The sequence below is a fragment of the Diabrotica virgifera genome, chromosome 2, assembly GCF_917563875.1.
Source record: "Diabrotica virgifera virgifera chromosome 2, PGI_DIABVI_V3a".
NCBI classification, from domain to species: domain Eukaryota; kingdom Metazoa; phylum Arthropoda; class Insecta; order Coleoptera; family Chrysomelidae; genus Diabrotica; species Diabrotica virgifera.
Genome location: NC_065444.1, coordinates 13,912,988 through 14,369,829, shown reverse-complemented (window position 1 = coordinate 14,369,829; position 456,842 = coordinate 13,912,988). Strand labels below are relative to the sequence as shown.

General features: G+C 33.0%; 2 protein-coding genes across 9 annotated transcripts; one reads left to right on the top strand and one right to left on the bottom strand.

The window, feature by feature from the left end:
• The first annotated feature begins 35,752 nt into the window (after positions 1–35,752).
• Positions 35,753–447,319, top strand: LOC114345421 (probable nuclear hormone receptor HR3). 8 transcript variants are annotated; one of them, XM_028296283.2, is made up of 11 exons: positions 35,753–36,097; positions 67,483–67,771; positions 406,941–407,168; positions 411,530–411,692; positions 415,841–416,031; positions 420,916–421,245; positions 423,191–423,463; positions 427,629–427,853; positions 430,696–430,849; positions 431,269–431,423; positions 434,839–447,319. In XM_028296283.2, exons 2-10 carry the CDS (start codon positions 67,753–67,755, stop codon positions 431,372–431,374), a joined length of 1,689 nt encoding a protein of 562 aa, XP_028152084.1. In that variant the 5' UTR covers positions 35,753–36,097; positions 67,483–67,752; the 3' UTR covers positions 431,375–431,423; positions 434,839–447,319. The 8 variants fall into 8 exon arrangements, with proteins under 8 accessions (XP_028152084.1, XP_028152088.1, XP_028152080.1 ...); XM_028296287.2 differs by lacking the exons at positions 35,753–36,097; positions 67,483–67,771 and adding exons at positions 105,004–105,628; positions 117,495–117,823; XM_028296279.2 differs by lacking the exons at positions 35,753–36,097; positions 67,483–67,771 and adding exons at positions 233,428–233,668; positions 277,299–277,740.
• Positions 265,022–267,563, bottom strand: LOC126879978 (uncharacterized). Its single transcript, XM_050643412.1, has 5 exons — positions 267,218–267,563; positions 266,991–267,159; positions 266,872–266,934; positions 266,311–266,449; positions 265,022–265,434 (listed from the first exon to the last, which is right to left on the bottom strand). Exons 2-5 carry the CDS (start codon positions 267,120–267,122, stop codon positions 265,382–265,384), a joined length of 387 nt encoding a protein of 128 aa, XP_050499369.1. The 5' UTR covers positions 267,123–267,159; positions 267,218–267,563; the 3' UTR covers positions 265,022–265,381.
• Positions 447,320–456,842: the final 9,523 nt, after the last annotated feature.

Sequence of the window (456,842 nt, the reverse complement as noted above, 5' to 3'; positions counted from 1 at the left end):
TCATTCTGAGAACCTTCCTTTCAAATACCAACAGCTTATTTATTTCCCCCTGATGTAGAATCCATGTTTCACTTCCATATGTAACAACTGGGTAAATAATTGGCATGTACAGTCTTAATTTAAATTGTCTTTTTAGCAGCTTAGAATTTAATAATTATGATAGGGAGTATAATACTCTATGCCACGCAGCTATCCCTGCTCAGACCTCCTTTTCTATGTGGTTGTCATCTGTGATTACAGCCCCCAGATATTTAAGCTCTTTTACTACTTCGAAGTTGTGGTCATTAATAGTTATGTTCTGCCTAACTCTTGATCTTAGATTTTTGGTTGCTAGCATGTATTTCGTGTTATCTTCATTTATTCGAAGACCCAGACTACTTGTTTCCTTTTGTAGTTGTGAAGACACCCCTCTCACGTCTCTTGTAGAACGAGCAGCTGCGTCTAAATCATCAGTAAAGGCCAACAACAGTTTTGATCCTCAATCCTTGATTGTCGATTCGGTATCTATAGGCTTCAAGGTACTGGCGGCTTGTTTCTGTACAACATGATGATCAAAATTCATCATTTATGATGTTACTATATCCTGATTGAACCATTGTATTTCTCAAGTTCCCTCGCATTATATAGTGTCCCATTTTCGTCTCTCCCATTATAACCAAGTGCAGAAGGTTGAGATTTAAGTGGGGCTCTTTAGCTGCTATTAGTTGGCGTACATGGTGGAATCGAGGCGGACATTAAACATCGACTTAGAAAAGCACAACAAGCATTTGGAACACTCTCAAACATATGGAGGTCAACACAATTAGTCAAAACACCAAAATAAGACTATTTAATAGTAATGTTAAAACATTATTACTATATGGATACGAGACCTGGGCAATAACAGACGGAACTGTCAAAAACTCCAACTATTTGTAAACAGGTGCCTCCGAAAAATTTTGAAAGTATATTGGCCCAACATCATAACAAATCAAGAACTCTGGAAGAAAACCAAACAAGAGCCAATTGAAATTGCAATTAAAAGAAAAAGATGGAATTGGATGGGACACACCCTGAGGAAGGACAACGCAGATATAACAAAGCCCTAAAATGGACAGTAGCAGGAAGAAGAAAGCAAGGACGACCCGCAACGACCTGGAGAAAAACAATTGAAGCTGCCTACAAAGGTATGAGAAAGAGCTGGGGAGAGGTAGCAGCTATGGTCAAAGACAGAGTCCAATGGAGAAGCTTGGTGGATGCCCCATGCTCCTTTACGGAGTAACAGAAAATAATACATTTAGCTGCTATTGGTGTGCCCTTCTGACCTCCTTTAATTTTAAGGCAATATTTTGCTGCACATTTGGTCCCTATGCATTGATGTTGATTATTAGATAATATTAAGTTCATTATTGATGATTGGTTGGTATATTGATTTAATCAGCATAGATATTATAAATCCAATATAACACGTCTGGTTTTAGGCGTCACATTTTTCCATGAATATGTGGCTACCATAAAATAGTCATCAATCTTGGTTATTCATTATATCTACTGATTCCAAGTAAGCCTGCCTTTCTCATTAGATTTAGATTAATTATACTATTCAGGTTTAAAGAACTTAATCCTTTTAAGTGCGACTCTTATCTGTTTTGACTTGAGTTAATTCTACTTGGATTGCTTATTGGACAATGTATTCATTTTTTATACTGCTGCAACTGTTATTACTTTATCTACTTTTGTAAGTCAGTGGCAATGAAAATATATTTTTTTAGGCAGTGTATATAACTGGAGGTCGATTCCTTATAAGAAAAACAATGAGCACATTCTTGTTTTCTCGCACAGTTAGTCATCGGATAAGGTATAAACATTGAATTAATTGAATTATATTAAAGATGTGTTATTGTTTTTAATTAATTAGCGTCCGTTAACGTAGGTCACGAAAATTTCAAGATGAACTTCCGTTTTCTTTATTTCTTCTCAATCTGTCTTAGCGCTGGTTGAAAATCGCTTTAGGAAGATACAAATATTTGTAGGAACGTAAAAAATTATTTTAAAAACAAAAAACTGATAGAACTCGTCTAGCAAAGATATATTTTTCTAAACGTCTATTGTAAATTAATAATTCTGGGAATAATAATTACTAATAAACGTACCATAAACATAGATATTTAATAGTTATTTATGATATAAGTGAAAGTTTGCAGAATGAGCGATAGCGAGTTCTGCAATTCACATGAGTGCCTTAAAAATGTACTTTTTAACACGCATATCATACAATATTTTTTTTACAAACATAACAAGTAATTGGACTTCGTAAGTCCTAGGTTTTCACCCAAAGTAATCGAAAGTAGAACTGGAAGACGATATTTGAATTTTACTTGTAACTTTGCGTGGATTGATATACGAATTTACTAATTTTGAGTCATTCTTACTAAACTTTGACATTTGTCACCTCATTTGTGATTCTACCCGGTATAATGGCGGAGGAGTTATATTGGCGGTCGTACGGACCGACAGAAAGATTGCCCAGGTCAAATATCTCACCTTTAGTACCATCCTTGGATTATAAGCTTTCATTTGACACCTCATTTATCATTCTAGCTGGTATAATGATGGAGGAGTTATATTCGCGGTCGGACGGACCGACGGACAAACCGCCTAGGTAAAATATCTCACCTTTAGTACCATCCTTGGATTATCAGCTTTCATTTGACACCTCATTTGTCATTCTACCTGGTATAATGATGGAGGAGTTATATTCGCGGTCGGACAGACCGACGGACAAACCACCAAGGTCAAATATCTCACCTTTAGTACCATCCTTGGATTATCAGCTTTCATTTGACACCTCATTTGTCATTCTACCTGGTATAATGACGGAGGAGTTATATTCCCGGTCGTACGGACCGACGGAAAGACAGCCTGGGTCAAATATCTCACCTTAAGTACCATCCTTGGATTATCAGCTTTCATTTGACATCTCATTTGTCATTCTACCTGGTATAATGACGGAGAAGTTATATTCGCGGTCATACGGACCGACGGAAAGACAGCCTATGTCAAATATCTCACCTTTAGTACCATCCTTGGATTATAAGCTTTTATTTGACACCTCATTTATCATTCAAGCTGGTATAATGATGGAGGAGTTATATTCGCGGTCGGAGGGACCGACGCACAGACCTAAGTCAAATATCTCACCTTTAGTACCATCCTTGGATTATAAGCTTTCGTTTGACACCTCATTTGTCATTCTACCTGGTATAATGATGGAGGAGTTATATTCGCGGTCGGACAGACCGACGGACAGACCGCCAAGGTCAAATATCTCACCTTTAGTACCATCCTTGGATTATCAGCTTTCATTTGACACCTCATTTGTCATTCTAGCTGGTATATTGACGGAGGAGTTGTGATTACAGAAGACGGACGGACAGACGGACGTGGATAATACAAAGATTTCACATTTTTTCAAAATGGGTGAAAACAATTACAGGACAATATCTACAAAAACTTTTACTTGAGCTTGACTGACATTCCATTTTTATATTTTTTTGACATTACATCAAAATTACCTATACGGTCAATACGAATTGCAGTGCCATAAAAATTTTAAAGCACTAGTGCCTTAAAGTAGCATTTTTAACGCTCGTATGGAGTGCTAAAATTGCATTTTTAACACGGTTGTAGAAAAAAAATAATAAAATATACATTTAAAAAATACACATTAAAATAATTTTTGAAACCAAAAAATTGTTAAGAGGAAACAGTAGCGATCAACAGGTGGCGAAAACGCGTTCCAAGATTGCGGCTGTAATTTTGAATATTTTTTCGAGATATTTGGCACACGTATTCGTAATATAATAAAGAATGGCGGTACAGAGCCCAATTTGAAAAATATATTAATATGTGGAAATTACTCTGTAATTAAATACAATATTAAAAAACGAGCCTGTACTTCCATTAAGAAGAACAAAAAAATACACTTTCTTCAAATGAACTTTTTTATCCGATGCCTAGATTTTGTGTCATTTTGGAACTACTAATGAAATAAAAAATTTTAGTAGTTCCAAATTGACACAAAATCTAGGCATCGGATAAAAAGCGTTATTTGAAGAAAGTGTATTTTTTTGTTCTTCTTAATGGCGGTACAGGCTCGTTTTTTTAATATTGTTTTTAATTACAGAGTAATTTCCACATATTAATATATTTTTCAAATTGGGCTCTGTACCTCCATTCTTTATTATATTACGAATAAGTGTGCCAAATATCTCGAAAAAATATTCAAAATTACAGCCGAAATCTTGGAACGCGTTTTTGCTACCTGTTGATCGCTACTGTTTCCTCTTAACAGGATGGCACCCATTGAAAAGAAAGAAAATATAACAAAAATAAAATAAAAATATTTCCGGTAAAACTATTTTCTATGAAAAAAAAAACAGCAAAACTGTTGCTAATCAAAAGAATTTTTTGTGTTTACACTTTTTTCACATAAGCTCAAAATTTATGCGAAAAAATTCAAGTAATAGAGTTTTTAGGTGTTTATTTTTATATTCCACAAAAAAATTTAACGAAATTTGATGTGAGCTTACCATTTTATATGCCACATAAACTGTAATTTCTCTTATTTAAAAATATTTATTCTTCCCTTATTTTGATTTACCTAATATCGAAGGAGCAGTCTAATTTTAAATCGAAATTTCTTACCTCAAATATCTGCTTTTTGAGATTTTTCTAGGGCTTCCTTATTATATGAAGAGTTAAATTTAGTGCTAGCATTATAATAATAATTGTGAGCTGAAGCTATTAGTCCAGTCGGGTTAGACGAATAACAGGCCTAACCTTGCATTAGGAGCTGCCCCATATTTTTTTATTTTAATCTTTAGGGGGTCAATAGTAGTGTAAATTTAAAATCTCGACTGAATTCCGCCATTGCGATAGCCCCCATCTTGATTTTAAACGAGAACCGTTTTTGCTCAATATCTCCGCCATTTTCAACTTTTCGACAAAAAGTATAACAACCAAAATTGTTGAAAATGTAATTTTCTATCATTTCTATTTTTACAATTTTTTCGTGCCATCAATATTTTCCGAGTTATAGCGGAAAATAGTGACAGTTATACATATACAGGGTGAGGTTTTAGTGCGGGATCGGTCGATAATTCCATTACGGTATAGAATATCCAAAAAAGTTATTTAGAAAAAATGTAGGCAATGATATTCTCCACGCTTGGAAAATATGTTCATTTCTACAGGGTGATCAATAACAGCGTGGTATATCAAACATATAATTTTTTAAATGGGACACCCTATATATTTTTTCATATTTATATTCTACTCATAATTCTTGTTCATATAATATGGGTTTTGCATTACTATACAGAGTATTTAACAAGTTATGACAATTTTTATTTCGAAATCCCTATGAGATTAACACCCTGTATATAAAGAAGTAATTTATAGACAATAATTTGTTTTATGTAGTAAGATAAACAATATACTGTAGTTTTTAAATTAAGTCCAATTGAAATCATTGACGAATGTTTGTATACAGGGTGAACTACAAAACCAAATTACGATTTTTTCTATTTTTTTTAATGGATCACCCTATATTTTATTTTTCAAAAATATTTTATTTATTATACTCTTTCATTTTTATATAGCATTCCCTATATCTAAACTTATTACTTTCGGAGATATTTTTAGTTTTCTTCAACTTTCGGGAATACATTCAATTTTTCTATTAGAAATAAGTTAGTATTGAATGATAATTAAACAAAATTATTTTTATTCAATAAATAACTAACACAAAATATAAACCATAGCAATATGCAATGAATGTATCAATAAATGTGATATTAAGGAATTATCATATTTCCCTAATATACAAGAATCATACAATTCCTACAAAAAAAATATAGGTATCTTGTGTATAATAAAATTACAAGATTATTTTTATTTAATGAACAACTCACACAAAACATAAATTAAAACAATATACAACTAACTTAATAGTTTTTAGATTAATAAATCAACAGCATTCTAAGCCAAGAAGTTTTTAGTAACACATTCCTAATTGCAGATTGTGACCCGCAGTAATTAATAATATAATTTTCATATTAAATTTCATTAATATGCATCAAGAAATCCCTACTTTGTTAACACTCAAACTAGGTGATCTATAAATGTTTAAGGTGATATTGTTAGAGATTATGTGATTGGTCCACATTTTTGACGGTTGAGGTTTTTATAAGACGGTGCTCCAGTTCTTCCAAAATTGATTTTTTTCAAGTGGGGCTATATAAAAAACCTTGTATACCAGAAGCATCCAACAACGCTTGATGATATGAAAAATAGAATAAAAGAAGCTTTTAATAATATTGACTTACAAAAATGTTAGAAATGTGGCTCGGTCATTTGAATATCGGTTACAAAATTGCATAGACGTTGAAAGTGGTCATTTTCAACATTTACTTTAGACTTATATCACATTAACTGGTACATTCATTAAATTTTGTTATGGTTTATTATTTTTTTGTTAGTTATTTATTGAATGAAAATATTTGTTAATATTATTACATAATACTTATTTGTTAAGTTATTTATATTTTTAAGAATTCAATGTATTCCCGGCAAATGAAGAAAATTAAAAATATCTCAGAAACTAATAAGTTTAGGTATAGGAGATGCTATATAAAAATGAAAGAGTATTATATATAAAATATTTAAAAAAAAATATAGGGTGATCTATTAAAAAAAAATTGAGAAAATCGTAATTTTGTTTTGTAGTTTAAAAGTGCTTATAAAAATGAATGTTCTACTAAAAAATTATTGGCTTAGAATGCTGTTGATATACCAATCTAAAAACTGTTACATCAGTTGTATATTGTTTTGATTTATGTTTAATTAAGTTATTTATTGAATAAAAATAATCTTGTTATATTATTATATACAATACAAAGATTTTTTTGTAGGAATTTTACGATTCTTGTATATTAGGGAAATATGATAATTTCTTAATATCACATTTATTGGTATATTCACTGCATATTGCTATGGTTTATATTTTGTGTTAGTTATTTACCTAATAAAAATCATTTTGTTTAATTATCACTCAATACTAACTTATTTCTACTAGAAAAATTGAATGTATTCCCGAAATTTGAAGAAAACTAAAAATATCTCGGAAAGTAATCAGTTTAGATATAGGGAATGCTATATAAAAATAAGAGAGTATATTAAATACAATAATGTTAAAAAATAAAATATAGGGTGATCCATTTAAAAAAATAGAGAAAATCGTAATTTGGTTTTGTAGTTCACCCTGTATACAAATATTCGTCAATGATGTGAATTTGACTTAATTTAAAAACTACAGTATATTGTTTATCTTATTACATAAAACAAATTATTGTCTACGAATTACTTCTTTATATACAGGGTGTTAATCTCATAGTGATTTCGAAATAAAAATGGTCATAACTTGTTAAATGCTCTGTATAGTAATGCAAAACCATATATTATATGAACAAGAATTATGAGGGGAATATAAATATGAAAAAATATATAGGGTGTCCCATTTAAAAAATTATATGTTTGATATACCACGCAGTTACTGATCACCCTGTAGAAATGGACATATTTTCTAAGCGTGGAAAATACCATTGCCTACATTTTTTTTAATAACTTTTTTCGATATTTTATACCATAATGGAGTTATCGACCCATCCCGCACTAAAAACTGTATAAATAGAGCATAATTATTGAATTATCTCGTTTATTGTTAGTTTTACGACAAAAATGTCCCTATACAAAAATAGAGAGAATTGAATTCTACACAATTTTAGTTTCTTTCATTTTTTTGGTAAAGTTAATATTTAAGGTAGTATGTATGCGATAATGGCGCCAGCGTAAGACCTGATTGATTTTGTAGCAATTGTTTTTGTTCAATATCTACGCCATTTTCAACTTAAATTGTTCCAAATATGATTTCCTACAATTTCTTTGTAACAATTTTTTTCATGCGGTTGATATTTTCCAAGTGGGAAAATAGTAAAAAGTGGTGGGGGGAGCATAATTACTGAATTGAATCTTTTTTCCGAGCTGCCCCAAATTTTATAATTCTATCCTTTATGGGAGATCAATAGTAGTGTAAATTTAAAATCTCGACTGAATTCCGCGGTTGCATTAGCCGCCATATTGATTTTAAAGGAGAACCGTTGTTGCTTAATATCTCCGCCATTTTCAACTTTTCGGCAAAAATGGTAGGAACTAAAATTGTTGGAAACGCAATTTCCTACAATTTCTTTTCCACAATTTTTTTATGCGATCAATATTCTCCGAGTTAAGGAGGAAAATATTGGAATTGGAAGCGGAGAGGAAGCATATTTATTGAATTGTCTCATTTATTATTAACTTTACGACATAATTGTACATAAACAAAAATAAAGAGAATTATATTTTATACACTTTTTGAAACTTCCAATGAAACACCAACCAAACTAATTACATAAAAGACATAAATAATAACTTATATGCATTAAGTTCACTTAATTTTATTAACTAGCGAGTTTTACTGGTTGAATTTGTCTGTCGATAATTAAGTTTCATGTCAGCTAACATATTTTAATATTTCAACAATTTTTTTTTAATTTTGGACCCCGTTGAGGGGAATTTTCCCATTCCCCCCTCTTAGACCCGCCACTGGTTCTCTCGAAAAATTGTAGTAAATCGTAATTGCAACAATTTCAGTCCTTACACTTTTTGTCGAAAAGTTGAAAATGGGGAAGATGTTGAACAAAAACAATTGCTTTAAAATCAATCGGGTCTTACGCTCGCGCTTTTATCGCATACGTACTACCTTAAATATTGATTTTATCAAAAAAATTAAAGAGATCAAAATTGTACAAAATTTAATTCTCTTCATTTCTATGTGGGTTAAGATTTGTTGTAAAAGTAATAATAAACGAGATATGTAATTCAATAAATCAATAATTATGCTTTAACTGTCACTGTTTTTCCCCATAACTCGGAAAATATGGACCGCACGAAAAAACTTATAATAAACGAAATTATAGAAAATTGCATTTTCAACAATTTCAGTTTGTATATTTTTTGTCGAAAAGTTGAAATGGCGGAGATATTGAGCAAAAACGGTTCTCGTTTAAAATCAAGATGGCGGCTAACGCAACGGTCAAATTCAGTCGAGATTTTAAATTTATACTACTACTGACCCTCCTAAAGATTAGAAAAATAAAATTTGGGGCAGCTCCTAATGCAAGGTCAAATGGTATCCCGACTGGGCTATATGCCCATTTCTAGATACGTATTTCTCCATGTATATTATATTCAACCTTCTTCTGTTTTCATATACCAACCACATTACTTATTCAAATTTCGATTTTTGTACATAAAATATTTTATTTCTTTGTTTTCGATATTTATTTACATCTCAATGATAAATTTATTCTACAAGTCACGCGTTAAGAATAAATCTATTGCCGAAATCCATACAAAGAAGCAGTAGTTCAAGGCTACTCATTGCGCAATAGATTTTAAAAAGGTTTATTAAAAGGTGTCCAAAAATTTAGAAAAGTTTTGAATTTGCCGCCATTTGTACAGTAAAGTGTTAACAACAAGAAAGTAAATAATTACACTTTTATAAAAAAAAGCACTTTTTTATAATAAAACGTTTTTATTATTTATAGGAGAGAATATAAAATAATTTGACGATATAAAATGCTTAAAATTCCAAAAATTACACTGTAATAAAAAAGTACTTTTTACAATAACACGGTTTTGTTATTAATAGAACTCAACATGTTTCGAAAGAATAAAATATGAATTTTGAGTAGGTGTATTAACTTTTAAAATTCCAAAAATTACACTAGTATAAAAAAAGTACTTTTTATAATACCACGGTTGTTTAAAATGGTATATATAATAATTATATATAATAATTAACTTATAAAATACGAATTTTAAGTAAGTATATCAACTTTTAATTATTTATTTAAAAAATTAAAGAAAGACACGCAACAGCCGTGTTCGAACTAGGGAACTCTCGGTCTGCAGTCTAATGCCACTGAACCACCATCAATTTGTAGATATCGTTTTATTAACGTACTTTAAAATATCATTGCATTAGCCACATTTTTAAAATAGTTTGAAATAAAAAAATCAATTTATCCATTCAGGGTGATTGATTAGTGGGGAAAAGCTCCGTAGATCCGTTATAGTAATAGATAGAAATAAAAGTTAATAATAAAAATTGTAGCAAACTTTGATTACATATTGATAATCAGTAATCGTAAATTGTCAGTTTTAGACAATTCAGTCATGGCTTACCTAAAATTTGGAAAGATTTAGACCCGTAATTAATAATTTGCTCTGAAAAATGAAAATATCTCAAAAACTAATAAATTTAGACATAGGGAATGTTATATATAAATTAAAGTACGGTAATAGTACTTTTCGATAGTGATATAAAATACAGGGTGTTTCATTTAAAATTACTGAGAAAATAATGCACTTGCGTTTTGACTCACCATGTATTCAATATAAAGAAAATCAGGAATATCAATCATTTATGAAAATTTTGACAATAAGTAAAAAAATATGGCATCATATGGCATCATATGGCAACCATTGCCGTTGTGCTTATTTTTATTTATACAGGGAGTTGAACTTTTTACGATTTTCATATAAAATTTGTTATAACTTTGTAAATACCCTGTATAACATACCAAACTTTTATATTTTTGTAATGGAAAAGTTAAGAAAATTTCGAATATAAAATAAAATATAGGGTGTTCCATTTAAAAAAAAATATGTTTGATCTGCCACTATGTTATCGAACACCCTGTATTAACTAATTTTGTAATATGAAGCTCAAAGTTGGCTACAATTTTTGTTATTAACTTTTATCGCTATCCATTACTATAACGGATCTACGGAGCTTCACCCCACTAATAATTAATCGCCCTGTATAATAGCAGTTAAATATTGCATTGTTAGCTAGTTCAAAGCTATTCTGAAAATTTCAGGTACCTACGTAGCCTAGAAGTATTTTTAAAATGGATTACAAAATTTGCGGAGTCCGTGACAACAACCAAGCCAAGTATATAAAAACGTTTTAAAATAGAGCGATACACGAGAGAACAACGAGTTTTCATTATTGAACAATATTTTTAAAAAAATCAAACTTTTGCGGTGACAGTTCGAAAATATCTTACAAAATATGGTCGTCCGGAATATTGGTTTAATCTCGAAAATTATGAAGAGAATAACTAAAAAACTCAGAGAGACTGGATAAATTGGTAACTCCAAGCCAAACCTGTGATGTGGAAGAGATCACCAAACCAGTGATCTCTTTTCCATATCATTGCGCTAAGCACAGTGGTCGTCCAAAAACGAGCCGCACAAATGATAATATCGATGCAGTATGCAGTGCGAAAGTGTTGGTGAAAGTTCAGGAATCAGGAACATCACATCAACGCCGACGTCATGTGCAATAGTAACAAATTTCAAGAATCTCTACATAGCGTATATTCACTAAAGATCTACATCTCCATGTTTACAATGTTCATTTGAAACAAGAACTGACGCCTAATCTGCCGTCCTCAATTAAAACGCGGTATCTGCAAAAAAATTGAAAATCGAGTTTTTGCTATATGTGGTTTCCTTGTGACCTTATTTATGCTTCTACAATGTCTGAAAGCCGTATCATTTTATTTACTACCAAAATAAACAAATTGGAATATGCCGTATGTGCTAAATTTCAACAGTTGCTTAATAAAAATGCGGTATCTACAGAGTACTCAACTAAAAAGCGGTATGTGCTAGCGAGTATCATGTACTTGCCTCGTTTTAATTGAGCACAGCACATTTACCGCGTTTTTATCGAGACTCGTGTTGCGACCTCGTATTTTGAACATTTATGACATGTAGGTATTTTGCGTATATAATGAACAATTATAAGCTATTTATTTTTCTTTTTTGGTAACTATTCTGGCTTGTAAAAAATCCTATTTTTAAATAAAATGCAGATACGGTACTGTTTCTGATCCAGTAATATGTCCGCTCGTCCGCTGCTCAATTCAAACGCGGTATATGACTTTTTATTTACAGCTTTGACAAAAACATGATTTTTTTTAAGAATGTATTTTTAAACAATGTTCAACTATCATTAGAACATGTTTTACGTTAAAAAGTTGTCAAAACATATAGTCGTGAGAAGAAACTTTGAGAGCCGATTTCTCGGTTTTAAGTTGGCTGTACATACCGCGTTTTATTTGAGCACGGCAGTAATGACCATGCACAGCGAAGAGAGTTCGTTGAATGGATTATTCCAGATCAACAATGATGTGGGAGAATGATTTTTCTAGCAAAATGCGATGAAACACATTTTCATCTTGATGGTTTTGTTAATCGTCAAAATTGCCTCTTTTGGGGTTTTGAGAACTCACCTGTGAGAAAAAATTCATCCCACTGTCTGATGCAGATTTTGGGCTGAGGGTATCATTAGACCATATTTTTGTGAAAATGAGGCTGGTCAAATAGCGACTATTACTGGTGATCGATATCACAACATGATTTATTGCTTCCTAAAATAGACGATATTTATGTGGTCGACATATGGTTTCAACAAGACGATGCCACATGTCATACAACCAGTGGCGGTTTATCCATAAGTGCACATGTGCACGTGAACCCCCTAAATTATTTTCAAACAAACATTAATTTGTAAAATTTATCATTCTATAAATAACATTTTAATCTAACTAGATATACAGTAAATTAAATCACAAACCACAAATCTAAGGAGTTTATAAGTAATAGGTAATATTTAATTATTTTTATTCTATTTCGACCAGGAAACTTCACGGATGCGAGGCCTTAGGTAGAACCTTTCGTTCACCGCTCTCACAGTGGCTCCAATGACTTGTCATCGGGCAAAATACAACTCACCACACACCCCGCTTCCCGCTATAGCCCACAAGTTTAGATGTCCACAAGAGCACAAATTGACTGTGATCTTACAGTGATCTTATGGTATTTTTAACGTGCACGGCGGATATGTACATTTAAATTTTGCTTTTGTGAAGTTCGAATTTCGGAACAATATTAAGAATGGAGGGACTTATGGATGTGAATGTTAACGTGGAATATTTAACATCATATAAATTTTTGTTCTTTATATTTAGAAGAAAAATTAAAAATATCTAAACCAAATTTCTTAAGTAGGAATGTACCAAAGTGCAAAGGTCGGGATTATAAATGATCATTTGACATGGAGATTTGTGAAAAAACTTACTGATTGTGTAGGTGCTACTATCAATACTTTTTACCGCTTTCCGTGTTTCCTACATATTTGGAGAAGAAGAATCATAAAGAACAAAATAGAAGATCCGATTTTAACTATCCGGGGCAGTCCACTTAAGTAAATTTTTGATTGAAAATAATTTAAAAGATGATTTTTCTAAAATAATTGGAATTCTTTACTTGTTACGAGGCCAGTGACAACTGCAGAAACAGACTGTTTCTCTGCATTGAAACGTATCAAAACCAAAACTTTCCTTAAAATGGCTATGGGCTAGAATTGACTAACAGCAGTCGCAATGTTTTCAATAAAAAAAATGATTCAAGACATTTCAAATTTTACTGAATTGGTTATTGAAGAATTTATCTAAAAAAAATAACAGGCGACTTGACTTTCGTTACAAAACTTCCTTGTCACATTTAAACATTAAATTATAATTTTAAGTCAATACAATACATTATTTATCATAATTATTAAAAAGGTCCTTTGATTTTTACAATTTGACGACACTCAAAAAATTTTATCTAGGGAAATAGGGCCTCAAGGGTTTTTTATATCTTAATATTATGTGTGCACCCCCAATACTTTACACCAGGCGCCGCCACTGCATACAACCCGTGAAACAATTCAATTATTGCTTGAGATACCTATTTCCTGGACGTGTAATCTCTCATTTCGGTGATCAGAATTGCCCCCTAGATCGAGTGATTTAACACCATTAGATTTCTGCAACTAGCCGTGCATTGGAGGAGGAAATTCAACGCTGCATCAATTAAGTTCACCCACATTTATGCAAAATAATCATGGAAAATTGCACCAAAATATTGCGTTATGTGCCAGCAAAGCAGTGGAGGCCATTTTCCTGATGTGCTATTCCATACATAACTCTATCCTAAGTTCGTTATGATTCAATAAAAAATTACAATCTAAAAAACAGTACTTTCTATTATGTACATATTCAAATATTTCTTAACTTTTTTGACACCCTATATTTTATCGTGGCCATTGGGTTTTATGATATGTAGTGACATCTACCGTGTAACGGATGTTCATAAACTATAAATATTATAGAAAATATTGGAAGTAAAAAGTATGTGCTATCACTCAACAGATGGCGCTAAGTTGTCTGATGAAATTTTAAAACAGATTTTAAAAAAAAATGTAAATATGTATTACAGTTAGGTCCCCAGATTAATTTTATATTATTATCTCTATGCACATCTTAAAGAATTTTGACTAAATTATTTGAATACCATTCCTTCAACGGATATGTACAATTAAAAATTATATAACATTCCTCTAAATTTGAAGTATTTGAAATGTAGATATTTTAATGTGACGAATTTGTTAACAAATATTCTCACGCTATTTTTTGATAACTGTTTTCTGGATATCTCTTAGCCTACTGCCAGATGAGCGACAATAACAGCGCTGTAAGAGCAGTAAAATAAAGCTCGAAAAATGAAAAATGGGTCCTACAGTGAGTATAGTATAGTTGTGGTATACTTAGTGCAAGGGTCACCAATAATTGGCGGACCGCGATCCGCATCCGGACCGTGGGCTAGTTTTGTGCGGACCGCGATTGAATTCAGAATATAGTGTTTGGTAATTTTGAAAATGTTTGGCCATGAAATCGTGTACTACGTTTGGCTCAAACTTATGTGTGTGAAGTCGCTTTATCAAGAATGAACTTTATTAAAAATCGGTACAGATCTCAGCTATATAACAGATATCTTACTTAACAGATATCTTAACTCCCTAATAAGAATCAGTTGCACCAAACTCACTCAAAACTTCAGACAGGTTGTACATAATAAAAAATTTCATTTTTCTCACTGATAATTTAATTTTGTAAAGAGTTTTCCCCTTATTGTTATACATACTTATTATAATCAATAATTTTGAATTTAAGTAAATTTTTTATATTCATTTCCTTTCTGCTATAAGTCGATTTAACTGGGAGTACTTTTCAGCTGTGCATTTAATTGAAATAGTTTTCAGATTTAATAAGTTTGCAACAAATAGCTTGCATTGAAACTAATGTAGAAAAGAGTAAAAAACTAATGTAATTATTTATCTTAAATTTCTCAGTTTCAATAACTGAATTAAAAAAAAGGGTCATTAACATTCACAATATAAATTCTGAACTGTGTCCAAAATAAAATTTTTCTGATTCGTTTTTTTTTGCGAATTACTGTTCAAATATGTCCCTTTTAAACAAATCAGAAGGGTGCCGGGCGAAACAATTTTTTTAAACAAATTCAAAATTACCTTTCTGTCTTTATTTGGGCAATTTTAAACAAAAAATGTCTCTTGCCATATTTCTGAAAAGTTGATAGTTTTCGAGTTATCAGCGACTAAAATCTGAAAAATGCGAAAATAAGCATTTTCGATACTTGAAAACTCATATGTAAATTATTAGTTTTCAGGTGGCTAAGTACCTAAATTAAAGTTTATTTATTCAATTTCAAGATTCTAATGAGTAATCCGGGCTTATTTCGCGCGAATTATCGCGCATAATTAACAATTAAAAACAACGGTCTAAATAATTGAAATAAGCCCCGATTACTCATCAGAATTTTGAAATTGAATGTTTAAACTTCAATTTAGGCACTTGACAACCGCAAAAATAATAGTTTAAACATGAGTTTTCAAGCTTCAAAAATGCTTATTTTCGCATTATTTGTCAAATTTTAAATCGCTTAAAACCCGAAATCTATCAAGTTTTGGAAAAATGACAGATCTTTTTTGTTTAAGATGGCCCAAAAATGTTAAAAACATATTTTCGGGGGCAAAAAAGACGATGATTTGAATTTGTTAAAAAATTGTTAAACATTTTCTGCCCAAAAATTTCGCCCAGCACCCTTTTGATTTGTTTATAAGGGATATTTTTTAACAACAATCTGCAAAGAAACCGAATCAGAACATCCAGACACAGGTAGCATTAAATCCGGACCCCGGAAGTGTCATAAATTTTCGAAACGGACCCTCAGGGAAACTAATTGGTGACCCCTGGATAGTGGATGGCCAGAGAGCGCTGTCTGGCGATATCCCAATATCCCTGCTGTCTGGCAATATCCCTGCAGCGATTCACTATACTCACTATGTAGGACCCATTTTTCAACTTCATTTTACTGCTCTTACAGTGCTGTAATTGTCGCTCATCTGACCGTAACCTTATAGCTCGTAATAACGCGCTGTAAAATAATAGCTAATAAAAAAGTGAAAAAAATTGGTAAGTGTATGTGTGAGGTCTGGAGACCTATAAAAGCAGAATTGTAGCTAATGAAAAATAGGCTCTTATTTGTCAAATTACAATTCGAATATTTCAACGTGAAATAACCAAAAAATGAAGTAATTTTTGAGGAAAGCTCATCACAACTTTTTTTAAATTGTTTTAAAAAAGCTTTATTTCTGTTTCTTAAAAAAGTTTCTAGCATCGAAAGTAAGTAAGTAACAAGTAATAAGTAATATAAACAATACATAAGTAAAGTAAATTGTAAAGCGCTGATGATTAATTTCATTTGGGATGCTAATTAGGTGGTGATTTTTACGCTTTTTTACAAAATAAAGGGACCAACTTTATTTTGAGTGTAATTTGCTTACTTTTGATGCTAGAAACTTTTTAAACAAACAGAAATAAAGCATTTTTTAAACACTTTAAAACAGTTATGAGTTTTTTCACGTTGAAATATTCGATTTGGAATTTGACGAATAAGAACTTACTTTTCATGACCTAAAACTCTGCTGTTACTGGGTCTACAGAGTTCATACATACACCATTTTTTTAATTTTTTTATAAGCTTTATTTTTGCTCAGATTTTTTTGAGATAAAATACTTACTCTGTGAGTTATTTGCGAAAAACCGTCTATAACGTATTTTTTTGTTGTTGAAAAATGAACATATTCATTCGCCAAATACTTAACCCACAAAAGTATTGACTTAGTGAAAAAACTCTATAGAATAAAAGTGGCTTAGAATTAGTCAGTTTATCTAAGGGGCCGTTCAAGTATTACGTAACGCAGGTTGGGGGGAGGGGGAGGGGAGTCAAAAATCTTCAAAAATTGTGTTACGTAATACTTAACGCCCCATTACGGTGCTTTACATAGGGGGGAGGGGGGTCAAAAATCTTCAAAAATCGCGTTACGTAATACCTTAACGCCCCCTAATCCCAGACTTATTTTGGACGTATATTTTTTTACCCCGGAGAAGGAGTGATATGGTGATACCCACCCCCAGGGCGAAAGCACACATCGGCACAATATCACTTTTTTATCTATATGCAGTTATGTGTATGCCTAATTTCATGTCAATTCATGCGGTTCTTTAAAATTCAGAGCAAAAACTGTAAGTTGATTATATTGACCTTCTCAAAAATGACGGTACTGTCATCAGTTAATTATCGCAAGAAGATCTGGAAATTCGAGATCTGGATATTTTGGTGACGAAGGAGGAAATCCTTTTTGTGTTCCTGAGGAACACAATCATAATGGGTGCGTTCGGACGACCACAGCGGCTGGACAGCTGAGCCAGCAGTAGCTGTCAGACGTCACCGCTGGAAGCCAGCCGCTGAGAGATTTACTAAGCTTTCCCTATCACGGCTGGATACAACCACTCAGCCGATTTCTGCTGACCGCCAGCCGCTATGGTCGTCCGAACGCACCCATTATTTCAAAAAGCCTATAGAGGCACTCATAATATTGGCAGTGGGAATGTCGGATTTTATGGTTTAGTTCGTAGATTGACATCACCAACTGAGTGAGTCAGGTTCTAGAAAATTTTGTAAGACCAATAGAGCAATAGTATTGTGACAGCCCAATGCCCCCTACTGTGTTGCTAATTTTTACTTTATATATTCGTGTTTTATCCAGAACAAAGCTATTATAAGAATATTTGTTAAAGTGAATTAAATGTTTATCTACTTATTCTATTTATTTTCAATTTTAGGATGGAGATTACAAGAAGAAAGAGAAAACCAAAAAGGAAAAAACTCAAGAATGTTTCTTGATTGATCTGAAAAAAATAGTGGGATAAGCAGTATAGTAAGTATACCCTATTCCACGAACATACGCCTGTTTTGGATTACTTCGACAACGAATACTTTACTGTGCAAAATAAGAAGAACGAAAGTAAATTGTAAATTACATTGTTGTTTATTGGAATAATTATTAGCGCCATTCACTTTCCTACTTCTTATGTTGCACAGTAAAATATTCGTTGTCGAAGTAATCCAAAACAGGCGTATGTTCGTGGAATGGCCCATACTAGATTATTATTTTGCTTTTTTGTTTAATCGTTTCTTTTCTTGTTATTATTCTAAGATGGCTCAAGTAGGTACTCTCGGTGTAGGGTGTAGAGTCTGATTTTTTATAAAAACATTAGGTTTGTTCTAGCATCAGTTTCAAACGGTTTGAAACCATCAGCGAATAGTGGACCAGCGCGAGTAGAGGGGATAGCACTGGTGACTGTATTATGTTCTCTCACTGACCAACTATTTGCTGACGGTTTCTAACTAGTTTGACTGTTTGCTAGAACAAACCTATTAGTCCTGTCGCCAGTGGGGGTACAACGGCCTCCTTAATTCAGATGGACTTAATCAAGTTTTTTTTATCTATTTTGACCCGTAAAACACGAACTTTTTGGGTAAGAGTCGATCCGGATGTCGATAAGATTGTTATAAACAAATAACTTGAGAGGAATCACATAACAGCGATTTTTCGCAAAACAATACATTTTTTTGCATTTTTTGGGTCATTCTAAGCAAAAAATGGTTTTACAAGTTTTTTCGTAGGATGCATAGTTTTCAACATAAACGCGGTTGAACTTTTAAAAAATCAAAAAATTGCAATTTTTGAACCCGAATAACTTTTGATTGAAAAATAAAATAGCAATTCTGCTTACCGCATTTGAAAGTTCAAGTCAAATTCTATCGGTTTTGATTACTTTCATTGCTAAAAGTTAGTTTTTTATTGTTAAACAAAGCTATAAACACATAGAGATTGAATGATGTTTTCAATGCATTTCTCATTTGAAATCGAACGAGTAGGCGCGCATACAGACAATTTCTACGTAGATTACGTACATTAAAACGCATGCATTGGGTACGGGAAACACTATCTGTTTATGGCTTTGTTTAACAAATAAAAACTTAATGTTTAGCAATGCAAATAATCAAAACGATAGAATTTTACTTGAACTTTCAAATGCAGTAAGCAGAATTGCTATTTTATTTTTTAATCAAAAGTTATTCGGGTTCAAAAATTGCACTTTTTCGACTTTTTTTAAGTTTAACCGCGTTCATCTCGAAAACTATGCATCCTACGAAAAAACTTGTAAGACCATTTTTTGCTGAAAAGCACCCAAAAAATACAAAAAATGTTTTGTTTTGCGAAAAATCGCTGTTATGTAATTCCTCAAGTTCTTTGTGTATAACAATCTTATCGACATCCGGATCAACTGTTACCCAAAAAATTCGTATTCTACGGGTCAAAATACATAAAAAAACTTGGGTAAGTCCATCTGAATTAAGGAGGCCGTTGTAGCCCCCTCTCGACAGGACTATATTATAAATTATAATAAGTTTTATGTGTTTTATGGTGTTTAGGTAAGTATAATATATTTTATATAGTGTTAAATATAAGTTTTTATGTTTTCAAAATATTAGACCTACCCGGTAAAATGAACTTTTTGATTAAAAAGGGTTTTTATTGATCTACAAAATTTATTTACATATTTATTTCTCTTTTATTGGGTTACGACATTTTATGAATAGCAATAAATAGATCGGTCATAAGTTTGACGCGTCAATATGTAATTCGTTCCCCATTTTGTGGTAGCTCTGTTTTTCTCAATTCATCGTTGTAATAACATTTTTTACTTCTCTAGTAGATTATGTAGTAAGTAGTACTTAGATGAATTTTATTAAATTACAAAAACACTTAGGTTCTACTCTACAATATAATTGCGTTTTTTTCTGCCCTCTTAAATATGTCAACTTTGTTTATTCTACAGCAATATTGGATATTGCACAATTCAATTAAGAATGTCTGTTTCTTCTACATAGATTAGCTCTTGTATTCCGTTTTATTTTGGTATGGAATATCGTTAACATCACAACAACAACTGTCCCCAATATCGTTACTTCTTTTATTTGTTTTACAATATTTAAGTCTGCTCTTCTCAATATTTTTCGTAGATAATGTGCTCTGTCCATTAAATGTTTAGTAAACTTCAGAGTACTTTCTCTCGAATGCTTTAATGCTGTTTCACGTTCTTATCTTTAGTGATCAGGTTGCTACGCGATGTGATAAAATGGGCAGATCTAGCATTTAATACCTTCGATTTAAGTCCCGTGGAAAACAACGAATAGATACAAAAATCAACCACCGGAAATTAATGGCATACCTAAGGGAGGCTTACATCCGACGATGAATGATGAATGGAAGAGCTTAGGGAGGCCTCTGTCCAGCAGACGACGCGATTGGCTGATTGATGATGACTTATTTTATACTTAAACATCCTACATGCTATTAACATGAGAACTGACAAGATAACTGACTGATTAGTAACGAGTCAAATGTAATAGGTAATAGGTACTCCTTAATTTTACATAATTGAAGTGAACTTTTTATTCAGCTTACAGATTGCATATCTTTTGCTTTTATAGACCAGGGCGCATCTGTAAAAATATTAGTACATTTGGACGTTGAGAGGTGACTCAAATTTTTTTGCAGAAATTGCTTTAAAATAATTCAAATAATAATATTTGAGTTATCTTTCCTCTCAAAAAGGTCCGGAACATTGTTTAAATAATCCAAATGTCAAAAAATTAAGGAAAAATTCGATTTTTTTCTTCGTGTTTTGATTATAACTTTATAAGTATTCATTTCCGAGGAAAGTTGTACTAATATAAAAGTTGCGAAATTAAATTTTCTACAATATAGAATTGGTTAAAAATTTTAAAAATAGTCACCCTTGTTGCAAAATAGCAATAATTGCGAAAAAATTATACAAAAACAAGTATTCGCATTTTACGTTTTTCAACCATTTATGCTACACTTAGGACCTTCATGTTTCACTCAGAAAAACTTTATGATACAGTAAAACAATACTGTAAATTTCATTAAGATCAGTTCAATAGATTTTGCAAAATAAGTTTTGCAATCCAGCTTTCGCAAAAAAAATTAATTTTTTCAAAATGTCACAGGACTGAAAATAAAGCAGATAGCAAGTTGAAATTTTTTTTGCATATAGAAGTGTACTGTACCTTTCATTTGCAATTTGCAAAGTTAAAATCTATTAACGACCACGGCGTCAGGAATTTTGTTAAATAAACATTAATTATTGGTGTTACGCGCAGGACAGCGGATAGTTTGCTCTGATTGGGCATTCCAATGACCTTTGATAATGATTGATACATTTTAATTTTTATTACATTTTGATATAAATAAATAAATTTGTTTATTGCAAAATAAAAACATATACTCTATCCTTTGAAATAACACTTTTTTTAGCAAAAACTTTCTTTGTTCATATATTTCACTTAGAAAATAAAAGTTTATTATTTTTAAATATATGCAAATGTTTAAACAATATTTCACAATTAAAAATAAAATTAGTTTGATTTTTGTGGAATTAAAATATTAAAATACAACAAAATATAGAGTAAGAAAATAATAAATTAGATAAAGATTGGAAGAAATTTTGGTGGAAATCAACTTGTGTGAATCTAACACCGCTGTCCTGCGCGTAGCACCAAAAATTAATGTTAATTTAAAAAATTTCCTGACGCCCTGGCAATTAATCGATTTTAATTTTGCAAATTGCATATGAAAGGTACAGCACACTTCTATAAGCAAAAGAGAATTCAACTTGCTATCTGCTTTATTTTCAGTCCTGCAACATTTTAAAAAAAATATTTTTTTTTGCGAAAGCTGGATTGCAAAATTTATTTTGCAAAATCTATTAAACCGATCTTAATGAAGTTTACAGTGTTGTTTTACTATATCATAAAGTTTTTCTGCGTAAAATATGAAGGTCCTAAGTCTAGCATAAATGGTTGAAAAACGTAATTATTGCTATTTTGCAACAAGGGTGACTATTTTTTAAATTTTTAACCAATTTTTGTTATAGGAAATTTAATTACGCAACTTTTATGTCAGTACAACTTTTCTCAGAAGTGAATAGTTTTAAAGGTATAATCAAAAAACCAATAAAAAAATCGAACTGTTCCTTCATATTTTGACATGTTGATTATTTAAACAATGTTCCGAACCATTTTGACTGGGAGGATAACTTAAATATTATTATTTGAGTTATTTTCAAGCAATTTCTGCAAAAAAATTTGAGTCACCTCTCAACGTCCATCTCAAAACAGATGCGCCCTGGACTATTTAATAATTTTGAATATATATTATACTTTATTTTATGAAATACATACAGTTAGAAGAACCCTTAATTCTTATGGGTGACTTTAATGCACGAATCGGAAATGAAATAGTTCCAGGAGTAAAACAAAGATTCAATGAAAACCATGTCAACGCAAATGGAGAACTCATGGCTAATCTCTGCGCTTTTAACGAACTGAGAATCAATAATACATTTTTCGACCATAAGCTTCAGTATAAATATACGTTTGAAACCTGCAGGGGGCACAAATATATGATTGATTTTATAGTCACTAATAGAAAAATCCACCCAAAGCAGATTCTAGATATTCGAACTTTATAAACTCAGCAGACGCAGGGAGTGAACACAAACTAGTCCTAGCAAAAATAAGAATGAAAATAACAACAAAATATTTTCTACAGGAAATCACCGAGGAAAAATTCAATTTAGAATCACTGTGGAACGACTCTACAAGAGAAATGTTCCAAAGGAGGCTAGCACAGAAGATAAAGCTGAAACGAATAGACGACATCGAAGATATAAACGCGAGCTGGGAGAAAATTAAAAACAACATTGAAGAGGCAGCAACAGGAGCTTTAGGAAAATGCAAAGTCATACTGAACAAAAGAAACAACAACAATACACCATGGTTCAGAAAAGAAATAAAACAGAAATGTAAAGTGAAACGAGAGGCCTACAGCCCTACATGAAGTATAAAATATCAAATACTCCAGAATACAGAGACACCTATAGAAGAATGCGAAATGAAACAAAGTAGTTGGTAAGAAGAACAAAAAATAAACACTGGGAACGGTTTACAAAAAGGATGGAAAGCGACTTCTATGGTACACAAAAACAAATATGGAGATTCATAAGAACCAACGGAAAGAAATGGCAGAATTGAAGGAATACAATAACATACCAGCAAACGTATGGGAAAGATACTTGACGGAACTGTTTAAGGGAAGGAAAATAATAATCAACACAATAACGTACCTGAATTAAGACACAAAATAGAAATCAGTTTTCAGGAAGTAGAGATAGCCATAAACTCACTCAAAAATAGAAAGTCACCAGGACCAGAGGGAATAACCAACGAGCTTCTAAAATACGGAGGAGAAAGTATAACCCTGGAGATAACAAAACTTATAGAAAAATTAATATTGCACTGTAAGATACCAGACGCATGGAGAAACAGCATAATGATACCAATGTTCAAGAAAGGAGACAAAGAAGACCCCAACAATTATAGAGGTATAAATCTACTGAACACCGCACTTAAGTTAACCACAAAAGTCCTAACCAACAAAATCAATAAACTAACAACTTTATCAGATGAACAACAAGGATTCAGATCTGGAAGATCCTGCGTAGATTCCGTATTTGTACTGAGACAAATCAAAGAAAATGCCATCGAGTACAATAAACCAGCATATCTATGTTTTATAGACCTAACAAAGGCTTTCGATCGCATCCAAGTCGAAGACGTCTTATGCTTACTTTATAGAAGAAACATACCAATCAATATTATACAAACCATCGAAAACATCTACTTGCATAATCGAATACAGGCAAAGATAAATGGAAAACTAACACAGTTTATACCAGTACAAAGCGGAGTCAGACAAGGTGACTCGTTAAGCCCACTTCTCTTTAATATAATAATGGACGAAATAATAGAAGCAGTACGTAAAGGTCATGGTTACAGAATGGGGAAATGGGTAAAGAAATCCAAATATTATGTTATGCAGACGACGCCGCATTAATCGCCGAGACAGAAGACGATCTCCAAAGATTAACACACATATTCAATACAACAGCTAAGAAATACAATATGGTAATATCAGCAGAAAAAAACAAATGTATGACAACATCTAAATACCCACTACGTTGTAAAATCAAAATTTATGGGAAAATAATAAAGCAGGAAGTAAGGTTTAGATATCTGGGAATAGATATAACCAGTTACGGATATGTTGAAGAGGAAGTACGACAACAAAGCTTAAAAGAAAGTAAAGAGCCGGGATGTCTTAATGACACAATCTGGAAGAACAAACGCCTAAGACAAGACACAAAAGCAAGAATCTATAAAGCAGCAATTAGAACTATAATTGATGGATTCGACCGTTACTTGATGGAAGTTCATTTTATCTAATAATAAAACACTGAAAACGTTTGTTTTCTATACTTCCACAAAATTTATTACAACTAAGTGACTACAACTGTTTCGGCAGAGTGCCGAATCACTTGAGAAAGGCACTCTGCCGAAACAGTTGTAGTCACTTAGTTGTAATAAATTTTGTGGAAGTATAGAAAACAAACGTTTTCAGTGTTTTATTATTAAATTAGAACTATATTGACATACACGGCGAAGACAAGACCTGACACATCTAAAACGAGACGACTACTAGAAACAACAGAGATGAAAATACTTCGACGAGTATCAGGGAAAAGTCTGTTGGATAGGGAGAGAAGCGAAAACATAAGAATATCATGCAATGTAGAAGACATAAATGGATGGGTGACAAAACGGAGACAGGAGTGGAACGAACACATTAGTAGAATGGCAGAGGATAGGATAGTACGAATAGCACGAGATAAGACAGCAAATGGACGAAGAAGTATTGGCAGACCAAGACAAAGATGGTGCGATAACTTAAACAATTTAGGAGGCTAATATTGAAGAAGAAACAGGCTTTAAAGCCTACATATACGAAGGAAGAAGAAGAAGAAGAAGAAAACATACAGTTATCCTTCAGTTTATTTGACATAAGAAAATCTTCTACAAAGCTTGCAATACTTAATGACCATATCCGCAATACGAAACTTATTAATAAATTTACCGTTGAGTTTAACACCTTTGCTTTTTTTTCTAGCGATGTTCGAAAGATTTTTCACAACACATGGTGAATAGTGTCAGTAACAAACTCGTTTTAGAACAGACATAAGATTCTCTCGACAAATGGTTATTAATTTACGCTTCTGCCATTTTGATTACATCGTATATTAGAAATAATTTATATGTCTTTTCCATTTATAAGAATTTGTCGTTGATGTCTTTGTATCGGCAAGTCGTGCTAACCATTACCGAAATCACGCCAAGGTATTACCTCGTAAATTACCACCAGTTTTAACGAGAAGAGAGCTTCTCTGGTGGTCACTAAACCTTGAGTAAAGCGAATATTGTGTCATCACTCTTGTACTTACATAGATCTTCTTGCTCTATTATCGTGATTTATGCGAAAAAATATCTTTAAAAAAAGTCTGAAATCTTCGCAGTGCTTATGACTTAAAACCAAATTAAAAATCGCAATATTTGGGGGGGGGTATGGTTTGAAATTAACATATCAAGCACATTTTTGTGAATTTTTTTCGAAGCTATGGTACAACTATTTTATTTTTAAATTAAATAAACATATTAAGTACAATTCAAAGAATATTTAGAGAAAATTCAATCCAAAATATTGAAAAGTAAGCCATTGGTGACAAATTTTGACAGGCAGCTCACAAAAAATGGATTTTGCGCTGGACATCAGAACTCGTCCCTAGATCATACGAAACAATAAATTCAAAAATATTTAGTTAGCTTATGAGTTTCACGAGGTCCAAAAACGTCGAGATTTTTATTTTTAATGAATTTTGAATTTTTGGTATCACTCAGAAATCAAAAAAATGTGAAAATCAACTGATTTATTATCGTTGAACAAAAAATAAGCAAAAAAAGAAAAATATCTCGACGTTTTTACCTCATGAAATGTCTCAATAAAATATGTGCAAAATATCAGGTAGATCGGCCGAGTAGTTTTTCAGTTACAATGTCCACCGCATTTGAAAAAGCAGTTTTGAGAAAAATGCGTCTAAAGTTTTGACAACTGCATCTTCATCTTCTTATTTGTCTGCCAAATCGTAAAGTGATGCACATTGGAATATGTTTTTTGAATCGAGGGGTAATCTACAAAAGAGAAGGCGAACAGTTGTTTAACGTTTCTCACTAAGCTTAAGCGTGCTGGCGCGAAGTCGCGGCAAAACGAGTCGAAGGTAGAGATATTCAACACGCCGTATCTCTGGTAATTTTACTCCGATTATTTTGAAATTTTCAGAGAGTATTCTTGAAAGTATGCACTTTTATTTGAAATAATAAAAAAATTAAATATTTCAAACCATACCCCCTCCCCTTAACAAATCTAAGGGTTTTCAAAGTGTCGTCCTCCAAGAATTATGGACCCTAATAAAAAGATCCCTAAACAACCCTAAAGAAAATATACAATTGTGTATGGTGTATAGGCTCAGCTGTGTGTAAATTATGTTAAAGTATATCCTATAGACAGTGTTCAAAAGTGTTATCCTTCTGTGATATGCCACATTCAAGCTGCTGTATCACTTGTTTAATTATATTTCCTGCAATTACAATTTTAGATCGCAAAGGATCTTTAACAAACTACATACGTTTTTGAAACCTTAGACAGCTTTGAAAGTACTCCAAACAAAAGTTTCCCCAAATCAGGATTTACTGTCGAAAAAGAAAAATTGTGTATTCATGTATGAGTTTATGCCTAATCAAATAGTACGTTCTTTAACGGTAAAATATTGCAAAACCTCTAAATTTTAAAGAACCAATTGGGTTGACATGAAATTTGGCATACACATAGCTAACAAGTCAAAGAAAAAAGTGATATCGTGCCGATATGTGCTTTTACCCCGGGGGTGGTTTTCACCCCCTGTTGGGGGTGAAAAAATATTCGTCCAAAGTAAGTCCGGAAATGGGTAAACTGACTAATTTTAAGTAACTTTTGTTCTATAGAGTTTTTTCACTAAGTCAATACTTTTCGAGTTATTTGCCAGTGATTATGTTCATTTTTTCAACAAAATAACCACGCTTTTTGACGGTTTTTCGCAAATAACTCAAATAGTAAGTATTTTGTCGAAAAAACATTCTTAGCAAAAATATAGCCTGTAAAAAATTTTAAAAAAATGGTGTATATATCACGTCTCTATACCTAGTAAAAGCAGAGTTATAGCTAATGAAAAATAGGTTCATATTCGTCAAATTCCAAATGGAATACTTTAACGTGAAATAACCAAAAATGAAGCACGTTTCGGGGAAAACTCATTACAACTTATTTTAAGTGTTTAAAAAAAGCTTCATTTTTGTTTTATAAAAAATTTCTAGCACCAAAAGTAATCAAGTTACGCTTAAAATAAAGTTAGTCCCTTTTTTTTTGGTAAAAAAAATCGGGAAAATCACCCCCTAATTAGTATCTCAAATGAACTTAATCGTTACGACTTCACAAGTTTCTTGACTCGTGTATGTATTGTTCATATGATCTGTAAGTTTCATCGGTTCAAAGTCCTTATTTTTGAAAGGGCTGTAGTTAAAAGGGGTTGAACGAGTCACTGATCACGAATGTATGCAAATTTAGAAACACCAAATCTTAATCAATGTTTGTCTAACAGAAAAACAAGAAAAATACATGATATTCCGAAAAGCAATGCTGACCTTTTTTGTTTTTTTTTGAGATTTTTGATATCTCATAACATTTTTTAAGTTATTTTGAAAAAAGGCTTATTTTTCAAAATTAAAATTTTTAAAAATTTTAATTTAAAACCAAATTTTTTCAAAAATAAGCACTTTGAATCGATGTAACTTACAGATCATATAAACACAACATAAGTAAAATAATTTGGGTGCTAATTAGGGGGTGGTCTTCCCGATTTTTTTTGCCAAAACAGAAGGGACCAACTTTATTTTGAGCATAACTTGCTTAAATTTAATGCTGAAACTTTTTATAAAAACAGAAATAAAGCTTTTTTTAAACACTTTAAAAAAGTTATAATGGGTTTTCCCCAAAAAGTGCTTAATCGTTTGGATATTTCACGTCGAAATATTCTATTTGAAATTTGATGATTATGAATCTATTTTTCATTGGCTATAATTCTGGTTCTACGAGGTCGAGAGACCTAACGCGTACACCATTTTTTTTTACTTTTTTACAGGCTATTTTTTTGCTAAGAACATTTTTTTCGACAAAATACTTACTTTTTGAGTAATTTGCGAAAAACCGTCTAAAAATGTGGTTATTTTGTTGAAAAATGAAAATATTCACTCGCAAATAACTCGAAAAGTGTTGACTTGGCTAAAAAGCTCTATGGAACAAAAGTTACTTAAAATTAGTCAGTTTGCCCATTTCCGGACTTATTTTGGACATATCTTTTTTCACCCACAAGAGGGGGTGAAAGTCACCCCCAGGGCAAACGCACACATCGGCACAATATCACTTTTTTTCTTTGACATGTAAGATATGCGTGTGCCAAATTTCATGTCAATTCAAGCGGTTCTTTAAATTTTAGAGCAAAAACCGTGAAAGAATGTACTAAAAAGGTAAAGATAATTACAAAATTGGTAGCAACGACAACAAAAATGTGTTTGACTATAACGAAATGTTTGAAAATTGAAGGAGGAAAGATTTGTTGAGAACATAGTAAAATACAAGGTGAATTATTAGGAACTGTACATACTCCTACACTCCTACCTTTTATATAGTACGTTTGGAGAATAACAAAATGACTATTAAAAAGTGTTAAAAAGATGTAAAAAAGTACCTCCATACGAGGTAAAAATATGTACAGTTCCTCATGGTTCACCCTGTATAATAAACCGATATATGTACACATTTTCTGTATCTCGATTATAATTCCTTAAAATCAGGTTCACTTTATTTTGTACATATTTATAATCTCTATAATAGTATTAATTCTACAGGAATCTCTTTATTGCGATTTTCAATTTAAAGCTATAATTGAATATGCTTAATTACGATATTTGAAAAATAATTAAAATTTAATCATTTTCACATGTTTCGAATGTAATATTACATACTAAATTGTTGGTGTGGTAGAGATTAAAATTTATTATTTAGCCATTTTTTCTAACACTGAGTTAATGGGTGAAGTTTCTCGGTTTTCCGTATACTACCTATAAAATATTTTGCAGCGACCTACAAAAAAATTAGAAATGAATTTCTACTGGAGTCAGATGAAAAATACACCTGCAGATAAGTTGCCAACGCCCAAGAATGTGGGTATGGTACTTCAAAGAAGAATATTTATAATTTACTGTTCTGTCTTTTCAGTTTCTTCGTAGAGTAAATAATGGACTTAAAGCTAGTTACAGTGTGGCATTATTGTTTTCGGTTCTTTCAAGTTAATTTAAATATTAAATCAATATAGTATCATTATGCATGATACCCACCCACATTTAGTAATACTCTTATTAGATATTTGATTAAATCTATACTATTATTATCCAAAGAAAAAGTAAAAGAAAATACAGGATGATACGATCTGGGAAACAGATATGAGTGATAGATCAAAAGATGCATGGATGTGGATGTGCATAAATGTTATGTTGATTTTGAAAAAGCATTTGACAAAGTGGGACAGGAAAAATTAATCCAGATTATAAAGACAAAAACATAAACAAAAGGGACTTAAGAATATTAACAAAACTTTATTGAATCACTGAGCACAAATTGAAATAGATAACGAACCTACATAGTTCAGAAACTGAAATCAGGAGAGGAGTTAGGCAGGGATGTATTATGTCTCCATTACTCTTTAATGTATATAGTGAAGCCATTTTTGAGGAAGCATTACTATCTCAAAGTGAAGGAATAATAATTAACGGAAGAACTATTAACAACGTAATATACACAGATGACACCGTGATTATGGCAAGCTCTGCTGAAAAACTCCAACTACTACTAAACGAGACAAGCAGTTTCTGTGAAAAATATGGACTAAAAATGGATATCTTCTTGTTGATGTGCCTATCCGTGACGAATGTTGGCGATCATCATGGCAATCTTCATCTTATTTGCAGCAGTGTGGAAGAGCTGCACAGATGTTCTTCTTCTTCCTGGACTCCGCTTTCCAAATATTTTTCATTGCAGGATGGCTTGTAGGAGGCTATATATGGATTCATTTCGTATAATGTGTCCAAAGTATTGTAATTTTCGAGATTTGATGGTGGTCAGTACTTTTCGTATATTCGTATTTCGTATTTCGTATTTTCTAAAATTCATATATGGGAAAACTATATCCAGGAGCTCTTTAATGACGAAAGACCCATGAGTGTAGTTTATACAGACGACCAGCTGACTGGCCCTTCAATCACTAAAGAGGAGATAGAAAAGGCAATATTATATTCAAAAAATAATAAGGCACCTGGACCAGATGAAATCCCTTCAGAAATACTCAAACTACTGGATGAAAGGGGAATTTCAGCACTACATAAAATATTTAATTTTAGTTATGAAACTGGTTGCTATCCTGAACAGTGGTTGCTCTCTACATTTATTCCCCTACCCAAAAAAGGCAATGAAAAAAATTGTGAGGATCACAGACTCAATAGCCTGATGAGTCACACTTTAAAAATATTCTTAAAAATACTACATCAAAGATTATACAAAAACTGTGGGACATCAGTGATTCTCAGTTTGGGTTTAGGCAAGGTTTAGGAACAAGAGAAGCAATAGTAGCAACACAGGTGTTGGTCCAAAATTGTTACGATCAGAGGAAGGAAGTGTTCCTGTACTTTTTAGATTACGAGAAAGCGTTTGATCGTGTCCAGCATCACAAGTTAATGCAGATCCTCAGGAAGCTTGATATAGACCAAAAAGACATAAGATGCATTGAAAACTTGTACTGGTATCAGACAGCACAATTAAAAATAGACAATTCTATATCCAAACCCATACATATAAGAAGGGGTGTTCGGAAGGGATATGTGCTTTCCCCTCTTTTATTTAACATTTATTCGGAAGCCATATTTCAAGAGGCTTTGGAAGATGCAGAGATGGGAATCAAAGTGAATGGGGTATTGATCAACAACATACGATATGCTGCTGATGCTGTCTTAATTTGTGACAACATAGCAGATCTTCAACAACTTGTCACTATAATCGGAGAATAAGTAAGCGAATGGGATTAGAGATTATTACCAAAAAGACCAAATTCATGATCATCTCCAGAAACTTGGATGCATTTGAAAACTCCACCATAACATTGAATACTAAGTCCATTGAAAGAGTGAGCAAATTTAAATACTAGGGAACGTGGCTTTTTGAAGACTGGATACCGGGTAAAATGTCGCATTGAGCAAGCTCGACAAGCTTTCGTAAAATTCAGGAAGGTACTTACCTCTTCAGAGTTCGATCTTACACTGAGACTAAGGTTTACTAAATACTACGTGTGGTCGGTGCTGCTATGGCATAGAGGGCTGGACACTCAAAACGAGGGATATAAACAGATTAGAATCCTTCGAAATGTGGCTTTATCGCCGTATCCTAAAGATACCATGGACAGCGAAAGTCACAAATGTAGATGTCTTTAAAAAAATCAACCAAGAGCACCAACTTTTCGAAAACATCAAGAAAAGGAAAACGGCGTATTTGGGTCACATCATGCGAAACGAAAAATACCAGTTCCTTCAACTTATAATCCAGGGTAAAATTGAAGTTAAGAGAGGAACAGGACGCAAGCAAATGTCCTGGCTTCGAAACATAAGGCAATGGACAGGGATTAACGATATAAAATCTCTGATACACATTGCAAGAAACAGAGAGTTAATGAAAAATGTGATCGCTAATATCCATTAGTGGATTTGCATCTGAAGAAGAAGAAGTACTTTTCGGTTCCGCTTCATTCTTCTGAGGACTTCCTCATCTCAAATGCTTCCAATTTTCTGCACGTATCTTCTTTCAAGGTCCTCGATTGAATACCATAAAAAAGAACAGAGAAGACGTAGCATCGGAGCATTCTTACTTTATACCAAGAGAGAGGTTGGGGCTCTTGAAGAAAGCCCTCATCCGGTTGAAGGTAAATCTGGCTTTTCCGATGCGCGCTCTTATCTCTTAGTTGCTGGTCCATTCTTTATTTATTATGGTTCCGAAATAGTTGTAGTGCTGCACTCTTTCTACTAGGGTTTTGTTGTCGTAGAGTTGACCTGTTATTTTGTCTTGTTAATGATCATAAGCTTTGTCTTCTTTACGCATATAAGGACTTTTAGGTCTTATAGGTATCTGAATTTTGTTTAGCCGGTACTCATTTAGTAGAATAACTTTTTCAGTTTCGTGCAAAGCTTCGATAAATATTCTTTCAGAGTAGAGATTAAAGGTTAGAAGAGATAAAATACAGCTTTGCCTCATTCATACATGGTCTTCACATATTCAATTCTGATATTTGAGGTCTGATTCCAGTAAAGGTTTCTAACCTTTACTGCATTTTCGGGATTTTCAGATCTTGGTTATTAATTCCTGATTTTTTTTTAGTATTTGAATCATCTTGTCATGCTATACTCGATCAAACGCTTTCTCGTAATCAACCAGACATACGTATATGTTGCACTTGACGTCTCCTCATCTCACTTTGGAATAAGACTTGTACTGAGAAGAAAGTCTTTCTCGTACCAACAGAATTTATGGACCCAAACTGGTTGGGAGAAATTTGACTTTGAATTTGACAGAGCTTGTAAATTCTCTTATGGATTATCTTTAGGAACAATTTTAGGAGATGACTCATGAGGCTTATCGTACGGTATTATTTACATTTTTTTGGCCCCTGGTTTGTAATAAACTCAGCCTTCAGCCATTCTGTTGGTATTTCTCCAGAGTTGTATATGGTGTTGAGTATACAGGGTGTCCCGAAAAGAATGGTCATAAATTATACCACACATTCTGGGGTCAAAAATAGTTCGGTTGAACTTAACTTACCTTAGTACAAATGTGCTCATAAAAAAAGTTACAGCCCTTTGAAGTTACAAAATGAAAATCGATTTTTTTCAATATGTCGAAAACTCTCAAAGATTTTTATTGAAAACGGGCATGTATCATTCTTATGACAGGCCCACCTTAAAACCAAATTATAGTGAAATTTTTCCACCCCATAAAAAATTTATGGGGATTTTGTTCCCTTGAACCCCCCCAAACTTTTGTGTACGTTCCAATTAATTCATTATTGTGGTACAATTAGTTGAACACAACGTTTTTAAAACTTTTTTGCCTCTTAGTATTTTTTCGATAAGCCAGTTTTTATCGAGATGCGGCTACTTTTTTACTATATTTACATAAAAAATTTATGGGGGTTTTGTTCCTTTAAACCCCCCAAATGTTTGTGTACGTTCCAATTAAACTATTATTGTGGTACCATTAGTTAAACACAGTGTTTTTAAAACTTTTTTGTCTCTTAGTCCTTTTTTGATAAGTCAACTTTTATCCAGATGTGGCTTCTTTTCAAAATACCAAAAAATTTAAGTTATAAATAAATTTTCAGATTATTAACAAGTGTCTATAATCATACTTAACCATATACAAATAGGTGGTGGATTCGACAAATATTCAAAATATCTCGATAAACACTGCCTTATGAAAAAAGTACTAAGAGGCAAAAAAGTTTTAAAAATATTGTGTTTAACTAATGGTGCCACAATAATAATTTAAATGGAACGTACATAAAAGTTTGGGGGGGTTTAAGGGAACAAAACCCCCATAAAATTTTTATGGGGTACACAAATTTCACTATAATTTTTTTTTAAGATGCTGCTACCATAAAGATTCCTCATGTCCATTTTCAATAAAAAAACCTCTAGAAGTTTTCGATATATTAAAAAAAATCGATTTTCATTTTGTAACTTTAAAGGGCTGTAACTTTTTTTATGTGCACTATTGTATATAGGTAAGTGAGGTTTAATCAACCTATTTTTGACCCCAGAATCTGTGGTATAATTTATGACCAATCTTTTCGGGACACCCTGTATATCTTTGTGATTATGGCTGTTGATTCGTTGTCCCTTAGGTTGAGTAGTTCTGCTTGTATATTATCGTTGCTTTGTCATCCTTCGTAATATTCTTGGTCGATCATATAATTCTCCTTCTAGCTCAAAGGTATTATCTCTTCGGTCTTAAAATGGTTTTTCTATGTATTCTTTCCACGTTCTTAATTTACTCTGTTTGTCCAAGATGATGTTTCCATCAGAATCAGTTAGATTTCCTTTCTATCTCCGTCTTGGGCATTGACCCACCTTAGTTAGTTGTTTAACGTTCCTATGCACATTGTAAATATCGTACTTTGACTGAAGAGTCTCAATTTCTTCGCATCTTTCCATTGTTTCATTTTCTTTCTCTTATCTGATTTTCCTTCTTATTGATATATTTATCGTTTTATATGTGTCTGGGTCATGGACATAAAAAAGACTAAATATATGATAATAACAGAGAAAATAAATATAAAAAACATACATTTAGGAGATATATCGATAGAAAGGGTTCATAAATACAAATACCTCGGAACTTTTATTTCCGAAGTTAATGACAAAAATAATGAATAAATTTTTATTTGTCAAAAACATTTTGTGTTTTCAGTAACAGTGACATGTATTTTGTGTTCAATAAATTACATACGTACTTCTGGTCATGTAAATTAATTTATTTAAAAAAATTACATACTTTTGGCCACCTTGTATAAATAAGTATATTAATGTTTATATCACTGAATAGAGAATCGAATATCGCTTAAAATGAGCTGCCGCACTACCCCTATACTCATTAAAAAAAATCATCGATTACGTCATCACACCCAGATGAATAACGTCACTAGTATGATATATTCTAAAAACAAATAAAAATCGACCTGTGATATGTCTCTAAAGTAGCCTATTCTGGCAAAAAGCAATTGATTCCCAGATTCCATAATTTTGGCCCTCACTGTATATTGTCCAGTCTTCATTTGACCTACGAAAATAGGATGTGTTATTGAGTACACCTCGTATAGACCTCGGTAAAGATTTTCTTCTCGTGAAGAATTCAAGTAACCCTCTTCTTCCTCTGATTCTTCTTCTCTTGAGTGTCGGATGGTCGTGTACCGTTGCCGCAGTGACGTCGCTCGACCTATCATACACACAGTCCTGTAATCTAACTGGTCTCCAGGTGTACCGCTAACCCGCCGGAATCCGTTAAGTCTAGAGTGTCAGTGACCTTTGGTGGCTCCTCACCTGGCCGAGCTCTGTAGCCACAGTCAGTGGTACACCGTGCGACAACAGGTGCCTTCCGAACTCATAAACTCTTTTACCGAAGGACACCTCTACTACCCTCTCGACAACCCGCCAGTGCGCAACCCTTTCTGCACGAGACTAGCTTGTTGTCCTTCGCCCTTGAGCGGACACGGAATCTTTGCCGGTTGACTTGACGGACGATCCGGGACTTTACACGGAACAACAGATTTTCGAACGAAGTGACATTTCGAAAAAAGGGGATTGTTGGTGGTTTTCTGAATTGTTGTGTTAGTGACTTGTGTGCTACTTTTTTTTAATTCACTTGTCTATTTTGGAATATTTATACACTGAAATAAATTGCTGGGTAAGATTTTTTTATTTATATTTATTTATAGTTTTAAAATTGTATGATTAGTTTCAATTTTTCTACATTTAACTGAATTTGGTTCTCGGGATCCGATTATTATAAAAAATGTATTATTGTTTTTGTAGTACAATTTGCAATCAATCCTAAAATAATTTTTGCACACTACATTATATTTTTATAATGTAGGGTGTAGTACAAAATAAACAGTAAAAATAAAAAACTATAAAGGTTTTATTTTTATAATAATTCTTCATACAAATTTTTAATTTTTTATAATTCTTTTTTATTATTTATTTATTCCTCCATATTCCTTATTCTAAAATAAAACATTAAGGGGGTATGCACAAAATCTTGGTCCAACGCTATTATGCATTCATTTTTTTTTTCGAATCCTGAGAAAACTAATAAGTATTTTTGAAAAATTTAAACACACAATAAAAGATTACATTACCCAGGGTCGAAAGTTCCTGAAACTTCTATATTGTTAATTTTAATGAGTTACAGGGGTTCAAAAAAAGAGAAAATTTAGTGTGGTTTTTAATTTCAAATATTTCATTCAAGAGAAACTTTTTGTTTATTCTAAGGGACTTTCGGCCCTCGGTAATAATAGTAGGGGAGCGAAGTATGCTAAATTTGCAGTCACTCGAGCGCTTTGGTGACCTATTGGCTTGTGAAGAGTAGGTGATAAAACCAAAAAAAATTAAGTAAAATCTTACATTTTAGTAGGGATTTTCCATTTTTAATTTAATTTTTCATTTCCAACAATCGTTTTTTCCGATTATAGCGCCATCTATCCATAATTTGAAAAAATGTTTCGAATAAAAGTTGCTTATTTTTACGTAAAGAATCTAAATCTGGAATAAAAATTGGGGGCTCCTATTTAAAATTTTAAAGTAACCCCCCACCCCACCTCCGTGGGGGTCGCGTTTGGTACCATTTGATAGATTTTTCAAAAATATGGATTAGCCATATTTTGCAGTTTTTCGATCTACTGTTTATTTTTGCGAAATAATACGGGATTTATATTTAAAATTTTAAATTTACCCCCACCCCTCTTCGTGGGGGGTCATGTTTGGTATCATGCGGATAGATTTTTGAAAAATATTGAACACATATATTTTAGTTTTTCGATCTAACGTTCATTTCGCGAATTATTCGCCTTTTTTTGTGAAACTTTTTAACTCGCCCATTTCCTTACTCAAATGCTCAAATTGTGAGCTCAAAATCGTCAGATCTTTGAAATATACACTGTTTTGCATGGCCTTAACTTACCTTATTTTAATCTGACAATCTCCACTATTTTTAAGGTTAATTTTTTTCGGGCCCCCCTTAACGAACTTCCCTGTGTTAAGAGCCAATATATGATAGAGGTACATCTGCATCTACATCTGCAGGGCACCAGGTTTCTCCCTTGGGCTCCCCTACCATAATGTAATCATTCATTCTGCGTTTAAATTTTTCAAAAATATTTATTAGTTTTCGCAAGATTCGAAAAAAATGAATGCAACAACCGTTTAATATTTTTCGACTAAATATATAATCATAAATATTATATAGTTATACTTTTATCTTCTATTCTTTTTTGGCATTTCATTTTTACCTTAATGTAACGTAAAACTTAGATATGCAAACTATCATGCCTGACTCATATTTTTCATGGTCATGCTTTTGCAAAACCTTCTGATTTGATCTGTCAGTTTGAACCAAAGTGGCCTTCTCATATACATATTTAATTCTTCTTTATCGCATTCGGTCTTAAATTCCTTTTTGTAATAACAATATTATTATGGTGATTATCCCGTCTCATGCTAATTTCAGGTCCATAGATTTTGGTATCTTCTTCTTCTTGTTGTAGTGCCCCTCCGTTTTGGATGTTAGCGACTATCATGACAATCTCTACTTTACCCACTGCTACTTTAAAAAGATTTGTGGTTATTGTGTTGAACCACGTACGTCGATTTTTCAGTCAGGAAATTCTTCGCGTTCCTGATCCTTGTTTTTCTTCTACTTATTCCTGTAAAATTGGTTACAGCAGTCCATATCTCTCGCTGGTCCTCAGGATGTCACCGAGGTATTCCATTTTGGTAGTTTTATTGTCACACTGATACTTACTTATCTGTGACTTGTGGCTATAACTAGACAGCCTGCTTAACAAAGTGTAGAAAATATGTAGACCAGGGCGGATATGTGAAAAACCACTATGGAGTGACTCTCCATTTCTTTTGACGATGCCTTATCAGCTACTTCTGTACCTCGTTTAGTGATGCCACAGAATGGTTCATACAACCCCCTAACTACCTTCCCAATTCAAAATTGGGCTTCACCTTTCTGTAGTTACTTTTATATCTATATTATCAATACACTCAAGGAGTTTGACCTATTTAAAATGCCTGCTTTTGGAATAATATTATATCTCACTGTGTACTGATTTTCAGCCTTAGTAAATGGATTTAATTACCTTCGTAGGAAAGCAACTTTGATATCCTTTCAGTAATGAGACCCCTCAAAAATGATTTTGTAGGATTTTCAAAGAGCTATAAGACGGTGCAAATTAAATACCGTAAGATGCCTTAGTTTTTAATTGGGGCGGGTTTAAAGGGCTCGAATAAGTGGGTGTTTGCTGGTAAATAGACGTTTTAAACAGCTATATCTGGCTAAAAACTCACTGTAATGAAAATCTATGCACAGGGTAATTTTAGTCATTAAAAAAGCTACAATTTAGTAGTTTATAATTTTTTTTATATCTTTAGTATTTTCGGAGATATTTTGAAGTAAAAGGTGAAAAATACCAAATTGCAAAAAATCAATTTTTCTTTAAACTTCAATTTTTCCAAAATTAGGCATTTTAAATAGGTCAAACTCCTTGAGTGTATTAATAATATAAATATAAAAGGAACTACAGAAAGGTGAAGACCAATTTTGAATTAGGAAGGTAGTTAGGGGGTTGTTTTCACTGATTTTTTCGTAGAGAAAAGCAGGTACCGACATTTTTTTGTAGGTCGCTTAATTTTCATGCTAAAAACATTTTATTATTTTATTGAAAGGTCTAATTGTATACTTTAAAAAAGATTATTTAAGTTTTTCTCGAAAAATGCAAATTTTTCCCATTATTTGGCTTTGAATATTTTAAATTGTGCATTTGACAAAAAAAGCTAACCTTTAACATGCCGTATCTTGGTTTGTACTGGTCTTAAAGATATTATAGGAAAAGAATTTGGTTTGTGTTACTAAAAGATACAATTTCGATATCTACCGTTTTTTTGATTAAATGCATATTTTTCGAGGTATTCTCAAAAACCCTCTAAAAAATCGATTTTTTCGTCGAAAAACTGTTATTTTCAAGCGCGAATAACTCGAAAAATATTAGTTTTACAAAGAAAATGTAAAAACATTTTTTTCTTAGAATCACATTTAACTTCGAATTACAAGGTTAAAATTTAATAAAAAATTTCCACCCCCAAGATGGGGTGGCAACCACCCCCAAGGTTTTAGCGTATGATAGCAGCATGATATAGAAAATGATCCTTGGACTATTCCCTAGCTTGTGAAAATTTCAAGTAAATACATGCTGGACGAAAAATGGCGAGCCAAAATGCTTCATTTCCTCAATCGACTATTGGGGCCGACCGACCGGCTCTGTCCCGTCATACAGCTGACCGACTATAATAACTTTTATTTATATTTAATTTAGAATGTGTGTACTGATTTTCAGCCTTAGTAAATGGAAATAATTACCTTCGTAGGAAAGCAACTTTGATACCCTCCCAGTAACCCCTGTTCTACGTTTCGCTTGACCGACCGCAGTATGTTTCTCTGCACTCTCACAGTAATCAACTGTGAAAAATCTAGCTTTAGTAAATTCAAATAGATTTTTCAGCGCTGCCTCTTATTCTAAATCTTTTTGTCCTCTCTGTGTCGGGTGGTGTTTCGACAAGATTAGTTCTAGTGTCATCATATCTGAATTCAAAATAGAGACATGTTCCTCAAGTTCCAGTGGTATTTTTGTGGCTATTCAATACATAATTCAGCCTCCAAGGATTGTTTGCTATAAATTTCAAGATGGTCATAAAGGCTACCGCCGATATATATAATTCCAGCAGAGGGATACCTGTGATATCCTCTAAAGATGCCGTTTTTGTACTATTCAAGGCTCCTGTTGTATATTCGGAGGCTCTTGTCTTTCTAGGGTGATGAGAGAGATCGCACAATATTGCAAAGCCGTCTTTTTCTACCAAAGTACGGAACTTTCGGTAGTATCACTGATTTGTATAACTAACAGATTACCTTTGGTTTTAATTCCCAGGTTTTTATGGATAGCAAATTATGGATTATTTATACATTTATGTTGATATTACAAACCAATTAGCAAAATTATTCCCCGCAGATACAATAATAGCAGAAATGTAGGATAGACGAAAAGAAAATTAGCGTATTCATAAGATATACTAAGATTATAGATTTTATACCATAAACAGGTAATGCGATGAGTAATACATTCATCGTTATTGCTATTCTTATAGTTGAAATGCTCTTTGACAAGGTTAACGAGGTCATGAACTCGAAGATTTCTTTAAGATAAAGCATATACGTAAATTTATTGATTACTTTTCAAATAAAATTACCGTACGATATCTGTAGTTTCATGAGTCTATAAAATTAATTTAAATTCCTAATAATACTGAACGGAAAATTGAATAGATCAGAAAATAACAAGTTCAACAAAAGTAAATATGAATGAAAAAAAAAATAACTGAAATTGAAACAAAGAGGTCATCTATTGGCTCTGGGTATAAAGAAAAAGAGATGAGTGTAGTGAGACTGGACTGCATGTGGAGGGGGATTGTTTTTGGTATGGGTATGACCCAAAAAATGTAATTAGGAAAGTCGACCCCGCGTGAAGATTAAGGCAAAGAGAATGATGATGTTGAATAAAATTTAACAAAACAACAAATCTTAAAAATTGAAATATACCCTATTCCACGAACAAACGCCTGTTTTGGATTACTTCGACAACGAATATTTTGCTGTGCAAAATAAGAAGAACGAAAATAAATTGCAAATTACATTGGTGTTTATTGGAATAATTATTAGCGCCATTTACTTTCGTACTACTTATGTTGCACAGTAAAATATTCGTTGTCGAAGTAATCCAAAACAGGCGTATGTTTGTGGAATGGCCCATATCTACAAAGAGAACCAGAAAATGATATTTTAAGTGAAAATTTCATCTTCAAAAGGTTTAAAAAGAGCACCAGAAAAGCATATTGAACCAAAGCTAACCTATCAAAATAGTTATTGGAAGAAATACTTTCATAGTTTATCTTCTTCTTCAAGTGCTATTTCCGCGACAAATGGCAGCAATCGTCATAGCTATTCGGACTTTACAGACGGCTGTTCTGAAAAGTTCGTATGATGTAAGTACATCCGTACCATTCTCTCAAGTTGCGCAGCCAGATATTCTACGGTTCCATGACTTCTCGTAACGCGGACAAATGTAACAGTTCGTAACCGGACAAATGGTAACGGACAATTCGTAACAGCGACAGTTCGTAACTATACAAATTCGTAACGGACAATTCGTAACGTTCAAATTGAATTATTCTGTTTATTTTTGTTGACGTGGAAACTAACTGTTATTATAGTTATAAATGAAATTATGTTTATCAATTTAACGAATCAGTATCATCAAATCAGTATCAGTATCACAATATTTATTATAATAATAGGTAATTATAACCTTTTCTTTACAAAATGTTTACTTAGAAAATTGGGAATGTCTAAAGACGGTTGTCGGCTTAAGATTTCACGAATTACTTCATTATTTTTTGTCTAGATATATGCAAATTTAAGGAACAATAAGAGGAATACACTTTTAAAAATATTGTTAAAAGTTTGTATGTATTTAAATATTTGTTTGTGTTTAAAGACTTTTAATATATTCTGAAACACGAAATATAAAATGTGTTAAACATGTTTACACCGGTACTGATTCGTTAAATTGGTAAACATAATTTCAATTATAACTGTAATAACAGTTAGTTTCCACGTTAATAAAAATTAACAGAATAATTCAATTTTGATGTTACGAATTGTCCGTTACGAATTTGTATAGTTACGAATTGTCGCCGTTACGAGTTGTCCGTTACCACTTGTCCGGTTACGAATTGTCGCGTTATGAGATGTCTGGTCACGAATTCTACGTTTGCACGCTTCTCTGTCCTTGGATCTTTCCCTGCATAATTAGTTTGAGCAAGCTGTATTTCTACACGTCTAATATGTCCGAGATATTCCAATTTTTTTGTGTTGATTGTATTGAAGATTTCCATTTCTTTATTTTTATCGATATTCGATAAAAATCCCTCGGACAATTTGATAAACCTCAATCAACGAGAGATTAAAACGGTCACCGATATCATGACTGGACATTGATGTTTTAAAACCGCTATTCAAACCGTACTTGCACTTGCATAGCCTCTACACCCATTTATTGTTTAACTCCAATACAATCTAGGTAAAGCGAATGAACTATAGTGCAGAAAATGGGAAATGGAAGAAAAGACTGCCGTAGACTTTCGTGTTGCAACGAAATTGAAAATGGTTATTCATTTTTGATGAAAATTTAATGTTTATTGTATAAAAGGTACCAATAATTGGGGAAAAATCGAATTGTTGTGATTTAGAACTCGCCTATTCACTTTTTGCTCGACGCGCTGAGGGGCATAATTAGAAAACAAAATTTTAGTAATGCCTCTGGGACTGTGGTTCCTAACCTTTTATGTCTGGCGACCCACCTTCTGATGTTTTTTCATATTCGCGATCCATCCCTCTGCTACTGTATTACACTACTGCTGCTGCTATTACAGCTACTGTAAGCTCCACGCAGCGACCCACCTGAAATTCGCTCGCGACCCACTAGTGGGTCGCGACCCACCGATTGGGAAACGCTGCTGGGATAATATGAGAGGACTATGAAACAAAATCAGCTCTTCCACTTTTCCACAGAATTTTTTAAAGTTAGGAGAAAATACAACGCTTCCATTCACCCCTGTATAATGCCATGCAAGCAAAATTTTTGCGTTACCGTGATAATACCAAACGATACCAATACATGTGCCTACAAACTGGTGCAACAATCATGAAAATCGGAGCAAAAAATAATAAAGTTATAAATTGTCAAACTTAATCAAAAATTTTGGGTGGCGGAATTTTGTGCCAGTGAGTGTATTAATAAAAGGATACGTCCTGAAGTGATCCCAGCAAAAAATAGACTCGTATGGAATATGTTTAAATTCAAAACAAATCCCGTCTGGACTAAAGCGATATTTTTTCATTTACTGGATATTTCCACCAAAATACAAATTTCAATCAGCACAGTAGGTTTTTAAGACTTTAATTCCAAAAAATTAAACATATTTTACAGAGAAACTCATATTTATATAATTTTAATAACAGCTCTTGGCTTCATAAGCGAATCTCCAAGAATTTACATAAAAAATTGTGGAGTGTGCGTATAATCTCTTCTTAGATCTTTCGCTTATTCGTTTCCTTAAGACTACGAACGGGTCGTGACCTCTATGGAATATTTTAATTGCGTAATCGATTTTTTTCGGTACAAGCTCTTACGCCGCGTATGAAAACTGACATGTTCGTGTAATTAATTCCTTTTTAGGAATTGGCGAAAAAATTTCTGTTTGTAGGTACAGTCCGTACAATATATATACCGTTGCACGTCAATATCTACGTCAGAGATTAAGTCGACATTGTTGCCCAACTACAAAAAATTCTTTAATTCATTTTATATCAAATATATCACATAATTATTGCGGAAGTGGATAATACTTATACAACAAAACAAATTAATATTCAATGTAAATAAATAAAAACATTCGAAATAGAAAACATATAATCTTACGTTAAAGTAAATAATAAAAACAATAAATATAATAAAACAAATACTTATAGTAAAGAATTAAAACAAATCTGAAGTGTCAAAATAGGGCTTTTGATTCACAGTCATTTGATTCGAGCTTCTGTCATGTGTCACATAATATTAATATATCTCCGTCATACGTCCTTGGTACATACCAATGATACAAACCAAAGACGTATGATGTAGATATATTAATATTATGTGACATATGACAAAAGCTCGAAACAAATGATTGTGAATGAAAAGCCCTATTGCAACTGTCAAATAAATGTTACCAATTTATGCTAAAATGTCACCTTTGTTCGATCGCAGTTAGGGTGTAATCCGAACAAGTGTGCTTTATAAAAACGCTTTATATTCCACTTATAGAAATTAAATGAAACAAGTTAGAATATGTTTCTTTAAATTTATATTAATAGAAATCTTCAAATATTCTTTCTACGCGTATATAATAAAATATGTCTAGTGGCTATAATTCCGCTGTACTCAGCTAAACGATTTTTAAAAGAAACACACCTACGACTTAAATATTTCGTGTTGGTATCATGTGACGTCAGGTGCTATGACGCCGATGACGTGCAACGGTATCTATATTGTACGGACTGTATCTAATAATTAAAAGTACGAATATGAGTTGTATTCAATAACGCGGATTCTGAACTAAAACTGATTATTATGTACTTACGTAACACTAAAATTTTTTATAGTCTTTTTAAATTTTCAACAAAAATGGTAGAAAATTGGTTCACCATCCGCTCTAATCACCAACAAAAATGGTAAAGATAAATATGGAAGATTTGTTCAACAAAAAATTAAGAAGATAAACAGTAAATTAGGATGGCGATCTCAGTACTAGTAGTAGTCTAGTCGCAATATAGGGGGTCCCGTGGGAAATTCTAGCTTGCCGTGATTTGATGGTGGTATTATATGTTTTTTGGGTCGTTGAATCCAATGGAAGTGGTCTGTAAGCATAAACATGGTGCGTTTAATTGTTATTAACAAATTATGGTAAACTTAGGTATTTTTCAGGAACTATTAGAAGCCCTGTAAATAAATTAATAGTGTTACAGTCTCCTCTGGTGTATTTTTGGTTGCTGAATCGAATGCGACTAGTCACGATTACTCAAAATATGTTCTTATTTTGTTAATAACAAAATAATTGTTTATTAATTGTTTATTAAACGATCTTCGTAAAAAAAACCCACGCAGCTCAAACATTTGCCCTTCCAAACCCTGAAAATCTAAACGAATACTTCATTAACGTGAGTAAAAATATAACATCCACTATTCAGTCTCAACAAGATCCCATTTCCTATCTCCCTAATTCAGAAATTGTCTCGAATTCATTCTTTATAAGACCAATCTATAAATCTGAATTGATCCAAACGATCAATAGTATCAAAAGCAAATCATCTTGTAGTACTGATGGACTATCTATAAAAATCTTCTCAAATCTCACAGATAATGTGTTAGAACTCCTCGTGTCACTAATTAATGATTCCTTTGAAAACGGTAAATTTCCAGAGTGCCTAAAGACAGCCATTATTATTCCTCTTCATAAAGGTGGCGAAAAATCTAATGCCTGCAACTATAGACCTATTGCCCTACTACCGGTACTCTCCAAAATTATTGAGAGGCTCATAAAAACCCGACTTATGTCCTTTCTCTTTGATAACAATATTTTATCACAAAATCAGTTCGGCTTCTTAACTAATAAATGTACAACTGATGCCATGTTTTCTGTACTTCACGAGGTTTACCAAGCACTAAACAATAATCTTTATACTGCCACTGTTTTCTGTGACTATTCCAAAGCTTTTGATTGTGTAAATCATAACATTTTGATTAAAAAACTTAATTACTATGGAATTCGAGGTATTTCTTTGAATTGGTTTAAATCTTACTTAGATAATAGGAAACAATTGGTTAGAGCAAATGATACTGACTCTAGTCTCAAAAACATTATATGTGGAGTACCACAAGGTTCAGTATTGGGTCCTCTACTTTTCCTGATCTTTATAAATGACATCACTAACTTAAAAATCGATGGAAAAATTTTTCTTTTTGCTGATGATACCAGTATCACTTGGAGCAACTCAACTATTGCAACTCTTCATGCAACTATAGCTTCTGATCTTCTTACGATAAAAACCTGGTCTGACTCTAATTTACTCTCCTTTAACGTGGATAAAACGGTAGCATTATCATATAAAGGTGCTCTTCAACCCCTGCTTGTGAATAGCAGCCAGATCTCTACCGTTGATTCTGTAAAATTTCTTGGTATTCTTTTAGACAGCAACCTCAAATGGTCCCTTCATATCGATTTGTTAAGTAAGAAACTCGCCTCGGCCTGCTATGCCATAAGATCTGTTTCGAAGGAACTCAATTTAGCATCTTCTAAAATAACATATTTTTCTTTATTCGAGTCTCATCTTCGATATGGTCTTCCTTTTTGGGGGTCTAGTACAGCTGCCCAATTTGATGTTATTTTCAAATTACAAAAAAGAGCAATAAGATATCTGTTTGGCCTCAGAAGAACAACCCATTGCAGAAGTTACTTTAAAGATCACGAAATTTTAACCCTTCCATCTTTGTATATTTTAGAAACTGTTTGCTTAATTCGTAAACACATGCATGTCTTTCCAGCAAGGCCTCATCATGACTACTCCACCAGAAATTCAACTTTTGATGTCTATTTACCGATCCCGTCTTCTGAGTTAGTAAAGAAATCTATACTATATTCCGCAAAAAAACTATACAACCATCTCCCTTTACAACTTAAATCTGCAACATCCTTTCTCAAGTTCCGTAAAATGACAAAAGCTCATTTATCTAAAAGACCATATTATTCAGTAGAAGAGTTTCTTAATGACTAACTAAGAAATCACAGTAATGTACAAGTAACTAAAGTGTATTTATCTATATTTGGGTGTCACATACAGCAGCTTAAACTTATTAGTTCCTTTGTTTGTGTTTTATTATATTATGTTGTAGGTTCAATTTTGCAATTTATAGTAATTTTGCAATATATTGGTTTTTGTTTTTTTACTTCACTTTTTTTTAACTTGTTTATATATTTTTTTTATTGACGATTTATCTAATTTTATAAAATTGTATTTGTTATTGTTATTGTTATGTATATCTTTTTCGTGAATCTATGTTAAGCTTTGTCCATAAAATTGTATAATTTTCAGTGACAATAAAGCATATTTCTATTCTATTCGCCGAAAAGCTCGAAATAATGCGCTATCTACAGCAAGTTTGTATCTTTATCGTAGTATTTTTATACGCTAAATCGATTGCCACTAGGCATGTTAAACCATGCCCCGACTTTGTTATTAACAAATTATTACAAAAATAACGGTTTATAGTACGTTTATTTACGGTTTTTGCTCTAGATTTTAAAAACTACTTGGATTGACATGAAATTTGGTATACACGTAACATGTCAAACAAAATAAGTGATATTGTGCCGATGTCCGCTTTTACTCTGGGGGTGAGTTTCATTACTTTTCGGGGATAAAAAAAAACCTTTAAAATAAGTCGAGAAGTAGAAAAATTGATTAATTCTAAGCAACTTTTGTTATATAGAGTTTTTTCACTAAGTCGACACTTTTCGAGTTATTTGCGAATGAATATGTTAATTTTTCAACAAAAAACCACGTTTTTAGACCGTTTTTCGCAAATAACTCAAAAAGTAAGTATTTTTTCAAAAAAAATTTTCCTAGCAAAAATATAGACTATAAAAAAGTGAAAAAAATGGTGTATGTGTGAGGTCCGTAGACCCAGTAGAAGCGGTGTTGTAGCTAATTAATAACAGGTCCATATTCGTCAAATTCCAAATCGAATATTTCAACATAAAATATCCAAAAAATGAAGCACTTTTGAGGAAAACTCATTACAACTTTTTTAAAGCTTTTAAAAAAAGCTTTTTAAAAAAAAATAAGCAAGTTACGATCAAAATAAAGTTGGTCGCCTTTTTTGATAAAAAAAAAACGGGAAAATCACCCCTTAATTAGCATCTCAAACGAAATTATTCGATACTGCTTCACAAGTTGCTTTACTTATGTTGTATTTATATGATCTACAAGTTTGATCAGTTCGAAAGTGCTTATAAAAGCATCAAGAACGTGTTTTTTTTTTGTTGAAAAATGAATATATTCACTCGCAGATAATTCGAAAAGTATTGACTTAGTGAAATAACTGTATAGAACAAAAATTGCTTAGAATTAATCACAGTTTCTCCACTTCCGGACTTACTTTAAAGGTTTCTTTTTTCACTCCCGGAAAGGGGTTAGGGGGAAAGGGGGCTATCACCCTGCATTAAATCTAAAGTTTTATTGTAATTCATAAAAGGTTATGGTCTATATAGTCTATAAGTCTATATCATCTATTCGGATGCAATTTTTTTACTCGTCTGATTATCAAAATACAAAATATTACTAAATTAAACAAAAATGTTGTTGCTTAGTGTTACAAAACGGTTATTAAAATATTATATTACAAAAAGTTTCGCAATTTATTTACTTTGGCATGATTCAGCCATTGTACATTATACAAAACTCCTGTTAGCTTCCAAACATGTAAAATCAAAAAATCAGTAGATATTTATTAATCCTGACAATCTCAAACGGATGAATGGATTTGCGCAACCGACCAATTATGTATTCTATTAAACTATCAATATTAAAAAGATTCGACAATCGGTCATGAGAAGAACCGCTATTTAAATCTTGAAAAGAAGAAACATTCCTCTGAAAAAGTTCAAAGACCTCTTCGTCTTCGGCAGGAGCAGCAGGCCAGCTTTTGGTGTTCGTTAACAAAGATACTGACTAAGCCGGAGGAAGAATTTTCAAGGAAGTTGTGAAATATTACGAATGATTTTTACAATTTAAAAATAATCTAAGAATTTTATATTTTAGCCCTAGCAGTTATGCCATATAATCACATTTATTTGTTTCACCGTGAGTTGATTTAATAGTTATTGTACAACAAGTGAGAAAAAAGATATATTTCTCACGAGCGCAGAAGCTTGTTGGCACGAGGCGAGTGCCGCAAATCAAGCGAGGGAGAAATATGTCATTTTCTCATGTGTTGTACACTGTACTTTTTCTATGGATGCGGTTTTGTCAAGAGTTCAAACTTCAAAATTAAATAATTTAGTATTTTTTATGGGAAATAAGCCACAATTTTACTAAAAAATGAATTTATTAACGTTTCGAAGCCCAAATCGGGTTTCGTTGTCAAAATACAAAATACTATTAAAATAAAACAAACATGTTGTTGCTAAGTAAAAAAATTCTTCTAATAATTTATTTAATCTGACTCATTTATATTGGCAATTCAGACGTATATTATACATTTTAAAGTAGAAGACTTTAAAATGATATCGCCAATATTTATGAGTTGCGTTCCTGGGACGACTTTACTAAAAGATAGTTCATTCGATTACATGAAATCAATCCCAACTCAAGAATATCCGTCGCAAAAAATCATAGCATGTGATCTGTCTTTAAAAAGACAACTAAATGCAACGATGACAGTACAAAATTCAAAATTTCAACAACATTCAAAACAACAAACACATTGAGATCTATTCTATCTAAAACTAAACCTAACAATGAACAAGAAAGAACAAAGAATTGCATTTATAGAATACCTTGTGAATGCGAACAATTTTATTTAGGTGAAACATCAAGACCATTACACGTTAGAATAAGTGAACATCAGTCTTATATTAAAAACAGAGAATTTGATAGATCTCAGATATGTCAACACGCATGGGATAATGAACATAGAGTTCAGTGGAGAGATTCAAGTATAGTCCTGAAAGAATCAGATAGTAAAAAGAGAAAAATCAAAGAAGCGGCTCTAATTATGCTAAATGAAACCAATTGTGTCGCAAATTCCTCGGTAGAATGCAGTAGGATGTGGTTACCCATACTGAAAGAGGAAGTCAATAGAAAGAAAATACCACGATTAGTAAGTCAATAACATATCGAGTTAGTACAAATTTTATATTTTAGTATTACTTATTGTATATCTATGTAATATTAATATTATTTATAATTTAAACATATTAAAGTCAGAATTTGGTATTAGTTTTTTGAAGGTAGATTAAATGTAAGACCAAATACTTACGATGTCGGGATAGTATCACGAGGTTTTTTCCTGGTTTTCCCTCGTGATTTACTATGGAATCTCTAACGCGAGAATTTTACTGTCATCGTTGCATTTAGTTGTCTTTTTAAAGACAGATCACATGCTATGATTTTTTGCGACGGATATTCTTGAGTTGGGATTGATTTCATGTAATCGAATGAACTATCTTTTAGTAAAGTCGTCCCAGGAACGCAACTCATAAATATTGGCGATATCATTTTAAAGTCTTCTACTTTAAAATGTATAATATACGTCTGAATTGCCAATATAAATGAGTCAGATTAAATAAATTATTAGAAGAATTTTTTTACTTAGCAACAACATGTTTGTTTTATTTTAATAGTATTTTGTATTTTGACAACGAAACCCGATTTGGGCTTCGAAACGTTAATAAATTCATTTTTTAGTAAAATTGTGGCTTATTTCCCATAAAAAATACGTAATTATAAAAATGCCACAAGGAAATAGCTTCAGAACAACATTAAATAATTTAGGTGCTTTTAGGTATATTAATTATATGCATAAATTGAAATAAAATACTTATACAGGTAGGTATTTAATATGTACCTATTCTTAAATTTTATATAGGTACGTTATTTATTTAAAATTCTGATTAACAGTTATTTTTGAACATTTTTGAAATTCCTGGTAAGTTTTGCTTTAACATGTTTTGTTTGACAAGATTAATTTTTTGTATTGTACATGTTACCATGGAAACGGCAATCATATATGGAAAACCGTAGGAGAACCCGTGAGAAAAAATATTTCTCACTGCAATGGCCGACTTTTCTCACTGCGTGAGAAATTGTTCGTTTTGAATCTATGTCAGTAGTGAGAGAAGTTGCACATTGTATAGCATCCATAGAAAAAACTGTTATAACCGTAAATATTAAAAAAAAAATAAAATTATTTCACCCTTTCAAATATTGACAGTATACCTGGGGATCTGATAAGTAGCTTCCTTCACTGATTAGGGCGTTGCGGTCTCAAAAAAAACATTACGATCTCGTAGTTCTAGAATGTCTACTCTTCTTTAGGCACACATGTCAAAATTTAGCGCGATGCAGTCATTAGTATATTTTTGAAGTTGACGTGTTTGGAAAAATGATGCATATGGAGAAAATAGTTACTTATAAGACCGGAAAGTGGTTTCTTTTTCAGGTCGGGCCAAGCAGATTCTAGGGCGAGCCGCAGGGAGCCGCAAGCGAGCCCTGGAAGCTTGGGAGATCTATGAGAGATAATATCTGATAATAGATTTTACCCCATGGGATAAAATGTAACGTTTCAGAAAATTATGACATTTCATGCCAGTTGTAAAAAAAACTTTTATTTGAGAAATAAGGAAACAAAATAAAAAAAACTTGCAAGAAAAAAAATTGTTTTCTGCGAATAGTCCAAGTAATGAAGTTTAAAATAGGACAAAACCTTGCAATTTTTACAGAATGGATCGATTTGCTTGAAAATTTGAGAATAAATTGTGGATAGTCTAAGGATCAAAATCTATATCATGCCGAAAGACGCTCTTACCATGGGGGTGGTTGCCACCCCATCTCGTGGGTAGAAATTTTTCATTATATTTTGGTCGCAAAAGTTGGTAAAAATGTTCATTCTAAGCAAAAAACGTTCTATACATTTTTTTGATAAAATTGATAGTTTTCGATTTATTTGCTATCGAAAGTGTTAGTTTTATATAGAAAAAAATCAATGTTTTTAATAAGTTTTCTGCTAATAACTCCAAAAGTTTTCGTTTTATCAAAACAATTTTACTTAACAAAAATGTACCTTTTGAAAAAATAAACAAAACCTTTTTTTTAATTTTCTTTAAGACCAATATTAATCGAGCTATACTTTATTATATGTTGGGTCTCTTCTTCGTCAAATGCTAAATATTGTAGTTTCAAAGTCAAAATACGGGAAAATTATGCATTTTTCGAAGACAAGTTGTTCAAACTAATTTAAAGTAAATAAAAATATCTATCTTCAGAATTAAAAAAAGCCTCTAGCTCAAAAATTAAGTGACTTGCAATGAAAAAATGTCAGTCCCTATTTTTTTCAGCGAAAAGTGATCGCAAGCAACCCCCTAATCACCACTCTAATTAAAATTAGTCATTGACCTTATTTGATCTTTTTTATTTATGTATTACTAATAGATTCTAGAACTTTGACGGGCTTAGATTGATTAGTTTTTAAAAAAGGGAGTTAAAAGCGAATAACAAATTTTTGTAGTTTGGAAAAAATGGACTTTTCTTCAGAATAGCAAGATTAGCATCAAAGATGCAAAAAAATGTTTAAATATGAAATTTTAGCTTATTTAATTCTCAAGAACCTAATTTGCAAAAAATTTTTCTACGGCAGAAATTGAGTGAGCTATTAACAATTAAATATTGTAATAACATGTTAAGACCACCTTTACCAACCCTTTCAAAATCACCTCGTTTTGCGACTGAGGATTTTAAGAATATTTAATATTAATAGGCTTATAGATCTTGTAAAATACTACAAAATTATTTTTTAACAAACCTTCTAAGATAAAAATAAAAAAGTTAAGGTTAAAAAATCAATATATTTTTTTGAAAAAAAAAAGGATAAATCCAATTGGAAGCATAATAATGTAAGTTAACGGTGTTTTTAGTCATTGAACTTATTTATTCTTATTTATTTGTGTATTATTAATAGATTGTAGAAGTTTGACTGGCATACAATGATTAGTTTTTAAAAAACTGGAGTTAAAAGCGAATAACGAATTTTTATAGTTTGGTAAAAAATGCAATTTTCTTCAGAATAGAAAGATTAGCATCAGAGATACGAAAAAATGTTTTAATATAAAATTGTAGGTTATCTAATTTCCAAGAACTTGGTTTGAAAAAAATTTTTTACGGCAAAAATTGAGTGAATCGTAAATGAGTATATCGAAAAACATTGATTTTTTCTATACAAAACTAACACTTTCGATAGCGAATAAATCAAAAACTATTAATTTTATCAAAAAAATTTATAGAACATTTTTTACTTGGAATGAACGTTTTTATCAACTTTTGCAGTCAAAAAAGCAATTTCGTTAACGTAACCGAATTCAAAATTATTCTGCACATCATTTTTGAAACACTATTTGTTTAAAATATCTCATTTTTGTTGCCAAAAAATCAATTAATTCGTCTGGACTAAATTACGGTTCTATTGAACTTGGTACAGTGTTGCCAAACTGAATTTTGTTATATTAGATTTAAATTTTCCAACCGATTTCCGATGCGACTATACCCGTGTTGGCACCCAGAGCACCCATAACATAATAATTAAATAAGCTTTTTTGAAAACGACTTCTGAAGTGGAAATCGAAACGTGAAATTTTTAGTAAATTGTAATTTTCATTACAATCAGTTGTGCCTTAATCTCATATAAACACAATATTTTTAATATTTTTTTTATTTCCATTTATTTACTACCTTATAGAGATATATTATAATAATTTTTTAATAGTACCTAAGAACTAAATATTAGGATTACTTATATAGTTTTATGCATATAATATTCGGTGTCTATCCTATCTTGTCTTTCAATGTTTTTCAATATCATGGTGGAGAATGTCAATGACACTGAAATAACTTACCAGCAAATTACTATCGATTGCTTAAATTATACTTTACTCTTGTGTAACGTACTCGGACTTTGTGCGGTGTTTGCAGAATATCCATTTTAATTTGCCATACAAATTTACAAATTAATAATCCCGAAAAAAGACATTGTAAATATAAATATATTGATATTCATTATGTATTTGTATGATACATTTTTTGTTTATCCTAGAGGTCATATTATATAAAGGAAACAGTTCAATAACATTTATAGAAGGCAAATTATAGAGAATCAATGTCCAATGTATGAACGAAAGGTTATGGACCGGTGAATTTTTCTTTTGCACTTCCCTGGCAAGTAGGTCCGCTTTTTGTTCCCTTCGTTACCAGTATGTTGAGGCACCCACCCAGACTAAACATACTTCATCACTTTTTCCGAGCCAAATTTAATTTAAAAGACAGTTCCAAACTATGTAACTTGGAGTCAATTCGATTCGAATCACCTTTAATGCTGCATGGCTCTCCCATATAATTTTTATAGATCTGTTCCTGCTGTTCCTCTTTATTAGTTCCTGCAGGCATCTGTATAGCGCATAAATTTCCTCTTGCAATATAGTATCTAGAGTGATTACCTAGGCTTTCATTGGCTTAGCCTTAATTTACCGCCATATCCTCCAGAGCCAATTCCATCATCAGGTTTAGAGCGTATCAGCATGGATCTGTCAAGTATCTACCATAAGAAAGAGTTATATGTGAAAAGAGTGATTATACAGAGTGGGCCAAAGAAAACAGTCCACCTCGATATTTGGCAGTATTTATTAGATTTTAAGGAAATGAAGAAACAGGTCGATTTTTGATCTAAGGGGACACATTTTTACGGTACATACATCTGTCATTTGTGAACCCCCTCCGTTCCATTTCCCCCACCCCTTATTTTTAAATAGGGAATAGGGGCCGTGTGCTACCTCATTTGAAAGGTTATTCAATTCTCGATTCAGTAATATTACCACACAGGGTGTCTAAGGAAAATTATTTTGAAATAAATTAATTGACGCAAAAAGAAGAATGTATGCAATTTATTTAACTTAAAATACATTCTAATACTGACAGAAAACAGACAAAAATTTTTATTTGACAAATAAATATTGTTTTTTGCTTAAATTCAATTTTCAACCTACCAAGAGGCAGATGGGCAGCAGCTTTAACATTGAAATTAAGCGAAAAGCAATGTTTATTTATCAAAAAACATTTTTTTCTGTTTTGTGACAGCAGTAGAATGTATTTTGAATTAAATAAATTACGTACATTCTTCTTTTTGTGTTAATTAATTTAACTAAAATATTTTTTTCTTGGGCACGCTGTATAAATAATTATGTTAATGTTTATATTACTGAATATAGAATTGAATAACCTTTAAAATAAGCTAGCACACGACCCCTGTTCCCTATTTAAAAATAAGGGGTGGAGGAAGTGGAAGGGAGGGGTTGACAAATGACAAATGTGTGTACCATCGAGCATTTTGTGTAAATCGACCTTTTACGTCATTTCCTTAAAATCTAATAAATACTGCCAAATATCGAGCTGGACGGTTTTCTTTGGCCCACTCTGTATAAGTAATATTATCAATGTTCCGGGGGGTCTGGGGAGGGTTCATAAAGGGGGTCTGCCCCCGGGAAAACTTTTTAAATTTAGCCTCAATAAGGGCGTTTTAAAGCTATTTGGGAGCAAGGAAAAAATTCAGGAATTTGTTTATAATTTGGTTGTTTGGCGCCGTACCGGCGCGTACCGTCACAAAAACAGTACTGTTTCTAATTGTTTCAATTATTCACTCCTCAAACCTCATCAAGTCTGTGTATAATATCTTTCTCTTGATTGCGTTTTTCCCTTTTTCCGATCTGCTACCTACCACAGACAGTTTGCATGCATTTAAACTACAAGATCCATGCCAGTCTGAGACTTTGAGTCTGAGCTCTGTAGTACTCCGCACAATAGAGACTAGGTGGGGAATTCCTCAACTTGAGAGATTTATAGAGAACGTCCTATTGATGTATGGGACAATAGGATAGATATGAATAAGGTATAAGATTTAACATGACAGGGTACTGCAACTATGTCATTACCTGCAGATTTGTTGAATATGACACATACAATCAATCACACATGCACCTAAGTACAAACTTAAAATATTCATACACTAGGTCTGGATCCTGCGTATGAAAAAAAAGTTGATTAATAGCAAGCTGAAAATTTGTTAATAGCTTAAGGATGTCTAGTCTAACAAACTTTGATATATGGGAACACTGAAACAGGGGAGGTTTTAATTGTGGAACAGGTTAAAAATTTGGAACGGTCAGACCACGAAAATGTCACATGTATTTTTAGGCTATTGATTATGTACTATAGAAAGGAACTACAACGTTAACGGGGTTTTATTATTTCATATGGTCAATGAATCTCTATATATGAAAAAACAGCGAAGTGCTACCATTTAAAGGGGTGCGTTTTTGAGAAATGGGTGAATTAGTCCCTTGGCACAGGTTACATTAGGGTGAGTTCTATGCATTTTTGGTACAAACACGTCTACATAAAAATTGTTCCTGGTTAAATTTTCTATCTAAATATAACTTTTTCAAGTCAAAGATACTTTTTTTTTACAAAAATTCGAGTATATTCAAAAGAAAAAGCACAAAGAAACCCAAAAGAAAGAAATTTTGTTTTTTGTCCCATATCTTTTGTCCACGGGGATATAGGTATAGACATTTCTTCACACAAAAAGAACTTACATATTTTCTCTTTAAAATGATGTTTGGCAGAGGTCATTAGGATTTACAGTTTTCGAAATATGATTTTTCAAAGTTCGCAACTCACAGCAAATTTTGGGCAATTTTACTTGTTATTTCGCAAATATTGTTCTGTAACTTTTTTCTACGTAACTTTAGGCATATGCAATGGTACATGTAAGAGGAATAGAAATCAATTACCTTTAAAATGTTTTACTGTATAATGTTGTACGACTTCTTTTAAAGAGTTTATCTTTTTCAAGATTTTATACTTTTATCGAGTTTTTATATTTTTTACGATTATTTTTTAAATTTCCCATTATAACTTTTTTTTCTACATTTAGGTATATATTATATAATAAAATAGAAAGCTTATTCTGTTTACTTTAAAATGGTGTATTATAAAAAATTCTAGGATTATTTTTGAATAAGATATGCTTTTTCAAAATGTAATAAGTACTTGCAACGATTTTTGATTTTAGGATTATTTTTTAAATTTCTCATTATATTGTGGGAACTCTAAGATAACTGAGAAATGTCAGATATATTTGAAAATTTTTGATTTTGAAAATTTTTTAAATGTCAACGTTTAAATAATTTTAACTAAAGTGATGTTTTCTAAGACTAATGTTTATGTAATTTTTGTAAAAGAAGTAATTTTAAATAATACAGGTAAAAAAATATCAAAGAATCACTCGGTTTCCTTTATCTAAATATAGATGATACAACATTTTAAAGAACAGAAAGTAAGCCCTCTTTATTGAGCAATATATAGTATATTCATGTACAAGAAAAAAAGTTATAATGATAAATTTAAAAAATAATCCTAAAATCAAAAATCGTTGCAAGTACTTATTACATTTTGAAAAATAATATCTTATTCATAAATAATCCTAGAATTTTTTTATAATACACCATTTTAAAGTAAACAAAATAAGCTTTTTTTATTATATAATATAATATATACCTAAATGTAGAAGAAAAAAAAATATAATGGGAAATTTCAAAAATAATCGTAAAAAATGTAAAAAATAATATTTTTTTATATTAGGTATTATATAATATATAATATAATCTTTAAAAGTATAAAATCTTGAAAAACCATAATCTCTCTAAAAAAACTCGTACAACGTTATACAGTAGACCACTTTAAAGGTAATTGATTTCTATTCCTATTGCGTGTACCATTGCACATACCTAAAGTTGCGTAGAAAAAAGTTACAGAACAATATTTGCGAAATAGCAAGGAAAATTGCCCAAAATTGCTGTGAGTAGAGAAATTTGAAAAATCATATTTCGAAAACTATAAATCCTAATTACCTCTACTAAACCATATTTTAAAGAAGAAATATGTAGGTTTTTTTTTCTGTAAAGCAGTATCTATACCTATATCCTAGTGGACAAAAGTTATGGGACCATAAACAAAATTTCTTTCTTTTGGGTTTCTTTGTGCTTTTTCTTTTAAATATATTTTTGTAAAAAAAAGTATCATTGACTTTAAAAAGTAATATTTAGATAGGAAATTTAACAAGGAACAATTTTTATGTAGACGTGTTTGTGCCAGAAGTGCATAGAACTCACCCTAATGTAACATGTGCCCAGGGACTAATTCACCCATTTCTCAAAAACGCACCCCTTTAAATAGTAGAACTCCGCGGTTTTTTTATATACAGATGTCCATTGACCATATGAAATAATAAAACCCCGTTAACGTTGTAGTTCCTTTTAGCTATCTTATTTTGAATATAATAGGTCTGGATCCCTCGTATGAAAAAACAGTTGATTAATAGCAAGCTGAAAATTTGTTAATAGCTTAAGGGTGTCTAGTCGGATAAACTTTGATATATGGGAACACTGGAACAGGGGTAGTTTTAATTATGGAACAGGTTAAAAATTTGGAACGGTCACACCACGAAAACGGCACATTTATTTTGTCCGACAGAACAGACTTAAACTCTTCGAAATCAGACTGCTATTTATCACCAAATGGGCGTTTTAATGAGTGGAACATGTAGAATATGTCAAATGACACGAATTATGACAGATGATAAATAGCAGTCTGATTTTTGCATGAGTGTTAAATCTCTGTTCGGAGAGTTTAAGTCTGTTCTGTCGGACAAAATAAATGTGCCGTTTTTGTGGTGTGACCGTTCCAAATTTTTAACCTGTTCCACAATTAAAACTACCCCTGTTCCAGTGTTCCCATATATCAAAGTTTATCCGACTAGGCACCCTTAAGCTATTAACAAATTTTCAGCTTGCTATTAATCAACTCTTTTTTCCTACGCGGGATCCAGACCTATAATCAATAGCCTATTTGTTCGACGGAACTTCCAATTGATTTGTTACCCTTTCATTAAACTCTCATGCAAAAATCAGACTGCTATTTATCACCTGTCATAATTCCTGTCATATGACATGTTCTACGTGTTCCACTCATTAAAATGCCCATTTGGTGATATTATAGCAGTCTGATTTTTGCATTAGAGTTTAATGAAAGGGTAACAAATCAATTGGAAGTTCTGTCGGACAAAATACATGTGACGTTTTCGTGGTATGACCGTTCCAAATTTTTAATCTGTTCCACAATTAAAACTTCCCCTGTTCCAGTGTTCCCATATATCAAAGTTTGTCCGACTAGATACCCTTAAGCTATTAACAAATTTTCAGCTTGCTATTAATCAACTTTTTTTTTATACGCGAGATCCAAACCTAATATGCACAGCTACACTGTGCCTACTCAGCAAATAATTCAATCACAACTGACTTATCATATGGTGAGATTTGTGCTGCGACTAATGTACTTCCCAATCCCTAAATCTAACACAATGGTGACCAGCAGATGCATGTTATAGATGGAAAAGGGTTGCTTGCCTAAATTAAGGCTGCGTAAAAAATAAAATAGACACGAGATAAAGAGAAGGGGACTCAGAGTACTGTACGAGTACACAAAAATTATAAAGAGAACAAGCAAAAAGACGACTCTGGTTGCGGACTCTGTCTTTACTCCAAATAAATCAAGTGAGTCCATTAAAGTCCTACAGGGTACAGTAAGGTAGCTTCTGTAGAACACAGATATAACAGCCTTGCGTATATCAAGTTTTCGGGTGGTTTTGACTTTCTGTATTATTAGAACTAATTACATAAATACATGAACTCAAACAGGCCCTAGAAGCCCAAGGCTTTAATGGTTTTCTTCCATTTCTTACTATCTTGTGCAGGGCCGCGCCGTCCACGTGTGTAATGTGTGCGGCGCACACAGGCGCCAGCAATTAAGGGGCGCCACTAGAGTTGTTAAAAAAATTTTACGCCGGTAAAAACAGCACTTACTCATTTACCGACCTTGCCACCCTGTAAAACTCAACTTCAAAGGTAAGCAAATTACGTATTGATTTATACAGTCTGCATAAACAAAAAAAATCCTGTACAGGTTTCCTCGGATTTCGGACAGATAACAAATTTAATTTTGTTATTACCACAGCAAATGAAACTGCAAAGAAACTGGATGTGGAGCTCAGTTTTCAACCAGCCACAGCTACGGCGTCGGAATAAAAGCAGACAGTTCGATTACGAACATAAAGCCGAACTGCTTTTGGATCCTAAAATGTCATACACAGTTCATTTCTTTAATTGTGTTCTCGACCAAGCATTGATTTCAGTCAATGAAAGATTTTCCACATTGGAAAATCATGTTGATTGTTTCAAATTTTTATATAATTTGAACAACATTACAGAAAACTCACATTTAAAACTTTTTGAAGTTATACTTCTTTACCGGCGATAGAGGGTGAATTTTTATATGTTAAAACCTATCAGCCCGGCACATGCGCATTATAACTTTGTTCTGATTGGATGTTCAAATGACATGTCAAAAATTATCCGATATGGCAGCTGTAGGACAGCTGTGGTTTGGAGGTAAAGGTAAAGGTAAACAAATGTATAATATATTAGTTTTATTGTTATGAGGACAGAAACAAAAAAGTTTATAATATTGTAGTGACTTTTAAATAGTTTTTAAAAGCAACAGGTACGTAATAATTGTTAATGTATCATGAGTATAAACCTACCTATTTGATCTGCCAAAATACATAGTATGTAATACTTTTATTTATATAATTTGATTACCATCAAAATTTCTATCAATATTCACCTAATATATTGTTTTCTTACTCTATGTTTTGTTGTATTTTTTCAATTATAAATCATTTCAATTCAAAATTAAAATAATTTGATCAATTTTCAAAATATCAAAATATCACAAGTTTAATCCGTTTAGTTAGTCGATCTTCGTAAATAATGACACATAGTGTCCGTGGCTAAGCGTTGAAGGCGAATGAATTCCAATACCAACCGCGCTTATCAGCGCTGGTTCGAGTCCCAATAGAAACTTTCTTTTTTGTTTTTTTTAATACATTTTATGATTGTAAGTATATTTATTATATAATTGTATTTTCAGAAAATACGTATTTAGTTAAAAAAAATTTCGACAATTAATGTTCAGACATCATTTGTGGCTTGTTTAATGTGTTTGTGTGTGTTTTATTCTTTTATTATTTTAATTTTTGGCATTGTTCTAATAAAAATGTTTGAGAAGTAGTAAGTATAAATTAGTTTAATATTTAAACAAAATATAAATAAAAAGTATATTAATTTCGTTTAAATCATATAATAAAAGTATAACTTCTTACGTGCGTACAAAGTACACACATTCTTTTTTTGTTTGTAAAATTTCAAAATTAATATTTTTAAACGAATTTACTGCAGTTTATCCAAATTTAACAATAGCTCTTCACATTCTGCTCACTGCCCATATCTAATACCACTGCTGAACGATCTTTTTCTAAATTGAAACTTATAAAAAAAGATTATAAGTTATTATAAAATTTTTTATATTTTTATGTTTATTAAATTTTTATAAAAATTTATAAAATTCATCTCAGTATTAAATGAAAATTGATATTCACCATATTATAAAAAGATTTTCCGAACTGAAGGCGCGAAAAGTTAATTTTTTATACAATAGCCATTTCATGTTTACCTATATCTTTAGTTTTTTATGTGGTTACGCCAAAGATTTATTTTTATTTAATTATTTTAACTTACTTTATTTTCCTGTTGAATGTGTGAGAATTTTTAGATATTTTTGTTTGGTTACAATCCGTAACACACCTAGTATTTTCTTCTGGGGGGTGTTGGTTTCGGCACCGAATTTTTTTTGTATTGCTTATGAAAGACAAGTTACATTTTCCTACTATTCTTTATATATTTTTCATATGCCCTGGAGGGGATTTTAACCCTGAAACCCTCCGGCGTGCGCCACTGGTTACAATAAATAATTGTTAATTTTGAGCACCATTAAGTGTTTTGGACACAGGCGCTATCACGTGCTAGCGCGGCACTGATCTTGTGCTTGAGATTTCCAGTTTTGTACTCCTAACAATCCCAAGTCTTCTTTTACCGATTCCATCCATTTTCTTCATGCTCGTCCTCTTCTCATTTTTGTACCAACTTCAATATTTATTATTTCTTTGGGGACTCTTCTTTCCTGCATTCTATTTACGTTTCCGAGCCATCTTAGTCTTTGAACTTTCGCAAAAACTGATTGCACTCTCAACATATTTACAAATTAAGACGAACATGAATCTAATCTGATAGATTAAATAGATTAAATTAAGCTGAGATTGTTAAGTACCAATAAGGACACTATTTTTGTTAAATAAATCTTAATCGGTGTAGACTGTATAACAAAGTATTAGCTGACATAATTGCGGTTTCACCAACAAATTTCTAACGGTAAATCAAAATAGTAGTATCTATGGGCCACGATTTAATGTGATTGGAATAATTTAAAGAATGGCAATAAAAATAGTTCTGCAATAAAACGTTTGTTACAGCGTGTGTTTCTAATTTTTAATTATTTTATTTCATTTCCTAATTTGGATGTAGGAACCTACATATGCGAATAGTTTTTGCATAATAATTTTGCAATCCAGGGTCCGAAAAAAATTACAAACTTGTAAAAATATGCTGGGCCTAAAATAATCACTTCAAATAGTATTTTTTTTACTTATAAATCAAGGCTCAAACTTTCAAACGCCCTTTGAAAATTTGAAATCGGTCAACTAAGAGAGTCCAGGGAATTTTTTTTAAGTTATGGTAGTGAGGGTACCCTCCGCGCGCCGGGAAAAAGTAAATCGGCGAGTTCAAAATCACAACTCGCTTCAAAATTGCATTTTCTCGGCTACCTGTCACCCGATTTTGATGTTTTTATTTTTTTAAATCGATGTCTAGGGCGATAAGTATTTCAAATATGATATTTTCAAACACCTATTTTAATTGTAAAACGGAAAAGGGCCTAGCCGGGTAAGATGATGAAAAGTGCCTCCAAGTCGATTCGAATTCCATATACGTCAACGTTTAGATATATAGTGAAACTTACTTTCTGAAATTTTTAGCCCCCTAGGTGATCAGGTGACCCACCTAGAGCCTAATTAGGGTTTTTATGTTTTTATTTTTTATCTCAGCTGCATCGAGAACTAGCGAAAAACTTTAAATAAAAAGTTGTAAGCTTTAAAAAGTACTGTCCGGTTTTTTTTTAATTTTGGCGGGAAATTTAAATTTTAGAACGATTTTAAAATTTTAAATGAGTATAAAAAAATAACTAAGACATTCGTTTTCACGAAAAAAATATATAACGTGTATTTTGGCATAATATTTCACCCTGAATTTTTTCAAATTTTTAAAATTGGTGAAACGCACCTTTAAAATAAAAAATCGCATTTTTTCGGTTTTTTTTTTCGTTTTTTGATATAATTTTATACATATTTTTCAAAAAAGGTAACACCGTCACTAGAATAGGTAAAAAACTGAAAAATAATTGGGGTTTGCTTAATAAAAATATTTTGTAATGCCATCCATTTTCAAGATACAGGGCGTTGAAGAAAACAAAATTTTAAACATTTTTTACGATTTTGCCGAAACTACTGGCAACATTGTAATAACATTTAGCGAGTTTTAAGAAGTAGTTGTTGTGCATTTTTTGACATACAATTAAGAATTTTATATTTATCATTGGCGCGCATAGGGGCAATGGTCTGAACTTTTTAAAGAAAAAAGATAGTACGGCACTGACATATTTTAAATTAACAATCGTTTTTTAATTCCTCGTTCAATTTGTTACAAAAAATCTATCTTCCTATTTTTTCATAAGACGCGCCATTTTTATTCAAAAAATAAAACATCTTAACCCTTACAAAGTATTCGAACTTCTATGAAATAAAATATGTACTACTAATAATAATTAGTAGTTTCTACATCTTACCGTACATCCAATATAAAAACTAATTCGAATACTTTGGAAGCGTTAAGATATTTTATTTTTTGCAGCAAAACGGCGCCTCGTATGAAAAAATGAGAAGATAGTTTTTTTTATCGCAAACTGAACGAGGAATTCAAAAATGATTGTTAATTTGAAATATGTCAGTGGCGTACTATCTTATTTCTTTGAAAAGTTCAGACCATTACCCCTAAGCGCGCCAATGATGAATATCAAATCCTTAATTGTATGTTAAAACTTGCACAATAACTACCTCTTAAAACCCGCCAAGTTGTATTACAATGTTGCCAGTAGTTTCGGCAAAATCGTAAAAAATGTGTAAAATTTTGTTTTCTTCAACGCCCTGTATCTTGAAAATGGATGGCGTTACAAGACATTTTTATTAAGCAAACCCCAATTATTTTTCAGTTTTTTACCTACTACAGTAACGGTGTTACCTTTTTAAAAAAATATGAATAAAATTGTATCAAAAAACGAAAAAAAAAAACCGAAAAAATGCGGTTTTTTATTTTTAAAGGTGCGTTTCACCAATTTTAAAAATTTGAAAAAATTTAGAGTGAAATATTATGCAAAAATACACGTTATATATTTTTTTCGTGAAAACGAATGTCTTAGTTATTTTTTTATACTCATTTAAAATTTTAAAATCGTTCTAAAGATTTAAATTTCCCGCCAAAAATAAAAAAAAAAATTTCGGACAGAACTTTTTAGAGTCTACAACTTTTTTATTTAAAGTTTTTGCTAGTTCTCGATGCGGCTGAGATAAAAAATAAAAACATAAAAACCCTAATTAGGCTCTAGGTGGGTCACATGACCACGTAGGGGGCTAAAAATTTCAGAAAGTTAGTTTCACTAATATATGCTAAACGGTGACCTATATGGAATTCGAATCGAGTTGGGGGCACTTTTCATCATCTTACCCGGCTTGGCCCTTTTCAATAAACATTTTGCTTGGCGCGCCGAGTGGCTACCCCCATTCCCACAACTTTAAAAAATTCTCTAGGCCCTTCCAGTTGCCGATTTTAATTTTTCAAAATACGTTTCTTTATACGAAAAATAAATGTTAGACTATTTAAAGTGCTTATTTTTGACCCAGCATAATTTTGCAAATTTGCAGTTTGCAAATTTTTTTCAGATCTTTCCGTTTTACCTCCGCTCAATTCCTCAAGGCCGTTATCTTTTGTGTATCGCTGTATATTATATTATTATTTATCCGTTTTTTCTGGTTACTCGGTAATAGCTATTTGTATAACAAGGGAGGAAAGTGCTACTTTTCCTCCCGAGAATGAAGTTTACTGCCCGACGCGTAACGGAGGGCAGTAATCATTCAAGGGAGGAAAAGGCACTTTACTCCCATGTTGTACATATGGTTTGTCCACCTTCCTCAAATAACAAGTCATTTTTTCATTTTTTCTTAATTTATTTATGTAACTAACCAACAAAATTTATTAGAACTAAAACTAACAAGTAGGTACAATATAACCGTCAACTGTCAAACATAAGTCAAATTATTAATGTAAACAATGTTAAATCAGAATAACAATTTACTGTTTTTTACCATTCTGCAAAATACAGAGTGTTTTAAATAAACGTTAAAATATATAGATACTTACGTAATATAAAATAGATATTGTACAGGGCGTCAATAAGTTATATTTCATGAATGAAATACCATGACGTCACTTTTACTTTTCCTCCCTAGGGAATTTCATTCATGAAATATAACTTATTGACGCCCTGTACAATATCTATTTTATATTACGTAAGTATCTATACATTTTAACGTTTATTTATAAAACACCCTGTATTTTGCAGAATCGTAAAAAACAGTAAATTGTTATTTTGATTTAACAATGTTTACATTAATAATTTGACTTATGTTTGACAGTTGACAGTTATATTGTACCTACTTGTTAGTTTTAGTTTTAATAAATTTTGTTGGTTAGTTACTTAAGTAAAAATGAAAAAATGACTTGTTATTTGAGGAAGGTGGAAAAACCATTTGTATAACATGGGAGTAAAGTGCCTTTTCTTCCCTTGAACTTTCCTCCCTTGTTATATAAATAGCTATTTCAGATAGTTTCTTGGTTTTGGGTTTCAGTTGCTTTTTTCTATTTCATTTTCCCACTTTACCAACTATTATCAATTTATTAAATTCTTAATTTCCGTTTTTGCTTTTCTTATGTTTTCATTCAATATTTGTCTTATTTTTCCCAGTATATGTAATTTCTATTTTGTTACATCATTGTTTATGAATGTTTTATGTTCTTTAGTATGTTTCAGTTTATTTTTAATCGGCGTAATTATTTCTTTATTGCTGCTTTTCTATAGTTTAACTTTTTGAAGTTATACTTCTTTAGGAGCTATTGAGATTGAGGGTGAATTTATATTGATCCGCGCGCATGCGCACACCGACAGTATGGTATTAGTCATTATACGGGCTCTGATTGGGTGTTGAAATGATCTGTCAATAATTGTTCAATATGGAGGTTATCGGTAAACAAAAATATTGTATATATTAGTTTTTATTGTTGTGAGGATAGAAATAAAATCAAATTTATAATTATAGTGACTTTTTAAATAGTTTTGAAAAGCCGCAGGTACGTAATTCTAAATGTTTCAGTTGTATTCCAATAAAAAATTATCTTCATACCTATCTATTTGAAAAATGTAAAAAAAATAATGTAGTTAGTAGTTACCTATTCGTAGGCAATGCTTTAATTTACATAATCTTATTACGAACAAACTTTCTACAAATCTTCATCTAATATATCGTTTTCTTACTCAATATTTTATTGTATTTTAATTCGACAAAAATCAAACTAATAATTTGATTATAAACAAAATGTCAAAAAGTTTATGGTGTAAACGTTTAGTTTGTGTATATTCCCGCATGACGTATACGCTTAGGTGGTCTAGTGGGAAATCGATCGACTCTCGTACGGCGCGATAGACGTGAACTGGGTTCAAGTCCCAAGCAAGTTGTTATTTTTTTATTTTTTTTTATAGATTTTATGATTGTAGTATATTATTATATAATTTTTTCAGAAAATACGTATTTAATTAAAATTTTTGGCAACAATTATTGTTCAGAAATCATTTGTGGCATTTTTCAATGTGTTTGTGTGTGTTTTATTCTTTTATTTTTTTAATTTTTGGTATTGTTTTAATAAAAATTTTTGGAAAGTAGTAGAGAAACTGTTTAAAGTATATTGATTTCGTTGAAATCATATAATAGAAGTATAACTTCTTACAAAAGTACACACATTCTTTTTTTTTCTCCTTATCCTTAAAGACGTTTGCCATTACATTTGCCCATTTAGTCTTATTTGCAGCCGCCCTGAATAGTTCTATGGAGTCCATTGCCGTAGGTTTTTAAGCTAAGAGTTGCGTCTTCTTCCTGGTCCCCTTTTGCTATTGATTGTGCCTTCGGTTATAAGTTGGAGCAGTTTATACTTTTGATTTCTTACGATGTGACCAAACTATTGTGTTCTCCGTTCTTTTATTATAAGCATTTTTTGCATAAACCAAAATATAGGTTAGATAATCTATAAAAAGAAATTTAAGAACATCAATTTTAATAATATTTTTTTTTGTTTCAGATTCAGGACGTCAGGATGGAGCCCTTTATGAAACTATAAAGTTTTCGCCGACAAACATGTTTCGTGTAATATTCGGTACTTGCAAGAAAAAAAAGTTTTTGCAATTCTGATAAATACTAGTTCGTTGTATTAAAATCGATCTTGGCGTCGTATCCATATATCTTCGATAAGTATCTATGGATTTTGGAACGTAAGTCGGGCTTTATTTTAACGGTTTTAATACACGGTGATCGACACTTTATTTGTATGCTGCTCTAAGGAAATGATACGATGCCCAGCACTATTAGAGGTAAGTCAAGTTATGGTTAGTTTTTTTGATTGGCAGAGTAATTGAGATCATCTTAATTAAAATATTTAAATATTTAATCGGTTCATAACGTTCTACGACGTCTTCCGATTCCCAATCGCCACTACTCTATCGTACCACACGTCTTCGTTTAAGCCTCTTTCTCTAATTTACCTATGAATTCCCTCTATCCAGCTTTTCTTAGGTCTTCCTCTTTTCCGCCATCCTTTTGGTGCCCACCGTAGTACTTGCTTGGATAATCTTTCTTCTTCCATACGTTGTACGTGACCAAACCATCTTAGTTGCCTTATATGCTTTACATCCATTATCTCCAATATTGTAATTTCTGATTTTATCTCTTCTTGATATACCAGCGGCTCTTCTCCAGAAGTCCATTTCAGTTGTTCTGAGCATATTTTCGGATTTGAGTTGCCAAACGTCGCTACTTTTATAGATGTTATGCTTATTTTCTTTGGAAATACTTTGGTCCCATAGGATTCTGTTCAATAATGCGATAGCTCTCCTTCCTTGTGTGAACCTTTCTTGGATATTCTTGCCCAATGTTCCATCTTGTGTAATTTTAAGCCCCAAGTTTTTATACTCCCGACAGTTATTAATAGTTATTTCATTTTCCAACGCTAGATCCTGCTGTAAACCTCCGAGGCACATATATTCCGTTTTTTTTTGGTATTCACTTCTAAACCCCAGTTACGGTACTCTTTTATGATTTTGCGGGACCATGAGAATCTGATTAGCAAAACATAGAGTGTATAGCATGTTATCATTTATCGGTATACCCATATTTCCTCTTCCAGGATTTCAAAACTTGCTCCAAATATATTTTAAATCGCGTGGGTGATAGGCAGCAGCCAATTTAGTGTTTAAGTATTTAGTATTTAAGGTACCCATTTAAGCAAACAGTAGGAAAGAAAGATAATTAAAATTTAATTTCGATAGAGAGTACCACCATTCTCTTATGCTCATTTTATCTTTTTGGAATCCTCAGATTGTGCTCTCTCACACACCACACAGATAGCACACCACAGCTCTCACTGAGGATTCCAAAAGAATGAAATGCGCATAAACGAATGGTGGTGGTGGTACTCTGTACCGAAATTAAATTTAACTGTTTTTATTAATTTTCGTTTACTCACACAATGGAGTACTTGAAATCAAATTCGCTGGAGTTTTTGCCTAGATAGTATGGAATCAGTTCATTTAGGTATCATCTGTTTGCTTTGAAAATTATAGAGAAAGCACCGATTTAGGCTGTTAGAGGTGAACATACGCCATCGGCTCGGATATTTTTAAGATAATATAATCAGTTGATTATCCTTAAATTATAATGAAACTTAAACTATTGCTTTTTTGATATGATGTGGGTTGGTAGTTATCATGTCCTTTATGTATAAAGTTTGTGAAAGAATCAAATTTGTAAAATCTCTTCCAGATATGACACGCAACATGCACACTTCAATTAATTACATGGTTCAACGCTTGCCGTAAAATTGAGGAAGGGCATTTTAAACACATTATAAAGTTTTTGTAAATAAATACACATAAATAAATAGAAGAGTTCAATTATGTTGGATAGTACCCCCGTTAAGATAGGCAAATTGCCTTGACTCTCAGAATTCAATTTTTTCTTTTCAATTTTAGGGGATTTTAGGGATTCTCTCCCTCTTATAGACTTCAAAATAGATCAAATGAAGGTTTTGTTTTTTAGGTTATATATAATTTGAGATAACTGAGTCCTTTTTTAGGATATTCAAAATTGGGAGAAACTCCGTCAAACCCCCAAAAACTGGGGGTTTGGGATTCTTTTTGGATGTTTAAACGCGTTTCTCCCATTTTTGAATGCCCTAAAGGACTCATCAACTTAATAACCTAACCTAGCGTAACAATAACAAAATCTTCATTTGATATATTTTGTCTATAAAATGGGGAAAATCGCCAAAACCCCCTAAAAAGCCTGTTTTTCGGATTATTGAAGATGGCGCACCTTACTGAAAAATCTGAAAGAAATTATAAATATACATAGTTTTTTATCAAATATACAAAATAAAAAAAATAGACTTGCAGCCCTCTAAAAAAAGTTATAGGTTCTTCTTTTTATGAGATTATGTACACTCAACCTACAGGTCTATAAATAATAGACGTGTTTTGTAAAAGCCTCAACTATATGTGTGACCTGTTTTTGAAATATTTATTGAATCCCACCTAAAAAAAATAAGAAGGAAAATATGACGTTTTGGTGGGGTGGGGAAGTGGAGAAGTATTTCAATGAGTGAATTCAATTGAAAGAATTCAATGAGTGAGGGTATTTTGCCTATCCTAACAGGGGTACCCTTTTCTTAAAATTTTCGTGACATACGGAGCATCTTTTTATCTTGATTTCGTTTATCTTTTACAGTCTTAATTATTGCTTCCTTTTTCATCTCACTGAAAGGTTTATTTCAATTATTTTACTAATAAACTAGCTATTCTCCATTAAAATACCGCTTTGACGGGTTTCCCACCGCCTACCTTTTTGTAAATCGCCAAATTTATAATTAAAATATAACGCTACAAGGAAACATGATTTTTATAATCCATGTTGTTAGACCGCACCGGTATGAAAAATATTTCTGATCCGGTTTCTTTGCGAAATCCTGTAGAAAAATGTTCCGAGCAAAATTTTTGGGCAGAAATTGTTCAAACAAATTCAAAAGATCACTTTTTTGCCCCAAAAAATATTTTTGTAGGTTTTTTTTGCAGAAAAAAGGTCTCTTCTCATTTTCTCAAAAGATGATAGTTTTCGAGTTATAAGAGATTTATCATCTGAAAAATGCAAAAATAAGCATTTTCGAGGTTTGAAAACTCTTAAGTAGATTATTACTTTTGACTTTACCAAGTTCCTAAATTATTGAAGTTTTTAAACATTCAGTTTCAAGATTCCGAAAAGTAATGAGGGTTTATTTTAATTTAGACCTCTATTTTTTAATTATTAATTATACGCGTCCACTCGACTTTTAAGTAGCAATTAGGCACTATATGATTGGCGTATTTAATTAGCACATTGGCAATAATTACTTGAATAAACAAATAAATTATTAAAAGTAAACTATATTAATAATAAAATTTTAATAAATGTAAAGTATTTATTGGGAATTTTTCGCATAAGTAGGCACGTATAATATGTACAAGTGTGCCAGAGACGTACCATATAGAGCAACGTGCGGCGGCATGCCTTCAGAATCTTGAAACTAAATGTTTAAACTTCAATAGTTAGGCACTTGGATACCTCAAAAATCATAATTTACATATGAGTTTTCAAGCCTCGCAGATGCGTATTTTCGCATTTTTCAGATTTTAATTTGCTTAGAAAACTTCATAAACTTTGAATGACTCAAACAACTTTTAATATTCTCCGTTGCGAAAAAGGTGATCTTTTAAATTTTGCCCGGCACGCTGCTGATTTGTTTAAAGGGGACATTTTTGAAAAGGAATACACAAAGAAAGCGAATCTGAAAATTTTCCATACGGGAGTTGCCTCACAACATTGACTATTAGACATATGTACCGGGTGTCCCAATAAGAATGGCTCTCGGCCATATCTCAGGAACCGTTTATAGTAGAGCTTTGAAATAAAAAATTTTATAACAAAATTTGCCTCAGGAAAAGCCTGGAAATTATTTTAATAATTGTGGGACCACCGCTAGAGGGCGTAATTGAATATCAAAAATTAAAAAATCTAAATTTTACAAAAATTTCCTAATGAAGGGGCACTGGAAATCCGATCGTCGTATTCTTCATAAAATTCTACGCATATTTGATTTGACAAGTTTAGGTCTACCTTTGGAAATAAGAGGTGGGGGTGAGTGGGAACCTTGTTATGAAAAACTGGCTGTGAGTCCGGTTCTGCTTAATCAAATTTTGCAAACTTGGTCTTGCTGAAGACAGATCTTTTTCGTCAATGTAAAAGTTATGATTTCGAACCAACTTACTGAGTAATATGCCAGCTAGAAGGCGTTATTTAATTTTTTTCAGAAATCTAGTGTTCCTTGGAAAATATTAAATACAAACATGCATTTTTAATACCATATTACAAAATTAGATAAAATTAGCAACAGAATAGCGAAAACCGCATGTTAATACCTTTTTTCTATCTCGAGATATCTTACAAAACGTGTAAATTTAAAAACATAACTGTTACTGTCACCGGTAAACGAAATTCATTAAAAGTAGTGTGCTATGGAAACAACAAAGAAACATTTTCCAGCTGTCAACGTATATTAGGTCTTTTCAACGCTTCTCATTTGTTTCGAGCCTCGTTCATATCTCGTATATTAATATTATACACGGATTATACGGCATATGACAGAGGCTCGAAACAAATGAGAAGCGTTGAAAAGCCCTATTACAAAGAAATAAAAACAACTATTTAGTGATGACATAAACGTCTAAATTTTTGCCCATCATTTTCGTTGCAAACATTTACTCTTTCAAGAGTAGATTGAACAGCAGTCTCAATTTCTGCTCTCGATATGCTTTGAATGGCGTTTAGTATTCTCTGGATAATGTATTCTAGAGTAGTGTATGATGGGCAACAATTTGAATATTTAGGTCGTCACTAAGTAGTTCTTTTTGTTCTGTGTTATATTTAATTTGGATAGTATTGTTTCTCTTTATATTGTTGTTTTAATTAATTATATTTTTATACGTTGACATCTGGAAAATGTTATTTTGTTTTTTTCCACAGCACAGTACTTTTAATTAACTTAGTTTACCGGTGATAGTAACAGTTATGTATAAAATTTACACGTTTCTCGAGATATCTTGAGATAGAAAAAAGATATCGACATGCGGTTTTCGCTATTCTATTGCTAATTTAATCTAATTTTATAAAGTATGATTAAAAATGCATACTTGTATTTAATATTTTCCAAAGAAAACTAGATTTCTGAAAAAAATTAAATAACGCCTCCCAGCTGGCTTATTACTTATTAGGATGGTTCAAAATTATCACGCTTACATTGAAGAAAAAGATCTGTCTTCAAAAAGACCCAGTTTTCAAAATTTGATTTAGCAGAACCGGACTTACAGCCATTTTTTCATAACAAGGTTCCCACTCACCCCCACCTCTTATTTGCAAAGGTAGAGTTAAACTTGTTAAATCAAATATGCGCAGAATTTGATTAAGAATACAATAATCGGATTTCCAGTGCCTCTTCATTAGGAAAATTTTGTAAAATTTAGATTTTTTAATTTTTGATATTCAATTACGCCCTCTAGCGGTGGACCCACAATTATGAAAATAATTTCCAGGCTTTTCCTGGGGCAACTTTTGTTATAAAATTTTTTATTTCAAAGCTCTACTATAAACGGTTCCTGAGATATGGCCGAGAGCCATTCTTATTGGGACACCCGGTACAATAGCTACAGGAAACTTTTTGTTACCTTGCGCGAACGTTACTATGCCAGAATATATATTCTCTTTCTCGGAGGTTCTTCAACTTCAACTTGGGTCACCAAATCATTGACATGATGCCGCCGTCCAAAAAACAATTAATTTTTAAAGGAAAATCGAAGGAAGGTGTCTACCTTAAAGGGGGTTGGGGTTGGGATGAAAAAATAGCGGAAGTGCGTGGAGGGTAGTCCGTCGAACTCCTGAACTACTAGAAGATTTCTTGTAGAGATGGGCGGAGGACTATGGTATTTTTTAACTGGTTTTGTAGTAATAATATTATGTAGATTCGATGGTAAATTAATATTAAACCCGCTTAACTCTTTATCATCCTCACCACTATTATTACTTCCTAAGTTTATCTGTGAAAAAATCATCGATTTCATGTAAAAATCTTATACCGGGTTTTTGAAGGTTCTAAAAGGTATGTTAGGGATAGCTGATCAAAAATTCGTAAAACGTACATATAAATTTCCTTTGTTTTTCTAAACAATAAAAAAAGTGAAAAAACCATTTTTTTTCCTCTAAAAGTTTCTTATACATTTTATACCATCATCAAAAATGATAAAGCAGCGGATTTTGATGAAATTTTAAGTGAAATATATAGGCTTAAAAATGATAGCAATATTTTAGAGGTCTTAACTTCGTTTTTTAATACCATTTACACCAGCAGACACCTACTTAATGGTTGGTCCAATTCATTGTTCATAGCTCTACCTAGATTCTCTACATAGAAGAAGATAACAGCAAAAACCTGTACTGATTATATCAGTTCGTTAAGCCATTTATTGAAAACTTTTTTAAACATCTTTTCTTTTAAACATCCTAGTTTGATGTAACATTTTAATCTAATGTTTCCTTGACGGACAACCTTTACTGGGCTTTGACCCACATATTTTTGTCAAACAATATCTTGGTGGTTAGCATGTACATTGCACGCGAGTATAACCTATAATTTTCTTAACCGTAGTCAAAATTTCAATATCTTTGCATTATTTTATCAGGTTATATTCATTTTAGGTAAACATTGATGATGACTGGTAAACCAGTCGAAAACTAGTTATGTTGTGATTTTGATGTGGCCCTTTTGAGGGATTTTAAATATACCTTTTATACAGGATTTTACTGTTTTTTGTACTATATGGTATACAGCCAACTACAGAAAACTTTTTCCTTGTGGATTTTTTCTAAAAGTCTTATTATGGCCGTGTCTATAACAAATGAGAGGAATGAGGAATGAAGAATACCTAAATGACACACAGGTTGGCTTCCCTAACGGGTTTGGAACTGGAGAGACATTATTTGGGATGAACGTACCTGCTCAAAGATGTCGTGATATATCTGTAGAGATGTACTGTTGTTTTATTGACTTCCAAAAGGCATTTGATCGTATTACTATTAAGCACACTAAATTGATCAAAGTTCTAAGAGGCTTTGGCTTGGATGGCAGAGACATTCGCATAATTGCAAATTTGTATTGTAATTAAACAACATCAGTTTTAGTAGACGGTTTTGATCATCTTCTTTACGTGCCATCTCCGGGACGGAGGTTGGCAATCATCACGGCTATTTTGATCTTAGATGCTCCTGCTCTAAATAGTTTGGTTGATGTGTATCCGTACCATTCCCTCAAGTTACGCAACCATGAGATTCTTCTTCTTCCTACACTTGTCTTGCCCTGGATTTTCCCTTGTATAATTAATTGAAGTATGTTGTATCTCTCATTACGCATAACATGCCCCAGTTATTGCAGCTTTCGTGTCTTGATGCAGTGGCGGCTCGTATAACTTTAGGAAGGTAGTGCCAGAATCCGGGCAGCTGCCTAAATTTTTAGTGACGGTTTTACGATATTGTCAAAAAGGATATAAAATAGAAATTAAAAAAAAATAGGCGCAGATATTTTTATCTTATCTATATATTTACTATTTTTGGGATGCCAAAAAATTGACCAAACTTTATCAAAACAGTTCCGTAAATTAAGTAATTAACAATAAAAAAAATTCAACTTACCACCAGTATTTACTGCTGATGTACTTTTTTTTCATCACTAGGTGGGGAATCTGCAAACAGACATCGGAGGTAAACATTTCCAACAGTGCTGGGTTCCTGAGCTGAAACCTCATCAGTGTCACGTCGACCAGTTTGGCCCTAAATCGGACCTCCCTGCCCTCCGTAACTCCGATGTGGCCGGGACCAGCTAAACCCCACCCCTCTCATACTAGGGCATCAGGGTGGAATCGCCCGTTAGGGCATGACTTCTCCCCGATGTCCTTCTTTTGCCCGATTCTCAGTCGCTCGTCATCACGCATCAGCTTCCGTCTCTCGCACTCATCCGACCACCACGTCCTTTAATCCTATGCTGTCAACCTTTCATTCTTCCTACCACTGCTGATGTACGATATAGTTTGTTGTTACGATATGGTCTCTAGAGCCTATTTAGAAAATTATAAAAATAACACTATTCTATTATTTACACACACGCACAAAGTTATTTAATATCACTTTTAAAGTTTACGATATGTGAAGTCCATCCTTCTTTCTTTTTTGGAGGCAAAATTTTCAATGACTTTATTATTAAAATTGTCAATGCCATTTACAAAATGTCTTTCTGTAGACAGCATACCTAAAGCACTTAGTCGTTCTTCCTTCATGGTATTTCTGAGGAATGTCTTGATTCGTTTTAGCATTGAAAAACAACGTTCTGCTTCAGATGTTGACATGGGAATGGTTATTAATATACTTAAAAGTTTAACAGTTTCTTCAAATGTACATTTTAAACCTTCATCATTTAATAAAACAGATAACGGAACAGCCCCAGAAGTAGTACTTAATTCGTCTCGCTGATACAATACTTGTAATTCAGTTATAAGCCGAGTTTTGTTTAAAAATAAAAATTGTGTGCATGTTTCATTAAGAAATGATTCGGGGAACTTATCCTTATAAGCAGAAAACTTCTCTGACATAAATAAATGCGAAACAACTAAATGTCCGGAGAAGGTAAACCTTGTTTTTATTTGCAACAAAACTGCATCGCATATCTCTAAGGCTTCCCGTTTTCTGCTGGGCCTGTCCTCTTCAATTCGCGCCTTTTTTTATTGGTTCATCATTATCGGTTTGTCTCTGTGACGTGTTTATTTCTTCTTGAATATTATCAATAATGACGTCCATTTGCTCCCTTATACCTTGAATTGCTGCTTCAAAATTCTCCAAATCTTTTTTGTTATTATAAATTGTCCTGTCGTCTGGTCTGTGAGTTCTTTGCCAAATTGATCTAGCTTTTTGTTTTACTTTGACAGAATCAGTGCATACTTTTTGCAATTGATGAAAAATAATTTCTACGTGAGGCATAATTTTATTAAAAATAAATAACCAAAATACAAAATCTTTATCCTGGAGCTTTAATTTGTAACCATTTGCTTGATTAATGGAAGACAAATCACGTGAAGTACTTTGTATAATGTCCATAACTGCAATGAGGTCTTTTCTATTTTCATGACCAGTATGAACACTTCGTGATTGAAAATTCCAACGTGTTTGGGAAGATTTTGGCAACCTGCGATTAATCACCTCATCCAAAATTTTTGTTCTTTGAGGAGACGTTGAAAAGAATGAGCACAAACCAGATAAATTAGAAAAAAATATCCTAGCCTGTTTATTGATGGAACATGCACTTGTCATAATTAAATTCATTTGGTGTGCATAGCAATGAACGTAATTTGCAAGAGGATATGTCTCCTTAATAATTTTTTGCACACCATTTAAGCCACCACTCATAACAGATGCGCCATCATAACTTTGAGCAATTAATTTGTTTGGAGTATGTTTTAACAAGGGATTTAAAACATTTAAAATACATTCAGCGATTGACTTAGCATCATGTCCACCCGGCACGTAAAATCTCCAAAATCTCTCAACTGGTCGTCCTTTACACAAATATCGGAAGACTATAACTAATTGAAATTCACCAGCAACGTCTGTGGTTTCATCGGCAATCACTGCAACATAAGGAGAATTTTCAATTTCTTTCTTAATTTCCTCATGGTAAACATCTAACATGCACTCCAGTAGTTCATTTTGTGTTGTTTTTAAGGTACCTTTAAAAGATTTGGAACTTTGAATGTGAATCTTTAAGTCGTTGTCTAATTCAGCGCTAAAATTGACCAGCTCCTTAAATATGCCTCTGTTGTCTGAATTTTTCGTTTCGTCGTGACCTCTTAGAGCTAACTCAAAAGCTCCACAAAACCTTATACAATTTATGATTTGATTCAAGACATATCGATTCTTATCTACCTGTTCATTATGTTTAATTAGAGTATGACGATAAGCTGAATTTAATTGGGTTTTTATATTTAACTTACCAAGCATTGAAAAGCTATAAACGTTATTCTTGTGCACTTTAGATTTTTCATGAGATTTCAATTTCTCCCATACATGTGCAAGATCATCGGTGCCTTTGTTTGACCAAGTCTCGTCACCTCCAAACAAAACGCATACAAAACAGAACAGTTTATTAGTTTGTTCGCAACCACATAACCAGCTATTTTTATCATAAATAGTTTTATTAAACTTACGACAGCGAAGTTTTTGTCCATTTCCACTTTGTTTTTCAATTTTTAAATCGGGTAAAGGCCGACCGAGTTCTTTAATTTGTAGTTTTTTTCTAACGAAAAACCACCAAAAGAGTTTTTTAATATACTAATTTGATTCATTGTCAAAAAATAAATTAAACGTAGAAAATAATCAATATATTATTTTTATACCTACGACACCCACGACCACAACGCACTAATAATTACAAATTAAAAAATATAGTAGAGTATAAACACAAATATACAATACAGTAGTAGATAATAAACACAATAGCGTCAAGCGAACGCGTAAAGAGGCTAGAAATAGATCTAAAACATTGTATCTTAAGATCCACTAACTTCCTTTTCGAGATTTCGAGCCAGGCACGGAGAGTCCAATTTAAACGTATATTAAAAGTGCAATACCGCTCTATCTCTGTCACTTACACATGATGCTCATACAATCTTTCTCTTTTCTGCCGAGCCACTATGCCGTTCGGCACTGGGATTTTTGTGATCTTCATCCCTTATCCGATCAGCTGTGGGTGGCCAGAGTCGGTAGATTTGCATTGCGCTACACAGTTGCCAGATTTGATATAATTTATGAAAATAAAGAGAAATAATTACAAAAAAAATTAACAGGCATTAAGATGTTTTTAAGATAAAAAATATGTTTCTGCATAGTTAGCAAGGTAGTGCCATGGCTCTATGGCACTACCTCACGGGCCGCCACTGTCTTGATGGTTTCCAATATTCTTGTTTATCATAGGCTCTTAATATTAAAAGAGGAGCACGGTAGAGATACCTCTTGTCACCCTTGTTTTTCAACGTTTACTCCGAAAGAATTTTTAGAAATTCACTTTCTAAAAAACAACAAGGACTAATTATTGTGAACGGTAAAGTTATTAATAATTTGCGACATGCAGACGGCACAGTACTCCTAGCTTCTACTTAAGAAGATCTGCAAACATTACTTGACAGTGTCGTTGAGAGTTGTATGGTAGTAGGTCTGGATCTGAACTTAACAAAAACCAAAATACTCGTAATAAGTAAACAATAGAATATAAAACCGTTGTTTGCCTAGGATATCAGTTAAATTGTAGAGGGTCACGGTGAAATTATATCCAGAATTGAGCAGGCCAGAACCGGTTTTAGAAGGATGTGCAAGGTATTATGTAACAGAAACCTAAAATTGTCATTGTAGATCCGCTTACTTCGCTGCTACGTGTTCTCGGTCTTGATTTATGGTATCGAGTCTTGAATTGTGAATAAAAGTGATCTAAAGATTTTAAAAGTTTCCTGAGTGGAAAATATTCGAAACCCCACAATAATAGAACGTCTCAACAATACTACCGAGATTATAAAAAGCACGAAGAAGATAAAGCTAGAGTACTTGACATGTAATGAGGGGTCCCAAGTATAGGTTGCTATAAAATATTATACAAGGAAAAATAGCAGGCAAACGCAGTCCAGGACGAAGAAGAACCTCATGGTTGAAGAACTTGCGAGATTGGTATGGTATTGATACAAGCATGCTATTTAGGGTTGCAGTGACTAAAATTAAGATAATGATGGTAAACGTTTCTGAACAGACATGGTACATGAAGAAGAAGTAGTATTCGAGATACCATTTTCTAATTAATAGTGGGCATTGTACCTACATTGTAGCCACCCAATAACCTTAACATGAATCTGAGATGTCAAATTTTCTGAAAAAGCCCTACGACAGCTGATCTATAATTTGTGTATTTACTTGGCTTTTTAGCAAGATTCTTACTGTATGCTAAACACTGTACCTATTTGCGGAATGTTTAAGGTTATTTAGCATTCTTTGCAAGTTTGTTTGTGCACTCGGAGCTTTAGTGGTAAAATTTAAATATCTTTCAGGCCATACTTGATCCACCTGTAACCACTTACTTATTCCATATACAGGGTGAGTCATGAGGAACTGTACATACTCCTACCTCGTATAGAGGCCCCTATGGGGAATAACAAATGGTCATTAAAAAATGTCTGCTCCTATTGTTTAATAATATACAGGGCGAGTTTCGCATTTTGACAGAAATTTGTATTCGTCATAATTTTTGAACGGTCAGATCGATGTGTCTCTTATTTTGGTCAATCGTTACACTATTACCACCTAATCAACTGATTTATTCAAACTAGAAAAAATCAGGTCCGGCTTTAAAAAATTAGTTCGTTGGGGTCTTAGAAAAAATTTCACCCTGTATATGCTTTTTGAAAACTCTAATATGAATTTTACAAATTAGACAAATAGGCCATTAAAATGACATATTTATTTTTTTCCCCACACGATTACTTAATTTTTTATTAAAAAATCAAATTTGTCAAAATCGCAATTTTACCATAAAAATAAAAAAAAAACTTTTTTCTTAAAAATAAAAGTTTTACCATTTTTTTTTCTATAACACGACTAGATCTATAACTCCCCATAACACTTCTCTTTGGACTCTATAGTTTAACATAGACGTGATCAAATAGATAAATTTTAAATTTTTTCACTTAATTTTTGCGATTTAACTTTGCAATTTACGAATCTGCATCTTTTATTTGTAAAAATTCATAACTTTTACGAGAAGAAGACTGAAAGTCTACAACAATTTTCATAGTCTTCACAATGGTAAGAGATATGTGCTGTAAAATTTTAGAAAAAAAAATATTAAAATGGAACATAGTTGTAGCGAGTTAAACCGTGATTTCATTTTTTTCATTTTTAGGCTAAAATTCCGATTTTGACAAATTTGATTTTTTAATAAAAAATTAAGTAATCTTGTGGGAAAAAAAATAAGCCATTTTAATTGCTTATTTGTCTAATTTGTAAAATTCATATTAGAGTTTTCAAAAAGCGTAAACAGGGTGAAATTTTTTCTAAGACCAAAACGAACAATTTTTTTAAATCCGGGCCTGATTTTTTTCTAGTTGGATAAATCAGTTAATTGGGTGGTAACATAAATTAAATATTCAAAAAAAATTAATTTTTGCAATAAAAGTTAATTTTTTTAAATCTATGGTTCACTTTACCAAACTTTTAATTATTATTCATAGTCAAATTTGATTTTTTTATAAAAAATTAAGTAATCATGTGGGGAAAAAATAAATATGCCATTTTAATTGCCTATTTGTCTAATTTGTAAAATTCATATTAGAGTTTTCAAAAAGCGTATACAGGGTGAAATTTTTTCTATGACCCAAACGAACTAATTTTTTAAAGCCGGACCTGATTTTTTTCTAGTTTGAATAAATCAGTTGATTGGGTGGTAACACAAATTAAATATTTGTTAAAAAAATTAATTTTTGTAATAAAAGTTAATTTTTTTAAATCTGTGGTTGACTTTACCAAACTTTTAATTTATAGTCAAATTTAATTTTTTTATTAAAAATTAAGTAATCGTGTGGGGAAAAAAATAAATATGCCATTTTAATTGCCTATTTGTCTAATTTGTAAAATTCATATTAGAGTTTTTAAAAAGCTTATACAGTTTGAAATTTTTTCTAAGACCGAAACGAACTAATTTTTTAAAGCCGGACCTGATTTTTTCTAGTTTGAATAAATCAGTTGATTAGGTGGTAATAGTGTAACGATTGACCAAAATAAGAGACACATCGATCTGACCGTTCAAAAATTATGACGAATACAAATATCTGTCAAAATGTGAAACTCATTCTGTATATTATTAAACAATGGGAGCAGACACTTTTTAATGGTCATTTGTTATTCCCCATAGGAGCCTCTATACGAGGTAGAAGTATGTACAGTTCCTCATGACTCACCCTGTATATGACTCCATTATTCGATTTTCGTGATAACCTGCAATCAAAACCATGAATATATCTCGTTAATGATCAGATCGGTTGTCGGTTTCCTTAATAAGGTAATTTTTTAGTCAGCGTTGTCGGAGCGTTTTTAAGCAGGAACCGTTATTCAGTGTCCCAACTCGAGCTGCGAGTGCCTATGCCAGTGTAAGCTCCAAAGGTCACCGACCGGCCAGTCAACTGCCGAAATTATAGTGCCGAGTTTTTGGTTATGGCTTAGCCGCAGATCCTCTTGGATTCCTACGTATATGTATGTACAAGACATTTTGAGTTAAAGGAGTGGCGTAACACATTTTTATTTACCTACGTAGACGCCAGAAATACGCGAAATATAGCGCCATCCATCTACCGTTAGTAACTATCAGTGACAGGCATAATGGTAGTTGGATGTGTATTGTGTATGGGGTGTGAAAACTGTAAAGAAAACTTGCGTAACAAATTCTAAACTAGGCAAAATTCACTAGGCATCACCCCTATAAAGTGACAATAGGCATCACCTCTATAAAGTGACAAAATTGACCAAATATTATTTATTAGTACAATACATTACAATCCATAATAAGGCAAGGCAATGAATAATAAAGCAGCAAAAAGCTCAAAACCTACCAAATTTTTACAAATGGATGAATCTCAATGAAACTTTTTGCATTCGATTCGTAAGGACCTTAGGAAACTTTGTGAACAAAAATGAGGATGATGAAATGAAATTGCTTTATTGAACAAGGAAAATACATCTTTCCAAAATAAATTTCGAAGTGCTGAAACATTATAAATTTTTAATTGTTGACGGAAATCAATTCAATATTACTTCAGGAAGATTTTGGTGCCCAGGATAAGGCTCGTCTGTGAATTTTTTGGATCATATGATACACGAATATCATATCATATCGGATTTTTTTTTGGATCATAATATGATATACGAATATAATATCATGTAGGTTCGAAATACCGGACAAACAATCACAGACGTTTGAAACGCATGTTGGGCTGCGACAGGTAGATGTGCTGGCGTATCTGCTTTTCAACATAGCTCTGGAAAAGACGGTCAGATATGCCCGAATAGACAACAGAGGAAATATTTTTAATAAATCATCCCAAATTTTGGCATATACAGATGATGCGGACCTAGTTGCCGCACCACAACACGCAAGATAGAAGAAATGTATACCACCTTCTCAAATGCCTCAAGAAATATGGGCCTGCGAATACATGAGGAGAAAACTAAGATGATAGCATCAACACTCAACAATAGAGCCAGAAACATCGTTCACCAATTCACGGTTGATAACTCTACCTTTGAAGTGGTGGGCAAATTCACATACTTAGGCTCCCTTATCACCTAGGAGAACGTCATGACGGAAGAAATCAAGCGAAGGATAATTCTAGCAGACAAATGCTATTTTGAACTGAGTAGACATATAAGAAGCAGAAACTTAAGCCAAAAAAACAAAAATAACCATATACAAAACCCTTATGCAACCAGTGTTGACATATGGATAGGAGACATGGACCATCTCCATGGCGGATGAAAACCTTCTGCTTATATATTTGAACCAAGGATCCTGAGAGGAATATTAGGTGGCATCTGTGAAAATGGTGTTTGCAGGAGGAGATACAACTACGATAAACTACAGATATAAACATATTATTAAATTTGGTGGTAAAGACGTAGTATCTCCTTTAAATATAGGAAGACTAATATGAGCAGGAGCAGGACATCTAACAAGATCACGGTAGAAGAATCCTTATATCACAATCTGTGGGAAGTAGAAATAGGGGTACAAAAAAAACTCAGATAAAAGGATGGTGTAGACGAGGATGGTAGAAAAATAGGCGCAGCAAACTGGCAACAGTTGGCAATGGATAGAACTGACTGGCGTAATAGACTTGGGAAGGTCGAGGCTCTTTTATTAGGCTGTAGCACCATTGATGATGATGATATCATGTCGGTAATGGTTTCTTTGGACCTGGTGTCAAAAAACCTTCCTGACTTGTAATATAACATTAAATTATTATAAATAACAGACTATGAATTTATGAAAAAAAGTTTCTACCACCAAAAGAAATACAGTAGAACCCCGCAAATCCGAACCCCGCTAATCCGAACGTTCGGTAAATCCGAACCAATGGAAAGTGAACAAAATTAAAAAATTCAAGAAAAAAACTTAAAAACATGTTTATTATAGAGAGTAAAACCAGAAAATTTAACAATGTAGGATTAATAGGACTTTGACATTTTATAAAATTTCTTGAAAATGAATACGTACTTTATACGTAGTGCTTATAATAATATAGTATATAGGTTAAACAAAACTTCGATTCTATTGTAGTCAACTTGAGTCCAAAAATATTGTCCACACTCTTGTGAGAACGTTTTGTGACTCAAAATCAACGACAATGAAAGTATTGAATTATTAGTTAAGCTAATTTTCGGATAATCCGAACTTTTCGGAATCCGAACAGGCTGTCCCCCCAATTAGTTCAGATTTGCGGGGTTCTACTGTATTTTAAATTGGCTAAAAACGAATACGTATGTATTTTGAAACCCTCGAATAAAACTATTGAAAGAATGTCACTGGAAAATGACATAAACGTGTTGCAATATCACGAAATTCATTCCGGTAAGTTTTTTTTGACAGTCAAGTCACAGATATACTACTTATATTAGCAATTATAAAGTTGGCGCTTTTTAACTGATAAAACGGTAAAAGCTTATAAAGACCTGCTGCTTCTAATATCCATACAGTACTTACTGAAAACGTTATTCTTTATTGGGCCTAAATATCCGTTAACCATTAATTAACACTGCAATTATGAAACATGTATGCAAAAAGCGTGTATTAAAAATTAAGTAAATGTATATAGTAAGTCAATATATGTGTCAACATATACAGGGTGTGTGAAAAGAAGGAACGGTCAAATATTGCTCGAAATGAACACCGGATCGAAAATCTGAATAATGTGCGTTCAATATTTTTCAAAAATCTATCGAGTGGGACCAAACCTGACTCCCCACTCCACCCCCTGAAGGTTGAGTAGGAGCAACTTTTAAATCTTGAATGGGAACCCTCATTTTTTTAAACGCTTTTATTTAGTTCGATGTTTGCGTCAAATCTTTAGACGTTAATTTGACTGCCTTTTCTTCAATGCCAATGAATGAAAATTTGCAAACATTTGCGTTCGTGGGAACAATACACGAATAGTCAATAATTTTTTTTATGTTTATTAATTGTTTAAATAAATAAAAACGATTTTAATGGAAAATGCTTAAATTCTCTTGCTTTTTACAATGGAGAAACTTGAGACTTTTAAGGATTGTAGTTAATGATATGAACTATACATAATTTCACTTTTTACGTTAATTGTTTACGTTATGCTTCATAAATAAACAATAAGGTTTCAAATTTTGAACGCTCATATATTTGTTTATATAAAAATCGGCGCCTATTCGTGTCAAATTTCAATACGATACGAAACAAAACTTCAACCAAAACTCGAATTAAAAAAATTCGGGTTTTTATCGTAGTCTTATAAAAACCACCGGTAGAGACGTTTTGTGCTACAATTAACATTAGAATTCGTTTTGGCGTATTAATTAATTAAACGCTTTTCTTTAGTTCAATCGTTTGGGTCAAATCTTTGGACGGTAATTTAACTGCCTTTTCTTCAATGTAAATGACTAAACATTTGCAGACATATGCATTCGCGGGAACAATACAAGAATAATTAATAAAAAAAATTTTTATGTTTATTAATTATTTAAATAAAAAACGATTTTAACGGAAAATGCTTAAATTCTTTTGTTTTTTACAATGAAGAAACTTGAAACTTTTAAAGATTGTAGCTAAATATATGAACTATACATAATTTGACTTTTTACGTTAATTGTTTACGTTATGCTTCATTAATAAACAATAAAGTTTCAAATTTTTGCCGATTCCGACTACTTTCATGTTTGTACATCATATGTTTTATGCATATTTTAATAATCATGACGATATATTTTAATGTTTAAAAAGTGTAAGACTAAAAAGTAAAAAAAAATATATGAAAAAAAAATTTTTAAGAAACGCTTTTCTTTAGTTACGAGTGACTAACATTAAAAATATTATAAAAAAAAAGAATGTGTGTGTACTTTGTACGCACGTAAGAAGTTATACTTCTATTATATGATTTCTTAAAAATAAATATACTTTAAACAGTTTGTTTTAATTTTTTTTAAACATCAAACTAATTTTGTGCTTACCGCTTTCAAAACAATAAAAAAAAGTATAGGATTGCTCCGGATTCGAACTCAAGACCTCTCGATCTCTGGCCGAATGCTATACCAAATACGCTACGAGGACTGTGTCTGTATTCGGACGTACCTAATGACAATTCACGGTAACAAACAGACAAGGTGAAGTATAATAAATATACAATAAAATGTTTTAATATTACTCATCTTACTCCTAAGGAAGACAAATCCAAAGACACAAAAATTATAATAAATATATTTACTAAAAACACTAATATATTCTTTTCACGCCTTTTCTTGCACTGATATATTTATATACTTCGTCTAATTTACTAACCGTTGCACGTCATCCGCGTCATCCGCGTCATAGCCTGTGACGTCGCATGATACCAACACGAAATATTTGGCGGTAGGTGTGTTCTTTTTTAGAATCATTTTGCCGAGTACACTGGAATTACAGCCACTAGACATATTTTATTATATACGCGTAGAAATAATATTTGAAGATTTCTATTAATGTTAACCTAAAGAAATACACAATGATATGTTTCATTTAATTTGTATAAATGGATTATAAAGCGTTTTTATGAAGCACATTTGTTCGGAACACACTGTAACTGTAATCGAATGAAGGTGACATTTTAGAATAAATTGGTAACATTTATTTGACAGTTGCGGTGATGGCACTTCATATTTGTTTATATTCTTTACTAGTTATAAGTATCTGTTCTATTATATTTACTGTTTTTATTATTTACTTTACTATAAAAAGATCCTCTACTATAAAAATATAAATTTCACCTAATTTTATCACGACTTGGAATAATCGAGGTATCTGACAACTTTTTAGTTGTTATTGTAGATATATACAAAGAAACCTATCGGCTTCTCCCAAGAGTTCGGAGCCGTTTTTTAATAATAATTAAACAATGCAGTGCAAAAACGCTTGCACTGCAAATCTTAAATGATTATAACTTAATTCTTGTTCTCTATTTCTTAAGTTTTTATTTATTTACATTGAATATTAATTTGTTTTGTCGTTTAATCCACGTTTACAATAATTATGTGATCTATTTGATTTAAAATGGATTCAGGATTTTTTTATACTTTGGCAACTATGTCAACTTAGATCTCTGGCGTAGATAATGACGTGCATCGGTAAGTAAATTAGACGGACTGTACATAACTTGAAAGATTTAGCAACTAAACGCCATACTGTCTGTGTGCGCATGCGCATGCGCGCAGTATTATGAAATTTTACTCTCAATCGCGCCTAATATAACTTCAAAAATCAAACTAAAAAGCAAAAAATAAAAAAAATGAAAAAATCCAACACATTCGTCAAAGAAAAGCGTGGGGCGAAAACCGTTTATTCGATGAAGACGCGCCACGCTTTTCTTTGACGAATGTGTTAGATTTTTTCAATTTTTTTTATTTTTTGCTTTTTAGTTGATTTTTTTATAATATTTTTAATATTATAATATTTTTAATGTTAGTCACTCGAAAAACTAAAACGAGTAACTAAAGAAAAGCGTTTCTTAAAAATTTTTTTCATATTTTTTTATTTATTGCAGATTTGGATTCCTTATGCAAAAATAAGTAATTTTTATTCGAGACATTTTTTAGAATTATTGATACATGGCGCTATAATCGAAAAAAAAACAATTTATATATGATCTATAAACGATCTATATACAGTGCGGTGGAATAAGTGTTGCCCCCCCCCCCTGTTAACTTGCTTATTTTAGGAATATAAGCAAAACTCTCGGACAGGTCGATTTTTAAACTAACCATAGTATATTACAGCATCAACGTTTCGAACTTTACGCGATCCCTCTTCAGGTGACAGCCATAACTTTGATTTTTTTAAATGGTGAAGTAAATCATGTGACACCTCATTTAACAGCTTTTGAAATACTTATTTCAAAAATGTATAATACTTTAATCCTTTTTGAGATCGTAGGCGCAAAATTTCGGTCGAACACTTTTTAAACGCATTTATTTTTTTCGAATTCTGAGAAAACTAATAAGTATTTTTGAAAAGTTTAAACGCAGAATGAAATATTAGATTATTACCGAGGGCCGACAGTCCCTTAGAATAAATAAAAAGTTTATTTTGAATGATATATTTGAAATTAAACATCACACTAAATTTTCTCTTTTTTTCTCCACTGTGACTTATTAAAATAAACATTATAGGAGTTCTCAGGGACTTTAGACCATCGAGAATACTGTAATATTTCATTCTGCGTTTAAATTTTTCAAAAATACTTATTAGTTTTTTCAGGATTCGAAAAAAATGATTGCATTTAGAAAGAAGTCGACCAAAATTTTGCACCTACGCTCTCAAACAGGATTAAAGTATTATACATTTTTGAAATCAGTATTTTAAGAGCTTTTAAATGAGGTGTCACATGACGTACTTTCCCATTTAAAAAAATCAAAGTTATGGCTGTCACCTGAAGAGGGATCGCGTAAAGTTCGAAACGTTGATGCTATAATATACTATGGTTAGTTTAAAAATCGACCTCTCCGAGCGTTTTGCTTATATTCTTAAAATAAGCAAGTTAACAGGGGGGGGGCAACACTTATTCCACCGCACTGTATAAAACTATATACGATCGGAAAATTATGGAAATGGTCTATCTCGAGAAATACACTTGAAACTATACATGAAAAACCCATGTTCAATATTTTTCAAAAATCTGTCGAATAACACCAAACATGACCCCGCCAAACCTCCTGGGGTGGGATGGGGACAACTTTGAAATCCTTAATAAAAACCCCCATTTTTCATTACACATTAATGATTCTTCAAAACATTCTTAACAAACTGTATTCAGTACCATAAAAATTAATTTGCAGACTTCGGATCTGTAAAACTGTATCTATAGGGTTTTCTGTGATTACAGCGGCATCTATCACGATTCGAAAAAATGTTCACATAAAACTTGTTTACTTTTTCACGTAGAATGCCTATTTGCAATGAAATGTGTGGTTTTTTATTTAATATTTTAAATTTGTCCCTCGTCCCATCCAACCGGGGGTGGGAGGCCGGGGGCGTTTTTAGTGCCATTCGATATATTAAAAAAAATAATAAACACTTGTTTTTTTGGCTTTTCATTTGGAAGTGTATTTCTAGAGATAGTAGACCGTTTCAATAATTTACATATAGAGTACCACGATTAATGGAATACACTACTGCTACCCATCTGCCAGTTTGAACATTTAATTTAAGTGAAAATCATTGTTTATTTTTTAAACATTATTTTCTTTTTTCTGAGCTGAGAGCAGTAAAATATATTTTGAATTAAATAAATTACAAACATTCTTCTTTTTGTGTCAATTAATTTAATTTAAAAAAAATTCTTTGGCCACCTTGTACAAATAATTATGTTAATGTTTATATTACTATGTAGAGAATAGTATAAGCTTTCAAATGAGCCAGAGCACGTCCCCTATTCTCATTTAAAAAATCATCGATTACATCATCACTCCCAGATGGATAACGTCACTAGTATGGTATATATACCAAAAATAATTTAAAAATAAAATTCGACCTGTTTCGGGATTTATTTTCAAAGTCGTCCATTCACGAAAAAATGAACTTATTCCATACATTTGCACCATACTGTATATCCTTCGAAATCAAATTACAATTTTTGAAACCTATATATTTTATGGTGTATCTATTTTCTTTTATTAAAGTTTTAGGAAATCTAAACTGTACATATTTCGTGAAAATCATTTTTGTATCTATATTTTTCTCAGACCGTTTTGTCTTTTTCGCATCTCATTACAATTTCTTCTTATCTGCCCACTGGTTCCCAAAATAACAGTTTTTTTTTTCAAAACCATTTAGCAATCTGAAAAAGGATAAAATAAAATACAAGAGTAATTCTTATCACTGCTATTTGCATATTTATGCAAATGTACCGTTTCTGCAATTTAATTTATGTGGACTTCATTATCAGCAAAATCATCAACTCGCACGAGAGAAAAAAAAAAAGGAAAATTCATTGACCCCGTCTGGTCAGCTTATAAAATACTTTTACAGACTTTTGTTTTTAATGAATGTTTCTCTTGATGATATAATATCAAAACGTTATCAAGTATGGCTTAATTGTGTACTTTCATTAGATTCTATGTACATAGATATGACATAAAATGCCTGCTTGTATGGCTTAACGCATTCGTAAGTTCAATTAAGCGTTCAATTTAATTAAAAATATTATAGAATTTTATTAATAAAAAAATAACGTATTTAATTATACAGGGTGTCCCGGAAATATTGGTCATAAATTATATCCCAGATTGTGGGGTCAAAACTAGGTTGATTGAACCTCACTTACCTATATACAATAGTGCACACAAAAAAAGTTACAGCCGTTTGAAGTTACAAAATGAAAATCAATTTTTTTTCATATATCGAAAATTCTTAGAGATTTTTTATTGAAAATGGACATGTGGAATTTTTATACACTTTGTGCACCCCATAAAAATTTTATGGGGCTTTTGTTCCCTTAGACGCCCCCAAACTTTTGTGTACGTTCCAATTAAATTATTATTGTGGCACCATTAGTTAAACACAATGTTTTTAAAACTTTTTTGCCTCTTAGTACTTTTTTGATAAGCCAGTGTTTATCGAGATATTTTGAATATTTGTCGAATCCACCACATATTTGTATATGGTTAAGTATGATTATAGACACCTGTTAATAATCTGAAAATTTATTTATAACTTACATTTTTAGGTATATTTTGAAAAAGAAGGCACATCTCGATAAAAGGTGATTTATCAAAAAAAGACTAAGAGGCAAAAAAGTTTTAAAAACACTGTGTTTAACTAATGGTACCATAATAATAGTTTAATTGGAACGTACACAAACATTTGGGGGGTTTAAAGGAACAAAACCTCCAAACAATTTTTTATGTAAATATATTAAAAAAGAAGCCGCATCTCGATAAAAACTGGCTTATCGAAAAAATTCTATAAGAGGCAAAAAAGTTTTAAAAACGTTGTGTTTAACTAATTGTACCACAACAATGAATTAATTGGAAGGTACACAAAAGTTTGGGGGGTTTAAGGGAACAAAACCCCCATAAAATTTAATTTTTTTTTTAAGATGTTCCTGCCATAAGAATGATACATGTCAATTTTCAATAAACAATCTCTAATAGTTTTTGATATATTGAAAAAAATCGATTTTTATTTTGTAACTTCAAAGGGCTATAACTTTTTTTATGAGCTCATTTTTTGTACTAAGGTAAGTTAGGTTCAACCAAACTATTTTTGACCCCAGAATGTGTGGTATAATTTATGACCAATCTTTTCGGGGCACGCTGTATATTCTGTATTACGGATTTCCACAGTTTTCACTGTATTCCTTCACTCAACCGTTCTTTTTCTTTCTGTTTTCACAGTCCCCTTCCTGCAGGAAAGATCTTCGGGGTCTGCCTCTCTTCCTTTTTCCTATCGGGCTCTACTCTGTTATTCGGTTTATCCACCGATTTTGGTCTGCTCTTCTGACGTCCGTACCTGGTTAATCTCTTCTGTTCGATATAGTCTATTATGTCTGAGTTCACTCCCATTCTTCTCTTAATCTTTATGTTATTTATTCTATCTCTTCTTGTTACTCTGCAGCTTCTCATTAGAAATTCTAGCTCTGTTGCTTTTATTTTGTTTTTGGTTTTCTTATTTATTGTCCAATTTTCACACCCATAAGTGAGGATACTTCTTGTCGTGGTATTAATTATTCTTCTTTTTGTTGTTATGCTGATGTTCTTATCCCACAGTACCGGGTTCAATTTTCGTATGCAGCCTTTTGTTTGTCCTAGTCTATTTTTTATATCTTCTTCCGTTGTTCCTTTGATTGATATTATGAAACCTGAATACTTGTACTTGTCTGTTCCTTTGATTTGTTTACCTTCGTCTATTTCCAGCTGTTTTATTTCTGTATTCTCCGTTGTTAGGTATTAAGTTTTTTTTAGGTTTATTTCCATCGCATTCTTTCTATATTCCTGTTTCAGTGTTCTCCTTTGTACATTCGTTTCTTACTTGGATACTCATTCCTTCGCACTTTCTTTTCGATGGTTTCAGAGTTTCTTCCAGGAATATTTTGAACAGGGTAGGCGATGTGAAGCAGCTCTGTAACAGTCTTTTTGTCGTCTTAAATGGATCCTCTTGCCTGGTTTGATAGCTGCTTTGTTATTCTTGCAGATTGCTTTTGCTGCTTTTATTAGTATTCATGGAACTTCGGTGTCTTCCATTGCTTCCTATAGCTTGGTTCTAGGTATCGAATCATAAGCCTTCTTAAGTTCTACAAAAGCCGGATGGACGGATCTATTTTTGGATATTCTTTTTTCTATTAGTTGTTCGACCGTCGTAAATATGATGTAAGCATGCTTTTCCCTTTGTGAACCCTACCTTGTCTTCTCCGATTTCCTCCTATTTATGCATGAGTTCATTCTGAATAAATATAATAATTAATAAATAAATAATAATAAATAATAAAATAAATTATTTAATCCAAACTAAAAGAGAAGATAAAATGAGAAACAAGTAATAACTCCTGGGACCGGTCGAATAAATGCAAAATTTATATAAAAAATAGGTTATTACTAGGAATTTTATAACTTAACAGTCCAAACAGTCCTTATAGTCCATGTGGTGAGACCGCTCCCGTCTGAAAAACATGTCTAATTCGGTTTCTCTGCGGATTCATGTTCACTAATGTCCCCTTTAAACAAATCTGAAGGGTGTCGGACGGAATTTTTAGGCAGAAATTGTTTAAAAACATTTTTAAACAAATCCATAAAATCACCTTTTATTGCTCCAAAAAATATATTTTTAGGTTTTTTGGGTCATTCTGAACAAGAAAGGTATCTTGTGATTTTTCTCAAAAATTGACAGTTTTCGAGTACTAGGCGATTTAAAACCTAAAAAATGCGAAAATACGCATTTTCGAGGCTTAAAAACTCATATTTAAATTAGTATTTTTAAGAGTGCCAATAACCTTGATTAAAGTTTAAACATTTCTTTTCAAGATTCCGAAGGGTGATTGGGTGTAACTTCAATTTAGACCGTAGTTTTTTAATTGTTAATTATGCAAATGTGTTTTTTTTTTCTGTCATTTTTTTGATTTTATATCGCTTATAACTTTAAAACTATTAACTTTTGAGAAAAATGTCTAGAAACTTATTTTATTTAGAATGTCCCAACGAATCTAGAAAAAATATTTTTCGGAGGAAAATAGGAGATTTTTGAAAATAGTGCGCGCCGTACCGGCAAAAAAACCGGATGGACACGCATAATTAACAATTAAAAAACTACGGTCTAAATTGAAGTTAGACCCGATCACTCTTTGGAATCTTGAAAAGGACTGTTTAAACTTTAATCCAAGTTATTGGCACCCTTAAAAATACTAATACTACCTTAAGCCTTGAATATGCGTATTTTCGCATTTTTTAGATTTTAAATCGCCTATAACTCGAAAACTGTCAATTTTTCAGAAAAATCACAAGATACCTTTCTTGTTTAGAATAACCCAAAAAAACCTAAAAATATATTTTTTGGAGCAATAAAAGGTAATCTTATGTGTTTCTTTAAAAAAATTGTTTAAACAATTTCTGCCCAAAAATTTATAATGAAATGTTAATTAATTTAAGTAATAATTAAATTGTTTAAACAATTTATAATTAAATGTTTAATTATTTTATATTTATTTATTCACCTAATGATTACTGAGTCTATGCAGTTGAGACGTGGACCCTTAAGGGCACATAAAGTCCCATTTAACGACAATGTTAACATTATGTCACATAGCTCTGTAACCAAAGCACTTATGTAGAGACCTATTTTTATTTTATTTTGAAACTACATGCATTATTTAGTCCCGCGTAGATTTTTGTAAAGTTAGAGTGAAAGAAACATTTATTTTAAATTTTTTTAAAATAGTCTTACAAAAAAAACCCAAAAAAGTTTAGATTTTATTTTTTATTGTACTTGTTTTTGTACATTTTTCAATAAAACTTTAGGCGTGACTAGATATTATCTACCTACAACTACTGTAAAAATTTGGACCTTATATCATCTAAGAATCCAGAGATATCTGACATCAAAAGTTAAAAACGTAGTATTCGGGAAATCGCAAAAACATAAAACACTCTAATAGGCTATCTACCATACCGGTATATTTTTAATACACGGTAAGTTGAGTGCTAGTCTAAGAGCTAGTGAACCCTTCGACTAACGGTCGTCCTGTAAGGCTAGAAATTTTTCTAGTGATAATTCATAGCACACCAAGGCTAAAAACCATGACCTGGCAGGCCTCAGTGGTGCACGTGTATCTACCAGGTGAATCGAAAAGTGCAAATTTAGGGGGTAAAATAAACTTTCTCCTGTAAGGTTTAAATTTAAGTATGTCTTTGAGTAAGTCATTTAGAAGAAATGTGTACAATGACAGGCGATTCTGAAGAGCATAAGACCTTGCCAGGCGAGGGGAAAGATTAGGGGTTTTTCCTAAATTTATTTTTTTTGCATCGAACAAATTTTTTTTAAGTTTTTTGAATCATTCCAAACAGAAAAGGTCTTTAGTGATTTTTCTCTTAAGTTAATAGTTTTTGTTATATAAGCGATTGAAAATTATGAAAATTGCGAAATCGACCATTTTTAACCCTAAATCGGATATTTATCTAAAAATTTCAAAGTTGCCAAGGTAGGTAGATATTCTTTAAACATTGATTGATGAAATCCCAAAGAGTTTTTTGCAATACAATATCGGAAACCCCTTTGTTTTTTAATTGCTAATCAAGCGGACGCGACACTGTAGTATAAGTGAGGACGTTTGAGTTGGCATAAATTCATTATCTCGAGAATAGGCAAATTTCAAGAGCAATCCTCAGACAGGTAGATTTTTATTTTTAAATTAGGACTTTTTGGCATATATATAATACTAGTGACGTCATCCATCTGAGCGTGATGACGTAATCGATGATTTTTTTAAATGAGAGTAGGGGTTGTGTGATAGCTTATTTGAAAGGTTATTTAATTCTCTATTCACTAATATAAACATTAGCATAACTATTTATACAGGGTGTACAAAAAAAATTTTTTTATTAAATTAACTTTGACTAAATTTGACAAATAGAAAAAAAAATTTTTTTTGTACACCCTGTATAAATAATTATGTTAATGTTTATATTACTGAATAGAGAATTAAATAACCTTTCAAATGAGCTGTCACACAACCCCTACTCTTATTTAAAAAAAGCATCAATTACGTCATCACGCCCAGATGGATGACGTCACTAGTATTATATATATACCAAAAAGTCCTAATTCAAAAATAAAAGTCGACCTGTCTGAGGATTTCTCTTGAAATTTGTCCATTCTCGAGATAATGAATTTATGCAAGCTCAAATGTCCTCACTTATACTACAGTGTAGCGCCCGCTTGATTAGCAATTAAAAAAACAAAGAGGTTTTCGATATTTTATTGCAAAAAACTCTTCGGAATTTTATCAATCAATGTTTAAAGAATATCTACGTACTTTGGCAACATTGAAATTTTTAGATAAAAGTCCGATTTAGGGTTAAAAATGGCCGATTTCGCAATTTTCAAAATTTTCAATCGCTTATATAACAAAAACTATTAACTTAAGAGAAAAATCACTAAAGACCTTTTCTGTTTGGAATGATTGAAAAAACCTAAAAAAAATTTGTTCGATGCAAAAAGAATAATTTTAGGAAAAACCCCTAATCTTTCCCCTCGCCTGGCAAGGTCTTATGCTCTTCAGAATCGTCTGTCATTGTACACATTTCTTCTAAATGACTTACTCAAACACATACTTAAATTTAAACCTTACAGGAGAAAGTTTATTTTACCCCCTAAATTTGCACTTTTCGATTCACCTGGTAGATACACGTGCACCGCTGAGGCCTGCCAGGTCATGGTTTTTAGCCTTGGTGTGCTATGAATTATCACTAGACAAATTTCTAGCCTTACAGGACGACCGTTAGTCGGAGGGTTCACTAGCTCTTAGACTATGCAGACGTTCAGAAAACAAATAGTTTTGTAACCATGGATATTTTCTACTATAATGTGTTATATATCGTTGGAAAGAGAAGATTTCAAAAAACTTAAAATATTCAATTTTCGGACTTTGGTTGCTCTTAAAATAGCAACCGTAAATAAATTAGAGGCTTTTGAAATGTGGATCTACTGGAGAATACTCAAAATTTCATGGGTATCGCATATCTCAAACGAAGTGCTGCAAGTAACGAGAACTTTCCAATACAGTGAAAGTTCGAAAAGCATATAGACCTGGATCCCGCATACCTAAAAAAAGTTGATTAATAGCAAGCTGAAAATTTGTTAATAGCTTAACGGTGTCTAGTCGGACAACAGAGGAAGTTTTCATTGTGGAACAGATTAAAAATTTTGGAACGTCAGACTAAGAAAACGTTCCATGTATTTTGTCGGACAGAACTCTTCCAATTGATTTGTTACCATTTCATTAAACTCTCATGCAAAAATCAGACTGGTGTTTATCACCAATTGAACATTTTAATCAGTGGAACACGAAGAACATGTTAAATGACAGGAATCATGTTGGTTAGTAATAGCAGTCTGATTTTTTCATGAGAGTTTAATGAAAGGGTAACAAATCAATTGGATGTTCTGTCGGACAAGGTACGTTTTCGTAATCTGACGTTCCAAATTTTTAAACTGTTCCACAATTAAAATTTCCCCTGTTTCAGTGTTCCCGTACATCAAAGTTTGTCCGACTAGACACCCTTAAGCTATTAACAAGTTTTCAGCTTGCTATTAATCCATTTTTTTTGGTACGCGGGATCCAAGATTAATATACCTAGGCCACATACTGAGAGATAATAAGTACCAATATGCTCAACTTATAGAGAAAGGAAAGATCGAGGGAAAGAGAGGACTAGAAAGAAAAATACTGTCGTTGCTCAGAAACATCCGACAATGGACAGGGCACAATTTTGAACAGCTAATAAGAACAGCTGAAAACAGAGAAGAGTTTGCAACTGTAGTAGCCAACCTCCACTGAGGAGAGGGCACTTTAAGAAGAAGACTGAATGAATCCCTTTGAATAAATAAAAAAATTAAGCTTCCGTTTGAGCATTTACTCTAAACATTAAAGAAAAATATAGGACATTTTTTAAACAGCATTAATTAAATAATTTAATTGCGACAATTGAAAAATAAATACAAGACATTCAACTCCCAATTATCTACACCATCTTTAAAAATTCAAACAAATACTTAGTTATAGGCATTTTTTGTTCCTTAGTTTTTAGAGTTATCTACGCACGAAGACACAAAATCAATATAAATAGTTTAAGAGAAAAAAAAACCAATATATTTGAAAGGGCAATTTCTCTAAAAGTTAGTTGAACGGTGCGGCGCGGCATTGATAGCAGGAATAAACAGCAGGAACAGCAGCATTCTCTCGACACGCGATCGAAATAAGGATTCACATCCTTCTGACGCAAGCGTGCCTCTAAAGCCTCGTTTAAACTATACAAGAATGCCAGGATATTAGTCGTCATTCTTGTTTATAATAAATAAAAACTGTAAGGAAAAAATAAAGCAATTGTCGTTTTCCCATTGAGCGTCTTCTTATTGGGGAACCGTCCCTCGACAAAAATAAGAAAGTTACAATATTTAGCACACTGATAATAAAGGGAAAGATAAGAGGAAGAAGGAGTATAGGAAGAAGGAGAGTGTCATGGTTGAAGAATTTAAGGGACTGGTTTAAATGCAGTTCTATAGAACTCTTCAGAGCAGCAGTCAATAGAGTAACGATAGTGATGATTATATCCAATCTCTGATTGGGAGACGGCACTTAAAGAAGAAGAAGTCCCTCGCCGTCTTTACTACTCTATTTGGTTTATTCTGCTTATATGATTGTTTCATTCCACTCTTCTCTATCTAACCAAGTCCTTGATGTTTTCCACTTTGCAGCTCCGTCTTCTATCTGTACTTTTAGCTCTGTTCGATAGTGCCTTACCATAAATTTTCCTAAGGGTTCTAATTTTTGCTGTTTCTAGCATTATTTTTGTTCTTTGTCTGTCGATTATTGGTCTGATGACTGTTTTGTTAATTCTGGCTTCCATTTCTTTCCCGATATTTTTATTTTTTAATATCGTTTCATTCTGGCATCCTGCTGCTCTGCTTGCTCTATTGACTTGATCTTATACTTCTGTTTCGAGGTTTTATATTATTATTTTTCTGATATGTTTTAGTATAGTCTAAAGGATTTGTCAATTTTTAAAATAACACGTGTTTGTAGTATTTGAGTAAAAAATTTACTTCTTTCTAAAATTGTTTGCATGATAAGATCTTAAACCTGCATAATTAGTCCAGGAACCGAAGCTTTTCACCTCGCAATTTTTGCAGAATGGGTCGATTTGCTTGAAAATTCGAGAATAAGTAGTGGATAGTCCAAGGATCAAAATCTATATGATGCCGAAAGGCGCTTATGGGGGTGGTTGCCACCCCATCTCGAGGGTGGAAATTTTTTATTATATTTTGACCACAAAAGTTGATAAAAATGTTCATTCTAAGCAAAAAATGTTCTATACATTTTTTTGAGAAAATTAATAGTTAAAAGTGTTAGTTTTATATCGATCAATGTTTGTCGATAATACTCATTTACAATTCACTCAATTTTTGCCGTAGAAAAAAGTTTTTTAAAACAAGTTCTTGAGAATTAAATAACCTACAATTTCATATTTAAACATTTTTTCCTGTCTTTGATGCTAATCTTTGTATTCTGAAGAAAATAGCATTTTTACCCAACTACAAAAATTCGTTATTCGCTTATAACTTCAGTTTTTTAAAAACTAATCATTCTAAGCCAGTCAAACTTCTATCATCTATTAATAATACATAAATAAATAAGTATGAATAAGGCCAATGACTAAAAATATCGCTAACTAACATTATTATGCATCTAATTGGATTTCTCCTTCTTTTTTCAAAATAATATATTGATTTTTTAACCGTAACTTTTTTATTTTTTATTTTGTAGGTTTTTACAAGCTCCATAAGATTATTGATATTAAATCTTTTTAGTATCATCAGTCGCAAAAAGAGGTAACTTTGAAAAGGTTGGTAAAGGTGGTTTCTGCGTGTTATTACAAGTTTTAATTGTAAATAGCTCACCCAATTTTTGCCGTAGAAACAATTTTTGCAAACCTCGTTCTTGGGAATTAAATAGGCTACAATTTCATATTTAAACATTTTTCGTATCTCTGATGCTAATCTTTCTGTTCTGAAGAAAAGTCATTTTTTTCCAAACTACAAAAATTCGTTATTCGCATTTAACTCCGTTTTTTTTACTCTACCCCGTTGGGGATGACAACCACCCCATGCTAAAGTAAAAGCGCGTTTCGGCATCATATAGATTTTGAGCCTTGGACTATCCACTACTTATTCTTAAATTTTCAAGCAAATCGATCCATTCTGTAAAAATTACGAGGTTTTGTCCTATTTTCAGCTTCATTACTTGGACTAAATATCTTTCTCAATAATAAATAGATACCTATTGCGTTTTTTTCATCAATAATTTTTGATATGAAAAACTTGTATAACTTTTGTGATAAATTTTTTAAATTTGTATGCTTCTTGTTACTATTGCTATATCATCAGCGAACGCTAGGTATTGAGTTATATTGGCTTACCGCAGCACGTTTTCCAGGAGGAGACTAAAGGCTAACAGGACTTGTGCGTAGTCGGTTCAGTTCGGCTATTTCTATTCCGTTCCGCGGAACCTTAAATTCGTTATACGGCTACTGCTAGCGTAAATTTGTCGCCCGTGGAGCCTTAGCGTACGGCTCCACGGGCGAGAAATTGACGCTAGCAGTAGCCGTAAAGCGAACTTAAGGTTCCGCGCAACGGAAGAGGAATAGCCGAACTGAACCGACTACAGGATTTGTGCGTAGTCGGTTCAGTTCGGCTATTCCTTATCCGTTTCGCGGAACCTTAAGTTCGTTTTACGGCTACTGCTAGCGTCAATTTCCCGCCCGTGGAGCCGTAGCCTTATAGGAGAATAGATACAAGTGGACCACCTTGCTTTATTCCTTCATTTATTAGGAACTGATATTTCATTTTTACTTATCATTTATTTGATAATCAAGTATATTGAAATGGGAAATAAGCCACAATTTTACCTAAAAATGATTTTATTAACGTTTCGACGCCCAAGTCGGGTGTCGTTGTCAAAATACAAAATAATACTAAATAAACAAAAATGTTGTTGCTTAGTAAAAAATTCTTCTAATAATTTATTTAATCTGACTCATTTATATCGGCAATTCAGACACGTATTATACATTTTAAAGTAGACGACTTTAAAATGATATTGCCAATATTGATGAGTTGCGTTCCTGGGACGACTTTACTAAAAGATAGTTCATTCGATTACATGAAATCAATCCCAACTCAAGAATATCAGCCACAAAAAATCATAGCATGTGATCTGTCTTTAAAAAGACAACCAAATGCAACGGTGGCACTGAAATTCTCGCGTTAGAGATTCCATAGTAAGTCACGAGGGAAAACCAGGAAAAACCTCGTGATACTATCCCGACATCGTAAGTATTTGGGTTTACATTTAGTTTACTCTCAAAACTAATACCAAATTCTGACTTGATATTTTAAATTTTAAATAATACTAAAATACTAAATATGTACTAACTCGATATGTTACTGATTTACTAATTGTGGTATTTTCTTTCTATTGACTTCCTCCTTTAACCCTTAAACGCCCAACCTTTTTTAGGTTCCATGTACGCCCAAGGGTGGGTAAAAAATGTCCACCTCGAAAATAGCTAATATATTTATTGAGAGTTGTTGGAAATGGATTAAACTTAAGGATCTTATGCTTAATAAACACAGCATCTTGTAAAATATTAATATAAACAATTTACAAACCTTACAACAAAATTACAGTGTACATCAAAATTAACATACCAGTAAAAGCCAGTAATTCAAATTTGTCGATTTTCTTCACATTCTTCCTTTCAGCCTCCTGATTGGCGGATAATTATGTCTTCTTCTTCTTGTAGTGCCTATCCGTTTCGGATGTTGGCGACCATCATGGCAATCTGCACTTTGCACACTGCTGCTCTGAAAAGATTTGTAGTGGTTGTGTTGAACCACGTTCGTAGATTTTTCAGCCAGGAAATCCTTCGCCTTCCTGGTCCTCGCTTTCCCTCTACTTTTCCCTGCAAGACCAGTTGCAGCAGTCCATATCTCTCACTGTTCCTCATGATGTGACCGTGGTATTCGATTTTGGCTGTTTTTATTTTGATTAACAGCTCTTTTTCTTTTTTCATTCTCAGCAAAACACCCTCATTAGTAATGTGGTCGGTATAAGATATCTTCAGGATTCGACGATAAAGCCACATCTCAAAAGCCTCAATTTCCTTGCAGGTGGCGTCTGTGAGAGTCCACGACTCAACTCCGTACAACAGTATAGGAAATATATAACATCGTAGTAATCTGACTTTTATGGGTATCGACAAATCATGACATTTGAACAACTTTGCCATTTTTTGAAATGCAGATCTTGCTTTCTCTATCCTACATTTGATTTACATACATTATGTCGATTATGTATAATTATATGGATTATGTTCCTACCAACGAGAAATTATATAGAAACCTTTAGTAACAAGCCTTACCAAGGGTGTACTTTTTATGCCCACCCATAATTAACTCAAGCTATTACTTTCACTTTCAAAAATATCGGTAGAAACAATTTAACATTCGATAAAAGGCTGTCTTTTTAACAATAAATAATTTTTGGAAAATTTTTAAACACATAATAAATATGTTACAAGGGAATACGCATTAGGTGGACATTTTTTACCCACCCTTGGGCGTTTAAGGGTTAATATGGGTAACCACATCCTACTGCATTCTACCGAGGAATTTGCGACACAATTGGTTTCATTTAGCATAATTAGAGCCGCTTCTTTGATTTTTCTCTTTTTACTATCTGCTTCTTTTAGGACTATACTTGAATTTCTCCACTGAACTCTATGTTCATTATCCCATGCGTGTTGACATATTTGAGATCTATCAAATTCTCTATTTTTTATATAAGACTGATGTTCATTTACTCTAACGTCTAATGGTCTTGACGTTTCACCTATATAAAATTGTTCGCATTCACAAGGTATTTTATAAATACAAGTCTTTGTTCTTTCTTGTTCACTGTTAGGTTTAGTTTTAGATAGAATAGATCTCAATGTGTTTGTTGTTTTGAATGTTGTTGATATGTTGAATTTATTTCCTATTGTTTTAAGTTTCTCGGATAGTCCTTTTACACATGGTATTGATATTTTCCTCGTATTATTTCTTGTGAATGTTGTAGGATCCCGTTCTAAGTTGTTCTGTTCCATTCGATCCAATCTTGACAATGCCTTATTTATAATCTTATTTTAGTAAAGTCGTCCCAGGAACGCAACTCATCAATATTGGCAATATCATTTTAAAGTCGTCTACTTTAAAATGTATAATACGTGTCTGAATTGCCGATATAAATGAGTCAGATTAAATAAATTATTAGAAGAATTTTTTACTAAGCAACAACATTTTTGTTTATTTAGTATTATTTTGTATTTTGACAACGACACCCGACTTGGGCGTCGAAACGTTAATAAAATCATTTTTAGGTAAAATTGTGGCTTATTTCCCATTTCAATATACTTGATTATAAAAATGCCACAAGAAAATAGCTTCAGAACAACATTTATTTGATATTTCATTGGGAACTTTTACTTGGTTTTCAATTCTTATTAGTATTAGCTGTATCATTCTAATAACTTTTATGCTTATCTCTAGTTCTTCAAATGATTTATACAGTTGCTTCCATTTTACTTTATCAAATGCTTGTTTAAAATCAGCTTTTGGTATTGAAAGCTTTCCTCTAGTATTTCTTTCAGCAATAAAATCTGTTTTATTTTGCTTCTTTCTTCTTGTCTAAGGCTCGCCTGGTATTCACCAATTATATCTTTCATTCTTTTATATATAACCTCTAGATGTATTTTAGAGTATAATATCATCTATATGCATTGTGAATATTTTGTATGCGCCTTTTAGCAATGCTATGCCTCTAATTTTTGCATTCGCTCTTCTCCTTTTTTGTAAATGGGTCCAATTAACTATTTTTAATGGGAAATAAGCCACAATTTTACTAAACAAATGATTTTATTAACGTTTCGACCTCCAAATCGGATGCCGTTGTCAAAACACAAAAAATATTAATGAATTAAATAAAAATGTTGTTGCTTAGTAAAAATTCTTCTAATAATGTATTTAATCTTAGTTATTTATCTCGGCAATTCAAACATATATTATACATTTTAAAGTAGAAGACTTCAAAATGATATTGCCAATATTTATGAGTTGCGTTCCTGGGACGACTTTACTGGTTCATTCGATTACATGAAATCAACCCCAATTCAAGAATATCCGTCACAAAAAAAATCATAGCATGTGATCTGTCTTTAAAAAGACAACCAAATGCAACGGTGACAGTAAAATTCTCGCGTTAGAGATTCCTTAGTAAATCACAAGTGAAAACTGAAAAAAACCTCGTGATATTATCCCGACATCGTGTATTAGGTCTTACTTTAGTTTACTCTCAAAACTAATACCAAATTCTGACCTTAATATGTACAATATGTTATTTAAAATTATAAATAATATTAATAATACATAGATATATAAATAATACTAAAATATAAAATATGTACTAACTCTATATGTTATTGATTTACTAATCATGGTATTTTCTTTCTATTGACTTCCTCTTTTAGTATGGGTAACCACATCCTACTGCATTCTACCGAGGAATTAGAGCCGCTTCTTTGATTTTTCTCTTTTTACTATCTGTTTCTTTTAGGACTCTACTTAAATCTCTCCATTGAACTCTATGTTCATTATCCCATGCGTATTGACGTATTTGAGATCTATCAAATTCTCTATTTTTAATATAAGACTGATTAGATGTTCACTTATTTTAACGTTTAATGGTCTTGATGTTTCACCTAAATAAAATTGTTCGCATTCACAAGGTATTTTATAAATACAATTCTTTGTGCTTTCTTGTTCACTGTTAGGTTTAGTTTTAGATATAATAGATCTCAATGTGTTTGTTGTTTTGAATGTTGTTGAAATGTTGAAGTTATTTCCTGTTGTTTTAAGTTTCTCGGATAGTCCTTTTATAATATGGTATTGATATTTTCCTCGTATTATTTCTTGTGAATGATATTTTTTTATTTTGACAACGACATTCGATTTGGACGTCGAAACGTTAATAAAATAATTTTTTTAGTAAAATTTTGGCTTATTTCCCATTAAAAATAGTTAATTGCAAAAATGCCACAAGAACATAGCTTCAGAACAACATTAAATGGGACCAATATTATTGCCAACCAACCATCCTTTTGGTAATTTTTCGTCATTCCATATTTTTTTTATTAATATCTTCATTTCTTCATACATGCAATTTCCTCTATATTTGAACATCTCAGATGTTATTTGGTCGTTTCCTGTACTTTTTTTTTATTTTTTAGGCTCTCTATAATATTTTTATTTTCTTCTCTATTCGGAGGCATCTCGTGGGTATGATTTGTATTTTGTGAACTTGGATAGTCTTCCTTTTTATCTAAGTTTACTTCCAGATTTTCTTATCCATTCAGTAAATATTCGAAATATTCCTTCTATCTGTTTAACATGTCTTTTTCATTCTTTTTAGTTTTTTTGGGTCTTAGAGAAAAACTATAATAAACTGATATATTTATTCTAACATCAAACTACGCAATTCGTATTCACTATTAGGTAAACGTAATTAAGTGATTGATTTTATACCCCGTATAGTATTGATCCTAGTTACCCGACGATTTCGGTTCTTATAAATATTTTATACCAAAATGATTCGTCAGATATCTGTCACATACTTCTGAAATTAAATTTTAAAGTGTCAGCTGCCGTACATATTTTCATCCCTCGTCCTGTTTCGGGCCCGCTGAAATCCTGAAATTTGTCCGCTGTGAACCTACCTTCAATCGCCATCCATCCCCTAGCGGCACATTCCGAAACTAAACTGCATCGTATCCACAAGAGAAACTGAAAGAAAAATCGCCTAGGCCTCGAAAATATCGCGGAAATGGCCATTTATTTACTAAAACCCAAGTGCAAATGATCGTTTTTACAACTAGTGCGGATAATTATCGAGGAAACTTGCCGACAAACAAAGACCTAGTTTCTTGTTCTTCTAACCTGCATTTGAATCGATTGAAAAAATATTGATCTTCGCCGTAGTGTTTACCTAAACCTAAACCTTAAAGAAAACCCGTAAAACCCCATGTGTTCTTATAGTGTTTTTGATGTGTTTCTTAACTTACATTAGTCGTGATTTTGATCTTTTTTGATACATTTTTCTTACGCTAGAGGCCTTTATTGTAAACTCATTTTATTTCCGGGAAATAATAGCAATACTTTAACAAACAAATATTAATAAATTCTCAAAAGACTGCTCTTTTAAATACGACTGAACTCGACTGAAAGAAAAAATCGGTTTGACTGAAATATACACCAGGTTTACAACAACTCGTTTTTGGTGTTCATGGAGTCTCGAAATTTTTTTTCGTGTTTGGTGTTTTATACAGCGGATTTTTTCTAAAATTTGTACTCGACGTATTTTAGTAAACGGCTCCTTTCTATGCTAGAGGTACAGTATGACGTATGACACAAAAATCATTCTCCGCAACACACAAACATATTGACGGCAATGTATTTTATTCAAAATAAAATAATATCAAGTTAAACAAACGCAATACTAGTATGTATCAATTTCAAAATAACCTACGATAGTTGAATGGTCAAAGTCTTAGATACTACTTTATTGAAAATATGGGACAGATATTTCAGCTGTCAGCTGTTTTGGCAGCCCTATTTTAACAGCTGACGCTTAAAATGTGTTAATTGGACTTAAAATGGTTTCTAATGAATGGATATATTAATTATTTTGTAAAGATTATGATACTAGGATTGCCTACTTTAAATTGGCTTAGATAAAATGTGTAAAATATTCACTTACCCTTTATATTATAATCAGGATGAATTTATTAAACGACTAGGCGCATTGGCTCGTCCTGAAACAATAAAGAAAAAACTGTGAATCTAGAATGTAATTATACTCTTTAAAAAACATCTGGTAATGATTTAGTTCTTGAAAAAATTTTCATTTTTGACTTAAAAATATTAATTTTTACATCAAAATTAGGTGATTAAATTATGCGGTATAAAGAGAGATAATACCCAATCTGCAATAGTACTTCCCCAAGTAAAAGAGAACATGGACATTTCATTCTGTTTTGTTCAATATATTTTTAGTTATACAAAAAATTAAATCAAAACTGTTCTTTGGCGTACTTTTTTTGCATTTTTTAGGGATATTGTCAATTATTCATAATCTTGTCCATTTTTCCATTGGTTCTTTCTTTTCCATGCTAACGTGATAATCACACAATATTCTTAAACATGTCCTTGGACATTCCCATAATACTGTAAAAATTAGCACAGTATTCGTTTATTTCTTTCATTAATATTGTTATATTGTTTACTACTTAGTTTATGTTTCTTCTACCTTAAATTTTAAGTTTTCTTAAAACTATATCTCATTTTGCCCTTGTGTTTTCTTCTAAAGGTAATTATTTTGTAGAATAGATTATTTATTGAAAGGTAAAGTTTTGAATCTTAATAGCAACATTAATAATATTGAAAAATATTACTAAAAGATTTTTAAATTGAAAACTTATTGGTCCACTTCCCTGGTGACACCTCCAAGGCTTCTAAAATTTGCAAGCCAGATGGATGCTGCAGTGAAGACAAAGGGAGGGAATTCTAAAAAGTTGCAATTCACAGTCCCCGTCTGCAGCTTGGTAAAGTTCCAACGGAAAATGGACCTAGTTAACTTTTCATAAACTTTCACGGTTTGGTCACTTCGAGCAGAGAGCAACAGGCCTACGCCTCTCCGATGATGACTCCAATAAGAGTCGAAAATCGTCGATTCATAGTGCTGGACTGCGCTCCCTGTTCTAAGTGAAAAATAAGATTGTTTTGCCTTCGCATTGCAACTGAATAAAAGTAATTAGGTCATTAATTGACCCACTTACCAACTGTGGGAGTCATATGTTGCCCTAAAGCCGCATCTATAGGAATTTTATCCATCCTTTGGATTTCAGGATGTTTATATTTATATAAGACTTTTAGTCTATTTGTAAAAGGTTTCTACCTTTGTATTTTTGGGTGGCTCACCATGTGCTTGTAACACTGATGATGCTCTTGTTACAGAGCGAAAACGTCTTTTTTATATGTTTGTAGCCCTATAGGGGCTTTTTAAACTAATATACCTTTTACCAGGACAAAAATTTTTTGTTAAATTTTACTTGTAATTTAATGGTATACAGCCAGTTACAGGAATTTCTTCCTTGGGGATTTTTGAATAAAAATGGTATACATTTTTATTTTATATTAGTATTACTCCTATAGAGTAACTATAGGCTATTGACTATATTCAAAATAAGATAGCTAAAAGGAACTACAACGTTAACGGCGTTTTATTATTTCATATGGTCAATGGACATCTATATATGAAAAAACCGCTGAGTGCTACCATTTAAAGGGGTGCGTTTTTGAGAAATAAGTGATTTAGTCCCTGGGCACAGGTTCCATTAGGGTGAGTTCTATGCACTTTTGGTACAAACATATCTATATAAAAATTGTTCCTGGTTTAATTTCCTATCTAAAGATCACTTTTTAAAGTCAATGATAATTTTTTTTACAAAAATATATTCAAAAGAAAAAGAACAAAGAAACCCAAAAGAAAGAAATTTTGTTTTTTGTCCCATAACTTTTTTCCACGAGAATATAGGTATAGACATTGCTTTACAGAAAAAAAACCTACATATTTCTTCTTTAAAATGTTGTTTAGTAGAGGTAATTAGGATTTATATTTTTCGAAATATAACTTTTCTAATTTCGCCATTCACAGCAATTTTGGGCAATTTTCCTTGTTATTTTGCAAATATTGTTTTGTAACTTTTTTCTACGTAACTTAAGGTATATGCAATGGTACACGTAATAGGAATAGAAATCAATTACCTTTAAAATGGTCTATTGTATAACGTTGCACGACTTTTTTTAAGAGATTATGGTTTTTCAAAATTTTATACTTTTAACGGTTTTTTATAATATAATATAAAAATAAAATAATAATATTATATAATATATTATAATATATTATATAATACCTAATATAAAAAAAATATTTTTTACATTTTTTACGATTATTTTTGAAATTTCTGATTATAACTGTTTTTTCTTGTACAATTCATATTTGTTTCATATTCTGTTGAATATACTATATATTTAAAATAGTGTATCATCTATATTTAAATACATAATGGAAATCGAGTGATTCTTTGATATTTTTTACCTGTATTATTTAAAATTATTTCTTTTACAAAAATTACATAAACATTAGTCTTAGAAAACATCACTTTAGTTAAAATTATTTAAACGTTGACATTTAAAAAATTTTCAAAATCAAAGTCCATCTCTTCGTTAGCATTAGCTTCAATATCTTCCTCTGACACTTCAGTTATCTTAGAGTTCCCACAATTAGTACCCATGCAGATGCACCCTTTGCAGAATATTAAACAACTAATTCCTATCTTCCTACAACCGCAGTTTTGTATACATCCTTTGGTACATTTACATGCTATTTTTTCAAGCAAAGCTTGTGGTGCAGGATCTTTGACAGTAAATATTGGAATTAATCCATATTTTGAAGTATGTATTACCTATAAAAAATAAGATTTAATCCTAACACACAAACACATAAAAAGGTTATAATGAGGAATTTAAAAAATAATCCTAAAATCAAAGCAAGTTGCAAGTACTTATTACATTTTGAAAAACATATCTTACCTATTCAAAAACAATCCTAGAATTTTTTATAATACACCATTTTAAAGTAAACAGAATAAGCTTTCTTTTTTATATAATATATACCTACATGTAGAAAAAAAAGTTATAATGGGTAATTTAAAAAATAATCGTAAAAAATATAAAAACTCGTTAAAAGTATAAAGTTTTGAAAAAGATAACTTCTTTAAAAAAGACGTCGTACAACATTATACAGTAAAACATTTTAAAGGTAATTGATTTCTATTCCTCTTACATGTACCTTTGCATATGCCTAAAGTTACGTAGAAAAAAGTTACAGAACAATATTTGCGAAATAACAAGGAAAATTGCCCAAAATTGCTGTGTGTGGAGAACTTTGAAAAATCATATTTCGAAAACTGTAAATCCTAATGACCTCTACCAAACATCGTTTTAACGAGAAAATATGTTAGTTTTTTTTCTGTGAAGCAATGTCTATACCTATATCCCCGTGGACAAAAGTTATGGGACAAAAAACAAAATTTCTTTCTTTTGGGTTTCTTTGTGCTTTTTCTTTTAAATATATTTTTGTAAAAAAAAGTATCTTTGACTTTAAAAAGTTATATTTAGATAGGAAATTTAACCAGAAACAATTTTTATGTAGACGTGTTTGTACCAAAAGTGCATAGAACTCACCCTAATGTAACCTGTGCCCAGGGACTAATTCACACATTTCTCAAAAACGCACCCCTTTAAATGGTAGCACTCCGCGGTTTTTTCATATATAGAGATTCATTGACCATATGAAATAATAAAACCCCGTTAACGTTGTAGTTCCTTTCTATAGTACATAATCAATAGCCTACTAGGTCCATTTTCCGTTTGAACTTTACCAAGCTGCAGACGGGGGTTGTGAATTGCAACTTTTTAGAATTCTCTCTTGTCTTCTTTGCAGCATCCATCTGGCTTGCAAATTTTAGAAACCATGGAGGTGTTACCAGGGAGATGGACCAATAAGTTTTCAATTTAAAAATGTTTTAGTAATATTTTTAATATTTTTCAATATTATTAATGTTGCTATTAGGATTGAAATCTTTATCTTTCAGTTGCCAGATGACGCTAGTCACCTACTCCATACACATCAGTTGCAATGCGGGTATAAACTTTCATGGTTTGGTCACTTCGAGCAGAGAGCAGCAGGCCTACGCCTCTCCGATGATGACTTCAATAAGAGTCGAAAATCGTCGATTTAGAGTGCTGGACTGCGCTCCCTGTTCTAAGTGAAAAATAAGATTGTTTTGCCTTCGCATTGCCACCGGATGATTAAAAGTGGTATACATTTTTATTTAGATTATTTATTGTTTTCTCTTATTTTTCTTTTAGGTCATGTTCAATTTGGTTCTCTTCCTCCTTACAGCTAATACAGCTCGTCCATATGAGGGTGGTTTGCCAACGTCGACGTCGCGGTTTACCTGTTTTTCTTGGTAACTTCAAAGGCGGCATTAGGGTGTTATCAGGTAAAACAAGTAAAATGCGACGTAATCGCTGGAAAACCGCCCTCATATATACAAAGCGTTAATTTCAAATTAGATTCCAGCGTGTTGGTGTCAGATTTCATTCCGTTATTTTCCCAATGTTACAGAAAAACCAAATCTATTCATTCTCGATGTTGTTATCTTGGGAAAAATTCATTCTATTAGCTTCATCATCCAGCCTTTTGTGTCCAAAATTGAACATAGGCCTGCTCTAATTTCTTCCAGTTCTGTCGGTATGAAGGTTCTTGCGGCCAGTTTCCAGTGGTTATTTTCACGGTCGTCTCTCCATCGTGTACGTGGTCTACCTCTGTTTCTCCTATCTGCTCGTGGTCTTCACAATGTGACTTTTTCTGTTCTCCAGAACCCGTTATTTTTTCATCTGCCATTGACTTTCTACGTATCTCCTCGTTTTCTACTCTGTCTTTTAGTATTAGGTCATGCATTCTTGACCATTTTTCTTTGAGCGATTTCTAACAATTTGACTGTTTTTTGGTAAGGGTGTTTCGGGTCTTTGTGTTAGGACAGACTAGATAGGCCTGGATCCCGCGTACCAAAAGAAAGTTTATTAATAGCAAGCTGAAAATTTGTTAATAGTTTAACGGTGTCTAGTCGGACAAACTTTGATGTACGGAACACTGGAACAGGGAAAGTTTTAATTGTGGAACAGGTTACAGGTTTCGAACGTCAGACTACGAACACTTTCCATATATTTTGTCGGACAGAACTTCCAATTGATTTGTTACCCTTTTATTAAACTCTCATGCAAAAATCAGACCGCTATTTGCCAGCAACGTAATTCATGTCATTTGACATGTTCTACCTGTCTAACTTATTAAAATGCCCAACATGTTTGTTGGAAAACATTTTTCATGTTTACTATTGAATAAACTTGAAAATTTTTTGCTCAATTAGAAATCCAATGGAATCAATTAATTTGTGGTCATCTGATTGAATACAACCAATAAAACCAACATTATACTGAAAACAGATCCCATGGGCTGTTTTCACTCAATCATGTAGCTATGGATACCTACATTTCGTTTAATTTCGATTTTGACATTTCAAATATTCAATATTTCAAAATGTCACGATTTGGTTGTAATACTGATGAGAATATTAATGAAATTATCGAATCAAATATTATAACTGTTCATCAGTTATAGAAACTAACATGTCTGGATCTTCATTAAATTTTTCTAATTGTTCCTTTGTTAATTGCACATTTAAATAAATTGTTTCTGCTCTGTATTTTTTTTTTCATAACCAGCAAAAAATTTTCTATCCGAATAACCCTCGAACATTGATAAATGCTCAAAAAATTTTTAACAACTTTCTCAAGCTTGTTGCTTACAGGCAACAGACCTCCGCCTACGGCGTCGGTCTGTTTCCAAGCAACAAGCTTTCGAAATCTGTTATAAAATTTTTTCGAACAATTATCAATGTCCTTGGGTTATTACTACTGAAAATTTTTTGCTCAATTAGAAATCCAATGAAATCAATTAATTTGTGGTCATCTGATTGAATACAACCAATAAAACCAACATTATACTGAAAACAGATCCCATGGGCTGTTTTCACTCAATCATGTAGCTATGGATACCTACATTTCGTTTCATTTCGATTTTGACATTTCAAATATTCAATATTTCAAAATGTCACGATTTGGTTGTAATACTGATGAGAATATTAATGAAATTATCGAATCAAATATACCAAAGAATACTGTTTACAGTAAAAAATTTGTATGGAAAGCGTTTATGGACTTTTGCAATGATAGAAAATATGAATTAAATGGAAATAGGACGGTGGAAGAATTGTTAATTGCACATTTAAATAAATTGTTTCTGCTCTGTATTTTTTTTTTTTTTCATAACCAGCAAAAAATTTTCTATCCGAATAACCCTCGAACATTGATAAATGCTCAAAAATTTTTTAACAACTTTCTCAAGCTTGTTGCTTACAGGCAACGGACCTCCGCCAACGGCGTCGGTCTGTTTCCAAGCAACAAGCTTTCGAAATCTGTTATAAAATTTTTTCGAGCAATTATCAATGTTCTTGGGTTATTACTACTGAAAACAACCTGATAGTTTTCACAATCATAAACTTGTCGGGATGACACGTTCCACAATTAAAACTTCCCCTGTTCCAGTGTTCCCACACATCAAAGTTTGCCCGACTAGACACCGTTAAGCTATTAACAAATTTTCGGCTTGCTATTAATAAATTTTTTTTTGGTATGCGGGATTCAGGCCTAAAGCCTAAGATACACTGGTTAAACGACCTTTATACTAAAATTATAAACGAGACGGTTATACTTACTTCCTATTTATGTATTTTATTTTCTGGTTTCGTAAGTCTTAGCTTTATTAAATTATTTTTGGCAAAACTTTTAGAGCCTTTACTGCTTTATATATTTCTCTTCTTTTTAATCTATCAAAAGCGTGCTTAAAATGTATGAAGAGTGCAATTGTCGGTTTATTATAATATTTGAATCTCAGCTTTTTATTTTTTTAAGAATTTCTTTTTTTTTGGTAAAATTAATAATAAAAGAGTTATCAGAATTGAAATAACTGAAAATACTGTTAGTTACCCATAATTTTTCAAAAATTTTTTTTTCAATTAGAAGGATGTAATTTCATATTAGAATATAGTATTTAATTCCAAACAACTTTTCATAGTAGCAATTTTCAATATTGTGAAAAATAAAGCTACTTTACTCTTGAGTGAAATTCAAACTTTTTGACATACCTCCTATAATATTCAAAAAATTTTATATTTGATGATTAAATCTTAGGTTTTGGACTATGCAGAGCTTTTTGTGAATAATAACTTTTTTTCGTAAAATTAATAATAAAAATTTTTCCATATGGATACAACTTACAGGGACATACTGTATATACAACATTTAATACTGCCAAGCTCCTCTAATTCTGGCATTCCGCTTTATCTCCTTTTTTATAAAGAGGACATAGCCTGCTTGCTTCCATTCCATTGGTAGTTCTTCCTTGTTCCATATGTTCCTTAGCATTTGAGTATTTAGTCTGTCAGCTACGGCTTCTTTGTATTGTAATATTTACTGTGTTATAGAATCAGTTCCAAGATATTTTGTTGTTTTTTAGATTCTTAATAGTGATTTCAACTTAATTTAAGGATGGAGCTAGATAGTCCGTACGGTAGTATTGCATATTCACAAGTCTGCATCTTCTTTACTATCGTGGCACTTCTTGTCTTCTTCGTTACCGTTATATATGCTTTCTTCATTGTCATTATTTGTATACTCCCCGTTTAACAATTCATCAAAATGTTGTTTCCATCGTCTTCATATTTCATGGTCATCAAATATCATTTTCCTTCTTTATCTTTGTTATAAGTAGGCTGCGGTTTATATTCTCTTTAAACTATGCTCTACAGATTTAACTTCCTTCTTCGTCTTCTTCTTCAGCCTATTTCTATCCTTTCCTGGACAAAGGCTTCCCAATGAGTTCTCCACCCTTCTCTGTTTTTGTGCGATTTGGTGCCACTTTCTACCCATTTTTGTTTTGATGTCGTCTAGCCATCGTTTTTGTGGTCTTCCTCTACTACGACTATGCTCGCGTGGTCTCCAATGTACAATGCTTCTCGTCCACCTGTCGTTGTTTCGCCGTGCCACATGCCCTACTCAGTTCCATGTGATTTGCGCAATTCTTCCAATTACATCTTCCACCTTCGTCCTTCTTCGTATATGTTCCCTCAGAGATACTCATAGCTCGTTCGATCGACCTCTGTCGTTCTCAATCTATTGGCTGATACCTCTGTAAGTGTCATGGACTCCATTCCATAAAAATTGTCATTTTAATAAATAACTATTTAGCTTTATGATATGCTTTATTTGTATCCGAGTTTTTTGCAGAATGTACGAAAAAATTTTTTAATAATAACACAGTCGTCATTAAAACTAAATAAAAACTATTACAAACTTAGTACAAGAAGTAATTTCATTATTTTAGAACTAAATGAATATGAAGACATTTTCTTGACTTCTTTGAACTCAGTTCATTAAAAACAAATTACATAATTAGTAAAGGTAGATTATATGTGTAAGTATATGTATATACATAATTAAAAAAACATAAAACAAAGGATGTATAGACATATACAATAATTTATCAAATATTTTTGAAATCCTAAGATTTGCATCATTGACCTCGAAAATTTATAATTATTACTGCCATATCTTTTAACGATTTATACCGTTATACCGTTTTGTTTGATATTCAAATTCAGGAATTTCAAGTTTTTAACTATCCTCTATCTACATGTACGTACATTTTTGTGTATGATCATAACACTTGTTTGGTCTGCATTTTTAAATAGTTGATACCTGATATTTCCTAATGCCTGAATCTTTATTTATAATAAAAAAATAGTATCATTATTGTTTATAAAAAATTTTACCAAAACTTGGCTAAAGCAGTCAATAAGAAAAAACATACACTTTTTGAACTTGGCAACAAGAAGTGATAGCAATACTTTTTATTAATAAGTTTCCTAATGTTCATCATCTAGCCTCAAAAGTCCACTACTGAGCAGAGGCCCCTTCATTGTGTTTCTAGTCCCGTCTATCTTGTGCCGCTCTCATCCAATTTTTATGTAGCCCTCTTAACCTTTTCGTTCACCGTGTCCTCAATTGAGGACAACCTATTCTATAATTTTTTGTATGTAGCTCCATGTGTTTTTACCCTTGTTACAGATTGTTCTCGATTATGGACATCCTATTCCGGCCAATGAGTACTTGTGCTGCCATCTAACAGCTTTTGAACAAAATATTTAATTTGTTGAAATTGAAATATAAGTTTCTATACTTACTTATAACTGGTGCATGCAGCGGGAATTCATTTGAGTTTCTTTCGTTATAAATATGAACAATTGGTATTAAATATGTCTTATAATATTGATAAATAGTAGAATTTGTTAAAAAAACTATTGATAATAGCGGTTTTGCTTAGAATTAGCTACCGAGGATTTTCTGAAAAGCGTGTACTAGTTTGTGGACATTGTGAGTTAACGGAAAATTAATTTTTGGGTAAATATAAAAACGCGATATGTCCAAGAAGTATGACTCGATGGATTTCAACATTGGCTCATACATGATGATAAACCTAATGCATCCAGATGTAAATTGCCCGTTTTTAAGGGCAACTTTAACTTACGAATGACATGCAACAAATGCAATGTTCATCTATGTATAAGTAAAAAAATTTGTAAGATACCATACATTACTTCATGAATAAAATACTTTAGTAGTTGTTGTTTGTCAGTATTTAAAAAGAATTATCTAATATTTTTACTCCATTGGCTCACGATGTCCTCAAACGAGGACATATTGTAGTGACCAAACTGTGCATTTTGAAAATGTAAAGCTCATATAAAAAATTCGCAAAAAAATCATTCTCGCTATGTTGCAAATTTCAGATTTTTAGCTTAAAGAAATTTAATTCGTGAACGAATGGGTTAAATCGTCAGTCCATCGTATAGGTTGTAGGTGGTCGACTTACGCTTCTCTGGTCTTCCCTCCATTCCAATAACCTCTTTGTTAATCGTCTATCTGTCATTCTAGCTATGTATCCTGCTCATCTTCATTTTAGTTTGGCTATCCTTTCGATAACGTCAGTCACCTTGGTTCTTCTTCTGATCTCTTTGTTTTTTGTTTTGTCCCGCATAGTTATTCCTAATATAGATCGCTCCATTCTTCTCTATATGTCTCTTAGTTTGGTATGCTTCTATTAAGGTAAATGTTTCTACTGTGTATGTCAACACTGGGAGGACGTATTGATCACTTTCCTCTTCAGGTATGTGGGCTGCTCACTTTTAAAAGTTTCCCTCAGCTTTCCTTGCCTTGCCTTGCTATTCCAAGATCTTCAGCTATTATGACTAGATTATCGGCGAAACGTAAGATGTTTAGATATTCTCCAGTTATTTTGTCCCCTTTGTCAGCCAATCCAAATTATTAAAAGCATGCTCAGCTCCGTAATAAAAAGTTTAGGTGACCCCCTAACCCCCGCTCTCTTTTTTTGCGATGTCTATTAGTATGTAATTTGACAGTGGTTGTTGCCTGTTGGTATAGATAGATATATTGTATAATAATTGTGTATACTTATAATCTAACCTGCATGTTTTTAAGCGCCTCTGGTATTTTTCTTAGTTCAACTGTGTCAAAAGCTTTGTAAAAATTCACTAATTTGTATTCCACTACTTTCTCTATTAGGGTTTTTATACTTTATAGATGGTCATTAGTCCCGTAACCTTTGGTAATCCTACCTGTTCTCTTGTTTGATAAGTCTCTACTTTTCTTTCCATTATTTTAGCTATTTTTCTCGTTAACAACGTTAACAAGTAGCGTTATTCCAATCTGTTGGAATATTGGTGATGTGAAGGCAGATATTGAAAAGTAGTTTAATTTTTCCAAGTAATATATCTCTTCCATATCCAATTTTAAGTGCTGCTGACATTAGTGACATTATTCCATCTTCGCCTGAGGTTCGCTAAATTTTTCATTTTCTTCAGGGCCTCTTTGATTTCTGATTTTGTTATAAAGAGCATTAAATCTGATTCTTGGTTTAATACCCCAGTTTTTAATGTAATTTGAGGTTGCGTATTGTTATATTTTTTTTTATCTTTGACTATTGTTAATATCTCTATATTGTTATTGCTTTTCACAGTTTTGTGTTATTGTTCTCATTTGTGCTAGTTGTAGTATATCTATGTATTTTCTTTGATTATTCCAAATGGGAAATAAGCAACAATTTAACTTAAAAAATTATTTTATTAACGTTTCGACGTCCACATCGGACGCAGTTGTTAAAATATAAAAATTTTATTAACGTCGAAACGTTAATAAAATTCTTTTTTAAGTTAAATTGTGGCTTATTTCCCAATAATAAATTATATAAATGCCACAAAGAAATAGCTTCAGAACAACATTATGTATTTTCTTATTTTATATTTTCTTATATGCTCTAGTCTAGTTTTTATTGGAACTCGAAAGTATATGAAAAGTTTTTATGCAGTGGATCATGAAACAAAATAAATATTATAAATAAAGCTTGTATATTTTATTTTTCAATCGATCAGGTGCAGGTATAACATACCACCAAAATTCGTTCTCTAAACCGTTCCAAATAACGGCTACAAAATTTCTTCAACGGGGTTAATAATTAAAAAAGTGAAGCTGGCCGGCCAAGAGATCATCACCATCGAGCTGCAGGAGGTGGAGGATGCATCGGTCGCGGCTGCCGTCGTCTCTGAACCATCGCCTCCACCTCCAGCAGCAGCGGCGGCATCGGCGGCGGCACCAGCGACAACGACCGAGACACGTGTCGAGGTCACGCCCACCTCGACGGCGGCTGCTGCTGCTCCGCAAAGACCTACGCCATCGACTTCGCCGCCGAATACTATGACAGGTGAGTGTGACATGTTTTGTTGGAAGATAATGATAACATTTGTTTAAATACACAAAGCTCTATATATCCACCTACAACTAACTATATTTCATTATGAAGTAAACCATGTTCGTATCCATAGCATTTTAATATTTTAGAAAAAAATATTTTGTTTATTCCTCTTCCTAGTAGGTGGTCGAATTCGGAAATCACGCCACCTTGAATTTTTAATGATTTTTCTTAAACGGTCTTCAAAGTTCTCTATCCACTGCAACTCTGAAGCAAAGGTTTAGTGGAGTTATCCGAGGTAGAGTTCCGACCTTTTTTGCAAAGTGGTCCATATATCTTGGTGATTTTCCCTGGTCCCTCCCTCCTTGCACCACTCCATGTAATGTCAGCTTCTCCAGCCATCTCTACTCACCACATGAACAAACTCATCGGACTAGTTGGTTCCTCTTGCGGTCTAGGGTATTCGCAACATTTTTCGCCAGTAAAACATTTCAAACGCGTCCATAATGCGCTTATCAACTTCCTTCAAAGACCAGCGTTTTGACTAGCAGTGCGTATGAGCTGGTGAAATCCTTAATAATACAAGATATGCCGATAACACTGTCATCTTGACTTCAAAAGTCTGACAAACATACTGGAACGGCTGAACGAAAAGTGTTCCATATATGGTACTAAAATGAACTTAAAGAAAACAAAATTCATGGTCATTACAAAACATTCAAAAGACAATGAGACACTCCATATTAATACAATCCAGATAGAAAGGATAGATAAATACAAATATCTAGAAACATTGGTTAGTCAAAACGCAGAACAAACACAAGAGATTAAAAGCCGTATAGAGGTAGCAACGGCAAAATTTGTGAAAATAAAACATCTATTATGTAGTAGAGACCTAAGAATGGATCTAACGATATGGTAGGGGAGCAAAGTATGCTAAATGTGCAGTCACTCGAGCGTTATGGGGACCTATTGGGTTGTGAAGAGTAGGTCCTAAAACCAAAAAAAGTTAAGTAAAGTTTTCCATTTTAGTGGGCGCTTGCCATTTTTTAATTTAATTTTCCATTTCCAACAATCGTTTTTTCCGCTTATAACGCCATCTATCCTATTTAAGATTTTAAAGTAACCCCCCACCCCTCCTCCGTGGAGGGTCGTGTTTGGTGCCATTCGATAGATTTTTCAAAAATATTGAACACATACTTTTTAGTTTTTCGATATGTCATTCATTTCGCGAAATGTTCGCTTTTTTCTTGTGAAATTTTGGGACTCGCCTATTTCCTTACGCCCGGCTCAAATCGTCAGATTTTTGAAATATACACTCTTTTGCATGTACTTAACTTACCTTATCTTAATCTGACAATTTCAAGTTTTTTTAAGGATAGATTTTTTTTCGGGACCCCCTTAAGGCTATGGGTACATAATTCGCAAATATTTTACGTGTATCCCTACTTTTTCTGTCTTTACACGGCAAATTACGCGTAGTAAAATTCACACTGGTATGGATATGTAAATATTACTAGAATGTCATTCTACTTGAAAATGTCATTATTAATTTCAAGAGATGGGTTTTGAATGTTCTTGGATAACTGTTATTTTTATAATTGGAAATTATTAATTCAGTTAATAAATGTGATAATTTTTTCACTAACTATGTATTCAGTGATTGTAATAATTTATTTGTACAACAAAGACTAATACTCAATCGAGAAAAGAGGAAAAGTGTTAAAGTGATTTTTTAATAATATATTGTTATGGAAAGCTTACAATTTTGAACATCTTTAACAACAAAATACTTGTATCACAGAATATATTATCCTGATGTATTCTCTGCTTGGATCTCCCACAAATAGTACACAATAAATAACTTTTTATTAAGTTCACGTCTTAAATCAATTATTTATCAAATACACTATATTTCAATAATATTTAATCAATAACTCAACATATTCCCGATGCAATGTCAAATATTTAAAATTGTCACTGATTGTCAGTATCTGCTGACAATATTATATTCGGCTGAGTGCGTTCTAAGACAAAGATAGATTTGGAAAATTTTACCACGGCATTGTGTTTATTTTTTTCAAATCCTGAAAAAACCAATAAATATTTTTGAAAATTTTAAACGCAGAATGAAGGACTAAATTATTACCGAGGGCCGAAAGTCCCTTAAAATAAATATAAATTTTATTTTGAATGATATATTTGAAATTAAAAATCACACTAAATTTTCTCTTAGATTTTCACCCCTGTAACTTATTAAAATAAACATTATAGAAGTTCTCGGGGACTTTGGGCCCTCGCTAATAACGTGATCTTTCATTCTGCGTTTAAATTTTTCAAAAATACTTATTAGTTTTCTCAGGATTCGAAAAAAATGAATCCCCATTTGAATTGCATTGCAGCCGAAAATACGTTCCGATCCTCTTAACGAACTCCCCTGTGTTAAGAACCAATATATGGTATAGGTACATCTGCAGGGTACCAATTTTCTACCCATATGATAATCTGACGCGCTCGAGTAACTGCAAAAATCCCCGCTTGAACTCCCCTACCAATAAGGTTGTTGCGCTGATACGTTTTTACAACTTTGCTCTACGGATCTGAGGCCTGGACATTGAAGCAATTAAAGATTAAAAAATTGGAAGGTTTTGAGCGGTGTTGCAATCGAAGAATGCTACGAATAACATGGGTAGACAAAATTAGCAATATTGAATTCCTTAATAGGGTTAATAAGAGAAAATAAATTATACAGACAAGATCATGTAGTAAGAGTCTACTGCATTTGATTATAGAGGGCAAAATAAAAGGTAAAAGAGATGTAGGATGTAGGATGTAGGAAGAAGACGAACCTCCTGGTTATGAAATCTAAGGGAATGGTTTAGTCTGAGCTCTAACCAACTATGTATTTAGATGTGCTGTAAATAAAATAAGAATTGCTATGTTGATATCCATCCTTCAACGTATGAATTCATGATTGTTCTTGAGAGACCAGTTTGGGCGAATCTTTTTAATGATCTGTGAGATTTTAGTTTAAATTTCGGCTGAAAGGAACTGGTAATGGCTGTTGCAGTCTTTACCTGGGTCAATTTTTGCATCTTTTAAAACCGGTTTTAATCAAGCTATAATCAATTTGATTCCTGTATCTTTCGTCTGATGAGCACCATGTGTAATATTCTTGTATGGTGTTTAAAAGCTGTGTTGGAGATAAACAGATTTTTTTCTAAAAAAGTAAGTTATCAATCGAAGTAGCACAGAAAACGACAATAAATATCGTCTCCATACCACCAGATTGACAACAGGTGGAATACTTTCTTTGGTTACAACCTCCCGAGATTTTCAAAATTTATAAATCATACAGGATGCCGACAAAATTAAGATGAGAGAATTTTAAATAATTCACAACTCATCTGCTCAGCGCGGTAAAAGCTCCAACAAGAAAGATTCCTTAATACTCAAACAAAAGAGTAAATGAATTAAAAATGTATAAACATTATCAATTTCTTTGCAGCACGAAAATGCAGCAGCTATACCGAAGAGTCTATACCGGTTTCGGGGGAAGAGTAAATGAAGAGTCTATACCGGTTTCGGGGGTTGTTTCCCCCTCATCAGTAGTCCCAGATCCTCTTCTATCAGATTCTTCCACGTACCACACTTTGGGCCTTTCCGAATTGCAAAGAAAGAAATGTCACGGATGAACTAGAGCCATCTATCGAAAAACAAAGTAAGTTATCAATCGAAGTAGCACAGAAAACGACAATAAATAACGTCTCCATACCACCAGATTGACATAAGGTAGAATACTTTCTTTGGTTACACCTCCTGAGATTTTCGGAAAGGCCCAAAGTGTGGTACGTGGAAGAATCTGAGAGAAGAGGATATGGGACTACTGATGAGGGGGAAACAACCCCCGAAACAGGTATAGACTCTTCCTGCACTCTCAGATTTGACCATAGTATTATGCAGCTGCTGCATTTTCGTGTTGCAAAGAAATTGAGAATGTTTATACCTTTTTAGATTATTTTCTGTTGAAAAATAAGATGTGTCTTCCTTCATTCCTTTTTCCGAGACCTTATTTACCTACAACACTTTGCAGATCACCGTTCTCTAAAGTTCTGCGTATTTTGGCATTAAAATACCCAATTCTGATTGTCATGTCACGGGCTCGTAGCTTTTGTAAGGTATTTTTTAGATCTTGGTAAAACTGTCGATTATTGCATCTTCCGCTTGACCCGTTGGATCATGCTTCTGGATGATGTTTAGATCCATTGGATTAGACTGAAATTTTATTACAATAATTGTATCACTAACTGCTGTATATCCTTTAACAGATTCTTTGTTAGTTTTTAACAGATTCTTTGTTAGTTTCATGGCCCGAGAAATACATGATATTATTGTTGCATGATGTAAAATATCCACGCCTTTTCCAGTGTGTCTCTGAGAGACCTATAATACGAAATTTAATAACTTCGCTTTCTATTGCTGATAGGTTTCCTGTCTGTAATAATCCCCTCACGTTCCAAGTACTAATCTTAATCTCCTGCCAAAATTTTAACTTTAATTCCGATTTTATTCTTCTAGTAGCCAAGTTTCCAAGGGTTCCCTGGTTGCCTATATCCACGTGGCCGGCAGCCCATTTCTCACTGTCAAGCTTGGACCCCAAACCCTCTTTTGCTCATAGATCTGTTGATGTTATGTTGCCTTCTTTCTTCTTTCCTTCTCAGGGTAGAGATAAAACCACAGAACTTCATTTTTTAATCCCCAATGCACATGTTGTTGTTGCTATCTTAATCTGAGTCCACAATTTCGATGACGTATCACGGAAACACTGAATGGATGACTGACGTGCAGTCCATCTTCATGTAATGCATTCCTCAAAAGCTTGGTTACATACAGTAATGTTGTGGGTATTTTCTAAGGTCTCACAAAGTTCACGTGCAGTTAAAGATATTCATATTTTGATGAGCTAATCCTACCACATACCCATTCTGTCCAGGAGTAAGTAGTTGCACGTTGGCCACCTCCATGTCTTTCAGCGAGATTACCAAATTGTTCATAACGACGCCATAATCGCGAAATCACACTCCGAGATACGTCAAAATGGCGTGCAACATCAGCTTGTGGAAGACCAGACTAAATCATATTCGCTGCACTTACCATTTGAAAATTTGTTAAGTACCTTCGCTTCATGACTATTGCTGAGTTTAATAATCTTATTTTAGTACAATTTTAAAGTAAATACAGACTATCTTTCAAATTTGAAGCACTTTTTTTACAAATGAATCGTATGAATTTGAGACGATGTCACTTTTTCCTTAAGAAAACAGTGCAATTGACAGATTATTTTAGTGGTACTTATACATTCATTTGTAGTGAACAAGTTTTCAAATTGAATGGTAAATATTAACAAAAAAATGTTGAGGTTTTTATTGAAAACATGTATTTGATAAATGAATTCAGATACAAGTTCAATACAAGAATTCCCATTTAATTTAAGTAATTGTGTTAAGATAAGCAGGGCCCCCGCTACCATATGTGCAAAGTGTGCAATGCACACGGGCGCCATCCTTTAGGGGCGCCAAAACCCGGGGCCAAAAATTGCAAAAAAAGCAAAGAAACAAAAACCAAAAATTAATTTTAAAATAAAAGTTGAGAAATTAAATAGGATTCAGTTTAAACACACACTAAATTTGATTAGTATATCATCCAGTTACTGCCGATTCCCATTTGCGAGAACATGTCAGAAGTCAGGCATTTTAATTTATTTTGTTATGATTTTATTCTGTTTGTTTCATTTTGATATTTAGCGTACTAATAATAGTCCATTTACTCACGGTTTTTGTTGTGAGTTTTAAAGAACCGCTTGGATTGACATACAATTTGTCATACACATAGCTAACAAGAAAAGAAGTGATACCTACTGTGCCGATGTGTGCTTTTACTCAGGGGAATAAGCTCGAGAATACCTGGGGGAATTCTCTGGGGTGAGAAAACATTCGTTCAAAATAAGTCTGGAATTGGATAAACTGACTAATTCTACGCAACTTTTGTTATATAGAAATGTTTACTAAGTCAATTCTTTTCGAGTTATTTGCGAGTGAGTATGTTCATTTTTCAACAAAAAAAAAACCCGTTTTTAGACGGTGTTTCGCATTTAAAAATTAATTAATTTATCGAAAAAATACTCTTAGCAAAAATATAGCTTACAAGAAAGTGAAAAAAATAATTTATATATGAAGTCTGCAAAACCCAGTAGAAAGCAGAGTTGTAGCTAATGAAAAGTAGGTTCTTGTTCGTCAAATTCCAAATGGAATATTTCAACGTAAAATAACCAAAAAATTAAGCACTTTTCGGGGAAAACTCATTACAACTTCTTTAAAATGTTTAAGAAAAGCTTTATTTATATTATGATCTGTAAGTTTCATCGGTTTAAAGTGCTCATTTTTGAAAAAATTTGGTTTTAAAGTAATTTTTTTTTCAATCTTGAAAAAATTTCTTTTTCCAAATAACTTTAAAATTAATTAGTAATACCAAAAATCTCAAGCAGTAAAAAAATGTAGATTATGCTTTTCTGAATATTTTGGATGTTTTGTTTTTCTGTAAGACAAAAATTGGAAGATATGGTTCCATATCAAATCTCTGTTCAAATTTTGCATACACTCATGATTAGTGACTCGTTCAGCCCTTTCGCCCTTTTAAATATAGCCTTTTCAAAAATAAGCACTTTGAACCGATGAAACTTTAGATCATATAAACAATACATAAGTAAAGTAACTTGTGGTGAAGCGGTAACGATTAATTTCATTAGGGATGCTAATTAGAGGGTGGTTTACATGATTTTTTTACCAAAAAAGGGACCAACATTATGTTTAACTTACTTTTGATGTTAAAAAATATAGCTTCTTTTAAACACTTTAAAAAAGTTGTAATGAGTTTTCCCTGATAAGTGCTTGATTTTTTAGTTATTTTACGTTGAAACTTACGTAGGTAGTTTACGTTATTTGATTTGTAATTTGACGAATAAGAACCTCCTTTTCATCAGCTACAACTCTGCTTCTACTGGGTCTGCAGACTTCATATACAGGTACTTCCACCATTTTTTTTTCACTTTTTTATAAGCTATATTTTTTTGATAAAATACTTACTTTTTGAGTTATTTGCGAAAATCCGTCTAAAACCTTGTTTTTTTTTTGTTGAAAAATGAACATAAGTTTACTCGCAAATAACTATTGAAAACGAAACTAACGAAAACTATTGAAAAGTATTGACAGAGAAAAATATTTGTAGAAGAAAATTATTTAAAATTAGTCATTTTATCCAATTCCGGACTTTTTTGAAAGTATGTTTTTTCACCCCCGAGAAGAGGTGAAAGTCACATTCTAAAGTTCAGTTCTCTGAACTGTGCAAAATCCTTTTTTTGCACACAGGCGCCAGTACCCCTTAAGGGGGGCCCTGAAGATAAGAAGTATTGTTCCATTAGTGTGTCTCCGAGTGAATAATATTTTGGACGCGGCGAAGAGTGACCGGCTCGTATCCGAAGAGTTTTGTCTTCATCATAACCTGCAGTTACTGGATGAGCTCTCTTTCAAAACAATCGCATCGTGCATTCCCAATAAGGCTTTGTGCGTACATGTATACGTGAAATGTGAAATGAATATTGCGGGAATAGCGGTACTTCGACTCACCATCACCATCACCACCCATACCCATACCCATCAGCCATCAGGAGCGGCAGCGGCAGCGATCGTCCACTAGGTTAGCAGCACCTTGTCCGTAGTTGATTGTCGGTGAAATTACAGTTACGGGCCCCGTTACCGTTATGTTGTGTTGTGCTGTTGTATAACATGACTTGGAGGCGCGCCTCGATTACGGCCCCATGTATCGCCGCGTCTTTTCCAACTCAGAACCGGCTTCAGTTCCCAGACATATTTATGCCCTACGTAACATGGATAGATTTTTTTTAAATCCACAAGGAAAAGAAAGAATTTTTCCTGTAGCTGGCTGTATACCATCAATAACAAAAAGTTTATTGAAAGATAATTTGTAAAAGGTATAAAATTTTTTATTAAAATTCCTTTAAGGGCTACATCACAGAACGTTTTCGTTTTTTTACACAATCATCATCAGTGTTAAAAAATAAACAGGTTAAATGCTAGCTGAGCCACCAAAGCAATACCAGGGTGAGAACTCTTTAAATGGTATATCTATACAGTTAAGTCCGCGAGTCTTTACCCGTGCGTCATCATTTAAATCATACGAAATAAGTCGACGATAAGTCGGAAATTGAAATTTAATAAACACAACAGCAAGTGACAGTAAGTAGCTACGGGCGACTACGAACTCCCCCACGCTACCTAGATTTTAATGGGTTCAGTTTTATAGTAGGATTAAAAGCGACTACGAACTGCCCCACGCTACCTAGGTACTTAGATAATATTTTTGTGAACATATATATAGTTTTTATTTTACTTTATTGTATTCAAAAATGAACCCAATTCCCAAAGCATGAGCGAAAATTTTAAATGATTAAATAATGAAACTATAACAATATAATCGAATAAAGTTTATTTATAAATCTACATTAACTTATATACAATAACAAAAAATACAGTTTTTTTTTTTTTTTTTTATTTGTGACTTTAGCACTTAGCTATTTAGCCAGATACAACTTGATAATAATTAATACTAATACAAAAAAAACTATTAAACCTAATACAAATTATTAAAAAGAAAAACATATTATTCTAATTTACTTAATACTAAATAAAAAAGTGTCTATCTATACCTACTATTGCAAACAGATCAAAATAGTCAAAAGAAAAAAAAACCTCTTAAAAATTACTAAAAGACATTACTATAAATAGGGAAAAGGAGGGAAAATAAACAATTGGGTAAAAAAAAGGTTAACGAGATTGGCTAAAATTGATTACAGACATACATTTGTACTATGTATAAATTTGATTAGACAATCATATACTCTTTTGTCATTAGTAGCCAATAGGTTATTTATTTTGTACGGAGGAAATATTTGCAGCGTTTGCAAGCTGCTTAAAAGAGTTCCTGTATGCTGAATATATTTGGAACAGTTAAAAAAGATATGATTAAGATCTCCTTGTTCTTGACATGTTTCACATAAGTCTGAATTGTAAATTTTGATTTTAGCAAGATGAGTAGGATAACAAGCATGACCAAATCTCAATCTTATTAAGGTTGTTATATATTTACGGATGTTACTAAATTTCTTAAACCATCTCGAATTTGGAATTTGTGGTTGTATATAAATATATTGTGTTGTTGAGTGGTTACAAAAAGTTTGCCAATAAGTTTTCCAACGATCTATTTGATTTCTTTTAGAGATACAAAAAGTGTCAGGAATACAAATTCTCTCCTCTGGTACAATTTCAGCTGAAGAGGTTATTGCAGCTTTAGCTAAAGAATCAACATGCTCATTATATTTTATACCAACATGAGCTTTTACCCAAATAAAATTAGTAGTTTTATTTTTATTTTTAAGCTTGACAAGCATGTTCTTAATTTGGTAAATGAAAGGATTAGAATTATAATTGGGTAATTTTGAATTTTTGAGACATAATAAAACTGACAATGAATCGGATATTATTAACACTGAATTATTGTTTAAACTATCGAAATATATCAAGGATTCAAGAATCGCAATTGCTTCTGCACTAAAAATTGAGCAATTAGAAGGTAATTTGAACATTTTTTCTGTTGATTTAGATGGAATGTAGAAAGCACATCCGGTCCCTTCCGATGTTTTGGATGCATCTGTATAGATTACCGTTGCTTTGGGCCATTTGTCTATACAGGAATTCAAGATGCATGAATCTAATAATGAACTATTATAATATGTAGGTATATGTATATCAGGTTCATAAAAAAATGCGAAATAGTCGTTAGTATCAAGGTTGTTGATATTGTTGATATACTTATTGTTGCACATGGTTCTAAAGGCTGTACACAGGGTTGGTGTATTTTTATGAGTCCAGTAACTGTTTGTTAGATCATCTGTGTTTAGTGAGCTTATGCTAGAATATAATGAATTATTGATACATGCAATTTTCACAACAAATTTTTCACTCAGATAATCTCTTCTAAAATTCAAGGGAGGTTCTAAAGCTTCAACATGCAATGGTGCTATTGGAGTAGACTTCATTGCTCCCATACAGATACGTAGAACAGTACGTTGAAATACATCAATTTTATTTAAAATTTGTTTACTTGCTGATCCATAAAGTATACATCCATAGTCCAGAATAGATCTGATGTAAGATTTGTAAAATAGTAAAGCTGTTTCTACATCAGCTCCCCACCAAGTTTTAGAAATGGATTTTAAAAAGTTTAGACCTTTATTGCTTTTGTCAAGCATATACTCGATGTGTAATTTCCAAGTTAGCTTTTGATCTAGAAACATGCCTAGATACTTTATTGACTTGCAGAAATTTAAAGTTTGGCCATTTAATAAAATAGTATTTGTGTTAGGAATATTATGTTGTGAAAAAATACACACATTAGATTTACTAGTGGATAAATTAAAACCATTTTCACAAAACCATTTTGAGAAATGTTCGTGTAATTTTCTTAAGATTGTAAGGGAGGGTTCATATTTTGTCCTTTCTGTATATATGAGGAAGTCATCCGCATATTGGATTGTTTTGTAAGTAATACTTGGTGCATTAAGGCTATGAAAATCAGCCGTATACAGATTAAAAAGAAAAGGGCTTAAGACTGATCCCTGAGGTAATCCCCAACTATTATAACGTGGTCCAAGAAGTTCATTTTTATGGTTTCTAACGTATAGGCGTCTATCAGTGTAGAAATTAAGAATAGTTTGTGCTAGTTTTATGGGTATTTGAAACTGATTGATCATTTTGTCTTTTAATCGAGGTAAACACACACTGTCATAAGCGCCTTCTATATCTAGTGATAAAGTAGGCAAATAATTATTTCTAGAAAAATTACCCTGTATGTCCGCTACAAGTGTAGCTAAAGCATCTAAAGCTCCACATCCTCGTCTGTATCCAAATTGATTGTTTGGTAGTAACTTTTTAGTATGGACCCACCATTCTAGTCTGTTTTTTAACATACGTTCCAAAGTTTTAAATACACACGAAAAAAGAGAAATGGGTCGATAAGATTCGGCTGAATTTGGATCTTTTGTAGGCTTTAGAATCGGAATAACAATTATGTCTTTAAAAATATTTACATCAGAATTGTCTTGAACTATACGATTAAAAAGGTCCAATAGAAAATGTTTTGCTACTTCTGGAAGGTTTAAAAGCATGGAGTATTTGATATGATCGTATCCTGGACTATTATCTTTACGATTATTTATAGCGAAAATTAGTTCATTGTAAGTAAAAGGTTTTAAGAGAAAATGATTTTTATCAGCTGGGGTTGATGCTATGGAGCTGGGAATTATTTGAGGGTTCGCAGTTGGGGGTGCAACTTTAATAAGAAAGTCATCCATCCATTTCTGATCTAAAGATTTTATGTTTGATAGCGGTTTTCTGTAAAGTTTTTTAGCTTGATTCCAAAGAGTTGTAGCGGATGTATTTTTATTGAGCGAAGAGACCCATTCAATCCAATGCTTTTTGGCTATACTTTTTAATGTTTTTTTGGTTCTAGCTGCAATCTCCTGATATTGAACATAATTTTCAAAATTACTTTTTTTCTTGTAATTTATTAGAGCCAATTTTCGTTGTTTGATAATATTGTCACAATCAATATTCCACCAAGGAGGTGGGTGCCTTTTACATTTATAAGGTTTATATTGGGGTATAGCTGCTCCCGCAGCCGTATTTATATTATTTATGAAGAAGGAGTACTTATCAATTAGATTATCCGAGTGAAAATTGTTTGTATCGTGTAAATTTTGAATAGTAGAGGTATATAACGCCCAATTGGCTTTTTTAATATTCCATTTATTTTTAGGAGATATTTCATTTTCATTAATTGCAAAAAGAAGTTCTATAGATATGACATAGTGATTTGATCCTAGAGTGTCAGGAATGACATTCCAAGATGTCTTGTTAACCAATTCAGGTGAATAAAAAGTTACATCGACAGCCGAATCTTGTTGATCAGGACGTCTCAAAATTGTAGGTTCGCCATTATTTAAAACTGTTAAATTTAAATCATCTGCGACATTTATAAGTTGTGACCCTATGGTATCATTATTACGACAACCCCATATAGAGTGGTGTGCATTAAAGTCACCACCTATAATTAAAAAACCCTCAAATTGTTCAAAAATTTTAGTCCAATCGTCATATTTTGTTTGTATTTTTGGAGGTTTATAAATAGATAAAAAATTTAACAATAAAGTTCCATATTTAACTTGGATAGCACACACTAAAATATTTTCATTGTAATTTATATTGATTTTATGTTCAACAAAACGAAGAGATTTGTGTACCAAAATTGCCACACCAGCGTAGCCATCGTTTCTGTCATTGCGGACTATATTGTAACCACTAAAACTATATTTTTGATTTCTTTTGAACCAAGTTTCACTTATAATAGCAATGTCAATATTTTTATCATAAAGAAATTGTACCAGACTATTTTTGTTAGCTATAGCAGAACGTGCATTCCATTGCATTATATTTAAATTGCGTGTTTTGGGCATTTTATTGGTTTTTCAAAGTATCCTCCAATACCTGTTCTATGCTACTTGTAATTAATTTAATATCAATAGGTTGTCTATTGTTACTTGAAAGAATTTTATTTAAAAAATCCACGATAAAAATGGATAGGTTGCTAGCTATACTACTCTTCTTGGTTTCCAAACAAGCGTAGTTTGGTTTATTTGAATTTATCGGCAAAGGTTGTGAAGGTCCAAAGGAGAATGGAAATAATGGTTCGTGGATAGATGACTGGATAGTGGGAGAGTTTGATTTTCTCTTCTTTTTCATTGGAGGACTAAAGCTTACAGGATTGGGTTGGGAAAGGAAATTATTTTGATTGCAATTGGTATTTTTAGGAATTTGATTAGGTTGTGATAATGACATACGATGGTTGTTAGGAAGAACTGGAAAATTTTGGTCATAATTTGTTAGCGGTGAAAAAGAGTTGTGACTTACTAGACTGGATAAGGAGTTTTCAGAAATTTCTTTAGCTTCTTTAAAGGAGGTTTTTTGCTGTATCATTATATTTTTAATTTTTTTTTGATTATCGTAAGAGGGACACTTTTTTGAGATAGAAACATGATCTTTGCTTTTACAGTGTATACAAAAAGTTAAATTTTTATCACAATTATGTTTATCGTCTTTAATTTCTCCACAATTGATACACTTTTCTTCAGTACTGTTACACTGCTTAGATACATGCCCAAATTTAAAACATTTGAAGCATTGGGTCACTCTTCCTACAAATTGTTCGACAGGAAAAAAGACTCTATTAAAAGCTACTCGATCAGGTAAAATATTCCCCTCAAAAGTAACAACAATAGTTTTTTTTGGTACAAATTCAACTGTTCTGTCTTCTTTTTGGACTTTTCTATTTAATCTGTAGATATTAGTGACGCGTGAGTGTGATTCTATATTTTCCATAAGATAGTTGATATCGTAACGAGTATCAACATCTCTTACTAACCCTTTAATTTCAAGTAAGTGATTTGGAATAAATGCTTTTAAATTTTCTGACTTTAGGAGGGGATGTTTAACTAAATTATTTGCTTCTAATAATGATTTTAATAAAACCTTAATCCGGTTTCGGCCTATACTCTTAATTTCCAAAATGTTATTAAGTTTAAATTTTTTAAAAAGGATATGGGCAACTGTCATTGCATGCAATTTTCCTACATTATTTTCAGTGCTTTCTATGTATACCCAAATATTTTGTACATTGTACTTATCTGAAAGAATATTGAAAGTTTTCGGTTCCAACTGCTTTGTTTTCTGGAGGTTACTATCACTTGGATTATTACTAGTAACACTTGAAATTAAAATACTGTTATCCATATCAGCATCTGTCGTCACAAAAGACGTCGGTTGTGTAGTTTTGTCCCCCATCGGGGACCGATATTTATTAGTTGTCAGAATACACCTGTCTTCTTAATTGACTTTTCACTAAAATTTTAAAGTTTATCTATATAAATAGGTATACAATTTTATTCACTGACAAAAACTGTTACTTTTTCAACTCGTATGAAAGTTTAAATAATACTTTTTGAGGTAAAAATGTTAATTTTTACTAAGAGTAGATTTTACTTCGTACTATCAGTTTGAAGTTTAAAACGTCAATCGAAAAAAAAAAAAAAAAAAAAAAAAAAAAATACAGTTATACAATAACAATGCTTAATTCTAACGTCTGATAAGTGATTAAAATAAGTAAGAGTGAATATATTTTAGATTTTGAAAGTTAGCTGCATAATAATTGCAAACTGACTTAATGAAGTCTAATTTAGTAATGTTTTGATTAACGTTATATTCATTTAGCCGATTTTCAATCAAATCAACTTTTATTTTTGCCGTTTTATCAAGTTTTTTTCGAATCTATGTGCAGTTCTAATTTTCACATATACTTCTGCTTGAAAATTTAACAAAATGTCTGTAAATTTAAATATGCTAATTCGTTAAATTTCGAGTGAAATGATTCACATGCGTTTGTAGTAAATATAAGAGATGATGAATTTGAAGCCCACATGTAAGGTGGAAATGTTGAATCTTCCGTTAAATAATTATCAACTAGGTAATCACAAAATTGCAAAATTCTGTCATCTTCTGGTATAATATTAAAAAGTTCATCAGAAAAAAAAAAAAAAGTCATTAACATCATTTGGATCTAAATAAGGAATGCCGAAAAACAATTTTAAATATTTTCCAATAACAGTTTGATTTTTATATTCCGAGGACAAACCTAAATTTTGAATTTCTCGGTACCAATTTTGTGTTAAATGAAATTTGCAACTAAAAATAATAATGTCGGGCCACACTAACTTGGCTGCATTTTGAATTGCTATTTGAAAATCAGAAATTATTTGCTTCGGTTTGAAATTTAAATTCAAACCTGTACATATTGTTATTAATATATCAAAAGTCCTTTTGTACGATTGCTGTGATTTATTTGGTAACAAACAAAATACTAGAGGAACATAAAAACCATTTTTGTAGCCATGTATAGTAAACATCTGACAAAAATATTTAGAACAGTATTGAAAATTTCCATCTACATACAAAGAATCTACATTACACAAAAAGTAAAGATTTGTGAAACAACTAAACTAAAGGTTGAAAACTTTGCCTTTCTAAGTGGTCAAACGATAAAAAGGAAAAGTAATAATCAACAAAAGTAACAATTCCTAGAGGGTGCCGCAACGAGTGTATTCCTGGATGATCTGAGGAGAGCGAAAAACTGTATGAAAAATTCTGTGAAGACGGAAGGCAGGACACTGCAGACGAGTTACTCCACAGCAATAATACTGTTAAACGCGAGAAATGGACTGAGACAGTTGAAAATCGAGATTTCATAAACTCGAGCAGACAAGCATTGTCATTGCTTCTAAAACTAGGAGGCAGTAACTCACCAGACCGCCCAACCATCTAGTAACATCAAACCAAGTGGCGTCCCATATAATGCCTTCCTTAAGAACATCCAAAAACCGGTTACACTCTTTTTCTCATTTTATTACCCGCCTTCTCCTTTTTAAACGCTTTTCTTTACTTCAATAGTTTGCATCAAATCTTTAGACGTTAATTTGACTGACTTTTCTTCAATGCCAATGAATGAAAATTTGCAGACATATGCATTCGCGGGAACAATACACGAATAGTCAATAAAAAAAGATTGTTTATGTTTATTTATTGTTTAAATAAAAAAACTATTTTTAATGGAAAATACTTAAATTCTCTTGTTTTTTTACAATGTAGAAACTTGAAACTCTTACGGATTGGAGCTAATGATATGAACTATACATAGTTTCACTTTTTACGTTAATTGTTTACGTTATGCTTCATAAATAAACAATAAAGTTTCAAATTTTAAACGCTTATATATTTGTTTATATATAAATCGGCGTTTATTCGTGTCAAATTTCAATACCATACGAAACAAAACTTCAACCAAAACTCGAATTCAAAAAATTCGTGTTTTTATCGTAGTCTTAGAAAAACCACTGGTAGAGACGTTTTGTGCTACAATTAACATTAGACTTCGTTTTGTCGTATTAATTAATTAAACGCTTTTCTTTAGTTCAATCGTTTGGGTCAAATCTTTGGACGTTAATTTGACTGCCTTTTCTTCAATGCAAATGACTAAAAATTTGCAGACATATGCATTCGTGGGAACAATACACGAATAGTCAATAATTTTTTTTTGTTTATTAATTGTTTAAATAAAAAAAACGATTTTAACGGAAAATGCTTAAATTCTCTTGTTTTTTACAATGAAGAAACTTGAAAATTTTACAGATTGTAGCTAATTATATGAACTATACATCATTTCACTTTTTAAGTTAATTGTTTACGTTATGCTTCATTAATAAACAATAAAGTTTCAAATTCTTTGCAGATTCCGACTACTTTTCATGTTTTTACATCATATGTTTTATACATATTTTAATAAACACGACGATATATTTTGATGTTTGAAAAGTGTAAGACTAAAAAGTAAAAAATAAAAAAAATATGAAAAAATATTTTTAAGAAACGCTTTCCTTTAGTTACGAGTGACTAAAATTAAACATATTGTAAAAAAATTAACTAAAAAACAAAAAATAAAAAAAATTGAAAAAATCTAACACATTCGTTAAAGAAAAGCGTGGTGCGAAAACCGTTTATTCGATGAAGACGCGCCACGCTTTTCTTTGACGGATGTGTTAGATTTTTTCAATTTTTTTATTTTTTGTTTTTTAGTTATTTTTTTACAATATGTTTAAATTTAGTCACTCGTAACTAAAGGAAAGCGATTCTTAAAAATATTTTTTTCATATTTTTTTTATATCATTATTTTTTAAGTACGTTCCTGTTGCCATACGGCTACTTTATCTTGAAAACTTCGTGCTGATTCGGCTTTTCGCTCTTCTTCGACTTCGTTGTTTCTTGGGCCAATTTTCGATGGTTTTTTATTAAAGACCGGTGACCTGCAAACGGTATAATTTGGAAAAGGATAATAAACTATCCATTTTTAGTTGACCATTAATAAAAAAAAATCAACAATCATGAGAAGAATCTTTCTAATCGTCGCGGTCACAGTTAAGTGCCGTTGTCTAGTTAATTCCGTTTGTTCCATTGTTTAAGCTACAAAGAATTGTTAGTAAGGTGAAATCTCTTTTATTTTATTTAAACAAACAATAAAATTAAAAACCACATAGTTTCAATTAAAAACGAAAGAAATAATAATATCTCTTGCCCAAGACATTACGGCCTTATAAGTATATTATAAAGACTATTTATTAATAATCCTTTCTACATATATACTATCCACTGCATTTTCAGAAACCTTTTGAAATATAATAAAGATGCCTGTATTTTAATATGAACATGAACATACACATACAGTGTGGGCCAAAGAAAACAGTCCACCTCGATATTTGGCAGTATGTATTTATTAGACTTTAAGGAAATGAAGAAACAGGTCGATTTTTGATCTAAGGGAGACACATTTTTACGGTAGTTACATCTGTCATTTGTCAACCCCCTCCCTTCCACTTTCCCCACCACTTATTTTTAAATAGGGAATAGGGTTCGTGTGCTAGCTCATTTGAAAGGGTATTTAATTCTCTATTCAGTAATATTAACATTGACATAATTATTTATACAGTGTATCCAAGAAAAATTATTTTGGATAAAATTAATTGACACAAAAAGAAGAATGTATGTAATTTATTTAACTCAAAATACATTCTACTGCTGACAGAGAAGAGAAAAAAATGTTTATTTGATAAATAAACATTGTTTGTTGCTTAAATTCAATATTCAACCTACCAAGAGGCAGATGGGTGGCAGCTTGAACTTTGAACATTGAAATTAAGCGAAAAGCAATGTTTATTTATCAGAAAACATTTTTTTCTGTTTTTTGACAGCAGTATAATGTATTTTGAATTAAATAAATTACATACATTCTTCTTTTTGTGTCAATTAATTTAATTCAAAAAAATTTTTCTTGGACAACCTGTATAAATAATTATGTCAATGTTAATATTACTGAATAGAGAATTGAATACCCTTTCAAATGAGTTAGCACACGACCCCTATTCCCTATTTAAAAATAAGGGGTGCGGAAGTGGAAGGGAGGGGGTTTACAAATGTGTCCCCCTTAGATCAAAAATCGACCTGTTTTTTCATTTCCTTAAAATCTGATAAATACTGCCAAATATCGAGGTGGACTGTTTTCTTTGGCCCACACTGTATATTTCCTTGAAATATGTCCAAGATTTGATCCTGTTGACTTGAAAAATGGAACCCAAAAACAAAGCTCTTGCATCTTAAAGAATAGAAGATGTAACAAACGAGATCAAAGAGTACTAAATGTGTTTTACTAACAAACACAGCTATATAGTGGCGGATTTCGAGATAATTTCGACAAGAGAAATGAATTAACATACTCACCCACAAGACAGGAAATAATGGATGCTATTAAAGCACTAAAGAATAATAAAGGCCCAGGTAGGACACATACTGATAGATTTCATAAACTAATAACAGACGTATGGAATACAGAAGAAATTCCAGGAGGTTGGAAAAAAGCAATTATATGCCCAATCCACAAAAAGGGAGAAAAACTTAGCTACAAAAACTGTCGAGGCATATCGTGTGAGCTAGAAGGGGTTTACGTGCATCATAAACAGGAGATTCAGTCACTTCACTGAGCAAATCATATGAGAAATACCACGCCGGATTCAGACCAGAACGGTCTTCTATTGAACAGCTACTCAAAGTAAAACAAATATTAGGTAAAGCCTGGAAGCAGGATATAGATATCCACCAAATCTTTGTAGATTGTCGACAAGCTTATGATAACATAAACAGAGATAAAATTTACTTAATTATGCGAGAAATCAGTATACCAAAAAAATTGGTGAAATTTCACAGAGAAGCGCAAGTACGAGTTCAAAACCAATTGGCAGATCCCTTCCAGACCTTCTTTCCTTTAAGAAAATCAACTGAAATGATAGTAAACGTAAGCACTAATTAACAAATGAAGAACGAATTATCAGAAAATTTATTATTAAACAAATCTATATACTGTTTCGCTGCCAAATCATCTTTATTTCATAGAAATAAATCGACAATTTGTATAATCTGCAAAATATATTAACTCACTACATAATTGCATACAATTTGCAAAGCGAGTGGAACATAACAATTCAATAAATTTTCTCCAATTGGCAATCACAATAACAGAACGAAAAAATAAATTTTTTATGTATCGTAATACAACTTGGAATACTCGAATCTCGAATATACGAGTAACAAAAAAAGTGATTTAAAAAAGTGTTTGTTTAATCTAGGGATACTTTTGAAAACTTTTAGTAACGCTAGAATTTTTTACACGATGGTTTTGTAAGTATTTGGCTGCATTTGAAGTTGTAATTGTCCTGAAATAAAAAGCAATAAGAATGATAAAAATGATCAGTTGTACTGTAAATATCATGGCACAGATTTAAAAATTCTCTTATCATTTAGTGAACTTTAGAAAATATCTAAAAGTTATAATTGTTTAACATCACATGTAATGAAATCAGTTAAAAATTAAAACTTAAAATAGAAATCAAAAATCGACCTTCTGTATATCTTAACAACTTGTATGTAAAGTCGACCTGCGCATCTTAACAAAGATTATTATAATAGTCGTAATTTGTGTTAACGGTAAAGTCATTTAGTTCTTACTAACTGATAAATGACAACAGTTTAGAACGTACCTACTATTATTATTATTTATTTATAGAAAACCTCTGAGGCGCTGTCTCTTATAATTTCTTTCATCAGAAAACGGTACTTCCACTTTCCACAAGTTTCTTTGGTAAACATTACATTAAAATAACTACTACCTCTAACACGAAGGATGCTGGAGGTGAAATGGCATGGTCCGATGATGGAACACAACGAGACACCAAAATACCTCAGCGTAACTACGTCCGGATAGAACTGAAGCTGTCTCCATAAAAATAAGCACCAGAAATAATATCATCCGCAAACTAATTAATATAAAATGAGGAGCACAACCACATACTCTCCGCACTTCTGCATTAGCATTATGTTTTTCGGCTGCAGAGTTCGTTCTTTGACAAATATTTTGCAATTCTGCAAATTTTGGTTGCGCTATAAAAGTCGACGAGGCTCTAAATGAAACTGATAAATCGAAATCTAAATCTATCTAGATCTAAATCTATAATATTGGGGTGCCTGAAACCGACGACGAATTGGAATCGTTCCAATACCTATCAAAAGGCAGGTCATGTCAGAGGTAGAACAAAAGAAGCAGAAGATGGATCAAAGACACCACTTATATAATCACCAGACTCAGCCAAATAGACTAAGATCGCGAAAAAGCTTTCTGAAAAAATCAAGATCCAAGCGCCAGAAACACGCCGAATACACCTATGGCAAACGTCAGCTACCACAACAAATTTTGCCCCCTCAGAGAAAATAGCGGTTGGACACAATTTGCCATATCCGACATGGAAAGAATTAGCCAGACTAAGAACCGGCATTTCACATTGTGTTAGTAACCTAAAAAAGTGAAAATACCAGAAGGACGATACCTGCGACTGTTGGCGCAGTTCAGAATAGTCACCATCTAGTATGATGCACAGAGATGAGAGAAACCTGTACAGAAGAAGACCTAATTTTAGTAAATGACAGGGTCATCTATGTGGCCAACGATTGGAAGTACAAAATTAAAAGTTGTTGGTGTTTCGGACAAGGAAAGTAAAGTAGAAGCTTTAACACGGTAGAGACAATGTTTGTTAGAGGACTCCTAATACAATATTGTTCAATGGTTAATGATAAATCATTCTCTTATTCCTTGTTAGTTAATTGATGAATTTGGAAATGTTGAATATAAAGTAATAAATCCGAATATAGACAAATACGGATAAAAAGATTAGGTGTAAGGAGAATGGGAAAGAAATATATCGTGTTGATGAAAAAAAGCAAATTGGAAATATGAAATGGTTAATAATAAAAAGGCGAAGGTAGAAAATAAAAACAAGAGATAGAAGGTTTTAAGTCAATGAGATAGTAGAAAAAAAGAGGCAAAATAAAAACAAAGACCAGAATACTAAAAATGATAAAATAGTGATCTAGATTAAGAACAGAGACGGAACATACCATGAACAAAAAGGGAAAATAAAAGTAAAATAAAGACAAAAGAAAAAAACGAAGGAAAAGCGATAAAGAAGAAACTTAACGTAATGATTTCTGAGCATGAAAACTCGTCTCATTGCTCTCACTCCAGTCATTTCATCTACTTTGGATTCATCCATATATAATATGAAAGTGAATCCAACTTTCTTCAGGATTCGTAGGGGACCAACCAAGCAACCAGACTTGAGTCTGGTGCACGCTTAATGCATTAGTAGTTGCTTTCCTCATTACGCAATATTGCAAATGTAGGATGTTCTGCATTAACACTACAGCTACTGTGAAGTATGTTGGTATTACGTCTTTAGTTCCCATATAGGTCAGTCAATTTATTTGTCCAAGGTTTTACCACGCTACGAGTGATACTTAGGTTACCTTGATTATTTTTTCAGTATACCTAGAAGATTATTTTCCGTTTTTTCAAAAATCTTAGTATTTATACTATATTGATATCATCATTCAATCTTCGCTTGTCCACTGCTGGACATAGATCTCCCTCATAATTTTCCATCTATTTCGATCTTCTGCCACTTGTATTGCCAATTCCTATGACAACGTTTTAGATCATCAGTCCAACGTGTTGGTGGACGACTTCTGCTTTGGTAGACATCATCTCTTGGTCTTCGTTCCAGTATCCGCTTTGTCCATCTGTTTTGTCATTCGAGCCATGTAACCTGCCCAGTTCCATTTCAGTGTTGCTATTCTCCAGGAGCGTCATTTGAAATTTTGATAGGGGGGGCAAGCATTATATATACAATATATTTATATGCAAACATAATACAAAATTGATCTATTTTTTGTAAATTTCAGTAATTTCCAGGGTCAGGGGGGGCAAATGCCCCCTCTGACCCCTATCAAATGACGCCCCTGCTATTCTCTCTACTGCGTCAGCCACTCCTGACCTTTGTCGTAGCTGGCGATTTGGGATCTTTGGGATCAATATTGATATATTTTATCCAAATCTCCCTCTGAATGTATACAGTTATTTCCTTTGCAATAAAATATTTTTTAATATTTAACCTAATCAATGCAGAGTATTTGTAGTAGATTTACCTGATGGATAAACAAACTATCAGTAGTATGGCGGATTCCCCACAAGAATTTCGTCTCATATGATGGTAAATCACTTTCTTTTCCAAAGTGATTACAATGATTATTTCATTCATACAGATTATGACCAATAGAAACCTACAAGAATAAAAATTACAGCGATAAGAAACAGGCTTAGCAAATATTCAGGCGAAGATATCAATAAAATATTAGCTAAAACGATCTAAAAAGACAGTTTTATTCATGAAATAATCTTATCGAATTACTCTCGAGCTCGAATTATCGATTTGTTTTGCCCTCGTGACATTCTGACATAATTAAAAATTAAAAAACTGTCAAAGTGTCACTCGGGATACAAATCGATAATTTTAGAGCTCTCGTGTAATTACTAGTGATAATTATTATAAATTTATATAAATTTTTAATTAATGACACAAAACTTAAAGTAAAAAGAACAAAATAGATGAACTACTGTATTAATCATCTCAATTTGATAATATGGCAACAATGTATACTCTGTATACATTAATTAATAAAAGTGTAACTGTCTAAAGACCATAATTAACGCTATGTATAATATTATGCATTAAGTAATCAGTCGTTAACATAAGTATGTACTCACCGCTATCGGGTTATTTAAGTTTATGTATGTATCGAATAAAACAAAAATTGATCCATAAATAGAAGCCAGAAATATTTTATATTTTTGAGACGTTGTAAGCAATAGTAAATTGATTTTTTTCGTAAATTGAATTTTTTGTAAACAAAAAAGTCTGGACTAAAAATTGGAACAATTCGTCTATCCTTTTTTTCGAATATATAAAAAATTTTGACTTGTGTTTCAGCATGTCTTCTTATTATTTTTTTCAAAAATTAATAGCCATTTTCAATTCATTACTCTACATTCCACCAGATTGAAACCAATGGGAACCTTGTCTGGTAACGGATGCTGAGACTTAAGAAGATGAGGGAATTTTAGAATAATTTATAATTCACGTCCCATCTGCTGAGCGCGGTAAAGTTCCAACGAGAATGGTCCCTTCGTACTCCAATCAGAGTAAACATAGAGTAAAAAATGAATAACCATTTTCAATTTCGTTGCAACACGAAACTACAGCCGCATTATATTCTAGTTCAATCAGAGAGTGCAGCAAGCACCTCTACCGGTTTCGAAACTTATTAGTCTCTCATCAGGAGGTACATATGCTGCTCTCTCTTACTCAACCAGGACAAACCCCGGCGTGAAGTTACGGATTGCAACGAACGAAATGGCAGGGATGCTCTAGCGGCAACTGCTAGCAAAAGACTAAGTTTTCAATCTAATAGCACATAAAATAATATTAAAAATATTACTCTACATCCCACCAGATTGAAAACAATGGGAACCTTCTCTGGTTACACCTGCGAGGCTTCTAAAATTTGCAAGCCATAACGGATGCTGAGACTAAAGAAGATGAGGGAATTTAAAATATTTTGTATATTTATTTATTTATTGACGGGATACCACCCAATTAAATATATACATAAAATATTACAATAACTATTATCTAGTGATACATTAAACATAAATATAGTGAATATGACAAAAATTGGCGTAGCAGCCAATAGAAAAAATAAATATTAAATAAAATTAACATAAGATAAAGCACATAACAATATAAATTACCTAAGTTACAAACATTTTTTTACACATTGTCTACAATTGTGTTCGCGTGTTCGGAAGCGCACAGCAACAAATCGAAGTCTATTCTATTTCCATTCAGAATGATTCTACTCAGTTGCGAATGCCTACCAAAGTTGCAGCAATGAAATTTAATTACAAAATTTTGAGATGATCTATTGACTCTAGAAAGAACATTAAAATCAATTAGAGACAGAGACAGTAGATCATTGCGATTTATTTTAGAATTCAATACTTTATGTAGAAACAAAACATCAGCATAAATCCGTCTAGAAGATAGCTTAGAAACGTTTAGTACATTTCTAATTTCTGAGTAGGAATGGTCACTTAAAGGTTTGTGTAATTTAAAACTTAAATACCTAATGAATTTATTTTCTTTTCAAGCTTGACTATATGGACTTCATAAGTGGGTGACCAAACAACTGAACAATACTCAAGAACAGATCTAACTAGGGAAATGTAAATGAGCCTGATGGAATTAATGTTATGCAAACATCTAGAAGTTCTGATAATAAAGCCTAACATTTTAAATGCCTGGTTATTCACATAATCAAAATGAGCATAAAAATTTAGTTTGGAATCTAATTGAACACCTATAGATCTCTCACAGTTGATACAGCCTTCAGTGGTTCTTCATCTAGTTTGTAATTATAAAAGAGGCTGTTAATTCTTCTACAGAAACTAATAACGTGACATTTTCCAACATTACCTAATGCTCATTTGGTTCAATTTGCACCATGCCATAATTTTATTAATATCAATTTGAAGTATTTCACAATCTAAGACGGATTCGATAATTCTAAAGATTTTTAAATCGTCAGCAAATAACAGAAATTTAGACATAAAATCCTTTATAAAAGGTATATTTGTTAAATTTAGAGTTAATTTGAGATTTAATGTCATTAACAAATATATTAAAAAGGAAACGCCCTAAGTGGCTTCCTTGTGGAACACCAGATGTTACGGAAATTTCACTAGATTGAAAGTGTTTTATCTTAACAAACTGTATTCTGCTAGTTAGGTAACTACACAGCCAGTTATACAGATTGCCTGTAAATCCAATAGCTTTAAGCTTGTTACACAATAATTTATGATTAACGATGTCAAATTCTTTAGAGAAATCAGTATAAATAGCATCTACCTGTAGTCTCCTTTCCAAAGCATCAGATATGTATTGTGTGAAAAGTAAGAGATTTGTCGAAGTTGATCTACCTGGAAGAAAGCCATGTTGCTCTTCAATTAGTACATAAAGGTGTTTTAATAGAGTCGCATATTATATTCTCTAGAAGTTTAGGAATAGAAGAAAGAATGCTTATTGGTCTGTCGTTAGCTATATTACTCCTGTCACCTGATTTATGAATAGGAACAATAAAACTAGATTTCCATAAACTTGGACAAATACCTGAATCAAGAGAAAGAGAAAACAGAAAATATAAGGGACGGGTTAAAGTACATCTACGTTTTTTTAATAGTATCTATGGGTGGAATTCCATCTGGTCCAGAGCCCTTATAAATGTCTAAATTGGCTAATTTTTCAAATATGATTTCAATAGATACAGAAATTTAGACTTGCTGTTTTCTCATACTCTAAAATGGGCTGTATTAAATCATCATCATTAGCTCTGTAAACATTTTGAAAGCATTGCGCAAAATTATTAACGATATCCGCACCATTTTTAAGCACTGTGTTTCCAAGGAACATAGTGTTTGGTATATACCATTATTTTTGTGTTTGCTGTTAACAAAGTTCCAAAAATGCTTTACGTCTGAACTAATTCTAGATTCAGTTTGACTTATATAAATATCATGACATGACCTGCTTAATTCTTTGCAATCGGTTCTCAAGGAAGAGGAGAGTAGATAATCGTCCCAAGAATTTGTTTTAGTCTAAGAGCTAGTGAACCCTCCGACTAACGGTCGTCCTGTAAGGCTAAAAATTTTTCTAGTGATAATTCATAGCACACCAAGGCTAAAAACCATGACCTGGCAGGCCTCAGCGGTGCACGTGTATCTACCAGGTGAATCGAAAAGTGCAAATTTAGGGGGTAAAGTAAACTTTCTCCTGTAAGGTTTAAATTTAAGTATGTGTTTTAGTAAGTCATTTAGAAGAAATGTATACAATGACAGGCGATTCTGAAGAGCATAAGACCTTGCCAGGCGAGGGGAAAGATTATGGGTTTTTCCTAAAATTATTCTTTTTGCATCGAACAAATTTTTTTTAGACTTTTTGAATCATTTCAAACAGAAAACGTCTTTTATGATTTTTCTCTTAAGTTAACAGTTTTTGTTATATGAGCGATTGAAAATTTTGAAAATTGAGAAATCGGCCATTTTTAACCCTAAATCGGACATTTATCTAAAAATTTAAATGTTGCCAAGGTACGTAGATATTCTTTAAACATTGATTGATGAAATCTCGAAGAGTTTTTTGCAATAAAATATCGAAAACCCCTTTGTTTTTTTAATTGCTAATCAAGCGTGTGCGACACTGTAGTATAAGTGAGGACGTTTGAGTTTGCTTAAATTCATTATCTCGAGAATGGGCAAATTTCAAGAGAAATCCTCAGACAGGTCGATTTTTATTTTTGAATTAGGACTTTTTGGCATAAATATAATACTAGTGACGTCATCCATCTGGGCGTGATGACGTAATCGATGATTTTTTTTAAATAAGAGTAGGGGTTGTGTGATAGCTCATTTGAAAGGTTATTTAATTCTCTATTCAGTAATATAAACATTAATATAATTATTTATACAGGGTGTACAAAAAAAAATTGTCTTCTATTTGTCGAATTTAATCAAAGTTAATTTAATAAAAAAAAATTCTTTGTACACCCTGTATAAATAATTATGTTAATGTTTATATTAGTGAATAGAAAATTCAATAACCTTTCAAATGAGCTATCACACAACCCATACTCCCATTTAAAAAAATCATCGATTACGTCATCACGCTCAGATGGATGACGTCACTAATATTATATATATATGCCAAAAAGTCCTAATTTAAAAATAAAAATCGACCTGTCTGAGGATTTCTCTTGAAATTTGCCCATTCTCGAGATAATGAATTTATGCAAACTCAAACGTCATTCCACCAATCAATGTTTAAAGAATATCTACGTATCTTGGCAACATTGAAATTTTTAGATAAATGTCCGATTTGGGGTTAAAATGGCCGATTTCGCAATTTTCAAAATTTTCAATCGCTTATATAACAAAAACTATTATCTTAAGAGAAAAATCACTAAAGACGTTTTCTGTTTGGAATGATTCAAAAAACCTAAAAAAAAATTGTTCGATGCAAAAAGAATAATTTTAGGAAAAACCCCTAATCTTTCCCCTCGCCTGGCAAGGTCTTATGATCTTCAGAATCGCCTGTCATTGTACATATTTCTTCTGAATGACTTACTCAAACACATACTTAAATTTAAACCTTACAGGAGAAAGTTTATTTTACCCCCTACATTTGCACTTTTCGATTCACCTGGTAGATACACGTGCACCACTAAGGCCTGCCAGGTCATGGTTTTTAGCCTTGGTGTGCTATGAATTATCACTAGAAAAATTTCTAGCCTTACAGGACGACCGTTAGTCGGAGGGTTCACTAGCTCTTAGACTATTTGTTTATATATCTTATGAACAATTTTTTTCCTAAATATTAATGATTTTAAGTCATTAGTCATTCAACGAGGAAATTTGGGATTTTTTAATCTTATACGCGGTATTGAACAATTGATACCAAACTGCTATATGGAGTGGAATAGTTCCGTGGCTTCGTTAATATCCCTGCAAATATCTAAAACGTTCTCCCAGGAGATACTAGCAAGATACATATTAAGATCAACATAGTCTCCTCTCCTAAAATTGAAGGCAAAACTATCATATTGAAGCCCAGGCATATTATCTTTATTAGCTAAAGAAATAGATAACGCAGGATGATAACGATCACAAAGCAATAAATAGTCATTAGCAATTGCAACTGTTACATTTTCATTATCATTTGCAAAAACTAGGTCAAGTAAAACGCCGTTGCAATTCGTGATTTGATTTAGCTGAAATAGGTTATAAAATGCAAAAGTATCAACTAAAGTGTCAGTAGCAGTGTTACTAGTATTACTGAAGACACCTCTTTTATTATGAAACCATTCGCTATTGGGCAGATTGTAGTCTCCTGTTAGAACGAAGTTGTGTTCAGGAAAGTTGTTACAGACAGATTCTATACTCTATACTAATACAATGATTCTCATAGGATATTAAGGCTGAATTAGGAGTAAGATGAACTGTATCAAATATATAGCATTCATTCAGAGTGCAAACTTCGACACACAGTTCCTCCAAGTGAACATGTGGTAATAGAATAAACCTCGATGAGTAACATTTTTTAACTGCAATAAGAACACCCCCTCCAATAACTTTATCACTAGTTAATGAACAGCGGTCGTTTCGGTATATATTAACATTTAAAAGTCCCAATTCGTCACTACTAATACCATCACACAACATTGACTCAGTAAATATGAGCACATCATAGTCAGTTGTAGCAGCACTTTCTTCAAGAGCACTAAGCTTGGTTCTGTTTAAAATGTTATGTTTAATAGTATAGTACCCTATGGATGGGAAACATGGCAACTTATTAAATCCCAGGAACGACGCCTTCTTGCCTTAGAAATGGACTTCTGAAGAAGATCGGTTAGAAAATCAAGGCTTGAAATAATACAAAATGACCAAATCAGAAATATAATGGGAGTCAAGTCAACTATCATACATGAAATTCAAAGGAGACATCTGATCTGGTATGGTTAAGTAGAAAGAATGGATGATGCCAGGCTGCCAAAACAAATTTTAAAATTTATGTCAAAGGAATGAAGGAAGAGAGAAAGGCCCAAACGATCCTGGCTAGACGGCATTCAGAAGGCAATGTCGGAAAGGAACCTTCACCCAAGGGCGGATCCAGGACCGATTTTCGGGAGGGGCCATTAAATTTTTTGGGGAGAGGGTACCGGGGGCAATTTTTTAAAAATTAGGGTTACAATGGTGAGCTTTAATGCACCTTTCACATACTTTTGAGTGTCATAAAGTCACTCAAAACTTATCGTTATTAAAGTATTATTAAAGTCAGTTCTTTCAATAAGTTTAATATGTACTATTTTTCCCAATGCCTCTCCTGTCACACCTTGTTCTTCCCCTCTTTCTTGATATTCACTAATATTTTTTTTTCATGTAATGAAATAAGCGTATAAAGCCCTCATAAGCGTAAATGAACTTGACAAATCTTCACGAATGTTGATATTTGTATATATGTATCTCAAATATATAGAAAGCAGTTCCACGTGGGATACGTCGGTCGTTTCGTCAAATATGATAGAGTAATAATTTGCACTTTATTGAACCTGATCATTATTTGTTCAATTATTTCTTCACCACATGTTATCAATTGATTTTGGCTGGTGCTACTAATGTATGTTGCTCGGGAAGATGCTGTGGATAGCTGTTGTTTTTGAGAGTCTTATCTCCTGATGCGATTTTAAACTTTAACAATTCCCCTCATTGCTAGATCCTTTGTAGAAAATCTAGCCCAGCCTGAACCTACTCTTTGTGGTATGATGTTTTTTCATGGGATTGTATGGCCCATGAGTTTGGCGAATGATGTTAAAGGTTTAGTGACAAGGCTTTGGGCTATCATCCCTTTAGTATGACCATATTTTGATTAGAAAAATAAAATGCCATACTTGCAAAACAATCCTTTTTGAATGGGCAAAAGTACCAACCAACTCATTTGTTTTAAGTGCTGATGACTCAAGTAACGCTTCATTTCTTTTTTATTCTTTGCGTATGCAGAATATAGAAATTGATAGAATTTTGATGGTTGCCAAGGTCGTTCTAATAATTGACACTTTGTAAAATTATCAACATTTTGATTTACAAAACATCATATGTCATTGTTGAAGCTTCTGTTGCTGCTTTTGTTCAATTCTAGTCCAAAAGACATACTTATCCCCTGCTTTGTACATTTAATATGTGTTTGAAACTCAAAACATTTAAACTGCAAATATTTAAATTTACCTATATATTTTTTAAATTCTCGGAGGGGGCCATGGCCCCCTCCCTGGATCCGCCCTTGCCTTCACCCTGGCGAATGGAACGACCGACGAAGCTGGAAACTAGGAACCGGAAGTTGGAGAACGCTATAAAAACAGGCATAATAATAATTATAAAGAAATTTTCCATAAAGAAATCTAACAAATATTTGAATTCCCAATCCCCCGCCACTGGAATTGAACAACAAAGAATAATTGAAAGAAAGCCTACAAGAATATCTGGGAACTCGAGTAAAATCGAGCAGGGGCAAACGTCCTTTTAATTATCGAATATACGTAATATAACACTGGAACTTCTTTCCTTCTTCTATATTTTATGCTCTGATTTTATAGTCATATTCAGGGGAATCCGGCAACAATGCTTTTAATGGAGTGAGTCAAACGTGGTATTCGCGTTAGCAACGTCCGCAGCCTGCTAGCAGTCGTTGCGCCCGTGACGTCACTGCTTCCGTATACGTCATTCGGGTCAATAAACTGCCTTGAAAGGTCGCGAGGTCGCGTCACAACTTCAGCTACCCGACGCTGGTCGGCGCTGTCGTTGCGCTGCTGTCGATTTTAGAAGTAATCCTGCAGGACCGAAGTAGGCTTGTTTTAACTATTCATTAACAGCCAAAGGCTAAAGGCAAAAAGGAAAGATTTGATGTTCCAAATATTCTCAATCATTTTATGACTTCAAATGAAAAATTACTGGCGACTGTAGAAAAGGCGTATCATCTTGAGGGTATTGACATTTTTACTGTGTCATGGTTTTTTATTAACATTTAACCAAAAGAATAATTAGAGTTGAACCGAGTTCCTTTTTATTGAAAATAGAATTTTCCTTATTTTCCGCAATTTTTCTAAGGCAAATTTTTTCGTTTTCACGACCTGGCGTTACGCCTTTTTTGCAGGTTCAAGTGGCATGGGGAAAATCATGGACACTGACCTATTAATATTACATGTTTAGGTCATAATTAACACCCTTAGGACATCAGAAGCCCCTTATGTTAAAAAATTTTCAAAATGCAATCAATACTCTATCGTTTTGTAAAAGGGCATAAGGGAGAAAATCGACGCAGCATATGCGATTTTCTTTACAAAAGTAAATTCAATTTTTACGCAGATTTGTCTAGAAAACCCCAGTTTCCACATATTTTACTCTCCTTGATTTCATCTTTCAGTACTCTCAAAGGCATAAGGGATAAAATTGTGGCTGAAGGAGTTGTGGAGTAATGAAAATTATAATACTTCTATTTCAAAATTGATTACCCGGGCAGTACGAAATCGGGCCCAACAACTATTAATGCAAAAGGTGTATAAACACTTATAGATAAGGCTAATAGGAAATTGGGCCCAGAGATGTTAGCAGGTAGAAGGAAATGTGTAAATATGTCGAAATTATTATTTAGTTTCTCTGTTTCATTCAAGTAGTGTACTTGTTGTTTTGTACTGTTAAATATGTCGCAGTTGAGTGAAATGATAAGTGAAAGGGGTAAAATATTAGTTATTCATGAAAATTATAAATTTTGTTTTCATCGCCTAGTACCATCCGGAGAAAGCAGGTGGAGATGTGTTAAAAAATCATGTAAAGCCTTTATTTTAACGAACGGAGAAGGCCAGGAGCGACTTTTATGTTCTGGGAGTTTAAATCATAATCATGATAAATTGGACGAAAATGTTATAGAAAGACAAAAAGTGTCTGTCAGTGCCAAAAGGAAAGCAGTAGAAGATATTCGCGACAGATCGTCAAAAGTTATGTGTTCTGTGTTAAGAAGTGACTGCAATCATTTAAATATTAATGATGTGAAGTGCATTAAACAGAATATATATAATGCAAGAAGAAAGTCAATGCCAACCTTACCCAAAAGTGTAAGAGAAATGCATTCAGCATTAGAGGTTTTAAAGCCAGTTACTAATCAAAGTGAAAGTTTTGTTTTGGAAAATAATATTTTCTACAACATTATTATTTTTGGGACCCAAACTAACTTGTGTGTGGTTGTCCAAGACAGAAATATTGCATGTAGATGGAACTTTCGATTACTGTACTAAATTTTTTAAGCAACTGATTACGCTTAATGGCTTTTTTAATGGACACTATATCCCATTGTTATTTTGTTTGTTACCTAACAAATCCGAACTTTCCTATGAAGCTTGTTTTCGACTTATTTTAAAAACTGTGGTGGAACGTAAAATGTGTTTTAATCCCAAGTATGTTGTAGTGGATTTTGAAAAATCCATACATAATGCAGTAAATAATGTTTGGCCAGAATCGAAGTTAATAGGCTGTAGATTTCATCTAACCCAAGCTTGGTGAAGAAAAATACAACAATTGGGATTAACAAACGACTATAAGGACAAAAGTTCAGAAATTGGAAAGTGGCTAAGATATTGTTTTGGACCATTATTTTTAGAACCGGAAAAAGTGAGCGACACGTTTGTTTTCGAATTATGTCCACTAAATCGTACAACAAATGCCTGCGAATCATTCGCACTTAAATAATTCATTTTATCAAAATCATCCCTCATTGTCTATTTTCGTCGATGTTCTTTTACAATGTCAAACTGAAACTTACATCAAGATTAATAGTGTTAACATTCCATTTAAATTTCAGAACAGTGTATCTAAAAAAGGCATATCTATTTAAAAGACCAAATTTGTAAATACCAACAAAAATCCATAAGTACCCTTGAGTTTGTAAAGTTAGTGTCATTCTACTATTCCTGATTATGTTAATAATAAATTCTATACATACATTTTTGTTTATGAATTACTACCTGTAATATTAGTTGTAGATTTTTTTTAAACAATAAATAACTTCTTTATTAACAAAATACAATGCTTTTTTATGTATTTATCATCTGGGCCGAATTTCGTATATACCTTTGCATAGAAATTTTGGTCCTGGTCCCAATTTCGTACACATCAACAGTTTGTTACCTGACTCTGGGCCCAATTTCGAATCTCCCGATTACCCCGTTCCATCCAGGAAACATTGATTTGGCTATTGTTTTTCAATGATGGTTTGTCGTCCTAAAGTAGCCTGAAGAGAATAACAATTTTTAGTAGTTGGTGCGTTAGCTTTGAAGGAGAAGTACTCATGTTTTCTCATTTCTTTTCCTTTTATCCAATACAGGTTAAATATGATATTTACATTTATATTTTTTACTGCTTCCAACCGCATTTCTGAAGTTCTGTTTTTTCGCCACTTGCACAATTATTTTTCACGTTATAAGTTAAAAATTGTTCACTTACTTTCGGTTTCTTAATTATTCTACGAGAAGTAGGAGAAAGGGATCAAAAGAAAGATGACGAATAAGACTATTTCCACCTGACATAGTTTTCATGTTGTAGGTGCAATTTCTGTTCTTTTACATTTTTCTTGTTTTTATCCCTTTCGTGTCAGAAGTAATATTAAGAAAGATTAAATCCTTTCATATTTATGTTACGTAATTAATTCTGTCCAAGTTCATATTTTTTTATTATTATTTTTCTTTGCTCGTTGTCATTTTAAGTATTAATATTTAATTTTTTTTTTCAGGTACGTTTCGATTATTTTACTTAATCTTCAGGGATTCTATTATGGTAAGAGACTCTATGTGTATGTTGTAACATTTTTATTTTATTTTTTGATATTTTTTAGTATTCGCTAATAATAGAATAGCACCTTAAATTTTCAAAAATAATAAGTTATTTTTTTTACATGTATTTTTTTCACCACAAACAGGGGAATAATATATTAATCCAATTAGAAGATGAACTGGATAAAATACTTTTATGAACTAAAAATACCCATTAAATAGGGTAATAAACACCCCTCGTTAAATTCGTTTGATTTGATATTTGACAATGACCATCTGAGCTTCAATACACATTACTGAAATCGTCACAGACGAAAATTCCACTGAACCTCTATAAATTATACGAAGAAGCTAAATTTGGCTGAGAATGTCAAATTTGGGACATCAAAAAAGGTGCAAAACGTTTGCCACTACTTCCCCAGGATTCCCCCTAAAACCACCCTCGTAGCGGGGAAAACAGAAAACATTTACCAAGAATCGATATGCAGCAGACAAGAAAAGTTTCAGACAAGAAATGGAGCTGAGATAATTTTGAATGAAAATATTTTTTAGTAATTTTTTGTAGAATGAACCGTTCTCCCAGAAACAACGCTTGAAGCGATCGGCGATTTTGAATGTCAGTTACGCGCGTGAAATGAACGTTTTTAAATAAAATTTGTATAAAGTAGACAGTAAATATTCGATATCTTTTGATAAGAGTCTCCTTTGGACAAAAATCAAAATGCGCTTTAATGGCGAAAAATGCAGCTTTCTTATGCAATTAAAGTCAGTTTCTATTTTGTTAAAAAAATAAATGTTGGACGATTTGGACCATTTTTTACCATTCTCATGCGATCAATAAAATTTATTACTTTCGTTGACCGGTCTCTATGGAATTTCCATTAAGAGCCTAGGCGCAAAACTTCGCGACAATGTGTTTTAAATGCATTCATTTTTTTTTCAAATCCTGAGAAAATTAATAAGTATTTTTGAAAAATTTAAATGCAGAATGAAAGATTGCATTATTACCGAGGGCTGAAAATCCCTTATACTCAACAAAAAGTGTATTTTGAATGAGATATTTGAAATTAAAAATCACGCTCAATTTTCTCTTCTTTTTCACCCCTGTAACTTCTTAAAATATACATTATAGAAGTTTTCAAGGACGTTCGGCCCTCGGTAATAATGCAATCTTTCATTTGCGTTTAAATTTTTCAAAAATACTTAGTAGTTTTCTCAGAATTTGAAAAAAATGAATGCATTTAAAACACATTGGTACTAAGTTTGGCGCCTACGCCCTTCATAGAATCTAATCATCAAAACATATAACATCAAATTTCGATTTTAAATTTTGGCAATAAATTTCAAATATGCCTACAATATGCTCAATTCAACTTCGCTCGCTTCGCTTCGCTTTTTCTATTACCTGTCTGGTGTTCAATATCTGCTCAACCTTTATTTTTCCTGGTACGAGTCCGCACTGGTCCTCGGCTGTCTCAGGAAGTAGAAAATTTTTGAGCCGTTCATTGATCCCTGGGTTTTTTTTTTTGTTTCTAAGTTGGTTGAAAGCCTTCTCCACTCCTGTTCGTACAATTATTGGGCCTGCCTCTCTGATTGCATGTTTCTTGTGTTCCGAGACTGATGCATCTTTATTATGTATTATGGCACCTTCTCCACTCTCCTGTCAATTCATCTCTTTGAGGGCCAAATATCATTCTGAGAACCTTCCTTTCGAATATCAGAAGTTTATTTATTTTCCGCTGATGTAGAGTCATGTTTCACTTTTATATACAGGGTGTTTGGTAAAGAATGGGCCATAGCTTAACCTTAGATTTCTGAGCTTAAAATAGGTAGATTTAAGCTAACTTACCTTAGTACGAAAGTTGATAATAACCGAAATACAGGGTGTCAAAATTAAACTTTTATTTTATTTATTATTGAATATTTCCTGACAGACATGGGATAACAACACTAAATTTGGCAAACGGGGGTTTTTTGGTATGAGAAATCTACATTTGCCACCAAAAATTATGTATTACCCAGAGGGCGCCACAGACGTCTTTGAGCGCTAATTTAATACGTTCAATTTTTTTTATCCACCACTCTACGTACTTTTTGAATCAAAATTTTTTTAATCTTTTTACTTAAAAAAGGTATACTACATTCATCCCGCTAAACTCAATTGTTTTCAAGATAAACGCATTTTTAATCATATCAAGAGAATAAAAATTTTGATTCAAAAAGTACGTAGAGTGGGGGATAAAAAAAATTGAACGTATTAAATGAGGACTGAAAGAAGTATGTGACGCCCTCTGAGTAATACATCATTTTTGGTGGCGAATTTAGATTTCTCATCCCAAAAAACCCCCGCTTACCAAATTTAGTGTTGCTATCCCATTCCGATACTACAATATGGACTTGAAAGCTGGACATTAAAGCAAGAACACATAAATAAGCTACAGTCATTTGAAATGTGGTGTTACAGAAGGATGCTTAGAATAGCATGGACACAGAGGAAAACGAACACGGAAGTACTGCGAGAAATGGGTAAAGAATGCGAAATAATAAACACAATAAGAATAAGAAAGTTACAATATCTGGGACACGTAATGAGGGGACCGCGATATGAATTGCTAAGACTGGAGTAAGATATAAGAAGGAGTATAGGAAGAAGGAGAGTGTCATGGTTAAAGAATTTAAGGGACTGGTTTAGATGCAGTTCTATAGAACTCTTTAGAGCAGCGGTGGATAGAGTAAAGATAGTGATGATGATATCCAACCTCCGATTAGGAGACGGCACTTGAAGAAGAAGAAGAAGATCCCATTCCTGTCAGGAAATATTCAAGAATAAATAAAATAAAAGTTTAACTTTGACACCCTGTATTTCGGTTATTATTAACTTTCGTACAAAGGTAAATTAGCTTAAATCGACCTATTTTAACCTCAGAAATCTAGGGTTAAGCTATGTCCATTCTTTACCAAACACCCTGTATGTAACAACTGGTGAATAATTGATCTGTACAGTCTATTTGGCAGCTTAGATCTTAATTATAAGTATAATGCTCTATTCCCCGCAACTATCCTTTCTGAGATCTCTTTTACATATCATATTTCCTAATATTGCCTCTCATATACAGTGAGCACGTAAAGGTTGGAATAAATTCATTTTCTCGGGAATGGACGATTTTGGAAAAAAATCCCAAAACAGGTCAATTTTTATTTTTAAATTACGACTGTGGCATATATATCATACTAGTGACGTCACTCATCTGGGCGTGATGAAGTCATCGATGATTTTTTTAAATGGTAATAGGGGTCGTGTGATAGCTCATTTGAAAGGTAATTCAATTCTCTATTCAGTAATATAAAGATTAACATAATACTTTATACAAGGTGTCCAAAAAAAATTTTTTTTGAATTACATTTATTGACATAAAAAGAAGAATGCATGTAATTTATTTAATTCAAAATACATTTTACCGCTCTCAGAAAACAGAAAACAATGTTTATTTGAAAAATATTCATTGCTTTTCGCTTAAATTCAGTGTTCAAACTGTCAAGAGGAAGGTGAGTGGCTGCTTTAATATTGAATTTAAGCAAAAAACAATATTTATTTGTCAAATAAACATTATTTCCTGTTTTCTGAGAGCAGCAAAATGTATTTTTGAATTAAATAAATTACACAGATTCTTCTTTTTATACCAATAAATTTAATTAAAAAAAATTTTTTTGACGCCCTGTAAAAATAATTATATTAATGTTTATATTACTGAATAGAGAATTGAATTACCTTTCAAATGAGCTATTACACAACCCCTATTCTCATTTAAAAAAAATCATAGATGACGTCATCACGCCCAGATGGGTGACGTCACTAGTATAATATATATGCCAAAAAGTCGCAATTTAAAAATAAAAATTGACCTGTTTCGGGATTTTTTTCCAAAATCGTCCATTCTCGAGAAAATGAATTTATTCCAACCTTTACGTGCTCACTGTATAATTTTAGGTACCTGGAATATCATTAGGTGAACTTATTTTATTTTTTCTTCAAATGAAACCTACATTGATTAATTTTACTCGTTTTAAAATATGTTTTTCATAAATAAAACATTGTGCAAACAGATTATTATTAAACATGTTTGAAACGTTCAATTATCGTGTAAAAATGAACATAACCTGTTAGTGGTTAATAAAGCGAGGCAAATAATCGCTTAATTACCGGATCGATCGATAATAAATCCAGTTAAAATGAATATGTGTATGTGAGTGTGTGCAGTTCCAAACGATTTGCAAGATAAGTATGAGCCTCTCGCATGTGCCAATTTCTATAATTAAACAAACGTTGCGTTACGCCATGAAATCGAAATCTGCCGTATTCGCGTGTTTTCATGAATTACTTTTAAACTCGATTATGTAATCATTTTATTTATTGACTTAGTCATGGCTTTACTTTAAGATATCTACTGTTGTTTACGACCTGATGCGACAACTAACTCGTTCGTTAATGTTTTATCGGCAACGAGCAACTGCAATGGCTTTTAGATTATAAATTTTGGTGGATGTGCTGGGGATTGATGTTATCCAGAAACAGCGGCGCCCACTCTCCGTTTTTAGTGGTATAATAAATTTAAAAATTGGAAGATAATAATGTAGATACGTCCATCATCTACTATTCCATACTAATACATATCTGGACCTCGGAGGTAAACTACACTATGTCATTTCGAGCAACTGTGTTTAGCCTGTGTTTGCAACAAAGTTTAGAGCACTTTAGGATGTTACCTAATAAGAATCTGATATATCCCATAATTATTTGAAAGACAATATGACCATATTTTAATGATAATATATAACCAATTTGTATAATCCAACTAATAAAATACGTGGATTAAAGGAACTTGTTCAAAATAACACCATGTCGACATAGTGTAGTGTACCTCCGAGGTCCAGATATGTCTAAGTTCTTTATACCTCAAATACACCAGATATTTCCACATATAATGGAAACTTCCTATGAAAGTTAAGTTATTCCAAAGCTTATCGAACAACCAATACAAAATGTACAGAATGTAGGATCGGAGAATATACCAGATATTTACATCAAAGGAAGAAATTCAACATGCCCTCAAAAATATGAAAATAGTACAGCTCCGAGGAAAGATGAAGAGTCATTGAGACCATTAAACTAGGATGTCCACTTTCGATATCAGGAATATCTGCATAATCAAAACATTCTAACTTAAATGGAAGAATTCGGTTTAGCTTGCCTTTCGGACCTACTAGCTTGCTAAACCACTTATACAAGTTCTTTACTCCAATACTGGCAAACTGATTGAAAGTAATACTCGATTTCTATCAGTCAGTAGAATAAGCAGGATTTTAATCAGGCCACGGGCTGAACGACCATCTGCATTGTCTTAAAACTCTATTCGAAATGTCTTTCGAATATGATAGATCACTGGTTCTTATTTTTGTAGATTTCCACAAAGCATTTGACATAGTGGAAATACTTGTCATCTTGAAAGCACTACCAGAATACATAATAGACTATAATATGTATGCGAATATTATTCGAAATATATACGAAAATGCGACATCTGTAAACCTTAATTGCATGACTGAGAAGATAAAAAATTGGCAGAGGGGTGCGGCAGGGAGATACCTTGTCACCAAAACTATTTATAACAGTCATGGAGTACACATTTAAACTAGAGTGGGACTCAAAGGGTATTAGCATCGATGGAAAAATACTAAATCATCTTCGATATGCCTTTGACATTGTTCTTATAACGGACAACTTATGATAAGCTAGAGTTATGCTACAACAACTACAACAGCAAGTAACACAAAGAAACAGTTTAAAGATAAACTATGGAAAAACAAAAATGATGACCAATCTCGTCCCCAATAAGCTAAAAGAATTCGAGAAATCGCCTATAAAATTTGTGGAAAAATATGTGTGTTTGGGTCACGAAATAAGGTTAACGTGAGACAACTAAACATGTGAAGAAACTCAGAAGAGTAAGTTTAGTTTGAGCTGCATTCGGAAAAATCAGAGACGTATTTAAAACATATATCCCAATTCATTTAAAAAGGAAAGCTTTTATCCAGTGCCTTCTACCAGTCCTCACATACAGAGCAGAAACCTTAACTCTTCACAAAAACATCAGCGGAAAAATTGAGAAGGGTACAACGAAAAATGGAGAAATCAATGATTGGAAGCTTAAAAAATAAAGTAAGAATCGAGAAAGTTCGTAGACGAACAGGAGTGGAAGATATTATCAAACGTATTACAAGGCACAAATGGATAGATATGGGCGAAACATGTTGCAAGAATGAAAGGCAACAGGTGGACAAAAAATTGCTTTAGTGGAGTCCACGGACAGACAAGCTAAGCCGGGAAAGACCTCCAAAGCGAAGGACTGACGACCTCAAAAGAATTGAGACCAATTTAATAGCAGAGGCGCAGCACAGAAGAAGAGTAAAATATCTGGAGGGGGCCTATGTTCAACAATGGACAAATAAGTTCATTGATGATGATAAAGGTACCTACCAGACGGATGGAGTGGTGGAATATCAATTGGAGGAAAGAAAATCAGTAATCTCAAATATAATGACGATACATTAATATAATCGCTTCAGAACAAGAATAAACGAAAGCATAATGAGACAGCTAGAGGAGAAACGCTAAGAGTATGGGTTAATATGAGGAAGGCAAAAATCATGATAATAGTCCGAGCGCAGAAAAATCTTCAGCTTATTAAAGTGATCGGGGGTTTTGAAGTAGTAGATAGTTCCATATACCTGGGGTCTGTTATAACAAACGAAGGAGGACGTGACAGAGGGATACGTAGAAGACTCACTATCTCAAGAACAGTTATGATGAAGCTTATAATAATTTGGAAAAATTCAACCATAACACTGCACACAAAATAAAACTGGTAAGGGCACTCAATTTTCCAATAGCTACGTATGCATCTAAAACGTGGACAATAAGGAAAGGAGATAAGAACAAAATAGAGCCTTTTGAGATGTGGGTATACCGCCGCATGTTGAGAATATCCTGGGTTAAACATTCAACAAATGTATCCATATCTGAATATTTGCGTCACCTGATGAGATTACATAAATACGCATTACTTCAAAATATAATGCAAGGAAAAATAGAAGGAAAACGGAATAGAGGCCGTAGAAGAATGTCATGGTTGCAGAAATTGAGAGAATGGTTTGGCTGCACCACTAATGAACTCTTTAGGTCAGTTGTAAACAAGGTCAGGATAGCCTTGATGATTTCCAATGTACGATCGGAGTGGTACAAAAAGAAAAAGAAGAAATGTATCCATAACAGAACAACTCAATATAAAAGATAGGCTGTTTAAACAAATAATTACAGTATTTTGGACACATTGCCAGAAGAACAGGCACGATGGAAAGAAATTATAAGAATTTGATGGGGTCGCCACATCCCTAAAGGGATTAAGGGCCGAAGAGGATGAGATTTTACCAACCTATCAACACTGGCGAAGCGTCCGTAACCACTGTTACCATTGGTAACAGTTAAAAATCTTGCAAATAAATATTTTATGACTACTATGAAATATCCATTTATATTTTTTACTAACAGAAATATTTATTAATAGTACCTAATTCAGTAAATAGCCAACTAGACGCACGAAAATATTGGCGAGATTATGTGAATCTTTGCACGTTATTAATTGCTGTTACCACATTTGGGTATGGTAACGCAGGAGAATACTCGCTGTCCCTCGGGACTAGCTCGTTTCTGAAAATTTTGAAGGAGCAACGACTCTAGAGACGGCGCTTTGGCACGTTGTGTATATCAGTATTGTAACCATATTTTGGTTTGGTAACGTTTGTTTAGAACTTATTACAGATTACAATGTGCGTGCATTTAAACATGGAAGAGTGTTGCTGCGTATTTCGTAATCGATCAACTACTTGAAAAGTCATTCTCCTTGTATATTTTTTTTATATATAATTTTGAAGAAAAAAATGGGATTACTGAAAATGGAAGACTTAAAATACAAACAATAGTTTTCAATGTTCTTTTTCCGACTTGTTCATTTTTTTTATGTTAATTTTATGGTAGAATAATCTATTAAGTTTGTTTATTATTTATTATTATACCTATTACATATACAAATTACATACATATAATTTGGGAATAGTGATTTGTTTAATTTTAACCCACAGGAAAAAAAACAAAAACTTATATTTGGGAGGTTCAAAATAACTTTTTTAATTAAGATTTTTACATCTGCTTTTGGTAATACTTTCGAAAAAGTCACGCGTCGCCACTACTATCAAATCCAACAAATTGGATGATATGCCTTATTATAGAGCATTTACTTAAAATTCGAAATATTGGTTGTGTCGTAAAGATTGAGGTACAAACACTTTTCGGTTGCATCTTAGCGGCCTTAGACGATGATTAGAGATGATAGTTAATGATCTTTCACGATTTTTGTGCATGCCCATCGATAATTCAATCGTTTTCAAACCATCATTTATTCCAGTCGTGCAAATTTATTAAAACACCAATTAACCAATATTTGCATACGATATTAAATTTGAAAGCACTGATTAAAATCAAGAAAAAAATCATGATAAACAAGTCGATGTGAAAAAGTGATGAAGAAATGTAGGCAGGTACAATAGTACTCATATTGTCGTTTTCTGTATAATCCACTATCGGTTCTTTTTATACTATTTCCGCTTTTAGACCAACTGAATTTGTGATTTTGTTTTAATACTTTATTTGTGACCATAAAATCAAAGTTCGTGTGACCTTCTGGCTCAATCCGAAAATACATAAGAAAAAAGAAACACAAAATTTAAAAGTTTTGAGGCGAAATACGAACAACATAAGTAACAAAAATATGTACAGATAGAATAGAATAGAATAGAATATTCTTTAAAAAACTCTAACATGAAGTAAAAACCACTTCTATGTAATAGGTATATTTATTAAAATTTTTAAAAAATCCCAATGGATTGAATAAAATATGTCCAATTCAGAACGTTTTCGGACCTATCAGTCCATCATCAGTGAATTCAAATACTTGCTAAATAGCCCCAGAACCAAACAATGGTTGAAATTAAAATCCAATCTACATTATGATGAAGTAATATTGATCAGGCTAAACGCCGATGTTAAAAGATATAACCTCCGGGAACATGGTGAAACTCTATCAAGAAACTTAATCAACCATCTTAGACCAACATTGACTACCAAGTCTTTTGTTTACACACGCTTATAACTTGGTAGTCAACGTTGGCCTAAGATGGTTGATTAAGTTTTTTGATAGAGTTTCACCATGTTCCCGGAGGTTATATCTTTTAACATCGGTGTTTAGCCTGATCAATATTACTTCAAAATGATGTAGATTGAATTATAATTTCAACCATTGTTTGGTTCTGGGGCTATTTATCAAGTATTTGAATTCACTGATGATGGACTGATAGGTCCGAAAACGTTCTGAATTGGACATATTTTATTCAATCCATTGGGATTTTTAAAAAAATTTTAACAAATATACCTATTACATAGAAGTGGTTTTTACTTCATAATAGAGTTTTTTAACTATAATATGGTATACAGCCAACCTAGGGAACTACCCCTTTTTAGAATATTCTTTATTTATCCAATGAGATCTCAATGTGATATATGACAAGTCATATAATTACATAAAACATAATCAACAAGTCATATAGAACAATTACATAAAATACAATCAACGAAATATAAATTAATAAAAAAAAGATATGCAATGTAGAGCGTCTCTGAACCCCGTCGGTCGCCATTTCCTGTAGTCTTTTATTAAGTCAAAGTAATCATTTAGGCTTCTTCTTCTTTAAGTACCGTGCCCAAATTTTTACGCGTGGGTAGCTTCCATAACAATTTGCCGATATCGTTCTCGATCTTGTGCGGCATGTAATAGTTGATCTGCTGAAAAGCCAGTCCATTGACGAAGGTTTCGGAGCCATGAATATTTCTTCCGACCAATTCCTCTTTTTCCGTCGATCTTTCCATTGAGTATTAACTGCAGTATCCTGTATCTGCTACCTCTCATTATATGCCCCAGATATAGGACATATATTATATTATGTATATATTTAGGTTGTAAACGCATAATTGGATCAAGCATGATTTTAATTTGTTTTTGAATTTTTGATTATTATTTTCATTTCTCATACTAAGTGGCAAACAATTGTAAAATTTAGATCCTGCAAAATCAGGGCTACTTTCAAAAAGAGTTGTGGAATGTTTACACACGCTTATCAACCTCCTGTGCCTTGTCGGGTAACTATGATAGTCACAGTTGAGGGTAAAATTTTGAAATTTAGTTTTAACATGAATAGTACACTTAAATATATAAAGCATGGAAAGTCAACAGTCTGTGTTCAATAAAATATTTACGACATGATTGTCTATTATCAATATTCAATATCAATCTAAGAATTCTCTTTTGAGTTATAAAAACTCTAGAAGAGTTCCTAGTTTGCCCACAAGACAAGATTATAGGTCATATAATATATATGAGTAAACCAATGCATACTATGCACTTATCAATTGATTGGTATTAAACAGAGTTTTCAACTGAAGGATCGCATAGTAACCCTTATTCATTTTTTTTCAGACTTTAGTAACATTTTCATCCCATGTCATATTACTTTCTAGAATGCTACCAAGATATAATGTTTTATCACTAAAAGGTATTTCCTCAGAACTAACTGTGATCTTATAATCATAGGATGGCTTACTGCGCGAGTAGAACTGCATTCATATAGTTTTCTTTGCATTTACCATTAAAGAGTTCCTTTTACACCAGGTTGTAAATTCCTGTGCTACTGTTCGACTTCAGTTGACCCGTCAACTATAATTGTTGAATCATCTGCATAGAGAACTGTATGATCTGCAGTTAAAAAATTTATCAAGTCAAATTTATCAAAGCCAAGATAAGCCCCTGTCCAAAATCACAAACTAGGGAACATAATTAATGCCAGAAATAACACCACACGAACTTAAAACGAAAAAACGAATCTTTTAGAAATGAAAAATAACAAATCCCCTGCTGATGAGGAAGTAGTTATCGAGGCGATCAAACTAGATGCAAATAAAAATATTCAGGTTTTGGCTAAACTTTTCACCGAATATATCTACGAAGGAAAAATTCATTTTCAATGGAACTGAGAAAAAAATATTCTCAGACTGTTACCCCTCCACCACTTGTTGTTATTTAATATTATTGTCATCAATTCAATGTAAATATTATACCACAGATTTAAAACATACCTAAATAGTGCTAATTCTTCCAAATTTTAAACAAAAACATTGTTTGTGTAAGATTCATCAATCACCGTATCTTTAATCCCAAAAATATACCTTCCAATGCATACGATTTATGTAAATCAGTTAGACAGTTCACCGAAAAGATTTTAATGCCTGTGTACATAAAAAATTTAATTTTAGCAAACTAAAAAGAACAAAAGATGCGATGTGTCTGAATTATCCACATGACTAACGAGTCATAAAAAGTGAACGAGCATGTGCACAGGATAAAAAAATATTTACACATAATTTAGACTTCATTTGCCAAAGACTTAATACAAATGGCACGATGAAACACGACCCAAGCTAAGATTTTCAGAAGACAAATTAAAAGCATTTATGACATCCGTGTTTTTTAAAATGCAACCGAGTCGTTAAGACAAGCGTTAAATATAATTACTGCTGTTATTACTCCATCAAAGTGACACCATATATTTAAATTTAAATACCTTGGAGGCGATATTCAAAAAGTTCAAAAAGACACATTGGAGGAACCGTGTTAGAAATACTCTATTAGTCTATTGTTACATTTCTAGCCAAGATTATCGACGTTTTTCCTCTTTCCATTTTCGAATCTTCTGTTAAACTGGATCTTTCTTTTGTTCTTCCTTCATCTTAGTAGGCGTGCACTCGTCGTTGACCACTGTTGCCTTTAGCACCGCTGCTTCCTTTCATTCTGTTTTGTTGCAGTGGAAACACTCTGCTGGGCACGGCCTTCTATAAAGAGAATCAGCGTTCCTGTGGCTAACTCCGACCCGATGCTCAATTTTGAAATCGTATTCTTGAAGTGGTTCAATCCCACCTGGCTATCTGGCCCTCTAGATTCTTAAACTTCATGTACCACTTAAGGGCGGCATGGTCAGTTCGGATTAGAAACTTCCTTCCATAAAGGTATTGATAGAAGTGTTCCACTGATCTTACTACTGCTAGAAGTTCTCTTCTCGTAACGCAATAATTTCGCTCGGGTTTTGAAAGCACTTTACTAAAATATCCAAGGACTCGTTCTTGCCCTGCTTGAATCTGAGATACCACTCCTCCAATTTCCACATTACTTGCATCCGTATCTAAGATAAACTCTCCTTCTGGCAGTGGATACTCTAGTATTGGCGCTGTGATTAAATGCCTGTTCAAGGTTTCAAAGGCCGTTTGGTAGTCTTTATCCCAGCAATAATCGCTTGCTTCCTCTGTAAGTCGCGTTAATGGCTTAGCGGTATATGCAAACTTCTTAATGAACCTCCGATAGTAGGTACATAGCGCCAGAAAACTTCTCACTTGATGTTTGTCAGTCGGTTCTGGCCATTACTTAATGGAATCGATTTTTCCTCTATTCACGCTCACTCATTCTGCTGACTTACTTTGAAATAGCTCACTTTTTGGGGTTTAACTTCAACTAGGCAGCTTTAAGTCGATTAAAAACGTCTTCTACATTCTTCAAATGGTCTTTAAAGGTCTCCCCCAAAACGATTATGTCGTCTAAATACACCAAGGACGTTCTCCAAGATAACCCTCTCAACACATTTTCTATTAGCCTCTCAAATGTTGCAGGAGCATTACAAAGTCCAAATGGTATAACGTTAAATTTCCACAATCCAGATCCTGTGGTGAAGACTGCCTTCTCCTTATCCACTGGGTTCATTTCTACCTGCATGCCAATATTCAGACATCAAGTCTAACGTAGAAAATAATTTACTTCCAGCCAATGTTTCCAACGTGTCGTCGATCCGAGGCAGGGGACAGCTATCTTTCTTGGTAACATTGTTCAACAAACTGTAGTTCACCTCGCTGTTTCGTCTTTCTTCTTGATCAGAACCACCGGAGAGACCTGTGAGTTCGTAGAAGGTTCTATCACCCCGTCTTTCTTCATTTCCTGAACAATACATTCAGCTTCCTCTCTCTTACCAGTGTCAATTTTATGTTTGAAAACGGTAGTTCTTCCCGTCTTTCCTCCTTTCGGTACGAAAATGTCACGATACCGCCGAAGAAATTCCCTTAATTTCCGTTTCTCTACCTGATTTAGAGACTGACCTGAAACCGCAACTCGTTGGAATTATCAGATGTTGTCGTCTGACTGATTATAAACGTCACTGGTACACAAGTTCCTACTTTTGTCTCCTTCTTAATGGTCACCGGGTAGTCATTGGCACTAATCAATCTCACGGGAGATTGAGTAGCAGAATTGCTACTCAGATTGAGTCAATTTCTTTAGCAGAAGTAACCAATTCCTTTCCAATTATGATTGCTCGACCAACCTCCTCGTCGTGGTTCCATGGCTCCATCATAACAGTTTTCTTCCACAATTACCTATAACCGCGCTACTACGATCGTTTCACTCCTTGCAGGCACAATTGTATCTTCTTTAATGGCTGCTTGCATAGTGCTGTCATTATGTGGATGAAGAAATACCTCCTCGTTGCCAACTTTGATTACCCTGTTCTTAAAATCCAATTGAAATCCATGCAAATTCATTACGTTCATTCTTAATGTAACATCCTCTTCGGTGTCGGCAACTATGACAGCAACTATGACTCCAATTCCTAATTCTACCTGGATTTCTCCGTGGGTGTTGGTATTTTCAGTCGCAACCTCGTTGGTAAGAGTTCTTTACGGCTGTTTATAACTGACGGTCGTATAATGGTCCTGGTTGCTCCAGTATCCACCAATAATGTATACTTTTTACCATTTTTTTCTCCATCTACATATATACTATCTTAACGACATTTCAAAGATGCTATTAGAGGTATGTGGACGATATTGTTAGCCTGCTCAGAAGAGAACTGGTCCAAATAATAAGCAAGCTTGTCACGATGAATAGGGAATCTGGTCTTATTATGTTAAATAAGAAAAAGATTCCAATTATGATTAGACTTTAGATAAGAGAATAATACTCCCAAAATATCTTTTAATTTCGTTTTTTAGAAGAATTTTGGTCATTGTATCGATTGTGATCGGAAACGATTATGAAGACCGAACAAAAAATACATACAGGGTAGAAAAATTCGGGAAGTATACCTGGCCATATTTCAAAATAAGATGACAAACAAGTCTTTACCAAATTGTGTTTCATTAGGAACTATAGTTTACTGTCATTTTTATTAGATTAATTTTCGTGTTAACAAAATATGTAACATTCACTATAATAGCCCTGGATACCGCGTACCAAAAAAATTTGATTAATAGTAAGCTGAAAATTTGTTAATAGCTTAACGGTGTCTAGTCGGACAAACTTTGATATATGGGAATACTGGAACAGGGGGAGTTTTAATTGTGGAACGTGATTTTAATTGTGGAACGTGTCATCCTGACAAATTTATGATTGTGAAAACTAGCAGGTTGTTTTTATGTATATTCAATAGAAAACTTTATATAATATATGAAAAAAAATTGTCCGACAAATATATTGGGCGTTTTAATAAGTCCGACACGTAAAACATTTCTAGTGACAGGAATTATGTTGGTGATAAAATAGCAGTATGATTTTTGCATGAGAGTTTAATGAAAGGGTAACAAATTAATTGGAAGTTCTGTCCGACAAAATACATTGGACGTTTTCGTAGTCTGACCTTCGAAACTTGTAATCTCTTCCACAATTAAAACTGCCCCTGTTCCAGTGTTCCCATATATCAAAGTTTATCCGACTAGACACCCTTAAGCTATAAACAAATTTTCAGCTTGCTATCAATTAACTTTTTTTGGTACGAGGGATCCAGGCCTACTATTAATATTTAAATTTGAATAAACTTTCGTATCAATAATTATTTCTGTTATTTTTTCTAAAACATATGTCCAAAAGGTTAAATTCGACAAAATATGTGCAGTATTCCTCTCTTCGTAATCACCTTTCTTTTTTGTTTATAAATTGTATTTCATTCAATTATTCTCACCGTAAATGTTTCTACGGGTTCCTTCATAAATAAAATGCTAACGATCTCCAGAAAGTACGTACAGTACAGTTTAAAAATAAACAGCGTTTTCCCGAATGAAATTTTTATTTCAGGATACATAAATACCGTCACACTAGTTTCTTTGTAAAAATTTGCTAATGCAATTTTTAAACGAGTTTATGTGAGTTTATGTACTTCAAGGAATCATTATTTTGTCAGATAGCAAGATGTTTCCCACCAACATCTTTTTGTAGAAATTTTAAAGGTAGTTTTGTTTTGAAATACAACGTACTCGTATATTTAAGAAGACTTCTTTATAGATAAGACGTTTAGAAGCCAAGGGATACATGTGCATTTTTGGTACTTTTGAGAAAATCAAGTTTAAAGTTTAACATCTTTTCTAAATTCTACCGCTTGTCTTTCAAAATAGTTAGTGATTGGCTGGCCTTTTTTACTTTAAAAACTTTTTTGTAATAGTACAATTATATCAGATTAAAAAAAACTTAGCATTTTACAAGCTATTTTAAAATAAGAAACAGCACTTATACCCATTGTCTTCCAATTGTAATACTGGGACTGTACTTGTATCCTTATTCTTTTAAATACAATTTAATTAACAAAACACAGATTTTTTGTGAAAAAGTTAAAAATTGGTATATAATATGAAAAAAGTAGGAAACACAGTAAAAATAAACTTAACTAGTCATCATCGCTTTCAAAGCAGTTATCTGGTTCGTCGGGTTCTTCCTGAATATTATCCCGAGTGGCTTGATCTGGGATTTGTTGTCTTTCACGTTGTTGATGAGGCAAATTTCTGTAGAAGTTGTAATGGATGGGAGGCTATTAAGGGGGGATTATTAAGGGATCTAGAGCTCTTTAAAGATGGCGTCTTGTGATTAGTTTTTTTAAAATACCTCCAGAACGCTACCATTTAAAAAAAAACGAAAAGAAGATGCTATAGAAGAAGAAGAATAAATGCCTATTTATTCTCCAGAGATAAATCGATTGCATCTATTGCGAATGTATAGTAGTGGTCATTGGCGTCGGTTTTGGGCAGGGCAACGGTTATTTTATCGCATAACTTTTTTTGTTTATCTTTTAAGCAATTTTGACCCTGGATTAATAAATTATGAGGTATTCTATTACTAAAAGTCACTCTTACCTGAAGTCTGTAAAATACACTATATTCTATAAAAATAGATTTGAAAATGAAACTGGTACGTTTATTTATTTTCCAGATATGAATCGATTTCATCAATTCCGAATTTCTAGTACCCATCATAGGGTTATGGTATCGCACAACTTTTTGTTTTAAATTTTTAAGCAATTTTTACACTAGATTATTAAATTATGAGGTATTCTAGTACTAAAAGTTATTCTTGCTTTAAATCGGTAAAATACAGCGTTTTATTTTGAAAATATTTTAAAATTTTTCTCAAATTCAAAAAACGAAAAGTTTTCAAATTTATTTTTCTAGACAACGGTGCATCTTAGCGACTTTCATCAAGAGCACCTTTTAGTTCTAGAACACATCACAATTTGCTATTACAGTATCAGAAATGCTTAAATGTTAACGACAAAAAAGTTATGCGATAAAATAACCCTTGCCCTACCCAAAACGGACGCCTATGACCGGTACTAGAAACTCGCAACTGATGCAGTCGATTTATCTCTGGAAGATAAATAAGTTTAACAGTTTTCGTTTTTCTGAATAGAAGCGTTCTATAGGTATTTTAAAAAAACTAATTACAAGGCTCCATCTTTAAAGAGCTCTAGCTCCCTTAGGAAGGATTTTCGGACTAGACGAACTGAGTTCAATTGTCTTAAAATTATCTGAGGAATCTCCGGTCTTCGTTTTTCGGGATATTTTCTGAACGCCCTGTATGACTAACACTTATTTGGAGGCCAACTGATATAAGCGTACTCATATCCAATGGCTGCCAAATGATAAAAAAACTATTTTCAGGATATAAGTGAAATATCCATATATGCCACTGCTGGTTTTAAATTCACTTGTATCCTTTGTCCACAACATTAAAATGGGTATTGGCTATCTATTTCTGTACTTATCTCCAACTTGACCAAAATTGTACTTATACCCCTTAGCTTCTAGACGCCTCTAAATAATATAATTATCCCATTCTTTTACGAATTTTGCTCAGGATTTTAAACATCCGCTTCTATTGACATGAAATTTGAAATACGCATAGGAAACATGTCAAAGAAAAATGTTATATAGTGCTGATGTGTGCTCCCCCCCCCCCCCCCCATGGGTACTAGGAATGAGTATATTAGGGGAAGTCCAGGGGTGACACAAAACTGTTCACATTATTGGAATACATGTGTAAGAGTGCAAACCTAGACAAAAAGGACATAAACATAAATGGAGAGCAACTTAGTCACCTCAGGTTCGCGGACGACATAGTCTTAGATAACAGATCGCATTGACTGTGCCATCGAAATGTGTGAAAGGCTCTACCATGCTTCTACACAAGTGGATTTAAAGATCAACCACTCAAAAACACAAGTGATGACAAACCTCGTTCTGAGTTAGAACATCAGCATAGCTGGAACAAGTATAGAACAAACGTCAGCCTACAAATATCTGGGGCATGAAATTCGTTTAAGTAGAGACAACCAGACCAATCAATTAATACGTAGAATAGAGTTGACTTGGGCGGTTTATAGAAATCTAAGAGACGTTTTCAAATCCGTTCTTCCCATTTGCTTGAAGAGAATGGCCTTTGATCAATGTATGCTAACGCTAACGTTCACTAAGACGACCGCAAACAAAATTCGAACAACACAGAGGGCAATGGAACGGTTCATATTGGGATTAACCCTGAGAGACCTAATAACCAAACAGAATTGCGCCGTAGATTGGGAGTACCGATCGGGAGTACCGAGATTGCGATAACCGACGCCGACGCAATCAAAAGAATATCGACCTTAAAATCGAACTGGGCAGGGCATATCGTGCGAACGAAGGACGGCAGATGGACGAAACGTATTCTTAAGTGGAGACCCTGATAGGACGCCTTTCGAAGAAGAGGACGACCACCAACAAGATGGACAGGTGATCTGAAGCGGATATGTCAAAATTGGATGCAGGAGCTCAGGACAGGAATTTGTGGGGTAAACTGCGGGAGGTCTACGTTCAGCAGTGAACAAGTATAGGCTGAATGATGATGATTCTGCAATATTATAGGGTTTACTGTAAAGAGGCCGAAATCATTAGACCGAAAGCAGTAGACCGAACTCACTTGGACCGAAAAGCACTTTACCGAAAGCTCACTAGACCGAACAGTAGGAGACCGAGAAGCAGGAGACAGAAAAGCATTAGGTACACAATACAGGGTGCTCAAACAGGATTGTAATCTGAGCAAGGTTAACATCAACCTCCCTTCACCCTTTATCCAGGCTTCGGACAGGCAGTACAAAGTACTGGCGAGTTTATAGGTTGTTTTTTTGCTTTGTTTTTCGTTTATTTTTTTGTTTTTATTTGTTTTTGGTTTATTTTTTATTTATGTACCGGGTGTCCCAATAAGAATGGCTGTCGGCCATATCTCAGGAACCGTTTATAGTAGAGCTTTGAAATAAAAAATTTTATAACAAAAGTTGCCTCAGGAAAAGGCTGGCAATTATTTTCATAATTGTGGGACCACCGCTAGAGGGCGTAATTGAATATCAAAAATTAAAAAATCTAAATTTTACAAAATTTTCCTAATGAAGGGGCACTGGAAATCCGATCGTCGTATTCTTCATAAAATTCTACGCATATTTGATTTGACAAGTTTAGGTCTACCTTTGGAAATAAGAGGTGGGGGTGAGTGGGAACCTTGTTATTAAAAACTGGCTGTGAGTCCGGTTATGCTTAATCAAATTTTGCAAACTTGGTCTTGTTGAAGACAGATCTTTTTTGTCAATGTAAAAGTTATGGTTTCGAACCAACTTACTGAGTAATATGCCAGCTAGAAGGCGTTATTTAATTTTTTTCAGAAATCTGGAGTTCTTTGGAAAATATTAAATACAAACATGCATTTTTAATACCATATTACAAAATTAGACAAAATTAGCAACAGAATAGCGAAAACCGCATGTTGATACCTTTTTTCTATCTCGAGATATTTTACAAAACGTGTAAATTTAAAAACATAACTGTTACTGTCACCGGTAAACGAAATTCATTAAAAGTAGTGTGCTATGGAAACAACAAAGAAACATTTTCCAGCTGTCAACGTATATTAGGTCTTTTCAACGCTTCTCATTTGTTTCGAGCCTCGTTCATATCTCGTATATTAATATTATACACGGATTATACGGCATATGACAGAGGCTCGAAACAAATGAGAAGCGTTGAAAAGCCCTATTACAAAGAAATAAAAACAACTATGTAGTGATGACATAAACGTTCAAATTTTTGCCCATCATTTTCTTTGCAAACATTTACTCTTTCAAGAGTAGATTGAGCAGCAGTCTCAATTTCTGCTCTCGATATGCTTTGAATGGCGTTTAGTATTCTCTGGATAATGTATTCTAGAGTAGTGTATGATGGGCAACAATTTGAATATTTAAGTCGTCACTAAGTAGTTCTTTTTGTTCTGTGTTATATTTAATTTTAATAGTATTGTTTCTCTTTATATTGTTGTTTTAATTAATTATATTTTTATACGTTGACATCTGGAAAATGCTATTTTGTTTTTTTCCACAGCACACTACTTTTCATTAACTTAGTTTACCGGTGATAGTAACAGTTATATATAAAATTTACACGTTTCTCGAGATATCTTGAGATAGAAAAAAGGTATCGACATGCGGTTTTCGCTATTCTATTGCTAATTTAATCTAATTTTATAAAATATGATTAAAAATGCATACTTGTATTTAATATTTTCCAAAGAAAACTAGATTTCTGAAAAAAATTAAATAACGCCTCCCAGCTGGCTTATTACTTATTAGGATGGTTCAAAATTATCACGCTTACATTGAAGAAAAAGATCTGTCTTCAACAAGACCCAGTTTTCAAAATTTGATTTAGCAGAACCGAACTTACAGCCATTTTTTCATAACAAGGTTCCCACTCACCCCCACCTCTTATTTGCAAAGGTAGAGTTAAACTTGTTAAATCAAATATGCGCAGAATTTGATGAAGAATACAATAATCGGATTTCCAGTGCCCCTTCATTAGGAAAATTTTGTAAAATTTAGATTTTTTAATTTTTGATATTCAATTACGCCCTCTAGCGGTGGACCCACAATTATGAAAATAATTTCCAGGCTTTTCCTGGGGCAACTTTTGTTATAAAATTTTTTATTTCAAAGCTCTACTATAAACGGTTCCTGAGATATGGCCGAGAGCCATTCTTATTGGGACACCCGGTACAATACTAAAAATTAATTACTAAAAATCGTTTAGAGGTTATTTTTTTGCTTTGTTTTTTGTTTATTTTTTGTTTTTATTTGTTTTGGGTTTATTTTTTTATTTATTAATATAATAAGACAAATGTAATTACAACTAAATGTTATTTGGATGATTATTAGAAACAGTTAAAATGGTGTTAACATCACTCTAACCTTAATTTATTTTTACCTTCACTAATTTGTTTAACGGATGAAAATTATTTCATATCAGACTGTACAGAGTAACAATTTACAAAGTCTATATATTTATAAAATAATACAAAAAAATACATACAATAAACAAAAACAGATATACAAAATCTTAGCATAATTTACTGCTATCTTTTTTAATTTATGTACCGTTTCGGTTTAATGCTGTTCGGTCTAGTGAGGTTTCGGTAATGTGTTTTTCGGTCTAATAAGTTCGGTCTACTGCTTTCGGTCTAATGATTTCAGTCTAATTGTCGTGTACCATTTTATAGTATCTTTATTCTCAGCATGCATATGCTATTTATAAAATTTAGTAACATATTCTATTAACTCTATTCTAAAAAATTTAATCATTTACACGTACTTGAATTATTTTCATGAAATCATTCCATAAAAAGAACCGTCAAAGCAACTTTCGTCTATCTAAACATTTTTTTTAGTCGTTCCGATTGGCACATACACCCCCAAATAAATAAAATTCCACTTTCGTTTGTGAACATATTTGTCCAATAGGTAATTAACGGTATTCGATCGATTAATCTTTTATCTTTCAGTCAAATCAAAATAGAAAGTACCAATCACTGTTGTATATTGCTATTTAAGCCTTTAGGGAAGCTGTTGGAAAGTACAAGTGATTAGTCGAGGAGATTGATACGAAATTGATGGGAGAATGTTGGGAACTTGATCATCAGAATCTCATAACTCTAATATTTTTTTACGATTATGTTTAATACTCGTCTGCCGTTCTTATGCAGTTTTCATTCTCGTGTATTGAAATTTATTATATATTTAATTATATTTCTATGTTTATCCTTTCTTCATCTTCCTCATTTTCTCCTATCACCCCTCATTGTATTATCCATTTAGGTATACTATAAATAGCGTTGGACTTAATTTCTTCTTGTAACAAACTCTCGTTTGTAGTAAATGGTTTTGATCTTCTTTTTTGACTGATGATATAATACTTGCTGTTGTAAATGTTCTTAAACTTTTATCGTTTTGTTTTTAATACCTCTCTTCTCATTTCCCATAATATTTCCCATAATTTTTGCCTTGGTACCATGTAAAAACTCAAAAGACAGATCTACATATAAAAGCCAGTTACATCTTTTTTTCCTGTTGCTGATATGGCTATTATTTGTTGTTTGGTGGTAAACATAATATGATCATGGGTGCTTCTACCTTTTTTGAAACCGCTTTGTAAATCTTCAAGTGTGCTGTCAATTTTTCCGGTTATTCTTTTGTTCAATTTTTTTTTGTATATTTTTATGACAGTATTTAAGAGTGTTATTCCTCTGTAATTGTTGCCATCTGTTCTATATGTTTTTTTTGTAAATCGGTACTATCCGAGCCTTTTGCCAGTCAATTGGTATATGTTATTCTCTCCATATGGCATTAAATATGTTTAGTAATAACTCTGTTGCATTTTGTCCCATTTTTTCATCATTTCACTTTTTATTCTGTCATATCCTGGTGCTTTTCCGTTTTTCATTTCTGCAATAGCTTCTTGTAGATCATTTATGGTTATAGGATCTACATTATCGCCTTCTATTCTTTAGTTTAACAGGTTGATTTCTTCTTGATAGTATTGAGTTTGTAGCACCTCTTGGAAATATTCTCTGCATTTGTTTATTATTTCAGTTTCTTTTGTGAGAAGTTCGCCCGTTTTATTCTTTATGATTTTTATGTCTTTAATTTTTTCTTCTGTCATTGATTTAAAAGCTTCATAGAACAGTTTCTGATTATCTTTACGGTTTGTTTTCACCTTTTCTTCTTTTTTGTCAATTTGTTCCTTTATGCTTTTGTAACAAATTATTTTACTAATCTTCTGTATTTTTGTATTCTTCATAGTTTTCTGGGGTTTTATGTTTTAGGTATATTCCCCAAGCGAATTTCTTTCTTTTAATATCCTAATGTTTTTCTGAAGCTATTTCCTTGTGGAATTTTTATAATTAATATCCTAGTCTTCCCTAGTCTTGAGGAAAGCTGTTGGAAAGTACATACAGTAATTAGTCAAGGAGGTTAATACGAAATTGATGGGAGAATGTCGGGAACTTGATCATTAGACCAGTAAGGATCTGCGAAAAAACGTCTATTTTTGGATGTGAGAGGTGTCATTCGGATTTTTGCAGATGAAGTTAGGTGACACCTTCAGTAATAATAATTGACTTATACTCCCTCTCAAATATGCCCGGAACATTAATAAAAAAATTAAAATAATTAAAAATTTCGAAAAACATCGATTATTTTCTGCTTTCTTTGCTTATAACTTTAAAACGATTCGTTTTGAAACAAAGTCGTAGAGAAATAAAATAAAGATAATTGAATTTTGTATGATATACGACTGGTAAAAAATGTCTTAAGGTATTGCCTTTTCTGCAATATAGCAATAAATACAAAATAAGGGGGCAAAATAAGTCTGTTGTTATTCAATATTTTTTAAACACTTTCGTGGCACTTAGAACCTTAGTAATTCGCTTAGGAAATTCTTTGTACCATACTTAAATCGTGTACCAAATTTCATTAAAATTGACCTAATAAATTTTGCATAATAAATTTGCAATCTAAATGTTTTTAAAAAAGTTCAAATTTTTTAAAATCTTTCTGAACAAATAGTAGACCATTTAGAAGTTGGCTAATTTTTTTACATATAAAAAGGTGCTCTACCTATCTAATACACTTTACAGAATTAAAATCGGATTATTTAAGGGGCCCCAGCAATGTTTTAAATTTATAAACAATTTTTTGGCTTATAAACAAATAGCTTTGTTTAATAATAAAAAAATTAATTTTTAGCAATGCAAATAATTAAAACCGGTATAATTTGACTTAAACTTTCAAATGCTGTCAGCAGAATTACTATTTTATTTTTTAATCAAACGTTATTCGCGTTCAAAAATTGCAATTTCTCGATTTTTTGAAAGTTCCACCGCGTTTATCTCGAAAACTATGCATCCTACGAAAAAACTTGTAAGAACATTTTTTGCTTAGAATTACCCAAGAGATACAAAAAAATGTTTTCTTTTGCGAAAAATCGATTTTATGTAATTTCTCAAGTTTTTTGTTTATAACAATCTTATCGATATTCGGATCAACTGTTACCCAAAAAATTCGTGTTGTGCGGGTCAAAATACATAAAAAACTTGGGTAAGTCCATCTAAATAAAGGAGCCCGTAGCACCCCCTCCTGGCCACAGCACTAATTTGTTTATAAGCCAAAAAATTGTTTCTAACTTTAAAACATTGCTGAAGCTGCTTAAATAATCCGATTTCAATTCTGTAAAGTGCATTAGATAGGTGGAGTACTTCTTTATACGTAAAAAAAATGACAAATCTTTGTATGTTCTAGTTTTTGTTGTGCAAGATTTTAAAACATTTTAATTTTTTTAAAAAAGTTGAGATTGCAAAATTATTATGCAAAATCTAGTAAGTCAATTTTAATGAAATTTGGTGTACAGTTTTAGCACATTACAAAAATTTTCTAAGCGAATTAGGAAGATTCCCGGTGTAACCTAAGTGATGGAAAATCATTGAATAAGGACATGCTTGTTTTGTCCCCTTATTTTATATTTATTGCTATTTATTTTGAAGCAAGGGTGATAAATTAAGACATTTTTAACCAATCGCATCTGATAGAAAATTTAATTGTCTTTGTTTTATTCCTACAGGACTTTGTTCTAAGATGAATAGTTTTTAAGTTATAAGCAAAAAAAGCAGAAACAAAACGAAATTTTTTGAAATTTTTAAATATTTTATTTTTTTTATTAATGTTCCGGGCATATTTGAGAAGGAGCATAAATCAATTATTATTAACGAAGTTATCACCTTTGATACTTTATAACTTTATAAACTACTTTATAACTTTATAACTAACGAATTTATAACTTTATCCGCAAAAATCTGAATGCCACCTCTCACATCCACCTAAAAACAGATCCTTACTGGACTACATGAGAATATCATAACTATAGAATAATTTTTTACGACTATGTTTAACCTTGTCATTCTTATGCAGTTTTCATTCTCGTGTATTCAGATTTATTACTTCTTCAAAATTATTCATGCTTTCTTTTTATAGTTTCGAGTTTTTTGCCGATCCACAAATAATATTTATCTGGGAATGGCTGAAAGGAAAGATATACTGCGTTGGTGTCGTGGCGGTGAAGTATGGCCTATTAAAAATATTCAGAAAAAGAAGATGAAGGTATCTGAAATGAAAACGTTCGGTGGAGGCTGGGTAAGATTAGAAGGGACAGGATCAGATACGACTTGATAAGAAAAAGAACCGACTACAGTCTCAAAAAAAATTCAAAAACAAAGGCTGCAATGGTTTAGTCACTTCGACGTAGAAATGATGTGGGACGAAGCATAGAGCTGTTAGTCTAGGCGCCAGAGGGGTCACCGTGTCATATTCAATTCTGATGGACAAACTCAACGGTTTCTTATGGATTTTTGGCTGCTGATTACGAATTTCGAGGGGGGATTTCGATCCGAGTGGTCAAACAATTGTTATAAACAATTTAATTGATTATAAATTGTTTATAAGGCTCTGGCTCATAAACTAAAAGAGATAATAAAAATGTTTCAAATAAAATTTGTTCCTTAATAAAAAACGAAGAAAAAACCGTTTATTAAACTTAAATCTAACAATTAGAACTCAAGATATTGTAAAATTAGTGCACAATGCAAATTGCAATTTGCAAAATAAGTATTTTTCGAAGCTTTATCGATCGTAACTCGGCTTCTACGCAAGTAAATAGGTCTTAGAAGGTTTCGTTTTAAAGCTTATTTAACAGGCTTCCAAACAAAGTTTGTTAAATTACTTGATCTTCATTTGTTTTAAAGTTATACCCGTTTGAAGTTACAATTTTCTTAAAAATATTGTACATTCATTTGTTTATAAGGGTTTCAAGCAAATTTGAGCTTTAAACATTTATACTTTATGAACAATAATGATAGAAAAACTCAAAAGGAATAATTTGAGGTTACGAAAATGTTCATAAGTTTATTTTTGGCCAAGATGTCGATATTTTAATGGCGCGAGCTATGAGGCGCAAGATCGGCTCACCGCGTAAAGGTTCACGCGCTAACTTCTCGATGCAAATTATAATTTCTATGTATACATACGTTATCTTCATTTTTCATTTTTGAAGATCCTAATAAAATTTTATCATATAATTCATATAATTACATCATCATACTGTACCTCGTATCACCTTTCATTCTATTTACATTGTCTTCTATTTTTTGCACTAAATAAAAAAAACATACTGAAACTAATATTTCAGAAGTATAAGAAAAAGGTAAGTTGATATTATTTATTAATACTATTTTTACAATCATTTTTTTCATGCATCTGCAAAATATGCATAGAGATATACAGGGAATATCAGCTTTTTTACATCTGCATAAGTTCTTAGCGAAATTTTAACAGTTACATGGTGGTACAAGTCTGTTCTTGTAGGCAGTAAAACTAAAACTTTTTGAGGCTTCAGAGTCTAATTATCTATATGATATCCATATAAAGTGGATCTAGTTCTTTTGCAGCATCATCAAGGCCCGTCAATTGTGTGTATGCCGCCACATCATAAATGCTCGTTTTATATGCAATGATGATGCTGCAAAAGAACTCGATCCATTTTTATATGGATATCACATATTGGCTCATTTTCATGCGTAGAAGCCGAGTTACGATCGGTAAAGCGTCGAAGAATACATACTTACTTGACTGTGAGCCAATCTTGCGCCTCATAGCGCGTCATTAAAATATCGACATCTTAGCCAAAAATAAACTTACGAACATTTTCGTAAGCTCAAATTGTTCCTTTTGAGTTGTTTTATCATTATTGTTAATTAAAGTATAAATGTTAAAAATAGCTCAAGTTTGCTTGAAACCTTTATAAACAAATTAATGTACAATTTTTTTAAGAAAATTATAACTTCAAACGGGTATAACTTTAAAACAAATGAAGATCAAATAACTTAACAAACTTTGTTTGAAAGCCTCTTAATTAAGCTTTAAAATACATCTTATAAGGCTTATTTGCATGCGTAGAAGCCGAGTTACGATCGGTAAAGCTTCGAAAAATACTTATTTTGCAATTTTCAATTTGCATTGTGCACTAATTTTACAATATCTTGAGTTCTAATTGTCGGATTTAAGTTTAGTAAACGGTTGTTTCCTCGTTTTTTATTAGGGAACAAATTTTATTTGAAACATTATTTTTTATCTCTTTTAGTTTATGAGCCAGAGCCTTATAAACAATTTATAAACAATTAAATTGTTTATAACAATTTTTTGACCACTCGGATCGAAATCCCCCCTCGAAATTCGTAATCAGCAGCCCAAAATCCATAAGAAACCGTTGAGTTTGTCCATCAGAATTGAAAATGACACGGTGACCTCTATTTGGCGCCTAGACTATGTTAGAAGTTGATTGAAGTAGAGCTAGAGAAAAACCGAGGAGAAAATGGAAGGAATGTGTGGCAGAGGACTTGAGGAAGAAAGCCTTAGATAAAGAAGACACGATAAATAGAAATGGGTGGCGAAGAAGAGTAAGGAACAGTTTTCCTGAAAAGGGGAAAACTGAGGAAGAAGACGAAGAGTCCATTATTTGTTTTTAAAATGTTTGTGCTTACATAGTTTGTAACATATTTATTATGATTGGAATATAAAAAAAAACCAATAAAAATTGACAATTCGAATTTTTGTAGCTAATTATTATTTGACCCTTAGCTCATTAGGGATTATTCGCAAAATGACGCCGCCGCTGTAGACCAGTGCAAGATTATAAACTTCGGTCGCATGTCACTATACTATGTGTATAGTGTATATATAATTAGAAAGAGGTAGTTAACCCAGGTAAAAGTGGTTTAATTTTAGTTTGCTGACCTATATCCGATCAGCGTCTGCGATATAATCTCTATATAAAATCTTTACAAGATAATAAACATACTGTTATGATCTGCTTCTTATTAATTTTATATTAATTATTATTTATTTGATTAATTATTTAATTGTCGCAAATCATACATAAAAATTGAATAAAAAATCTCAGGGTGCCTTTTTTTATACTATTAAAAAAATCCAAATTATCTCACGTTATACTTATCTTCTCTCGTGGGTTCAGTATCTCTGAGTTGATCCTAATCGGGATAAAATAGGGAAAAGAAATAAAGCAAAATATTAAAATAAAAATACAGAATTGTCTTTTATTTATCAAAATCAATACTCTGAAATCTATCGAATCTAAAAACCTGTGGACACAGATGTCCGAATGAAATTTATACCACTTAAATTTATTATAGTTAAAAAAAAGCAATTTATCGGTTTGTTCCCGATGACTTTGGTAAAACAAACTAAACAAAACAAATTTATGTATTCGCAAGATTACCTATATTTACTATTTTCTTTTTGAAATATGGGAATTTTAATTCATATGCTTTTTACTCAAAAATTTAGTTTCCGAACATAAAAATCTCTTTCACATAAATTGACTGACCTTTTGCTTCACTCACTCTGATGTCTTCTCGTGACCCAAAACAGCTCTCCCTCGTTGACTATGTTAAAGGCTACTCATCAAAGCCTCTCTCCGTTGTCCAGCTTCAAAACTATCAGCATACCAGCACCAATTCTCCAACAAGCCGGGTCTCTTTTGACACGTACTCGATTCAAACAAAACTCCAAAAATTCTCTGCTCTCCTTCTCACAATAATACAGAATCAAAGAGGTATTTCGTCTCAATTTGATCTGTCTCTCGTTCCACTTTTCAACACTATTCTCCACTATCAAACAGCCACTGGTATCTGCTAACTATCTATCCACTTAACACGTCGAACCGCTCCTTAGCGATGCCAAAAACATAATGACTTCTTTTTCAAACTCCTCAATCATTCTAACTACTTTTCCCCTTCCACATTGCCAAACATCAGAAACCTCTACTTTTCCATTCGACAAACAAAACAGTCATTTTTTAAATTATTCCTACCATCCTAATTACTTTCGTGGAAACTCTACAACATTCACTCGGATTGACACAAAGATATTAAATTTTCAACTTTCTTTTAATTATCCATTTCTAGAAATTGATAATTACCTATACCCTAAACAATCTTTTTCCATTTTAAATCTAGATACATCGTTCTTTTCACTTTAATTATTCACAAAAGTCTTTAATGGTTCATCGGAAAGCTTATTAAAAGAGAAATCTACTTACATCCAACCTAAATTCTAATAAATTTTAAAACAGCTCAATATACAGGGTGTATCAAATTTATGTGCCCGCGTTATTTAAAAAAAATTTAATTTAATTTTTATTTTGCTTTTGATTGATAAAATGCAAACACAATAATACATAGCTTATATAAATATATAATTTATATATTACAGCTATTCTTTTTCTCATGATCATCTTTCAGTGCGTCACAGTTTTTCGATTTCTCTCTAACGCATTAAATTGTATGTGACAGAAAAAAAGGCACGTCTTTGAATACTTTGGTAATTATTCTAGTTCGGTGATTATTCTAGTTGTCGATAGATGGCGCCATAATCAAAAAAGAATTATTTATTAAATAAAATAATAATATTATCAATATAATCTGTACAATTTATAAGACTATACAAATGAAAGAAAATACCATTTTATAAATGCAATAGACACAATTGATTTGGTTTTATTCCAAATTGAAAATAAAATTTGACAACTGTCAGATTTAACAAAAATCGTTAGAATAAATGTCATAAATGTGTATTATCACGGACTTACCTTTTTTTCTATAATTTGTGACGCACTGAAAAATGTTCATGAAAAGGAGAATATATATTTATACATAATATACATATATGTACTTATATAGCTATTAGATTAGATTTTAGCTAGATAGGTAATATATCTACAATGTGGACACCACTTATCGAATAAAATTTATTCCCGTCAACTTTTAAATTTAAATATACTCTTTTTAAACATATATTTAAATGTACAGAATGGTCCATGCAAGTCTAGCACAGTCCATAATATTTGATATTAAAGGAACACCCTGTATATTTGTATATTTTTGGGAGCTCCTTAACAAACTGTCCTCAACGAACTACAGGGTGTATCAAAAATACAGGTCATAAATTTAATCACATATTCTGGGACCAAAAATAGTTCGATTGAACATAACTTACCTTAGTACAAATGTGCACATAAAAAAAGTTACAGCCCTTTGAAGTTACAAAATGTAAATCGATTTTTTCCAATATATCGAAAACTATTAGATATCTTTTATTGAAAATAGACATGTGGCATTCTTATGGTAGTAGAATCTTAAGAAAAAATTATAGTGAAATTTGGACACCCCATAAAAATTTTATGGGGGTTTTGTTCTTTTAAACCCCCTCAAACTTTTGTGTACGTTCCAATTTAATTATAATTGTAGTACCATTAGTTAAACACAATATTTTAAAAACTTTTTTATCTCTTAGTACTTTTTCGAAAAGTCAGTTTTTATCCAGATATTTTGAATATTTGTCAAATCCACCACATATTTGTATATGGCACGATTATGGAGACTTGGTAATACAGTAGACTCGCGATTATCCGAGTCTCGGTCATCCGAGCCCCTCGGTTAACCGAGGCAAAAGTAATAACAGGTGAGTTACAACGTTCAACCGTGACGCAAAATCGCCGATTCAAAATCAAAAAGAGGAATAAAGCTTATGCAAAATCAAAGACTTTTTTAAACAGTAATATTGATAAGGTAAATGTTTTTATCTTTTATAGACAGTACTGTATTAATTTTGTCATTAAAATATCCACAGTTATGATTTCCTATCAATATAACCAATCTCAGTGTTAACCGAGTTTTTCCGTATCCGAGGTAGTCACGGTCCCAGTTACCTCGGATAATCGCGAGTCTACTGTAATATGAAAATTTATTTATGATTTACATTTTTAGGTATATTTTGAACAATATTAAAAAAGAAGAAATATCTCGATAAAACGTGCCTTCTCGAAAAAATACAAAGAGGCAAAAAAGTTTTAAAAACACTGTGTTTAACTAATGGTATTACAGTAAAAGTTTAATTGAAACATACACAAACATTTGGGGGGTTTAAAGGAACAAAACCCCCATAAAATTTTTATGTCAACATATTAAAAAAGAAGCCGCAACTCGATAAAAACTGCCTTATCGAAAAAATACTAAGAGGCAAAAAAGTTTTAGAAATATTCAATTTAATTAAAGGTACCACAATAATAATTTAATTGGAACGTACACAAAAGTTTGGGGGGGTTTAGGGGAACAAAACCCCCATAAAATTTTATGGGGTGCACAAATTTCACTATAATTCTTTTTTAAGATGTTGCTGCTATAAGAATGCCACATGTCCATTTTCAATAAAAAATCTCTAATAGTTTTCGATATATTCAAAAAAATCGATTTTCATTTTGTAACTTCAAAGGGCTGTAACTTTTTTTATGTGCATATTTGTACTAAGGTAAATTAGGTTAATTCGAACTATTTTTGGTCTCAGAATATGTGATTTAATTGATGACCTGTATTTTCGTTACACCCTGTATAATATGTAGGGGGGCTATTATGAACGAAACAAGGTGAAATTTTGAAATTATTATTAAATTTCTTTAAGACAATCTTGCTGTCGGCGTATCTGTTTTGTTGGAAATAAGACAGTCTCCGGTAAAACTCATCGCGAACTTCGATTAAAGTTTGAGGTGAAATATTACGTATTTCTGTAATTATTCATTCTTTGAGGTCTGAAATCCAACTTGGCTGTGGTGCATATACTTATATACTAACCCGCAGAAAAAAATTCAAAGCCGTAAGGTCTGGCGATCTAGCTGACCACTCAATAGTACCTCTTTTTCTTTTTTTATCTTTCGATTGTAGTCGATACAATAAAAAAGAATAGTTTAAAGGTAAGAGCGCCTAACCTTTGGATCGAAAGTTCCGAATGGTAGTGAGTTCGAATCTCACCAGGGTCAGGAATTTTTTCATTTATTATAAATTAATAGATGAAAATAGTTTCTGTCCTTGTTCGATCGGTAGATACTCACCGGAGGGACCGCAGACGTTCGGATACAATTAGCGTCTCTTTGCAAAGACAATGACGTCGACTTTGCAAAGTAACAAGACACTTACTCAACACACACACACACACTACACATTACACCTGAGTTAGTGATAAGTTATACAATTACGTGGCTAAAGGTTCTAGTTCTAAACCAAAGCCAGAATCAGAGAGAAAAAAAGTTTAAAGGTTAGAAGACAGTAAATGATCATCATCTGGTTACCAACTTATTTATTTATTTATTTAATTATTTATTAACCATACAGACTAAATGTCTCATTACATGGCTAAAAAATAAATAAATTTACAATTCTATATTGTTCAACAGATTACTTTCTGACGTACAAAATTTATACAAATTATCTTATTATTATCATTTCCAGCATTGTAGGAGCTTGAATACTTTTTTACACAGAGGTATTTAATCAATGTAGAGTATGGTGCAAATGTCTGGAATAAATTCGATATTTCGTAAACCGGCAACTTTAAGGAAAAATCCCGAAACAGGTCGATTTTTATTTTTAAATTACGATATTTTGGCATATATATCATACGAGTGACGTCATCCATATGGACGTGATGAAGTAATCGATGATTTTTTTTAAATGAGACTATGGGTCGTGTAACAGCTCATTTGAAAGGGTATTCAATTCTGTATTCAGTAATATAAATGTTAACATAACTGTTTTTATACAGTGTGCAAAAAAATTGTTTTAAATTAAATCAATTTACAAAAAAAGAAGAATGTATGTAATTTATTAAACGCTTTTATTTAGTTCAATAGTTTGCATCAAATCTTTAGACGTTAATTTGACTGACTTTTCTTCAATGCAAAAGAATGAAAATTTGCAGACATATGCATTCGCGGGAACAATACACGAATAGTCAATAAAAAATTTTTTTCATGTTTATTAATTGTTTAAAAAAACGATTTTAATGGAAAACGCTTAAATTCTCTTGTTTTTTACAATATAAAAACTTTTACGGATTGTTGTAAAGCTAATGATATGAGCTATACATAATTTCACTTTTTAGGTTTATTGTTTACGTTATGCTTCATAAATAAACAATAAAGTTTTAAATTTTTGGCCGATTCCGACTACTTTTCATGTTAGTACATCATAATATGTTTTATACATACATATGTTAATAAACATGACGATATATTTTAATGTTTGAAAAATGTAAGACTAAAAAATAAAAAATAAAAAAATATGAAAAAAATTTTTTTAAGAAACGCTTTTCTTTAGTTACGAGTGACTAAAATTAAAAATATTATAAAAAAATCAATTAAAAAGCAAAAAATAAAAAAAAATTGAAAAAATCTAACACATTCGTTAAAGAAAAGCGTGGAGCGAAAACCGTTTATTCGATGAACACGCGCCACGCTTTTCTTTGACAAATGTGTTAGATTTTTTCAATTTTTTTTATTTTTTGCTTTTTAGTTGATTTTTTTATAATATTTTTAATTTTAGTCACTCGTAACTAAAGAAAAGCGTTTCTTAAAAATTTTTTTTTCATATTTTTTTATTTTATTCAAAATACATTTTACTGCTGTCAGAAAACAGAAAAAAAATGTTTATTTAAGAAATAAGCATTGCTTTTCGCTTAAATTAAATGTTCAAACCTCCAAGAGGCACTTGGTTGGAGGGAGCTGGTTTGAACATTGAAGTTAAGCAAAAAACAAAGACTATAGTAAAATGTATTTTGAATTAAATAAATTACATACATTCTTCTTTTTTGTCAATTAATTTAATTTAAAAAAAAATTTTGGACACTGTGTAAAAACAATTATGTTAACATTTATATTACTGAATACAGAATTGAGTACCCTCTCAAATGAGCTATCAGACGACCTCTAGTCTCATTTAAAAAAATCATCAATTGCGTCAATGACGTCACTCGTATGAAATATAATATGAAAAAAAAATCGTAATTTAAAAATAAAAATCGACCTGTTTTGTGAATTTTCCTTAAAGTTGCCGGTTTACGAAATATCGAATTTATTCCAGACATTTGCGCCATACTGTATATAGAAATAATGACGAAGTTATCGGGTTCACTTCAGTAAAGTAATCAGTACTGTCGATGTCGATGCTAAACTGAAGTGCATAGAAATCGGCACTCTTCAAAATTTGCTCATTTTTGATATCTCGAATTTCCTAAACCTGTTGTCAGATTTAAGTGATTTTTTTAGTATGTTATAAGCCTTATTCTTTAACAATATCGCTGTAATGATATTGTATCTAAACAGGTAAATTTTCATTGTATACCGGGTGTACAAATCAAACTGTGTTTTTTCAAAAAGTTCGCATCACCCTGTGCAATATCCTGCATTTATATTTCTGCATTCTGCTGAACATTTATAAAAACTGAAATTGAAACCCAACTATAGCATCATGTTTTCTCAACATCCTGTTTTTAGATTCATTCGCTTATGTTGGACCATAAAAAAATTAGGTACTTTAACAACTAACTAGCCATGTTTTTCATCATTACAGGGTGTTTTTAAATAAGTATGGCAAACTTTAAGGGGTAATTCTGCATGAAAAATAATGACAGTTTGCTTCATAATCGTATGTTCGTAAATGCTTCGTTTCCGAGATAGGATGTGTTGAAATCAAACTGACGATTTATTTATTGCTTTAAAACCGGTTGAGATAATGTAAATGAAATTTGTTGGGTTTTAGTGGTAATATAACGTTTTGGCGTCATATTACTCGCTCAAACGAAGCAGTTAAGACCATTTTTAAGACTTTTGTAATCATCTTCCAAAAAGAACGATGTACTGTGGACTATTTATCATTGACAAACTATAACTGCTTTAAAATTATTTCATCAAGTTAAAGTACCCCGCACAAACATTATGGAAATTAGGTCACAGTGGATTTAGTTTATACTTTGGGAAAAATACCCTTTGAATCATCCTGATAAAAAGTTCTCATGGGCACATCTCGATCGTATGGAGGATTTTCAAGATATAGAGGCACAAACTCGGAAAATTATAAGATTTACCGGTTATTCCAATTCCCTGAGTTACTGGTTATCTGGCAACAAGTAGAAGTTTGGATTAAATAAAAGTACCATAGTAATCTAGGATTTTTTCCTGGCTATCCAATGGCGACCATTACTTTGACCTTGACCTTTAACGGACCTGATCTTCTAGAGTTCCGAGGGTTTTCAGCATTGATATAAACAGATTACTCATGGGTTTTTGGGCTCGCTAAACACGAATATGCCATCAGAATTGACCTCCGTAGGACGTTGTGGCTAGGGCCACTGCAAGGGACGTTATCATCTAGAGTTTCGATGGTTTTCGACATTTAATTGATGCAAATGAATTACTGGAGGGTTTTTTGAGATCGCTAAACACGAATATGCCACCTGAACCGACTCCCGTCCCGGAGCACCTGGTTTCCAAGGTCAATGAAAGGGGCTCCTGTAGTTTTTAGGGTCTTCGGTACTACATTGATGCAAATGGATTATTCATAGATTTTTGGAGTTGCTGAACACAAATACCTTATCAGAACAGACATCGGAGTACCTGGTGCCTAAGGCACGTCATGCTTTGGAGATTCGAGAGCTTTCGGTACTAAATCCATGTAAACTGATTACTCACAGGTTTTGGAGCTGCTGAACGTTGTTTCGACAGGTTTCGGCATTAAATTGATGCAGATGGATATTACTCATGGGTTTTTGGGGCTGCTGTACACAAATACGCATCAGAATAGACACCGGTGTGCCTGGTGCCTAAGGCACATCATCTTCTGGGGTTTCGAGAGATTTCGGTACTAAATTGATGCAAGCTGATTACTCTTGTGGTTTTGCGGTTCCTGAACATGAACATGACTTAGATAAAAGACTCTGGAGTATCTAGTGACCACTATATATAACACTATCAAAATAGAATATAGTAAATCGATCTTAAGGAGGATGAAAAAAAACCATTGTCAGATATAAATTGAGTTCGAAACTCCAGAAGATGACGTGCCGTAGGCACAATGTGATTTGTGGGTCTGATAGTGTATGCATGTTCAGCAACCCCTAAAACGTAATCCATTTGATTCCTCCGAAACTCCAGAAGATAACCTGTCTTAGGCACCAGGTGTTCCTGTGTCTGTGCTGATCAGGTATTCGTGTTCAACAACCCAAAAAACCTATAACTAATCCGTTTGCATTAAAGTAGTACCGAAGACCCTCGAAACTCCAGGAGCCCCTTTCATTGACCTTGGAAACCAGGTGCTCCGGGAGTCGGTTCAGGTGGCATATTCGTGTATAGCGACCTCAAAAAACCCTCCAGTAATTCATTTGCATCAATTAAATGCCGAAAACCATCGAAATTCTAGATGATAACGTCCCTTGCAGTGGCCCTGGCCACAACGTCCTACGGAGGTCAATTCTGATGGCATATTCGTGTTTAGCGAGCCCAAAAACCCATGAGTAATCTGTTTATATCAATTTAATGCTGAAAACCCTCGAAACTCTAGAAGATGACCTCCGTTGAAGATCAAGGTCAAAGTAAAGGTCGCCATTGGATAGCCAGGAAGAAATTCTAGACTACTAGTACTTTTATTTAATCCAAACTTCTACATGTTGCCAGATAACCAGTCACTCAGGGAATTGGAATACATACCCAATAATCTTATAATTTTCCGAGTTTGTGCCTCTATATCTTGAAAATCCTCCATACGATCGAGTTGTGCCCATGAGAACTTTTTATCACAATGCTTCAAAGAGTATTTTCCCAAAGTATGAACTAAATCCACTGGGACCTAATTTCCATAAGCTTTATGCGGGGTATATGTAGAGAATATTATACAACAAAAACTCTTTAAATTATCCAGAAATACAAACTTTTGTATTCATTATTGAGAAATAGAATAAATTGCAAACAAAGTGAAAAAGGAAATTTGTGTACTTTGTAAATTTGCATTGTTTGTTGCATCCGGCCATTTTTTTCGATGAATATATCTGGTTTTCACATAAATTTTATATACAGTATATCTTAGAGTATTTTACCCATTAACACAAAGAAAAAACAGCAAGTTCACGATTTTGGAAGTTTTTTTATCGTTTTATATTCCAGACTGAAACATAAAATGTTCATAAAAGTGTTGCAAAACAATAATTATTTATTTATATAACATATTATTCTTTGTTTCTCTCGCCGCAGTATTTTGCCTTGTGAACCAAATTCTTTTGTATGTCGCCACTGATAATTTAAAAGAAATCACATTTTTCACACACAATTAAAGAAAAAAAAATTGTTATAGTAAGGAAAACGTAAAAAATTAGGAGTTTAAAACAAAATATTTTAATGAAAATGCTTAACTTGTTACACTAAAAACTAAAAGTGGCAGATGTACACTGGCTTAAAATAGCGAAGAGTTCATTTAATAAATTACGTTGAAAAAAAGGAAAATGGATCAAAAGTGGTTGACATATTATTATGCAATCCTAGTTTGCAATTGGTAATACATATGTATAAGATGCCAAAAATTATGCGAAGCCTTCGATTTGCTGGCTTGTTTTTTATATATTATTGCAAATTTTAACACAATATAATTTTATTTAAAATATTTAATTATTCTAAAATTTAGCAACTGACAATTCCATATTACAACAATCTAACAATCACTTTTGTTTCAGGTAAATATTTGCACTATACAAACTTGGTGATCTACATTTTCGACAGATGGTAAGGCAAATCAAATTATTTTAAATATGTTTATTGTAATAAAACTTTCTATTCCAAATACCCGACGATCTTTTTTCAAGTATGTATTTGCATTGCTGCTTGCTTATTGTTTATAGTCTAGCCCTAGCCCTAGAAGATCATCAGAATTACAAATTGGTCAACATATGGCATCAGTGTTAATGGTGAAAAGTTAAACTGCCTCAGATTCGCTAAAGATATCGTGACTATAGCGAGCACATCCGAGGAACAACAAACTATGGTGAAGGACAAACACAAACAGCCCCAAAAATGGCCTAAAAACCCAATAAGGTGCAAGCTGGAAGTGGACAGCAAAATAATCTAGCAAGAAAGAAATGCTGGGAGTACTAATACATAGTTATGCAGATGCAGAAGGTGCTCAACAAATAAACAAAGTTAACAGAATAGCAGGTGTCTTAAACACACTATCTGGCGCAACACATATTTACGGACAGAAACAAATGCCAAGATTTATAGGACCACAAGGACAAAAAGACTGATAGAAACGTGTGAAATGAAAATAGTCCGAGGTATCACAGGAAAATGATTATGGGACAGACAACGTAGCACAGACCTCAGGCAAAACTGTAATATACAGTGTGGAAGGCACTTATGGAATAAAACTATTTCTGTCCTTGTTTCAAAAAATTATAAAAAACGTTGAGACTCGTCGATTTTTAAATAAAAATGGGCACTTTTAAAACATAAATTTAAATATACAGGGTGATCCTTGCAAGTCTAGCAGAGCCCATATGCTTTATTTTTAATGAAACACCCCATATATTCTTATATTTTTAAAAGCTGCTTAACAACCTGATTTCAGTGAACTATATTATGTAGGGTATGTTATGAACAATACAGAGTGAAATTTTGAAATCAACAAGTATGGAAACCACTTATGGAATAAAATTGTTTGTGTCCTTATTTTAAAAAAATTATAAAAAATACTGGCATACGTCAACATTTAAATTCAAATAGGCGCTTTACAAACAAAAATTTAAATATATAGGGTGATTCACGCAATTACAGTATAGTCCATGATCTTTAGTTTTAATGGATCACCCTGTATATTTTTATATTTTTAGAATCTGCTACACAACCTCATCTAAAAAAAGTGTATTATGTAGGGTCTATTATGAATAATACAAGGTGAAATTTTGAAATTATTTATAAATTTTTTCAGGACATTAAATACAAAACCCAATAGATTTAATTTTAATGCTTAGTTTAGAAAATGTATGCCTTTATTTAGCTAATTTAAAAAATAATACTGTTATTTAAAGCATGATAAATTATTATTAATTTCAAAATTTTATGTAGGTATTTAATATCTTGACGAAAATTATACATAATTTTAAAATTTCACCTTGTATTATTCATAATAGATCCTACATAATAGGTGTACACTTTTTTAATATGAGGTTGTTTAGCAGATTCTAAAAATATGAAAATATACAGGGTGATCCATTAAAACTAAAGATCATTAACTATGCCGTATTTGCGTGAATCACCCTGTATATTTTCATTTATGTTTGTAAAACGTCCATTGGAATTTAAAAGTTGACGTGTCCCAGTATTTTTTATAATTTTTTAAAATAAAGACACAAATAATTTTATTCCATAAGTGGTTTCCATACTTGTTACTTTCAAAACTTCACCCTGTATTATTCATAATACATCCTGCATGATATAGTTCGTTGAAATCAGGTTGCTAAGCAGCTTTTAAAAATATAAGAATATACAGGGTGTTCCATTAAAAATAAATCTTATGGACTCTGCTAGACTTGCAAGGATCACCCTGTACATTTAAATTTATGCTTAGAAAGTGCATATTTTTATTTAAAAATCGAGGGGTCTCAGCATTTTTTATAATTTTTTGAAACAAGGACAGAAATAATGTTATTCCATAAGTGCCTTCCACCCTGTAGAGTACATAAATGACTGCACACTGAAAAGAAAAAAAGAATGGTACCGACATATAAGGAGAATGGGACAAGGAAGACTGGTAAAGATAGCACGAGACAGATCACCAAACGGTCGAAGGAGTATAGGAAAGCCAAAGAAGAGATGGAGGGACAACGTGGATATCTGATGAGAAGGGCGAGCCTATTAAGGAAGCAGGAAGAAGAACAAGAATGGTTCACCTAATACCATATTTATGAGTGTTCTGCAACAGTAATTCACGCGACAGTAAACACAGGCAAAAGCTTTGGTCACACAATTTCAAACACACATAATGACCTTCCTCCAACCATCAACTATATCTCTCAGAATTTTCTGTATAGCTAATGTAGTGCACACTTTTTTCTAAAGCCATATTGATTACAATGAAGCATTTTGTGTTTTTGTAGATATTCTATCAAACGATCGTTTAGAATATCTTCAAAAATTTTGCAAAAAATGGGAGTGTTTGAGATGGGACGATAATTTCCAATTTCATCCAAAATCCCCATTTTGAACAGTAGTAGGTATATCTGGGAAAATCCCTTTAGTAAGACAATCATTCTAGTAAAACTGATTTGTCAATAATGATATCGATGGTTTCAACTGTTTTGTTTAAGAAATAAAATTCGTACAACGGGAATTTTTCAAGCTCCGTAAAACATTCCTGATTTCAGTAGATATGGGTAAAAGGTAATAAAAATAAAGAGTGGCAAGGAGAGTGTACATCTTTCAAAAAATTTCATTTATGGAATTTCTGGAAAGAACTTCTAATTATGCTAATATGTTTAGCTACTGAAGTAAAGTAATTATTATTGAAATCGTTTAATTTAATTGCGTGATGGACCCAACTTTTTTATTTTGAAATTTATTTCTGTGAGTATGAGAGCACCCTGTATGAATTCCCAACACATCCTACCGTCTACCGCAAGACAAGAACAAGAAGTGCGTATAACTTTCCCTACCCATTTGCTGGCGGTTTTGCACTTCTGTAAATTTCCTTATCACCATCAACTTTCTCAATTATGCAATAAGAAAGCCGACGTCGCTGCTGTTCTAGCACGGTCAACCCGCGTTAAAAAATCTAATGATATTTATATAAGTTTGTTTACAATTTATCATTTCATAAAACATATTATATTTAGGACAGTATCTAAACTTTAAACCTAGATTTTTTGGTTCATGAGTTTAGTGCACTCGTTCCCATCTTAAAAAAATATGTTCTGAAATTGTCTTCTTGCGATATGTCTGAGTTAAATATATTTTTCTATGTGATTAAGCCACAATTGTCCTGCATTTGACATCTGAGTCCATTCACGTATGTTTTTTAACCAAGAAACTGTTTTCTTCCTACATTTCTACGACCTTCTATTTTGCATTTACGGATGAGTTTTAGTATTCAATATCGATTTCCCCTGACTGTATGTCCCAGATAAGACTTTTCCGGTGTTTAACAGTCCTTAACATTTCTCTATCACTGTTTTGACCCGCCTTAGTACTTCCTCATTAGTTTTTCTTGTTATCCAAGGTATCTTCAGCATACGTCTATGAATCCACATTTCCAATGCTTCAATTCTGTGCATGCTTGATCCTTTTTTAGTGTCCACACTTCTGCACCATACAAAAGTACAGACCCAACATAGCACTTAATCATTCTTTGTCGTTTTAAACTGAGATGATTATTACAAAGAAATATCTTTATTTTCATAAAAAGAAGTTTCATAAGAAGTTGGTCCGTTATGACAGTTCCCAAGTATGTAATTTTGTGAACTTTTTCAACTTGGACTGTATTTAATTGAAGCTCTGCATCTTAATGTGGGTTACCATTAAAGACTAAAAATTTGGTTTTGTTTGAGTTTATTTTAACGCCCATTTCCTTTCCTACTTCGTTAATACGATCGAGCAGATTTTGGAAGAACTACAATATTTTCTGACAGAATCACTGTATCGTCCGCGTATCCAATTATTACGTTAAGTAGTTCCCGTTGACTTTTATTCCAAATGACTGTCTACCAAGTGCCTTCTTATATGACTGGTCTAAGTAAACGTTGAACAATGTTGGGGAGAAACTGCAACCTTGTCTGACTCCACGTTGTATGAAGATTTCTTCAGTGTAGGTAGTTATCTCCAATTTTTACGATAGCAGTTTGATTCCAGTAAAAATTTTTAATGACACAAAAAATATCTTTGTAATCTATGCCGATATGTTAGCATCTGCATTAGTTTTGTTTGATGTGCAGTAAAACCCATTTACCTATCTGCAATCACAAAGAGAAGACACGACAGACGTTCGTTCATGTGGTGCCAGTGACCTTGAGGGTTTCAGTTAAATCTGTTCAGTTATACTTTACCAAATACTTTTTAGAAGGCCACCACGAATGCAAATATGTACTGTTATGATCTGCTTCTTATTAATTTTATATTAATTATTATTTATTTGATTAATTATTTAATTGTCGCAAATCATACATAAAAATTGAATAAAAAATCTCAGGGTGCCTTTTTATAATATCAAGAAAATGTCTAAATTATCTTACGTTATACTTATCTTCTCTCGTGGGTTCAGTATCTCTTAGTTGATCCTAATCGGGATAAAATAGGGAAAAGAAATAAAGCAAAATATAAAATAAACATACAGAATTGTCTTTTATTTATCAAAATCGATACTCTAAAAATCTATCAAATCTAAAACCTGTGGACACAGATGTCCGAATGAAATTTCTACCATTTAAATTTATTCTAGTTAAAAAAAAAACAATTTATCGGTTTGTTCCCGATGACTTTGGTACAACAAAATAAACAAAACCAAATTATGTATTCGCAAGATTAGCTATACTCCCTATTTACTTTCTGAAATATTGGAATTTTAATTCCTACGCTTTTTACTCAAAATTTTAGTTTCCGAACATAAAAATATCTTTCACATAAGTTGACTGACCTTTTGCTTCACTCACTCTGATGTCTTCTCGTGACCCAAAAACAGCTCTCCCTCGTTGATTATGTTAAAGGCTACTCATCAAAGCCCTCTCCGTTCTCCAGCTTCAAAACTGTCAGCATACCAGCACCAATTCTCCAACAAGCCAGGCCTCTTTTGACCAGTACTCGATTCAAACAAAACTCCAAAAATTCTCTGCTCTCCTTCTCACAATAATACAGAATCAAAGAGGTATTTCGTCTCAATTTGATCTGTCTCTCGTTCCACTTTTCAGCACGATTCTCCACTATCAAACAACCACCGGTACTTGCTAACTATCTATCCACGAAAACGTCGAACTGCTTCTCAGCGATGCCAATAACATACTGCCTTCTTTTTCAAATTCACTCAACATTCAAACCACTTTTCCCCTTCCAAATTGCCAAGAATCAGAAACATTTCTCTTTTCCATTCGACAAACAAACAGTAATTTTCAAAATTATTCCGACCATCCTAATTACTTTCGGGGAACCCTACAACATTTACCCGGGGTGAAACAAAGATATTAAAATTCCAAACTTTCTTTTAAACCACTTTTCTAGAAAATGATAATTACCTACCTCTACCTGTGGATTCTATAGTTCCCGTAATAAACAATCTTTTTCCATTTTAAACCTAAATACATCGTTCTTTTCACTTTAATTATTCACAAAAGTCTTTAATGGTTCATCGGAAAGCTCATTAAAAAAAGAAATCCACTTACATCCAAACTAAATTCTAACAAATATTTACAGATCAATATACAGGGTGTATCAAATTTATGTGCCCGCGTTATTAAAAAAAAATTTAATTTAATTTTGATTTTGCCTTTGATTGATAAATTGAAAACACAATAGTACATATTTTCTTCATGGCATTTATGTAACAGGATATTGAGCGCAACAAGTGCCTCCCTGGTTCCGATAGCATTTATAAAACCAAATTGGGTATAATAGAGATCTTCGCATTTTCATCTAATTCTATTGTGAAATATTCTTAGGAAAATCTTAGATCCATGTATAGAGATGTAAAAATCGCTGACTTTAAAAAATCAGCGGTCAGATATAAGATCGACTGGTCTATTACATTTAAATTCGTTTAATTCGTTACATGCGCGGATTTTATTAATTCCTACGTCTCTCGCAGTCTCGCGAGAACAAAATGAAATCTATGAGATCAATAACACGATGGCGAGTTGGCGAGTGAAGGTCCAGTCTTCAAACATTACATGGGGAACCGTTAATTTCACGATCAATATCAAATAGTTTCTGCTTTTTAGCCGACTCAAATTTTGTAAAACTTTTCTTTTTATTGGTTTCGATTATTTTTACAATCTAACTACTTTAGAATAAACGGTACATGGCAAATGTGGTGGTAAAGCATAAAATTTTAATCGTCCATAGTCCATAGACATTTCTATTGATTACTTCGTGTTCTTTAAGTCAGATTATTAAAATATAAAGATATATTATAATATATCAGATAATATTCCAATTGCGTTTTTCATAGTTTATATATACATATATTTGTTTTTTTCTTATCACCTGCCACATTTCTTTTCTTCAGTTCATATTGCTTCTCTTGTTTGGGGTATTTCACCTATAGATTTGTCCCATGACTGACTTGGTCTTCCTTTCTTTTATAACATGAATCATATCAGGATATGAATAATTCTGTTGTTGATGTACCACGGTAGTACATTGTTCTTGTTGATTGTTCGGAGGATCTTTGATTGGAAGCGTTGAATGATTTCGATGTTGAAGTGACTGGCTGTATCGTTGTATCCCATATTTATAACCCATATGACTAGATGGGCCGAAGTATTGCCTTGTAGAGCAGCAATTTATTATCCAGGTATAACTTTGGTGAACAACCCATTAACCAATACATATTTCTGAATTGGAGACCTAGTTGCTTTCTTTTGGTCCAAATATGTTTCCTCCATGTGTGACTCATGTCCAGATGTATACCCATAATATATTTTATCTCGTTGGCTGAAGATAGTTGCTGATTATTTAAAGTTACAGGGTGGTAGGTTCCGCTTCGTGTTGTAAATGTAACATGAATAGATTTTATTTCATTGTCTTTAATTTTCTATTCCAAAAACCACTCTTATATTATCGTCAGCATGTGAAATTAAGATTGCAGTATAGTTGGCAAAAGTTCCTAGTATCATTTCTTCTGTAGGTTGGCTCTCCTCTAGTGGTTCCTGAAGACTGAAGAGCTGTAGGTATATCTGCGGTAAACAATAGATACAAGGTAGGTCCCAGCACGCTACCCTGTGGCTATTAGATTACCCTATAATTAGATTTTTGATCCAGGGTTGGAGTCTTTTGACTAATAGTTTTTCGAACACTTTAGACGTGATTGGCAAGAGGCTGATTAGTCTGTAATATGTAGTTTCTTCTTGAGCTTTCCCCGGTTTTAGAATTGTTATTATCTGACATACTTTTCATTGATCGAGAAAGTAACCTAAATTCAGTTTTTGTGAATACAAAAAAGTGTTCAAAGCATTTTGAAATTTTAATTTCTTTCAATTTAGTAATAAACTTTTTCTCTTCTTTAAGTGTCATCTCTCAATCGGAGGTTGGATATCATCACTATCTTTACTCTATCTACCGCTGCTCTGAAGTCTTCTATGGATTTGAATTTAAAACAGTCCCTTAAATTTTTCAACCATAAAACTCTCCTTCTTCCTATACTTCTTCCTTCTCTTATCTTTCCCTGTATTAAAGTTCCGGTAGCGGGAAATTTGACATAAACGGGAGGGTGTATTGCTATGATTAAGTTGTAATGTGAGACAGAACATATTATATTGTCAGCTTCGTATGCTAAAACTTACAGCATCACGATTAATTCTCACAATACATGACATTTCTTTAATAAAGCAACAAAATCCCTGTAACATGATGTCTGTTGTTTTTCATTTACATTTTCTTGTGATGTAATATCTTTAAACATAAACATAAAACATAATTACATAATATATACTTTTGACGAGTGACGGATCCTTTATAACGTTTTTGAAATAAAACTAAATAGTATTATTTATATATTACATACTATGACTATGACCTATATCAATCAATATATCAATAATTGTTATAACCAATGTATTACTGAGATGACATTCTAGGTCTGGATCGCGCGTATGAAAAAAAAGTTGATTAATAGCAAGCTGAAATTTTGTTAATAGCTTAAGGGTATCTAGTCGGATAAACTTTGATATATGGGAACACTGAAACAGGGGCAGTTTTAATTGTGGAACAGGTTAAAAATTTGGAACGGTCAGACCACGAAAACGGCACATTAATTTTTGTCCGACAGAATAGACTTAAACTCTCCGAACAGAGATTAAACTCTCATGCAAAGATCAGACTGCTATTTATCACCTGTCATAATTCCTATCATTTGAAATGTTCTACATGTTCCACTCATTAAAACGCCCATTTGGTGATAAATAGCAGTCTGATTTTTGCATGAGAGTTTAATCTCTGTTCGGAGAGTTTAAGTCTATTCTGTCGGACAAAATAAATGTGCCGTTTTCGTGGTCTGACCGTTCCAAATTTTTAACCTGTTTCACAATTAAAACTGCCCCTGTTTCAGTGTTCTCATATATCAAAGTTTATCCGACTAGACACCCTTAACCTATTAACAAATTTTCAGCTTGCGGGATCTTTTTTTTTCATACGCGGGATCCAGACCTATTCCTGCAAATAGGTATTTAAAAAAAAATCGTACAAAATCGTTCTTAAAATATCGGAGTAAAAAATTGAAACGTCAAAATAAACGTATTAAGTGATGGATTTGTCCGTTACTTGAATGCTAGAAGGTTAAGTGCGTGCGTATAATCTATTTTTATATTATTGAAAGCTCTTTTATGTTCTGGTATGCGTTTGTCAAAGGTTCTGCCAGTTTGAACGATGTAAGTTTTTGGACAGTCACCACATATAAATTAGTATACACCACTGTGTAAGTGATTTTTCTTTTGGCTCTTGGTATTATTTGCTGAAGTTGTTGATTGATCCTGAAAGCTGGTGTTATTCCTTTCTTTTTATGTGTTTGTCTATTTTAGTTGTTATTTTTCCTGTATATGTAATTGAGCAGAAGGTACTGGGGTTTTCTCTGGTGGTGGAAAGACTAATTTCACGGCTTACTTAAGCACTTTTTGGCTTGAAATTTTATTATTTGTTCGTTGTATCCATTGATTACTGCTAAATGTTTAATGATACTCAATTATCTTTTGAAAGTAATTTTTTGACATAGGAATTACTGTTAACTCGGCGTGACAAAAAAAGACAAAATCAGGAAACAAGACCTAAGCATTACCCGACCGCATAAGATATTGATGAAGAATGGAAGAATATACAGATAGCGATGACAGAAGCAAACGGAACTATGTCTAGGAACAGTACAAGCAGAGAAACGAAGAGACTGGTTTGACGAGGATTGTAAAATAGCATTGATACGTAGAAATAAAACAAAAATAGAAAAAGACAGGAGCAGAAACTCTCACGCTCACAAAAACAACAGCACTAAAAATGAGAGTGGCACAAAGACGCATGGAAAGATCGATTCTCGGAGTGACAAAAAAAGACAAAATAAGGAACCAAGACCTAAGCATTACCCGACCGCATAAGATATTGATGAAGAATGGAAGAATATACAGATAGCTATGTCTAGGAACTATGTCTAGGAAAAGTACAAGCAGAGAAACGAAGAGACTGGTTTGACGAGGATTGTAAAATAGCATTGATACGTAGAAATAAAACAAAAATAGAAAAAGACAGGAGCAGAAACTCTCACGCTCACAAAACCAACAGCACTAAAAATTCGAGTGGCACAAAGGCGCATGGAAAGATCGATTCTCGGAGTGACAAAAAAAGACAAAATAAGGAACCAAGACCTAAGGAAAAGAACAGGTATCACTGATGTCGAACGTATAGCCAAGCCAAAGAATACTCCATCCAAGTTGGATGGAGTATTCTTTGGCCAAGCTGAAATGGAATTGGGCGGGTCACGTAGTGAGACTAAAAGACTCAAGATGGACCAGAAAACTAATTGGCTTGAGCACAAGAGAAGACAAACGCAGCAGAGGACGACTACCAACACGCTGGATGGACGACATTATACGAATGTCCAAGAAATGGCAACAAGACGCACAGAACCGTGGTGAGTGGCGAAAAATGAGAGAGACCTATGTCCAGCAATGGACGGAAGAGGTTGCGTGATGATGATGAAGATGGGCTAATGAATTGTCTATACTTATAACGGTAACAACCAAAATTGTTATTAATTAGTAAAACTTTTTTAGTTTTTGGTATCTATTATACAGGGTGTCCAGAAACTCTACCGACAAACGAAGACAGGAGATTCCTTAGGTAATTTTAAGACAATTTAATCAAATGTAAAGACTGAAATAAAGACAAAAGTACACTTTTCCCTGTTCACCTGTTACAATTTAATCAAATTCACCTAGTCCGAAAATGCTTCCTAAGGGAGCTAGAGCTCTTTGAAAATGGCGTCTTGTAATTAGTTTTTCTTAAATACCTCCAAAACGCTTCTAGTTAGAAAAACAAAAATTGGTATGCATATTTATCTTCTAAAGATAAATCGATTCCATATATTGCGAGTTTATAGTACAGGTCATAGGCGTCCGTTTTGGGTAGGGTAACGGTTATTTTATCGCATAACTTTTATCTTTAAATTTCAAGCATTTTTCACTTTGGATTGTTAAATTGTGAGGTATGCTAGTACTAAAAGATACTGTTGATTTAAGTCGGTAAGACACACCGTTTTCTAGAAAAATCGATTTGAAATTTTTTCGTCTCTTGAATTTAAAAAAAAATTGAAAAAATTTTCAAAATAAAACGGTGTATTTTACCAAGTTAAATCAAGAGTAACTTTTGCTACTAGAATACTTCATAATTTAATAATCTAGTGTCAAAAATGCTTAAAAATTAAATACAAAAAGTTATGCGATAAAATGACCGTTGACCTACCCAAAACCAACGCATATGACCGATGAAATCGATTAATCTCTGGAATTTAATTAAACGTACAAGTTTTCGTTTTTCTAAATAGTTTTTTTTTTAATTTTTCTTTTATTTAAAAAACGAATAATTTTCAAATCGATTTTTCTAGAAAATAGTGTATCCTATCGACTTTAAACAAGAGTACCTTTTAGTACGAGAATACCTTACAATTTAATAATCCAGAGTCAAAAATGCTTAAAAGTTAAAGACAAAAAAGTTATGCGATAAAGTAACCGTTGCCCTACCCAAAACGGACGCCTATGACCGGTACTAGAAATTTGCAATGGATAGATACGCATACCAATTTTTGTTTTTCTAAATAGAATCGTTCCGTAGGTATTTAAGAAAAACTAATTACTAGATGCCATCTTCCAAGAGCTCTAGCTCCCTTAGGAAGCATTTTCCGACTAAATGAATTGGGTTCAATTGTGTTAAAATCATCTGAGGAATCTTCTGTATTCGTTTGTCGGTAGAGTTTCTGGACACCCTGTATAAAAAATCATCTTTGTTTTTAAGGAGTCATGTCATATAGACTTAAGAATGTTACTATGTTAAATTGAACAGTGTAAAGAACAAAAAATGTGTTTTATTCAAAACCGAAATAAAAGTTTAGTGCCTCCTCTAGACCAACAAAGTGGATTTTTTCATGTCAAGGCGTCACGATTCGCAATGACACTGATTCTATTAAATGAACTAACCCCATAACCAGTCGTGGCACGTCCGCGAGCAAATTTTTCGCATTACTTCGCAAATTCTGAAACCAGGAAGCACAGCGTCGAACTATCGACGCTGTGACGTCATCTCGAGTCAAAACATGGCGTCTCCATAGAAACACACTGGCGCCAAGTGGGCCGTTGAAGGGCTCCATTCAACATTGGTGTGGCAGTACACAGAATGCCCTTTGTGCTATTCACCAGCCAATTTTATGGCCGACTTTATGGAATGAATAGAAAATATAAGTGACTTCTTAACGTATATGTTCAGTAGGGTTCAGAAATGAACGCTGCGAAACAAGAGGAAGGAAAATGTCATATGTGAAATTTGAATTATTCATGCGTTGGTGGTTTTGGGAGTGGAAAACTGTGGGTTTCAATTATCCCTAAAAGAAAGCAGTTTAGATCTTTATACTCTTATAAAAATGTGACGACAATAGGCACTCAATATAATACGCGTTTTACACAGTTATTATCACTAAGTTACTTACTGCCTCGTTAATGAAATTATTTTAAAAATACAAGAAGCAAATTCTTCACTTACTATTTATTTCCCATTTGTTTCTTTGTATCTACAACATTAACCATTTTCCCTATATTATTTTAAAAACTATAAACGTCTATTTCGAATGTGTTTGCAAATCAAAATTTGAATTAGCCATTAGCCCATTTTTTAAATATGATTTCTTACATCCTCTTGTGTTCATTCAATGGAGAAGGAATTCCATTCTTTGGTCCTTGAATATACATAGTAATTCTTTCATATAGTTCAATTGTTTACGAAGATTTAGTAAAACAGGATAGGCTGGAAGAATGTAACCACTATTGTAAAATGTATACCCATGCATGGCTCAAAATCGACTGCTTCTGTTGGCTGTGCCATTTACATATTAGTAGACAATATTCAGGATTATTTTCAACACAAATGAAAATCCGATTGCTCAATGTTCACAGGTGAATTAGTAGCCATTGTCAAGGCGTTGGATTGGATAATTAATAGTAAATTATATTTCAAAAGTTATATAATTTTATCCAACTCTCGGAGCACACACATATATACCACATAAACACATTTATACCAAGAGACTAATAATAAAATTATTGTAGATGCGCTTGAAAAACTAAGGCTCCTAAGTTCCCTAAGAAGATGTGTTAATTTTGTGTAGGTAAAAGGTTACTCCAATATTCTAGGTAATAAAAAAGTAGGCCATTTGGTCAAAAACGCTACTTTAATGGGTCTAGATCTAGAATACAATGCGTTGCCCAAATGGGATTTAATTACAGCTAGGAAGAAACACGTTAGACGTCGTTGGGAAATTGAGTGGCAATCCTTCACTAGCAATTGCAAAAATACATTCTGCAATACATATCCAACTCTTCCATCTACTACCCCAAACAAGAGAAGCTTCATCTCTTGGAAAATTTATACTATGTACGTTAGATGCCTTTTAGCTTTAAAAGCATACCTATATAAAATAAAACTGTCAGAAACAGATAAATGTGAATATGACGGCAGTTTTGATGACCTTAACAACTGGATGTTTCAGTGTAGGTATAGTCAAGAGGCCACAAAAATTTTATTTTAAGCCATCTCCCAACAAAAAAATCATACTACCTCAGAACTTTTTTTCTCTCCTCTATTGAAGTATGTAGTCGAAACGCAAAAACTGTTTACATGGTTTGAATAATTTTGTTTATCGCCAACCGTCACTAAAGTCATTCATTATTGTACTCATTTGCCCTCATTTGTGGCAGTAAAGTAACACTTTATTGTACTGAAAGAAGAATTTTACTTTACCAGCCGCGATTAATCAAATTAACTGAGATTGAATGTAAGTGGTCGATGGCAGTAATCGAATGGCGAGTATTTGAGTGGACTTACAATTTATTTACCTACTTTAATTATTAAAAATATTGTAGTACACAATTTGCGATATTATCAATTAAATTTATGTCAAAAAGTGAAATTCTGTAGTATTTTGTAATTATATTCATATAAAATAAATTAAAACTTTACCGATTTACTAATTATTCAATATTGATAACTATCGATTAAAAATCGAAAGCGGCCATCTTGCAAGTTATCTGTCATCACTGTCATGAAATTATTATGACGTCTAAAATTTAAAAAGTTCTTAAATTGTAAATTGCAAGTAAGTGTTGCAAATAATTGTAAATTATTTTATATCAATAAAACATATCTTAACCGATTGTCAAATATACCAGCAAAAGAGAAGTAAACTCAACCTTCCCAGGGATATATCTGAGCTTTTTAGAGACAATACAAATATCAACAATATCATACAGTTTTTAATGGAAATAGGAATAAAAGACATTTAATTGTATCACAAATTTTTTACGTATACTTTTTGTTAGTACATAATATGTATATGTATTTACTTATTATTACAATCTCGTTTTATTTTTAATATGTATTTTCCATTGTTGTTGTTTATAACCCCAGTGGTTCGGACGACATTAAATTTAAAAAATATATGTTGGCGATAAAATTTTGTATGCACCACGTCAGTAAAGACTCCTTATCGAACTCGTCTGTTACTCGCCTCGCTCGCTACGCTTGCTCTTCTCGTAATATCAGACTCGTTTGATAAAGAGTTACTTTACTGACTTGGTACATAAATAACTATTATTACACCGATTCATTTTGTCGTGATACATCTGTAGACAAGCACTGTGTTTTATTGACTTCCAAAAGGCATTGTCTGTAGCACTCTATATCGATCGAAGTTCAAGAGACATTGGCTTGGACGGCGGAGACGTTTGCATAATTGGAAATTTCTATTGGAATCAAATAACATTAGTTTTAGTAGACGGTTTGGAATCTTCTTCTTCGTCTTGACTGGCTTTACAACTCGGGGTGAGTCTTCGCCGCATCCACTATGGCCCTCCATCGTCTGCGATCTTGCGCTTCGATTTGCCATTGTTGTACCCCAATCCTAGATAGATCGGTTTCAACATCATCCTTCCATCTTTTTCTGGGACGGCCCACTGATCTTCTACCGTCTGGTCTCTCGAAGAACCCTGTCTTTAGCACTCTGTCTTCCTCTGATCTTACTACATGATCTGCCCATCTTATCCGATTAGCTTTTATATGTCTGACGATGTTTTCAGTACCATATAGAATCACCAATTCATCATTGCGGCGCCTTCTCCACTCTCCTGTCAATTCATCTCTTTGAGGACCAAATATCATTCTGAGGACTTTCCTTTCAAATATCAGCAATTTATTTATTTCTCGCTGATGTAGAGTCCATGTTTCACTCCCATATGTAACAACTGGGCGAATAATTGACATGTACAGTCTTAATTTAGATTGTCTTTTCAGCAGCTTAGATCTTAATAATGATGATAGGGAGTATAATGCTCTATTTCCCGCCGCTATTCTTGCTGATACCTCTTTTTCTATGTGATTGTCCTCTGTGATTACTGCTCCCAGATATTTAAACTCTTTTACTACTTCAAAGTTGTGGTCATTAATAGTTACGTTCTGCCTAACTCTTGGTCTTGGATTTTTGGTCACCAGCATATATTTCGTCTTCTCTTCATTTATTCAAAGGCCCAGGTTACCTGTTTCCTCCTCGAGCTGTGAAAACACCTCTCTTACGTCTCTTGTAGAATGAGCGACTGCATCTAGATCATCGGCAAAGGCCAACAATAGTTTTGATCCTCGATTTGCGAATCCCCCTGTTAGTTCAGACGATATTTTACTTATTGCGTATTCTAAAGCCAAATTGAATAGCAATGGTGATAAAGGATCTCCTTGTCTAAGCCCTGATGTTATACTAAATGGCATCGATGTTCTGGTTTGGAATCACAGATCATTAATATTAAAAGATGAGTATAGCAAGGATGCCTCGTATCGCCCCTACTTTTCAACGTTTACTGCGAAAGAATTTTCAGAAATGCACTTTCTGAAAAACAAGGAATAATAATTGTGACAGGTGAAGTCATCAATATTTGCGATATGCAGACGACACAGTACTCCTAGTACGAAAGATTCGAAACTCCACAATCCTAGAACGTGTCAGCAAGACTACTGAGATTATACAAAGCATCAACAAACGAAAGCTTGAGTATGTATTTCGGACATGTAATGAGAGGTCCCAAATATAGGTTGCTACAAAATATTATGCAACTTGCAAGGTAAACTAGCAGGCAAATGAAGTCCAGGACGAAGAAGGATTTCATAATTGAAGAACTTGTGAGATTGGTATGGTATTGATACAAGCATGCTATTTAGGATAGCAGTGAATAAAATTAAGATAGCCATGATGGTAACCAACGTTCTGAAAGGGCATGGTACGTGAAGAAGATTCATTTTAAATCCTATTCTTTTGTACTCAGGAAGGTCTTAATTCTCACTTTGATGGTTTATTTGATTAATAATCGATAAATTTCTTACATATTGTTCTTTCTTTAATATTAGCTTGCGTTAAAACATTATACAACGGCTATCAATATAGAATGACCCTCTACTTTTTAGTACCGTTATATGATTCAGGTATATTTTTAGCAACTTAAGAATCTAATAAAAAGCTTCAGATTTCGTTTGTCGTGTAATTCAAGACGGTATACACATTCAATACATTTACAGGTATACGAGAATCTGTAAAAAACGCTGAATTCAGAAGACGGCACCTACACCTTTTACCTTCTGCTTTTTAAACCGGTTGGTCTTTATTTTGGTGAAATCCACCTTGAGGAGGGGGAGATTCCCACGAATCATTGTAGATAATTATGATTGTTCGGTATAAGGAAGTTTCGGGTATAAATTTGATACTGCACAGATGGTCGCGAGGAGGGATCCGATCGTTTGTCTACCACCTTACCGAATAACTGTAAAAATCGAATGTGGTGGTTATCTTATCTTATTATAGAGGGTGATTCAAAACATGCGATACTAACTTATATTAAACATAAAGAATAATATTTCTGGTTTTTTCTGCTTGTTTCTAATCGTTGGCTTTCCTTTCACTTTCTTGTATTAGGTAGATATATTTCGTTAAGCACTACGTAGGTACTAATGTTACCAATGGATTTCTCTTTCTTCTTCTTTTGGCGTCATAACCCTGGATAGCTCTTTGCCTGTTTGGCTATTTACTTCCATTCAGATCTCTCTTGTCCTCTTCTCCTCCATTGTCATATTTCAAGGTTTTCAGGTTGTCTTTAACGTCATTCAACCATCTCGTTCTGGGCCTATTGTTTTCTTTTTTTTTTATCGACTTCCATTGTAATATTTTATTTGTTGTTTTTTATCTTCTGGTCTCTGGATATGTTCCGTCCATGAGATTCTTTGACTTTTCACAAATCTTAGGTTGACAATATCATATCGATAGATTTACTTTCATTAAATACTTTATGTCTAGTCCCATCCTCTGGTAATCTGTTAATACAGCTGTTTATTTCTCCATTTTTCTCTTTACAACTATTGGGTTGCAGTGTTTTCCTTTTGCATTCCCCTTTTGCTCCAGTTGGTACAAATACCTAATACATACTACTGTTTAAGCTTTACTGATTCTACCGACAAAGTGAAAAAAGATAAAATTCAAATAATATCACATCACAACATTAAAAAATATTATAGCCTTTTAGTGCAGTCACTGAAGGTGGATATGAGCTATTACCTCCGATGTCGTTGAACCTCCATCGATTTGCATGAAAGTTGATGACTGGTTAGAGGATACCTCAAAGAACTAAGGTGACATTGCTAAGGTGCTAACTTGCGCTTTTATCCTGGGGTGGATGCCACCCCTTCTCGGGGGTGAAAATTATTTTATTAAAAATAACCACATAAACCGATAGAGGGACAAATTCTAAGCAAAATCTCTTATATCTAGTTTTTAAAATAAATAAATACTTTTTGAGTTATTAAAGATCAAAAATTTTAATTTTTCATGGAAAAAATGCATGTTTTAAAGCGGTTTTTCATAAATAACTCAAAAACTGTAAGTTTTTGCAAAAAAGTTATAATTACCAAAATTAAAGCTAATAAAATGCAAAATAAATTTCTGGTCCGAGAAATCTTTTATTATTAACATAAAGTGAGTTATAGATAATTGAATGTATATTTCTTTCGGATAGTACTCAAATCTAAGTATTCAAGCTTAAGTAACGGGAAAACGATGCATTTATTTACTAAATAACATATACTTACTAAATATTTGTCAAAGCACTCAGAAATATCTATCAAATGAGCTGCCGAAGAAGTTCATACCATTAAAATGTATTTTCCAAAAATGTTTAAAAATTTAGGCTCCAAAAATTTTTCAAAAAAATTTATTGATTTTTTTTTGTAGAATAACCCCGTTAATTTTTACGATATCAGGTTTGTCTAATTACCATTTGAAAGGTAATTTTAAACGCTTTAAAATACATTTTAATCTTTTAGATCCCTTAGTTTTTTAATGATAAAGGTTTAAAGGCCCTATTACATGGCTCTCGCCGTAAAATTAAGGCTTTAAACGTTTCTGTCTCGGTTATTCTTTATGTAACAGGAATAATAAACCATGTGTTAAAGAAAAAACTAAAATTTGGTTTTTACATCATTTTTTACGTATATAGAGTATTTTTGGAGTTTTATCAAAAGAAAATGAAAATTTGAAATATCCTGATTTATTTAAATCATACCTTTTTTCAAAAATATGCACTCTAAACCAGTCAAATTTTTTGAGATCAATTCTTACAATAAAATGAAGAAAGCCTTATAGGGATTACTGTAAATTTTAGCTTTTGTGGAAATGGCACATGTTTTACTTTTCACTTTTTCCTAAAAAAAATCGAAAGGCTTCTCTTATTTTCATCATATCTTGCTAAAAATTGTGGTGCTATCAACTTTTTCTAAAGCTGATTTGATAGGTATTGCTAAGTACTTTGACAAGTTTTTGATAAGTATATGTTAAAAAATGCAACGTTTTCGCGTTATTTAAGCTTGAATACTTAGATTTGAGTACTCACCGAAAAAAATATACATTTGTCTATCTATAACCCACTTTAATTTAATATTCAGTGGTTTTTCACGTAAGATGTGTATTAAATTTTTTATTATATTCAATTTTAGTATGTAATTATATCTTTTTTGTAATAACTTATAGTTTTTGAGTTATTTATGAAAAACCATTTTAAAACACGCATTTTTTCACGAAAAATTAAAATCTTTGATCCTTAATACATCAAAAAGTATTGATTTATTTTATTAACTCTATATAAAAAAAATTTTCTTATATTTTGACCCTCTATCGATTTCTGGGGTTATTTTTAACAAAATAGTTTTCACCCCCGATAAGGGGTGGTATCCACCACCAGGATAAAAGCGCAAGTTGGCACCATGTCACCTTTGTTCCTTGGGGTCTCTTCTAACTACTCACCAATTTTCATAAAAACCGATGGAGGTTCAACGAAATCGGAGGTGAAAACCTTCAGTTACTGCACTATTTCCCTTTTTGTGTGTTCGAACTAATTTTGATATCTTGTCTCCATTCCTTTCCGTTTCTGCATTTTATTTCCACTGTTGAGCTTTATGATTTTTATGAAAATAAATAAAACGATGGAGTATTTAGCCGGTTTTCCGATTATGTGTCCTAACCACATCCAAGCACTATCATGTAATAATTACTCTCAGTATATTTTCTTTTCATAACTCTTTTTATATGTCCGTAAATTGTTTTCCTCGTGTGGGATGATGTCAGGCCGTATGATTGTTCTCAAGTCTTCTGAAGTTTCCTGGTTCTTCTTTGTCCTTTTTACTAAGTTTTTTGTTTTTAAGCATCTTTCTGTTTCTTTTGAATGCTCTGTTACCTTTTTCAATTCTTTCTCGAACTCTTTCTCCCTTATTTGTTTCCATGGCCACTCCCAGAATAAATTGAATGCCGTTGTTTGTTCAAATTTGAAGTCGTCGTTCTTGAAGTACTTCTCTTAAGGCACGTATCCATTAAGTTGGTGCTCCGTGTAACTGCTCCACATAGTGGATACGTTGGTGCTCCCGGAAGGGCGCTCACCCTCGGCGATCCAATCGGTGGCGGTTTATATGTAGAGGAGCACATGCCGTATCCATTGGAGCAGTTACACAAAACACCAACATAATGGATACGTGCCTTTAGGTTCCTTGTTTTTGTTTTATATGAATATTGTGAGTCCAGTACATACTCGAGACACATTTTGTTTGTTTTTTAAAGTACAACTTAAACCTATTATGCGCTCATATGAATTGTGGTCATCATTATTTGATTATTGAAATTATTATTGAGAGGAGATAGCAGTGGCGTGCTGGCCATATAAATGAATCGGTGCAATCACCGAGAGGCCGCGGCCTATTGAGGCCGGTTAAACTTTTGTACTCAACTCTTCGCAGGAGATCAAACATTTCTTACAACCTAGCTGCACCAATTTAACACAACCGCCAGAAAATTTAACATGTTAATTTCACCAAAAAAGACAAAATGAGGGGTTATAACAGCAAATTCAATAAGATGTAAATTGGTGCTGGGTGACTAATAGAACAAGTGATGGAGTTTTAATAACTAGACATCACACTATCTAGCTTCGAAGTGCTCTAAACAAAAGTGGAAGATCAAGTGAATAGAACAAACAGAGCAGCAGGTTGTCTGAATGGCACAATATGGAGAAATAAAAATATGTAAAAAGAAATGAAAGGCAGAATTTACAAAACAGTCATAAGACCAATAATATCATACGCGGCAGAAACACGACCTGACACAGTAAGGACAAAAAACCGTTCGAAAAATCGATGGTAAGACTCTATGTGACACAGAGCTAGAAGTACAGTTATACAGCGGAAATTCAAGGTGGACAATATTAATAACTGGATAAGAAATAGAAGAATAGAATGGAATGACCACATACGCCGAATGACAATAAATAGAGTAGTAAGGACAGTGAGAGACGGTTCCCCGATAGGAAGACGATCAGTGACCACGAAAACGATAGAACGACAACTTACTAGAGGCACAATGAAAAAACAGAAAGTCATGTTTATACAAATAGAAGAAGAAGAAGAAGAAATATTTTTGTCTTATAAATAAGAAATAAAAATTCTGATAATAGAAGATAAAATAAGCATGGGAGGCCGCTTTTCTATAAAATCACCGGGCCGCTTGAAAAGTTCCAGCACGCCACTGGGAGATAGAACCATTTTAAATACCTTGGCAGCTGGTCAAATGTAATTTGTAACTCTGATGAAGAAATAATAACCAGAATCGAAATATCACGTAAAGCTTTTATGAATAAAAGTTTTATTTAACAGAAACCTGTCGATGCATATGCACAAGAAGATCCTAAAATATTACGTGTGGTCTATTCTATAGGGCTTTTCATTCACAGTCATTTGTTTCGAGCTTCTGTCATGTGTCGTTTAGTATTAATATATCTACGTCATACGTTATTGGTATTGCCAATGATACAAACCAAAGACGTATGACGTAGATATATTAATATTATGTGACACACGACAGAAGCTCGAAACAAATGACAATCGATGAAAAGCCCTACTGCTGATTGTGGTCTATTCTATTGATCTTCAATGCTAAACAAATTAGAAGCATTCGAAATGTGATGGTATCGACGGATTCTAAAGATCTCGTGGATTTCGCACACTTCAAATGAAGATGTTCTTAAAATGACGAGTTCAGAACGTCTGCTCATAAACATCATAAAGAGGAGAAAAACAGAATACTTCGGCTATACCTATAATTAGAGGACCTATAACTATGTATAATATATATGACTTATAAATATCATTACTTCGCCTTATAATACAAGGAAACGTGGAGGAAGAGATGGATTGGTCGAAAGAAACTTTCATTGCTGCGTAATATTATACAATGGTGTGGTTCCACACTCCGCAGTAGACGAATGGTTTCAGGAAATTGTAAACATGATGACTGCCGGCGTCTAAATACGCACACGGCACCTAAAGAAGAAGAACACATATTATAATATATTAGGCATGTATTTTATTGATCTCCATACTTAGTTGTTTAGGTACTTATCTTTAACTTCTAACTGTATATTTATCGAAAAAACAAATTAATAAAAAAAATTACTAGGTATACAACCTCCTCAAAGTTCCAATAAACCCCACTACCTGAATACCCGCCCCGTTTTAATAAAAATCATGTTTATTGTAGGTCTAATCACCCACCACCTGTGCGTATCCCATTCAGATGCTGCGACGAGCTATGCAACAGTTGCAGCCGCAATTTTTGAAGAGTACCGTTAGAGGGTACGGTTATTACGGCGAAACGCTTTGAAGAATGCGATTACAAAGAGAACGAACTCGTAAATATTTGAAGAACCCTCCGGTAATCCGTCAACATTTAAATAGGATTATAATAAAACATAAAAAATTTATGGTTCTTCCATGTTAGCTGTTATGGGCATCATTTCTGAAGATATAAAATCTATTAAATTACTATCTCAATTTTAGAGCCTCTTTCAATTCATGTATGTTACGTATTTTATGTTTTAAAACGTGAATTACAATAATTACGAAATACATATATTGTTATGATCTGCTTTCTATTACTTTTATATTAATTATTATTTATTTGATCAATTATTTAATTAACGCAAATCATACATAAAAATATTAAGAAAAAATCTCAGGGTGCCTTTTGTCAAAAAAATTTAATTAAATTCTCTTAGGTTATACTTATCCTTTCTCGTGGCTTCAGTATCTCTTAGTTGATCCTTATCGGGATAAAATAGGAAAAGGAAATAAATAGAAAAATCATAAATAAACACATACAAATACCTTTATTATCAAAAGCAATGCTCTATAAATTTATCAATTAAATCTTGTGGGCATAACTATCCAAAAGAAACTTTTACCATATAAATTAATCGAATTCAAACAAATATTTATTGCTTTGTTCTTGATAAAAAAAACAAGCCTTAATAAAAAAACAAGCTAAACAAACAAATTTGGTATTTAATTCGCAAATTACTTATACTTCCTATTAAATTTTTGAAATGTTGGAATCTTAAATGCATATGCTTTTACGTAAAAAAAATTAACTTCTGATTATAAAGAAAATCTATCACATAGGTTATTGACTGACCTTTTTGATTCACACACAATGATGTCTCCTCTTGACCCAAACAGCTTCTCCTTGTTGATTATGTTAGGCTACCAATTAATGCCCTCTCCGTTCTCAGCAAAAATCCAGCAGCATACCAGCAACTATTTCTCCAAAACACCAGCCAGGCTTCCTTTGACCAGGACTCGTTCAATAAACTCCAAATCTCTCTCCTCTCTTTCTCTCAACAATAATCTCCTGAGACCCAAGTATCTTTTTTACTTGGTGTCACAAATAATTTTAATAACGATAATTCTTGTAACTTACTCTCTTGTACTTTACAGAATCAAAGAGGTATTTCTTCTCGATTTGATTTGTCTCTCGTTCCACTTTTCAGCTACTCTCACTATCAAACACAACCACTAGTACTTGCTTCTGAACTACTCACGAAAACTTTGGACTGCTCCTCTCGGCTGCCGGTAACACAATAATCCCTCTTTCCAAAACTATCTGAAAATTCAACCTTCTCTCCTTCCCATTCCAAATTGCCAAACCAATCAGAGACATTTCTTCTTCCCCCATTCTTTTTTCATAAACACCCACTCACACTTTCAAAAATATTCCTACCATCATAATAATTTCTTTCGGGAAATTCTACAAAATTTACTCGGGGTTAAACAAAAAGAGATTAAAATTCCAAACTTTCTTTACCTTAATTTTCTAAGAACTAATTACCTATGGCTTCTACCTTTCCCGTAATAAACAATCGGTTTAAAATAATAATCCTAAATACCTTTCACTTCACTTTTATTTACAAATGTTTTTAATATTCTCATGGAAAAACTCATTAAGGAGAAACCACCTTGCGTGAAAGCTAACTTCTAATAAATATTTACAAATCAATATACAGGGTGTATCAAATTTATGTGCCCGCGTTATATTAAAAAAAAAATTTTATTCTATCTTTGATTGATAAATTGAAACACAATAATATATATACGTAAACTAATTATTATAATAATTTATGAAGAGCAATTAACAAGAATAAAAAAAACCGCTAAACGCCGTAATAATGAGTGGCGCACACAATATTCCAGTTACAATAAAGAGCTGATATGAGTATTACGTAGAGTGTAGAGCAAAAATGTATTTTCATTTTGATGGAAATAAAATTTTAGTTTTATTTTGAAATATTTTTCCATAATATTTGCTAAATTTAAAATAAAACGCTCCACAAAAAAGTAACTTGGATACTCGCCACTTTTGTGGCGCGTTTTACTTCAAATTTAGCAAATCTTATGCTAAAATCTTTCAAAATAAAATTAGAATTTTATTTTCCATCAAAATGAAAAAACATTTTCGAGCCACGTAATATTCATTATCAGCTCTTTTGTAGCTGGAATATTGTATGCGCCACTCATTTTTACGTAGTTTAGCGGTTTTTTATTCTTGTATCAAGAGTTTTTCAAAGTTTTTCATAAATTAAATGTATAAAGTTAAATGTAATGTTTGTCGATTACACGTTAAGCGTTATAATATACAGTCGCATTATCTCCCAAATGATCTAGTGGTTATGACACTAGACTTGTGATAAGACAATCCGAGTTCATATCCCAGCCATCCTAATACTTTTGGCCGGCAAATGAACTCGGATTGCCCGATCAAACTTAGCGTCGTAAACACTGCAACTACATAAACTTACCTAAACCACCATCATCATTCTCTTTGCCTTATCCCTATGCAAGGTCGGCTTCCCTAATTGCATTTCTCCACACAATTCTATCTTGGGCCATATCAATGTTAATCCCCTTTACCAACATGTCCTGCCTTATCGTCTCCCCCCAGGTCTTCTTTGGTCTTCCTCTCCTACTCCTTCCAGGATTCTGCACTTCAGCTATTCTTCGTATTGGGTGATTAACGTCTCGACGTTGAACATGACCAAACCATCTTAACATATGCTCTCTCATTTTGGCATCAATTGGTGCCACACCTACACTTCCCCTAATATACTCATTTCTAATTTTATCCTTCTTTGTCACTCCACTCATCCATCTAAGCATTCTCATTTCCGCCACATGCATTCGTTGTTCTTCTTTCTTTTTCACTGCCCAACATTCAGTTCCGTACATCATAGCTGGTCTTATGGCTGTTTTATAGAATTTTCCCTTCAGCTTCATTGGAATATTTCTGTCACACAACACACCACTCGCTTCTTTCCACTTCATCCATCCAGCCCTAATTCTACTGCATGCATCTCCATCTATTTCTCCATTACTCTGTAATACCGATCCTAGGTACTTAAAACTATTGCTTTTTACAATCATTTCACCATCCAAAGATACCATTTTATTTGTAGTAGCTCCATCTTTAAATGAACATTCCAAATACTCTGTTTTTGTCCTACTAAGTTTTAAACCTTTTTCCTCCAGAGCTTGTCTCCACTGTTCCAGTTTTTGTTCTAAGTCTCTTTCACTATTTCCTACTAACACGACATCATCAGCATACATTAAGCACCATGGAATGTTACCCTGTATTTTCGCTGTTATCTGGTCCAAAACTAATGAGAATAAATACGGACTAAGCACAGAACCTTGATGCAATCCTACTTTCACATGAAATTTATCAGTCTCTCCCACACCTGTCCTAACACTAGTCGTTACTCCCTCATACATATCCCTCACAATCTTTACATATTTACCAGGGACTCCTTTCTTATTGAGTGCCCACCACAGAATCTCTCGAGGAACTCTATCATATGCTTTCTCAAGATCAATGAATACCATATGAGCGTTTGTTTCTTTACTCCTGTATTTTTCCATCAACTGCCTTATAATGAAAATTGCATCTGTTGTTGATCTACCCTGCATAAAGCCAAATTGATTCTCGTATATTTCGGTCTCTTCACGTATCCGTCTATCAATTACTCTTTCCCATATTTTCATGGTGTGGCTAAGCAGTTTTATAGCCCTGTAGTTTGTACATTGTTGTATATCTCCCTTGTTTTTGTAAACAGGTACCAGTATACTGCTTCTCCATTCGTCTGGCATTTGTCCAACTTCCATAATTCTATTAAATAGACCTGCTAGCCACCTTGTTCCTGTCTCTCCCAATGCTCTCCATACTTCCCCAGGAATATCATCTGGTCCTACCGCTTTTCCTTTATTTATTTTTTGAAGCGCTTGAGCCACTTCCTCGTTGGTTATTTTGGTGACCATTGCTGCTACTGTCTCCGTTGACTCTACATACTGTCTGTCAAATTCTTCATTTAATAAGCTGTCAAAGTACTTTCTCCATCTCTTTTTGACATCCCTTTCGTGAACTAGTATTTTATTATTTTCATCTCGGATACATCTAATCTCATTAAAATCTTTTGCTTTCTTTGCTCTCTGTTTGGCTATTTTATATATCTTCGTTTCGCCTTCCCTGGTATCAAGTTGATCGTATAGGTTTGAATACGCTTCTGCTTTAGCTTTTGCTACTGCTACTTTCGCTTCCTTTTTGGCGACCATATAGTTTTGAAGATCTATGTCCGATCTGGTTTCTTGCCACTTTTTATATAATTTTCTCTTCTCTTTTATTTTTCCTTGTACTTCATTTGACCACCACCAAGTCTCTTTATCCTCAAACTTCTTTCCTGACGTTTTCCCAAGTACTTCAATAGCCGTCTCTCTAATAATATTGGCCATTTTTCTCCAAATTGTGTTAGGGCTTCCTTTCATGTTCCAACATATTTTTTCTGAAACTTACCTAAACCACCAAAATGGATTTAATTTTGGAGCGCGATAACTTCTAAACGACTTAAACGATTTTGATCACTTGAACATGAGTTTGAAACGTATTGACAAGTAATATCTGATGCATCCAAGGTGTCAAGTATGATAAATGAAGGTATTACAGGAATTATTGAGCTTGAAAAACCATTTTTCCCATAATAAATATAACAGATTCCCGTACGCTATATAAGAAATAGATATATACGCCCAAAAAATATGCCGTTTTGTATCTACCTAGCCCTATAGCGGCTTGTGGTTGGTCAAAAGTCACAAACTACACCGGTTTTAGGGTAACGGTATCGAATCCAGGGTAACGGTAACGAATCCAGGGTAACGGATACATAAAAATAGCTATCAATGGTTCACATCAGAAAATTACTCTAATTGTTCTTATTAAATAGAATATACTCAAATTTATCACTTAATAATAGCAATTCTGTTTACTTGTTTAATTGCTGGACAATAAAAAAATATTTTATTCAATAGTCGGCTCGGATTTTCCGCTATAAACGCCATAACATCTCGTTTGTCTCGCTGGATTCCGTACTCTTTCATAAAATGAGTTCCATTATAAAAAATACTGTTACTCAGAGCAGTTGTTTAACTGTCTCTGGAACTGTTTATCTCGTAACGATCCCTCCGTTGTGATTATAGGTAAAGAACCAGTAAAGAACCATTAAAACAAACGTTTATCTTTGTTTACTTTTTATTGGGTGAAGAGGTGCCTTATAGATCGAGTACAATATGTCATTTAAGAGTAAGAATTGATAGACAAGAAAAATTGTTTCAGTAGATTGTATCTCAAGCATTATCTTCTACAATAGAAGTAATAAATATGATAAAATATAACAGAAAAAATAATAGGGGAAATCTTTGTTTGTCTCCTTCTTTTTACACAAAATATCAATATTGAAGAACTTTGAAAATCGGCGATGTTATTCATTATTTTATTAAAAAGAAATAAAAGAAAATAAGAATTATACTATTTTTTTGTTGTTCTTCTTGCCTGGCTTTACAATTCAGTGAGAGTCTATGACGCGTGCACTGTAGCCATCCGTATGCTACGATCTTGCGCTTTCATTTTCCATTGTTGTTCCCCAATCCTAGATAAATTGGCTTCAATATCTCATCCTTCCATCTTTTAGTGGGACGGCCTACTGTTCTTCTACCGTCTGATCTCTCAAAAACACTGTTTTTAACAGTCTGTCTTCCTCTGATCTTACTACATGACCTGCCCATCTATCCGGTTAGCTTGTATATGTTTGACGATGTTTCAATACCACGCAGAGTCACCAATTCAGCATTGAACTCCACTCTTCAACGCCACTTCTCCACTCTCCTGTCAATTCATCTCTTTGAGGGCCAAATATCATTCTGAGAACCTACCATTCAAATTTGTTCTTTACGATATTCTGTGTGTGGGAGTTTCGAATTGGGTTTGTGTATTGTGTATTTTCAGAAAAGGGTTTAGTACCATAGATCATCTCCTCACTATGAAAATATTGATAGAGAATGCAAACGAATACAGCCTAGATTTATGTTTAGCCTTTGTAGACTATGAAAAAGCGTTCGATAGTGTCGAGATATGGGCGATAGAAAAAGCTCTAAATAACAACAGAATAGACTCCAGGTACAGGCAACTCTTACATAACATCTATAAAACAGCAACTATGACAGTCGAATGGGAAAATAAATCAAACAAAACTAATCTCATAGAAATACGTAGAGGCGTAAGACAAGGAGATGTAATATCCCCAAAACTCTTCACCTTAGCTCTGGAAGACGTCTTTAAAGAACTGGAATGGGAAGACATGGGTATCAACATAAACGGGAAGAATCTCAATCACCTCAGATATTGCGATGATGTTGTCCTTATTACAACCAACCAAGAAGAACTAGCCACAATGCTCACTCAACTAGCACAGGCATCGGAGAAGATAAGATTAAAAATGAACATTAGTAAAACCAAAATCATGACAAATACAAACGACAGAATAAATGTAAGTATAAATAATGTCAATATTGAGGTTGTTGACGAATATATATACATGGGTCAAATAATCAAAGCTAATAAAGAGAACCAAACAATTGAAGTACAGAGAATAATCCGATTGGCGTGGGCAGGATTTGGAAAGTTAAGATGGATACTAAAAAGCACAAAGATACAACAGTACCTAAAAACACGTGTATTTGACCAGTGCATCCTTCCTGTTCTGACGTATGGCTTAGAAACATGGACATTAACAAAGGCCAACATAAACAAAATTGAAATAACTCAGAGATAAACGGAAAGATCCATGTTGGGAATAAAACTACAAGACAGAAAATCAAACAAATGGATAAGAGAGAAAACAAAAGTAAAAAATGTAACTGAACATATAGCAGGGTTAAAATGGAGATTTGCGGGCCATAATGCGAGACAGGAAGATAAAAGATGGAATGCTGAAATACAAAACTGGAGACCGTAGACAGGAAGAAGAGGAAGAGGAAGACCTCAGATGCGATGGATGGCCGATATTGTTAAAGCTGCAGGAACTAACTGGAAAAGCGCAGCCAAGGAGAGACGGAAGTGGAAAGATTTGGGGAAGGCCTATGTCCAAAGTTGGATAGATATGGGCTAAAAGAAGAAGAAGAAGAAGAAAAGTGTGTATTGCATATGTATTGTGTATGATTGAAGACGTGTATCCCACATTTTATTATCCGCTTTGTTGGTATACTTCTTTATTTTTTCTCTTTTTCATGCCTGTTTCATAGACGGATTAACTAAGGAAGGGAGAAGCTGCATGAATATAAAACAGACAATTTACCGAAAATTAAGAGGAAAGAAGAATATTAGAAGCAAAAAATTCAAAAATATATATTATATGACATTCAGGTGATACAATTCATTGGGCGTCGAGGATTAACTCGGAATCACTCCACCCTGCCCCAATGGTCCAGGCTATCCACTGGCAGTCCGTGACCGATGGCACTCTGTTGCGCTATAGGAGCTCTCTATCAACAAAGTGCTTATCATGTGGGAGTCCTGGGCACAAGGACTCCCACACGAAATCCTACCCCGATCAATGCAGGCCAACGTGAGGCGCTATATTTCTGTTATCTCTAGTGATTGTCATCGATCTATATAGGTTGCTGGGACCTCGAGTCCCCTCTCTGGTTCGGTAACTTGACACTCGATGGAGACCCCTTATGCTCGTTTTTTTGGGTTTTGTTAGTATTTTTTGTGGTGTTTATTTTGTTGTTGTTATTCTTCTGTTTTTGGTGGACGTAGCCGTTTTTTGTGTTTTTGTAGATTTTGATTGAAGATAAATCGTTATTTGTTTTGATTTCCTTTAAAAATATTACTCACCCTATACAAAATATGAGGAAAGTTTGTTCGACAAAGTAACTCAGGTATATAACATAGTGTGAGCTGTCACTATGTGATGTGATGGTATCGTGTTAAAGAAGCTTACGCCTCCAAAGGTGCCGACTTACACCAACGTATACTCATGCAATTTTTAAGAGCGCTATAAAAAGAAATTAGAAACCTCTCGTCGACAGTCGGCGTGCGTTGTATCGTTCCATGGAAGCCCCCATGCCCCATACGGCACTCGAATGAAATGTTAGTTGCTCCGTTGACTATAGTACATACTTGGTAGCGGCCATCAACTGCAACTGGTTTGGTTGTACTGTTACGTAACTGATACACCTAACGTATATGGTATTAACTTAATACTATTAATTTATTTGATTAAAGTGCGTCCCAATTCCAGGTCTCCGTTAATACTTGTGACTTGCGAACACCGATATATCGATACTACGTGTATTCAATCAACATCTATGAGTTGTTAGTACATTTTCTTGCAAACTGTTGATCTGAAGAAATAGTCAATAATCCTAATTTATTTATTTATTTATAGTCGCAAACCTTGTGTCTAATTTTTTATTTCCTAAGCTCTAAAAAATCGAAACTTTTTGCTTTTGCTCCCATATTCTTGCCTGTAACTCGAGAGATAAAGGCAAAAATTTTTCATTTTTCCATTTTACATATTATTTATCTAGCTAGAAATTGAAAATTTAATGTTTATTCTTTAAAAAATAGCAATAATTGGGAAAAAGTGCAAAAATGGACTTGTTCCTTTGAATTTTTTTAGCTCTTTAAATAAGTAGTCAAAGAAAGGCTCACGTTTTCAATTGCACTTTGAAAAATTGAAATTGGTCAACTAGGATAGCCTAGGGAATTTTGTAAATTTATGGTGGTTAGGTTAGAGTAGCTCCTAGGCGCACCGAGCAAAAACTGAATCGGCGAGTTCAAATCACAACTTGTTCCAAAAATTGCAATTTCTCGGCTTCTTGTCATCCGATTTTGATCTTTTTTTTAATCGATGTCTCTAGCAACAAGGATTTCAAATATGGTAATTTCAAACACGTATTTTAATTGCAAAACGGGAAATTAAATTGGATTATACCATATTTTAAGCGATTTATTTAATTAATTTTAATAGATTAAAAATAATTTATGCAGTTTTATAAATTTATAACGATTATTACTCTATTTAAATTTAAATTTATTTACAGGTAAAAAAAATCGATTATTTCAAGTGCTTATTTTGAATTTTGTAATTTCTGCGGACCCTGAATCGCAAAATTATTATACCCCATTCCACGAATATACGACCCTCTTGGATTATCGCGACAACGAATATTTTACTGTGCAAAATATGAAGAACGAAAATAAATTGCAAATTATATTGTTGTTTATTGGAGTAATTATTAGAGCAAAATACTTTCGTACCTCTTATGTTACACACTAAAATATTCGTTGTCGCGATAATCCAAAACAGTCGTATATTCGAGGAATACACCATAATATGTAAAAACTATTAAACCGATCCTAACGAAATTTAGCACATGTTTCAGTCGTATTATAAAGTCTTTCTAGACGGCATAATATGAAATCCGTAATAATTTATTTTTAAGGGGTAGAACAAATTTAACGAAAATACTCTTTTTTCCATTTTTTTCTCAATTATTGCTATTTTAAAAACAATAAAAATTAAATTTTCGATTTCTATCTACTCAAATATTATGTAAAATTGAAAAAGGAAACTTTTTCCTTTAAAAATTTTTTTTGTAGTAGCAGTATCCCTCGAGTTATAGGCAAAAATTTGGGCGCAAGAAGAAAAAATTTTCGATTTTTTCAAGATTTTGTTTCAGGACATATGCGAATTTCGCGTGTCAAAATGTTCAATATGTTTAAATATATTCATTTTTTTTTTTCGAATACTGAAAAGCTAAGTAGGTATTTTAAAAAAATTTAAACGCGCAATGAAAGATTACATTATTGTCAAGGGCCGAAAGTCCCTTAGAATAACCAAAAAGTTTCTTTTGAATGAGATATTTGAAATTAAAATTCACACTAAGTTTTCTTTTTTTTTCACCCCTGTAACTTATTAAAATAAACATTATAGACGTTTTCAGGAACACTTTCGGCCCTCGGTAATAACGTAATATTTCATTTTGCGTTTAAATTTTTCAAAAATATTCTGCATTTACAACACATTAACATTTTGACAGGCGACATTTTGCGCCTATGCCCTTAATGGAAAATTACACACAAGACTTGCAACTGGCGCATATCATGACTATTGATACAAGGTACATCTTGAATTGATTCCAGTATGAAATTTCTTTCTATGAAAAATGTCTCATATGGTCTTAGTCCAGAAAGCCACTGCGCATCCGCTAGGAAAAATATTCCGATTCGGATTTTTTGCACAATCTTACTCAAAAAGGACCCCTTTTAACAAATTTGCATGTTGCCAGGACCAAAAGTGAGTCAAAAATTTTTTAAACGTTTTTTTTTTTGTTTTTTCCTAAAATTATTTGTTTTACATGGAACAAAGTTTTTTTAGGTTTTTTGGATCATTCCAAACAGAAAAGGTTTTTAGTGACTTTTCTCTAAAGTTGATAGTTTTTGACATATAAGCGATTAAAAATTGAAAAATTGCGAAATCGGCCATTTTTAACCTTCAAAAACTATGTGAAAAACTTAAAATTTGAATGTTGCCATGGTAGGTAGATAGATATTCTTTAAACATCGATTGATGAAATCCCGAAGAGTTTTTTGCAATACAGTATTCAAAACTTCTTTGTTTTTTAATTTCTAATCACGCGTGCGCGACACTATTTTCCACCGTTGCATGTGTATACAGTATGGTGCAAATAAAAAGAATAAATTCGTTATTTCGTAAACCGGCGACTTCAAGAGGAAACACTAGCGATCAACAGGTAGCAAAAACGCGTTCCAAGATTGCGGCTGTAATTTTGAATATTTTTCGAGATATTTGGCACACGTATTCGTAATATAATAAAGAATGGCGGTACAGAGCCCAATTTGAAAAATATATTAATATGTGGAAATTACTCTGTAATTAAATACAATATTAAAAAAACGAGCCTGTACCGCCATTAAGAAGAACAAAAAAATACACTTTCTTCAAATAAACTTTTTTATCCGATGCCTAGATTTTGTGTCATTTTGGAACTACTAATGAAATAAAAAATTTTAGTACATAGTTCCAAAATGACACAAAATCTAGGCATCGGATAAAAAAGTTTATTTGAAGAAAGTGTATTTTTTTGTTCTTCTTAATGGCGGTACAGGCTCGTTTTTTTAATATTGTATTTAATTACAGAGTAATTTCCACATATTAATATATTTTTCAAATTGGGCTTTGTACCGCCATTCTTTATTATATTACGAATACGTGTGCCAAATATCTCGAAAAAATATTCAAAATTACAGCCGCAATCTTGGAACGCGTTTTCGCTACCTGTTGATTGCTACTGTTTCCTCTTAAGGAAAAAACCCGAAACAGGTCGATTTTTAATTTTAAGTTATGATATTGTGGTATATATGGGATACTAGTGACGTCATCCGTCTGGGCGTGATGACGTAATCGATGATTTTTTAAATGAGAATAGGGGTCGTGTGGTAGCTCATTTGAAAGGTTCTTCAATTCTCTATTTAGTAATATAAACATTTACATAATTATTTATACAGGGTGTCCAAAAAATTTTTATTAAATTAAATTATTTGACAAAAAAAGAGGTAGAAGGACACCCTGTATAAATAATTATATAAATGTTTATATTACTGAATAGAGAATTAAAGAACCTTTCAAATGAGCTAGCACACAACCCCTATTCTCATTTAAAAATATCATCGATTACGTCATCACGCCCAGATGGATGACGTCACTAGTATACCATATATACCACAATATCATAACTTAAAAATAAAAATCGACCTGTTTCGGGATTTTTCCTTAAAGTCACCGGTTTACGAAATAACGAATTTATTCCTTTCATTTGCACCATACTGTCGGTGAAAAATAGTGTCGCGCACGCTTGATGAGCAATTAAAAAACAAAAGAGTTTTGAATATTGTATTGCAAAAAACTCTTCGGGATTTCATCAATCGATGTTTAAAGAATATCTACCTACCTTGGTAACATTCAAATTTTCAGTTTTTCACATAGTTTTTGAGGGTTAAAAATGGCCGCTTTCGCAATTTTTCAATTTTTAATCGCTTGTATGTCAAAAACTATCAACTTTAGAGAAATGTCACTAAATACCTTTTTTATTTGGAATGATCCAAAAAACCTAAAAAAAACTTTGTTCCATGCAAAAAAAATAATTTTAGGAAAAAAACAAAAAAAAAACGTTTAAAAAATTTTTCACCCACTTTTGGTCCTGGCAACATGCAAATTTGTTAAAAGGGGTCCTTTTTGAGTAACATTGTGCAAAAAATTCGAATCGGAATATTTTTCCTAGCGGATGCGCAGTGGCTTTCTGGACTATCTACTTTTCGGCAGTTCCCACTTTGGATGGTATCAGCAATAATGATTCTACAGATATGTGTTGTCTAAGCAAAGCATCTCCCTTTATGTCTTCTTCGGTCATCCTCCCTAGCTTTTCCAGGATCTTGTAAGCCAATGATTATTTTTGCTACATCTCTACATCTCTACATCTCATAAATCAACTCCTTAACCCCTTAGTGTTACCTGTTTGTGTCTACTACTGTCAACTACTTCGTTTCAGTACCCTACAGCATAGCAAGTCTAAAGTCAGTTTTATAGAATTTGTGCTTCTTTTATTGTACAGTACACCACTCCCCTTTTCCCTCTTCATCCATCCCACACTAATTTTACTAAGTATATCCCCGTCTCTTTGACGAGTGACCTGTATATTTTCTTTCATCGTAGCTATTTTAATTTTATTCACTAGCACCCTAAATAGCATGCTTGTTTGTATCAATACCATACCAATATCGCAAGTTCTTCAACCATGAAGTTTTTATTCATCCTGACTGCGTTTGCCTGCTATTTTCCCTTGCATAATATTTTGTATCAACCTATATTTTTGCGACCTCTGATTACATGTCCGAGGTATTCCAGCGTCTTCTTGATGCTTTCTATAATCTCAGTAGTCTCGCTGAGACATTCTAGTATTCTGAAATGTCAAATCTTCTCCCCCCAAGAAACTGTTTAAATTCTTCATTTTGAAGCATCACATTTTGAAGCCTCAAATCGATTTAGATCACTTTTATTTACAGTCCAAGACTCGACACCATAAAGTAAGATCGAAAACACGTAGCAGAGAAGTAGGGAGATTCGTATGCCAATTTTATATTTCTGTTAAATAATACCTTGGACATCCTTCTAAAAGCGGATCTAGCCTGATCAATTCTAGATCTAATTTCACCTTGACATTCTGCGTTACAATTTACCTATCCTAGATACGTAGATACTTACTAAAAGCCATGTAGAAATACAAAGGGCAAAATTTGTGAAAATGAAACATCAATTATGTAGTAGAGACCTAAGAATGGATCTAAGGATAAGATTGTTGCGCTGCAACATTTTTACAGCTTTGCTCTAAGGATCTGAGGCCTGGACTCAATGTCAATTAGAGATTAAGAAATTGGAAGCTTTTGAGCGTTGATGTTATCGAAGAATGATACGAATATCATGAGTAGACAAAATTACCAATTAATAGTGTGTTTCACTCACTGATATCTGACGGCATAAAAAAACCTAAAAGAATTATTATTAAATAACTTTAAAAGAAAACAAAATTAAAAAGAAAAAGATTAATCGTCTTTTCGTATACAAGTAAAATGTCCGTTCTGTAATCTCCCAGTGTTTTTTCATTTTGGGAGCAGCAACCATTACTCACTTGTTGCAAATTGTATCCATCCTAGCTTTAGCTTTCTTGACTAATTCTCCTTGCCAATAAATCCTGCAACGTAGATATTATGCTAACATGTACCTGCAGTACCTGTGAAAGTTGATTTTTGAGCTTTTCATAAACCAGTCAGATTTTATGGCCAATAAACTTGATGCAGAATTATGAGTCCAGCTTTCATTTGATAAGGTTGTAATACGCCAAAGAAAATTACTTGCGGAATTTAATTTATTGTCAGCCAAAACACATGTGAGGTGGGATATCATGCAGATGCAAGGATTCAGTGCGTTGTACAGCTATTAAGTTACATGGTTTATTATGAAATAGTATATATTATTGATATAATCAAAGATTTTATTGTGGATAATAATTTTTCTTCATTATTCATGAAAAGAGCATATCGGTGCAAATATACAAAAATTATTCAGAGTGTATTGTGTATGTTAAAGGTAAATTTCTTCTCTTTATATATAGCTTTTACAAATAAAAATATTGGTTGGTAAAAGGTAAAGATTCTTGTTTTTCTTCTTTGGCTACTACAATTGTTAAATCATGCTGCTATAATCGTTTCGGATCTACTGACGATAAAGACCTGGTCTGACTCTAATTTACTCTCTTTTAATATAGATAAAACAGTAGCATTATCCTATAAAGGAGCTCTTCAACCTTTGCCTCTTAATAACAGCCAGATCAGTACCGTTGATTCTGTAAAATTTTTTGATATTTTTTTAGACAGCAACTAGACAGCAATTTTTATTTTTTCATATCGATTCGTTAAGTAAGAAACTCGCCTCAACTTGCTATGCAATAAGATCTGTCTCAAGGGAACTGAATTTAGCATCTTCTAAAATAACATATTTTTCGTTGTTCGAGTCTCATCTTCGATATGGTCTTCCTTTTTAGGGTTCTAGTACAGCTGCTCAATTTCTGTTATTTTTAAATTGCAAAAAAGAGCAATAAGATATCTGTTTGGCCTCAGAAGATCTACACATTGCAGAAGTTACTTCAGAAATCACGGAATTTTAACACTTCCATCTTTATATATTCTAGAAACGGTTTGTTTAATCGTTGGTTTAATTCGTAAACACCTTCATGTCTTTCCAGCAAGGCCCAATCATATTTACTCCACCAGAAATTCAATCTTTGATATTTATTAACCGATCCCATCCACTGAGTTAGTAAAGAAATCTATATTATATTCCGCAAAAAAGTTACAACTTAAATCTGCAACATCTTTCCCAAAGTTCCGTAAAATAACAAAAGCCTATCTATCTAAAAGAACATATTATTCAATAGAAGAATTTCTTAATGAATAACTAAGAAAATTGGGTTTCATACGCAGTAGCTTAAACTGTCAATTCCTAATGTATTTTATTTTTTGTAAGTATGTTCAATTTACAATTTATATAAATGTTGCAATTAATTGTTTTTGTCTTTGGTTTTATATCATATTTACTGTATATTGACACGATATATCTAATTTTAGTAAATTGTAGTTGTTATTTGTTGTTGATATTATTTTTCTTTTGACTGTATGTAAGCTTTGTCCATAAAATTGTAAAAATTTTCAGTGACAATAAAGCATATTTCTATTCTATTCTATTCTATTCTAACTCTTCTCTGTCTTCAGTTGTTCAAAATTTAGTAATGTCCATTGTCGGATGTTTCTTAACCACGACAGTCTTTTCCTTCCTAGTCCTCTATTTCCCTTGATCTTTTCTTTCACTATTAGTTAAGCATATTGTTACTTATTATTTCTCAGTATGTGGCCTCTGTATGAAGTTTTTCTAACTTTCACTTTGTTGAAAAGTTCTCATTCTTTGCCTAGTCTATGCAGCACTTCTTCGTTTAAGGTATGCGATGGCCATGAAATTTTGAGGATTTTCCGGTAGATCCACATTTCAAGGGCCTTCAATTTATTTACGGTTGATATTTTAAGGGTCCATGTTTCAACTGCATAGAGAGAGAAGAAAAGATTAGAAAATATATATGACATGTTCACTATGCATAAGAAAGTTCGTAAAGGGCTCTGTATAATAAGAACAACACTAATACTGTAGTAGATAATCTAGGAAACGTTATTATTGATGAATGAGAAATACTTGAAACATGGAGTACTTATACAAATGAATTGTTTCAAGATGACAGGCCAAATCTAGTTCCTTAAAAAACTGATACGACTCTTAGTAAGATTTGATTATTTTGAGCAGTGTAATTGATTGGTCTGACATTATATTATAGTTATTATGACAGACAAATAATAAAATAAACAAACAAACAACAAACAACTGATTACATATTATATATTAAAATAATATAAATATCAACATCATATATTAAAATGATTCTCTTCTAATCTCTCAAAATGCGTACGATCTTCATGAGCGGTAGATATTTTTGGTCTTCCAGAACCTTGCTTTCTTTCGAGAGTTTCTTGTTCTCTCCATCTTTTATTAATCTTAAACTGTTGTTCTGCTTATAGGTTAAAATGGTTCGCTACGGCAGATAGTGACCAACCATCTTCTAATTTCGTTACAATTCTTGCTTTTAGTTCTTTGCTAGCATGTGGAGCCATTTTTTGAACTAAATAAGTTATCTAAAAATTTTTAGGATTTGGCAGTGACAGTGACAGTACGTAAATAATAAGTGTTTGTTCAAGATACACTGCTCAATTTTCTACAAAATACGCTTTAAGAGTCGTATCAGTTTTTTTTGGAACCAGCTGTAAATCAAGAATGACCTGAAATTTTAAAATCAAATTTTTCATGCAATAAAATCAGCCAAAACCAAGAAAGCACCTGGATCAGACAACATTCCAGCTGAACTCTTAAAAATGATACAAGAAGGGCAACATCAGTGCTCTAGTTAAACTTTTTAATGGCGTGTAGGTATATTACTGATGAAACACCTCAGGAATGAGGTCAAAAAAGGCTGTTTTTATAACAATTCCGAAGAAGCAGAGGGCAAACAGATGCGACTAATATAGGTTAGTTAGCCTGACGAGCCACAAATCGAAAATTTTTCTTCTCATTATTCATAAAAGAATAAGAAGACATTGCGAAATAGACCTAGATGAAATCCAGTTTGGATTTACGAAGGCGCTGGGGCCGCTGGGCACACCTGAGACACTTTTTGACTTAAATGTACATACTTCTCAAAAAATGCCGCGACCAACGTAAATATATTTATGTGGCTTTCGTCGATTACGAAAAGGCTTTTGATATAAGAAGAAGAGTTTTAACGACTGCGATACATGTTTGGCGTGTACATTATTTACCAAAAAATATGCAATGGCCTTAGATTTGCTGACTTGCCTCATTTATAGATATTAATGCACCTTTCAACACGTATAATTAAAAAAAAATTTAAATAAAATAATTTTATTTAAAATACATATTTAATTATTCTAAAATTTAGTAACTGACAATTCGATTACAACAATCTAACAATCACTTTTGTTTCAGGTAAATATTTTCACTATACAAACTTGCTTGGTGATAAACATTTTCGACAGATGGTAAGGCAAATCAAATTATTTTAAATATGTTTATTTTAATGATTATTTTTTAAGATATTTGATTACGTGTTTAATTATGTCCAATCAGATTAAAATTATACTGAGAATTATCTACAGTAGAAAATTACCGATATTGTAATTTTTTTTAAGTAGGACTGTTTGTGTTTAATGGCAACCAGTTTCCTAGTTTTGACAACTGTCACATTTAAGAAAATATCCATAATATACGTATTAAAAAATAATCTTACGAATATCACACGACAGTAAGAATAAATAAGAAAATAATGCTTCATTTTTACTCAAATTTGTTGTCATTGGTCAAAAGCCACTCGAGCCCTGCGGGCTGTCGTGTCTATTGCCAGACAACAAATTTTCGAAAAACTGTCGCATTATTTTCAATTTATTCTCACTCTCTTGTGATATTATACCCGATTATTTCATTCATAGGAGATTCTGACCAATAGAAAGCTACAGAAATCTGAATTAAATCGATAATTTTTGATAATTGCTCGTCGTTAAGTATATTACGTCAGATCCCCTTCGTTGCTACGAAAAAATACATTCAGTGACATTAATGACAATTAATGTTTTAAAAATTATAAAAGTGATGACTTTCAATCGTCAAATATTTATAAAAACTTTGTGTTTAATTGTACTAATTTGTACTTACATAAATAAATTACAATAAAATTTTGGTGTTGAACAGTTTTATTCATGAAATAATCGCAACAAATTGCACTCGAACTCTAAAATTAATATAGAATTTTTGCCCTCGTGACACTTTAACATAATTTCACTCGCCTTTGGCTCGTGAAATTAAAACTGTCAAAGTGTCACTCGGGAAAAATTCAATAATTTTAGAGCTCTTGTGCAATTACTACTGATAATTTTTGATAATTTCCCGTCGTCAAGTATATTACGTCAGATGCCCTTCGTTGCTACGAAAAGATACATTCAGTGACATTAATGACAATTAACGTTTTAAAAATTATAAAAGTGATGACTTTCAACCGTCAAATTAATATTTATTAACCGTCAAATTAATATTGCTCCAATTGTGTGGATTTCTTTGCGGATAGTTCGCGATTTTTAAAAACGCTAAAGGATTGCACCCTCTAGTTTTATGTTCTTGAATATTTTAAACTTGTGATTATATATCTTTACCTGTTATTTTTACTTTATGACTTGCTTTATTGTCGTAGTGTTTATTGTATCTTATTGTATTTTACGTATATTTGTAATATTTTGTTAGTTCTTCATATCTTCTGTAATGTTTTATTGTAATGAGCTTTGCTCGTAAATATATATAAATAAATAAATAAATAAATAAATTTATAGCAACTGTGTGTTTAATTATTGTACTAATTTGTATTTACATAAATAGATTACATAAATAATCGCAACAAATTGCACTCGATCTCTAAAATTAATATAGAATTTTAGAACTATTGTACAATTACTACTGAGAATTATCTACTGTAGAAAATTACCGATAGAATTTTTTTAAGTAGATTGTTTCTGTTTAATGGCAACAAGTTTCCTAGTTTTGACAACTGTCACATTTAAGAAAATATCCATAATATACGTATTAAAAAATAATCTTACGAATATCACACGACAGTAAGAATAAATAAGAAAATAATGCTTCATTTTTACTCAAATTTGTTGTCATTGGGCAATAGCCACTCGACCCTGCGAGCTCTCGTGTCTATTGCCAGACAACAAATTTTCGAAAAACTGTCGCATTGTTTTCAATTTATTCTCACTCTCTTGTGATATTATACCCGAAATTTTTTTTTAAATACCTAACGATCTTTTTTCAACTATTTGTGTATCTGCTTACAACTAAATACTTTATTGATTGTTTTCTATAGAATAAAAGAGTATTTTTGTAACAGTCCGTCGTGCCACACTTTGTCAGATGCTTTTGCTATATTCAGGAATACTAAACAGATTTTATCCCCCTCCAATGCTTTCTCTATTTCAGTTATTATTCGATGGACCTGGTCAATCGTGGAGAGTTTATCACGAAATCCAAATTAGTATAATATTTTTTTTTTCAATATTATATTATACTTATATTTTTCCCCATTTTAACTGCATATAACTTCTAAACGGCTCAAGATAGAAATATGCGGTTTTCGCTGAAATGTTTTATTTTAGCAAAAGTTTTGTCTGAATTGATTGAATTTTTTATATCGCTTTCAAATACGAAAAAAAAATGGCGGATTTTTGAAAAAAAACGTTGTTGATTTTTTTTAATGGAACACCCAGTATATTTTTTTGTAAATTGAAAGAAAGGTCATTCACCTATCCAGCGATATAAAGTTTTTCAAAATCGGTTGTCAAATCACTGAGTAATTAATTTTTAAAATGAGAGGTGCAACATGGATATCACATACGTAAATAACATAACTAAGCAAATTGATAGGTGATTTCCACATTGCATCTCTAATTTTAAAAATGAATTGCTGTCATTTGACAACCGATTTTAAAAAATTGTATATCGCTGGATAGGTAAATGAACGTTTTTTTAAATTGTTAGTTAAATGACCTTTTTTTATGTCGCTTTTAAATACAAAATGGCGGAATTTTGAAAAAAATATTTTTCAGTAACTTGAAAAAATGGTCATTTACCTATCCAGTGATATAAAAATTTTTAAAATCGGTTATCAAATGGCTGAGCAATTAATTTTTAAATAGAGATGCAATGTGAAAATCACATAACATAATATCAATTTGCTTATAATGTTATTGAGGTATGTGATATCCACGCTGCACCTCTCATTTTAAAAATTAATTACTCAGTGATTTGACAACCGATTTTGAAAAACTTTATATCGCTGGATAGGTGAATGACCTTTCTTTCAATTGACATAAAAATATACTGGGTGTTCCATTAAAAAAAGTCAACAACGTTTTTTCAAAAATCCGCCATTTTTTTTCGTATTTGAAAGCGATATAAAAAATTCAATCAATTCAGACAAAACTTTTACTAAAATAAAAAATTTCAGCGAAAACCGCATATTTCTATCTTGAACCGTTTAGAAGTTATAGGCAGTTAAAATGGGGGAAAATATAAGTGGACACCCGGTATTATATTATGTATATTTATTGTAGGAAATAGTATATGTATTGTACAACAAGAGAAAAAAAGACATATTTCTCACGAGCGCAGTTTGTTGGCACGAGCCGAGGTACGAGGCGAGTGCCGCAAATCAAACGAGAGAGAAATATGTCGTTTTCTCACGTGTTGTACACTATACTTTTTCTATGGATGCATTTTTGTCATGAGTTCAAACTTCAAAATTAAATAATTTAGGTGCTTTTATGTAGATTATATGCCAAAATTGAAATAAAATACATATTATACACATATGTAGGTATTTAATATTCTTAATATTTATATACTTTTATTTATTTAAAATTATAGTTACCAGTTATATTTGAACAGTTTTGAAAGGTAATTCCTTTGATTTGACACATTTGATTTGACAAAAATATTTGTGTTTGTATTGTGCATGTTACCATGGAAACCGCGAGTCTACGTATGGAACCCGTGAGAAAAAATATTTCTCACTGCAATGGCCGACTTTTCTCACATCCTGAGAAATTGTTCGTTGTGAATATATTGTAAGTAGTAAGGGAAGTTGCACATTGTATAGCATCCATAAAATAACAATATTGCAGTAAAAAATGTGGACAAAAAGAAAAAAATTAGTTTTATTTATATTTTAGTTAATATTTTAAAGCATTTTCACATGAATGATGAATGTTGCATTCAAATTTATAGTTTTTCTATGAATGCTATACAATATGCAACTTCTCTCGCTATTTACATACATTCAAAACGAACAATTCCTCACGCATTGAGAGAAGTTGGCCATTGCAGTGAGAAATATGTTTTCTCACGGGTTCTCCTACGGTCTTCCATACTGTGATCGCCTTTCCATGGTAGCATGCACAATACAAACACAATTAATGTTGTCAAATAAATGTGTTAAAGCAAAACCTACCAGGAATTACCTTTCAAACCTTTTCAAAAATAACTGTTAATTAGAATTATAAAAAATAAGGTATATAAATTTTAAGAATATTAAATACCTACCTGTATATGTACTTTATTTCAATTTATGCATACAATATATCTAAAAGCACCTAAATTATTTAATTTTGAAGTTTGAACTCTTGACAAAACCGCATCCATAGAAAAAGTACAGTGTACAACACATGAGAAAATGACATATTTCTCCCTCGCTTGATTTGCGGCCCTCGCCTCGTCCCAACAAACTTCTGCGCTCGTGAAAAATGTGTCTTTATTCTCACTAGTTATACAATATACTATTTTTACTCAAAACTGGCATTCCATGAAGAAGAATTAACTAAAGTAACAAAACAAATTTTGCATGGGCAATGAATGCTTATTGCCGTGTGAACAGATTGCTGTACCCATTTTAGTTAAATAAGAAAAATTCCTCAGCAGAAGTAGGATCTGGTACCAGGTCTCAAAACGCAACTCAAAAATATTGAGAATATCATTTTAAAGTTATCTACTTTAAAATCTATAATGTCTGAATTGTCAATATAAATGAGTCAGATAAAATTAAATTATTATAAGAAGAGTTTTTGACCAAGCAAGAAAAACAAAATTTGTTTGATTTATTAATATTTTTTTTTTATTTTCAAAACGATTTCCGAAGTTGCTTATTCCGTACGAATGGTATGTTTATGTTTGTACGAATGTCATACTCAAATTTACAGTTTTTTATTCAAAACTGGCCTTCCTCGAAGAAGAATTGCTTAACTAAATGAGCAAAACAAATTTCGCAATAAACAATTGAAAACAATGCAAATTGTCAATAGTAAAACATGTCGGAACATAATATCACCTGTCATTAGTATAAATAAAAGAAACTGAAGTTACCAAAGGGATGACATTGTTCAAACAATCTGAAGAAAAAGTAAACTTATTCAAAACAATTCATGTACGCTTGCGTACAAGCCATAATCCTTGCAAATGCAAAGCCCACTTTCTACTTCGGAGATTTGATTCAGTGTGTACAAGACATCGGAGGAAAGTGGACCTAACCCGCGGTTCGAAATTTCGTGCTATCGTCAACGCCGACGTACATTGTGTTCCACGTTCCACCAAAAGGACTGACGACTCTATCCCGCTTACTCCGTTCACACGCGTTGCCGAATATGAACCCTATGATCGATAACACGTGATAGTGTGTGAAGAAGTGTTGTGGTTTTTCCAAAAAAAAATAAAAAAGGATTAACTTACATGTTTATTTATCAGAAGAAAGGTGTGTAAACTTCATTACATTAACGAAAGACAATACAAAAATTATTTTCTTTGACTGTAAAGGAAATATTTACGTACAAAGTTGTTTTGGCCAAATGTCAATGAACGTTATCTATTATCTTGTATTTATGAGCATCCTTACATAAAGGATTATAACATTTTGTTAGCAAAATATTAACAAATCCATAGTTTCTTTCTGCTCTGAGCCGTTAATCCCCTAGTAAACTTCGTAGTTATTAATAGAAAAATATAAATAAATAAAGTTTTTATTTGTACGCAAAATGTAAAAATACATCGGTTTTGGCAACGAGTCATTGAACTGTATTCACAATCATAACTGATTTTTATTTCTATATAATCGCGAAAATAAAACTTAAATTGAATGAAATAAAATTATTTGTAGTAGTTGGTACCCTGAAAATGTTAATGTTCTAAATAGATGGATTTTAAATCAGTATTTGATTTGGTACATACTTGCAGCGCGATTATTTATTGAGAAATATCTATTATGAGAAAAAATAAAAATATAATATTACATAAGTTTTTGAATATTTTATACTCTGTATAAATATACGACTCATGTTATGGTATGTCAGTCAGGTCTATGACATGGGTATCCTTTGTAAATTGAGCAATATTTTGGGTTATTATGTTCATATTTTATCTCGGTTCATGTTAGTTTTGTTTTTAGAATTAATTGAAGTATTAAATTTCTTAAATAATAATATATTATAGCACTTCGAGCCAAGCAGTCTTATGGCTTGTTTCTTCTTCTTTCATTTCTGTTTGTTCGCTTTTTCTTTCCAATTGCTTACATTGAGATACTTACCTCAAGTCGGCATGAACTTCATGACTCCATCTGGTCCTAGGCTTTCCTTTTCTCTATTTACCACCTATTGTAGCACTTAACGAGATTTTCGGTATTTTAACGTGAGTCATTCTTTGGACATGTCCTAACCATCTAAGTCTTTGTGCTCTTACTACTGCAGTTATACAGGGTTGCGAGAAAGTCTGGCAACAAGTTATTTCCTCGGAAACCGCTAGAACGATTTTTATGGATTTTGGTGGGTGACAATCTTTTAATGCGGCCGATATTATAGTGGTAATTACATTGTTGTCAAATCTTCCATTTTTCTGAAAATCTAACGAACTTTCTTATTTCAAATGGAATTCCTATATGTATATTTTTTGAGTTTTGGAATCCTTGAGGAATACTGATTATTTTTCATATAATATTCCCTATACCTAAATGCCATAATTTCGGAGTTATTGCTACATTTATTAAAAAAATTTAAATAATTAAAAAAAATCAATTTTTTTGGCCCTGGTAGACATTATTTTAGGTTCTTTGGATCATTGGGAACAAAAAAGGTCTTTTGTAATTTTTCTCTATAGTTAATCGTTTTCGAATTATAAACAATTTAAAACTGAAAAAAATCGAAAAATGACGATTTTCTAGGTTCAAAAACACAAGTAAAAAATATTATTTTTAAAACTACGAAATGCCTAAATTCAAGATCAAGCCTTATTTTATCAGATACCGACAAGCAATTTGGTCTTGTTTAATTTTAAAGTATTATTTAATGCAGCCCGATCGCCCGTTCTCTCATATGCGCTTCATTAATAATTAAAAAAAAAAAACAATATTTTAGAATAAAACGTGCCAAAAATTCTTGCAGGTATCTGATGGAAGAAGGTCTGATCTTGAATTTAGGTACTTTGTAATTTACAAAACTATTTTTAATACTTGCGTTTTTGAACCTGGAAAATCGTCATTTTTCGTTTTTTTCAGTTTTAAATTGTTTATAATTCGAAAACAATTAACTTTAGAGAAAAATTACCAAAGACCTTTTTTGTTCCCAATGATCCAAAGAACCTAAAATAATGTCTACCCGGGCCGAAAAATTGATTTTTTTAAATTATTTAATTTTTTTTTAATAAATGTAGCAGTAACTCCGAAATAATGGCATTTAGGTATAGGGAATATTATATGAAAAATAATCAGTATCCCTCAAGGATTCGAAAACTCAAAAAATATACATATAGGAATTCCATTTGAAATAAGAAAGTTCGTTAGATTTTCAGAAAAATGGAAGATTGGACAACAATGTAATTACCACTATAATATCGGCCGCATTAAAAGGCCCACTAAAATCTATAAAAATCGTTCTAGCGGTTTCCGAGAAAATAACGTGTTGCCAGACTTTTTCGCAACTCTGTATGAATAAGCTTCTTATTATAATTTTTCTAACTCTTTGATTGTTTTTGTTAGTGTCCGCTGATTGTTTATCATTTTCCCCAAAATATCCTTCGAAGTATTTTTCTTTCCCACACTTCTAACATTGATGGCTTTTGTTTTGACATTAAACGAAAACGTATCAATATTTCATCGTATCAATTTGGGAATCAAATAAAACCGGTTAAAATGTACACGAGACAACAAATTATGCAATAAATAAATAAGAATGTGTCTCAAAAACATGAAGCAAAATGAACGAAATCATCATGGAGAAATATTGGAAACAACATACAGAGAGAGAAAAAGAAGTATCTGGATTTTAAGAAGAAAGTAGTATAATATTTTTTATATATTTCTTTCCCTTTTTTTTGTTTTACAGATATGTTTTGGTTTAAATAAATAATCAATGGAGGCTGTAACAAACTCTTTTGTATTTTACGGTAACTTCTTCTGTCTTTTCCGTGGTCGACCCATAATTCTTTACCCAATAGTGATTTGTCTCTTGCTATCTTGATCACCGTATCTTCAGTCATTGTATCTTATAATATATGATTGTTCCATTCTCTCTTCCTATTCAGTATTCACTCGCCTATCTTTTCCACCTTGTATGTTGGTCTGATTTCGTCACTTGTTTTTAAATCCCTCAGTGTGTGTCCCGTTATTCATCCTAGATTTGCATTGTTATTGTGTCTAGCATTATTTGTGTTTTGGATGTATCAGATCTCGTTTCTGATGGCCGTGTATGTCATTATTGGTCTTATAGCCGCTTTGTAAATTCTTGTCTTCGTTTCCATCCTAATTTGTTTGTTACTTCATATTGTATTGTTTAGACATCCTGCTGCACTATTGACTTTCTGTATTTGTTCTTTGTTACATCTGCTTCTATAGCTACCGTAACTGTATCGTGCGATCCTTACATAGTTGATTTACCCGATCTGTTCAATGCTGGTTCCATTGAATTTCTATTTTACATCTAGTCGGTTCTTTGTTGATGACTATTGTTTTTGTTTTCTAAGTTGAAATGATCATGTTTAGCTTTTTGCTGTTATCCTGAACTTATTGAACAACCTTTGTAAGTTCTCCTCATTTCCCGCTGTTAGTATGTCATCGTCTGCATAGCAGAGGATCATAATTTCTTTATTTCCCATCTTATGATTTGTATCTCGCTTCGCTGTTTTAATTATTTCATCTATTATGAGATTAAATTAGAGAGCCCAATGAGGCTCCCTGTCTTATACCTGTGCCAGTGTCTATTTCCTCTGTCATTTGTCCACCTATTCTGGCCTGATTTTGTTGTCCTTGTATATTGTACATTGTACAGTAACTGATAGCGATAAATCTGATTTCTCACTAAAATGTTTATGTTTTCCAGAATTTGATTAGGCATTATTTTTTTAATTTCCGCTCAATCTAGAGATTACAGATTTGTTTGTATCTAGAAAGAACATTGATGAAAGTAAGAGATAAATCGCATATTTATATTAAAATTAGAATACATAGTCATGTTAATTAATGGTTTTAAAAAAGTATTTTGGGAAAATATAAAATATAAGATTAAACCATGTAGAAGGGACATATAATATTTTTGCAGATAAGACGGTACAGATGATTTTTGCATGACATCCTGTAGGACAAAAGCTCTATCATTAAAGATAAATGTTGTGAAAGTCTTCAATATTTGGGCTTACAGAAGAGGATTATGAATGAGCTGGGTAGATCTGGTTACACGTATCTAAATATTAAATAGAAAATAAAAAGGGAAAGAAGTTTTCATTTTTACATTTTAAAGTTTCCACTTTCAATACTATTAAATATAAAAAGTTGCCAATAATGCAAGGAAGAAATGAAGCCGATATTTGATGGCTTCCTAAATTATAAAAATTTGTGAATGTTTTGTTTTTCATATGTGCGTCGTTGAACTAGTGTATGTATGTATTTGTTTACATCGTAAATTATAATATATAATGATACATAACAACTATTTTTATCCCTAATCTCACCACATTTCATTTTTTATTCAAACTCTTCTATCTCCACCACAATGTTTTTAAGAAATGTGGTATAGTCGGTTCGCTAAACTCAAACACAACTGGCTAGTGATTTTAGTAAGTAATTTTGCGAAATTGGCAAAACAAATTACTAAATTGTTAATAATTACTAAATAGTTAGTAATTTTGCCAATTTTGGCAAAATTTGCAAAAAACGAAAAAAAAACTACATACTAAAATCACTAGCCAGGTGTGTCTGAGTTTAGCGAACCGACTATATCATACATATCACCATTGATAATATTATACCTACAAGATTAAATTGCTAAAAAACTTGTGATCCTGTGTATTGTAATTTCAAAAAAAGTCATCTGTGATATTCATTTAATAACTTTTACTTCTCTTGAAATTATAATTATATTTTGACAACTGTATCCGATGTGAAAGCCATCTTCTTCCTTCTTCTATGTTTATGAATTTTTTCGTTTTAACGTGCTCTATCAAGTCCGCTTGACGTTGGCGACTAATATGGCGAAATTGTCTCATTTTCGAGCTATTCTAAATAGTTGCTATGCTTTCTTTATTCCTGTCCACTCCCTGATATTTTTCAACCAAGAGGCCTGTTTTCTACCAATTCCTCTGCGTCCTTCGATTTTTCCAATCATAATAAGTTGAAGAATATTATATCGGTCGCCCCTTACTACGTGTATAAAATAGGCCATCTTTCTACATTTGATGTTATCAAGCTGCTCGCGAGCAGCATTTGCTCTCTAAAGAGCAAAGTATGTATGTATATGATGAGTATATTATACCCTTAAGAATAGCTTTAATGGAGGATTTATGCAGCGGGTTTTTGAAATTTTTTGGCCTCCTCTTTCTCCAGATTTTACGCCACTTGATTTTTTTTGTGAGGTTACCTACAGCGACATTCATATTTTTTCATGTACCTCGCATAAGATTGAAAAAAAAATTGATAACTGATGATTGCATCTTATATTTTAGACCATGCAGTCCTTTTTATGAAGAATAACTTTTTTTGGTAAAATTAATAATTACCAACTTTAGTTAATCTAAAGAACTTTATATTTGGATTTGAGGCAACAATTAACTGCTATAAACAACTTCTTGAAAGAAGTCTTTGTTTCTACAAAATTATTATTAAAATGAAAGAAGTCAGTGAACGTTATCTATAAATATTATAAAGTATTATAAAATATAATTACTTGTTATTTTAATCAGTCGTTTAAAAAAACACAAAGTTTGCATAATTTTGCCATATTTAGGAAGTACTGTTATAAAATTATTCAATCTATACAAGATTGTTTACGAATTTTGTGAGTCAGACATGGTAACTGTTAATTATTATAATAAAGTTGTGACGCCACTTTTTTTGTTTTTCTAGAAAGATATTCTTATCTTTGCAAATTTGTATATGTAAATTTAAGTTGGCCTTATTTCACCCTTATGAAAAGCTTCTCAGATACATTGACCTTTAAAATATCTCTTAAAATATTTTCGAATAAATGCTTTCTTTTTCGCTTCTGTTTATACATTTTTTATCAATTTAAGCAAGCCAAAGAATGTAATACTGAAGGCATTTTCCTGTGGCTTTTTACTTTTTATTAAAGTCTATAAAAGTATTATTGCACAGAATAAGAAATTAGTCACTTTAGGGAACTTTATAGCATTTCTATCCTTTTTTAACTATTTTCGGTTTTAACTAGTTTACTAAAGGATTTGTTAAACTAGTTTTTTAGACCGTGCTTTTTAATTGTTAATAATAATTATGCGTCTTGATCCGGTTTTTTTGCCGGTGCAGCGCGCACTATTTTCAAACATCTACTATTTTCCTCCGAAAAAATTTTTTCTAGATTCTTTGGGACATTCTAAATAAAATAAATAAATAAATAAACAGTCCGTCTAATATACTTACCGTTGCACGTCATTATCTACGTCAGACATCTAAGTTGACATAGTTGCCAAAGTATAAAAAAATCCTGAATCCATTTTAAATCAAATAGATCACATAATTATTGCAAACGTGGATTATACAACAAACAAATTAATATTCAATGTAAATAAATAAAAACTTTGCAAATAGAAAACAATAATTAAGTTATAATATTGCGTTAAAGTAAATAATAAAAACAATAAATATAACAAAACAAATACTCATAGTAAAGAATAAAAAAAAAATAAGAAATGTCATCACCGCAACTGTCAAATAAATGTTACCAATTTATGCCAAAATGTCACCTTTGTTCGATTGCAGTTATAGTGTAATCCGAACAAGTGTGCTTTATAAAAACGTTTTATATTCCACTTATACAAATTAAATGAAACAAGTTAGGGTATGTTTCTTTAAATCTACATTAATAAAAATCTTTAAATATTATATCTACGCGTATATAATAAAATATGTCTAGTGGCTGTAATTCCAGTGTACTCGGCAAAATGATTCTAAAAAAGAACACACCTACCGCTTAAATATTTCTTGTTGGTATTATGTGACGTCACGGGCTATGACGCGGATGACGTGTAACGGTAAGTATATTAGACAGAGTATAAGTTTCTTGACATTTTTCTCAAAAGTTAATAGTTAAAAATGACAAAAAAACACATTTTCGCATTTTAAATCGCTTATAACTTTAAAACTAGTAACTTTTAAAAAAATGTCAAGAAACTTACTTTATTTAGAATGTCCCAAAGAATCTAGAAAAAATATTTTTTGAAATAGAGCGCGCCGCACCGGCCAAACAATCGGATGGACATGCATAATTAACAATTAAAAAACTACGGTCTAAATTGAAGTTATACCCGATCACTCTTCGGAATTTTGAAAAGAAATGTTTAAACTTTAAGCCAAGTTATTGGCACCCTTAAAAATACTAATTTAAATATGAGTTTTTAAGCCTCGAAAATGCGTATTTTCGCATTTTTTAGATTTTAAATCGCCTATAACTCGAAAACTGTCAATTTTTGAGAAAAATTACAAGATACCTTTCTTGTTTAGAATGACCCAAAAAACCTAAAAATATATTTTTTGGAGCAATAAAAGGTGATCTTATGTATTTGTTTAAAAAAATTGTTTAAACAATTTCTGCCCAAAAATTCCGTCCGGCACCCTTCAGATCTGTTTAAAGGGGGGACATTTTTTAATATGAATCCGCAGAGAAACCGAATTAGAAATGTTTTTCAGACGGGAGCGGTCTCACCACATGGACTAAGTAGCGAGTATACTCTCCTCTGTAAGTGATAACAGCTTGCGAACGACGAGGTATGCTTTGGATCAGATTTTGGATCACATTCTGCGGAAGATTGTTCCATTCCTGTACCAATATGTCGCGAAGCTCTCTTGAATTTCGGGGGGCCTACACATGAGTCCGTAAACCTCTTTTGGCGCCGGACTCCACTTGCGATTTTGTAGTCGCGCGATTGTTTTGTCGCGAAAATTGAACACATTGTTTCAAATACAAGTCAATCCATTTGCGACTAAATAATCGTGGATTGACTTGTATTTGAAACAATATGTTCAATTTTCGCGACAAAACAATCGCGCGACTACAAAATCGCAAGTGGAGTCCGGCGCTTAATCTCGTCTCAAACATATTTTATGGAATTGATATCGGGACTGCGAGCAGGCCAAACAAATCGTGTGATTTGAGGTGACAGAATTATTCTGTCTCTTGCCATTGACCATAATGTAGCTTCCAGAATAATTATTTTAAATTTTTTGTCTGGTGTCTGTTATTTGTATAATTGTATGTGAATGTTTACTATATTCCTGGATGTGCTGGATAGCCTCCTATTTTTTGACGAAATGCCCCTGAAGATATTCTGAGAGCGAAAGTACTTGGGCAAGATTTAACTAAAAACTGCTCGATATTTGCCTTTTATTTGGAAAACTCATATATTCAATATATCTGACAGCTGACAGAACTAACAAAAAATATTAACTTATATAATAACTCAACATTTTCGTATCGACTTAAAATCTAATGATAAAATTCGATTTAAATTAATATTAATGGGTAATCTATAATTATGGCGCAAAATTCAAGTGTGTATTACCCATTAATCACCTCATAATTAAATTTCGTAAAATAGCACCGGCAAAGATGTGGAATAAGAGTTGCTGTTAAAATGTTACATAAATCCAATATACAAGTTCTGTCCATGATTTGAAACTTTCAAGAACCACGTTATGAAAACAGGTGTTTAATTTTTATAATTAGTAATATGCGATAGGTACCTACTGGGGAAATCTGAAAGAAATGGTGTTACGAATAATAAGCTGATAAAATATTATAGCTTTAATACCACTTTGTTTTATTTTTTTAATGTAAAAATGGAATTGTATCATTTCTTTGTCATAATTCTCGTCGTATTTTGTCGCTTCGATTTTCTTCTTAGGGTGCCATGTTCCTATAGGGAATGTCGGCGACTACCAAGGATAGAATATTTTTTGATCTCGGTCTTGAGCTACATAAATAGCAATTGGTCTGCTGTTGAACCAGTACAATCCGACAAGCGAGACCTGGCGGGTGACCTTCTCGTATTGGATATTTCTCGTTGTGTATGTTCGCGCAAGGTCACCCGCCAGCTATCGCTTGCCGCATAGTACACTGTCATAAACTCAACCAGAAGAGTTTCTTTCGTTCTATCCATTTCTTTCCTTTAATTTTGGTCTCAGATCTTGGTTCTCTGGTGATATGTTCAAGATATTCTAGTTTACGTCTTTTAATAATATTGAATAGAGTTCGTTGATGCCCTATCCTTTGAAAAACTTCTTTGTTTCTGGTTCTGCTGCCACGTGTTATTTTTCGTATTCTTCGATATAACCACATTTCAAAAGCCTCGCTTTTATTTATGGTATCGACACACAAAGTCCAAGTTTCACATCCATACAAAACCACATACATACTATACATTATTGTAAGATAGTATCTTGCAAACTTTTCACAGACAATAGAATACTGGACAATATGGGTCTGAATATTTTTGAAATGTACTTCTTGTTTGTTCAGTTTGACATCTGATTTCGAATGATGGTTCTAAATTTTGGGTGATCCAACATCCAGGATATTTCTGGAAACACAACATATTTGTGTACCACCATATATTTAGTTTTGCGGATATTTATCGATAATAATTTTTGAAATTGGAAAGAAATCCTTTGTAAAAGGTATAAAAATTTTTTATTAAAAATCCCTTAAAAGGGCTACATCACAACAAAACGTTTTCGATTTTTATAAAAAATCATCATCAGTGTTCGATAAACTGGATGCTAGCTGAGCCACAAAAGAAAAATATCTGGGTAAAAACCCTTTACATATAATATAGATGCCTTAAAAGTGCATACTTCGATAAAAAGGCCTGTGATGGTCACATGGCAAACAGGATAATGCCCTAAGGTAAGGTATACAGGTTTCCCAACACGTGGGATCCAAATTGAGTTGATCACATTTCAATGACTTAATGGCAACTGGTTGATATAATAGTTGCTGCTTAATAGTTGCCATTAAGTCATTGAAATGTGATCAACTCAATTTGGATCCCACGTGTTGGGAAACCTGTATACCTTACCTTAGGGCATTATCCTGTTTGCCATGTGACCATCACAGGCCTTTTTATCGAAGTATGCACTTTTAAGGCATCTATATTATATGTAAAGGGTTTTTACCCAGATATTTTTCTTTTGTGGCTCAGCTAGCATCCAGTTTATCGAACACTGATGATGATTTTTTATAAAAATCGAAAACGTTTTGTTGTGATGTAGCCCTTTTAAGGGACTTTTAATAAAAAAATTTTATACCTTTTACAAAGGATTTCTTTCCAATTTTGTGATTGATGGTATACAGCCAACTACAGGAAAACCTTTTCTTTTCCTTGTGGATTATTTAATAATTTTTGCATTTTATGTCAACTCTGCCTTAAAACAGATGAAAAATGGAAAAACTCCTAGAGATGACGGAATAACAAAAGGAAATGATTACAGCTGGAGGTCAAATTACTTTGGAGGCAGTTAAAATCCTAATGAAAAAGTGTTTCTTTGAGGAGTGGTATTCCAACCTCTTGGCAAAATGCGCAGGTACTACAGACCAATAAGCCTGTTACCACATCCGTACAAATTGCTTACCAAAATAATTACTAACAGACTATCAAATAAATCCGATAGTTACCAGTTGAACAAGCGGCATTCCGCAAAGGTTATAGTACCATAGAACACCTACAGATAATAAGGACACTTATCGAAAAATGTAACGAATACAATGAACCTCTTCATTTCGCATTTGTGGATTACAATAAGGCATTCGATTCCATAGAACTCTGGTCCGTATTAGAATGAATTAATAACACAAGGATTGATTCTAGATACAGATATAGAATACTTCTCAAATACATATTCAACAATGCAACTATGCAAATAAATGTATCAGAAGCTCTAACAACAAGCAAAGTAAGAACGGAGAGAGGGGTTAGACAGGGAGGCACTATCACTATCTCTCCAAAATTATTTACTCTTGTATTAGTACAAACGTGGAATTAAATTTGATGGCAGATCCGTTTGAAAATTATATCCGAGTAGATATTGAAAAACATCGGGGAAATAAAGCATTCCTATCTGATTCATCTTTAAATGTAATCGGTTAATCTCTCATCCACTCGAAAGACTGCTTTCATGGTTTTCTATGACATGTAGATCTTTACCATCAGTGCTTTTGGTTATAAATCTTGTTTACAGGTTTTAAACTTAATCCACATATCTTGTCTCCGAGCCATTGATATGTGTCATTCCAACTAACAATCTAAATGCGAATTTTGGGAGTGATTTCTACCTGCTTACTCTACCTTCCTCTAGAGGTGATTTCTTACCGTTTAAAGAAGCAAATGAAGCCTTCATTCAGTTTTCCTCAGCAAAACACACAGACAAAATAGCCCTAAAACATGTTGGTCGCATTATTCAGTGACCGTCAGAACTTAAATATTTATACTGATTACATCGAATATACATTTTTGAAAACAACGTGACACGTTCATAATCGGTAATTAAAATTATAAATTATGGCTTACACTCGTTGACTATTACATGAAGATCATAGTGCAGTAAAACAGTTGTTAATGACATTACCTTATTTTATGTGATTATTGCATATTTTACTGCTGCCATGCTATAAATATACAAACTCAATTATCTTATATAATCATTATAAAACTAAAAACTTCCAAACACGATTTGCTATAAACATTTCTTTGAACGAGCATGAAAAATTTACGTCGGTCGTTTCGCTAATAACCGAAGAAAATCAAATGCAGTGTCCAGTGTGGAGTGTGATGCAAAGAAAAATATAGCATTGAACTTTAAAATTTCAAAGAAAAATGTTACATCTAGTTAATTTAGTACTATATAATTTTTTAAGTATAGTGATTTTGGGAGTATTAAGTAGGTTAACCAACAATATTATCATCATGGCTTATTCACTCCTGGCGAAATGTTTGCCGCCCTTTTGGGCTTTCTGAATGATTTGTTGCGGAGAATCAGTCCGCTGTTGTCTTTTATTATTATAGCAGCGTGTTGTGTGACTTGGCCCTGTCTGCAATTTTCCTCCATTCTTTCCAGTCCTTACACCGCTCCTTCCAGTTGTAGATTCTTAGCTTCTTTATGTCTCCTAAGACTTGATCTCTCCATCTTGTTTTAGGTCTTCCCATCTCTTTGTTGTTGGTCTCCAGCCAGTTATTCGATTTAGCGTAGAGTCTGGATTAGCTCTTTCTGTGTGTCCCAGCCACCTGAGCCTTTACGCCTTCACGAACTTGATTATGTCTTCACCCTGGATGACTTCTTTAATTTCTCCATTGGTCGCCTACACTTATCCTCACCGGTCCCATTATTCGTCGAATTATCTTTCTCTCTAAGATTTCTAACTTCATTTCATCTTTTTGTGTTAGGCACATCGTCTCTGCACTATAGGTGATAACTGGCCTGATTGCAGTCTTGTAAATTTTTAATTTGGTTGTCTTACTAATGTGTTTTTCTTTTAAGAATTTTTGGTAGTTTCAGTAGGTTTTATTACCCAGTAGGATGCGTTCATTTATTTCATCCGTTCTATCATTTCTGCCATTCACCATTACTCCCAGGTATTTCAAACGGTGTACTCTTTCAATGGTATATGCACCAAGTTTAATTTCTTTCTCGATGTTCGTACTCTCTCTTGAACACTTTTCATATGTCGTTTTGCTTTGGTTTATTACTAGCCCTCTCTTCTTTGCTTCTTTATCTAGTATTAATGTTATATTCTGCATAGTTTTTAAGCCTCTAGTAATCAGTGGAATATCGTCTGCATAATATGCTATCAGTTGGGCTGAAAATTCGATAACAGTTGTCATAATTTTGGCTGCTCTTACTGCACCCTCTATGGCAATGTTAAATAATGTTGTTGACAAGGAATCTCCCTATCTGATGCCTATCTCCATTTGTACTTCATCTGACGGGCCTTCCCTTGTTAAGATTCGTGCCTTGGATTCGTTCATCGTCATTTTCGTGAGCCTTACTAGTTTTCCTTGAATACCTAGTTGTTTCATATCATTAATTAGCTCCTCCCTTATTACACTGTCAAACTCATGCTTGTAGTCAATAAATAGTATATGTAGATCTATTCCGTGCTCGTAAATTTTTTCGACGATTTGCGTTACAATGTATATTGCGTCTATTGTTGACTTACTTCTCTGAATTTTTGTTGGTATTCACCTATTTTTGTTCTCGTTTCTTTTTCTATTCTTTGGCTGATCAAAGTTGTTAATATTTTATACATTGTATTTAATAGCTTGATTCCCCTGTAGTTAGTGCATTTTGTCTTGGCGCCTTTTTTAGGGATTGGTGTTATCAGACCGCTATTCCAGTCGTTCGGCATGCATTTTTCTTCCCATATTCGTTCTATCAGCTTGAACCAACAATATAAAACATGATAAAAAATACGAAAAACGCAGGAACAATCTGACTAAGGTCCCGTTTTTCTTAATTTCGATCCAAAATATCAGAACAGTTTTAAGTTAAATTTACAAGTTCATTCTTGTTCCTCTTCTTCTTCTTATTCTATCATCCCAGCTCTTGTGATGTTGATGCCCAGCTGTCATACCACCTCTTCGGGAGCCTTCCCAGCAATCATTTTGTATCGGGTGTATGTGTTCTTTGTCCATTTCGCGATTCTTCCTGGGTCTATTCTGCCGACATGATCTCTCCATTTGCATCGTACTCGTGTCCATCTCACCACATCATGGACTCCAGTTTCTCTTAATGTATCCTCATACCTTATTACATATATCTCTGAGTGAAATTCCCCTTATTATATTCCTCTTATGATATAGGGCATTATTTACTCAGAATCCACAACAATGTGGATTGGTCTTTGGAGGAGAAACATTTTCAATCTCAAACAAATTATAGAAAAATCTGGAGAATTTAATCTAGAAACATATTTGTGCTTCGTCGACTACTCGAAAGCGTTCAATAATGAAACGTGGCATAAAATGCGGCAAAAACTGGAAGAAATGGGCACCTCGAACATCTAATATCCCTACCAAAACAACTTTTTTTCAACACACGGCAAACTCAACAACACATACTCCGATATCTTCAAACTAAAAGCCGGTGTTCGTCAAGGATGTGTTATCTTTCCCACGGTATTCAATACATATAGAAAAAAACATCATGCATATTGTCTTCGATGGATGGTAAAGTAGTATAGCAGTCAGAGGTGGAGACCTCAGCAATCTCTGCTATGCTGACGTTAACAGATAAATTTGAATACAACAGACTAGATACTGCTAGTCGTAAATATGGACTTGAAATTAATTCACAGAAGACCAAAGTGATGATCATTGATCGAACTTGAAATAAACTTAGCACGGTATGAAGCGGTAAGCCGTTTCAATTACTTGTTATCACAAACAATGGTGGACGCGAAGAAGAAATACGTTGACGCCGTACAATGACCAAATCCGCAACAACGATCAGCAAGTGAAACTTAGTAAAATCTGGAAATATGGCCATAGCCAAGGACAAAAAACTGTGCCTGGTACGGGTGTTTATCTTTTTGATAATCAAAAAGTCCGACTCACGACGTATAATGGCCTTTGAAATAAGTAGATAATATCGTAGAAGGATACACGTACTCTGGACAGCACACCGCACAAATATCTCAATATTAACAGATTGACATCAACACCAGGCATCAACACAATCATCAAGTAAAATATATTTAAATATTTTGGACACAGCCAGAAGAAAGGAAGGTATGGATAGATTAGTGGTTGAAGGCAAAGTAGGTGGTAAAAGAACTTAAGGAATATCGTCGGTCCGATGGTCAGACCAAATAAAGAGCATCACTGGTTATTCCCTGTCTGAGGCAACATACTACACCCAGGATAAAGAAGATTGGATAGCAGCCATGCGTCGAATACCATAACATCACTACATTGTGCTGCATAGAATAGAAAGGAAAGATCGAGGGAAAAAGCGGACCAGGAAGAAAAAGACAATCGTGGCTAAGAAACATCCGATAATGGACAGAGCTAATAACAACAGCTGAAGACAGAGAAGAGTTTGCAACTGTAGTAGCTAACCTCCATTGAGGAGAGGGTACTTTAAGAAGAAAGATACCTATTGTAATGACTTGTCTCTCAGCCAATATTGTTGTCAGTGTGCTAATACATATTAATCTTGGACTTTATTTTCGGTATCTGTAATTTTCGGTATTCTGAACTTTGATTTAAATATTCTATGTGTAAATTTTACATATGATTAATTATTTAGTAGACATTGAATATGCTTGTGTAGTTATTATGATGTTATTATAATATACAAATATGTCATATGTGCTGCTTTAATAAGATCTACATATTACTTGTTGTAATGATCAATATATTTTTATTATGTAAACAAATGGTTTCCTTGCATTTGTTAGTGAGTGGCTAATAATTAGTTATATAGTTCGATCGATAGAACCTCGTAAACAGACGTGAAAATCATTGAACAATTTTTATATGCCTATTACCAATAAATAATAATACTCCCAACCTGTATAGACAGATTAAAAAATTTCTATTAAAGTTGTCACTCGTTGTAAATTGTAAAAAAAGAAACATTTATACGAAACGAAACGAAACAAGTATACTGTAAAAAATCGCTTTCCCTTTTGTATGTTGTAACCGACAGAACAGAATTGCAAAACTAAAAATAGTAAACTTGTGGTTAATGAACTTCCCAAGGTAACTGCTCATTTTATATGGCGTCGATAAAAACGTATGTGTGTCAACGATTCGTACTCGTATATACCGCAGCAGTTAAAATACCAAACGCTTATTTCTATACACGGTAACCCCCCGCGCGGCATGCAATGTTCTCTCTAGCTAGATGTTCCCACATTTTTCCTTTTTCTTTTCTATGTGAAAATCATGCAACGGAAGTACCTATTAGTCCAGATTGTGACGCCGCCCCCGTATGAAAAATGTTTCTGATTCAGATTCTTTGCGGGATTCTCTTCAAAAATGTCCCCAAAATATGAGAAAAATCAGAAACCCCAAAAATCTCTTTTTTTTTTAAGACATGTGCTACGATCGAGAACAATGGCGATTGGGAATCGGAAGACGTCGTAGAACGTTATGAACCGATTATATACCGATATATTCTCAACAAATCTAGACGTTTATTAAAATTTTATATTAATATAGCCTATTTTAAGTAATTTATCTACTTATTCAATTAATTATTGCCAATTCGCTAATTAAATACGCCAATCATATAGTGTCACAGAGACGCACCATATAGTGCGACTAGCGGTGGCCCTAAAGTCGGGTAGCCGCACATAATTAACAATTAAAAAAGAACGGTTTAAATTAAAATAAGCCCCCATTTATCTTCAGAGACTTGAAATGTTTAATCTTCAATTTAGGCATTTGGAACCTCAAAATTAATAATCTACATATACATATGCCTCGAAAATACGTATTTTCGCATTTTCCAGATTTTAAGATTTTAAATCTCTTGATAACTTAAAAACTATCAATTTTTGAAAAAAAATGACAAGACCACAAAATGTTAACCATTTTTGTTTAGAATGACCCAAGAAAGCTAAAAAATATCTTTTAGGGCAAAAAGGTGATCTTTTAAATTTGTTTAAAAAAATTGGTTACACAATTTCTACCGAAAAATTTTGTCCGGTACCATTATTCTCATTTGTTTAAAGCTAAAGGGGACATTTTTGAACAGGAATCCGCAAATAAACCGAATCAGAAATTTTTTCATACGAGTGCGGCCTTACAACATGGATTATCTGCTCAAAGAGAGAGATCATGTTTATGAAAAAGTTGATCCGGCGTTATCATTAGAGCTTTAATTTTTCCCATCGGTAGTTTCCTTTTTCCAATCGAATCCTACTCGAAATATAGGGCATGTTCAACATACATTGTATCAAATATCGTTAATACCGTAACAGCAAAGTACGGTGAATCCAGCTTCGTCTTCTTCGTCTTTTTCAAATGTTGTTGAATTGAATTTTTCCTTCTTTCTATTGTCTATTTTCTATGTTTAGGAAGTTCTTATAACGTTTTACTGCTATAAATACAAGACATACCTACCGCTTTTAGATCATTTATATCATCCATTTTTATGCTGCAATTTATTTCTTCTTGTTAATGTGCCATGTCAGAAATATCCGACGTTGGCGGTCACCATTGCGAGGGTTCTCGATCTTCTGGAACATGGAATAATTTGTTCTGCATTTGATATCTGAGTCCATTCACGAATGTTTTTTAACCAGGAAACTTTTTTTCCTACACATCTACGGCCCTCTATTTTGCGTTTAAGGATCAGTCGTAGTATTCTACATTGATTTCCTCTCACTACAAGTCCCAGATAAAACATTTTCCGATGTTTAACAGTTTTTAGCGATTCTCTATCTTTGTTGACCCTTATTAGTACTTCCTCATTAGTTTTTCTTGATGTTTAAGGTATCTTCAGAATCCGTCATGAATTAACATTTCCAATGCTTCAATTATGTTCATGGTCGACACTTTTAATGTCCACACTTCTGCACCATAAAAAGTACAGACCAAACATAGCTCTTATCCATTGTTTGTCTTAGTTCTAAACTAAAATTTATTGCAAAGAGATGATTTAATTTTCAAAAAAGTGGTTTTAGTCATTGTTATTCTGCGTTTTATTTCTATGTCTGGATCTAGTTGGTCCGTTATGACTAGTATGACCAACTAGTCCGAAAAATCCGGGACATGGCCCGAATTACGAAGTCGTGTCCCGGCGTCCCAGACAAGGCTTCCGGGCCATCCGAATTTTCAACGTTTTGGTACAATTTCATTTTAAAATTTTGAGAATCCAATCAAATATTCTATATAATATATTATATGAGAAAATTCCAAGAATTCACATCAAATTGAATTGGTGGGACGAAAAGATGTTTGATTTTTAAAAGTTTTCTTCTAGTTTTTAAGGAAATTCATTTGTTCGACAAATATGACAGTAAGAAGTAAGCAACATAAAAATGTTCTGAAGTTGTTTTCTTGTGGCAAGTTTGACAATTATATTTTTGGTGGAATTAAGTCACAATTGGTTGTAATAATAGTTACATTTTTATATTAACCTACATAAGGTTATTTGCATGGAAATCCAATATCAGTTGATTTTCTAATTTTTCCTTTTTTGAGAATGATTTCCGGATTGGAAGTCGAAACGTCAAAAACTAACAAAAATGTAATTATCATTACAACCAATCGTGGCTTAATTCCAACAAAAATATCATTGTCAACATAAAAATGTTGAATAATCAATAAAATGATGTTACTAAAATTATATATTTAAAAAAAATAGCGCGATTTTCATTGAAAAGTCCCGGATTTCAGATATTTTTTTCAGCCTTGTCCCCAAGTATGTAATTTGGTGAATTTTTTCAACTTGGACTCCATTTAATTGAAGCTCTGGATCTGGATTTGGATTACGACTAAAAACTAAAAATTTGATTTTGATTGAGTTTATTTTATTGCCCACTTCATCTCCTACTTCGTGAATACGATCAAGCAGAATTTGGAGACGTTCAATATTTTCTGTCAGAATTATTGTATCGTCCGCATATCTAATTATATTAAGTAGTCGCCCGCTGATTTTATTTCCATATGGCTGTCTCTCAAAAGTGTCTTTTTAAATAATTGGTCAGAGTAAATATAGAAAAATTTTAAGAACAACTGACTCAACCCAGTCTGACTCCTCGTTGTATAGAGATTTCGTCGGTGTAGTTATCTTCAATTTTTACGATAGCAGCTTGATTCCAGCACAGATTTTTAATGACACGAATATCTTTGTCATCTATTTCTATTATTTTTTAGCATCTGCATTAATTTTACACGCTGTATTTTATCGAATGCCTTCTCGAAGTTCACGAAGCAAGCAAATACATATTTTTTTGATCACAGCAATTTTCTAATATGTAGTACATGTACGCAAAAAAGTGTCTCCCTGGATCCCATAGCATTTCTAAAACCAAATTTGGTATCTTCGAGATCTTCTTCGCATTTAACTCCAATTCTGTTGGGTAGCATTCTTAGGAAAATCTTAAGAGAACATTAATGGTATAATTTTTTAATGAAGGTATTGAGAGACCCGAATTAATTTAGAAATTAAATATTGTAATAAGCAATAATTATAATCTGTTATCAAGTTATTTAGTCCTGTCGCCAGGGGGGGTACAACGGCCTTCTTAATTCAGATGGACTTACCCAAGTTTTTTTTATGTATTTTGACCCGTAGAACACGAATTTTTTGGGTAACAGTTGATCCGGATGTCGATAAGATTGTTATAAACAAAGAAGTTGAGGAATTACATAACAGCGATTTCTCGCAAAACAAAACATTTTTTTGTATTTTTTGGGTCATTCTAACCAAAAAATGTTCCTAAAAGTTTTTTCGTAGGATGCATAGTTTTCGAGATAAACGCGGTTGAACTTTCAAAAAATCGAAAAATTGCAATTTTTGAACCCGAATAACGTTTGAATAAAAAATAAAATAGCAATTCTGCTTACCGCCTTTAAAAGTTTAAGTCAAATTATATCTGTTTTGAATATTTGCATTGCTAAAAATTTATTTTTTGATTGTTAAAAAAAGCTATAAACACATAATGTTTCCCGTGCCTAATACATGCGTTTTAATGCATGCTACTTAGAAATAGCCCCGCTTGCACTTTTACCCTCTCTACGTACTCGTTCGATTTTAAATGAGAAATCATTGAAACATCACTCAAGCACTAGGTGTTTATAGCTTTGTTTTAACAATAAAATAATACATTTTTAGCAATACAAATAATTCAAACCGATATAATTTGACTTGAACTTTCAAATGCGGTAAGCAGAATTGCTATTTTATTTTTTAATCAAAAGTTTTTCGGGTTCAAAAATTCCAATTTTTCGTTTTTTTGTAAGTTCAACCGCGTTTATCTCGAAAACTATGCATCCTACGAAAAAATTTGTGGGAACATTTTTTGGTTAGAGTGGCCCAAAAAATACAAAAAAATGTTTTGTTTTGCGAGAAATCGCTGTTATGTGATTCCTCAACTTCTTGGTTTATAACAATCTTATCGACATCCGGATCAACTGTTACCCAAAAAATTCGTGTTCTACAGGTCAAAATACATAAAACAAACTTGGGTAAGTCCATCTGAATACAGGAGGCCGTTGTACCCCCCCTGGCGACAGGACTAATTTTGCCCATTTTCTCAAAACCTCAGGGCTGTGGCTTAACCCGTTGTTGCATGACACCATCCCTTTGAGGATTTCTCTATAGACCGGACTGTATCGTCGTCCCCGCTAGCGAAATTATTCCGATTCGATTTTTTGCACAAACTTACTCAAAAAGAGGTCCTTATAACATATCCACAGGGTGCCGGGTGGTGCCGTGGTCAAAAATTGTTTAAACAATTTATTTAAACAAATTCACAAAAATAATTTTTTCATTTCGAATATTTTTTTTTAGACAATTTGGATCATTCTGACCAAAAAAGGTCTCTTGTCATTTTTCTCTAAAATTGATTTTTGTTGAGTTATATGCGATTAAAAATTTGAGAAATGCGAAAATAGTCATTTTCAAGGCTTAATAACTCTATTAAAAATTATTATTATGAAATTCAAAAAGTAACCAAATTAAGTTTCAAACCCCTTCTTCAAGGTTCTGAAGAGATTTTTGTCATTATTTTATTACAAAGCTGTTATTTTTAATTATTAACAATTAGCGCTATAGTCCAGGATGTATCGTCGCCCCCTTTAGAGAAATTATTCCGATTCGATTTTTTTGCACAAACTTACTCAAAAAGAGGTCCTTATAACACATCCACAGGGTGCCGGGCGGTGCCGTGGTCGAAAAATTGCTTAAACAATTTTTTTAAACAAATTCACAAAAATAATTTTTTACTTCAATCAAATTTTTTTTAGATAATTTGGGACATTCTGCGCACAAAAAGGTCTCTTGTGATTTTTCTCTAAAATTGATTGTTGTCGAGTTATACGCTATTTAAAATTTGAAAAATGCGAATATGGCCATATTATACAACAATCAATTTTAGAGAAAAATCACAAGAGACCTTTTTTGCTCAGAATAACCCAAATTATCTAAAAAAAATCGTTCGCAATAAAAACATTATTTTTGTGAATTTGTTAAAAAATTGTTTAAACAATTTTTCGATCACGGCACCGCCCGGCACCCTGTGGATATGTTATAAGGACCTCTTTTTGAGTAAGTTTGTGCAAAAAAATCGAATCGGAATAATTTCGCTAGCGGGGGCGACGATACAGCCCGGTCTACTAATAAATCGATTTGAACAAGAATAATGACAAAAATTCGGTTAAAAATGGCAATATTAAAAGGACATAATAATCCCATCTTTCTTAAAACCATTTCTACTAACAATGTCTCAATACAAGACGTATAGTGTTCATTCATATTTTCTTGGCACATATATGCCTTAGGTTATTAACCTCACGTTTGGATTAGCTGAATTCAAAAATAAATATGGCGTTATTATCCTGCTTGTATTATTCGTGCGGTATGTTGTTACATCAGTCGAAGTTCCAGCCAAACTGTTTTCTATTTTTACTTCCACCTTACTAGTCGAGCTTTGACTTAAAAGGACGAGGTTTTATTTCCATTCCACAAAAATTCTCTAAAATCCAATATTGGTCTCTTTTGAGATGATCTCTCATCTAAGGAAAGAGGCAATCAAACTCAAATAACAATATATTTCTAGAATACAACGATAGTAACTGGAATTCTTTTATTTTTATTTTTCCCTTCAGATTCTTTTTTATTATATCATCCGGATTATCTAATCTTATAAAATCCTAATGCGACAAGTCACGCAGTCTGTCCGGTACGGTTTCGATATGTAAACATTGAATGACGTTTATAAACGTCATTTTATTTTGTTATATCTTTTTATTTATAACAGCTCCAGAATGAATGAATCGAATTAGCTAATTTCAATTTTAAAACATTTGTAGAAGTCCAAGAAAGGTTTAAAAGGTGAGAAATGTATACTAAAATGTATGTAAATACTAAAAATAACAATGGAATTGTCATATACACACATTTATATTATACTTCTTTAGATATACGTCACTAGAACTGCGGCTAACTTCGGGTCTATTTACTTTTTTTTTCCATTATTCGTGAAATCCATGATCTTGGCACTTTGTTTGATCTAAATCTAAATATCTTCTTCTCCTTTTAGTTCTTGGAGATCTTTCGATCTATTTAATTCTGAAGCTGCCTCTGGTTAATTTCCTGGGGAGTAGATTGCCAACTATCCCTCCATCTTTAAGGTGGTCTTCCGGGGTTCTTAATCCGGGCGGGTTGTTTTCTAGGGCAATTTTTGGGAGTCTATTCTCATACATTCGTCTTACATGGTTGTACCACATCCTCTTGCGCTGCCTTCCCCATCTTACAATATCTTGAATTTTTGCATTGCTCTCTAATGTCTGTATTTCTTATTCTGTCTCTTCTTGTTTTCCCCATTATTGTTCTTAGGGTTTTCATTCCGGCAACTTTTAGCATCTGTTTCGTTTTGTTGGTGTCTTCGCGCACTTCTATGCCATATGTCATATGGTATTTAGAATTGTTTCATTAGAATAATCAATTATTAAAACGTATTGCATTAATGCACAAACTTGAATTTTCAACTTTATCAAAGAGAAAATGTTAATAAAAATTATTTGTATTATTGTAAGTAAACAATGTTTTAAAATTATTTTTAATGATAAACATATTTTCTGTATATTAATTTTCGATATTGTCAAAATAGAGATATTCTTGAGCAAGGATCACATTTTTACACACTTCCTATCATCATTCTCTTTGCCCTATCCCTATGCGGGATCGGCTTCCCTAATTGCATTTCTCCACACAATTCTATCTTGGGTCATATCAATGTTAATCCCCTTTACCAACATGTCCTGCCTTATCGTCTCCCCCAGGTCTTCTTTGGTCTTCCTCTCCTATTCCTTCCAGGAATCTGCACTTCAGCTATTCTTCGTATTGGGTGATTAACGTCTCGACGTTGAACATGACCAAACCATCTTAACATATGCTCTCTTATTTTCGCATCAATTGGTGCCACACCTACACTTCCCCTAATATACTCATTTCTAATTTTATCCTTCTTTGTCACTCCACTCATCCATCTAAGCATTCTCATTTCCGCCACATGCATTCGTTGTTCTTCTTTCTTTTTCACTGCCCAACATTCAGTTACGTACATCATAGCCGGTCTTATGGCTGTTTTATAGAATTTTCTCTTCAGCTTCATTGGAATTTTTCTGTCACACAACACACCACTCGCTTCTTTCCACTTCATCCATCCAGCCTTAATTCTACTGCATGCATCTCCATCTATTTCTCCATTACTCTGTAATACCGATCCCAGGTACTTAAAACTATTGTTTTTTACAATCAGTTCACCATCCAAAGATACCATTTTATTTGTAGTAACTCCATCTTTAAATGAACATTCCAAATACTCCGTTTTTGTCCTACTAAGTTTTAAACCTTTTTCCTCCAGCGCTTGCCTCCACTGTTCCAGTTTTTGTTCTAAGTCTCTTTCACTATTTCCTACCAACACGACATCATCAGCATACATTAAGCACCATGGAATGTTACCCTGTAGTTTCGCTGTTATCTGGTCCAAAACTAATGAGAATAAATACGGACTAAGCACAGAGCCTTGGTGCATTTCTACTTTCAGATGAAATTTATCAGTCTCTCCCACACCTGTCCTAACACTAGTCGTTACTCCCTCATACATACCCCTCACAATATTTACGTATTCACCAGGGACTCCTTTCTTATTGAGTGCCCACCACAGAATCTCTGGAGGAACTCTATCATAATATGCTTTCTCAAGATCAATGAATACCATATGAGCGTTTGTTTCTTTACTCCTGTATTTTTCCATCAACTGCCTTATAATGAAAATTGCATCTGTTGTTGATCTGCCCTGCATAAAGCCAAATTGATTCTCAGATATTTCGGTCTCTTCACGTATCCGTCTATCAATTACTCTTTCCCATATTTTCATGGTGTGGCTAAGCAGTTTTATAGCCCTGTTGTTTGTACATTGTTGTATATCTCCCTTGTTTTTGTAAACAGGTACCAGTATACTGCTTCTCCATTCGTCTGGCATTTGTCCAACTTCCATAATTCTATTAAATAGGCCTGCGTGTTAATCAACTTGTTCCTGTCTCTCCCAATGCTTTCCATACTTCCCCAGGAATATCATCTGGTCCTACCGCATTTCCTTTCTATATTTTTTGAAGCGCTTGAGCCACTTCCTTGTTTGTTATTTTGGTGACCATTGCTGCTACTGTCTCCGTTGACTCTACAGGCTGTCTGTCAAATTCTTCATTTAATAAGCTGTCAAAGTACTTTCTCCATCTCTTTTTGACATCCCTTTCGTGAACTAGTATTTTATTATTTTCATCTCGGATACATCTAATCTGATTAAAATCTCTTGCTTTTTTTGCTCTCTGCTTGGCTATTTTATATATCTTCGTTTCGCCTTCCCTGGTATCAAGTTGATCGTATAGTGTGTATTGTTACACACTTCCTATACAACTAATTTAATTTGATATCTGATGGGATATTATAAAGACCTTTTTCCTTAGACTTCTAATAATATTTCAAAATCAAAAATAGCCAAATCAATCCAGTACTTCTCTGGGTGCCGGAAAAAAGACGGGAATCAGAAAAAATTGGAACGAGAAACGATATAGGAGGATGTCAAAAAAAATTGAGTGCAGTGTCACAAGACTTAGAATTAATATCCACCCGATTATTACTTCTTATTAGCATTATTCTTGCTTGTATGGAGTTAGGTTGCTGGTAGATTTCTTCGTTTTAACGATGGCATGCTACGAAATTATATTAGACAAATTGACAAATGACATTTAAATCATATCCCTATTTAAATTTATTTGCTCAACCAAATTACTATCTGCTATGCAGACGACACAATACTAATCTCTCAAAGTGAAGATGATTTACAACGTATGCTGCACCAATTTAATATAACCGCTAGAAAATTTAACATGTTAATTTCCCCAAAAAAGACAAAATACATTGTTGTGACGGCAAATCTATTAAGGTATACATTAGAGCTGGAGGATCAAATAACAGAACAAGTCAGGGAGTTTAAATATCTAGACATCACACTATCTAGCTACGGAAGGCTCGAAAGAGAAGTGGAAGATCAAGTGAATAGAGCAAAAAGAGCTGCAGCTTTCCTGAATGACACAATATGGAGAAATAAAAATATTGGAAAAAAAATGAAAGGCAGAATTTACAAAACAGTCATCGGACCAATAATGACATACGCGGCAGAAACACGATCTGATATAAAAAGGACAAAAATAATGCTAGAAACAGCAGAGATGAAAACCCTTCGAAAAATCGATGGTAAGACACCATGGGATAGAGGTAGAAGTGCAGATATACGACGGAGATTCAATGTGGACAACATTAATAACTGGGTGAAGAACAGAAGAGTATATAGAATGGAACGACCACATAAGCCGAATGACAACAAATAGAGTAGTAAGGACGGCGAGAGACGGTTCCCCAATAGGGAAACGATCAGTGAGAAGACCACGAAAACGATGGAATGACAACTTACTGGAGGCACATTGAAAAACAGAAAGAAAAACAAAAGAAATTACTTCTTATATGTAATCCATTTGGATGGTTTTTAAAAAGTTTTTTAAATCATTTTACACACGAACTTTTTACTTCATTGAAAGTTTTTTTATTAATTAATTTTTAATACCAATGCATTGACATAAAGTCATTGTTTATTATAAGATAAACCCCTTTGTAATAATTATCATTGAAGTGTGTCGAAGTTTCAACCTCTAAAAGCCCTAAAGTTATCAAACCTGTGATTGCTAATTGTAGGAGCATCTTATTTTCCCGCAACAACTTCTGACATACACATTCAAAGTCGAAAGGCTGCACTAGCTAACTTCTGTCTAGTAATCAATACTCGTGCACTTTAAAGCAGATGTTCCCGTTGAAATGGTACGCGTCGTGGAGAATGGAGAATGGAGAATCCTTCCACGCTTGCAGCACTATTTCTTTCCTTCGGCACTACTGGTAGACAGACTGCTTTTCTTGTTTAATAATTGAAGAGGCTCTCTAAGAATCGATTTCAACTGGAAGATTTATTATGTACTATTTAAAATTTGCTCACAAAAAAATAGAAAAGATTTTGTCGATTTTAGCTAACAGTTAAATCTTGTTACAAGCTAGTAACATATAACTGATTGGTTGAAAAAAAGTTGATATGAGAAATTTTATGTAGATTGGCAATTTTAATCCTTTCTAAGCGCTTCTTAATGATATTTTATAATATGGTTCATCAGTATTGGGTTTGTAAATATACAGGGTGTCCCGAAAAGATTGGTCATAAATTAAACCACACATTCTGGAGTCAAAAATAGTTCGATTGAACCTAACTTACCTTAGTACAAATGTGCTCATAAAAATATTACAGCCCTTTGAAGTTACAAAATGAAAATCGATTTTTTTCAATATATCGAAAACTGTTAAAGATTTTTTATTGAAAATAGACATGTATCATTCTTATGGCAGGATCATCTTAAAACAAAATTATAGTGAGATTTGTCCACCCCATAATAATTTTATGAGGGTTTTGATCCCTTAAACTCCGCCAAACTTTTGTGTACGTTCCAATTAATTTCTTATTGTGGTACCATTAGTTAAACACAACGTTTTTAAAACTTTTTTGCCTACTAGTATTTTTTCGATAAGCGAGTTTTTATCGAGATGCGGCTTCTTTTTAATATATTTACATGAAAATTTTATGGGAGTTTTGTTCCTTTAAACCCCCCAAATGTTTGTGTACGTTCCAATTAAACTATTATTGTGGTACCATGAGTTAAACACAGTGTATTTAAAACTTTTTTGCCTCTTAGTATTTTTTTGATAAGACACTGTTTACTCTAAAATTTTAAAGCTCTTTGGTTATATATTATATCGAAGAGATTACAATATGATGCCGTTAGTAGTTCAAAAACGGCCTCATAGTCAACGCCAATGCAGTAGATCTCCACAGCGATCAGTGGCGTGCCGGAACTTTTAAAGCGGCCCGGTGATCTTATAGAAAAGCGGCCTCCCATCCTCGTTTTACCTTCTATCAGGATGTTTTATTCGGTATTAAAAAAAAACAAAAATATAAATTATTTAAAACTTTGAATTCAATGATTTTTTTCTTAATTTGTTATATTTTTTTAATTAAAAATAATAAATCTTACAAATAATAACTGACATGTATAACAAACAATATTGTATGCAGTAGGTAAGGCAGAAACCGTAATTTCCTAAATTAATAATTTCCATAATATGAATTTTGATGTAATTAAGGTACAAGTAAAATAAAATCGAGAATTTTTCAATTATGTATTAAGTTGCATTTTAGTAAATCAATTATACAAGAGAGTACAAATACAAGTACAGTGCAAATACTTTAATTTAACAATATTTAAAATGTTAACTCTCGATCAATAATTTCCGCATTAAAATAGATTTTTGAGCAAATTCGTCGATTATTTCATGATTTTTAAGCTCATACAAAGCTTCTTCTTCTATAGCCATTAGCATAAAAGTGATCTTGTGTTAAAGTACTTCTTAACCGATTTTTTATGTATTTCAATGTTGAAAAGCTTTTTTCGCAAGATACTTGTGTCACTGAAAGAGTTAATAAATGCTTTACATTATACTATTTAAATTTGGATAAGCACACTGACATAAGTTGTACTTATGCAAAACAGCGTAACAGCAAGCTATACAATCTTTACACTTTTTAGTACCACCGGAGGTAAGGTTTTCACGATATCAACATTGTCATTGGTTACTTCATGTTCAATATCACTTGGATTAATAATATCATCCTTCATATTTTCTGCAGGCTGAACATATTCATCATTAACTCCATCTTCCATAATCTCAGTATTTTGCAAAATCCTATTTTTAACACAATCTATTTATCAGCAAAATCCATGAATTCTTCTCTAATTGCAGTCGCAGATATGATAGGATAAAACTTTCTTAATTTTTCATAAATGATTTAAATGCCATCAAAGGTATACCATTTTTTTATTGTATTAAAATTTCTAGGATGTAGAGTGCTTATATCATCATAAAACGATTTGATTTGTCTTCATCAAATCTTTTTAGATACTTTCAATAATTCGGTCAAAAATGAGCAAGACGTTTTTCCATTTTTTAATTCTGCAGAGTACAAACATGTTTGAAGGAAATTGAAAAACCATAAATATACTTGTATGTATGAAAATAAATAATATTATCTGTAGCAATCTATTTATGTACATATATAGACGATAGAGTCTATATATAGACTATTTACTTAAACTGTATTTCACAATTTAAAAAAAATTGATTTTTTTAAATGTTATTAGCAAAATTAACATCCGATTAGAAATTAAAAAAATGTTTTTTGTTACATCTAAAAATTTTTGTGAAAACCTATTTGACCGGCCTCATTTATATGGTCAGCACGCCACTGACAGCGATGTGCAGACATTACGAAAAAGCTTTAGACCAGGGCGGATCTGTAAAAATATTAGTACATTTGGACGTTGAGAGGTGACTCAAATTTTTTTGCAGAAATTGCTTGGAAATTACTCAAATAATAATATTTGAGTTATCCTCCCTCTCAAAAAGGTGCGGAACATTGTTTAAATAATCAAAATGTCAAAAATTGAAGGAAAAATTCGATTTTTTTCTTGGTTTTTTGATTATAACTTTAATAGTATTCATTTCCGAGAAAAGTTATGCTAACATAAAAGTTGCGTAATTAAATTTCCTACAATATAAAATTGGTCAAAAATTAAAAAAATAGTCACTCTAGTTGCAAAATAGCAATAATTGCGAAAAAACCATACAAAAACAAGTATTCGCATTTTACCTTTTTCAACCAGTTATGCTACACTTACAGCCGGTTTCCGAAAGGACGATCATCTCAAAAATTATGTAATCGATGGTTAATCGTTGATCAAATGCATTTTGAGTTTCAATAACACCAGTTAAACGGGAGTTCAATAACAGTCGATCATATGATTTAACAAACGATTAATCGTTAGTTAACAGCCGATCATAAGTGTTTTGAGTTTCCGAAACGCTGATTAACCAATTTCGCATGTCACACGGCGACCAAAAGGAACTGTCACCTAATTTGAGGTTATTGGTTGATTAAAGGGCTGTTAATGTTTATAAATAGTTGTTTAGAGTTATTAAATAGAGTTTTTTAGTTATTATATAGGTTAAATAGTTATTAAATAGAGGGTATTTTAGTGTTTACTTAAAATTATTAGTGAGAAGAACCAATAAAGAATTGGAAGAACTATATCAAGAGCCAACGATTACGACGACGATCAAAGCACAGAGAATACGATACTTGGGGCACATAGAGAGAATGGGAAGTAAACGAATGCCAAAAATGGTACTTTCACGAAGACCAATACAAAAGAGGAGGAAAGGCAGGCCAAGGAAAAGATGGAAGGACAGTGTATATGAAGACTTGAAGAAAAGTAACATTGAGAGATGGAAAGAACTAGCATTGGACAGAAGGAGATGGAGAGAGGTGGTGAAGGAGTGTGTAAAAAGACTGAAGTGTATTTAAATAAAATTTATAAGTTATATTAAGTTATTTACTATATTATTTATGTAATCAGAAATGTAAACATTTTAGCCCTAGGCCTACAAGGCCTGTTGCGCTTAATAAATAAATAAATAAATCAAATTATTAGTTATTTAATTATAATTTAATTTTTAAAATTAAATATATAGTGTAATTATACAGTGAGCACGTAAAGGTTGGAATAAATTCATTTTTTCATGAATGGGCAATTTTGGAAATAAATCCCGAAACAGGTCAATTTTTATTTTTAAGTTACGACTTTTTGGCCTATATGTCATACTAGTGACGTCACCCATCTGGGCGTCATGACGTTATCCATGACTTTTTTAAACGAGAATAGGGGCCTTGTGATAGCTCATCTGAAAGGTAAGTTAATTCTCTATTCAGTAATATAAACAATAACATAATTATTTATAGAGGCTGTCCAAAAAAAATTTTAATTAAATTTATTAACATAAAAAGAAGAATGTCTGTAATTTATTTAATTCAAAATACATTTTACTGTTATCAGAATACAGGAAAAAAATGTTTATTTGACAAATAAATATTGTTTTTTGCTTAAATTCAATATTAAAGCAGCCACCCACCTGCCTCTTGACACTTTGAACATTTAATTTAAGCGAAAAGCAAAGAATATTTTTCAAATAAACATTTCTTTCTGTTTTCTAAGAGCAGTAAAATGTATTTTGAATTAAATAAATGACATATTATATTCTTCTTTTTATGTCAATAAATTTAATCAAAAAAATTTTTTTTGGGCAGCCTGTATAAGTAATTATGTTAATGTTTATATTACTGATTAGAAAATTCAATTACCTTTCAAATGAGCCACCACACGACCAATATTCTAATTTAAAAAAATCATTGATGACGTAATCATGCCCAGATGGGTGACGTCACTAGTATGATAATAATGCCAAAAAGTCGTAATTTAAAAATAAAAATTAACCTTTCTGGATTTTTTTCCAAAATCGTCCATTCTCGAGAAAATTAATTTATTCCAACCTTTACATGCTCACTGTATGTTGGGCCACACATGTAGATGGTGCTACAGAGGAGCATTAGTTCAGCTCTATTTCAACATATTGTGTTAGTGTGAAAATAAAAAAATAATGTTTAATTTTAAATATTTAATTTAGAATTACTACTTACCTTTTGTTAAATAATTAAATAAAATAAGGACTCACTACATGGCAAGTAAGCAGATGCACCATCTGCAACTGTTGTATAAAGATTAGATTTGGTTGCCAACTAAATCCAACATTGGGATATGCAATATGATATCTGCTTGATATCACATACAATAGATGACATGAAGAACGTGATAAGGAAGCTGGAGGGAAAGGCAGATGAGGTTGGTCTTAAAATCATCACTAATAAGATAGTAGAGATGAGAATAGGAATAAGTGAGCATGGTAAACTATACATCAATCAAGAAGAAATAAAACAGGTTAAAGAATTCTGCTATCTTGATAGTATAATAGTGCAAAAGTTGGAGTTCAGGCAAACATTAAACATAGAATAGGAAAAAGAACAACAGACAACAGGCCTTTGAAATCCTCTCATATCATATCTCAACATAAATTAGCCAAAACACATTTAATAGTATCATCAAATCAATACTACTATATGTGAGGGATACTACGATATGGGAGTGAGACATGAACAATATCAGAAGGAAATGCAAGGAAGAGTTTTTGTAAATAGATTCCCACAAAATATTCTGAAGATGTATTGGCCCAACACCATAACAAATGAAGAATTGTGGAATGCATTAAGACAAAGAAGCAGAGGATGAAGCTAGTAGGTAATAACTCATTCTAACAGGTGGGTAAATAAACTTTGAAAAACACATTTTGATTAATTTTATTATTTAAAGAAATTACAATTTTTATTTAAAATTACTTTATTAGGTACATACCTAACCACTATTACCGAATAATTTATTGACATCGAATTTTTTTATTTGAAGCTCTACTTCTAAAATTTCTTTTTTTCTTGTTGAAAAATACTATCTTACTTCTTTTTTCTAGTCTTGCTGTTTCAATTTTTTTTGTAAAAGATACATTAAGGGTTTCGCTCCCTACATCTTTTACTTTTTTATTTTTTGAACGAGCCTGAGACATCTTGGCTGTCTTCTTGGGCAGGACAGCAGTTGTCGTGGGTGTACTGAGCAGCACAGTGGAAGTAGAGGGTACATTGGATGTCTGCTATGTGTCTTCCAATTGTAGGTAATCTACTTCCACTTGACTGTCTTGTGCAACTATAAAAATAAAAAAAAATTCAATTGTTTTAGATGTACCAGATAGTTTTTTCTTTATAAAAAAAATCTTTCTCGAATTAAGTAGGTAGTTACTTTTATTTATATACTTTAGCTATCTTAATAGCTAAGTGAATAATCTACCTTAATTTAGAATTGGAATAAATAATTATAATAATTAATTCATATTAATAATATTTATTGATATTAATTCTCATATTTTGAGTTTGCTTAAATTTGGTTTACAAAAGATCTTTTTTTTGTTTAATGATGTCTATAGATAGGCACAAGGTCTGGCTATGGGGAACCGCTTATCACCCTTGTTCTCAGATTTATTATTGATCAACATAGAAATAATATCTTTAACAATCAAACTTTAAACAATAATACCTTTCAAAAAATCTTAAATTGACTTAGAACTGTAGGATACAATATCCAATTTAGATGGAAATCTTTCAGATGCCAAAAACATTCTAGATTCACTCAAAAACTTACATCCGGATGTACATACTTACGGAAACAATGGATAAACTTAAGTTAATCTTTAGAAAACCGACTAGACCGACTATACCATACCTCCCTCTTCTAATCATCCTTTTTAACAGAAGGTGGCTTCTTTCTATTGCTACATCCATAGAATACATAAACCTAGCATTATCAGATAATAGTTTTAAATAGTTAAACTAATGGTCACTCTACTACATTTGTGGATAACGTGCTGAACAAAAAAATGTTCTAATTCAGAAGTTTTGTCCAGATCAAGACCATATACAGGTTATTGTTCAGATAATATTGGAAATATTGATCAAGCTTTATATATATAAATAAATTTAAAATTAGTTACCTTTATTTAAATAAATTAATAAAATAAGGACTCACCAGATGTGAAGAAACCAGATGCACTGTCACAACTGTTGGGTAAAGGTTGGATTTGATTGCCAATCAAACTCAACATTTGTGCTCCTACATCTGTGAGACGAGGCCTAAATGTGCCACCACCTGTTGCAAGTATGTCTTTCTGAAAACAATTCATTAGTTCATTACTGATTAAGAAATGAAAGGGTTAAAATCAAAGTGGTGTAAGTCATATTCTTGAAATGATGTAAGCCCTATTTTATAATCTTGATATTATATAGACAGACCTCTTCAGAGAAAAAGTGGTGTGTAAGTTTTTACTGTAAATACTTACACCACTTTTCCTGATGAAAAAATGTCTATTTATCAAAGTTATAAAGCAAGACTTCCATCATTTCACAAATATGACTTACACCTCTTTGGCGTTAACACCCTCAAATACTAAACTTCTATTGTCTCAACACTAGGTTAGTTCCCATCATAAAATTAGTTTCATTGGATTATATTTTTATAAAAATATTTCACTCAGAAATAGTGTAATTCGACTGACCTGGTGTTAAGAGCTTTAAATTTAAGTATACCTACTTTGTCCGCAGTTTGGTCTCTCTTCAACTGGTCCAAAACCTTCTGCTCATTATATTTTTGAATCTGCAATGTAATTAATCCATATAGCTCTAAATCAACCGAAAGTTTTATACACTTACATTTTCCTCTGCTACTTTTTGGCTAGTGACCCTTTTTAAGTTTATATATGCAGTGTTCAGCTGCTTGGGAGTTCTGGGAAATTCAGCGCTATTTTTCCCAGGTTTCATTGTTTTGGTTGGTGGACATAGCATTGGTACATTATTTGTTTTCAATTTAATATGCTTGTATCTGAAAACAAAAATACAATTAGAAATTTGTTCTGTAAGTTAGAAAATTTCGTACTTACTTTCCAATTATTTCCAACAGCAAACATTTCTCTCTCTCTCTCAGTATAATTTTTGCGTGGAGGATTTCCGTTTGTATTGCTCATTTTTAATATATTTTTTAATTATATAAATTATGTAGTTATTTACTATGGATTGAAATTTTTTGGTTATAAAATGAAATTTTGAAGGATGACAGCCGATTGTGACAGTATCGATACCAAATCGTATGTCAGATAATCGATTTTCTACGATCATATAATTTTAAGATGATCGACGTTTGAGAAACTCGTCACTGGTTAACAGTTGATCAAATCTAACAGCTCGATTAGATGATCGAAGATTTGAATAACGTTTCGGAAACCGGCTGTTAGGACCTTCATATTTCACCCGTAAGAACTTTATGATACAGTAAAACAATACTGTAAATTTCATTAAGATCAGTTCAACAGATTTTGCAAAATAAATTTTGCAATCCAGCTTTCGCAAAAAAATTTATTTCTTCAAAATGTTACAGGACTGAAAATAAAACAGATAGCAAGTTGGATTTTTTTTTCTTATAGACGTGTACTGTACCTTTCATTTACAATTTGCAAAACTAAAATCAATTAACCACCACGGCGTCAGGAATTTTTTTAAATAAATATTAATTATTGGTGCTACGCGCAGGACAGTGGATAGTTTGCTCTGATTGGGCATTCCAATGACCTTTGATAATGATTGATACATTTTAATTTTTATTAAATTTCGATATAAATAAATAAATTTGTTTATTGCAAAATAAAAACACATACTCTATCCCTTGAAATAACACTTTTTTAGCAAAAATTTTCTTTGTTCATATATTTTAACTTAGAGAATATAAGTTTATTATATTTAAACATATGCAATTGTTTAAACAATATTTCACAAACAATAATAAAATTAGTTTGATTTTTGTGGAACTAAAATATTAAAATACAACAAAATATAGAGTAAGAAAATAATATATTAGATAAAGATTCGAAGAAATTTTGGTGGAAATCAACTTGTGTGAATCGAATACCGCTGTCCTGCGCGTAGCACCAAAAATTATTGTTTATTTCAAAAATTTTCTGACGCCGTGGTAATTAATCGATTTTAATTTTGAAAATTGCAACTGAAAGGTACAGTACACTTCTATAAGCAAAAAAAATTTCAACTTGCTATCTGCTTTATTTTCAGTCCTGTAACATTTTGAAAAAATAATTTTTTTTTGCGAAAGCTGGATTGCAAAATTTATTTTGCAAAATCTATTGAACCGATGTTAATGAAATTTCCAGTATTGTTTTACTGTATCATAAGGTTTTTCTGGTTGAAATATGAAAGTCCTAAGTGTAGCATAAATGGTTGAAAAACGTAAAATGCGAATACTTGTTTTTGTATGGTTTTTTTCGCCATTATTGCTATTTTGCAACTAGGGTGACTATTTTTTTAATTTTTGACCAATTCTATATTGTAGAAAATTTAATTGCGCAACTTTTATGTCTATGTGCCTAATGAATACTTTTAAAGTTATAATCAAAAAACGAAGAAAAAAATCGAATTTTTCCTTCAATTTTTGACATTTTGATTATTTAAACAATGTTCCGGACCTTTTTGAGAAGGAGGATAACTCAAATATTATTATTTGATTTATTTCCAAGCAATTTCTGCAAAAACATTTGAGTCACCTCTCAACGTCCATCTCAAAACAGATGCGCCCTGGACTACTTCTCAACAACCATAATTTTATTTTGTACAAACAATATATTGTTACCGATAAATTTAGGTTAACGGGTAAACCTAGGATTACCCGGGTAAAGTGCGAAGTAGCCGCGAGATATTGCTAAAATAAACGCAAATGTAAAGCTACTGGAAATATTTGTAACTCCAAATGCCACAGCAGCCTGTTTTGTTTTAACAAATAGATTATACAGTACATTTTATTTCTGCAGTACATATTTATAGCTTTATTTTCCTTACTTTTGTAAAATGCGTTTTTTTCTTTCAAGCAGTTACGGCCTTCTCATTACTAGTATACCCATCTATAACTAAGCATTTAACCATAGGATAGGATATCATAGGCTTAGATAGGAGAATACATATTAATATATTACAACACCACGGGAGGCGGCACAATCATACCCAGGGCACAGTATAAAGAGGGACAGTAGAACCACTCTTTGAAAAATTGGAATTAAAATCTGTAGTCGCGCATGGCGACCGCGCAATGTTCTTAGTCGCTTTTGCCCCACTCTCGCATTGTTAGTCGCATAGAAACCTACGGGTTTTAACAGGGAAAACCCGCATCCACCACTGGTCAACTACCAATTGCGTACTGTCGGTATTACTTCTTGAGATCAAAGCGCCGACAGAGGAGTGGTTTTACTGTGGAACCTCTATATACTGTGCCCAGGGATTAGGGACCCTTTGAATTTGTTCGGTACAATCATGCCCTCAGCTTCGTACCTCAAGTAAAATCGGCGCAATCGTCCCCTGTCCATTTAACTAAGTTGCAGCAGGTAGAATGCGTTTTACCTTTACCCGATTAAAACCCGAAATTTGAACTATTTAAATTATATTTCGGACTTACTGTCGGATATTACCGACACCTCGCGGGTACTATCTCGCTGGTACTATCTCGCTGGTGATCCTAGTTTTAACCATTAATCTAATTATACTCGTAACATATACTATTAGTAAACAGAAAATTTAGTTTTACTATTTTACCACGCATACTGTGTTTAAACAATCCACAAAACCCGGAAGAAAATCGAAAAAGGCGTGAACGTAATGTACTGAATCATTATCGATGTTTATTGTTCCGTGGAAAACGTGTATTACATTTCACGACGTGTTTGTTAATACAATACGCAAAGTTAAAATTTGAGATAAGTTTGCAGTAAAGCGAGCTGATGTTTACGTTTAGATTGGAAGCACTTTTGCTAATAAATTGTATGAATTAGAACTGACCTACGACAAACGAACGGCATTTGCGTAAGTCAGGGTTTGATCTCCTTGGATTTTATAGGTACAAGGATCATTTAACTTATTTACTATTTATAAATAGAAAAGTTCATTTTGATTTGTTAAAGAGTTTATAGGGTTGACAAGTTCATTTTATAAATTAAACTGGGAAACCTAGGGTTTTCTAAATTTGCACTTTTCAATTTGGTATTTATTATAAACACATACTATAGATGATTTGATGTCATCGCAACTTTTTTAGGTAATTGTTTTCTCATAGAAGCTCCACAGCTTAAAATCTTAAGAGGGTAGGCGCAAAATTCCGGGTCAATGTTTTTAAATGCAATTAATTTTTTCGAATGCTGACAAAACTAATCAGTATTTTTGAAAAATTTAAACGCAGAATGAAAGATTACATCCTTACTGAGGGTAGAAAGTCCCTGAAAACTTCTATAATGTTTTTAAGATACAGGGGTGAAAAAGAAGAGAAAATTGAGTGTGATTTTTAATTTCAAATATCTAATTCAAAAGAAACTTCTTGTTTATTCTAAAGGACTTTCTGCCCTCGCTCTCGCTAATAATGTAATCTTTCATTCTGCGTTTAAAGTCAAAAACACTTATGAGTTTTCTCATGATTCGAAAAAAAAAGAATGTATTTAAAAAGCATTAGCCCGAAAGTTTGCGCCTACTCTCTTTTAAATCGAAAATCCAAGACATTGTTTTCTAAGCATATTTACAATCATATTTATAAAAATATAATCTGTCAAATCCATATGACATCCATAAAATGTCATACAACATAGATGAAATAACACGACTGCAACTTGGGAGCAACCGGTCTCGATACCAAGAGAAGGAACAATAGGCGAGAGAGGAGGAACAACAGAGGAGAAACTCCTGGAGGGCTTCAGAACTGTCAGTGTAGAGTGAATATTCACTGCCAGTTCTAAAGCCCTCCAGGAGTTTATGAATAGAATCACAGAAGTCAGTGATATGGATTTTCACTAAACACTAAGAAAACAAAATGTATGATGGTCTCTAAGAAGGAACAGAAATTTGGACGAAACAGTGTGAACGGTCAACAAATAGAAACGGTAAAAACATACACCTACCTTGGTCAATGAAAATTGGGACTAGTCGCTAGAAATCAAACATGTAGGATAGAGAAAGCAAGATCTGCATTTCAAAAAATGGCTACCTAAGCTATTCAAATGTCATGATCTATAAATCCTCATAAAAATAGGTTACTACGATATTATATCTTTCCTACACCCATTGGCGGTTTCTCCATAAGTGCACATGTGCACGTGAACCCCCTAAATTATTTTCACACCAACATTAATATGTGTAAAATTTATCATTCTATAAATAACATTTTAATCTAACTATACAGTAATAATTGAAATTCAAAATAACAAATCCAAGGAGTTTATAAGTATCTAATAGGTAACATTTAATTATTTTTATTCTATTTCAAAGGAGAAACTTCACGGATGCGAGGCCTTAGACAGAACCCCTCGTTCACCGCTCTTACGCTGGTTCCTATCCCAATGACTTTTCATAAGGCAAAATGCAACTCACCACCCGCCCCGCTACCCGCTATAGCCCACAAGTTTAGATGGCCACAAGAGCACAAGTTGGATGTGATCTGATGTGATCTTATGGTGTTTTTAACGTGCACGGCACACGTACCTTTAAATTTTGCTTTCATGAAGTTCGAATTTCGGAACAATATTAAGAATGGAAGGATTTGTGGATGTAAATGTTGGCGTGGAATATTTAAAATCAATTAAAATTTCTTCATTATATTTAGAAGAAAAATTAAAAATGCCGAAACCAAATTTGTTAATTAAAAATGTACCAAAGTGCAAAGGTCGGGATTATAAATGATTATTTAAAATGGAGATTTGTGTAAAAACTTACAAATTGTGTAGGTGTGAAGCACATATTTGGAGAAGAGAAAGCATAATGAATAAAATAGAAGATACGATTTTAACTATCCAGCGCAGTCCACTTAACTAAATTTTTGATTAAAAATAATTTACAAGATGATTTTTCTGAAATAATTTGAATTCTTCAATTACTTGTTACGATGCCAGTGACAACTGCAGAAACAGAACGATGTCTCTCTGCAGTGAAACGTATCAAAACTTTCCTTAGAATAGCTATGGGCCAGGATCGATTAACTACACTCGCAATGTTTTCAATTAAAAAAAATGATTAAAAAAATTCCAAATTTTACTGAATTTGGTTGTGAGTAATTTATCTAAAAAAAGGTGACTGACTTTCGTTTCAAAACTTGCTTATAACATTTAAACACTAAATTATAATTTTAAGTCAATAAAATACATTATTTATTGTAATTTTTAATAAGGTCTTTTGATTTTTACAATTTGACGACACTCAAAAAATTTTACCTACGGAAATAGGGTCTCAAGGTTTTTTTATATCTTAATATTATGTGTGCATCCCCAATATTTTACACCAGGCGCCGCCACTGGCTACACCGCTGTTCGGAGTTGAGTCGTGGAGTCTCAAGGCGCCACCTGCAAAAAAATTGAGGCTTTCGAAATGTGGCTTTATCGTCGAATTCTGAAGATATCTTATACCGATCACGTTACTAACCAGGGTGTTTTGTTGAGAATGCAAAAAGAAAATGAGCTGTTAACCACAGAAATACAGCCAAAATCGAATACCTCGATCACATCATGAGGAACAGCGAGAGAACTGCTGCAACTAATCTTGCAAGAAAAAGTAGAAGGAAAGCGAGGACCAGGAAGGCGAACGATATCCTGACTGAAAAATCTCCGTACGTGGTTCAATATAACAACCAAACACCTTTTGTGAGCAGCAGTGTGCAAAGTAAAGATTGCGATGGTGGTCGCCGAAATCCGAAAAGTATAGGCACCACAAGAAAAAGATTGGCTTAAAATAATTATTTCTTGGGAACTTTAACAAAAATTACTTAAATTTTATGCTGGGTGTTTTTAAAGTTTAATAAAATAACAAGAATTCTGATGAAAAAAGATATAGCGTATTGGATACAAACGACTTTCAAGAAAAAATTGTCATTTCATAAATTGTATAACATAATTTAGTAACTACAAGCAGCAGAGACGAAGTAGCTGTCTTGTTTGTCCATTTGACTACAATTTAGTACATACAAAGTGCATACAGCTGCTAATATCCTATAATTTCTTCATTCCCCTTTTGTTTTCGAGAAACTTAATGGCTGCTTAAATCCGAGCGGTTGCAGAACAGATTTATTTTTACACCACCAAGAAAATAATCATTTAGTTTAGATTTTATTTAACGATCCAATTGCACTTACAATAATCGTTTTGTTGTTGCCTTGACATTAAAAATGAGTAATTTTCAATTAACTGAAAACTATAACAGTATCTATTATTCTACCTAATACGAAACCCCTCATACGAGCCTCCCAAAACTAGAGCAAACCGATAAGCTAAAAACTTTTCAATAAATTCTACGTTTAACACAATTAACTATCATCAAATATTTGTTTAAACATTTTTTTCTAGAAGTTTCAACAGCGTAGAACATAGTTCTTTACTAACCAAATCCTGAAAAATTCTAAAGGGCAAAATTTATGAACTACATTTACAAAACTATGGAATTTAAATTACACAGAGCCAAAACAACTTCGTACCAAGTTTTCAGATGTTTTTATCTTTTTTATACAGTATGTCCCTGTAAGTTGTATCCATATGGAAAACTTTTTTATTATTAATTTTACGAAAAAAAGTTATTCTTCATAAAAAGCTCTGCATGGTCCAAAACCTAAGATTTAACCATCAAATATCAAACTTTTTGAATATAATACGAGGTATGTCAAAAAGTTAGAATTTCACTCAAGAGTAAAGTAGCTTTATTTTTCACAATATTGAAAATCCCTATTATGAAAAGATGTTTGAAATTAAAGACTATATTCTAGTATGCAATTACATCCTTCTAATTGAATTTTTTTTTTGAAAAATTATGGATTATCGTTATTTTCAGTTATTTCAATTCAGATAACTCGTTTATAATTAATTTTACGAAAAAGAGTGATTCTTAATAAAAAGTTCTGCATGATCTAAAACCTAAAATACAACCATCTTATATCAAATTTTATCAATTTTATACGAGGTATGTCAAAAATATGAATTTTGCTCAAGAGTAAAATACGTTTATTTTTCACAATATCGAAAAATGTTATTATGAAAAGTTATTTAGAATTAAAAACTATGTTTCAGTATGTAATTACATCCTTCTAATTGAAATATTCTGAACTACAAAAATACTTTACTTTTGATCTAAATTTATCTTTTTTGACATACCTCGTATAAAATTGATAAAATTTGATATAAGATGGTTGTATTTTAGGTTTTAGACCATCCAGAACTTTTTATTAAGAATCACTTTTTTTCGTAAAATTAATAATAAAATAGTTATCAAAATTAAAATAACTGAAAATAATATTAGTTATCCATAATTTGTCAAAAAAAATTTTTTTTAATTAGAAAGATGTAATTACATATTAGAATATAGTTTTTAATTCCAAGCAACTTTTCATAATAGCAATTCTCAATATTGAGAAAAATAAAGCTACTTTACTCTTGAGTGAAATTCAAACTTTTTGATATGCCTCGTATAATATTCAAAAAATTTGATATTTGATAGTTAAATCTTAGGTTTTGGAGCATGCAGAGCTTTTTATGAAGAATAACTTTTTTTCGTAAAGTTAATAATAAAAAAGTTTTCCATATGGATACAACTTACAGGGACATACTGTATATTTTTCCAAATGTTGTAATTCAGTAATATATATTATCTATGATACATGTTAACAAAAAAATAGAATCTTTAAATTAGTAAATAAAAAAATACTGCGGGCTATTTTTGGGGTTCGATAAAAGTATTGTAATTATCCTTGTCTTATGGCTGTTTTATAGAATTTTCCCTTCGGCTTCATTGGAATTTTTCTGTCACCCAACATATCTCTCGCTTCCTTCCATTTCATCCATCCAAATCCAACCCTAATTATATTGCATGCATCTTCATCTATTTCTCCATTATTATGTAATACCGACCCTAGGTACTTAAAACTCTCACGTTTTACAATAATTTCATCATTCTAAGACATCATCTTATTGTAGTCACTCCATCTTTAAACGAACACCCCAAATAGTCTGTCTTTGTCCTTCTTAGTTTTAAGCCTTTTTCCTCAAGAGCTTTTTCTCCACTGTTCCAGTTTTTGTTCCAAGTCGTCTTCACTATTTTCCACCAACACCACATCATCAGTATACATTAGGCACCAGGGAATGTTACCTTGTAGTTTCGCTGTGGTCTGATCCAAAATTAATTTAAATAAGGACTAAGTACCGAGCCTTGGTGAAGCTACTGAGCCTTTTTTCACATGAAATTTATCAGTCTCTCCCACACCTGTCTAACATTAGTTGTTCCTCTCTGATACATATCTCTCCCAATATACACATATTCACTGGGGGCTCCTTTCTTATTGAGTGTTTACCACAGAATCTCTCGAGGGACTCTATCATATGCTTTCTCAAGATCAATGAATGCCATATGGGCGTTTGTTTCTTTATTCCTGGATATTTCCATCAACTGCTTTATAATGAAAATTGCATGTGTTGTTGATCTGCCCTGCAAAAAGCCAAACTAATTATCGGATATTTCGGTTTTTTCACGTATCCGTCTATTAATTTCTTTCTCCCATATTTTATACAGCTCAGAACATGGATGATAATAAAGTAGAGAATTCCAACTAGTTTATCCTTCTTTTGTGGTTTGGTAGTCTCTTTGGTTGAAGTGCTCAGAGTGAATGAATGTCTACTTTTTACCACTTATTTCGTAAGCTTGCGCCTGTTCCATCTTAGGATTCCTTCTTAATGAATGTCCAGGTTATCACTTAATATTTTTGTTTGCCTTAATGTACTTCTTCAGCAATTTGGTAATCTATCTCGTAAAACATTTTACTAGTATGTGTTCTCCCGTTCAGCTTATGTGGCTGTTCCATTTATTTTTCTGTATAGTATTCAGGCGTTAATGTCCTTTAAGTTGCACCTTAACAACTTTTATCTTGTTCCTACTGTTTTTTTTTTTGTAGTAAATTGGCAATTTATCTCATGCTGTTTTACCAGGTTATCCCATTCTACTTACGTGCTTGTTCCATTCATTTTTTTTTCTGTATAGGGTCCAGTCCTTTGTGTCTTCCTTTACCTTTGCTTTTGTAAAGTTTCAGCTTTACCTGGGATCTCTCTTAAGTTATTTTGCTTATCCTTTATTCATTTTTTCTGTGATACCTCTGAATTTTTTCATTTTACATTTGAAGATACACTAAAACTATATCACTCATGTGGTTTATTATACCAGTACCTACAGATTCTATACCTATTAGTCGAGATATTTGTATATTCCAGATTATGTTATAAGTCGTCTTTTTGCCTTAGTTATTTCTTGGTTAAGTTTTTATAAATGTCACCTGCACGTGGTACCTATCTAAATTATCATCATCATCATAATAGGCTTCTTTGTGTATCTTGGCCTACTAGCAGAGAAGTCGCCACTTCTGTTGATTCCTAGCAACTTCCCTCCATCTTCTGGCCCTAAAGCCGGTCACGCACGGTACTGCGGTGTCATTCGACAAGATCGTCGATGATATCAATTCTGGAGTACCTACTGCAGAAGTAAGACCATTCTCTCTTTTGTCAAATTGTACGTTTTTGTTGAATGCACGGTCACACACGTTCAAAATTTTTGCCAATTTTGCCAATACCGCGAGTGGCCATCATGAGAATCTTAAAGTCTTCTTCCACATCATCAATATATCTTCTACACGGTCGTCCCCTACATCTTGTGCCCTCTAGGTTTGAGAATGTCAATCTCTTCGTTTAATAACTATCTAAAACTAAAATTTAGTTATAATTTTTTTTTAGTTTTATAATTTTTAAAGGTTCTAAAAATGTTTTTTCTAAATTTTGTTATTAAAATAAAAATATTGAACACATTCCTTCCATATAATTATTTATCAGTATATCTTTACGTATAGATACCGAATTACAACATTTCCTCCTTAGATACTTGGAACTTTACCTTTCGATTTTCTATCCTTAGATTTTCCGCAAAATTAAATTAGAATGGAAGAAACATGAGTCTGTGATATTTGATTATGAGGATGTGGCAAGTCTACTGTACGAAAAGAACGAAAAATAAGGATGGAACAACGTTCAACCATATTGGATTGGGTTGAAAACAGGTGCAATTGCAATACATTCGAATCTAATAAAAGTGAATACCTTAAGTGCCGGCAATTTTGCTAACAAGTGTTTCGAACTACAGAAGTCTGAAAATAGTCTTAGTTTAAGTGAAATTCACTTTAGTGATTGGTATTTGGTGCCAATATGAACGATGATAACATAAGCGGAACAATTTTTCAGTTATCAGTGTTTATTAAAACTTGTGACAATGTTTGAAATGTGGAATAATGTTACGACCAAGCTGGAAGTACAACAAGCTCAAACCCAGCAGCCGCATACTTCGACAGGATCAATAAAAGGTATGGTTTCTATTATTTTGTGATTTTGTGATAAGATGAATTTAATTTTTTTTATTTGCAAATTCACGTCAGCCTGACTGGGAGCGTTCAAGTATTACTTACCGCGATTTTTGACGATTTTTAACCCTCCTTCCCTTACGTAACGCACTCTTATGGGAGTCTAACTATTGCGTAACGCAATTTTTGAAGATTTTTGACCCCCCCACCCCAACCTGCGTTACGTAATACTTGAACGGTCCCTGTATCGGCTATTAGCGAAAAAAAGGTATCCATAGAGTACAACAATCAAATTTTTTATAAACACTATATTGCTTTTACATATAGAATAATCACTTTGGTAGTGCACTTTAAGAATAGTTATTTCTCTGTGCTCCGTGTAACTACTCCACATAGTGAACACGTTGGGGCTCCCACTCGGTGCTCACGCTCGGCGATCCATTCGTTGGCGGTTTATATGTAGAGGAGCGCATGCCGTATTCATTGGAGCAGTTACACGGAACACGGAGCACCAACGTCATGGATACATGCCTTAAGGAAGACCTGAGAAAATCGATTGGTGGAACTATCAGACCATGGTTTACTCTTTTTGTGTCATTTGCTATTCAATAGGTTAACAGTAACTATTTTACTGTGGAAATATGATTTGAGATCTTTCGCTGGAGGTTTTAGATAGGTGTCAATAGTTGCGTCTTCGAAGGCTTCTCGTGCATTCGTGTATATTTATCTGGCAGATCGTTCCCCAATCGAAGTTTTCGTTAGTGCCATAGTTTTTCCCAAAACCCGCCTGTTCTTTAGATCCTAGTCCATTTCACTCCAAGCTATATATATATATATATATAATCGGTTTATAACGTTCTACGACGTCTTCCGATTCCCAATCGCCATTGCTCTCGATCGTAGCACATGGCTTCGTTCAAGCCTCTTTCTCCGATTTCCCTATGGATTCCTTCTATCCAGCTTTTCCTAGGTCTTCCTCTCTTCCGCCGTCCTTTTGGTGCCCATCGTAGCACTTGCTTGGGTAATCTGTCTTCTTCCATACGTTGTACGTGGCCAAACCATCTTAGTTGCTTTGTTTTTATATCGTCCATTATTGTATGCTTTACATCCATTATCTCCAATATTCTTGTATTTCTGATTTTTTGTATTCTTGATATACCAGCAGATCTTCTCCAGAAGTCCATTTCAGTTGTTCTGAGCATATTTTCGGATTTTTCTTTAAGTGGCCAAACTTCGCTGCTGTATGTTATAATGCTCTTAACAATGCTGTTATAGATGTTACGTTTATTTTCTTTGGAGATACTTGGGTCCCATAGGATTTTGTTCAATAATGCGATAGCTTTCCTTCCTTGTGTGCACCTTTCTTGGATATTCTTGTCCAACGTTCCATCTTGTGTAATTGTAAGACCCAAGTATTTATATTCCTGACAGTGATTAATAGTTATTTCATTTTCCAACGCTAGATCCTGCTGTATACCTCCAACGCACATATATTCCGTTTTCTTGGTATTCACTTCTAAACCCCAGTTCCGGTACTCTTCTATGATTTTTCGGGTCATATATTCAATATCGTGATAATCCTGGGCCATAAGAAGCTAATGGATCGATAATTCTCGTGGTCTGTTGGATCGCCCTTTTTGTGTAATAAAATGGTAAGTGCATCATGCCATCTTGTAGATATTTCACTTTGTTGCATACGTTAGTTGAACAGTTCCTTTATATTATTTAAAAGCCTTTCTCCTCCAATCTTTGCGGCTTCTATAACGATATCGTCTTCTACCGGCGCTTTATTTCTTTTCATTTTCTTCAGTATCTCTTCCAATGCTTGGTTGACTACTCTTTTTGCAAAATTTTCTAATTTTTCTGTTCGTTGCTGAACATAATTTTGCCGACTTCTCTATAATTCTGTATAGAACTTTTTTACTACCCTTAGTAATTATTCTTTTCTGTTCTTGATTATAGTTCCATCTTTATTCTTTAATTTTATTATTTTTTATTTGCAAATTGTTAATTTACTCCTTACAATTTCGAGGTTCTTCTTATCTTCAATCGTTTTATGGATTTTTTCAGCTTTTTGATTTTTTCACTCCATTTCTGGATTATGCTTTTGATTTCCTCCCTTCTGTTAATACTTAAGGACGCAGTCGTGATTTAGGATTAATTTTTTCCTTATATGGTTATACACACACATACATACTTACACCATGCTCAATTAGAAAATCTACAAACAGCCCCAACATAACTAACTTAATACTCGATTAGATTTGAGCTGCGACTACTGTAATAGTGCCCATGGGATGCATGACATAGGTGAAAAGTGTTGTCCTAAATGATGTCCCAGAGAGCTGGCTGACTCTGGGGTATCATAGCCTTTGGTTTGGGCGGATTATAGCCTCTACACAGTATGGACACATTGTCATACCTCGTGCGAACACAGAAACAAAACGAGATGGCCGCGAAAAAGTCTCAAAAATGAAATGACTTCAGTCAGAGGCGTACAGAAGAACTATCAGCGTAGTAAGATGGCTGTGGCAGAACTCAATGTTGATGTACGGAGGTAACAGAACAGACGGTTTCTAGAACAACCAATAACCAACAACAATGAGAATAGTAATAGGCCAATGAATGGAAATGTCCTGATAGATGTGGAGAAAATGATCTCTCCAAAAGGTACCGGCATTAGAAAGAAATATATTCAACAATACAGCAAACAATCCAAAACCATTACATATTATAAACATAAACGACAAAAATAATATTCAACGTCAGTTTATCGTAGCTAAAATAATTCTTTGTTTTAAGTTCGATTAATTTTCAGTACCATTAGTGCATGGAACATCATAACACTTCCTGAGTTAATGCTAAAACAAATTTCTTATTATTATGTTTATTACTCCGTCATGCGTATATCATACCGTGTTCCTGTAACATCAACATCGCTTTTTAAACCATCAATAATTTAAAACCAAGGAAGTAAGGACGGTCGAGTTATTTACCTGCCACCATATGTTTTCCTTGATTTGCATTGTGGATGGATGCCATAAAATTAACCTAGTTTTATTGCATTTTTATCAAGTTGACTTTGGGGCTATTCACCGCATCAGATATTTCGGTAGCCCGTGACGAATCGCGTACTAAAGTTTGGTTTCATAACGGTTGACTCTTGGAAAAGACAACAAAAGGATGCGATTGGCAGCATGTTATTGCTCCGGCTCGGAGGCTGTAAATCTATTGTAATGCTCGTCTATTGCCAAATACATACATAAATCTTCTAATTGTCCAGTGGTGCACTCATAATAGGAGGACAGTTTACGAAAAATCTTAATATTAAGGATTTTGTGCAATTATCAGTACTATGTAGTTTTCATTAGATCGTATTCATTCTGATATGTTTATTTCTGATTAATTTTATACCATTGGAAATATTTTCTTTTTCTTCTTCTTCTTCGTGTGCCTCATCATTAAGGATATTGGCGATCATGGCGGCCCAGTTTACTCTGTCTGCAGCGGTTCCGAAGAGGTCTATTGTTGGTTTTCCAATCCACTGCCTTAAATTTTTTAACCAGGACGTTATCGTCTCCCCGGTCCTCTTTTTCCTAAACTTTCCCTTGTATAAACAATCCCATCAACTCATATTTTTCATTTTTGTTGCTAGGTATATGACCAAGTATCTCATTTTTCTTTCCTTCAAGGTGTTAAGTATTTCTTTTTCCTTTTTCATCTTTCTTAACCCTAGAAAGGTGGACACTCGTAAATTGACGACGCCCCTCTGTTTTCGTCGTAGTTCGGGTGCAATCGCGTAACTTATGCCCATACACTCCTTACTTAGTAGCTGTTTCTTTAGTCTTGATTTAACAGGTGTTTCTTTATTACTCTATTTGTGTATCAGATTTTTTTAGTCACGTCGTAAATCTTACGATAGTCCAGCTTTCAGCTTCGAGCACAGTTCGAGACAGGCGTCCTTAAAATTTGGGAAGAGGATGAACGTCGGTTACCTGAAGAAAAGAAACGCAAGGTATTATTTTATGTGTGTTGCGAACATCGAGGTAGTATACAAACAAGCAAACTTATATGAAATCACCATGTATTTTAAAGCAATATTTATTTCTTTTGAAAAAACTTGTTATTGTTGCGAAGAATAAAGGTTTTTATTGAAAATAAATAAATCGATAAGACAATCAGATAGTACAGCTCGGTACGGGATAGGTTATTTGCTTGAGTTGCAAATTGAACGAAAATAAATAAACTAACTTTTGCGTCCAACAACGAAAATATTAGACCAGTGCAAATAGCAAAAAAAACAATAAAAAATTAATAGCAGGATGAGACCAATTCCAAATGAAAGTACACATATTAGATAACATGTGGAACATTTTTCACCAAATCTGGATGAGGGGAACATGGGTTGGGGGAGCGCTTTTAGGGGTGAAAACGGTTAATTACGATTTGCGGCAAAACGGCACATCCTATCGAAAAAAGTTAAATCGCAAAGTTGTAGGCTATAAGAAGATCTATAACTTTTGTAAATAAGCATTTTTCACATAACCTCAAAATATCCGAGAAAATTGGAAAATTCGATGTTTTCGATTTTATTTTTTTTTTCTCACTGAAAAAAATTTTTTTTTTATCAAATATGGTGGAAACTTACCTCTTTATGTCCCAAACACGCTGTAATTTTTTTGTATAAAAATATTTTTTAAAACTCTTGTTTTTTATGTTTAAGGGAAAATGTAAGCATTTTTTCAATTGAAAAATCTCCCGAAATTTTTTTAGCTTTTTTAAAGAAGTTGGCATTTTTTTTGTTTATTTAAACCTCTATTTTCTGATGGTGTAAAAAAATATATACGTTACTGTGGAAAATTTTGTCACAAAAGGCAAAAATCGGAAATTTATTTTCAACCCCTCACCATTTTCAGATTCTCAGACGTAATGTAAGTTGCATAGCGAGTAGGTGCAGCCCAGCCAGACGCCGCGCCGCGGCCATTATGTGTACCATGATGACACATACAGTGAATCAAACGTACGTGTTAAACATAATTTTGTGAAAAGAATTTAGTGACAAATTTATTTATTTTAAAGGAAATTGTGGAATCTACATAAAAAGGTAAATACTACCTGTGTCTTATTCTCAATTAATCAATGAAATATTATCATTTTCTTTCATAAATAGTATGACTAAAATAACCTGAAATTTTTTTATTTTTTAATTAACAAATTTTTAATAATAATTTAATACAATATATTTCAAAATAAATTAAAAATAGGTACTTCAGTACAATATTAACAAACAATAATTTCTTTCTTTTGCACAAGCAAATTTAGTTTTACTCAAAGAGAAAATTGTAAAATCATGATTTTTTATTTGTAGATTATCACTATGGATATGGAAAAATCTGTTTGTATAATCTGCAATGAGGCAGATAATAAGCAGTTGTATAAAATAAAAGAAAATGCTTTGAAACGTTTAGTGGAGTCTGGTAAAAAAAGATTTGACAGTAGACACAAAAAATTTGCAAATATGACATCAGCTTTTACTCATAAAAGTTGTCAGAAAAATTATAATGATGATGCTCTAATAACTAAATACTTTTTGAGAAACCAACGCCAAATGAAGAAAATGTAGACGAAGACCATGATGGTCTAGAAGATTTAGAGGAAACTGCAGAATCTGTAAGCATTACCGAATGTGATCAAGAAATGCCATCAAAGAAGCAAAAACTTAATTAATTGATGAAAAATTGGCCATTAAAATTATAATAATTACTTTCTTTTGTATTAAATAAACTTTTTCGTTAAAAAAGTTGTTGCGACTTTTAATTTGGTTCATGAGAAAAAAGTTTAAAAAAAATGTAGTTTATAGGTAAGTAGGCCGACTTTTTAAAAAAATATAATAAAAAACACGCTTTTAAAGCACTAAAAGTTTAAAAATAACTTTTAAAATTAAAGCCAGTAATATTTTATTTTTAAATGTTTAGTGCTTTAAAAGCGTGTTTTTTATTTTTTTTTTGACTATAATGTATTCACAAAATTAAAAATCACAGACAACGGCATTAGTGTAGTAAATTTTAAACAGAGGTTCGTTGGTTCCTGCTCGCTATGCAACTTATATTACGTCTGAGAATCTGAAAATGGTGAGAGGTTGAAAATAAATTTCCGATTTTTGCCTTTTGTGACAAAATTTTCCACAGTAACGTATATATTTTTTACACCATCAGAAAATAAAGGTTTCAATAAACAAAAAAAATGCCAACTTCTTTAAAAAAAGCTAAAAAAATTTCGGGAGATTTTTCAATTGAAAAAATGCTTACATTTTCCCTTAAACATAAAAAACAAGAGTTTTAAAAAATATTTTTATACAGAAAAATTACAGCGTGTTTGGGACAGAAAGAGGTAAGTTTCCACCATATTTGGTAAAAAAAAATTTTTTTTCAGTGAGAAAAAAAAATAAAATCAAAAACTTCGAATTTTCCGATTTTCTCGGATATTTTGAGGTTATGTGAAAAATGTTTATTTACAAAAGTTGTAGATCTTTTTATTGCCTACAACTTTGCGATTTAACTTTTTTCGATAGGATGTGCCGTTTTGCCGCAAATCGTAATTAACTGTTTTCACCCCTAAAAACGCTCCCCCAACCCATGTTCCCCTCATCCAGATTTGGTGAAAAATGTTCCACATGTTATCTAATATGTGTACTTTCATTTGGAATTGGTCTCATCCTGCTATTAATTTTTTATTTTTTTGGTCCATTTTAGAGCTATCTGCACTGGTCTATATACCGCATGTGGTGTTATAGAACTTACAACGGGGAAAGATTCTTGGTCTTGTGGAGCAAGTAATGTTCTCAGAGGGACATAGCTGCAGAGCTAGGCGTAACACAGGGCGTTCTGTCCAAAACCTATGCTAGGTAACAGGAACTAGGAAAGCTCAAAAATAAAGCAAGGGAATGTCGCCAAAAAGTAATAACGGCTCGCCACGATCGTTTAATTGTCCTATCAGCTGGAAGACACCCAACCCTTTCTCACCTGCAGCTCCAAAGGCAGCTCTTGGAAGCTACAGGTGTAACTGTTTCAGTTGCAGTTGAAACGATAAGAAAAAGAGTTCGTGCCAAGAAGTATACAGCAGGAGACAGTTATGGGTTCCCGACTTATCCAGGCTGCACAAGATTGATCGCCTAAATTAGTGCCTTCACCACCAAAACTGGAACATTGGGAATTGTCAAAATGTACTATTTTCAGAAAAAGTCAGGATTTGTGTAAAATCAGATGACCCATGAAATCGTGTACTTAGAGGTCGAGGAAGACAAGCAAGAACGAAAACTGTCAGATCTGTTCACAAATATATAAGGGGAAGTGTATGGAGACGAATTGTGATCGGTAAAAAAACTCCTTTAATTTTCATCCAATGAACTTTAACTGCTGACAGATATATTGATAACCTGTAGTTAGGATCTGGTGAGGTGCAACAGGAGAAAATTTAATTTCATGCATGATAATGGATCTCCACATACCATTCGAGTGACTAGAGACATCATTGAAGCAGAAGGTATCTCTTGTTTGGAGTGTATGGAGAGTGTTTGGAGAGCTATAGAGTATTTGTGGGATATGCTTAAAAGAAAAATTAGACCTCGCTGGGATAACCCACAAAATACCGTACGGCTAGTACAAGCTGCTCTTGAAGAATGGTGCAACCTACCACAACAAAATGTTGATAATTTGATAAGGAGCGTGCCCACGCAAACTGAAGCTTGCATAAGGACTATAGGTGATAACACTGACTACAAAAAAAAAATACGAAAAAAATATATAAAAACAATTTAAACATTATTCGTTTTACATTGAAATTTTTTATGCTATTGACTTTAAAACAACTAGTTTCAATTTGTTTGTTAAATACTTTATTGGTTTATTTAATTATTATGTATTTGTTATTAAATTGCTTTAAAATAAATATTGTTTGACTTCGTTTGATCGTTTTTTTTAAATTCGCACGAAATAATGAGAAATATCAGATGGTTCCATATAAGTTTGAATGTGTGTATGTACAATATGTGTAAACAAATAGCGTACTTCGACTCTAGCCACTCACTAAAAGTGTTAAGACATACCTACATTTTTTTCAACTTTTTGTAATAGAAGTGTTTATAATTACATATGTATTTCTTTTTCAATTGTTTGCTAGATATTGTAAAAATTACGAAAGTCCACCTAAACCACCAGTAAAGAATAGTTTACATTTCTAGGGTTTAACTTGTCGTGTTTGTTACGTGTTGTGTTGTGTCCATTATGTTTTCCACATTCTATAACACCACATCTCAAAGAGCAATTATTTTCAGTTGTATCCGCAATTGTCCAGGTTTCAACTCCATCTCTCTCTCTCTCTTGTCGTTTCCCCATTACTGAGGATCGTGATTTCTTCCAATATTCCTAACAATGTATTTCCATTGGTCTCTATCTTCAGCTGCTCTAAGAGCTTCGCATAATGAGTTTCCAGCTGAATTCTCTATTTGGTCAGACCATCTAGTTGGTGATCGTCCTCTTGATCTTCTCCCCGGAACGTTTCCAGAAACAATTAATCTCTCCAAACTGTCGTCACCTCTGCGAACCACGTGACCAAATAATTGCAGAATTCGTTGCAGACATATTGTGGACAGCCTTTTTTTAATATTGAGTTGGTTTAGAATGGAAACTTTTGTCCTATGAGCTGTCCAAGGTATGCGCAGCATTCTTCTCCAGCACCACATCTCAAAGGCATCAATTTTTTGGCGGTCGCATGCGTGAAGAGTCCAAGTCTCTCCTCCGTATAGAAATATTGAGAATACAAGGGCATTCACCAGTCTCATCTTGATATTTTGAGAGATAGATCTGTTTTTCCAAACTTTAGTTAGGCGACTCATCTCATTTTTTGCCATACCAATACGTCTCCGAACTTCTGCTTCACAGTTACTATCGTTAGTTATACTAGACCCGAGATAGACAAAGGTTGTTTGTACATTACAATCAAATCTGTCCCTCTACCATCTCTCCCTTTAGCATAATTTGGAGAAAAAGTATGATATTGAATACTACTATATTCTTCTCTTATACCGGAAAGTAAGTGTACATTTTATACTTATACTTGACATACTTTAGTTGCCACTACATTTGAATGCTTGCATGTATGTGAGTGTGAGGGTTGTTAAACCATATTTACGTACATTTTAGCATTTATATGTATGCATGAATATATATACTTTAATATTGGCTTGATCTTTACCCTTTGATTTCAACCAGACCACTTAACTAACTCTGGTTTTTTTGTTATTTGTAGCATTTAATTTTACTTTTACCGTGACCTGAAGATGCTGTGAATATTGTAGACAGCGAAACCGGTTGTCAGTTGTAAAATAAATTGTTTGTGAGAACGTCTCTTTTTTCTTTACTACAATAGTATGGACTCACACATGCAACCCATTCATTATTTTTATAGACAAAGGTGTTTACTATCTGGTATTCCTGTAACATGTTAGTCAGTTGAATAGTGTCAAATCTGTCGACCACCATTATTTTTGTCTTAGCTTTATTGATTTTCAGACCAACTTTATTGCTTTCGTACTCAACTCTTCGCAGAAGATCCATATAAAAGGACAAAATGCGTAGCATCTCAATACTCTAGTTCTAATTTCTATTCCCAGTTTTCCATTGTATTATACTGCTTTCATCTTATTGAAGGCGCTTCTGTCCATCTTAATGCGTCGTTTTGGCTGCGGTCCCATTGTTTAGTTAGCCCACATCCCAAATAATTGTAATCTGAGTACTTTCTCTAACGCTTTTCCTTTAACGTAGATTGTTTCGTCTTCAATCTTGTTCTTACTTACAATCATGATATTCGTTTATTTGTTCAGAGGCATTACATTAATCTAAGAGCTGGGAGCGGATTTTGTGCGTGATAAGTAATATGGAAAAACTATACGGGGATATGTTGAATTAGTTGCGTACATGACTTTCACCAACGGCCGGAAACCAGAGTGGGTGCCGAGGGTAGATATAAGGGGTCAAAGTCGCGGTTTTTATTATTTTTTTTTGTGACGCTCTTGATAGAGATAGTGCACCAAAATTTGGCAATAAGTAGGTCATGACGTAACTAATTAAAATCTCCAGGGGCGAAAACCTGCGTGGCCGACAAAGGGGAGGGGGGAGGGGTGAATATAAAAATTATAATTGGGTTTTTGTGACGTTCGTGATCGAGATAGTGCCCCAAAATTTGGCAATAAGTAGATCATGACATAACTAACTAAAATCTCCAGGGGCGGAACGCTACTTGGGTATAAAGGGGTGGTGGGTAGGGTTGAATATAAAAGATATAGGGGTTTTTTTGTGACCTTCGTTAACGAGATAGTGTACCAAAATTTGGGAATAAGTAGTTCATGAAAAAACTAAATAAAATCTCCAGGGGCGGACAAGGGTGAATACGCAAAATTTTTGGGTTATGCTCGTCATCGAGAATATGTACGTAACTTGCACAATTGATTCATTGTAAAATCAATATCCAAAAGGGCGGACAGCTAGGTGGGGTCAGCTAGCTTTGTTAAAAACGGTGTCACAATATTTTCATTAAAAGTGTAGAGAAAAAATTAAAATTTCTTATATTTTTCAAAAACATTTATAGCATTGATTTATGCAAATAATTATAATTATTGTTGTCGAAATTTTTATTATTAATTGATAGAAACAATGATGAAATTAGAAAAAAATTGTCTCCCGCACAGCGTTCCGCCCCTGGAGATTTTACTTAGTTATGCCATAATCTACTTATTCCCAAATTTTGGAGCACTCGATCACGAACGTCACAAAAAGCCCAATTATAATTTTTATATTCACCCCTTCCCCCACCCCTTTGTCGGCCATGCAGGTTTCCGTCCCTGGAGATTTTAATTAGTTACGTCATGAACTAGTTATTCCCAAATTTTGGTGCACTATCTCGATCATAAGCGTCACAAAAAAAATAATAAAAACCGCGACTTTAACCCCTTATACCTACCCTCGTCTCCCAATCTGGTTTCCGGCTCTGGGGATTTTACTTAGTTATGTCATGGTCTACTTATTCCCAAATTTTGGTGCACTATCTCGATAAGGAACGTCACAAAAAAACCCATATAATTTTTATATTCACTCCTGTTTTCACCCCTTTGTCGGCCACGCAGCGTTCCGCCCCTGGAGATTTTAATTAGTTACGTCATGGCCTACTTATTTCCAAGTTTTGGTGCACTATCTCGATCATGAGCGTCAGAAATAAAATAATAAAAACCGCGATTTTGACCCCTTATAACTACCCTCGTCCCCCACTCTGGTTTCCGGCTTTGGGGATTTTACTTAGTTAGGTCATGGTCTACTTATTCCCAAATTTTGGTGCACTATCTCTAACAGGAACGTCACAAAAAACCCCTTTTAATTTTTATATTTACCCCTGTCTCCACCCCTTTGTCGGCCACGCAGCCTTCCGCCCCTGGAGATTTTAATTAGTTACGTCATAATCTACTTATTCCCAAATTTTGGTGCACTATCTCTGTCAAGAGCGTCACAAAAAAAATAATAAAAACCGCGACTTTGACCCCTTACATCTACCCTCGGCCCCCACTCTGGTTTCCGGCCGTTGGGGGAAGTAATCTACACAACTAGTTCAACATATCCCCATATAGTTTTTCCATATTACTTATCACGCACAAAATCCGCTTCTATCTCTCCGACTACATACATACCTCTCACAGTAGTGGTGCGATCGACCAAAATTTGCAGTCCTTCTCTGCTGTTCGCAAGGAGTATTGTATCGTCTGCTATATGAGATTATTCACTAGTAATTAAATTAATTAATATCCCTTCATTGATGCCTTTAGTGCCTCCTTAAACGTCAATATCAAAAACACGAGTTCTATGAAATAATATGCATTTGTCGCTCTTTGTGGTAGCCTGATTTTTCCGGGGGTTCTTAGCACCCTCTGCTCCGCCTGTTCCAACCGCTACCTTGGTTAGGGGTGTTAGACGTGCCGGAGACTTTGGGTCGTTCAGTAGTTTCGTCTTTCATTGAAAATAACTTTTGGAGTTTAAAGCCATTGAAGCGTCACGCTTGGCTAGTGGGCATTTGGTTTGGAAATGGAAGGGGAAAAGGATGACGATGGGAATGCTTTGTGCTTGGACATGGTTTCCCCAGGGATGGGAAACTGGGAAAATCAAACTCCCGATATGACATTCTTAGTGAAATTTGTCCAAAACTGGTATTTTTCACGAAGAAGTCAGTACGCCATTGATATTCAAACCCCTTCTGACACAGATACAGTATTTTATCTGATAAAAAACTGGTATTTTTACATTATTAAAAAATATTTAGGTAACCGATAAACTCTTTTTTTAGGAAATCACTTTAACCCTACCAAAGAATATGAAAGCAACAAACGATCGTATTATGACTTTTTAATGATCCGATTAGGTAATGGGCAATTCCTAAAAGAAAAAAAATATCTAACATTGTATAGCCCTGGATCCCGCGTACCAAAAAAAGTTTATTAATAGCAAGCTGAACATTTGTTAATAGCTTAACAACGGTGTCTAGTCGGACAAACTTTGATGTACGGGAACACTGGAACAGGGAAAGTTTTAATTGTGGAACAGGTTAACAATTTGGAACGTCAGACTACGAAAACGTTCCATGTATTTTGTCGGACAGAACTTCCAATTGATTTGTTATCCTTTCATTAAACTCTCATGCAAAAAATTAGACTGCTAGTTATCACCAACATAATTTCTGTCATTTGACATGTTCTACGTGTCGGACTTATTAAAATGCCCAACCTATTTGTCGGACAACCATTTCTTCATATATTATATAAAGTTTGCTATTGAATACATTTAAAAACAACCTGCTAGTTTTCACAATCATAAACTTGTCAGAATGGCACGTTCCACAATTAAAATCACTTTCTACAATTAAAACTTCCCCTGTTCCAGTGTTCCCATACATCAAAGTTTGTCCGACTAGACACCGTTAACCTATTAACAAATTTTCAGCTTGCTATTAATAAACTTTTTTTTGGTAGGCGGGATCCAGGCCTATTACTAGAAATACAACGAGCGTTAGATAAACCCTTTGTCTGTCACCTTTTTCGTAATAGACGAGCAAACACTTTCAATTGTTTTTTGTGATAATGTCGGTAAATATGATAATTTCGTGTAATAGAAGCAAATACGCTCATTGTTTGTATATTTTTCTTTGGTAACTCTTATCATCTTCAGTTTATTGAACCTGCAGTATATAGGTCAACGAGATAAGTTAATAGCGAAAAAATAACCAGTCACTCGGATTCCAGTTTTGATGTATTTTAGAATGTAACTATTTTATTTTTACTTCGTACATCGGCTTTTATAAATATTACGTAAAAAGATTTTAATTTTAAAATGATTTGTACAGAGGTGAGACAGTGTATCATTTATATTTCGAATAAAAATTTATATTATTTCTTTATTTATGAATTTATGAACAGCTAAACTACTGCGAATCTATGAGACAGTAATCAGCCCCACGGTGATGTACGCCAGTGAAGCGTGAGTCATGAACCAGCAGTAATGGTCTAAGAGCTAAGCAACGTTTTCGAGAAAGTATTTTAAGACAGCTGATAACATATTGTTCCCTATGCTTTCTCGAACACCGTACCGGTGTATCTGGCTGCTGATACAGGTTGCGTTCATTACTGCGCAGCACACCTGTACAGGTAAATACAAAATCAGGGTGATTGATTAGTGTGATAAAGCTTAGTAGATCCGCTGTAGTAGTAGATAGCAATAAAAGTTAATAACAAGAATTGTGTAGCCAACTTTGAGCAGCTTCACTGCTTCACATTACAAAATTAGTTAGAATGTTACAGGGTGTTTGATAACATAAAAGTGACAGACCAAACTTTTGTTTTTTTAAATGGAATACGGAACACCCTATATTTTATTTTATATTCGAAATCTTCTTAACTTCCCCATCACAAAAATATAAAGGTTGAAGGTACGAAATTGAAAATGGTTATTCATTTTTGAAAAATATAAAAGTTTGTTATGTTATGCAGGGTATTTACAAAGTTATAACCAATGTTCTATGAAAATCGTAATAAGTTCAGCTCCCTGTATAAATAAAAATAAGCACAAGAGCAATGGTTTATTGATGCCATTATTTTTTGTTGATTGTCAAAATTTATAAAAATGGTTGATATTGATATTGCTAATTTTCTTTTATTTCAATTTTCAATTATTAATAATGGTGAAACACCTCACCGATGACATTAAGGAAATAAAAAGAAATCAAAAAGAAAGCAAGGAAGCAATAGAAAAGCTCATTATAGAAAACAGAGCGCTGAGAAAAGAAAATGCGGAACTAAAACAAGAGAATATAGAAATCAAGGAGGAACTCAGAGAAATAACAAACCACATTGAAGTTATGGAAAAACACCGACGAATAAATAACGTAGTCATGAACGGTCTAAGGATAGACACATATGAACAAGCAGGGTTAAAAGAAACAACTAACAATTTCATCAAACAACACTTAGGAGTAGAGGTTAAAATAAGGAATGCTCACAAGCTAGGAGAAAAAACATGCCTCATTGAATTAGAAAACCAAGAAGAAAAAAGAAAAATAATGGAAAAAAGTATAAGTTAAAAGAAATAAGAGGGCTGAAGGTATATATTAACGAAGATGCAACCATAAGAGAACGAGAAATACAGAAAACAATTAGAAACATTGCTCAGGAAGAAAGAAACAAAGGAAATGAAGTCAAGATTGGAGTAAAAAAAATATGGGTAAACAACAACGAATGGAAGTGGAACGACAAAGAAGGAAAAATGATCAAAACAACATCAAAAAACTAGCAGACAATTGTACCATGGGAATAACGATGACGACACAAGTACAGAAAAAGGATAATGATAATTCAAAAAAAGGACAAAAGAGAAAAAAAATGAAAACCGGACAAAAACACAAGAGAACATGTCGAAAAGAACACTTACTTTTAGGAACATGGAATGTAAGAGGCACATATAGAGAAGGTAAACTTAAACATCTAGCGAGAGAAATCGAAAAGTTCCAATTTGACATAGTAGCCTTGCAGGAGACGAAACAGCTGGGAAATGATATATTAGAAATAGAAGATACAGTGTTTTTTAATAGCGGCGGAAAGAATAGAACATTAGGCACAGGTTTTATGCTACGAAAAGAACTAAAGGAAGCAATAGTAGAATTCAAACCAATATCAGATCGAATATGTAGTATCAGGATCAAGGGAAAATACCAAAAAATCACTCTCATAAATATTCACGCACCATCTGAAGAAAAAGATAATGATGTCAAAGAATCTTTTTACAGTGAACTAAATAGAACAATCGAAAGTATACCCAGATACGACATGAAAATTATTTTAGGCGACGCAAATGCCAAAATAGGGAAGGAAGAAGTATTTAGACCGACAATAGGAAAACATAGTAAACACAATGAAACTAATGAAAACGGACAGTTCCTCATAGATTTTGCAAGAGAAAAAAATATGATCATAATGAGCACATATTTCGAAAGAAAAGAAATACACAAGGAAACATGGATATCGCCAGATAGAAAGACCAAAAACCAAATAGATCACGTGCTGATCGAAAAAGAAGAGCAGCAATGTATAAAGAAGATTAGAACATACAGAGGACCAGATGCCGACTCCGACCATTACATGGTGGGTATTAAAATGAAGCAACTGATACCTGAAAACAAAAAAAAAATAAAAGAAAAGAAAGGTATAAATAAACCAATTCGGTTTGCAACAAAAAAAGAGCAAGAAACATACAGAGAAACAATGGAAAGGGAACTAAAAAAGATACAAATAGAAGAACAAACGGAGAACAACTGGGAAATCATAAAGCAAGTAATGAACAAAGCAGCAAAAGAATGTAATAAACAAGAGATTAAAAAGAGGAAGGAGTGGTTCGACATAGAATGCCAAAAAGAAATAGAACTAAGACAATCATTAAGGATGGAAATGATCAAGAAAGAAACAACAGAGACGCATGATAGATATATAGAACAAAGACAAAAAGTAAAGAGGTTGTTGAGAGAAAAGAAGAGAAAACACTTAGATAATAAGCTAAAAGAAATCGAAGAGAACTACAGAAATAAAGAAATAAAAAACCTGTATCAAGGTGCCAGAAACGAGAAAAGAGGATACCAGCAAAAACCTATATTCGTTAAAAACAAAGCTGGAGATAATATAAGCGGCGAAGCAGAAATAGTAGAGAGATGGAAAGAGTATTTTGACGAATTACTAAATGGCAAGAATAAGCCAAACCAAAATGAATCCATAGAAGCAGAGACAGAAAATGAACAGTTAGAAGACATAGAAGATAATCCACCGAGCAAAGAACAAATCGAGGAAATAATTAGAAATCTTAAAAACAACAAATGCCCTGGAAGCGATAACATAACAGCAGAGATGATGAAATATGGTGGAAAATTGCTGAATGATTGGATACACAAAATCATAAAAGATATATGGTTAAAAGAACGAATACCAGAGGACTGGAAGGAAGCAATTATCTGCCCATTACATAAAAAAGGCGACAAAACAGAATGCAGTAATTACAGAGGAATAGCTTTACTAAATACCGTATACAAAATCCTAGGAAAATCAATAAAAGACAAACTTGAAAAAGAAGCTGAAAATATAATAGGCGAATATCAGTGCGGATTTAGAAGAGGGAGAAGCACAACGGACCAAGTATTCGTAATCAGAGAATTACAAGCAGAAAGCTATGAACACAACCTACCAACGATAGCACTATTCATCGACTTCCAACAAGCATACGATAGAATAAAGAGGAAGAAATTAAAAGAGGCGCTTGAGGAATTGGGAGTTAGCAGAAAGCTACGTAACATGATACATCTCACTCTGGAGAATACAGAAAACAGAGTCAAAATAAACAATCAATCATCAGAAAAATTTATAGTAAACGAAGGATTAAGACAGGGCGATCCTCTGTCATCTTTACTCTTCAACTTATGCCTAGAAAAAATAATGCGAGAAGCAAAAATCAATAGAGAAGGACTCATATATCAAAGAAGACACCAAGTTTTGGCGTTTGCGGATGATGTGGTGTTACTGGCAAGAGGAAAAAAAGAGCTACAGGAGATGGTACAGAGAATAGTAAAAGCAGCGAAGAAAATGGGACAATATATAAATTCAACTAAAACAAAATGTATGGAGTGGACAGATGGTCAGTTTAGGAATGGTCAAAAGTTTAAAGTAGAAGTAGAGGAAGGAACATCATACGAATTCGAAATGGTAGAAAGATTTACATACCTAGGGGCAATAATATCACGTAAACCTATCATTAAAGAAGAAATACAAGCTAGAATAATGGCAGGCAATAGAAGTGTACATGCGCTTAATGTAATGTTGAAAAGCAAGTTTCTATCAAGAAGGGCAAAAGTACAGCTATACAAAACAACTATACAGCCAATAGTAACATACTGCAGTGAGACATGGACAATGACAAAAAATGAACAAAATTTACTGGAGATCTGGGAAAGGAAAATACTAAGGAAGATATATGGAGGAAAAATAAGGGACGGGTTATGGATAAGAAGATCAAATGATGAGTTAAAACAATTATACAACCAACCTAATATAATAGGAGTGATAAAGGCTCAGAGACTTAGATGGCGAGGTCACATTGAAAGGATGCCAAACACGAGGACTCCAAAGAAGGTACTAAACTACACTATAACTTCAAGAAAGAGAAGAGGAAGGCCGAAAAATAGATGGAAGCAAGACGTCGAAAAAGATTTGGAAAGAATGGGGCTAGAGGGCCAAAAAAGAAAAATGAGTGACAGGAAGGAATGGAGGAAAATCACATATCAAGCCAGAGAAGAGCTCAGCACATAAAGAAACGTGAAAATGAAGAAAGAAAAAAAACAAACTTTTCAAGCCATGGGCCTCTAAGGCCTTTAGTGCTATTGTATATATATATATATATATATATATATATTTCTAAGAACAGGTGTTTGGATCTTTGATTCTATTCAAGAAATTTTTCCCAACCTGAAATGGTGGATGTGTGAATTGTTCGTAAGGGGATTTTCCACATTCTCTATTTCATTTGTTTGATATATATATATATATATATATATATATATATATATATATATATATATATATATATATATATATATATATATATATATATATAATTTTCTTTATATCGAATACAGGGTGAGTCAAAACGCAAGTACATTATTTTCTCAGTAATTTTTAAATAAAACACCCTAATTAATAACTTACTCTGAAAAATGAAAATATCTCGAAAACTAACAAATTTAGACATAGGGAATATTATACAAAAATTAAAGTACTGTAATGGTACTTTTCGATAGTGTTATAAAATAAAGGGTGTTCCATTTAAAATTTCTGAGAAAAGAATGTACTTGCGTTTTGACTCACCCTGTATTCGATATAAAGAAAATTAGCAATATCAACAATTCTTTAAAATTTTTACAATCAACAAAAAAATATGGCACCAATAAACCATTGCTGTTGTGCTTATCTTTATTTATACAGGGAGCTCAACTTGTTACGATTTTCAAAGAAAATTGGTTATAACTTTGTAAAAGCCCTATATAACATAACAAACCTTTATATTTTTGTGATGGGGAAGTGAAGAGGATTTCTAATATAAAATAAAATATGGGGTGTTACATTTAAAAAAAAACAAAAGTTTGGTCCGCCACTATGTTATTGAACATCCTGTAACATTCTAGCTAATGTTGTAATGTGAAGCTCAAAGTTGGCTACAATTTTTGTTATTAACTTCTATTGCTATCTTTTGCTACTGAGCTTTATCACACTAATCAATCACCCAGTATATTGAATTTAAAATTATGACGAAAAATGTTTTGTCATTACTTTTTCATCCATAGAAATGTCTGGCAATTATAATTCATATTTCTAATAATGTTTAATAAAAAGTAATAACAAAATGTATTTTCGTCTTGAAATAATTTTAAATTCAATATGTTTACCTGTACAAGTGTGCTGCGCAGTAATGAACGCAACCTGTATCAGTAGCTAGATGACCGGTACGGTGTTCGAGGAAGCATAGGGAATAATATTATTAAAGAACCAGTTGTCTTAAAATACTTTTTTATCTGGGAAAGAAAGGTGCTCAGAAAAATCTTCGGATGTATACAGACTGCAGAGAATTTTTGGAAAAGACGAACAAATAAACAAATAATGAGGATGTATGGAAAACCAACAATTACGACAAAAATACGAGATGGCTCGGTCACATTATACGAATGACAGAGAACCGAAATGTTAAGTCGAAAGCAGCAAAGCAAGTCAAAAATAGTGTGAGAGATTGGAAAGATAAAGCAAGTTTCTGAAATTTTTGGTTTATTTCTGTTCCCTAACCTACGGTAATCCTAAAATTTGAAGAATCTAGGAGTACAGAAACAAATGCTCGTATGGTACACATTGAACCTAGAATTACCCGGTTAATGTGTGAAGATGATTGTGAGAGATATAAATATTATGTAATTAATGTTCGGACATGTCTGGAAGAGACTGATACTTTTCATGTAAAATTCGAATTGTATTTTCAGTGCTTCATCATCAGCCATTTTGAGTCCACTGCTGGACATAGGCCTCCCGTAAATAATTTCATTGCATCCTATCTTGAGCACCCTGAATCCAGTTGTGCTGGATGCGCTTGATGTCGTCCGACCATCTTGTTAGACATCCTCGATTACGTTAAGTATCGTGTCTAGGTCTCCATTCTAGAATTTTCTTTGTCCATCTTCCATCTTTGCATCCGGCAAGATGTCCTGTCCGGTTCCATTTCAGTGTTGTAATCCTTTGAACTGAGTTCGTAACACCAGTTTTTCTCCTAACTATTGTATTTGAAACTCTGTCGCTGAAGGATATATTCAGCATTGACCTCTACATCGCTCTCTGTGCCACTTGTATGACCCTGGTAAGGGTCAATTTCCAAGGCTCCATATGTTAGAACTGGGAGTACACACTGATCAAAGACCTTCCTTGGGAAAGTCTTTGGAAACCGACTTTGAGGTCGCACATGGGAATATCTGATCTAAAGACTCAGTTTTCCGTAAGCCGCCCATGCCAGTCCTATTCTCCGGTTTAGCTCTGTTGTGTGATTATCTCTTCCTAATTTAATCTTGTGGCCCAGATGTTTATAGCCATACACCTGTTCAATTTGCGTGTCATTAGTTGAGATGTTTTCTGCCAGTACAAGATTGGTCATGTATTGTGTTTTGGAAAAATTAATTTTAAGTCCAACTCGTGCACAATAACTCTGAAGGTCTTGAAGAATCTGGCATGCATGATCTACCCAGTCTGTAATAAGAACTATGTTGTCTGCAAATCTCAAGTTGTTCAAAAACTGCCCATGTATGTTGACTCCAATATTTTACCAATTATTGTTTCTCATAGCCATAGCACTCTGTAACAAAGCGGTGAATAATTTATGGGATATGGTATGGTGTTTCCTTGTATTATACAGGGTGTTTGGTAAAGAATGGGCCATAGCTTAACCTTAGATTCCTGAGGTTAAAATAGGTCGATTTAAGCTAACTTATCGTAGTACAAAAGTTGATAATAACCGACATACAGGGTGTCACAGTTACACTTTTGTTTTATTTATTCTTGAATATTTCATAACAGGCATGGGATACTAACACGAAATTTGGTAAGCGGGGATTTTTTGGGACGAGAAATATAAATTCACCACCAAAAATGATGTATTGCCCAGAGGGCGCCACATACGCCTTTCATCGCTCATTAAATAGGTTCAATTTTTTTTTATTACCCACTCTACATACTTCTTGAATCAAAACTTTTATTCTCTTAAGAGGAAACAGTAGCGATCAACAGGTAGCAAAAACGCGTTCCAAGATTGCGGCTGTAATTTTGAATACTTTTTCGAGATATTTGGCACACGTATTCGTAATATAATAAAGAATGGCGGTACAGAGCCCAATTTGAAAAATATATTAATATGTGAAAATTACTCTGTAATTAAATACAATATTAAAAAACGAGCCTGTACCGCCATTAAGAAGAACAAAAAAATACACTTTCTTCAAATAAACTTTTTTATCCGATGCCTAGATTTTGTGTCATTTTGGAACTACTAAAATTTTTTATTTCATTAGTATTTCCAAAATGACACAAAATCTAGGCATCGGATAAAAAAGTTTATTTGAAGAAAGTGTATTTTTTTGTTCTTCTTAATGGCGGTACAGGCTCGTTTTTTTAATATTGTATTTAATTACAGAGTAATTTCCACAGATTAATATATTTTTCAAATTGGACTCTGTACCGCCATTCCTTATTATATTACGAATACGTGTCCCAAATATCTCGAAAAAATATTCAAAAATACAGCCGCAATCTTGGAACGCGTTTTGGCTACCTGTTGATCGCTACTGTTTCACCTTAATATTTTTACTTAAAAAAGGTATACTACATTCATCTCGTTAAACTCAACCGTTTTTGGGATAAACGCATTTTAAATCTGTGGGTGCATTTAAAAACATAATTTTTTGCATATTGTCATTGTTGTTACACCCGAAAAATAACTTAAAACCATAAAAATTTACAAAAATGTATCGCAAATTTCTTCAAATGGGATTTGCGATGCAATGACATAAATATGAGAACTGGCACAATTATTATGGTTTCAAGTTTATTTTTCGGGTCTAACTACAATGATATTATGCACAAAAATATTGTTGTATTGCAGATTTAAAATGCGTTTATCTCGAAAACAGTTGAGTTTAGCGAGATTAATGTAGTATACCTTTATTAAGTAAAAATATAAAGAGAATAAAAATTTTGATTCAAAAAGTATGTAGAGTGGGCGATAAAAAAAACTGACCGTATTAAATGAGCACTGAAAGACGTATGTGGCGCCCTCTGGCTAATACATCATTTTTGGTGGCGAATTTAGATTTCTCGTTCCAAAAAGCCCCCGCTTACCAAATTTCGTGATATTATTCCATGCCTGTTAGGAAATATTCAAGAATAAATAAAATAAAAGTTTAACTTTAACACCCTGTACTTCGGTTATTATCAACTTTCGTATTAAAGTAAGTTAGCTTAAATCGACCTATTTTAACCTCAGGAATCTAAGGTTAAGCTATGTCCCATTTAGTCCTCTTTCATATTTCTCCATGCTGTCTTGTCCTCTGTGCTATCTGAAACCATCTATCTCCTATCTTCTTCATACTTTTTGACATAATAAAGCCATCTCTTCTTGGGTCTTCCGACGCTATGTTTTGTCTGTCTTGGTCGGCAATGTTGTCCATCTGGTTTGATTTTGTCGCCATCCATCTTTGGGTGGGAAATTTGCTACTTAACATTGATTTATCCCTATTCTAAGGTATGTGAAATTTGCTATAGGCCAGTGGTCGGCAAAGTGCGGCTCCGGAGCAGCATGTGGCTCTTTAGCACCTTAGGTGCGGCTCTGGCACTAATATCCACGAAAAGCGCAATATTTTCATTTAAAAAATACTTGATATGAAAAATATTACCTACATCTTAATCTGATAAAGTAGCTTTTATCAAATTTACAAACTTTAGCATTTGTCAAAATTCCTCTTAATACTACGATAACAGAGTTGACATTTTCTTCTTTTAACATTTGCATTAATAGCTTTGAAATATGTATTTAAGAACAAGAAGGTATGGCGCTCGAAATTCGAACGTCTTCGTGTTAAATTGGAAATATTGGAGAAGAAAAAAATATTCACAACATAAGTGGTCTGCTTTGAATGACCTGGAGAAGGAAGACATGATCATTTTCAACACTTGGAATAGTATTCCTGATTCTTATGAGCAGCTGAAAAAGCTCACGTTTGCTGTTCTTTCTCTTTTTGGTTCTACATATCAACATTAAAAAAATGGATTTTGCGCCAAAATTTTTGTAAAAAAGAGAGTGTTGTAGGAAATAAAACCATACAAAACGAAAGAAAATAGAAGTTTCCACGATGATTAGAAACGAAAATATCGCCAAAAAACGAAAAAAGCAGGTTTTAATTTTTTGGGGGTTATGGATGGGACTAGGTAGTAGGGCTTTATTTTTATTTCGTGTAATAAAAGTTTGCTGAACAAGCAGATTTGGCTCCCAATTTTTTTTTTGAATTGTTGTAATGTTCATATTTGACTCTTTGGCTAAAAAGTTTGCCGACCACTGCTATAGGCTAATAGATTTATACCGCATTTAGATTCTATCGCCTCTTCACGGTTGGGTTTTTAGTTCTGGAGTAAACAGTAAAGAAAAACTTTAGCTCACACGCAGGCTTGCTATTATTAAATATTAATAAATTTACATTAATATTCAACGTATTCATTTTTATTACCAAATACGTTTACCAAATAATATTTTGGATATTATTTTCTTTTTATATAAACACATAACGTATTAAATAATTTCTCCGAGTATTATACAGCAGCGAAGTGAAACTATTGAACAAACCAAATAGTTGTTTGGCAACTTTTATAATTCCCAAAAGTGAGATCAAACATATTAGCAAGTAATATATTACAGTATAATAGAGAAGGAAGTCTTAGATTACTTTCTAACGACTTGTGATTCGTATAAAACCAGTGAAATTTGCCGAATTAACCGTCCAAAAATGTACGCGTAGTTCATTCACAATCGCATACAGGGTTACCCAAATATTTTTTAAATTTTTATTTCATACATTTCGTTTCAAATATTGTGCCAATCCAAATTAAACCTTGTACTTTGAACTCTCCTATTTGAATCCTTAGTTTAATTTTGAATTTTGGCATTTTCTATTGAATTATATCTCATAATTATCTTCTCAGGAGTAGTAGCTTACGCAATTTTTATTAATTTTATTGAACACCGCCCTTCCATGTTCAAAGTCTATTAGTTGGTTTCAAGTCGTCCTGAATAATGCAATTCGTTCGAAGATTGCTATATATATTGCAATAGTTATTTGATATACGTTTCAACATTCATTATCATCATCATCAGTGATGCTACAGACCTAATTGAGTATCTTCCTTCCCCAGTCTATTTCACCAGTCGTTTCTGTTCATCACCAACTTTTGCTAGTTTGATCTACCCCCATTCCTAATTTCCTACTGGTGCCGCTAATAGGGTTTGTCTGGATGGGTAATTTTTATTTGCTCTTGACACCTGTTCAGCCCATCTACATCTAAGCCTATATACATAAATATGTTTACAAAAATATACCTCTATAATTTACTGTTTCTTTATATTTCTCGTACAGTTCGAGATTATTTATCGTCTTCTCAAAATACCATTTGGAGGTAGGTTCTTATATACCTATTGTTAATTTAATTTTTGGCTTTAGATTTCTATTTTTTAGCTGTTTTTAGCCCACAGTAACATTTTTAATTTTTAATTATCCTTCAGATGTGTCATTATCGTCATTCATTATCTTTATAGGAAATTTTAGTTTTCTTTTTAATTTTGGTTTAAACTTCGAGGATGAAAAACTCTTTTCTACCTCTTCTTTCTACAGTGATGTATTATCTACTCTTTTCCATTCAGAATTACATACAAATATACGAAGAAAAATACTTAACAAGCCAACTCCACAAAACTATAGCAAGGGTCTGGGATGAAGAGCATATACTTAAAGAACGGAATATCTTTTCGCTGTGGCCTTATATAATACAAAAAGAGATCTGCATCAATATGATCATTTCTATGTCGAATATAATATAATAAAATAGGTACTCTCTAACATACGGCTGAGCTCTCTAACAAACGGCTGAACTCTCTGAAGAAGTTCTCGACGAATATCAAAGTGGATTCAGGCCTGGTAGGTCAACAATAGATCAGATATTCGTATTAAGACAAATCCTTAAAAAAATAGACAATTTTATATCGATACCTTCCACTTGTTCGTAGATCTTAAAATAAAATATGATGGCGATATTGATGATAGCAAATGGTAAATTTGGCAATGCTAAAAGCATAATACCTATGCTTATATTATTATGTAAAATAAAAACTCAAAAATAGCTATTCTGAAGAATTCAACACCAACAGAGGACTGAGACAGGGGAATGCGCCGACATACTTACTTTTTAACATTGCCGTAGAAAAAGTAATACGAGATGCAGAATTGAGCACAAGAGGTACAATATTCAATAAATCTACCCATATATTTATGCCTATGCAGATGACTTGGACCTTCTCACACGTATGGATACGGTATGACCCGTATCTCCAAGGAGATGTTTGCTGCACTTTCAAATACAGCTGAAAATATGAGTAGTATAATGATGAAGAAAACGAAACAAACCTATTGGGATCAGGGACAGAATACAGAATCACAAACATGGAACAAAACTTTGACATTGCCTTTGTTCACTTGCCCGGGAAGTATGATAAACACGACGAAAATAATATCTTCTTCCTATTCTTCTTCTTCTTTTTGTGTAGACATGACTCTGTGTGTTTTTGAATGTGTCTTCAGTAAGTTGTCGTTCGATCGTTTTCATGGTCTTCCCACTGATCTTCTTGCTATTTGAGAACCGTCTCTCGCCGTCCTTACTACTCTATTTGTTGTTATTCGGCTTATGTGGTCATTCTATTCTATTCTTCTGTTTCTTACCCAATTATTATTGTTGTCCACCTTGGATCTCCGTCGTATATCTGTACTTCTAGCTCTGTTCCATAGTGACTTAGGTACCATCGATTCTTCGGATGGTTTTCATGTCTGCTGTTTCTAGTATTCTTTTTATCCTCTCTATGTTAGGTCGTGTTTCTGCTGTGTTTGTAAATTCTGCCTTTCATTTCTTTCCCGGTATTTTTATTGTTCCATATTGTTTCATTCAGGCAGCCTGCTGCTCTGTTTGCTGTATTCACTTGCTCTCACTTCTGTTTCGAGCTTTCCGTAGCTGTAGGAAAAGTCGAGCAATAAAGGTTGCACGTAATTTTCCCCTGGTTGTCATATTCCAAATTTAAAATAATATATTATAGAAATTTTCAGATTTTTTTGACATGCCATTCCTATTACAGCTAGCATTTCATTGGCTAGAATTAGTGACGAGTTTATAATATAACGTCATCATTATATTTGGTGAGATTGTAAATTGTAAGTGACGTCTGTCATAATATTGTAGGTTAAATATCATAGACATAATAGAGAGATTAATTAATAATTAATTAATTAATTAATAGTCAATTTGACCATTCCAGGTCACGTGACTTTCGACACCGTTGCTGAGGGGCAAAAATTGTGTTTTTGGTGTCATTTTTGTTATTTTCTCGTTTTATTATAAAAAATCTGTGGTTTTAACTACAAAAATTTCAAATATTGGAATAGGACACGCTCATAGGGGATTCAAAAACCCGGTATAATCAGAAAATCAGTTTTCTTGGCCCATATCGTCGTTTTGTTTACAGTGTATTGTAATTATAGTGATTAAAACATTTCGGTCTTTAAATGCGGCTGGTATTATAAAAAAACTTACTTTATCTCTTTTACCTTTACTGGAACACTTTCAAACTGAACAAAACGCTGGTATTTTAATCATATTCTTAAATTAAACAATGGTTTTCTACACTTAACCTAGTTTGTTTACAATATTTTGCCCATCAGTCGCTGTCAAATGACGTCACCCTGGAATGGTCTATGCAAATTTAACACAGCCTACGCTGCGCTTTTTACACCGCGCTATTTTGACAGAATTGACATTTCTCAGACGTTTCATAATTGCAGATATTATTATTAGAGAGATATTGCAAATTGAATACAGCCTACGTTGCGCTATTTGCACCGCGCTATTTTGACAGAATTGACATTTCTCAGACGTGTCATAAATACAGATATTGCTCAACATTTTGGTGGCGGTATTTTACGGCTCGATTAAGATTAGTTGTTTGTCTAATTTGTATGCAATTTTGGATCAAGATTTAGTTAGAAGCTCTCATTTTGGCCAATGCTAATGATAAGAACATCTAGTTTATCATCTTGCACATAACATTCTGGAAGATGAACATACACCTATTACATGCTAAAAATAAAGAATTTGATTTAAATGGAAGGAAGGTTTGAATTCTCTTCCAAATATCGAGCATGAGAAACAAATGATCCTTGAGTGTTCTTAAAATAAAAAAATTTCCTGTTGTACACTTCATGTTTTCCTGAACTAACGTCCAATTTTCTGAATAAGTCAATTGATTTTGACTTACAACTTATTTTAATAAACACAAATCGTCATCAGATGTAAATCTAATTCGTTTGTTACTGTCTGAGGTACTCATTTTAGAAAATCATTACAAATAAACTTAGTTTAAATGAAAGAAAAACAACAAACATAACCTGAAAAGAAAATAGCGCAACGAATACCGCACAGCGTAACGGCTCCCCTAATAACGGCAGGCACTATTTCCAATAACGCAGCGTAAGCCAATTATCACATCTGCGCATGCTCTACTGTCAAAATAACGCGTGCTGTAATACAGCAAGTGCAAAAGTGACTATGCAATATCTCTCTATAGCTCAATATTTTGGTTGCGGTATTTTACGGCTCGATTAAGATTAGTTGTTTGTCTAATTTGTATGCAATTTAAAATGGATCAAGACTTAGAAGCTCTCATTTTGGCCAATGCTAATGATGAAGACATCGGGTTTATCATCTTGCGTAACATTCTGGGAGATGAACATAATATTACATGCTCAAAATCCAGAATTTAATTTAAATGGAAGGAAGGTTTGTATTTTCTTCCAAATATCGAACATGGGAAACAAATGATCCTTGAATGTTCTTATAAATAAAAGATTTTCCTGTTGCACTCTTCATGTTTTCCTGAACTAACGACCAATTTTCTGGAGAGGTCGACGGATTTTGATATAAAACTTGTTTTAATCAACACAAATCGTCATCAGACGTAAATTTAATTCGTTTGCTACTTCTGAGGTACTCATTTTAGCAAATTATTACGAATAAATTTGGTTTAAATGAAAGACAAACAACAAACCTAACCTGAAAACAAAATAGCGCAACGAATACCGCACAGCGTACCGACTCTCCTAATAACGGCAGGCCGTAATTCCAATAACGCAGCGTAAGCCAAATATCACATCTGCGCATGCTCTACTGTAACAAAGCAAGTGCAAAAGTGACTGCAATATCTCTCTAATAATGATAGACAAGGCATACTAAGCAAAATAGCGTAACGCGCGGGCAGCCGATCGGTGGTCTATCTATCTCTTTTAACCAAGCAATCCCACGTATGTGACAGACAAAGATGGCTAGACCACTCGAAGTGAATATTGACCAATGACGTCCTTGATATCGGCGTTACACCTCGATGCACAGAGCGGCCCATACCTTACCTTATTTATTCGTATTATATCTACGTTAAATATAATGTCAAAATATTGTTTTCAAATTATAATCAAGGAAGACGAAATAGGTACAGATATATTATTGGTTTAATGCAATTCAATTAAAATATCCAACAATTGAAATCAAAATCAATAAATCGAGAAGCTAAAGTAGCAGAATTTAGTGTGTAGACAATTTCACAGGACAGTTTATATTTTAACCAACTTCACATCTATAAACAAAAATATTACATAATCTTCTACAGGACAACATGAGTTCGACACTTATAGTAATACAGGTCCACACTCTTAAAGACAAAAGGGAAACAGTATAGCCGGTAGCTGCTGTGGTAAATAAATTTATGTTTTTTTACGTAACAACAGCGCTTTCCTGCTAATCTTGACAATAGCAAAAAAACTAATATATGAGGTAACATGTGTTGAATGTGTTTGCCGTCAAGTTTGTACCACAGTGCGTTATGATGTCATTAAATCTATGACGTGCACGTCTAATTGTTTGAATTAAACCATACATAGTGTGATGACTACTAGCTATTGAAACTGAAAATAATGTCACAAAAGATAAACCGAAGAAATAACGCCTTGGAGTTGTGACTGCATAGCTTCACTGAGGATGCATAGATGCTGAAATAGCTATATGGAGATGGTGGTCCAACTCTGAATCAAATAAAAACAAAAACTGCCTTTATCTTTATCTATCTCTATCGCTTTCAGATTAGTTGTTGTTGGATGTTAGAGCAGTAATAAAAATTGTATGTTAAAAAATGGTAGAATTTATAGCAAAGGATTTTTCTCGTGTCGTATAAGTCAACTCTCGCTAATAAAAATCTATTTATTCGCTGCTCCCGAGACAGCAGAGCTACTGTACCAAAGGCACGTATAATTAAATTAATTAAAGACTTACTAATATATTCGACTGAATTTATCTCAGAAGCAGCGTTTAATCGAATTGTAAGACAGTAGGATTTCTTCTAGGTCGAAATATAAAAAAATAGGTCAAATCACGAGACCAATTGTTATTTATTATTTACTTATTTGCTAGTTTACAAGAAAACACTCGCTTGCCATGCCGCAATCATCGCGACAAGCATTTTAATAATTCACTAGTTTTTTTCTTATGAACCGTTATAGGCCAGTCATATTACGGTACATTCTCGCATTTTTTTAGTTTTACATAATGCTGATTTGCTGATTGTTATTCCTGTTGCGATGAGATACGGTAACCTCTGAATCTCATTTTAATCTCTATTTTTGGATTTTGTCTGCACAGGTCAACAATATGGCAAGAGGATTAATAGGCAATAACACTATTCAAAAATAATTTGCAACGGTAAATATAAATTGATTGATAATTATTGTTTTAAAATAAATGTGGCTTACCGATCAGCTTCATCTGTAACAACCTTTTTTTAAAAATTAAGGATAAAACAGAAATAGATAAGCTTAGTAATATTGTATACAGCATTTCCTGTTTTTCATGTGATAAAGGCCGGCGCCCAATTATATGGAACAGCCCGCTACGGAACGGATCGCGACGATCGGCATTTTAATATTTTCTTGTATTCAAAAAGCTCAGCGCCTACTTTACGGAATCGTAGCACATTGCTCTGAGCCATTTGAATACACGAAAATATTAAAAGGCCGATCGTCGCAGTTCGTTCCGTAGCAGGCTGTTCCGTATAAGTGGGCGCCAGCCTTAAGTCGTACATTGGTCAAACTACTTAACTACTCAACTCTATGATCACTCTCCATAAAATTGATTCACGCCGTCATCAATACCGTTGTGCATTAGCTAAACACGTCCATTCCACAGGTCATTCCATGCACTTTGATAATACCACCGTTCTTCGTCATGAAAATATCAAATTCAGAAGAAAATTTATTTAAATATCCTCATCCTCATTTTCCTTAATGATTTCTTTATCAATGTTAATTGTAATATATTAAGAATCTGAGTGATTTTAGCCACTACAGATGGTTTATTAATAGGATAATGAATTAGTCCATGCATGACCAATTACCAACTAAAAATTAAAAAATGCAAACGTATTGTTTCAACCTATGTAACTTCTGTTTATTTTGAACAGACTTCTTATGAAATATCATCTTGGGAACAAACCACAAATTGAGAACCATTCTCAAAAAGGAGATCGTATTTTTAGAAGATATTCAGAAGAAGATCCTCTTCTTCATCTAATATCGGCTTGTGTTTTGATGTTTTGAATAATTTAAAGATCAGATAAAGAATTTAATTTGCTATGCATAAGACAGGCTATAAAGATAAATAGAGATAGCATGTTTCTTCATCATCACCATAGCTGGTGCTCATAGAGGAAATCGGCATTCTTAAGTTTCTTGCACTCTTATGCTTTTTGCTTGTATTATCCTGTTGATACCTTTGCAGCATCTTGTGTCATCCCGTCTATCCGCCTGAACGCTGGTCTTCCCCACCCGTTGCGCGCTTATGATTTTATCATATTTTATTTTTGTACCCAAATTATCTGCCTGTTTTAGATGAATTTGTACGATTTTTACCGAACTTGTGCTTGTATAAATATGTTCTGTAGTTCAAAATTGAACATGAAGATTTTGCGCCTCCATGTTTCGTTTTCGCAAACCACTCCAAAAATAGTATTTTTCTTTCAAAACTAGATAAAGAGGATTCATTAGATCTGATTAGGATCCATCCCTCTGAACTTTACAGCTCTGACCTTTACAGCGTTTATTTTTTTTTTTAATTCATTTATTAGCCAAATATTTTAATAGGCCATTATAGCATCTCTCGTATGAGTGTCTAGAGTTAGAGTAATCTTTTGTCTTGGTAGTCTTTGGTAGTCAGTTCTTAATGACCACCAAAAAATACTCAATTGCGATATAAGAGTCAAAGCAGATATAGGAAGACCATGAAAGATACGGTCATAATGCCCTCTTTTAAAAAATATTTGGTAGCGTGGAACAATAGGAACTTCATATGTACTAAACTCATCTCTAATGTAATAAAAAACCTTTTTCTGTTGGAGACAATACTTATGTGTTACTCTGTCCACGTCCACTTTCTCCAATTTATAGAGATAGTATCTGACAGAGCACTCTTAAGTAAAAAAACCTGTGATTACTCATAATTCAGTTTTCCGAAGCTCTAAATGTATTTTTCATGCCTCCAGAAGTTTGTAATAACCTTTTTGCTTTGCTTTTTTTCCTTTTTCCGTTTTCTGATATCTTTCAATTTAGAGGTTAATACAACATTAATTACTCATCAATCGTAGCGGAATTCTCTTGTAGTTTTCTCATTTAAGGATCGTGATTTCCTCCAATATTCCTAACTAATTTTCTTCCTTGGTCTCTATCTTCAGCTACTCTAAGGGTTTCTCAGAACGAGTGGCCTGCTGAACTGAGTGTGGTTGGACCATCTGGTTGGTGACCGTCCTTTTGCTCTTCTCTTTGGGGCGTTTCCAGAAACAATTAATAGCTCCAAATTATCGTCACGTGACGATATGTCACGTATCTGCGAACCACGTGACCAAAGAACTGTAGAACTCGCTGCAGACATGTTGTGAACAGCGATTTTTTAATATCAGGTTGTTCAAGAATGAAAACGTTTGTCCGATAAGCTGTCTAAAGTATGCGCAATATACTTCTCTAACACCACATCTCAAAGATCTCTTGTAGGTAAGTAATTAAGAACTCCGATAAATAATTTGCGAATTGTCATTTTTTTCGACAATTTTAAGCGTTCAACAAAGAATTTATCTTGTGAACTGTCATTCTTGATCAATATATTGCTTAACATTGTCGAAAAAAAAAATGACAATTCGCAAATTATTTATCGGAGTTGACAGTTACTAAGCTACATTGTAGCTTAGCAACACTAGATTATTGTTATGATTTCGAACTGAGTGCAAAAATTTATAGAGATTTACTTAAAATTGACTACAAAATTAAGCAGGTTTGAAAAACTTGAATTTTATCTCGTTTTACGGGGTTTTAGAACAAGCAAAACTTTTTATCAAGAATGACATTTTTCGCTAAAATTGAAAATAAAAAGGTTTTTCCTCTTGGGCACCCCATCCAGTATATAAATATGGAGAACACAAAGTGTAGCGGCACTACAATAAAAAATGAATTATAACTATATAAGGAACAAAAAAAGTGACCATTATTATCATATTTTTTTATTTTTTACCTGTATAACGAATCACAATGCAGCATTAATTTTTAGAAGAACATATAAATGTTTTTTCAGTGTATATGTTTATTATTTTCCTGTAGTTTTCTTGTACTATTTGCCTAATATTTTTTCTAGAACCGATCGACTATTTGAAGGATTTCGCGCTAGTCATTGGTTTTTGAAAGTTTCTTACCTTACTTTACCTCTGTCGCTGTGGTCAACATTTTAGGTTCACGAGAGTTCAGTTTCAATGATTTTTAACGTAATTCTTTAATGCGCAATCTGTATTCTTAAAACGGAGGCGAAACTGTAATTCTAATTATTTTTTTCTGTTACAGGTAAGACAAGTCAATCAACTTCTTTGCTAAAAGCGTAAGTACTGCTTTAGGTTTAAGGTCGGTTATATTACTAATTTGCCAAGAAAAAATATATTTTCTTTATTTATTGATGATTCATAAGCAACTGATGTAAGAATAAAAAATATTCCATAATTTACTAAAAAACTATTTATCCTGATTAAAGTAAGTAAATTTTCAGAAACCTAAAATAAACATAAGGGACATAAATGTTATTGATTAAAAAACTATATACATCAGGGGTTCCCAACAGGTGGTACGGGTACCACTGGTGGTATGATCGAAGCGAAGATCGGTGGGATATGCGCATTTTATCAATGAAATTCGATATTTTTAAGACATTCCAGAAGCCGCTACAGATAAAATGTTTTAACAACCCATTAATCATTCCGAATTAGTGGATGGATATTAGTACAGTTAAAATAATTAAGACGATAATGATTTAATGAGTGAAATTTAAAGTTTTTTTACTCTAATGACAAAAAAAAGCAAGCTCATTAGTAGAACCCAAATAAAAATTATTTTGCACAATATTATTTGAAACATTATTTGGTTGAAAAATCTCATTTTTGTTGGCAAAAAATTTATTAGTTTGTCTGGACTAATAAATTACAGTTCTAGAGATATGTTACTATCAACATTAACACAGTGTTGCCAAACTGAATTTTGTTATTTTGAGTGTAAATTTTCCCAGCGATCTCCGAGGGTACAATACGCGGGAAGATTTCAGGTGGTAAGCGTCGGTCGCGTGGGTGAAATAAGCGATTACGATGGGCCTTTGTCTGCGGAAGTGCCAGTGCGTCTTTTCACCCCAGCACAAGTTTTCACCCGTCTCTTTAAACTGAGGTCAGAAGTTATACTGCTGTTAACTGAAAAAAATAATGTCAGACTCAACACGCTGAACATGGGTCTTCAGTCAGAGAGCAAACACAGCACGCTTTACAGCTAATGAGAAAATAAACTCCTTAAAAAAAGTTGGTTCTTTTATGTTCTCAAATACACGGGAAGAATGTCTCTGTATTTCCGACTATGTCATCATTTTTTGACGAAAACGAAATATTTCCAATACCAGATGTGGTTGCTGCTATAATTCTTCACTTGGAATCTCTTCAAGAAAGTTTTAATAAACATCTCTCTGAAGATTATTCCAAACTTGACTGGATCAGAAATCCTTTTCCAACAACCCCATGAGTTCCAATTACACGATTGACAGCAAATAAAATAAGCCAGTGGACATATTTCTGATAGCAAATATGTTTCCAAAAAAAAAATAAAATAAGGGAGCTTCCTTCGATTGCACCTCCCCCGGTGTTTGGTGGTACGCCAAAATCTTCAAAATATAGCACTGATATAGCAATGGTACAAGTTGCTAGAAGGTTGGGAACACCTGATCTACATCGGCATTTACAGAAAAAATAATAATACAGAGAGAATATAAAACGAGTTCCCAAAATATTGCACCAATTAAGTTGAAAACAAAAAAAATCATCATGATCAGCGTATCGAAGGAGTTAAATTTAAAGTTACTTTGAAATATTTCCTGTCAATTTTATTGACAACTGTCGAGTCATAGTGTTGTGGGTTGTTCAACAGGTCTTTTTCCTTGTGAAATGTTATTCAATAGGTACTTAAACGTTGGCTAGTATATCTGTGGGCATTCTGCTGAATTCCTCATTCGACTTTCTTCTTGTTTTTTAATTTGTTTCACTGTGTGTAATCCGTTGCATGAGGAGAAGAGAAAATGGTTCTCTAATGGCCGTTTTCTATTCTTAGACTTCTTTTACCTTCTACCTTTCCTTGGATGGTAAGTTTTTCAACTTCAAACATTCCTTTGAAGCACCTGTCCAAAATAGCCTATTATTTGTTATGATACTGATGTTCTTATTATTTTCTTTATAGAATAGAATAGAATAGAAATATGCTTTATTGCCATGGAAAATTTTACAATTTTATCGACAAAGCTTACAAATAGTCAAAAAAACAAAACAGTAACAATCCAATTTACTAAAATTACATAAATCGTCAATATATTTAAATAATAATAATAATGAAGTTAAAACAGAAATAATCAATTGCAAAAATTTAAATAAATTGCAAATGCATAGTGTACCTAATAATTAATAAAAAAAGGTTTAAAAGTTAAAAAGTTAAAAAGTTAAGAAGTTAATGTTATGCTGGTACTGTTAATGTTAAGCTGGTTAATGTTAAGCTTTATGTTAAGCTGGTTCAGTATAAATTCATTTATTCTTCGAGTCACCTATAGTACTGCCACCCAGCAATACATCTCAAATATATCTATAATACATAATACTTTATCTTTTTCCATAAGGGCTCAGCATAAAACTGAAAAAACTAGACTTCTTACCACTCTCATTTTTATATCGATAGTTATTTCATTGCTTTTCCATTTTTGTTTCAATTTTGCCATATAGCTTTTTGCAATTGCTAAAGAGCCCAGATACACAAATTTATCTACAACGGAGATAAGACCTATCATTAAGCTTACTTTTTCAATCCATTGTAGCAAGTGAATCAGTTCAACCTCAGAACTAGCTGGGATGGTTTTATCATCTGCATATCTCGACCTGCAATCCTGCAAATCTTCTTCTAGCCGATAGTTACGCCACCGTTCCAGTCCTCAGCCGCTTTCCGCATTATTTATTCACGATATACTTATGTTGAATAGAATTGGGCTTAATATTCAGCCTTGTCTCACGCCCTTAGTGACCCTCAAACTTTCGCTTAGTTCCCCAATTAATCTAACTCTGGCATAATTGTTATTGTATAGGCTTTTAATTAACAGTATCAGATGATTCGCGACTCTCGTTTCAGACAAAACCTGCCACATTTTACTCCAGTTGATTGGGTTGAAAGCTTCACTATAATCTATAAAGCACAGATATGTTGCGACGTTAAATTCTCTGGATGTTTCAATAATCTGTCGTATGTTTTACATTTGTTCCCTAGTACCACATCCGGGGACGAAACCTGATTGTTTCTCCGCAATTGCAGGAAGTAAAAGGGCTAAATTTGGAGTAATATTATTGCCTAATGTTGCACTTCACTTTTTCCGCCTTATTTTAGTAATTCTTTTGGAATTGCATCCTTCCCGGGACTTTTCCTGTTACATAATACATAATATAACTACCTTGTTTAATGTAGAACATATTTATTGTATATATGTATCATCCAAAATTTTGCCTTAGTTTGTCTTCACGACAAACATCAACTAACGAATTCCACAATTACTACGGTTTACTTTATGGTTTTGATAATTATTAACACGTATTTGAACATATTAGCAATAAACTTGTCTACATCTACAATTAAATCCATTTATTTATTAATCAACATTAAGTACTTGTCAAATCGAGTGGTACCATTCGTCGATTTATTTCAGTACCTAGTGGTACCCACCTGCATCGAACGTAAATTTGAAAAAAAATTATTGAGAAAAAAAGTTCCGAAAACTATGACAATTTACAAGACCACCTCAGAGTAAAACAGACCTCAATAAAGCACAAAAAGAAAAAAGTTTTTGAAAAGCGACACTAGGCTAATGCCTGCCTATACTAGAAAACAAAAAACTAATACCATCACACCAATTTGGGTTTATAAAACAACATTCAACAATAAAACAGGTACATAGATTTGTAGAGAGAACCAATGAGGACTTTGCAAGTAATAGGTACTGCTCCGGTTATTCCTGGACATAAGCCAGGCATTTGATAAAGTCTGGAATAAAGGTCCTTTATGTAAACTAAAAGAGAATTTACCAACAAACTACTCTATAATCCTTAAGTCCTATATCACTAGCAGAATCTTCCAGGTAAAGTATGAGAGTGAATACACAAGCATACAAAAAATTCTCGCTGGGGTGCTACAGGAAAGCGACCTAGAACTCATCTGTCATCCAAAAAAAAGCACAAAATAGCCGCAGAAATTCTACAAAATAATTTAAATAAAATACAACAATGGATAAAAAATGGAGAGTCAAAATAAATGAAAACAAATCACTAAACCTAAAATTTACCTAAGTAGCAAATATCTAGGTGTGTACTTTAGGTCTTCATAACAAGCATCAACTAACGAATTCCACAATTTCTACGGTTTTCATAATTAACACGTATTCGAACATATTAGTAATAAACCTGTCCACATCTACAATTAAATCCATTTATTTATTAATCAACATTAAGTACTTGTCAAATCGAGTGGTACCATTCGTCGATTTATTTCAGTACCCAGTGGTACCCACCTGCATCGAACGTAAATTTGAAAAGTTAAAAAAAGTGAAAGTTGATATTAATTCAGCCGCTACATTAACGTTCCTACTAAATAAATAATAACATGTATGAGTTATATAAGCCAAATAAACACAGCATTACCTAATGCCATTAATTAAAAAATGCATATAATTTTATAGCTGATTGTTCCTGGTGATTACTGCTCTCTACAATGTAACGGCTAATGAAAAAATTCTTAAAAATATAATGAGAGTACTCTTAAATATCTTGTGTAGCCGATACAACGTAACGAAACGAGTAGCCTATATATTAACTAGTGTTTTTACTCTTTGAAATGTAGTTATTAGATCCAATTACAAAATAAGGATGAAGATAACAGCCATTGTATAACCTAGATTAATTATTTTTGTTATATTCTCTTTATTATTTAATTAAAATAATATCTTTTAAATAAAATTAAGTAACATAAAAAGAGTATCTTTTAGATGTACCTACCTATAGTCTATTCGCTAATCTGAGACACAACTGTCTACACTACAGTCACAATAAAAATGCACTACATATATAGAAATAAACAAACCAAGACACGTTAAATGTTCGAGGAGCACTTCCAAATCATGATTTTGGAGAGCTCCTAGTGCTTGTTTATTTCTAGTGCATGTTTATTTCTAGTGCTTGTTTATTTCTGGTTGTGTCTCAGATTAGCGAATCGACTATACCTACGTAGATAGTATAGATTGTAGATTGTACAATTGCGTTCGTTATTAATAACTCAACTGTCACATCATAACCCAGGTCAGGTCGACAGCGTAAAAAAAAACCCGGTATCTAAACTCTACTCTTCTTCTCTTCTGCTTCATCCTGTGTGTATCCACTTTTGGACTATTTGGTGCCAGTCTCTCCCCACTTTTACTTTGATGTTATCTATGCATCGTTTCTGTGGTCTTTCTGTACTACGACTGTGCTTTCGTGGTCTCCAATGTACAACGTTTGTTACCTTTCCTTGTTTTGTCGTGACACGTGTTGTGGTCAGTTCCATTTCATTTGCGGAATTCTTCCAATTGAATCCTTCTCTCTCAGAGAAACTCCTAACATCGTTCGGGCGATGACCCTTTGTATTGTTATTAATGTATCGACTGATAATTATTCTGTAAGTGTCACGATCTACTTCCACGAATTATAACTTATAGAATACAACTACTGTTGAACACCCTTCTCTTTAGATTTATTGGTATATTTTTGTTTTTCAACACAACACTGAGTCTTCCTACTGCTGCCCAAGTCATTCGGATTCTTCTAGTTATCTCTGCCATTTGATTATGTTTGCCTAGTTTGATCATTTGACCTATAGGCATATATACTCTGCGACACTTTCGATCTCATTTCCATTTAAGTCTATTGTGATATTTTGATTTATCATCACTTTTGTTTTATTTAAATTTACTTTTAAACCGATTTTCGCAAAATTCTTGTTTTAGATTCTTTGGCATGTAAGTAGTCCCTTTGTATTTTTGCTTATTAGTACTATGTCATCCTCATATATTAGATTACTTAAAAATCTGCCAGCGCTTTTAATTCCGCGTTGTCCAAAATTTAACTGCTTGAACTCTTCTAATGAAGAGTAAATAATTATGGGGAGATAATGTCTCCCTGTCTAACTCCTCTTTCTGTTCTTATTTTGCTTGTTGTTAGAGCTTCTGCTTCGTTTATTGGCATAATTACATTGTCGTATATGTTTTTTAGGAGTATTCTATATCTGGAACCAGGTCTTGAGTTATTCATTCCTTCTAATACGGCCCAGAGTTTTATGGAATCGAATGCCTTATTGTAATCCACAAACTCCAAATGAAGGGGTTCGTTGTATTCGTCACACTTTTCGATAAGTGTCCATATTGTCTCATTATCTGTACGTGTTCTATGGTAATATAACCCTTGCGAAATTCCGCTTGCCAACAGGCTGATAACTATTTTCTAAAACGGGCTCCACACTCTCTGCGAAGTTACTTCGCCAAAGTTGACCGAAGTCCGAATACCCTCTCTACACACTCGTTCGAAGTGCTTTACCGACAAAGATCCCTTTGACCAGATCGACAGATTTCGGAATTAGAACGAAGTTAGGCAAAGTTACACAAGGTGGCCGTCTACACTCTCGTACTTGTTGAACCTCGATCGACTTCGGCGAGAGTGAAGTGCGGGCTTAATAGTATGTTGGTAATTATTTTGGTAAGCAGTTTGTACGGATGTGGTAAGAGCCTTATTGGTCTGTAATTTCCCCCCTTTCTTGTTTGTTCCCTTTTTTGTTTACTAAAAGTACCTGCATATTTTGCCAATAGGTTAGAAGCACTCTCAAAGAGGCACTTGTACTTTTGTTCATTAAGATTTTAACTGCTTCCAAAGTAGTTTGACCATAGAAATTTGGTTAGTAAAAAACTACCAACATGGTCCGAAATTAGTGTTAACCTTCTTAACCAAATCGTCAGATACTGGGCAAAAGCTATCGTAAAGCTCAAGAATTATATCGATCCTTCGATAAGCTGTTGTGTTGGTTTATTTTAACATTTTTCGTTGATACATTTTTGTCCTCACCGCAAATGTCATTAGAGATCTGTCAATATCTAACGTAATGTATTTGGAGTTAAATAAATTATTTTAATTATTTTAATTCAAAAATTATTTTTTGCCCACCTTGTATATCTAAATAATGATTTTAATGTTTATATTACTGAATAGAGAATTGAATCACCATTCAAATGAGCTACCACACGACCCCTATTCCCATTTAAAAAATCATGGATGACGTCATCACGCCCATAAATCGATGACGTCACTATTATGTACTATACGTCAAAAATCATAATTTAAACATAAAAATCGACCTGTCAGAGCTTTAACTCTGAAAATAATTAAGTCATGAGATAATAGAGGCCGTTTCCACATTTTACGAATGCACTGTATAATACCTCCAAAGTATTTAAAGTATAAGTTGTTTTTTGAATATGTACTATGCACGTAGGTACCACAATAATTAAACAACAAAAATTTAATGAAGTAAAAATAAAAAAAATAAATGTTTGATATTGAAATACACACTTTTTCCCTTCTGTATATTTTACAATACACACTAAATTATATTCCATTTAAGCAATGCGCTCAGTATTTTTCATTAAATTTAATAGGCCCGTTATCATTGCTCGGTCCCTTATGCCTTATACAATAAGTTACGCTGTATGTCCAATGTAAGTAATCGTTATCTACGCAGAGTACCTCCACCTTTAATGACGTTATCATCGTGATAGTAAGCAAGGCAAGAGAGACAAGTGAGAATCGTTGAATTTGTGATCGCCGATCGCGGACCTCAGTGTCCTTGGTACGAGTCTTTCAACCCATGGCCTACTTCGATTGAGCGAATGAAATTTGCCGGTGTTGTTGCTGTTGATGTTTGGTTACGCGCGCGACTATACGAGGGACTTGCAATTGCACAACAGAGAGAGAATTTCCAATAACTTGAGGAAACCCTGAGCAATAATTCGTTCTCGTTGCGGTAAAACTTTGGTTTTAATCCAAGATTTATCGATAGCCAAAAAACAATAAAAGCAGTAAAAAATTCATTTTGCAATAATTAAAACAAGTAGTATAATCTTATTATAGCCTCTTGCTCCATAATAAGATTCTAGTTGTAAAATTAATTAAAACTTTGTAATCTTAGAGCTACCACAAAGAGTTGGGGTGTTTAGGACTTCCGAATACCGGAATCCCGGATGATTTTTGTCCGGTATTAAAAACCGGTATTTATGTAAAAATACCGGTATTTTGGTATTACATTAGTTGATAAAATTTGAATTTATACACAATTTAAATCTAATTTAAAATAATATTAATTAATTACAAGAATTTTTTTTGAAGATAAACAAACAATTTCGTTGTAAGTATTAAAATCTGCCATTAGGGCAGTCAATGAGGGTATTTGGCTCCGAATTCCATCCTACTACATTGATTTACTTGATATTTTCACAGTAAGTAGGGAATAGCTCAAGAAACAAAGTCTACCCTATGCCAATGTGCGCTATTATCTTGGGGGTGGTTCCCACCCCTTCTCGGGGGTGAAAAATTTTTTGGTTAAAATAGCCACGGAAAAGGCTAAAGAACCTAATTCTAAGCAAAAACTGTTCTTTAATTATTTTTTGAAAACTCAATACTTTTTGAGTTATTCGTGGTTGAAAATTGGCCATTTTCATTGAAAAATGACACCTTTTCGGACGAATTTTTGCGAATACCTTAAAAACTATGCATCTAATAAAAAAACTATATAAAATATTTTTGCAGTTTATAAAAAAACAAAGAGATTCTTTCCTTCATAAATCTTCTAGTTATAATACAAAAAGGGATATGGTAGGTGAGAGGAGTTTGTTTTTTTGGTACATGCTCAAATCGGTGTATTCAACTTGAAATAACAGAGAAACGGTCGATTTGAGGTGTATAATGTTAATAATAACTTTTGTTGTGCTTGAAAAGACCTTTAAAATGAGCAATCTTAAATGTCGATTACATTCAAACTAAGCGAGATATGCTGCAAAAGATTGATGACTAATGTATTTTAAGAAGAAATGAGAAGTATATTTAACCCCTCATCCATCAGAATTTAAATACATAGTTTTCCTTCTACAATACTTTTTATTATAGAGTTATCTCTATGTTCAAAAAGTTGAACCGGTTTAAAATGAATGGTTTTTGAAAAAAATAAGAGCAAGTTATAGAGCGCATTTTTAAATTTTCTTAAAAATCTTCCTTTTTCTCCATGTAACTCGAAAATTATAAGAGATCCGAAAAGAAGGTGCCACACAAAAAGTAAGGTTTTTTAGATAAAAATTTCGTTTTCAATTTTCATTACTGTATCTCTTATCATTTTCAAGCTACATGAAGAAAAAGGAAGATTTTTAAGAAAATTTAAAAATGCGCTATATAATTTGATCTTATTATTTTAAAAAACCATTCATTTTAAACACGTTCAACTTTTTGAACATAGAAATGACACTATGATAAAAGGTATTGTAGAAGAAAAACGATGCATTTACATTCTGGTGGATGGGAGTTAAAATTACTTCTCATTTTTTGTTCAAATACATTAGATATTAATTTTGTTTGCATGTAGTGGACCTTTAATTTTACTCATTTTAAAGGTCTCTCGCTTAGTTTGAATGTAGTGGACCTTTAACGTTACTCATTTTATAGGTCTTTTTAAGCACTACAAAAGGTATTGGTAGCATTATACACCTAAAATCGACCGTTTCTCTGCTATTTCAAGTTAAATACACCAATTTGAGCATGTACCAAAAAAACAAACTCTTTTCACCTACCATATCTCTTTTTGTATTATAACTAGAAGATTTATGAAGGCAAGTGTCTCCTTTGTTTTTTTATAACCTACAAAAATGTTTTTTTTATAGTTTTTTTAGGTAGATGCATGGTTTTTAAGGTATTCGCAAAAACCCGTTCGAAAAGGTGTTATGTTTCAATGAAAATGGCCAATTTTCAACGACGAATAACTCAAAAAGTATTGAGGTTTCAAAAAAAAATTATAGAACAGTTTTTGCTTAGATTTAGGTTGTCTAGCAAATTCCGTGGTCATTTTAAGCAAAAAATTTTCCACCCCTGAGAAGGGGTGGGAACCACCCCCAAGATAAAAGCACACATCGGCATAGGGTAGATTTTGAATTAGGAGATAAGTAGAGGCTATTCCCAAAATTTCATTAAAATCCATGCAGTAGAATAGAATTCGAAGGTCATAATATCCTATTCTTGCTCCCATCGACTGGCGTACATGCCACATTTCACAAGAAAAAATAACCCGACGGAATTTTAGAAAAAATACAAATCCACTTTCCCTGAACTTTATTATTTGGCATATTTGTCAATACCTGCCACATCAGTACCTTCCGAAAGAGTATTTTCAAAGTCTGGGCAGTTAACAAACCTAAAAAAAACGTTTCTCGCCCAAAAATTTGGATCACGTTTTATTTTTAAACAGCTTGTTTCAGGATTCCATATATTATTTGTTAATATAGCAAGTCAATATAACAACTGAGGTAAGTAAAAATATAACTAGTAAATTTTTTATTAATAATACCGGTTTTAATACCGGTAACCCGATATTTCAAATTTCAAATATCAAATACCGGTATTCAGATTTTAGTTCGGTATTGTAAGCCCTAGGGATGTTACTGTAAAGTAATACTCCAACTAACTATAGGAGCCTACGGTTATTGCTTTGCCTAGCTCAGTCTCTCAGGTTCGTTTGTCATAAAAAATTTGAACAATGAAAATTCAGAATGGGCAAATAAAGAAAAATTTACTAATCCTATTTATTTATCATAAAACACAGTTATGATATTTTATGTGTGCAAATAGCTTTACAAAGATTTTATCCTTGCTTCACAAAGATTGAATGATAATTATTTATGACATCGATGGATTTCTTGCTTCTGTGTGGAAATTGGAGCTGGATGTTGTTGGCTCCAGATGAAGTGTGTAGGTCTTAAATGTTGACCATGTTAGTGTCGTGAAGTGGCCATTGTGTTGTTAAAAGCAGCTGAAATTGGTAGTTTATTCCTGCTTGGTTTTCATCGTCGACGATGCAGGGATTATGAAGTATGTCCCGAAGGGGGAACAGAAATTATTAACTTATTTCCAAAAACTAGAATAAAAAATTCTATATTGGAGAAACATCAAAATGTATTAAAAGCTTTCCTTACTTACCATTTCTTCAAAATAAGAATTAAATATAAAAAATACAAAATATTGTAGAATTCATTAAAAACTCAGTTTAGAAACTGTAAAAGAAGCAGTAACAACCCTGGCAAAAGAAGCAAGGAAAAGAGGTTTAGGAATTAAAGAAACAAATATATAATCTGCTCTAGAAGAGAAGATAAGACGAGAGGAAACTACACTTTTGAAAGAGTTCAACAATTTGAATATTTGGAGTAATTATTGTGAATGGTAAAAATAAGAGAAGTAAAGTGTCACGGAACGAATATTAGCAGACAACAAAACATACTGAAGACACCATAGGCTAATGAAGTACAAGAAATTATCCAGAAATACAAAACTGAAAATATACAGAATTGCAATCAGACCAGTAGTTACGTACGCAGCTGAGACAGTGTGTCTCACAGATAAATATCAAGAAAAATTAAGAATATTCGAAAAATCATCAGAAGAAATATGGGCCCGATAAGAATGAAAAACATAAAAATGGGAACAAGAATGAACCATGAAATAAGAGACATACTGAAGGGTGAAGATATGGTTAGATTTATTACAGGCACTTTATTAGACACTAGGCACTAGACACTTTATTAGGCAGATTTATTAGACACTAAGATGGCTGGGACCTGGGACACATAGAGAGAAAGAAAAACGACCTACTGATTAAGAAGGTCACCAGTTGGAAATCAAAAACTGAAAGACCATGAGCAAGATCCAGAGAAAGAGATGGGAGGACCAGGTCATGAGAGATATCAAAATACAGAAAGTGATAAACTAGAGGGACCTACGCACACATCGAAATGAGTGAAAGAAAATTGTAACGAAGGCCAAGTCATACAACAAACTTTGACAATGCACAAGATGAATGCGGAGTGATTCACTGCAATAAGCAAATCAGAGAAAAGTAAGAGCGAAGAGCGGTTAATATTCCATAAGGAATGAAAGGCGTTGATGATGATAAGGCGAGGATATACCTGTGTTAATTAATACTTAAATACATAATAAATAATAATAGAATAAATACACACATTAAACTAATTTTGTCTCTTTCAATATAATAATAAATTTAACGACGAGAGGAAACAATTATTATTAGATGCTTAAGATATTCAACCTCCTTCTAAATGGGCGTAACTATAGATATGCAAAATGAAATTTTGTTACATCTCTATGTACATCTAATCTGTGGAATTTTTGTAATTTTTGAAATTCTGTTACAAAACGTTACAATGGAATTATGAAACACCCTTTAGCCGTACTTTTCTCATTTCCTACGTAATCTCTGAGTATCCGTTCTTTGTTCTTGACAATATCGACATTCGAGTATTATTCCAATATCCACTAGTGCGACTGTTTTGCATCCGATACCCCGGAGGAAGGCATTCTTCTCTTCACTAAGAAATGTTGCGTAAAGGATAGCGTCACGTCTCACCGATTTATTTGCATGGCTATTAGAATACTGCCGTTTACAGTGACCTGTAATTTAACAGCCAGTTACCGCTCAAATTATGCGAATTCATTTACGATGATTTCCATTTTTCATCTAACGAAACAACGTTATGTATTTTATAAGAAATTTATAATCAAACTCATTGTTTGATGACATCTAAAGTCATAAAAGTGGTAATCAACTGAAAGTTGGAAATTACAGACCTATATCTTTGCTATCTAACTTGTCTAAAACATTGAAAAAGTTCTTACGATACGAATAAATAATTTTCTAAAAAAATTCAATATCTTGTCAGATAAACAATTTGGTTTCCTTGAGACCAAATCGACACAAGATGCTATTGCGTTTCTAACTGCTAAATTAGCAAAAGAAAGTGACTAAAAAAGCCTGATTTGTGTATCTTTGTTGAATTGGCTAAAGACTTCGACACAGTTAGCCACCCGGACCTTCTTGCAAGACTGGAGAGAATTGGCTTTAGAGGAACTGCACTAGATCTTATGTGGTATTGTCTTCAAAACAGAACTCAATATGTTCAAATATTGGGAGAAGCGAGTGAATTTAAGCCGGTGAACTATGGAGTACCATATCAGGGTACAGTATTATTATTTAATATTTTATATAACTGATGTGTACAACTTACAAAGTTCAGGAAATATTATCAGTTTTGCAGATGAGACTGCAGAATATTGTGAAGACTCTTATAGTATTTTAGGGGAAATGGTAGGAGTGGCAAACTTTTTTGGGTCCCAAAATTGACTTCTTCTTCTTCTTCTTCTTCTTCTTCTTCTTCTTCTTCTTCTTCTTCTTCTTCTTCGTGAGACTAAAATTACTGCTGCTTGTCTGCCTCTTATTCTGTTTCAGAGTTGTTGTTGACTGTACATTGTCTTTCCACATGTTGACTGTACATTGTCTTCTGCTATACGGCTTGTTGTTTTTACATATCTTCGCTAATGTATCTGGCTCCATTCGGTTTACATGTTCGATCCACTTTTTTTTCTTGTTTTTATCCACCTGTTAATATTTTGAATTTTGCATTGTTCGCGTATACTTCTGTTGCTTTGTCTGCCTCTTAATGATATAAATCAAAACGGGAACTGGTGTACGTTTTCAAAAAACTGATAGTGTGTAAAGAAATTTATTATAATTCAGCTAAGTACTTTCAGCATTTTAAAATGCCATCCATCATCAGAGCTATCGTCTCATAGTTACAAATACCTTTTTGATTTATATAGAAGTGTGAACAAGTCATACAGTCTTTTTCTATTCTTAATGATATGCCCGCTATTGATCTTAATACTTTAATTTCGATATTGTTAAATTGTTATTTCGTCTTTCTTGTATCGGCCCTTGTCTCCGCTGCATATGTTATGATTGGTCTTACTGTACTTTCATTTTGCTTTCCGTGGTCAGATATTTGTTCTTCCATATGGTTTCTTGGAGGCAACCACTTACTCTTGCTGATTTTTTGCTGGTCTCTGTTCTTATTTTCCTGTCACTAGTGATCTCTACTCCTAGGTCATTGAATTTCATTACTTGTTCTACAATTTTGCCGTCTATTCCTAGTTTGCATCTACTCGGGTCTTTACTGATCACTATACATTTTTAGTTTTTCTAGTGATGTTCTTATATTAAATTTGTTTGTTGTGATATTAAAGGTGTGGAGCTGCCTTTTAGGTCATCCTCATTATCAGCAATTAGTACTGCATCATCGGCATAGCATACTATCGTGATTGTGTGCGCTCACATGTGGTATCAATGTCGTTTTCTTCTATCTATCCAATCAGCCCTAAACATCCATCCTTGAATATAGGCCTCCTCTTCCTTCTTCCATGCCTCTCTATCTTGGGCAATTTGCATCCATTTTGACCCAGTGTGTTTCTTCAGGTCATCTGACCATCGCATCTGTGGCCTTCCCCTTTTTCGTTTGTGGTTCCATGGTCTCCAATGTATAATAATCTTAGTCCATCTTTCATCCTTCTGCCGTAGGGTGTCTCCGGCGAACTTCCATTTAAGCTTTGCTACTTGGGTAGAGACGTCTTTCACTTTTGTTTTGTTACGGATCCATTCGTTTCTTTTCCTGTCTGATAATTTAATGTTCAGCATTTGTCTTTCCATGGCTATTTCTGTCTTTGCTATTTTTTCCATATTCTCTTTTGTAAACGTCCATGTCTGAGAGCCATATATTAAAACAGGGAGTATACATTGATTGAAGACTTTTGTTTTTAGGTATTGCGGGTATTTTCTCTTCTTTAGAATATAAGACAGTTTTCCGAATGATGCCCAGGCCAATCTTATTCTTCTCTTTATTTCTTCGGTTTGATTTTCTTTATTTAATCTAGTGATTTGTCCTAGATATATATACTCTTTTACTTCTATTCGTTCTATTCTGGTTTGTGCCACTGTAATTACTAGTTCTTCTTGTTGATTGGTCATGGTTTTTGTTTTACTGTAATTCATCTTCAGTCCTATCTTTGTCGATCCTCTATCTAGTTCTTCCGTCATTCTTTGTAATTCTTCACTTCTTTCTGCTATTAATACAATATCATCAGCATATCGTAAGTGATTCAGATATTGCCCGTTTATGTTTATACCCAAACCATCCCAGTGTAGCTGTTTGAACACATCTTCTAGCGCTTGGTTGAATAGCTTAGGCGAGATGGTATCTCCTTGTCTTACTCCTCGGTTTATTTTTTTTATTTTTTTTTTATTTTTTTTTCGTCGATTTCTTACTTCGTGAATTATTTGATTCATCACCATATTGAATAACAATGGGCTGAGCGAGTCTCATTGGTGGATTCCTCCCTTTAGTTTTATGAATGCTGCTTCTCCTGTTGACATTATAACTCTGGTCTTGTTGTTCTTGTAATTTCTTCTAATAATTTCCTCTAATAATTTCATTAATCCTTATTATATGATGATCTATTTGTTCAGCTTGTAATAAATTTAAGATGTCGTTTCGCCTCACCCTTTCAAAAGCACTTTTTTTTTTAAATCTACAAAGCACATATGCTGCTTTTCCGTATTCAATACACTTTTCTATTATTTGTCTAATTATGACTGCCGTTAACAGTTTTAATGTCCTATTCATCAGACTAATGCCTCTATAATTTTCAGGATTTTTCGAGTCCCCCTTTTTAAGTATCGGTTCCTTCCATTTCGCTGGTACTACTCCGATATTTATTATATCGACGAATAATTTTAGGAAACATTTGAGTAGTGTTGCTCCACCATATTTTAGCAGTTCATTGTTTATCTTATCTGGACCAGGTGCTTTTATATTTTTTAATTTTTTTATTCGTTCGTGTAGCTCTGCTTCTGATAATAGTACTTTATCGTGAGTTTCGTTAATATTTCTTTCTTTTCTGCAAGCCAGATGGATGCTGAAACGAAGAAGACAAGAGGGAATTCAAAAACTTAAAATTCACGTCTGTTCAGCAGGTAAATTCCAACAGAAAATGGACTTACTTACTCAAAGGAGTAAAGACCAATATAAAAATAAAATATAAATTCCATTTTTATCCTGTTGCAATGCGAAGGCAAAGCAATCTTATTTTTCACTTAGAATAGGGAGCGCAGTCCAGCAGTCTGAATCGACGATTTTCGACTCTAGTTGGAGTCATCCTCGGAGAGGCGTAGGCCTGCTGCTCTCTACTCGAAGTGACCAGCCATGAAAGCTTATCCCCACATTGCAACTGACGTGTATGGAGTAGGTGACTAGCGTCATCTGGCAACTGAAAGGTAAGGTAAAGTTTTCATCCTCATAGCAAAAATTAATAATATTGAAAAATATTAAAAATATTACTAAAAGATTTTTAAGCATCCATCTGGCTTGCAAATTGTAGAAGCCATGGAGGTGTTACCAAGGAAATGGACCAAAAAGTTTTCATTTAAAAATCTTTTAGTAATATTTTTAATATTTTTCAATATTATTAATGTTACTATTAGGATTGAAAACTTTACCTTTCAGTTGCCAGATGACGCTAGTCACCTACTCCATACACGTCAGTTGCAATGTGGGGATAAGCTTTCATGGTTGGTCACTTAGAGTATGGAGCAGCAGGCCTACGTCTCTCCGATGAGACTCCAATAAGAGTCGAAAATCGTCGTTTCAGAGTGCTGGACTGCGCTCCCTGTTCTAAGTGAAAAATAAGATTGCTTTGCCTTCGCATTGCAACTGAATAAAAATGGAATTTTTATTTTATTTTTCATTCATTACTGTTTTTTGTCTCTTTATCATCTTCCACACTTTTTTTGGGATCCATAGAGGTCGTATTCCATATTTTTGATAAGTTTCTGCCAGTGTTCTTTTTTGATGTAATTTATTTCTTGGTTTACTTTATTTCTGTTTCTCACGTAGTCTTCTCGTGTCTTCGGTGTCTTCATTATTTTGTATGTTAGGAATGCTTGTTGCCAAAATTGACATTCTCTGTAAAATTCAGCTTGTTCATATGATGTTTAGAAATCAAATCTTGACGACTGGACTAATCACCCTCTATGACATCTTGTTGATCCTTTATGATTTTATTTGTGGACTCGACATTCTTTAAATTTATTTAGGATGCTGTTCAGTATTCTAATGATATCGAAAGCTTTGTAAAAATCAATGTTTGATAAAAGTCTCTTATACGCAACAGAATTTTCAATTATTATAAGTTTGACACCTGTAGTCGATCACAGACAAAGGAAGGAAAAAAATTCTCCCTGTATACCTATCAGTTACTGTTCTATACAAAAATGTTTTACGACAAAAAATATTGCAAAAAATTGGAAAATTGATAAGTACATCTGTTCTCTGTTGAATAAAATATGAATTTATATTTTATGTTCTTGTAATAGAAAACGATATTGTAGATAAGCGTGTGGGAAGCAAACATTTGTTGTATAACACATGGTTATTCCAAACGAATAGATTTAAATACGTAAATGCTCCTGGAGGAAAACCTCTTTTTTGTATTTAACACATCTCAGCAATAGGCCACCAATATCGAATGTACATAATCTAATATGGAACGTTTGATCTTGTTATATTCAATTAAAATGGCATTTAATCTGCGCTTTAAAAGGGCACAGCAACAAAGGAAACAAGAACAATTAATTTTTCTCTATTTTCTTTTCAGATATGTTAAAAGTGGGTCACAAGTACGTGCTCAGGAAATACCGTATAAGCTAAACCTTTTATATCTTCTGATGTGTTTTAAATAATTCATGAGTATAAACAATTGAATAATTTATGAGCAGTTTTTAAACGTTACGCAAATTTTCATCAAAATAAAATAGTTAACCAAACCTTAATAACTCTTTTTGAACTTTTGATCTATTTGATTATGGAAAATGATTAAAGGACGTTATCCATTTAATATAAGTAATAGAGGTATCTCTATTACTTATCGGAATAATATCTATAATACTTATCTATATACTTATATCTCTAGAGGAATAATTAAAACGATCGAAAATATCTACCATAACAACACAATAAAAGTAAAAGTAGATGAAGAACTAACTGACCCAATTGAAGCTGGCAATGGGATAAGACAGGATGATTCCCTAAGTTCTCTATTGTTCAATCTGATCATGGATAAAATAATAAAAAAAGTAAGAACTAAAAAAGGACACAAATGGTAGAAAAACAACTTGAAAGAATCTGCTATGCAATACGATTGCAATAGACGATGCAATAGTAATCTCTCAAAGTAAAGATGATTTACAACGTATGTTGCACCAATTTAAGGTAACCGCCAGAAAATTTAACATGTTAATTTCCCCAAAAAAGTCAAAATGCATGATTATAACAGCAAACCCAATAAGATGTAAATTAGAGCTGGATGGTCAGATAATAGTACAAGTAATGGAGTTTAAATATCTAGGCATCACACTATCTATCCACACAGGTTGCAGGTTCCTAAATGAAACAATATAGAGAAATAAAAATATCCGAACAGAAATGAAAGGCAGAATTTACAAAACAGCCATCAGACCAATAATGACATACGCAGCAGAAACAACTTGACACAGAAAGGACAAAAATAATGCTAGAAACTGCAGAGATGAAAATCCTTCGAAAAATAGATGGTAAGATGCTAGAGTAGAATACTAGAAAATAGAACTAGAAGTACAAATATACGGCGGAAATGCAGAGTGGAGAACATTAATAATTGGGTAAGAATCAGAAGAGCAGAACGGAATGACCATATAAGCCGAATGATAACAAATAGAATAGTAAGGACGGCTAGAGACAGTTCCCCAATGGAAGGACGATCAGTGGGAAGACCACGAAAACCATGGAACAACAACTGCCAATTGACAAATGTCATTATGACCATGGAGGCATATTGAAAATCCGTCAGAGTCATGTCTACACAAAAATAAAAAGTGAAAAAGAAGAAGAAAAAGAAGTTTTTATTGCATCTTCTTTCTTTATGTTGTGCATTAAGCTATATCTAAGCAATGCTAGCTAAAATTCCAGTATCTCTCTAAATAAAAATTCCATTTTTTCATACGTGTAAAAACAATAAATTTTATCGTGTAGCATATCATTTGTACGATCAAACTGAAAACCTTCTATTTTGTAATCAATTGTAAACAAAACAGACATATATATTCCATGCACATAAGTTTGAAATAGTTGTAGAATTTAAAAACAAATATCGTTTATCTCCATATCTACATAAAACAAACTTGTAGCGTCGGTGAAAGCAACAAACACATTGCGTAAGTCCGTATTATGTCATTTTAACCAGCGTGAGTTTTTTTTTTCAGTAGATTAATCAAAGAATTGCGTCGAACGCGTAAAACGATTTATACTTGCAAATGACCTCGTACACTAAACACAGGGATTTTCTCAAGTTTCTTATAAGGCAGTCAACATCAATATATTCAAAATAAGGACTCCGTGTTTAGTTATGAGGTAACCATATGGAAATATCGTCGGTCTAGCGCACACAGGTGTTAAGTGACTTTTTTGGCAAAATGAGTTAAATGCATTCCGAAATGAAGACTAGCAAGGAGTTTCGTATGCACACTCGAGCTAACTGATAATTATAATTTTAAATTAGCTATTAACGCCACCTAATGAAAGTGGTAAGTACTAATAAGTTGTAGGGATCTAGCACAAAGGTTGGAAGAGTACTTAGTACCTTTGTGTTTCTTGTGCAATAATTACAAGTGAGTGAAGTGAACACATGCTTCTTTTGCGTTTTGAGGTTATGGGACAGTGATAGTTGCAAAGTTGTCATTTGATTTATGAAAAGTGGTATAAAATAATTATAATTATAATTATGTCGTCCAGATCGCAGAAGATACTACAGATGACGTTAGATGATGTAGGAAAAGAGCTTAAAGGTATAGTAAGGTGTCGACTGTATAATCTTGTTTTACTTAAAAACAATTATTTATTACAGTTACCACAATAACTCCGGCATTGGAAAAAACTACTGAAGGAGTACCAGGTAATGTAGAAATTGATATAACAGAAACTATTATTCTAAATCAAGTACAGGAAACTGATGAAACAAGCGAAAATTTGTGTGATAAAAACATTAATCACCAGATTCAAGAACTTGACTCATATAATGGTAGTGATCTTGATGAATATAATCCCTATGCTTCATCGGGAAGTTCTTATCATCCGTCAGAAGAAAGCAGTGAATCAGAAAATGTTGATGAAAACAAGACAAAAGATAAGGAACTGAATGAAATACCAAAAAAACGTCGCCGCAGAAAGGCCAATAAAAAGGAATGGAAACGATCAATTGTGAAAGAGTTAAGGATTAGTGGTAAAAAATACATTAATCGCTCCGGAAAGGAAATTGCAGAAAAAAGTCCTCTTCCAGCAGATTGCTCTAAGTGCAGGTTTAAATGTCAAAAACTATTTTCTGGAGAGCAAAGGGCACAACTGTGTGCAGATTACTACACCTTAGCAGACTACACGAGACAAAAAACGCTGTTGAGTTCTTTGATACAAATAGTGAATGTATCTAGAAGCAAACAAACTCCCATAACAAAAAATAGAAAAGAGTCAAGGTTATATCATTTAATAGATAATAATGGGCAAAGACATCGAGTCTGCCTTAAGTTTTTTACAGCCACGTTTGCTATATCTCATAAAGTCGTCGAGAAGTGTGTTGAAGGAATGATGAATAAGGGAATTTTTGTCGGCTATGATAAAAGAAAGAATAGCAAACCCCACAATGCAACTGCTGAGATACAACGGCAACAAGTTAAGGATCATATTAACTCATTTCCAAGAATTGAGTCGCATTATTGCAGGCGTGATTCAACTAAAAACTATCTGAATGCAGATTTAAACATTTCCATCATGTACCGATTATATCAAGACTTTTGCACTTCTAATAGTTTAAGTCCGGTCTCAAAGTTTGTGTACCAAAGTATTTTTCATGATTTTGAACCAGCTCTTGCCTTTTATCGTCCAAAAAAGGATCAGTGTTCGGTGTGTAATGCATTCAAGCAGGCCAAGGAAAAAGATCCCTTAAGAGAAGAGTATGAAAAGCATAAAAGAGCCGAAAAACAGTCAATGGATATGAAAGAAGACGATAAAAAAACGGCAGCAGCCGAGTTGGGAAAAACATTTAGAGCAATAACATTCGATCTGGAAGCTATTCTACCCGTTCCGTTTGCTGGTGATTCTCAGATATATTACAAGAGCCATCTAAATGTTTACAATTTTACAATTTATAATGGATCTACTCGAGACGGTTATTGCTATGTCTGGGATGAAACTCATGGTAGCAAAGGTAGTTCTGAGATTGGGTCATGTCTGCTTAAATATCTACTAGACCTACCCAAAACTGTAAGCCACGTAGCTTCCTTTTCTGACACATGCGGCGGTCAAAACAGAAATAAAAACGTTGCCACAGCGATGCTCTATGCCGTCAATACAATTGATAATCTTCAAATCATTGACTTAAAATTTATGGAATCAGGTCATTCGTACCTGGAAGCGGATTCAATGCACTCTACAATCGAGAGAGCTCGGGCACATAAACAAATTTATAACACTCGGGAGTGGTGTCTATTGATTTCAGCTGCTAGGATGAAACCTAGACCATACCAAGTTATTCATTTAAAGAACTCAGACTTTTTTAATTTACAGAATCTTGTCGATGACGTTATGACAAACAGTACTGTAAATTGTGTTGGGGACAAGGTTGAATGGCTAAAAATCAAGTGGATGCGATTTCAGAAAGAAAAGGCATTCATAATTCAATATAAGTACGATCTATCATCAGAAACTTTTTTGGAACTTGATATTACACAAAGCAGAAAACGATTCGGCCGAACAAAGAAGTGGACTTCTGTGCAGCTTAAATCTAAATATCCCAGTCGCATTCCTATTTCTGATAAAAAGAAGGAAGACCTGGTTTATTTACTCAATAAAAAAATTATTCCCGAATAATACAGAGATTTCATTATTAGTCTTCCATCGACATCGGATTCAACGCAGTTAGCAGTACACAAGGAGAGAGACTAATCTTCAATGCAATTATTTTTAAATAGTTTTTTGTGTTTTGTTTAAGAATTTATAATATTTTAATATTAAATGGTCTTAAGTCTAATGTTTTCTTATTTAGTGAATTAAATTAACTAGTAACACATATGAGTTAAGTGAAACTTTTGTTTTGAAAACATGTTTTTTCTAAAGAAGCTATGAGATTTATTTCAATTTTTTTAAATCGTATTATCAAACAATTGTGTATAGTTGACTAAAAACAAATAAATCGCTGCAAACAAAACTTATTTGACTTTATATGATGTTATAAACTTTGTTTTTGCAATTATTCGAATTAGCTATTTTTCACTTAGCACCTCTGTGCGCTAGACCAACGATATGTCCTAAGGAGTTTTTTGTTAATCTGACAATCCTTGAACCGAAGTTGTCCTGAAGGTTTATAAAGAATGTACTGGTTAATGACAACTTTACTGGTTCTACACAATAAGTCTTCTTTTTGTGTAAACGTGACTGTCTGTTTTTTCAATGTGCCTTTAGTACGTTGTTCCATCGATTTCGTGGTCTTCCCCCTGATCGTCTTCCTATTGGGGAACCGTCTCTCGCAGTCCTTAGGCAGCGTTTAGATGCCACTATAAATCCGAGCAATTTATTGATATCGATCGAGTTGTTTCAATTTATCGTTGTGTGTAAACGGTACATCGCAGCGATTAATCGGAATTGGAGTTGGATTGCATGGATTGTATCAATTTATTGTAACGATCGAGTTGTTTCTTCTTCTTCTTCTTAAAGTTCCTTCTCCTATCGGAGGTTGGATATCATAATGGCTATGGTAACTTTGTTGGCTGCTACTCTGAATAGTTGTAATGAACTACAGTTAAACCATTCTCTAAGGTTCCTCAGCCAGGAGATGCGTCTTCTTCCTATGCTTCTTCTTCCTTGGATCCTTCCTTGCATAATAATTCTCAGCAAATCATATTTTTCTCCTCTGGAATTTGTGACCCAAATATTCCAGTTTTCAAGTTTTTATACTTTTCATAATTTCTAACTCCTTATTTAAACGTCGTAGCACTTCAACATTGGTAATCCTTTGAACCCACTGAATTTTCAATATTCTTCTGTAACACCACATTTCGAACGCTTCTATTCTTCTTATGTGTTGTCTCTTCAATGTCCAAGCTTCCATTCCGTATAGCAATATAGAAAATATGTAGCATCTTAGAGCCCTCAATCTGAGAGGCAACTGAAGGTCTTTGTTTGTAAGCAGTGTCTTCATTTTTATAAATGCTTGCCTTGCAGTTTCAACTCAGACTTTAATTTCTTTGCTTTGGTCATTTTTGTCATCAACCCAGGTTCCCAGATATTTTTATGTCTTAACTTTTTCTATTTGGGTTTGCTCTATCATTAACCTTTCATTTCCATGTTCTGTTTTTGAGACAATCATAAATTTAGTTTTTTTCTTGTTTATTTTTAGTCCGTATCGAATGCAATAATCGTTAATTCTATTTAGCAATTCTTGTAGCGATTCCAGGGTGTCTGCCATTATAACGGTGTCATCAGCTAATATTATGTTATTTACTATTCTTCCGTTTATAGGGATTCCATCACTTAGCTCCGCTATCGCTTCCTGAAATATGGCTTCACTGTACAGGTTAAACAGTAGCGGCGACAGAACACAACCCTGTCTTACTCCTCTCTTTATATCAATATTCTCGGATTCTTGTTCTTCTATCTTTATATTGCCCTTTTGATTCCAATACAGATTGATGATAATTCGTAAATCTCGTTTGTCTACATCTCTATATAACGAGTTGTTTCAGTTTATAATAAATCGCGACAATATATCGCAGCGTCCAAAGAAGCTTTAAAAAAATCAATAAATCGTAGCAATTTATCGTCACAATAAATTTCCCGCATTTATCTCGGTGTCTAAACGCTGCTTTACTGCTCTATTTGTTGTCGTTCGGCTTATGTGGTTGTTCCATTCTACTCTTCTGTTTTATACCCAGTTATTAATATTTTCCACCTTGCATCTCCGTCGTATATCTGTACTTCTAGCTCTATCCTCTAGTACTCTAGTTACTACTCTAGTGTCTTACATATCTTTTGATTCATAATTCATGCATAAGTTTCTTCACCAAGATTTAGATATTTTAACCAGACATTGTGTACTAAAGAAAAGGCGACACAATTTTACTTCGGAAACAACCTATTATATAACATCGTAATGGAATAGGCTACCTCGCTACCTAGTCAAAATCTAGTTGATCTGACGTTAATTCAGATGAGAAAGACTTGATCAAGAAATGACTCAGATAAGAGAGTTAATGGACTGGTCAACAAAACTGAAGGTCTCCTAACCATGGGACACGCCAAGATAGGACAGAGTCAGGAAGTCAGATAAAGGCGAACATTCTCCAAGAATACTTTAATCAGAAATCCTAAAGGCAATAAATCAAAACAAGCAAGGAAGGGCAGTAATATACGTGAATATTTTTTCAGTTTGACTGTATTGCTTAAAAAATGCAGACCAGCGCATAGACTTTTTTCTATACTTCATTGATTATCCGAAAATATCACTTCTGTATTTTGATAAATTGTTCTATAATGCTGATATATTTCTAGTTTGATGTCAATGTCTGACTAGTGGTGGTGACATTCATAAACGATATTATGAGATTCAGACCAGATATTAAAGAAGTAAAACTACTAATAAAAGGAAATTTTGCATTTACAATTGCACAAATAATATTCAACGGATGTTTATAATCATAGTAATTTTATCACCAACCGTGATATTTTTTGTCTAGGAGTTGAACAACAAATAAAAAACTTAAAACATGTCAACGGTTTGATCATTCCAGGTTTTAACAAGGTTTCATTAACTTGAAATCAAGCCCGTTTTATTTATTGCGACTCTTTATTTATTTTGATATAATAACAAATTGGTTTTGAATTGGCTTGATAAATCAAGGACAATATGCAGTTTTTAATGATGCACTATACATAAATAAATACAATTTAATGTATGGAGATCACAAACTTTAAATAAGAGTAAATCCTATTTATGCATAATAAAAGACAGATAAAACATGGCTAATAAAAACTGAAAAGACGAAAAAAATTTAAAATTTAAAAACAAGTTTCCCGAGGAAAAAATTTGAAAAATAAATGGAAAATACATGTATTATGCAAAGCAAACGAAAACTGTTTAATGTACATATTAAGACAAATGATTATATAATATCTATTTAACTCAATTAATACAATAATTTTTTAAATATGTGTTATCAAAAATTGACTTACTTGGCCTAAATCTTGTAGGTCACAGCAAGTGTGTAGTTGAAAAAGCTTTTTTATGATGTTGTTATTATCTTGGGGATATCAAATTGTGACTGGTTTTTGTTATTTTGTGTTAACTTGATCTGTATCGTAGATGTGACTTAAATTTTTTAAATTTTGTAACATAAATTTGTATTCGTGTATTTTGTGTTGTCTATTAATTGTCTATGCGATTGTAGATGACTTTCGACTGCCCTTACTGCGCTATTGTTGATATGTTCTTGTTGTTGACTTCGTCTTTTAGCATTGGCTGCTTCTTCTAGAATGAACTTAACGTAGAAAAATGTGTAGCAAATCTATTGTATTTGTGCGATTGTATCGGATAGTTATCTTGTCATTGTAACTGCTCTTGTTTAAAAGTTAATATTTCAGTTTCACTCAATTTAAACATTCTCTTCAGATATATCTTGAATGTTGTCTTGTATGTTTTTGTAGAGGTAGAAACTAGCATGTTGAAATATTTGACTGATCGATTAAATTGTTGTAAAAGACGTTGAAGATCGTTAGCACTCTATCGTCTGCATAGCATAAAATATTAAGTATATATTTTGAATTCTTTCATTTTGCGCAATGGTCTTATTTTGTCCTTAATGATATTAAATAGAAAGGTGTCAGTGCCTCTTCCTGGCGAATTTCATTCACAAGTAGTACTGTTTGGGTAAGATTTTACATAATATATCAAATTACTATCAACCACTGTTAATTATTACGTGTACACTTTATACAAGCTTTTGATAGTGTTTGAGAAGAGACAAAATGCTGTAAGACATTCGTAATTTAGGTACAACTAACAAATATATCAGCATCATAAAAAGAACGTTGCAGGTTTCAAAAGCCGCAGTAAGAGTGGATGGAAAACTTACTCTCAAATTTGACATCAATGTGGGAGAGAGACAGAGAGATTCACTATCAACCATGCTGTTCAACTTAATTCTTGAGACAGTCATCAGAAAAACCAATGAAACCGGCCATATAAGTACCAAATCAGTACAAATTACTGAATATGCCGACGATCCTTTATTAGTAGGAGCAAGCAACGAGTAGTAGAAGCGTTCAAGGAAATTTATCCTGAAGCACGAAAAAGAAAGCTTAAAAAGTGAAACACAAATCAAGTTCATGATCGTCAAAGGAACACCTGACAATGAAAGTAATATCGCAATAGACATCTATACCAACAAATTTGTCTCTGAATACGAGTATGCAAGTAAAAGGGCAACATAGACCAGTAAGGATCTGTTTTTAGGTGGATGTGAGAGGTGGCATTCAGATTTTTGCGGATAAAGTTAGGTGATAACTTCGTTAATAATAATTGATTTATGCTCCTTCTCAAATATGCCCGGAACATTAATAAAAAAAATAAAATATTTAAAAATTTCAAAAAATTTCGTTTTTTTTCTACTTTTTTTGCTTATAACTTTAAAACGATTCATTTTGGAACAAAGTCGTATAGGAATAAAACAAAGATAATTAAATTTTCTATCAGATGCGATTGGTTAAAAATGTTTTAATTTATCACCCTTGCTGCAAAATAGCAATAAATATAAAATAAGGGGGCAAAACAAGCCTGTCCTTATTCAATGATTTTCCATCACTTAGGTTACACTTGGAACCTTCCTAATTCGCTTAGAAACTTTTTGTAATGTGCTAAAACCGTACACCAAATTTCATTAAAATTGACTTACTAGATTTTGAATAATAATTTTGCAATCTAAACTTTTTTTAAAAAATTAAAAATTTTTAAAATCTTGCACAACAAAAACTAGAACATACAAAGATTTGTCAATTTTTTTACATATAAATAAGCACTCCACCTATCTAATGCACTTTACAGAATTGAAATCGGATTATTTAAGCAGCCTCAGCAATGTTTTAAAGTTATAAACAATTTTTTGGCTTATAAACAAATTAGTCCTGTGGCCAGGAGGGGGTGCTACGGGCTCCTTTATTTAGATGGACTTACCCAAGATTTTTATGTATTTTTTGACCCGTAGAACACGATTTTTTTGGGTCACAGTTGATCCGGATGTCGATAAGATTGTTATAAACAAAGAACATGAGGAATTACATAACATCGATTTTTCGCAAAATAAAACATTTTTTTGTATTTCTTGGGTAATTCTAAGCAAAAAATGTTCTTACAAGTTTTTTCGTAAGATGCATAGTTTTCGAGGCAAAAACGCAGTGGAACTTTCAAAAATTCGAAAAATTGCAATTTTTGAACGCGAATAACTTTTGATTAAAAAACAAAATAGCAATTCTGCTGACATCATTTGAAAGTTTAAGTCAAATTATACCGGTTTTAATTATTTGCATTGCTAAAAATTAATTTTTTTATTATTAAATAAAGCTATTTTTTATAAGCCAAAAAATTGTTTATAAGTTTAAAACATTGCTGAGGCCCCTTAAATAATCCGATTTTAATTCTGTAAAGTGTATTAGATAGGTAGAGTACCTCTTTATATATAAAAAAATTAGACAACTTCTAAATGGTCTACTTTTTGTTCAGAAAGATTTTAAAAAATTTGAACTTTTTTAAAAACATTTAGATTGCAAATTTATTATGCAAAATTTATTAGGTCGATTTTAATGAAATTTGGTACACGGTTTAAGTGTGTTACAAAGAATTTCATAAGCGAATTACTAAGGTTCTAAGTGCCAACAAAGTGGTTAAAAACATTGAATAACAACAGGCGTATTTTGCCCCCTTATTTTGTATTTATTGCTATATTGCAGAAAAGGTAATACGTTAAGACATTTTTGACCAATCGTATATCATACAAAATTCAATTATCTTTATTTTATTTCTCTACGACTTTGTTCCAAAACAAATCGTTTTAAAGTTATAAGCAAAGAAAGCAGAAAAAAATCGACGTTTTTCGAAATTTTTAAATATTTTAATTTTTTTTTTAATGTTCCGGGCATATTTGAGAAGGAGCATAAGTCAATTATTATTACTGAAGGTGTCACCTAACTTTATCTGCAAAAATCCGAATGCCACCTTTCACATTCAAAAATAGACGTGTTTTCACAGATCCTTACTGGTCTAAACAAGAGTTCTGGATATTTTCCCATGTAAAATCCCATAAGAAATCACTAAGGTCCATTCTGTTCATTTTTGTCTCATTTTGCGCAAAGGTGACTACAGGCTGACTGGACGCTGACTCGACGCTTACTCGACTCTGACTCGACTCAGCGTCAAGTCGAATCAGAGTCGAGTCAGCCTGTAGTCACCTTTGCGCAAAATGAGACAAAAATGAACAGAATGGACCTTAGTGATTTCTTATGGGATTTTACATGGGAAAATATCCAGAACTCTTGTTGCCCTTTTACTTTTGCATTCAAATATCTGTGCACAGAAATCAATCAAAAGAATACCGTAAGTAGCAGAATTAATGCACGTATTTCCAGTGGGAACTATCATCGCAATATCATGGTAAATAATTGATAACATCGAAATTATAAATCAAAAGAACCAGAAAGACGGTACAGAACATTCGACTCGTAGTGACCTATGTTTGCATGTGAGACATGGGTAATGACAAAAAAACATGAGGCGCAACTCAAGACATTCGAGAGAAAGATATTAAGTATACTGCCCAGTGCAAGAGGAAGAGAGCATTTGGAGAATCAGGGGAAACGTGAAGATTGATAAATTAAATAAAGGACCCGATATTCTAAAAGTTGGTAAAAGTCAGAGACTGTCATGGTTGGGACATCTCCAGAGAAAAGAAGATGCAAAAACAACAAAGGAAATATTACAATATAAACTTATACGAAGACGAAAAAAGAAACATAGACCCCGAAGGAGATTGTTGGATGACGTGGCAGACTTCCTGAAAACTATGAATGTAAGACAATGGAGAAGGGCACAAGAGAGGTTTGAATAGAAGGACATAGCTTCTTCTTCTTCCTTCTTGTATGTAGACTTTAAAGCCTGTTTCTTCTTCAATATTAGCCTTCTAAATTATTTAAGTTATCGCACCATCTTTTTCTTGGTCTGCCAATACTTCTTCGTCCATTTGATGACTTATCTCGTGCTATTCGTACTATCCTATCATCTGCCATTCTACTAATGTGTTCGTTCCACTCCTGTTTCCGTTTTGTCACCCATCCATTTATGTCTTCTACATTGCATGATCTTCTGATGTTATCGCTTCTCTCCCTATCAAACAGATTTTTCCCTGATATTCGTCGAAGTATTTTCATCTCTCTTGTTTCTAGTAGTCGTCTCGTTTGAGATGTGTCAGGTCTTGTCTCCGCCGTGTATGTCAATATAGGTCTAATTGCTGCTTTATAGATTCTTGTTTTTGTGTCTTGTCTTAGGTGTTTGTTCTTCCAGATTGTGTCGTTAAGGGATCCCGTCGCTTTACTTGCTTTTAAGCTTTGTTGTCGTACTTCCTCTTCAACATCTCCGTAACTGGTTATATCTATTCCCAGATATCTAAACCTTACTTCCTGCTTTATTATTTTCCCGCATCAATTTCGATTTTACATCGCAGTGGGTATCTGGATGTTGTCATACATTTGGTTTTTTCTGCTGATATTATCATATTGTATTTCTTGGCTGTTGTATTGAAGATGTGTGTTAATCTTTGGAGATCGTCTTCTGTCTCGGCGATTATTGCGGCGTCGTCGGCATAACATAATATTTGGATTTCTTTGTTCCCCATTCTCTAACCATGACCTTTACGTACTGCTTCTATTATTTCGTCCATTATTATATTAAAGAACACTGGGCTTAATGAGTCACCTTGTCTGACTCTGCTTTGTACTGGTATAAACTGCGTTAGTTTTCTATTTATCTTTGCCTGTATTCGATTATGAAAATAGATGTTTTCGATGGTTGTATATTATTGATTGGTATGTTTCTTCTTTACAGTAAAACTTTTACATCGAAAGTTCTATAAAACCAAAGGTCCTTTGTCAGGTCTATAAAACATAGATATGCTGGTTTATTGTACTCAATGGCCTTTTCTGTGATTTGTCTCAGTACAAATACGGCGTCTACGCAGGATCTTCCGGATCTGAATCCTTGTTGTTCATTTGAGAAAGTTGTTGGTTTATTGATTTTGTTGGTTAGGACTTTTGTGGTTAGCTTTTAGCTTAAGTGCGGTGTTCAGTAGATTTATACCTCTATAATTGTTGGAGTCTTCTTTGTTTCCTTTCTTGAACATTGGTATCATTATACTGTTTCTCCATGTGTCTGGTATCTTGCAGTGCAATATTAGTTTTTGTATAAGTTTTGTCACCTCTAGGGTTATACTTTCTCCTCCGTATTTTAGAAGCTCGTTGGTTATTCTGCCTAGTCCTGGTGACTTTCTGTTTTTGAGTGAATTTATGGCTATCTCTACTTCCTGAAAACTAATTTCTGACATAGCCATACAGGCAAATACCCATCCAGAGTTATGATGCCAAAAGAAGAAGAGTTAATGATATAACGATTATGAAATAATAAAGGCAGTTGTTAATAATTATTGTTCAGCGCCTGTAGTTCATACGACATTACAGTTTTTGAGGAAAAGATGATGCATAATGCATTTGTTGGTGAGATAAACACAAAAATGAAATTGTTTGAGTAATAGGTTACATGTGATGTACAACATTATTATTATATTTTCTTATTTTATTTGTTTATAGTGTGGCTACCAATATATTTTTTTATTGTACCTCAACATAAGACATTGTCTCTCAGCGCCGAAACTCTGCGTTTTTTGCAATACCGGTTTGTTAATGACGACAATTTAAAGAAAGTTGGTTGTTGCGAAAGCCAAGCGAGCTATCGTTCGGTTCCGGGAACCACAAATGAAATTATTTCGTAACAAAAAAATTCATATGTAGAGAAATGAGATATTATACAGTTTACTTCTACTTCCTTTCCTTCCAACCAACGCTGCCTGCGAGATCGTTCTTTGTGAGAGGTTTGGTGAAGAGCGAATGTTATTACACACTAGCACAGTAGCGTATCAAACTAAATATTTCTTAATAACTAAAAATATGAGTGGTACGTGTAGAAGCACCATCTAACAACAAAGATTACAACAGCTGTTAGAAAGGACTTACAGTACGAAAACACTAAAATGAATTTTAGGAAAAAAATTGTAGATAACTGATTCATTTTACTTTTAAAATTTTGGTTTTGCGACGATTTGAAACCTGTAATAATGTTTAAATATATCACAATCCCTTCTAGGCGAGCAGTTTACCCCTAAAAAGATGCATAGAAACGGAATATACTTACCGACTTTTGTTTGCATTAACACCGCATTGTGCTGAGGTTCTTCGATGGCATCATGTCCTGGCTCAGGGTCTGATTGATTCATCGTCAGCATCAGGGGTCGTTCTATTGGAAAATAAAAGAGGTAGTGGGATACTGACTTGTGATCATATATCAAGCAGAGATGAATGGTTACGAAATAACTTCTGAGATTCTACATACCTCTGTCACTTTCTTCAGTCTCTTCTACGTCTATATCAGAGCTATTATCCGGGGGCCTTCCTGCATACACAATTGCGTTGGCAGCCCTTTTTATAGTTACAAGAAATATACCGTAGTAGTGAGTTTGGTGCAGGGTCCAAAGTGGTTGGCACTGGCACGAGACGACTAGTAGTTTTTTTCCAACCCCACTCACTTGGATCTTTTTGTTGCTCGTCAGGTGTGGTTTGATATAAAGCACTGTTGCTGCACCTGATAGGAAACCTGATAGGAAACTCTAAGTGAATGTTCTCGTGCAGCAGATTCGGTAAAGGGTAATGACGCAATGTTGGTCTCATTTATGTACGTCGAAGATCCGTATTGTCTGTATTTCAAATCGTTCAGACTGGTCTCTTTTTTTCTTCCATATAGAGCCATGTAGAGCCATGAGAAACATGTTTCCTGCTGTGCATTGAAACAAGCCTCAGCAAGTCTGTGTTCTTCTGCGGGACTTTAAGAAATTTCAGTTTCCCCTGATTAAACAATGCAGAAGTACTATCACAACCACTCATCGCATATAGGAATAAGTTATGGTCTATTACGATTTTTTCAGCAGCCAGATGAGGGTTGTAGAAACTTTGCGAAACGTTTCCTTTTCCTGGTTTAAGAACAAATACATTTTTTGTGTTAGGACTACACAAGCCAATCAGAATGACCAGAAGGTCGATATCTTCCCCCACCACTGTCACATGTTCATTTGACGGTGCCATCTCAAGAGCTGTTGTGATAATTAGGATATCGGCATCTTTCATAGGATGGAGGATGTAAATTTATCAATGACAGTACTCTAATAAAAAATAAAATTTTGAAATGTAAAAAGTGGGTTTTGCAGAGACCGTTAAAAATTGGCAATTTTCAACTTGCACTTTAGACCGAAAGGTTCATCTGAAAAAAAAAGTAAACGATGTTTGTAGAGAATTTTAAGTACATACTTTAATTTCTGTTAGCAGACCATTTACTAAAAGATGATAGTTTTCGAGATTTAAGCAAAAAATCTGGAAAAAGCAGAAATTTTTCGCTTTTTTCGCGATTTACTCAATATTCCGTCACACAATTTTGTCCGCAAACCTCATATTCGGATTCAGCTCAGCAGCCCAAAATACAAATTATGATAGAAATCAGAACTACGCCAAAACTATCCTAGCCAAAACACAATTTGATTGAATTATACGGAATAACAATCAACGGGGAACTAGTACTTAATGTAATTAGATACCCGGACGAGACAGTAATTCTGTCATAAAATATTGAAGGTCTCGAAATTCTGCTTGATCGTATTCACGTAATAGAAGAGGAAGTGGGCATTAAAATAAACTCAAATAAGACAAATTTTTAGTCTTTAGTCGTTTGGTCGTAACCGTAACGCATATCCAGATGCAGAGCTTAAAATAAAGTTTAGTTGTAGAATCAAATAAATTCCAAAAACTGGCAAAAACAAATGTCAATTCAATAAGAGATACATACATATTATACATCTGCTACTCATTTATTCAAATGAATTAACGATACCATTGAAAATTGGGCCTTTTACTAACATATCGCTTTAGAAATGTCATTAATCAGCTGTCCTGTTTTGTTTACCAAAAATAACCGTCGAGCGAAGCAGCGTTTACGAAAAATACACAATTAAATTTGCATATAACGGTACGGCAGGAATAAATTTCAGTTAGGCAATACTTTTTGGAAATTTACTGTACATTAGCATTATTATACAGATACCGTATGTTCTTTTACATACGAGTATAGCGGACATTTTCTATAGCCAAACGCAACGCTCGCTAGTCTGGGTAATCGTCGAGTTTGGCGACTGGCGACTAACAACTATTCCTAGCTACATACACACATCCATCTAGCAAACCATAAACTGTGGTGCAACGACCTAACTAGCGAGTCAGTCACACTGACCTACTTTCCGAACACATGTAGTCGAAGCTCTACATAGTTGCCAAGTCAATAATTCAGAGCACATTTTCAGACAACTCAAAGGAAATGTATTATAAAATTGTATCATTCTGAAATAGTTTTGAAAATAAATACATACTACTACTAGAGGTAATGAATTTTGACAAGTTCTATGAGTCATGCTGATGCAGTACACAAGTTTAAGTGTTACTTTCAAGGTCATAGCTCTTGTCAAAATCCTAGGTCTGCATGTCTGTTTATAACGTTCTCTGCCGTTTTCCGAATTCCAATCAACGCTTGTTGATAAGTCAGATTGCTCATTTGATTCCCATTATTTCTCTAAAGGTACCTAACCATTACGTTGGTGCTCCGTGCTCCGTGTAACTGCTCCAATTGATACGGCATGCGCTCCTCTACATATAAACCGCCACCGATTGGATCGCCGAGGGTGAGCGCCCTTCCGGGAGCACCAACGTATCCACTATGTGGAGCTGATACACGGAGCACCAACGTAATGGATACGTTCCTTTATGCCTTCATCCTGCTCCCTTCTCCAAATATCCATTTCCATTGCTCTCAGCGTTACCAGTATTCTTTCTTTCATTTGCCATACCTCACAGCTGTATAGAATGATACTTTTCACTATAGTCTTATTATATCATTTTCTCTTACAGAAGTAAAAACTTCAAATTGTATACTGGTATAAAATCGTTTATTAAAAACTATCTAAAATGTCATCCAAATGGATTGCAAAACGTTTTCGTTCTAATACAGAACATCTTCAGTGCCTAGAATGAAGTATTTCCACGTTAGATTAAAGCAACAAAGGTTAAAATTGTGACTGCTAGAGAGAAAAACATGTGGGAATACTTACATTCTGCTGATTAGTTTGAAACTAGCACACTATTTAAAGTGGTAACCCAATAATATATGGTTTACATATTATATTTTGATAATATATGGTGACTATAAGTCGATGTTGTTAGATATATTAGAATACATGCTCAAAGGGCAACATGTTTCCCTGCTCGAAAATGCTAGGTACTTGCCAGTTCAATGGGCACAGACCAACTGATAAAATAGGAAATGAACATTCAATATGACAAGAGTGACGTGACATGGCAAGATAAAGCCAATTTTTGGTTAAAAACTTCAAAAAGTGTAGTTTAATTTTGGATTTTTAGTAAATGTAATGGTTGTTAACAAATGTCTGAAAATGCAATTTAAATTATTTAAATATTAGAATCTATTGTAAAGTCTAAATTAGCAACTCTCTATTCCAGAAAAACTTATGGATTTTTTAGATTTAATGTGGGTATATTTCATGGTTCAATGTGTGACGTCATCGATTGTAAAATGACAAGATGATAGTTTAATTTAGTTTAATAAAATGAAATATACTACAAAGTAAACAATTAATGAATTAACTTGGAAGAATGGAAGCTAAATAAACCAAAAAATTCAGATTTTAAGAGTTTTTAAAGAAGTGTACTGTTGGTTGCCTAACAAGATGGTAAGGGTTCGAGTATTTGTGAGTTAAACAGTATATACAGAAAGCGACTATTGTAGTGTGTTTAAATTTATTAGCATACTATTGTACTGATTAATTATGTCTGTTAAACAATTAAAGTAACTAAAGAATACAGATAGGGAAGTAAATGTTGATGTCAAAGATATGATTTTAAATAAAATGTAATAGAATGAATAGAAGTATGCAATAAATTTAATAACAGAAAAGGGAAATAAACTATGTGACAGCAAAATCTAATTGAAATTTATGTTGTTTTGGATGGACTTAAGGAATTAGAGGAAATATACCTTGATAGGCTACTAGACGAAGTGATTAGTGAATGAACAATAGAATGAGAGCTAACTAATATAGGTCAAATTGTGGGTTGATGTCAATATGTAAATGTTTACTTCTGTATGAGCTTTTTAAACTATGGTTTACATTACACTGTTTACAGCCAACTATTGGGATTTTCCCATTGATTTTATATATCATTTTCTTTGCTGATGGATTGGTGCCGTAAAATACTGTTTAACATTGTGATGGCTTTTCTACCTGATGTATTTCTTTCTCTTATGACTTTGTCTAATGCTCCATTGTGCGAAATATTGATGACTAGATATTTATAGTTGTAGCAGTACTTTATCGTGGTTATGTCAATATAACTTAAAATGTTAATATAACTTAAAACATTCTAAACATTTCTAAACATTCATATACATAAATTAAATCATTTTCTGTACAATAATATTATGTGATTAACTATTGAAGAAAAATAAAAAGAAGAAAATTATGATCTGTAAATGGTGATGAATTGGTTATAAATTAACACAACTAACATCAACTACATATAAGTTACAGGAAAAAGAAAAATATTTAAAACACACGTAGAGAAGAACAATAGGATCTAAAATACCCATTCACAAATGAAAATTTAAATCAAATACCCATCAACGAAGAAAATCCATGTAACGAAAAAACCTAATTAAAAACAATATTGCAAATCGATATACGCGTTCATAAAGTAACGCATAAATTCATTATTTCGTAAACCGGCGACTTTGACGAAAAATCCCGAAACAGGTCGATTTTTATTTTTAAACTGCGATTTTTTGGCATATATATCATACTAGTGACGCCATCAATCTGGGCGTGATGACTTAATCGATGATTTTTTTTGAAGTTATACTTCTTTACGCGCGATATGAGGGTGAATTTTTATATGTTAAAACCTATGATCCCGGCGCATGCGCATTATAACTTTGTTCTGATTGGATGTTCACATGACATGTTAAAAATTATCCAATATGGCAGCTGTAGCGCAGCTGTGGTTTGGACGGTTGACGGTTTGGTTATGTATGGTTGTTGCGTTTTAAAATTTGTGGGAAGAGAAACAACAAAGGTTAGTTAATAGTTATACTGCCTTTTTAAATAGTTTTCATATTATATTTTTGAAGTTATACTTCAAAATGTTTTAATTTATGTATGTATCAGTCCAGAAAAGGCGTGGAAAGAATATATTAGTGTTTTTAAATATATTTTTCTACAAACGTGTTAAAAATGCAATTTTTAGGACTCCATAGGAGCGTTAATAATGCTACTTTAAGGCACTAGTGCTTTAAAATTTTTAAGGCACTACAGTTAAAAGTGAATTGTCAAATTGTGAAACGTCAAAATATTTATATTTCATTTATTAACATTAATATTAATAATACAACTTGCGCAATTTGAAAAAGGTGGTTTAAAAGGTGTTTTATTATAATTTTGTGTCTTTGGATTTGTCTTCCTTGGGCGTAAAATAATAAAACATCTATTTTTATATTTCACTTGCCACCGTGATGTATAATTATGTATATCTGAAAGGTAACTAGCATGCGGCTTGATGGCCTTGTTGGTAGAGCATTGGACCAGAAATCAAAAAATCGCGAGATTGCGGGTTCAAATCCCGGACGATTCATATTTTTTCTTTTTTTTTTTTTAATATTTGGCATTGTAAGTGTGTGTTCATTTTTGGTAATTATTGTTAATTTTTTGTATTGTAACTGTTAAGTAGGTATATTTATTTCGTTGAAATTATATTACAATAGAAGTATAACTTCTTACGTGCGTACAAAGTACACACACACACATTCTTTTTTAAATAAGAATAGGGGTCATGTGATAGCTCATTTGAAATGGTATTCAATTCTCTATTCAAAAATATAAACATTAACATAATTATTTATACAGGGTGTTCAAAAAAAAATTTTAACTAAATTATTTGAGACGAAAAGAAGAATATTATGTACAGTCGGAAAAATGAAAGAATACCCATGTACGAACATATAAAACACGCTATATTTTCCTGTCACCGTGTCACAAAGAAAACTGCCCAGCGCAAGTACATGTAATAATAATTATTACATGTACTTGCGCTGGCCAATTTTTTGTGTGACACGGTGACAGGAAAATACAGCGTCTTTTTTATGTTCGTTCATGGGTATTCTTTCATTTTTCCTACTGTGTGTAATTTATTTAATACAAAATACGTTTTCCTATTGTCAGAAAACTGGAAAGAAATGTTTATTTGAAAAAAATAAACATTGATTTTCGCTTAAAGGAATATGTTCAAACGGCCATAAGGCAGCCGCAAAACGTATTTTGGATTAAATAAATTACATATATTCTTCTTTTTGTCTCAAATAATTCATTTAAATTTTATTTTGAACACTCTATAAATAAGGATGTCAATGTTTATATTTTTTTGAACGGAGATTTGAATATCCTTTCAAATGAGCTATCACATGACCACTATTCTCATTTAAAAAAATAATCGATTACGTCATCACGCCCAGATGGAAGACGTCGTAAGTATGATCTATATGCCAAAAAATCGTAATTTAAAAATAAAAATCGACCTGTTTCGGTAGTTTTCCTCAAAGTCGCCCGTTTACGAAATAACGAATTTATGCGTCACTTTATGGACGCACTGTATAATAATAACTATGTGTGTAGATTATATATAAAAATATCTAAACAACAATTTTTATCAGGATTATCAACTACATTGTATATTGTTAATAAATAATCTTTTTTATTATTGAAAACTACAGTAATACATATCATAATTACATTGTAATACAGATGTTTCAACAAGTAAACAGTAACAACGATTATCCAAGTATAAAACATCAAAATTCCTTTAGATCAATGCCCGATAAAATAATCTGTTACATCTCGCAATAAACAGTATAGTAGAGTTAGATTAAATCGTTTCTTTTAATGATTCGATTTCTTAGTATTGATACCTATACAGTATAAAATTGAATATTATTTAAAAGTTATGTTTATCAAGAAGGGTAAAAACCGTGCAGGCACATATTAAATAGCTGGACGCAGTACTGGCGCTAGGGTATGAGGTGCCCGCCTGCAAAATTAGCACAGGCGCCCCTCCCATACACATACTTGTATAACGCTAGCCTCAGGAGGCATATGTGTGTTCTAATGGAACAGTGGGACCCATATGTCCGAAGATGAAACCAGTCACACTCCATAATGTAGTGGTACCTATCTGATCTCCCAAGCTGTACCCAGATTAGGGTATTAGGGCTGGAATTTAAACAACATTTAAAAAATTAATTTTTGTATTTTCTATAACACCAGCAGAAAAAAGCTCACCCCCATGCAGAGGCGCCCGCCTGCAGTGCATCCCTTGCAGGCCCATTATCGCCGGCCCTGGCTGGACTCTAATGGACTAGCAGAAATCAATTATGACGATCTCGTTATAGGTTCTCGGCTCTTCAAGATATAGCCGCCCCATTTTTTAAGGGGATCTGCTTACGGTCTTTGTAAAAGAACATTAGTGAGGGGTTGGAAGATTGTGGTAGATGGTAGATTGTGGGTTTTCCGCTATCAGTACTCGTTCAGAACGTGGTATAGTCACTATAGTCGGTTAGCTAAATTCAGACACAACTGGCTAGTGATTTTAGTAGGTATTTTTTTTGGCCAATTTTACCAAAGTGGCAAAATTACTAACTATTTAGTAATTATTTTTTTTGCCAATTTTACCAAATTGGCGAAATTTACATACTAAAATCACTAGCCAATAATTGTGTCTGAGCTTAGCGAACCGACTGTATTTTTCTGTACAGTTATTAATTGTACAAGTATTTTATTTTTAGTAACTTCTCTTGGAACAGCATTTTTGGCAATTGCTTTTTCCTGCGATATATTTTTTTCCATCACTCATCAGGAAGTTAGTTGCCTGCTATGTATAGAAGTTTATCGGGCAGGAATGTAACTTAAGTTTTGAGGCGTCTGGTGAGTACTTGTCCTGCTGACCTCTTTTGCTCTGTTATTCGAGCTTTCGATCGCATTTAGTACATATCTTTTGCTTAGACTTAGTATCCTATTATGTGTTGTAGGAATATTTGCTATTTGATGTATTAATGCCGACGAGTTGTCACGTTTTTGGCCCATCATTTGTTTTCCAGTTGCCACGATTTTGGTTGTTTGACGTTTGACGTGAAACGTATTTGGATTAGAAAGTGAATATATTTTCACAGTATTCAAAATTTATTACTGCTATATCAGGAAAAATTATCATATTATCAAGTACTGCTCAAAGATAAAATTAATGAGAAAATAATCCATAAAGACGGTTAATTTCGTTCGTATTTTAGTTCTCTGGCAGCTATTTTAAAAATATGTATGTGTACTTTGGTACTTAAATTGTCTAATTAAATTAGTTAGTGTCACATAAATGCACGCTGTAGAAAAAAGATGTGTAGAGTATGCTGGGGGATATAATATAATGGCAACGTGTGGAAAGAATCAGAAATGATAATGCTCTATGCAAGCCTTTTTTTATTTCTTTAGTCTGATTTGTTTGTTTACTTTAAATAATAGTTGCCCCAGACAATTATACAGAGTTAGTAACGCCTCAATTATCTTGGAAATGGGTTGCACAATTTTTATAAGTTTTAGTGAGTAAGGGTGGTTCTGGACAAGTATTTCAAATGGAACACCCTGTATATTTTTTTTGCGTTTTGAAGCCCTTAAGAAATACTGATTATTTTTCAAGTAATGTTCTTTATACGTAAATGCCACGATTTCTGAGTTACTGCTTAATTTATTTATACAATTGTTTTTAAACAAATTATTGTTTTACAAGACATTGTTTTAGGTTTTTTTGGACCATTCGGAACAAAAAAGGTCTCTTTTAATTGTTTTCCAAAGTTGATCGTTTTCAAGTTATAAATAAATTAAAACAGAAAAACAAAAATGGCGATTTCCAAGGCTCAAAAACACAAGTAAAAAAAATATAATTTTGAAATTGCAAACACCCCACATTTTTGGGAGATTTGAACGTGTTTTCTCATTTTTGAATGTCCTAAGGATTCAATAATTGTTGCAAGTCGATGGTGAAACTTCCCAATCTCCTATGTCAATTTTTGGATATTTTGTTTTGTTACCCTAAATTAAAGAGAAATATATATTTTTACTGTTTACAAGCTCCTATGTCGTTATTTCATATATGGCCATCTAGAAGCGAATTAATGAAATAACGACATAGGAGCTTGTAGACAGTAAAAATACATATTCTCTTTAATTTAGGGTAACAATACAAAATAGCTAAAAATTGACATAGGAGTTTGGGAACTTTCACCATCGAAATTATATATAACCTATAAAAAAAGCATGAACTAGTCTTTTATAATCTTTTATAGACTTTTCAAGTATATGAAATGGGGGAAATCCCCAAAAACTCCTAAAAAACAATTTTTCGGGCTTGTGGTAAGTGGTGCACTTTACGGAAAAATCTGAAAAAAATAGAAATATAGTTTTTGATAAAATACAAAAAATAAAAAAGATTAGAGCTGCAGCTATCTCCAAAAATAAGTGTTTCGAAAAAAAAATAATTTTAAGGTTATGTACACTCAACCTAAAACGGTCAATAAATGTCAAAATGTTTTGGAAAAACCTCCACTATGGGTGTGAATTTTTTGAAATATTTAAATAGATTGCATACCACCTAAAAAAAATCAAAATTATTGACATTAATTAACGGGGATATTACCCTGACGACTATTAGCGCGCCAGATGAGGTCCTAGGGTCACATTAAATATAGATCGTAAAAGATCCATAACTATGTTGAGGATCAGTGGAAAGAGTCGGTTTACATCGGATCACTCGTGAACAACACATCTATTAGGAAGGACGAAATGTTTATTCATTCAATTTCCGCTGATATATCGGTTCCGTCGAACCCATTCAATGAGATACACGCATCTCTACATCAAAATACTGATAATAAAAGTACTCGATAAGTTTGGCAACGCCGCATCTTAGTATCTTCGGTAAACATTAAAATAATTGGCGAAGGAACATCGACGCCGCAGTCTTAACGTATGAGCAATTTTGCTATTGCTAGCAGTAGCAGTGTTGCTCGGTTGTAGTTGACGGTTCTATTTTCCGGGTTTGTTTTGTTATTTAACTGCTACAACTAATAATAGACCGACGATACAGGAGAGGCGTTGCGCCGTTTTATCGCAAATAATATCCATGATAATATCCTCATCGTTACAGTTTGTTGTTGTGCTTTTAAAATAACGGCAATTTTAATGCACTGTAATCCACGAATCGAATAAAAGTACCAAAAGTACGAGGGAATTCAATAAAGTGTTATTCATTTTATACAGTATTATTTTATTAGATAACATTTTAATGGTTTCAATTCGGATCTTGATAATTTTAGTTATAAAATCTAAGACATCTGTATTTTCTCTTCTTTTTAATAAGAGTGTCTAACTTTTGGATTAATACTTTTGTTTTATCGGTGTATATCTAGCTCATATCACTTTACATTAAATCAACACACAATTACTATTTTTATGACCGTCTTCAGCTTGGCTCAGTGAAGATCCATTTAATCTAAACAAAAGCGCACACAATAGTAATCCCGACCTAAATGAGTCTTGCAAACCCTTAGGGAACATTTAGGCATACAATTCATTGTATTCCGCCCAGTTCCCAGTCCTGGGAAACGAGACTCCCACTTGGCGTCTTCTCCGCGTTAAGTACAGGACAGCGTGAGGCGCTTTATTCCCGGCGCTTCTTTTCCTTGTCCTCTTTATGTGACCGTCAACCGTTGTGTGTCAGAGCATCAAGCTTCCATAAGTCTACTTTCGGCTGAATAGACTCTAGAATCTCTGGCCTAATGTTTTGTTAGAATTTTTGAAGTTATACTTCTTTCCGATCAAGAGTGAAATTTTATAATTCCCTGGCGCATGCGCAGACTGACAGTATGTAGTTCGTTGCTAATCTTTCAAATTATGTATGTATCAGCGCAAATAAGTCATTAAAAGAATATATTAGTGGTTTTTAGTAAATGTATTATTTATTATAATTTTTGTGTCTTTGGATTTGTCTTCCTCGGGCGTAAGATAATAAAATATCTATTTTTATACTTCACTTGATCTATTTGTCACCGTGATGTGTAATTATATCCGAGACGTCAATAACACGGGGCTTGATAGCCTGGTTGGTAGAGCATTGGACCAGAGATGGAGAGATACCGGGTTCAAATCCCGGACAATTCATATTCTTTTTCTTTCTTTTTTTTAATTTCTGGTATTGTTAAGTTTTGGTTAATTTTTGGTAATTATTGTTAATTTTTGGTATTGTAACTGTTAAGTATATTTATTTCGTTGAAATTATATAATAGAAGTATAACTTCTTACCTGGGCTAGGCCTTTTTTGTGTTTTTTATGATTTTCTTTGAGAGAATTTGGGATGAGGGTGCGAGTTAGTCGAGTGTTGCAGAGCTACTTATATGTATCTCTTCTTAGTCATTGTCAAGCAGTTGATGTTTGGGTCTTCTGTGTTTCCATTCGTGGAAGATATCATACCGTATGATCTCTCGCAGGATGTGGTTAGGTTGCTATTAAATCGGCGAATTTTGTTCTTGCTTTGTCGTCCATCTGGTCTAATACTCTGATGTATTGGGTGTCTCTGAAAAGGAACCTTTCTTGTAGTGCTCCGTTGTGGACACCTTGGATCTTCTTTCCGTTTTTCTTGCAAGTTTGTCCCGATGCAAGAGATACGTGTGTCAGGATGGGCAGTAGGATGCTTTGTCGTTTATGAGCCTTGTCTTTGTTCAGAATGCTAATTTGATTCTTCTCCCAGTTAGGCTTCTGGTATTGGCTTGTACCATTTTTGCCTTCTACATTGTCCTTGACCATTCGATGGGAGATGGGAGTGTCGAACAAACATCTCTAGTTGTTTGGCTGGTACGCCGCGTCTCTTCTGAAACATCACTGCTTCTTGGGTTTTCTACGGATTTACTGCAATTTTTCACTGTATGGACCATTCTTCTAGGACGTCTTAGTGTATAATTCAACGCAAATTGCAGCTGATACAAACATTTCTAAAAAGTCTGTTTTATGTGTTCTTAAAAAGAGAAATATCATCTGTATAAAATTTGTAATGTCCAGAACATCAATGAAGATGATCCAATTCACCGAATGCAGTTTTGCGAAATAATGCAAAATTTGTGTAATCAAATTCCACGCATAATTAACCAAATCCATGTTTCTGATAAAGCAACCTTCTGTTTAAATAGCACAGTAAATCGCCAAAACTGCAGATATTGGATCCAATATCTCCAGAACTTATACCACTTGGATTTTTCCTATGGGGTTACTTAAAACCAACAGTTTATATCGATTGACCACAAAATTTGCAAGATTAAAAAAAATAGATTGGAAGTTCGTCATATAACTCCAGAAATGATCCATAATGTTCAAGAAGATTGTCGTCCTCGGTTTAATTACTGCTAAAAAGCAGATGCACAATTAATTTAAGCCCAAAACAAATTTTAATTAGTCAAATAAACATTTTTTACACAATATATTGTTTATTAAACAAATCACATCCAGTCGGAAAAATGAAAGATTACCCATGAACGATCACATCAATCACTTATTTTGTATTTGCTGGCTTTTTCTATAAATAACAAACGTTTGTTATAGAGAAAGGCAGCAAATACAAAATAAGTGATTGATGTGATCGTTCATGGGTAATCTTTCATTTTTCCTACTGTACAACAAACGTTTGTTGGAGAAAGGCAGCAAATACAAAATAAGTGATTGATGGGATCGTTCATGGGTAATCTTTCATTTTTCCGACTGTACATAAGTCAAAAATTAAATATTGTTTGCCACATTAAATAGGTACTTATGTTATTGTTTTTATTACTGAATAGAGAAATAAGTAATCTTTCATTGAGCCAGCACACCATCGCATGCCCAGATAGATGACGTCACTAGTATGATATATCTGAAAGATGAAGTTTTCGATCCTAATAGCATTATTAATAATATTTAGAAAATATTAAAATATTACTAAAAGATTTTTAAATCGAAAACTTATTGGTCCATTTTCTTGGTAACACCTCCAAGGCTTCTAAAATAAAAATTTTATTTTTATATTGGTCTTTACTCCTTCGAGTAACTAGGTCCATTTTCTGTTGGAATTTACCAGCTGAACAGACGGGGTCGTGAATTGTAACCGATGAGGCTCCAATAAGAGCCGAAAATCGCGATTCAAGGGACTGGACTGTGCTCCGTATTCTAATTGAAAAGTAAGATTGTTTTGCCTTCGCATTGCAACTGAATTAAAAATAAAATTTTTATTTTATTTTTATATTGGTCTTTACTCCTTCGAGTAACTAGGTCCATTTTCTGTTGGAATTTGCCAGTTGAACAGACGGGGTCGTGAATTGTAAGTTTTTTGAATTCCCTCTTGTCTTCTTCGCTTCAGCATCCATTTGGCTTGCAAATTTTAGAAGCCTTGGAGGTGTTACCAAGGAAATGGACCAATAATTTTTCGATTTAAAAATCTTTTAGTAATATTTTAGTATTTTCTAAATATTATTAATAATGCTATTAGGATCGAAAACTTCATCTTTTAATTGCCAGATGACGCTAGTCACCTAATATTTTCACTTCATTTGCAATGGGTGGGAAAATCTCTCAGTGCGGATCAATTGGGGTATGGAGAACAAGCCTACGTTCTTTCCGATGAGGCTCCAATAAGAGCCGAAAATCGCGATTCAAGGGACTGGACTGCGCTCCGTATTCTAATTGAAAAGTAAGATTGTTTTGCCTTCGCATTGCAACTGAATTAAAAATAAAATTTTTATTTTATTTTTATATTGGTCTTTACTCCTTCGAGTAACTAGGTCCATTTTCTGTTGGAATTTGCCAGTTGAACAGACGGGGTCGTGAATTGTAAGTTTTTTGAATTCCCTCTTGTCTTCTTCGCTTCAGCATCCATTTGGCTTGCAAATTTTAGAAGCCTTGGAGGTGTTACCAAGGAAATGGACCAATAATTTTTCGATTTAAAAATCTTTTAGTAATATTTTAGTATTTTCTAAATATTATTAATAATGCTATTAGGATCGAAAACTTCATCTTTTAATTGCCAGATGACGCTAGTCACCTAATATTTTCACTTCATTTGCAATGGGTGGGAAAATCTCTCAGTGCGGATCAATTGGGGTATGGAGAACAAGCCTACGTTCTTTCCGATGAGGCTCCAATAAGAGCCGAAAATCGCGATTCAAGGGACTGGACTGCGCTCCGTATTCTAATTGAAAAGTAAGATTGTTTTGCCTTCGCATTGCAACTGAATTAAAAATAAAATTTTTATTTAATTTTTCCAAAGTCGCCCACTCACAAAAATTAATTTATTCCATAATTTTGTCCCTCACTATATAAAATAAACCATATACCTTAGTAGGTACGATTTGGCCAGATTTGGCCGATTTGTAAATTATTCCTTGTATTTATTGTTTTTAATGAACTTTTTCTTATTTTTATTCTCTTGAGAACTAAAAAAATTAAATCTATTTCTTTTTTGTTTCAGGTAAGAATTTAAATATAATATCAACAAACCATAAGTCGCCTGCTTTGGGGTAAGTAAATTTGACCAAGAAATGAAGAAGATTGCTTGCTGCGATTTAAAAGGAGAAATTAAATAAATAGCCGTAAAAGTTAGAAAAAATCGTTAAAAGTAGAAAACATTGAAGAACCATATTTATTTTGCCTAAAATTAATCCTAGAAGCTTCTATAGTATACCTACCATTTTAATATTAATTGATTTTTTTCTATTAAGAGGCTACGTCAGCGAACTTCTGCGAACTTTCAACAGTGCGTCATCAGTATGACAGTGACATAGGACAGTGGCACTAGACTATCAAAAAAGAAGGCACAAGATTGTGATAACAATAATTATTATACTCATAGGCGCTCTAAATGTTGCCAAGTCAGTCAAGTTTGATTTCTTATTATAGATAATCGATTTTTAGCAATTCCAATGTGACACAAAATCTAAGCATGGGATAAATAAGTTTATTTGAAGAAAGTGATTTTGTATTTGAAGAAATTTTTTGTTCTTCTTAATGGCGGTACAGACTCGATTTTTTAATATTCTATTTAATTATAGAGTAATTTCCACATACTAACATATTTCTCAAATTGGGCTCTGTACTGCCATTCTTTACTATATTATTATGAATATGTGTGCTTATCTCGAAAAAATATTCAAAATTAAAGCTGCAATCTTGGAACGCGATTTCCGCACTCTGATGTTGCCTCTTATGTGTTGCATATACTTAAAACAGCGGAAAAACTAGTTACAGAACAATGTTTGCGAAAAAATAGGAAAAATTAACCAAAAATCGTATGAGTGGAGAACTTTGAAAAATCGTATCTTTAATATGTACTATAAATACTAAAGCCATCTACCAGACGTCATTCTGAAAAGGAAGGATATAAGTTTTTTTCTGTATATTAATGCCTATGCCTATATTCCCGGGACAAAAGTTATGTGAAAAAAATCGCATTCTTTCGTGTTTTTTCTTCGTTTTTTAAATATATTTTTGAAAAAAAAAAACAAATTTTCGATATTTCGATAGGAAATTTAATTTTGAACAATTTATTTGTACGAAAAGTACATAGAATTCACACTAAAAATATACATACTCTAATGCATAGGCATTCACCCATTTCTCAAAAACGTTCCTATTAAATGCTGTAGCCCTTCGCGGTTTTTTCATAATTTGTGAGTCCATTGACCAGATGAAACAAAAAAACACAAAAAAAACAACGTTATACATAGTTCTTTTCTGAAGTACGTAATCAATAGCCTATGTGGAAAAACATGGTTAAACCAATGATACCTGCACTAGAGTCTACAACTTGTGCCCTTACATTAGTTACGCTACTGCAATTAGACCACAAATTAACATGCGGAAGTTGTCAGCTGGTTATTCTTATCGTTTTACTGGAAATATGTATGTATCAAACGCTTTATTATTCTGTTGATTTAGTGTAGATACTTCCTGAATGAATTATACGATCGTTTACTTTATCGCCAATTCGAATTTTGTTTTAGTTAAGATTTCAAATGACTTCCGAGTCAACGGACTAATATTTCTCTATGAGTTATCCTTAAACTTTGAGCGACTCAACGAATATTGGGTCAGTCGCGAATTTCGTTATATAACGGGCGGTGGAATACGCGCTGGAACTGAAAATATCGAACGTTTCTTGACGAATACAGTCGAACCCGCTTATTGGAATAGCCTTCGTGCCAAGCAAAAGTATTCCTATAACAGGGATATTGTAATAACCGATCATATGTGCCCAGTAAAAACGTTTTATGAGCTCAAATTTCTATTCCTTAAACCGGGATATTCCTTTAACCGGTATTCTAATAAGCGGGTTCGACTGTATTGCTTTTGGCGTCACGAGTGGCTCTATGTATAAGGTATGAGGTTCGTACTCAACAACACAAGTCTGCAAAAATTGCTGGTTTCATTTTATAAATTCTACTTTTTAAGTATCCCAATAAAAATAATCTACCAATCCATCGTCCGGGAAATGTCTGATCTAAATAAAGCCGAACATTTATACCAAAATTAGCTGACGCTCCGTCTTGCTGAAAGCATATCTCATTAAAACTGACTCCAAACTTGTTTTTCAGGCAGGCACATTTTCATTTCTATAAGTAGCATTTCATAATTATCGCTTGTTAGATTTCCTTCTATAAAAAACGGCCCAATATTAACTAAGTACCTACTATAATAGACTACTACGATAGTCACAATGTACATAGGAAAGTTAAAGAACTCACAGGTGGACTAAGACGGAGACAGAGAGGAAATCTAACTGATTCTGACGGAAACATCTTAGATAAACAGTAAAATTAGAACGTGGAAAGAATATATAGAAAAACTATTTGAAGATCAAAGAGATAACACCTTTGAGCTAGTAGAAGATTTAAATGATGCACCAAAAATATTACAGCAGGAAGTTTATTCTGCCATAACACAGCTAAAGGATGGCAAAGCAGCAGGTCCCGATAATATACAAGCAGAACTACTTAAACTGATGGACAAGGAATCAATAGCAATAATCACAAAGATATTCAACAACATATACAACTATGGACAAATACCAACAAAATGGCTGAAGTCTGAGTTTATTGCACTTCCAAAAAAACCAGGAGCCAAAAAGTGCGAAGAATACCGTACGATAAGCCTGGTGAGTCATCTCCTAAAATTGTTCCTAAATGTAATCCATACGAGAATTTACAAGCTATGTGAAAGTCAAATTTCGCCCAACCAGTTGGGATTCATAAATGCTGTTGGTACGAGAGAGGCTTTGTTTTCAATACAAGTCTTATTCCAGAGATGCAGAAGGCGTTTGATCGAGTACAACACGCCAAGATGATGCAAATACTAAAAGAATCAGGAATTAACAACCAAGATCTGAAAATAATTAGAAACCTTTACTGGAATCAGACCGCAAACCTCAGAGTTGACGGAGAACTCACCGAATATGTCAAAATCATGCGTGGAGTGAGCCAAGGCTGCATTTTGCCCCCCCTAATTTTCAATCTTTACTCTGAAAGAATATTTATCGAAGCTTTGCACGAAACTGAAAAAGGTATTCTACTAAACGGATATCGGCTAAATAATATCAGGTATGCAAATGACACCATAGTATTTGCGGACAACCTAGAAGACCTACAAGTCCTCATGGACAAAATCACATATTACAGTCAACAATATGGACTCAATATAAACGTAAAGAAAACGAAGCTTATGATCTTCAGCAAGAAAAAGATAACAGAAGGTCAACTCTATATCAACCAAACCCCTGTAGAAAGAGTGAGGCACTACAACTACCTCGGCACCATAATACATGAAGAATGGACCAACAACCAAGAAATAAGAGCGCGCATCGGAAAAGCTAGATCAATCTTCAACCGTATGGGGGCGTTTTTCAAGAGCCACAACCTTTCTCTTGGTATAAAAGTAAGAATGCTGAGATGTTACGTCTTCTCTGTCCTTTTTTATGGTGTTGAATCATGGACCTTGAATGAGAATATGTGCCGAAAATTGGAAGCATTTGAGATGTGGCTATATCGGAGAAACTTAAAATCCCATGGACTGATCGGGTCACAAATGAGGAGGTTCTTAGAAGAATGGGGAAGAACCGAGAAGTACTAACCACCATCAAATCTCGAAAGTTGGAATACTTTGGACACATTATGCGAAATGAATCCAGATATGCCTATGAATCCTACAAGCCATCCTGCAAGGAAAAATATTTGGAAAGCGAGGTCCAGGAAGAAGAAGAAGAAGAACATCCTGGTTAAAGAACCTCAGAACCTGGTTCAACAGAACATCTGTGCAGCTTTTCTGCGTTGCTGCAGATAAAGTGAAGATTGCCATGATGATCGCCAACATTCATCACGGATAGGCACATCAAGAAGAAGAAGACCTACTATAAATACTTTACCATACATTTAGTTTTTGTGGTCTTTGGGTATGGTTATCTCGTATCCATTGTGGATTTACCTTACTCCATACCTTAAAAATGTTGACAATAAATATACATTCTCATACGGTGAAAATATTCCTATTTCGGAAAAATATATTTTGTTAAAATAGTTCTCGTCAGAGACAATTTTATTAATCATTACCTCACTAACCTGTAATCTACGGTCGTAGTCAAAACTGGATTTTGTAGGGTTTAAATGAATTTTTATTTAATAAGCGCAAGACAGAAGAATGGGCTATCGCCTCCTCAGCTCTGAGTGAGGATGTATGTGGATTTTTTATTGTAACTTATAACAGTTTTTCTACCTGTTCGAATGCCATCTTTTACTCGTCCAGATTCCTCAAAGTGCTTTACAATTTTTTGTACCGTCGCGTCGCCTTATGGATAGGAGAATGGATTGGGAAAGTATCATTGAACAAGTTGGCTACTTCAGTATAATATCATTTTCTATCGCCGTGGCCTCTTATCATTAAAACAGTAATTCGTTGTTTTCATTAAAAGTCATCTTTATTGTAGAGCTTTTAAAGACACAAAAAACAACAGTCAGTTTTAGTTATTGACAGCCCCTATGTAAGATTTCAAATGACTTCCGAGTCAACGAACTGATGTTTCTCTATTAGTTATCCTTAAACTTTGAGCGACTCAACGAATATTGGATCATTAATCGTCACGAATTTCTTTATGTAACGAGCGCGGGCGGCGTGGTGTAATACGCGCTGGAACTGAAAAGTGATCTCGAGCCGAATATTGCTCTTGGCGTCGCAAGTGCCTCTAACGTATGAGGTTGGTAATCAACAACACAGTTTTTATTTTCTTCAGCCTCACTCCAATTAATGGTATATGGTATTCTTATCGTTCCCTATTCTGTGCTGAACACATATCCTGTGTAGTCGACTTCTCAACGTCTTGTTCTCGCAAAAACTTTTACTTCATTATATACTATACAGAGTAGACCAAAAGTATGGAAACACCTAATTATTTCTAAATGGATGTTCCGAATTATACAAAAAAAAAACATTTACAGGGTGTAGCATTAGTCCAAGTCAAATTACTCGTTTGTCGTAAGAGATTCGAAAAAAAAATTAAATAAAAGGTAAAACCTAAATAAGGGCATAATTTAAAAGTATTTTCAAATATATAGGGTCACACAAACTTATCTTTTTTTAATAGCACACCCTGTATATTTCTACATTTTTTGATTCTCCTCAATGTTTTATTTCTTGAAATATAAGGTTTTGTAATGTTATAGGTATAGGAGGTAGTTTAATAATTAAGTTTTTTTATGAATTTTCTAGCAATACTCATCTCCTGTAGAATAGTAGAATTGTGATGATTTGACATCAAAAAATATATTTATGTTCAAATGCTTTTCAATATAGTCATATATTCATTGTTATATCGTATATTCATTGTTAAAATTTTTTAATATAGTTAAATGTTAAATTTTCGTATGCAGAGCTGATCGAAACTCGGAATGAGTATTTTATGAATGAACTCATTCTCGGAATGAGTTTTGTTAAATAGAACACCCTGTATTTTAGTGTTTGTACTTTTTTATTTCTTAAACATTTCCTATAGCTAATTACTTTAATGTGCGAATTATTCGTGATTCTTTAAGCCAAACATTAATTGCATCAAAAATTAGGTGAAATTTTATAAGGTTACCCGTGAAAATATTCAATCAAAAATAATTTTTCTAAAAAACACACAACATTCTACGTAGTTGGCTATGACTTTGACACTAAACTTGCCTAAAAATTTGACATTAGACTATTTTTATAGTTGCAGTTGCTTTGAATGCTATGAATTTGTTTGAGGAGGAATTCATTAATATGGTTTGTGTGCTAGGAGATTATAACAAAAATGTGCTATTAGCAATAAGAATTTTTCATCAGTAATTCCTTAAATTTCCTAATAGACGACAACCAAGAAGAGAAAATTTTCAAAGTTTGCTAGAACGGTTTCAACGGATTCGACACGTAGATTACGAGAATTTTGATCGAACATTATTGTAAATAAAGAAAATGAATTAAATGTAATCCTTAGTGTCACTGAGCATTCACATATTAGTAAGACGTTTCTCGTAATTTATGTGCCTAGTCCGTTGAAACCGTTCTAGTAAACTTTGAAAAATTCCAATTTTTGGTTGTCGTCATGTCGTCTATCATTGCTAATAATAAATTCTTATTGTTAGTAGCATATTTTTGTTACACTCTCCTGGCACAAAAGCCATATTATTCAGTTCCTCAGAAAAATTCATGTTAGTCATACATAGTAACAAAGGAACTGGAACTATAAAAATAGTATAATGTTAATTTTTTAAACAAGTTTAGAGTCAAAGTCATAGCCGACGACATACAATATTATAGACTATTGTTTGTTTTTATTAATATTTTACACACCAACAATCTTAACTACTTAGGTAATTAGATATCTCATACAATATTAACAAATTACGGATCAGTTTTGATTATTATCTATTTTTTTCTAAAAATTATTTTTTATTAAATATTTTCATGACCAACATAAAATTTCACCTAATTTTTGTTGCAAATAATGTCTGGCTCAAAGAATCAGGAATAACTCTCAAATTAAAACAATTAAGTATAGGGAATGCTTAAGAAATAATAAAGTACTATAAAATAACGCTTTATTACAATACTATAATACAGGGTGTTCCATTTAAGAAAACTCAGAAAATACTCATTCCAAGTTTCCACCAATCCTGTATACCAAAATTAAATATTTCGATATACATATTAATAATTTTGAACAATAGTGGACTATATTAGAAACCTTTGGAATCTGAATAGATTTTTTTATGTCAAATCTCTATAATTCTACAGGGTGTTAATATTGCTGCGGAATTAATAAAAAACGTAATTATGTATTAAACTACCCCGTATAACATTGCAAAACCTTATAGTTTAAAAAATAATAGAACGAGAAGAACCCAAAAATGTAAAAATATACATTGTGCTCCATTAAAAAAACAGTTTTTTTCTACCCTGTCGATATGGGTGACCCTGGGTAACCCAATTAATAAATTCACATCTAAATTCTTTTTTATTTAAAAAAAAAACAATATAGCTGCTCTACTATGGACTACAGTCCACATCTGTTCACTTGAACTCACAATGGTTTAGCGCAGCCATATTGTCTTTTTCAAAATTTAGATGTGAATTTATTAATTGTAAAGGGTTTTTACACCCGAGATCTGTGGCTTAGCCCAGTATCTATAAATTTTAATGTGTTGTTTGGCAATTACTCTTCTATGAATGATTTATACCTATAGGACGAAGCTCTCATGATGGCACGTGATGTGCTGAAAGTACTTAGCTAATTAATAAAAAAAAAAAAGAATGTGTGTGTACTTTGTACGCACGTAAGAAGTTATACTTCTAAATATGATTTCAATGAAATAAATATACTTTCGGACAGTTTATTTGTATTTTATTTAAAGATTAAATTAATTTTTATTTACTACTTTTCAAAATTTTTTATTAAAACAATACCAAAAATTAAAAAAAGATTAGAAATCACCAGGATTTGAACCGGTGACCTCTTGATCTCCAGCCCAACGCTCTACCACTGAGCTATACCGTTTTGTTTATATAGTCTACAAGATTTCTCAGACATAGTGACAAACATACGAAGTGAATTATAAAATACTTTAAATATTACTTATTATCTTATTCCCGAGGTAGACAAGTCCAAATACACAAAAATTATAATAATAGTTATTTATGACATAAATGTTAAAAGCACAATATTAAGGCACGTATGTGAAAGATTCGCTTCGCTCATTCTGCAATTCACATGAGTGCCTTAAAAATGTACTTTTTAAAACCTATATCATACAATATTTTTTCTACAAACGTCTTATATATCAACAATTATAATTTATTCATTCTCAATTACAGGACAATACCTACAAAAACTTTTACTTGAACTTGACTGACATTCTATTTTTATATTTTTCTTGACATTACATCAAAACTGCCTATACTGTCAATACGTAAATCATAACAACTATAGAATAACATCTACTTTTATTTTTGTATATTCTAACAAATTTTAATAGTTTTTTTCTACAAACGTGTTAAAAATGCAATAATACAGTTTAAATTAAATTTAAAAAAACCTTTTAAACCACCTTTTTCAAATTGCGCAAGTTGTATTATTAATATTAATGTTAATAAATGAAATATAAATATTTGGACGTTTCACAATTTGACAATTCACTTTTAACTGCAGTGCCTTAAAATTTTTAAAGCACTGGTGCTTTAAAGTAGCATTTTTAACGCTCCTATGGAGTGCTATAAATTGCATTTTTAACACGTTTATAGAAAAATATATTTAAAAACACTAATATATCCTTTCCACACCTTTTCTGGACTGATACATACAAAAATTAAAACATTTAGTAACGAACTCCATACTGTCTGTGTGCGCATGCGCGCAGATTAATAAAATTTCACCCTCAATCGCGCCTAAAGAAGTATAACTTCAAAAATTTTTAAACACTATCAACTTTTTTGAGAACGTACACCTGTTTGCCGGTTTGACCTATTCTTTTAATATCATCAACCCATCTCACATTATGTGGTCTTCTTCTTGGTCGTTTCATAAGGTCTCCAATGTTGTATTGTTGCTTTCCAACGTTGCCTTTTTGTCTAACAATGTGGCCTGCGAAGCTCCATTTAAGTTAGGCAATTTTTGTTGTTATGTTCTCGACTTTTGTTTTTGATTTTACCCAGTCGTTCCTCTTTTTATCTGACAGTCATATACTTAACATTGCTTTTTCTGTCTTTCTGTTGTGGCTAGTTTATTCATATTTGCCTTAGTTAGGGGCCAGGTTTGACATCAATATGTCAGAATATTGGGGTACTTTGCGGTTCTTAAGAATCCAACTAACTTTTCCAAATCCTGCCCATGCTACTCTTGGTCTTCTGTTAATTTCCGCACTAACTTCCGCACGTCTTATTTTATATTTCAGTTTTTAGATCTACCTACCTATATTTTTGCAAGCTTTCATATCTCTTTAATTACTCTTAAACCTTAAGAAATAATGTCTCAAGAGTTCTGCTGACTCAAACTAATTTCTATTTGCATTTAATTACAAAATTTTATATTACTCATTAGTATAAAAATATAATTTTAACAATTAAAACATTTTATTTGCAAAGTCAATTAAAAAAGAAGGCATAAAAGGCTTTATTGTTATTTTTAATGCATAATATACACATGAACATAAAAATAATTCTCTTTCGAAGATTACAATAAAAATAAAATCATCTCGATAGCATCTTCATTCACGAGGGCAATGACTTCAGTTCAGCCTCCGACCATATCAACAATCTAATTGGTATAATCGCCGCTTTTAATCGTTTGGCAATATTTTTAATAGATTTTGATTTGAATTACATACTTGTTAACGTGGTAAACTAATAAGAAAGATGCGAATACTGCGTTAATTGAAAAAACGCCAATAAATAAGATTTAGTACAAGTGGACTTATCTAAGAGGCGGTATTGGTATGTCGTATTGGTTAAGTGTTTAACAATAATTGATTGGTTAGAAAGGCCGTCAGTTAGAAAGGTTTAACACTCAGAGACACTGACCATCTTTAAAGAATCTTCCTCTTTAGCTGCCGTGTCCGTATCATGTTTACAATTTCCTGAAACCTTCTCTATCGGTTGCTACACGAAATAATTATTCTACTGTACGGCCACACCATTGTCTAATATTACGCAGCCAATCAAAGTTTCTTTCGACCAATCCATCTCTTTCCCTCCACTTTTCCTTGTATTATAATGCGAAGTAGATGGAATTTAGGTCTTCTAATTATATGGCCGAAGTATTCTGTTTTTCTCCTCTTTATGATGTTTACGAGCTGACGTTCTGGATTCATCATTTGAGGAACATCTTCATTGGAAGTGTGTGAAATCTACGATATCTTTATGATTCGTCGATAGCACTACAATGCGAATGCTTCCAATTTGTTTAGCATTGTGGTTTTTAAGGTCCATGTCTCACAACCAAACAATAGGATATACCACAAATATCATTTCAGGACATTCTTGCAAATATGCATTCCTTTTTACTCCAGAAGTTTACACCTTCTATCTCCTCTCCATTAAGGGCGAGGCCCCATTAGTGCGTTGCGTTGCGACGTCGCAACGGAACAACGCATTGCATGCCACACCTGCCTTGCGATGCCATCACCATCGAAGAACACCCTTGTCCGTCGATCCGATAAAACATCGCAACTGACCGACGCGACGCAGCGCAACTGATGGGGCCTCGCTCTAAGAGAAAGCAGATCTTGATCAATATTACTCTTTACAACTGCCATCCACTTCGTCTTTAAAATGTTGATTTTAAGACTTCCCCTATATTCAGATGCAGCAGATCAAGGATCAAGACTGCCTATGATGTAACTGCTATGCGTTGCGGATCTAATAATATAATTAGGCAACTTAATTTGTTGGAAAATAAGTGATCTAAAACTGATGTTAATATTCAAACACTTAATAAGTTAGATTTTCGGGCTGAAATGCCACTAGACTTAATATCTTAAATAATCCTTTAATCATCTTGATACCGTATTAGCTCTGATAACACTAGTGGTAGGGGAGCAAAGTATGCTAAATTTTGCAGTCACTCGAGCGTTATGGGGACTTATTGAGTTGTGATTATTAGGTTCTAAAACCAAAAAAAGTTAAGTAAAGTTTTCCATTTTAGTGGGGACTTTCCATTTCTTATTTAATTTTCCATTTATAACAATCGTTCATTCCGATTACAGCCCATCTATTCATAATTCGAAAAAATGTCTCGAATAAAAGTTGCTTATTTTTACGTAAAGAATCCAAATCTGCAATAAAAATTTGGAGATCCCATTTAAGATTTTAAAGTAACCCCCCACCCAACCTCCGTGGGGGGTCGTGTTTGGTACCATTCGATAGATTTTTCAAAAACATTTTGAAAGTGTATTTTGCAGTTTTTCGATCTGATGTTCATTTTGCGAAATATCGAGGGGTTTGTATTTAAAATTTTAAAGTTACCCCCACCCCTCTCCGTGGAGGGTCATGTTTAGTACCATTCGATAGATTTTTGAAAAATATTGAAGACGTATTTTTTAGTTTTTCGATCTGATGTTCATTTCGCGAAATGTTCGCTTTTTTTTTGTGAAACTTTTTGTTTCACCCATTTCCTTACGCCCCGCTCAAATCGTCAGATTTTTTAAATATACACTCTTTTGCATGTACTTAATTTACCATATCTTAATCTGACAATTTCGAGTATTATTAAGGATAGATTTTTTTTTCGGGTCCCCCTTAACGAACTTCCCTGTGTTAAGAGCCAATATATGATAGAGGTACCTGCAGGGTAGCAGGTTTCTCCCCATATGATAATCTGACGCGCTCGAGTAACTGCAAAAATCCCCACTTGTGCTCCACTACCATAGTGATTAAAAGGTTTCAGTACATAAATTCTTTCAGTCGTCATAGATTTGACCGCTAAAATCATACGACCAAGCTGAATGTTGCTGAGAATTTGAATTTTGAGACCCCAGAAAGATACAAAAAAGTTTGTTACTCCTACCGCCGGGATTTTCCCTAAAAGCCCTCCTCGTAGGGGGGAGGGGAACGGAAAACGATTTGCCAAGAATTGTACGCCGTAAAAGAAAACGTTTTCAACAAGAAATGTAGCTGAGATAATTCTAAACAAAAATGTTTATTAGCAGTTTTTGTGTAGAACGAACCGTCCTCTCAGAAACAATGCTTGAAGCGGCCGGCGATTTTGATCAATATTCGCGCGATTCTGTCAATAAATCAATTCTTTAGTTCTAAAATGTGTATCATCTCGACGCTAAAAGTTCGATCTAATTTGATCGATCAGAGTGTCCTATCGATCAAAATCAAAATGCCCTTTAAACGTGAAGAGTGCAGCTTTCGTGTGCAATGTTTGCATTTTGTCGCAAATGAAGTCAGTTAATTCAGTTTTTATAATACACTCACCGGCATAAAATTCCGACATCCAAAATTTTTGATTAAGTTTGACAATTTATAATTTTATTATTTGTGCTCCGATTTTCAAGATTCTTGCACTAGTTTGTAGGTACATGGTATTGTTTAGTATTATTCCGGTAACAGAAAAATTTTGCTTGCATGGCATCATACAGGGTTGAATGGAAGCGTTGTATCTTCTCCTAACTTTAAAAAATTCTGTGGAAAAATGGGAATAGCTGATTTTGTTTCATAGTCCTGTCATATTATCCCGGAGGTATCACTAAATTTTTTTTTGAATTATCCGAATATCTCTCTTCTTGTAAGAGCTGTACCATTTTTTGTAAATAAAAACACTGATTTACTCATAAAATAGAGGTTGGATTGATAAAATTAGAATGGCCCACATGCAGCCCAGATCTCTTGTTTTGTTTTGTTGTTAATTTTGTTTTGTTTTGTTAATTTTAGTGCGTTTGATATTTTTAATGAAATAAACCTTTAAAGCCGTGTTTTTATTTACAGCTCTTACAAGAAAAGAGATATTCGGATAATTCAAAAAACAAAACCTTAGTAATACCTCCAGCAGTAGCATAACTAGTTTGCATGCGCCCCAATGCAAGTATTCCCTGTGCACCCCTATTCATAGACTCATTTTCCCGAATATCAGTTTTTTGCGCCCCCCCTAAGGCCTGCGCTCCAATGCATCGCATTGGTTGCATTGGCGTTAGTTACGCCACTGACCTCCAGGATAATACAAAAGGAGTATGAAACAAAATCAGCCCTCCAATTTTTCCACAGAATTTTTTAAAGTTAAGAGAAAATACAACGCTTCCATTCACCCCCGTATAATGCCATCTAAGCAAAAAAAAATTGTTACTGGAATAATAACAAACAACATGCAAACATGTACCTACAAACTGATGCAAGAATCTTGAAAATCGGGGCACAAATAATAAAGTTATAGATTGTCAAACTTATCAAAAATTTTGGGTGGCGGAATTTTGTGTCGGTGAGTGTAGTTATTTATCAGATTTATAGTTACGGACTTCTTTTCCAGCAAGATCCAAAAACTTTTTTCTACGGCGTACAGACTCTTGGTAAATCGATGTTTCCGTTTCTTGGGGGGATGCCCGAGGGTAGGAGTGGCAAACTTTTTGCATCTTTTTTGGTTTCCAAAATTGTCAATCTCAGCAAAATTCAGATTGTTCGTCTCGTTTTTAGAGATCAAATCTCTGGTGACTGGACTATGGAGCGATTACTCAATGAAAAATAGGAGCAACAGAGTTCGATCTTCATGTAGTAAATAAAAACGATGTATTAAAATGTACATCGAGTTATAGGATATTCATATTATGATTTAGACAAATAAAAGACTCTGCAAGAACTCATTTATATGCTTTATAGACTTCGAAAAAGCATTTGATTGAGTAAGACACAAATACTATTAGAACGTTTGTAAGAAGTCGGTTTAGATGGGAAATACATTAAACTACTAAAAAACTTGTACTGGAACCAAAACGCTAGAGTTAGAATCGAAGGTTCCACGTCCGCACCAGTAGAAATTAGGAGTGGAGTTATATAGGGATGTGTTCTGTCACATCCGCTATTTATTCTTTACTCCGATTGTCTATTTAAAGAGGTACTGAAGGATTCCAAGGTTGGAGTCAAGGTGAATGGTGTAAATATCAACAGCATCAAATACCCCGATGATACGGTGTTGATTACGGATCTCGACCTGTATCTACAACGACTCATCGACAGGACCATCCGAAAAAAACCAAAATGTACCTCAACCTTGCAAAATAAAAAGGGTCATTTTAGGACAGGTCCACAGATTTAAGTACTTGAGATGTTGAATCGATAGCAGCCTAAATCCTTATCTAGAAATAAGATCTTTCTTTCGAAAAAAAATCTTTCGAAAAAATCAAAAAGACTGCTATGTGAATCTTAAATAAAACTCGAAATTCGACTGCGTTTAATAAATTGCTACGTCTGTTCCACTCTTCTCTATGTAGTTGAGACGTGGGCCTTCAAAACATCAACCGTAAATAAATTGGAGGCCTTTGAAATGTGGATCTACTGGAGAATACTCAAAATTTCATGGACATCGCAAACATCAAACAAAAAAATGCTACGTAGAATAGGTAAGGAACGACAACTGTTCAACAAAGTGAAAGTTAGAAAAACATCATACCTAGGCCACATACGGAGAAATAATAAGTATACTTGGCATCAAGTTATTTTAGAAAACCTTAATCTTAATCATACTACAAAGTCATTTGTATTTGAATGGCTTCCCTCAGTTGTGAGATTTAACATACTGAATAGCAGGTATAATAATTGGACAATAGATTAAAATTTATTAATTGCTACTTGTGCCGGAATTTATTAATTTATTAATTGCTACATTTTATTGAAATATCAAACTTTTTTGCCAATCTAGTTCAAGATAATGTACAATTTCCTTTTAATCTTATATACCTTTTACAATCAAACAATCTAGATGTTTATAAAATTTTGTACAACCATGTTAATTGTTTAAAATTAAAGCTCTGAGAAAAAAAGAAAAAAAAAGAAAAAAAAATAAAAAAAAATAATAATTAAATAAAATAAAAAGTTACTAAGATCTAACCTCCGCGAGGTTGAATCGAGTTTAGGTCTTAGCGCGATAAAAAAATATACAAAAAATACATATAAAAAAAACTAAAAAAAAAACTAAAAAAAAATAAAAAATGTAATAAAAAAAATGTTACAAAATATATTAAAAAAAAAAATAAAAAAAACAGAGTAAAAAAAAACTTAGTAGTACTAATAGTTTTAAATTTAGATACTAAGCATATATTTTGTAAAAGAGAGAATTCAAAACACATTGACTGGCCAGTTGGTTGCTTAAACCAGTGCCAATAAAACATAAACACACTTGTGCCGGAAACTTGTCCACACCATTCAAATACAAATGACTTTGTCATAAGATTAAGATTAAGATTTTCTAAAATAACTTGATGCCATATATACCAATATGCTCAACTAATAGTGAAAGGAAAGATGATAGAAAAGAGAGGACTAGGTAGGAAAAGACTATCGTGGCTAAGAAACATCCGACAATGGATAAGGCTAAATTTTGAACAGTTGGAGATAGAGAAAAGTTTGAAATTGTATTAGCCAACCTCGATTGAGGAGAGAGCACTTTAAGAAGAAGAAGATGCAAGAACTCAAAATTGTATTGTAAGTAATTTAGTTTAAAAATTCGCTATGGAAACATTCTAATAAAATGTAAGAAACTAAATGGACGTTCCAATCCTAAACGTTTCTTGTGCAAATTGTCATTTGCTAATATAAAAATAATTAATATTGATTATATAATTTTGAAAAGTATTTAAATTATTCGACACCCGAGAGATAATGGTCCTGGCTGATTAAAACATGTGTCCATTTGATGAACATGGAATTGACGTCAGCAAAAACGCTATTGTTAATGCAACTAAAATGGATATAATTTCAGTAATTACGAGAATTTTCAAACGAGGAAAAGTTGAATAAACTACAGATTACATGTTTAATTTTAACGCGTCTATTTTATAATAATAGATGTTGAAAAAGTGACCAGAGCTTTGGTCGTAAACGATTTTGATGTTTCCGTTTTAGTCAATAAAGATATTCTTTTTTTCTATTATTTAAATGAGTTTTTTATTTAATTAACATATCACATAAATCACAACGTTCTTAACCTCCACCAATCATTAAAAACTACTGCTTTTTAAACAATGCTTCTACAGAAGGTAGGCAACTAGGTTTCACAGTAGCATCGGGTTCCTCAGAAGAAATATAATTTAAAACTATAATAACTATTTTTGTATGATAATAATCTGTATACCTACATAAAGTAGGATTTTATTACTTTTTGCCTGACTACGAAGTTGGTTCAAAGAATGTGAAAGGCTTTATCCAAAAAAGTTTTTTTCAAAAATTCACTCATCCTAGATGCCTATGGTATCAAAACGATTGAGCCCTAGTGGGACTCTTTCTGTGTTATTAGTTATTGAGCCCTAGGTGACTTGGTATGCTGGAGTATCTCCCAAAAATGTTCGTATATACGAACATTTATGTATATCAGGACGTAGAGAGTAGTACGGCTTTCTGCATGGTCTTATGTTCATTTAGAGCCAACTTTTTTTATGTTTTCTAGGAGGTTCTTCGGAATGATTCCACTAGTAGAGATAATAATAGGTATTGTCTGGGTACTTTGCATTCTCCATTGTCTTCGTAATTGAATTTCAAAATCTCTGTACCTGGCGATCTTTTTAGTGTATTTAATACGTAGATTATTGTTGTTAGAGGTGTCGATACATCAATTAGTGTTGTTTGTCTCGTTAATATATTAACTAGTGTGTGATCTGGTTTTTATGTGGTACTCTTTGGTCTGTGAACTAAGTGGTCACAGTATAGCTTGTAGTTGTCATTCTCAAGCATACTCTCAGGAACGTATTGATAATATGCGAGATGGTTTGTTTAAGGAAGTCCCAGTTTAAGAGCTTTGAGATTTGAGAGCTGATGAAGGATCTTTCCTACTAAATCATGCCGTTCCATATATTCAGTTGCAGCAAATGCCTGGCAGCCCCTGGTAAGATGTTGGCTGGTTTCTTGAACTTGACATCCATATCGACATTTGTCGTTTTGGACCTGAGGGCTAAGGGTCTTTGATGATATATTTCAGGTAATTTTTGGTTGGTATAACCTGATCCTGAATGGAGAGTAATGAACCTTCTGTTTCAGGGAACATTTTTCCTGATACCAACCAATATTGTTTGACTCTCTATTGCAACTTGCAAAACTTGCAGAACTTGCAGAATTTTACAATAGAGGACGCTAATATTGAAGTAGTAAAACAGCTCACATACCTGGGCTTACCGATAACTGAGGACGACAGCAAGGACGAGGATATACGGAAACGGATAATGCTGGCTATCAAAGCATACTTCTCTCTGTCGCAGGTATTTGGATTGGATCCAAAAACATCCGTAGGGAAGTAAAGTTCAAAATATATAAAACTATCATACCACCAATAGTAACATATGCCGTAGAAACATTGATCATGGCACAAAATACAATACAACTTATCAATATGTAATTTTGGAAGAAAGATATGGAGAAGGATCTTCGGACCCACCTGCAACAATGATATGTAGAGAATAAAGTCAACCACGAGTTGTGTCAATATTAACCCTCTATAGCAAATTATTCAAAAATGAAAAGATTGCGCTGGGAAGGTCACCTTGTAAGAATGGATAATGACAGAACACCTAGTAGAACGTAGTAGTGGAATTATGATGGGACGTCGGCCATTAGGAAGACTAAGGAAGATATGGACAGACGAGGTGTGGACCGATACTAAAGAGACATTGAAGGTGAATAACTGAAGGAGAGCAGCCAAGGACAGAGATACTTGGAAGCGGATGCTGGTGGAGGCCAGGGCCCTAGGCTGTAGCGCTATAGGGAGAAAGAGAGAGAGTACCTATTGTCGACAAAGTCTTGGGATGTCACCGATTTTTTGTCCTTAGAAAGGTGGTTTACGCGCATTTCTGGTTCCGTCAGTTTAAGCGGTGTTGTAGCATATTTCATAGGTCATAGTTCATTCAGTAGAAAATAGTTTTTTCGATTACATGGAATCAACTTTAACTTCAGAATACCCCGTCAGAAAAATCACAGCATGTGATTTGTAAAATTGACATACTATGATATCAGTAAAATTCTCCTGTTAGTGATCCCATCAGTGACGGATCTACGTGGGGGAAATTTCCCCCAAGAAGGTCCAGAATTACAGAAAAAACTATTAGTTGACATTAAACTTAAACCATAGATAGACAAATTTAACCCAATAAATTCGGTGGTTAGGAAAATTAAGGGAGCTTGATGCATGTAAGTTATTATTTATGATGTCTTTTATATATGTTGAGTTTTTCTTTTTATTTGTTTTGATTGGTATTTTATTGGAAGTTTCCCCCCTCCCCCCCAAGGCAAATTTCTAAACCCGCTACTGCATTCCATAGTAAATGATGAGGGAAAGACCTCATGATACTATCTCGACATCTAAGTATTTGGTCTTACATTTATTTGTACTCTCAATATTAACACCAAACTCTGATTTTATATGTATATTATTTTAAAATATAAATTATGTAATCTCGATATGTTATTGACATGAATACCTACTGGTATTTTCCTTCTATTGATTATCTTTTAAAAGAGTAGTTGAGTGGTAGAGTAATTAAAAATAGAAAAATTGCAAGGACTCAACTTCTTCTTTACGTGCCATCTCCGCGACGAAGGTTGGCAATCATCATTGCTATTCTAACTTTTGACACTACAGCCCGAAAGAGTTCAGTTGAGCTGGATCCAAACCATTCTCTGAGATTTCTCAGCCAGGACATTTTTCTTCTACCTACGCGCCTTCCTTGAATCTTTTCCTGCATTAATAATTTTAGGAGCTCATATCTGTCACCACGTGTTATATGACCCAAGTATGGCAGTTTTCTTATTTTGATTGATTACAGTATCTCTCTGCTCTTCTCTATTCTTCTTAGTACTTCTTCATTGGTTATTCCACGTTACGAACCCATTCGAAGACGATAGGAGTAGTTTACCACCCGATATTACTAACTGCGACGGACCCCTAATAACACGCTCTGAGGTAATAAAAGTCATATAATCATCAAAAGATGGCAGAGCGACTGGCCCTGATAAAATTCCAACTGGAATATACAAGCTTATAAATGATAGCAATGTTTTAGAGGCTATAACTTCGTTTTTCAATACCATTTATACCAGCGGACAACTTCCTAATGGCTGATCTAATTCACTGTTTATAGCTCTACCTAAGAAGACAACAGCAAAACCTGTGCTGATTATAGAACCATCAGTTTGTTAAACCATTTATTGAAAATTTTTCTAAAGGTAATAAATACAGGGTCGTATCTACAATAAATGCGAGGAATACCTGGATGACACACAGTTTGGTTTTCGTAACGGGTTTGGAACGAGAGAGGCATTGTTTGGAATGAACGTACTTGCTCAAAGATGTCGAGATATATCTGTAGACATATACTGTTGTTTTATTGACTCCCAAAAGGCATTTGATCGTGTTAAGCACTCTATATTGATCGAAGCTCTAAAAGACATAGGCTTGGACGGCAGAGATGTTCGAATAATTGCAAATTTATATTGGAATCAAACAACATCAGTTTTAGTAGATGGTGTGGAACCACAGGCTCTTAATATTAAAAGAGGAGTACGGCAGGGATGCCTCTTGTCACCACTGCTTTTCAACGTTTGTGAATACTTGTGAACGGTGAAGTCATCAATAATTTGCGATATGCGGACGATACAGTACTCCTACCTTCTAGTCAAGAAGATCTGCAAATACTACTTGATAGTGTCGTTGAGAGTTGTAGGGAGGCAGGTCTGGATCTGAATATACGGAAAACCAAAATACTCGTAATAAGTAAACAGCAGCATATAAAACCTTCTATATATGTAAATAATACCAAACTTGAGCAAGTTGATAAAATCGTTTACCTTGGACAGCAACTAAATTGTAACGCAGAAAGTCACGGCGAAATTAGATCTAGGATAGAGCAGGCTAGAGCCGCTTTTAGAAGGATGTCCAAGGTGTTATGTAACAGAGACCTAAAATTGGCATTGAGGATCCGCCTACTTCGCTGCTACATGCTCAGCAAGACTACTGAGACCATAAAAAGCATCAAGCAGAGAAAGCTGGAGTACTTCGGACATGTAATGAGAGGTCCCAAATAAAGGTTGCTACAAAATATTATGCAAGGAAAAATAGCAGGCAAACTAGGCCCAGGACGAAGAAGAACCTCATGGTTGAAGAACTTGCGAGATTAGTATGGTGTTGATACAAGCATGCTATTTAGGGTGGCAGTGAATAAAATTAGGATAGCTATGATGGTAACCAACATTCTGAAAGGACATGGTACATGAAGAACAAGATTGGTTATTCTGTCTGTCCAGGAGATTCTCAGCATTCTTCGATATGTCCACATTTCAAATGCTTGCAACCTGTTGAGACATTGTTTATTAAGAGTCCATGTCTCCACACCATACAAAAGAACAGAAAATACATAACATTTTAGTACTCGTTTTCTAAGATATAGGCTGAGGTCTCTACTACATAATATTTGTTTTATATTATTGAATGCACTTCTAGTCTTTTCTATTCTAACTCTGATTTCTTTAGTATAATCGTTTGTTTCATTAATGGTTATCCCTAAATAGGTAGTTATAATTCTGAACTCGTTCTATCGTCTTATTATTTACGTGTAGATTGATGTTTCTAATATTTTTCTTTGATATAACCATGAATTTTGTTTTCTTTATGTTTAGTGACAGACCAAATTCTTCGCTCGTTGCAACAACCTTATCTAAAATAGATCTGTAATATTTTCTGCTATAAGCATAGTGTCATCAGCGTATCTAATTTCACATATGGGTAGGCCATTTATTTTTATGCCTGCTACTTCATCTTCTAAGACTAAGAAAAGGACTAAGGGGATTCTAGGGGATTCTAGGGAACTTCTAGGACTAAGAAAACAAAATCTCACTGGTGCACTTCTGGATAGACACGGGGTTGCTATAACAGAGACCTATGAGAAAGTATAACGTTGGGCAGAATACATCGATGAACTGTTCGATGATGAAAGAGGGTACCTGGAACACCTAGAACTTACTTCAGGAGAAATAGGTCCAGATATTACAAAAGAAGAAATAATACATGCGTTAAAAACAATGAAAAACAGGAAAAGCCCAGGACCTGACATGCTTCCTATCGACTTTTTAAAAATTCTAGATGAGCAGCATATTGATGTTTTAGTTCGTACTCTTGAACAAAATTTATAGCTCAGGCACATTACCCAAAGAATGGTTGACGTTGATCTTTATTTGCCTCCCTAATAAGAAAAACGCAAGAGAATGCGGCGACTACCGCACCATTAGTTTGATGCTCCATGTGCTAAAGTTGCTACTGAAAGTCATCCATAACCGAATATATCATAAACTGGACATAGATATTAATGATATGCAATTTGGCTTTCGCAAAGGCCTGGGAACTCGTGAAGCTCTTTTTTCACTTAACATATTTATACAAAGGTGCCTGGACGTCAATCGAGATATATATGCGTGTTTTATTGACTATAATAAAGCATTCGACAAAGTACGACATGAACAATTAATGCATGTCCTGGAATCAAAGAAGCTGGACTACAATGACCTCAGGATTATATCGAATTTATACTATAAGCAACTAGCAAAAGTACGTGTTAACGACCAGCTGTCAGAGGAAATTGAAATCAGACGTGGAGTGAGACAGGGATGGGTGTTGTCTCCAATTATTTTTAATGCCTACTCGGAAGAGATCTTAAAAAAACTCTTGAGGGTGAAACAGCTGGAATAAAGGTAAATGGAGTTCCCATTAACAACATTAGATATGCATGCGGATGAGACTGTCATCTTAGCTGAAAATATTGGGGATCTTCAGAGGCTGGTGACCAGAATAGCAGAGTTTGGACAAGAATACGGGCTAACAAGAATGTCAGGAAGACAAAGTTTATGAGAATATCGAAAACTCAAAGAAATAACGAAAATCTCTTCATAAACGGATCCAATATCGAACGAGTCGACCAATATGCATACCTCCGAACAATGATCAACTCTACAGGAGATTACTTACAGGAAATCAAAATCAGAATAGCAAAGGCTAGAGCAAATTTTAACCAAATGAGAAAAGTGCTCTGCACAAGAGATTTGAAGTTGGAGCTGAGAGTTAGGTTGGGTAGGTGCTACGTTTTCTCGACTTTGTTTTATGGAATGGAAGCTTGGACCTTGAATGCTGCATCAATGAAAAAAACTAGAATCATTCGAGCTGTGGGTGTACAGAAGAATTGTGAAAATATCGTGGACAGAACACGTCACAAACAAAGAGGTTCTGAGAAAGATGAATAAAGAAATGGAAATCCTAAATACCATCAAAACGAGAAAATTGGAATAGCTCGGACATGTTACACGTGGAGAGAGATACAGCTTGCTCCAATTGATTATGCAGGGAAAGATTCAAGGAAACAGAAGCGTAGGGAGACGCAGAATATCGTGGCTGCGCAACCTGAGAGAGTGGTACGGATGTACATCAAATGAACTTTTCAGAGCAGCAGTCTCTAAAATACTAATAGCTATGATGATTGCCGACCTCCGCCGCGGAGATGGCACTTAAAAAAGAATACTTCATCTTCTAATGACTCAACATTTAATAGCAAATAATAGATCCACGAGAGGTAAGGTAGGTACATATTTTTAAACAGAATAAAACTTGAAAATTGTCAAGGTTATTACGAAATACTGTAGAGGTAGAGAATTTATTGGATGTGGCAAATTATTATACGTTTGTCTCTTTAATCAACAAACCCCTGATTGAGCGTTAAATTACGATCACGAAAGAAATCCCTTCATCGAATTCCATCGAACCCGCCCATGTCTATAATCATATTGTATACGGAAGGGGTCATCGAACTCCGCGAGCGAGTGGGGATCACTACGTCACGCCAACCGGCGCTGAGACATACGTCATCCCGACTCCAGGCGCTACGCAAACGCGCTAGACAAGGACCGATCCATGAGATCTCTGCCATACCTCAACTACATTCCCGTATTACTTCAAAGATACACGGATAATTTGCTAGGACGGACTTTTCTTAAAAAAATGTCCAAAATATGTGGTGGTTGTACATAGAAGGTGACATTTTTTTGAAGAAAACAGGGGTGATCAAAAAACGGGAGTGTCAATGTGGACGAATAAGAACTTTGGTTGTTTAGTGGCGAACAGGTAGTGAGAAAGTGATAAATAAACATTCTTAACAAATTCTTAATTAGTTTTTAGTATAAAATAAAAGGAATAAATCTGAAGGCTCGTGTGGTAAATACAATAAATTATTTTCTTACATAATTATTTTTTTTTCGAGAAAGGAAATCTCTTCCGCATAACAGGTCAAAAATGATAAGGCTGAAATAATTTGCGATTGTTTGAAAGCAATATTTGCATAATCAGGTAGTAGGTATCTTCAAGTGTTGCGTGTAAACAAATTTTGTAAATACTTGATTTAGATAATTAGTTCTACCTCGTTGTTTTCATAATCGGTCATTCACTCCACGGAGTAAAAATAAACTGGCTAGTGATATCATTCAACTCATAAGTAATTTCTGCCTTTTAATTCTTTTTTAATCACATGGGAATAATTCAGGTGGTCGTGATGTGCCTTTTTCTTTTTCGATAGAGTTTCTTCTTTCTTTTCGCGGAGCTGATAAGTGGATTTCTTTTTGATAATGCGGCAGTGTTTGGCACTTTTCGGCGGTTATTAACCTCAAGTTCATTGGCTCCGATGTGAACCGCGCCTCCAAAAGATCACTTCCAAAACGTAAGGGCAAAAAAATTCTCTACTGTGTACGTACGTATGTACAGGTCGGGTGATATGTATGATACCTACATGGTTTTTCGTGATAGTGTGGATGCAGAAACTTGACATTTCCGGGTTCATTGCAAAGTTTATGAAGTTATTTATGCACAATTTGCTTAAAGGTATTTATATTTTGATTATTGAGGGTTGTTTGAAAACTTTTTCCAATTGTTTAAATTTTAGTTTTGGTCGCAATTTTATTTTATATATTTTGACTCTTCCATTTTTTGAGCAATTAACTTGGAATACTTCAATAATTTATAAACTTCACGATTTTCTTATTTTACTTGTTAATTAGTAGCCTAGCAGATGTGTATATGGTTGTTACTATGCAAGTAATACATGGTTTTCATTAGTGTCTTCCTTTTTTTTTTCTAGAATGACTGTCGGTGTATCAGGGTTTTGATTATTTAATAAGATATTAACTATCCATATTTATAGACTTTTATTTATTTATAAGATATTGAATTACTTTATTTATTTTTTCTAGCTGCTATTACTTTATTCCAGTTTTCTGTTCTTAATTTTTCTTTGAAATTAAGTTTATTTGACGTTCCGATTTCCACTTGGGAAATCGTTCCAAAATTCAAAACGTTAAGGAGGGGGTATGGTTTGAAATCAACGTATCAAGCGCATTTTTATGAATTTTTTTCGAAGCTATGGTAGAATTATTTTATTTTTAAATTAAATAAGCATAAAAAGTACAAATCAAAGAATACGTTAGAAAAAAATTCAATCCAAAATATTGAAAAATAATCCATTGGTGACAAATTTTGACAGGCTGCTCACAAAAAAATGGATTTTGCGGTGGACATCAGAACTCGACACTCGATCATACGAAACAAAAAATTCAAAAAGATTTTATTAGCTTATGAGTTTCACGAGGTCACAACGTCGAGTTTTTTATTTTTAATGATTTTTGAATTTTTGGTATCACTCAGAAATCAAAAAAAAAAAATAAATTTTTGGTAAAAATTTTGTGAAAATCAACAGATTTATTATTGTTGAACAAAAAATAAGCAAAAAAAGAAAAATATCTCGCCGTTGTTACCTCATGAAATGTCTAAAGAAAATATGTGCAAAATATCAGGTAGATCGGCCTAGTAGTTTTTCAGTTACAATGTCCACCGCATTTGAAGAAGCAGTTTTGAGAAAAATGCGTTTAAAGTTTCGACAACTGCATCTTCATCTTCTTATTTGTCTGCCAAATCGTAAAGTGATGCACATTAGAATATGTTTTTTGAATCGAGGAATAATCTACAAAAGAGAATTCGAACAGTTGTTTAACGTTTCTCACTACGCTCAAGCGTGCTGGCGCGAAGTCGCGGCAAAGCGAGTCGAAGGTAGAGATATTCAACATTCAACACGCTGTATCTCTGGTAATTTTACTCCGATTATTTTGAAATTTTCAGAGAGTATTCTTGAAAGTATGCACTTTTATTTGAAATAATAAAAAAATTAAATATTTCAAACCATACCCCCTCCCCCCTTAATAAATTAAACAAATTTTGTTTTTATTGCTTGGTAAAAAATTCTTCTAAAATTATCTGACTCATTCATATATTGACAATTCAAACATTAATGCATTTTAAAATAGGTGACAATAAAGTGATATTGCCAATATTTATGAGGTGCGTTCTTGGGACGACTTTATTGGAAGATAGTTCATTGGATTACATGAAATCAACTTTAACTTAAGAATATCATTTAGAAAAAATTATAGCATGTGATTTGTCCTTAAAAATGCAATGATGACAGTAAAATTCTCTTGTTAGTGAACCCATAGTAAATATTGAAGAAAGAATACCTCATAACACTATCCCGACATGATAAGTATTTGGTGTTACATTTGTTTAACTCTCAAAATTAACACCAAATTTCAATTTTATATGTATGTTGTTTTTAAAAAATTAATGATCTATCCTCGCATGGGTGCCGCCAGGATTATTTTGAGAGGGGTGCATCTGCATCTTCACATACCTACTATTAACCAATATAAAAATATATAACTACTATACATGCAGGTATATTTTCTTTCCGGACAGAGGGGTGAAGTTGCACCTCTTTACACTCCGCTGTCGGTGCCCATGTATCCTCGATTTGTTATTGTCTTACTATAGTAGAAATTTATTTCTATTGATTTCCTCTTTAAATATTAGTAACCAGATCCTATTACATTCTACCGATGAATTTGCAACACAATTGGTCCCATTTAACATAATGAGAGCCGCTTCTTTGATTTTTCTCTTTTTACCATCTGTTTCATCCAGGACTATATTTGAATCTTTCCATTGAACTCTATGTTCATTTTCCCACGGGTGTTTACATATTTGAGATCTATCAAATGCTCTTCATCATCATCATCAATGGTGCTACAGTACTATGAAAGAGCCTTTACCTTCCTATCCATTGCCAACTGTTGCCAGTTTGCTGCGCCTATTTTTCTTCCATCCTCATCCACACCATCCTTCCATCTGAGTTTTGATCTACCCCTATTTCTACTTCCCACAGGTTGTGACATAAGGATTCTTCTAGGAGAGTTGTTTTGCTGTGACCTTGCTAGATGTCCTGCCCATCTTAGTCTTCCTATTCTTATAAGAGATACTACGTATTTACCACCAATTATACCTATGTTTATATCTGTTGTAGTTCGTACCGTTGTTTGTATCGGTTGTATCGTAGTTGTACCTCCTCCTCCAAACAACATTTTCACAGATGCCACCGAATATTCCTCTCAGGATCCTTCGTTCAAATGCTCTTAAAATCAAAAATTAGACTTTGTTGTTAATTTGGCTCTATTTTGTCGCCTATTACTTCAGGCCATTATTTTTATTATGGGTGCAGTATTCATGCATCCAACGAGGTTTGTTACGTGACCAGTATTTACCATTTAAAAGAATGTATCAGTAACATTTTTCCATACGTCTATCCAAATCGTCGTTTAACAACTCTGAACTAACTTTACTTTGTATGAATGGAATTTATTATCACGAAAATTATCATTATGGATTTTTGCGAATTTTCTTCAGTTTCTACAGTTTTTCTGAGTCCTGATGTCTATAAATCTTTTACTGCAACAGTTCGTAACCATTGATCTTTACTGCAAACGTTGATCCATTATAACTGTGTAAATTTAATTAAGTATAGAGAATATAAGTATGTATGTACTTAAAAAGTATTCAACACTTTTTCAAGTTTAATTCAAATTAATTATATTTCCAGAAAAACGAAAAGCCTGACAACAATGTAAATACTACTATAATATTATACTACAAAACTCTCACAAACCAAAATTTACATAAATACTCGCAGGTTTCCCATTCCGTACTTAATATTATTCTTTTATGTCTATCTATTTTGTTTTCCCGGCGTTTATTGTTAATCTGCTTTTATTCGCTTCTTCTTATCATCATCATCAGTTGGCTCTGCAGCCCTTTGTGTGCCTTGGCCTGCCTCAAAACATTCTTCCATCCTTTGGTGTCGCGTGCCTGTCTTCTCCATCACCTTAACTTCAATCTTCCTGCATATCGTCCAGATATCTGAGTTTAGGTCGCCCCCTTCTTCGTCTTCCGACTTCCGTTTTCGCAAAAACTTGCAAAAACAAAATTAAAACAACTAGGGAATTGATAAACGTCAACTTTTTTGATAAATAACCAGAGGCGGACGTTAGAATCTTAATTAATTAAATGCAAAACTACAATAACTTTAGTATAATAATTAATTTATTCATCCAAATCAGCTTAAATCCTTTATTAGTGATGTTGTGTCGCCTTCTCTAACATCTCTATTTATCATTTTACTAAGTAGAGTGATCTAATATGAAAATCGGTGGATTATGTATTCAATAAATAAAGTCTAATCATTCTTCTTGTAATGGCGCTACAGCCCAAATTCAGCCTAACCTCCTATAATTCTCGTCTCACAATATATGTGGTCTTGTTCAAGTTCAGATACGTTCAGCAAATTGTGCAAATCCGCTGCTACTTCGCTCTTCCATCTTTTACCTTCCATCTTTCGACTTTTTAATCTTTTGCTCTTCTAGAGCTCTTCTCGGCAGTCTGTCATCATCCATCCTCACTAAGTGATCAGTTCATTGAAGTCTTTGGAGTCTAGCTAATTAATAATCAAATACCAGAAATTTATTTTTATTTTTTATTTTCAAATCATTCTAATTTACCTCTAACACCACCTTATGCCATATTGTGCAACATACAAAAAATAATTTCTCTATAACACCGTCATTTAATCTTGGGAAATTATTCATATTAGTCATAAGTCCGTTATCTTCCTTTCTTTATTCTATATCCCCTCTCCGCCTCCACTGCTAATTATAATGAACAATAAATTTTTAATTATCACATATAATTTTAGTATTATAATAAAACTTTCAAGAAAGCCCAGAATTAAACGAAATCCTTATCGATTACACAGCTAGATACAAAGGTTATTGACTCTATCCAAAATCTGGCAGTTCAATCTTTCGGACTTGTAATTAATCATTTGGTAGGAATATTACTTGTGGAATGATGAATTATTATAATTTGAACTTTGACGAAAATCCTTAGGCTGCGATGTGTAGTGGATTCGCTGTCTGCTATCTAAAAAGTTTTGGGCCTATTCTGATTTGATGATACAGATATATTATAAGTCACCACCTGGGTTAAGATATACTATGAGGTATGGTCGAAGCGAATATCGGTTGGATATACGCATTTTATCAATGCAATTCGATATTTTTAAGATATTCCAGAAGCCGCTACAGATAAAATGTTTTAATAACCTATTAATCATTCAGAATTACTCGACGGATATTAATACACTTCAAATAATTAAGACGATAACCGGACAATAATGATTTAATGAGTGAAATTTATTTTTTTTTACTTTAATGACAAAAAAAAAAGCAAGCCCATTAGAAGAACCCAATTAAAAATTATTTTGCACATCATATTTGAAAAAAAGTTTGGTTGAAAAATCTCATTTTTGTTGGCAAAAAAAATATTAATTTGTTTGGACTAAATTACAGTTGTGCTTATCTTAAAAAGGATATGTTACTATCAACATTCACACAGTGTTGCCAAACTGAATTTTGTTATTTTGGGTGTAAATTTTTTCCACGGATCTCCGAGGGTACAATACTCACATAATAGGTGCACACAAGATTTTTTTGTTAGATTCAATTTTCTTCATGAATCAGATTTAGCAAAGATATGTGATCTTAAAATCGTGTTTTTTCGTTAAGGTTCACCTACTTTCTAAATTTCTTCGAGTTATAAAGAGCAGAAATTTATATTTTTGTTAAACATGTCTTGTTTAGGTATCCCTCCAGATCTTCTGTGGTGTTGGTGTTCATTTCATACTCTTTCCAGTAAGCTGATACACAGCGATTCCATGAATCCAAGAAATTTCCTAACATGCTCATAGGTTACCCATTAGTTTCATTGCAAATTTTACCATTGACAAAAACATCCAACTAGCTACTTACGATTAGGTAGATCTTGCTTGAACTCCTGCTTTACATTTCCATTTATTTCCCCATTGCTCGATAACATCGATCCATGTAAAAAAATGCCTTTTTACCTACTTTTTTGCCATTTTTTATGGCCGAGAATGCAACCCCCAATCAATTGTTTTAATCTGTTTGTCATTTCTCCAGTGGGTGTTATTTGTATTATTATTTGATTATTTTTAAATAAATAATGTTTGCGACATTTCTGGATGTGCTGGATTTTTTGCCAGAATGCCCCTGTTGTTTGTTTGTTCCAACAAATGTCAACTTGACCATTAGAAAACAACTCATATTTGTTGACTATTCTAATGTTTTGGCAACGCTGTGTGGTTCTGACGTCAGAAATCTTGAATGATGTAAGCGTATTTTTGTAATAAAAAAACCATAATATGTAATTCCGGCACCACACTTTGTTTTGTGTTATTTGTTATGCGGCTACGCTGTGTGCGCCCAAATATTTGTCCTTTGAAGTATGTATGTCAAAAACTGACACCTGGACGGATAGGCGTATTTGCTATTCGTGCTTATGCGTTATGCGTGCGAATAGCCGAATGAACCCTCCACACTTTGTCCTATGCGGCCGAATAAGGCGCATAAGAAATAACACATAGCGAAGTGTTGTGCTGCCATAAGATTTCTCGAAGTCTCTTCTTGATGCATATTTCATGCTTATTTACTGACACCTAGTGGTCTTGTAGTTTCTCCCATGTTGAAATTGTTGCATTCACAGGGTAGTTTATAGATGCAGTTTTTGGATCTTTCTTGTGTGTTGTTATGTTGTACTTGTTTCCTATCCTTTTCAATTTTTCTGATAAGCCCTTTACATGTGTTATTGTTGTCATCTTTAAATCCCTTTTTATGAGAGTCTGCAGAGACTCCAGAAGTAGGCACTGTTAAGCTCTGTATTTCTCTCCTTTTATAAGATTGATCAGCAAATTCTTGTTTTGATTAATTACTTAATTATTTTAATTATTACTTATGTAAAACACAACCAAAAATTAAATAGAATTCTCTAATAAATTTTATTCTCAGGACTATTTTAATTTTAATGCATTACCTTAGGTTTGTGGCTTCTAGTATCTCTAGTTGCTTACTTCATCCAGGGACAAAACAGGGAAATTAAACACACTCGATGTCATATAAATGTTATAAATATTTTTTATTTATCCAATATACCATAAATATAAGATTTAAAAATTATACTAAAATTTAATTCTGTTGCAACTTTTTCTCATCTAATAAATTAAGCTTTAATTCTGATATCTCCTTTGTTTTAACAAAAATTTTATTTAAATAATTCGTTAGACTATTCCTACAAAAATACTAAAATTTACTTTTCTCCTTTTGAATTGATTACTTATCTCTTCTTTAAATTTTGGAATGACTAAATTATGCTATAGAAATGCTCAATACAAAAAATAATCAAATATGGTGTGGATATAAAACAAACTCTCCGTTTCACAAAAATTCTGACTAACCTTTTTGTTTCTTCTTTACTTTTTCTTCCTGGATTGCGCAGCCTTCGATTCTCTCACACTTGCTCCTAGGATGTAGCGAAAGGTCCTTCTCGTCCAAACTGCTTCACCAACAAACAAACAACGGGACTCACTCGAAATCTCTATTCAGTTTTCTCTCTGCTCGACGTCTTGTGCAAATTGATACCCACCGGCTACTCGTTCTAGACAGAAACACAGGAATCCCATCGGACACAAGGAAAATTAACTTCTCAACTCGGTCAACGATTTCGTTTCACCACGATCTGCTCGCAAAGACCAATTTCACCACTTTACACCGACTTCTCACTTTTTAAAAACTGGAATGTCCTCTCCAGATATTAATTACACAGTGACCATTGTTTCTCTCCCCAAAATCAGACTCAACACTCTCATCCCTTCCATCCATTATTCTCCGCCAATCACAAACATCCTGTCTACCCACTACATCCATGTTTTCATTTCTTAAAAACCCATTTATTTTGTATACAACTTTTCCATTTTGTTAAATTCTAGGAGATACCAAATTACTTTTCGTTATTTCAATATGCTAAACAAAAAACCTTATATTCTAAACTTAATAAATTTGTTTATTGTCTCTCCTTCTACGAATCATTTACAAATGTCCTATTGTCGATTCGCACGCGAAATAAATGTACATACTTGTACATAATTGTATATCCGTTCAAAGAACCATTAACAAATCACTTAACGATTTCTCTTTCCGCGAAAACACTGGTTACTAGCTAAATTATAATATTTAAAATTTTTGGTCATATACAGGGCGATGAAAATCTATGATCTCGTGGTCTCTGATATAAATTTATTTTCTAAAATTTTCCCATAAAATTTTACAACAGTACATATTAGAGTATTTAAGTACCCTAATATGTACTTAATGTAAAATAAATGTCCTTCAAATAAAGTTTAGCCTAGTTGGAACTTTTAAGTGTCTTCAAACTAATACATATTTGTCTGCTGGATAGATAAACCTTTGACTAGCTTTGTGAAGCTACTATGTAAGCTTTCCAATTTTTAAGCAATCATTGCATTGGTTTAGCTAATTTATTAACCATAGGTACCGAATAGTTACTACTCGAATTAGAAATTATTGAAATATTAATATTTCAATATTGTTACAATTTTTATGGTATAACATCTATACAAAATTATCTTTCTAAATCATATTTTAATTCCTTTTTTACTCCATGTTTTGAGGCCGCTCCAGGATGAAACAATTTCTGATTTGGTTTCTGCAGCAATTGCTGCCCAAAAATGTCGCCAGGACCCTTTTGATTTGTTTGGAAGGGACATTTTTGAACAGGAATCCGTAAAGAAACCGAATCAGAAATTTTTTCATACGGCAGCGGTCTCACAATATGGACTATATGCCTTTTATTTATTCCAAACATCACATTTTATTAAAAAATTTCAGCAACCGTTAAAATTCCATGAGTAGAGCTTCTGTCAGTGACAGGGTCAACGACCGCGATCGAAATCCAAATATTTGTGCGTGTTGATTTTACCAATGAACCTCCAAACTATTCAGCTCTCGTCATCTTCTGGAATTTTGGAGAAACTCCTTTCCCAATTTGAGAGTTTTATTTCGACTGTCATGTCGCTTAGCAGATATATCTCTACCGTGTTTCATTTTCACATGTCTCATCTGATTAATTCATGTTGTTATCTAAACATTACGTACCTTGTTTTCCAGAAACAATTTATGATCGGTAGTAGGCGGATGATTTGTTTGCATTGCTTGAAGAACCGTGTGTGGTGTGGGCGGAGACCGATCTACACTCATCAACACAACAATGTTTGTTTTACAGGGTGATACGATCAAATACATGAAAATCGACTTCCTTCCTGCATTACCGTAACTACCGTAGATATAAATTTATTTTCAATAGAATATTGGACCTAGAGTTTAATTCTGCTTCTTCTTCTTAACGTGCCCTATCAAGTCCCCTTGACGTTGGCGATTAACATGGCGAAACTGTCTCTGTCTCGAGCTATTCTAAATTCTTTATTCCTGTCCACTCCCTGATATTCTTCAACCAAGAGGCCTGCTTTCTACAAATTCCTCTGCGTCCTTCGAATTTACCCATCATAATAGGTTGAAGAATATTATACCGGTCTCTCCTTACTACGTGTCCAAAATAGGCCATCTTTCTGTATTTGATGTTATCAAGTAGCTCGCGGGCAGCATTTGCTCTCTTAAGGACTGCCACATTTTTCAGCATAGCCGTCCATGGTATTTTCAGTATACGTCTGTGCAGCCATATTTCAAAGGCCTCCAAACGGTTAATGGTGGATATTTTTAATGTCCATGCTTCGACACCATACAAGAGGACTGACCAAATGTAGCATTTAATCATGCGCTTTCGAAATTGAAGTTGCAAGTTATCATTACAGAAGAATCTCTTTATCTGGATCTAGTTGTTCAGTAATATGGCAACCAAGATATTTAAACTGGGTACTCTTTGAATTATATGACCATCAACATATAATATTACCGTGATGGGCCAAACGGCTAAATACCATGTATTTTGTTTTTGAACAGCTTATATTTAGGCCAAACTCTCTTCCCACTGTGTCAATGGCATTAAAAAGGTGTTGAAATCCATTCATATCATCACTTAAAATAACTGTATCGTCTGCATATCTGATTGTATTTATCAGAATTCCATTAACTTTCACACCCCATTCCAAATTATGCAGCGCTTTCTTAAATATTATATCTGAATATAAATTGAATAACAGCGGGGACAGTATACAACCCTGTCTGACACCTCTTTGTATTTTGCATATTTCTGTTGATTTTCCATTTATGCAAGCTGTCGCTGTTTGACGACAGTATAATTTTTCTATGATTCGTACATCTTGACTATCAACTCCTTTATCCTTTAATATTTTAATTAATTTGTGATGTTGTACTCGATCAAAGGCCTTCTCATAGTCAATAAATACAGCAAAGACGTCTTTCCTTTGATCTCGGCATTTCTGCAATAACACATTTAGTGCAAAGAATGCGTCCCTGGTTCCCAGTCCATTTCTGAAGCCAAATTGTGTTTCATCCTGGTCTTCTTCACATTTATCTGTGATTCTACTGTGGATGATACGTAGAATGATTTTCAAAGTGTGGCTCATAAGGCTTATTTATCATTCTATAATCGCTACAGTTTTTCGGACGTTGTTTTTTTGGCAGTGTTATGAATTCGGACTTTAACCAATCTTCAAGGAAATCACCAGTCGAATAAACATCATTGTGAAAAGTTTGACTAATTTTCCAATGTTTTCCTCATTTATGAGCTTTAACATGTCTGTAGGTATGTTGTCAGGACCAACGGCTTTCTTGTTTTTTTGCCAATTTTATAGCATGCCATTTTCGCAAAATCTGCATATGAACCTATCCTTCTTCTTCTTAAAGTGCCCTCTACTCAATGGATGCTAGCTACTACAATTGCAAACTCTTGTCTGTCTTCAATCGTTCAAAAATCGTTCCATTGTCAGATGTTTCTTTGCCACGATAGTTTTTTCAATCCTAGTCATCTCTTTTCCTCAATCTTTCCTTTCACTATTAGTTGAGCATATTAGTACCTATTATTTCTCAGTATGTGGTCTAGGTATGATGTTTTTCCAACTTTCACTGTGTTGAAAAGTTCTCGTCCCTTGTCTATTCTAGACAGTACCTCTTCGTTTGAGCTATGCGATGTACATGAAATCTTGAGGATTATCTGGTAGGTCCACATTTCAAGGGAGAAATTATTTACGGTTGATGGTTTTAAGGCTCCACGATTCAACTGCATAGAGAATAGTCAATCAGACGTATCATTTTGATAAACGTGAAATGTGATTTACATTTCAAAGGTCTCTAATTTATTTTACAGTTGATATTTTAAGGGCCCACGTTTCAACTGCATAGAGAAGAGTCAACCAGACGTAGCATTGTGATACACGTAGTCGAATTTCGAGTTTTATTCGAAAATCACAAATCAGTGTTTTGATTTGATAGAAAGATTTTCTGACCTGTTCGATTCTCTATCTTATTTTTAGATGAGGATTAAGGCTGCTATCGATCCAACATCCCTGGTATTTGAACTTGTTGACTTGTTCTAAAATACGCCCGTCTATTGTGCAAAACTGAGGTACATTTTGGTTTTTCTCGGATTGACATCACTTTGGTTTTCTTAATGTTTATTTCCATAAAAAAAAAACGCCTGCTGCCCTTGTACGCCAAGTACGGAATCCTCAATCAACACCGTATCATCGGCATACCTGATATTTACTCCATTCACCTTGACTCCATCCTTGGAATTCTCCACTGCCTCTTTAAATAAAAAGTCGAAATAAAGATTAAATAGCAGCGTTGACAAAACTGATCCTTGTCGAACTCCTTTTCAGATTTATACTTTTGCGGACGTGGAACCTTCGATCTTAATTCTGGCGTTTTGATTCCAGTTCATATTTTTTAGTAGTTTGACATACGGTTCACTTGGTCATCCAGATTTAGCCATACGGCTCACACTCCCTCTAAGGGGAAAAATTGACTCATCCCAGATACCTACGGTATCAAAAGGATTGAGCTCTGTTGGGACTCTTTCCATGTTATCGAGCCCTAGGTGACTTGGTATGTAGGCGTATCTCCCAAAAATTTTCGTACACATCTGGCCGTTGCGAGTAGTACTGCTTTCTGCATGGTCTTATAAAGATGTTCATTAAGACCCAGCTTTTTTATGCTTTCGAGGAGGGTCTTCGGAATGACTCCAGTAGTAGACATAATAATCGGTATCGTCTGGGTACTTTGCATTCTCCATTGTCTCCGTATTTGAATTTCCAGATCTCTGTACTTGGCGATCTTTTCAGTAAATTTAGTACGTAGATTATTGTTGTTAGGAATCTTCACATCGATGAGGGTTGTTTGTCTCGTTAATTTATTGACTAATACGAGATCTGGTCTATTATGCGCCACTGTTTGGTCTGTGAGCACAGTGCGGTCCCAGTATAGCTTGTAGTTGCCATCCTCAAGCATACTCTCAGGGACGTATTGATAATATGGGAGATGGTCGGTTTGGAGAAGTCCCAGCTTGATAGCTATCTCCTGATGAAGGATTTTTCCTACTGTGTTATGCCGTTCCTTGTACTCAGTTGCAGCAAATGCCTAGCAGCCCCCTGTAAGATGTTGGATGGTTTCTTGGGCTTGACATCCATATCGGCATCTGTCGTTTTGAACATGAGGGTCTTTGATGATATATTTCAGGTAATTTCTGGTTGGTATAACCTGATCCTGAATGGTTCACGGTTCAATGGTAACATACCGTTCACTTGGTCTATTATTATTATTAGTAGTAGGCCTCAGTAGTTTATTATTTAATTGATTCAAGTGACATATTTGATTTAAGTCACCAGCTAGTATTTTGAAAATATTTATAATAATACTAATATGACCATGCTTCTATGGCTTTATTAAGACAACTTTGAAACAGCTGTCTTAATTTACAAAAAATATGTATTCTGAAAGAATAGACATACATTTTTTTTTTCAAATTTGCAGGTTTAAAATGGAAGTAGACGTTGAAAACGAAACCAGTTTTATTAGTAGACTTTTAAAAAATTCAAATTTTCTAAAATAAACTTAAAAACTGTTTATCAAATTAACTTTTCTTACTATTGAAATCGAAATCATTCTGCAACCGGAGGTTCGGCAACCTTCGGCCATGCGCTCTACTGCACGCAGGCGTGCAGATTTTTGTGATAGTGTCGCGAGTGAGGAAGAACAACAAAGTGACGAAACGTCGGGTCGAACGTTCGAGGTTAGAATAAAATGGACTCGTTTCCCGAGTTATTCGGTACAGGTGATAGCTGCAGTTGGAGCACTGGCGAAAGTAGAGAGTTAGGAAGGACTGATAAGGTATCGAGTGCTGATTCTACCACTCCTCCACCACAAATTGATGATCGGGATGACAGGAAAAGTGCTAATTCTATAAGAGGTAAAGGTATAGTATGCAAATACCTAAATATATTGAAATTATAATCAAAACATTTCAGATCTATATATCTTGACATTCGTTTATCTTTTTGGTAATAAACCACAGTTTTCTTGTTCTTCGTTTTGTATAGATATGGCAGTTTTGTCTGTTTTTTCAGTGTGCCTCCAGTAAGTTGTAGTTCCATCGTTTTCGTGGTCTTCCCACTGATTCTTTCTTTTGGTGAACCGTTTCTCGCTGTCCTTACTACTCCATTTGTTGTTATTCAGCTTATGTGGTCATTCCATTCTACTCTTCTGTTCCTTACCCAGTTATTAATGTACTTCACCTTGCATCTCCGTCGTATATCTGTACTTCTAGCTTTGTCCCACAGTGTCTTAATATCCATTTTTCGAAAGCTTCTCATCTCCGCTGTTTCGAGCAATCTTTTTGTCCTTTCGGTATCAGTTCGTGTTTCTGCAGCGTATGTCATTATTGGTCTGATGACTGTTTCGTAAATTCTGCCTTTAATGTATTTTCCGATACTTTTATTTCTCTATATTGTGTCATTCAGGCAACATGCGGCTCTGTTTGCTCTATTTACTTGATCTTCCACTTCTGTTTCGAGCTTTCCATAGCCAGATAGTGTGATGTCTAGATATTTAAACTTCATCACTTGTTCTATTATCTGACCCTCCAGTTCCAATTTACATCTTATTGAATGTGATGTTGTAACCATGCATTTTGTCTTTTTTGGGGAAATTAACATGTTCAATTTTCTGGCAGTTATATTAAACCATAGTTTTATTCACTGCAATTGACTCAATTCGATAATACTTAAGTTTTCTTTTAGTGTCGAGTCCACTATTCAAGATTGGCGATAACCATTGCAAATTCATCTCTATCTTCGGCTTTCATCATTTCTAAGTGTGTGCCCAAATTTGCTGTCCTCTTAATGACGATGAAAAGTTCTCTGTCACTTTCTATACTGTGCAACACCATTACGTTTTTTAATATATGAACTGTTCATGGTATTTTCAAAAACACTCCGTCATTTGAAGAATAGAGTAGATACAACATTTTACCATACCATATCGAATTTGCAGTTTGAGTCTTTGGTTAGAATTTTCCTCATCTTTCCAAAAACTGCTCTTGATTACTCCATTCTTGATAGAACTTTTGATCCGGATTTAGATCTTCAGAAATGCAGACCCCTAAATATTTTATTTTGTCCATTTGTTCAATATTTTGTTATCACTTTATCTCTCTTACTCATAACGATAATTTTTGTTTTCTTTATGTTTATTGTTAAACCAAAATGTTCCAAATATCGTCAATTAGTTTCATTATTTTATCTTGATCTGACTGGTATAATTTTTAAGCTTTTTAAGACAACCTTGTGTAAATATCTATTCGGAGTGGGTATATGTATATTAAATAGTAATGTTAAAAGTATTCTCGCAGATAAGCATAGTCTCGCTACTATGCTTATCTGTAGTGCATTCGTGCTATTTCCATCTAATGTTATCGCACTTTGCTGGTTTCATAGAGATTCCTCAATATCATTTTTGTTGAGCCCTTTTCACTTTAGACATTAATAGAGATTTCTCATAATCTGTATATGTGATGTAAGGATCTTTTTGTTGGTTTCGACTTTTTTGAGCAAGATTTGTGAAAAACTGTATAGAGCTTCACTGAAACTGTAATAGTTATTGCAGCATGATGTGAACTTTATCTGACCCAGAGGTGCTGACAGATTTCGAGTTGTTTATAGCATATTGGACTTAAGATTTTAAATTATTGGGGATTCCTCGCTTTCTATTTGTGTTTGTTCCGCCATTCAGTCCAAAAATGTTCAATATATTTATTAGTCCATACTTGTTCATCTGAGTTGTTAATAGGTTCATTGTTTTTGGTAATTAATCGGTTAAGTGTTTTTTTTCGCGATTTTCCAGATAATTATATAACTATAAATGATATTTAACAGTGTTTATTATTTTTACAGACAGTTTTGTCTCATTTTTTCTGTATGGGAAGTACTATTTCTAATTTGAAATATTATGAAATAACTGCATGGCTGATTCATTTATAGGAAAGCTTCCATAATGTGTAAGGACGATTCTGTACTAATTCTACAGTTATTCTCTATGTGACACATAGATCATCACACAGATGTGTCATTTATAGAGTCTTTCGTCGGTTCTTAACCAGTTAAATAGGGCTTTTGAGACTTGGTTGTTGCTATAAAATTACAATGATCAAAAATCTAGAATTTCCTTCGTGTCATGGAAAATGAAATAGTTTAGAAGTTCGAAATATAAAAAATTAAAAACATTTACTTGATAGGAAACAGGCGATTAGTATATTGCTTGGAGAAAAACTGTATAGGATACAATTTGCATATTTTAAAATAGATAAATATCTAACAGCCCATTTCAACGTTAAAAGTTTCTTCATAAATTGTAGTAATTTTTATATTTAGCATATAACTATCAACAGTTGGTTCATCAACGTCGAAGAATTATTAAAAATCATCTTTGTTGCAGAGCTTTTAAAAACACCTGTCAGCTTTAGTTGTTAACACAATTTACAAAATTAATATCAGAATTAATATCAAAATCACAGCCTTCTATATTCACTGAATTACATACTCCAAAACTATTTGGCACACAGAAGTTTTATTTATTTAAGACCTTTTTGACTAGATAAATACCAAGTGTTACCAATGGATTGAACTCATATTGAAGTGAATATTCCAATAATAATACATACAATATACAGAGTGTTTAATCTGGCAACATTGCAAGCTTGGTTTTTGTAAAATTCAGACCACCGTTTAAGAGATCATTAGGCGTTTCCAGATTTTTGGTCCACTCTGTATTTATAATAATATTATAACTTATCAACTAGTGTTTTACATGCCGAAGAATATTGGCATCATCGGTGTATACAGGGTGTTTCATTAAGAATTGTCCATATTATAGTACCTGGAGAAACCTTAGGAAAAAAACGAAGATTTAACATAAAGGATTAGAGCAAGTAGTTTTCAAGTTATTTGCATTTAAAAATAATGAATTCAATAAGATTATGCATTTTAAACAATATTCAATAAGAGTCTTACTAAATCCATTACTTTAAACGCAGATAACTTGAAAACTACTGACTATATCGCATTGAGACAAAAGGATAATATTTACGTAAAAAGTAACCAAGAATCCAAAAAAGATGCTGAAATGATTATTACGATAGTGGCGTAGCCTGTGAGGGGGAGAAAGAAGTATATATTCCTACAGCACGACTCTGGTAACAAGGAAAAACTATCTTTTAACGCTAGTTAAAGTATCCTAACACGTGTAAACTGTTTGTCAAATTTGAAAATAAAAATATTGGAAGGTGTTAAAACAATGGGCTAAAATCATTTTAGAATATTATTTGTAATAAAACACTCTGTATCTCGGTAAGCAGGAATATTTTATTTACGGGTTTTAGGTTAAATATTTATTATATTGTGGTATTTTGGTATCTTTGTTATAGGTATTATGTGCTAAGGTCAGGGCCCCCGTAAGCGTTTCTGGCGCCTGTGTTCAAAACAGATTTTGGCGCCCCTTAAGGCATTTTAAATCATTTTTTTATGTATTTTTTGACAGTAGGTAGGTGCTTGAAATAAAGCAAAAACTGAACTTTAGAAGTCATATTCATAGTCCATTCACCCACGGTCAAATATTGCAAAACCTCCGAATTTTAAAGAACCGCTTGGATTGACATGAAATTTGGCATACCATAGCTAACATGTCAAAGAAAAAAGTGGTATTGTGCTGATGTGTGATTTGTCCTGGATGTGAGTTTCGCCTCTTCTCGGGGATAAAAAATCATAAGTTCAAAAAAATCCGGAATTTTTGTTGCTGATTAATTTCATTTGGGTTGCTAAGTTAAGTGTGATTTTTACGATTTTTTTTCCAAAAAAATAAGAGAACAACATTATTTTGACCGTAACTTACTTACTTTTGTTGCTAGAAACTTTTTTAAAAAGCAAAATAAACCTTTTTTTAAACAATTTTAATAAGTTTTACCCGAAAAGTGCTTAATTTTTTTTATTATTTCACGTTGAAATATTCGATTTGGATTTTGACGAATAAAAACCTACTTTTCATTAGCTGCAAATTTGCTTCTACTGGGTTTACAGACTTCATAAATATACACCATTTTTTCACTTTTTTGTAAGCTATATTTTTGCTAAGATTATTTTGTTCGATAAAATACATATTTTTTAAGTTATTCGCGAAAACGGGGTTTTTTTGTTGAGAAATAAACATCTCTCTCTCCTGTCGTTTCCCCATTACTGAGGATCGTGATTTCTTCCAATATTCCTAACAATGTTTCTCCATTGGTCTCTATCTTCAGCTGCTCTAAGAGCTTCGCAATAAACATATTCACTCGCAAATAACTCAGAAAGTATTAACAGTAAACAAAAATCTATAGAACTAAAGTTGCTTAGAATTAGTCAATTTATCCAATTCCGGACTTATTTTGAACGTATGTTTTTTCACCCCTGAGAAGGGGTCAAACTCACCCTCATGGCAAAAGTTATGGGTACAAGATCACTTTTTTTTCTTTGGAATATTAGCTATGTGTACCTATGCCAAATTTCATGTCAATACGCGGTTACAATAAGCGGTTCTTTAACATTCGCAACAAAAACCGTGAGTAAATGGACTATTATTTTGTACAATAAACTAACAAAATGATACAAACAGAATAAAATCGTAATAAGATAAATTAAATTGCCTGACTTCTGACATGTTCTTTTACATAGAAATCAGCAGTAACTGGATGATATACTAATAAAATTTCGAGTGTATTTATACCTTCTTCTTGGGTACCGTCTCCGTATTCAGACGTTGGCTGTCATCATGTTAACAAGTCCCTGAAACCTTTTTCTATCGGCTGCTGCGCGAAATAATTTTTCTAATGTGGTTCCACACACTTCTGTCTAATATTCCCCAACCATGAGTTTCTTTCGACCAATCCATCTCTTTCCCTCCACTTTTCCTTGTATTAAAGGCGAATTAGATGGTATTTAGGTCCTCTAATTATATGTCCGAAGTATTCTGATTTTCTGCTCTTTTTCTCCTATTTATACCTAATCCTATTTAATTTCTCAACTTTTATTTTAAAATTAACTTTTTGTTTGTTTTTTTTTTCAAATTATTTTGTAATTTTGGACCCCGGATTTTGGCGCCCCTAAAGGATGGCGCCCGTGTGCATTGCACACTTTGCACATATGGTAGCGGGGGCCCTGGCTAAGGTTTCTCCAGTTACTGTATGGACACTTCTTAATAAAACATAAGTGATAGTCCAAAGTGTTGAAATGATAATACATAGTTGCAGAGAGTGTTAATAGATTACAAAAGTGCTAAATACAGTAATCAACGAGTGCGATGACTTCACCAAACACCAAGTTACTTCAAAGTTCAATTAAAAATTTAATTTGCTTAGATATCATATATTTTGTACATAGTTAATTTCATAATTTGGGCAGTAATAACCACTTCCTGGTGATATCGTTAAAAAGTATTTTACAATTTATATTTTATATTTACACTAAATACAAATACACTCACTGGCACAAAATTCCGCCACTAAAAATGTTTGATTAAATTTGACAATTTATAACTTTCTTATTTGTACTCCGATTTTCAAGATTTTTGCATTTTTGCATTGTAGGTACATGTATCCATGTATTTATATCGTTTGTTATTATCAAAAAAATTGCTTAGGTGGAATTATACGGGGCTGAATGGAACGGTTGTATTTTCTCCTAATAAAAAATTCAGTGGAAAAATTGAAGAACTGATTTTGTTTCATAGTCATTTGGTATTATCCAGGAGGCGTCACTAAGATTTTGCTTTTGGAATTATCTGATTATCTGTTTCTTGTAAGAGCTGCACAATTTTTTGTAAATAAAAAACACTGATTGACTCATAAACATAAATATCTTAAATAGAGGTTGGATTGATAAGATTAGAATGGCCCGCATGCAGTCCAGATCTCAATCCTATCGGGCATTTATGGGATGAATTAAAAATATCTATTGGCCGTCATTCTAGGTCTCCATAAAATTTGGTACAGTTATGGCTCTGGTAGAGGAATATCGGGTTATTTCCCAGACAAGGATAGCAAATCTTATTTATTCGATGCCAAACAGATTGATTGCCAGCAGTCGTTGCTGCGAGAGATGGACATACCCGCTAGTGAATTGTTTTGTTTTGTTGTTAATTTTGTTTTGTGGTGTTAATTTTAGTGCGTTTGATATTTTTAATTAAATAAACCTTCAAAGCAGTGTTTTTATTTACAGCTTTTATAACAAAAGAGATATTCGGATAATTCAAAAAACAAAATCTTAGGGATGCCTCCAAAATATGAAAGGAGTATAAAGCAAAATCAGCCCTTCAATTATTCCAAATTTTTGAAAAATTTCTGAATTTTTTAAAGTTAGAGAGAAAATACAATGCTTCCATTCATCCCTGCATAATTCCACAAGTTTTTTTTACCGGAATAATGACAATCGAAATAAACGAAATCAATACATGTATCTACAAACTGATGCAAGAATTTTGAAAATTGAAGTTCAAATAATAAAGTTATAAATTGTCAAATTTAATCAAAAATTAGCAGCAGAATTTGGTGCCTGTGAGTGTATAACATTTTACGGTGTGGAAGGCACTTATGGAATGTTTATGTGCTTGTTTAAAAAAATTATAAAAAACGCTGAGACCCGTCGATTTTAATAATAAAGGTGCACTTTTTAAACATAAATTTAAATGTACAGGGTGATTCATGCAAGACTAGAAGAGTTCATAAGCTTTATTTTTAATGGCCACCCTGTATATTTTTATAAGCTGATAAACAACCTGATTTGAACGAACTATATCATGTAGGGTGTATTATGAATAACACAGGGTGAAATTTTGATTCATTAAAAATAAAGTTTATAAACTATGCAGGGCTTGCGTGAATCACCTTGTATATTTAAATTTATATCTAAAAAGCGCACATTTAAATTTTAAAATCGACGGGTCTTACCGTTTTTTATATTTCTTTAAAACAAGGACAGAAATAATTTTATTCCATAAGTGCCTACCACCGTATTGGGATCGTGCAAGTTCGGAAAAGCGACACCTGGTTTCATAGCTCAGGAACATTTGTAGCACTTTTAATTATATTGGCCAATTATGTTAGTCCTGGTTGCTGGACAATTGTCAAGGCCATAGCCCAAAAAAATTATAAGAAACATAATATTAAGGTTATGTTATTAAAAGGTAAACAATTATAGCAAATAAAATTAATAATTAAAATGCACTTCTACAAGAAAAATACAATTAATTAAATTTACTTTTATATAATAATAATTGCATATCATATCAATATTGTGGAGCAACATATAATTTTTCTTCTTCATTGACAGTAGATACGAAATATATGTCAATTTGACAATTTCAATTGACAATATGAATTATTTAAGAAAGTTGCAAGATTTCTCCGCGATTCGCCACGTTCTTTTCTCGTATCCCCTCCAAGTACTTGCACACAGCGAATAGCAATCGAAACGTGAACATTTGTGAACTATTATTTATTTAGATGGCAAATCTATCAAAGGAATTATTACAATAATTATTGGAACTTCTATATAAAAACTCCTATAGCAGAGGATCCAATATAGACATGAACTTTATCGATCTGTTTAATGGATAAAAATTATTTGATATGTAATTTCTTCTTCTTCTTAAAGTGCCGTGCATTTCTGTGTAGGCGTTCACCGTACATTGTCTTGTCAGGTGAGATGTTAGATACAGTCGGAAAAATGAAAGAATACCCATGCGTCATCGATGATATGCATACGAATCAAATCAAAAATTTCTAGTAAAAAAACGGATGTGACTACTACCCCACCGTACGATTTTTCGCTATGTAAATGTGTCAAAAATATTTGTGATGTTATTATTTTTCTGATAATACCTATATATTTATTGGTAATTAATGTTACTTTTACTACCGTAATTAATTATTTGATATAGATTAATAATACAAAAATAATGAGTAAGCAAATATAGTATTATGAATTTCTCCATGTTAAAGTTGCCGGACGTAAATAGTAACAGGAATTTAAAAAATGTCGTCTATGTCAGCTGAATTAAGTGACTTAAATGAAAGTAAACTTAATGAATTCAGATCATTTTGATATCCAGATCATTTTCCAGACATTATCTGCAAATAAATGTACATTCGCAAAAATATACTAATCTGTAATTTTATACACTATGATTGAAAAGTCAGAGTAATATGTACACGTTTGTGGTTATTTATTCTGTGACTAAGTTAATACTGAAAATAAACGGATGTGACTACTACCCCACCGTACACTTTTTCGCTACGTAAGAAAGTGTCAAAAAAATTTTGTGATGTTATTCTTTTTCTGATAATATATATTTATTGGTGATAAATGTTACTATTAATACCGTAATTAATTATTTGATATAGATTAATAATACAAAAATAATGAGGAAGCAAATATAGTATTATGAATTTCTCCATGTTAAAGTTGCCAGTGGACGTAAATAGTAACAGGGATTTGAAAATGTCGTTTATGTCAGCTGCATTAAGTGATTAAAATGAAAGTAAACTTAATGAATTCAGATCATTAGGTATCCAGATCATTTTCCAGACATTATCTGCAAATAAATGTACATTCGTAAAAATATACCAATCTGTAATTTCATACACTATATTAAAAAGTCAGAGTAATATGTACACGTTTGGCGAACTCATAGACAGAAGTTAACCATATTGACAGATGATTACTTACAAATTTTATTGACGTATTTTAATTAAATAAATACTTACCAAACCAAAAATACAATATAATATCAAAATAGCTCTTAAAAGAACTGAATTTATTCAAGTAAATCCGACTGATTATTAAGATTTATAAACTCTACCGAACCTAACCCAGTTTCACTGTCAAAGTGACAGAAATCGAGTCAGTCAGATTATAGTTGCCCAGCACGATTACTCGAATAGTAGTTTATACAATCATTATCTCTACTCATGTTGAATGTTTTTCTAAGAATGACATTAGAAGTACAGAAATAGTCAAGTGTGAGTTTAAATTTTCTACTAAATTAATATAACTACGTTGAACAATTGTATGGCCGTCTCACTTTGTCAATTATAAATATGTAACTGCGTATGTCTTGGATAACGTTTTTGCTTTGTAGACAACACTTAATAATCTATCTCTCTCGTTTGTTATTTATAGAAAAAGGCAGCAAATCCAAAATATGTGCTTGATATGATCGTTCATGGGTATTCTTTCATTTTTCCGACTGTATTCAGGATTAAATAATTATATTTTCAGCAGCATTGCGAAGCATTTCACAGCTGTGGATTACTGTCCATTGGCGAATATTACGCAGCCATGGCATCTTTTTACGTCCCAAGCCCTTCTTACCCTTTATCTTCCCTTCGAGTAGCAGTTGCTGAAAAGTGTATCGTTCTCCTAAAAAGAAGTAAGATATGTAATTTAGTATGTTAAGAATGATAAAAATAAGGGGTGCCCTATATAATTTTGTCCTGACTATAATTAATTAATATCTAATTAAAAAAAATGACTTGTTTTTATAAATGCTACTAAATTTTTTTTCGGCCCGGGCAGATATAATTTTAGGTTTTTTGGATCATTCTAAACAAAAATAGTACATTGTTTACCGGGTAGGAAAAGCTTAACATTCCTGGACGACTGTGAAGATTGCTAAGTCGAGGCGCAAGCCGAGACTTAGCAACACAGAGTCCAGGAATGTGGCTTTTCCTACGAGGTAAACATACTATTTTTCCGCAAATCGTTTAAAATTCGACAGATATTGATTGATTTAAAAAAAACGCGATAATTTTATTCCCAAATAAATGGTGCTTTGAAATTCCTAATAAAATTACTTGGGTTACTATGGAAACGTATTGAGGTTGAATTATCATTTATGTAGAACACTAACAACTGTACGGAAATATCATTTTTCTACAACCACTATTCAAAGTGCACTTTTCTGCACGGTTTTATGTTAGCAAACTTGATATTTTCTCACAGTATAAGGTATTTGACATTAGTGTGCAGAAAAGTGACGTTTCTGTGCCGCAAAGTGACGTTTCTGTGCCGCAAAGTTCTTTTCTGCACAGTTGACTACCTCATTCTGAGTAACGTTATATTCTGTTTACATCCGTGGACTACCGCATTCTGAGTAACGTTATATTCTGTTTACATCCGTGGTTAAACTTTAGACAAATATATAACCTATAAGACAATTATTATATTTAACTATAGCATAGAAACTAAATTATGGATGTTACAACTGTTTTATTTTACAATTTTATTCTTATTAAACATTTTATAATTATCAAATAACCAATAAGGATTTAGCAACCTGTGCAAGAGACGTCGAATGAAGTAGGTTTTGTGTAAATACGTGACTGCATAAATATAATGTCAATAATGTGTAATAATTGTTTAAATTTAAACAAATTAAGGCAGTGCATTAATTTTTTAACTGATTTCTGTGCAATTTATTTAGGTATAAGGAATTTAAATTGATTAGTAGGTATTAATTAAATACAGTTTAAAATTTATCACATAGGTACCTATTATAATTAATCGTCGTTTGGAAATTGTGATTTTTATTTTTAGGAAAAACTGTGCTTGTAGAAAAAGTATAGTGTGAAACACGTGTAGAAAGGTAATTTCTCACTCGTTTGAATTGCGGCACTCGCTTGCGCTCGTACCGCAACTTTTCAAACTCGTGAGAAATTAGTACCTTTCTGCACTTGTTGCACAATATACTATTCCTTACAGTAAGGAAATGACATTTCCTTACAGTAAGGAAGTCCTGACTTTTTCTTCAAGAAATTTTGACAGGAATGTCAAAATTTCCTGGCGATTTGCGGAAAATGTTTTTTTTTGTAATTTTTCACTTGAGTTGATCATTTTAGAATTTTTATAAACAGTTTAAAACTGAAAAAAGAACGAAAAATTACCATTTTCAAGGCTCAAAAACACAAGTAAAAAATATTAGTATTGTAATCGTCAAGTGCCTAAATTCAAGTTCAAATCTTCTTCTATCAGGTCCCGGTAATAATTTTTGCCATGTTTTATTGTAAAATATATTTTTTTAATTGTTAATGAGGAAGGTTCCTTATGGGAAGACGGGCGATCGGGCTGAATTAACAACTAACAAACAATGTTTAAAAACAAATAAGCCCAAAATACTTATCAAAGCTTATAGAATAAGGTTTGAACTTCAATTTAGGTACGTCGTAATTTCAAAAATGATATTTTTTACTATGCTTTTGAACCTTGACAATCGTCATTTTTCGTTTTTTTTTTTATATAAATTGTTAATATGTATATCGAAAACGATCAATTTAAGAGAAAAAATACAAATTACCTTCTTTGTTTCAAATGATCCAAAAAATCTAAAATAATATCTGCCCGGGCCGAAAAAAAATTAGTAGAATGTATAAAAAAAAGTAATTTTTTAATTATTATTAATTAAAGTTTGGACAAAATTATATCAGGCACCCCTTGTTTTTTATAATTTTAACATACTAAATTACATATCAAATAATTTTTATCCATTAAACAGATCAGTGGAGGTCGTTCTTATATCGGATCCTCTACTAAATAGCCCAGTAAATGAACGGGAAATACGGCGATACCGTGTAATTTTCAGGGACAACTCCGAATTGCATGAAAATTTGGATATATGTTCTACTGACCCTCCACTTCAAAGTTGAAATTGTGCCGTTGGTTGCTTTTACTTGGGGGGTGATGGTCACCCCTTCTCGGGGGTGAAAAACATATATTCAAGATAAGACCGGAAATGGATAAAATGACTGATTCTAAGCAACTTTTGTTCTATAAAGTTTTTTATGTAAGTCAATACTTTTCGAGTTATTTTCGATTTAAAATGTTTATTTTACGACAAAAAAAACTACGTTTTCGGGCGGTTTTTCGCAAATAACTCAAAAAGTAAATACTTGATCGAAAAAAATATCCTTAGCAAAAGTGTAGCTTATAAAAAACTTAAATAAAATATATATCAGTAAAGTCCATCAATCGAGTAAAAACAAAGTTGTAGCTCATGAAAAATACGTTCTTGTGCGTCTAATTCCAAATCGAATATTTCAAGGTGAAATCACCGAAAAAATAAGCACTTTTCGGGAAAAACCTATTTAAACTTTTTTAAAGTGTTTATAAAAAGCTTTATTAGAATTGTTCATAAAAGTTTCTAGCATTAAAAATAAGCGAGTTACGCTCAAAATAAAGTTGGACCTCTTTTTTTTTTTGTAAAAATATCATGTAAATCTCCCCGTGTTTAGCTCCTCAAATGAAATTAATCACTACCGCTTTACAAACAATTTACTTACTTATCTATTTTTTATATGATCTGTCAGTCTCACCGGTTTAAAGTGCTTATTTTTGAAAGGGTTATAGTTAAAAAAGCTTGAATGGGTCACTAATCACGAGTGTATGCAAAGTTTGAACAGCCATATCTGAACCAATTTTTGTCTTGCGGAAAAACAAAATGAAACTAGCATATTTATAATAACAAAACCTATATTTTTTTACTCTTTAAGATTTTTCTTATCACTAATACTTTTTAAGTTATTTTGAAAAAAGGAAATTTTTCAAAAATCTTTAGAAAATTTTGTTTTAATATAAAACCAAATTTTTTCAAAAATAAGCACTTCAAGCCAATCAAACTTACAGATTATATAAACAATATACATACAGTTAAAATAAATGGTAAAGCGGTAACGATTAATTTTATTTAGAGTGCTAAATAGAGGGAAGTTTTCACAATTTTTTTTACCAAAAAAAGGGGCCAACTTTTTTTTTCAGTGTAAATCGTTTAATTTTGCTAGAAACTTTTGTAAAAAACAAATATAAATCTTTTTTTAAGGTACATTAAAAATGTTAATAAGCTTTTTTCAAAAAGTGCTTAATTTTTCGGTGATTTCGCGTTGACTTATTCGATTTGGAATTAGACGAATTAGAACGTATTTTTCATGAGCTACGACTTTGCTTTTTCTCAATTTATATACTTTACTGATACAACATTTTTTTTGTTTTTTTATAAACTACACTTGTGCTTAGAATATTTTTTTCGATAAAATATTTACTTTTTGAGTTATTTGGAAAAAACGGTCTGAAAACGTAGTTTTTTTGTCGAAAAATCAACATTTTCAATTGCGAATAACGCGAAAAGTATTGACTTACATAAAAAACTTTATAAAACTAAAGTTGCTTATAATCGGTCAATTTATCGATTTCCGGGCTTATTTTAAGCACGCGTTTTTCACCCCCTGAGAAGGGGTGACTGTCACCCCCCAAGTAAAAGCAACCAATGAGACAAATTCAACTTTGAAGTGGAGGGTAAGTAGAACCTAAATCCAAATTTTCATGCAATTCGGAGTTGCCCCTGAAAATTACACTCCAAAATGGTCATTTATTGGGCTAAAAAGGGGCTTCTCGTAAATAATAGCATTTATATTATATATTATGTAGTGCCTCCGCCAAATGATCGAATACTCAATAAAATGGTGGATACGCCTAAATTATCACGATGTATCAGGAAAACTAACGTGTTTTTGTTTGTTTCAGCCCAAATTGAGATAATTCCCTGCAAAGTATGTGGGGATAAGAGCAGCGGCGTGCATTACGGGGTGATCACCTGCGAGGGATGCAAAGGATTTTTTCGGAGGTCCCAGAGTTCGGTGGTGAACTACCAATGTCCGAGAAACAAGAATTGCGTAGTCGATCGAGTAAATCGCAACAGATGTCAGTATTGTCGCTTACAGAAATGTTTGCGATTGGGCATGAGTCGGGATGGTAAGTTACTTTTAAAAATACCTAATTAGATATACAGTTCATCCCAAACACTTTTTTCAATGCGTCATAGTTTGTCGAATTCGCTCTAAGGCATTAAGGGGAACGGAGCAAAATGCAGTGTTTTTATTCATTTTTTTCGAATCCTGAGAAAACTAATAAATATTTTTGAAAAATGTAAACGCAGAATGACAGACTACTTTATTATCGAGCGCCGAAAGTCCCTTAGAATAAATAAAAACATTATTTTTAATGAAATATGTGAAATTTTCTCTTTTATTTTCATCCCAGTAACTTAAAATAAACATTATAGAAGTTTTCAGGGACTTTAGACCTTCGGTAATAATGTAATCTTTCATTCTGCGTTTAAATTTTTCAAAAATATTTATTAGTTTTCTCAGGATTCGAAAAAAATTAATACATTTAAAACACATTGAAAATTTTGACGTGCGTCAAAATTTTGCAATTTGTTCCCTTCCCCTTAAACTCGAAGTGACAGAAAAAAACGTATGTCCGTGATTATTACATGTACATAGAATTTCGAAAATTATGTATTCGTTGAAGGGTATTTCCATATTAAAGCTACTTATACTTACCTATAAATATGCAGGGTGCCCAGAAACTCTACCGACAAACGAAGATTCCTCAGAGAATTTTTAGACAAGACGAAAACGGCGGTTCGTTGGAAAATATATTCCCATGAGATTTTTTTGCATAATCACATTCGTGAGATACCCCAGAATAAGGTTCAAGAAGTCGTCCACGAGAAAAGTGGTCCAATTTCTTTAACAATTTTTTTTAATCAAATTGCAAAAATAAATTGTTTCGATCCGCACAATTTTTTTTAGGTTTTTTGGACCATTCTGGGCAAAAAAGGTCTCTTTTAGGTAAATGTTTCTCTAGTGTTGATAGTTTTCGAGTTATAAGCAATTTAAAATTTGAAAAATGCGAATATGGCCATTTTTAAGACTTAATAACTCGGTTAAAAATTATTATAACGAAAGTCAGAAATTGACTAAATCAAAGTTTAAAGCCCCCCTACATGATCCTGGACAAATTTGTGTCATTAATTTATTACTAAGCTCTTATTTTTAATTATTAACAATGAGCGGTAAGATCGTATTGACGCGGCGGTAACTATGTGAGTGCGAGTAAGATGCACCATTTACTGCCGGAATGGTATTTGTCTCGCACTCCCCATTGACGGCAGCCTAATACGTGCATGGCGCTCATTATTATTACTTATAAATAACAGCTTAGTAATAAAATAATGACAACAATTTCTTCAGGATCTTGTAGGGGTGGCTTTAACCTTTGATTTAGTCACCTTCTGACTTTCATAATCATAACTTTTAACAGAGTGAAAATTGCCATTTTTCGTTTTTTTTTTTCAATTTTAAATTGCTCATAACTCGAAAACGATCAACTTTAGAGAAAAATTTTAAGAGACCTTTTCTGTCCAGAATGGTACAATAAACCTAAAAAAATTGTCCCGGCCGAAAATATTGATTTTTTGCAATTTGATTAAAAGAATTGTTAAAAAACAATTGGACCACTTTTCACGTGAGCGACTTCTTGAACCTTATTCTGGGATGTCTCACGAATGTGATTATGTAAAAAAATCTCATGGGAATATTTTTTCCAACGAACCCGCCGTTTTCGCCTTGTCTAATGGCATTTTAACTCAATTCATCTAGTCCGAAAATGCTTCCTAAGGAAGCTAGAGCTCTTTGAAGATGGCGTCTTTTAATTAGTTTTTCTTAAATACCCCCAGAACGCTTCTATTTAGAAAAACGAAAATTGGTACGCATATTTATCTTCCAGAGATAAATGGATTCCATCCATTGCGAATTTCTAGTACCGGTCATAAACGTCCGTTTTGGGCAACTTAAAGCAAAAGTAACTTTTAGTACTAGAATACCTCATAATTTAATAATCTAGAGTTAAAAATGCTTAAAAATTAAAGACTAAATTAAAGATTAAAAAAGTTATGCGATAAAATAACCGTTGACTTACCCAAAACTGACGCATATGACCGGCCCTAGAAATTCGCAATTAATGAAATCGATTCATCTCTGTAATATAAATAAACGTATGAGTTTTCGTTTTTCTAAATGTTTTTTTTTTATTTTTTTTTGAAAATTCAAAAAACGAAAAATTTTCGAATCGATTTTTCTAGAAAACCGACTTAAAGTAAGAATACGTTTTAGTACTAAAATATCTCACAATTTAAAAATCCATTGTCAAAAATGCCTAAAAGTTAACGACATAAAAGTTATTCGATAAAATAACCCTTGCCCTACCCAAAACGGACGCCTATGACAGGTACTGTAAATTCGCAATAGATGGAATCGATTTATCTCTGGAAGATAACTATGCGTACCAATTTTCGTTTTTCTAAATAGAAGCGTTCTGGAGATATTTAAGAAAAATTAATTACAAGACGCCATCTTCAAAGAGCTCTAGCTCCCTTAGGAAGCATTTTCGGACTAGATGAATTGGGGTAAAATATCTTAAAATTATCTGAGGAATCTCCTGTCTTCATTTGTCGGTAGAGTTTCTGGACACCCTGTATAATTGGTTGACAATTACAATACTCTAAAAATAGATAACCAATCCATGATGCGAATAAAGATAATTTGAAACAAAAGTACCTATCGTGACAGTACATTCACAATGTTAACGGATAAAATGACAATTGTAATTCTAGGTTAGAAATTAGTCAACGACGTAGATATAAATATTTTATGGCACTGGTATATTCGGATATTGCATAGTGAATTGTATTCTATATTTATTTATTTTTTCCTTAAAATATTGTAAATATTAATATTCTGGCAAATATTCATATAAATATTGATATTTATATAAACATAAATATAAATATTCTGACAACTCTCAGTGTCAGATTTAACTAAAATGTCATGTAATGATTTGCGACATTCTTAAAATCCTATATGACGTCAAAATTAATGACGCACTGAAGAAAGGGTTTGGGATAAACTGTAAAAGTAAAGATAAATTTATTACAAAAATTGAGTCTATATTTACTAGCATATTTATTTAATTCACTTATTAATCCATTCACTCACGGTAAAATATTGCAAAATCTCCAAATTTTAGAGAGCAGCTTGGATTGGCATGAAACGTATACACATAGCTAACATGTTGAACAAAAAATTGATATTGTGCTGATGTGAGCTTTTGCCAAGCGCTGATAATTAGTTATATTCCTCTGTAGTTAACACATTTTGTTTTGTCTCTTTTTTAATGGATAAAAAACCATTATGATGTTTTTCTTCCATCTTATTGGAATGTCTTCTTCTTTTGGGCCTCTTCAAAAGAGGGCTTCCATACAAGCCTATCGGCTGTCAGGTAAACTTTTTCTTTATACGATACTGTTTTGACTCTTTTTGCTTGCGTGTATATTTTTGTTTGCTTACTTAGGAGCATTTCTGTGCTTCTATGCTAATTTATCTTTTGTCTGAGATATTTCTCTGTTGTTTTTATTATATTTCTTAATGGACTTTTTAAAATAAGCTTATAAAACACGTGAACAGACACATCTCGGATCTCTGTACCAATACCTACATCCTCAATAAATCCCCGTACTAATCCGTTTTCTTAAGCCGAATTGTTTGTTGTCCAAGTTATCTTCGTATTTATTGTAAATATGATTTTAAGATTTTAATAACCCCCAAGCCCCCCACCTCCGTGGGTGGTCGTGTTTGATGTCCTTCGATAGATGTTTAAAAAATATTGAACACGTATTTTTCAGTTTTTTTAGTTACCACCCATCTCCGTGGGGTGGCCTGGTTGGTGTCCTTCGATAGATTTTTGAAAAGTATTGGACACGTATTTTTCATTTTTTCTATCTAGCCTTCTTTTCGCGAAATACTCGCTTTTTTTGTGAAACTTTGTTACTCGCCCCGCTCAAATCGTCAGATTTTTTATAAATACACCGTTCTGTATGTACTTACCTTACCTTATTTTAATCTGACGATTTCGAGTTTTTCTAAGGATAGATTTTTTTTCGGACCCCCTTAACGAACTACCCTGTATTAAAAGTCCATATATGATAGGGGTACATTTACAGGGTACAAGGTTTCTCCCCGTGTGATTTTCTGATGCGCTCGAGTAACTGCAAAAATCCCCGCTTGGGCTCCTCTACCATTAGTAAAACCGCATATTATACATATATAGGTACTTGATATTTGATAAACTTCAGAAACCCTACACCTATATTATCTTGCTCTCTGTACAAGATAAAATAGAGCAAAATTCGACAGGTTTTTTAAAACTATTTTATTTATTATTAATATAATCTCCAATAAACCATGTATAAACTTGCTTATTTTTTTTAGCGGTAAAGTTTGGTAGGATGTCGAAGAAGCAACGGGAAAAAGTAGAAGACGAAGTCAGGTTCCACCGAGCTCAACTGAGAGCGCAAAGCGATTCTGCGCCTGACAGTTCAGTTTTTGACCCTCCCTCACAGTCCACTGGGGATCAACTCCATTATAACAATGGGTAAGTACAAAAAAGTAGTAATCTGTTAAATTTAGACAACTTACGATACTTTTTTTGGATACAGCTAATTTTTTTAATACATCTTTTGACATTTAATTTGAAAAGGACTAACTATAGAGCTTGTACTGTATATTTGATGTTCAGAACATTATTCAATGTTTTGTCAAATATGAGAATAGTATGAACAAAGTCATTTTATTTCACATACATCAAGTAACGATTTAACATTCACATTTACAGACTTTATTTTAACTTCTTCCTCTTTTTGTGTAGACATGACTCTGCTTTTCAACGTGCATCCAGTAGGTTGCACTTCCATCGTTTTGGTGGTCTTCCCACTGATCGTCTTCCTATTGGAGAACCGTCTCTCGCCATCTTTGCTACTCTATTTGTTGTCATTCGGCTTATGTGGTCTTTCCATTCTACTCTTCTGTTTCTTACCAGTAATTAATGTTCTCCACTTTGCATCTACCTCGTCTATCTGTATTTCTATCTCTGTCCCACAGCATCTTATCTATTTTTGCGAAAGATTTTCATCTCTGCTGTTCATAGCATTTTGTCTGCTCTGCCTGTGTCAGGTCGTGTTTCCGCTTCATATGTCATTATTGGTCAGATCACTGTTTTGTAATTTCTACCTTTCATTTCTGTTCCAATAATTTTATTTCTCCATATTGTTTCATTCAGGAAAAATGCGGTTCTGTTTGCTCTATTCACTTGATCTTACACTTCTGTTTCGAGCTTTCCGTAATTATTATTAGTGTGATGCCTAGATGTTTAAACTGCATCACTTATTCTGTTATCTGACCATCCAGCTCTAATCTACATATTGGTTTTGCTGTTATAACCATTCATTTTGTCTTTTTTGACGAAATTCTTCTTCTTATGGTGCTTATCCGTTACAAATGTTGGACACTAACATGGCTATTCTGACTTTTTGACTGCTGCCCTGAAAAGTCAGGTAGTGGTTAAGTTAAACCATTTTCGCAGGTTATGCAGCCAGGATATCCTTTTTCGTCCTGGACCTCTTTTCCCATGCACTTTACCTTGAAGTATGGTCCGAAGTAGGTCATATCGTTGTTCATTGCGCATTATATGGCCCAGGTATTCCAGTTTGAGACGTTTTATGGTTACGACTAGTTCGCGCTCTTTACCCATTCTATGTAGAACTTCTTCGTTGGTAACTCTGTCTATCCAGGAAATCCTCAACATGCGTCTATAGCACCACATCTCAAATGCTTCGAGTCTCTTCAGTGATGCTTCAGTTAAGGTCCATGACTCCACGCCATATAAAAGATCGGAGAATACGTAGCATTTTAGTAAACGAACCTTTATTTCCAATTTTATATCGTGGCTGTTAAATTTTTTTTTCATTTTGACGAAAGCTGATCGTGCCTTCTCGATCCTTATCTTAATTTCCGTCGATGTGTCCCACTGTTCATTTAAGTTTGCACCCAAATAACAAAAGTTGGTGATTTGTGTTATAGGTTGTTGGTTAACTAGTAATTGATCAGGTGGTATCCTATTTTTGCTTATAACCATGTATTTGGTTTTTTTGATGTTAAAATCAAGCCCAAACCTGCTACTTACTTCTGCCACCCTGGAGACAAGTGTCTGCAGACCTTCAAGACTGTCTGCAAAAATGACAGTATCATCAGCGTATCTTATGTTGTTCAATCATTCTCCGTTTATAAGTATTCCCTCGTCTATGTCCGTTAGCGCTAGGTTCATAATGTGCTCTGAATATGTATTGAACAATAATGGGGACAATATACATCCCTGTCGCACACCCCTTTTTATCTTTATGTCTTTTGGTAACTGATTCCCTACTCTAACAGCTGCAGTTTGTTCGTAATAGATATTGTTTATTATACGGCAATCTCTGCTGTCTAGACCAATTGAATTTAATATGTTCATCAGTTCGTCATGTTTTATTCTATCGAACGCTTTCTGGTAATCAACAAAACACACATATATATCACAATTCACGTCTCTACACCTTTGAAAGAGAACTTGTATTGCAAAAAGTGCCTCTCGAGTACCCAATGCATCCCTGAAGCCGAATTGTGTATTTGTCATGTGTTCTTCACACTTTTTATATATTCTTTTATGTATAATTTTTAAAAAAGTTTTCAGGAAATGGCTCATAAGGCTTATTATTCGATAATCTTCACATTTTTTGGCATTGGGTTTCTTAGGGATTGTTATAAAAGTTGATCTTAGCCACTGCTGGGGTATTTTTCCACTTTGGTATATATTGTTGAAGATCAAGGTAAGTCTTTTGACTTCGTCTTTATCCATAATTTTCAAAAATTCTGAGTAGAACTCGTCTGGTCCTGCGGCTTTTCCCTTCTTAATATTGTTTATAGCAGCTTCTACTTCCGTTTCGAGAATAGGTGGTCCGGTATCGTCATTTTCATTTTGTGTGATGGTGACATTCCTATCGTCTTCAAATGTTGTTGTCACATAGTTCATCCATGTTGTTTTTGTTTCTTCAATATCAACTATTGGATTTCCTTGAGCGTCTGTTAAGTGTCCCGGCCTTTTTGATTTATAGATGCCTGCTGCTTCTTTGATCTTCTTGTGGAGGTTAAAGGAATCGTGTTTACGTTCCAATATCTCAATTTCTTCACACTTTTCTTCCAGATTTCTGTTTTTAGCTTCTCTGACAGCTTTTTTATCTCTTTGTCTAAAAACTGATATGCAACATAGTCTTTCCGCTTGGATTCTCTTCTTCTGTCCATCATCTGTAATATACCGTCGGTCATCCATGGTTTTTTCTTTTCTGTGTTTTTCGGTCGCAGGTATTGGTCTAATATTTCCTTCCCAAAGTTTTCTAAGTGGTTTATTTCTGTGTCAACATCATCATCATCATCATTGACGAAATTAACATGTTAAATTTTCTGGCGTTTATATTAAATTGGTGGTTGATTTCCTCGAAAGCGGCACCGACAAACTGCCACCGTAACACTGCGATGAATATCGTCATAAAAATCTGTACCACTCAAAATAATAGCAGTGGTTTCCAAGGATGCGTTGGAAGCCACCGCTTGCTGAGTTTACACATTGCATTGCCGCAGTGAAGAACCTTTAATTTTCACCGTAATCTGACGTCATTCATCGTTGTGTTACGCTCGCAGTTTGTCGGTGCCGCTTTCCAGGAAACCCAGGCTTTAGAGAGATTAGTATTGCGTCATTTGCATAGCAAATCATTTTAACTAATTTTTTTCCTATTTGGTATCTTTTTTAGATATTGCTTTCTTTATTATTTCATCCATGATCAGATTGAACAATATAAGACTCAGGGAATCCCCCTGTCTTATCCCACTGCCAACTTCAATTGGGTCAGTCAGTTCTTCTTCTACTTTTAATTTTATTGTGTTGTTCTGGTAGATATTTTCGATCGTTTTAATTATTCTTTAGGTACCTCTCTTGCATACAATAAATGAATAACGTAGGTACTTTTATTTGACCCTGTCAAATGGCTTCTTGAGATCCGCAAAACATAAATATGCCGGTTTGTTGTATTCTAATGATTTCTAATGAACTTGCCTCATTTTAAATACAGCGTCGGTGCATGATCTTCCCGATCTGAAACCTTGTTGTTCTTCTGTTAATATTATAATTTCATTCAGTTTGTTTGTTATCACGTTATCACTTTGGTTGTTAATTTTAATGTTGTTTAGTAAATTAATTCCTCTGTAAATCTCCGGGTCCGATTTGTCTCCCTTTTTTAAGAGAGGTATTAAGATCCTTTTAACTATGCTGTAAAATATTTTCTTGCAAGTATCGGTCTAAACATGTTGTAATGTTACTTCATTTCGTTATTTCATCAATTTTAAAAAAGCTATAAGTCAAACTGTTTCTGTTTACCACAACACTTTTCAGACTTCTTTAGAAGTCTCACTGCTATATATTTCTTAGTATAGCGCATCTTCATTTGTTGACATTATTGTCACTGACTGCATGTACCCCCAAGATCCCACCAAGACTCCCACTGGTTGATAATCTCTCAAACTCTTCGTCACCAAAAAAGAAAACGCTATCCAAAATTCCAGTATCCTTTTAACTCCTGCTTTTCAGTAGATTAAAAATGCATTTAATATAATATTTGTTTTGAAAGAGTTTAACACCGGATATTTTTTTTGTAGATATCCCTACAGCAACAGTGATGTGGGTGCCTATACGCCGTACTACACGGGCCAGACACAAGTCCAGCCTAACAGTATAGGTTACGATATATCCGCGGACTACGTGGATAGCACCACTGCCTATGATCCTAGGCCAGGCCTGGATCCTCTCAATGATAACACCAGCCTAATGACGAGTATGGTCACTGCAGGTAAGATTATCAATTAGTAGTAAAATATATATATTTTTTTTAAATATAATAGGATTTATTAATGTAAAAAACTTCTTAAGCGAGTTAAACTATGTACCCGATTTAAATGACTAGGATTCCTAAAGATCTATAATTTTTTTTTCTACAAACGTGTTAAAATTGCAATTTTTAGCACTCCGTACGAGCCTTAAAAATATCACTTTAAAGCACTGGGTGCTTTAAAATTTTTAAGGCACTGTAGTTAAAAGTGAAATGTCAAATTTTGAAAGCAAACGTCAAAATATTTATATTTCATTTATTAACATTAACATTAATAGTACAATTTGCGCAATTTGAAAAATGAATTTGAAACACCTTAGCTTTCTCCTCAAAAAACGCCAGAAATAGATTCTCAGTATATTTCCCAAAAACGCCTTTCGCTTCACACCATTTCTCAAACTTATTATAAGCGATATCAAATTGCATTCTGGATTTCCTCGGCTACAAATCCAGGATAGCTCGACTGGCCACTACCTCTATATCTTGAAATTGATCTTTTTCTACGATATTTTCTTGCATTTTAACGAAAAATCCACAACCGCGTTTTAAAAAACTAACAGACGTCTGATAGATGCTTCAAAACTTCCGTAAACAATTAAGTCAACAATAGTTGCTATAATATAGGTCCGTCATATACGATGGCAATTTAAAACTATCTCCGTTCAATGTATTGAAGGTTTTTTAAAACTTAATTTAAATTGTATTACTGCATTTTTAACACGTTTGTAGAAAAAATATTGTATGATATACGTGTTAAAAGTACATTCTTAAGGTACTCATGTGAATTTCAAAAATCGCTTCGCTCATTCTGCAAACCTTCACATTCGTGCCTTAAAATTGTACTTTTAACACTTATATCATAAATAACTATTAAGAAAACTTTTCTGGAACTAATGCCCCGGACAAGATTGACATTCAAAATTTAAAAAAAATCGCAGAGCTAAAAATTGGTACGAATTTTTGCGAAACCATTGTAGATGAAAAATGTGAAAAAGAGTTACTTATAAAAAGTTATTCAAGGTCAAAGGTCACAAATATGAATCTTTTTATATATGTCTGTAAAATTAGCTCTCCATTTTATATGGCCGAATTGAGACCAAGACTAATTTATTGCTAATTTATTACAAAAAGAAAAAAAGATTAAAAAGGGTTCAAATTATTGTATATATTGTATATATTTTCCTCGTAATAAAAACAAAAAAAATATTGCTGTGGCCGTTTCCGAGAAACAATGATTATGCTAACTTTACGTTAAATATAGCAATGATAGCATAGCCATCTCGGCAAGGAAATGGGGAAAGGGTACATCTTGGCGGCATTTTTTATTGCTACAACCCCCCAAGATCTATCCCATCATCCCCTAGCGCAAAAGTGACCCACGGACAAATCGAGTATCGGAGAAAATCATTGAAACCAGAAATGTGAATTCTTAGGAATTCATTGCTAATTTAATTTTTAGTTAACAATAAAACACTGAAAACAAATGTTTTCAGTGTTTTATTGTTAGATAAAATGAACTTCCATCAAGTAACGGTCGAATCCATCAATTATTTTTTAGTTTTTCATTTTTCTAGTTTTCCATCCACTTTTCTAGTTTCATCGTTTTTGTCTCTTTTGTCGAAGTGTGGGGATAGTTGTTTTTATTGTTAATTTATCTATAATTTTAGATTGACGTATTGGAGTATAAAACTTACAGTTTGGCAGAAAACGCAAAAAAACTGATCTTTGCGACCTTTGACCTTAAATACACTGACCGGCACCCCAAAAAATGGGTCATATTTGATGTCTCGTATCTCCTAAACCTGTTGTCCGATTTAAGTATTTTTTTTAATATGTTATAGCCTTATTCTTTAACACTATCGCTGTAAGAATATTGTTGCTAGACAGGTAAATTGTGATTGTATACCGGGTGTACCAATCAAACTATCTTTTTTTCTCCACGTTCCAAACATCCTGTGGAATATTCTAGCCTTTATAAAATGTTGAAATTAAAACCCAACTATAGCCCCTGGTTTTCTGAACCATAATAAAAAAGTTATGGACTTTAACAACTAGCCATGTTCTTTATCAATACAGGATCTTTCTAAATAAGCGCGACAAACTTTATGGGGTCATTCTGCATGAAAAAATAATGACCGTTTGCTTGATAAACCTATGTCCGCAAATGCTTCGTTTCCGAGATACGGGATGTTGAATTTTGTCTTTACAAACTGACGATTTATTTATTGCTCTAAAACGTGTTCAGATATGCAAATGAAATTTGGTAGGTCTTAAGAGGTGGTTCATGTGGTTCAGAATCATGTTAAAGAATAAGGCCATAACATATTAAAACAATTACTTAAATCGGACAACAGGTTTAGAAGATACCTACGAGACATGAAAAATTACCAATTTTTTGGGTTGTCCGTTTTTCGTGCCGATGAGTGTATAATGGTGACCTGAACATTCGTACCAATTTTTAGATTTATGCAAATTTTTTGAGCTAACTTAGCCGGGCTAAGATCCCGATAAAGATAGTAATAGATTAGTGTACTATTATGTACTTTTATATAATCATATTATTAAGAAACACCATTTTTAATAAAAGTAATATATTTTTTAACTTGCTAGAGGTATCCGATTTTCTTACCGTTTATGACCTTGAAAATTATTGTCCTTCCTTTGAGATATATTCATACTTTTCAAATTGAAGTTTATCAGTAGAAATTATTTTCATGTGTTTTCTTTGGATGAAAATTCAGCTCAGGAAAAATATTTGAATTTTTCAAAAAATATTTAGATTATGTAGCTATTTTTTGACAAACTTCGAAATAATTATTATTTTTCGTTTAATTTTTTTCGTACTTTTGAAGGCGGGGTTAGATTTGCCATTTTCTTTCCGGAAAATCCTCAAGTTTCGAAATAAAAACATTTTTTTGTGTTTTCCGCAAGTTTTTAGGCTATAAATATAACTTCATGTCAACAAATAACGGTTTTTGATATTTTTTATTTCTTGTAGCTGGATCAGGTTTGCCATTTTCAGATCAGAACATGGTCAAAATACGGCAAATCCTCTTTTTTAATATTTCTTCCAATGTTTTTAGCACATAACCTCAACTGCACTTGAATGAAGAACGATTTTTCATCTATTTTTTTTTCGTTTTCTTTAATAGCAAGGTCCTGTTAGCCATTTTTTTTTTGTTTACTTTTTTTCATATATTAAGCACAATTTTAAGCACAGTGTATTTGTTGTAACACATTAAAAGCACAGTGTATTGTAATTAAGTGTAATCTCGATCTGTAGTAGAAAATATTTTAAATCGAATGCCACATGACAATATTTTTTAAAATGTTTAGTAAAAAGGTATAAATGTTTTTGTAATGTGCCACTGTCATAGCCGGTAAGAAAATTAACTACCTCTAAGAATTAAAGACCTAAGTGGAAGAAGGGGGTATGTCACATTTTCTAAAATTTTGAGTTTCCTAGTGAATAAAGGTGATATGTAACTTCACTATCATAATATGACACTTATAACTGTACCTCTAAAAAGCTTAATAAGAGATATTCTAGTGGATGAAGGTGGTATGTAACATGTAAAATACGATTCTTGAATGGAAGAAGGAGGTATGAAACAGTTTTCGTTATTTTTAGGTTTAAATTGTTTATAACTCGAAAACGATTAACTTTAAAAGAAAAATTACAAAGGTCCTTTTTTGTTTTCAATGATCAAAAGAACCTAAAATAATGTCTATCCGGACCGAAAAAATGAATTTTTATAATTTGTTTAAATTTTTTTTTTTACTAAATGTAGCAATAACTCCGAAATTATGGCATTTAGGTATAGGGAATATAACACGGAAAATAATCAGCATTTCTTAAGGACTTCAAAACGCAAAAAATATACAGTATATTCCATTTTAAATAAGAAAGTTCATTAGATTTCCAGACCTCCGGAAGATCTGACAACAATTTAATTACCACTATAATATCGTCCGCATTAGAAAACCCTTACTCATCAAAATCCATAAAAAATCGTGCAAGCTGTTTTCGAGATAATTGAGACTTTCCATACATAAAACTCGCTCTGTATAATATACTCCATTTAATAATACAAGGCAAGGTAGACAGAAGTAGAAGGGCCAGGTCGAAGAAGACCGTCATGGCTTAGAAACCTGTGAGAATGGTTTAACAGATCCTCTGCATCCCTTTTCCGAACTGCCATCAACAAAATTACTATAGCCAATTTGATAGCCAACGCTCAATAATCGAGCACGGCACATGAAGAAGATTATTTTGTGTTCAATTACATAAATTTCTGTAAAACTGATTATAGAGTATTATTTCATGCAATACACTCCCTTCATCCATTCAGATAATGGATAGTTGTACAAGCTAAAATTAAAGGAAGAAGGCGGTATGTACAGTTTTTATTTATTTTTAGAAAAAATACTAAAAATAAAAACAAATTATAAACATTATGTGTAAAGGAATGCTTATAGCAATATAAATAAAGCCAATTAACACAAACAATATTTTCATAATAAAAGTAGAGGAATAAAAACTTTAACTGCTCATAGCTCAAAAGGTAGGCTTTGTAACATACTCCCTTCTTCCACTTAGGTCTTCAATTGTCCTTAAGATACGAGGTATAGAAGTACCAGCTATCTTAGAAACTCAATAGTATTCAACTCAGCGAGGTGCTATTGTTCGAGGTGTGAAATTACATAAACAAGGGATCATTTCATAAAACAGGTACACACCTTGTTTATATAATTTCACACCTCGAACAATAGTACCCTCCGAGCTGAATGCTAATGAGTATCTTAGATAGCTGGTACTACTATAGTGTATTTTTGTTGGCGCAGGCAATACTAACACTAATGGTGGAGGGACCGGTGGCGGGGGAGGCGGTGGAGGTGGAGGTGGCGGCGGCGGTAATAAACAAACGTTAACGATAAGCGACAACCGCACTTTCAAACGAGTAACTCAAACTTCGAGTACCACTCTGTCGGGTGGTACGATGGTGTCCGTGAAGCAAGAAGGGAACGTCGAAGCACTTGTACCCTCTTATGTAGATAGTACGACTTTCGTTAACTCGCCCAACGTACAACAGGGTAGTACGGCCAGACAGACGTTGGTGACGCAAGGTATCCAGCAGAGAAGCGGCGATGATTGTGAGTCTGTTACTTTGCCCAGTAAGTCCTTCTTCCTTTCTAACTGTTGTCCTCGTTATACTAACATTAGTTGTAGTTTGCACGTATCGTAGGTATGTAGATTGGATAAAAATTAAAATTCAGATTTTATCGTACTAGTCTAGGAGAAAAGGGGGGATTCGTGGCCCATTGGGATCTATGACAGCCCCACTGAATCCGAATCTTCAACATGATAATCCGAATTTTTGGACAGGAATTTGATATTAACAATTTAATTTTTTGAATGTTTATAACTAATGAACTAATAAATAATAATATATACCGTTTTTCAAATTATGTTTGATTCTAAAAAAAAAACAAACCAAACAAACTTTGAAAATTTAAAATCGGTCCATTGGAAGCAGATATTGCAAAATTTTTTGTTCAAAAATAAAAATTATCGACTAGGTATATCATTTTTTCCTTATAAATAAGTAGGGGAGGAAAGTTTGATAAATTTGCAGTTACTCTAGCGTTATGGGGACCGATTGGGTTGTGAAGAATAGGTCCTAAAACCAAAAAAAATTAAGTTAAGTTTTCTATGGGGGACTTTCCATTTTTTAATTTAATTTTCCATTTCCAACAATCGTTTTTTCCGATTATAGCGCCATCTATCCATAACTCTAAAAAAAGTGGCCGAATAAAAGTTGCTTATTGTTACGTAAAGAATCCAAATTTACAATAAAAGTTGCGGCCCCTATTTAAGATTTTAAAGTAACCCCCCACCCCATTTCCGTGGCGGGTCGTGTTTGGTACCATTCGATAGATTTTTTTAAAAATATTGAATACGTATATTTTGCCGTTTTTCGATCTGATGTTCATTTCGGGAAATATCGCGGGGTTCGTATTTAAAATTTTAAATTTACCCCCCATGTCCCTCCATGGGGGTCGTGTGTAGTAATCATTTGACAATGACTGACAATTTCGAGTTTTTCTAGGGATATTTTTTTTCGGACCCCCCTTAACGAACTCTCCTGTATTAAGAGTCCATATATGTTAGGGGTACATTTACAGGGTACACGGTTTCTCCCCATGTGATTTTCTGAGACGCTCAAGTAACTGCAAAAATCCCCGTTTGGGCTCCCCTACCATAATGTTGCTTTTGTTCAATGTAAAAAGATCTAATGCACCTTGTTTTAAAGCTAGGTTATAAGCTTTAAAATGGATTTAAAAACATCAAGTTTTATCAATTTTTGACGACGTTATATAAGTTTAAAGTATACCATTTAGGTGTAAAAAACACAATCAAATTTTTTATAACGATTTTTCCGTAGTATGAGACACAAAAAATAGTATCATGTTAATGAGAATTATAGTAAAATGGAAAATTAACGTTCTGAGCTTTACTGAAATCATTTTGATGCAGTTTTCACTAAAACACAGTAATTTGAAATTGACCAGCTGATGCACCTCTCTCGAGCGCAACTTTACTCACACTTTGTAATATTAATATCTCTACAAAAAATAACTTCTGAGGGTCTCGTAAATCTGAAATTGTTCATTATTGATTCTAGAATTATTATTTATTATTTCATTTATTTATCATTTAATGATAAAACTATACATCATATCATAAGTGCAAGAAATGTACATAAACGGATGGTGGTGGTCTCTGAAATAGACTTAAAGCTTAACTGTTTTTAATTTACTTTATTACCACTCACATTTTGAGTACTACTAATCAAAATTTGTTGTTGGATTTTTATAGATGAATTGACGGATTGTGGAATGCATATTGTACATTCCCCCTCTTCTATTCATTTATCGTCCTTTTGCCTTGTAAATTGTAGAAGGTTCGGATTCAGGTTGTCACCAGAATTTTGTTTCTAACGTTAGAAGTCTTTATTTTAGATATTCGGAATTTACTTTAATTTTAAGTGGGTTTTACTCCATTTATTGTGATTTACATTTATGATGTATTAATAATGAAAAATGTATAATTTTTTAGACCCAAGTCAGATATCAGAACTGCTATCGAAAACTATATCCGACGCACACACTCGAACATGTTTATACACGTTGGAGCACATCCACGAGATGTTCCGAAAACCTCACGATCTCTCACGACTGTTATTTTATAAGAACATGGCGCACGAAGAATTGTGGCTCGAATGTGCACAGAAACTCACAACAATCATCCAACAAATTATCGAGTTTGCTAAAATGGTACCTGGATTCATGAAATTATCGCAAGACGATCAAATTGTTTTACTAAAAGCAGGTAAGATTTTTTTTTGCTATTGACTACAGGTGAAACGAAATAAGAATAGACGTGAATATACTGTGCGCGTTAGCAAATTTCAAATTACGGCAGAGATAGAGCCCAGTTGATCGACAACTGCTTAGCTGTTTATGTGGATAGTTTTACTATAGTGCCGAACGCGACGTTGACAAGTTTTGTATAAAATCTCAATTTTTAATAATAGTGAATTTGAACATTCTAACTGTTGTAAAAAGTGAAGCCAAACATTTTGAATGCACAAGCTCGTGAAATAATACACTCTTTGTTAAAATTCACTCAGCGGAAAGCAGCTGCTGAAAAACCTATTATTGACTTTAAAAAAGATCAAGAGCGTGTGGCTAGTATGACAGGTAATTTGATAAATATTCTAATATAAAGAATAATAAACAATATGAGATTTGTGATCTTTTTACCAGAGGTGTAATCAGGATGATCCTAAGGGAGGGTTACGACTACTTGATGGTCTCTGGGGGTATGGAATAGTAATGCGGTGTTAAGCGTATACAGCTCAAAGTATATCCAAATTGGGGGGGGGGGATTATAACTCCCAAACACCCCTCCCCCTGGTTACACCTATGCTTTTTACAATAATCTGATGTATTTTAAAAGACGTGCTTGAACCTCCAACAAATATCGTAAAGAAATTGCAGGGGGTATTGTTATGATCAAAGTTAATTTTTAAAACAATCTAAGGAGCAGTATTTTGTCAAGTAATTTAGGTAAAAATGATTTGTCACCAAAGGGTACCCCCGTCAAGATAGGCAAAATACCTCACTCCCAGAACTCCATTTTTTCATTTTTGTTTTCGTTAACTGTTATTAAAACATAAGACTCAGTACAATTTTTAACCCTCCATACCCTTCCGCCCTTCCCCCTACCTCTACCACCAAAATCGTTATTTTTCGTTTTTATTTTTTTTTTTTTAGCTGGAATGCAATCAACTTAAAAATTTCAAAAAATTCACACACATAGTTGAGCTTTAACGAAACATGTCTATTTTTTATTCGCCGTGTGCAAGTACTTGAAGGGGATACGAGAAACGACCGTGCGCGAATAGCGGAGAAATCTTACAACTTTCTTAAATAATTCATTATTAAATTGAAATTGTCAAATTGACGTATATTTCATATTTACTGTCAATGAAGAAAAATAATTATATGTTGCTCCACAATATTGATATGATATGCAATTATTATATAAAAGTAAATTTAATTAATTGTATTTTGCTTGTAGTAGTGCATTTTAATAATTCATTTTATTTACTACATACAATTGTTTACCTTTTAATAACATAACCTTAATATTACTTTTTCTTCTTATAATTTTTTTGGTCTATGGCCTTGACAATTTTCTAGTAACCAGGACCAATATGATTGGCCAATATAATTAAAAGTGCGAAAAATGTTGCCGAGCTATGAAACCAGGTGTCGTTTTTCCGAACTTGCACGGTCCCAATAGACTCGTAAGTAGGGTGTATATAATCTCTAAATGCATTTGTTTTTTTTTCGAAAAAGCGTATTACTTTTTTTGGAGATGGCTGCAGGTCTGTTTTTTTATGTTGTGTATTTTATCAAAAACTATATTTCTATTTTTTCTCATCAAAAACCCGAAATACTGTTTTTTAGGAGTTTTTGGGGATTATCCCATTTATAGACTCCAAAATATATCAAATTCAGGTTTTTTTTGTAGGTTATATGTATAATTTGAAATAACTTAGTCCTTTAGCACATTAAAAATGAACCCCTCCAAACACGTAGGTATTTTGGGGTTTTTTATGTTATTTTTGAGGGTTTGAACGTGTTTCGTCCAATTTTTGAATATCCTAAAGGACTCAGTACTTCAAGTTATATATAACCTATAAAAAATCTTCATTTGATCCATTTTGAAATCTATAAAATGGGGAAAATTCTCAACTGGTTTTTGAAAGTGGCGCACCTTATATGATTTTTTCGAAAATAAAAATGCATTTTGAGGTAATGTGCACGCAATCTAGGTACGGATCTATAAAAAATAGAATGTTTTATAAAAGCTTCAGCTATGCGTGATTACAATTCGATGTACCTAATATAAGTCTCGAATTGTATCTAATGCCGTGTCCGTTTCTTCTGGATCGACGATGATAAATAAATGTTTGAAGTCGTGGTCTAAAAAAATATGGTTTTATTGACAGCTGCTGAATTGTTACACTACAGTTCTTGGTTAGGTAAAATTTTATAATAGACTGCTCTCAAAAGAGTCCAAATTCCCTAATTTATCACAAATCACAAATAATGTATACCTCAGCATGGAAGTTAATGCATCTAGCATAGAAACAAAACTTTGAACTTTGAAAGCTTAAAATACAGTTTAATCGAGGAAGTGATTGCAACACTAGCAAGTACAATTAGAAATAACACTGTTTAGCAATTTATTCAGTTTGCAGTAAGTTGAATGGACTCTAATTAAGCTATTAATCGATATGTTTCACAATTATACCCGGTGAAACTATAAAAATTTAGGAAGTTAAGATTAATGTGAGATTACAAATTAAGGGATTAATTTGTGATTAAACAGCGTGTGAATTTTTTGAAATTTTTAAATGGATTGTATCCCACATAAAAAAATATGAAAACCAAAAAATGACGTTTTTGGTGGGAGGGAGGGGGTTAAAATGACGCTGGGTCTTATTTTTTAATCACATAGAACGTAAAAAATTGAAAATATTTGAATTCTGGGAGTAAGGGCATTTTGCGTATCTTAACAGGTGTTTAAAATTAATTTATGTTAAGCTATTATTATTTCGATTCTTAGTCTTAAGTATTATTTTGCCCAGACGGCAACCTTGTAAGCTCTGCTCCACAGCGCGGTTGATGTTTTTTATGTAAACCAGTATATTACCATATTATGTAATAGGGCGTCTTTGGTTTGTATCATTAGTATATGGCAATAACGTATGACGTAGATATATGAATATCATGTGACACATGACAGAAGCTCGAAACAAATGACTGTGAATGAAAAGCCCTATACGCTATGAGCTCGTCGGTAGAGGGGATAATTAAAAATTCGCGAGCACCAGTAGTGACAAGTCTGTAAGCATTTACCGGAAATTTGACATAAATGTCAAAGTGATTAATTTTAAACATTGATATTAAAAACATTAATAGGAAATAATATGTGTTAGTCAAAGCTGTGGTGTATATTTTTACCTTAAATATACTTACGTTTGAAATACTGAATTTAAGTTTTTTTAATATTTCGTAATATGTAATTATAAATTAATCTAAGCGCCACCTACACGATAATTGTGAAAGTATCCGAAGTAAGAAATTAATATTTCATTAATAGAACGTTAAAATGATTAGCAAAATCTTTAAAAAATCGATTACAATTTAATTACTTTTCTGCGTTGTAAATATTAAGCGATAACAATTAAATAATAAATTTAAAAATTACCGGTGAAAGTTGCATTAGTAATGCGCTAGAACCGACACCAGCGAAGCTCAGAGCGTATACTAAGAACACATAATAAATATGTGTGAACCCCTATCAAGTTATTGGTTATCGATCAAAATTTACCACTATCATTAACCAGCCACCCATCTATTTTATTCCACAATTTATACAACGGAGGTACCTACCTTTTGTACAGTTAAAATATTTTCTAATATAAAGAAACACCTTACATTATGATTCTAGATAAAATATTAATTTCCTTTAGTTTAAACAATACAGTAATGAGCGCGCTAATAACCGGCAAAATAACGCAAAAGATGGAAAACATAATACATTGTGAAATAAAAAGAAATGAAACTAGTAGAGGTGGAAATTATCGATATAAACGTATAAATTAACATCACATTACATAGTTTCTTACCTTTAGACGTCTGTGACAGGAGTATTTTATAAAATTTTCCTGTCACCGTGGCAGTTGCCATACTCCTCCGATACGTCTTAAGGTGGGAAACTATGTAATGTAATGTTAATTTATACGTTTATATCGATAATTTCCACCTCTACTAGTTTTATCTCTTTTTACTTCACAATGTATTATGTTTTCAATCTTTTGCGTTATTTTGCCGATAATTATCACGCTCATCACTGTATAATAAAGATTGGATATTTAAAGATAAAATCACTAATACCTGTCAATTGTTTGTTTTAGGGAGTTTTGAGTTAGCAATAATCCGGATGTCGAGATATTTGGATCTCTCCCAAAATTGTGTTTTATACGGAGACACCATGCTCCCACAAGATGCCTTTTTCACTTCGGATACCGCAGAAATGAAGTTAGTGACGTGTGTATTTGAAGTTGCAAAAAGCATAGCGGAGTTGAAGTTGACGGAAACGGAGTTGGCACTCTACTCTGCTTGTGTTCTTCTGTCTCCAGGTAATTACAGAGACAATTGGAAATCCCTCCGAGGGATCAATTTTATTTATAATCTCACTTAAGCTATTTTTAGATAACTTACCTTTTAAAAAATAAATTTTACTATTTTATATAACATTCCCAAATTTACAGCTGCAGCCATTGAATAATTTACACTCGTACATATCTAGTAGCCGATTTTTTGAATTTTTGTTTTGAAGTGACGTTAATTACTAGTGGCAGACTCAGAATAGGTTGATTATAATTAAAAAATCAAAATAAAAGGTAAGTAAATAAATTAAAAAATCAAAATAAATTTTAAAATGAAGGAGTATCCTATTCAGTGGCCGTAGCTGTATCAAACAACATTTAAATTTTTTGTACTGCTTTTTAGTTCCTAATTTTCCATTTTTCATCTATCATTTATTCCCTAAACATAAAAATATATAAGGGGAATATCGCTAATGTTCTCAAAGTTCTGACGAGGACGTTGAACTATTCTATGAAGAGATAAGCAAGCAACCAATTAATTAAAATGTCAACAGAAATTAATATTCGGAGGTTTCAGTGCTATTATTGGAGAGAAAAAGTACGAAACATATGGAACCGATTACAAATCACAAACCATAAAGATAAAATAAAAGATGTTACGGCACTAAATCACCTTAATAAATTAAGTGAAAACCTTCTAGTTCGAATGAGAGAATATAGTTGAACAAGAGACTGGAAGGAAATTCAAAATAAAAATACAGAAAATAGATACCAAGATCTTAAACAGTAAAAAAGAAAAATGTCGGCGGACATAAAACTTGCTAGTGTTGCTAGAAACATGAAAGAAAATAGCATCGTCCGATACAAACTAAAACTAATCTACAATGATACAAGACAATAGATAAAAAAGCGAAAAACAATGTTCAAACAAGAATAACATAAAATTCAGAGACGTCAATAAAACAGTACCATTACTAATGATAATAGAATAAGAATCTACAAACTCAACAGCAACATCCGATAAAAATACTACAGAAAAAACTTGAAGTATAGATCAGATGATAAGAAAATTAAAATAATTGATCTAAACAAGCAGCTGTACCAGTTAGGCTAATAATATATTCTAATCCTGTATCCTGTATTCTGATCTAAAAAGAGGATACATAATATGCAATCAAAGTTTACAGAAAACCACCCCCCCACCGACAGATATTTAAATTATCACTCAAAGCATAACATAAATATCAAAAAGAAAATTATTAAATAATTATATGATAGAACTCAAAACACCCGTTCTAAGGAAATTGCATTTCAGGAAGAAAACATCTGTTAACAAAGGTTTTAACAAAAAATGATTATCCATTGTCATATCTAAACAAGGAATTTCGAAGATTCAAGGAAGAAAACAACACTATAATAGCTTATATACACGACAACGATTTAACGTAGTGATAATATGACTGTGTAGTTCGTTGGTGTCGATTTATCGAACGTGTGGCCGCGTTTTTAACCAAAAATCTGCGTCGATTTGCGTCACACGTTCGATAAATCGACACCAACGAACTGCACCGTCACATTGCTACGTTAAATCGTTGTCGTGTATACGGGCTATAAGCAACCAGAAACCCATCAGAAGAATGTAACAGGCTCTGATTGCCAATACTAAAAAAAGAAGTTAGCAACAACAATATGTCAACATTAGAGAAATAATAGAAAGTTAAAGACAAACACATAATACTTAAAATCACTAAACAATCGGCATTTGAGATTATTCTGAGGGTACACACATACCACCCTCAGAATTTTCAACTGGAGGCATGGCTATTTGTCTACAAGATCGAGGCCAAGTAAGTTACCTGTCAGTTGCCAAACAACTACTGGTTTTAATAGGAGCTCAATAATTTAAAATAATCTTTTTTTGAAAACGATTTCCGCAGTGGAAATTGAAACGTCAAATACAATAATTATAAATTGTAATTTTCATTAGAAGCAGTTTTGGCTTAATTCCATAAAATCACAATATCAGCAATAGTAGCGCTGATCTTCAGGAGAAGCGATAAGACAGACCTTCAGAATTATCGTCATATAAGTTTTCTGTTAACCAACAACCAATTGACAGGGTGAACAAATACATGTATGTACCTTGGTACCAACATAAAAAGCCAATTGCTCTACTGCAATAAAACAACGCATAGGAAAAGCAAAATCAGCGTTCGTATCGAGGAGGTCTCTTTTCAGAACTCACCATTTACTACTTGGTACCAAAATCTCTATCATCAGATGCTATGTATTTTCTACGTTATTGTACGGAGTGGAGGTCTGGACACTTTCTGAAGTTTCTTTAAGGAAACTCAAGACCTTCGAGATGTGATGTTTCAGACGCATTTAAGAATTTCATTGGTGGATAGTGTGACTAATGTTAAGGTCCTACGTAGAATGGGAAGAAATGCGAAAGAATTGAAACTAGAATATCTTATCCATGTTATAAGGAATGAACAGAGATATGGTCTGTTGCAACTCATTCTTCAGGGCAAGACATTTGAAAAGAGAGGATATGGGAGAAAAATAATATCTTGGCTTCAAAACCTGAGAAAGTAGATCAATACATCTACAACCGGACTATTCCAAATAGCAGCAACAAAAGTTAGGATAGTCATGCTAATCGCCAACATCCGGAACGTATAGGCACCGTAAGAAGAAGAAGAAGAAGTTTCCGGTCCGAATTTATAAGTTACAACCAAATTTGCCTTTGCCTTCTCATTTTCTTTACTAGCCTCATTGAATCACTTTTCATTTTTAATATTACATCTTTAGGTTAGGTTTGCTATTTTGCAATTTTTTAGACAAAAGTAATTTTCTTGTAATATTTCAGATCGACCAGGACTGAAAGGAGTAGGGGAGATCGGACGACTAAGCCAAGCTGTCGTAAGAGCTCTCAGACTGGAACTTGAAAGGAATCATAGCCTACCCATCAAAGGCGATGTTACTGTCTGTGACGCGTTGTTAACAAAAATTCCAACACTAAGGTAAATACCATTTTTATTATACTTATTTTTCAATCACTACAAAATCTTTTTCAATATTCACACCTCGTCTAAGCTGCCATTCCGTGACACGTGTTTTACTATTTTTAGCACTTCAGGCAAAACTTACTTGAAAGACGAGGTAAAGACAATATTCTTTCGTATATCGGTGACTTTCGTATTCACTGACTAGTGCAATCTGGCTTCTATAGAAGCAACCTACTAGCTTTATTTTATCTGTCCCTTTTCTTTAAGGGAACTAGTTGGCGCCTGATATTCATTCTAAAATTTCGTATCAACGTTCGTCAAATACAAATAATTGTGACTGTCTACTTCTTATTCTTATTAAACACAAACTAGTCCATATTATGTTAAAATTTATTTTATATTAGATATACACTAATACGGATTTACTTTTTTAGGGAAATAAGTATGCTCCATATGGATGCGTTAGGAAAACTAAAAAGATCGGCGCCACATTTGGAGTTCCCAGCGTTACACAAGGAGTTGTTCAGTGTTGACAGTTGAAGCTGAAACTTCTCCAGAACTGTCTTTGGGGCAGCATAGGGTAGCTATTGTAAGTGTAGACTGTATGAACCAGTCGTTAATTTAACAATGTTATGTTTGAAGGTAGACAAATACAAATTAAAATAAATATTGCACGTCGTATCTATCCAGCAAAAAATTGAATCCCAAAATAAACAGTAAAAATTAATAAACATATGAAATTTGTGAAATGAATTTCGACTCGATTCAAGTTCTCGTTTAACCCAGGTATGACAATACCAAAAGGCACCGTTAGGAAAATATTCCAATTTACGTTTCAGAGAACCCGTATGAAACGAGTCTGTGTACTCTAATACAGAGTATGGAATTAGTAAAATAACAAAATCTACGGTTTCGTTTTGATTTAAATCTGTCTCCCTCCGTCATCCGATAGTACTATTTCTAGGTCTACCTGTTGTCAAGAAGGTTCTAAGGAAGACATTTACACCGGAAGAAGAAATTTACACCAACACGACCGTAGTTTCTCGATATAAATTAAAACTATTTATATCACAGTATGGTTAGAACGCCCTCTAACGGGGAATAAGTGAAATGAATATGAAATTTATACATGAAGATATCTGAATATTACCTGCTATTAGATTTTTAGACTTTGTATAATTTGAAAAACTGCAGAATGCAGTTAAAAACGCAGAATATCTACAAGCATACGTTTGGTGGAAAAGATATTATCACTATAATTAAGCAAAACCGCCTGCAGTGAGCAGGACATGTAGCCCGGGCCCCTGAATCGAACATGATAAAAAATATTCTAACAGCGCAACCCGTGGGAATGAGAAGACGGGGTAGACCAAAGCTAAGGTGGATGGACGGGGTAACACAAGATGCCGAGAAGATCGGAGTCGGCAACTGGAAAATGCAAGCAAGGGACAGAACAGAATGGCGTAGAAAGCTTGAGAAGGTCGAGGCCCTCTAAGGGCTGTAGCACCAAGATGATGATGATAATTTGAAAAATATATATGTACTCGAATAATTACTCTAAAACATTGCATCTGATGGCCAAAAAAATGTAACACTTTGTACAAGATTATTTAAAAAATTTAATATGCCAAGAGTTCGCGGTCGTCGGCAATTTCGTCATTTTATGGAAGTACCATGGACATGCGGAAGGGACCGGTTTTTGTTTACGTGAAAATTTAAGGAAGAGTTGAAGCTAATCTATCAACGGTGTTAAGAGTTTGGAGGAGGTGGTCCAATGATGAGACTTATCGGCGTAGTGGAGGGTCAGAATATTGCAAGGCCGTGATTTGTACCATCTTAGACTTCTTGCTCTCTGAAATAGACGTGACAGTGAACATCAAGTAAGAGATGATGTAGCTATAGCTACAAGAAGGATAGTCTCAAGAATAACATTTAACCAAAGATTACTTGGACCGGAACTGAGAGCTTACCGTCCCCTTTTGGTGTTACCTTTGACACCACAGCAAAGGTCGACGCTTAGAATGATACAGATCCCGACAAAACTGAGAGGGCCAATAGAATTTTGTCTGCTTCAGTGATGAATCTAGATTTTGTTTGAGTGGCTCTGCAAGAATCAGATCACATTTAGTTCTTAGTAACGGCACTCTGGTAGCTGACGATCTAGTGAAGTACTGCAACCAGTTTTACATCCCTATATATGATCAATTCCAAATGCGATCTTTTAAAATGATATCGCAACACCTCATATTGGCCGTGAAACCATCTAGTTCATATAAGAATCTCGTAGAGACTTTAAAGTGGCCATCAATATCAGCTGATTTGTCATCCATCGAACATTTGTGGGATATGTTAGGTCGAAATCGATTGCCACGTTCTCCAGCAATCTTAGAAGACCTGTGGTATGCCATCTGTGCCAAGAAGAATCTGAATGAGTATTCCGTAATATGATATAGACCACTTAATTCGATCAATACCCCATAAAGTAAATGAGTGTATAGAAAATCAAGGAGGAGCCAATAAAGTGACGTTGCAAATTTGTTTATGTTGCATTTTTTTGCCATCAATATATTATACAGAGAGAGTCTGTAAAGTGGAATAAATTCAATATCTCAAATACTAATTGTTTTTTTGGAAAATGCTCAGACCCGTCGATTAGTATTTCAAATTGTCCTTTTTGACATTCAATAAAAATGTATACAGGGTGTCCCAATTTAGAGATATGACGTCATCGTCGATTTTCTTAAATGGCAACACTGTCATTTTGATAGCTAATTTGATAGGGTTTGTAAAGTTATACATAACTGCAAAATATCAAATTTTTATTCTCTACCATTTACAAGATAATAGAAAATAACAAAGTTATATCTGTAATTTGGAATATATTCAATAATTAAAATACTAACTGTTTTTTTTGAAAAATGCTCAGACCCGTCGATTAGTATATCAAATTGTCATTTTTGATATATAATAATAATGTATACAGGGTGTCCCAATTTAGAGATATGACGTCATCGTTGATTTTCTTAAATGGCAACACTATCATTTTGATAGCTATTTTGATAGCGTGTGTAAAGTTATACACATCTGAAAAATTTCAAAATTTTATTCCCTACCATTTACAAGATAATAAAAAATAACAAAGTTATGAAGAACAAGAAGTAATCAAATAATAATTGAATTTATTTATTTCAATTAAGCAAATGCTCATAACGTTGCCCATTGACAATTTGACAATAATTGAGGGCAACATTATGAGTTTTTGCTTAATTTATTGAAATAATTAAATTCAATTATTAGTTGATTACTTCTTTTTCATAACTTTGTTATTTTTTATTATCATCTAAATGGTAGAGAATACAAATTTGAAATTTTGCAGTTGTGTATAACTTTACACACCCTATCAAAATAGCTATCAAAATGACAGTGTTGCCATTTAAGAAAATCAACGATGACGTCATATCTCTAAATTGGGACACCCTGTATACATTATTATTATATGTCAAAAAGGACAATTTGATATACTAATCGACGGGTCTGAGCATTTTTCAAAAAAACAGTTAGTATTTTAATTATTGAATATATTCCAAATTACAGATATAACTTTGTTATTTTCTATTATCTTGTAAATGGTAGAGAATAAAAATTTGATATTTTGCAGTTATGTATAACTTTACAAACCCTATCAAATTAGCTATCAAAATGACAGTGTTGCCATTTAAGAAAATCGACGATGACGTCATATCTCTAAATTGGGACACCCTGTATACATTATTATTGAATGTGAAAAAAGGGACAATTTGAAATACTAATCGACGGGTCTGAGCATTTTCCAAAAAAACAATTAGTATTTGAGATATTGAATTTATTCCACTTTACAGACTCTCTCTGTATAAATTTTATACAGAATATAATTTGCAGTGTACAATAGCGTGCAATACATTTTAATTTGTATGCCTTATAAAAACTAGTTCTAAAAAAAATAATCATATTTTTCTTTGTTCCAGATTCCTTCTAACTGAATGTATCGGCCTTAATACATAAATAATATTAAAATATAATTTCGTTATTACAAGTAAAAATTTATTGTTGTGACATAGAAATTTAACAAATAAACGCAGATCTCTAAAGATTCGTTTGAAAAACCGCGAAATACGATGCTAACCAGGCCCTGATTTAAAAGTACAACTTATTCTTTGATATTTGTTGTTACATTCCGGTACCCCCAAAAAACGATTTCATCCAATAACCTTTTGGTTCATTAGGAAGTGACACAGAAAACACAATCCAACATTATGAATTAAGATAAGTTGGTTTAGAAGTCAATTTTGGTTGCCTTAATTGGTAAGTAATAACATGGAATTTTTGTAATGTGCAGAAACCAGCAGTGAAAGCAAAATGAGGTATACCTTCGATTATATAGGTTTGTTCCAACACACGATTTTTGTACGTTTCAGAAATCATCACCAAACCGCCTGTACCGTTTTTTGGAGCATGTTCATCATTTGCACCGTCCGGTGACGGTAACTCGAAAACCGATCCTAGTGCGCAGGTCACCCCAACCCGTACTTGCATTTATCCGTGTACTGAAATGATCGTCACGAAACTGTCACTGGACTACTGGACGATCACAATTTTTGTTGGAAAAATCGGAAGGACGATGTGATGAACTGTTTGTTGGAACGTGTTTTGTTTACTGCGCAGGAGCGTGATCGTTTCATGACGGTTTTTCATTTGTTTGGAACAAACTTTATAATACTAGTAATTTTGCCCGTCGCCATGCGATGACAGGGATCCAATCAATTGCCATCCATTTTTTTCCTGACTCCCTCCCTGTTATGTATTCCCGGTTGTGTTATATGGAATGGAGGCGTACACAATGATCTCAACATTACTGAAAAAAGTAGTGGCATTCGAAATGTGGGCTTACCGACGTATATTACGTATATCCTGGACGTGGCCAACGAGGAGGTATTAGGTACGCCGGATAGGTAAAGAGAGATAAAAGGAGAATTAGACTTGCATGGGCGACATTACATGGACGACATAAGCGCCACACAGTTTGGATTCAGAAGTGGACTGGGAACACGGGAAGCTTTGTTTGGTCTGAGTGTGTTAATGCAAAGATGTTTGGATGTAAACCAAGACTTCTACCTAGGTTTCATATATTTTGAGAAGGCCTTCGATAAATCAGACACCAAAAGCTGTATGAAATCCTAAGAAGCAAAAACATCGACAGTCGCGACATTAACATCATATCCAGGTTGTAATGGGGACAAACAGCAAAAATCAAGGTTGATAATGAGTTAACCGAAGAAATTGAGATTCGTCGAGGTGTGCGTCAGGGTTGTGTGCTTTCTCCACTACTATTCAATATATATAGCAAAACAATATGTCAGGAAGCGCTCCTAGAGCAAAACATTGGTATGAACATTAACGGAGAGTTAATTAACAATATACGATACGCTGATGACACGCTAATAGTAACAGATAACCAAATTTACAGTATTTGATGGAAAACATAAACACTCATACCAATAAGTATGGTCTAAAACTGAACATCAAAAAGACTAAATTTATGATTGTAACAAAGAAGCTATACACCAATGTGAATTTAACCATAAATAATCAGCCAGTTGAAAGAGTTACGTCCTTCAAATATTTAGGGGTTTGCTTCACTGATACTAATGACCAGACAAGAGAAATCAAGAGGCGAATAGAGATAGCGAGACAATCGTTTGTCAAAATGAAAAAGTTCCTATGCAGCCGGGATATAAATATAAACTTAAGAACGAGAATGTTAAGGTGCTATGTTTTCTCCGTTTTGCTGTACGGCATGGAAGCTTGGACACTGAAAAATATAAACATCAAAAACATTGATGCATTCGAGATGTGGTGCTACAGGAGAATGTGGAAAATACCATGGACAGAAAGACAGAAGACAGAAAAGGAAGGAATACGAAGTCATAAAAACCATACAAACGAAAAAACTGGAATATCTAGGACACATAATGTGAGAAGAAAAGTACTCTCTGCTAAGGCTCATAATCCAAGGAAAAATCTCGGGAAAGAGAAATGTGGGACGTAGGAGGATTTCCTGGTTGCGAAATTTAAGGGAGTGGTATGGGTGCAGTTCAATACAGTTGTTCAGAACTGCAGCCAACAAAGTTAAGATTACTGTGATGGTAGCCAACCTCCGATAGGAGACGGTACTGCCAGAAGAAGAAGGGCGACATTCGAGAAAATTAGCTATATCCTGAAAAACTAGAAATATGCCCAATACCTCCGCACAAAAGTATATAATCAATTTGTTCTACCTGTACTTATATATGCGGCACAGACATGGACCTTCACAAAGGAAAATATGGAAAAGATGGCCAAGACTCAAAGGGCAATGGAAATATAGATGCTGGGTATCAAGCTAAGTGATAAAAAGAAAAATACATGGATCAGAAATAAAACCAAACTGAAGGACGTAAACAAACATGCAACTACTCTCAAATGGAAATTTGCAGGACACAACATCAGACAAAGAGACGGAAGATGGAATGAAGCGATAACTCACTGAAGACCTTGGGACTACAAAAGAGGAAGGGGCAGACCACAGATGGGATGGTTGAATGACCTAAAAAGACACAGCAGGGACCAGATGGACAGCATTAGCACTGAACCGAGAAGAGTGTAAAGATAAGGAGGAGGCCTATGTTCAACTTTGGACAAATGAAGGGCAATAGATAGGTAAAGAGAGAGGTAGGAATAACTATAAAGAAAAGAAAGTTGGAATAATTTGGTCACGGTATGAGGCACAATAAATTTAGAGTACTACAGCTATCATCCAAGGGAAAATAGATAGCAGAAGGGGTCCAGAGAGGAGGAAACACTCGTGGCTCCAAAACTTGCGGCAATGGTTCGGATTGTCATCTGCCGAACTATTCAGATCTGTCGTAAACAAAAACAGAATAGCGATGTTAATTGCCAACGTTCAGAACGGATAAGGCACATGAAGCAGTTAAGATTCGTGAGAAATCTGAGTACTTTCTGCGCATAAACAGCCAACTACAGCCTACATTTTAGTATGGTAGTCGTAAATAATAAAGCTCTAAGCGCTACAGAAGAAGGTCACATTAGTATGAAAATTTAAAAGACTGATTTTAAAAGACGTGTGGAAAAATGGAAAAGTCAAATTGAAGACAACTACTAGCTATAAAAGGAGCTTCTTCTAAGTTCTTAGATACGTGCAATTTGTTTTTTGGGGAATCACCGGTTAATGTACCTTCCAGAATGTGAAAATTCTGAACCTAGGTGCTCATTGATTTTGATGAAAGAAATTTTGCGGTTTTTTAAATCAAAAGCGCATTTACATAATATCTGCCACTTTAACATAACACGCTATTCTACACATATAAGGTTTAAACTTATACACTATTGATACCTATATAACGTTTTGGCCACCCTGTTATTAAATAGTAAGGACTTATTTTAGTTTTTAAAACATAGTGTTTAGACTGCGTTTATATACGTAATGTACACATTAGAATATTTGCCACCAGTCACCCGTCAAAAACTTAAATATATATCAAAGTCTGATATAGTAAGGTATGGTCAAGTATTATTAAAAATTGTATGTCTAATAATAGGCGCAAATAATCATTTAGTTCTGTGGATAGGACGTTGATTCATACTATTATCCAAACAAAATTAAAACTACTGCACAGCACATTCATTGTAATGCCAGCCACTCACTATCAGGTACATCTGACAGATACACCTGAACAGTTACACCTGCCAGGTGTACCTGATAGTGTGTGGAAGGAAATAAACTCTTTAGGTCGCCTGAGGGGCTAGTTATTCCTGTCACACACTATCAGGTAGACCTGACAGGTCTAACTGTTCAGGTGTACCTGTTCGGTACGTGATCGGAGGCATAAATCTTATATGTACCACGCTTAGAACATAAAGAACTACAGTAAGCGCTAACCTACTAAACAGCTACATAAGAACATTGAGCGATTACAGTCCTGGACACTTCACTTGTTGCAATGTTTATTTTTTATGTCTAGTGACGTTTATAACGTCAGAAAATGTATACAAACTGAACATTAACATAGAAAGTTGACAAATATAATAATAGATCAGCTGTATTAAATACAGCTAATCTAATTTGACGTTTATAGTTGTCATTGTATTAAAGTTGTAAAAGTTTTAAAGTATTGTAATATTCTTGGTGTTTGAATAAAGTTATTTTAAAGCAGAGTAATAATACTATTAAAATTAATGTATTTTTTATATGGAAAAACAATTATTTTGAATAGTTTCTTGACAGTAACATGACAGGGATAAAAGTCACATCTGAGAGCGGACCGGATTAGCCCATAGCCATAGGTGACCATAGCAATTAGGTACCTACCCATGTGTCTAGTACGGTGGCTCTTACTGTATGTTGTAACGTACCACGTGTACGGTTGGATTTCTAAGTTATAGGCAGCCATCATTACACTAATTGAATAATTAGTCACCTGATCCATAAGCAATCAACATTACATTATTTCTTATCAAATATTGTAGGGGTTTGTATGTTTTTCAAACATAAATGTATTCTTCCATTCTCAGGACCGTAAGACCTACCCCAAATAATAAATTATGAATACCTTTTATTACATTTGTTTTTGTATTTCGAAGTTTCTATACATTTATGAATATATATTTGTTTAAAAGTGACTATTGAATACCTTCTACAGCATGCGATAAGATCAGATACTTTTTGTTATAGAAATCAAGTCAAATTTTTAGAAAAATTTGATTTGCTTGTGATGTTTGCAAATATTCTCAAATCACTTTAGTTTTAGATTTATTCTAGCTAAATTACAATAAAATATAGAAAGACTGTAAGCTTAATCGGTAAGTTTTTACTATTTCTCAACGCGGTGCGTTTTTTTATAGCTACAGAACTCTCGGCCCTTTGATGGTAGCCTTTTTAGTCACCGCTAACACTGTATACTAGATTTGTACTAGGAGAACATCATGAAGGAAATCTTCTCCCTTGGTAGTGTGACAATGATGACGAAAAAAAAGCAAAAAATTTAATTGAAATTGAAAAAGTATTCAGTATAATCTATAATAATTTATGTATTAAATAAACTAAACGCCTTCACTAGCTATCAATACATAACTACATACCAAAACTAAATTGCAAAAATAACTTCTTCTGAAGATACTCTCTCCATTACTGAAGGTTGGCTATAACTACAGCAAATTGCTCTCTATCTTGAGCGATTCTTAGTATCGAATGTGTGTCCATGCCTATCCAGTCTATTACATTCTTCAGTCAGGAGCATTTTCTTCTTCCTGGACTTCTTCTCCACTTTCCCTTCCATTTCTCCTCTGTGAGAAAGACACAACTCTTTTCTCCAAAAGTAACTACCTACCTGAAAAGTGATGTTTCGCTCTTCTAACTTCCGCGACCACAAACAGGACACCTAAATGGATTTTTACTACAGTATTACGTAATTGACCCTCAAACATTAAAAATAAAATCTGCTTTTCACATCAAATATGCTTGTTGGAATACAGGTAATAGATTGACGATGAAAACCATTTTCTATTTCATATTTATCGATACGCTCTGATGCTTATATCTTCTTCAGGGGTTTGTTCCATTCCATTTCATACTGCCAAGGAACTTTAAACGTATCGTGTTTAAAGTTACTCATTAGAAAAACTTACATATTCTCACATATTATAAAGCTCATATACATTGTTTCCAGTTGCTACTCAAATCTTCCATCAGAAGACCAACAGTTCTACCATTATTAATAATTAAGTTTACTTGGTGACACATGGTTTTATAAAAGTACTATATATAAAGAGATGTATATGTATAAATTATATGAAATAGAGCATAGAATATTTATAAAATAGAAATTTAACTCGGTTTTCTTTATACTGGCTTTGTTTCGTTTTGGAATCGAACTTTTTTATTGACGCTCCAAAATCAAACAAAGCGCTTGCAGATCTGCAGATCATTACCTGAAAGGATATTTCATAAACATCTACAGGGTTTTATATATGATAAAATGATTGTGTTTAAGTATAATCAATTTTGGTATCTTTAATTTATTTATAGATTTTCATAATAACACTGACCTTGCTATCAAAATTGCATTTACGAATTTCACATTTTCACTCACTAATAACAATAATTAAACTCTAACTGATCAGTACCAATCTGAACCCGAGCCTCCTGGGTGAAAGCTAGGCATCCTAGCCACTAGACCATTTTGGATGTTGGGTATTGAGACAAATACTTGGCATATAAGTTTTAGTGCAACAGTATTAAAATAACTATGGTTTTTGGAAATAATAAAACTCAATGCATCTGTAAAAGCTGTTGAATATTGCATTGTCATCTAGTTCTGAGCTATTCTGAAAATATAAGATCTGTAGCTAGTCGGGAAGTATGTGTAAAATCGATTACAAGATTTTTGGACACAGTGACACACAGACAGACAAAGAATAAGTGTAGTATATAAAAATGTTTTAATAATTGAAATTAAAGGAGGATTCCCGATGTATTTTCTAGAATAGTATAAGAAGCAGATATGTGAATCCATCCAGAACGAAACAGCAACAAATATCCCGTCAAGTAAATAAATTCTAAAAACTGATTTCCTTGAGATAAAGACCTTAGATAAAGAGTCACAAATGAGGAGTTTCTCAGGAGAATGAAGAAGAACCGAGAGATACCTACTGACCACCATTAAATCTCGAGAGTTACAATACTTCAGAGAAGCGAGGTTCAGGAAGAATAACATCCTAGTTAAAGGACCTCAGAACCAGTTTACACACCACATCTGTGCAGCTTCTCCATGATTCTGGATAAAGATTGCCATGATGATCGCCAACATTCGTCACGTATAGGCACAGAAAAAAGAAGAGTATAGTCAACTTCTAGAAATATTGTTTCACAAGTGGGTTTAATGTTTAATAATAATAGATCTTGTCTTGAAGATCTACACATCACTCATGATGTTCAATAAAGCTGAAACAGTACATGTATGATGTTGATCTCCAAAGTTATTTAATGATATTTTACTCATTTGTAAATTAATTTAATAATTAAGATGTCTTTTTTATCAAAATCATCACTTTCATCATCATCATATCATCATTATCCTCTTCAACATGGAAATAGAAGATAGCTGTAAGTTTATTAACCATATTCGTTTTCACATTACTATCATTTCTTTTAACATTTTACACTTTTTCTATATAGGTCATACTATAACACATTGTGATATCCTATATAAATCTTCCCAACCTTTTTATACTAATGTTAAAGAATAGAATCAGATTAAAGCTTTTAAATCATTATAGCAGACACGTACTCTCAAAAAATAGGCAGTTATTCAATGTTTATGCAATATTTTTTCTGAAATGCCAGAATACATAAGTCTACTTTAAGGTTAGATTATAGAGTTTTGGAGATATTATCCGTTGTCAAAAGACTAATTTTATAATTCTGAACTTCATGTCAACTGAAATACTTTTTAATCGTAAATAAATTAAACATTCAAACACTGAACCACGTAATTCAGCCCGTGAAATCTTCCACAACAATTTGTTTTGGTCCTTCGAGCCCGATATCTAACCTGTCAAAATGACATTTTTATAATATTAATTCTTCTATCATTATGCCACTAATCACCTTTGGAGTGCACCTGAACAGTATTTTTTGAAAAACTTATAAAAACAGTGACAGTGATTTTACCACGGACAAAATAATTAACACTTTAAAACTAACCTTGCCGGGAGTGTTCCGTTTCCAGAAATTTTTGAAAACGCCAAATCTCTCGAATCCCTAATCCATAGAAATCGACCCTTTATCGAACAACCCATCTCATCCTTTCCCCTACATCTGTTTTGGTAAGACTCTTGATACTTGTTTTATGTTCATATATAGAACAAGGCCCCTTTGGCATGACGCTATCTTTTATTTTTTCCGCAAATCACATTCGATTTAAACCCTTCATTATTTATTTCTTGAGGCACTCTCTTTCCAACATCCCCTCATACGTCACGATCCAACGAGCCATTTAACCCCCACCAAAAAAGCGCCAAAAACGAGAAGAATGGGCCATATATTTTTTTTTTCAAAATTTCCCTAGAATCTGGGGAAAATTGATTTTCTCTCTCGCTCTAACACATTGGTTCTTATAGAACGCGCTGTTGCCAGATTCTGTGAAATATCCAGTTTTTCAGAAATATAATTTTTTGTTATATTATAGTTTCGGTTGACATAAAGTGACATCGTCTCCTTGGATTTAACCCAGTGTTACTAAAATTACTGTTAATTCGACGTTAACATCACACTTTGATATATTATCAGTCAGTGAATTAAGTAATGAACATTTTTGTATAGCATTTTTACCTGTAGACTAGATTTAAGAATTTGACAAAAGTTAATATCTTAATACGTATTTCGAGGGCTATATACCTAGTTGAGACTATCTAACGATCAAATCAAGTATACGTTTAAATAACGCAAAGTCTACTTTGTCTTAGTAAGGTATTAGTTGTAGTTGTAGGAATGTTGGTAAGTAAATAAAGAAGAAAAAGTTCAAACTAAATAATAGTACCTAATAGTTTGCCAGAACATTTTTAATCTATATTAACTCCAAAGAATGAAAAGTCTTTATGTAACTATCAGAACTAGTTTTATCATCAATTTCGTGTGCTGTACTTTTAATATTGAAAACGTTATAAACCGACATGTAGTAGTAGAAGTAATAAAAAACCATATCATCTGATAAAGAAAGAACAAAAAATAACTCAGATTAACAAAATTCGAACACACCTATACAAAATACTAATATGTACTGTTGAAACTCAATAAATATATTAAATAAAATTTTGTGAAAAAATATACATGGAAGACGAAAGTTTTGGTATAGTTTGTATAAACACAAAACTTCTATATTTACTGGCTAACTTTCTTTAACAGACAGTAGTACTTACACAACCATTTGCTAAAAATAGTAATACCGTAGAGTTTTTGCATTAAAAATGATTGCAATTTTTTATACATAGTCGCTACTTTTTTGACCAGCTAATATTTTGGAATACATGTTAAGCGAAACGGCTAAAAATGCGAACAATGGTTGTTAGGTAGTATCTGACTATTGTTATAACATGTAAGGCACTGCTATTTTTATGTTTCTTTTAAATGTTAACTGTTAGATCAGGTATACGTATTAATTTAAACGACTTTTTTACTCTTTGTGAATATTTTAATAATTGATCTTTTATGTGTTTATTTAGATTTTTAATTGCGTATGAAATACGGTTTTTATATGAATTTTTATATTGTATAGAAAAAAATATAAAATTAGAAATTAGTAGAGTAACAGTCTGATGAACATATGCTACCGTTTTGTATGAATCGTTTAATTATATGCTTTTAATAGATCCAAATAGTCCAAAATTTGAAAAAATTCTTCTGTTATGACAAAACGTAGAAAAAAGTAAAACCTAAATTACTGCAGGCAAACATTCTCTTCTTGGTTAAGCGCTTGGTGGAAAAACTTTCAAATCTTTTGAAATCAAATTGAAAAGTTAAGTATTTACTTAATATTTGGTATATATCTTTTGCAACATGGGCTTTTAACAACAGCGTAGTCCACAAACTTTGACTCAGTGAGCTATGGAACGGAGAATGCTCAACATTATTGATGGCAAATCCAATGAAGAAATAAGAAAAGGCGATCAAAAATACCAGATGCGATCCAGAAGATTACCATGTTAAATTGGAACTGGGCAGGACACACAGGAAGACTGGAAAACAACCGTTGGATGAAGCGAATTCTTGAATGGCGAACAAGGGCAAGTAAGAAAAGTAGAGGCAGACCTCAAACCAGATGGACTGATGACATCAAGCTAATGGCTGGCCACGAATGGCAACATTTTATTTCTGTTCCCAATTCAGATTCAATGTCATCCATAGGCCATCACCATCTTCATAGATTTAAAAAAACTGACTTTAAAAACTCCAGAACCATAGCCCTCATCCACTTCCATAAACTAAGAATTATTCGAGAAGCCATAGATATTGAAAAACGTCCGAATTGTTTAAATAAAAAAAAGATCGCACCCGGTTGCTCTCGACATGGAGACCTCTCCTAAAGAAATCATCGTTTTTTAACTGTGTTACTAAATTGTCCTACACATCCTTTTCCATCGGTTTTCGTTATATTAATAGCTTTTCTATATTGTTGGCACCAGTGGTATAGTCAAAAAGTTATTCAAATTTTTCTGTAACACTACATCTCAATATTGTTCTGAAGCTATTTCGTTGTGACATTTATGTAATTTATTATTTTAAATGCGAAATAAGCCACAATTTAACTTAAAAAATGAGTGTTATTAAACGTCAACAAAATCATTTTATAAGTTAAATTGTGGTTTATTTCCCATTTAGAATAATAAACTACATCTCAAAGGCGTCAATTCTTCTATCTGCCGTTCTATCTTAAGATAGTCAATATCTGATACAACGCTGACTGAAAATCACATTAACTGAGATATATTTTCTGTTCCATAGATATTATAAGAGAGAAAGAGAGAGAGAGAGAAAGAGAGAGAGAGAAAGAGAGAGAGAGAGAGAGAGAGAGAGAGAGACAAAATCGCCATATTGGTATGAAAAAATATTCTTTTACAGTTTCTAATACCTCAATGATTTAATAAAAAAAATTCGTCGTCATACAGTATAAGACAGACCTTGAAAATAGGTTTTTAACAACACCTAACCACATATATAACACTAAATTTTAGTAATGTCATATAAAAAAATAATTCCTTAACTAGTATTTATCAAGAATTATTGATAAATTACTTTAAATTTGAATATTACCTAATTGATACACGTGATAATAATTATTATTCATGAAGTATTTGTCATTGTCATTTGTCAATGTCACTGGTCATTTGTCATTGTCACTTGTCATTTGTCTTGTAATTTGTCATTGTCTTTGTCATTGTCATGAGTGTCATCTGTCAGATGATTAATACATCGCGGTAGACATAAATTCGCCGGACTCTAATGTGCGTTACATGATTGTAAAATAGCCGTTCTTGTAAAATTGAGGGTTGGCATGGGGTAATGGTATAGTTATTGTTAAATATTAATGGATAAAAAATGTTTCTTTATTACAAAATAAATACTGTACATTTTTATTTATTAGATTCTCACTACTGGTGAAAAGTTTAATTAGTTTCTAACACATTTTTTGTTTACATATTTTATTTCTGTTGGTTATAATCCTAAAAATTTAATTGTTAGTTTCAGAGCTATCTCACGATACATAGGACCTTAAGTATGGTAATATTCACCAACAAAACATTATTTTATTTAGTAATAATCACAGTATCTATTAATTCTATTCACGTATATAAAATCAGCTCCATGCTCAGTTAAAATGAGCATTTTGAATATGCATAGACCGATATCAAAAATATTTTTTTTAATTTGTCAGTAAATGTCTCAAATTTTAGAAACTCTTCAGCTAAAATCTAATTTTTGTTATAATGTAAAGTCGAAGAAGAAAAAAGAAAACAAAAAATTGTCTATTTGATGCAACGTACTTTTTTTTTAATTTTGTTGGTATATTTAAAATCTATATCTAATCAAACTAGCACTGCCTTTTATCTTATTGTGAATATATCGATATACATAGAATATAAGGAGTATTCTTAAAGTACCTACATATATTTTAAACTAAGATTTTAAATTATAATCAACTTCTAAATGATACTTAAACCATACTTTATTTACAGCATGACAAGGAAAAACGTGCTTAAACAATTACATTTGAATACATTATGATCCTCGCTTTCATAGCCAGTAGTTTACTCAATTTTATCCTGCATTTCACTAAATCATCATCATCATCTCCCGTAGATAATTCCATTGCATCCCATATTGAGCACCCTCAATCAAGTTGTCCTGGATGTCTGATGTCGTCCGACTACTTTGTTGGAGTGGAGGACGTCCTCGATTACGGTAAGCATCGTGTCTAGGTCTCCTTTCTAAAATGTTCTTTGTCCATCTTCCATTTTTGAATCTAGCAACATGTTTCACTAAATATGTGACATCAAATACACTCATTATATCGATATATTTAAAAATTTTAAACAACTGGTTCGTACAATCCAAATTCTGGGGATTGTGTACTCAAGTGACTGAAAGAATAGTACAAAGTACACCCAAGTCGTGAGTTAGCTTTTAGACTATTTAATTTTGTTAATATTTTTGTTGGCACTGCTCGCAAAGTAAGTATTTATAGTTATAGAATCCTAACTGTATATTTTGTATTTACTCTAGGTTTTTTTTGTAATTAAAGTGCAATTTTTTAGATACAGTGACAAAAATATTTACAAATGTATTCAATTGTTTTCTGCACCAGTAGAAATTATATATATATTTTTTGTAATCAAGATTTTATTTTATTTATTCCTTCCTTTATCCTATTATCATTACCCATATCATCAAAAAATAGAGTCTCCCGATCGTCTAGAAGCGTGAATATATATTTCCTGAAGAGAGCAAAATAGTAAAGATTTACAATACCACTCAAGAAATGAAGCAGCTAGATATTCTTGAAACAACAGAAGATGGTGATACTTTGGCAAAGTAAGTAACTACACACTACACATGATATTGTATAGGTACTGTTTAGGAGAAGACAGTTCAAAACACGAAAGTGGCGTAGCAATAATTATGACGAAGGAAACATATTCAGACAAAATACTAATGTTACAAACTTAAACAACAATAAACGTGAATATATTATGTACAAGCATACGTAGGTATAGTCCGTCCGCTATAACTTTTCTCATGCGGTACGATTCATTTTCAATCAAATTAAGGCAAAACATAAATTGAAACAAACGTCGATGTGTATACAGGGGGAGTCATGAGGAACTGTACATTCTCCTACCTCGTATAGAGGCTCCTATGGGGAATAACAAATGTGTCTCTTATTTTGGTCAATCGTTACACTATTACCACCTAATCAAATGATTTATTCAAACTAGAAAAAAATCAGGTCCGGCTTTAAAAAATTAGTTCGTTTGGGTCTTGGAAAAAATTTCACCCTGTATACGCTTTTTAAAAACTCTAATATTAATTTTACAAATTAGACAAATAGGCAATTCAAATGACATATTTATTTTTTCCCCAAACGATTACTTAATTTTTTATAAAAAAATCAAATTTGACTATGAATTAAAAATTTGGTAAAGTGAACCATAGATTAAAAAAAAATAACTTATTACAAAAACTAATTTTTTTAAACAAATATTTGATTTATGTTGCCACCCAATCAACTGATTTATTCAAACTAGAAAAGAATCAGGTCCGGCTTTAGAATATTAGTTCGTTTGGGTCTTAGAAAAAATTTCACCCTGTATATGCTTTTTGAAAACTCTAATATGAATTTTACAAATTAGACGAATAGGCAATTAAAACGGCATATTTATTTTTTCCCCACACGATTACTTAATTTTTTATTAAAAAATCAAATTTGTCAAAATCGCAATTTTACCATAAAAATAAAAAAAATTAAACAACGTTTTTCTTAAAATTAACAGTTTCACCATTTCTTTTTATAACACGTCTAGATCTAAAACTCCCCATAACACTTCTCTTTGGACTCTATAGTTTAACATAGACGTGATCAAATAGATAAATTTTAAATTTTTTCACTTAATTTTTGCGATTTAACTTTGCAATTCACGAATCTACACCTTTTATTTTTAAAAATTCATAACTTTTACGAGAAGAATACTGAAAGTCTACAACAATTGTCATAGTCTTCACAATGGTAAGAGATATGTGTTGTAAAAATTTCAGAAAAAAAAATTTTAAATGAAACGTTGTAGCGAGTTAAACCGTGATTTCATCTTTTTTTTTTTTCATTTTTAGGTTACAATTCCGATTTTGACAAATTTGATTTTTTAATAAAAAATTAAGTAATCGTGTGGGGAAAAAAATAAATATGTCATTTTAATTGCCTATTTGTCTAATTTGTAAAATTCATATTAGAGTTTTTAAAAAGCTTATACAGGGTGAAATTTTTTCTAAGACCCAAACGAACTAATTTTTTAAAGCCGGACCTGATTTTTTTCTAATTTGAATAAATCATGTGATTAGGTGGTAATAGTGTGACGATTGACCAAAATAAGAGACACATCGATCTGACCGTTCAAAAATTATGACGAACATAAAATTCTGTCAAAATTCGAAACTCGCCATGTATATTATTAAACAATGGGAGCAGACACTTTTTAATGGTCATTTGTTATTCCCCATAGGGGCCTCTATACGAGGTAGGAGTATGTACAGTTCCTCATGACTCACCCTACATACATTTTGTATACTGTATACTGGATACTACACACATCGGTGTACGTTTCACTTTCTGTTTTGACTTAATTTGATTGAAAATGAATCGTACCGCATGGGACGGACTATACCTATACAAGACTATGAAGAAGAAGATATTGAAAAAATCTATTATGATTTATATGTAGGGGAGCGTCGGAAGCTAAATTTGAAGTTACTAAAGCGTCATTAGGACTTTAAGACCTATTAGGTTGTGAAGATTAGGACCTAAAACCAAAAAAAGTTAAGTTTTCCATTTTAGAGGGGGATTTTCCATTTTTTGATTAAATTTTTCATTTCCAAAAATTGTTTTTTCCTATTATAGCACCATCTATCCATAATTCGAAAAATAATTTTTACGTAAAGAATCCAAACCTGCAATAAAAAATAGGGGTTCCTATTTAAGATTATAAAGTTACCCCCTACCCTCCTCCGTGTGGGGTCGTGTTTGATATCATTATCATTTGATAGATTTTTGAAAAATATTGAACAAGACTTGTTCAATATTTTTATATAATATTAGTTATAATACTTAGTATTATTCAGTTTTTCATTCTGATGTTCATTTCGCGAAATATTCGCTGTGTCTTTGTGAAACTTTGTGACTCTTCCATTTACTTGCGCCCCGCTCAATAATCGTTAGATTTTTGAAATGTACACCTTAGCTACTTAACTTACATACCTTGTCTTTCTTAGATTAGATAGATTTCTTTTACGGACTGGCTCCAACGCACGCAGCTGTATAATGAGTCCATATGGTAGGGGTACATTTACAGGACAGGGTAAAAGGCTTCGAAACTAGTATTCGAATATTAGTAACTGCAGCAGATGTTATTCATTCTTAAACTATCCCCATGTGATTTTGTGACGTGCTCGAGTAACGCGCAAAATCCTCGCTTGGGCTCCCCTACCATAAAAAATATTAGCATCTACAAAGAAACACTAGCTCAATTCAATATTGTCATTTGTCATGAGAGATTTTAACACGAAGATTTCCGAAGGAGGATAGGTAGATATCATAGGAACATGTGGTCTGGGACTAAGAAATGAAAGAGAAGATTCACAATTTTTAAACTCCCAAAGCGTCGTCTGTACACCAGGAGATCACCATAAGATACGCCTGAACGAATGGTTCGTAATGTAATAAATTTCCTATTATTTTGGTGAAAAGAAGTGATATTTGAGAAAAAAGACAATGTCATTACTTACTCAAATACATATTGACTATTTATGATATGACGCACTCAGACATTTCATATATGTATATTGTTGTTTTCGCCGATTTTACAAAAATGTGCAAACGTTGCGTTGAATTACTTATATCCATGTCTGTCTCTCTGTCCGTAAACACAACTCCTCTGTTGCTCTGTTATTAAACCAGATAGAATGACAAATGAGGTGTCGAATGAAAGATTATAACCCAAGGATCATCGTATTAAAGGTGAGAAATCTGACGTAGGATTTCCGGTTTTAGAGTTGCAACCAGAGGTACTGTTTTAAAGTCGTCGAAATAGTATAAGCGATATATTATTCGACGCGTCTTAGCAAGCCGAGAACAAATATAATTCCGGTTTCATGCCTGTCTGTCTTACTGCGAATATAACTCCTCCGTTATTAAAACAACAAATGAAGGGTCGAATGAGATCTGATAACCCAAATATGGTATTAGAGGTGAGAAAGGACCAGGCAACACTCCTTATGGAAAAGTGGTCCTGGTCAAATTTCATGAAAGTTTGGTCAATGATACTTCTTGATGTGTAGATTAAAAAAGTCCATGGCACCTGGGTCTGAATAACTACTATTCTCGAGTTACAGCCTTCTGAAGTTATTGGATTCGGGTGCTCGGTTTACGTTAAGTGCACTAATTCACGGTCAAGTGAACGAAAATATTTATTATTAGAAGAAGAGAAACTCATGTTCTTCATACATACTTGCGTGTTGTATATGAATTTGTGGTCAAAAATAGTTGGATCGTATTTTAGTCTTCAGAAAACCTCCGAAAAGTCTTCAGAAAACTGAAGAAGTGCGGTATAAAATGTGCTGCTAGATCGATATAAGCATTATCATGTTTTCATGAATGCTTCTCAGTTATGCAATACCAGCAAAACTGCAGTTCGGCTTTATCTTTAGAAAACTACTGAACAGTGGCGGATCTAGGGGGGATAGGGGTAATTCCACCGGTAACATGTTCCAGAATTAATGAAATAACTTTAATTAACGAAAATGAACGAGATGGAGCCATCAAAACACATTTATAACCAAAGAGCGGCTAGTGTGACGAAAAGACGTAAGCCCAGAGCACGGGCACCCATATAAAAATTTTTAGGGGGGTGGCAAACGTGAAGATGTTGCACATTATATTTTTTATACTTTGAATAACCATATATAATTCAAAGCACCCGAAAAGCCAGGGGGGTCACGGCCCCCCTGCCCATGGGTATGGGCGCCCATGGCCCAGAGTACGATTTAAGGACCAGAGAAGAGGAGTTACGGGTGTTAAGAGTACGAAATTGGAAAACCAAGGCGGAGGATAGAATGGAATGGAAACTGATTCTCGAACAGACCGAGGTCCACCAGGGGTTCTACAGCCAATGATGATGAGCTTTTTAATACAAAATATTATGGAGAATAATTTTGTAGGGTTATTTTTATAACAACTATAATATTCATACTTAGGTATAATCATAATATAGAAGAAATGGTCAATGGAGAAGGCTTTATAATCATGATTTTGTTCGAATATTTTCTAGGTTTCGGCAAGCTACAAAACACCAAGTATTCATTTCCTATACGATTGATGAAGATAATGATGAAGATGAGCCTGTAGAAGAACCGATTAACGGGTACTGCTGTACCTGTCAATCTGGTGAGAGAACTATAGGTACTTGTGCTCATATCACCAGTGTGTTATGGTTTTTAGGCTTTGCAAGACATCAACCCAATGTTAAGTATCCTTATAGGTCGTTAGTTAACACGACGTATGATGCATCTAACAGAAATCAGCAAAATGTTAACATACGAATAGTCGAAGATGATTTAAACTCGATTTTTCCATAGACAATTGTAATTAATATTTAACATTTACAAACTACCATTTACTTTGTTTTTTTTTGTATTGAAATCAAGTCCATGTTCTCTACTTGTCTTATATCTGATATCCGGGACAAGTTTCATGTCAACTAATGTATGTTTTAATGTTTCAACAATTCTTTCTTTAATTATTCTGGAACATGTTACGAGTGGAATTACCCCCATCCCCCCTAGATCCGCCACTGTTCAGTAGTTTTCTAAAGATAAGGCGGAACTGTAGTTTTGCTGGTATTCCATAACTGAGAAGCATTCATAAAAACATGATAATGCTTATATCGATCTAGCAGCACCTTTTATACCGCACTTCTTTAGTTTTCTGAAGATTTTCGGAGGTTTTCTGAAGAATAAAATACGATCCAACTATTTTTGACCACGGAATTCATATACAACACGCAAGTATGTATGAAGAACATGAGTTTCTCTTCTTCTAATAATAAATATTTTCGTTCACTTGACCGTAAATTAGTGCAGTTAACGTAAACCGAGCACTCGAATCCAATAACTTCAGAAGGCTATAACTCGAGAATAGTAGTTATTCAGACCCAGGTGCTATGGACTTTTTTAATCTACACATCAAGAAGTATCATTGACCAAACTTTCATCAAGTTTGACCGGGACCACTTTTCCATAAGGCGTGTTGCCTGGCCCTTTGATCTCGGACTTCCGGTTCCAGAGTTTCAACCGAAAGTTATGTTTTAAAGTCGCCGAAATAGTAGAAAATATGTGTTATTCGACGGGCCTTAGCAATGATGGGAACGAATATATACTTCCTGTTCTTATATCACTTCCATGTTTTGTAACCGGAAGTGGCACATTATAGTCACATAAATATGTGATATGACCCGTTTTGAAAAGTCGAGCTGTATTTACCTCGTTCCGATGTTCACGTTATTTCCGGTTAAAAAGCTATGTTCGGAAGTTTGGCAAAAATTATTAAATTTTCATAGTGAAATCTTTAGGTTTGTTCCAACATGAACTTTTGGACGGCCCAGAAACCGTCACGAAACTACTTGTACCGTTTGTTGTGCGCATGTTCGTAATTGTATCGCCCAGTTATCGTCCCATGACGGTAATCATATATTTGTCATTTTTGTTGGTGACAGCTTGTGTGCTTTTAGTCGATCAAAGGCTCAAAAAATTTAAAGAATTAAATCCTAGTGCTCAAGTCAGTCCAACCAGCACATTATGCATTTGCCCGATTACTGAAATGATCATCACGAAACCGTCACCGAAAGATCACAATTCTTGTTGGAACAGTGGGAAGGACGATCCGATGACGATCATATTTTTGTTGGAACGGATTTTCTTTACTGCGCAGGAGCGTTACCGTTTCGTGACGGTTCTCGGTCGTGTTGGAACAAACCTTTTATAATCGACGCAAAGTGACACGAAGAGTTCAAATATCGATTTCCGGTTGCACTTCCGGTCAGGTTGGGTAAAAACCTTTTTTTTTTTTTTTTTTTTTTTTTGTGTGAGAGTGGGAATCTTCTAAAGACCGTACCAGGCGAATCGTACCTGGCGTGTGTTGGATTCAGAGTAAACGGAGTACATCCGAACGCAGTTCCCCCTCTGGGGGCCTTGCCTCCGGATGCATCCGTGTTACAATGCCTACCAACTAAACCCACTCTCGGCTTACGCGCGTGGCACGTCTTTCCAGACCGTTCTCTCGCGCGCGCAGCCTCTCCTTCTCTACTATTTTCTTTTTCTCTCTGTTGCTTTATTGCTTTTGTTTACCCCTGTTGTCTCTCTCTTTCTATAATCTCTTTTCTTTTAATGATTTTTGTCACAGCCTCTATCACTTCTTTAAACTCCCTTTCCCCCCTTGTCACTATGGCCATAAAATTGTTTGCTCCTAAGATGCCTACTTTTGCATGTAGCTCCGCTCTTTCGTCATTAAATTTTCTGCATTCAAACACGCAATGTTCTGCTGTGTCGCTTACTCCGCAATCTACGCAACTATCATCTATTATCTTGCCTATCCTCTCAAGGTATGCTCTAAATGATCCGTGTCCCGTAAGGAATTGCGTGAAGAAGTAGTTCGTACTTTTATATTTGCACTTCACCCACTCCTCCACGTCAGGGATCAGAGTCCTTGTCCATGCAGCCCTCCGCTCGCTTTCCCACTCTTCTTGCCACTTTGTAATGGTTTCTCTCCTTTCTTCTGTCTTTTCCTCGTTAGTCTTTCCGTATGTTTGGGCTCTCTCTTTTACCTGCAGGTGTATTGGTGGTACCCCAGCTATAACTTGTAGGGCCACCGTCGAGGTCGTTCTGTAGGCGCACACAACCCTTAATAGGGCTTTTCTTTGGGCTTTCTCTAAGATGTTTTTGTACTTTTTCTTGTTTGTTACTTGATGCCACACCGGTGCCGCGTATAGGATTGTGGAGTGTATTACTTCCATTAGGATCCTTCTTTTCCCCGTACCTGGGCCTCCTATATTAGGCATGATTATTGCCAGGGCTGTTGCTCTTTGTTCTGCCTTATGTGCAGCATATTTGACGTGTTCGCCAAATATCTGCTTACTGTCCAGCATCACTCCCAAGTATCTAACCTTTTCGGCCGGCGTTATTCTTTCTCCTTCGAGGGTGAAGGAGATGTGCTCTCTGTCTCTAGGTCCTTTTAATATCAAGGCTTCCGTTTTATGCGTAGCGAGTGTCAACTCTCGATCATTCAGCCACGTTTTCACCCTTTCCAGTGCAGCATTCGCCGTGTTCACTATGAGCCTGTTTTCGTTTTGCTCTACTAGAACGACCAGGTCATCCGCGTATGCTATAGCCTGCGTCCCCTCTCCTAGATCTTCTTCTAGTATGTCATTGTAGAGGATGTTCCAGAGCAACGGTCCTAAGACCGAGCCCTGTGGCACCCCCGCCGATGTCTGCATAACATCTCCCCTCGCTATGTTAATTTTTCTACTTGTGAAGTATTCCTTCACTATATTTTGTAGGTATGGGGATATTTCCAAATTCTCCAGTATTTCGGTTATTACTCTCCAGCTTGCACAGTTGAAGGCATTTTTTATGTCCAGAAAGAAGGCCACCAACCACCTGCTCCTACATGTGGCAGTTAATTGCGTGATCTTACTGACTGCATCGATTGCGGACTTCCCTTTCCTAAATCCATATTGGCGTTCAGACAAGCCCCCTTTCTCCATTACTTCTTTTTCTAATCTCGTCTTTATAAGTATCTCAAAGACTTTGCCTATCGTGTTTAATAGGCATATCGGTCTGAAAGCTCCCGGTTCCCCAAGTTCCTTCCCAGGTTTGGGAATAAGTAAGAGGTTCGCCGTTTTCCATGCCTCTGGGAAGTTTTGCCTTCTGAGGAGGTCATTCATGATGTCTTTCACCCACGAAGCTTTTTCCTCTATGATTATCTTAACAATTTCTGGTAGAACTCTGTCGGGTCCGGGTGCTTTCCTGTCCTTGAGTACTTTCCCTGCCTCCATCACCTCCTCCATAGTGAAATCATCTGCCGGCGTTTCTACATGCCAAGGTGTGAATTCCCTAATCTCTCTCTGTGGGAATAGCTCTTCTGCTATCTCTCTTCTCCGGCTTTCTTCGATTTTGTGGATACTACTTCCTTTGAGATTTTTTGTCACTATCTTATATGCATCACCCCAGATGTCATTCTCGAGGTTATCGCACATTTCTTTCCAGCACCTTTTCTTTTCATTGTTGATTTCCTTTGAGAGTTCTTTCTTTAAAGATTTTAATCGCTCTATCTCTTCCTCCACCGGTTGATTCTTCTTTTTATCTCTAGTGACTTTCCTTCTTAGTTCGATATATCCCCTTCTTATTCCCTCTATGTTGTCTGTCCACCAATATGGGCGGCTGCTTATTCTTCCACCTTCTGGGCAACACCTTCTGGCAAGCTCTTTGACTTTTTCGTATCCCTCTTCATAGTTGTTGGGATATTCTTCCATTGCTCTGATTTCTTCTTTTAGCTTCTGTTTATCGATGTGTTTCGTTCTTCTGCCATCGTTAGTTTTCTTTACGTTCTCTCTTATCTTAAATAGGATGTGTCTATGGTGGGTAAATATTTCCCCTTCTAATACGTCCCATTCAGCCGTTTTCCTCCTCATCGTCGCCGTTGCTAGCGTGACATCTATGTGAGTCTGACTTTCTCCTCTAACAAAGGTTGGTTTGCCGTTATTAAGGGCCGATAGGTTCATTGCTTGAATTATCTCATTCCACATATCTCCTCTGTGATCATTTTGTGGTGCTCCCCATAGCACAGATTTAGCATTTATGTCGCCCGCAATAATCAGTCTCTTTTTCCCTCTTGCATGACTAGCTATGTCGTCCACTACTTTCTTGTATTCCCTGAGTGTGATATTAGGAGAGATGTAGGTCGCCAGCAGGACAAACATTCCAAGGTCCAGGACCACAAATCCCTCCTTCCTTATGCATGTTCTTATTCCTATTTCTCTGTTTCTAATATAGACTGCTACGTCTTGCTTCTTGTCTACAATCCATCTCCCTTTAGCTGTA

Excerpts from the sequence above, each read along its gene's own strand:
- LOC126879978 (XM_050643412.1), bottom strand. The coding sequence starts at position 267,122 with ATGCTATGTCCACCAACCAAAACAATGAAACCTGGGAAAAATAGCGCT. Across the intron at positions 266,935-266,990 it reads AAAAAGTAGCAGAGGAAAAT|ATTCAAAAATATAATGAGCA; the intron begins GTAAGTGTATAA and ends ATTACATTGCAG. Across the intron at positions 266,450-266,871 it reads GAGACCAAACTGCGGACAAA|AAAGACATACTTGCAACAGG; the intron begins GTAGGTATACTT and ends AATTGTTTTCAG.
- LOC114345421 (XM_028296256.2), top strand. The coding sequence starts at position 393,091 with ATGGACTCGTTTCCCGAGTTATTCGGTACAGGTGATAGCTGCAGTTGG. Across the intron at positions 427,854-430,695 it reads TTGTGTTCTTCTGTCTCCAG|ATCGACCAGGACTGAAAGGA; the intron begins GTAATTACAGAG and ends GTAATATTTCAG. Across the intron at positions 430,850-431,268 it reads ACAAAAATTCCAACACTAAG|GGAAATAAGTATGCTCCATA; the intron begins GTAAATACCATT and ends TTACTTTTTTAG.